The 495,575-nt window shown below is 42.3% G+C and overlaps 2 protein-coding genes and 2 long non-coding RNA genes across 9 annotated transcripts; 3 read left to right on the top strand and 1 right to left on the bottom strand.

Annotated features, from left to right (window-relative positions):
* The first annotated feature begins 49,490 nt into the window (after positions 1-49,490).
* On the top strand, positions 49,491-116,076 carry SNTA1 (syntrophin alpha 1). Its single transcript, XM_083618852.1, has 8 exons — positions 49,491-49,952; positions 53,854-54,039; positions 104,753-104,948; positions 105,768-105,975; positions 109,151-109,281; positions 111,904-112,100; positions 113,089-113,276; positions 114,990-116,076. Exons 1-8 carry the CDS (start codon positions 49,679-49,681, stop codon positions 115,080-115,082), a joined length of 1,473 nt encoding a protein of 490 aa, XP_083474978.1. The 5' UTR covers positions 49,491-49,678; the 3' UTR covers positions 115,083-116,076.
* Positions 116,077-174,299: 58,223 nt separating this feature from the next.
* Positions 174,300-428,346, bottom strand: TOX2 (TOX high mobility group box family member 2). 6 transcript variants are annotated; one of them, XM_083618793.1, is made up of 10 exons: positions 428,229-428,346; positions 321,141-321,206; positions 272,361-272,606; positions 267,453-267,515; positions 224,432-224,671; positions 210,293-210,520; positions 189,922-190,002; positions 184,837-185,244; positions 182,492-182,622; positions 174,300-175,484 (listed from the first exon to the last, which is right to left on the bottom strand). In XM_083618793.1, exons 2-10 carry the CDS (start codon positions 321,189-321,191, stop codon positions 175,448-175,450), a joined length of 1,485 nt encoding a protein of 494 aa, XP_083474919.1. In that variant the 5' UTR covers positions 321,192-321,206; positions 428,229-428,346; the 3' UTR covers positions 174,300-175,447. The 6 variants fall into 6 exon arrangements, with proteins under 6 accessions (XP_083474919.1, XP_083474916.1, XP_083474917.1 ...); XM_083618790.1 differs by lacking the exon at positions 428,229-428,346 and adding an exon at positions 390,447-390,669; XM_083618791.1 differs by lacking the exon at positions 428,229-428,346 and adding an exon at positions 389,416-389,582.
* Positions 258,235-264,422, top strand: LOC310765384. Its single transcript, XR_014549552.1, has 3 exons — positions 258,235-258,341; positions 260,449-260,602; positions 264,242-264,422. It is a non-coding gene; the product is annotated as an uncharacterized lncRNA (long non-coding RNA).
* Positions 390,809-394,095, top strand: LOC310765715. The gene is made up of 2 exons (XR_014549761.1): positions 390,809-391,361; positions 392,155-394,095. It is a non-coding gene; the product is annotated as an uncharacterized lncRNA (long non-coding RNA).
* Positions 428,347-495,575: the final 67,229 nt, after the last annotated feature.

The raw sequence follows: 495,575 nt of genomic DNA, 5'->3' as shown, positions 1-495,575 counted from the left end.
ACTGATTCAACTGCATGGATGTGCTGGCACACCACTATGCCAGTATATTGGTAGCACTGATACAACTGCTGCAATATGCAGCAGCAACCCAAGCGGGATGGAAATTATGGTGATTGCAAATTAATGCACTTCTATCCCGCCTTTCTCCCAAGTTGGGAGATGGGGAGGAGCAGATTAGGCCAAATCTTATAGACTCCAATCATGTTCCTGTCAGTGGTTGCATCCCCTTTAAAGTCAAAGGTCTGAAAACAAGAATGGCCTGAGATAAATAGTTCAGTACTCTGGACAGATCCAAGAGAAGAGACAATTGGTTCTGATAAGGGTTGGTTGCTGACTGAGCTCCTAAGGAGTGCTGGTTTGGGTCCTTGGCTGAGACTGTCCTGAACCCCTGGCATACCTGATGGCAAGTCAGTATGTCAAAGTACATGCACCTAAAGTCCCATGGAGGTCCAGGAGCATCCAAGCCAAGGTCCACCAACATGGGCAGTTGAGCAGACACAGCACCTCAACTCTGCTTCCCTTTTATACCTTGCTTTCTGATTGCAGCATCTGGTCTTGAGGAGTCATGTGACCCTCACCATCAGATTCACTTGCTGCTGCTGCTGCTGCCATTTTCATGCCTTTTTGCAATTTAAATCACTTTATTTATTTTCCGCCACAGTGCACATACGTGGTCGCACCTTAGTGGGAAGACACCTGTAATGTACTATGCAAATAATGTTCAGGCATCCAAGTGTGAGTTGCTGTATCTCCATTATGGTATATCACGTGCTTTGTATGTAGAATTTTTTCATTTTCAGTCACCGATGTCTCCAAATAAAGGATCATAGGGGCTTGAAGAGACCACTGACCCAAGTCCCAGGAGACTTGTTTGTCATCTGAATAGATGATACTGGTGTAAATGCACCAACTGTCTGACTCAGAATAGACATCTTATCCTTATAAGCTTATTTACGTTTGCTTTTAGCCAGTAGTCTGCTGAGCAGAAACTGGGTTGGGATCTCATTATTGATAATCATAGTGGCAACCAGATCTATGCTTTCTTCACCATGCTGTTTTTAGACAGATTGCTTCGATACAATTTGTGTTTCACGGAAGGAACACAGACTATGTTTTCTGCAATGTCTCACAAGACTTGCATATACATTTGCGGAGGCAGCAGCAAAGCATTTATTCTGCTTCATTGGTGTGACTAGGTTATTCTGGTGCAAACAAAATGTAGCAGTGATCTATCTGATCAGACTGCCCAGTTACTCAGAGGTAACAAAGGCTGGTAGTGGGAAGGTGCGATGTTAAGCATCCAATTTCCTTTGCTGTTGGGTGCTCAAAAGGTGGCATAAATCACACTGAAACCGCAAAGCAGTACATTAGCTGGTGTCAGAGGCATCAGCACAAATAGATGGTGTAACAAGAAGCAGCCTTGTTAAATGAATACTGTTTTAACAACTTGGGAGCCTCAGAATATTTTCCAGCCCACTCTTCCTGGGGGCATCATCAGCCCATGTGGAGCTAGTTTCTGATGGTGGGATAATTACATTAGTTTTTCCTTTCATCTCTTCAGTTGATACTTCATAACTCAGATGCCTGAAAAGCTTTTTCCATGTGAGATTGGATAGAATTAGATAATGTGCATATTTTGACAGCTTTTCTCTAAGCCTTCAAATAGTTTTCCCAGGAAAATTTCAGTACATTATTGTTAGGCTAATCCATCTTTCCTGATTTAGATTTTAAGGGTGCAATCCTGTACTAAAGATCCACCAGTTTGGGGGGTCCTGGAATGTGGCAGATGCCAGCTGTGCGGGCAAAACTGGAAATAATTCCTCCATCCAAACTTCCCTAACATGTCATCCCCTAACAAACTCCATGGACAGAACTGTTCCTTACACTAGTGGAGTAGTGAAAACTGGGTAGAGACATGGGCAGAATATGGGTAGCATGGAGGAAGAGCACACTTAAGCCAAATATTGTATATTCCAGACTACATTGAGAGCAGGCCTTTGTACCACCCTTGGATATGGTATAATGAATTTCCTTTTCCTTGGTTTCAATGTGAAGGGGAAATAAAAAATAGTCATCACCCCCATCTTCCATCTCACCCACATTGCCATGACATACTATAGGACATGATGTGATTCAACATCCGATCACAGCACATCGCCAACAGTATATAAACCCCATATATGAAGACCACAAGTCAGATGACAGGGCACATGACACGGGGCAATATCTTGGCGTCCTCATTGCATACACACTGTATGCAAGGGGAAACCATAGAGAATGAGCACTTTACACAACAGGGAGCACTTTGTAGATAGAAAAAAAGCCTGGACTTATGACACACATGGAAACCTCAGCACATTGCCCACAATTTTGTGTCTAAAACCCTAACAGTTGCCTCACCTAGAGACTTCAGACAATGTTGTCTTCATAGACTTGCATGGAGGGAAATGAAAGTGACATCCCCAAAAATGGCTGGGGTGAGGGAGCTTCTTGTTAAGGATTCATGGGGCAATAAGGTCCTTGCTGGGGGTAAAATCCCTCCTTCCAGCCATTTTCAGGAGGATGCCGTCTATATTTCTCTATTTTGGGAGCTGCTCTGAAGCATGTCTGAAGTTTCTGGACCACTCTACTTCAACTTGGACCATTTATTTGCTTTAAATGATGTCAAAATACCTCCAAATCATCCTACTTCAGTTCAGTATTCAAGCGTAGTGAAAAGTGGATGCAAATCTCAATTGTTTGGTCACAGGATGGCATTCGTTTTAGTTGTACCTGGGTGGAGTAAGCAGTTTGCTGTTGCTGTTTTGTAATTGTTTCTCTGAATAAAGGGGAGGGAGAGATGTGTGGATACTGTCATTATAAGGTTTAGCCACTAGGTGCCACTGGTCAGTTTCCTGTCCCTGTTCAATTCTTGTTGAACAGAGACAGTAAAGTTCTTGTTTCACTTCCTGATGGTGTGTCTTTTAAGCCTTCCACAACAGTGAAGATGTCAGCACACAGCAGCAGCCCTTCTGCTGATTAGCAGAGTCCTGCCCTCTGGCAGTTGATGAGACTGTCCAGGTTCCAATGGGCAGAAGGAGCTGCAGATGGCTGGTAAGAATGCCAGCCCCTCTGTCAATCTGCAGAGTCTTTGGATCTTGACCAGTATGCTTCACACTGTAGCATGGCAGTGTAATGTTATACACACATCTACTCAGATGTAAGTGAGTATAGAACTGCAGCCTTAGACCACCAACTCTTTTACATTGCATTTTAAATGGGAAATGTTATAAATGCAAAAAAAATTAATGTATTGTTTTCTTTCTTCAGATTCAAAAAATGATGCTATTTTGGAAATGGAAAATCAGCTGGGCTGAAAAAAAGAAAGAAATATAACTATGGAACAACACAGCTGATCAGTGACAGATGCATACTTACATTCCGAATGCTTACATTCAGGGTTTCTCAGCACTTTTTAATTGCCCAGAAGTTGCACGCATTTTCTGGTTTCCTGTGGAGGATTGTTGCCCTGAGACACAGGGCTAAGCACATGGCTTTTGGTCAAGGTAATTCCAAGAAATACAAAACCTTCTGGAAAACGTATCATGCAGAGCTGTAAAATGAACCCATTGTTGCTCCTGCACCCGGCTATCTCTTGACATCATTGCTGTGTACACAGCACTCATTAGGACCCCCTCTGGCCACTCAGAAAGAAAAGACCAAACAGGGCAAAACAGCTGGTTAGTATATGTGCAGGGGTGTGGTGCCTGTATGCAAACAGTGCTTCAAGGAGCCACAGATGAGAATAGTGTGTTGGAATTAGTCCAGATTCAATTAAGTTAAAGGGGAAGGGGGCTAACCCTATAAACAAATATCCTGTCCTGTTTCAGTGAGGCATACTACCTATAAAACATATACCTACTCACTCTAGTAGCAGGCCCCCTCCTTGAAAATACACATTGAGTTGGAATCATACGGCTGCTGTTATGTGCGTTTGTGTGATGACTGCAAGTTCCAAGTGATAAATTGGCCATTTGAAGCTTCCACTGTATGGCAGCTGTCCTGAACTAAAACTTCTCCATAAATGCTGTTGATCACACTAAATTATGTTTTTACAACTATGTATTGTTAACTGGAGCATTGCTGAGTGATAGTTTATCATTCTGATTGTAAGTCACTTTGGACAGTCACTTGCCCCCCAAAGTGAGCTAATATTATTAATATTTGGGAGCAAAGAGATGATCATATCTAAGTATCCTGCCATGTTGTAATTGTCATATTGGCTGGCCCTATGCTACTAATCTGGCTGTGGTCTAAACCACTGAGCCTCTTGGGCTTGCTGATCAGAAGGTCGGTGTTTTGAATCCCCGCGATGGGGTGAGCTCCCGTTGCTCGGTCCCAGCTTCTGCCAACCTAGCAAAATAGAAAACATGCCAGTGCAAGTAGATAAATAGGTACCGCTGCGTTAGGAAGGTAAACAGTGTTTCCGTGCGCTCTGGTTTCCGTCACAGTGTTCCGTCGAGCCAAAAGTGGTTTAGTCATGCTGGTCACATGACATGGAAAGCTGTCTGTGGACAAACGCCGGCTCCCTCGGCCTGAAAGTGAGATGTGCTGCAACCCCATAGTCGCCTTTGACTGGACTGGACTTAACCATCCAGGGGTCCTTTACCTTTCACCTTTCTTACCTTGGGCTTTAGTTGAATTTTATTCAATTCTTAGAACTTCCATGGGGTGAGGGCAATTTAGGCTGGGGAATCTGGCACTGGGAAAAGAGTTACACAAACCATCCCTCCCATAGCCCAGTGCTGCAGCTTTTGAATTGATTTGGGTCTCCTCATGACTGCTTTTCACTTACAGAAAGTGAGGGCCCATCCACACTGGAGCTTAATGGGGGTTTGAATCTGCTTGTTTCTCTATTTATTTATTTTGCAGAGTCCACACAATAGCCTCTTCTGGTGACAGACAGCCCCTGCACACCACTAAATTCAGATGTCCCCAATCCGTTGAGAATCCCAAAGGAAACGAAAATCCAATATAAAATCACATGTTATCTAACTGTGGATGTGCTGAAGTGCATTGTGTGAGAGAGTTTTCTGTGTGGTGATGTTTCGCTGGGTATTGTCTGTTACCACACACTCCTACTTCTGGTCCATTTTAATCCTTGGCAACTCACTTGAAAACATTCTTGAAATGCAAATCTTTGTTTCTCGTTTAACCCCTAAAATATTATTTCTCATTAGAGATGAGATTTGGAATCATTTATCAGAGATAAGTAAAGCTCAAAAATCTATTCCCTGCTCTTTCACAAGGATTCTGAGGAATACCAACAGGTCAACATAATTTTAGCCACAAAATGATATTTAATTTTTCCAGCCCTATATGCTCTGCTACTTCTCCAAAGGCCACCTAGTGAACTTTATGGCTGCCTGAAGACATTCCAACCCTGCACTCTAATCATTGAACCTCAAATTATCCTCTTTTATTGGAAAGGGGCAGCTACAACCCCAAGAAAGAAAGAAAGAAAGAAAGAAAGAAAGAAAGAAAGAAAGAAAGAAATTTTCCTTCTAGTTTTTTAAATAAGTCCTGAAGAGTGTTGTTGTTTTTTTACACAGTCTTGATTACCTTGGTGATCTAACCATTTTCCAAACTGTGTTTCAGGCTGCAGTCAAGCAAATGAGATAAATGACTATTTCACGTACCATCTGGCTTCTGACAGGCTGGCGGCAGAGTTCACCGGCTCTCCTGCTGACAACACCCTCTGCATGGCAGTCTGAATTAGAGCAGTTTGGAAAATGTAGAAGCCAGGACCAAGTGCAATAGGAGAATGCTCCATTTCATGTTTATGGAGGACACTAGGGCAGTCGAGGTGTGACAGCAGAACACTTCAGATCATTTGCTACCAATTAAACACTAGGTTTGTATTTGATATCAGATGTATCTGATAAAATTGCTGTCCAACACTGCATGCTCCTTTTGATTCACACCCAAACGAAGAGTGAAAGTCCCAGGTTGAAATCTTCTCTAGCTGGAGAGGACCTCAAGTAGGAAGGTTGAAGAAGGGGGTTACCTGGTACCTTGGAAAGCAGGTGTGAGTCACTCATACTTTCTCTGCAGCTGGTTTCTGGGGGAGGCAAAAAACTGCACCATGTCCCTGCAGATCTACGTGTTATGGGCTCTAATCTGAGACCTCGTTCAACAGATTCCATAGTAAGAACTAGGATCAGCCCAAGTCATTTTGAAGCCTGAGGAAGAACAGCAAATGGCACTGCTCCTAGTTCAGGATCCGTAAGCACCCAAGGCCAGCCATGTTATTTTCACACTCAAGCCAGACAATCCCACAAGGACTCTTTCCTGAGAGTAAAAATAGGATCATAGGGTCTGAGACAACTATGCCAGCACAATGAGTCTGTCTCGCACAAGAGGTGGGACTTTGCCACCTCTTGTTCCCCCATGTGCTCCTCTACCTTCCCCATATGTGCTTGGGAGGGTCAAGAGAACACCCAGAACAGTACACAAGGAGGGGGAGATCATTCTGTCTGGCAAGCAATTTGTTGCCCTTCCGTGACACTCCAAATCAGTTGCCTGAAGCAACCATCTCTGTGTGCCAAATAGTAGAGCTGGCGTAAAAGACAAAGCTGGTATTAACTTTGCAAATTGGCACATAGGCTGCTCGGAGTCTGTTATTAGTGGGAACCTGAGATGAAGAGTTTCGAAATAAGGAACATCCTTTAGGACCTGTGGGAATATGACCTGAAATAAGGGCTATTTCCTCTAAATATGACCAAGATTATTACCGTGAAGCAGTTTACACAGGGACGTAGGAAAGAGGATGCAGGCGGTGCGGTCCGCCACGGGTGTCATCCTTGAGGGGGTGTGTGACAAAACGGCACACCACAGGGGGCAACACTTACCGTGGGCCTGGTCTGCGGTGTGCCCGAACTATACATCTCTCCTGGGAGTGAAGCGGTGGCTCAGGCCCCGCGCTGCCCCAAACTGCAGCGTGGGGCTTGCGTCTGCCAGGCGGACTCTGTGGGCAGCTTGAAGCGCCACCCTCCTGGGTGGATCGCCACCCCCATGCACGGATTGCTGCGCCACCCCTGTGGGTGGATCGCCCCGCCCCCGCTGCTCCGAGTGCCAGAGCAGCTAGGTATGCCCCTGAGTTTACACACAGAGAGGTACAGTGGTACCTTGGGTTAAGAACTTAATTTGTTCTGGAGGTCTGTTCTTAACCTGAAACTGTTCTTAACCTGAGGTACCACTTTAGCTAATGGGGCCTCCTGCTGCCACCGTGCCACCGCCACACGATTTCTGTTCTCATCCTGAAGCAAAGTTCTTAACCCGAGGTACTATTTCTAGGTTAGAGGAGTCTGTAACCTGAAGCATCTCTAACCTGAAGCGTCTGTAACCCGAGGTACCACTGTATCATGGAAAGGAGAAATAATAAAAGCATCAATAAAAGGTTCCCTTAAAATAAGAGGCATTTGGTAGCTTTATGCAGAAGGCAGAGAATACTGTAGTACTACTTGAGACCATGGGCTAAAGATGGCTTTAGGTGTAAAAGGTGCAGCAGTATCCATTCGGATAGTAGTCTTGTATGAATCACATCTTTATTCGGTCTAAAGCATTTGCCATGTGCCATGCTTGGAGTGCTGTTTTATGATGTTGGTTTTATGGGTTTTACGCAATACTGCTGTGTTGTATTTTCACTAATTGCTTGTTTACTGCCCTGGGATCTTCCGGCTGCACAGTGGATTACAAATACTACCACTACTGCTACTGCTACTAAAAATCCCTCACTTTTTAAGAGTTGGCATTTTGAGAGCCTCCAGATTCTCAGCAGAAGCTTACAGTTTAGAGAAGCATCTGACATTTACTTGCTATTCTGAGAAATGGTTAAACATCCTTCCTTCAACACGAAGCTAGAGCGTCTCTGGGATACAATAACAACTCAGCCTTTCTCCCCTCCCCACCCACAAATTCCTGCCCCAAATTGGTTTAATTCCTAATCCTATAAAGCTCATGCATATACCAATCTGGTAATTTGGCTCAAGTCTGCTTTGAGAGTCTCTTGATATTCTTTTATACAAAAATGATCCTTAACAGTTGTTCCACTGTTCAATTTTACCAGATTTACTGAAAACATTTAGCTCTGTTAATTGCACATGCTTCCTACTGTATGAAATACAGCAACAGATTGAGGGTGAATAAAGATGAAGAGAGCAGGGTTTTTTTTAAAAAATATTTTTATTCAGCAACAACCAAGTCAAAAATGATTTCCTGACAAACAGTGTGGCTTATTGTCTATTCTCATATACAAACTCCTCCACACCAACCATCTGATATCCATTATTACCATTGCAAACAACCACTAACTCCCCAGCTGGTCAGCTCCATCTCAACACTGCAATAACCATTCAGGGCTGCCATATGGTACGAGAGTTTCCTGAGCTGGGTTGTCACTCAGCTTTATACATTTCTGAATCAATTTCCTTCTGGGGATTTTGTAATATATAATTTGGAAACCCTATTTTCATGCAAGCTGAAAATTTGGTTTGAGCGCTCTCTCTCTCCCCCCCCCCTCTCTCTCACACACACACAACCTTATGGTTAATCTACAGCTGTAGATCAACTGTCTAAAAATGGCGGAGGGAAGTTCCTAGTTTATTGCGAGGCTGCAATAACAGCTGAAGAGGCTTCTTGACTTGGAGAGTTTATATATGTCCAGTTCTAAAATGGATGCTAAAAGACGTTCTTCCTATGCTGCTGAAAGATCTGTTATTAGGGTGCTTCCTAAAGTCAGGGCTAGGAAGAAAGCCCCCCTCCCACAACCCACAGAAATTATCTAATGATAGAGCTTCTGGGGTAGAGGAAATGTGAGCTACTGGTGCCATTTAGGTGCAATAGACGTTCCTTCCCAATTCTGCTGGTTCATATGGACTAGCAGTGATAAAATGGAGAACACCTGCTTCCTCCCCCTTCTTTTAAAATTAAATATATAACCACAGAGCCTAGGACTTGCCGATCAGAAGGTTGGCTGTTCGAATCCCCACAACAGGGTGAGCTCCCGTTGCTCGGTCCCTGCTCCTGCCAACCCAGCAGTTCGAAAGCACATCAAAGTGCAAGTTAGTTAGTTAGTTTAGTTTATTACGGCCATAGGCCCATATTCAATACATCATACAGCAAAACAGGTGTAACAGGATAAAATTAATAAATTAAAATATGGAAAGTGCAAGTAGATAAATAGGTGCCGCTCCGGCGGGAAGGTAAACGGCGTTTCTGTGCGCTGCTCTGGTTCTCCAGAAGCGGCTTAGTCATGCTGTCCTCATGACCCGGAAGCTGTACGCCAGCTCCCTCGGCCAGTAAAGTGAGATGAGCGCCGCAACCCCAGAGTCGGTCACGACTGGACCTAATGGTCAGGGGTCCCCTTTACCTTTACCTTTACTTAACCAGCTTTTTTTTTACTCTAGATGAAATAACGAACACTTTATTTATTTCCATTTGGTGTATTAGCACCAAGGAAGCTAAAAGGAACACTAAAACTACAACATTATTTCAAAATAAGTTAATAGGTAAATTGGCAGGAGCACCACCGCAACCTCCTTAATGCTTCGCCTTCTCCCTTCCAGTAAGCAGCAGTGACACCCCTCCAGGGAAGCGAGCTTGGCGGCTCTGCCCCACCAGGCAAGACACTTCTGCAGGGGTAGGATTGCTGTGGACAACATTACGATGTTGAAAACATTTCAACTCCAGGTCCTGTGTTTTTTGATGATGCAGATTATCCATGTTGCTCCAAGAAGCTCTCTTGTGTTCTGGTCTCAGGAAATCTGCAGATGCAGAGGGCGCTTGCTGATGTGCCCACATATGGGGCAATGTCACTTCAGCTCATGTCACTTTCCTGTGGGGGAGGGAGCACGAAGTTCAACGCATCCTGTTTACCCCAGTCCTTAGCTTTGCTTCATGTGGGATGCAGCTGCCAGATGTCTGACCAGCACATCTTTTTCTCTCTCTTTTCCTTGAGATGCACAGCTGGTATCCCTGTGGTGGAATGCAGCATATATGAAGCTGGAAGGGCTTTAGAAAAAGTCTGGTCGTCTGTCCTGCCATCTGGACCCAATGCCCATCTTGATGACCGAAGGCAGTTAAATCATCAATCACAGCTCTCACCTAAGTAACACAACTGCAACAGGTCTCCATCTTCTAAGCTCCCTTCCTGGGAATTGCAGCAACTACAAAACACAGCCAGTGTGGTGTAGTGGTTAAGAGCGATAGACTCGTAATCTGGGGAACGGGGTTCACGTCTCCGCTCCTCCACATGCAGCTGCTGGGTGACCTTGGGCTAGTCACACTTCTCTGAAGTCTCTCAGCCCCACTCACCTCACAGACTCCTCACAGATAAAGCGGGATATCAAATCCAAACTCTTCTACTAGGGCTACGTTGACCACTTACAGATCACCAAAATAATGAGGAAATGTATCTCTTTAATAAATAAATAAGAGGATGAATGAGGATACCGATTCACATTAAATGTGAAGATGGGAATTTATATGTAAAGATGCCAATTTAGAAATAATTGCTAGAATTTAAATAGAAAAACAGTGCACCTCACCCTAGGGAGAAAAACTGGGACCGGGTGACCAGCAGCTCAGTCTGCTATTGTCTGATGAGCAGCATCAATGTGTCACCTAGTTGTAAAACAATGCTGTAAGGCAAGCCATTATTATTATCCCTCATATTGCACATGGGGGACTGAGAGAGAGAGAGAGAGAGAGAGAGAGAGAGAGAGAGAGAGAGAGAGAGAGAAAGCGGACTTCCACAAGGTGGAATTCCCTCACATGGAAACTAGGGGGGGGGGGGGGCTGCATGCCAGTGGCTAGAGGCTTCGCGCATGTGTATGTGAACACACATTTCCTTCCTCATTTCAAGAATGCAAGAGGCATTGTCACAGTTCAAGGAAACCCCCGCCATACAAAAGTGTTGCAGGAGGACCTGGGCACAGCTGATAAGGGGTGTTGCCCGGGAGGTTGTGTGACTTAGAGAGTGTCTGGATAGGTCCCTTCAGCTTCCCCAATAAAATATTCAAGGGGGCCACCCCCCAAGTTGATGGGCATTGCCATTCAAATGGTGTGCTTGTGCCGCATCTTGTGATCAATTATGCATGGCAGGGCTTATCTTGGGTCCCCAAATATTTTATTCAACTTGGTACGCCTGATGCCTACATTGGATTCCCTGTGGAGTGCTAACTAGGCTTTGGGAAGAATGTAGGAGGACTCTAGGACCCTTTCAGAGCCCCACACCTTCTTCACAAAACCCAGCACTTCATTTATCAGGCTCTGAGAAGGCGCTCCCCTCAAATCAGTGCCCATTGCATGAGCACTGCTCACACAGCTTTAAATCTGCCCCTGCCAAGGCTACCTGGTGGCATAGGTGAGACTTGAACAGGGGACATCCTGAATCATTGCTTTAGCTAGTACACCTTTCATTACTTAAGACAGGCACAGGCAAAGTCGGCCCTCCATATGTTTTGGGACTACAGCTCCCATCATCCCTGACCACTGATCCTGTTAGATAGGGATTATGGGAGTTGTAGTCCCAAAACATCTGGAGGGCCAAGTTTGGGGATGCCTGACTTAAGATGTGAAACATGCATAGGATCATGAGAAGCTGCCTGCAAGGTCAACCTATTTGTTCATCTAGCCTAGCATGGTCCACACAGGTGGGCAGCAGCTCCCCAGAGACTTGGGCAACAACCTTTCCCATCATTGGCTACTGGATCCCTACCTTGTCTGGGGATGCCAGGAGCCTACCCTGGGACCTTCTGCAGCAAAGCAGAACCTCTGTCCCCTGCTTGCATAATCTTGCTTATGACATTACACCTGAACCGATCTCTTTAAAGTGCCCATTTGCCCTGGTTGCAAAACTGCTGTGACAACCAGAATCAGCACAACCAATGGGCTGGGGCTGAGCTGGATGGGTAAAAGTGGGGCTGGGTCAGGTGTGCATAGGAGGCAAAATGTTTGAAGCTTGAGGGAGGAAGGCTAAGGAGTCAAGGTTTCTGTCCAGAGCCTAAGAAATCCCAGAGTCCAGGCTATCAGCAGCCAGAATTCTGGGACTGTGCTTGGAACTGAGTCTTCATGCCTAACCTTGTGACAATTATGAGTGTAAGCGGGGAAGCCAGCTGGATAATGAAAGCACTCACAATAGAACAGGTGCTAATGAGCCCAGGCCTGCTAAAGATCAAAAGGTGAGCCAGGTGCACAGGTTTCAGAATGAGATGTTGAAGAAATACCAGCTGCAGGCACAGCAGGCTTTGGAAGATGCCCTCAAGCTGAATTTATTTATTCGCAGAGTGTTCTTCTGGTAAGAAGTTGTTCCTTACCACTCTGGAAAACTATGGCCACAATGGCCATTCGTACAGGTACAGGCTTTATTATTTTCTCCAAAGATTGTTAAGATTCCTGTGAAGATTTTGGGTGCATACTATTTGAAATGACTGAGGTATCTAGAGCTTTGGCCAGTCCTGTGCTATGACTTCCACTAGCGCAATAAGGCTCCTCTCCTCTTTTCTCCCCATGCTCCCACAAATTACCTCAGGAAGGTGGGTGGGATAACCCACCCCCCAAAAAAAACATGGAGGAGGAGGAGAAGGGAGATTGTTCTATCAGACAAGTTGAAAGAGATCCCACCCCCCACTACTGCATATAGAGTCAGTGGCCATTTTCAGACAATTATATACTGATTTGTCAAGCTATGACAAGAACAAGCCTTTTGCCTTTGCTGTGAGTTGCAATTAAACCAGGAAGTCTGTAATTAGTTTCCTGTTGCACCTCAACTGGGAAATTATGGTTACCTGCTTCAGACATGGGTAAACCATGGTGTGAAGTTGGGTAGATATTGTGGCTTGTTCCAGAGCTGGTAACCATGGCTTCCAGGCTCAGATAGAATGGGAAACCATGGTTAATTAGAAGGGACCCAGTCAGGATCAAAAGGCTTGTGCAAAACTCAGCTTAATATGTGGATACAGTGGTACCTCGGGTTAAGTATTTAATTCATTCTGGAGGTCCGTACTTAACCTGAAACTGTTATTAACCTGAAGCACCACTTTAGCTAATGGGGCTTCCTGCTGCCGCCGCGCCACCGGAGCCCGATTTCTGTTCTTATCCTGAAGCAAAGTTCTTACCGTGAAGCACTATTTCTGGGTTAGTGGAGTGTGTAACCTGAAGCGTATGTAACCCGAGGTACCACTGTATATGATCACTCACTTGGGATCACTCTATTTGCAAAGTTGGGTTCTATAAAAGATATATGAGCAAATGGTTCACAAAACGGTTTTTCCTAGAGCTGCGTTCTGCTGGGTGTGTGCACCCTTACAGATGATATTAATATGGCTTTGGAGCATATGGTTTAAGAAGTCTGGGTATTTTCATGCACAGCTGGCTGTTACCATGTACAAACATTTTTTTTAAAAAAGATTGCTTTATACAGTTCATTACCATATCTGGCCGTACATGAGAAGAAGAGTAGTGTCTGTGCAGCTATTGATTTTTGTAAACTGGGTTTAAATTATCTCATGGTTTGTGCGTGTTCATTCATCAGGTTTTACATATGCATGTAGGGGCACATGGGTCATGCTTATTTTGTTAGTCGAAAAGCAAGATTACGATTACTATGAACAAGGCCTTCAAACATTCACTTCTCCTAATTGTGTGGTACATGACAAAGTGCAGCCACAAAGCAAGTTTGAAAAGCACTGTATATCAAACTCAGGTTGTTTCCTTATCGGGCTTGTTCTACATTCTTGGTTTCTGCATTCATCATATACAAGAACATTTGTAACAGCAGCAGTCTCGCCCCTACAACAGCATATCCATTTCTCCAAAACAAACTAAAGAAAATCCCCACAATACTAAACAGGTTCACACGGTCCATGCTTAAAGCATGGAAGGAAAAATAAGGCCCTGGCTTATCACCCACTATTCCAACATGCAGCACAAAACCTCCAAATAAAAACCTGGCAAGCCAAAGATCTACACCATCTAAAAGATTTCTACAAAAACAACAAACCCATACCAACACAAGAAATACAAGACAAACTAGGGGACAGCCAAATACCCTGGATGACACACCACCAACTATACGCCACCTTAAACAAACCAGCAGTAAAATCAGCAGCCACTAGGCCCTTGACCACCTTCAAAAATCTTCTCCTGACAGCAGAGGGACACAGCAAAGGAGTGGTATCCACAATATACAAAATACTGCTCCAGAATCTCACAAACCCTCTTGACAGTCAAAAAGCAATGGGAAGACAGCATAGGCTATGAAATAAACCCTTCCCAATGGACCAGAATGTGGTCTAAACCTCTATTTAAATCCTACTTAACTCCATGGAAACTGGCGATGATATGCCCAGGAACCTCACCAAAATGTTGGAGAGGCTGCAGCTCCACAGGCACAGACCTCCACATGTGGTGGGAATGCCCCCAAATCCAACCCTTCTAGACAGCAGTCCTACAAGAAAAATGCAAAATAACTAAACAGGTAGTAGAACTCACCCCAGAACTGGCCCTACTGAACATTTTCCAAGATCATAATGACCACTCACATTATAAAGAGCTTATAACTCACCTACTCTCAGCAGCCAGAAGTCTCATAGCCAGACACTGGAGAGATCTGACAGGAGTGAACATGGAGAACTGGTACCAAATCGTATGGGAAAATCGTTGGTTAGGTTCCTAGAAAAGCTAACCAACAGACTGAAACTGACATGGGAACAAATAGAAGAGGATGCCTTCACCCCAGTATGGCTCCCCTTTATCACATATACAGCCCAACAAGAAAAGAACAAGAACCCACCGACAGCATACGAATCAATCTGGCTAACTTGACCAATCTGGCTAACTTGACCAATTTCTCCCCTCCTCACACACACACACACACACACACACACACACAAATCTCACTGCAGTCAACTAAACACAATCAACCACACCCTGGACCCCCAAACTCCAACCTCTCTCACTACCAAGGAAATATAATAAACAGAAAGAGAACCTACCCAAATGACGCTGACATACAACCCCCACATACACACTTCTCCCACCTCCTTTTTCTCTTTCTCCAACCTTATTCTGCATACAACACTAATGTCTCTCATCATATGTAACTGACATATAGAAAAAAACTTTACAACCTGAGAAAAGAGACAATGCATGTACTTTTGTAAACCAATAAAATCTTTATTAAAAATAATTTAAAACAAAGCAAAACAGCAGCAGTCTCTTGGTTTCCCAGGCATCTATCACACTTCTTTTTCTGAAATCACAGTCCCTTACCTGCAACATCAGTTTTCTGCTATAGGCATGATTAAGTTGGCACACACAATGGATTAGCTATCCAACCTGGATGAAAGTGAGATCAGATACAGCCTTCAGAAACAGGGTCAATGATGTCATACAAAGGACACTGGCAAGAATAAAAATTAGAGAAACAAATCAACCCCCTAGAAACTTGCCCGCTTTCAAAATGTCTCCTACCAAATGTGGGCAAACCACAGTTTTGAAACAAGCCTAAAATGTTCAGTTTATACATTCCATAGGCCTCTGTACACTTCCCTGTTGACTCTTCTAAGCAACAGAAGTTCAAGACACACACACACAATTTCCTGCCATAGTATAGCAGAAATGCCTTTGCTATCAATCTGGCTGCAAATGTGAGTAATTCACAAGTACTGTGTAGATTTCAGACACATTTGGGCTGCAACGGTCCTCAGAACCTGTGTCAGGAATGTTTTTTTGTAGGCCAGCTATCAAACAGTTAAGACACAACTGTACTCTTGGAAGGATTCACTGGAGGAAGTGTAGAAAAGAGCAACTCAAATTATCTGAGGGATGGAGCACCTTTCTTATGAATAAAAAAACTTTAAAAGTTGCAATTTTAAAAAAAAAAAAAATAGGGGGAAAGTATGGCTAAGGAGGATCATGACAGATTTATAAAATTATAAAGGTGTAGTGGGAGGGGTTGTATCCAACTAAGTCCCCTCCCTTCCCCCCCTCCCAAATCTGCTCTGGGGTTTTCCTTCAGAGCAATTATCGAGGGGAAGGGGGGTTGACACAGGTAGAGGAATTTCTATTGTAGGATCAGAAGTCATTCCTCTCATTACAGCAACTTAGAGATTCCAAAAAGAGTGAGCCTGACAGATCTCTCCAGGAAGGTCATTCTAGTAACACACAGACTCCATTCCTTGCCTCCTTTAAAGTGGACAAGCCTTTGCATGAATGGAGAGTTAAATCTATTACTTCCCCAGGCAAGCAATTATGATGTCTTCACGGCAAGGTGGGAGCCTCATCTGGCTATAATGCATCTTGCAGAGACTTATTTTGCAAGACGCTAAAGTGGACAGAAGCAAAAGGAGGGCAGGGCTCTTCTTGTATGCACCAGAGCTGCACAGAAAATGGCACTGCAGCAAGTGCAGCTGTGCTTGCTCATGTGTGGTCACATGTGTGTGTTGTTACCAGCACACGCCCTGATTGGTGCACTGCAGAATCTTTATGGGCATTGCAGCCCTGGGTATCATTTTTATGCCATTTCTGCATTTTCTGTGTTGTGCTTTCCCCTCCTGAGCAGTACACACATTGGCTACAGCAGCCACTCTTCCAGCAAAGCCCTCTACAGCGTAACGGGAGTACCTATAGGACTGCTCTGCATTTGGAGAGCGTTTGGAGCCCTGTGACAGATGGAAGATGGAGGTTGGGAACAGATTGGTCCAGCTGACCCTGCTGTCACTTAAATCTGCCACTAGCCCAGATTGTTTTCTCCTTAAAAAGCACGTGTGCAGGGTGAAATCCACAAAGGAAAGAAATTCTTCCGGAGAGATGTGCACAACGTTGTCTTCTGCTGTTATTCCCAAACCAGGGTTGCATGATTAAAATGTCAAAAATGAAGGGATTTTTTTAAAAAATGAAGGCAACTTTCGATCTAGGGATTCTGCATCCAAATGAAGTTCGGTGGTGTTCATTAATAATAATAATAATTTTTATTTATACCCCGCCCTCCCCAGCCAAGGCCGGGCTCAGAGCAGCTTACAAGCAATAATAAAATCAAGTTGAATGATTACAACTTAAAAACAAAATTAAAATACAACATTAAAATATTAATGGAGGAGGAGAAGGAAAAGAAAAAAGAAAGAGAGGGAGGGAATCAAATTGGGTCCAAGCCAAAGGCCAGGCGGAACAACTCTGTCTTACAGGCCCTGCGGAAAGAAATCAGATCCTGCAGGGCCCTGGTCTCATGAGGCAGAGCGTTCCACCAGGCCGGAGCCAGAGTTGAAAAGGCGTTAGCCCTGGTGGGTGGCAGAGCAGGTGAAAAGAAAAAAAATAACATCTTTCCACTATCAGCTGTGGAACTGAATTGCTATGAAATAATGTCCAAAGTATTCAGAACTCATAGGCAAACAGTGAACTATTAGGGCAGTAGGGATAACAAATCTATGAAAATAAATAATCAGTCAGTGGTGGGTGGTGCCCTTAGGACTGGTAGGGCAGAATTCACTGACAGTAGGTGGAGCTACAGTCAATGAAAGATGGAGTCAGCTAATTCTAGTCTCACCCTCACCCTTCTCCCTGCTTAAGTTCTGCTACAAGGGGCAACACAGGGACTAAGGAGGAGGAAGCTGTCAGGCAGAGCCACCCCTTGGACTCCTTGTGTGAGACAGGCAGTTGGGGCCTGGTTAAGAGCAGAAGGACATTGGTTGGGCAATGCCCCACTGACCCAAATAAACCAGCCTCCATTTTCATCAGTAACACATCAACCTTTACATCATCGTAATGTATACAATTCAATTAGGCTACAGGTATTATCTCTTGAAATAGAATTCACAGACGCATAGACTCCAGTTGTTGTCATCCATCTGTCTCAGGAGACAATGGAGGAATGTGCCTTTCGGGGAGACATCAAACTGCCAGAGAGTTACAGCACCTGCTGTGGATGTAGAGGCTGATACAGGAGACATGTTTTGTTGCAGCTTGGGCAGATGAAGGGGTCTGGCTGTGCTGCTGCAGATGTACTATGCCATTTATTCTCTCTGTGCTCCTTCCCGTGGTCATTCCTCCGCTGGTCACTGCTGCGGATAAATGACCTGACTGCCTGTCTCCAGGCAGATTTCCACATCTTCAAGGGATTTCCACATGGTGCAGTTGATTTCCAGGGATGATCCCTATTCCCTGGTCCATGTCTTTGGTAAATGATCAGTGACCCTATTTTGCCCCTATTGCAGCCTTTGTGGGTACCTTGTTTTGTTAATGTGAATTTACTAGAATTGTCATTATTCAGTGTTCATGTCTAGAAGTTCAATTTCTGACCCTCGTAATGTTGTTGAATTCAGCCAAAGATGATGGAGGTTGTAGTCAAGTTGTTATCATCTCTTCTCTGGCGATCACTCATAATAGAGTAAGATTGTCTTTCATGAACATGGTCTTAACAGTGAGTCCGTAAGTGACTGTGGAGACCAATTCTGGATCCACACGTCTTTCCACAGTGGGGATATAGGTTTCCTAGCGGGAGTTGATCATGGTGAGGGTTTGCCAAGCGTGCCTTCCTCTTAGCATGTTTCTCCCTTTAGTCCTGAGTTTGAGCATCTTCAAAGTCCGTGACACCTTTGATAAAGGCTGTTCTCCAACTGGAGCACTCGCAGGCCAGTGTTTCCCAATTGTCAGTGTTTATACTACATTTTTAAAGATTTGCCTTGAGAGAGTCTTTCAACCACTTTTGTTGACCACCAGTATCATGCTTTCTATTTTTAAGTTAGGAACAGAATAGTTGTTTTGGAAGACGATAATCAGGCATCTGAACTACATGACCAAATGGTGTTTCCATGCGCTCTGGCACTTGTCATGGTGTTCTGTTGCACCAGAAGCGGTTTAGTCATGCTGGCCACATGACCCAGAAAGCTGTCTGTGGACAAACACCTGCTCCTTTGGCCTGAAGCGAGATGAGCGTTGCACCCCATAGTCACCTTTGACTGGACTTAACAGTCCAGGGGTCATTTGCCTTACCTTTAGCCAAGTAATATCTGGTAGGCCGACAGATTGCCCAACTCTGGAGTAGATGGATAGATGTATCTTCCTCTAGTGCACATGTAAGGAAATAGATGCACATGAACACTACAGCACCATGCAGCACACAGACTACCACTTCACATACTTGCAGGAGCTGATCACTTATTGCAGGACAATTATGGGTCTTAGGGTGCCATCAGCAAAAATACTTCTTGACTTTTAAATCAAGTCAAGTTGACACATGGCTACTATAGCATACAGCAGGTAGAACCTTTGGTAATATGGAATAGTGGAAGGGATGAAGCTTGCAAAGTAACCCTTGGCATGTGTGTGTGTGTGTGTGTGTGTGTGTTGGGTGGAGCGGAAGGCAGGGAGTTACCGTAAAATGCATGTCCCCATTTACGATCATAGTGAGGAAACCCTTCTCATTCTTAAGTTTCCTAGTCACAAAGAACAAATACCAGTTTAGGGATCCCATTACCAAGGAAGGATTAGCTGTTGTGAGCAGCTCTCTTCCGTGATGGCTGTTTAAGAATGGTTGTAAAACAAGAGAGATTTAAAGCACATTCAAAGCACATTTCTCCCCTCAAAGAATCCCAGGCACTCTCCTTTGAGAGTGCTGGGAATTATAACTCTGTGAGGAGCAAACTGCAGTGCCTGGAATTATTTGAGGGGGAAAATATGTGCTTGAAAGGTGTGTATGCAGCTTAGATGTCAAGATACTCTCCTTGTCTTTCAGACTTGATCAGCTTAAATCAGTTAGGTTCTCCAGCTTTTAGAAACTTTCCTCATGAACTTGGATTACAGTCCTAAACACTCTTATGAGGGAGTTAACCCCAATGAGGTCCATGGGACAGACTTCATTATGTGAGCCTTAGTTTCCCCTTCCCCTCAGTATTCAGGATGTCATCTTTACAGGTGCTGCCCCTGCTGGAAATGTTTCCATTCTCTGCAGGCTCCCTTTTAAGTGCCTTGCTAGGAAGAGCAGATCTGCTGGTATGGCAGCTGCTGCCAGCTCCATCCATCGCCACTTCACTTCAAGCTCTCACTGTGAGCTCACCCCACTGCAGCTTCCCGTCCTTCTGCTTCCTGAGCCATTGCACGAGGGCCAAACAAAGCAGGCCTCAGTGACAGGCTCCCTTCTGCAGGCTGACAATGGGACACTCACACTTCTCCCATGTGACTGCCTTGGCAGCTTGGAGACGGATGATTCCGGAAGACTGTGGGGGATCGCTTTGGCTTTGCTTTCATGAATAACAAATGTCCCAGATCACCACAGTGTACTAGTAGCAGAAGTAGTAGTAGTAGTAGTAGTAGTAGTAATAATAATAATAATAATAATAATAATAATAATAATTATTATTCACAACAATAACAATAACTATAGCATTTTACAAAAAGAGAGAGAGAGAGAAGCTTACAGTCTACAGTAGACTAAGGTTAGGAAGAGATATGGAGATAGGGTAAACAATGGAAGAATACAACACAACTTTAGTTATTCATACTTATAGGCTAAGAATGCAATCCCAATCTGAGGATCAAGTGGAAGATGGAGAGCACCCTGATGTGGCCATGAAAACCTCCTCAGAAATAGAACTACTGCCAGTGGAGTCTTTGCCAGTATTTCACCATGAAACAGAACATTCCAGGGGTGGCCCAGAGGTGGTCTTGTATCCATGGCATCCAAAGCCCCTTTGTTCCTTCAGGAAATGTCTGGACATTTTGAAGCTATGGGGCTTTTGTGGAGGGTTGGAAATATTGGGTGGGTGGGTGCAATACTCTCTTTTTTTGGTATTTGTGCATATTGACAGTCACTCAGCTATTTTACAAGCATAAGATGTATTATGTATAACAGTATGCCATAGAAATGTCATATCTGGTATATTAAAAGTACAGTTTATTCCTAGAATAATTACAAATTGAATTTGTAACAATAAAAAATAAAAAGGGCTGAGAAAAAGAGGCGAGGGGGAACAAAACTCAAGGAACACAACACGAAATTTAATTACCGGTAGTCTCCTTTTCTAAATGATCACTATCGGTTTATTTCTTCATATTTGTCGTCATATTTTTTCGTGGACTTCTAAAAGCTGAAGGTTTGTCTTAACTGAAACAAGCTACTACCCTTTCACATGCCCGTTTATTTGTTGATTTGGTGTCATATTTCCAAACACCTGAAGATAATATGTATAGGTCAGTGACGTCTCTTGTTAATGTCTTTCTCAGCTTTCCCCAACAACTCCCAACAGGGCCAGGTGCAGGGCCAATGGTCAGGCACATTGGGAATTGTCACCAAAAGCATCTAGTGGGCACCAGGTTGGGAACAGCTGGCTTTAGTAGTTCACTAACACAGTATCACAATTATTTAGGGGGAAAGTATCAGTTTTACATGTGTACAGATACTTGTTAAAACAAATTACATTATTACATCAATATCCCGGCTTTCTTCCAAGCAGCAATACCCACCCTCAGTAACAACAACACCCATTTTATTCTCCCAACAATCCTGCGAAGTTGGCCTGAGAGACAGTGGCTGGTCCAAAGCCACCAAGCGAACTTCATGGCTGAGTAGGGATTCGAATCTGGGTCTCCCCTGACTTAAGTCAGGTACTCCTGTCACACAGAACAAAACCGATGAAACCAGTTGCAAGGCAATGTGAATAACGCAGAGGGTAACCACGCAGATAGTCAAGCTAAGGGAATGCAAGGCTTTCAAGACGACCTAATGAGACCGTGTCAAGTGGCAATGATAAATCTCTCTCTCTCTGCCTAGTGCTAGACAGGGTGAAGTTAGCCATGAACTTTGGCAGAGTCAATATCTGAATGGCGGCTGTTTGGGTCTCCTGCTCCCGAAAGCCGTCTTCAATAGCAAGGCAGACTGAAGGAGGGGTGGGAGGTTGCATTATACTGCTGGGGGTTAATATCATTTTCATAGAGGGCACAGGGTCTCAAACAAACAAGGGGCCATTGACCAGATGGGGAGATGTGTCTGTTTAATCATGTGATTCAGGCCCCTATTAATCACAACAAAGGAGGGTGCCTTCCTAGCAGCTGGCCCCGAGAAAGAGGTTAAAGAGACATGTGTTGGGGCAAAGCACCGAGGAAGCAGGGTGGCAGAGTGACCAGACCCTTTGTCTCCAGGGTCATTAGCCATCTGACTAGAGGAGCAGGTGGGGAGAAACCTATTCCAAGCATGATCCTCTTTAACTCCAGAAGATACCTAGAAGCTGCTGGAGCTTGGCAGGGATTTGGGAAATGCAGGATTCAATCAAGGGCTCTGGAAGTAAAGGGGTGGGGAGCAGACAGTCTCCGGGGAGGTGGGGACGTCTGGACAATCATGTTTGGCGAATGTGCTGCCTTTGTTGCCCAGGCTGATAATGAATAAATTTGAGTTAAGGAGCCGGATCCTCCCAATTATGCACACTCAGTGTCCTCTTCCTGATCCAGCTCGCAATGCCATGAGCGCTCTTATCAACCCAGGGCCCCTGGCAGAGGGTGGAAAAGCAGCGCACACAATTGCAATCAATAACCACCAGATGAATCTTTTCCTGTGAAGAATGGAGCTCTCACTTGGCTGCCCGTAAGGAGAGAGGAGAAGGAGGACACTCTTTATTCCGATTAGGCGCCAGTGCTCTTCTTCAAGCTGATAATAAATAAAAGATGTCAGCCAATGCCAGATAAAGCAGATCTTTGGCTGCAACGGCTCAAATAAAAAGGGTGGTGGTTTTGGGGTTGTTGTTTTTTAAGGAAACAAGACTTTCCTCTAGAGATGTTACAGTGAGAGCTAGTTTATAACTTTGCAAGGAAGCACGTGGAAACACTGCCAGTGTTTAAGATCTCATTAACATGTCAGCGTTTTACTATGGATGTTTTTAAGCCACAAAAATAACACGATGAATGATAATAGTACCTATGTATATCTGTCTACACTCACTCACCACACTGTAATTCTATTTCCCTTTCATCTTGGAAAATAACTATTAATTATCCGTGTAGCATTAAATTCAGAAAGTCTAAAACATCTGTCTTGGGTGCCCATAGTCTGAGCTGCAGGAGAAATCTCTCTGATTAACTGGGGCTCTACCCTATAGCTATTTTATTCCACGGTTAACCCAGCATGAGAAGCTTTATGTTAATAGCAATCACATCCCCCAGATGCAAGTGACCAAAGAGGCTATTTGCAGGATGTAGTGGGGGGCTGACCTTGGGTGTTGAGAACTTATAACAAGGGTGTGGAACCTGTGACTTTCCATAGCCTGTGAACATTATTTATGCTGGCTGAGGCTGGTGGGAGGTGCATACCAAAAAGTCTGGAGGTTTAAAAATTCCCTGCCCTTGCCCTATAGGCTTGAGAATGTTTGGGCAACTGAATCTTGCACCTCTCTTCCTCAAATGATAAAAAGATCCTGAATCCAGTAAATGAAGCATGCTCCTTGACACTCTTAACATGCAAGTGTCACTTGTACAAGTAAATGCCATAGCTAGGGAAGCAGAGGATCACGTGTGTAAGATTGGAACTAGGCACCTTCTTGCTGCTATCCATTGATCTCTGCGCTACCGTGGGCACTCAAACCCAGGCAGTTCTTGAACCGAGAAGGCTTCAAGCTGTGCAAAATACAGTTATTGCCCCAAGTCATGGATGGAGAACCCGTAGGCCTCTAAACGTTGTTGGATTCCATCAGCCCCAGCCAGCATGGCCAAGGGTCAATAATGGAGTTGTCATCTATGGTGTGTTAGGGGAGGAGTGGTACCTCTGGTGGGGAACACGTCATACTCCTCCTGGGGTGGTTGGTCCATCTTATGGTAACTTGAAGCAATGAACAATCAAGCCCTACACCACCTTTGATCCCCACCCTGCCCTGCACCTCGTCTGGAGATATCCAAAACTGAGCATCCTTGGGTTCCTTCTGTTTGTGCCTTCTCTGGAAGCATCTCCTAGATTAATCTGGCTGTAGACTAAGTGAAGAAGAAAAGAGAAATATCAGGGATTCTCCTCCTCTCTCTTTGTCCTTGCCTGGACAATTTCTCACAAGCCTTCATTTATACCCTTTGAGTTCTCTTACACTTCTTAAATTCCAGCCTAGAGCAATACTCTGTTGCTTCAGTATTATAGTAACCTTGGAATGGGAAGGTCATTTCAGCTCAAAGAGTGCATTCCCTTCTGCGCAACCTTCCAGGGACCACATCCACAATCTAACAGAGGGTGGGGGCAGAGGCAAACTGGGAGCAGCAACGAATGTAAACCTTACCTTTGTAAAGTTGGCTACACAGGTTCACACAACCCTCTCTATTCTCAATTGAAGCAAGCAACAGGCTTAATCAAAGTTCAAGGACACCACACAACCAGGCAAAAACACTCAAGGAGAAAGCAAAGTGATAATTGCCAAGTGCGGCCTGGGGAGGGGACCCGGAAAGAGAATCTTGGGTGAGGGTCACATTTGGACTCTAGGGCTAGGCTGGAAGTTCTTCATCTTCGTGCAATTGGTTTACCTTAAACCTCGCACCCCATTTTGGGTCTGTTTGTGTAAACAGACCTATGCCTAGGATGGGGAAACTTTGGCCCTCCACATGTTGTTGGACTAGAACTCCCACCAGCCTTGATATAACCATGCTGGTTGGGGCTGATGGGAAATATAGTTCAGCAACATCTGGAGGGCCAAAAGATGTTTAGATGGTAAATCACCTGTTAAAAAATGGGATGGGGTGGGTAACAGCAATGGGGAGTAGAGCACTGTTCTGTTTCTGTTCTGCTTGTTTAATACACAGACATTAAGGTTTAAAAACTCTCAAATGTTAGCTGATTGTGCATACTGCAGCTTTTATTCTTTTATACCTCCTGCTACTAAACCAAGCCTGGAAAACTGTTATTGTTGAAAACTCAAAAGGCACCCTTAAACAAAAGTAAACATATTTTATTTTCATATATATCATTATTTAAGCCAGCCTCGTTATTTTGAGAATGGTGGCTCAAACTGTGCTAATCCCACATGCCCACCCATTGCTTTCCCTGAAGAAGCATTTTAAAAATAATTCCCCCTCACGAAGCAGGAGACACATCACCTTCCAAGTCCCAGGCATAACCTTTCCAAGCCCTTGCTGTGTGAATAGGAGTCGACTGCAGGCTTGCAGACAGCACCTCATTATCTGGACTAAGCCTTGATTTTCAGCGCCTGCAAATCTCTCCTTAGCAAAGACCGCAGTGGGCTAATTTCAATTAGCTGCTCTGTGCCATATGAATTCTATTAATATCGAAGTAATGAGGTAATTACTGTGATTTGAAGAAATTACTAGGGAATTGCTCTGGATGAAATCTAGTGAGCAGCAAATGAAAACATCTGTTTTCAAAGGAACAAAAGAATATTTTAAGAGGGACTTCTTGCTCCCCCACCCCACCCAAATTCCATTCTTCCTTTTTAAAAGGAATAACACATTCAACCTCTCTGATATTATCTCTGTGGAGAGTGGCACATGCTGAAGAAGGGGGAATGGTGCTGAACCTTTTGTACTCCTGTACCTGACTGGAACTGACTGTCATTACCTCAGAGTTCAGCAGTGACCTGGACACCAAGGCTGAGTGGTATTAATGCAGAAGTCACCAGGCCCAAGGGCCACCAGTGAACTGGGCACCCCCCCAAGCCCCAAAAGACAGACACCACCCCAAACCGAGGTGTCAGAGACACCTCTGAGAGCGAGTTCGGGAGCACAGGTGCAGGATCCAATGCAGGCAGTGCATGCAGCATAACCTTATAAGGTGTAAAAAGGACCCTGACCGTTAGGTCCAGTCGTGACTGTGCCCAACCTGGGTCTCTTCAGGCGTTTCAGCCTACAACTCCCATCCCATCAGCTCCTGCCAGCACAGCCAATGGTGAGGCATGATGGGAGTTGTAGTCCCTATCTCTCTCTCTCTCTCTCTCTCTATATATATATATATATGAAGGGAGCCAGGGTAGGAGAGACTGTGACAGAGTAATGACAGAGTGCTAGGCCAGAGGCCTAGACCAAGGGTCTGCAACCTTTAAGACAAAAAGAGCCACTTGGACCCGTTTCCGAAGAAAAAACAACTGGGAGCCGCAAAACTCGTCATTATAAAAATAACTTTTTTGTCACTTTTTTATTATTTCTTTGTTTGACTCCTCAGAATTACTCCTCCTCATAGAAATAAACGTTAAATTAACAAGTTACCTTTTTGTGTGTGTGTGTTCTTCACTCCCCTTCAAAACAGTGACCAGTGTACATGCCCCCTTTCAATGCAGTGACCAGCGTACATGCCCCTTACAATGTAGCGGGCGGGCGGGAAGGTGACGTCGGGACGGTGCGTGACTAACGCATGCACCGCCCCCATGCAATGTCACAGCCAGTACAGCGCCCGCCACAGTGGGGAGTGTCGGGGCGCACAATGCGCCTCCTCCCCTCGCTAGTATCCGCCCCGGAGCCGCGGCAAAGGTGTAAAAGAGCCACATGCGGCTCCGGAGCCGCGGGTTGCAGACCCCCGGCCTAGACCTTTCATGCCTTTCACTTTTCAAGGCATAGAGAAGCCAAGAGGGGCATTTGGATGCCAAGGCATAAAAGACTCCAGCCAGATCCCAGATGTTTGGGCAGCAAGCTGCTCATAAGGAGATCTCCTTGGAGCTGTGACAACTGCACTGCCTTGTTGCATAGGCTCCTCTGCAGGAACAGGACATGACAAGGACAATGCAGGGATGCGTCAGACAGGGCTTGGAGGACACACCAGTTAGGAAGCTAGAGGAGAACCATTTAAAACACTGCGATGCCTCTCTTACAGTCCTAGATTCCCCCCAAGAATCCTCAGAACTATAGTTTGTTAAGGGTTGTTAGGAAACCTCTGTTCCCCTCACAGTTTGGGAGTAGTTTAACAACCAACCCTCTTATGTGCTAAAATGTTGCCGTGTAAATGAGATCCTCAAGATTGTTGATGTTTCCTTGGTCTATAGAAACTGGAATTGCCGGGTGTTTTCTTGGAAGTGGACGTTTTGAATAATGTTCTACACAGGTGGTGACCATTTTGCATGAGGGTTCCATCCCCAGCCCCCACCTGTGTCGGCAGGCCAGGTATAAGGAGGCCTCGCCCCATTACGCCCCACCCCATTACACCCCCTGTTCTGCCTTCTTCCAGGTCCAAAAGGACCTGCGCATCAGCAACCGTGCATCATTTGGATGTGCCAAAATGGTCACTGCGTGTATATAGTTGACAGGTGAAGAATTGGAAATTCTTTTTTCCCCCTTTTTAATCCCCTTCTGTCTTTCTTCTTTCTTATTCATTTTTATTTTCCTCCTTTCAGTTTGTGTTTCTGTTTAGATTAACCTTTGTATAATTTCTTTCAAACCTCAATAAAATATGGGGGGGGGGAGGACCGGTGATGTTTCCAGGCGATTTGTGGGAACTGCCATTCCTAGGATTCTTTGGGGGCCCCATGGCTGTTAAAGTGGTATAATGCTTTAAGTGTAAAGTGTGCAAGTGGCCTAATTACTATCTCCTTCTAACGAGAACTGAACGACAGGAGTAAACATCTGACTCCAATATAATTAAGTCTAGTGCAGCCTGATAACTAAGCTCTATAATGACAACACACACCCAACTCCCTTTTGCTTAAAAAAGTTAAATAAATCAGCACTGTTGAAACGTCTGTAGCTCAGGTAATCAGTCACTCATCTCTAAATCTGAAGGGCTTCCAAATAACTTGATTGGAACAAATGCCAATCTGAGTGGTTTAACTTTGCTGCCAGTCTTACGAGCTGTGAGACTCAGGCAGAACCTCAGAATAGTCACTTGGTTTTTCAGCATCTGTGAACCTGATTATGTACTAAGCTGTAATGCAGGCATAGGCAACCTTGGCCCTCCAGATGTTTTGGGACTACAACACCCATCATCCCTAGCTAACAGGACCAGTGGTCAGGGATGATGGGAGTTGTAGTCCCAAAACATCTGGAGGGCCGAGTTTGAGGATGCCTGCTTGATGAACTATTCTCTCACAGTTATTGTTCTCCATTTATATAACTATATAACAAAAATCAATAAGATAGATAGATAGATATTTTTTAAAACTTGGGTTTTCAGCTACTAGGTGCCTTCACATTTGGTAATAGCACTTTTCAAGAACCCTGAGAAGTTGTAATCAGTTTACGTTCAGTAATTAACATTCAGTCTCAAGAGTTTCAGCATCTGAAGTCTGCTGAGCCTTTTCTCTATAATTTTGATATAAATTCTCTCCCCCAGCAATAAATGTAGTATTTGTCTCTCAGGGCCTGGTCCCATGACAGCAGGCTGGAGTGGATCAAGAGCTGGAACCAAAGAGGGCAAACCAGCAGAACAAGCCAAGCATAAGAACTGAAGAGCAATCAGGATCAGAGCAAGGCTAGAGACACCTAGAGTGCAGGTAGAGCTTGTTGCTCAAGCAAAGCACTTGAGCCAAGAAACCTCTTATATTCCTTCCAGCCCAGGAGGAGCCAATGGCCATTCTGGGTGGAGTCAGGTCTTTCCTGAGAAGCTGCAGGGCTGCTGATCATTGCATAGGACAGCTATTGTTCTTAAAGTGGTTAAACGAGGGTGGGGGTCTTTGGTCCTCCAGATGTTGAACTGCATCTCCCACCCGCATGGCCAATAGTCAAGGCTGATGCGGGAGGCGGTGTAGTCCAACACAACATCTGGAAGGCTAATGTTCCCCATCCTTGCTAAAAAAAAGCCTCTGGATTATTTGGAGGTCTGTTCTAAATCTGTACTCTCTCTTCAGGAGTTGTGCGCTCAGAGAACTCTTCCCACATTGTTCTGTAGTAGAGTGCCCAGCAATGACAAACATCACTGTTCCCAGAGGAATAGGCTCCAATCTAACACACAGGCTTTTCCCTCTTGACTCACAGAATAGCTCTTGGCCGACCTCTGCTGGCAGCCTTAAATGGTGCGCTCGATCTCTCTCTTCCTGCCTCCCTCCCTCTCACTGTACCAATGCATTTTGGCAAGCGTGTTACATGGGTTGGTTCCATGGTACGATCCCACTCTACTGCACCCAACCATACCTATGCACCACCCATAGGTTTTAGATCATTGTCCTTCTAGTCTCCTTAACCTCAATACCTCCCCATGTATTTCAACCAGGACCCTGTGATCGTTCCTGAATTGCAGGGGGTTGGACTAGATGACCCTCAGGATCCCTTCCAGCTCTACAATCCTATGATTCTTTGGATGATCGTCATCCTTTGTGTGTCTTCTCCTGCGGTGTGGCAACAGAGGATGGGCCTTTTCTGCGGTGGCTCCCTGCTTGTGGAATGCTCTCCCCAGGGATGCTCGGCTGGTACCTTCATTCCATGTTTTTAGGTGCCAGATGAAAACATTCCTCTTGTCCCAGGCCTTTGGCTAATTGAATGATCTATGGCCTTTTAAAGGGACGCGGGTGGCGCTGTGGGTTAAACCACAGAGCCTAGCACTTGCCAATCAGAAGGTCGGCGCTTTGAATCGCCACGACGGGGTGAGTTCCTGTTGCTCAGTCCCTGCTGCTGCCAACCTAGCAGTTCGAAAGCATGTCAAAGTGCAAGTAGATAAATAGGTAGCGCTCCGGCGGGAAGGTAAACGGCGTTTCCGTGCGCTGCTCTGGTTTGCCAGAAGCGGCTTAGTCATGCTGGCCACATGACCTGGAAGCTGTACGCTGGCTCCCTCGGCCAATAAAGCGAGATAAGCACAGCAACCCCAGAGTCGGTCACGACTGGACCTAATGGTCAGGGGCCCCTTTACCTTTACCTTATGGCCTTTTAAACTGGGACACAGTTTTCATTTGTCCCTATGTGGCACGTTTTCCTGCTTTTAATACTGCAAACAGCCCTGTGATCCTCAAATGAAGGGTGGTATAGAAAATTAGTAAATATTTTTTTTTTAAAGATATTTATTGGAGTTTTACAAAAACATAAATTTAAAAGATCATATAAAAAGAAAGAAATACAATAACAGAAACATAGAAAAATACATAAAATAAGAAAAAGAAGAATAAAAACAAATCCATTTTTGTAACCCTAACTCATTATCTTATTTCCTTGGCCTCCTCACACCTCCCCTTTTTGTATCCCCATTTAAATAATCAAATCAGCAAGTCCTTACCCTCTTTCGTTTATCTTAACTCTATATCTTAACATATTATAACTCTATATTTTCCTCCATTTTCAGTTCAATTTTGCATGCTCTTGTTAACGTTGTTGCTAATGCCACTTATTTTCAATCCAACATCATTTTTAACATTCATTAATTTTACAGTGTTTCTGAAGATAGCCTTTAAATTTCTTCCAGTCTTCTTCCACCAACTCTTCTCCCAGGTCTCGGATTCTGCCAGTCATTTCCGCTAATTCCATATAGTCCATCACCTTCATCTGCCACTCTTCCAGGGTGGGTAAATCTTGTGTCTTCCAATACTTTGCAATCAGTATTCTTGCTGCTGTTGTTGCGTACATGAAGAAAGTTCTGTCCTTCTTTGGCACCAATTGGCCGACTATGCCCAGGAGAAAGGCCTCTGGTTTCTTCAGGAAGGTATATTTAAATACCTTTTTCAATTCATTATAGATCATCTCCCAGAAAGCCTTAATCTTTGGGCACGTCCACCAAAGGTGAAAGAATGTGCCTTCATTTTCTTTACATTTCCAACATTTGTTATCGGGCAAATGATATATTTTTGCAAGCTTGACTGGTGTCATGTATCATTTTCATAATATTCTCTCTTAAGGCATTACATGCCGTAAATTTCATACCGGTGGTCCACAACTGTTCCCAGTCAGCAAACATAATGTTATGACCAATATCTTGTGCCCATTTAATCATAACAGATTTAACCGTTTCATCCTGCGTATTCCATTTCAACAGCAAGTTATACATTCTTGAAAGTATCTTAGTTTTGGGATCTAACAATTCTGTTTCCAATTTTGATTTTTCCACCTGGAAGCCAATTTTTTTGTCCAAATTATAGGCCTCTCTTATTTGATAATAATGAAGCCAGTCTCGCACTTTATCTTTTAATTTCTCAAAACTCTGCAATTTCAGTTTATCTCCTTCTTGTTCCAAAATTTCCCAATATTTCGGCCATTTGGCCTCCATATTGAGCTTTTTCTGAGCCTTCGCTTCCATTGGTGACAACCACCTTGGGGTTTTATTTTCCAATAAGTCTTTATATCTTATCCAGACATTGAACAATGCTTTCCTGACAATATGGTTTTTAAATGCCTTATGTGCTTTAACCTTGTCGTACCACAAATATGCATGCCACCCAAAAACATTATTAAAACCTTCTAAGTCCAAAATGTCTGTGTTCTCAAGAAGCAGCCAATCTTTCAACCAGCAGAATGCTGCTGATTCATAGTAAAGTTTAAGGTCCGGCAGGGCAAATCCACCTCTTTCCTTTGCGTCAGTTAGTATTTTAAATTTTATTCTGGGCTTCTTGCCCTGCCAGACAAATCTAGAAATATCTTTCTGCCACTTCTTGAAACAGTCCATCTTGTCCAAAATTTGCAATGACTGAAACAGAAATAACATTTTTGGAAATACATTCATCTTTATAGCTGCAATTCGACCCAACAAGGAAAGCTTCAAATTTGACCATATTTCTAAGTCTTTTTTCACTTCTGTCCAGCATTTCTCATAGTTATCTTTAAATAAGTTTAAGTTCTTAGCAGTCATATTAACCCCCAAGTATTTTACTTTCTTAGCTAATGTCAAACCAGTCTCCTTCTGAAACCTCTCTTTCTCAATCGGTGTTAAGTTTTTCTCAAGAACTTTAGTTTTTGACTTGTTCAGTTTAAATCCTGCCACATGACCAAATTCTTGAATCAGTTCTAATACTCTTTTCGTACTAGATTCTGGCTCCTGTAACGTCAAAACTAAGTCATCTGCAAAAGCCTTCAGTTTGTATTGTTTGGCTCCGACCTGAATACCTTTAATCAGACGGTCCCTTCTAATCATATTTAACAAAACCTCCAGGACCGAAATAAAAAGCAATGGGGAAATTGGGCAGCCTTGTCGTGTCCCTTTCTCTATCTTAAATTCCTCTGTCATCACATTATTGACTATTAGCTTAGCTTTTTGCTCTGAATAAATTGCACTTATACCATTTTCAAACCCTTGGCCCACCCCCATTCCCTGAAGATTTTTCTTCATAAAATTCCAAGAAATATTGTCAAAAATTTTGAGGAAATTAGTAAATAAACAAACCAGGGAAGGGAAGATGCAGCAGAATTCAGCTTTCTTACTCTGCCACCGCTAGCCAGGCCCATGGGATTTCCTGGCCCTATCTGGGCTCTTTCTCTGGGATCTTAACACAGCAAAGGCTGCAGACAACCTCTTACACCGCTTTATGTTCTCCAAGTACCTGGTAGTACCACCGCCACCACTCTAGGGATCACTTACAGCCCAAGATACCAAGAGCCCTACAATCTCAGTTATTACTGGAGACAAAATTAAATTTCACACAAATTCAAAATCTGGAAACATCCCAGCATTGTAATTCGGTTGTTTGAATTCTAAGAGCGATCCCACTTTGCTTCAAAGTTCTGCTTTCAAGGCAACACATGCAGGTACACACACACACACACAAACACATATTACAGTATGCACTGTATAAGTCTTGCCGATAAATTCTACAGCATTAATGTAGGGTTGGTGAGAGCACCCTTTAATTCTCTAGCTTGCTGCTGCGAGCCCTGGGATTCTGACTGACTCAGGGCAGGGGTGGCAATTGCTCTCATATGAGAAAGAGGAGGAGGAAAGTGTGAAGTACATAGGTGGGGAGCAGCCCAAGAGGGGGGACAGCACCTCCTCCCCTTACCTTTAGAGAGCCACAGAGTGGACAAATTTCCTAGCAATGGGGCATCAACCACCTGGGAGGGGAGGCTGGGCAGCTGGAGAAAGACCCTGAGGAGCTGACTCCTGTTTCATCACCAATAACTGGGTTTGCCTCTGCTCTTGGCTGTGGACTCCACAGAAGTGCATGCCACCAAAAGCACCAGTCACAGGAGAGGCATGACCAGTTGTTGAGAAATCTTTACAACTTTCATTCAACCTTAGACCCCTGATGTCCTTTTCGTATACTGTCCCCACATGCTTTATATCAGACACCCCCAAACTCGGCCCTCCAGATGTTTTGGGACTACAACTCCCATCATGCCTAGCTAACAAGACCAGTGGTCAGGGGTGATGGGAGTTGTAGTCCCAAAACATTCGGAGGGCCGAGCTGGGGGATGCCTGCTTTATATCAATAAAATATAAAACAATACAATCACTGCTATTTTCTAGAAAAAGAGGTGCTGGAACTTGTCATGAACACCTCCCTCGCTCTCTTAGAATGGCAAAAGTGCCCATTTGAGAGGTGCTGAAACTGTGAGCTCCCCCTGAAAAAAAGCCCCGATTACAATAGAATAAAAATCAAATGTAATACAACATGCAGGAAAAAAGGCAGAATGAAATTATCCACTGATTTCATTAAAATGTGAGTGCAAAAAAATGGCAGGTAGTAGAAGCATCAATAGTATATAACTCTACGTATCCACAGACCATAGCCTGAAAGCATATTCTTGAAGCTAAGCAGGTCCAGCTTTAGTGAGTATCTGGATAGGATTCAATCTCCAAACACCAGGTGTGCCGTCTTAACTTCCATGATGGAAAAAGTCAGGGCATAAAATTGTAATTTTAAATGTCTCCCTCCCTGCTTTTATTCTCTTACACACACATGGTAAACGTGGTTAAAAGATTATTTCCTCAACATGGGAAGCATTAGAGATCCCTGAAGGGATTAGCTGGTTCTGATTCTGAACACCAGGAAATGGATCCCACTCAGTATTCATGCCAGTAATGGGATGAAGGCCTTCTAATTTAATAATCTAGATAATGTCAAATTAATCCTATCCCACAAGAGGTTATGACATCCCTCGCATTCTGACTGGTAGCTCGAAAGGGCAATTATGCCCAACAGCCATCTCTAGACAAGAAGAGAGGAAGTGCCAGTTACACACGCATGATTAGCTGTGTAAATAAATCTAAAAAGAAATTTACCAAGTCACTGGGCCATTAGACTCTGGTGTAAATGTCTGAAACATTTGCAAAGGCCACAATCCAATGCAGAGTTAAGTCAACAACAGGCCCTGCTTCTTTATCCTATGAAATCCAACAACTGTGAAGTTTTTCTTATTCTTTGTGTGTGTTAACTCAAAGTGTGTGTGTGTGTTGTACAGTATTCCCTAAATGATTCCTAAAGGTTCCCCCCCCCAAGATTAAAATTAGAAACATACTTCACCCTACAGAGAGAGAGAGAGAGAGAGAGAGAGAGAGAGAGAGAGAGAGAGAGAGATTTATCTGGACCAAACTAAACACAAGGGGGAAAATGTGATTCTGTTTGCAGTTTTGAGAAAGTACCTAATCTGTCCTTCCCAGACTGACACAGCTTGCCCTACACAGTCATAGTCCTCTCTTCAGAAGTTCACCCAGTGTGTGGATAGCAGCGTTGGGGATGGAAGAAGACAGGGCAACAGTGATAGTACAGCCCCACCCTTCCTCACACATGGCTGTTAATCACGAGAGAAGCAAAAAGCAAACAAGGCCAGGCATGGGAATTCTGGTTTGGAGCCACACTAAGGCTGCACCGCTACACCGTGGAATCAAGGTGTGTCCTTACTTGGTTTCCTGGGAAGATGTCTCTGCTCATACCTGATATTTTGGCAGGTGATGGAGCAGAAGACTTCCCCATGCCAAAAGTACGGAGCATCCTGGACAAACCTTTCATATCTCACCCCCCCTCTGTGCTCTGGCATGCATTTTGAGACTCGGTGCTATAATGGTTGTGTATAAGAGGGGATTTCAAATATTTGCGAATATTTATTTTGGTTCTACTGCTTTCCTACATCCTATTGGATGAGTGCCCATTCCTTCCCCAGCAGCACAGAACAAACAATGCCAATGAGGGGAAACAAAGCAAACTTCACATCCACCACAAAGTTTCTTGGACAATTCAATTTTAGTCTGGGTTCTTTTATTTGTAACAAATGCCGCCTGTTATTTTTTTATATCATACCCTTCCACCAAGAGGTTAAGGAGGTTTACATGAAACAATCCCATTTTATTTCTACTACAACCCTGTGAGGTAGGCTAGGCAGGACATACTAATAGAACAATCACCCAATAAGCTTTGTAATGGAGTGAGATTTGAACTTAGTTCTCCTTGTTTCAACCCCATCACTCTGTCCACTGAATCACACTGGCTTTTATTTAAAATACTAAATACACACTTGGAATGGGTTTTCATGTCCCTACAAAGAAAACAACATGATGTTCTGCACAAACCCCAATGGATTATTAAACTATTAGGCATGTGATGTATATATTTTATAATTGCCCAGATTTCCACCGGTATCAATTATGATGAACAACATAGGGAAAGAATCACATCCAAATCATACTGGGTAATCAATCATTCTTCTCAAGCCTATCTTTCTCTGTTAAACATTGTGTTTTTGACCAGCAGGGGGAGCCTAAAGGCTACAGCGAAACTTTATGGGTTATTGAATGCTTCCACACCTGAACATCATCCTGAACATATTTTGTCCAGAACAGAGCATGGAGACATTCCACCTGATACACAGACACTCTTTATAAAGCATCTGGATAACAATGGTCTTTCTATAGATTATGTCAATACCCTTTAAAAATGCTCCCACACTTATTACAGGTGCCATCAGGGTAACCCAGCCAGATAGAACCAGCCAGATAGGCAGGGTATAAATAATAAAATCATCATCAGTGGTTCATCACACAAAATATCATGAGAATTGCCTAGCTGGGCGCCAGTAGGAAATTCACACAATGTTTTCGTTGCTCAAATTTTGTGTGTCCATCCCACTCGTCTGTCCATTGATTAATATCAGTTTGCTTTACTATCATGTTCAGCTCACGGATATCGAAAAAGCATGTTGGCTAACAGCTAATTTGGATATTCACAATGGTGATACTGTGAATCTGGAACCAGCACAAGTGGCCATGTTTTGGTTCAGATACTGACCCAGTGAATACTTCAACATACAGTACATCAGGAAATGCATTGAGATCACTGCTCACTAGTAATGCGGAAACATCCAGACTTTGAGATGAGGTGGCACATGTTTGCCCTCACCTGTTGGAGGTAGTATGCTGCTGCACCCAGATACTGCTTGCAGGCTTCCCATAAGTAACTGGTTGGCCATTGTGAGAACAGGATTCTGGGCTACATTGCCCGACAGCCTGATCCAGCAGGCCCTTTTATGTTCTTATCTTCTTATGCTAATGATCTTGACACACATTGGAGCATTCACAAGAAATAATGGCAACTGATGTTGCCATACACAAATAATAACGTGAACTGATAGCCCCACCAGGCATAAGAATACAGTAATGCAATCCCCATCCCCTGACCTCTGGAAGAATATTTGGTCTCTGAATGCACAAAACTCCCTTGAAAGTTTTGTGACTTTTGAGAATTTCTTCTCAGTGGGAACATTTTTCCACTCTCTGATCACAAGCTCTTCATTTCATGTCAGTAGCAGTTAATTTAATTAATGTTACTAGGGGGAAATGTCTAGCCCTTTTTCTATAAATACACATGAGGTTTTGAACACAGCTCCTTCTCTATGCCTGGAGTCTTGCAAAGAAGCAAGGTGCTATAACAGATCTGGGAGAAGCAGAGTTTAGGGGTGCAAGGGCATTCATAACTGCTAGCGTTAGTGAATGTTAGAAATTAATGCAGGGTAGAATTTAGATAAGATTTGGAGTTTTGAAGGAAAAATGTCTGGCCAGAGCCTTACCTGCAATAGAAGTCATTAACAGTGACAAAAGGTGTTGGAAGCAAGTCATTAACACATCAATGAAAACTATGATGAGGGCAAGAAATTCTCTCCCTGTGGACAGAGGGGCGAGTTCCCATGGTTACTGTGGAAGGAGAAAGGTTTAGGATTTCAGCTCCAAAGTCTAGGAAAACAGGGGAGGGGGCAGGCTGAGCCCACAGGGGGAAAAAGGGTTGCATTACACAAGGCTTGGTTTTTTTTCCTAGCAAGTGTTTCTGGGAAGAAGGGGGTAGAGCCAGGACTCCAGACAGAGGCCACATGAGGCAGAACCACGATCCTGGCTGGGCGGGACAGAGGCACAGAGTTGGCGTGCAGGATGCCTTGAAATCCAATGCTGCCCTGCTGTGGGGAACAAAACCCTCCTGAGATGTGATGCTCTGAACTCTCTCCAAAGAAGACCCAGGTGTAAACACGTGTGCAACAAATCATATTTCTTAAAGCCCCTGGTCTCCACTGTGCCTTGACTTCCCAACGGAAACACAACCCTGGGTGTTGTCAGGCCTTCAGGAATTCCACTCCTTCCTGTTGGCAGCAAGAAGCAGAGAAACAAGATAAAGGCCCTTTTAATGAGTTTATTCATTCATAACAGCAAGAGACAAAAGAACTCCCGTCTACCCTAATCATGGCGTTGCTCCAAACTGAGCTCCTCCTCCCTCCTTCCTAGCAACAACATCTCCCTTTACGGTGGCCCCTCGTGGCCAAATGTCTCTGATTCCTTTGTTCCTGCACTTTTAACGAACGCAGAGTTCCGGGAGAAGGGGGATCAGAAATACTCTCCAGTGACAACGTGTCAGCTGGCTGCTCTGCCAGAGTTTCCACCCCTCCTTCTTCTAACACTTCCCAACTCTTCTCCTCGCCTATCTCTGAGCTGTGACTTCCCTCAAACCCCTGCTGTAAATCAATGCTGCATTCCCCTTCTCCAGCGGCATCAGGAAAAGGGGGGGGGTTATCTCCACCATTCCTCCTCCTGTCTCTCGCCCTCTTGAATCCAATCCCTGACAGGTGTGTGCCTGGACACCCCCCCCCCCAAATCTTGCAATCTTTGTAACAAGTACTACAATTAGCCAGAAGGTGAAGCCTGTCTTTGATATGACCTTATTTCTTACTGGCCTGTGTGGAAGCTGTTAAGAGGCACATGCTTGGAGCAGAAATAAACCAGGAAAGATGTGGGTTGCATACGGCATTAGTCATCTTCAGAGTAGACCTTCCAACATTAGCAGATATGAGTAACTTAGGTCCATTATTTCCTGTGGGCCTAACACGGTTGGAAATAGCCTAATGCTCTGTAAAGCTGTATCACAGCCTTAACGGTTGCAGTTAAATATTATCATTTTATGAATTATGTTTGCTCTAGGGAGCTCCAGGTGGCGTTTGAAGGGTTCTAAGGCAGCCCAGTGCCATCCAACCACAGCAACTGACCACAGCCAAATGCAGGCTGCATTCAGAAGTGGAATGTATTGTGTTAGTTTTACTGGATGTAATGCTAGTATTCCTGTCTCGATAGCTTATGTTCCTTTTACATCACAGTATCTGTTTACTACTGGAACTGTGGCTTTGTGATCAATATACGTACCACCATGTCGGACTAAATGATGAACAACAGGAAAGAACTACATGCTAGATACTGCCTCAAATTTTGTCACGTCAACATTACAAGGCAAAGCTGCTGTTTATCTATCTTAATGGGGCTGAAAATGGATTCCCCCGTAAACAATTAACATGGAAATTAGCACTAAACTTCTGCTAAATTCCAGAAGTTGCTTTGATATCATGTGAAAGATCACATAAAACGTGGAAATTAACAGGCAAAGAGACATCAGAAAGGCAGAATAAAGTGCCACATCTGAATACAGTCCCACATAGGATAAGGGAAATTGCTGCATCAGGTGCCTTCAGAATGTTTTGCCTCAAGAAGAAATTCCTGAATTATTACAGTGTTCTGCTGGGAGACACAACAAAAGGAAACTGGACACCAGTTCTTTTCTCCCGTCAAAAATATTCTCAGTACTGGGGATAGTAGATTATGGCCAGAAACCACTTATGACTGGGGAGAACACCATGCACAAATGATGTAGGCATTATAAATGCAGAGTTGCTAGCAGAGCAGCAACATGTAGCCAGTGGCAGAGGAAGCCGCTTGGGTGCTGGGGGCGGGGTGAGCCGCCCATAGGGGTAGGGTGCACCACGGGGCCTCTGGAATCTGCCTGCCTCCTCCCACTCAGCCGCCCTGCAGCTGGGAGGAGGCAGCGGGTGGACCATTTGGGCAGCACAGAACCTGTATGTGTCCAAGCCGCTGTGTCTCTCCCAGGAGAGATGCATGTCTTGGGTGAACTGCAGGTCCCGTGGTGAGTGCTGCCCGGCATTTTGTCACCCCCCCCTCAGTGGTGACACCTGGGGCAGACAGCACCCACCACACCCTCCCTTCCTCCACCCCTGCATGGGTGGAGTATAATCTGAGAGTATTAGATGGAAGAGGTCTTAGTGCAGTGTTGGGGAGCTTATGACCCTTCAGCTGTTGTTGGACTCCCATCAAGCCAGTGGTCAGGAATGATGGGAACTGTAGTCCAGCAACACCTGGAGCCCCCCAGGGTCCCATCCCTAAGTTAGCAAAAGATTAGTCCCAATTATTGCCATCTTCAAACATATCAAGGGCTATAACATGGAAGATGGGGCAAACTTGCTTTCTCTTGCTCTGGAGGGTGCAACTCGAACAAATGGCTTCAAGTTACAAGAATGGAGATTCCAACTAAACATCAGGAAACACTTTCTGACAATAAGAGCTGTTCAAGTGGAACAGTCTCCCTCAGGAGGCTGTGGACTCCTTCCTTGGAGGTTTTTAAGCAGAAGTTGGATGGCCATCTGTCATGGTTGCTTTAGCTGAGATTCCTGCATTGCAGAGGGTTGGACTAGATGACTCTTGGGGTCCCTTCCAATTCTACAATTCTATGATTCTAATTAGTCTAGCCCAAAAGTGACTCGCTTCTATCTTCCTAGTGGCCTACTTTCCAATAGTTCCACACAGTGCTCCAGACACCAGTCTGGGGCAACTCTGCAGTTGGGTAACATTATAAGGTAAAGATAAAGGTACCCCTGACCGTTAGGTCCAGTCACGGACGACTCTAGGGTTCGCGCTCATCTCGCTCTATAGGCCGAGGGAGCTGGCATTTTTCTGTAGACGGCTTCCGTGTCATGTGGCCAGCATGACTAAGCCGCTTCTGGAGAACCAGAGCAGCGGACGGAAACGCTGTTTACCTTCCCACCGGAGCAGTACCTATTTATCTACCTGCACTTTGCCGTGCTTTCAAACTGCTAGGTTGGCAGGAGCAGGGACCGAGCAACGGGAGCTCACGCCATCACGGGGATTAAAACCGCCGACCTGATCAGCAAGCCCTAGGCTCTGTGGTTTAGACCACAGCACCACCCGCGTCCCTTGGGTAACATTATACTCTGAGCATAATGGTCTAACAATCTTTTGATTGTAATGCTTTTGCTTCAAAATGTGGGAAGCCAGCCCTGTTGCACTGGGGGACTCCTCCACCTCACCCTGCTGAGCGGGGCCCTGGACCTTTGTCCTAAAGCCCTGTTCTGACGGCACCACTGGTTTATGGGGCTGAACAATCCAACCCTCTCACAGAGCACCGAGGTTTGTGTAATGAAGTTGGCAGTCAGCTAGAAGCAAAGTACACTCAGGCAGGGAGTGCAGATGTTCAGATGTTGAGAGGTTATTAATTTGTGGGGGCTAGGAATGATTGCAGGGGTACATCAAGAAGAGGCAATGTGTAGTGATCCTTTGGCTTCTCAGAATATACAGTAAAACCCAAAACCAAAGGTGGTTTGAGGATCAGATCTGGGCTGTGAGCTGCTGATTAGTCACCTCTAGTCTAGCCTGAAAGAAGATGTTTTGCTCCAAGCAAAAAAACATTGGCAGGTGGGGAACAGAGCCCATGGAATAATCTTGAACCTGACAGTGGTGTCTTGTAGATGTCAAATATAGATCTAGCCTCTTTCCTTCTTTAAGTTGTGCTTAACCACAAAAGTAACTTGTTCTATGCATTGCAGAGAATCTATCTATCATCTATCTATCTATCATCTATTATCTATCTGCAGCATTTACGGTATATTCCACCCTGTGGCCAAAAAGACTCTCAGAGCTGCTTAACACTTCTGAGATGGTCCCTACCCTCAGGCTCACTATCTGAAAAGACATGACTCGTGAAGAAAGAGGGAATGGGAGGGAAGAGGGATATGCTGTGGTCTTTAGCCCATGAAGTCTTATGCCTCAGTAGATATTGTTACTCTGTAAGATTCTCAAGACTCTTTGCCATGTTTGCTTTCCGCTAATCTGTCAGCCAGCTTTGGCATTTAAATGCTCTCCCATCCTAAAAAAGATATGCATCCATTTCACTGGATTAGCGTGGCAGAGCAATTTCATGATAGGAGAGTTGGGCGGATAATACGAATAACTTATGACAAACACTTCAGCAGAGTCACCGCAATCGCATCAGAGGGCAAAAGAGCTCTGAGTTAATATGGAGAAATGGAGCTTAATGAAATGTCACTGCTGAAGTGCCTGAACGATCTTTTAGCTTGATATATAAGATACACAGCAGAAGCGAGGATGCAAAAGGGAGCCTTTCTGTTAGCAAGATGTGCTTCATGAGCATAGCCAGTTCCCCCTCTTTCTCGCCCAGCTTTTTAACTATCAGAGAAAGAAAAAAAAAGCTGCTTCTATGTGCAGCTGAAAGAGGATTTAGTAATTATGCATCTTTCCCATCCCGCCTATCATTATGGTGACAAACAGTACCTTCTAATAATGTGCTAAGCAACATGACAGCCATCTCTTGCATCTTCTTCCTCCAAGGTGACAGGAGCACAGGTCCTTTCTGTCTGGGCAAAGCAAGGGCCATTCACTCACACCTTATTCAACACTGACTTCGCCACTGAATATAGATTTGGTAGAGGAGCTGCAGCCAATGTAGATGAAACACAACTCTCCAAATACATGCCACCTGCTTTCATGAGTTCATCTAAAGCCACCTCAGGTGTGCATGATGTCTGAAATGGCCGTAAGTGAGGAGAAGGCCTCCAGTGATTATTAGTCACAAAGGCTATCTCCATATTACTACCAGCAGCAGAAGTGTTGTGCTTCTGAGTACCTGTTGCTTCGAATCATGAGCAGGAAAGCATTGCTGCATTCATGCCCTGCTTTGGGGCTTCCCGCAGGCATCTGGTTGGCTACTGTGAGAACAGCCTGCTGGACTAGATATTTATTTATTTATAAAAACATTTATCCACTGCTGCATCATAAAAAAATATATCACACCGGATTCCAACAATATAAAAACCAGAGAGAGAACGAATAAATAGATTAGGTGGCAGTCCATTAAGTTTTACTCCAAAGGAGACCCACAGAAATCAATGAACATGACTAAGTTGTGTCAAGTAATTCCTCTTAGTAAAATTTAGTTGAGTACCACTAATTTTATCCCCATGAAACATCTTTAGGTATGTACGCTTAAATAATCTAAGGTACAAATTTGCCTGACACCCTGAAGGCTGCTCCTCACAACAGAACAAGGCTAAGGAACCTGTGGCCCTCCAGATGTTGTTGGGAGAATAACTACATCTACCCTGACCATTGACCATATGCTTGCTGGCCTGTGGCTGTTGGAGTCCCACAACTTCTATAGGATCACAGATTCCTGCATCCCTGCAGTAGATAATACTACGCTAGACAAACCAGTACTTTCATTCAATATAAGTCAGTTTCTTGTGTCAGGAGGTGGTGGCGCAATTACCCAGTTTCATCTTCATCTTCCTCAATTTATAGCAGCAGCCTTGAAACAAAGCCAGTTACTTGGAAGCAGCTCCACTGATGGTGATTTGTAATTGATAAAACAAATGGCCAAAGCACTATAGGAGAGCTCCTTCGCCCTCGTGATTTTGCTTTTTAGTTGAAGTCAACAGTAATTCTTGTGAAAAAGTAGTTTTCAGGGCCGCAGGGAAATGTCTTCTGTCCTGTCCATGGGACAGCATGAAAATATATTATTTCTTTGATCTAGGGAAATTGGCATCAATCCCTGCAGTAACCGTTTCAAAAGTGTTTTAAAGTTCTGATAATTCATTTGCATCTAACAAGGATGTCATACTACCTGCTACCTCTGGGATGAGGAAGCTCTGGGTCTCTGGCCATAGCAAGACTACAATTCCTGTCATACCTGAACATTGGCTAGGGGCTGATGGGAGTTGGAGTCCAACTTCTGAGGAGCCACACATTCCCCTTCTCTGTGCTAATGAAAAAGAATGCTGGGAAATATATAGGCCAGGACCCAGCCTAGTCCTTTAGGTTGCAACCCTATCCCCATTTACCTGGGAATAAGTACCACTGAATGTACGGAAGTGATGTATGGAAGTGAGAGCTGGACCATAAAGAAGGCTGATCGCCGAGGAATTGATGCTTTTGAATTATGGTGCTGGAGAAGACTCTTGAGAGTCCCATGGACTGCAAGAAGATCAAACGTATCCATTCTTAAGGAAATCAGCCCTGAGTGCTCACTGGAAGGACAGATCGTGAAGCTGAGGCTCCAATACTTTGGCCACCTCATGAGAAGAGAAGACTCCCTGGAAAAGACCCTGATGTTGGGAAAGATTGAGGGCACAAGAAGAAGGGGACGACAGAGGACAAGATGATTGGACAGTGTTCTCGAAGCTACCAGCATGAGTTTGGCCAAACTGCGGGAGGCAGTGGAAGACAGAAGTGCTTGGCGTGCTCTGGTCCATGGGGTCACGAAGAGTCGGACACGACTAAACGACTAAACAACAACAAGTACCACTGAAAATTATGGACATTACTTCTGAGTAGACCTGCACAGGCTTGCACTGTAGATAATAATCCAGAAGAAAAAGTGCCACCAGGACCAACAATTTCCAATGCAATAGGAATCCCCTAGCTGTTACCTTCATGATCAAAATTATTTATTCCATTTCTTGAACATTAAGAAGGCATTATCCTAAATGCTTTGCTATATGTTAGCTGACAGCCCTCTGCTTTCACCATATGAATGACAGTATTCATAGAAACATTCTTCCTTTAATGCATTGACAGTAAGTCTAAAATCCCCATGGTATCAACACTTTGCAGTCATCTAAGTCCCTTTGAAAGGTCTCTTGCTGTCACCTGAGTGAGGAAGAGAGAGGGAGATGGGACTAGATTTTCAAAAGAGATCACAGTTCAGGCTTTCAAGTGATCATCTCAACTGAAGGCAGAATTTCAAAAGAGCTTTGTGCATGTTGCACTGTTTCACTGAACCAGTTATTTTGGCATCCCTAGTTTTCAAGAAAAGAAAAGAAAAATCACGAATCTTAAAAGCAAGCTGGTGATTTCTCTACCTCTGGATCAAAAGAGGAGGATGAATAAAAAGCAGAACCTTGTTTACTTGCAAAACAAAACTTTTTGGCTGTCTATATAGTTTGGAACGTACAGTTTTATAATATAGCTGTGTGTTACAGTGTGGAACAGGGCAGTGCTTCCTAACATGTGTGTCTCAAATCCTGTGAAAGTGGGTTGTGGGATTTTTATAAGTAAACCCAAAATTATTATTTTGGTCTTAATTGCTCTTAACTGGCACAATGAACGCTTCTTAAAACTATTTGCTTTGCTGGTATATCATAATGCTGTGTCGACACTTGTAACTGAAGTCTGTAACTGAAAGGCTTGAGTCTTACATATTAACACCTGGGAACTGCTCTCTGGTGACAGTTTGCCACAAGCTGTGCATACAGGGAGTTGTTTTGAGAAGCCTCTGCATCAGAGGCAAGCTGTAATAATCACCCAAAACAGCTCCCTGCACAAGCACCTTGTGGCACATTGCCACCGGATCTGCTGTCAGGGTTAATAGCTAACCCACAGGAGATTTGAAGCCTGCATGGTCAAAATTTATCCACTGCATTCCAGCTTAAGGAACAGAGAAGTTTGAGCGATGGCATTCAGAGTCGTTGAACTGTCGTCGTAAGCTGCTTTGAGGTGGTTTGTTGATTATTATTATTATTAAGCCGTGTATAAATTTTTTTGTGTGTGTGTGTGTGTATAAAATATATAGATATAAAGTAATAAATGTGTTATGCCTCTCAAAGAGAAATTTTTGGAAGTGAGGTTATCAAATTTTTGGCTTCATTTCCCAAAATACTCAGTTACCGCGGAATAGCCTGAGCTTGCTGATGAAGAAGTACCTGTGTTGCTGACATATCTTTGCAAGACAAGTTTTTCAGCAATGACTGCTATGAGGACAAAATGCAATAGCAGGCTATGTATCAATAACGATTTGAGACTTTGTCTGACAACCATCCAATCCCACACTTCACCTACTCGTTGGCAAAATGCAAATTCCACCATCCCACCGATACTTGCCAAAATGGACTTCCTCATGAATAAAACCATTAAAAATATCCATAGTTTGTTATATCTAGCAATGCTTGTGTAACAGTATGTTTTTGGAATAAATATTTATAGCTTATGAAGCAATACCCTGCAATTAGATGGTTGTTATTCTTCCATTCCCATAAACAAAACTGTGAATAACTTTGTAGGTACTATAAATATTTCAACAAATTCCACATTAATAGGGGTGTTAAGTAAATTTGTGCTTAAGTAAACTTGTGCTTGGTTATAAAATAGGGAAACTCGCAGTTAAAATGCATGAAGCCCCAGCAAGACCCAGAATTCACGTGACAATAAATCAATGGGTAAGCATATCAAATAAATTTGGACTTGTGGGTTGTCATACCAAAAAGGCTGGGAATAATTGGAATAGAGGAATGTCAACTACAAGACAGAGGGGTGAGCTTAGGGGCCAATGTTTCCCTATCCCATCCCACACACCTACAATTCTGTATACCTGCGTTCATCTCCTGAACCACTTCCTACAATGATTGGAGGACCATCATTGCTCTAGGACAGGGACGGAAAACCTGTGGTTCTCCAAATCCCATCAAACCCAGCAAGTCTGACCAATGTTCAGGGATGAGGTGAGCTACAGTCCAACAACATCTGGAGGGCCACAGGTTCCTCATCCAAACTCCAGGAACCTCCATTAAATTCTGGGGTTGGAGAAACAGAGATGTTTACACGTCTCTGAGTAGAGAAGTTCCAGGGTGCAGGGCTTACCAGATTTCGTTTTGTTTTGAAGGAGCTCACTGGAAGCTTATTTGGCATTTTTTATTTATATTTTTATCCTTAGAGAAGTGGGGCAGTCAGGGGAAGAGCTCCAGCTTTGATTTAAAATGCTAGGCCACATCCACACCATATATTTAAAGCACATTACTTCCCCCAAAGAATGCTGGGAACGGTAATTTGTTAAGGGTGATGGCAGCTGTAACTCTGTGAGGGATAAACTACAATCACCTGCGAAGGCAAGGCTATGTTGTGATGGCAATTCCTGTCTAAGGCTGCATTTAAAGGTAGGAAAGGCTGCGTAATTATGGAGGCAGCTGACCGGAGGGCACCTAAGGTAAGAACCTCTCCCCAGCCTATTTAGTCCCAGAGTCTAAAGTTACCTTACTGCACAATAATAGCAAATCGGTTCATGGCTCATGTTCTGCCATGACAATAAATCTATCGCCACTTTGTCATGCAATGTGAAGTGCTGAAAAGACAAAAGCAGCATATTAGTGGGCAGGCAGCAGCCATGAGGAAAGTGGCACAGAGCTTGCTCTCGGATATGCAAACTCCACAAGTCTCCAGAAAACAGGCAAGTGCAAAAACAACCCCACAGCATTGGGATGGAGTGACCTGAAAAGTGGTGTCAGGAAGAACCCACATGGAGTGCAATATTAATGAACCTTACCCCAGGACACAGATGTTCTAACTGGTCCTCTCTGCTAATGAAATTGCAGACACCACAGTTCCTATGGTGCACCTGGGCTTATGGTCTCCTGGGACCACAGCAGCACTTCCCTGAGTGCATCGCTTTGCCTCTTGAAGTAGGAATGGCAATGCGAGATTTTTATTTCTTTATCCATTGCATTTCTAAACTGCCCATATTTTAAATTGTTGTTACTTGCCCTGGGACCTGCTGGTGAACTGTGGGTAGTAAACATTTATTTATTATTATAGCTTAGCTCTCTGGGTGGCTTACAATCCCATTAAAAATATGAAATGTGGCCCAAGGTTTAGACAAATAATAACAATAAAACCAATTATAAACAACAGCAAAAAATAAGATAAAAAAAACTAACAATGACATAGCAGCTAAAACAGCTAGGCATAAAGCCAGAAAAAGGACTAAATTGGTGCAAGAATCTAAAAGCACCAGTTAAATATATCCACTGTAATTAAAAGGCCTGGGACATGAATGTCTTCACAGGGCATCTAAAAGTCCATAGAGTGGGCACCAGGTGAGCTTCTCTTGAGAGGACATTTGATAACTGGGATGGCATCACCAAAAAGACCCTCTTCCTGGTAACTACTTGTTACCCTTCATTAGGTAGGGTGACTTGGGAGAAAGCCCTCCAGTGAGGCTCTCTAGGGCAGGGGTCAGCAAACATTTTCAGCAGGGGGCCGGTCCACAGTCCCTCAAACCTTGTGTCGGGCCAGACTATATATTTGGGGGGGGGAATGAACGAATTCCTATGCCCCACAAATAACCCAGAGGTGCATTTTAAATAAAAGCACACATTCTACTCATGTGATCTTACACTGTAAGTTGTCCTGCTAGAATATTCCAATGAAAGCAGTGCTTTTCTGCCCCTAAGGCAAGTTTCCATGGAAACAGGTCAGGAATTACTGAACTTCCTCATATATTCTGGCACCTCTGAGTCTTGCCTCTTTTTTTTCTGCTTTTTCCTGACAGTGCATACAGCCTCTCACAGAGCCTAAAGAGCACCAGTTGCTGATGTATCCTGAATGTGTACCTAACACAGCGCATCACATTTTTCCATATGATGCCATATTTCTTACTAAACATTACTAGCACGTACCGAGCCTTCAAACTCAACGTGTACAGCATGCTAAAAAACGTTATCAGTTTGTGATAAGTTAGAAACGAAACCAATGTCTTACAAGATTGCATTTTTTTCATCCACCTCGAAGGAGCTCAAAGCAGTGTTCCCCCCTGCCTTTGTTATCACAATATTGTGAACTAACAACAGGACCGGGGAATCATTATCAGCCTGAGGGCCACAATCCTTTCTGGGCAACCTTTCAAGGGCCGTATGCCAGTGGGGGCTGGGCAAGACTGGGCAGATCAATGAATGTTAACTTCACCTTTGTTGGGTAGGCTAGTTTCTACACATCCCTCTCTCTATTCTCCATCCAGGCAAGCACAAAGCATCCCAAGAGTTGAAGGACATATGTCAGGCAGGCAAAAACACTCAGTGTGAAAACAGGACCAGAGAGGTGTGGTCTATGGAGGAGTGTGGCCACAACATTGGCTCTCAGATGTTTCTGATATATTTTGCCCCCTATCACTGTTATTTTTTAGATGGTAGGGGAAAGTATATTCTGAAACTGAAAAATTATTCAGTAGGGTGCGTCAGCCATGGGACCTGACTGAAATCACTTGCACTTGACACTTGCTTTGGCACAGTGGAAAGCTACTCTTGTGCTTAGTAATGTAAAACAAGTGTGCCTATTTTCATCTGACAAATGTTGAAAGAGACAGGCGTCTGCCTACAGCAGTGTAGCCAAGAAAGGCAACAAAAAAGATCCAACGGTGATCTCCCTCTGCTTAGGAGGTGCTCTGTTCTGCCAGAGTAACAGGGCTTCTCTGAAAGGCTAGCATGAGAGGGATTCAAGTTTGCACCGGGAAATGTTGCTTTGCAGAATTAAAGTGGATTTAAAGCTGCCACTGTGGTACAATAAATCTGCTTTAGGAAGAAAAAAACCAGAAGAAAAAAAACCAGGAAATGCATGGAAAAGTGTAGCACGAAGGTTTAACATGAAGTCGTATAAACACCCCACAAACAAATCAGATTGAACACTTAAAAAAAAAGAAGATGGATATAATCTAACCTCCGCATATGCTTTGTGCAAACAAATCAGGATACTTACAGAATAAATTAGTTATCTGGAGGAACCCTCACCAGCATGCCTTTAAAAATAAATAAGTAAAAATCAACAGGTAAAGCCTTTCCCCACATGGAAATGCAAAATTGTGGGAGATGTTACCTGCTGAATATCATCCTACTATGCAGCTACAGTGCTGGGGCCCTGCACAGTGGTGCAGTCAGGTGATTGTAGACTCCAGTCTTAAAGGGTCTTAAGGTTAGATGCTAGAGCTAAGGTTAAATCCCTTAGATTTAGCCACATATTTCAAAGGGCCAGCGCTGCTCCGTTTAGGGCTCCGCACTGATCCGAAAATCCTAATGTGGGCAGCAGCGGAGCCTGAATTGCAGCTGATGCCCGTTATATCCAGGTCGCCTGAGAAAGCGTGCGGCGGACGGTCAGGTCTGGATCGGGGGCAGTTTTCCGAGACGCCCTCTCTCCACGCCTTCTCCTTTGGCCGGGGCGGCTTCCGGGCCTGCGCGAAATGAGTCTGGGGTGTTTCTCCAGACGGGGCGTCGCCAGACAAGCGCCGATGGGCCATGTGCCGGCGGGTCCCTCCCCCCGGGCTTGGAGAGGAGGGTCCGGGGGCGGCTCCGGAGGCGGGGCAGTGGCGGGCGGTGGCTGCTCGCTCGGCTGCCCGTCCGCCCGGCCGGTGGCTTCTCGCTGCGCGTCCCGGCTCCACTCCAGGCAGGCAGGCGGCGGCGGAGGCGGCGGCGCAGTAGCGGTGGCGGCGGCTAGCCGAGGAATGCGCTGAAGATGGCGGCCGGCCGGAGAGCTCCCAAGAGCGGCTTGCTGGAGCTGCGGGCGCCGGGCGAGCAGTGGCTGCGGGTGCTCGTCACCCTTTCCGACGACTTCTTGAGCGTCAGCCCCAGCAGCAAGGGCGCCGACGAGCCGCTGCAGCCGCCGCCCAGCCCCGTGCAGCTGAATGGCGGCGAGCCGGGCGCCCCTGTCCCGGACTCCCTCGCCAACATCAAGCGCACCGTGCGGATCGTCAAGCAGGACGTCGGAGGGCTCGGCATCAGTATCAAAGGTCAGGGGCGAGGGACGGGACGGGGGGCAAGAGCCAGAGGACCCGGTGGCTCGCCAGTTTGAGCAGTTTCGCTTTTGCTCTCCACTTTTTTCTCGCTCTCAACCTGCTGTTCGCCCCGGGCGCCCGGACAGACTTGGGAAGGAACCTGCATTTCTCTCCAGAGCCGAGTTTGCCTCCGCCGGCTGCGGGAGTGGCTATTTTTGGGCACTCGGCAATCGCCTCGCCTCTGTCTTGCCCCTGCGGTGGCGGAGATGACACTGGGCAAACTTGAGCCGTGTGTTCGCCACTTCGGGGCTCTTGCAAACATGTCCTTCGAAGTCAGTTCAAAAGGAAAAAAGCTCGGAGGGACTGGGGCGCATAAGCTTCTGGGGGGAAGTCTCCATTTCAGATCTGATGAAGCGGGAGGTATTAATTGCAACCGCTTCGGGAGCTGCTTAGCTGCCCCGAAGGAATTGGAACGGTGTTAAAGTTGGGAACGTGGTGGTAGGGACCTCGAAGAGTCTTGCATTCTTCCTGTAGGTCCAATCCAGGCATCTCACGAACGTGCTAACTGAACGTTTTCTAAGAATTTTATTGCACAACCAAGTGGAGAAGGCATTCTGTGTTGCTCAGAGTTTGCATGCTTCATTGGGAACGCTGGTTAATTAATAAGTGACTTAAAAAAAATAAGACCCTGTGAATTTGTAGTCTGCTGGACCAACATAGCTATCTGATCCTGATACCATTAGTAGCAACATTGTAATCAACACAACATAGTATCAACACAAATGTTTCTTCTCAATTTAGATTGTTGCAGAATGCAAACAGAATTGTATTCAGTGTTACTCCTGCTCAGAGCAGATCTGTTGAAATTGATGAACATTTGTGTTAATTTCAATGAGGCTACTCTGTGTAAAACACAGTTGGAGACAACCAATTGATTAGATTTACAAGACATCAGTACTGCAAAGGCCTTTGACCATATAAGCAACAAAAATTGACTTGGCTGACAACTGAGCTTCCAATCTCAGCCACTTAGTACTGAATTGTATGTGGTATCTGAAGAGCCACTTCATAGGAAGATGATGCAGAGATGATTTACATGTAGGGTAAAAAAAACTTTGGGTGTGAAGTGACCCTGGCAATGCAGTCTTATACATGTTTACCAAGAAATAAGTTCTGTTATGCTCACTGGGACTTACTCCCAGGTATAGGATTGCAGCCTGAATGACCTGAAAACTGTGTAGATTAACTTTGTGGCTGTATAAAATCCCAACTTTCTAGTAATGGGACTCCTCAGTGCTCAGCTGTAGAGCATCTCTGTGCACTTCGGCTTCAGAAACTTTCAACACCCATGTATGTGCTTTATAGACACATTATGAACAGTCCCATCAAATGGAAGATGTCAGTTGTCTAATAATACCAAGCAAACTGTCCAATACTTACTCGCAACTACACGAGCCCAGCTTTGTATATGCAATATTCCCTTACCCTTACTAGGCTATTAGTTAGGAATCTAATAGCATCTGAAGAGCCACAGGGTCCCCTACCCCACCTTAAGAACTGGGTAGTGTTCTCTGCAACCCTAGAAATGCCACGCAAGTGGAAATTCTGGGACGCCTGAAGTTAGTTCTGGTGGCATTTTTGGCATAACTGAAGTCCTCCCATTGTGACTACCTGTGCCATGTGAGTTGATGCAAAGCTTTGCCCTCCATCACATACAGCTGCCTTGTCAACCCTAGCCTCTAATAAGGATTTGGGCTGCAAATGTGAACACCTTTACTTTGGACTATGTCCCATTGTATCTCAGTGGGGCTTAACTCTTAAGTAGATGTGTACAGGATTGCACCGTCAAACAGCCAAGGCTAGATCCTGGAAAACCTCTTGTATGATAAATGATGGCTTGAAAATTGAAACTGCAGAGAGATCTAGAAACTGAGACATTTGCCATGTACATTCTTTATTTCTTAGTTGTGTATTTACTGGTAGAATGCATGCCTGCAGTTGGGCTAGATGGAAGCATACTTTTGCATCAGAAAAGTAGGCCATGTTCTCACATACTTTTTAGTCTAGGGAGTTCATTTCTTGTAGGTCTAGAAAGCAGGACAGGGGCACTTTTACAAATCAAATATGCATTCCAGTCACTGGAATTATAAATGTCAAAAATTCAAGTCTCACTTGTCAAAAGTGCCAAAGATGTAACAAAGCATGATACACGATTCCGTGAGTAATGGGAGATCCATGGGGGCATAAACTTGAAGATTCAGGACCCTTTGTTTGACCTTCAGAATTGGGGGAGACAACACCTCTTGTGGAGAAAGCAGGTCTCTGGTTTTTTCCTGCAATGGCAATTGTATAAGAAGGAGATTTATGACTACATCCATTAGTAACATTTTTATTTGGCCTTTAAGTAGCAGTGTAAGGTGGAGGAGCCGACATTATCCAGGCTTATGCATCTGATGAAGTAGGCTCCAATCTCAAAGATTTATATTCTGCAGTATATCTGTTTGTCTTTAAGGTGCAACAATGCATTTTGTTTTTGTTGCAACCAATGAATGCAGCTGCTGCTCTGAAATCCCTTTAGCAGCATTAAATGACTTGAAGATCATGCAGGTTGAACTTCATGACTGCATGAGATCTACTAATCTGGATTTCTTGGCAGTGTAGTTGCTTAATGCACAGGTGTCCTCACTTGTTATGTTGATCCTTTCAATAAAAAGCTAAAATACATTCGTGTAAAATTTAGACATGCATTTATAGCCTTTAAATTAACTTGTGGACCCCATTGTTAAATTACATTATGCATGTAAAATTAGCATGCTATCTTTCTGTCTGTGGGGAGTTTTTTTTGCTTTTCAAAATGAGGGTACATTCGAAACATGTAATACCCTCGACTATTGGAGTTTGACCATTGACTCAAAGCTTGTGTTCCTTCAGATATTATTGGATGCAGCATAGTCAAAGATGCTGGAAGTTGGAGTCCAGCAACAGCTAAAGACAGTGGCGTAGCGTGGGTTGTCAGCACCCGGGGCAAGGCAAGTAATTTGCGCCCCCTAACCCGTGGATTTGCGCCCCCTAACCCATGGATTTGCCCTAACCCCAGATGTTGCGCCCGGTGCGGCCGGCCCCCCCTGCACCCCCCACGCTACACCACTGGCTAAAGAGCCACAGGTTTTCCACCCTGCTCTTAAAGAGATACCATTCTGTTTAGCTGGTACGGGGTAGTGACTCTGAGCAATATTCAAGTGCATTATTCTTGAGCTTCATGTCCACAGGACACTCTTCAAATAATTTGAAACTTTTAAAATATGTTGTTTTTTTATTGCAAATGAAAACCAGCATTTTTTCCACTGAAGCCAGTGGCTGCTAGGGTTGATTTATTGGCCCCAAATGTCTTAGGAGAGGGGATATTTTTGCATATAAATCTTTGGAATAAATGCATAATTCATTTATATTTTGCCCACAGCAACATATAAATGATTTGATTGCTGCAAACTACAGGGCATCTGTATGCAGCTGTTGCTGATCCATTGATCTATAAACATACTAATATAATTGTAGAATTGGTCCATGGGGCACAGTCTAGAGTGATAATCTTATAAAATACTGTGCAATATGGCATCTCTTAAAATGAAGCAAAAAACTGCACAGGTAACTTCTATCTTCTTTCCTTTTACTAGTGTACCAGTTGGGGGTTTAGAAATCTTGCACACTGAATATTTTGTTAAGCCATGTGTTGCTCTTTTCTACAGCAGGACTGGGAAGCTGTGGCATCCTGGATGTTGCTGGGCTCCCATCAGCCCCAGCTAGAATGGCCAGTGGTTAGGGATGACGGGGAATGCATAGGGTCTCCACTCCTCATCCTCATATTCTTTGAAATGCAACACCTGACTTGTTTTCCTTTTTCTGCTTTTACTTCAAGGTGGCCGGGAAAACAAAATGCCCATTCTGATTTCCAAGATTTTTAAGGGGCTGGCTGCAGATCAGACGGAGGCCCTGTTTGTAGGAGATGCCATCCTTTCCGTCAATGGTGGTGACCTCTCTGATGCGACACATGATGAGGCAGTGCAAGCACTGAAGAAGACTGGCAAGGAAGTGGTCTTGGAAGGTAAGCAGGCTGCATTGCGGATGGGCTGAGATGTTGAGGATCCCTGCCCTTTTCACTTCTGAACTTTTACCAACAGGATCCTTGGTTCACTCTGTTCCTGTGCAGTGCACAGGTGAATAATCTTCCTGGTGATGCTCCCCAGGTTCCCTGAAGCAAGGAGCAACCCAGAGGATCTGTGGTGGTGACTAATATTTTAAGATAGTTTAAATTAACAGAATGCTGGGCAAAACAAGTGCTCTATACTACTTGCAATCACGCTAGCACATTTCTGTTCTGTACCAGGAATGGGGAATCTCTTTCAGCCCAAGGGCCACATTCGCTTGTCGACAAGTGTCTGGGGGCCACATGCCAGAGGCAGAAAGGATGCCGAGCAATGGATGTGACTTTCGGACCTTTGAACAGGTGTCTGTATTTCAGCTAAGGAAAAGTCTGAGCTTTCTTTGCACACTGCCACACATCTCTCCATCCAGGCATTTCCCCCCATTCAGTAACATACAGTAGTACCTTGGTTCTTAAACTTAACCCGTTCCAGAAGTCTCTTCCAAAACCAAGGTGCGCTTTCCCATACAAAGTAATGCAAAATAGATTAATCCGTTCCAGAGTTTTAAAAACAACCCCTAAAAAAGCAGTTTAACATGGGTTTTACTATCTAATGAGACCATGGATCCATAAAATGAAAGCAATAATCGATGTACTGTACTGTCAAATAAATAAGACAGTATTGTAGATGATAAAAAAATATTTTTTCTTCTTCTTACCAGCACTGATAGTAGTCATTGTTTGGATGGGGGGCTTTTATACATTTCCGCAGTCACAGAATCAATCAATCAGTCAATAGCTGAACTGGGTTCCACACAGTCTCAAAAACAAATTAACTGAAAAGCCTCAAAAACAAAAACGCAAAATAAATAGCAAAAACAAAAGCTTCAGATACAGTGGTTCCTTGGTTCTCGAATGTAACCCATTCCGGAAGTCTGTTTGACTTCTGAAATGTTAAAAAACCAAGGTGTGGCTTCTGATTGGTGCAGGCGCCCAGGAAACAAAAGCCGATAACCACATCAGATGTTCAGCTTCTGAAAAATGTTCGAAAACCAGAACACTTCTGGGTTTTTGGTGTTTAGGAACTAGGGCATTTGAGAATCAAGTTACCACTATTCCAGGTAGAAGCACTTGAACACGGCTGTTGAGAGGGGCAGAATCCCAAGGGCTGGATGGAGTCTCCTGCAGAAATGCACCTGGTTCCCAGTCCTGAAGTTTCCCACTCCTGTCCTATTCTGTAGCTCCTTTCCTGGCTATGCCAATATGCTTTGCAGAGATACCAGCTGTGTTGGAACACGGAGGCACCTGGGAGAATAGTCTTCGCTGGCAGCTTGCCAGGATCCTTAGGAACAGACCTAATCTGCCTGCAGATTGGAATACTGGTCCCAGATAAAAACACACGAATGTGCCAGCCTATCTGCTCACACTAGAAATTCGTGCTTTTATCTCCCTTAACAGATTAATTGCAGGTGCTTGCTCTGTCATTCTCTCCCCGCCCTTCATTCCCTACAACAAAAATCTGCCGACTCAACATCTTTGTGAGGAAAAAGTGCAACTCTAGGCTATGTCTCTTAAGCCAACTTGAGGTGCAGCCTTTGTTAACTGCTGAAATCCAGATTTAGCTCTGGAGTCACCTGACGACAGCAGATATGTATTTCTTGTCTCATTTTAGTGAGGGTTTGAATCCTGATGCTGCTCTCTAGCTCTGTAACAGTACAAATCATTGTAGATTAGCATAGCTGGTTGTCCTAAGATGAGTGAATGGCTACAGTAAGGCGCTTCTATCTTTTTGAAGGCAGGACAAGATCCCAAGTAGAACCTTCATGTAGAAACATATTGAAAATCAGGGTCTTGGCTGCTGTCCTGAGCTCTGAAGTAATCAGAAGATTAATCTTCTAGTTAGTAACTTGATGGGGTTTGATTGTCCGGTAATGAAAGAATATATTGTAGCGTCTCTGTTCTGGACATCTGGAGTTTTATTGATTGGAGAATCTGTAATCTGTAACAGTAAAGAGGTGAAGGAGAGACCCTTCTGAGTCTGTGTTTTTTCCAGATGTATTAGTCTGTCTTTCCTATCAACCAGGAGGATAAGTCTGGTATTGGCTTCATTTCTGCAAAGTCCTCTTGTTACCTGAGGAAACCCAAACAGGTTATAGATCATGTTCAGCGGAGATGTGAATTGCCACAAACAGTTGCAAATATCTGAAAAATGAACTCACTGGCTCAAACATATGGGTCTGCTGCCTTTTCCCTCTCCCCTCCTTGTGTATTGCACATGCCCTTCTGTCAGGGAACTGTCATCTGAGACGAAGGAGGTGAAAGGGCTCATGGAGGGTGAGAGAGACCACTCAGCGGAGGAGGGGACCAGCAGGGGGAGAAGTGGAGTTCCAAGGGAAAGTGAGTCGGAGGGAGAGCTCAGAGATACTTCTAGCGAGAACAGTGGGGGGGTTTCAGGACCTCCCCTAGGAACACCCACTCCTCGGCGGAAACTGTCACGCCGAGAGTCCAGAAGACGTGTTTCCGTTAAGGAGCTTTTATGCTGGAAGAAGTTCCGTAAACGCCCACTGTCCGATTCAACGAGCGATTGATGGAGCCACGCTTAAGGAGCTCCATCACAGACAGAGGTTTGGGAACTTAGCCAAACTCTGAGGGATCAGGATTTTACGCACAAGCAGCTCATCATCCCATCACAGCAATCGGACAGTCCCTGAAAGCAGCTTGTGCAGAGAGGCATCATGAGTGACCCAGCCGGAGCCGGAGGAGCAGGAGGAGCTGGAGGAGGTCCAACTCTGGAAGAAAGGTACAGAATGTTGGAACTCCAGCTAGCAATGCAAACGGCGAGGCTAGAAGAAAGGAGGGCGCAGGATGCAGAAAAGGCAAAAGGCGCTACACTAGCAAGAAAGATGCCAGGAATGGTGCAGAAGTTTGGGGGGGACCCCAGGAACTACCAAGCCTTTAGGACAGAGATGCAGTATGCTCTTGAACTGCAGTTTAATGACTTTCCCGATGAGGCGTCGCGAGTGGCGTTTGTGATTGGCCATCTCGAAGGAGGGGCGAGAGACTGGGTCAGGCCCCTGATGGCAGGGAATAGTGACATGCTGAAGGACGCGAGGAAGTTTTTTCGCGCCATGGATTTGATGTTTTCCAGCGAGATTGAACAGGGACTGGTACGCAGACAATTGATGGCTTGCAAACAGGGGAGCCGATCGGTTCGTGAGTACTGGACTGAGTTTACAATGTTGATACATAGATTGGGGTGGGACCTATCGGCGGAACCCATTCAAATGCTATTTGAAGAGGGGCTTTCTTCGGCGGTGAAAGACGAACTTTCCCGGGCGCCCAGGGCGGAGTCTATGGACCAGCTGACCAAATCAGCGCTGACCATTGGAGCGCGCCAGGAGGCAAGAGCCTTGGAGAAGCGGGAGGGGAAAGGAGAGCGTTGGAGGGATTTCCGCATTCCAGAGATTCCAGAGCCAAGTTTCCCGCCCGGAGAGCCGATGGAAGTTGGAACAGCGCGCGCGCGCGCAGTTTCAAATCCCAGTGAAGGGAGGAAGAAGGAGGGAAAGAGCGCCAAGAAATGTTACCTCTGCCAGCAGCCAGGTCACTTTGCCAGAGTCTGCCCGCAAAGAAAGGAATGGCAAGGGATGGCAGGGGCTGTTGGGGGAAAGGAGGAGGAAGTCCAGGAGCCAGTAAAAGCCAACGCCTGTCTGCCTCTGTCAGGGCACTGCAGACAGGCCAAGGAGCAGTAAAAGTGCCCACTCCGGAACCTCCAAGACCAGCCCTAGTAATAGAGGTGTTGCTAGAGCTGGCAAACGGATACCCACTAAAGACCAAGGCGCTGTTAGACTCAGGCAGCTCCTGTAATTTTATGAGCAAGGAGTTTGCAGCGGAACACCAGATACAGACACTCCCTTTAAGCAACCCCCTGCAAGTCACCACGATCGATGGGAGGGAGCTGTTGGGGGGAGAAGTTAGCCTACAGACCGTCCCAATGGTTATGAGGGTGGCAAGGCACACCGAAAGGATAGCGTTCAATGTAGCCACCCTGGGAGGGGCGCCAGTCATTTTGGGAATGAGCTGGCTAGCGTTGCATGACCCGCTAGTGGGCTGGCATCAGAGAGTGGTGTCCTTTGGGTCAGGACATTGCCTGGAACACTGCAAAGAGGGAAAGGTGCCAGAAGGGGCAAAAGCCTCCATAGCAGGGACGGAAGTGGCGAACAAAGGGAAGGTGCCCAAACAATACGCTGACCTGAGCAAGGTCTTCAGCGAAAGGGAAGCAGATAAACTACCACCGCATAGAGACTTTGACTGCCAGATTAACCTGGTCCCTGGGGCCCAGCTACCCGTGGGCAAGCTGTACGCCATGTCAGACAGGGAAATGCAGGAGTTGAGGGAGTTTATTGACAAAAACCTGAAGAGAGGTTTCATCAGAGAGTCCAGAGCGGTGGGGGGCAGTCCAGTGTTTTTTGTGGACAAAAAAAACACGGATAAACCGAGATTGGTCGTGGACTACCGGGCCCTGAATGCCGTGTCAGAACCAGTGACTTTCCCCATGCCCAGGATTGATGACATTTTGACCAGGGTGAGGAAGGGAAAGATATTCACGAAACTGGACTTGAGAGGAGCGTACAACCTGATACGAATAAAGAAGGGGGATGAATGGAAGACAACGATGTTCACCCCCCTAGGGGCTTTCGAATATCGCGTTATGCCATTCGGATTGCAATCAGGCTCCGCCTGTTTTCAATCGCTCATGAACCATGTACTGGGACCTTTGCTCTACAAGAATTGCGTGGCATTCCTCGATGACGTGCTGATATATTCGGAGAATGAGGAGCAGCATGTGAAGGATGTCAGGGAAGTGCTGAGCCAGCTGCAAGCAAACCAGTTGTGGGTGAAATTGGAGAAGTGTCAGTTCCACACCAAGGAGGTGGAATTCCTGGGGTACCGCTTATCAGACAAGGGATTAGCCATGGATCCAGGCAAGGTCCAGGCGGTGCTGGAATGGAAGACACCAAAAACCAAAAAAGATGTGCAAAGGTTCTTAGGGTTTGGGAACTTTTACCGTAAATTCATCAAGAACTTTGCCCACTTAACGGCTCCCATCACGGACTGTCTAAGCAGCAAGAAGAAATTCGTTTGGACGGCAGAGGCGGAGCACGCTTTTGAGGAATTGAAAAAGGCATTCGCTTCGGAAGAACAGCTCCTGCATGTGGATTTACAAAAACCCATGAGAGTGGAAACTGATGCCTCAGACCGGGCGGTGGGGGCAGTGCTGCTTCAGCCAGGGAGCAATAAGTCGGAATGGAGACCGTGTGCCTTCTTTTCGCGTAAGCTGAACAAATCCGAGAGGAACTACACGGTATATGACCGAGAACTACTCGCCATTCACGAAGCGTTCCGGAGATGGAGACACTTACTAATTGGCGCACAGCATAAGGTGCAAGTGTGTACGGACCACAAGAATTTGGAGTATTGGAGAACAGCACGAGTGCTCAACCAACGACAAGTGAGATGGGCCCAGGAGTTCTCCAAATTCCATTTTGAAATCTGCTACGTGCCAGGTCCAGAAAACATCAGAGCGGACGCTCTCTCTCGCAAACCTGAATATTTGGAGGGGGAGGGAGCGCCAGAAGAGAGACATATTATCCCAGAGGACCACTGGGTGTGTGGTGCGGCCTGGGTGGGGCAAAGAGAACTGGTAGAGGGGACGGTCAATGATGAGTACGCCCAGGATAAGCTCAGAGGTTTAAGGAGAGAGGGAGAAGACCCCGGAGGTTTTGAAGAAAGAAACGGGGCATTGTATTACAAAGGGGCACTATATATACCCGAAGGGGAATTGAGGGGGAGAGTACTCAAACAGTTGCACGACAATCCCACAGCGGGGCATTTTGGGCAACACAAGACCATGTGGTTGGTGACCAGGGAGTTTTGGTGGCCCAAGGTGAGGGAGGATGTACGGGAGTATGTGAGAAGGTGTGACCAATGCCATAGAGCCAAAGGAGAAAGGCGGGCACCAGCGGGTTTATTAGAACCGTTACCCACACCAGAAAGACCGTGGGAGGCGGTGTCGATAGATTTTATGACTGATCTGCCCAAATCCCAGGGGAAAACCGCCATACTAGTCGTAGTAGACCAGTTAACTAAGATGGGTCACTTTGTAGCTTGCTCACATGCAGTCACGGCGGAAGAGACAGCGAAATTGTTTGTAGAACATATTTTTAGGCTGCATGGCGCCCCCTTGAGGCTGGTGTCCGACAGAGGGAAACAGTTCACGTCCAGATTCTGGAGGAAGCTTATGAGCTTGTTGCACGTAGAGGTCAACTTTTCGACTGCCAGGCACCCTGAGACCAATGGGCAGGCGGAGAGGGCAAACGGTATCCTTCAACAATACCTGAGGTGCTATGTCAATGACAGAGAAAACGATTGGGTCGAAAAGTTGGCACTAGCGGAATTTGCTTACAATAATGCAGAGAATGTGTCCACCGGGATGAGCCCATTTTTGGCTAATTATGGGTGCCACCCCAGGGCGTTTCCAGGGGAAGGAGGAGAGAGATGGAGTGTTCCGGCCGCTGAACTTTTTGTAGAAGAAATGGAAGCGATCCATTGTCAACTCCAACACCACTTAGAAAGGGCCAAAGAAGAATATAAGAGGCAGGCAGACAAGAGCAGAAGGGAAGGTGAAACAATTAGGGTGGGGAGTCGGGTCTGGCTATCAACCCAAGGGTTGCCGTACAAGGGGGGTTGCAAGAAATTGAGACCCAAAAGATTGGGACCATTTGAGGTCATCCAACAGATCAACCCAGTGGCTTTCAGACTCCGGTTACCGAACCACATGAAACTGCACCCAGTATTCCACAGGTCATTACTGTCACCATACCGGGGGGAAGGTGAAGGGGTATCCACACGGGGGCCAGCCATAGAAGAAAGGGAAAGCCGCAACTATGTGGCGGAAATCATCGACTCCAGGTGGAAGGGGAATCAGGTGGAGTATTTGGTCGCGTGGGAAGGGGAACCAGAGTCAGAAAACACCTGGGTGAAGGCAGAGGAGGTCCATGACGAGGTCTTGATCGAAACGTTCCACCAAAGGTTCCCCAGGAAACCTCAGCCAGTAGCGAGGTTCCGAAGGGAGTACTTTGGCACCACCGACGATGAGGAGGAACTGGAGGGATTCAGGGAATCGGAGTTGGAAGGAGGTACCGACTCCGAGGAGGAGGAGTACTTGGAAACCGGGAACAGCAAAAGGTGGAGGGAAGTGTTCGAAACTTCGGAAGATGAGGGAGGTTCCTTCAGGGGTTTTGCTCCCTCGCCTCCCGCAGAGGAGGGGAGGGAAGGGGGTGAAGGGGGCCCTGGAGGGGAGGTGGATGTCAGGGAACTGTCATCTGAGACGAAGGAGGTGAAAGGGCTCATGGAGGGTGAGAGAGACCACTCAGCGGAGGAGGGGACCAGCAGGGGGAGAAGTGGAGTTCCAAGGGAAAGTGAGTCGGAGGGAGAGCTCAGAGATACTTCTAGCGAGAACAGTGGGGGGGTTTCAGGACCTCCCCTAGGAACACCCACTCCTCGGCGGAAACTGTCACGCCGAGAGTCCAGAAGACGTGTTTCCGTTAAGGAGCTTTTATGCTGGAAGAAGTTCCGTAAACGCCCACTGTCCGATTCAACGAGCGATTGATGGAGCCACGCTTAAGGAGCTCCATCACAGACAGAGGTTTGGGAACTTAGCCAAACTCTGAGGGATCAGGATTTTACGCACAAGCAGCTCATCATCCCATCACACCTTCCTTTTATTTATCACTTGAAATAAATTTTGGCCTGGTTCACCTGTCACACTGAGCCAAACCATGACTTAGCACAAACATTCCTTGGTTGTTTCATTGTTGCGCCAAGCTGAGCTAAGCTGTAGTTTGGCATGGCATGTTGTCTGAACCTGGGCTTGTGGTTTAGCTCTCTCCACGCTGGCCACAAGCTGTAACTAAGGTTCATTCTTTGACTTGTTACTTGTGGTTAGTATAGAGAGAGGTAAACCACAAGCCCACGGTCAGACAATACGATAAGCCAAACCATGGCTTAGTTCAGTTTGATGCAGCAACAGAACAACAATCAAGGGGCGGCCACAACCTCCTCCCTATTTAACCCCTGCACTTGTATGCTTGCCCTAAACCATAGTTTGGCTTAGCATAATATCCAAACCTTTGTTTAGTTGTCAGATACAGTGGTACCTCGGGTTAAGAACTTAATTCGTTCTGGAGGTCCGTTCTTAACCTGAAACTGTTCTTAACCTGAGGTACCACTTTAGCTAATGGGGCCTCTTGCTGCTGCTGCACAGCCGCCACACAATTTCTGTTCTCATCCTGAAGCAAAGTTCTTAACCTGAGGTACTATTTCTGGGTTAGCGGAGTCTGTAACCTGAAGCGTCTGTAACCTGAAGAGTCTGTAACCCGAGGTACCACTGTATCTGGAAAAAGTCTATGACAAGCCTGAATGCAATCAAACAGGGGAAGCACAAGCATTCTTAAGAACGACCATCTTTAAGGATGTTATTTATTTGTTTGTTACATTTATGTGCCACCTTTCCTCCAAGGAGGTCAAGGCGGAATACATGGTTTCCCCCCTCCTCATTTAATTCCCACATCAACCCTGCAAGGCAGGTTGGGCTAAGTGGCAGTGACAGGCCCAAAATCACCCTGTGAGCTTCATGGCCCAGTGTGGGTTTGAACCCTGGTCTCCCAGGTTCCAGTCTGACACACTAGCCACTGCACGACACTGGTTTTTCATGGAGGATAAGGCTACCTGTGGCTACTAACTGTCATGGTGATGTTCTGCCTCCAGTGCCAGAGGCAATATGCTTCTGAATACCAGTTGCTGGAAATCACAGGAGAGGAGAGTGCTGTTTCCCTCAAGACCCGCTTGCAGGCTTCCCATAGGCATCTGGTTGGCCACTGTGAGAAGAAGATGCTGGAATAGATGGTCCATTGGCATGATCCTGTGGGGCTCTTCTTATGGTCTTATCTCTACTGGATGGGTCTGATGTGAGTTGTAGACCAAACAATTAATGGACACTAGATTGGGGAAGGATGATATAGAATAGTTGGCTCACCCATCGTTGCTGCCCCTATAGTTGTGGACCTGAGGTTTAGAAATTGTGGCCAGCTTCAAATCATGTTTTTGAAAAGCCAACTTTCCATCGTGTATAGCTTTAGGGTGATCTTTGGTACTTGTCCTACTCAAGGGGAGACCCACTGAAGTCAATGGACATGGCAAACTTAGGTTTGTTTGTTTCAGTAGGTCAACTCTTGAGTTGCAATTAGTTCATTTCCACCCTAAGGTTTGTAGAGAGAAGGGAAAGTCTTTTTCTAACTTAAAGGATTGTGTTGCTTGCCATAACAGCTCTCAATATTTAGACATTTTTTTGGTTTTGATCTAATGCTGAACGGTATAATTTAAAAATTCTCAATTCAGAACCCTGTATTCCTTTTATTAGTATTCCTTACATTTAGGTGACTAGTTTATTGTTGCTATGGTGACCAGAAGTGCTTAGCAATTATTGGTTTTCTTTGTAATGCCGTGTGGTGCTTGTTTGCTTATGCCTCTAAATATTAAAAAAGGGGGGGTGTCATTCAGTGAATTTCCTGCTAAGCTGGGATGTGATTCTTTGGTGCTCAAGAAAAAAAGAAGTTTAATGTAGAAGAGAGAGACTGGGAAGAATTTCAGCTTGCCAGATGGACTGCTCCCCCTCTCCTCTTCCTGCACACTGTTCTGGGGGGGGTGTCCTCTGATCCTTTCCAGAGCCAATTTGGGGTACATGCAGGGGGGTGAGAGGGCAAGAAAGCCCCATTGTGCTAGTGGAAGTCCTTGAATCCAGCCCATTGGACTGTTTCCAATGTTAGTACTACTCAGAGGACACCCACTGAAATTAATGGGCGTGACTATAAGGTCCACTAATTTCACTGGGTCTATTCTGGGTAGAGTTTTGCTGGAATCACCCCTGGGGCTCCAGTCCTTGTTTGGCCTTGTAGCTCCTTGAGTCTCTCCCTCGCCCAAGGTTTCTCCCTTGGCCTTGGCCTTACATTTCAAGCTCACCGGGAGGGATAAAACGGTGTGTGAGAACAGGGAACACAGCGTGCCACATCCTGAACTTCTTGAAGGAAGGGTGAACAGGACAAAAATAAGACACAGGCTGCTAATCCCATTTCCATCAATAGAACCTTTTAATTTGAGATGTCATGTATACCTAACAGTACTTGGAGGCATTCAACAAAGCAATCTGTCTCTGCCTGTGAATATCTTGACAAGTATCTAAAACAGGTCCTTCTCCTATCACAAACCACCAGGAATAGATCCCCTTCTTCCATGGCACTGTCCACTTTGATTATGATGAATAGGCAACTGATGAATGTCCAGGGACTTGAGAGAACAGGATGCAGGACTTGGTGGAATTTGTTCTGGCAGGGCGACATGATGCTCCCTAGCTGTTGTTCAGCTCCTATCATGTCCAGCTAGCATGGCCAGTGGTCATAAGTTATGGAAATCAGATTTCAACAACTGGAAAGCACCACATTGGCTGTTTTTGAGTTACACATTTTTGGTGCTCCCTGGGGTGTTAGTGTGAAGATCTCATAATGTTCCAGGAGGTGGGCGGAGAACTGAGAACTTGCTGTGATTTGTTTATTTTGTTGTCTTGAAACTGAGAGCACGAGGACTAGAAGGGGCAATTTGCAGGAAATTGATCTTTCTGTTTCCACTTAACAAGCAAGAGTCGCTCCGAAAGGGTCTGCTTTTACACGGGCTTTGAGGAAATCACAACACATTCTTCATCGTACATTGCGTTGCGTGGTTGTGGCTCTCCCAAACATTTTCTTATTTGTTTCATTTAATGTAGATTTATGTCAGGTTTGTTATGGCCTGTGGTTGAACAAATAAACTTCTAAAAATGTTATATAATAGCAAATAGTAAAAAAAAATAAAATGTTTTATGTCTCCAGGGCTCTTTTGCTGAAAGGAAACTTAAGTCTGGGAGGCAGCTGGGAAGGTGTGATAGGTTTCATTTAACAGTACCATAGTGGTAGTGGTCACTTAGCCCTGCTTCAAAAAATTATCTTGAACTACTGGGAAGATATCAGTTAGTTGGCATAATCTTGTTGCATGTAGTTAACATTATTTGCACATCATGTTAGTTAATAAGACCACACCTACATGCAATTGTTTGCCACGTTGCATTTATTTTACTGGTAACTTTGTGAGTGTTCTCCAGGGCAAAATACCTCAAGTAAGTCTCAGAAATCTTACAGCTGAAATATCTTTTTTAAGTGGAATCCATTTCTGACCCCCCCCAGCCTCCTTTTCAGTCACACTTCTGCAAAACAGACAGGCTGTTGCGTAATTCATCAGTTGCCTAGTTAAATCTGCATATAAATTAAGCTGACAATGGGGAACCAGATATCAATGGAATGCTGCTCCCATTCCTGACCATTGGCCATGTTGGCTGGGGCTGATGGGAGTTTTGGGAGCCTGATGAACATCTGGAGGGCACCACGTTGACTACCCCTGATATCTCCATCAGTTTGTGTTGGGGCAAGGGGTACTGCTAGTGGGTGGGCGAAATCCTATGCACCCCAAGGGATCATCATGCCCTAAGGTCCACCTCACATGGTTCTTCCCTGCAGCAACAGCTGTTTTCCCAGAACCAGGCCTTAATTTGTGAGGGACACTTGTGGTTTTTAATCCCCTTGGGCATCCATTTCGAATATTTGCAGAAGTGTTTGCAAGCAATGCTGGCTCAAAAACCTCGACCATTTTTAAGCTGGACATGGAGCTGTTTGTGCATCCCTACCAGTTACCTTGGCTGCTCATCACCCTTCCTAAAGAGATCTGTATACATTCTGGGTCTTTGCTAGACTCTCCTGTCTATTTCTCCCATTCTCCAGTTTGTAAGTTATTCCCCTCCCCACTTTCCAGTCTCTGCTGAGTCCAAGCTGATTTTAGCTGTGCTCAGCCGTTTCAGCTGATTAGCTGCGTTTCCCCTCCTCCCTTGTTTTTGCTTCTTCTTTCCCCAAAGCCCACAGAACCACACATAGCTTTGTGGAATGTGCTGCTCTGCCCTGCCGATCTCATTGAGTTTTATAACCTAAAGGGAAACACAAAACCCCTTTCTTTCGGACCTTGCAAGCATTGCTTCGTCAAGCTGCTAGCTGGGTACAACACTTTCTTTGTTTCTCTTTTATTTCTTAGGCAAAAAGAAAAACGAACTTAAAAAAAAAAAAAGCTTCTGATCCGAAAGTAAAGTAGAAGAGATTTGGCCACTTAAATAGAATTGTAGAGTTGGAAGGGACCACAAGGGTCATCCAGTTTGACCACCTTGCAAGGCAGAAATCTTTTGTCCAATGTGGGGCTTGAACCCACAAACCTGAGATTAAGTGTCTCATGCTCTACTGACTGAGCTGTCCAGCATCCTGGAGGGCTTGTAGGAGCGCTTGTCCTAAATGGCTAAAAACTTCGTGAACCTAGAAAGCTGCTTTATACTGAGTAAGACCACAGCCAATCTAGCTCAGTATTGTCAGCACTGGGAGTGAGGAACCTCTGGCCTGCCAGACCTCCCCATTTGGTCCGCCAGGACATTTTGGCCAAGCCAAAATACCTGCCCTACATTTATGATTTCAGGTATGGGGGCAGGAAGAATCCTGGCTCAGCTGAAAGGGTATTTGCAGTCTTAACACCGCAATCTTCTTGCCAACCCAGCCAACCACTGCAGCAAATTTCTTGCTATCAGTATGCCCATTAGTCAGGGGCTGTGTGTGTGTGTGTGTGTGTGTGTGTGTGTACATTGCACAGTTATCCCATAAAGGTAAAGGTAAAGGGGCCCCTGACCATTAGCTCCAGTCGTGGCCAACTCTGGGGTTGCGGTGCTCATCTCGCTTTATTGGCCGAGGGAGCTGGCGTACAGCTTCCGGGTCATGTGGCCAGCATGACTAGCCCACTCCTGGCAAACCAGAGCAGCGCACGGAAATGCCGTTTACCTTCCTGCCAGAGCGGTACCTATTTATCTACTTGCACTTTAACAAGCTTTTGAACTGCTAGGTGGGCAGGAGCTGGGACCGAGGAACGGGCGCTCACCCCGTCTCGGGGATTCAAACCGCTGACCTTCGGATCGGCAAGTCCTAGGCTCTGTGGTTTAACCCACAGCACCACCCGCGTCCCTCAGTTATCCCATAGGAGATATAATTGGACACATGCCCTCATCCCTAAGTGTTGCATCCCTAATTATGGCATAAGGAAGGAGAGCCTAAGATGAATATAATTGTGGTCTTTGCAGTTCACCTATTCCCTTAGTTGGTGGTGTCTAGAAGCTGTGCCACAAATTATAAGCGATAGGTTATGATAGCTCAAGCCCAGCACAGTAAAATGAATGCTGTAAAGTGATAGCACATTCAATAGGCTGTGGGGTTAGGGAGGAAACTCTTCCATTTTGCCTTTAGTTGTCTTTTGGAAACACTCAGTTATGAAACTGTTGTATCAACTTAAAAATGTGAAAAGCCCATCTGATCTCCTGCTATCACAGGCTGTTACATTCTTGGGTGTTGCATAAAGCTGTGTGTGTGTGTGTGTGTGTGTGTGTGTGTGTGTGTGTGCTTACTTGGCACGCCTCTCTGGCTGAAGACTTAAGCTCAGCAACAGCCTTCTCGGTCTCAAACACTTCCAGCTGTGCAGTTTTTGCATGACTGACCTGTGTATAGTCCTTGAAAGATCACCAGAGAAGAGATTGGTAACAAAAGGAAGGCGATGGAAAGAAAGTTAGAGTGCTTGGATGGGGGAAAGAAATAAACAGCTGTGGGGGTTGCAGATTGGACAATCCAGGATGGCGGTAAATGGCGTCAAGCTTCCCACCTAGCTAAAGACCGAACTGCCTTTGGGCTGGTTAACAACAGCCTGGAGTAGTTTAAGAAGAGGTGGAAGGACCCTCTGATCCGGGATTCTGTTCCTAGAGGGACCAAGCAGATGCTTCTGGGAAGCCCCCCAAGAGGAAATGGGCACTTTCCTGTTAATGCAACAGCTACGATGAGTCATACCATCTCTGATCCTGGCAGTACTATGTATTGTGACTAGTAGCCATCAGTAGTCTTAGCTTCCACGAATTTGTCACCATGGGCATATTGATTCCTGCAGCATCTGACCACAGCACGCAGCTGTACAATGATGTGTGCTTTACTCATCATTTCCATTCAGTTGTGTGTGTAATAACATTTGCTTCACCACAGGGTTGGATGCTACAGACAGGTGCCATCGGGGGCACACACACACACAAAGCAGGAAATTGATTCAAAATGGTTCTAAAGTCCGGTACTCTTCAGCTATCGGCTGTTTCCAGGTGCTTCATGAGTATTCAGTAACGTTTGCCAACACTCCTAAATATAAAAGAGGAAGATCTAGGCTGAAGCCTTGACAACCCTCGGTCACACATCAGCTCAGTTCAGGCATTGCATCCAGCCATGGCTGAGGAGGTTGAGCTATACTCTAGTAGCGTTTTTGTTTGAATTGATAAACCACAGTGTGAGCTCACCCAGCAAATCTGAATTGGAAACTATTATTTGTTCTGCCTGTGGCTTGGCATAATGTTTGAACTGATGAAGTACAGCGATCATTCTTTCTCTGGAGGCTGCAGCACCATGAGTATAGGAGTGGGGTTTTTTGGACTTATGAAGCAGAGTGCTGAGAGGAGGGGAAACTAAACCAGATAAGCAGTGCTAACCCATGATTTCCCTCTTGTATTCTTGGAAACTGGGACTGCCGTTTGCATCCTGAACAATGGCTAGTGCAATCTCAGGTTTGGTATGAGATCTGAATTGAGTAGCCAGACATCTACACATCACTAGAGCATGTTAAAAAAAGTAAAACTAATAAAGTTAAGGTATGTTAATACAGTGGTACCTTGGGTTACATACGCTTCAGGTTACACACTCCGCTAACCCATAAATAGTGCTTCAGGTTAAGAACTTTGCTTCAGGATGAGAACAGAAATCGTGCTCCGGCGGCGCGGCGGCAGCAGGAGGCCCCATTAGCTAAAGTGGTGCTTCAGGTTAAGAACAGTTTCAGGTTAAGAACGGACCTCCGGAACGAATTAAGTACTTAACCCGAGGTACCACTGTATCCAGATTTTCCCTGATCTGTTCTTAAATTATGTCAGAAATAAAAAGATGTGGATTTTACTATACAAGGTTAAATACTCTGTTAGAGATAGATAGATCATTTATATCCCACTCTTCCTCCCAAAGGAATCCAGTCAACACATCTTAGCCGAACTCACATCACTGGCTTGTTGTGAAGATGAATTGGGAGGGGAAGAACCACATAAACTAGTCTGAGCAACTTGAGGATGGGATATATAGATGCAATAAATCAATAGAAAAAAGGAACAATGATTTGTTGTTAAGCTGCAATTTCATAATAATAGAGCAACGTACCGGTACCAAAGTAGCTTCAAGTCATGCACAAGTATGCCGTTAACTCTTCTCATTGATTAAAGTTTGCCATCACCCAAAGATCAACTAAAGCTTGAGATAAACAAATCTACCAGTTTAGCTTGCAGACATACTTTTGAGACACAACGGCAGTGCCTCCATTTGCTTTTTGTCCTGATCAGTTTACTATATAGAGTGACATTAAATGCTTAATTTTCATCCTGGGAAGTACCGCATTTTTCACCCCATAGGACGCACCACCCCATAGGACGCACCTAGGTTTTTTTTTGGGGGGGGGAATAAAGAAATTTTTTTATTCCCCCCCCCAGGCATGGGGCTGGCACGGGGGAAGCCCGAGCTTCCCCCGACCCCAGCCCCCAGAACAGCCTGCTATCCGCAAGCCTAGGGAGCCGCGGCGGTCTCCCCAGGCTTGCGGAGAGCTGTGCGAAGCCCAGGCTGTGGGAAACCTGGGAGCGCAGGCAGCTCTGCGCAACCCTTGGGAGCCTGGCGTGAAGTCCCGCTGGTCTCCCGAGGGTTGCGCAGAGCTTCCTGAAGCCTGGAGAGCGGGAGGGGTCGGTGCGCACCGACTCCTCTCGCTCTCCAGGCTTCAGCGAAAGCCTGTATTCGCCCCATAGGACGCACACACATTTCCCCTTCATTTTTGGAGGGGGAAAAGTGCGTCCTATAAGGCGAAAAATACGGTATCGGAAGCAGTTCAATTGATGTTCTTTGTGAGAGCCTGTTTGCTGTGTTACGGCTTGTATTATCTCCAGAGCCACCCCTATTGATATCTTGGTAATTTATATGTAATCAGTTTAATTATCAGAACCATTCAATATGCCTAAATAAAAAGGCAGTGTGGGATGGAGGAAATCAGTCTTAATATTGAGGATCATTCCCGTCCCCCCAATAGCAGCTGGCTGGTCTGAATCTATGGATGTCTCTTGTAATGCTGAACCCATTGTTATGGCAAAGAAGTATGCCATTTGGAGCAAATCCCCATAAAAATGGATTTATCTAGCGATTGGTTTGAACCATGTAACAATTACCATATGAAGCCTTCTTGTGCCTATGATTACAACAATTGCTAAAAGCAGTTATGAGGAGCCTGCGGCCCTTCCATCCCTGTCACCCCTGAATGTTGGCCGTCTGTTCTTGATCGATGTTGGAATCGAATAATGTCTGAAGGGACACAGATTCCCCAGTGACTGTAATTCTGCATCCAAGGGCTTTTAGCACACAGCCACGAGTTGATAGTTCTGACAGTGTGTCTTGTAATTGGGCCATGTAGCTTGAATGCAGTGTTGCTGGGCAAAGAAATATAGCGGCATGAGCCTTCCCCTTTAGCGGGAGCTGATATGGATTTGACAGAAGCAGTGATGTGAGTCGGCCCGCACAAGATGGGTGAGAAAGTAAGCGATCGTGCCTCATCTTTTGTGAATCTGAGCACGGCTGCCGAGACTAACTTTAGGCCTAGCAGTTTCTTTCAATTTTCTATTACGGCAAAGCTGCTTCTATAATATTGCTAGAGTTAGCACAGTGGGGTGTCTGCCATCTGTTCTTTATAGCCTCTCAGGCTTGTTCTCCTCCAGCCAGCCTCACCCACATGAGGGTTCCTCCCCCCCCCCAACCTTAAACAAAACTGCAAGGGAAGAATATTGCATGCACAGAGAGGCACCAGGATTTGCCTCTTGGACAGCTGCTCTGGACAACTGAAAACTGGCAGTCTTCTCTGGTTTGATCTGTATTTGTGCCAAAGCTTAAAGAAAAGTGACAACACTGATAACTGTACAGAGGCCTGCCATTTGCTGATATGCCCAGTCAAAACCTCTCAGATGGAAGCTGTCTGAAGCCTTTGCAGAGTTATAGGTTGTACAAGAGAAGAAATGAGGGTTCTGTGTGCTGCTCTCGAGAAGGAAACTCAACCCAAACAGCTCCATGACTTGGCTTTGCCAAGTGGCTCAGGAGGAGAAGAAGAGGAGGAGGAGGAGTTTGGATTTGATATCCCACTTTATCACTACCCGAAGGAGTTGCAAAGTGGCTAACATTCTCCTTTCCCTTCCTCCCCCACAACAAACACTCTGTGAGGTGAGTGGGGCTGAGAGACTTCAAAGAAGTCTGACTAGCCCAAGGTCACCCAGCAGCTGCATGTGGAGGAGCAGGGAAGTGAACCCGGTTCCCCAGATTACTAGTCTACCACTCTTAACCACTACACCACACTGGCTCTCCAAGGAGAGTTGCCCCTTGGCTGGGGTGAAACTGTCTGGATAGGTTTAAGTTGAGGGTTTTCTGCCTCCTGTTTTCTCACTCAGCCTGTTACTCTCTGTGCCAATTAAAGGGCAACTTGTACATGTGCATATGTTTAAATTAGTTAAACAGTGTGATCCTATCCTTGCCTATTCAAAAGTAAGCTACATTCACTTTGCATGGGTTTTATGCCCAGCTATGCCTTTCGACAGGATTGCAGCCAAATATGGACAAGTGGGCTGCTTTATTTTTTGCATTTACACCCCACCTTTTTTTGCAAAGAGCTGAAGGTGGTGAACATGGTTCTCCCCCTCCTTGTTTAATCCCCACAACAACCCTGTGAAGTAGGTTAGGCTGAGAAGCAGTGGTTGGCCCAACGTCACTCAGCTTCATAGCCGAGTGGGAATTGGAACCCTGGTCTCCCTAGTCCTCGTCTGACATTCTAACCATGGATGGCTGCCTGGACAAGGAGTGCCATTCATAGCCTTGAGTCATAAGTATTGAAGAAGCTGGACTGTGTGCACAGTCAGATGAGCTGGCTGGAAGGGAGAATCCCAATCTCTAGTGTATAGAATCATTGAATTGTGGACTTGGAAGGGGCAATGAAGGACATTTCGTCCAATGCCCTGCAATGCAGAAATCCTTTGCCCAACATGGGGCTTGAACCCGCAACCCTGAGATGGAGAATCTCATGCTCTACCAACTGAGCTATAGAGTATAAAAGCCAGCATATATAACAAAGCCATTAACTAGTATGCTTTGGAGTAAATTTCCTGCTGCTCTTGCTGCAGAATGTCTTGAGGTCTTTTGAGAAATCCAGGTTGTAGTTTTTTTGTGGTTTTTAAAGCCTTTTGAAGCATAAATGTGGAATGGCCAGGGGGGGAAAAGCCTCTTTTGTTCAGAGGCTGTGTTACAAGGGAAGCTGTCTTATATGAGTCCTACCATTGGCCCATATAGCTTGGTGTTGCTCACACTGACTTGCAGCAGCTGTTCCAGGGTTTCGTGCCAGAGTTCCTCCCAGTCCTGCTTGGAGATGCTGGGGGTTGAGCAGGGCCTTCTGTATGCCAAGCAGGTGCTCTACTCCTGAGCTACTGTCCTTCCTCTTTAGTTTGCCCAAGAAGATGGTGCCTTTTTTTGCACCACATTTATCTATGAATCCTGGGTGGAACATGGGCCAGATGGTATTTGGTCATGCACATATATAGATTAATAGGGATATTTACGGTGTTCTTCCACCCATTCCCTGCACAGTCATAATCTGCATAATTCTCTGTATAGGTACTGTGTGTACAGCACAAAATTGGTATTAAGCTTGAGAAAAGCAAACGCCCCCTTCAGGTGTCCAGATTAACTTCAGGTGTGGGCGGATGGGGATGGTGGGGTTTGGGGATGAGTGTGCCAGCTCTGCTTCTCCATGTCTTTGTTCTCATTGCCCTTCATGAGTTGGATAGTGACTGTGTGAACAGTGGAGCCTCTTGTGCTCTTGAAGGCTTCCCATGCATATTAGAGTCCTGGAAAATCAGGGTTCTAAAATGCACTGGAAGCCTAAACGAGTAGAAATTGTTCTTTGCTTCACACAAGCTGGCTTCCAACTCCAGGAAGGTGGTGAGAACCACAGCTGGGAGCAGAGCTTGTCGCCCCCTGTCTGCCCCACAACTTGTGTCCTAAGTTAAACCAAAATCCTTTGTCTCACTGTTTCCTCTAGCCTGGAGGGGCTTGTGATTTCTATTTTTATTTTTTTATAATGCAGAGACTGTTTACCAACGACAAGCGCATGCACACCAGAAGTAGCAACCACTCTTCAAAATTTCCTTGCAATGCTCTCTCAAAAAAACTATTATCATTCTCCAGCCTGAAGCTCCATTGGGGTCTAGTTATTATACCAGCCTTCCTCAAGCAGGTTCTTTCCAGATGTTTTTGGACTGCAACCCCCATCAGATGGGAGTTGTAGTCCAAAACATCTGGAAGGCACTTGCTCGAGGAAAGCTGAATTAGACCATGTGAGTTTACTCAAGCATTATTTTAAAAACTGGCCTCTTAATCATATAATACCCTCCTTTCCCCCCTTTCTTTCCATTTCCATACTGCTTGGGAGGAGAGAGATTCTTTCAGCAATCCCAAGCATGCTTTGCCGGTTCCTGTGACCGCTGCATGTTTTTTCAATTAGCTCAAAAGTTTTCCAGATGCAGCTGAGACCTCGGCGTATCCAAAATGAAATGCACTAAGCTGAAAAATAAGGCTGAGTCAGCTCTTTCTCTCTCTGCAATGTTAATTATGTCAGCCCACACACCACGGAGCCTGACCTCTAAGGAAGAGCAACCTCCTTGCCTGTCATGAACCTTATCCGCTATTATCAAAACAACTCCTAATGTGTGCTCCTAAAATATCCATGTACATGGTTTGATCCTATCCATTTGCTAATTCTTTCAGTAATGTGCTGTGGCACATGATCTTATTATCGCCAGGTTAGGAACAAGGGTATTGCCTTTCCTGAGCTGGTCAGGTGGAAAGCCATTGATTCACATGAGCCTTGCAAAAATGTTTTCTAGAGTATTCTGGCTGTGGTGTGTGTTCTGTTGTAGTGAAATCATATTATCTGTCTTGCAGCTGTGTTTGAAATGAGCAGAACAGGTTTCAGGAATCAAGCAGCTTCAGTTCATCGTCCCAGTCATCTATTTTGCTTCACTTTCCTTTTTTAAAAATAATAATATTTCCCTTCTTCACCTGTCCAGTATTGAAATTTTGACTTCCTCCTCTATAAGCTCTTGCCTCTTTCACTTGTTTTTGATTTTTTTTTAAAAAAACAGACTTTGAGTCAAGGATTTCATGGTTAACCAGATTGTATTTGGGACCTGGGCATCTGAATAATTGCCTCCTTTTCCTGAAGACATGCTTGCACACTCAGATTTCCCCCAGAGACCCCACATCATATTCCGCTTCTAGTTAAGCTGCGGTGGATGAGCATGAGAGACAAGGAACCTTGGTGCTAGTGCTGTGTTTTAGATGCTTTACTATGGAATAGTCTGTCAGTTTCCTCCCCCACTTGTCTTCCTAGGCAGAGTGTAGGCCAGCCTTTGTCAGCTGCACATGCTGAGGCTGATGGGAAGTGTAGTCCAAAACATCTGGAGGGCACCTGATTGGCAAAGGCAGATTGAGATGCAGTTGCTTCAGTGTGCATTAGGTCTGGGCAATGACTTTCCCCTTCATTGGATTCTGTTTCTGCTTTTGCTGCTTCCGTCTGTTGAGTTTTGCTGATCTGATGCTTTGCTTTCTTTTTAACTGATGATGTATATTTTTTATGATTAATTGCTACCCGCAATGGATGGAAAGGCACAGTGAAAAACGTTTTAGCAACATAAAATAAAATGAATGCCTCGCAGGGGTCATATTGCAACACTGGAGAAAGCCCCTTTTCTGTAAAAGAGCATGTTTCAGCTACTTTTCCTCCTCGGTTTTGAACAGCTGATGAACCAGCTAACAATGGCTGTGTTTATAACTGTATGCCTGCAAGAGAGAAGAACTTTGCCAAGTTTCTGAATGTTAGTCGCTTCCTAATATTCTGTTCTAATTGCGCAGTTTCCATCTCTTAAAGGTAGGTCAGTGTGGGGTGGGATGCAGTTTCACGTTCCCTATATGTCTGAATTTGCATTCTTTGAATAAACTCTATATATAGATATATTCATAAAGAACATTTCTGAATTTTGCCAAGGGTATTCAGAAGTGCTTGACCTCGCAGGAGCCTTGGTCTCAGTGAGCCCGTGTTATTTGAGGTATATTGTCAAACGAGGTTGAGACTTCCTGGGTTTCAATAAAGATGGGAAACAAAGAGCTTAGAGTTGTAGCCCTTCTTGTGTCAACCGCTTACATTTACTTGGGTGTCGAGTTGTGTATTGGAGTGGTAGTTGCTACTCTGGTTCAAACCACAGAGTAGACTTAGGGTCAAGCTACACATTGCACCTGTGCAGTTAGCTAGGAATTACAGCCAGCCAGGAATTGTTTTTCGGTACCCAGCATGTAGGGAAGAAAGGTTTATCCCTATCCTCCTTAGCTACACTCCCCCCCCCCGATTAGTTAGGAAGCTTAGAGTTGTATCTAATGCTAGTCCTACACAGAGTAGACCCACTGATGCCCATTAATGTCAGTGGACCTGCTGTGTGTAGAAGGAGCATTGATTACAGCCCAGGGGAAAGAAAGAAGTTTTAATTGGTTTTGCAGCCATGGGGAAAAGAGATTTTTGTCTAAATCGTAGCTGGGGAGGGAAGGGAATAAACCTCCTCCCTGCATGCTGTGATCCTGATAACTATTTGTTATCTCTAATTAATTAAAGAAAAATAAGATGCATAGTTCGCTGCTATGCATTAAATGTAGTGTATAGTTTCACCCTCGGTTTGTCATTCTAAAACGTTTAGTCCCTCTGGGGCTGAGCCTGAAATGTGTGTTGGCTCAACCTCCTTCCCGTCCAAAAGTGCTTTTTCCACTTTCAAGAGGACAGATCAGTTGATCTTGCTTGAAGAAGGGAGCGGGGGGAAAGGAACACCAACCCTTCTGCTTGCTGATGACTTTTCTGGCTAGGATTGTTGAAAAGAATTGTGGCATTTGTCCTGGGATTTATTTCGCTTTAATATTTTTGGTTCCTTTGAAATTAATCCATGCCTGCTGGCAAAACTAACAGTCTCTCGGTGCTCTAAAAACTTAAAAGACTTACAAAAAAACCCATGAAGTTGGAGCTCTTTTAATGCCCACATTGCAGTGGGATTGCTACAAATGCATTTAAATCTCATCCACTGAAATCAATGGGACTTAACAGTGGCTTGTACCGCTGTACTTTATATATTTTATATATAAAGAATGCATCTATTCATTGTAAATGCTTCCACTTCTGCTTGATGGGTATTTAGATACCATTTGCTGCTACAAAATATATTCTGTGTCTGAATAGTGTCTCATTTGATGCAATTTTGAACTTCTTTGTTGCTGGCTTTAGTGCCCCCTTCAATTGCCCTTTATTGTGGAACTGAGTCAGTTTAGGATGCTCAGAGACCCAGCTTTGTTGCTGGGGTGGTTTCCGTATCACAGAGCACCTTTCAGCAACTGGGTTTGTGTGCCAGCTGCATCCCCTGCTGTACAGAGAGAGAGCCTGACCACAGTTATCCATGCTCCGGTTATCTCCAGATTTGACTCCTGCAGTTCATGATACAAGGGGGCTGTCCTTGAAGACAGTTCAGAAACTCCTGTTGGTTCAAAATACAACCACTAGGCTGCTAACAGGGCCAAGTGCATATCTCACTGGTTGAACAAACAGGTTTGGAGTCTGCCAGTTAATTTGCAAGCGCAATTCAAAGTGTTGGTGTTTACTCTTTTTTAAAGCCTTACGTTACTTGGGAGCTGGCTACCTGAAGGATTAACTGTAACCGAGGCAAAACATGAGCCCTGACTTCTGAATATGTGTAGGTTTGGAATGGGGTGATGGGTGATCAGCCAAAGAGCTTAGTCAAGTCTTCGCCAACCTGATACCGTCCAGTTGTTTTGAACCACAGCCCTCATTTGCCCCAGTCAGCATAGTCAATGGCCAGGGATGATGGGAGTTGTAGTCTAACCTGGTGCTCTTCAGGACCACACAGAGCTTTCTTTCTTTCTTTCTTTCTTTCTTTCTTTCTTTCTTTCTTTCTTTCTGGTTCATCCTCTTGATTATTCCATATGGAGGAGGATTTTTGTTCAATACCACTGGCATGGATAAGTCTGCCAAGAAATAAGGAAATTGTAGACCTCTGTCATTGAGGGAAGCTGTCGTGATTGCAGGATATCATATAACGAAACCAGTAGTTTCAAAAATTAAAAAGCAAAGTGTTTCATGCCTCCTCGTTTGGCTTTCTTGGATGCAGAAATGCAACTGATCTATATGACAGCTATTTGGGGGAACTTTAAAAAGCTACAGCCTTGCCACAGGGAACCCAGCTTAACTGATTCCATGTGCAACTTGCTAATAAAACGCTCACTGCTGTAATCTATACACTATTTATATCAAAGTAGTCCTTGATGTCTCATGAATGTCAGCTGCAGCTCAGTTAAGATTCCTTTAGCTTAAAGTGATTTTTTCCTCAGAGTAGTGAATTTAGCTGATTGAGGACTTCTTTTAAAAAAACAAAAAACCCTTCCATAAATACGCAAATACTTTTAATATAATTACCGATGGTGAAGCAGCACCAGCAACTTCTCCCACCTTTCCCTTTCAATGTCCTTTTATTTCTATATCCACATCTCTTCTGTGATGACTAGAACCTCAGGTGTGCTGCTGTAGGTGGGGAAGGGGGAATATGAAAAAACTGGGGAAGGAATGGGCAGGAAAATCTTTAAAGCAGGAGTCAAGAACCTCTCTTCCTACTAAGAGCCATTGGCCCAAGGGAAAAGTCCATTGACAAAGCCAGTGGTGGATGGAGCCAGACACAATATTGGGTGGAGTTTTCAATATTGCAGGATTATATAACTCACTCTCTTTGTGCTGTTCCATTCATTCCTCCCTGCCCCTCACACACATGGCAGTTCTCAGAGGAACGGTCCAGAAAGCAAGAATGGACCTACAGTATCAGGAAAGCTGGGTGATGCTGAATGCTGAAAGCTGCAGATTTCTTACTCTGACTGTAAAGCCATATAACATATTGCAACCTGGCGTTGCTGCTTTTGCAACCAACATGGAGCTTTCTGTATTGAATGCAAGCACCCAGACTCTTGGATCAAACAGTTTTCTAAGCAAACTGCTTTTCATTCTGAGAACAACTTTAGCTCAGTGATGATCGTCCCTTCTAAGTGAGGAACCAGGTGTTGTGTGTTATATATTAGATGCATCCTAGGAAGCACTCTCAGCTATGTGTTAAGAATTATTATTCAGTGTTGCATAATTAGCATGACTGTTACCCTGTCTTTCATTTACTTATGTTGGGGGGGGGGCAGGCAGGTTTCATGGAAAGCAGTAGGGAGTGACAAGACATTTGGGAGTGCAGTTGCAAACACCTATAATTAATTCAATTCACATTGGCAAGCACCATCTAATCTGAAGAAAATGAGGTGCATTTAAAGCCAGTGTGGTGTAGTGGTTAAGAGTGGTAGTCTCGTAATCTGGGGAACCGGGTTCGCGTCTCCACTCCTCCACCTGCAGCTGCTGGGTGACCTTGGGCCAGTCACACTTCTCTGAAGTCTCTCAGCCCCACTCACCTCACAGAGTGTTTGCTGTGGGGGAGGAAGGGAAAGGAGAATGTTAGCCGCTTTGAGACTCCTTAGGGTAGTGATAAAGCGGGATATCAAATCCAAACTCTTCTTCAACTGAATAAATAGCTACCGTTCAATTCACAGGCTCATTGATTTCAACACAACTCATATTGAAGGATCAACTAGACATGGGGTTGATTGTGTGAATGGAATCAATGTGTACTTCTTTTCTACGTGTAGATAGAAGCTGGTGGGGAGCCTGAGCAGCCTCAGGGTCATGGGGAAGGAGCATTTAACTCTTTCTCTCCCTGCCTCCGTCAGACCAGAATTGCTTCTTGAAAGCTGCTCTTGCATTTCAGGGGAAACTCCCATTGGCACCAATGGTGGCTCTTCTTGAAATGCAGATGGCATCTTCCCAGGCTGCTTCGACTTTGCCAAAGCTGCCTAACAAGACAAGTGCACATTAATTGCATTCATGCAATTAGCACAGAATCTAGTTTGGCCCTCAGTGCACCTGCCTTTCTTTGGATCGTCCCAAAAGGGTGTACCGAATAATGCTGTATGTACCATGCTGGATCAGATTAACGCCTGCCTCTTAGTCATCCGACATTCGGTTTCAGCTACCTTTGGAAACTCACTAGCATGGAATGCACATATGTTTGTAGTTCCCTTGGCAAGGTATACAGCAATTTGGAAATAGGATACTCGGCTCTAGCAGCAAGGGAACTCACCCTAAAAATAGAGCAGAAAGTAATTGGCAAAGGGCAGTGCCCTGCTTCAACCCCCTGTCCTGGCTGTTTCACTTTTCCTAGCTGAACATTGCTCTGAAAAAGTGCCATACTGTACAAACCACCTCCTGATGTGCCTGCAAACTGCATCTTACACAATATTAGAACACAGATCTGAATTTGCAGCTCAGAACTGTGAAATCCTTGACATTGCGATGAAAACCAACCTCGGGCTTTATGATATTAAAGCCACAGTTTTTCATTGCAAACCATAACTCTGGACTTGGTTGTCTTGGGAAATGAAACTTCCCCAAGCATTTTTTGTGTGTGGGGTGTCTGTTGGAGGAGAGGGGGAAAGTTGTGCATAGTAGGTAGAAAATTGCTTCTGGTTCCTAAGACTAGCAAATGAGATGGCGGAAATGCTGTTTTTACAACCACAAGGTCTAGAAACTTGAAAATTTCCAGTGTTTTTAAGTGGAAAAGTATGCTCAAGGCTCCATCAAAAACCTAGAGAGTGCCTCTGAATCTTCAAATGTTGTTCTCCTTTTGGGGAGTTTTCTTGAGCGTGCTCTTGCCTCTGTTTCATCAATTCTCTCCCTCTCTCTACTAACCATTAAATGTAGTTTGAAGCAGGCACAGTTGTTTTTAGGAGCCAAAGGACACTTTCAGTAAGCTGCAAAGAGTCCGTTCATCTGTTTAACAAGGCCATCTCCCTATTGATACTTTATTAATTATTGAAGATATATATGAGCTCTTTGTTGACTGTGTCATCCAAGCGAAAGTTCCATTATTAAAGGGTTGGCCTGGCTTTACTAATGGCTCATTTTGGAATCCATGCATCAGTTTGTTTTATTGACTACATTTTAACTGCTGAACAAGCCATTAAAGAAGATTTAAGTGAGTCCTGTGGTTGCACGACGGTTTCCTTCCGTGGTTGTATTGAGTATCCCTGAGAGTTTAGAAACACAGATACAGACACCTCAGCTTTTTCTTCTACCTTTTTCGTAAGTTTTATTCGGGGCTGGTGAAGATGTAATATTTGTCAGTGAAGTAGGCTGCTAGATTTCTCCTCTAGCCCCTTTTTGATGTCAATCTTCTTTCCCTTAACCATGGTCACACATTATATTGGCACTATTAATGGCCCATAGTTAACAGTTTGAAACCAGGGGTTAAAAAAGATCAGCAAATACAGGATAGGAGGGAACCCACTAAGTCTGAGCTGGAAGCACTTGTTATGTTTCATGAGCATTTTTGGCAATGCTGAAAGGCATGACCCACCCTCCTTTTACTTTAGCAACTCAGGGAAACAATGGACTTCGCTTGCCATCAGTAGTGTCTGCATGTAGTCAAATCTGATTGGCTGTGTTGTGACTTCAAGTCATCCTGTTCACTTTGTGATCCAAACTTCATGGTGAGGGAAAATCAACCACGTGACTCACCCATCAAGCATTTTGTTCACTCTTAATTGGCTTTGCTTACCCTCAGTGAGAATTTATATCCAAATCTTACTGACCGCAAAACTTCATCTTCTCATCTGGCTTATTATTGGGTTCCTAATTGGCTAGGATCAGCTAAGTAGAAGCAGCAACAATTAGACAGGAAAACTGGCAGCAAGCAGGGTTTAAAAAAATAAACATCATCACAATTCATTTGTGGGGATGTCAGGAAATATTTCTGCTCTCTCGATGCACTGCTTTTGAGCAGACATTTGACACTGAAGAACACTGGGTTCATCTCTAGGGCTTTAATTGTCAGTATCGCTATTGGCTTTAATTGTCATTGTCACTTTTTGCCTCTGTAGCTTTTAACCATTGTTGGGGGAGAGGAGAATTGGTGCCGACAGCGCAGCAAGGGAGTTTGTATGCCTGAGGCCTGCTCTTACCATGGGTAGGAATAAGTATTGTCCGCTTTGAGGTTTCCTAAAAATGTTACTGGGAAGTAAAACAGATCACAGCAAGACAAAGCCAGCTTGTGGGCAAGTGAACCTAAAATAAACCACAGGAAATTTGATCGGCCAGGTTAAAAACAGACCCTTTTTCATGAGCTTCCTTTGCAAACCAAGTTAAGCCTTGTCAAACCTGAGCTGCCTGGTAGCCAGAACCCCTCAGATCTGAGGTAACAGTTCACTTGCTGGCAAGTTAAACAGGCATTACGTTGGGAATGCAGCAGTTAGATTTTTATTTTTATTTTTTTAAAAAAAGCAATTAGGAAAAACAGATCAGTTTTAGAAACTGCCAGGACATAAAGACATGATCCCACTGTCTTCCCCACCATATTTACCGTATTTTTCGCACCATAGGACGCACTTTTTCCCCTTCAAAAATGAAGGGGAAATGTGTGTGCGTCCTATGGAGTGAAGACGGCATAGCCCTGCGACCCTCTGCCGGCTGGAGAGGTGACACACAGCTATGGCAGGAGCCTCTTTAGCCGCGCACCACCTCTCCAGCTGGGAGAGCGCGTGCGGGGCTAAAGAAGCCCCCTGCAACCCTCTCCCGGCTGGAGAGGTGACACGCAGCTATGGCAGGAGCCTCTATAGCCGCGCACCACCTCTCCAGTGGGGAAAGCGCGCGTGGGGCTAAAGAAGCCCCCCGCGACCCTCTCCTGGCTGGAGAGGTGACGCGCGGCCATGGCAGGAGCCTCTATAGCCGCGTGTCACCTCTCCAGCCGGGAGAGCGCGCGCGGGGCTAAAGAAACCATAGCCCCGCGACCCTCTCCCGGCTGGAGAGGTGACGCGTGGCTATGGCAGGAGCCTCTCCGCTGCGCCTTTCCGCTGCTCCCTGACCTGCTCTTTGGAGCAGGTGGTGGGCTTCCCTCCGCCAGCCCCAAAGAGCAGGTCGAAAGGAACCTGAAGCCTGGAGAGCAAGAGGGGTCAGTGCGCACCGACCCCTCTCGCTCTCCAGGCTTCCAAGGTAGCCGCCTGAAAGCACCTTAAACGGCACCTTGTTTCAGAGCGGGAAAAGAAGAGGGGGAAAATTCTCCCCCTCTCTGCGCAGCGCCTCCTGCCACTTCGCTGAAGGGGCACTGGGCAGAGAAGGGGAGAATTTTTTTTTCCTGTTCTCCCCCCTCTAAAACAAGGTGCGTCCTATTGTCCAGTGTGTCCTATGGTGCGAAAAATACGGTAGTTTGCCATGTATGTGAATGGGAGCCCTGTGATTTCACCCACAGAGCTCTTATCTCCTGGCCTGTCTCCTGTAACTTCTTGGGCCTTCTGAGGGCTTAGATGTTTGCTTGAGGTAATGCCCATCTGAAGAGGTGCTAACTTATTTACTGGACTTTAGCTCTCTGAAGTACCACATGTATTAGATTAAGCAGTGGGGAAAACAGATGAAAGTGCTTCAAGCTCCCAATAGCACGAGGGCAGGGAAGTCTGATTATACAACAGATTTTCAACAGAGGCGGTTTGTGTGCTTTCCTATTTGCACACGCTTAGCAACAATACGAATTAAGGTTTTCAGAATTTCCAGTTTCTTCTTTTCCAGGTTGTCAGATATGACCACTGTGATGGGCACTGCAAAATGCACAGCGTTGTAAAATGCATAGCATTCCTTGAGTATTCATACAGGCCCAAGGCTAGGGGATGGGGTGGCCTCCTTTTGAGATACACCAGCCCGCCCCGCCCCCTCTGAATTTCTAGGGTTTTTCTTAAAAGTCTCTGGCACTTCTCCTTGCACAGATATAAGGGGAAATGCACAAGCAGAAATCCTCCCAGTTGACCAGTAAGGGATAGGGAGGGGGATGTTGCTCTAGAACTGGTTCCGCTCCTGATTCTGTTAAGCCATCTCCTGCCAATGTGTCCCTTTGCCCCTTTTTTTCTTCTTTCTTGTGCACATTCCCACCTTCTTAATGTCAGCAGTGGCAAGCGAGGTCAGTGGGTTGTATGGGATCTAAGTGAGGGATGCTGGGGAACTTTGCTCTTTGTAGATTCTGAATTCATTAGCATCCTTTCACACTGGAGTGCAGACTGGAACCTGCGGTCCACAAGCTTCTGGAGTTACTGCCTCTGAAAATGCATCAAAATACATTGAGGAGAAGTGTATCCCCGCGACGGGGTGAGCTCCCGTTGCTCGGTCCCTGCTCCTGCCAACCTAGCAGTTTGAAAGCACATCAGAGTGCAAGTAGATAAATAGGTACCACTCTGGCGGGAAGGTAAACGGCGTTTCCGTGTGCTGATCTGGTTCACCAGAAGCAGCTTAGTCATGCTGGCCACATGACCCGGAAGCTGTACGCTGGCTCCCTCGGCCAATAAAGCAAGATGAGCACCACAACCCCAGAGTCAGCCACGACTGGACCTAATGGTCAGGGATCCCTTTACCTTTATATAAGCACATATTTAACAATAAGTAGGAACATGCTAAGCGGTCTTGTGCCGAGTCAGACCGTTCCACCACTGGAGCTGGGGCAGTTTATTCTCATTAAACATTTGAGGAGTGCGGAGAAAAAAGAAAACTCTTCTCCTCCACCGCCTTGGCCACCGTGAGCCAGCGGGACTTTGCATTATCAAGTAGGTCCTTATTAAAAGAGGCTTTCAGTAGTGGCAAGGCCAGCCATTAAATGGTTGGCAGTGCCAGACGAGGGGAGAAATCTCTGTTGTCCTCAGTGAAATCTGCCTCTGAATGGCATGCTTAGAATTGGACTATTAAGACAGTGATCCAGGTCTCTTCCCAATCCTGCTGTAGATAGTCACAACAACTTCTAAATCTTCTTTGGTTTCCCATGCATATCAGGATGAATTAAAACTAGGGAGTAAAACAGGGATATAGTTGAATTCCTTCTCCCTATGGCTGCCACAGCTCCTTGGTCTGGTGAACTGGCCATCTCAGGAATGTCTCTAGAGCCATCTCTTCCCCTTGAGGCTCTTGCTTACATGCTTGGCTGGAGTGAAGACATGCATAGAACTGGAAAAGCTCAGGTACAGTTTGATATTCTAACGCTCCAAAGGTTTATTTGGGGCTGAAGGACATGCCAGCTTCTTCAGATGCAATAGAGCTTCACATGACATCTGCAAGAACATTACTCCTCGTCTTCTACACCTCAGTAGGAAATAATAATTATAATGTTAAACCAGAACAAAACCTGTTGCAAAATCTTGATAATGATTCATTTTGTTTTATGTACACAGAGCAGAGTATAAACATTCACATAAAATGTAGAAAAATCCTTACTGAAAAATTAACTTGCAGTTCAAGCTTCATGAATCTTAATACCGTCTGGTTTCATATTCTGGAACGTGCTGGAAAGTGATACTGCAATGCAATGGAAATATGCATAAAACCCCAATCCTTTATTTTCTATGACAGTCACGCTGCAGCTTCCAGAGGCTTCCAGCTGTTCTCCAGATGTGATTCGTTGGGTATATCTATATCTATCGACATCGAAGTATATATAGCTGTTCCATAAATGCAGTTTGTGTAGAAAAGTACTTTAAATGTTGGAGTGTCAAGTTGCTCCTTTGAGCAGTAAAAGAGTAAACATTATATTCTGATTTTCTAAAGATATTATAAAGTTTTATTTTGTGGTTTTTGTGTGTGTGTGTGTGTCACTTTTCTTCCGCAAGGCTTTAGATGGCAAGTTATTGGTTTAACTTCTTAAGAAAATGGAACAAGGGGGAAAAATACTTTGCAAGCATGTTACTTAAAAAAAAAATCTCCCTGTTTCCACTAGGGCAAAACCCCAAGTATAGGGTCTCTGCCAGCACACATCATTTTCACTTAATTCTACGGGGTAAATGATTTTGCTGCCAGAGAAAACCATTTACGCTACTAATGTGGTGAAAGTGGGAACATGATAATGGTTGGGCAGCAGTGCATCAGAAGTCTACAGAGCTTTGGCTCAACAGACCTGGCTTTGTGCAAGATGTGACCTAAATAGTGAACGATGGATGTGACATTTCTGATTGTTCTTGACTATTCATAGCCTGGACTATCTGAACTTTCTCTAATGCTAATTAACAGAAAATAAACTCACTTCCAGAATTATGCTCATCAGCGGCAATGAGGCTACAGAGGGTACTAGAGTGTTTTAATATGCATGTAAATAATCAGCATGCAATTTCATTACAAAAATAATAGGCAAGCAAGGCTTAAGTAAGCCTTGCAAGGAAGCTCTGTGCTGCAGAGCAGAGATTTTAATGTCCTATTGTTTTGGTTGTGGAGAAACAAAAACTGGCATCTCTGGTCAAACTGTGATGGCAGTGCTATGATTCAGAATTTGGTGGTTCTCATCCAGCCACAGTCATGTACAACAAGTTTTTTGTGCCCATCAGAAGGCCTGAGAGAATGAATGAGTGAGATTATGCATAAGGAAGTTGTATTCCATCAGAAGGGAGAAGCTTTTTCACCCCAAGGGCCACATTTCCATCTAGTTAACCTTCCAGGGGGCCACATGTCAATGGTGAGCACAGCCAGAGGGAAAAGTGGACAGAGCACCAAATGGGAATTTTACCTTTGTACAGTAGGCTAAAGGGACACGGGTGGCGCTGCGGGTTAAACCACAGAGCCTAGGAAGGTTGGCGGTTCAAATCCCCGTGACGGGGTGAGCTCCCGTTGCTTGGTCCCTGCTTCTGCCAACCTAGCAGTTCGAAAGCACGTCAAAGTGCAAGCAGATAAATAGGTACCGCTCCAGCGGGAAGGTAAACGGTGTTTCCGTGTGCTGCTCTGGTTCGCCAGAAGCGGCTTATTCATGCTGGCCATGTGACCCGGAAGCTGTACGCCGGCTCCCTCGGCCAGTAAAGCAAGATGAGCGCCGCAACCGCAGAGTCGGCCACGACTGGACCTAATGGTCAGGGGTCACTTTACCTTTACCTTTACAGTAGGCTAATTTCTACAAACACTGCCACACACGCCTCTCTATTCAGGTAAGCAAGAGACATTGATCAGAGTTCAAAGACACATTCCAGCCAGGCAAAAACACCCAAGGGGGAGAACCATGACACAGCAGGCATTTTGGACATATTCTTTAAGACTTGCTTTATTTTCTTTTTTTTGCTGGCTTATCCCCCTATTATTAGTCTAACTTTACTGTTGGTGTAGATCTTATTCTAGTAATTCTTGGTGGGCTGTCTGTTTAATTAATTGCTGGATTCCAGTATTTATTTATAAGCGTTTTATTGTATTTCTCTGTGTTACTGTAAGGTGCTACTCATAAAGGAGGCATATATATGTTTAGCAAACTGGGAATGTTGGATCTGAACTGGGGACTCAGCTACACAGCTGAAAATAAAACATTTTAAATGTGTTGTAAAGTGCAATATGCAAATGTGGCACTAGATGGCGAAAGTGAGCTATGCAAAATTCAATATATTTTTCAAAACTTTTTTTTATATATGTGTGTAGATTCCACCTGGGTCACTGAGAAAGAAATTGACCTCTCTTAGAAGTAAGTGCGGCCTTGCCCGCCAGCATACAATACTTGCTGATGTCCTATCCCAGTTGACCTAGGTTTCCTGTGCAGAAGTCATCTAGAACACTCCTTTTTAAAAGAGTTGCATTTGTGTCATCACCACAGAGCATTTTCAGAGATGAGGCAATGCCCTTTGCAAATGGGAGTGCGAGTGCTCAGAATCATGAGTTTTACTAGTGTGGAAGGAAATGTCTTCCAAAATAGATTGCAACCCATTTTCCATAGTTGAAACACTATACTGTATAAATAAACATTTTTGTCTCTGTTACTCCTGGCTGTGCAGACCAAGTAAGTGCTCCAGAAAACCCGTTATTCAATTCTTTTTAAGTTGCCCAAAGTGACAGCTTTCACAACTCCCCTAGGAAATTGGTTGCTTAATTTTACCATCATGAAGATGTTTCTTCTTGCTATTTGCCCTCATCTTTATTCTCTTAACTGAATCATGTTATTCTTAGCTGCGCTCAGTATAGTAATGCTAAATAATGCCTTCCCCCTCCCTCCCTTCTCACATTTATCAATGTTTGCCACTCCTTTACATTGCCCGGATGACTTACACTTTATATATGTGCCAATTTCACATTGCGTCCCATTCATCATTCTAATTTCTGTGTTTTGGTAAATTCTGGTCGACGAACGAAATACGTCCCTCATGCTTTTCAGCACCAGTGTCAGATGGTGGGGATGGCTTAGTTATTTATTTTCAGTATTTCTATGCTTCTTTTCAGGGCAAGCTCTCCAAAGGCAGCTTACATATCTGATTAAAAACATGTTGGACTCTCCTTCATTGGGGGTTTTTAAGCAGAGGTTGAAAGGCCATCTGTCATGGATGCTGTAGTTGAGACTCCTGCATTGCAGCGGGTTGGACTAGATGACCCTCGGGGTCCCTCCTGACCGTACAGTTATATGATTCTGTGCTGAGGCATGTTACTCTTTGTACAAGGTAAATTGCAAATATCTGCTCCCAATGCTCCCGTATCACTGCTTTCTCAGTAGGATTTTTCATTTTGTTAAGTTCGTGTTGGGAGAGAGGTCTTCAGATGCAGATAACTTGGAGAGATCCAAATGGCTATAACTGGCCAAGCTCAGCAACATATGTAGAATTCTCTATCATGAATGGGTGTGTGACACCCTGACCAACTGCTTCACCTATCTGTGAGGAATAGTGATTCCATTGGATGCCCCTGGTCTCAATGAGGCACAGGCGTATCCTCAAGCGTTTGCTTAAAAACTGGATCCAAATGCAGCCAGGCTGCATTTCGTATCTCATTTTTAGGGGTTGGATATATGATGCTTTCTAGGGCCAATGATTTGGCATTTTTATAGTTAGCACTGTGTCTTTACCCCCACCCCATCTTTTAACTCTGCCGGGGGTGGGGGTGGAATGAAGAACAGAAAATTGGCTGCTAAATTCTTACCATTGCTTTTTTATTCTTTATTACTTTATTACTTTATTATTATTAATAATTAATTAATTTAATTAATTTATCCCCAGCCACTCTGGGCGGCTTCTAACAGAATATTAAAATACAATAGTCAGTTAAACATTAAAAGCTTCCCTAAACATACTTAACATATCCTCCTCATCTTCCCTTTTTTGTCTTTGCAACAACCACGAGCAGTAGGTTCAGCTTAAAGAGAATCATTCACCCAAGGTCACACAGTGAGTTTCATTACTAAGCAGGGAGTTGAACCCAGGCTGCCTCTGTCCAAGGCCTCCTTTCTGTCTACTGCACCAAACAGTCCAGCTGAATCCATCTAAAATGTCATGTCTGTGCATTGTTCCTGCTTCTGTGCTCTCTGATACGAATAATGTTCTTGCTGATAACAGAACCAGGTGCATGCCGCCTTCACAACACCTGGCTGGACATCCCTTCTCAGGTGGATAAGCTTGATGCCTCAGCCTTTTGAGGCTCCCGTGTTTGCTGCCTTCTCAGCTCACATGACAGTTTCCCTTATCCGAGCCAATCTCAATTAGTTTTTCAATTAAGATTTCATGAGACGTTGTATCGAATGCTTTGCTGAAATCCAATTACCCTGCAGCCTCCTACCATCTTCTTGTCCATTAATCTTTTAATTCCATCAGAAATGTCTGGCCAGCAGCAGCTCCACTGGGCTGCTGTAGCCTGTGGTTATATTCCATGTGCCGATTCGCAGACCCTTCAGAATCCCCACTGTGTGCAAAGCCCTCTCACCCTGCATAAGCCGATGCCTGGAGGAAAAGGTTGAACTAAGACCAGCAGGAGGTTTAGAGGGAACTCAGATTATCTATTCCATGAGTGGGGCTGGCAGGGGGCTGGAGAAGCCATTGCACACCTGCTGTATCTACACCCCCACATGAATTCTGCCCCCATCCCCTGCCACTGCTCTGCAAGTTAATAAAGGAAAGGTTTCACCTGCTGAATATACAAATATGGGTTTAGAGGTGATGGTCACTGGGTCAGCCATCTATCCCTTGAATCAGCTAAAGTCTGAATTGTGATTTGTTCTTCTGTTTAAGAGCAGGACCCTCCAGAGCCCAGATATTAGTTGCAGGAGCACATTAGAGGCTGGGCCCTTCAGGTGTTTTCATGCTGACTGCTCAGAACAGATCTTTGTAGCTTTTGCTCTGTGGGGGTCTTTTTGCAGATGGCACATCTCTACGAAAAACATGCCATCTCCTAAGCTTAGCAGGGACATTTTAGACACCTTAATGACGTTGGAGGGGAGAGAAAGAAGCCCTGCTGAGTCAGCTCAGCTTGAAATCTGCTTCCTAACATCTTGTTCCAATGCAAGATCCAGGCAGCAGGTTTTTATTTTTGCACGGTATGCATGGTTTTCAGGTTCTCCACAATAGGCTTTTATTTTGCATTGGGTGGAACTATGAAATCAAAATAAAGCAATAATAAACTCCAGTCCATGATTACCACCCTGCACTGTCTGTTCTAGGATGATCATTTTTAAGCAATCTATTTTCTGTGGATTTGGATTCCCTCCAGTCATTCTCAGTGTTTTGGTCTCATCCACACCATTGCCCCCAAGAGCTCCTCAGCTCTGGGTCCATTCTTGTGCCCCAATGCTACACAATAGCTCAATGAACCTAGGAGACGAGGCTCAGCTGTGAAGCTCCCTGGGTGACCTTGGACCAGGCACCATCTCTCAGCCCTAACTTCCCCAACAGGCTTGCTGTGAAGTCAGTGTGGAGAGTTGAGGAGAGCTATGTATACCACCTAGATCTCCTTGGAGGGAAGATGGGTATCATTCTAATAAAGAAGTAATTCATTACCATCAATGGGGCTTATGAAGAAGAAGAGGAGTTTGGATTTGATAACCCGCTTTATCACTGCCTGAAGGAGTCTCAAAGCAGCTAACATTCTCCTTTCCCTTCCGCCCCCACAACAAACACTCTGTGAGGTGAGTGGGGCTGAGAGACTTCAAAGAAGTGTGACTAGCCCAAGGTCACCCAGCAGCTGCATGTGGAGGAGCGGAGACACAAACCCGGTTCACCAGATTACGAGACCCCTTCCCCATCTCAAGTTGGCATGCCCAATTCTCTCTTATATGTTTCATGCAGCATAGCTGTTGGAAAGAAATGTATTGGAGCAGGAAGGTGTTTGGAAGTGCACACCAATGTCTTAAAGAAGGATGTTATAGAACCATGCTCTAGCCAGGCGGAGGGGCAGCTAAGGCCATATAACGTGCTGCGTTTGCATTATCTCGTTTACATTCTTGCTTCCTGTTGCACACTTCAGCTTGTCTTACTGCAGAAGCACAATGGATTGTTGGTTTTTAAAACTTCCCCTCCTTCATCACAGTCATCAAAACAATTCTAAGGAACTTTAGCCAATTCAGTCTCATTTTGTGGGCTCAAGTAAAATTCAGTCTCTGTGTGATGTCACTGTCTCAGTGGCGTAGCGTGGGGGGTGCAGGGGGGGCCGGCCGCACCGGGCGCAACACTTGGGGAAGCGCTTGCACTCGCAGCTCTCTAGTGGAAGAGATTCGAGTGCTAAAATCCACGGGTTAGGGGCACAAATTACTTGCCTTGCCCCGGGTGCTGACAACCCACGCTACGCCACTGCTGTCTCTCACTCTACAGAAGAAGTGTCAGCAGTGAGTTTATTTCAGTATTCCCAAAGACAACACTTTGATATTTTGGAAATAATAGTCTACTAGACTTGGGGGCTTTATGTTCACAAATGGGTGGTCCAGATCAATTTCCCCCCGCGTGTAATTGGCATGTGGCATCCACACACACTATTTTTTAAATCGCAGTTTTTGTGTTTGGCCCTGCTCCCAATCTTTGCTACATGCTTCCAATCTGGACATGCATGCAGGTATTTCTGCAACTGTGTGCCTGCATCTTAAAATAAAATAAAATCCACAGGAAGTGCAAAGAGCAAACCATGCCAGCTTCTGGCCGTCATGTTTCACTGGGAACAAAATGGAGGCTTGAAGGGGCTGAGGGTTAAGATGGGTCAACATTCATTTCTAGTTTGTGCTTTTCCTAACAAAAGAAAAATTCATTCTGAAGTCGTCTTCAGAACTGATATTCAGCTATACCAAAATTCTGATAAAGACATTTTGCAAAAGACCTCTGTATTAACTTTAAAAAAGTCCTGCAATTACAGTCTCCAAAATAAGCTGAAAGCTTAACGGAACTAATTCTAGCCCAGTTTTCTCATTGGGAAGACACCTTTCCCAGCAGACTTTTGGATGAGAGGAGCTTTGATAGCATGAATTTATAAAGTATTTGCTGCTACTGCTTTTATTGTGAGCTTTATTGAGATACAGTGGTACCTCAGGTTACATACGCTTCAGGTTACATATGCTTCAGGTTACAGACTCCGCTAACCCAGAAATAGCGCTTCAGGTTAAGAACTTTGCTTCAGGTTGAGAACAGAAATCGTGTTCCAGCGGCACGGCGGCAGCAGGAGGCCCCATTAGCTAAAGTGGTGCTTCAGGTTAAGAACAGTTTCAGGTTAAGAACGGACCTCCGGAACGAATTAAGTACTTAACCCGAGGTACCACTGTAATTGTTTTAATTTATACATAAGTAAGTTACATTCCAGCATGCCTTGTGGTGTGTGGTAGTCCTATCATTTAGGTCTCTGGAAACAAAATAGCAAGGTTGTGCTCAGGTGAGGAACAAACTGAAGAAGTGATGAGGCGGAAGGGACCCCAAGCCGAAACATCACAGAACACATGGCAAAATACCAACTTAACAAACATGCGCTAATGAGCTTCTACACCTGCAGAGACCAGATGTAGAATGGATTGTTTTTAACTTAGTGGATTTTCTTTGGGAAGAGGAATTGTGGAATTTAAAAAAAATTATTTTTAAAGAAAGACTAGCATTTTATTACGACGACACCATGTGGACAGTGCAGAAAACTTTCATGCTTGAACAGCACCAATTCCACAGCAACCCCCCTCCTGGGAGCAGCTTCAGACTTTGTGTAGGGTTTGTGTAGCCTTTTCTTCTCCCAGAGATGCTTTGCAAGGCTGTGGAGGTTTGCAGTCAGACTGTTCCATCTCTTAGACGGGCTACTTTCCCAGGTTGATGAGCCCTGCGTGCTACTCGTTTCCTTCTAAGGTACATGCAGAAACCACCTTCTTGAAACCACTATTGGTTTCATCCACTCAATCTGACACCTGAGGAAGAGGTCAAAGTGGACCTGCCACATCTGTACACATGACTTGGAAGCTGGCAGGTTATTGTGAGAAGGCTGTCTTTCAGATACCCAGATCCCAATGTCTTTTGGGCTTTGAAGTCCAACCTTGAACTGGGCCCAGAAGGAAACTGTTCACCAGTTATGCTCTTTAGTGGTGTAATGGGGGAAGCCAAGCAATTTCAATAAAAACGTGTCTCTTTCATAACTTTCTCTCCCCCACACTATCAATCTTCAAGAGTCAAATGAGAGCCCAACATAAGAAGCGTTCATTAAGCTTGGCAGTGATGGATCTTTCGTTCCAGCCCCCAGGCCACTAACACCTGGAGTTCCGGACATACCTTCAGCAAACAATCACTTTTGTACATTAAGGGAATTGAGTGATGATGTTCCATTTCATTGCTTGTTTACCACTGAGGTGCTCCCTTTCCATATCACCCCACTTCTGGCAGCAGATGAGAAGGATGAATAAAAGTAGTCCTTGAGAACATCCTAAACCCAGCTTTACCAGAATGGTTTCTGTTTCCCATAATGCTGTGGCTGTCCATGATAGAATATGAAGAAGGAATGTGCTCCCATGACACAGTTTTTCTATGGGTGTTAGGAAGTAAATCAGTAATATTAGCAATGATGCTTCCTTTCAGGAGAGACTGATGATTAAAGTGCATTGCTTTTTATAGTCTACTCTAAATCACTGATGTTTTCAGGAAGCCCCATGATTTAATAAAACCAGCGGACGCCAGGCTTTTGGGTTTTCATAGACCAGATAGGGAAGGAACCTGTTAAGGAGCTGTCATTTGTGTAATTTCTAGCCTGCTGTGCAAAAAACTGCTTAAGAGATGCTGTGAGCTTGCTGATAAAATAGTGACAGACACAGAGGTTGAAATTCCCATCTATAGCACTATTCAGTTTGGTCTATCACAGCTTTTGGCAACGCTGTGTGTTTCAGTGATTTTGCCTTACAGCACAATTTCAAGATGTTGAACGCAGGTTGTCCTAGTCTGTGGTGGCTGGATGGACGAGAAAGCCTGTAAACTGAATCCCAAGAATGGACCTAATAGCCAATAATAATAGCCAAGCAATACCTGGGGCAAATTTGGGGATACCTTTCAAGCTTCCCAGAAGAAAATGGTTACTGGTCATGGCAACCAAATGAAGCCTCCATATTTGGAGGTATATCACCGCATAGGAGATGGTTATTATCTTCATTCCTTACTGGTGAGCTTCCAGTGGCATCTGGCTGGCTGCTGATGGAAACAGTATTGTAGATTAGATGTTCTAATTCAGCAACAAGTCTTATGTTAGAATTCTAGAAGCCTCCTAGATATCCAAGGATTCCTCTGTAGATCCTTTGCATAATATGTTAGCACATGCAGCCGAGAGCTGGGATAAGCCATTGTGCCATTTTGCATTTGCAAAACCTTACCTGCACTGATGGGCATGTGACAAACACACTACAGTGCAACCTGCGCCTCCTGTTTCTGCCTGAATAAGCTTTTGTCTAGAGAGAGCTTGCTCTTGTCACCCCATGTGCCTGTTTTATGCTGATATATTTCTGTAGCTGTCTTTGATTTACAAGCAGAATGGAACCTGAGGTCACTCTGTAGCAGTTGAGCGATCCATTTGGAGGAAAAAGAAAAAACCTGAAAATTTTCACACATGCTTCTGATTCCATTCCATTCTGTTATTATTATTTATTTCTTTTTAAAAAAATCCAATTAGTTTCTAAGCACTGTAATCATCACTGGCAAGTGCTGTCTGCCTGGATTAATGACTTGGGACGAAATCAGAAGAAATATCAAATGTCTGAAAGAGCGGGGCTGCTATTTATAGTAAGAGGCAAAGAACATGAGGATCCCTCCCTCCTGCCATCACTCCCTTCCCTCCCCCCTCCCCATCAGCTCCTGTCCCACCCAGGCTCTGGGATTTGAGGCTTCAGTTGTGAAACTCAATCCTGCAGCAGCAGCTTTTTTCTTTTTTGCAAACGGTGCCCTTACCCTTTTATAGAAGGTTCAATTCTCTGGTTAAGTGTGTGAGGTCAGCCTGTGCTTGTCATTCCCAAAGGTGGCTTGCGTGACGGTATGCACTCAGAAGAGACTCCTGCAGTCCCAGGGAGAAAGGGTGCCTTGGGGTAAAATAAAAACCAAAACCACCTGCTCCCATGAAAACTAAAATAACAGTGTGAGTTAAGAGAATCAACCCTTTGAGGCCCACTTTTAATGTCCACATCAAAACACTCCCAAGTTGATGTTATAATTAGGGTTGTTTTCTACTATATAATAAAGTAAATATTTTACTGCTTGGAGCCATAGACCATTGCATGCTATGTAGGGGCCTTTTTTAGAGAAAAGAAGAAACTACCAAAAGTAGGTTTGCATAACTTCCAGCCCATGCATGAGCCAGATGCAGCCTTGCTTCTCAGATACCTCTCCTGCGCCACCATCAAAAAGCAAGTAGGCTTTCGCAAAGCCTCCATTGGTGCCAATGAAAACCACGTAAAAGCTGGCTTCTGCATGGGAGTGCCAGGAGATCTTTTTGCCATGCTCAGGGGCTATTTGGGGAGGATCACGGATAGGGATAGAAGGGTTAATGCCACCCTTTTCCATTTCCCCACACTTAGGCTTCTTACATGCCTCCATTGGTGCCAATGGGAGCTTTTTAAAGTGCTAGTGCTTAAGAGAGGCCAGGGGAAGTGTGGGGAGGAGAAATGAAATGAAGAGAGAAAGAAAGAAAGTGAAAGAACTGGATGGATGGAGAGCTTGAATGGGTGTGGGAGGAGTGGGGTGTGTGGCTTTGGTCCACCTGCGAGAAGATTCCCAATGAGGGAATGTGGCTCTCTGGTTCTACAGGGGTGCCCAAACTTTTTTCAAAGAAGGCCAGGTTTGATGAAGTGAACATGCGTGAGGACTGACCAAAGTTGCTGAGCTTTTTTTAGGCGTTTACCCCAGGACATATACTGCCACGGGGGCTGGATTTAATCAACCGGTAGGCCAGATTAGGCCCCCAAAAGGGACTTTGGACATGCCTGCTCTAAGAGGATCCACACCCCTGGTCTAAACACAAACTTAAAGCAAGAGCAATTAAGCCTCCTAACTCATTTTCACCAAACAAAAAAGCTGCCTCTGTATTGGAACTCCTCTTAGATTTTTAAAAACTGTTTTATCATTTGTGTGTTTGCTTCTCTGGGCTTCTTAGGGAGGAATGGGCAAGATATAATGTAAGAATAAATGAACAAATCCTTAATAAAACTTCTGATAGTTTCTCTTTGTGCTTTTAGCAGGACCTTGATCTGCCCAAAGCAGCAGCCACAGGTTTCCTGGGCACAGAGACAGAATCTTTCCACTTGCAGGGTCAAGCTCTTTGTGAAAGTGGAAGGGGCCTGGAAAAAGGTGCCTGGCTGCTTTCCCTCTTAGGCAGCAGGTTTCATGCCTTATGCCTTAAAAAAAACCCACAAAACAATACAGCATGACATTCCCAAGGAGTTTCCTAAGATAGAGGGTAAAGGTGGACAGCAATAACATCCATCAAATGCGGGGGAGGCAGAGGTGAAAGTAGGGCCAGTCGGGGTCAAATTGGGATGAAAGACATTTCAATTTAAGTGTTGCTTCTGGACGTGGCCAGTAATTGCTGCTCAGGTTTAAGGCTGACAAAAGATGAAATACACCGGTAGCAAAGGAATGCGGGCAGGAGCGGGGCAGGTACTCAGCAGAGTTTCACTGCAGAGCAAATGAGCTTGCAGCACATTAAGACAACCCCCCTGGCAAACATCCCGATGTTTGAAGACACATGCCTAGTAATAATAATAATAATAATTTATATCCCACCCATCTGGCTAGGTTTCCCCAGCCACTCTGGGCGGCTTCCAACAAAATATTAAAACACAGTGGTCTGTTAAACATTAAAAGCTTCCCTAAACAGGGCTGCCTTCAGATGTCTCCTAAAAGTCTGGTAGTTGTTTTTCTCTTTGACATCTGGTGGGAGAGCATTCCACAGGGCGGGTGCCACTACCGAGAAGGCCCTCTGCCTGGTTCCCTGTAATTTGGCTTCTTGCAGTGAGGGAACCGCCAGAAGGCCCTCGGTGCTAGATCTCAGTGTCTGGGCAGAACGATGGGGGTAGAGATGCTCCTTCAGGTATACTGGACCAAGGCCGTTTAGGGCTTTAAAGGTCAGCACCAACACTTTGAATTGTGCTCGGAAACGTACTGGGAGCCAATGCAGATCTTTCAAGATCGGTGTTATGTGGTCTCGGCGGCCGCTCCCAGTCACCAGTCTAGCTGCCGCGTTCTGGATTAGTTGTAGTTTCTGGGTTACCATCAAAGGTAGCCCCACATAGAGCGCATTGCAGTAATCCAAGCAAGAGATAACTAGAGCATACACCACTCTGGCGAGACAGTCTGCAGGCAGATAGGGTCTCAGCCTGTGTACCAGATGGTGCTGGTAAACAGCTGCCCTGGACACAGAACTGACCTGCGCCTCCATGGACAACTGTGAGCCCAAAATGACTCCCAGGCTGCACACCTGGTCCTTCAGGGGCACATTTACATTTTACGTCGTCGCTATCGCCACTTGGTAGGCTTGACATTGAGATCTAACCCATGTCCAGTCAGCTTCAGAATGAGTTATCCACCACCGGCGCTCTAGCTGTCTCAGCGATTGTTTCATTGCCCTCAGATCTGTGGAAAACCACGGGGCTGTCTGGGCTCCATGCAATCGAAGAGGGTGCTTCGGAGCCAAATAGTCAATAGCCCTGGTTAACTCCACATTCCAGCGGGCCACCAGGGAATCAGCTGAAAGGCCATCAACATGGGATAAAGCATACCCTACCACTCTCTGGTTCACCAGAAGTGGCTTAGTCATGCTGGCCACATGACCTGGAAGCTGTACGCTGCCTCCCTCGGCCAGTAAAGCAAGATCAGCACCACAACCCCAGAGTCGTCTGCGACTGGACCTAACGGTCAGGGGTCCCTTTACTTTTACCACTCTCTGGAAACCATTTGGATCCATTAAGTGGTGGGGGCGGACCATCTAAATCGGTCCCACCTCCCTGCAGAGGGGAAGGGTCGCGGAGAAGTCCAGTTGCACCAGGAAGTGATCTGACCATGGCACTTATTTAGTTTTGCTTTTACTTAGTGTCTGATAATCAACATCCATAGAGGTGAACACCAGGTCTAAGGCATGTCCGCGGCTATGAGTTGAGCTAGTGCACATGGAGAGTGCACACTAGTGTGAACCCAGTGCTTACAGACACAAGTCTCCTTCCCCAATGGCATGAATGTATTGCTTATTAGCTGGCATGGGTTTGCTTCTTGCCAGCTGTATACCTGTGTGCTCTGGCCTTCAGAACTGTGCAGCGTCCAGGCAGTTCCACTTCCAGACTTTCAGCAAGACCCCCTCCCCACTATTATTCACACCTGTATCACCCTTGCCCTGTTCACTTTCCCTCTTCCTCTGAGCCTGATCTTTGTGGCTACCTGGAGAGAAGAGGCAGCAGATTTTTTGGGTGGGGGGTGGTTGGTTATGCTATGACTATGCATGCCTCTTCCCAGCAGGGGAACTGGCAGATGCAGCCAAAGCAGCAGGATTTAACCCTGCTCATCAGCTAATGAGCAGAAGTTGAATCCTGCTCAGTTTAGCTGTGGACACCGGTTCCCCTGCTGAGAACAGGAACACACAGTTCTAGTATAGTGTGCAGCTATTTGAAAGCCCTTTTGCAAACTGCCCCACTTTGTTTTTTCAGAGGATCAGAGAGCAGTGCAGACCTGTTTGAAAAAGGGCTTACAAACAGCCAGATCTGCCTTTTGAACCTCTGAAAACCAGAGGTTTAAAGAGCTGTGCAGGGCTGTTTGCAAAAGGGCTTTTAAATAGCCACGCTGGGCTTTGACATTCCAAAAATCGAGGCTTCGAGCGACCTTAGGTGTTTTGATAGGTAGGTAGCCCCATCCACCTGTCAGATTTAGCCCAGCAGGGCTAAATAAACAAAACCTCTCCCTTGTTTCTTTTCTTGGGCTGCTACTTTCCTTCCACACTTGGCGATCATCGTTTTACTATGAAACAGTGTTTGTAAGCTGCCTTGAGCTTGTGGGGTGAAAAAGGCCAGGGATGCATTTTCAAATATAAAAAATATATCTATTTAAAAGGGTTTAAAAGAGAAACAGTTGGTATATTGATGCACACAGAGAGAGATGTTGCTGCTTTAAAAAGAGATGGTAAACAATACCTGCCACGGTCTAGAGCGTGATCCTCCAGTGTGTGTCATAGATGGTTGACGCAGCTTGAGAGAGGGAGAGGAACAATTGGCAAGGTGCTTCTGAACATGAGAGTGTTTGACTAAAGCGACTGCTTTAGGAACATAGGGACACAGGCCAAGGCTTTGGGTGATTGTTGCTGCTGCTTTTCCCCAGGAGAAGTTTGTACACTTAGAAGCAAAAGAAATTCAGCCTTGCAATTTACAGAGGAGTTGGCAAAGCAGAGCAAATCCTCCGCTGTTGCCTGAAGAAGCAGTCCTTCAGAGCACTGCCTTAACTCAGGGATGGGGGACTTGTGGCTCTCCAGATGCACTTGCATAATCTCTGACCATGCTGGCTGGGACTAATGGGAGTCATAGTCAGACACCATCTGGAAGGCCACCAGATCCCCATCCCTTCTTTCCCTAGATCAGCTGCCCCTTCTGCCACGTGCCCAGCCCAGACACTTTCCTGGTAAGAGAAGACAGATTTGGATCACAGTGCTGGTTGCCAAAGGGCTTCAAATGAATGTATCCTCAGATATTTCTGACCTAATTGGCACATCTTGACCATCCTTAGTTTTACTTTTCTCAAGGAGAAAGTCCAGTGATTAATATAACCAGTGCTATTTTTCTAGAAAAAGAGGTGCCGGAAATCACCACATTCTCTTAGAATGGCAATGGCGCCCACCTGAGAGGTGCCAGAACTGAGTTCTGGTGAGTTTTGGCTGAGAAAAAGCCCTGAATACAACTCTTCTGTCAGAGCAGTACTTGATGGCAAACTGTAGAAGCAATTCCATATTACGCACATCACCCAGTAGAGATTGTATATAAGGAATCACAAATGGCCCAAGATGCATTGGCTTCCAGACTCAGTTTTTGAAGAACAGACACCACCATTTTGTAGCCCTCTTTGCTTCGTTGGCTGTTTCGGTAGAAGCAGAAGGCACACCAGGTCGTCAGGCTTCAGCACAGTTGTTGTGTGAACATAACTGAAAGGGTACAATTTCCTGAGGCAGGAGTAGATAACAGTGGAAGCTGTCTTATAATGATTCAAACCATGGTCCATCTAGACACAATACTGTCAACACTGACTTGAAGTGGGTTTTCTAGGATTTTAGGTGGGGGTCTCTGGAAAACAGATGCCTTACCCCCACAGCACTCCCCCTAATAAATGTCTTCAGCATGTATGCTGAATAAAGCCATACTAGTATTTGCAGGGGAGAAATGTGCAGCCCCCCTTTGCGGCAGACCACAGCGTTGGCTGTTGTACAATCAGCAGCCTAAACCATAAGCACATTGAATGGGGCTGGCACAGTCAATACAGAAGTTGCACAACTCCAAAGGAAAGAGCGACACATGGAAACATTTGGGGTTAATCTGCGGAAAGCTTGAGTCATTGGCCAAGGCTGCACCACTTCAAAAAGGGACAATGTTCTTTGGTTAAAGCAGCCCTTTGCTACAGAGAGATGCTCCAGAATTGTTTGTGTGCCACTACAAAATTCCAGGCTCCGGGCAGGCTGACTGAATCTTGGTTGCTGCTTTAGTAACCAATATATTCAATTGATTCCATTCTTAAAATTGCACAATTGGGCATAGGACTAAGAGGTTTGGAGGGTTTTTTTTAATGCACTTCCCAGTTTGGTTCATTTAAAAAAAAGCCAATGGCAAAAAGACTCCATTAAGTGCTGAATGCACAGGTTTGGGAAATATAAAACACAGGAACATGCAAAATTGAGCACATCTTGCTTTGGGTGGCCAGCACAATAGCTGCCATCTGTGCAGTCTTATGCATGCAGTATTAAAAGGAACAGAGGTCTCTTGAACCATTAATGTAATGGCCACCACCTTAAGACTCAAAAGTGATTAAAAAGATCAGTGTGTAAATAACAGATTTCACATCTCCATGTTCCTTGATGGATTTGGATCAAGTATTTTTCATTTATCTAAGGTACTGTTTGGGCTTATGACTGCTGGTTGTGCTCATTTAAAAATCCAGGGCTGCAGAGGCAAGCCATAGTTCTATTTAACCACTATGAACCTATCATTTATATAGCACCTTTTGAACGTTTCAAAACAGCTTTTCATATAATGGGTGGTTTTTAATGCTAGCCCTACTCAAGGTACACCCATTGTAGTAAATGGACATGACTAACTTGAGCTCATTAATTTTAAAGGGTCTGCTCTAAGTAGAATTTAGTTGAATGCAACCCATTATATTGATAGCCTAATAATAATAATTCACAGGCTAACAAGTTTCATTATTTATTCCACAGGCTACTGTCCACTTCATTAGTTTACACCATCCTTCCTCAAACTCGGCCCGCTAAATGTTTTGGCCTACAACTCCCATGATCCCTAGCTAGCAGGACCAGTGGTCAGGGATTATGGAAACTGTAGTCTCAAAACATCTGGTGGGCCGAGTTTGAGGAAGCCTGGTTTACACCATAATAAAATTCGTTAGCCTTTAAGATGCCACAAGACTCTCGACTCGGTTGCAACAGATTCAACAAGCAGGGCTGCCTCTCCAGCACTTGTAAGGTGGGACATTGTTAGTGCCCTGGTGGCTGTTGCCCCTTGGAAATGGTGGGGTGGAAGGCAGGGAGCCCGACAGTAGGTCCATGATAGGCTGAGCCATAGCCAATGACGGGGGAACCAACGAGTTCTACATTTGTCCCCCATCCTCCTGAGTTCTTCAAACGCAGCACTGAGATGGAGGAAGGGGAAGGCGACAGGCAGTGCCACTCCCCGGACTGGTTGCAAAAGGCAGGCAAGTGGGGACAGGTTGAGGGGGGGCTGAGGTTGGGGGGGCAGTCAGTGTGGAGAGCCAGTGTGGTGTAGTGGTTAAGAGCCGTGGACTCGTAATCTGGTGAACCGGGTTCGCGTCTCCGCTCCTCCACATGCGGCTGCTGGGTGACCTTGGGCTAGTCACACTTCTCTGAAGTCTCTCAGCCCCACTCACCTCACAGAGTGTTTGTTGTGGGGGAGGAAGGGAAAGGAGAATGTTAGCCGCTTTGAGACTCCTTCAGGTAGTGATAAAGCGGGATATCAAATCCAAACTCTTCTTCTTCTAATGGAGCAGTCTCCACTGCCTGAGGCAGAGAAGGGATTATAGGCTGGGTTAGGCCACGCCGCGAATTATGTCAGAGCAAATCTCACATGATCTGCCACTCTTCCAGCCCCGCTGTGTCACGTCTCCCCCCCACACACAGATCCTACACTTGCAGTTTCCCCTGCAAGTTTCTGCTGCGCGTTGCCCCACTTCCAGTTAATACAAACAGAAGTGTGTTGCTCTGCGCACACGAGCTATTTCTCTCTCCTTTATATGAGCTGATCCACTGCAGTGACAGAGGCTCCCACTAGACCGCACTTGGAGCAATCTTGGCTGGCATCCCGGTGCCTTTGAACTGCGTGTTGGCTGGCGGTCGGAGAACAGCTTGCACAGGCGGGAACATTTATCCGACGTATTGGGAACAAGTGTAAAAAGTAATCTATTTAGCGCACTGTCAGATATCTGCCCCAACTGCCCTTGTTTCTTCGCGGTGCCCCTCATTGCTTTAAATAGCAGTTGCGCTGATTGCAAAGTGATAGGCTGAGAACTGCGGAGTCGGCTTTGAGGTCCAAACGTAAGGATCCGCTGCAGCACTTACTCTGTTTTAAATAGTTGCCATTGAAATAGGATCCTACGTCCGTTCCTCCGGGGTTTTTCCTGTCTCACAACCAGGAAGAGCAGGCTAGACAGCCACTGCACATAGAGCACACAAACGGTGCATTGAAGAGATAGGAATTGTCTGGCATATCACACTACATAGAGGATGTGCGCAGTTACTGCAGTGCGCTCTATGTGAGGCTTCCCTTGCTCTTGACCCCGGAAGCTGCGGGACGATTGCTGACAGGAGTGAGAACCTGTCAGTATATAACACCTCTGCTCAGAGATCAGCGCTGGTTGTCGATTTGCTGCTGGGCCAAGTTCAGGGTGTTAATATTGGTATATAAGGCCCCTTACGGCTTGGGACCAATTTATTTGCGAGATCGCCTTACTCCATATGTGCCCACTCAGCTGCTTTGATCCGCAGGAACTGGCACCATTACAAGCGCCACATAATACTTGTTCTGCATTTGTGATAAATGGATGTTTTGGTGTGGCAACACCCAGACTTTGGAATTCACTGCCTGTTGGCATTAGGCGGGTGCCTTCACTGTACTCTTTTTGGCCCCTGCTAAAAAACATTTTTGCTTAGGCAAGCTTATCCAGACACATACACATGTAACCTTGGGTTACATACGCTTCAGGTTACAGACTCAGCTAACTCAGAAATAGTGCTTCAGGTTAAGAGCTTTGCTTCAGGATAAGAACAGAAATCGGGCTCCAGTGGCGCAGCAGCAGCGAGAGGCCCCATTAGCTAAAGTGGTGCTTCAGGTTAAGAACAGTTTCAGGTTAAGAACGGATCTCCGGAATGAATTTAGTACTTAACACGAGGTACCACTGTAGTCTGTTGACCTGTGTTTTAGTGTGTTTTTTAGCTTAGCGTTTATTTTGATGATTTTTGAATGTTTTAAAAGTTGTTTTTAACTGCTTTTTTCCTGAAAATTTCCTTCTTTTATTATTTTTGTAAACTGCTTTGAGGTATCTTGTTCTTTTTTTTTAATGGTGAAGTGGTATATAAATTTTGTGAAATAAATACTGGTGCACAAGTATGCTGCTTATCTGAGGCAGGCAAGATCTTGAAAAATTCAGAGTTACTTATGCATTTGGTGCGCTGAATAGGAATGCTGTGTGTTTTTATGGGTATACCACCAACTGATTTTGGCATGAAGTGAAAGGGGCTTGGGTTTAGTTGCCATCTGGCGTATTTGCATAATCACTCTGGCATTTTGAGAATATGGGCTGAGTGGATCTGTGCAGAATTTTTGGCTTGTTTGTTTGTTTGGCATGTGATAAAACCACTGCGTGATTGACTCACCATGTCTGTAGCTAGAAACTCAGTCTATATTTACCATGCCATCGCAGAGCTGTAAAAGCTTCGCTGTGTAGGTACAGGTTCACTTGCAAGCTTTTCTGATGCACATCTTGGAACAGTGACATCTTTGCTTGCCATGTGTGTAAAGATGCCACTTCAAACTCTGCCCTGCATTGTGTTAGACATTCGGGCTGCCTTTGAAAAGTGTTTAGAAATTGCAAACAAATGGGTCTCACTAGGGATGGATTAAAAAATAAATAAATCTCAATGTCAAGCTTATCTGCATGGATATTTTTTCTTTCTAATTACTGTCTTGTTTTTTCATCTTGACAAGAAATGAAGCTGTGGTTGTTTTAACCCACCCTGAAATTGGTGAGAAATTACTTTTAATTTTGATTTCTCTTCTGTGCTAAGAACCCTTGCAGATGATCTAGCAATACAACGGTACACCACAAACCACAAATAGAAAAGGTGCAGAGTTCTTTGTGTTCTTACCTGCATTAAAGACATTCTCACCTTGCACAGCCTATAATTATAGGGTGGTTTAAAAGGAGAGCAAATTCTGTTCTTGTTCAAGAATGACTTTGGATAAGGAAAACATTCAGATTTCCAGCTCCCAAAAGAAAAGTTCATGAAGAATCTTTCACTTAAGAAACCTTGCTGATGGTAGGCACACAGGGTGTTTTGGGAAGCAAAATCTGCTTTAGTTGATGCCCGGACTATAGATCACTGGAGAGTGGCAGGATTGGAAGCAACCTGTTGCAGAAATACCTGGAATTGTACACCTGAACATTCTGTGTGTTGGTTTTCTCTTTTCCAGTAAAATACATGAAGGAGATCTCTCCCTATTTTAAAAATTCCTCATCTGGTGCAACTGTAAGCTGGGACTCTTCGCCAGCCTTTCAGAAGCAAGCTTCACCTGCTCTCTCCCTACGAGACCTCAAGGAAGGCAAGAACATCCCCTTAAAAATGTGCTACATATCACGGAAATGTCTCCCCAGCGATCCAGAAAACAGGTAATGCCGTAATTCCCTTGACTTTTTCTCAGTGGTGTTATGCCACCTGTAGAAGCATTTGTACATCAGAGTTCCACTTTGGCATGTAATCTTGACTGAGCTGTGTGGTTGCAGGAAAATGGAATAAAATGTACAGAACGCCTTTCTGAAAGCTTGTATCCACAGCCTTTTTTCCTTTGAATGCTTAAATTTGTACCCCTCTGCATTGCTGAGATGTATTTTAAAGTGCTTTGAATGCTCAGAATGAGCTGGATCTATCCTATTAACTGTGTCAAATGAGTGGGATTACATCAGTATAATATTGTGAGTTCACCCTGCATTGCAAATGTCTTGGGCTAAAGATGAGACCTAAAGAAGGCCGTGGCTTTCAGTAGGACCACATGTAAAAACCACTGTCTCCAAAGCAAGGGCATTAGTAGAGCAAAGACTTGGAAGCCATAGCATGGAAAATCCAGGTCAACTCCACCCCACCTACCAAGAGACAGGGCAGAGCACCCACTCCTGATCGCAGATACACCTGAAACTGCCCATGTAGACAAGAACAATCCCCATGAAGGCTTTGGAACTAGGGATAGGGCAGAATTTTGCTTCAGTCCACATTGAAAGGTTTGTAAACCCACTAAATTTGCACCTCTCAAAACAATATCAGCACCAAAATGCATTCATCCTTCGGAATTCGTACTTCTCTGAATTTTGCAATGCACTGAAATAGGAGGCAATGTTTGCAGAAATGTATATCAGGCAAAACTACATGTAACAGTTTGTGTCTGGGCTGCCAGAAGGGTTTCATTCTCAAGTTAAGGGAGATTCTTCATGCAGATACCTGGAAGTGTGCTCAGCAGATGGACGGATCCCCTTGTTCCTTCGAGCAAAGGATGAGGTTTCTGCCCAGGCATGGTTCAATGCCATTCACAGCAACATCAGTGCCCTGCTGCCAAGAGTCAAAGAGGAGCTGAGGACCTCGCAGTCTGGAGTCAGTGTTGCTGGAAGTAGAGACATCAAGCACGTTGGTTGGCTGACCGAACAGGTAATGGTGATCTTCTTGGTTTGAACTGCACTGCTCTGTAGCTACCAAACACAACTTGAGGAAGGCAACGCAATCCCTAGGCAGTCCTTGGCCAACAAATCTTATCTCAAATTATGCCGGTGTGTGCATGTTCTTAGTCTGCACACTCTCCCTAGTTTGAGTTGTATAATGTTTGAAGTAGGGAGACTTGTCCAAAGCTGCTCTCTTTCTTATTTTATTCCACTTGTGCAAATGGATTCCTAATAAAACATCTGTGGAAAAGTAATTTTTATTGACCTACAGAGCAATCCTATACATCTCTACTCAGAAGTAAGCCCCACTGAATTCAGTGGAATTTACACCCAGTTAAGTGACCTTAAAAAAAAAAGTCCCTTACAAAAGGGACGCAGGTGGCACAGAGCCTAGGACTTGCCGATCAGAAGGTCAGCGGTTCGAATCCCCGTGACGGGGTGAGCTACCATTGCTCGGTCCCTGCTCCTGCCAACCAGCAGTTCGAAAGCACGTCAAAGTGCAAGTAGATTAATGGGTACCGCTCCGGCGGGAAGGTAAACGGCGTTTCCATGCTCTGCTCTGGCTCACCAGAAGCGGCTTAGTCATGCTGGCCACATGAGCTGGACGCCGGCTCCCTCGGCCAATAAAGCAAGATGAGCGCCGCAACCCCAGAGTCGGTCATGACTGGACCTAATGGTCAGGGGTCCCTTTACCTTTTAAGTGACCATAGGATTAGTTATCAGGGCTGATTTGGGGTCCTGCAGAATTCATTGTATTTGGTCACATGAACATTTGAGCCCTCTTCAGGCCTCTTGCCTGATCACTGAGAACTAGATGCCTATAGGTGGCTGAGAGCCCAGTATCTCCTGCAATGCCTCTAGGTTTTGTTTCTGACTCAGTATAAGGCCCCTAGCTTCCCATCTCCCTGGAAAGAGCCCATATTATACTGAAAATTCACAATGAACAAGAACTGTTCTTAAAATGGGAAAATTAAATAAAGGAAATGAATGAAAAGAAGCTGAGATTCATTATAACATTATATTTTTGTCATTCCTAAATCCATACATCAAGAGTTCCCTCCCCACCTCAGAAAAGCCCCTCTTATTTGTGCCTGAGGATTATGTTCTCCGAACAATAATCTGTCATAAGAATGGCAAGCAAAGCCATGGACTGCTGATTGACACCTGTCCTGTACCAATCAGTAGTGGCCCCCTCTCATGCTCTTGTTTTTGAAGTAGTTCCCGGTGCTAAACAAAAACACCCGTCCTTCTCCAGACCATGCGGCCTACTTTACGGTTTTTGTTTACTCCACATGTGTAAGAGGAGATTAGTGATCAGTAGGTGGCTTTTCCTAATAATAATTTTCCTGATATGATTAGTATTTCTGTCACTTTTCAGTACACCAAGAAGTGCCTTAAGGGTTCTCATCTCATCAAGCTGGACGAGTGGCTGAATGGATTCAGACAGCCACTTAACAGCTTGGTCACATGGCACCCATTTGTGACTGTGGCTGTTGCATGGCAAATAGATGGTTAGGTAACAAAAGCTTCCTATGGCCAACTTGGCATCTGCATGAGCTACGTTCGCTGCCCAAGTCCATCCCACTCGGTTCACAGCAGAGTAGGATCTCATCTTCATCCAAACCCTGAACGGTAATCCACTGCACCCACCGCTGGATCGTTAATACTGCTTTTCTCTAGAGCTCCAGCTGAGCATCTGGCCTTTGTAAGTCACAGCTGATTTATATTTAGGCGGAAACTCCTGTCTCCTTCGATCTTACGCATTTTTATAAACATGCACATTGGTCCAGGAATGCCTTGGTTTGGATAACAGCCGGCTTTTACGTTTCTCAAAAGGGAGAGCAACTCTTGCCTCTCTGCCTCTCTGCCCTGAGCTTGCTTCCAGATGACCTGTTTTTTGAGCATCCATCTTGATTTGTTTGTACAAGGTTTGCAGAGAAGTTCTACATTGGTTGTTCATTGAGCTTTAGTTTTAATGTGTTTGTGCAGAGGTTCTGTGGTTTCACCCGACGTCCTTGTTATCCGGCGCATTTCCCCAACGTTTTTCTTCTGAAATTGAATTTTATCCTCCTCCCCAGGTGTTAGAGTCTGCCACACATATTACCACAACATCACAGGTGCTGCTTCCCCATGACTTCTTCCAATAAGGCCTGTAAGTTGAAACCACCTGAGTTGGGTCAACTATATGGCTCTTCGTCATGCGATCATTCCTTGCTCCACCTTCAAGGAAGGAACTACAGGACTTGCCCTGCGTGTATGGTTTCAGCATACATCTGTTAGCTGGGAAAGGAAGAACTCATGGAGAAGTGGTTCATATGCCACTGTGGAAATGTCTGAATCTGACTAGAATGTATACGAACAATATTCATATAACCATCTCCATTTGAGGGTTACATCACTGGAAGACTATAGACAACTGTGTTCTGTCAGTTACAGAGTCTGCTTGATAGCTTCCATGTGTCTATAGGGATACTCACGGAATGTAAACGTCATGAATCTTGATAAAAAATGTCCTCTACCCCTCTTGGACTCATGTGCATATTGGAACTTGGCTACCCACAATATTTCATCCTTCTCTGGATGTTGTGATGCAGTTCTCAGCAGTTTAAATGATTCGAAAGAGGCATTTACATACCGATTTTGCTAGCAATTCACAGATTAATACAGAAACAGAATAGAATTATGGGTCAAAACATGCAAACGTGGCACAGACCAGAAGCAGATAAGGCCACCCATCTTTCTTATAAAGCCCTATATTATGGATGAGGAACCTGTAGCCTTCCAGATGTTTTTACACTACACCAGGCCTGACCACTAGCCATGCTGGCTGAGGCTGATGGGGAGTTGGGGCCAAAAACATTAGAGGGACAGAGGTTCCCCACCCTTGCCCTATAAGCCTAGCATGTCTTGGACGAAACTGTTCCTACACACACCCAATCAAGTTCTTAGGATGTCGTCTTTGCTCTGGACTCCATCTGCCCACCAAGTGTTATAAATCGGCTACTGTACAGAACAGGGCCTTCTCTGCACTGGCTCCATAATTAAGATATTCCGAAGAACAACATATCTACCCTGCTTATAGTGTTTCTTCTTACCCTGTTAGCTGTGACAATTTGAGTGTTTTCATCTGTTCTGTGCTTCTGTGACTGTTACTTTGTTCTCAGCTTCCCGGTGATGGGACAAAGAATATCCTGGCCCTCCTCACTGAGAAGGAACTTCTCTTCTATAGCAGCCTTCCGCAAAGCAGAGAGGCCCTGAATAAGCCAACGCACAGTTTCCCTCTCATCGCTACCAGGTAATGCAAGCCACAGTTTTGGAACAAGCATGCTGCTCTGCTCTCCTGTTCCAAACTTGATTTGCTGGAGTTTGTAAAAGCTTTCTGAGTAGCTGGGTTACAAAGTCCTGGCTCCAGGGATGTCATCCTCCTTATCTTGATACCCTCTTTCTCTTGCGTAGTCTCTGATCCTCTCTCTGTCACTGCTTGGACTGTGTCACTACAAATAGAGCTCCCCAGCGAAGAGAGAGCTTGGATGCAGTAAACGATCTTCTCTTCACTCAGTTATGATGGTTAAAAGAGTGGTCCCTTCCCATTTCTTATGGATGGATTCAGGAGCAAGCAGTCATATAAAGGCTGTACTAATTCCAACGTTTTGAAAACTTCTCCATTTAGGGGGTTGTCCTTTCCTCCCCAAGTTGTCGCATACCATCCCTTCCCCAACCTGGTGTTCTCCTCATCCCTGAGCATTGACCATGCTGTCTGGCACTGATGGTAGACCAAAGCAGTAGGGGAGCACTTCAAACATTTTAGGGGTGCATTCAGACAAGGGCAAAATTGTGTTAGTTTTCCTGCTGATAATGCTTGTGCTTCTGTCCTGTTTTCTGATGTTCTGCCCATGCTGCAGTACCTGTTGGGTTATTGGAACTGTGGCATTTTGACCAATATTATTGTGCTAAATTTCATCCATTCCCACACATGCGTGCTTCTGTTCCCCCATAGATTCCCTCATGAAAGCAGCAGGAAAGAACTCTATGCTAATATACCACCCCAAAATTTGTCACTTTATTAGTGCTATTATTAATTTGTATACCACCCTTCATCTGTAGATCTCAGGGTGGTTTGCAACATAAAAATACAATCTAGAAAACACAGGCTACGGAATGGAAACAAAACACACACACACCCTGATTACCCCCGTATTTCCGAAGTTAAGGGGGCTTCAATTCCCACCCACCCCGTAATCAAATAACGCAGAAATGAGCAGTAAACATGTGCTACATTCCATTCATTTTCTTGATGGCTTTTGGGTCGTATGAAAAACTCAATGTTGTGCAGAAATTAACAGTTAGGGAAATGTCAGGGAAATGGAACAACTGAGGTGTGAATGCAGCCTAGGAATGATACAGCTAAAAAGTGAAGTGATCCTGGTGCCTGGCTAGTGACTCTTGGTTTATCTCCCCTTGCCGTTTGTGGACTGACTCCCTCTGTCAAGTCCTCTTTCCTTGTCAGAAAGTTTCCTTACTCTTGCTTAGTAGAACTCTCTAATCTGAGCTTGTGTATGTTGGTCAAAGTGAAGACTATATGAGTGATCTTACTCAGGGATAAGGGTCTGGGTTCTGTCCTACCATGTGGTTCCATCTGAAGAATCGTTTGTATGCCTTTGTGTACCAAAAATAATATGCAACCATCACTCATGGAATGGTTTGGTTGGATTTAAAAAAATGAAGTTTAAGAAACTGGAGATGGTGTTCCTTCTGTTTGAAGCATTTTTATGGTTCTGCTGCCCCCTTGTGTTTAGGGTCTGAAAACAGACTAGAAATACAAATTACCAGTAAAGAGAAATATATTAAAGAATGGATTTTGCCTTTTTTTGATAGCCCCCCCCCTCTCTCTCTGTGTGTGTGTGTGTGTGTGTGTAAGAGGGGGGTGGAGGGAGAGAGGGAGAGGAAGAGGAAGAGGAAGAGAGAGGGATGGATTTCAGAAAATATACTTTGCTCCATGGATGGTGTTTCTGGGCAGTTGATGGTGCAGCTGAGTTACGGATGTTATTAGCGTGACCTCTAGTGGCCATTATGTCACACAACTGTTCTAGTGACAGAACAAGAAACCAAAATAAAAGTGAGGCTTTGCCACCGAGTGTACATTTGATAGAGGGCCAATCCCACTTGCCTTCAAGATGCGCACACAAAAACCTCTTGCATGCGTATCTTTAAAAAGTGCCATATGTGAAGCAGCCCTGTAATCCAGCACAAGTCCATGGGTTGACTGGATATTGACAATATACAGTCGCAGGTAATGCAGGCGTTGACCAAGCACCCCAGGTTATAATGCAGCAGCTTGAAAGCAGACATGCATGTAAGAATTCCTATGGGGAAATCTGGATTTGGGTTTCCAGACTCAGTATGGGATGAAGCTCTGTCCTGTGCCTTTAACGCAAGGCTGGGGATGCAGATCCTGGATTCTTCCGCCCTTCTGTGGTCCATTTTGACACCCAGGAGGGGTCCACCCATCTGACAAATCCCCTGATCTCACTAGAAAGTCAAGTTGCCAGTTTTTCCTTTGAAGTGTCCAGCCAAGCTTGGAGTTACCACCACTCAGCTAATTGGCACTGACTTCAGCTCCCACCAGCACCAGACACTACAACTAATGTCAGAGATGATGGGAGTTGTAGTCTTAACACCTGGAGGCTGATGGGTTTCCCACCTTTGCATTAGCCTTTGGGACAATAAAATGTATTGGACTTCAAGCTACCACACAACCCTTTGGTATATTTAGACTTCTGCTGTGTCTCATAAAATACCCACTCGATGGCTCGCCATGCATTAGCCTAGCCCCAGGCTGCAATATTGGCTAACTGGTAATCTGACCATGGAAAGAGTTTGTTGCGCTGAAAGGCCCTTTCTGACCCAATCCCTACAGGCTTGTGCATTCTGGCCCATCCAAGGGTTCTCTCCTCTACGACTCAGAGCTCTCGTTTGCTTTGCGGACCGGAACCAAGAAAGGCGTAGAGACGCACCTGTTCAGCGTGGAGACGCACCGGGACCTGGCCACGTGGACAAGGATGCTGGTAGACGGTTGCCACAACGCCGCTGAGTGTGTCCAGGAAGTGTCGACAGGTCAGGAAGCAGGTGGAGCTTCGCACATGGGGACTTGAGGCTTTCTGAGGAATGGGAATGAGTCCATGGGCCCATTTGCTTGGGGGGTTCTCCAACTTGCTAGTCCTGCATTGTAGACTGACCTAGAACCAGAGAGAACCTACTCTTTAGTCCAGCACCCCAAGGCATGACTGGGTAAACTGGGTTAGGATAGGAGACTGTTATCCCAGCAAAATAAAAAAAATCCTTCCAGTAGCGCCTTAGAGACCAACTAAGTTAGTTATTGGTACGCACTTTTGTGTGCATGCACGCTTCTTCAGTTATCCCAGCATTACTGCCACTTCTAAGCTCACCATATGTGAACTATCTGCTGGATAGTTTATTTACCCTTGAATAATGGGAGAGTAGCTTAGGTGACAGATCTTTGCCTTGATTATGAAGAGCTTTGGGGGGGGGCACTTTCTGGTCTCTCTATATGCTACTCCCAAATTATTATAGCCAGCAAGGGATGCAGTTGGTGCTGTCGTCTAAACCACGGAGCCTCTTGGGCTTGCCGATTAGAAGGTCAGCGGTTCAAATCTGTGCAACGGGGTGAGCTCCCATTGCTCTGTCCCAGCTCCTGCCAACCTGGCAGTTTGAAAACATACCAGTGTAAGTAGATAAATAGGTACTGCTGCGGTGGGAAGGTAAACAGCATTTTCATGCGCTCTGGTTTCTGTCACAGTGTTCTGTTGCACCAGAAGCGGTTTAGTCATGGTGGCCACATGACCCAGAAAGCTGTCTGTGGACAAATGCCAGCTCTCTTGGCCTGAAAGTGAGATGAGCACCGCAATCCCATAGTCTCCTTTGATTGGACTTAACCGTCCAGGGGTCCTTTACCTTTTTTACCTATAGCCAGCAAGAACCTGCAGTAGGTTTCTGTGTCTCAGCATCAGTCCATTCTCTAGAAAGCCAAGTTCAATGCCAAGTCCAATTCCCGTTTTTCTCTTTCTCCACCTCCCGTCCCCAGCATGCACATGGAACGGGAGAGACTGCACATTGTCCATTCACATCGAGAAGGGTTTCACCATCTCTACCCTGGAGCCAGGCCTCACCAAAGTCATTCTGCTGCAGCAGCCTTTTGAGAGGCTACAGATGTCCTCAGACGACGGGGCCAAGATGCTTTACTTGGACTTTGGCAGTTCAGAAGGAGAGATTGTGAGTTCCCTTTCTTGCCTTTCTGTGCTCTTCCAATGAGTTTTTAGGGAAGCAAGTGAGATGTAATATGTAGGAAGCTGTATTGTGTCCTTGGGGTATTTCCTGGAGCTGGCTAAGGGTTACCCAGACAGCAACTGTTTGGAAACTGTTGATACTAACCATTGCCATTATTTGCACATTGCAGAATCTCACGGGGGGGAACCGAGGCTTTAGAATGAGCATTTAGAATTCAGGGAAAGAAGTGACAGAGTATTAAGTGGCCAGAACAGCTCACAGAGGTTGTCTCTGTGGCACAAGTAGAGGCAACATGGCAGAAGAGCATGGCTCAGAGGAATAGAGCAAGACATTGACCTTGCAAGGTCCTGTTGCTTTAGAGCAGAGATGGGGAACCTCACCTCTCCAGATGTTGCTGGACCACAACTCATTATTCATGGCCTTTGCTTATGTTGGCTTGGGCTGATGGGAGTTAGGAGTCCAACATCTGGAAGGCCCCAAGTTCCCCAGCCCTGCTTTAGAGTCAGAAGAGGCCGCCTTGTATCGAGTCAGAACACTGGTCCATCTCTCTTAGTATTGTCCACACTGACTGGCAGCGCCTTCTCCAAGGTTTCAGATGGGTCTCTCCCAACCTTTCCTGGAGAGGTCAAGGATTGAACCTTAGACCTTCTACATGTAAGGCAGATGTTCTACCACCGAGCTACAGTCCAGACTCAGCGCAGTGGTAAACAGGGCTTGCCATCTTAGGAGAGCAAATCGGGCTTTGCTTGAATGTAATTTTCAGGCCCTGAAAGGGGTATGTGCTGTCCTCGACTTCGAATCCATCATTTTAAACTCAAATGGGCAAAGCCCATGGCCCTACTAGGCCTTTCAGAAGGCTGCTGAGGGTCAGGGTGGCAGCATGCCCTGTTTGTATGCTTGGTTTTTGGAAATGATACGTTTGTACTAAGCAGATAATTGTCATTCATGGGCTTGTTTGGTCTTGCTTTTGGGGCAGGAAAGTGCTAGGACATGGCAGTTTCTGCTATTTCAGTTTTGGTAAAAATAAACAAAAAACAAGGCAGTGGAATAAATTATGCAAAGCGAGGAAGTATATGCAAACAACTTAATTTGCATAATATATCACAAGTACAGAGTTAGAGTTTAGGGTTTTCATCCTCTTAAGGAAATTTTGCACAGTATGCAGAGTCTTGGAGAAGACCAGCATGGGCAAGAATCACACATAATTCAATGTCCTGGGTCTTAAATTATTATTATCTTCCTGGCACCAGTGGCAGGTTGTCCCTATAGCACATTCAATTGTCTCCCAGTGCTGCACCCTTTATTATGGGTTATATCCAATGCTATTCCTAGTCAGAGCAATCCCATTGAAATTAATAAGCATGACTAACTTAAGTCCATTAATTTCAATGGGTCTACTCAGAGTAAAACTTAATTGACCACAACCCAGTGTTTGGATGAGGCATCCACTGTGATCCCTGATCTATCCTGAATTTTCTTCTCATGCGATGGAGAAGAGCCTATGGTTTGAAATGCTAGGTGCAGCCACTTTTTCTCTAGAGGGTTCTGCAATGGATGATTAATGTACTTGCCAGTTCTTCTACTTTCTGAAGTCATTGCTTCTTTGTTGCACAGCCAGCTGTAACGAAGAATCAGATTTTCTAGGGAATGTAGAATGGTGAAATGTCCATCACTGTCCATGTTCTTCCTTCATTGCAGCAACTAGATCTTCATTCCTGCCCCAAAACCATTGTCTTCATCATCCACTCATTCCTCTCTGCCAAAGTGACCCGGCTGGGGTTGCTGGCATAGGGACACAGGGCAGAATCTGGAGAGAGGCAAGACTCCATGTGATCTATGCACTACGGCTATGCCTTCATGGCCAAAGCACATTTTTAAGAACGCCATAACAGACTGGAACAAGGACAAAGGTTGTCATGCATCCAAAGCCAAAGGAAGCCAGTAGACTTCCCGGACAACTGATGGAAACTCACGGACAGGCAACTGCCTTGGCACGCAAGTCCCAGGATGGACAGCCCATGCAATAAAAATGCTCCTGTAAAGTTGCCCATCAGCACATGATGTTCCTAGAAAAAGAAAGAAAGAAAAACCATCACAAGCTTGGAAAATATGAGACTGCTGAAGATGTCATACCAACCCAGTTCTGCCATCACATTAGTGCCTTGAAGATGATATTTTATATATATATATATATTAAAAAAATGTTTGTATCAAGGTTTTATATTTATATAGCTCAGTTTATGAACCATAAAGGGATGCTTACAGTGTTGTTTGCTCTGCGTTTGTCACGACCATTTTACACTCAAGACTGCAATGCTGTGCACATCTGTGTGGGATTAAGACCTATTCAACGCAGTGGGACTTACTCCAGAGTAAACATGCATAGGGGTTGAGTTGAAAATGTGGTAGATTAAGCCAGATCTCTTCATTACCTGTAACACATATAATCTGTGGAGGGGGGGGGAAACACTCAAGCCATTAGTCTGACATGCAGCCGACATAAGCTGAAACATGGCTACATGTCTTTGCCGATTTATCCAAGTTACAGAAGCCATAATTTTAAAAGAGATGCTCGAGTTGAAAAAGATCAGGAAGATGATTTTTATTTTTTATTGGTTTGGTTTGCTAACTCTTGACACCTCGATTTTTGTTTGTCGGACATATGTTTTAACCGGAGGTGCTCTTGAGCGGGGGAAGCAATTAGTTTTATGAGCTGCAAAATCATGCATGGAATTATCTTTATTATTTTGTTTTCCTTTTGCGAAAATAAATACAGATTACTAAAGATGACTAAAGCAGAGTTTGTTTCCCTATCTGAATTGAAAACAACATTTGGCGTTGCCCACCAAGCCTGAAATTTACCAATTTTTTGACACAACAGTGGCTTTCTCATCTCAGTTTAATTTTAATTGGCATAGCTTTCTGGCTGCTTCCTGTATACATGACTATTATCAACTAATCAGAGGCCTGTTGTTCAGTAATGTTTGGCTCCGGTAAAACTGCCTACATTACTTTCGCTCTTTGCTCATCTTATCTGCTCTTAATTCATTTCTTAAAAACTTTTTGCGGGGGGCGGGGATATGGGAATTCAGTAATTGGTATACCTCCCCAACACAGCATGACACATACCTTACACGTACCATTCCAAAACAAGCTGTGATGCTTGCCACTTACATGACTCTTAACGCAACCTATGCTTCTTGCACGCATACAGACATTTCAGAGGTGTTCGTTTCTGCTGAAGGGAACAGCGGGAGGGACAAGAAGGTGCTACTGCCAGCGACTGCCTTGCTACGTGGCCTTGCTCATCGTGAAACAGTCCACATCATAATGCAGAACACTCCAAAAGCATTTCAGGGAACGCCAGCCAGCTTCTCACCAGCAATCCAATTAGGTGAGCAGGGAGAATTTGCTCACTGCAAAACCTAAGCAAGAGAGAGGACATTTATTGTAGCAGAAGAGCATCAAATAAGAATTCTCTACCCTGAAAATAAATGCTGCCTTGAGGAATTCAGAATGCAAGTTCAAACGACTTTTCACCAGGTTCAGAAGAAAGTAGGGTTGACACAAACCCACTCACAATTTGAAAGCGGATGGGGTTTTTTTTTGCCATAGTGCCCTGGCCAGGCCCCTCCAAGCACTCACACATGAAGCTGGCCTATGTACTTCAGCCGCCACCCTCCATTCAAGGGGAAATTTTGACTGAATATCATCTCATGTAGAAGAGCCGTACACCCAGGGAAAAGCCACTTCACACAGCTCCAAAACAGGCAACTAGCAGGCTGAGTGGATGCAGCAGAAGACCTTAACTAGCCAAAACAAGCACCAGGGCTTTAATCTCATTCCAGTTGCCCCCGCAGCTGCACTTTTGTTTTTAAAGGAGATTCTGTGCTGGATTGTTTGTCTTATTTAGTTTGGCCCTCAGATTTCATTCCCCTCCCCAGCTCTTCTGCTTGACATCCTTTGAACGGGAAATGGCACCAGGGATCGTGTCTGGGGTTTTCTGCATGCAATGATGCGATTTACATGCCTACAGTTCCTACTGTTAAACTTCCCGCATAACATTAACATTCACCAGAGCCCAAACAACACTGCAACAAATGGATTATTGTGGCTAAATAAACAATGATTAGATTATATCATATTGCAGCTATGACAGCAACTTCAGCTGACGGGATAATAGAGATTACTTGTGCAGTCTTGCCGTGTGCGTGCATAAATATTTTGTGGAAGAGATACACGCATCGGTGTGTTCCCTGGAAAGAACATCTTGGTGAAGTGTGTGTGTGTGTGTGGTGTTAAGAACAAGCAGCCTGAGATCCTTAAATCACAGGCATTGCCTTAATCTGTCTTTTGCCTGGCATCAAGTGGTCCAGCTGTTTCCATGCCTGACCCCAGATTTATCTCATAAGGAGACTGCAGAAACCTGCCAGGGAGAAGATGACAACTTCAGAGGTTGATGAGTCCTTTCCAGAATGGCAGTGCTTCCTTTGATGCTCAAGGCAGGGGGCTGCGATTTGGCTGGTCTCGCCTATTAATTTTGATTTGTACTTTTGCCTGCTGCCTAGTGTGCCATCACTGGTCGTTTACTCACCCACCTGAACAGAGCAAGACCTTCTTCACCAATGATCCGAGAAGTGGTGAGAGGAAGCACCCCTTGCTACCAGTCTCCTCACAGCAGATGCCTAGGCTGGGTACCTGCCACTGTAGTATTAACCTTAAGGTTTGGGTGTCTGCTAGGTTCTTGCTCCTCTCTAGGAGAAACAATGTCAAGCAGGGACCAAATCTGGAAAAAAAGAAAAGTGGGGTAATTTGTATAGGTTTGCAGAATTAAACTTTTACTGCATTTGGGTTACTTTAGTGCAGAATTTTGACAACACCCCACACCTTCCTTTCAATGCAGCATACAAATGTATAACTGGAGAATGCCTACAAGAGAAAGAGGTTGGCTGTGCATTAAAATTACTCCAGGCTTATGACTTTGCACTGAAGTGAAAGACTGCAAACTGTGGTTGTGCGTACAAATCTCAGTTACGAATTAAGACTCCAATAAATGGACTACTGCCTCTCTCTCTCTCTCTCTCTCTCTCTCTCTCTCTCTCTCTCTCTCTCTCTCTCTCTCTCTTTCTCTCTCTCTCTCTCTCTCTCTCTCTCTCTCTATATATATATATATATGTATATTCAAGGCAACATATCTGCCCTTCATTCCAAAGAACAGGAGTTAAGCGTGGAATTAAGACTTGAACTTAATGCAAAAACTCAAGCCATTCCTATTGTCAGTTTCCCCTTGGGAAGACTTAATGCAAAACTGGATGTGGAACCGGCGAGCCTTTTCTGTTGTGGCTTGTGTATACAGTAGTGTGGTGGCAAATTCAGATGTTCAGGGGCCCTTTATACAAGAACCCCAGGAGCCAATCCTGAGTGGCTGGCTTACCTTTCACTCTGATTGGCTCCAATCAGCCCAAAGGGTATGAAGACTTCTCAGTGGCTGAAAAGCTCCCCTTTCATGCTGACTGGGTGGTTCTAGGGCCCTGGAGTTGGGGATCCTGCTGCAGAAACGATAGCAGGTCTTCAACCCTCTTGTCATCCTGGACCACTGCTCCTCTGTGTTTATATATAAAAGCTCAATAGAAAAGCAATGCTACATAGGTGTAAGTAGTCGTGCCATACAGGTAGGCCCCTGTGTTTGTATCCATGCTCTCAGTCATCATTGGAGAAGAGGGGGAGAGAGTCATGACTCATTAGGAAGACAAAGGCTCCCATTATCTGGGGAGAAATGTTCGTTTTTTACGTATGCAAACCATTAGCTCAGATACAATCTCATCCCAAGTGCCAGGTATTCTAAATATATAAAGAATGGCACTCTTGAGCAACAGTAATAAATTGATTCTGCAGCAAATGTATTCTCTTTCCCCTTGGCTGACGCAATTGCTGGTTAGCGGTTGTCATGGTAATGCCATTTCTATACTCTGAAAAACTATTAGATGGTGCTGATTGCACAAGCCTCTCACAAAAACAATGTTAAGAGTAGTAACAACAAGAAGAACTGAGAGCATTTGTCGTTTTTCTTCTGCAAAAGTGTGTGTGGCTGTGTTAAAAAAACAACAACTATCAGGCCGGTGTGTAAATCAGAATGTGCGGCAGCACTGCGCAGTCAGTGAGTGCATCCGCAAAGTGTGCGCATGGATGGAAGCATTCTCAGCACAACTTTCAGGCAGATGGCCTGATATTGACCTGGAAGAGTGTTCTGTAATGTCTACACCAATCTGCAAGAGAAGATGGCCCAATCCACCCCTCCAATCATCCCAACGCTTCCTTCCAGGAAAACAAACAGTTTATTGCTGAATTGGAACAAGTGGCAATTGGGTTTCCATTTGTTCCAATTTAGCTCTAAAGAGTGGGTTTTCCGGGGGAAAGCAGCAGGGCAAAGGCAAAACCACTCCGACTCGTGCCTAGACAGCATGGGACAAGTGGAGAACCGCTCAGATCAATGCTTTCTAGGCATGGCACAAGCAGAAGTGTGGCTGAGCCATGGGTGATTTCAACAGTAACCCATAGCTTAGGTTTGGGGAACATGTGGTCCTCCAAATAATGTTGGACTACAGCTCCCATTATTCTAGATTATTAGTCCTGCTCTTGGACTAATTGGTGCTATTATTATTATTATTATTAATATTAATTACAAAGTATACGCTACTTTGGGACGTGGGTGGCGCTGTGAGTTAAACCACAGAGCCTAGGACTTGCTGATCAGAAGGTTGGCGGTTCGAATCCCCGTGATGGGGTGAGCTCCCGTTGCTCAGTCCCTGCTCCTGCCAACCTAGCAGTTCAAAAGCACGTCATGTGCAAGTAGATAAATAGGTACCACTCCAGCAGGAAGGTAAACGGCATTTCCGTGCACTGCTCTGGTTCGCCAGAAGCGGCTTAGACATGCTGGCCACATGACCTGGAAGCTGTCTGCGGACGAACACCGGCTCCCTCGGCCTATAGAGCAAGATGAGCGTGAACCCCAGAGTCGGTCATGACTGGACCTAATGGTCAGGGGTCCCTTTACCTTTACCTTTTTATACGCTACCCAGGGAGCAAGGGCTATGGTACGAAGGCCCATGATGAAGCAACATTGCTGAAAGTAAGATTTAGGTTTGGTCATTGCCTGGCTGGGAGACTAAGGGTGCTATTCAACTAAGTTTTACTCCAGAGTTGACCTATTGAAATTAATGGACCTAACTTAGTCATGTTCATTTATTTCAATGAATCCGCTCTGTGTAAAATTAGTTGACTACCATCCTAAATCTGGAAACCTTCTACATGCTGGCTTGAATTCCAAGGCAGGACACAAGTGTAGTAAGAAATACTGTCACTGTAGAGAAATATCAGCTTCTAGGATGTCGAGTAAAACAGAAGCTTTATTATTTGAAAAGTGCTCACCATTTCACTTTAGAACCATCTCCCCCAGTGGTTCCAGTTTTACATTAGCCGTGACCATCAGAGTGAAGAGGATGTTCATGTTTCTAGAGGAATCAGAGTCATTTCTTGGAGGGGGAAAGGAGGAGGGCGAAAAGAGGATCCCATTTGAGGAAGAACAACTGGGCCAAAAGATTGGTTCAGCTCAACTTCATTACTAGCCACAGCAGCAATCTTATTTCAAGATTAAGAGCGGTCCTATGTTTTACCACACACACATGTCACATTCCCAGAAAGCCTGGCAAATATGGATTGGCAAAAAAACCCCACCACCCAACAACCCCAAACTTACTAACTGTTAAATCAATACAACAAAGTAATTCAGAAACAGATGGCGTGTTTTTCCTCTGATCAAAAGCATGTCTGTTCTAGGAAAAATATTATTATAGTAATTTAGCTTCCCGTTACTGCCCCGCTGCTATTATCATTTAAAGCTGATTTCAATAAAAGAAAGAATCACTCCCAATCCACAGCAAGCTTTCATTTTACTCCACTTCAGAGAATATGGCTGGCGGGGGTGGGGAGGTTGTTTAGAAGTGGTTGACCTAACATTCATCGGAGTTTTTAAGGGCGACCTACACAGGTTCTGTGCACAGGTCCCTGTGGTCACAGAAAGTGTATACAGCTGATGCATCTAGCTAGACCTCAGTAAACATGACTGAATGTCTGCTGATAGGTATGGAGAGGCACATTCCCATTTGGGGGCCACTGGTCTGACAAACAGCTGGAATGCAGTCACACTGAAACAATTCAGCCCAAACCAAATGCCAATATTTTCAATGGGAAAGAGTTAAGCTGAGGTAAGACTTCATCCGAATAAATGGACTTAGCTTTGATCATGCCCAGGCACCTCGATCCAGCCAGAGAGATCTGTGCATATTATTGTTGATGAACTGCCTTGATAATAAGAATAAGAATAAGAATAAGAATTTATTATTTACACCCCACCCACCTGGCTGGGTTTCCCCAAAAGCTGTCCAGGACAATGCATAACAGAAGATAAAACAACAAATTCATGAATAAATAGAAAACATGCAAAAGCCAAAGATACCTATAAAATAACAACGCTATTCAAAGGGGGGGGGGTGGCCATCCCCTTTTCTCTCTGCCACTTTATCTCCCCCCCCTTGCCCTGAAACTCCCTCCACAGCAGGCTACCAAGGGAGGGACAAATCATTCTTGCCAGAAGTCCAAACTGATCACTGGCAGAGGGCATTTTCTCTTGCCTTCACCTACTCCGTCTGGCTCAGCTCTCCCTGCTGCCCTCCAGCCCTCATTCCCTATAGGCTCTGCCCATAGCTGTCAACTTACAGATTTGAAAATAAGGGACCAGCAGCCTCGAAAATAAGGGATCAGCAGCCAAAATAAGGGATCAACAATTACTTTGATAAAATACATATTTTGTTGCGAGCAAATGGCTTTAGATACCTATTAGGTCCATAAATTACCATATAGCATATATTCAACACACAAAAACAGCAACAATTTGTTGTTGACAAAGCACAGCTGGACATAGAAAGGGCCCCATTACCTTCAGTAGCTTACTTAAGGGACATCATTAATAAGGGACATGGCGCTGATATAAGGGACTGTCCCGCCAAATAAGGGACGCTTGACAGCTATGGCTCTGCCACTTACAGGAAAAGTAGCGGAGGCCTATGTGGTGCCCATCCCTGCTGTAAGTTAGCAGCATTGGGAGAGTGGGTAGTCTATCTCCCTAGTCAAGAGATTTGCCGCTGTAGGAGCAGCAGACTTACAAGCCTGTCTGTTGATGTGCTCCACCTATGCCCAACCAGTATATTTGTAAATAAATGGAAATACTGCAAATGTCTGGATAAAGCACGTGCACCTGAAACTTCTCACTGCCTGGAGAAGCAAGAGGGAGCATGAGAATCTATTGCTAAGCAAGACAAAACCAGAAAAGGCTCAATTCCAAAACTGTCCCTCATGTTCACAAATGTGGTTCATTCCATTCCTAAACATGGGCATTGTTTTGTTTTGTTTCTATTTTTTGTGCTTTTATCTTGAAGGGCAGAATAAAAAGTTAAAATAATGATAATTAAGACCCTCCTCCCTCCACTAGATCAAAAAAGAAACATGGGAACTGTTTGTTTAGTCCTCACAGAGCTACAATTCACAGCACCCTTAACAAGCTATGTTTTCCAAGTTTCTTTGTGGGGGTGCTTCAAATGTATGGGGCATATAGAGCCACTGTTGGCTCTGCTAGTTAAATAGCATGAAAATGCTGCACATTGGCACGTGGTGAGACCTCCTGGCAGGCATCTGAGAGAAAGAGCTATACTGTGACTTGGGGATACAGGGAAATTGGCCTCCTTTCAACTTCCTCCGCCCACTTGATTTTAGCTCACTGGTTTTTGAGAACAGGATAAAATGCTAAGTAACATGAAAGAAACAAGCTTCTTTTTCACAAAACTCTTCCACTAGTCAGTAATTTTAATCAGAAGCGGTACTTACTCTGCGGTGGTTTTGTGTGGCTCCGGGCACTGAATAATTCTCCCTCAGAAACCCCACTTCTTTTATCTGCTCTTTTATTTTCTTTTTCTTTTTTGAGAACAACACAGAACCTCCTTTGGAAACACCCGTGATGCCACCACACAGGGAAACTTTCCTTATTTAGTGTCATGGGCAAAGTTAAAGCAAGATTGCAGCTACCGCAAATTCTCTTAACCAGAGAGAAAAGGCTTCTCATGTTTCTGTCATCTCCTGTTCATCCTCTAGGTTGGTCTTCCTGCTCTCACAGGACAATATTGGCTGTAACAGACTTCTGTTTCAGTGTAAAGACATTGCTATCTTCCACCCTGAAAGTTTCATTTTGGAGGAGAATTTAAGGAACCAACATTCTGCTGATTATTGGGTGTGTGTGACAAGGTTAATAAAAGGTAAAGGCGACTGTGAGGTTGTGGTGCTCATCTCACTTTCAGGCCAAGGGAGCCACCGTTTGTTTGTTTTTTGTTTTTGTTTAATATGCTTTTTATTAGTTTTCTTAACAAACACACACAAGAAATTAACAAAAATGATAAAACAACATACATACACACACACATACATACATACATACATATGTTCTTACAAAAGAACTTATGCCACCATGTTCTTAATTCCCAATTCCTTATCTTCCCCAATAGACTTCCACCTTCCTCGAAGCGGGTCTGTCTTATCTGTTTAATAAACTGCTTCTTTAATCATTTTGCCATTTCTTCTGTTATCTGAATACTATACTTATAATCCATATTGTGGTTTGTGAAAATTAATCAAAGCATGTCCAGGATTTAACTTGAGGGCACTGTTTTTTTAAATAAACTTTATCAATTTCCCCACTCCTTTTTGAACTTTTGGTTTGGCGGTCTCCTAATTGTCTTTGTCATTTTTGCCAGTTCGAGATATTCAAATAATTTATCCTCGAACTGCCAGATCTGAAACTTTGTTACAAATTGGCTTGCTTATATTGGTTAAAGGATTGGATGACACTGCAGAACTCAGATTTACTAGATTTGAAAGGTTTTGATAACTGTTTGGGGTGGCATGCATACCTGGTATATGAGAAAGTTAAAATTCATAGAGGCGTCCTGAACCATATTATAAGGAAACCACTATATAAGGTATGCAAAAAATATAAAAATATACAGTGGTACCTTGGGTTACAGACGCTTCAGGTTACAGACTCTGCTAACCCAGAAATAGTACCTAGGGTTAAGAACTTTGCTTCAGGATGAGAACAGAAATCGCGCGGCAGTGGCGCGGCAGCAGCAGGAGGCCCCATTAGCTAAAGTGGTACCTCAGGTTAAGAACAATTTCAGGTTAAGAACGGACCTCCAGAACAAATTAAGTTCTTAACCCAAGGTACCACCCCAAACTCACTGGTGGCTCTCCCCTTTGGAGGCCATAGCAGTGAAAAGAAAAAAAAATTGAATAAATTCTCTATCCACCCACCTGCCCCCAAGAAACCACTGTTTGCCCTGTTGGAGGAAATGAAGGACTGTTCACAGCACTTCGTACACTAAAAAGAGGGCTGCGGAAATTAACAACCATCATGATACATGTTAAGAAAGTAACAGGATGTTCTACTTCTCTACTGGTAAAATGTTGCTACATTATGTACGTCATTATGTAGTTTCTGACCTTTTAAAACCAGAGAGAAATGCCGTGTTGAGGCATAAGGTTAAATGCCAAAGAACAAGAGCCAAAATTAAGTCACTCAGGAAGGACAGTAGATTTCACTCTGTGTCTGCAATGCAAAGAAGTAAATGGGACACGTTTGACCATGAAGTTCTGGTGCCAGGCAGAGTAGACCACAGCAGGCAAGATGAACCAGTGGTCTGATCATGTCTACAGCAGCTTCCTAGGAAGATCATGGCAGGGGTGATCAACTGGAGGAGTGAACGGAGATTCAGGAGTGAAGAGGGGAAGAGGACCACCAGGTCTTGATCCAGCCTTCCCTAGCCTGGTGCACTGATGACATCTGGGTGTCATCAGACTGGGGAGGACAAAACCTTAATCAGTTTCAGAATTTAGTACCGGAGCCTAATTTTAGTACCAGGATTCATTTTTGGAATGGTTCAACTAAATAAAATAAAAATAATAAAAATCTCTGACAATGTACCAACTATGGTGTGTGTGTGTGTGTGTGTGTGTGTGTGTGTGTGTAAGTAAAAATGTCTTCCCTTGAAAAAAAAAATCCAAGGTGTCTAATAACAGTGCTATACACATAGCACTTATCAAACCTATCCATTCTGAAAGAAATCAGCCCTGAGAGATCACTGGAAGGACAGATCCTGAAGCTGAGGCTCCAATACTTTGGCCACCTCATGAGAAGAGAAGACTCCCTGGAAAAGACCCTGATTTTGGGAAAGATGGAGGGCACAAGGAGAAGGGGATGACAGAGGACGAGATGGTTGGACAGTGTTCTCGAAGCTACGAACATGAGTTTGACCAAACTGCGGGAGGCAGTGGAAGACAGGAGTGCCTGGCGTTCTCTGGTCCATGGGGTCCCGAAGAGTCAGACATGACTAAACAACAACAACAACATGCACATATTTAGGATTGTGCAACAGGATATCCTAGTGATGTAGCTCCCAGGCAGACTCCTGTTCTGTTCCCCTCTTTTTAGAAATTAACAGGGGGTACCAGGAGGTCTGGCATGGTGAAAAGAATGTGTGCAGAGCCCTAGACTGGAGATTGTTCTGGACATTGTCAGGTCAGGACTTTGATGCAGAAGTCCAGGGCCCACACAGCAGAACGAGCAGAAAGACCCCCAAATGCATCAGGGTTATCTTACCCTATGTTGAAGTATGTGAGGTCATGCCCATTGGCATTTAAAGGAAAGAGGGGAAGGCTCTGCAATATCATTAAGCCCAGGGTCTAAAATTTCTTAGCCATGCCACTAACGGGAGACAAATTCTGTCCCTAACAGTATGAGTGCAATGGCTGTGGTGGGCACTGGAGGGCAGCAAAGTGCCTATGGCAGGCCCTCAGAGAAAGAGACAATGAAATCTCTGATAAGGTTGTCCTGCGCTGTTTGCTTACTGCAGCAGTACAGCATTACCCTGGCAATATCACTTGTACTTTTCATTAGTCATTTGTGACCTTTTACTTCTGTAATCAAACAAGACAACCTAACACTTAAATCTGAGCATTTAGGCCTGACATTTACAATTGGTTCTCAAGTTAGGGAGACCAAATGAAAATTTCCTAGCAGGCAGCACACAATGGGGGGAAGGAAGCGCCAAATAATTCATTTGCTGAGTAACATGTATGTCATCCCTATTCAATCATCTGTATCTGACTGAATAATATCAGTTGATATTTGTACTGGAGTGGCTGTCATTAAACAGTCAATATTCATCTGGAATTACTGGCACACCGAGGTATCCAAGATATCGCATCTCCGCTGCTGAGGACATGGAGATTGCATTTGATTAGTGTAAAGTGCGGCTGATATTACAGGGGCAATGGCATTATAGCACTAGGCAGACCATTTCCTTCTTTAAATTTACGGGAGCCGGAGAAGCAAAGGTATCATTCTCTGTGTTTCTGTAAAACAAGGTTTCACATTAGATCTGGAGAACAGCTCTTTCCCTGAAAATGAACAGTTCTCTCCTTCCTTTTGAAATGTTTTATTGTGGAAGGAAGAAGAGCTCTGCTGGACAAGCCAATGACCCATCAAGGCCGGGATCTTCTTCACAGAGTGGCCGCTCAGCTGCCTACGGGAAAACCCACAAACAGGAGCCAAGCACAAGAGGTTTCTGAGGTTTCTGGCAACTAGAATTCAGAAGCCTATTGCCTCAGAGCATAGCCACAATGGCTACTAGCCAGCGATAGCCTTTACCCTCCACGATTTTGCATTATGTTTTTAATCACTGATGTTCTGTAACGTGTTTCTGATGTTGTACACCACTGGTCCTTCTGATAAAGGGTAGTAATATAAATTGAATAAATAAATAATAATAATAATGAATTTGCCCAGTCCTTTTTCAAAGTTTGTGGCCATCACTGCCCCCCACGGGAGCAAGTTCCACAGTTTAGCTATGTGAGGTAATGAAGAAGTACTTTCTTTTATCTGTCCTTCCAACTTTCAGCTTCAGTGAATGTCCACAGGTTTTAGTGTTGTGAGGGAGAATTCCGCCCCCCCACCCACTTTCTCCATGCCATTAGTGAGTTACAATTCGTCTCTAAAAAGGTTATAGTTTTGCAGCCCGATTTTGTAGGTTATTGGGGTGGGACATGGATGCATAGATTAAGCCCTAGATCCCAGTCTGGACTCAGTGACACAGAGGAAACTGCTTTGAGACAGAGTCTAACCATTAATTCATGTAGCTTGGTATCAGTAACATAGCAAGGGTGTTGCAGCAAATGTAGAAACACCAGGTGCAAGATGAGGTGGGGTGAGGGACAAGACTGGTTGCTGATGCTGTTATGTATTTTAAAACCATAATAATAGCATGAATTTCATAGATTTAAAGGTGACTTACATATTTATTTCATTATCAACAAGGCAGAATTACCCACATGTAATTAATAAAACCATTATAAACAGTCAGTAATAGCCTTATTAATCCTATGTGGGTAATTTTGATTTTTTGATAATGGAACAGATATGAAAATAATATTTAAATGTATGAAATTAGTTCAATTTAGATCTGGTTTACCATTAATTAGTAAACTGCATTAATGTGATTTTGCAAAATGCTGGGGTGTTTTTCGGAGCTTCAATTTAATTAGAATTAACTACCTTGCTTCCACAAAACATTAGCTGGATGTTGTAACCAGTGGGGGCTCGTCCACTTGAGCTACTGGGGCACAGCCCTCCCAATGAGAATGTCAAGCAATCTGAAAGTCACACACTCTTTCCTGTCCCCTACCCCTCTTTTTATACTCGCATGAGTTTGCAGAGGCTTGTGGAGGCGTTTCCTCAATCTCCTGTCCTCTCTATTGGGAAGGTTATCCTGTAGGCACCATCCCATATTAGGGAGGATTGCTGGAAGAACAGCCTTGCACCAAGTGGCAGCCTACTGGAATCACACACCAGTTCTGAGCATGCTCAGAACTGTTTCCTTGAAGGCTAGATTTCCTCATGGTTTGTAGCATGTCCTGGTAACCAGAGAAGCAACAGGGAATGTCTCCTTCTTTCAGGAGCATTTTTTGTTGCTGTTCAGTATGTGTTTTGTGACCTTGCTAGAGAGTGAGAACAAGCAAGTGACAGTGGACACAGTGTGAGTCTCTCTCTGTAATAAATATCTACTTTTTTAAACCCATTAATAAGCCGGCTTGTGAGTGGGTGCCCTTGAAACTAGAAGGTGGGGCCACAAGAGGATCTTCTCATGAATAAGTACCCCCAGCCTGACGCTTTTAAGCAGCAAGCTGGCACTCATACCTGCTAACAGAATTGCCTTTCTGGGACAGTTCATTTCATTTGCGGTCTGCAAATATACACATATCAGCACATCCCAGAACTCTGAAGTGCAATTTATAAAATGATATCAGGCACTGCTTCAAGGCGGATTACCTAAAAGTGAATTTCAGTTATGTATGTTGAATATTGGGTTGCCAACTTCTCGGTCAGCCTCTGTAGCTGTGGCAGCTGCTTTTTTCTACAGCATTCAGCGCATAATGTATTTCTCTCCAGGTATCAAAAAGCTTCAGCTTCTAGTTCCTGCATGCCAAATTGCTGTTAAAGGCATAATTGTAAGAGTCGGTGGAAAATATTGGCAACCACTGCTGAATATTAGCCAGCTCACTGGTGAAGTGAGATTGGGAGCAAAGGATGGGATTGCTGCCCTAATTCAGCATAAGAAATATCACACCTGCTGTGGTATATTTGTCAACTCCCCAGTAATAGTTCCAGTTTTAAAAAAACGCAGCATCTGCTTGGCTGTCACTTGCCTCCGTTTCCATTTTCTTCCTTTGTTTACGAAAAATATTTGTTTTCTCTTTCTCCTTCTCCTCATCGCGCCTATCTGCTGTTGTATTAGACTTCCAGCTCCCATCTTACGTGTGTGACATTTCCATGGCAACAGCCTGTGATGTGAAATTGAATGGATAGACCAAGAAATGAGTCATGAATAAGCTTTTTGTCCTCTCCCTCTCCCCCCCTCTCTCTCCCACCCACCCCCACCCAGCCTGATATTAAAGCTAAATCACATTTTGATGAAATGTGCTTTAACTGGGCAACAATGTTAAAAAAGAGATTCTAAAAAAGGTGTCACGTATGGGGTGAGACCGTTGCATCGCCAGTAGCCCCAAAATTGCTGGGAGCATCAAATGTCAGGGCAAAGGGTGTCCTTTGGAACAGAAATCAAATGAACTTCAGATTGATGGAAGTGTTGTCTACTGGTAGAAAACCAAGACTAGTCACTCCTGCACCCGCTTTTATTGGGGATTGCTAACACCCCAAATCCCCGTCACTTAATTTGTCTTTTCCTATCAGTTACCTTTGTCTAGTTTCTCCACAGCTATGAATTCACATTTGTTAACCAATTGCAGTGACAAGAGGAAGCAGCTTCAGCAGCCTTCTACAGCCTGGAACTGTCCAGATGTTTTGGTCTACAATTCCCTGGTTCTGGGGATGTTGAGAGTAGCAGCAGAGGCTGGTCGATCAGGGAAAATGGGACACTGCCCTGCCAAGCTCAGTCTCTCCTCAGCCAGCCAGCCTGCACCTGCCTGCATTCTTACTTCCTGCTGGTTCATGTTAAGTATAATTGCTTAATCGTACATTGAAAAATAACTTTGTATATGCCTATATGTGTATTGCTAACTGGACAAATTCCATAAAGCAACTGGATAGCTCAGCTGGCTAAAGCATGGTGCTTGACAACGCAAAGGTTGCAGGTTTGATTCCCCATATGTGACAGCTGCATATTCCTGCATTGCAGGGGGTTCGGCTAGATGATCCTCAGGGTCCCTTCCAACAAGACAATTCTATGAGCACCTCAATGGGTTGATAATTAACATAGGATGTTCTCTGCTGGCTCTCATGTGGTGTAACTTGAGAGCAAGCATCCTCAACCTGCGGCCCTCCAGATGTTTTGGCCTACAACTCCCATGATCCCTAGCTAACAGGACCAGTGGTCAGAGATGGGAACTGTAGTCCAAAACATCTGGAGGGCTGAAGGTTGGGGATGCCTGCTTTAGATCATGTGAGAGGTATTCAGTTGCACATGATGCTATACAACTATTTTGATGTATCATTATCTGTTTTTGTATCTGTTTGGAACAAGCTCAGTTAGTAAAGCTTTGAAACCATATTATGGGTCTGAACAACTTTTGACAGTTTTTATTTATCCGACTGCTTCAAGCTGCTCAATAATAATATCTGCAATAGTTTAGGGCGGGCAGAGGCAAACTAGGCCCTCCAGAAGTACAATTCCCATCATCCCTGACCACTGGTCCTATTAACTAGGGATGATGAGATTTGTAGTCCCAAAACATCTGGAGGGCCGAGTTTGCCTGGTTTAGGGGGTGACACTGGCACTGCAGGGAGGAGGATGGGAATAAAAACAGGATTAGTTGGCTCTGCCAATCATTGGCTCCAGTGCAGGCATCCCAACCTGCAGCCCTCCAGATGTTTTGGCTTACAACTCCCATGATCCCTAGCTAACAGGACCAGTGGGATGATGGGAACTGTAGTCCAAAACATCTGGAGGGCTGAAGGTTGGGGATGCTTGCTCTAGTGCCACCAGCCATTGGGCTCAGGCTCCACCTACTATTAGCCACCCTGCCTTAAACCCTGCCAGCCTCAATGGGTACTAGCTGCCATTACAGAGTTGTGGTCTAAAATATTTGGAGGGCACCAGGTTCTGAAAGATATACCATATAATGTTCCATGAAATTTTATGCACTACCAGCAGAAGGAGCTTTGCATAAGGGCTTACCCACACCTCCTCTTGTCTGTATTTATTATCTTTCAACATTATATAATATGCTAATTCCTATGTAGGTCCCAATTTTATCATGCCATTCTTTGTGATCGATGCCCATCTCCATTTACTAGCGTAAAAAATTCCAGCAGCTTCTAAGATGTAAGAAATCATTTCCTCACATTCTCACTTTATTGAGCCTTCCAAATAACTCAATAAACATATGACTGGATGCAGAGAAACTTCATAACCTCATATTCTTACTAATTGGACATTAATTCCCCCCAGCCCCCAGAATTTTTCTGCACCATTTGCCACCCACATCACATGCAAAAGAAACCACCTTTATCCTTCTGGCATTTCCAACATATGGGGGAATATTTTTTGTTTATTTCCTTTCTCTTCTCAGGGGTGCTGCGCCACCTACTCACTATTCTGTAGCAGATTTCTCTCATCCCTGCATGTGGTAATTTAAACGTATAGATGTAAATTAAGTCACAACTGCCATAATTTAAATAGAAAAAACAGTACTTCAGACCTTAGTGGAAAGACTGATCCGGGGATTTGTGTGTCTGCTCGCTCTGCTGTCCAGGCACTAATGGCTGATGGGTAACCTCAAGGCCTCTAATGGATCTTTATCTTTGATGGGACAGCCTGTCAAATTACAGGACCACCATCTTAAAAATAGGACGCATGGCCTCTCTACACCAGCTGTCTGAAGCGTGATTTTGCTGGGCATGCACAGAAACTGATCTACAGGTAGTTTCGTTCTCTTGATAGTAATATTTTCTTGTTGTTTTTTAGTCGTTTAGTCATGTCCGACTCTTTGTGACCCCATGGACCAGAGCAGGCCAGGCACTCCTGTCTTCCACTGCCTCCCGCAGTTTGGTCAAACTCATGCTGGTAGCCTCAAGAACACTGTCCAACCATCTCGTCCTCTGTCGTCCCCTTCTCCTTGTGCCCTCAGTCTTCCCCAACATCAGGGTCTTTTCCAGGGAGTCTTCTCTTCTCATGAGGTGGCCTCAGCTTCAGGATCTGTCCTTCCAGTGAGCACTCAGGGCTGATTTCCTTAAGAATGGATACGTTTGATCTTCTTGCAGCCCATGGGACTCTCAAGAGTCTCCTCCAGCACCATAATTCAAAAGCATCAATTCTTCAGCGATCAGCCTTCTTTATGGTCCAGCTCTCACTATTTTCTTATTATATTTTCTTATTATATTTTCTTATTATATTTTAATTTGAGCTGTTGCTACCTGCCCTGAAATCATTTATGACGAAGGGCAGGGAAACAAACAAACAAGATATATTCCTTTTCATACTCTCTTTTTCTGGTCAAATGGCAAGTTGTTAGATTTAATGATGAAACAAGAAAGCTGCTTTTGGGGAAGAGAAAACAGGTGGGCTGAACATGGATGGGAAGATTCCTTATGTGAAGTGAGACCGCTGGTCCAACGTGCTCAATATCGCCATCTCTAACTAACGGTTGACAGAGTTCTCAGGCACAGGCCTACTGCACAGCATTCCTCCCTGAAATTCATTTAACTTTGAGGTGTCAGATTGAAGCTGAGGCCTTGAGTCCCAGTCTAGGAATGAGGTGGGATAGGTTGTTGTTGGCATCATCACCTGTCTCGGGAGAAAATGGAAGAGTGTGCCTTTGGGAGTGAGGTCAAACTGCTGGAAGGTTGCAGCACCTGCTGATGCAGTAGAGACCGAAGCGGGAGAGACATGTTTTGCTGCAGCTGGGGCAGATGAAGGTATCTGGTTGTGTTGATGCAGATGCACCATGGCATTTCTTCTGTCTACTCTCCCTCCCAGCAGTCATTCCTCCTCTGGTCCCTGCTGTGGATACACAACTTAACTGATCGTCTCCAGGTGCTGCCATCATCTGAAAGGGTTAATGCTGCAAACTTTCTTGTCTCATTTGCAGACATCTTTGTAAGGCAGGGTTGGTCTGCCAATGGGTCTGGGAAGCCAGTTCCCCATAGAGCACATCCTTGGGGTGGGATATTAATTAATTGATTGATTGATTAATAATAACAATAAATGGAGCCTCCCTACTTAGCAGAATTAAGATTAGGACTGCAATTGAATTATTTTAAAGGAGGTTAGGGTTGCCAACGTTTTTTCCTGACAAACCTCTTTTGTCTTTAACAACGCACAACAAGAAATTCATAAGACTGAATCTGAGACAGAAGGTAAGCATCAAATGCAGATTTTCTGCTCAGCACACTAGGCAAAAAGGTGAAAACCCAATATGAAACTGAATCGGCCACTCCTGCAATAAACAAACTGGTGCAATAAATAAATCCCATTGCACCAGTGGCAATCCTTGCTCTCGCACAACCATTCCGTCGACTGCCCCAAATGTGTGCAATTTCTTCAAATGCTCCCCCTCCCCCAATTTTCAAAGGTTTTGAGAAGACTCGGCTCTACTTTAGAAAAATGCCAAATACTGTTGATTTCTTTCTTTTAAAAAAGCATTTGCTTTCCTCTTTAATGCACATAATAAATAAGTAAATTGCAAATAAGCACCTAGCTGCCTGTTGAGATGGCACAGTCTGGAAATTATAAAGTAAATAAATAAAGAGCAAATATATCCACCTCACTTTCTCTGCACTTCTAGATAGATTAAGGTTTAAAAAGGCTATGGAACTGAAAGCAGACGGGCTGACAAGTGGAAGATAGAGGCTGAAAACCACAGAAATTGGAATTCATTTTATAACACCCATTCAAAAGTCTTGAAGTCTGGGGATAGGATTTAATGTATAATATATAGAGAGAAGAGAGACAGATGAGGCCCAGCTGGAGTTTCCCATTTATTACTATTTTTATGTTGTTGCTGTTTTTGTGTGCCTTCTCTCCTTCTCTCTCTCACCCTCGCTCCATCCTTCTCTCTTGGTATTTTTGGGTATGTGTGTCTTATGTGTAAAATGAAAGGGGAGGGGTGTGTGGAAATAGCAGAATTTAAAACATCCAAAAACCTCCTATTCCAGCAGTGATGTAACTATGGCAACCAAGAGCCTCACTGTCATGATTATATATATATATATATATATATATATATATATATATATATATATATATATATTCAAGAGCTCTCAAAGGAGAAATATACATTTTGTTGAGGTGTATGATGAAATATTGGGCAGCAGAAGGGGGAATGATGCTGAGAAGTCAGGAATGTAATCCCAGCAATTCTTCAGCTGGAGTAGGTGCTGAAGAGGAGCTTGTTGGTTCAAAGGCTACTGGGCAGATATAAAATTCATTCAAGTCTCTACACTTTTAGCTGCAATCAGAGTAAGCTGGCACCTGACAGCTGGGACATAGGTGCCAATCTCAGAAGGGTACTTTTCAATGAAATGAAATGAAGTGGAAATCTCGATTTGTTTGGACCATATTGTGTACAACACTAAAGGGAGAGAGTTGCCAACTGATCAGAAAAAGAATAGCTTAGGCTTACTTCTATGTTTTTAACAACACCACAGTTTACAGAACTCTAGTAGTTTTGGGGTTTTTTTCATGCTGTGAAGATAATTATCACCTGCTCATGTAATGTCTGCACATCAAACTGATGTTAAAGACAAAGAAGCAGGCTGTTTTAAAAGTTGGCAAACATTTCCTTCCTGGAGAGTCCCTGAGACAAAAGTGAGAACATGCACGAACCTCCCCACCCTCCACCGGACAGATTTAGCTAAGACAACTCAAAGAGAGGAGTTGTCTCATTTTAACCATAGAGAAGCAAAGTGTTAAAAGATCCAGAAATCCCCCAGGGACACTTAAAAAAATATATCCAAACACTAGTGGGGATTTTTGGTTAGGAAATTGACAGGGAAATGTCATGTAAAGTGTGGGATGGCTGAGTGAATAATGGGAAGATGTATAAAGACAGTACAAGCAAATCGGACTGAGGTCAGGATGATGCTCATTGTTGTACAACCTCCCAGCAAACAAATAAGAACGAATGTTCAATATATGCCACATATAGTCTAACCCACTTTTGACCCAAGCATGCATTTGGAGACCCACTCCTTAACCTTTTACCATATATTTGCATGGTGGCAGTGCTTCTGCTGTGACTCACCTTGGATCACGTCATGACCCACTAGTGGTCCCAATCCACCAGTTGTAGACCAGAGATCTAACTTATTTGTAAGCCTTGCGCAAGCAAATCAGGATGAATGTGCGACAAACATTCATCTGGAAGAGCCATAAGATACCCCATCATACGTTTTAAATACTGTAAGACTCTTGGCTGGTCTTACAACAACACAACTCCCCTTCAATGTATTCATTTCCACTGCTAAGTGTAGAAGCCCTATGGGGTGGGAAGTGCAGATGGGTTCCCACAAGTCAAGACATAGTGATAACAGCAAGAACCTTTATTGAACTATAGAACTGGACAACAGGGGCAAAGTAACTGCTTATATACATTTCTGGAGGCCTAGGCCACTCCCAACACAACTGGCTGTCTAAACTTCCAAGCTGTGAATCATAAGTCAGAGTTTAAGGCCCAATGGCCGAGGCCCAAATCCTTAAATGTTCTGTGATTGGATATCATGTATCAAATCAGAACACAGGAGCTCAGAATCCTTAGTCCAGACTCAAGCTCAGGCAACACAGACCACTGAATACATAACAGGGGTGGGGGCAGGAAATGTCAAAGCTCTGAAGTCCTTGCTAGAGTTATGCAAATGCATTTCTCTCAGCAACCAAATATTGCTGTTTTGAGTCCTTGGATGATATGACATCCCAGAAACAGAAGTACTTTTACATCACATCTTTGCGCACACACAAACACACGGTTTCTGGCAAGGTACTTAAAGTACTTGGCCTGCTTTTGCCTAGAGCCACCTGCTGCAGTGAAAGAGTTGCCAGCCTTCTGACGTCTCATGGGCCCAGAGGAGGATTCCCTTGCTTGCAAAGATTGCGTGAATAATAAACACAAGGAGATCATGCAGTTAAACATGCGGTGTCCTGCTGCTCATTCTCATTCACAGCCAGATTAGAACTGCGGGAAGTTAATGACTTTCACCACTTCACACCACTTGGAACAAATCCAGCACTCTGAAACTCTGGCAAGTGGGGGGAAAGCAATTTTAACAGGAGATCTCCTCTCTCTTCCCCATCAAGATCCAGCAGATGCATTAATTCTAGAGTGAACCGATACACACAATGATGGCCCAGGATGTTACCAAGCAACGGACAATTCACATGATATCATGTAATATGGCACAATATTTAACTCCACAGTAAAGCACATGCATTTTGATATAATAATCACAGTGCGGTCTGCTTGAAACATGCATTATATGTCAGCCAGGGAAAAAGAAATAGACTTTCATTGTATTAGTCCAAGCAGAGGATATTTTGAGAAACATAAGAACATACAAATTAAAATTAACATGCTGGTCTCTGGCCAATAATCAATCTTGCTTAGATGTCTATCAACAGGTTATAGCCACCCAAAAGCCTCTGTGAAGCTTTGTCTCTTTTTTTACTGAAGGAACAGCACCAAGAAAATGTGCAGTCAATTCAGCCTTCAGCCAGTGTAACTTCTTCTGATGTACAAAAAGGAGCTTTCAGTGGATCCATCTCCATCTGCATCTGACACATTTGTCCCATGCAAGTTCTCCTCTGAATAGCAAGAAGATGTATCTCCAGCCAGACAAGAAAGTTACTTTTGAGTTTGGCTGGTGATGTATACGATAACATCCACAGCTGCTGTAAGGGAGGTTTACAACCACAACAAAATGACAATATCCATTTCCTTTAATCCCAGCATCTAGTAGGACTGCCAGCTGTTTCTTTTTTTTGCCAGGGCTCATGTGTCTTTAACAGCTATATAGCAACAGAAGGATTTATTTTGGATTCTGACTTTGGCCTGGGGGTAATCGTGACTCTTCTTATTAAGATATGAAGAGAAGTTTGCCTTATCAAATATTTTTGTCCATAAATATAGAAAGGGTAAGTCTAAATTTTCTCTTTAAATTCTTCTAAGTATAAACCCTTTCTGCAGTGATTAGATTTCTGGGCGTCTTTGCAATACCTGCACTTCTAACAACTGCTTTTAAAAGTCCAGATGCAATTGCTGGAGATGATAAGTTGCAACTCCTTATGGAAGGACTCCCTAATAATTTTAAACTTATTTGAAAAAGAGTAGGATTGTAGTGGACTTTACTTCCTTGGTGAAGCTACAGTGGACACAAATTGGCCTATGTGTTTCCAATCCTACAGTACTTCTTAGGGGCAGCTAACTGCTGTTTTCATTTCCATGTGCTTGCCATCTCCAAACTACCATATGGCATAGCTTGACCACAGTTGGCCACGCATTGATAGCCTTGTCGTTGGATTACTGCAATGTGACCTATATGGGGCTATCCTTGAAGTTAGTCTAGAGGCTCCAAATGGTACAGAACATTGAATCTAGGTTGCTTATGGGAGAACCTAACACTAGCATAAAACATTTTGAATGTGGGGCTTGCACATGTGAACATGATGCCTGGATTTTCTTGTCTTCCTGTCTTCCTTCTTTTGGTCCCTTTTCATGCTTGGATTCCACCTATTGAGTTATAAGCCATTGTTTTAAAATGTGAACTATGGGCAGAAAGGGGGTGAAAGAACAAAAACAAAATAATTCCTGGAAATATTCTGCATCCATTACAGATCTCCCTCCCTGCCCCCCCCCTCTTTCCCTGCCTTGGCAAGGATTCTCTCCCTGTAACCAGTTCCTGGCAAACATAAATTCAGCAGGGGCACCATTGTGCCACTGCATCTTCCTGCTGGGAATCTGCAGCCGTCAATGTACACCTATCATGTATGCAACAACTGTTTTATGCTACTTAAAATATTTGTTAACCTCCCTTCATCAGAAGATTCTAGGGCAGGGGACAACAGTGGGGATAAATCTAATACACCCACAGGATAAAAACACAATTTAAATCAAATTATAAACATTGTCCATGGGGGGTATTGCTGTCAGTGGAGAGAGACAGACAAAAAACCCTTTTACTTCAGCAGTTTTTTAATTCACCATCTACTCTGTTTTCCAATAATAAAAAGGTTATTCCATTCCAGGTGAAAATGAGAGCTGGGCTGCTATTGCACCTTCAATAGTCAGTTTTTCCCCCCTGGGGGGACACATACCTCTAAACATTTTGTGAATCTATTGAGAGAAGAAACTTTTTTTTTTTAAAAAAAGTTTCTTCTCTAGCCGGTTGAATCGTCAGTTTCATGGAATAGCACGGTTGTAATGGCTTTAGGGGTTGCTTGTGCGTAAGTTGCTGCCGCTCTGGGCTAGGTTGGCTGGTTAAACCATTTCTCGCTGGACAGCCATCCACTCCGTGGCTGTTCAGTCGCTGGCAGAATCCGTCAGTGGGCGTTTCTTAAACCTTTTCCAACATAAAGGTTGTTTGACGCCCAGTCTCCTCCTACTCTCCCTGCGCGGAAGTCTTCTGCGCAGGGAGGGCGTGGGTAGCAGAGGACCTGTGAAGAGTCCCGGAGCCTGCTCTCTGCTTCCCCCATTGGCCCCCCTCTATCCCTGGTGTTGCACTGATTTTCTTCCCCAACAGGAGACCTGCCTCTCTCCCTGCTTGGCCCCTCTCCAGCATCGCTGTGGCACCTCGCCTCCTCCTCTAGTTCCGATGGCAGTTCCCTGACAACGGTGAATCGTCAGTTCCATTGCTCCCCCCAATGGCGGCCTCATTTCCTGTCATGGTGATTCCTGAGTCTCAGTACCCCTAAACATTTTTAAAGAAAAAAACCACTGTCAATAGTTACGTAGAAGAGGGAATTTCAGCAGGTGTAGTTTACATCACACCCTACACCCAGAGCAGGGCTGGTACCAGTGGCAGACTCTGGGCTCTCAAATTTCAGCAGTGCCCAGTTTGATGCTAAAATTTGGCACCCTCGGCTCTCACGCTCCACTCTGCAGCATTATTGTGGCGCCCCTTGCAGCATGCTGCCCAGTGGAGCCAAACCAGTCGCGCTACCCCAAAATCACCCTTGCTGGCACAAAGTACCTTGTTCTCTGAAGAAAAGCAACAAAATCCCTGCTTCTAGCTCTGATTTTCTGAGATAAAGGCTGTGCACACACTACCCTTTACTCTGCATCTATTGTGCTGCCACCACTGGTTTTGGAAGTGGGGGGTACACAGGACCTCTCCGCTTTTCTGCTTCTCCAGTCTCAACCAACCTGTTCTGAAGCAAAATTCATCTCTCCTACCACAAATAAAGATAGTCATGCTACCATTACAAGTATAGTTTGGCCTTAAGACATTCTTATTAAAGTAATCAGTGGGCCATGGGTGTTTAATTTATTTAGTGTTAGATGTGACCTATTGATTTCTGTGTTGCTCCATGAATGTTAGGCTGCTTTGATTAACTTGCACCCTTGAGTTTGAGAAGAATTGGTGGGGATCAAATGAAATGGAACAGCCAGCTCTGTTTTCTCTCACCACTACAGTTCTCCAGAAAAGAAGCCCAAAGCTACCACAAAGCACAATTGCTGTGAAGTGCACTCTATTTCAAAAAGAAAGAGGAAAAAAGTACTAGTCTGCAATGAAATAGAAACTCCTGGAGCTATGAAGTTGCATGAAATAGACACTTGGACACAGGCACTTAAAATTTCCCCATTCTTCCAAAGACCACTTTGTTCCACAAAAACACAGCACACACTCATCAGTACAGTATTGCTAAACTCTTAAGTGGCTAGCTTACAACCCTCCAAAAGTTTCTGGATTTCAGTTCCCATCATGCCTGATCATTGGCCATGCTGCATGGGGCTGATGGGAGTTGGAGTCCAACAACATCTGGAGAGCCACGGGTTCCCCATCCCTACTTTACAGAAATACAGTGGTACCTCAGGTTACAGACGCTTCAGGTTACAGACTCCGCTAACCCAGAAATAGTACCTCAGGTTAAGAACTTTGCTTCAGGATGAGAACAGAAATCGTGCGGTGGCAGCGGGAAACCCCATTAGCTAAAGTGGTACCTCAGGTTAAGGACAGTTTCAGGTTAAGAACGGACCTCCAGAACAAATTAAGTTCTTAACCCGAGGTACCACTGTATATTCTTCCTTGTTGTTTCTAATCTAACTGACGCTGTAAAAAACCTGCAGGAGGAAAGTGGTTCTCCAAAATGCATCACTCACTCCTTAAAGTTGAGCAACAGCTTCATTATCCCCTATGCTGACAAGTCAAAATATTATTCAGTGATATTTGAAATATCATCCAAGAATCAAACCCCAACAGCAAACCTCTTTCTGGCCTTTCTATCTAGGTGAATTTTCCTCAGCTTTGTTTTAATTGCAGTCACCACATTTCAATTTTGTTTCCTCTGTTAAAAGCGACCCCAGCTTTGTATTTTCCTTTTAAGCTGATTGAAATAAAGTATTTGAACAAATGTCACCAGCACTTAGAAATCTCTGTTTACTCTGCCTCCTGCTTTTATCCTGTCTCGGTACTGCCGTGCCAGCTCTTAAGGCCCTGAGTGCTGTCAATCTAAATTAATGTACCTCGTAGCCAGGATACCATACAAAATCATTAATTGTTGTCTTTTCAAAATATGCCTTTATTAATTTTCTAAGCTTGTTCTTCTGGTTGTTGAACAGCAGAACCGTTTGTAAATCAGCTGCTGAGAGTTCAGAGCTCCTTGAGATCCATTAGGTACATACCTCTGGGATTGTATTATTCATCTGACAAGTATTTACATTCATTAAAGGGGGAACAGGACTCAGTATCTCCTGGAAAATGGCTTGTTTTTCTTCCAAACTTCTTGCCATCTTATTATATGATGATTGTGATCATTATAAAAGATGGAAGATGATGTGAGCCGAGACTGATGATCTCTACCAGGGTTGGTCGAATCCAAAGCTAAGGACTTACAAGACAGTAAGTGTTAAGGAAGTGTGGTGAATTTGTGCATAATGCCAAGCCATAGTTAAAGCCCGCCAAGATTTGTAGGCAAACAACAGACCATTGCTTCAGATCATGCTTTGCCTCTTCTTGCAGGAAGGAGGCGGCATTCATCCTCTGCAAAGAGCTTCGGTTGCACATGCCTGTTCTCAGCAGGGAAACACACGAGTAGTCAAACAGAACAGGGTTGCTCACCAGCTAGTGAGTGAAGGGTTTGAGCCTGCTGGCTGCAGGGATCTGCTGCGCAAGCATGTTCCATTCAGGGAACACACTGGTGAAGCAGCATCCAGCAGAATTAAAACCTCTTGATCTCTCCAGGGTGGCTGGGATAGCTGGAAGGAAGAGTTGTAGTGGCTCCTCCTTCCCCTTCTCCTCCAGTGGTGCCAACTTGAATAAAATATTTGAGGGGCCAGATAACCATCCCCCCCCCCATAATTGATCACATGACACAGTGCATACACACCATTTGAATGGCAATGCCCATCAACTTTGGGAAGACCCAACCCCCTCAAATATTTTTTTGGGGGGTGGCTGAATACCCCTCAGCCCCTAGGAGTTGGCTCCTATGTTCCCCTCTCAAACATATGTTTGATTTGGATTTTTAAAACTCTAATTAAACAGGAGCTCCACCCCCCAGTTGATTCGAGATTCACAGCAGGCATTTCCTGGGTTGGCCAAGGTTGGGTTTGGGGTGGGGCAGAGGGTGTACACAGTCCTAATAGTGGTTTACTAATTATGTGGATAAATATCCAGGGCTGTTGAACTGGCATATTGCATTACAAAGCAGTCAGCTTGCAGGTTCTTCCATGACTGCCTGTTCACAGAGACATCGGATATTAGCAAAGAACATCAATAGTACAAACTGGTCTTGAAAGGGCGGTGGATTGGCGCGGGAGGGGGGTTACCTTGTACGTCTGTGATGTATTCATTTTATAATGTGCTTTTGTTTATTGAGTTTACACTTGCTCTTTCCGGAGGCGAGCTAATTTATTTCTGTCCTTTCATAAAAGTCATTGTATGACAGATGAAATGTCAGCTGTAATTAAACAGAATCGCTGGGGTATCCCCTGAAAGAAGCAGCGCAGAGAGGAGTCTGCACTGGAGGGAAGGGGGGGGGAGCGGAAAATGTGCACATACTCAAAGGCTTCATGGCTGGCACTGCTTTCGCTTGCTTTGTTTCTCACTGTGCTTTAGTCACAGTGAGTGGACCCACTGCCACCCAACGCCGCGGCCATCTATCCAGCATCTCTGCCTGCACCAGGTTAGAATCAGAACCACCTTTGGAACTGCAGCCCAACCATAAACACTTGGCTGGGATGTAATACTGGCTGTATTAATGCAGGAAAGCACTGATGATGAGGCACAGGGGACAGGGATAGTGGTAGCTTCCATTTAACGGGCCATGCTACATGTTCACCTAAGCCTGGTGTGGGGAACTTGAGGTTGGGAGCTGAAGGCAGCCATCTAGGCCTCTCTACCTCAGATGTCTTCCCAGGCCACCCCCCTCACTTGCCCTCGTTCACACCCTGAGGGTTTGTACCTGGCTAGAATGCACCCTTGAATTGTGATATAACGCCTCATGTCGGCTGGATGGAGGATACAGAAGGATGTGCATAGAAACCAAGTACCAACTACCTACAGTACAGTGGTACCTCAGGTTAAAAACTTAATTCGTTCTGGAGGTCTGTTCTTAACCTGAAACTGTTCTTAACCTGAGGTACCACTTTAGCTAATGGAGCCTCCTGCCGCCACCGCCGCACGATTTCTGTTCTCATCTGAAGCAAAGTTCTTAACCTGAGGTACTATTTCTGGGTTAGTGGAGTCTGTAACCTGAAGCGTATGTAACCTGAAGCATCTGTAACCTGAGGTACCACTATTCCACTTTTGTCTCTGGCCCTGTCTGCCACTGGCATGTTGCACAGAAGGGAATGGAGCCCTGCCTCAGGTCTACTCTCTCAGTCACTGTCTTGGGCCTCAATGGCAGAGGTCTCTTTCGCATCAACTGCTTCTACCTCATCCTTTTAAGTGGAGATGCTGGATTGAACCTGGGACCTACGGCATGCAAAGCTTGCGCTCTACCCATGAGCCATCGCAACAAGATATTGGGGCAAAGACGAAGGATATTGGGGCAGCCATAAACACCTTTAGAAAGAATTCCACCTCAACTCATATCTTCCAGTGTGGATTCCCTGACCACTTAAGTGGCTGTAATAAATTAATTGAAAACAGAAAGCCACATTGCACATGCTCCTGGGTGCTCTTATCTTCATTATTATGTCATAGGCTCTGTGGCTGAACCTTAGTACTGAGAATAGTTCTTTCATGGAGCAGGGGCTGGTCCAGTGAAAGGAAAGCATTTTTGAAGACTCATTGATGTCAATGGGCTATCTTAAAACACTTGTTTAATTAATCCTTGAAATCAGTGAGGCTTCTAAGTATATAGCTTTTGGCTGGGCCATGTCCTAAATGTGCATCTGCAAAAAGCAGTATTTTTATTATTATTCTGTCAAACGTTTCTTATAGACAAAGCAGCTTTTATGCTTAATACATTGCATTTGTATTGTTAGCATCTGATACACGTGTGATCATTACAGTCTCGATTCCCCAACCCCTATGGAAATCATATTGCCATTTCTTGCAACGCAGTGTAGACTTAACCTATTCATTTCTACCTTTTATTCCAGAAAGTGCTCCATAAATTCTTATTGTGTTTTAGTGGATTTTTCACAACAGCCATTTTAGAATTTCTTATGTGCAAAGACAACTTTATCTTAAATTTCTCATCTCCCATTGGTTGTAAATAGATAGAAAATGTGATCTTTTTAAAGGCATGTGTAAGCTGGCAGCATGGACTTGGTGCATCTACTGTTGTGCAGTAAAACCTGCTTATGATTCGAGGAAAAAGAAAACTTCTCAAAAGAACATTGAAACTGTAATAGAAGAAAAAGCAATTATTTCCAAATGGAGTTGGAGAGTCTATGAGCTGTATTCATGCTCACTGGAAACTCCGCAGCCTGCTTCTTTTATGAACATGTAAATCAAAGCACTGAAATTGCTGGTAATATGTAGTCAAAACTTGCCTTGAATCTGCCTTAGTTTGCAGATTTCAATCACATTTATATTTCCAAAATAGAGGAGATAACACAGCTCAAGAGAACAGTTCTTCCTGTCAGAAAAATAGCAATATGCCTTTCAAATCATAGCAGTGGAGAGATGCCAGCTCCCTTCACATCCATAGCAGCTGATTTGCAGCTATCAGCAGGGTTAAGGCTTGCCAAGCCAAGCCAGCTAGCAGAGAAGACAGACACATTTTGTACAGAACTGGAGCTGTTCTGGAAGTGCCATCACTACGTTCAACACAAATGTACTTTTCTCTCTAGCATCAAGTGGTGGAAAAATATTGTTCTGCAAATGGGCAGCACCCATGATCAGGGAAGGCTGGTCGTTAGAGCAAGGTGGGCCAGAATCCTAATGCACCCTAAAATCCAACACTAGCCCAGCAGCCCTGAATTCCTCCACAGTCATGTTCAGAAATATCCTCTCCTTCAGGCACTCCTAGGAGTCTTTTCCATCCCTCTTCTTTGATGGCCAGTCACAGTTATGGACAGTACAGTCAGTCACAAACTTCACAATGGCCAGCAGGTCCCACTCTCCACCCTTTTCTCCAGGGAGATTTAAACTCCTGGAAGAGGAGTCTCTCAGCCTCAGGATGGATACTAACATGGGTGTATTGGGGGGGGCAGGGGAACAGCTGCCCTCCCCAAATCAATAAAAAGCAATAAAAATACATAGCTAACTATGTATCCCCCTAACAAAAGGCCTGCCTCTCTCTCACAAAAATCCTGGCTACACCCTCACATTTTATTGTATTTTTAAAATAAGTCTGGCTGGTTGGTTGTTTTTTTGAGGAGCACCTTGCTTTTCCCGTGTTTATTTGTTAGGGTACTAAATATTTTTTGGGATGCAGGTGGCGCTGTGGTCTAAACCACTGAGCCTCTTGGGGGTGCTGATCAGAAGGTTAGAGGTTCAAATCCCCGTGACGGGGTGAGCTCCTGCCCACCTAGCAGTTTGAAAGCACGCCAAAAAAAGTGCAAGTAGATAAATAGGTACTGCTCCAGTGGGAAGGTAAACCGTGTTTCCATGTGCTGCTCTGGTGTCGGTGGCCACATGACCCGGAAAAACTGTCTGCGGACAAATGCCGGCTCCCTTGGCCTGTAAAGAGAGATGAGCGCCACAACCCCAGAGTCATCTGCGACTGGACTTAACTGTCAGGGGTCTTTTACCTTTTTAAATATTTTTCATGGGCAGGGTTCTGAGCACCAGCATATTTCCTTCCATGAAACGGGTACGATAATTTCCTAGAAATCCAGAGACCTGTCACCAAACTATTGTCCCGAACCCCTGGCTTACCTGGCAACAAGTCAGCAGGCCAAGTTCAAAGTCCACACAAGCGAAGTCCAAAAGCCAGGAAGCGAGGTTCAGGGTCAATCCAAGTAGCCAAAGTCCAAAGTCTGCAAGACACAGTCCAGAGTCAAACTGGAAGAACAGTCCCATGGAGGTCCAGGAGCATCCAAGTCAAGGTCCATCAACATGGACAGTTGGGCAGACAGAGCACCTCAGCTCTGTTGCCCTGTTATTCTTTGCATGCTGATTGCAGCATCTGGGCTTGATGAGGCATGTGACCCTCACCTGTTCCAAGCTTACTTCAGCTGAGGAACCACACTCCTTCTCCCAGAGTTAGCGAGCTCCACCTGGCCAGTGAGGGAGCTGTGCTGTGGGCCCTTGCCTGTTTCAGTCTCCTAGTGCTCCCTATGCCCTGGAGCACGCCATGTTCATGGAGAAAGGGGCTCCTCTGGCTCTGGTGAAGAGTCCTGCTGCTCTGGTCACCCCGTGAGTACTTCCTACACCAACCTCTCCTTCCCCATCCCCAGCTTGCCCCCGTGTGTCCCAGTCCTGGCTGCACCCCTCACTGGGATCCTCCTCCCCGTTGCTCTGCCAGTTCGTTACAACTATATAGAAACTGAATATATGCAAAACTATATACAAAACTGAAACTGCTAGTAAGACCATCTTAGCTTCCTTTCTCTGCTGGTGTCACCCATAACTGATCCCCCCAGTACAGCTATTTCTAAATCATGTTAGTTCCTGCTCACATTACAACCCCTATAAAAGGATAAACCTGTGCATATGACAGAATGGGTAGCCCATCTGAAGTGAAAACAAAGTCTGGGGGCTGTACATCTGTCATGCAAAATGTGAACCCTAGTAGGAAGCAAGGCTCACACTACAAGTAAAGAACTTGCTGGGGCTTGCATTTGTTGTGGTCCTATGGTAACGAACCCTCCAGTCCTAAACACAATGGGGAGTAAGCCCATCAAACACAGAGGGACTTAGCGCTAAGTAACCATGCACAAGAGTGTGCTGCACCAGAAGGAAATGGGCATATGAATTTAGCTGATCACCCTGCAGTAGATACTTATTCATTTTGTTAACACCATATTCTAGCATCCCTTCGACTGTTGCTGATGTCTGCAGCCAATTCCTTGCAGATAAAAGAATATTCATTAAGTGAGGTCTGTGAGGGGTAGAACTACCACAAGACCCCAAATTATGGGCAGGGTTCACCTAGCAAACCCTGTCAGCCCTGCACAAGGACTTTTGCTTTCACAGTGGAGCTCCCCCCCCTTCTCCACACCCCCTAACTGGCTCAGTGTGAGGCTAGGAGAACCCCTAAACATAACACAGGGTAGAGGGGATTGTTTTGTTTGCCAAGCTGATATGCTTGCACAGACAAGCGCATTGATGAATTCCATGCTAAGTATTCAGAGCTATGATTCTGTGAATGCATTGACTGTAATCTTACACAGAGTAAGGTACATTGCAGAGTACTGGAATCAATAGGTTCAAGCATGCTTGTGCTGGATTATGATCACTGCATTATTATTGGCTATTTTACTGCATTTGGTGTATATTCCATCTTGTGTTTTACATGAATTGTACATTATATGTATTGTGCTTTGCATCTTTTTTTTAAAAAAAATGCCAAGGGCTTTGGCTTCTGCATTAATAAATTTGACTGACTTGCATCATAAATGCTTTGGGTGAACCACAAGAGGGAGACAAACACCTGTGATCTTGGAATGTGAGAGACATACATAGCAACATTGCTACATTTTTCATGCACATATGCTTTGTGCCATAGAGAGCGAGATGTGTCAGTAAGATGAGTGATAAGAATTAATCACAACGAACAACAGGAAATGGTAAATGGGTATTTTCTAGAAAGCTGTATCTAGACTAACTGCAGCTCTGCACTGTACTGCAGTTAAGCAAAAATTCAAAAATAACAGAACTCACCTAACCCTCATCATACAGGCATTAATTCAAAGTTCTAGCTTTGAAGTTGAAATAGAAGTTTGTTTTTCACTTAGATCCCTACCTCTCAAGCTGTACACATGCGATTTGTAATTCATTATTGTGTACCTGCAAAATCCACTGATCTAGTGTATTCTTTGAGTGTTTACAGTTTACTGTACAAAATGCTGGTGTGTGGGAACCCTGTGAAATAAGCAAGTTTAGGCTGAAAACTAGACACTAGGGCACACAATTATTATTTGCTTCCCAACTAAGCACTAGATTTTGTAGTCTCTAAACTGTGTAGACCAAGGGCATCTTATAAAAAGATTACTTGAAGGAATCCATGAAATGACCATTTGTCAAGTGAATAGTCATCGTTGGATCCCTTCTGAGAATATGCTTTGGGATTACAAAAGTGAATGCACATTGAAGAGAAATAAAACTAGTTGTCTAAATCAGTACACATTCCACACTGGCTTGAGTGGAATGCATGATTTACCAGAGACCCATAGAGCATTTCACAGATCAAATAGATAAGCTAGCAATTGTTCCAATAGCCGACCCAAATCCATTTAAGATCATGAGATTTTTGCATTAACTGATGGTGTATTAAGAAGGTAGCCACAAGACGCTTCCTGTCACAATGTATAGATGGCTCCGCAAGCTGCACCATATGCTGGGGACATCAGCCAACATATATTTGACAAGCAGTTTGCCAAACATGTTGGGTACCTCCCACAGCCCAGTTCCATGGTGATCTCTACCGTGAGAGGACAGCAATTAATCATATGGCATATGGGTTGTGGGGAGAGGAAGCTGTTGTGAGAGCTGAACCTGTATTTCCTCTGAAGCCTTGTGTCAAAGGTGCTAAACAAGCAGTCAAAAATCACTCTCAGGTTTTTCCACTGCTATTGATCTTCTAATAGCCTGTTGCTACATTGACATCTTTTATGTGGTTCCTCAAGTATAGGTATTGACCAGGGGGGAAAGGAAGGTAGAAACAGAACACCCAAGAACATAAGAAGAGGTTGTTGGATCAGGTCAATGGTCCACCTTGTTCAGCATCCTCATTGGGGCCAACCAGGAAACATGCAAGTGGGGCCTGGGTTTCGCTCCAGAGGTTTCCAGCAGAAACATACTGCTTCTGACAGTGGCCTCATAAAAAGCCAATGGCTGTTTTTGCACAAGACATTAAACTATAGTTAAGTTTAATTGTGGGTTGACATGAAGAAGCTGGATGCTGGTACGCTCCGCTCCGAAGTCCCCACTTTGTTCCTCCCCCATGCCTGGCTGTCTTGCAAGCCACGAAGCACATGCCTTAGCATGCTGTGTTGTCAGAAATCAGTCATGTGCTTTAAAATGTGAACTGACTCAAATTTCTTCCCCATTCAAATTCCCGGTTCCCAACTCCTGACTCCTTTTAGACAGCTGCATACAGGCCAGGCCTAACAGACAAGTGGGGAGACAAGGAGTTTCAGTACATTTTCAGGCTCATGCCAATGTGAAAGAGAAATCTGGATGGAAATCATGGAACGTGCTTCCTGATCACCCTTTTAAGACTTTGCAGGCTCTTTATCTTTGCAGACACCTACACTCTTCCTGTTTCCTTCAAAACCCCAACTGAATAAGTTACGTGAGTAAGTTATGTGAACGGCAAACCTCTGCAGCCCTTTTTCAAGTGCAAATGATTCTGCAGCAATGGTTAAGGTGGTCTTTTACACCACCTCCAGCCCAACCCCCTTCCTTGAGAATGTCTTGCCGGAAGCTTGTGGCCTTCCTGTAAGGCAACCACAGTCCCTCCTAACACCTAAGAAATGTGTATTACACAAGCAGAAGTTTCTTAAAGCTCTTGCCATTCATGGTCATTTTCTCCACCTAAGCTTCTGCAATCTCACTCAAGCATGTTTGGAGGCCCCAGCTGCTCAGCAGTCTTGGGCTGGCCTGGAGTTCCTTATAATTGTCTCACGATGGCCTGTTCTGAGAAAGAAAGAAACACTCCCTTTCAACTCTTCACTCCTGCTACATCTGCATAATGTACTTGCACACGATCAGCTGAAATCAAGGCCATTGAAGAGCAGCTGAACTCCACCATCTATGCCAGTCTCTTTCAGACTTTCTCACATTCACAGCAACTAATCTTCTCAAGGCCTCCTGGACATCTTGCTCAGACCCTCTCCATGTTGCAAGGGGTCCATGGGTAGCCACCTCCCATCAGTTCCAGCCAACTTGGCCAGTGGCCAGTACAACAAAATCTTGAGGGCACCATAGTCTACAATAATATAATGCTAAACTATTATAATATAAGAACATGCTGTTGCCCCATACTGTGGAATGCCCTCTTCTCTGCAATATAGGAAACAGCAACCATCACTTGCTTCAGTACCTTGTGAATGTTGATTCAAGCCTTGTCATTCAGAGGCATTTGGCACTCTCCAGGTGCCCGGCTTGATTCCTTGTTGGCCTCCCCCGTCAGCGACTCCCGGCAAGACAAGGCGAGGTCTTTATCGGCCGATCCTTCTTCAAACGTGAGAAGAACACAGCCACTCCTCCTCCCTCACTCCCTGCCATCCCCAGGGAGGGGAAAGAGACAGACAGAAATGTATTTACATGCCTTTATTTCTGTCTTTCCTCAGTGCAGAGAACAACATGTCTGCACCCTCTGATACCCAGCTGCAGAGAGAGAATAACTCCACCCATGTACTTCCAGTACAGGGTCATGTGACACTCTGAGCTAACATCCGGTGCTCAGTGCACATAATAGACTGTCCCTTCTTCCCACGGTACAGTCCCAAAACATCAACATCCTGTTTGGCTTTCCAGCCATCTGGAGCACTCAGCAGCATTGCTCCTTTTTCGTAACAGTGAATACTTTTTGCCCAGGCTTTTCCTTACCCGTAAGATTGGACGTTGTTTTGTGCATATCAACCCCCTGAATCTCTATTGTCTTTTATGGGTGGCATTCATCTGTTCTGATTGACCGATGAAGCAATCTCCCGTCTCCTCCTCCTGCACACTGTTCTTGGGGTTCTCTGGACACCTTCCCCCACCAAGTGGATTTGGGGGAGACAGGGGTGCTCAGAGAAAATAGAGGGGAGAAGCCCCATTGCACTATTTGCAGTCTTTATGTCTTTATGTTGGCTTCTGCTAGCAGCACGGGGTAGCTGAATCCGGCCCTAAATGTTTCTATACTGCTGTTTTATTGGTTTCAGATTGTACTTCTGTTTTAATAGATGTTAAAAACATTAAGTGGTTTAGAAATGTTTTTAAATAAATGCAGGCCTATCACCACTGACCTATGATGCCTCCTGTCAATGGTCATTGTTACTGTTTGTTTTATTAGTATTTATCTCCTCCTTTTCTACAATAAGTACCTAGAACAGTTTTCAAAAATGAAATGTTAAAAAACTATATGTAAATTCATGAGCTGGACCTAGAGTGAGTGAGTTTGTTTGTTTGTTTGTTTAACTGAGCATAACACTAAAGCAGTCTTGTAATAAGGACATCCTATCCAAATCTCAGTTTGCCATCAAGTTTTAAAGTAAAAAGTGCCTGTCATGGAGTTTGAATATTATTCCCAAATGCCCCACTTTGATTGCCTGACTCCTTCACCAAGTGTTCATCAGCAGATATGTCATAGTGAACTACAGAAAGCTGCTTCTCCATACTACATGACTGCAACATCAGCTCACAGCCATCTCTTCTAACAAAAGTCACCTCTCATTTGCAGCCTATGTTGGATGCCTCTGCTGCTCACCCCAAACCAGGATGTTAAGTTCATTTCCTGCTTAGCTAATAAATCCTCACAGGGCTACATCATCCCCCCATGGGAGGCATGAAGTGCCAGCTCATTGACCCACCCTCCTCTCCACAGAGGGTGGAGGAGGAGGAGGAGAAGAAGGAAAGGGCACTCACAGATTCTCCTCCTCTCTGTGTTGTTCCGGCTGTAGGAGGTTCCTTAGAATTCATCTGTACATCACAGGGGGAGGCTATATCAGCCTTTTACAACACGCCTGGTAGTCACAGGCAGCCAGGCATTCCATACAGGCAAGTGAGAAGGTTGGCAGAGAATGGAGGATATTCCTTCTTGACCAGCCTGCTTGGCTTCCATGCTGACTGCAAAAGAAGGAATATCTCTTCCTCCACAGTCAACGTGGAAATGCAGTAGGTTGGCAGAGGAGACACAGAGTGATCCACCCTTCTTCCCCCTGACTGCTTTAGAATAAGTCATTTTATCAAAAGAATTTTCATGCTGGCCATGCAACTTGCATAGAAATGCAGGCTTCTAGTCTCTGAACAGGCTACTGAGATTTTGCAGGCTCGTAACTTCTGCAGACTGGATTACAATGCTGAATATATGCTGATATATCTATATCTATCTATATCTATATACCTATATCTATATCTAGGCCTATGCTGGTAATATACTATAATATACTCTATGGCTGTTTGTTAACGGTCCCCATCAAAATATAGAAGCAGAGAATTATGCATTTGAAAGCATCAGAATTAAATTCAGCCACCAAGTTCCTGGGCACTGGAAGAAATTGGACCTTTCTTTTTCTCACCTGCTGATGTTGTCATAAATATCAGATGCAAAAGTAGCCAAGTTTCAAGCAAATGTTTTTCTTTTCTTTTAAAAAGCAAAACATTGCTTCCACCTGTTTTAGGGAGATGTGCTAGGATCACTTGAGTGGGCAATAAGGGGCAAATCCAATTCGGAGCAGGAAGTTGGGGAAGTGAGATTAACCCTTTTGCAAATGTCATTTTCCTGAACAAAATTACTCACCAAGCTGCTCTTGGCATTGCCAAGAGAAAATGACAGGTGGTTACATAGCTTCCAGCAAACTTTCACCAATGGGGCAAACACCAACTTTCAGTAGGGGAATTTCAATCAGAAAAATGGGAGGTTCTACAGACCCAATCTGCCTCACCTCCAACTCTCATTGGTGCTATATATTTTTAAACAAGGGTGGTTCTAATCACAGACTTCACACATTCTACTTAGTTGCACCCAAACCATTGTGTATTTCTCATATGCTTTTTCTATAAACTGTGTACTTTATTAGCATTTAAATATGTAAATTTGAATTACATTCTGACTTTATATAAATAGTTTATTCTGTTTAAAGGGGGGGACTCTGGAGTTGATTGTGATCAGGAATTGTTATAATGAGTAGGCAATTTTCCTAGGATAAAATGTCAAATGGTTTTGGATGATTATATATAGTAAGCCTCATCTTAATTGTTTTTGATCTGCATGCCATATTATGGAATAGAAAGCAGGTGCTTCTGTTCTGCTTTATCACAGTTTAGTGTGTCATGTAAACCCTTAACTGTGGTTAATCTAAACTATGATTAGTTGGAACAACACAGGTTCATATTCTATGGTTGTTTCTACTAATCAGAGTTGAGATTAATCACAGTTTGTCTATGTTTGGGCACCATGGCAAGCTATGGTTAATCTAAAACACTTCCTTGAAGCCAACACATCATGTCAGCCACACAAAAGTCGCTGTGATCCAGCAGTTCTGTAGGCTAGCACAATAAGCTTGACAATCTGGAGGTTCCATGTTTTAGTGCAAAGTGTGGTTTAGGGTTACAAACCAGCTAACTGTGTCAGATGTGCTTGTCCATATAGATTTTGCAGAAAATAAAAGATCCATGAGAGAGAAAAGAACACACTGCCTATGTTCAGAAGCAGCCAGTGGGGCAGTGCAAGCGGAGCTCTAATGCTCTCACAGCTTCCTAACACCACAGGTCCCTGGCGCTTACTGAGAGGAAAAGGGTTGAGGTGCAGGGATCTGGGTGCATTAAGACACATGGTGGCAGGAATGATGAATTGGCTCCACCACTACACACCAAGCTGCCTGTATTTTGTCCCTCCCCCTTTCAGGAAGCAGCAGTGACCCACAGTGTTGGGAAACTGGGAGAGCAATGGAGCCACACCAGCCACTCCTGCTTATGGATCTTTCCTGACAAATAATATGTAGCGTTTATATGCATCTACAGGATCATGAGAAAGGCGTTTGTGAATAGTTACCACAGTTCTGCGCAGCAATTTATACCAAGGGATCAAGGGGAAGATCACAGACTCTAGCCAGTTGCTGCTGTAGGCAGAAGAATCCAGTGTTTATTGCTACTCAGCACTGTGTGAGTTCCTTAGCCTCATGTCCGTAGATTATAAGGCACTTCAGCTTCAAAGCCCAGAACATATTTCATGACTAAAACAACATAATTAGGCAGAAGAGGGAGAAGCAGCCTGCACAAAAGGCTCCCATGAATCTCCAGTAATTCTGCCAGCTGAACACAGGGAGTTCAGAGAGACAATATATTACTGCCGCTCTGAGGAGGCTCTTAACTTGGGTTTCTTCACACTGCAGGCCTGCTTAGCATCTGCATGGCCAGAATGAAGGGGATGCAGAACATGGATGTGTTACAAACAACCAAATTTATTTAGTTGTATTAAGTCAGGGGTAGCTGGCATTGCGCCCTCCAGACGTTGTTAGACTCCAACTCCCATCAACCCCAGCAAGCATGGCAATGGCCAGGGTTGCTAGGAGTTGCAATCCAATAAGATTGGACTGTACAAACCAGCCTGACTTCAGTGTTCCGTTTTTATGCCCTGTTTTCCTTTCTATCTCTCCTAGAATTAGTTCCCCGCCCCCCATCTTCTCCTTCCCTTCCTCTGTTCACCTTTCTGTTATCATCTGTCTCTCCTTACCATCTCCTCCACAAAGGCCCTGGGTCTCTCCATTTCTCTCTTTGTGGAAACTCAAACACTCCTCCCTTGAGATCCATGCCTCCAGTCAAAGCATTTATTTCCTCTTGCATTATGGCCTCTGGCATGAAACATTTAAATATTTGCCTTTCATTATGACATGGATGTAACTTGTTGCAGTTGTGAGACTCTTCTTACTCACCTACAACAGGCTAGAGAGGAGGAAAGAGAGAGAAGTAATAGAAGAGACTACCAGCAACAGCATCCAACTGCAGTTCTTGCTTTTTGACTGCTTTTAGCATTGTGGGGTGTGCGACTCTTAATTTTTGTTCTGTGCTGCTGACTCCATCTTGAAATAGTCATCCCATGAATTTTGATGATTATTTGCTACAGAATTGACAGGAACAGAGAAGCAGACTTTCTCAAATCTTATTATCCTGAAGCCATTAAGTAAAATTGCTTAGAGAGGGATGACATTTTAGGAAAATGTGCCAACAACAGGCACTCCCCCCCCCCAAGCTCCTGCGTATTCAATAGGAATGTGGTTATACAAGTCTCTCTCCACCCCACCCCCCGCTTCTTTTCACAGAACGGTTGCCGTACGTAATGGTGCTAAGTGTTTTGGAGGGGGAAGGGATCCCTCATGGCAGATGTTTATGATTCATTCTGCCATTTTGCTCTTGCTATTTTAAACCATTAATTTGAAAATAATGTACTTTAACTCAAAATAAAGCCATTCAGTTTTCCCTGAATGCAATTACGTTTGTCATGAGGAAGTGAAATCCTGATACAGTGATAAATAGATATAGTGATTCATATCCACTTCCACCCCCACAGCACACACTTTCCTATATTATCTCTGAATAGATCTCCACGCTTTCGGCATTGCTTCAGGCAGGCCCACTGATTTCAGTGAGAGAGCTCCTCGCCTGAGTCCAGGCTATTCTGCAATGCACCTGCTATCTTACTAGTGGCACATAGATCTAAACAGCATAGGCTGGTGGGTGTGTTCAGGAAAGGCTGTCAGGAACATCGATGGATGGCCAATCCTGCCTCGACAGGGGACAGGACTCAATGGCCGTTTGGTCCCTTCCAGTTCTGAGTCAAAAAGCCCAGTTTTATTTATTTTAAATGTTTTTAGTCCACACTTACATGAGAAGTATCACAAGGCAGTATACAACATACAAAATTATAGTAGAAGCATCAGGAGAAACATCAATAAAACATCAGTGAATATTGGTTGGTTAAAAAGAAGAGAGAGAGAGAGAGAGAGAGAGAGAGAGAGAGAGTGCATGTGCGCAAAGGCCTGTCTGAACAATATAGTTCTCAGAAGATTTCTAAAAGCATGAGGGATCATTCCTGTCGAACCTCTATTTTGTAAGGAGTTCTGCAGGACAGAGCAGGCCCCCATCAGAGAATCTCAGTGATCAAGGTGGAATATAAGGAATCAAACATTCCTTTGTTTATAAAGAACCAGGGCTGTCTTTAGCATATGCACAGCCAGGGTGCAAATTTAGTTTCGCAGCTCCCAAATTAACTTTTATTGAGCTTTTTTGGGGAGGGGGGTGAACTCAAAGTTGTTGAACAATGATGCAGTGGAAAGAACTGCTTTTGTTTCCTGACTTGTTGGGAATATATGACGCTACAGAGTAACAGAGCGATGGAAGGGGGAGGGGTAGGGACTTTCGCTCCATTGCTTATCACTACCACCGATTGAGAGGGGCTGATATACAGTAGGTATACATTTGTCGCCCCCCAGAATTCGGCGCCCGGGTGCCCCTCACCCCTTGCACCCCCAAGTAAAGATGGCCCTGTAAAGAACTACCGGTAAATCCAAGTGATTTCAATGTCAAGCATTAGATACAATTCTAAGCATATTTACCGAATTCACTGAAATTGGTGGGACTAACTTCTGGGTAAGCATTTACTCTGGTGAGCACACTTAGAAGCCTTCCCACATTCAAGAATCCTGATAATGCAAGGTTTCTGATTGCAGGAAGGCTTCTAAGTGGGTTCAACTCAACACACTTAGCACCTCCCTTTGGACCTTTGCATTAAACGTGTGAAGGTCGGAAGTGGTGCTAGCATAGAGTTGCCATATTTCAAAAACGCCCCCAAACTGTGATTTTCTGATTGACTTGCCTAAGATCCAGGAGGTCAATTCCACCTTTGAAATCCCAGTAATGCCTGGACATATGACCGCCCTACGCCTGCATGCATGGGGATGTTGGGGCTGGGTGTTCTTGCATACGCTCTCCCCACTTTAAGCCCACATGTTTTCATCAGAGCAAAGGAACAGGACCAGAATGATAAATTTGGAAGGGACCATAAAAAATCATCTAGTCCAGCTTTCTTCTCAATTTAGGGATCTGCAAGGAAGGACGCAGATATGGCATCCCTGTTAAATGATGGTTCAGCCACTGCCACTCCAACCAAGGATGATGGTTCAGTTGTTCCCCATACGTCTGCTCCAACCAGAACAAGCCCACCATCTCCCCCCTCCATTGTCGAACAGGTCTTATTGTGAGGTGGTTTCTTGTTTGTGCCTCAGTGTGAGGAGGTGAAAGATGCTTAAAGGAGGGGGAACAAAGACTCACAGGACAAGTCTGTGTTGCAGGACAAGGAGGACAAAATGGGATTAACACTCTTGAGCTGATCAAATATTCGCAAAACTTTAAAAATACATCATTTGCTCCAAAAGTGCAGAGTAACAAAAAACTTCCCTCTAATGTGCTTGAAGCATAATAAATGAGCCACAGTAGTAATCCAAGCAATTACTGTGCAAGGCAATATGCTGATTTATCAAATTGTGGTAGGAAGTCACAAAGAGCTGAGGATACAGCAATAAAACGTCTCATCTGAAAGCTGATACTAAATGACCCTCCGTGGCCTGAGCAGTTTTTCTTCCAGAACAACTTCTATGGCTCTCATCTCTTCTTTGCTGCAATTATCGCTAAACAGACAATTTTGCACTTCTCATAGATTTGAATGAGTATTTTATGTGCACTCACGGCTCTATAATTAGGTATTAAAGGGGAAACCCTGGGCCTATTTTGGAGAATTGCGCCTACAGGACAAGCAGCTGCCAAGACAGAAAGTGAAAGCAAAACCAGCACATGTTGGATGTATGACTCCTGTTGGAAATGTCCTTGAACTTATGCGTAAGGAGGAAATGATTGGAAGAAGCAAAAAAGATTGAAGCCACCTTCTGCCTTATCAAACCACTGATCCATCTAGTTCAGTACTGTCAATGGTGAATGCCACAGCCTTACCAGGAAACACCAGGGACTGAACCTGGGACCTTTTGTGGGCAAGTATCTGCTCTACTACTGAGTTATAGCCCTTTCTCCCAAATGATGTGATACTGATCAACAGCTCCATCAGCAGTTCAAAGGGTGAATCAACAGGATCTCAGTTCTCATTGCATGACCAGGCCGTGACAGCCCCAGTCCCCAGGGATTATAAGGAAGGAATAAAGACTCTGACAATATTATGTGGAATTAAAATTAGGCCACAACTTTATTAAACTTCCGAATGTAGGAAGACCTTGGCTTACGCCTTGGGCGTGTATCCCTCAGCCAGGGGGAACTGGGGCTCATCAGGGTAAAGGGGATATGGGGGTGCTCTGCGAGACGTAAGTGTAGCAAGCAGCCAAGCCCATATGGTTGCACGCAGGGTAGTTCACTGACGACCTTTCAGTGTATGGCCAGTGACAGCCATATATAACCTCTTTAAGAGGGGGACCCTGGAATCGCTGCCGCAGGGGGGTGAGTCCCTACTTCATGCCCTCACCCCCATATAGGGAAGAAAAGAGTAAAGGATTCCACCCAAGGCTATAACCACCAAAGCTGTGACAAATTGCTACGGGGAAGACAAAACCGGCCAATGCAGGAAAATTTATTCCTGGTCCTTCTACGGCAACCAGTCAAAGACCATAGCAGTGCCCACTAAACAGGAAGAAAAAGTTAACCTGCAAACAAGAAACATTAAACAAAGGGAGGGTAGGGAGGGTGAATCTCCAGAGCTGACTGCCTGGCTGTTGTCGGCTCCACCCCCTATTTATAAATGCGGCTGGCCCCACCTCCCAGCAAGAAACTTGATTACTGAGGCTGGGCATGAACCTCCAAAAATTAACACTGAGAGGCAAGCCAGCCCCTGTTTGCCAGTAAGCTCCTTGGGAACTGTAGCACCACGCGCGATCCTGCAAAGGGCACCCACAATGTAAAGTGTGAGTGCTCACTGTGCTACAAAAACTGTCCAGCATGTTATCACCACAGACATCATTTGGAGGAGGAATAATATGACTGAAAGCTCTTTTGGGCAAAACAGTTCTCCTACATACAAAGCTAAAGGTCAAGGATAAGGTTTTTTGTGCAGCCTTCTCCTTAATATGTTAGCTTTTAACTTTTTTTTTATGTGCAGGGGGCAAGCATTTGTGGGGAGGAACATTCCATTTTGCGAATCCCCAACTGGAATCTGGAATGGGGCAGCCCAAACACATGTTTACCACCTCCACCATGAAAACTAAACCATAGTGTCAGAGCCAGCTCCCGACAGTGGCAAGGTTGAGCATTTGTCAGTTCTCGTTTACCGGTAAATCTGTTCAATTTGCAGTTTCCAAAATAATGAGAGTTGAAACTCAGCCATCCTTCGAAGTTCACCCTTATATGAATTTAGCGGTGTAGTTTTCCAACCACCCAATATTTACAAAAATGCATGTATTAGGGAAATGTGTGCATAAAAATGCATATATTAGGGGAAACAACATACAAAATGCATTATGTTAGGGGAAATAGCTTGCAAAATTGTCTATGTATTCAAAACTGCATGCAAAAATGTATTTTATTAGGAGAAATGTGGATGGATTTTCATGAAGATCTTGCTGCAGAAATGTGGACAACTGAGGATTGGAAAAATGAGAAACGGAGAGAATCAAAATGGACAGATTCTTCTATCCCAAGCACTGATCAAGAAACCACATCCCACCTAATCATAGGTCATATTGATTGACTAATCTGGGTTATAAACTGGCAATTTGCCTCTCAAATAAATGGTTAATCAACAGCCACAACACACTATTGTATGTGTTAATGATGATGATGATGATGATGATGATGATGATGATGATGATGTTATGCACACATAGCATCCTAGCTTTGAGATTTTTTAAAAAACAAATTAAAATCTCAGAAATGTTTGCCGGTCGGCAGTCCAATCATATAATTCTTGAAATCAGAAAGTCACCCTATGTTGATTTTTCAGGGTACGAGGGTTTTCAGTCTTACCTCATGGAAGTACTTTCACAAGACCACTTCCCTCTGTGATGTTCAAGGGCAACCTGTGGTGACTCCCCACCACCACACAAAAACGTTGTACGAATCAAACTTTACTTTGCCCTCAATTCTCTTCTTTGAGCCCTGTGTAATGTCCAGCTTCCAGGTGTTTAGAATTTATCAAATGAAGCTTCTTGTTTTTGGCCCTTTCTGCATAATATTTTCAATATGGCTTGTCAAGACAGTTTTCGCTTCTGTTCCATCACTGTCAAAATAATAGCAGAAGCATAACAAAGACAAAACACTCCTCTATCAGGCAGAGATTACCCAGCTGCAAGTTCCCAGAGAAAGCTCTGTGGTAAATGCAAGACACAACATGGAAGAGAGCTCCCCAGTAGTAGGGCAAGAGCCAGAGAGAAAATCTTTTGGGGGTGATGTCTCTGGAAACTGGTGCCAGAAAGTGAAATATACTCGGAGTCCTGTAGCGATTTCATGCTCTTTATTGCAACTTGTAAAACAGTGATTTAATTCCCCCCCCAAACCTCAGGCTTTTATATACATTATTTACACAATGAATCCCATCTGATTGGCTGATTTTGCTTCCCTCCTGGAGCCTGATTGGTCTTTTCCTGTAGACCAATCAGTTGTTGAATTCTACGATCCTACCAGCCTAATAGGTTGATTAACTTCCTCCTGGAGCCTGATAGGTCTCCTGCAAGCCAATCAGTTGTTGCATTCTAGGATCCTAATTGCCTATTGTTCTGGGATCCAAGCTTAGTACATAACAGAAAGAAAGGGAGAAAATATGGAAGGACGGATGAGATAGACCAGCCTTCCCCAAGCAGAGGCTTCCCAGGTATTTTGGCCTGTAACACCCTTCAGCCCCAGTTTGCTTCTTCACACCTGGTAGCTATGTGTTACAGGAAAATGGCTCCCATGCCATGTGTAGATATTGTTGTTGTTAGTTTTATATGTTCATATATACGCTGCCTCTGACAAGAGCTCAAGGCAACTTACAGATATGTGAACTGCAGGAGGTGCCATTTCATATTTTGAAATAGAAGGTGGGGAGATTCTCAGAAACTTTGGAAGGCCCACTTCTGTATATATTTAAAATCAAACACCATTACCAAAACTGTGTTTTGAGAATGCTTCTTTTTCACACCTCATATTCAGTGCTATTTTATAGAAGAAGGGGTACCGGAACTCACCATGAACACCTCCCTTGTTCTACTGTAATAGCAATGGTGCCCACCTGAGATGTGCCGAAACTGAGTTCCGGCCGAAAAAGCCCTACTCACATGGGAAATGTTTGCCGTGTTTGTTAAAGCAAACCTACCTAGCATATTTTGGCCCACGCCATGGTGTATTATGATATTAATTCAGCATGCAGAACCCAAAAAGCTGGATCAGAAACATGGGTGCTCTTGAAATTGTACCATCCAGTAGCCATTCCATCTGGCTGCATCAGAGACAGACTTTCCCCCTTCACTGGTCTGGTTGGGACTATCTGCTATTTGGTTCCTTCCCTCTCCAATCTGTGACCATGGTTGCTAAATTTGTATATTTTCTTTCCTTTCCTGTCCCTTTTTCTATCACATCTCTTATTTTGTAAGACATTATTTTGAATGTAAATTACCTTGAGTGCATTGGCAGAGTGGCAATATATAAATGCAGTTAGTGTGTAAGCAAACAAATACAGCACCGGCCCTACCATTAGGTGACTTGGGGAGTCATGAAATTATTTAATGTAATTATTTAATGTATTATTGTTGTATTGTTATTTCAAGGAGAGGCACTTGAGGAATATTTATTCCTAAAGCAAGGCACTTTTCTCAGGTGGCTAGCTGTGGGCAATCTATGCACCTCCCTGACAGGAACAGTAGGGAAGTGCTATTTGCTGCTCTGCCTCGGGCAGCAAAATGTATTGGATGTGTCATGCATGCATGCGTACATAAAGGGGGATACATTAGGGGTAGTCAGTGTGATGCCTTCCAGATGTTCTGGATTACAACTCCCATCATCCTTGTCCATTGGCCATGCTGACTCAGGCTGCTGGGAGCTGTATTCCGAAACACCTGGTGGGCACCATGTTGACTACCACTGTCATGCATGGTTTGAAGCAGGGAGGTGGGGTGAGTTTAAATGGGGCACCTGATCAATGAACTGCTGTCAGTGTAATGTTGCACACAATATGCCTCTAAGATCTGTGTAGTAGCATAATCAGGGCTGGAAGAACTCAGACACCTGGCAGCCAAAGCTGAATTCCACCCTGCCCTAGTGATCCTCACCTGTGCCCCCTGAGATCCCTGCTCAACAGGTGTGGTGTTCCCCCTTCTTTCTGTACCTGGCAATTAAGAACAGCTTGGAACAGGACAGCGCCACATTCTAATAAGGATGTTTCTGTCTGTTCAGGAGGAGCAGCTTGGTGAATAATGAGGAACCCAGCAATTCAGTGCACCGTGACTTAAACAGTTTACTTATTGCAGCAGAGCCAGCAATGAGAGTTGTTAAATCCTGCATGACATTTACCTTAATTCCACAATATAATTAATTAACTCTCCATAATCCAAATGCAATTAGCAAGATCTCCGACTGCGCCTCTTAATTGTTCTGTGTGCTATTAGCCAAGTGACTGCAAGTGACACTTTTCTTGCGCAGTGTCGTGCCCTGGTGTCCTCTGTGCTGCCGCCTTGCCTGGCTCTAGACTGCGCATGGACCTTTCTCCTAAGCCTACCATGTTGAAGGAAGCCTTATTGATTGCAGTGGGATTTATTTTCATGTAATGGTCTTAGGCAGGAGGCATAAGAAAGTGGTGGTCTGAAACTAAGATGGGAGATGCTCTGCATCACATTGCCTAATTCTATACTTTACTAACTGCATTGCTAACATTGCTAACTGCAATTTTATAAATTAAGCAAGCCAGGCTTTTGGAAGTGAGGTGGTGTGATTTGTTTGAGGTCAGTTTTGTATATGGTACCCATTGCTATTTTAGAGTTTTGTTGTTTTTATTTTAGTTTGTGCTGGGTTTACTTTCTGCTGGTGCTCTAGCTGGTTGCAGAAATATGTCTTGGTAGGTTTTAATATATTCTGCACTCGCCCTGTCATGACTATATGGTGAAGGATAGCACAGAAATATCTAGCTAGATAAATAATTTTTAAAATGCAGAATTTCTGTTGGTGTGTTTATACTGAGGCTGGGCCAAAATGCTCGCCTACCCCTTTGCAATTCTACCATTCCATTCCATATAGTCAAAATGCAGAGGAAAATGCTATATGTAGCAACATTTAAGGGGGATTCTATGGGGAGGGATGACCCAGAGGAATGCCACAGCAGCAAAAGTCAAGAAGGAGACAGTTTTGGCCCTTCTTTGTTGCTGTCTCAGCTCCTTACCTTTTGAGCCCTAGTAGATGCCACGACCGCTCTCTATTTTAAAATTCAGTTCAACAAGCAAACAAAAGCAAAATGCGCCATCATCATAGACAAACACAATGAAGGGAGAATATATTAATTCCAGCTGATAAATCCCTGGAGGTCAATATGACAAAACTAGTTTAAATCTGTATACTCCAGCTTAAGTGAAGCACACACAGCAAGGACGGTGCACCACTAAGTTAAGTTGAACTTAGTTCCCATTGAAATCAATGGAGCAAGTGATTTATGGCCTTAGTCCATTTGATTTCAGTGCAATAAACTTAATCTGGAGCTATGCCATTCGGATTTTCCAGTTACTTAATCCACCTTGAGCATCATTTTAAAAAGGTAAAGGTACCCCTGACCGTTAGGTCCAGTCGCGGTCGACTCTGGGGTTGCGGCGCTCATCTTGCTTTACTGGCTGAGGGAGCCGCCATTTGTCCGCAGTCAGCTTCCGGGTCATGTGCCAACATGACTAAGCCGCTTTTGGCAAACCAGAGCAGCGTACAGAAACACTGTTTACCTTCCCGCCAGAGCGAGAAGTTGCACTTTGAAGAGCTATCTAACTGCTAGGTGAGCAGGAGCTGGGACCGAGCAACAGGAGCTCACCCCATCATGGGGATTCGAACCACCAATCCTCCGATCGGCAAGCCCTAGGATCTGTGGTTAAGACCACAGCGCCACCCACGTCCCTTAAGCATCATTTACTCCCCTTTAATTATTATTTTTTTAAATCCCGTTTTTTAGACAGCCATTTGGTACCTGCTGGTTACCAGGAGTTTCTTGCAAAGATTGCGCTGCTAGGTGGACCTTGACAAGACTGCCTATATTTTTAAGCAGGAGCTCATACAAACCACAGATGGTGGGCTACATGATTATTTTTTAATTGAGAATATTTAAATGCCTTTCAACAGAAAAGCAGCTTGCATAATAAAATTAATTGGGTAACCATTGACTCATCTTAAGTTTTTGCTAGTGCTTATTTACCATTATTTTCCTTGAGCAGGATGCTTCTTGAATCTCATGGACCTCACTGGGCAAATAGTTTCAACAGTTCTCAGCTCTGCAGCCCTCATCACAGAGTTTCAACTAAACTAATTCAGATTAACTAATTCATTGAATTAATTAAGAAAGCAACCCTCTGAATTACACATGAAAACAGTTCCTGTAATTTCCAGGTAAACTGAAAGTGGAGAAAGTCTCTTCCATGATGAAACTCTGGGCATTTTTTAATTCAATTTCAATTCAATAATCTTTATATGTAGGAATTTCATTGCACTGCACTCTGCTTGGTTGTGGCCACTGCATTTACTATTTGTACCTATCAGAAAAGGGATGCTGTCGCTTAAGTTAAATATATCATAAATGCTGAAACAAATAAATATAAAACAATTGCTTTATTTGGCATCGCCCTGTGTGGGAGCTTTGATGTTTTCTTTTTCTTCTCACGTATATTTCATACTTTAGATTTTAAAATCCTGAAAGCTGGGGGGAAATGCCACAGGCGACATGAATTAATTGTGAATTGAACTGTGAATGGAATTAGTTCCTTTTTGAAGGAGGTGAACTGGAATTGATTCATTTTTAAAATGTACTTTCCACATACTGCTCAGACTTGGGACTTGCTGTGGTGTACTTCCCAATAGCCACCATTGCAAGATTGCCTATTTCACAAGAAACGCGAGCCTTCTAAGTCCTCTTTCCAGTACACATCCAAAGGTCTGGACATCATCCGTGGCTGTCAGCAAAGGTCAAAGCCATTTTATGGAATTTCCTTACTCAGTGCCTGCCTCTGTGGCCTGCCTGCTTTTCCATTCCCGAACAGCTAAGGATTCTTCTGTGCTATCCAATCTATAGCAGATTGATGAGTCAATCTATTGATTCATTCTACACCTGAATTCCTCCAAACTTGCTTGATTTGGCTTGGGTCTTGGCCAAATCCAGTACCCAACTGCTGGGTATTGGAAATGGGGAAAGTGTTGTTACACTTAGGTCTGACTTGCATCTGGTTGGCCAATGTTAGAGCAGGATGCTGAACTAGATGGGCCTTTGGCCTGATCCTGCAGGGCATTTCTTATGTGATTGCCTTAAAAGCCTTAAATGGATCAGGACCTGGGTACCTTCTCTCTTATGTAACCCCATGTGTTGTGTTCAAACATCTGAGGCCCTTCTCCATATTCCCTTGATGACTGAAGTATGGTAGGTGTCCATGAGGACTAGGGACTTCTCGGTCATAGCATCAGTGCTCTCCAATGAAGCCTGAGCCTGAAAACTGAACACTTCCAGATGCTTGGTGAACATCTGCTGATTTTTGTTTGTTTTGAAAGAGAGTAGGTATGGTATCATAGAATTACAGAATTGCAGAGTTGGAAGGGACCATGAGGAATATTTTGCCCAACATGGCCTTGAACCCACAACCCTGGGATTAAGAGTTTCATGCTCTACCAACTGAGGATCTATCAATCTCAGTTCTTTCAGTTTCTCATTTTTCCAGGCTAAAATTCAGTTCTCAGCATTTCTTCAACAACATCCTTTTTTTTTAAATCCTTGGCATAATCTTCAGCATTTTAGTGCAATCTTCTCCTAATAAACACATTTTTGTATGCAGTTTTGACTAACGTACACATTTTTACAAGCATTTTACCTTAATATAATGCATTTTAGTATGTTATTTTAACCAATGTTTTCATTTTCAATTCCACTTTCCCCTAATATATGGCTTTCCATGAAGAGATGCATGACAAAGTTCAGGTAAGTGTGAACTTCAAAGGGTAGTTGTAGTTTGGTTCTCAAATCATTTGGGAAAGTGAATTTGATAAATTCAGCTTCAAATGCAAACTGAATTTCTCTCCCATCCCTAAAGGAAAGGCCTTTATCAGTGACTGCTTTATGTTTGGTTTAGCTTCTCCTACTTCTCTATTATTCCCATTTTCTACCGATCTGTTGCTGCTGCTTTCCTCTTTATTTGACTGATTGTCTAAACAGTTGCAGCCTGCTTTTGTTCACTGCTTGATAGATGCTTACTGTTTTTAATGGATTTTGTCATTAGCTGCTTTGAGTTCTTACAAAAGAAAAGGTGAGGGACATACATTTTTACAATAATAAAATAAGATGCATCTCCATCAGATCATTTGGGTCACACTTTTTTTAAAAGGAAGTAACAACCACTTGAATTACAAACTAGTGGTGCCACTTTAGCCTAATTAATTGTATGTTCACAAGTTATTTTAAGTGCTTGAAACAAGCAAGCAAACAAATAACAATTCCTGTGAAAATAGCTAAAGAATCCACAACCCACTTCTCCTTTTTGGTTTAATTTTTTTAAAATACCACTTTCTATGCTGCCCCATAACATCAAGTTCCCTGGGGGGCATACAATAAATATTGAAACACAAAGCCCTAAAATCAAAAGCAACATAAAGACATGGGTCTCATGCCATGAAAAACCCAAACTATGGGCTCCCATGAAGGAGCTTTCGTAGGGTGTTTTGAATGCTGCATCAAGCTGAGCTAAGCAGTGGTTTGGCTTAGTGCATCCTCTGAACTGGAACTCATGGCTGCAGCCTATGGTTTATGAGGAGGGAGTTAAATCCCGAGTCTCCTTTTGGATGGTGTGCTAAGCCAAATTTTGCTTTAGCTCAGTGCAGTGTGGCAGTAAAAAGGAGCAGGGAGGAGCAAAGCTTGTATGAGTGTCACTCCAGAAGTGTGCATGTTTGCATTGTTTGACTCACTGCACTGTGCAAAACAGGACAAGAAAACAAAGCTAACTGGAGCCCCAAAGTTATAGCACAGATTTACATGTTACATGGGATGTGCAATGAAGCCTAGCATCACAGAAATGGCACAGAATACTGTAGATGAGTGTGCCAAGCACTCAATGCTACTCTTCAATAACATGGACACACTCATGGAAATATAACAGTTTTAAGAGGGTGGTCCATCATGCAGCCCAAGAGCCTCATGTGGCCCTCGGTGCCTTTTTGGCAGCCCTCAGCAACATTTGACATCCCCCTCCCCACCAGCCCTCGCTCTGCCTTCCCAAAACTGGATAAACAAGGTGCTGGGCTTTGGGAAGGCGGCTTGATGGCTCTGACAGGGTCCTGGAGTCCTCCAGCCTCTTTCCCAAAGCCTAGTTAGCACTTTCTCAGCTTTGGGAAGAAGATGGGAGGACTCTGGGACCCTGCCAGAGCCTTGCACCTCCTTAGGAAGGCAGTGTAAGGGCTGTGGGGCATAAGAGTTTGGCCTCCCTCCCTCGACAAGGTAATGTGTGGCCCACAGGTTCTGTGCTGAAAGTACTCTTGTAACCCACTTGGTATGAAAAGTTGGGCTGCCCTGAAACAGAAGATTTCACACATCTCTAAGGTGAATTGACTTCCTTCCATCTTTTTATGAATCCTGCTTTTTCAGGGAGAAATACATCCTTGGTTAAGATTCATGTAGAAAATATACAAAAGAAGTTTCCTTTCTTCTTTCAAAACTTTACCATCCATTTGAGACATTCTAAGATGGTTCTGCGACAAAGAACATGACCACTTGACTTTCTACTTGTAGTTCAATATTCAGCAATCCTCTCTTTGCAAATGGTATAGCAGAGTTTGTACTGAGTTATTCTTGAAAAGAAATTTAGATTGCAACAACCCATTTATCAATGCATATGAAATGCTGCTGCAGTAACAATAGGGATGCGCCCTACTGAATGTATCCATTGACCTTTATTGATGTTAATAATACAAGATATCCCATGTTATATAAAGGAAATCTTATGGGGTTAAAAACAACAACAACTAGGAAGCAAGAGCAGACATTGATAATAGATCACAGCTCAGCCTTGCTCTACTATGAAAAATAGCTGGACTCTATAGATATGTAATGATTTCTCCAAACCCTCTGTATAATCTGGATCTGCTTTTCTGGTGCTGAGCTCCATAGCAACAGAGCAGCCTAGGGACACAGACCAAAGCAGTCCATGTTGACAAGCTCCGTGTCAACTTTGTCCGCTGCTTTTTCTAATCCTTTGTTTGCAGCCTTTCTGTCAGCTGGGACAAGGAAGCCAGGGGCCATCCAAACAAACCATCTTCACTAGAAGGTTTGCAGAAGCAAGGGCTTTTCTTCTTTTGGAAATTGCATTGCTATAGAAATAATGCAGACTAGCATAAGAACAACGTGGGTGGTGCTGTGGGTTAAACCACTGAGCCTAGGACTTGCCGATCAGAAGGTTGGCGGTTCGAATACCCGCGACGGGGTAAGCTCCCGTTGCTCGGTCCCTGCTCCTGCCTACCTAGCAGTTTGAAAGCACATCAAAGTGCAAGTAGATAAATAGGTACTGCTCCGGCGGGAAGGTAAACGGCGTTTCCGTGCGCTGCTCTGGTTCTCCAGAAGCGGCTTAGTCATGCTGGCCACATGACCCAGAAGCTGTACGTCGGCTCCCTTGGCCAATAAAGCGAGATGAGTGCCACAACCCCAGAGTCGGCCACGACTGGACCTAATGGTCAGGGGTCCCTTTACCTTTACCTTTAGCATAAGAACACAAGAAAGTTCCTATTGAAGATGGTCAAAGGCCCACCTAGTCCAGCATATGGTTCTCAGAGTGGCCAGTTGACTCTAGGAAGCCCACAGGCAAGACCTGTCACCTGAATGATTCCCAGCAACTAGTATACAGTATAGACAGTATGCAACAATGGAGGCAGAACATTGCCTTTGTGGCTACTAGCCATTGATAGGCTTATCCTCCACAAATTGATCAAATATTCTGTTAAAGCCATCCAAGTTGGTGACCCTCTTGTTTGAGCAAATTCCACACTCTATGAATTGTTTGGAAAAGTGCTTTTCACTGTGTAAATAAGAAGCAAATGATGTCGCTTAGAATATATGTATATACTCAAGGATTTCAGTTTTTTTGCCCTGGCTGCAATTCCATCCATCCTTGATGCTTAAGTTCATGGATTGCTTTGGCTTAATGACAAGTTCATTACCAGACACGCGTCTCTATGTAGATTTTAACTTCATATCCATGTTTTACTTCAGTAAGTAGACTCTGCAGTTAACACATTTAATTGCTAGATGCATGAAATTCTACTGTGTCTGAATGTAACTGCTCACAGTTTTGCGGTAGCTTTTATTACCTTTCCAAGTTCCTGGTTGTTTTTTTTAAATTTAAAAAATGGGATTCGGATCAATAGCGGTAAAGGGAGGGGAGGTGTGATGCACGATTGCAAGCTTCACTGGCTATCATTTAGCATCCAAAGGGATTTATGCCTTTTTTGCTTAACAGCTTTGTCTTCTGCTTGCTAAGAATGGGGCTCCACTACACGGAGGATGCCCTTAAAAAAAGAGGCTCTGCTATGATGGTTCTGCTTGCCTGCTCTCCTGGGGCATGCAAGTGGATTTCAGCCACACAACACTGGCCAGTCTTCTAGGAAACTTGCTTTCTGGGGAAGCTTTGCTAATCTGAGATCTCTGCAGCATTTGAGTGCATGTGTGTGCTGTTGACTGCTAGCTATACCATTGGCCCCACTTATTTATTATGGAATTTGTATTGCCAGCTCTTAACCTATATATATGCTCTTTGAGTGGCTCACAGAGGCAGGCATTGTTTACCAGGTACTGATTCAATTTCTGTGGTGAATGAATCATACGCCCCTCTTTTTTTGATGGAGGAAGTAATACCAGTTGCTAGGAATCACTGCTGTTCTCATGTTCAGCTGGCAGGATTCCCATAGGCATCTGATTGACCCTAGTGAGAACAAGATGCTAGATTAGATAAGTCTTTGGGCTGATACAACAGGGCTCCACCTAATGTTGTTTGTAATGGGGACACTCGAGCCTGAGTTACTTATGAATCTCCTCTCTGGACTTTAAAAAAGAATTCTTAAAAACGTTGAAATAAATTTTTATATTGTTTTAATTCTAATATAGTTGATTATCTGTTAATGATTATACTTTGTATATGTTTGGCTTCCTGTGTTTTATCCACATTGTTTTAATTTTTGTCTCAGTTTTTTTTTTGGGGGGGGTGGAGTGGGAGGCCCCATTAGCTAAAGTGGTGCTTCAGGTTAAGAACAGTTTCAGGTTAAGAATGGACCTCCAGAACGAATTAAGTACTTAACCCGAGGTACCACTGTAGTAGTAAATAAATAAATAAAAATTTGAGTGAATGAGCACCTGCATATTCAGATATTCATAGGTCATGGCTGTGTCACACATTGCATTAGCAATGTGGTTAGGTGAGGTGGTGACAGGTGCCTGGAACTGGATTACTCCTATGGAGGTATAACAAGTCATTCAAAACAATGTTGATCTTAACAGTCAGGTGGATTTACTTGGATTTGCCTGTCGTGCATCATGCTTTATTGACAGGCCTCTTATGAGCAAAATGTTTGTTTGCTAATAATTATTTGAAATTAGGCTCAGAGCCTGGGAGCATATATTTTTGTGCTGCATAGCTAAGTCAAAAGAAATGAAAAACGGAAATAAACATTTCGGACAATTGTGAAAATAATACTTACTCGGGTATGACCTCAGTGCTGCTTTTCTTTTTCCTTAGAAAGCCCAACTACAAAGATTTCCAACACTGGCAAGCAAAAGGGGGGGGGAAAGGCTTGCAAGAAATTGATGTCAAAAAATCAGGATAACATTGATTTTATGTCAAAGTGACAGCATGAACAGAGCTGCTTAAAAAAGGGGGCTCAGTTTAATTACATGTCTAAGACTGAAACCCTGTACAGACTAACCTTTGATTTAAGCCCCTTTGAACTCAATGGACTTACTTCTGAGTAAACATGTATAGAATTGCGCTGTAAACCCTTGGTTATACTGAAATGACTAATGAAGTGATTTTGATAGCTCTTGCTTTTGGAGAATGAGACACAACTTAGGCATGCTAAATTAACTGTAGTCAAGTGACTCTTATTCTGACTCCTAGAAGACTCTCATACATAAATTCATCTGCATCCCCAAAGTGCTGGGGGGAGTTCAGAAACCGGATCGTACCTCCATCCATAGTGAGGTTGTACTAGATTGCAAGAACTTTGGGCAATGGTATTCCGAGAAAGAAGTGCCACATTATACCAACTTCTCAATTAGCACTTATCTATATGTACCAAGCATAACAAAAAATTATATAATAAAGACTTGATAGTGCACCTGCTTATAGCAGCTCGAATTACCACCAGTTTTGGAAAAATGTAGACAGGGCCAATCTTACTACTTGGTACACTAAAGTGTGGGATAATGCCCTACCAGAAAAAACTAAACAATAAGCTGAGAGTCCTTAGGGGCTAAAGGAAAAAAGATGCTGTCATACCTGTTTGGTCTGACTTTATTTTGTTTGCAAGCAGGGAGAAACATGGCCAAGGAGCATCCCGCCCCTCCCCCTCGGCCATCAGCCTATGACTGAATATGGCTCATAAAGTGACATTTGAATACTTTAATTACCTTCCCTCAGTATAATAGGGTTCATGTTTTGTAAGCTTGTCTTGTTTTACCATTATGTCTGTTATGAATAGTTCTAGTCACTAACTTTCTTGCATTCACATATCTGTTTATTTATTTTGGTTTTATTTTACGTCTGTATTTGCTCAACAGTGATCTATAATTGTATGCGGTATAGTTGTGTGTGTGTGTGTGTGTGTGCGCGCGCACACACACACACACACACACACAAACACCTCTTGTTCTGTTGAAATCAACAGGGCAGAACTGGCTTATATCCAATTACTTGAATCTAAAATGTTACTGCTAAACTGAGAAAAGTGGGTTGTGTGGTAGCCGAAAAAAGACCAGGTCCAGTGGTACCTCGGGTTACAAACACCTCGGGTTACAGACTCGGCTAACCCAGAAATAGTACCTCAGGTTAAGAACTTTGCCCCAGGATGAGAGCAGAAATCGTGTGGCGGCAGCGGGAAGCCCCATTAGCTAAAGTGGTACCTCAGGTGAAGAACGGTTTCAGGTTAAGAATGGACCTCCGGAACCAATTAAGTTCGTAACCAGAGGTACCACTGTATAGGTATTATACTTTCTCCCTGATTTTGGCAGATAAGAACAGTGCATTCAGCAGATGACCATATCTATCAGTTCATGCTATGCAGAACACAAGTAGACAAGGCAGATATGTTGAATTCTCCAACTTGTGAATAGTGCTTAATTTAGAGGCTTATCAAGTTGATAGTAAGATTGCAACACGAATGCCCTTTTGTTTGAAGTGGGAGAAGTATGCATTGCCACCACAAAATATCAGATAAAAGACTGGTTCTTCGCCAAAAGCATAGTGCCCCTAGATCTTTTTGTGTTTTGGATTCACTTGCAATGGATTTGGATCCCAAACAGACCCAACCATATGCAGAAATCATTTCTTCTCTCAATCCACCCTTTTCAGAAAATCCAAGGATGGCAGGTGTCAACAAAGCATTAATTCACTGAATTACGGGAGAAGGAACACCATAGCGCCAAGATTTTACAGTTATCAGGACATTGAAATTGCAATTAGAAAATGACCTCAAGTAAAAAAGGTAAAGATAAAGGACTCCTGGATGGTTACGTCCAGTCAAAGGTGACTATGGGCTTGCGGTGCTCATCTCACTTTCAGGCGGAGGGAGCTGGCATTTGTCCACAGACAGTTTTCCCGGTCATGTGGCCAGCATGACAACCGCTACTGGCACACGGAGGACTGTGATGAGTGCCAGAGCGCACGGAAACGCCATTTACCTTCCCGCCGCAGTGGTACTAGAAAACTGTCTGTGGACAAACGCCGGCTCCCTTGGCCTGAAAGCGAGATGAGCGGCGCAACCCCATAGTCGCCTTTGACTGGACTTAACCATCCAGGGGTCCTTTACCTTTTTTACCTCAAGTACACTTTCCACACAATGGTTCCAACCAATAAAAATTTGAGTGGACTCAAGGTTGCTTTGCCAATAGACAATAGTTGTAGTCCAGAATACATGAACTCCTGACTGAGCAAATGCATCATGCACCGGATGAACTGGACTGTAGTCCATGAAAGCTTACTGCATAATACAGTGGACACTCGGGTTGGGAACGCAATCTGTACAGGAGGCACGTTTGCAACCCGCAGTGCCACATCTGCGCATGAACGGGTCACGATTCGGTGATTCAGCGCTTCTGCACACACGCAAGCGCCAAAACCTGGAAGTAACCCATTCCGGTACTTCTGCGTTCGGTGCAGTGCGCAACCCAAAAATTTGCAACCTGAAGCGTCTGTAACCCAAGGTGTTATTTTCAAAAGTCTAATAGGACACTTCTGTTGGTTTCCCTGTTCACTTTCAGTCTGAAGGGCACTAGCTCCTTGCATGCATTTCCTTGTTTGGCATAGGGCTGCCCCTTCCACTGAGGTGAAAATGAAAATTTTCATTGGTAGAGGAACTCCACACATGCTTGGTCATAAGCCATAAGCCAACGAAACTGGGGCAAGTAACTGCAGTAAGATCTCTTAAGGAGGAAAGCAAGTGTTTGTGACCTAAAGGAGGGGATGGGAAACCATCAAAGTAGATGTGTGGAAGGACACTCATGCGCATCTCTATAATTTCCCAAGTTTTCTCTTTTACTTTAACTATTTCCCTCCATCTGGGAACAAAACTCCATAGTTTTCTCCCTACTTTGCATGTGTGTCTGTTTGTGACCTTTGGACCATGCCTTCTGCAGTCCATTCCTGGGACACCCTCCCCCTTCCAGTCCTACTAATGTTGGAGTAAGGGCAGATGGAGCACATCAACTTGGGAAGGTAGCCCCTCTAGGATAAGGCAATGCTGACCCTGAACCTATGTTGCCTTGTGGGATATCTTCAGGAGAAGAAAAGGCTAAGGAGTAAACCCTACACAAATCCGGTGGAGTCCCCAGGACGGTTGGATGGTGTCTTGTATGCCTCCTTCTGGCAACTCCTGCTGCCCAGCTGGTGCCAAACATATTGCTCTACTTTCATTTGGACCACATCAGTGAAGTTGGGGTGTGGAGTGGTCTGGTCGTCTGGGACAGCCCAGGACCTCCATACACACTGCCCAGGCTTGTGTCCCAGAGAGATCATTTTGGTGCTGCCAACTGGTTTGATTTGACTGGAGTGTCCCGGAGGTGCACTCCAATGTCTCATGAGACAGACAGATGCCAACAAAACAACAATATTGAAATTCCAACATCAGTAGGACAATGATTGCAGAACCTTCCAGCAAGGAGGGGATATCTGACATAGGATTTCCTTTCCAGTGTTTCACCACTCACCCCACCCACTGCACCTAGCTTCCTATTTTCGCCTGGGATCATAGGATTGCAGGACCACAGGATTGTAGGGCCCCAGCTAATGTAGCAAAGAACACTGGCCGTTCTTAAGCCTATGATCTTGCATTTCATTGTGCAGGTACATCATTAGCCACTCAGGACTTGGCAGCACATCAAATGTAACAGTATTTTGTGTCTCCGAACAGTTGGCACTTCCATCACAGAACCAACACAGAACAGCACCTGTGTGTGTTCCACAAAAGAATGAGGCTGCTTTGTTTCTACTTTTCGTATGTTTTATTATAAAGAAAGGTAAGATAAGCATTGTGAGCCAAAATGTGCAGGTACTGCATAAACAGCACCACAAAGAAAATAAAAAATAATAATTAAAAAAAAAAACCATGGAAAACGCACTTTTCATAAACTGTAATCTGCTTTCTAATTTTTTCATAAATAGACAAAAATCCTTGTCAGCAATTTTAAATAGATGGACATATGGCTGAAAAAAATATAATAATGCCATATAACATGGATATAAACTGTCCATTTCTTGCTGTACAAATAATAGAAACGAGTTTGGCAGGTTTTTTTTTTGTTTGTTTCTTTTTATACACATCTCCATTCTATGTATAACTAAAAAAATGTGCTACAATTAATATAAAATGCTTTTACTATAAAGTAAACTACTAATTTCTTCCACAAAAAAATCTTAAAGATGTCTTTAGCACAGTTCTAAAACATTTATTAAGCTACTTACAACTATCCAACAAATTATATTTTTCATGGTCTTTTCACATTGTTTCCCTCTCATATTTGCACTTCTGCTTCCCATCTGCTCTGTCCACCTAACCTCCAAACAACAGGTTCTAATTTTTAATTTTTAAATTTAATTTTTTTTTTTGCCAGACATCTGAGGCCTTTCGCATGTACAATATTCACAACAGACTTCACATTTGTCTTGCACAAAGGTTAGTGCCATTTAGCAAGTCATCAAAAGAGTGTCTCCTCCTGCTGAGCCAAGCCTAATGCCTCTGAGCGAGCGCGGCGCCCGGGTCTGTGCTGAATCTAAAAAGCAGTTCGCTAGGAAAATGGTCCATAGCTAAGCTGGTGGCAAGCAGAGAAAGGCGCGCGGGGCAGGCAGGTGGGGTGGGGGGGTGGTCCTTTGTAAATTTTGTTCTTTGTGATTTATGCAAGGTTGGCTTCCATGTACAACAGGACTTCGGAGAAGAAGGAGAAAGGGAGGGAGGAGGAAGAGGAGAAGAGAAGGAAAGGAATAAGCTGCTCTCAGAGCCAGGATATGCAGCCAAAGGCGAGGTGCTCTCTTGCCCTTGTGACTTGCTTGATGCCCATCTGGGTAGCCTGTATCACAGACCCTCTTAAATGTCCTTCCTTTTCACCTTTGCAGAATGGAGATGTCAGGGTTTAAGTGAGGTAGAGTGACTTGTCCCTTGGCAGCATGCTGTAAGAGAAACAGAAGGAAGAGGATGGGTGAGATTGTGAAAAATAATATTCATCATAATCATAATACAACCACCAGGCTAGCAGGCACATCTAGAATATATTCCATACTGGTATATAGGTTTATATATTCCCTACTTGCTATATATTGTAATTGCCACAAACTGGATTTTTAAAATGTGGGATACAGCTATCCAAGCCTATTTGATGGCAGCATTAGGATCGTCTGTGCTTGTAAGTTACAAATAGATGGGAAGGCAGATTAAAGGTCAATCCTTCTTTCCTTGGCTTGAAATTCATAATGATTACAGAGATCTTAGGTGCAAAACACAATAATCAAAACCAATGGGATGTATGCTGTTGAATCTAATGCAAATTGAAGCGGCACACTGTGACTTCGAGAAAGGATGTTTAAAAAATTTGCCCTCTCAAAGAGCAGAAACAATTTCTTTTTGCCAGATTATGAATAGCCAACTCAATCAAGGTGAGGGACAAACACAAATGTCAAAGTAATGAAAACTTGTTATGTTAATTTAATGATATCTATCTATCTATCTGGTGGGATGTGGGTGGCGTTGTGGGTAAACCACAGAGCCTAGGACTTGCCGATCAGAAGGTCGGCGGTTTGAATCCCTGTGACGGGGTGAGCTCCTGTTGCTCGGTCCCAGCTCCTGCCAACCTAGCAGTTCGAAAGCACGTCAAAGTGCAAGTAGATAAATAGGTACCGCTCCGGCGGGAAGGTAAACGGCATTTCCGTGTGCTGCTCTGGTTCGCCAGAAGCAGCTTAGTCATGCTGGCCACATGACCCGGAAGCTGTATGCCAGCTCCCTCGGCCAATAAAGCGAGATGAGTGCCGCAACCCCAGAGTCGGCCACGACTGGACCTAATGGTGAGGGGTCCCTTTACCTTTATCTATCTATCTATCTATCTATCTATCTATCTATCTATCTATGTATCTATCTATCTATCTGCCAAACCATGAGAATGAGTTCAGCTGAGACAAAAGTGGGGGTAGAAGAAGAAGAGGCTACAAGGAAGTAAAAGACTGGAGATTTCAGGGCAATTTAAGCACCCCTAACTTGCATGGCTTCTTAGCTCTTTTGTTTTTAAACTGGACCCCTGCTCTCCATTACACAGCTTTAAATATATTTGCCCGTAACTGTCATCCCAAATTTGGCTCTCTGTGGTAGCAAATCCTTGCTGGTTTGTGCCCTGGAGATTAACCCTCCCCTCAAAAACAGTGGAGTAGGAATAATGAGAACAGAGTGAAGCACTTCACTGATATATCCGTTTGCAAAAGAAGTCAGCATCCTATCATGTCCATCACATTCTCTCTTATAATTCACTTATCTGTACTTTTTTATAAGCAGCGTTTAAAATGTTCTGTCTTCCTATCCTCAGCAAAGATTTAATACGTAGACAAAGTAGTGAGGTCTTCTAGTACCAAAACTTCATTAATTTTACAAACTACTCTCCCAAACACATTACGGGCATTGCTATAAATAATTGAATCCAAACTAAGTGCGCTTACTATGTTTTATCTCTCCTTTCTTACGGTGTTTGTTCACTTACTCAAGTGATTTGGAAGACTGAATAATTTGGAATGAATCTTCCAGTCTCCATCATGAATTAGTGTAGTCTGTTTTTGTTTGGACAAACTGACTGTATGCAAGTCAGCAGGTCTGTGCGATTTGCTTCACAGACTAATGCTCTGTTCAAGCTGCTTATCCCAGAGTGCTCCCATGACCACTCTGGACTAAAAGGTTTAAAGAACACAGCCTAAATTACAAAGTTTGATTAAGATGCCCAGAGAGCAGATCATACATGGTGGCATGGAAGGGTAAACAATAATTAACTGTGAGAGATGAGAGCGGCTGACAATTATTCAGTGGTCTAATGTCTGATAAACAGAGAAGAAAAATAAACACAGCAGTAGCCTTTAATGAGAAAAACCCAGCGGTCATGACCATTATTAGAATGGAACAAGCCTGAGTAAAGTAACAGAGCAAATATTGATGGCAAGGTTCTAAGATCTGCTGCTCAGATGCTGCTGCACTTCAGATTTGGCACACAGTCCTGATAGTGCTGAAGCATTTTCACAAGAAGCTCTGAGGATGCAAAAAAGGAAACTGCATCGTATTGAACTCTCCATGATCCTGTAACAAGCAACAATCTCAAGTAACAATGCATTCAAACAATGCCCTTCCAAAGCCAATATCTGTGCCTCACCAGCTAGAGATGAGGTGCTACTGTTTAACCCTCAAAGTGTCTGGAGCTTTATGGGTCTGGTTTGTTCCACTAGATAATCAAAATCCACAATAAGTAGAATAGTCAAAGCAACTTTTGTGCTATTTGTGCTCACAAATTATATGATAAACATGCTTCAAATCAAGGTTGCAAAAATTGCAAGGTGTGTGTGGATGGCTCAAAATTTCTGCAGACCATCCAAACCACCTCTCTTTATATAAGTCTGCACTATGCTGGAGGTATATTGCAAAAAACAAAACAAAAAAAACACCAAACACCTCATCTTTCATCAACGTGATTTCCGTTTGTGAAGTTTACAACATGTTTTCCTGAAACTTTTTTTTGATGTGTCTAGATCCAGCCTAAGTCCCAGCCCCTACAGAATCTGAACAAACATATACTGTTCTGAAAAAACACACAAAAAGAACACGAATTAGGAAGGAGGCTGGGTTTGCTAACTTTAGCAAGGTAGTATGGTCTAGGGCTATAGCATCCAAGAGCATATGAGAGGCATGTTGCCATTATAATATTTACTGAATAGCCAAGTGCATTTCCTACAATTATGGAATTAAACAATTGTACTATAGTGCCATTCATTTCCTCCTGAATCCCATTATCAAAGGATTACACTGTGCCTATCATCAGATTGACCCAAGACCACTGATTCTGTCCAAGGTGCACTGCCTATGTTAGACCTTCATAACAGATGTTCGAATTATGCTGACTTTAAAAGAACAACGGTGTGTTCATTGCAAACATCAAATATTACGAGAAGACTGTGAGCATGATTCGTCCAGGGATGACATTTGATGCAGACTGTCATACATTGTGAGGGAGGCCAGAATCATCAGCAACCCCCACCCACCCCCTGCCAAAAAATATATGCCCCACACTGAATTTTGCTGCAGAAGTTAGTTCACCTCGTAATCTGCTATAATGATTTTCTGCCATCCTTAGCCTAATCTGCATGGTTTAAATATGATTTTCCAGGAATATGAGATAAAACCATGAAATCTGACATTTTCACTGTGACAAAGGCATGAAATGTGAGCGCTTTGATCATGAATGGTACGGGGCACTGTGCACACAATACTGCATCTTGCCAGAATGCCAAGAGCTTGTTTTCCTTCCTTAGAGCGGCTACCTGCCTGCTGCATTCATGTTTCATTAAGGTACTCTAGCATTCTTCAGCATGCCAATACGCCTAAATAATGCAACTTTTATATTGGGTTATATATTATTTTGATATTAAGCTATATAATGAAGCTGCACTTAAGAGAGGCTTCTAACCTACATCAGCCCCAAAACAGGTGTGTCATTACATAACCTGCCTTCTGAAGTGTGTATGTGTGTGTGAGAGAGAGAGAGAGAGACAGACAGAGAAACACACACACACACAGAGAGAGAGAGAGAGAGAGAGAGAGAGAGAGAGAGAGAGAGAGAGAGAGAGAGAGAGAGACTTACATGGAATGTTTAAAAATTAGCCCCTTTTTGCTGCAAACAGCATCACATAGAACCAATAGAAACAGCAATATTTTGGAAAGTCCTGAATGCCAAATATGCTTGAAATTGCTTATTTGCCTCCCACATTTTTATAAAAATAACATACCACACCGTTTCTTCCTACTGCAAGGTACTATTTATTCCACAGCAAGTTCTGTGTGGATACGTGTAGTAGGAAGGACCCAAACAAGCATTTCCTCTACACAAGTTCAAAAAGCATTAAGCACTGGCATTCCAAAACATTTATGCCTTCTCTTGAACTTTCCAGATTATTTAAGGAAAAGCACTTCCCCGCTCTCTCTTTGTAGGAAGGGGCCTTGAAGTCTGGCCTTGAATTTCCCAAATTCCATTTCCACCTAATGGAGGCGAAGGTGAGGCAGCCTTGTTGCAGAAAGGCAGCCTTGTCTCAGAAAAGCATCTTTTGCCACTTTACCTCTTTGTCTGGTCCTTTAATAATACAATAGATAAATGTGCACTCTGGTGCTAGGGGTGGGAAGGCATACAAATGGAACTTAAGAAAAGGGAAAGAAAGAAAGAAATTCCAGAGTCTTCTCCCCCACCCCCTTATCCTTTTCAGGAGGAAGCAGTTCGGAAAAGAGAGAGGGGACGGGGGTTAGCTTTCTCACTTGTTTCTAGTCAGTCAGAGTTGTGCTCAGCAGCTTTTGCTACAAACAGGAGAAATGAGTTTTTGGAAGAAGGATGCATGTCTGACCCAAACACAGTTGGTATGCTTCCACAGCGGGCTTGTGGATGAAATGATGGACACCTGGATGGATGGAAGGCATTTTCTGACTAGCGGGAACAAGGTCACACCCACATCATGCATTTAACGCCATGGTTTCTCCCTCAAAGAATCCTAGGAATTACAATTTCCAGCATCCTTTGGGGGAAGTCATGCATTTTAAATGTGCATTAAATGTACATAGTGTGGCGTGTCTTCAGCAAGAGTCTTTCTCAGTAAGGCAAAATGAGACCTTTTAACTTGGGATCTTACATATGCAAAAAAACAAATAAAAATAGTTTGCCACTGGGAAAAGGCTGTAGCTGTTTGCCTCTAGCTAAGCACCTGCAATCCCTGGCTATAATTTAAAACGTTGGCCACTTTTTTTTTTTAAGGTCAGTATTTACCTAAAAAAATCATTTAAACAGTAAACATTTGAAGACAGGGTGCTCAGTTCCTCCTCTAAATGCCAACATTTAAGCACTATCAAAATTTACACAGCCAAGTCGTAACACTTTAGGCCTTATGTGTACAGAACTGTTTTGCCATGGTACTGGAGACAAGTTGTCTCAAAGGACAGCAAGAAAAACTTTTCAGGCTTCCCCTGGTGGCAGGGTGGGGAGGTGGGGTTTACATTCACAAAGAGGACACTGGGGGGGAAATCCCTGCAGCAAAGCAGCTTCAAAACAGACAGAAGTAATCCTAAGGGACCAGTACAATATTCACTTGTGCTACAGAAAGGATGGGAGACGCTCTCTATGCAGAAACTCCACTGGATGACCACAGAGAGTAGAGATGAACGCTGTATTTCTGGATGGAGTGATGCCATAGATAAAGCTTGAAGTTTCAATATCATATTCCTGTCTTCTTAAACAAAACAAAGTCCAGTGCTTAATCCACATTGCAACTGAACTATCATGGCACCTCCCAGGGAACCCTGGGAATTGTGGAGCTTCCCCCCACAAAGGTACAGTTCAACCAAACCATTGAACTGCCGCAGAGAACTGTGGTTCTCAGGATCCTTTATGAGATTCTTTATTGGAAGCGGATGACATGTGGCAGTCAAACTGGTGTATGTTTGCAATGGATACATGGCTGAAGGGGGGAAAGGCTAAGCTTCCCCTTCTGTGCATTTCTACCCACACAGCAATATATGAAAATAGATGTGTAGCCAATCAGTGATAAGATCCTTATTCTTACAAATCAAAGATGAGATGATAAACATGGATTTTAGCTACACCGCTTTAGTGGACAGAACTGAATTATTCTTCACACACCAAAAAATGCTCTGTACATAGGAAGCAGGTATCAAGAAGAATGGTTCCTAATTGGCTTTCTCCATGCCATGCTAGTATTCATTATGCAAGGAACTTTTTTTTTTATGTAGAGGAGTATTCACATGATATCATGCTGTAAGCAATGCTTCCTATTCTGACTCAGGTGTCTTGTGGGTAGGAAGCAATGGACTCAACATTTAGTTCAGCCCTACATTTTTTGCAAATCATAAAGAAAATTCACACTGCATGTGCTCAGAACTAGATGAGCACCAGCAGGATGGTGACATTTTGTATGGGGATTCTTGCTTGTATACTGAATGCATTGTTGATGCAATCATGTGCAATTGATTGCTTTAAAAAAAAGCCTAGGGTTGCAATGCATTTGTTCATGTGCATTACTTAAAGAAGGGATGCCGAGCCTGTGGACCCGCCTCCCGCTATTGTAGGACTACAACTCCCATAATCCATTGTCACTGGCCCAGCATACTAGGGCTGATGGGAGTTGGAGTAGAACAACTTCTAGAGGGCCACAGCTTCCTCACCTGATTTAGATGGAGGAGAAAATAATGGGAAAGAATGGAAGTTTGCAGCAAGAGCAAATGACCAGTTCTGATATTAATTCTAGAAACTATGAACATTTGGAAGGCAGGCAAGTAGAAGACTAGGCACAGCTGATCCACAGAAGATCTGGGAAATTCATTTGATTCAAAACGCTTGGGAAAGTACCTCCTACTTTCTAGTAAGAGTTTTCTTGTAACTCTAAAGAGTGAACTGAAAGCATTGAAAGCCAGCATGCACATGTGCCATTTGATAAAGGAAAAGATACAGATGTATTACTACTTTCAGCTAGCAGAAGTTATAGAGGGCTATGAGGAAATGCAAAAGCAAAAACCTCTGGGTGCAGACATGCTCAATCATCATGCCTTAATTATTCAATCCGACATAATCGGTTTAACTATCACATCACATATCCACATGAGTTCTAACCATTTTCTTGGTACACGTTCATGAGTACAAACTCATAAAAGAAAGGACAGGTAAAGAAAAAAGTTGAGTTTTTGTCAAGTTAACACTGGGCCACTTTAGTCTGAAAACACAATTGTTCTGAAGACAATATAGCATTATTCCTTGGAAAGGTATTGCATAAAAACACTCATGCGCAAAACAAGTCTGAATGTTTTTGAAACATGGTGCTTTGATTACTTCCATCATTTAGACGGCCCTCTAAACATGCTGAAATTTCTTATTTTGTCTACTGGCCTGCAGTGGTTAATTCCGCACTCTCTGCTGGGGTATTCATTGTCCCACTCGGTATTTCCTGGGGGGTTTGATGCAGCAGGTGATCGTGGCCCAACACTGTTCTGAAACTCAGATGAAATATGAGAGAAGTCCTAAACGTGGAAGAACAGCGGGGGAAAAAATGTTATAAAGCAGGATATGGGCAAAACAGTCTGGCTTTACCTATAACTTCCAAACAGAATCCCAGCTGAGCAATGTATGGATAGCAATATGTTCAAGAACTTCATTTAAATCAAGACCAAAGTGAAAATATTCAACAGGATGTTTATTCTCTAAAGAAATCAGCTGCTTTCTTTCTCTTCCTTGTTTTACAAGGTCATGTTTTGAGAAAAATTCCTTCCACATTTATTGCCCATATTATGCACAATGACACATAGATGCTTTTGCCTGCATCTATGTTTTTGTTTTGTTTCTTAGCAATCATAAACACTTTCCCCAAAAGAAATGTGTCTCTCACTGCTCTAAGGCATTAAAGTAGCTGAAGTTAAAGTAATGTGGTGAGGAGAATCTTTACAAGCACTGTTGCTTCATCTGATGACACCTTTTTGACTCCAAAAAAGCTTGAGAGACAGTCTAATGAGAGATGCTGTTGCAGATGCTGGTGTATGGTTTAATCATAATCAAATGAACAGCATCTATTAACTAGGAAAAGATGAGATCTGAACAAGGAATTCAAGCAACAAGGTTTATAAAAATTAAGCTTTATTTGGACCAGTGATGCAAAATACTCCATTTCCAAGTTCACCTACTTTAGAGCTCTTCAACTGACTTTAATTAGTGTTAGTTCTACTTCACTATAATTATTTTGAAGCTGGTTTGAAGATTTTGATCTAAATTACTACGTTGCAAACTACCACAGTGATAAACCATGACAAAAATGTTCATACGTATTTGCAGATCACTTCTCACTCTCAATCCCCAAAAGAAAGCTAGGAGCATTATGCTATTATAATATTCAAAATATGGATAACCATGATGTGAAATTTCAGAAGGAAGACTTTCAATAAAGCTATTTCTCTCCACCCCCACCCCCAATTGACATCAACCAGGTGCAAATACAAGGCAGCTCAGAATCCAAGGAAAATACCAACTCTGAGAGTTCAGGAACATGGAAGGTTCTGCTCATATAAGTCCATGTATCCAATTACCTATATGACAGATGTCCTGAACACATAACCTGTGGGGAAACTGCACTGCAGATTCACCTTTGAACTCTAAATGATAAATTCACAGGATCCGTCTTGATGAACAAATCCACACACTGGAAAATGAGGGGCATAACTTTGAAATGCTTTTCAATATAAGAACTCCTGACTGCCGAAATCTCCATTAGTTAGCACAGCAGCAGCAATGTTGAGCTTTCGCCACCGGTGCTTTGGTGTGCCTGGCTAATATATTGCTCCATTTTGGGGCAGTATATAGAAACCTCCCACAACAAGGTGGTGCATTTTATTATAGGATTCAAATTATTCCAACCCAGAAAGTAATGACAGTTAATGGCCTTTATGCGCCATTTGAAAAAGTAGTCTTGGGTGTGCCAACTTGATGTGATTCAGGAGGTTCCTGATGGGTAGCTCCTTTGAAGATCAGGGAAATTATGCTCTGGGAGATGTTTAAGCCTTTCCTCCCATGCCTTTCCCCCAGCGTAAATCAGCCCACACTCACCAAAAATTGCTACTAGCTAAACAAGTGGAAAAGACAGCAAAAGATGCTATTCCTGTCTTTTATCCGTTTTGGAGCTAACAGCAGTTGGAGGAAGGGTAGCATTCACATGGGGGGAAAGCCATAGGAGGAAGGAAAGGCTGAAACAGTGGTCTTGTTCACACATTAATGGTTAATGGTTCGTCATGAATGTGTGTTATCTCACTATCTTTGCTCCTCCCATGGGAGAAACAAACCATGACCTTTGGCTTAGCGTCATGTCCAAATCAGGGATCATGGAACCAAGGTTTATTGTAGGGCTTGCTGACCATAGTTTGCTTGAGCAAAACGAAACCACAATTCTTGCCAGGGATCGTGGTTTGCTTTTCCAGAGTGTTAACAGGGACGAACAAAGAAGGTAAGATCAGCAGATTTGTGATAAATCGTTAACTGTAAGGGTGAAGTAGGGCACACTCTTCCGAAGCACCATTTCCCCAGTCTTCAAAGCAGCCCAATGGGGGCTGCTGATTAGCAAAACAAATAACCAAGGGACACCCCAATCATGGATCTTTTGAGGAGTGTGTCTAGTTCAGCCACAAGTTCGCAAAACCCAGATGTGCAGAATTCATGGTTAAGAATTGTAATTTAGGGCTCAAGCCACTCACCTGCTGGCCTGGTGGTGAAGAGTTCATTGGGGGCTGTACCTGTAGTGCCATGGAAGGAGACAAGATGGGTTGCTGTGGGACCTGCTGCATGCTGAGGGACTGGTTGAGGATGGAGCTCTGTGGGTGGTGCAAAGACAGCTGCTGATGGAGAGGGGGGCTGATCTGGAAAGAAGGGGGTGGCGAGGCACTGATGCTGGGCAACATGGGTTTGGAATTGAGGGTCCTGGAGAGGCCGGGGTGAGGGTGTCCACGGTAGCTCTGCAGGTCTGCTGGGGACAAGAAGGAGCCCAAGCCAGGATAGGGTGATGAGGCCTGTGGTGGCATCGTATACAAGGGCTGTTTCGGTGGGATCATTTTTGAAGGTTGGTTGGTTTGGGCACTTTTTGTCTCCCCTTGGTCAGCTGAGCTCTGCAAAACGGTGGGAGGAGGAACCACACAAACACATAGAACAGATTGCAAATGAAGGACAAGTCACTGAAATTAAGTACATGCAACTTGGACATCTGAATAACCGAAAGGCACAGTTCTCCTCCCCTTTTAAACTTCACCCCTCCTATCAGATGATGCTAAGAAAGGAAACCTAAGAACAAGTTGTAAAATGCATGATTTCCAGTGCTTGAAGTTCAATAACAGTTGGCCTAAATAAATAAATATCACAATGGAAATCAATATGGCATGGAGCAATGGAGAGGAGGCAGCATAGCTCAGTGGTAGAGCACATGTTATGCATGCATAAGATCCTAGGACCAATCCTTAGCCACTCTACTTAAAGGATTCCCGAGACCCCCTAAAGCAACTGCCAGTCAGAGTAGCCAATAGTGCCCAATATGGACAAATCTAAGGCCGCTTATTAAATTATACTGCACTTGTCAGTTGTTTTACAATTATTGCCTTTTTCAAATTCACAACAATCACCATGGTGCTACTGACTGATTAGTTGCAAATGTGCAGCAGCATCTCAATGGCTACCCAGTAAGTTCATGATGCATTGGAGAGATGAAATGAGGTCAAAACTAAAAAAAAAAAAAAAAACCCCAACAACTTTCTACTGAACTACAGTGACTTCAGAGTTGAAAACTACAGGGCAGGGGGGAGGTATCTGGGCAGTGATGGAGATGGAATAAAATAGAGGGGAATATAGCAATTTGTAATTCTGGTGGCCTCAGCATCTAAGTAACTAATGAAGGTGCCCCAGTCCCAAACTGAAGGATTGTTGGTGTCTGCTATCTTCTATGCCACCTGCTCCACTCTGTACAGGGATTTTCTAACATTAAAAAATTACTTATTTATCTATCTAAAGCAATAGACAAGATTTTAAGGCATTTGCCAGCAAAGATAATTGGGTGATGGTGGGGGTTTTTTTGCTCTCTCTCTCAAAGTCCTCATTCCAGATTTATTTAAATATGAAAGTCACCTTTTAAAACTCTTTTTTAAAAAAGCCCACAACAGTTATTATTGCTGCTTTGCTAAATGCGGCGAGATACTGCACCAATGAATTATATGCAGCATGAGCAGAATACCAATATCAAAATATCCAACCTTAAATACATTCAGCGCAGTTATGAATCTTTTTAAACACTTAAACCAATGAAAGGGACTCGGATTATTTCCTTTTTGACCTTTTTGCCACAGCTCTTAACCTTCAAGCATGGCTCTGTTAACTCCCCAGGCAACGTTCCTCAGTGCTCACTCCACAGCATGAAGTACATGTTTACCCCTATTTTAATTATACTGAAATTAAAATTATTTAATTATTTTTTTCAAAGGGAAAAAGTAAATGTAATTCCGCACAATTTTAACTCACTTTAAAATGGCAGCCGTGGCTTGGCCGCTTGTATACTACTGATGCTGGGAGCTCTCCGTGGTTCTGAAGCACTGTGCCTATCGCATAGGGGAAGAGTGGCAGCTTAGCGGTAGGACACAAGCTTTGCAGGCAGAAGGTCTCAGGTTCAATACCTGGTTAAAAGAGACTCCTTTCTGAAACCCTGGAGAGCTGCTGCCAGTCAGTGCAGACAGTTCTGAGCTAGATGGGCCAATGGCCTGACTCAGTGCAAGGTGGCTTCCTGTGAAGTAGGTTGGCTACCCATCCAGTTCTCTCCCTCACAGCTTCAGTCAGGAGTGCCAAGAGGGTTTCCTGGGCCCAGCGGGCTTTCTGACCCACATGCAAAAGTGTGCAAGGATTTGTTCTGTGTCATAGGCAAATTTGTGTCCTCTTCTGCAGGTGGAGTGGAGGGTATGGAAGTAAATCAGTGGCCACACATAGAAACCATCTCTGTTTTTAGGCAGAGATTGGATGACCATTTGTCATGGATGCTTTAGTTGAGATTCCTGCATTGCAAGACCAGATGACCCTCGGGATTCTATGAGATGTGTGTAGTGCATGAATGAGGGGTGGAATGAAAAGTTCTCGCTCTGCTCACTTTTGCTGACACCCACTTTCATTCTGGACCCTTCCATTGCTGACATGCAGCTCCTGGAGGCTTGGCCATGAGGCTGAAAAAAGTCCTTTGTCCCAATATATCTGTTATTCATAGAACACGGTGACAGTGGCCACTGAAGGAATATCTATGGATTACCAGCAGATTTTTTTTTTAAAAAAAATCATTATTATATCTCAGTGTCTCCTTTGTTGTAGCAGATAATAATTCTTATTTTCCTATTCCCATTGCCACCTGATCAGCCACACCATTACGAGTTATTGCTCCATCAGATGCTCTTTCTCATCTTGCTATAATGCATCTATGTGACATCAGGTAGTGATAGTTGTTGGCTCTGGTGCAGAATACTACTTCAGCACAGAAATGCTTCCATTACTATGGACAAGAAAAACAACCGCAAAGCAAATGAGCCACACTGTATACACGGCAACAGCCACCTACTGGATATATTCAGAAATACAAAAATATTTACAGAGTAAACCTGCCAATCTTAACCCTTCAAGGCCCACTCCCCAATTTCACTCAACTCTTTCCTTTGACACTCCATGTAATAGTGTCTTCTTCTTCTAAATAAATTTATATAAAATTCCAGCTACTTTTGCTTTGCTATGTCATTCATCAAAAGCTAGTGCCTAGTTTCCTTCCCTCTCTACAGTAGCAGACCCAGCCCCACACTTTTCTTCCTCACATCCAGATCCTATTCCTTTGAACAGCAGCAAATGTTCCATGGGCTCTTCAGAGGCAGCATCTTGCTCTCTCTGCCAAGCCCATGTTTTGGGATAGAAGGCATTCCTAACTTCTAATCCTATGAAATTTGAAAAATGAAGTCCTCCACTCAGTATATCAGATACTGAGAATTCACAATCTGCAGGTAGTACAAAATAATATGAAGCATATGTTGGGAAGGAGGGGCCAGTATCGCTTGGAAATTCTTTCTGGGTTTGAGGCAACATAGAGGCCCATGCTTGCCAGCTTGAAATGACCTTAATGATCACATGAACAATTTTACTATCATGACCGTAAGTGCACAAATGAATTGACAACCATGTACAAATATGTTTGATCAAAGATGTCAATCACAGCTGTACATTGATTGATCCCTTCCTCATCTTTGCTTCCTTAGATGTAGGATCCTGCCCAACCTATTTTAACAAAACAACTATTCAACATATATTTCCCACTGCTATGCCCTGGATCTAATGAAAGTCAACCTAGTGCACCATTCTCTTTTTAACAGTAGGCAAGCAGATGCATTTGGATGTCATGCAAAGACTAAGCCAGAGCTTTTCGAACTGTGTGTTGCGACACATTAGTGTGTTGGCTGCAGTGTGTAGGTGTGTCGCACAAATGCTCCCACCATTCCTCCCACGGCTGGAAAGGGGCTAGTTTATGCTCTGGTTTGCTAGTAAAATTGAATTACTGTGCCGTACTAAAAGATTCATGTCTAAAAGATGTGTCACCAACATGAAGAGTTTGGAAAGCTCTGGACTAAGCTATAAAAAGACCTGTAGTGAGCATTGGGCTCACGCACTCCCTCCATCACCCTAGCATGGCCACAAGGAGGAGATAGTAGTATGCTTTTGATTGCAATTAACTACAGTTTAGCATGCTGTCCAAATCAGCTTCATAAACTTGGTTGGTTGAAGTTTAGGATTAACCACAGTTTGTTGGGTTTGGAAGACATAGCAAGCTGCAGTTAATGTACCTAAAAATCTTCTAAATTCTTCCTTATGGAACAGATAGAAAGTGGGCTGTAGTCACTTCTTCTACAACCTCTTGGTTTCTTTTGTTTACCTTCTGGTACACCCCAGCTGAAGCTGTCTCTCCCTTTGAATCACCTGCTACTACCACTCCTGAATCTAACAAAAACACCAACATTCTACAGAGTAATGCAATATATAAAATGATGGTGATGGGATTTTGATGATATTATTATTATTATTATTATTATTATTATTATTATTATTATTATTATTATTTAAAAATTGATTTATTTAATGCAGAATTCTCTGGGCCCTAATCACCAGGCCAGATCCTCTGCTGCTGCAAATCAGTCTTGAAGGGGTAAATATGTATATCCAGCACATATCAGCTGCATGCAAAGTTCACGAAACCTGGCCTTGGCTCTTCCATGCCATAATGGTGCTTACAAAGAGCTGACAGCTTTGCGAAGAACACGAAACCTCCAGTATGGTTTGACTGTGGTCAAAACCATCTAATGAAAGTTATGTTTTGTCTTGCTTTAAGGGGTTTGGGATCGCTCTGCAGATGATCCAATCTGTCTTTGATTATGTGGGTAAACAAGTATTAACCCAGACCTTCAAATCAAAGTTATGACTCTGGTGACAGCAGGGAGCAATCCCAGAAGTCCTGCCTCTAAACATTGCAATATACTACAGTAAACCAGGTGGGTTTTTTTGTTTTGTAAGAGGGGGAGACTGGCATCCCTACAATGTATCCTTGAGCCATGCCACAAAGTATTTCGCTTTGCTCTTGCAGAAGGTAGTTAACACTGAAATCAGTTTTGATAGCACGGTTACAGTGCATTTCTTATAAACTTGCTCCTCCCCAGAGACTTCCACGAGTTGCAACTAATTTATCATTGCCACATCCATAGCGATTCACGTATGAAACATAGTCTGGTTACCTTGGAAACCAAGCTGGCCCGGTAGGCTGCCAGAGCTTTTAGATACTCCTTCTTTGCTGCTTCGGTTTTCCTTTTATATGCCTGAAAAGCCCAAGAAAAGAATATTAATTAAACAAACAGAATAGGATGGTTCTTTTCTGACTGTGCTGTGACTTACTCCTTGCATATTCCTGAAGGGGACTGTGACCTGCTTTGATTTGTTACAAGAGGAGACTTCATGTATGACTGATGTGAAACTGCAATTGGTCTGCAATTTCCAAAGACAGAATGCAGGCCTAAATCAAAACCACCATATCTAAACAATTAAAAAGAACCTGGAATCAATAAATGGTACCTGGTCTATTATAGATTGTGCTATCTTGTGTTTCATCTGTATGCTTCCACAGTGCATGAGATAGCTTAACTAGTTGTTTGAAGTGGTCAAGAATCTGGGTCTTGTTCAAAGTCTAAAAAAAAGTATGGTCTGAAATGGTTACTGAAAGAATCATCTCCTATAAGTCTAACTGCATGCTGCAGTCATCAGGAGACGTCCTTCCCTGTATCCAATCCGCAACAGGTGGGTGGGTAAGTGGGGAAGGGCCTTCTTGATGGTGGCACCTGGGTTCTGGAAGACCCTATCCAACAAAACTCCAAGAAATCCAGTTGACCCACAATCTCCCTGCCTTCTGTAGGAAGGTAAAAATGCTCTTTGCTATAGCTTCTAGTTTACATTAGATGAATTTATTGTTGTTCATGCTAGAATTTCTTTATTCCTTTCTGTATTGTTTTACTGCTTAGTTGGTTTTTATTATTATTTTTTAATTGTGATTTGCTTTATTATGTGAGTCATCCTGGGGCAGTATACAACATTTTAAGGGACAGGATTCTCTGTGTAGCAACCATGATGTTCATAGTACTTGTCATTCTGGTGTTTTCGAGGTAAGAAAATCTATGGTGATAAGATAGATTCCTTAAAATACATAGCCTTATGTTTCATATGTCATTTTTTTTAATGAAATATTTATTGAAGTTTTACAAAAACAAATATGCAAGAACACATAATAAAAGAAAAAATAAAAATAAAAATACAACATATAAAAACACAGAAAAAATAAGAAAAATGAAAAACAATTCCATTTTTCATAACTTAAAACTCATTTGCTTGTTTCTTTGACCTCCTCACACCTCCCCTTCTTGTATTCCCATTTAAATAATCAAATCAGCAAATCCTTACCCTCTTTCATTTATCTTAACTCTATATCTTAACATTTTATAACTCTGTATTTTCATCCATTATCAATTCATTTTTGCATATTCTTATTAACTTTGTTGCTAATACCACTTATTTCCAATCCAACCTCATTTTAATTATGTTTTTACCTATTTATAACCCTTTTTTCATATTCTCTTAAAGCATTACAGCTGGAAACCACTTAATTTCTATCCAACATCATTCTAACATTCAATAATTTTACAATATTTCTGTAGATAGTCTTTAAATTTCTTCCAATCTTCTTCCACCGACTCTTCTCCCTGGTCTCGGATTTATAGGCTTGGAGGCTGACAAGCTAGAAATCTCTGAGTGTGAACTTTTTGAATGTTTCTTTTTCAAATAGAGTAAAGCCATCACAGAAATGAGCTATACTGCTTCATGTTGGCAATGATATGAACCCACTTCATTTGCCCTGAAATCAATTAGGGGGCTTCTAGAGGAGTTCCTAGAGAAGTGAAGAAGTAAACTTAACTTTGTAAAGTATGACAAACCATAATGTTATGCATCATTACCATTTCTGTAACTAGAACTGGTATGAATTTCTGTTTAAGCTCATAACTAATAAGGACCAGGTGAGTTAAGAGCTTACAGTGTGAATGAAACATGAGCTCAACTTACTGCCTACACTTAAGTCAGATCTGCTTAAATAAATAGGACTAAATTATGTCACATTTATTTCAATGGGTCTACTCTAAGTGTGACTAAGCCTGGATCCAAATCGCTTCGTTTTGGACAAATGTAGCTGCCTAATCCTTGTGATAATACTTGTGATGTCAAATGCTGTACAGCATAACTACCAAGAGAGGAGTCCAACGAAAACTTGACTATTAACATTGGGCAGCAACCCAATGTTAATATTCATTCTGGGAAACCAGACTTTTTATTTAAAAAAAACTCCTCCAGCTGTCCTCATCTTATTAGAACATCTCAGCAATTGGGATGTTTTCATTTGCATAAAAATTACATGCGATAAAAACTAGATTTAGGCCATTTATATGTAGCTGAAATGAAGGTTTCCAAACTTCTTAACAAGAAAAAGAAAACTGCTTTGTGGTTAACAAGTGAAGCCAATTTGAGCTTCAAAAACCCACCCCAATTTCTTCAGAAGACTCCCAAGAGGATATCAGGTTTGTCAGTGAATAAATTTCCTACTTTTAAAAATTTACTTTAGTTACACTCAGACAGATTTAGCTCCAGGGAGAAGTTGCAGTTTTTTTGTAGATAATCATCCTGTTTCTCAAGGTAAAATGTGAGAAGTAGCAGCTTAACAAACATTTGATCTTCATAATCTTAAATTGAATTGAAGTTCGTATGCAGCAAACTCTTAAATTCAGGACAAACAGGTAAATGAAATGATAGTGAGGAATCTATTAATCAGATCAATCATGCATTTCCTTGGGTTCCATGTGCAGTTGCCTCTGGAGAACATTCTCTCTCCTAGTGTAGATAATCTTATGACTGTTCAAACATAACAGGGAAAGACAGTAAGAGCAGGGGATTGAATCCTGAACTCCACTGTCCTAATTTGAAGCTTTTTGCTCATGTCCCAAATGTTGAAGGAGTAGTGAAACTGACAAGATCTGATCTCCCACAGCTTCTGGTTTATTTATTTATTGAATTTATACATCGCTCTATACCCGGAGGTCTCAGGGCGGTTCAGTTTCACACAAAAAGGGATAGCCTTACTCTGGCACATGGGGAACCTAAGGAGACCATTAAAAACAACAAAATAGGTTTGGTGTATAATGCTGAACAGGTATACTTAAGAAGCATGATGCACTGCCAAAAGAATTTTGTTTAAAAAAGTAAATTTAGAAAATATTATTGAGCTGGCAAGGAACTGGTGTGGGGAACAGACAACTTCAACTTTTGTCTTTTCTTTTCAAAGGGCTACATGAGCCACTCATATGGGTATGGATACTTATTTTCATGTACAAAATCTTCCTCCAAAGCCTTTTAAAGCTCTCAGGGCAAGGAAGGCAAGCATGCTATTAATCTTGATCAATATAAGTGCAGACACTAAACCATGCAAATATCTATATAAGAAGCATTGTTGCACATCTGCAAGTCAGATTTGGATTTTCAAGGGTACAGCTCAAACCACAAAGGGCTGGTTTAGTTTCTTGATATACTTCCAACCTGGAGCAGTCATGTAGATGCAGCTACATAGCGAAAGTAACACCTACATTTCTTGCACAAGGTACAGTACCACCAGCAAATGCTATTTCTTCCACCCAGAAGTGTGTGTATATCTGTTGAAGGTGATGGGTGGAGGCCGAAAGTATATTGAGAGCCGGGGATGAAAGAGACAATACAAAAATCTTCACTGTTAAAGAATGATCATTTTACTTATTGATTTTTGTAGCAGGTTGATAGCATATTACTGCCAAAATCACATTTTCAACTCCTAATCATTCATGTTGGCCTTACAAGAATGTTATGCAATTAACTGTTCATTGCTGTAATGAGCTGCAGAATATCAACTGTTCAGAGACAAAAATTATGATATTTGGTTACTGAAGGATGACATATTAACAGCCAGCCAATTCAGGAGTTATCGACCTTCCATTACCTAAGAGTAAGGTAGGAGTAGGTTGGTAAGCAGAAAGATTCAGCCCTGCGGAATTCTACTCCATTGTGAAGGGCTTCATTGCAGCTTGGCAAGGAAAAGCAACTGGCAGATCAAATCGTTTTGCTAACCAGCTGGGGTGGAAAGATGGAGAGGTCTGGTGGGAAGGAGAGGCTGGCTGAGAAAAGCATCCATTCCCCTCTCCCATGAAGATGCAGCTGCCTAGTAGGTCCCTCCCTTTTGTGAGTTCTCCTCCCTGCCCCATGCCTACTTTTTCTTTCTCCATCAAGCCCCCTCCGCTTCAAGCTTTGCATCAATCTCGGAAGCCTAATGAGCCATGTTGACCTTGGGGTCTCTCAACCTGACTCAACCAATGCCCTGATTTCCTGAATCAGCCTTATTTGATTTGGGCCCTGGATGAATCTGATGCACAGCCCTGTCTGGGAGTCCTCTTTTCCTCTTCAAGAAAACAGGAACTGGGAGAGCGACATTTGTGTTCCATACAGTCAAATAAATTGCCAGTGAGATGTTTATGTTGCACTTGCAAATGTCTTTAAAACATATAGAGCAAAATCCCTAGTTCAGGCACAGAATATGGCACTCAAGTCTATCCAAATGAATGAAGATCCCATGGAAAATGTTTTTAAAGCATTTCTTAGCTTTCTCTAAAATTACTCATTTATCTGCTCAGCGCTGAGACCGAAATAATCAAGATTGGCAAAAGGAAAGTATGGAATTACTGGAATTCTCTGTTCCACAAAATTAATATGCCTTTTGCTCTAGTCATGCTTTTCCTGTGTGTAGCGGAACTGTGCAATCACTGTAAAGTGAGAAGAAGAGTTTGGATTTGATATCCCGCTTTATCACTACCCGAAGGAGTAGTGATAAAGCGGCCAACATTCTCCTTTCCCTTCCTCCCCCACAACAAACACTCTGTGAGGTGAGTGGGGCTGAGAGACTTCAGAGAAGTGTGACTAGCCCAAGGTCACCCAACAACTGCATGTGGAGGAGCGGAGACGCGAACCCAGTTCCCCAGATTACGAGTCTACCACTCTTAACCACTACACCACACTGGTTCTCTGGCCAACTGTTTAGCCTCATTCCCCAAGACACATCCCTGTCTTGTGCATCGCTGTCAGCAAGGTGTCCCAATTGCATGTAATCCCTAACCATGAGCAGGAGCTTGTGCATTTCACTTCCTTCACAGGCAGTTGTGAGCCACTCGCCATTTTCCCAGGAAGTGGCTGCAAAGTCAGGGGCAAGGCTGCCCTGCAGGCACTAAAGGAATGTGTGACTAGAACTTTTGTCAAAATAGTATCAGCAAAAATATATGTTTTAATACTCAATCAGTAGCACCAAACTGGGCTTGTAAAACTGAAGCCCTGCTCCACAGATCTACTGAAAGACATGCATTTTGTTTCGGATATAAATAAAGTGTTTCTGTAATCTGTGTCCATCTGTAAAGTAAAAATAGAGCTATGAGTCATAAACCTGCCATGGAAGGTGATATGGTTTTAGCTACTAATTTTAGACCTTATAACTACATCCAGGCTGCTCTTAGCAGCTGAATTATATTTGGGATTTTGACCACATTCTCCTTGGGCCAAGTCTAATGACTGTCCATGGTGAGGCTGGCTCCTTTTGCAAATATGGAAGTTTACCATTTGTGTGCACAAGTCAGTCATGAAAACTCTGCACACACTGATTTTTGGCATGCCACTGGGAGTCTTTCACAAGTCCCACTATCAGCAGCATCGTAAAAGAAAAGGTGTGCACATGCATGGCATCAACCTGCATGTGGTCACTGGCATGTGGTACCATTGGCTTCAAGCACCAGCTCCCATCCAAGAGGGATGCCCTTCCTGTCTCCATTTTAAAATTTCACGCAAGTAATATAAAACTCTTTTGTTTGACAAACGAGGCCTTTGGGCCTTAAGCTTCAATTGACAATTTTTTGATTAAAGTCCTGAACTATTGATCATAGAATCATAGAGTTGGAAGAGACCACAAGGGCCATCGAGTCTTGTACACAATTACTTACACACACACACACACACACACACACACACACACACACAAACACACACACTGATCCCATTCTGGAATGCAAAAAGGGAGAAAGGCAGGGCTAGATTCAGTCCCCACTCTATCCCTTAAAAGGTGGGTGCCACTATTAGAATTAACCGTGCAGACCATCTGTTAAGGGATATTGGTGCGGCCCCAATATATCAAGGATCACTGCTCTGGGATTTCTATAATGGGCAGATTACCTGGACTGCACTGGAACTTAATGCTATAAATATAAGCTAATTGGTGGAGCTAGCAAGAAGCGAAAGCTCAGTTCTCTTGAAGGACTTCATCTCACTCCAGGATACACAAGCACTCCTGTTCCCTCCTTCTTCCCACCAATAGGATGGAACTGAATGAATGTGTGTTGTTGTTGTTTTATTTTAATTGGTATTGAGGGCTACAAGACACTTTGCCTTCACATTTTACTCCTAACAACCATAATCATATGTTTGTGAGCAGGTGAATCTGACAATGCTAACCGTGAACAGCCCCTCAATATGAGTGTCAATATAAATGTCAATATATATTTTAAACCCACAATTCTGACAGGCCTTGCTTTTTCTTAATACTGTTTCGACTCTTGCTTTGGTATGTAACTATAGTAGAGAATAAAAGGGGGCATGCACAATAACTCACAGTGGGCTGTGCATATATGTGCTCAGTAAAAGACTGCCACTGTACCAGCACACTCCACCTATTGCAAAAAATAAAATAGAAATGTTTGTGTGTATGTGTGTGCATGCACACACACACACACACACGGTATGCTCTCAAATGCATACAAGTGTCATGCACAAAAAGAACACACAGTATGCATTACACATGAACACATGCACAACTTGTGAAGGGACGGGGAGGAGGGAGTACGTGTACCCTCCTACCCCTTTTGTGCATGTGTGCACGTACCTCCTACTTTTTCCCTCCTACCATTCCTTCTTAATCTATCTGGCAACTAATGGCAAGAATTATAGGTAAGGAGGAGGTTGGCAGGCTTTCTATGACAAGCACAGCTTCCAGCAATCACCTCAAAGGTGGGGAAGGCATCCGCTGAGCATCTGCTCAGCCCAATCCAACCTCCCACTCCTAGTCTTTGGCAAGTGCTGCGTGGGCATCAGCTACGAGGCTGGCTTGATCCCTCATTATTTTTCTGCAAGTTAAGGGGGGACTCAACTATAGAGAGAAACCTTCTCCAGTTTCTCTTCTTTGTTGTCCAAATGGATACAGATTCTGCATTTCAAACCATTAAAAGATTGCCTTCTGTTCCAATAGAACATGCTTTTTGTTTATAGCATTGCAAAATATCCTCTTTCCAGGATCCTCAAAAGGGCACACTCATTGTGGTTTTGTGGTACACTGATTTAAATGTAATTGATTGAGAGCCAGATGGTTAGTTCAAACTGGAATACCACATGAGTCTCTGCAGTACGAAAATGATTCAACATGCAGCACGTAGTTTAGATTTTACCATGCACTCAACTCAAGAAAATGTTGAATGTTGTCCAGAGGACCTATATTTAAGGCTTGGAATGAATCAGTTAAGAGCTAGAGCACAAGATTCTGCAGGGGACCTTTTCCCCTTTCTGCTTTTCCCCTTCCTGCTCAACCTGCTGAGGACATAAAAAGAGGTGGAGGATGTAGCTGGAGATCGAAAAGCCAGTTGGGTGGGATTTTTCCCACAACAGGCCCACCACCTTTCGCAGTTAAATAAAACAATAAAAACTTTGTTGACAATCTAGCAGTGAATATTCCTGTTTTGATTGCACAATGCATAAGACAGTTTTGCCACTTCGGATCATTTCATTTCTCCCCCACCCCTGTCTGGTAGATAAAAGTGAAATTTCCTTTCAAAGTCAAACTAAACCCCAGTCAACTGCAAGTTCTATTGGCTTCCTCTCTATTAATATTAGAATTGCAGACTCTAACAAATAAGATTGTTATTGCTTATATTTTTATTTCTATCGTTTTAACCCTTTATGCTATTATATCTCGTCCTTGCCTTTAAGACATATCTGGTAATTTGCTTATTTGACTTCTGTATATGAAAGCATAGTATCTACCTGTGTGCCCTTTTAAAACAACTGTGCTGACTGACAAGCTTTCACTTGCAGAAAGACTTACTTGCTTTGTATGTGTTAACATGATTTACCTGTGGCCTTGTTTAGAAACTGTACTTACTGTGGCATCTTATTGACTCTAATAATGGGAAGTGTGTGGCTAAAATCCCACTTGACACCCTGAAAATCCAGGGCAAAATGTGAACAGCACTTCCTATCAGGGCTGCTTAAAAACCATCCGTGTTAAAAGAGCTTTGCAAGGAGATTCATTTAAATACTGACTGAACTAGCCTTCTTTCTAATTTAATCATCTATTCCCCTAGAGATATTAATTCCAGACATTTATCAGATTTAAAGATTTTTTTTAAAAAAAATAAATATTCTGCATGTTTCCCCAGATAATCTGCCATGCCTGTGGGTTTATTTTTCTATTCGTCAGCTGGAGCATTCATTAGTCATTAAGGGACTGGGTGGGTGTTGGGAAGGAGCAGAGGGGAGCAAATATGTTACTGATTATTGGGAGGAGGGAGAAATCAGAGTTGATGGAAGCATATGTCAGAGTCGCAATCCTGACGCCTCTGTATCTTAGCAAAGCAACTAGTAATTGTGCCATAATGAAATGTTCCGTTTTGATAACCAGTTAATTAGACAAGACAATTATTCCAAACCCCTCTGACGCCCACAGAACCGCTCTATGTCAAGCGCACATGCTGAACGACAGGAGTAGCTGTTATTGGTAAACTTTGGATTCCAGCCTGCTTGTTTCAAATAGAGCAATGCTGTATAGTGTAACTAATGAATGCTAAGCAAACTGGGCTTCTCACGTTAAAATTCTCCTCCTGTATCACAGGGATTAAGGCAGAACATAAGGTATGGCAGGACATAAATCCTGCCATCAGCACCTACCAGCTACTGAAAACAAAAAGCTAATTATTGTCATTGACTTTCTAAGAGAACCGAGGACCAAACTAGATGTGATTATTAAATCTTCGCATTTAACATGCAGGTTTTAAAAAGATGCAAAAGAAGCATCAGATGGATAGAGCTAATAGCGATCAGGGTTACGGCAAGTGCAGAGAGTTGGATTTAATCCTTTCCTCCTGGGTTGTGACCTGGAAGTGAGAACGCCCTCCTCTTAAAAGTTCCATCCATGCTTGCTGAAGCCGCAATAATTATAAGCAACTCTTAGCTGATGCCACATGCATTTTTTAAAACCTGCAAATTGAATGGAAAGATGCATTTAACGTCCTGACTAGTTTGGACACGGGTGGCACTGTGGTCTAAACTACTGAGCCTAGGGCTTGCCGATCAGAAGGTTGGCGGTTCAAATCCCCGCGATGGGGTGAGCTCCCGTTGCTCGGTCCCTGCTCCTGCCAACCTAGCAGTTCGAAAGCACATCAAAGTGCAAGTAGATAAATAGGTACTGCTCCCACGGGAAGGTAAACGGCATTTCTGTGCACTGCTCTGGTTTCGCCAGAAGTGGCTCAGTCATGCTGGCCACATGACCCGGGAAAACTGCAGACAAATGTCGGCTCCCTCGGCCAGTGAAGTGAGATGAGCGCCGCAACCCCAGAGTTGTTTGCGACTGGACTCAATTGTCGGGGGTCCTTTACCTTTACCTAGTTTGGACTGCAGACTGTGCTTACTTGATAAATTAGAGGTGGGGATCCTCAAGTTCAGGGGCCAAAGGTGTTGCTCCAAGCTTCTCTATCTGGCCCTCAGGATTTTATGCACCCTCTTCCCCTCATCAGCCCTGCTTCATGCCCTCCTTCCATGCTTTCCCCTGGTTGTAGCATGTCCTTGAACTCTGGTAGTGCCTTCTGCTTGTCCGGATGGAGAACAGAGAAGGATGTGCAACTCTTTGCAGAAACAAGCCCACTGCACAAAGGTAAAATTCAATTTGTTGTTTCACCCACTTTTGCCTCTGGCCCCCCACAACAGTGACATATGGCCTTCCGAAGGTTGTCCAGAAAAGACAGTGACCCTTAGGCTAAAGGAGGCTCTCCACCTCTATGATAAATGTAGTGGTAGCTTTTCTTGCCCTCAGGCTTGGTTGTTCCTGCCCACAAACAGTTTCAGAAAGCAAGCTGCTCTCTCCCCAAATTACTTGTTATAAACACACACACACCACGTAATAGATATAAATTCCTGCATATTGAATTGTTTTAACTTTGTTTACATATGTAACCGTTTTAGTGGTGCAGTAAAAAAACTGCTTGCACATTTGCAAAGCCAAACAGGGTCTGGTCTGGTTTCAAACTGGATAGGGGATGGAGTTTCCTGCATTGCAGGGGGCTGGACTAGATGACCCTAGGGGTCCCTTCCAGCTCTATAATATTATGATTCTAATATGCTATTCCTATATTTTAAATAGCTCTGGAATGCCTCATGGGAAGTGAGACATTCATGAAATAAATAAACGTGACTCTCCTCTTTAACCTCATCGTGGCAGAGTACCACAGGCAGTGGTGGAGAGATACTGCCGGAACCAGAGATGCTGGATAAGGAAGTAAACTTTCAGACATTTCCCCTTCTAGCATTTTGCACACAAGGGACAATTCAGAACCTTAGTTTGTTCCAAGAGAGAAAGGAGGATCAAACTGAAGAGGAAGTAACAGCATTTAATTATCCTTAGAGATATTCAAAGAAGAGTGAACTCAAGAACAGTTCATGCTAATGTTGAACAAAGCAGAAGCTCTTCCACCTCTAAGTAGAAGTCAAAAGAAGTGCAGTGGATCCTTAGAGACAAACCGCTCAATTGTGAATTCAGCTTTTACAGGCAATTGCTAATCATGATTAACATCTGTATCATCCCATGAATGCAAAGAGTGCACTTGGACAACAGGACTTCCCCCTATTCCTCACCCCCACCCCCGTGTACTCCCTAAACTTGTTCTGGCTTTCCCCCCAAGCCTCAGGAGCAGATTTGGGGAGGGCTGCAGAACACGCGCAGGAAAAGCAGGGGGAGTCCAATTGCACAAGTGGAAATCTTTGCATGGATGGGACAGTTACTTAGCCCTACACTGGATACAAGCCCCAGTCTCTTAGCCATGACACTATAACATGCATGATGTAGGATTCATAGAGGTATGCTCTTTCTGCTAACATGCATATTCCTCTGGAGTTCATCTACACAGAAAACTGAGGCGCACTCTGGGTTCTCGCTGGCGGAAGTGTACATAAGGGAGTCACTCAAGTCCAAACAGTACAGAAGTGAAGTGCTTACTTGGATGTACCCTGTTCGGTTTATATGAACACAGCAACAAACAATCAGACAGGGGGCTCAACCAGCCCAAAATGAGAGATTGAATCTGGGGTCTTCAGCATGTAAAGCACACATTCGACCACTGAGCTGCAGGCCTTGCCCTAAAGGGAAATAGGAAATCACCTTATACAGCGTCAGATTTTTTGTCCAGCTAGCTCAGTATTGGAATTTTTGATCAGCAGAAACTGTCTAGGCTCAGGCAGAAGTATTTTGTATCACTTGCTACCTGACCCTTTTATTAACTAGAGATACCAGGTGTTGAACCTTCTGGGTCCTGAGTTATGGTGCCTCCCTGAGCATGAGTAATGGGCTCTTGTGTAAGTTTTAAGCAGTGGTTTCAGAGGGGACCATTTCCCAGCTCTACCTGCAGATGCCCAGGACTGAGACTGGGTTCTTCTACATGCACAGCATGCTGTCTACCATTGGGTTATGGACTTTTTCAGTAGCAATGGCCATATCTTTTGCAGCAATAGGGGAAAACCTATCAAGAAAAGCAGTATCAGCATAATTAAATGGCCTTGCATTGCTCCAGGCTACTTCGAGCTAGAAGTAATAAATTTGAGGCTTGCAAATGTAAAAATGAGTGGTATCTTGTAAATGGGAACCACTCTGAAGTTATCATTTAAATAAAACTAGCTGTCAGTAAGCATACCTAAAGGCACAACTGCAGAATGTGGTGATTGACAAGATACGCAGAATGGTTTAAGGATATTTCTGGGATAAGCCCAGTAGTACCAGAGCCTTGGGAGAAGTAGTCTGGAAATGAATGGAAGAGTGCTGTCACAACTCGCAAACAATACTTTTCAATCAGCTATTATACAGTAATGGAAGAAACACTTTAAAAAAAAAGTAATAAATGTGCAAGCATTTCTCTTAGGTATCTTCCCCCAATAATTTCCCATTTAAGGTGCAATGGGAAAAACACCTGCCCGTTTAGTTCCCATTTATAGAACTTCGCATTCTCCATGGCTGCATTTAATGGGACAAACTATAGGTCTTGAATAACAAGCAGTGAGCAGAGGGGCAGGATGGAAATACAGTGCCTTTGAATGAAACCTTTGGGACAGAGAAGAGGAGCTTGTGGTTCTCCAGATGTTGTTGGACTGCAACTTACATCATCCCCAACCATTGTGCTGGCTGGGGCTGATGGCGGTTGAAGTCCAACAACATCTGGAGAGCCACACTCCTCCACTTTGCATACTCCATTACTCCCTTGTGCACCCATCCATTAATGGTGTCATTTCAACCCTATATGACATATGCACAGACCCCAGTTCCTTCTATTCCTAGTTTAGTATTATAGCACACAGCTGGAAGCACGGAAAATGTTCAAGAAACATTTCTGATGCTACCCTTGCTTGGTAGTGGTGTGGGCCATGTTGCTGGCAGTCATATGCTGAAGTTTTGGATTTCTCCACTGTTTTGTATGGGCAGAGGTGAGAACTGGTGGAGGGGGAAGAAAATAAAAGCTTTGAAAGGAAACAGGAAATTTAATTTCCAGACATTACAAGGGACAATTTGTAACTTAGTGTTCTTCTGCCTCTGTGAGTATGCCCAGGATCTCATTGTTCCCCTTTCATGTCAGTCACAGTAGTGACTTTCTTCATTAGCAAAGAACAATGGGGGGCAAGAGAAGGCTGGTTTCTCACTACACAGTTGGGCAGAATATTGCCTGCGGACTATATTTGTATCTTCAGCTCTCTGAGGGTATACACTGGGCGAAAAAAGAAAATCAAATCAAACTGGGAACCAGGTGGCACATCCCAAATCCTGGCAAAATCCATATGGCAATGCTAATTTCAATGCAAATAAGTGGCTCCCAACCCTCTGCTTGCCTTGTAACATTAATACAGGGACATAGTAACTCCCTGACTTTAAGCACAAAGTCTGGAAATAGGCCTGGCTAGGAGAGGGAGAAGGATAACAATCCCTCACATTTCCTGCCAATTTTCCAATGACCCTCCCAATCTCCACATTTGTATTGCCTCAACAAACTTGGATCTAGGAACATGGGTTGAGGTGCCATCAAGTTGTAAACTAACTCTTATTTGTTAACAGACGGGAATCTCAAACCACAGTTCAATCTTAAAGGTAAAGGGACCCCTGACCGTTAGGTCCAGTCGTGACCGACTCTGGGGTTGCGGCGCTCATCTCGCTTTATTGGCCGAGGGAGCCGGTGTACAGCTTCCAGGTCATGTGGCAGAGCATGCGCACGGAAATGCCGTTTACCTTCTTGCTGGAGTGGTACCTATTTATCTACTTGCACTTTGATGTGCTTTTGAACTGCTAGGTTGGCAGGAGCAGGGACCAAGCAATGGGAGCTCACCCCGTCACGGGGGTTCGAACCGCCGACCTTCTGATCAGCAAGCCCTAGGTTCTGCGGTTTAACCCACGTCCCTGTATATAATACTAGTTGGCTGCATTGCCCTTTTAGACACAGGTTTCCTTGGATAAAGTTTGTTACTTGGTGAGGGGCGTATGTGTGTGAGAGAGAGATCTGAAGATAGATTGCCAACCTTCTGATCGGCAAGTCCTAGGCTCTGTGGTTTAACCCACAGCGCCACCCACGTCCCTTAGTTCAATCTTAGGTCGTTTCAAAATCATGATACTTGCAACAAATCACAGTTTACATAGTTCAGATGTCACAGAGGACTGTGGTTAATTCTAAAGCTACTGGTCTCCCACTTGCATATGTGGGGAAGAGGAGACAGCTTGCAAGCACAAGGCATGTGCAAGCTCGTCTTTAAACCCTAACATATGATTGAGCATTATGTCCAAACTGAGCCATGATGTGCTTGCTGCATGGCCAGAACGGAGGCAGAAGCTAAACATTTCCCCTGCCCTCACCATTTACAGTAATGGTGGTTTTCTGTTTTTCACGGAAGTTAAGAGAGTTAACTAGAAAGACAGACCATATATGGGGGGGGGGGAGCATAAAGTGTAAATGCCCTGGAGTTTTAATAATCTCATGTAAGTGATGCAGGATGAGCAGTGATGAACAATTGGAAGTTCAGTGTCAGGGTACACAGTCGGAGTGAGTTGGTTCACATTAAAGGAGAAAAATGAAATAGTCAGAAATGGTCGACTCCATCAATACAGATAAATAGCTCGGAGCCTTTAGGGGAAAAGGTGTCAAAGCAAGATGTGCCTGTCACTTGGTGAAAAGCATTAAGGAGAATCAAATCATCACATCTAGGTGTTGCCAAATATAAGAAATAGGCAGGCAAAGACTTGGGGACAGCTCCAGTTATTAAAGAAAGGCTGGGCTAACAGACATTTGTCCCTATTTTTTTGCATATATAGGAAGTAATATTAGGAGAGGGTGAGAACTGTAAGCAGAAACCTCAGAATTACCAGAGAATTAAAAAGTTGATAAGTAATTAAATGAGGACATCTTAAGGCTTGGGTTAGCAGATATTGGCATCATCTATCCAATTTCAGTGAAATATACCCGTATATAATGGTGGACAGAGCTGTGGTCATTGCTATAAGCTGAAGCCAAGCTAGTCAAGGCACCTTGGAACAGATTTGGACTGTCCCAGTTCCTCTAGATGGTGCTACTGTTAACCAGTTTTAAGCCTCTTGATTTCTGCTTACGACAGTTGGCACTAAAATAAATAAATAAAGTAAAATAAACCCCTATTTCTTGTCCAGAGCAGAGTCGTCTTTGTCTGATTAGATGACTTTATTTCAATCTAGAATTAAGATCTGCTACAGCTAATGTCAAATCAGTCTACTTGGTATCATTGCGAATTTAGGGAGAGATTTGTTTTAAGGCAGAGAAAATACACATTGTGGCAAGGCATTCTGTGAGCTCTTAAAGAGGAAGCAGGGAGCTGAAAGCAGATTACTTGGGGCAGGTACTTCGCTGGATGATAACAGCTGAATTAGCATTTTATTTTTTAGTCAAATACAAACTATCTCTACAGGAACAGCTGCTAAACTATCTGCAAGGTTCAAAGAGTAATATAATAATAATTATTATTTTTTTCTTCACTGGCACATCCTTTAGATTCCTGTGTAAGCCTCTTAGGAAAGGCTATGCCAGCTGGTAAAGAATGAAGATTATAATGTACTCAAAAGCAGAGAGGCAGAGTAGTGAAAGCATTCAAAGTTGGGAGCGCACCCCTCCCCCCCTCCCCATTTGTGCAGAGTAAGACTAATGTTTGAAAGGGTTAAGGCGAGGGAGGAAATTGTGCAACTTGCAGAACAGGTGTCCTTGTTGAAAACCCAAGGACGGGGAGATTGCTAATCCTGTATTCCACAGCATGATCAAATCACCAAGCAACAGATATAAATAAAAAAAGGCAGGAAATGAGGAATTTAGATATAAGTGTGTCAGCGAGAAAATGAAGATTCATTGTGAAGAGGCTGGGGAGAGAAGAAGGAAAAGGAACGATATGACAGAAGGCACAATTGACAAACAAAAATATTGGAGAAACAATCTTGGCAAAAAGGCAGACAAAAGGCAGCAGCATCTACATTGAACACAGCCCTGTGTTATTATTGTTATTTTACACACACACACCCCTTTGCATTAGAAAAAAAGATGAGGTTTTCCTCTCTAGGTTTGCTTTGTCATAAATGTGAGCAAGAACTAAACCAAAATAATAAAGCTGCAATGAAAAAGAAGCCAGCTTCACTTTGTTTACTTCATCACTGGGAGGAAAGTAAATTTGCTTTGTGGGAGCAGCAGCACCTGTTCCAAAGCACATAAACCTCTCTGGCTTTGATACTTCAAGTGTATGCAGCCATTTAGCAGCCCGCAAAAAACTTAACCCTCTGTGTGCTGAACAGTTTGTAGCAGTTTCCTGGCTTAGTGCACATCAAAATAATACGTATCTAACACCCAGCCAGCTGTAGGGAAATATTAAGCGCCCTGGCTTGCCAAGTTGTAGACTAATCATGGCTGCGAGAGGAAAGAGAGAACTCTATGGACTTTCCCTTTGTTAGCCTGTAGACAGTGAACAGTGTGAATAGTGCACTGCAGAGTGAAATTTATAGGGGGCTGCTTAAAAGACTGCCATGCCAAATGAAATTGTGCTGATGAAAAATCAGCTGACATCCAATATGCATGACTCGAAAAGACACCAACTCTAGTCTTCTGCGTTCCAAGCCCTGGGTTCCTGACCACTTGTCTTTTTCTATCTTCATGACAATTAAGCAGAACTTCTACGACTGCTAATCCAGCAAACTAGGTACAATAAATTAGCAGTTAATCTGCAAAGATTGCTCAGGTGATTAAACTTGTAGTGATTAAACTACAAACAAATAAATCTCAAAATAAATTTATAAAAGCAGAAACCCAGTTGCTGAAATCAGCTGCTTCCAAAGGAAGTTCTTAAAACTGTTTTATATCAAGCCTTCCTAAACAAATGGATAATAGTTCAAGGTCTCTTTACTTATAAGGAAGCCAGTTCGCCTGATCAGCTGAGGTTGGGTTTACCCATGTGGCAAGTTCTCTGCTCACATGGCAAGAAAACCATTGACAGCTGCATGAAAAGCTACTTCATACTGAGCCAGACCACTGGCCCATGTATGGCACTATCATCTACTGGCAGTAGCTCTCAAAGGTCTCAGGTCTTCCATCTTTGTTACTATTTTATCACATTTTATCCCACCCTTCCTCCACAGAGTTCAGGGTGACATAAATGTCCTGCTTTTATCCTAATAACATTCCCGCAAGGTAGGTTTGGTTGAATAAAGGCCCCAGGTTACCCAGTAAGCTTCAGGGCAAGAGCAGTTACAGGAACAGAGGTCTATGACCAATGCTCTAACTTTTACAACACACTGCCTCTGGCTCCTTTTAACTGGAGATGTGGGGACTGAACCTGGGATCTTCTGCATGCAAAGCACAACCTATGCTGTGATCAGTTGAGCTGTGTGGTTATTGCATGTTAACATATGATGGACATGGTTGTGAGAATCAGGCCGTGGACAAGACAAAGCAAGCCAGTGACTGCTCTGATTCCCAGCATGAGATGAAGAAGATCAAACAAACTCCTAAAAGAGTGATCTCAGGGAGATCCTCCATGAAAATAAGGAGATTGCCCACCTCCCACTAGTCATCAGCATCCCTTGCCACTCCAGCAAGGGCTGTGTGCATTTCCAGTGACTAAGGAATTGCAGGTAAACACTATGACTCCCAGCCCTACCAATAATCCCCTCTCCACAAAAATGCAAAGGGGTTGGGAGGTGCCAGGATGAAGCTTGTATCTTGCCAACTTACAGAGATCCAACTATGAAACATATTCCTAGTCACAAGCTTATTGGTCAAGAAAGTCCAGAAAGGACTCTCAGTGTTTTGCCATCCTGTTATTCACTCCACATGATCAAGATTGTGGAGGGGGAGAGAGAGAGAGAGAGAGAGAGAGAGAGAGAGAGAGAGAGAGAGAGAGAGAGAGAGAGCCCAGCCCAGCCCAGCCAAGCATGCTGCCTCCTGTCCACATTTGGAGCTTGCCTGCAAAAAGGAAAGCATTCTGAACATGCCCATGCTCTTTCGTGGTTGGGAATTCTGCACAATCACACGCATGGAAGATGGAGCAAGCAAACCAATGGATTCAAATTACAAGAAAGGCGATTCTAACTAAACATTACTAAGAATGTTGTAACAGTAAGAGCTGTTTGGCGGTGGAATGGACTACTGCAGAAGATGGCAGACTCTTGTTCACTGGAGGTTTTAAAGCGTATGTTAGAGATTATGTAGTTCTGATTCCTGCATTGCAGAGGGTTGGACTACATGACCCCTGGGGTCCCTTCCAACTCCATTTTCTAATTATTATTTTTGTATGCCACCTCTCATCCAAAGATCCCAGGGTGGGTCACAACAGAAAAACAATTCTATGACTTTATGGAGAGCTTTATGCATGCTTAGAAGGGTTTCTTTTGCGGACAAGCACAGAATGTATGGACAGGATGGTGGTGAGCTATACCTTGCCTGGGGACAGTGCGTACAGCACCACTCTTTCCATGTGAACTTAATTGTGTGGAGGGAATAATGTTGAATTAGGGATAGGATGAAGGGATCAAATGTCAAATGCTAATCCCAGACAAATCAAAAGCAAAGCCATCCAGGAACTAATCTATTATTCCTTCAACACAATCCAGATCTCAGTGTGCCAAAAGCAGAGATCAAGCGCACTGCAGAAATATGGCCACGGAGTATATAGCTCTATATGACTTTAGCAAAAGAAGCAAGACAGACTAAAAGAGGGAATATATACAATACGTTCATAACTTTTACATGTGCTACTGTAAAACATGCACGTAAGATTGTTTTAGGGACTTAGACTGTGCCTCTGAAATGCTTAGTAACTACCATCTGCCATGTCTGAAGCAGCTTTTACAGCTTTTTAAAATTGTTTCGAAGCAGGTAAAAGGCATCTGCTTTCATGTAGCCTTTTATGCTTTCTTACTCTTCAAAAACCACTTTCCCTTGGACTATGCTCAATCTCTCCCGCCAGCAGATGGCACGGGAATCTGTGGTCCTCTATAAGTTGATGGACTACAACTCTGAAAATGTGGGGGGGGGGGTAATGGAAGTCACAGTCCAACAACCTTTGCTAGGTCACATTTTCCCCACCCCATTTCCTTCCAGCACATTCAATAATGAAACATCCAATAATTATTTTAGAAATTCACCAGACCCGGTGCAATCTGAGCTTTGCTTTAGTCTCTTTTCCTGCTTTGCTGACTTGCATTTCATATGACCATGGGAAGGGGTTGCAATTAGGAATCTAAAAAAGGATTTATCCCCTGAAATGAGGTCCTCTCTGGTGTTTATAAGGTTATCGAGTTTCTTGTACTATATCAAAGGGTCTAGTGCCAAGGCATCAGTAAGCGGGGAGGCTAGCCCTACGCTGCTCTACACAAATAATTATCTGTACACAGGCAAAGAGTAACGGAGTAATCATCAATGCTCCATTCAAGTGAGCTATAAAAGTGCAGAAAGTTAGAAAACTACATCAGAATTAAAAAAGAAAGACATTGGCCTCATTAAAGTTAAACATATTCATGGTACTTGTCACCTACACAAAACAATATAAAATGCAGAACCATTTTCAAACACATTTTAATTTAAATTGGTTTCTCCACCTGCTTCTCCTTTCGTAGATCTAACCACCTGGAACTCTTCCAGTGGGAGGATCTAAACTGTCAGGAAGTATTTGAGTCTCGTATGCCTGCTCTTTTTCTTTTGGCAGGCTTAAGTTCAGTGCAACCACCAGAGAGCACAAAAGTTGTCATTAAGGACAGTTGGTCTCTGAAACTAAATGGATGAAATTACCAATTAGAGATTTTCAGCCCAGAAATGCTGCTACCCATATCCATAGGGTGAGTGGAAGATTTCTCAAATAACCTGACTTTCAGATATTAAGACTCTCTAGCCTTGTTCAAAGCCTAAGCACAACTGGTGCATAGAGACAGTAGCTTCAGGGATAGGCAATGTGGTGCGCTTTAGATGTTGTTGGACTACCACTTTCATCAGCCCCTGTTAGTATGGCCAATAGTCAGAGATGATGAGAGAAGCTGTATTTCAGCTGGAAGGTACCATGCTGCTACTCCTGCCATAGCTTATGTCCTCTCAAAATTATGAATAAGCAAAACTAGGAAAAATACATTTAGATGATAATCACAACACGGTAATATGAAATAGATACGAAGTTATTCACTGCAAAGCAGGTGGGTGGAGATGGGCCTATTTCTCTGCACTAGTCATCCCTTCATCTTTGCACTTCCAGTAGCAGTTACTGGGGTGAGCATCGGAGGTCTTTGAAACTTGAAGGAGAAACACTCCCACAGACTGCTGTGATCTACTGGGTGTATAAGGGATATATACTATATTTACTGATGTTTGCAATACCCCGAGTTTTAGTTGTTTTTTAGGCAAGCTTTTGTTGAAGTCCTAGCTTTGAAGAAGAAAAGGTGAATTGGTAATTTATTGTTAAAGAACACCTTGTATTTTTATGCACTGAACCGCCCTGAGATCTACGGATGAAGGGCAGTTATACCAATTTCATAAATAAAAAAATAAAATAAACCAAAGCAAAATCGAATGAAAAACAGTGCAGATTTTTTTCTTTCAAAAAAGAAAAGAAAAGCATGGCATAATCAAGAAAAACAAACATACTAACTTTCAGCGGTAAGGTGGACAAGGAATTTACCTGTTTTTGTTCTTCTCCTAAACTGTCCCACATCGATGCAACAATTTTTGATACATCCCCAAAGGTAGCGTTGGGGTTTTGTCCTTTGATAGCGGCTTGTGTATCTCTGAAAAACAGGGCATAAGCTGACACTGGCTTCTGGGGTTCATTGGGGTCCTTCTTTTTCTTCTTCTTTTGGTTTTTGGGCTTTTTGCCCAAATCTGTTAGTGGTCTCTTCTCTCCAGTTACCTGTCAAAAGTCAAGATGGAATTGTTAATTATCACCATTCAGTTCAGTCCTGGTTCAGATTAAAAATTAAAGACAACTTGGAATGATAGGGAAGGTAGCCAACAACTCAAGAAAACTAAGAACCCTTATAAGTAGCCTTCCGTATAGTTGCTTGTGATCTTCCGTTCTTAAGGAAGTATGATGCCACTGAGTCAAGATAGGGCCATGATTCCTTTTATAGATGCTCCATTCACAATACTGAATTTTTGACATCTTTACTATCCCATACTTGATCTTTATACAAATTACTGCAAGTAGTTCTGAGTGCCACCACTTTTGCTGTTATGCTAAGGGTAGGTTCACACATGCATGAGTATTATTTGATTTATTGTGCAGCAGCTGGATTTATGAATTTGCTTCATTGGAAAGTCCTTATGGTTCATGTGGCATAAGATAATAATATCCCTCTTCAGGTACCCTACAGCTGACTTTAGGAAATATGGGAGGGCAGTGGGGACCACCAAACTAGCTCCAACCCCCAGTCACCATTTTAAAGTGGGGAGTCTGCTGTACCCATAGAAACTCCCCATGTGTTTTAGAACCTGGGAAAACTAGGAAAACAGGGGAAGCTCCCTACTACTTCAGGTGTTCATCTTTCAATTCATGGAGGGTAACCAGGACAGGAGTGGGTGTGTAGCTCTTCCCTACTGCCCCTCTCATACATGCCCCTCTCAGACTTTAGATGCAGAACATCTGAAAAGGGCTAATATAAACATTCTTTCTGAACAGTTTGGTCAGGGATGGCTCATTCATATACATAAGCCATCATTTAATGGCTGGAAGAAGCGGACCATTTGGATCCCTTGCAGTCAGGATTCAGGACTCATCATGGGACTGAAGCAGCCTTGGTCGCACTGGTCAATGATCTCCAGTGGGCTAGGGACAAAGGTGAGAGCTGTTTCCTACTTCTGCTGGATCTCTCAGCGGCTTTTGATACCATCAACCATAACATCCTTCTGGACCATCTAGAGGGGCTGGGAGCTGGGGGCACTGTCATACAGTGGTTCCGCTCCTTCCTCCTGGATTGTGTTCAGAAAGTGGTGGTGGGGGATGAGTGTTCAGACCCCTGGGCTCTCACTTGCGGGGTGCCTCAGGGTTCTGTCCTCTCCCCCATGCTTTTCAATATCTACATGCAGCTGCTGGGAGAGATCATCAGGGGGTTTGGGCTGGGTGTTCATCAATATGCGGATGATACCCAGCTCTACCTCTCTTTCAAATCAGAACCAGTGAAGGTGGTGAAGGTACTGTGTGAGTGTCTGGAGGTGGTTGGAGGATGGATGGTGGCTAACAGATTGAGGTTGAATCCTGACAAGACAGAAGTACTGTTTTTGGGGGACAGGAGGTGGGCAGGTGTGGAGGACTCCCTGGTCCTGAATGGGGTAACCGTGCCCCTGAAGGACCAGGTGCGCAGCCTGGGAGTCATTCTGGACTCACAGCTATCCATGGAGGCACAGGTTAATTCTGTGTCTAGGGCAGCTGTTTACCAGCTCCATCTGGTACGCAGGCTGAGACCCTATCTGCCCGCGGACTGTCTCGCCAGAGTGGTGCATGCTCTAGTTATCTCTCACTTGGATTACTGCAATGCACTCTATGTGGGGCTACCTTTGAAGAAGACCTGGAAACTACAACTAATCCAGAATGTGGCAGCTAGACTGGTGCCTGGGAGTGGCCGCCAAGACCACATAACACCAGTCTTGAAAGATCTACATTGGCTCCCAGTGCGTTTCCAAGAACAATTCAAAGTGTTGGTGCTGACCTTTAAAGCCCTAAACAGCCTCGGTCCAGTATACCTGAAGGAGCATCTCCACCCCCATCGTTCTGCCCGGACACTAAGGACCAGTGCCAAGGGCCTTCTGGTGGTTCCCTCACTGAGAGAAGCCAAGTTACAGTGAACCAGGCAGAAGGCCTTCTCGGTAGTGGCACCTGCCCTGTGGAACACCCTCCCATCAGATGTCAAAGAGAAGAGCAACTACCAGACTTTTAGAAGACATCTGAAGGCAGCCCTGTTTAGGGAAGCTTTTAATGTTTAACAGACCACTGTATTTTAATATTTTGTTGGAAGCCGCCCAGAGTGGCTGGGGAAACCCAGCCAGATGGGTGAGGTATTATTGATTGATTGATTGATTGATTGATTGATTGATTGAGACAGTCATCACGTGGTAAATGTGCATCCAAGAAGGGGGAAAGGAAGAGCAACCTGCTGCCACAGCAACCAAGGAAGGGAAAAGGGAAATCATAGGTAAGTGAATGGCTAAAGGGGGTGGGTGAGTGAGTGAGGCATGGGAAGAAGGGAGTCATCTTCAGCTCATATTACAGTCCTAACTGGGGAAGAAACCTGAGTGATGTAAAGTTCAAATTCCAAGCCAGGGAATGGCAGACTTTTGTGGCATTGTAGGCACTGCCATATACCAAGTCAGACCATTGGTCTATCTAGTTCAATATTGTCTACACTGACTGGCAGAAACTCTTCAGAGTTTTCAGGCACGAATCATTCCCAGCCGTTTTTGGAGATGTTGGGCATCCTGTATGCAGAGTGTGCACTCTTATCACCAAGCTGTGGTCTTTCCCATTAGGTAATGGTGTGGACATTTTGGGAGAAAATGCTCAGTAATGTCCCCTCAAATCTAGCCTGCCTCTTTTGCCGGGCCCCTGCATTTTTAAAGGTCTTGCAGGCAGGGGCCTGTCTTTGTTGCCTGCGTTATTCTGCAACGAACATCTTGGACACTGAAACTGCTGTAGGAATAAATAATAATAATTCATATTGTACTGTTAACCTTGCTCACATTTTTTAGAGCTGTATATCGTACCAAAGCCCTCCTCAAAGTCTGATTAATGGGTTTGCCGCACTCTTTGCTGCTCATATTGTCACTTCTCCAGAGACAGTAATGATTAGGTTAGCTGAGCATGTCCTCCCCACAGTGAAGCCCAGGCTCTGTTTACATGGCTCCCTGCATCAGCTATGTTAGGATTCTTCGCAGGCTGTGGGCTGAGAACTTGCACCGGCACTCTGTGAATAAAGGGTGTGTTTGCGTGTGTGAGCAAAAGAGGGAGAGAGGCCCTTTCATTTCTCCTTTCTAAGTGGCAGTCAAAGAGTTCTATTCCAGCTACGCCTTGGCACTGAACTTTAACCTTCCCTGTTCTCCAGCTTCACTCTGCAGTTTCTTTCATTTGTCTCTATGTTGCCGAGATTTACAAATGTCAAAACTGCTTTCTGTGTGGGTGTAGCAATGCTTTCCTTCATTCTCTGTTGCGAACGTCAAGGCTAAAGATCAAAAGCAACAACGTTTGCAAGAAATATCAAATTCTTCTCCTCTGCTTTCCCCCACGGACCTGTAATCTCCCTCAGCGATTCTGGCAAAACATCTCCCTGGGGAGTTTCAAGTTTCTCTCACTAACCAACCCCTTTCACTCTTTTTCTGCCTGTGATCTCTGTAGTCATTTCCAAATCACTGCAGGTTCATTCAACAGTTCATACATTTCACCATAACCTACTGACAGAAGTTTAAACATCTTTCCCTTTTCTTTTTCCCAGACACATCAAGTCCAGCTTTGAGATCACTGAAATTTTCACCATCAGACAGTCCTTTTTATAAGGTCCAGGAATACAGCAGGAGGAGGTGATGGAATCCTGAAGGGGTAAAACTGCACTGTGCTATGTCAGACTACAGGGGTGTGTGCACCATTTTTTAATGAGCAAACATATAAATATTCCCTGCCAAACAACAACACTAGCACACGAGGGAAAGGGGCTCTATTCCGGCCTGCTCCCTGTTGTGCCTAAATGCAGAACCTTACATTTGTCCCTACTGAAATTCATTTTGTTAGCTTGAGCCCAGTTCTCCAATCTATTAAGGTCGTTTTGAATTCTGATTCTGTCTTCTGCAGCATTAGCTATCCCTCCCAGTTTGGTGTCATCTGCAAATTGGATGAGCACTCCCTCAATTCCTTCATCCAAGTCATTTATAAATATTTTGAATGACAATGGGCCTGGACAGAACCTCGTGGCACCCCACTTGACACTTTTCCCCAGGATGACAAAGAACCATGAATTTGGGTTTGGTCAGTCAACCAGCTACAAATCCACCTAACAGTGGCCTCATTCAACTCATATTTTACCAGCTTCCTTGCAAGAATATCATAGTGTATCAAAATATACTATGTCCACAGCATTACCCTGATCCATCAACCTTGTAACTCCATCAAAAAAAGAAAAGAAATGGAAATAGATGCCCACCACTACTGCAAGGTACAAGGAGGGAGCCGTCTTTTACTTTGTACAATTCCCCAGGAAAGGAAAGTGTATTATGATGTACAGTGGCTTCCTGGGAGTATTTTTATACACTTAGGAAAAGAAAACTGTGCAGTCACAGGGGAGGTATTAGCTGCTGCAGGCAGCTGTAAAATCTTAATGAAAGAGACAGCCCTTGGACCACCTTGTAAGCACTATAGTTTTTGCAAAACTGGGTGGATTATCCTAAAAGGTCTGCCCGCAAACAGGCAAGATGGTGCCAGTTCTATGAACATGTGAAACCAGCATGGGATGGAAATTGTTTGATCTAACCATCCCATCCCCATATCACTTAGAGGGAGGATTATTTTTTCTTACTGATGATGGACAATTTACAAGCTTGCAGTGATACTTTTTTAAATAAACCATCCATACCCCTTACCATGAAAATCCAAAAGAGAAAACAAAAGGAGAGGGGGAAGAACCATAGAGGAAATCACTGGTAGCAGAGGTTGGAGCAGAGTACCTACATTATGGTTGGTCCTCAGGCAGTTTGATTGACCTCATTTATATACCACCTTTATGCCAAGTCACTTTACAAGTTTAACATGTAGCTTGCCCTGATCACATCATTTAAAGTATTCTGCAGCTGGCTGTATAGTTCTGTATAGATTATGCCTCCAGGTATTGGAACTCCCTCCTTGGAGACATACAATTGCCATTGCCAGCCTTTAGAATCTAGTGAGAGACTTGTTTATTCACCCAGGCCTTTGGGAATGAAGTGCCCTGGGACCCAGTAGCTGCACAGGTAGAACTAGAGTACCATAATACCATGCTTTCCATTTTAAATGGAGTTTTGAATTTCATTTAAGATGATGGTCTAACTATACTGCACATGGCTCTGGGCTCTCAGCTGGGTGAAAGAGTGACTTAAAAATTAAATAGATCAAATAACTTTATTGCCTTGTGCGTATTTTTTTTCAGCTAGCTTGTGGAAGGGATAATGCTGGGGGTGGGTGGGAACAGTCTTTGCACATGTGGAACCGCTGATTAGTTCTAGATGACGCCCGGGGTTCCTTCCAACTCTACAATTCTATGATAGTGTTTTTAACACTTGATTGGGAGTGGCTGGGGAAACTCAGCCAGATGGGCGGGGTATAAATAATAAATTATTATTATTATTATTATTATTATTATTATTATTATTATTAATATTATTAATAAAGGAACCAATGAGTTCTAGTGCAGATCGGTATTAATCTGTGCTGTCAGCATAAGAACACGGGAAGAGTGCTGCTGTGTCAAGTCAAAGAGCCATCTAATCTAGCATCCTATTCTTACAGTGGGCAACCAGTTGCCTATGGGAAGCCCAAAAGGAAGACCTGAGCACAACAGCACTCTACTTACTAGAGGGGCAACCTATCTCTGGCCCTTGACGCAAATGTACATCCACAACCAAACCATGTATATAATACAAAAGGTAAAGGGACCCCTGACCGTTAGGTCTAGTCACGGACGACTCTGGGGTTGCGGTGCTCATCTCACTTTCTTGGCCGAGGGAGCCGGCATACAGCTTCCGGGTCATGTGACCAGCATGACTAAGCCACTTCTGGCGAACCAGAGCAGCACACAGAAACACCGTTTACCTTTCCGCCGGAGTGGTACCTATTTATCAACTTTCACTTTGACGTGCTTTCGAACCGCCTACCTTCTGATCAGCAAGCCCTAGGCTCTGTGGTTTAACCCACGTCCCTGTATATAATACTAGTTGGCTGCATTGCCCTTTTAGACACAGGTTTCCTTGGATAAAGTTTGTTACTTTGTGAGGGGCGTATGTGTGTGAGAGAGAGATCTGCAGATAGATATAGATATAGATAGAGATAGAGATCTAGATAGATATATGATTGAATATTGGATAGGTAACACCTAGACCACACAGCAACACAATCCCCACTTCCCTAGAAAAATAACAGAGTAAAGTCAAATGATGTATTTGGAGTCAACTACTAAGCACACAATACAACCTAAAACCATACATGCAAGAAGGCAGAGCCTGCTCTCAAAGGGCAGATAGGCTTCTCTGAATGAAGCTGGATTCATAACTGCTTCTGACACCTCGATGGCAGGTACTTTACGCACTTCAACAACTCTGCTACGTACAGTGGATATAAACTTAAGCAAGAATATGCAATTTGAAAAAAGGAAGGCAAAAAAGCACTCTCAAAAGTTAGGACGCAATGAAATCTGAATACCAAACCATTAAGGGGGGGGGGGAGTAATCCAGTATGACAGTCTGTCAGTCACTCAGCCAACAGGAGAAACTTCTGCAAGGGTGGTTTTTGCAAGTACTACTGCCAAAAGTGCTTGAAACCTGCCGAGTGTAAAATAATTCATGTTTATTGGGAACAGTCCGAGAAAAGTGGGAAGGGCAGGAATAATAATGTTCTCCGCTCACCCAGTCCTGACTGGCCATTAAGCTCATTTTTAATGTGCTGGCATTCGTCAAATGGACAGCTGCCCACTAGTAACAAGACGCAAGAGTTCTCGCCCTCTTTCCTCCATCCCACCCACAATGCTATTAATCGAAAGAAAGAAACTGGATTGGTTTCTTAAAAGTGAAAGGTGCACCCTATTATTAGGGAGGGGTGGAGTTAATGTTGACGTTTTACTTTACAAAAATGTAGATGTATATTGCTTTTAATTGTATCTGTAGAAAATAAAAGGGGAGACAAAAGAAAGCAGATTTGGGTCTAAGAGAAAGCTGCATTCCAAGAAAAGAAGAAGCCAGAATTATCAGGGTCAGGAATATTTAGAACAAGTCTGGGCCCTTCTGAAATCATGGGTTTAGTTGTGGGGAGATGAGTTGCAGGAGGAAAAGAAGGGGAGCAAAGAAAAAAAGAGAATCATTTGTTCTCCTTCTTCCACAGTTCCCCCAGCAGGCCTGTCTAGCTCTCCCACTATCCCTCAGAGTAATTTGTCTTGATCAGCATTGGTTAATATTGGTTATACTGGCCAATGCTCCCTTCCGAATACAATGTTTTCAGAGGTGAAGGGAGGACTTACGCTCCCTGTTTTCCTGAGGTGGTTGATGAATAGAGGGACTAGCAGATTCTTGTGTAAGGCCCAACAAGGTTTTCCCAACAGCTTACAAGAAAAACAGCAAGGTAAACCAACCCAAACCCACTCTCACCAAAAACTTTGCAATGTTTCTCAAATGTGTTTTTCAGGCAGATTATTTTCAATCCCATGCCACGCCACTCAATTTATGGGGAAATGCTGGGTTTGGGAATAGGAGCATTGGAGAGGGTATCTCAGAACCCTCCCTATGGGATCCGATGGAGGGAGTATCTGCCTTCAGTCATCTTCTTTAGGGTCTGGGAGGGGAGATCTCTTGATGACCAGTCTTCAAAGAGGGCTCCCCTCAAGATGCAGTTAAAACCCTAGTTTCAGGCTCTCCTCCCATGGTCTCCCAATTCCTTGAATGCTGCAGGGTTTTTTAAGTCTGCTTCCTCTCTCCACCTGTCACTGGATCTCATGAAAACCTGTGTCTGCCTGCTGGGCTGCCTGGTGCTTCTGGGCAGAGTCCTTTGCCAATGTCCCAGTTTTGCTGTCAGACCCAGCTACAGCCACATTGGATCCCAGAAGATCTGGTTGGGGCAGTCATAAAGTCACAGGCAGCATGATGCTATTTGGGAAGGGGCAAGCCCTAGGGGCTCACTGCAGCCACCTTTACTGTTGTCAGCCCTATTATCAGGGCAACCTGGCCAGCACTTCCCTGCTGCTCTAAATAGTCACTGACCTTGCACTGTGGTGGGATACTTTTGACCTGTGAAAAGCCATCGAAAAAAGGAGGCTCTTTTTGCAGTTACCAAATGTTTTCAAGAAGCCTCCCTCTTTCAGCTCAGCCCTCGTAATAATTTAATTAAGTAATTAGTAAAATACCAAACCAAGTGCATATTGCATTCGGTAATTAAGTATTAAATTATGTGGATGTTACTTATCGAACGTACCTTTTCAGTTCTGCAACCATTAATTAAAAACTGAATCTAAAGTCTTGAGTAATAAGAGAAAACCGGGACGAGGGAGGGGAAACAGTTTTTCTGTGAAAACAGGATTTCAAGTGGTAAAAGCCACAGGCAGAAAATACAGTGGCATTGGGGGTGGGGCGTTCATGCAGCTTTGTGGATAGATTCCCAGTTCTCCTACTGAAGGAGTAAATGCAACAGGGCTAATAGGACAAATTCAAATAAGAAAATGGATTTACGGCAATATTACTTTGGGTGTTCTTGTTAAAAGGTTTGGGCAGATTTGCTCAGGGGGCTTGCTTAGAAAGTCATGCTAACTTTGTAACCACAGTGGTCAATACTTATGTCACATGCAGAAATAAGTCATGTGATGGTATTCAGTGGTATCTGACCACCAAAAGATGGAATCTATCATTGGAACAGGAGAGGGAGGCATCATTGGCAATTCCCCCACTGCACTTCTTTCACTCTGCTCAGAGCAGACTTAGTGAAGTGCAGGGGGTTGCAATAGGGTGATTGCCAAAAATTCTCTTCTTCCTCTGCTCCACTCATAGGGTTAGGTTCCATCAGTGGATGGACACCATTTGACACCACTAATACAATCCAGATGTCTGTGACTGTGTATTCTGGCATCCTTACACAAATAATAGGGAGGGTATCTATTCCCAACATGCACTCAGGAATGAAAAAATGCAAGTCTGTGTTTCAAAATGCACATGTCTTTGTACATGCATGTGGTTCTGCATGTATAAAAACATAACATGAGGATGAGCCTTAACCATCAGTGTTGGTAGGAAGCTGCACATGTTCCAAAAGACTTGAAATTTTCAATATCCTCTACAGTGAATTAAGTGACTCCAAGTCAGGACCTTTTCTTGCACTGTTCTCCTCCTGTTCTTAGGTTCACATATACAAGACAATCTTGGATCCATTTTTGTGTGTACAACAAGTGTGAGAAAGGCAACTGCACAAGCATATGTCTGCCATGTTTTTAAAGCCTGACGTTAAGAGTATAGCAACAATTGTCAATTGCATGAAGCCATGCAGACGGTAGGTCAGGTTCCCATCATTGCTGAAGCTTTACTGGGCTGGCAAGAGTTCACTCATCATTCAGTGTAGCCCAGACCTTAAAAGCCTTTATAGCACAAAGCACTCTCGTCATATTTGCTAATGCACTGAGTCCCTGATAACATGCCATGAACATCAAGCAATAATGGATTAAAGTTCACGCACTAGGCTGGCACACAACAAAAATAAAAAATGGACTTTTAGCAGCACTGTTAGTTCTGAACATAATCAAAATTGTTTCTATGTTTTAACTAAGAAGAATTGCCCATATTTTGTTTCAGCTAAGAAGACATACCCAAAACACAGAACAGGGTAATCTTATCAGGCTTGGCCTTAGCTACGAAGTCTAGAGAGGCTCTGCTCTGCTCTCCTGAGTGGCTCTGCATCTCCTTTGCCCTATTCCCTGATTGCCCATATATTCTACCAGACGGATATCCCCAGCTCCATTTCCCCATTAGTAACATCACTACTAGGACGCAGGTGGTGCTGTGGGTAAAACCTCAGCGCCTAGGACTTGCCGATCGCATGGTCGGCGGTTCAAATCCCCGCGGCGGGGTGCGCTCCTGTCGTTCGGTCCCAGCGCCTGCCAACCTAGCAGTTCGAAAGCACCCCCGGGTACAAGTAGATAAATAGGGACCGCTTACCAGCGGGAAGGTAAACGGCGTTCCGTGTGCTGCGCTGGCTCGCCAGATGCAGCTTGTCATGCTGGCCACGTGACCCGGAAGTGTCTGCGGACAGCGCTGGCTCCCGGCCTATAGAGTGAGATGAGCGCACAACCCTAGAGTCTGGCAAGACTGGCCCGTACGGGCAGGGGTACCTTTACCTTTAACATCACTACAACCCCCTACACTGCAACTGGTTTCTCACAAGCATAGAGACCAGTAACACTGTGTATTCAGCTTCTTGCTGCAAGATTACTCTCCCAACATTTTTGCTAAACGTGTTCAAATCAAACATCTACTGCCATTCAAAGCAACTTACTGAAAACAAAAATGAAAGTTAAACTTAATTCAAATAGAGAATATTACCAATGCAGCAAACAAAACAACAGTCACAGCTTGTTCTTTTCCTTCTAGACACCAGAGACCTACACAAATAGCACCTTTTTTCAGAAGGAAAACAAGAAGGAACATTGGTAGATCTGTCTGGAAGGCCATTAAAAGCCCCAGGACAAATGTCTCATCTGCCCAATGACTACAATTAATATTTTTCTCAAAGGAGAAACCATTCCAATATCAATAACCGAAGCAGTGCATTTTTAGAGGGAAAGGATTTTCACTGACAACATTTTACCACTTTATAGGACTAGGTGAGGGTAAACAGTTTTCACTGTTGACTATGGCAGCAATTCTAATTCCCACCTGGGAGTGGCAAGGCTGAGTGGAATGGCAGAGCCCCCACTGCACCCGATTGGCTGAATTTAAAAGAGGGCCTTGTGAAAGAGGTATCAAAATTCAATTCTTCTGCATTACAGTGGTTGGGGGGGGGAATTATGATATGACAGATTTAAGCTCAGTGATGCTGCTGAGAAGATAGCACAAAAATGAATACAACATGTTGTTTAAACTAGAGGTGGGAAACTTGGGACCCCTCAGATGTTGCTAGGCTGCAACTGCCACAATTCCTAACCATTCCTCATGCTGTTTGCGAGTTGGCAGTCCAACCACATATAGAGAACCATAGGTTCTCCAACCCTGGTTTTGCCTATCTGAACAACAAACTTTCACATAAGACACAAACAGCGCAAAATACAAATATAGAAATAACAATGTCCAAAGGCTTAACTTGCAGTTTGTTCTCATTGGTACAATTCAGAAATGAAAGTAAAAAATGAACCACAAAGGAACAATAATACATTGAGCATGGTGTCTGAAGTATATTTCTGGAAACATCTGAGCACTGGGACCATGTTGTTTTAGAATAAAAAGGGCTCTTGGGTCAGTTTATTGATCTTGCAAAGAAGAATTTAAAGGGTAAGGCACAGCGTCATCAGTACGTCATCAACTCCTGTGACATATGAAACAGGAGGTGCCTGACTCAGCAATGGACTGGGTGAAAGCCAATAAACTAAAATCAAATTCTAGCAAGACAGAGGCCCAGTGTCAGAGTGGTTCATTAAAAGAGGTAAAATGCAAGGAGAGGGGGAAGCCATTGGGGTAGAGGGGCATATTGGAGCAGGGGAATGGTTGATGTGAAAGGGGTTCAGGGCCCTCTTCTGCTGCTTCTGTACTCCAATGGTCCCCAATGGAAACAGCCTTTTCTTCAGCCACATGAACCACTGGACTATAATGACATAGATTCATATATTATGTGTCTTCTGGATCTGAAGTTATAGGAAGGGAGCAAACTGCTTCGTTCTCCTAGCTCTCAACTAAATTTCCAGCAGGCTTCTTCCAATATGCTGTAGATGGTGCTAGAAGATCACTAGTTTTCATTTTTGTCGGAAGGGACACTTATTTCTCAGAAATATATGCCAAACTATCCTTTACTGTTACAAATTCAACTTTACTGTAGAAATTTACTTTAATACATACAGAAAATTTTCATTCTGCAGACACTTACAGTTCCCTACCCAGACTTTAAGGCAGGGTTAGACAACCCTGTGTTCTGGACTATAACTCCTATCAGTCATAGTAAGCATGGGCAATGATCAGGGTTTATGGGAGTTGTAGTACAGAACTTCTGCATGGCACCAAGTTGCCTATCCCTGCTTTAAAATCATGGAAGAGGAGACCTCAAAATACCTTCTAAACATTCAACTCGCCACCTCCTACTGACAAGCTTACTTTTGTCCAGGGGTACACTTTTTGATCATGTACAAGAGCCTCCTACAAACACTCTGACTAGTCACAAACTTCCTTTAAGACTTCTTTCTACTCTTTGGTCTGTCCTTTATTTCCCTCCACCCCGCTCTTTCACTGTTGCTTATAAAACAAAGAATGACCTCTCTTTTTCTGTGCAGGTGGGATTGATTCTAAACAATGCTGGGGAGGCAAAAAGTCTCAGTGTGTCCTCTAGCATCATCACAGATAGTTTTCCATTATTTCAAAGGTGCTACTTACAATGTAGGGTATCTGCCCAGGGCTTGTTTTGATACCCTAGATTGTGAGTAGCACTTAAACCGCAGTTTAACAAACCATATCTTCCTCAAAGCTGGGGTAGAAAGGGAGGGGCAAGGAGGGAGTAGCACAAGGCTAACCCTTGGTGTGATCAGCTATAGTTTATACTATAAACTATGCACTGTAATAATTATATATGAACCAGGTAACATTGCATGAAGAATCCAAATGGAAATCTATCCCTCAATTATATTGCACACATTTTATGGACAACAATCGCTCTGCTTATAACAGGATACACAACTAAACACCCAAATCATCAAAGCAATGGGCACAATCTAGTCTAAGTTAAGCACTTCTATGTACCACAGAGGGACACGGGTGGCGCTGTTGTCTAAACTACTGAGCCTCTTGGGCTTGCCGATCAGAAGGTCGGCGGTTCAAATCCCCGCGACGGGGTGAGCTCCCATTGCTCGGTCCCTGCTCCTGCCAACCTAGCAGTTCGAAAGCATGTCAAAAAGTGCAAGTAGATAAATAGGTACCACTCTGGCGGAAAGGTGGCCTTCTGATCCGCAAGCCCAAGAGGCTGACCATATATATTACGTAGATAAAAGCTACTCTTACAAAGGTTTGTTTCTCTAGGAGATGTGGAATAAAAAACAAGGCTGAGGATATGTATATATATTAGCATGACCTCACAGTCTAAAATATGAAGGGGATTTTTATTTCACAGAATTTCTATGTTACATATACTCATTCCATTTGTCTGCTCACTAACATCAACACATCCAGAATCTATTGACTGCTAGCCAAAGCAGAATGGCAAGAATTTCCCCTGAAGCCTAACAGACCTTCTGCTTTACCGACTAACTTAACAATTATTACATAAAAAAAATAAAAAAATTCCAAACCTATCTGAGTTAAAATATAGTGAAAGCTTTCTCTGTTATTTCATTCTGGTGATGAGGTGGCAAACTGTTCAACTGAAACCCCAGCTGGATATCTGTGTTTTCCCATTTTCTTTCTCCAAGCAAATATGAGAATTTTGTTTCTACAGAAAAAAATGTTTGCAACTAGCAAAAATTGTGTGTGAGGGGATACTAAGCCATGCATTTATTGTCATAGTCCTAACCTGGAAGGACAGTACAAAATGATACAGTTGGCATCTTCGGTGAGACAGAAAAAGATTTAGGGGGAAAAGACTCTTTCTGAATTAGCTACCTTAATCGCTCTATTTATTATATGCATCAATATAGCACTACTGTGCTTGATATAATTTGCAAATCTGACATGTCTTCCAATTTCTTAGCTTAGAAATATTCTTTGCAGACAGCCTTAGTTATCAAGAAAGTGTCTCTCTCTCTCTGCTTCTCTCTCTCTGAAGGAAAAACAAAATATCTTTGGTTTGACTGCTGCACATTATTTCCGCCATTGCAGGCTGGCTGCCACTGTCAAACACTATGTCTGTCAAAACAGGCATGGCTGCACGTACCTTATAATGTGATTCTGTCTCCTCTTCCTGAGTAGAACTGGAGGGAGATGGTGTAGCAGATTTGCTTCCGGGGGGTGATGGGGAACCATGGGTAACACCGCTCCTCAAACCCATCTGAGAAATCAGCTGTGACTGGCTGAGGGCACTCATGTGACCGGTATACATCCCTGCTCGATTGATCAGGGGAACTTGATGGTTGGACTCATAGGAAGTGGCTTCTGAGTGGACCATCTCCTGGATCTGAGTTAGGAGAATATTACTTTTTAATTAAAATTGTATTATATTTATTGTCTTATAAAAATTATATTATGATGCAGGCTGGGCATGGTTGTTACTGGGAAGTTAATCAACTGGCAAAAACTAATCTGTTCCATGCTGGGTAAAAGTTACTCCTAGTTTAAAGCACTGAGATCTTTCTTCAATTATTTGCTGTTCTCAGAATGGTTTCATTACACAGAACAATGCAATGGATTACACATATTTGTTTTCATTTTATTTTCAATTTGGAGAATATTTGGCAACATTTGGTTGCCAAATAAAAAGGTATACTATATGGTTAATATTAATATGAAACTTATGGTATCTTAACAGCCTGGCAGTCCATGGGATTCAAATGCCATGCAACTCACAGGAAGCACCACAATGAGAGGTTGCTTGCAGCAGCGCTCCTCTGACAGTTGTCAGCAATGCTCACAGTTGTTGAATTGGGACGTGTCAGGTTTTGGGGGCAACACAAAGCCAAATTATGTCAGCACAGTGCAGCAGGTTTGCCAATTGTGTCCTTACTGTTTCCTTTTCAAAATGGCATGCCTTTTTTAAAAAAACCAAACATGATATTGTTTTTATGTTAAAAAGCTAGAGTCAAAACATGTGCTTGTATGATCATAAACAGCAACAATGCAGGACTCTCTTCTTGAATACTTAAGGAAACATAAAGAGATGGAGACTCCAAATTTTGATCCAAAGGACCACAGAATATTTTGTAGTAACAGAATGTTAAACTTGATGTAGTAGAACAGTGAAGTCTGTTTTCTCAGTTGTGTGTGGATATTTAAAAAAAAAAAGAAGTTAAATAGTAATTTTAAATTTGATGAACTGGGGGCATGCTTTGAAAACAGAAAGTGAGAGGAGTCTGGAAAGAAGTTCCAAAATCATGGGTTAGAAAAGGGAAACATCAAATTCAATTTAAAGAATGACAATGAATGCCCTATACAATAATTTTTAGTATATATGTATTCTTAAAAAATAAATTATTGAAGACCAAATTCAGTGATAATAATGTCAATACTAATATTAATTTTAAAAAATTCATTCACTTAATTCAGCTGAAAACATGGTTTTATTCTGTAAAATGAACAATCCTTGAAAATTGCATTGAAGAATTATAAACAACAACATCCCTACTCAAATTTGGAATTTCTGACCCATCCAGAGAATACTGTCCGCCTATGCAACCTATGCAAATACAACCTGCAACATTTAATATTTTAAAATGGGACCATTTTTGTAAAATGGAAATCTGCAGCCAAAGACCACAAAGGGCACTAGCACTTAAATAGCCTGAGGCTAAGCTGTATGAAGTGAACCGGGTGGTGTGGTTTTTTTTAATATTCTCACTGGTAACGTTTGTATCAGATAGGATAGAAAAAATAAGTTGGAAGTTATACACCATACCACCGTAGGGTTGTCTCTAGCTGGCTTGCTTGGGAATGAGGCTGTTCTATATCCAAAGTACTCAATATCTGCTCATTGTGGCTTTTCTTGTAATCCATTTGAAACACCTGGTACTGTCTGCTGTTATAGACTATGTACCAGATTGACTATAAAGTTCCCACCTTTGCTTTTCACAGCAAACTCTCTTGCCCCATTTACAGTCCTTAGTCATATCCACTCTAGTCACCTTCTAGTTTCCCAGGGGTGCCAACTTGAATAAAATATAGGGGGGGCAGGTAAGCCCTTCCCTGCATAATCCATCACATGACACGGTACACGCACACTATTTGAATGGCAATGCACATCAACTTTGGGGGTGCCCAAACCCCTCAAATATTGAATTGGAGTTGGCTCCTTGTAGTTGCCATCTTCCCCTCAATCCATCATTATATCTCCTTTCCACCACATAAGCAGTCTGCTATTTCCCACAGCTCCTTCCTATTGCATTCAATCCTCGTTCTAAGAAAAAACCACCCAACCTTCAATCCATCCTGTCTCTCCCTTTCTTTTTGTGTGTCCTCAGATCGCAGGGGGTGGGGTGGTGAGGGAGAAGAGAAGTTCTATTATGTGATCAGAAGTCATTCTGCTCAGCCAATGGCTGTGTTGGATACAAGCTATGCTGCTTAAGACATCATACTTCTAATTCCACACCATGGTCCTCAAATGTGTGTGAGTGGGTAAGAAGGGTCAGGTACAGGACAATTCTAACAATGGCTAAAATGGAACCTCTATATTCAAAGTCAATTCACCTCTGATGGCCAACGAATACAATAAAATGGGAAATATTATCACCACATTTCTCTTTTCCTTGGGTCTATCTGGCCAACCACTCTCAGGGATAGAATGCTAGGCAACTAGAACTTTGGGTCTGGCTCAGAAGACAATTCTTTTAATTACACAGAATTGAAAATGTGTTGTGGAGCTTCTCTGCTTCCTGAATAACAAATGACGATCATATTCTGAGCTGCGGCAGATTTTGAAGGAGCCAGTGGAAGGAGCAAGATAGCTGCCTACCCAGATGTCTTCTCAAACACTAACAATGGGTATCACTATTTAGTCTGGTCCCTACTCTATAATAATGTTAGTATAAATGTCAATTCAGCTGTTTTCGGCTGCTTGGCCTCCTCCTTTTATTCATTGGGCAATTTTAAAGGAATTAACAGATGGAAATGAGCAACAGACATCTTCTTCCCAAGGATGAATGGGAAACCCTACAATAGACCTAAGACAGGCAGAGAAGAAGAGTGGCGTCAGATTTTGGGATACCCCAGGAATGAAGTATGGTCCCCCAAAATCCCAGAAAAACCCAGTTGTCCTAATTTTGGCTTTCTTTGCTGGAGACAAAACCCCAGAACAACAGAGATCTGTCATTCCCATACTACCTATAAAAGTAATATCAAATAATTCATTAGTTTAGTATGCCAATAGAGAGGCAATGGCATTGGGACAGCACAGTTTCTCTACTCATTTCAGAGATGGAATTAAGCCAGATACTTAGGTACAATCAGATTCTCACACAGTAGAAAACAGCAGGAGGGAAATCAAACACTGTCTTAAACATTTTCCAGACTTTTTTGTGCTTTTTATATTAATCTGATTAATGTTAACATGAGTTTAAAGACCCAGGGCTTTATTTATTAACAATTTTCGTTTCCGATAAGCCCACTGAGGTGCAATCTCTCATTAGCAGGGGACTCCTGCCAACTCCATTAGCAGCTCGTAAAGTAAGAGATGTAGGGAAGAGCTGAGAGGGCTCAGTAGGCTTCAACAGAAATAAATCCAAATGCAGAAGCAGATTTACTGCTACAGGTCGGGAATCAAGAGCTTTTCTACAACACTAGACAGCATGTTGGGCTTAGATATTTAAAAGGCACTGAAGGGGGGAGCTTAAGGAGAATGGGGAACAGGCGTGATTTTTACAAGAGCGGTTCTCATCTGTTCTGTTTAATAAACATGAGGATTCAGTTTACATTTTTTAAAATTGTTGCATTTATATTCCATTTCTACCTGGCTCCAAAGGAGCTGACGCAGCATTTCAGCCTCCTCCAGATTGAAATGACATTCACACTTGCTTCGCAGGGCTGGTTCACACATATCTGCTCATCACTTGGGGATTATTTCAATGAGAGGATGGGAAACCCACCACAGAGAGAACTTTTCTTACCAACTCACATCACACAATGCATTTCAACTGAGATAAGCTGTCAGCTGATAATCATCTGGAGAGAACTCAAGTGTGTACATACATGAGTCCAGAGTATATTATTATATCAACTTATTAGCAATGACTCTATCCTAATGTCTAGAGAAAATGGCAAATTGCTCAAGAGTTACTTTGGATTTTTACTGTTTAATAAAAGCTCTTAATGCTGAAGATGATGGGCCAGCTGCTCAGGAAAATAATGTATTTTCATTATTTTACATTTAAATTAAGGAAAGTTCATAAAATATGTATTTTATAATTGTAGAAAGATATAATGTAGATTGTTGGGTTTTAAACAAATCTAAAATATCATTCCCATCTGCAGCTACATTAGTCTCTTGGGCAAATACTATATTAAGATATTTTTAAAAATTCTTATTATGGAGCCAGTAGACCACAACGGCTCCATTTATCCATTAAATATGTAATCATACATTTTTTCCCTTTAAAGTGCATATTATTTATGCAGCAGAGCAGAACCAGTCCATGAGTGTAATTATGGATATGAGACCTGTGCAGAAAATTTCTTATGAAAATTTGCAGAAATGAGTATGTGTTCCATCTAGCAACCATTAATAGCAATGGGGAGATTCCAGCTGAACACACTCAGTTTGGGATTGGGGCCTCACTGTGCTTTATGCCTCATGGGGGTAGACATTGTTACCGACCCACTCCCCAAATCACTTCTGGAGGGGTAGGGGAAATCCCAGAACAGGTTTAGGAGAGGTGCCAAAGAAGAGAAGGAGGAAATTGTTCCGTTGTGCAAGCATAAATCCTTGCAGTAATGGAGTATGAGGCTTAGTGCTGCTTTGAATACAAGCCATAGCTGCACTAAATCATTTCCAGTTGGTCAAAGCTACCAATGTGGAAAAAAATGTTGGGAGGGAGGTGGGAAAGCAGTTGCACCTGGAGATGACTGCAGATTAGAAAGAGTGAGAGAAGAGAAAGACAATGAATATTAACATGGCACCATGAGTACCAGGGTACTTTCTAGCATAGCATAAACAAAACTGCCAGATTTGGGCCCAAAGAGTTTACAAGTTAAATTTTAACCACGTTAAATAATGTCTCTTGGGGAGATAATTAGGGAAAAGTCAATGGTGGGGAAGGAAGGTATAATGAACAGTAGCAATGGAAAAGGTTATTAATGAACCAAGTATGAGTGGTTTGTGTTAAATATGTTTAGGCTCAATTTGGCTTCAGCTAAAGAAGTGGACATTTTGAAACCAGACAGATTTCCTGGTGCACCTACCTCACAAACATGGAGGGGGGAAAGTGTTCTCAGATGTCACGTTGAAATGAATACTTGTGCAGCACGAGCACCATTAAACCCATATGTTAAGAAAGGAGAGCTGCATAGTCAAGTATACCAGGAAGTCATATTCTAGAAAATACATGAAGGTGTTAAGGGATTTCCCATGGGAGGTCTGCAATCATGCTTCCTGACTGTGGTGAATATGTGAAAAATCTGCTGAGCATTTTACCATGGATGAACAGGAATTCTGACTCACTGTGATATCACCAAAGTAGTCCAGGATGATTTATTTCCTTTCCCTTGCAAGAAGGTAACTAACCAACAGAAAAAGTGGTGTCGTTCTGCTAAGGCAGCCATTAATGTCTCTCCTCAGTATAGCACATGCTCTGCCCCTCCATTATTATTAGCTACTACTGCATTTCTCTGAAGAAAACATTCTGGCCTGTCAAGCTTGATCAAGCATTTTATATTTCTGCTTCTTTGGTGGACCAAAAGCTACTCTCACCTCAAATCAGCAGTTCACAGGAACAACTTCCTCAATGGTAACAAATCAGAAAAGATATTCTGAGATATCTAATCTATATCTGTCACTCCTCCTAAGATTCTCCTTAGACTTTGCTAGAAATTTATATATATATATATATATATATATATATATATATATATATATATATATACATACATACATACACACACACACACACACACACACACACACACACACACACCCCTAATTACCACCCACTCCTCCTCCCAATTTGTAACTGTTCCTAATAAACTTTCATGGTGTATGGAAAATGCTTTGGAGAGGCGACAAATTTCTGGTGGAATTTGAGATGTCTTGTTCAGAGTAATAGCTATCTCACACAGGTGCCCAGCTGCTATTGTGAAATCAGTAAGCATTTAATTGAAACAAATGACTATAATAATAGTACATTATCCCTGCAGGCTCATAGCCATAACCGTTTTAATTATTGAGTTAAGAGTCAAACTAATTTATCCTTTAAAGTAACAGCCACCTTTTTGGTTCAACTGATCATCCTGTTATGAACACGAGGGGAACAGTAGGGAAGGATTTAGAGAGGGAGTAATTTATTTCTGTGGGGGTGCGTTTATCACACAGTAGAGGCTTCCTACAGCTATAGCTCTCAATCACTGGTTCATATACAGGCGCAGCTAGTTCACATTACTGTATTGTAATATGGTACTCTCGATGGAAAGCCTGCATTCTGCATGGTGCTGAGAACTTTGCCAAGCAGAATGCAAGGTGAAGTTATTGCAGCATGGCTTCCCCCCTTCATCTTGCATGATGAACATCTCTTCTGAATGTGCCTAATTTTGAGATTTGAGATATTCCATCTCCTAGAACATGTGGTAACTTATGACATTAAAACATTCACCATTAAGCCTGATTCTCACTTCTAAAGAAAGCAAGGCTACTTTAAATTAGGAAATTGCCTAATCTTAAAAACATTCATTATTAGGGCACTGCACACTTTGGAAGTCGAAGAACACCCCCATGCCCACGTTCCCCACAAGTCTGGTTACTTTTATTGCTTTCCCTCTCCGCTGCCACCCCATATTTGACACAAATCTGTTACTATTTTTTGGAGGATATTAGTACAGCAGTCTGAATCCCGTGTTTTGACGGGCTATGATCTAGTGTTACGGCACACTATTATTACTGGGGAAAGAGTCATCCAAACACAATTAACACTTCATTATGAAGATGAATCTCCACAGCCTCTGTGTTAAGAAAAGCTGCTGGAAACAACGGAAAATGGTGTTTAACAAATGGGGAACGCCTCGTTAACGTACCAGGCTTCATCCATGTTTTAGAGCCGTAAATGAAACAAATGGCTTGGAGTTTGTTTTCACTGCAGATACCTGTAAATGTACATAAGGGGTGCAGTGATCTTTGATGTATCCCGGTTCCAAGCTGTATGGGGCTTTATATACTCAGATTATCTGTATTCACACGCTAACATCAATACACACCAAATTTTTGACACGCAGCTGTAACATGCAATTTCCCCCCATTACTGGTAAGTCACCCTATCTCACCAGAGGAGAGTGTGCTTTGTTACCTATCACTTATTACCATTGAGGCCAGGGTGTGTGTTCTTTGCTTAACTGAATTATTAAGTACTGTAATTGTGATATTTTTATATTGATGTTTTATTCTTGTTACTATGAAACAGTTTCAGATTGTCTTATATGGGCAAGATGAATAGTCATGTGGTGTTGGTGTTGTTGTTTTTTTGTCATGCTTCAATGTGAATAGCTTTGAGTGTCATGATGATGGAAAAGTAGGGCACTAATGAAGTGACAGTGACTTTGCTTCAGTTTTTGCCTCTTGTGGGATAACCTCTCTTTTTTCCTTTATGTTCTGTGCAGCCTATGGCATCGTGGAGCAGTGGTGCTCACCTGACCTCACAAAAGGGCATGGCTGCTGCTTACCAGGAAGCAGAGGGGCAAGGCAACAGGGTCAGTGAAGTGCAGATGTGCCAGTGGAGCCAATCTGGTGCTCCTGCTGGTGCATTTAAACTACACTGGCTTCCCTGCTGCCTTACCCCTCCCAGTAAGCGACAGCGGCTCATCTGCCCAGAGGTCAGATGAGTGGCAATGCTCCACCACACTGGCATACCCTTCAATGATGAAAACAGGGATGTCTTATTCCATGATGGTGATGTTGTTGTTGATGATGATAATACCCCACCCAACTGACTGAGTTGCCTCTCTGGGCAGCTTCCAATATATATAAAAACACAATAAAACATGAAACATTAAAAAAAAACTTCCCTATACAAGGCTGCCTTCAGATGGCTCAGGGGTCGGATAACTCTAGATCCTCCAACATTTCTTCAGTGAAAATAGGGACGTCCTAAGGAAAAGTGGGACATTCTGAGATCAAATCAGAAACCGGAATGGCTTCTGTCAATCTGGGACTGTCCCTGGAAAATAGAGATACTTGGAAGGTCTACACTGGCTGCTACTGTGTGCAGCAGAACATAAATGCAACAAAACTCATACGGCACAATCTTAATGTTGAAACAGTTACACAATAGATTATTGCTGCCAGAAGAGATCTTGCTGGGAAGTGTCTGTGGCAAGGTAGTTTGCCCGTGGCCTGCCAATGTTTGTATCCACTCTGCAAAAAGATTTTTCTGCTGTTCCTTCCTTCTCTGTGCCACAAAGCAATAGTGACAAAGTTCATGATGTGTATCCAGAGCTCAGATACATTTTCCCACGTGAGCTTTTGTGTTTTATTGAGCTTTTTTGCAGAGTCCCATCCACCTTGTTTTATGCCTCTTCTGGCCTTTGCTAGACATTTTAGATATCGTGTTGCTATAAAGTGAAAGGCCCCCAAGTAATGACAGGCCTCTACAGTTTATTGCAGGGAGCATAAAATATAGTGATTTTAGAACAGGATAGGAAAAACAAGAAGACAATCTAGAAAAATCACTCTCTAGGGAGGAGCGCGGTGAATTAATTTTGAAAGCATTGTCCCTCACTGCAAAATTTGATCCAGCATTTAAAATTATTCTTTTTAAAATCCACACCAAGCAGCCACACCGAGCCTAAATATGAAAACACCATTTTACAAATGTATCATAGAATCATAGAATCATAGAATCATAGAGTTGGAAGAGACCACAAGGGCCATCGAGTCCAACCCCCTGCCAAGCAGGAAACACCATCAGAGCACTCCTGACATATGGTTGTCAAGCCTCTGCTTAAAGACCTCCAAAGAAGGAGACTCCACCACACTCCTTGGCAGCAAATTCCACTGTCGAACAGCTCTTACTGTCAGGAAGTTCTTCCTAATGTTTAGGTGGAATCTTCTTTCTTGTAGTTTGGATCCATTGCTCCGTGTCCGCTTCTCCGGAGCAGCAGAAAACAACCTTTCTCCCTCCTCTATGTGACATCCTTTTATATATTTGAACATGGCTATCATATCACCCCTTAACCTCCTCTTCTCCAGGCTAAACATGCCCAGCTCCCTTAGCCGTTCCTCATAAGGCATCGTTTCCAGGCCTTTGACCATTTTGGTTGCCCTCCTCTGGACACGTTCCAGTTTGTCAATGTCCTTCTTGAACTGTGGTGCCCAGAACTGGACACAGTACTCCAGGTAATCAGTAATAAATGTAAATAAATGTAATGCTTATTTCTGACACCCCTCCTCCAAATATATCTTTTAAAAGGTGTGTTAAGATCTATGCATATCACCCAGCACATATACTGAGGTAAAATCCTAGGTAACGCCCTGAGATTTTAAGAGAGCAGACAAATGTACAATTGACAATTAATTTGTCCAAGTCTGAGTGTTTTTCGGCACTGCATCTTCCTAGGATCCTTAACTGCTTTAGTGCTAAAACAGATGTGGCTATTATGTGCCTGGGATGAGACAATGCAAGTTCTTCCACTCATCTGAATTGAAGGTGGGAGCATCTGGGGGGCCATGTGGTGCTCAAATTACATTTCATAGATTCCATTCGGCCTTCTTATTTTAGGTTTAAAATGACACGCCAGAATTGTGTGAAAACCACCATATATGTAGAAACATTTATTATTGAAGAGACAGAGAAAGCTCTCTGATATGACAAAATCCATAGAAGGGTCTTGATCAGATGCTACTTTGCCATTTGGATTCTTTATAAAAGAATAAATGTAAACTTGTGCTGTTTGTGCTGTTTAGGGAAGTTTTTACTGTTTTATGTTTTATCGTGTTTTTAATATTCTGTTGGGAGCCACCCAGAGTGGCTGAGAAAACCCAGCCAGATGGAGAGGGTATAAATAATAAATTTATTATTATTATTATTATTGTTATTGTTATTGTTATTGTTATTACTGCTACAAAAGTGTCGCTCCATTCCAGGTTAAAACCAAGATCCTTCTGAACTAGTCCCAGCTTGAAACAGGGTTTGCATCTTAACACTGCTACATGCATATATACCAGCTACTGCCATTGTGGCAGAAAGTTGGGCCAGTCTCATTGTGGTTGTGTTATACAGTCCACCATGCTATTACATGCACACATGTGGGTTGTGTGCCATTACATTTTAACATTCACACTGCAATAGGGAGTTTTGTTCAGAAATGTTAAAAGCGATAACGGGTTCCCTGGCCCTTGCAATTAACATGTCACACAGTAACACTGGTCATTTAGAGTCTGGTCTTCCAAGTGCATTGCGCTATGGACACAAGTCTTCCTTATTTATGCCCTTCCATTGCTGACTCTGAAAAGTTACCTCCAGGCAGTTGGATCAATGCTACCTATATTGCTGTGTTCTGCTGGCAATTTCAATAACCTTATAGCACCATGTGGTGAGACTTACGTTGTAGTCCTGTCTGGTTGTGGGACAGAATGTTTATGTGGAGGAACATTTGGATGGAAAGTAATACAGCACTGATCTACGACACGATGTAGAATTCCGCCATCAGAATCACTTTACTTCCAATGGATTCTACTTCAACTATCAATATGTATAACTGGTTCAAGGCAAGGGGATGTGGGCGCCTTTGCTCTGGCAACGCAGGCACATTCATTCTCTCGTTCTTCTTCCCACACCTTGTGATTCCTTTTGAAAAGGGGTGGGGTGGGGGAAATCACTGGATATGAAGGGAATATTAGCAACCCTTCACCCCCATTCTGCCTTAGCACAAAGTAAGGGAAGGATTGCCATGTCTACTTTGGTTACCAGCAGGTCTTCCAACACATCATGAATATGCTGGTCCTACATGAAAAGGAGCCAGTCATCAATCATGTAGATGCAGCACCTATGATTTTGCATTTAAATTATTCATTGCATGATCACTGACAATTTTGGTCTGCCAAGAATTAAATACTAGGCAGTATGATATTTGACCACATTGTCTTGATGTCCTAAAAAAATGTTGATTAGCTAGAACACATCTTCATCTTCACTTTCCATTACTTCTCTGGCCTGACTGATAACATGGCAGGGCCAACAAAGTTGTACCTCTGAAATGCACTGGGATTGTTCGGGATATTCTCATGAAAAATTAACAAAATAATCCCTGATTAATCGAGGTGAAGATTGCTCCACCTGGGTCTCCATCTCTTGTGTGCCAAATATGCAATTCCATCAAGAAAATCACTTAAGCATTTAAGATACAACTATCTACAATTTGCACTCCCTTGAAAGTCAAATATTTCAGCAAAACAAGGGAAAATAAAATACTTTTAATGCTCTACACCGTATCAATAAGTATTAACCAGACATTCTAGCTGATTAGGATTCTCTAAGAACATGGCCAAGCAAAATAAAATTTATTCCTCTGGGGCACTAGGGAAAAGAAAGTAACTTTTTATCTCTTCTCTCTCTGCACTTTACATTTTACAGCCAGCTGCCTATTTTCATATACCAGATGAATCTCAAAGAAAACAGCGCATATTTCAATTAAGCTTTTTCAAAAGCTGCCTCTCTTTGTCTCTGTGTCTGTGTCACCAAAATATTCCAGAAGGAACACTATGTTCAATGCAGCATTTGCATTTTTATCCAATCAGATCTTAAGGACATGTGCCAAGTCAATGTTTATATTACAGAACAAATCAAACATCAGCAAGATCTGATTAACCTAACGACCTGGAATTAAACAATACCACCTGGAAGGGGTGCTCCTTTATTCGCTGGAAACCAAGAGGCTCTTTCAGAATCTGAATGCCAAGGACAGATGTTCTCATGCACATCCGAAGATGTATACACTCTGAAATATTCCTCAATTTTCCCACTATCTAATGAGCTGCACTGTATATTCTAATTAAGACTGAAGTTCTGAAAGGGACATTTTATTTATTTGGGGTACAAAAGGGGTTCTTTGAATGAAGGGAGGTTTCAAAAAGGCTGCTCCCTTTCACACCCCTTTCACACCATTTTGGAACACTTGCCTGTAGACAGCTGAGTATATGGAAAGCTGAAGTGATAATCCAGAGATGACTAGGACTACAATTGGCCAGAGTGCTGGAGCAGATCCAGGGAGCCCATTACAGGCCAGAGTCTCAGCTGAGAAATCCGTCCAAATTGCTGCAGGAGCAAAGATGCAGGCAGGTGGAGGAAGCAGAGTAGGCAAGCAGGGAATAAAAGGTGGGAGGGATAGGCGCAGAAAGAGATAGCAGCCAAACAGCCTTGCAGGTCGGAAAAAGGAGAGCTGTTCAGGAAAGGCCAACCTACACTATTCAAGCAAAGACCCAGGAGTAAAGCATTTATATGCTGTTCATGAAGAACCAATGGGATACCTGGGGTGTAGTGAAGCAATATTGGGATCTGGGCAAAACATTCTTCCATTGAAACCATATTTCCATCCTTCCTCCACCCTGAGCCCTAAAACAACTCACAAGGAAAGGGACCATTGCATATTCCACAGAGCATTATGTTCCCAATTGAATCCAAGGCTGACCCTGATAAGAACAGAACAGTCGCCTGCTGGATCAGACCAGTGGCCCATCTAGTCCAGCCTAGAAAACCACAGGCAGGACCAAAGTGCAAAAGAAGAAGAAGAAGAAGAGTTTGGATTTGATATCCCGCCTTTCACTCCCCTTCAGGAGTCTCAAAGCGGCTAACATTCTCCTTTCCCTTCCTCCCCCACAACAAACACTCTGTGAGGTGAGTGGGGCTGAGAGACTTCAGAGAAGTGTGACTGGCCCAAGGTCACCCAGCAGCTGCATGTAGAGGAGCGGAGACGCGAACCCGGTCCCCAGATTACGAGACTACTGCTCTTAACCACTACACCACACTGGCTCTAGAAAACCACAGGCAGGACCAAAGTGCAAAAGAGCTTTCCAACAACCGGTATTCAACAGCATACATATCCTGAGAACCACCCTGAGACCTGCAGGTACAGGGCGGTATGTAAATTTAATTTAAAAATAAAAAATGCCACCTCCAGGTGTAGAGGCAGGGCATAACAATCCATGTGTTTAGGCACCATGAATTTGTCTAATCTTCTAAGGTCTATCCAAGATAGTGGCCATCCCTGTCTCTCATGAGAGCTATTTCCATTGTTTAACTATGTGCTGTGGGAAGAAGAACTGTCTTTGCTCTGTCCTGAATCCTTTAACATTCAGCCTGACAGGTTGTAGTACGATTACAGAGGGAGAAAAAAAACTTTTCTCTAGCTGCTTTCTCCATGCCATTTATTATTTTATACACTTCCACTAGGTCCTTTCACTCACATTTTTTTTCAAAACATAAAGTCTCAAATGCTGCAGCCTTACCTCAGAGGGGAGTTGCTCCACCCTCTTGATTATTCTGACTGCCCCCTTTTGTAACCATTCCCAGCTTTACAATATCCTTGCTGAGGTATGACCAGAGAACTGTACACAGCATTCCAAATGTGGCTGCACCATATAACAGCATTTTGTTTTCAGTTCCTTTCTTAATGATCCCCTTTGCATGGAATTTGCCTTTTTCATAGCTGTTGCACACTGGGTCATTATTTTCATCAAGCCATTCTCTATGACCCCAAGGTCTCATTCCTGGTCAGTCACCGCAACTGCAAATGATCAAAGGTCTGGAAACCAGGACTTAGTATGTTTAGTATGGTAACCAGGACTAAGTATGTTTAAGAGATAACAGGAGACTGAGAGGAGATGTGATAGCCATCTTCAAATATCTAAACTAGGGTTGCCACATGGAAGAAGCAGCAAGCTTGTTTTCTCCTGCTCCAGGGGATAGGACCCAAACCCATGAATTCAAGTTACAGTAATAATAATAATAATAATAATAATAATAATAATAATAATAATAATAATAATAAATAAATAATCAGACTTAGAAAGTGAAAACCTAGAAAATGCCATGCAATTACAAAATTAAAGGGGGGGGAAGCATCACCTGGGAGGAAAGGGTTACTTTTTAGTTGAAAATTAATGCACTCTATTCCAAATTAACATGTGGGATAATTAAAACCATCTTTCCAATGAATTTATTATAGGATATACAAAGCTAATTATAAATTCTCTGTTGCTAATCCGTTGCAGTTTGCTAATGCAGCGTTGAAATCTCTTTGGCCACACTTGTTTAAATTATTCATTAGACACAGCAACAGTTGTGAACTGTAATTTAAATTGGCATCTCATGAATATTCAATTAATACAATAAACATTGGAATGTTTTACTGCACACTGCTCAATATTTTGCACTCTATCCGGTGTTTACATATTTTTATTAACTCTTTATAAAGGTGTTACCTATTTATGTCACTGATTACAACGAGAATAAAATGTCCCACTCATAAATATTTGTGTCATCTTAAGAGAGGGAATGTAATTAGGCAAAGCTTCAGAAGTCATAATTAATATAGAGCAGATATTACTCTTGTACTCTTTTGCTCGGAGCATGTGGCCTGGCACCATTTCAAATGGAATAAGCTTTCCATACAAGGCAACTACTGCACTACAGTTTTTCAAAGTAACCAGGATCAAATCTGCCTGTCTTCTCCCACATTGCAGAAGGTGCTAATTGATGATGAACTGCTATTTCCCCCCTCCTTTTCCTTCAAAAACAGGCTCCAAAGGGACCTCACAGAAAAGTATCACATATGCTACCTTCTAGGGTTTGGGCAAACCATAGTCTACCCATTTCAGAAGTCTGGTCAAATTATGGTTAAAGCAAGCCAGGAACTGAAGGAAGGAACCAGAGTATGTGAAGAGAGGATGGGAGGACGTGAGAGTGAGGTGTGGCCCCCAGGCCCATAATATTTATGAGACGCCTCATAAAATAAATTCTCTTGGAGCCATACAAATAAAATGTGAATAAAAGCATAAGGACATAAACCCACAATAAATTTAAAAGACAACTAGTATAAAACTTCAAATACAAAAACAGCACAATAAAAGACCATTAACAGCACAGAACTAAAACAGCCATCAAGTGCCTACATTAAAACCACCAGCTGTACTACAGCGGCTTAAAAGCAGATCTTAAAAGGCTTGAGGATAAAGGAAAACTCTTAATTTGGTGCTGAAAAGACAGCAATGTGGGCAGCAGGTGAGCTTCCCTAGGGACAGCATTGTATACGTTGGGGGGGGGCAGACACCAATGTAAAGGCCCCCCTCTCTTTCTTGCATTCATTCTCCTAACTTTAGACTGAGGGAGCACATGGAAAAGGGCCTCTGTAGTTGACCTTATTGGTATGGGTAGGTACATACTGGAGGAGGCATAATGGAGCATGAAGCTGAACTGGATCTTACATGTTTCCTTTTTGTTCTTTTTGCTGTTTTATGAAACAACAATTTATTTTTAGAAGGAGGGGAGTGTAATTATGGAAACTACATAAAACTGGTACCACCGATAGCCAAAGATTCCCCATTCTTGTTCTAAGCACTGCTGGTTACAAATTTCTCAACGGGAATGTCAAAAAACATAGATGGAGGCGCCTGATTTTGGAACCCACAATTCCAAAGTGCCATAGAAAACAGTCACCACAGATCCAAATTTTCCCTTATTTCAGCTTTCACCAGCCTGGTGTCCTTCAGTTATTTTGGGCTACAATTCCCATCAGACCCTGCTAACATGATTGTATTAGCTGGAGCTGTTGGGAGTTGTAGTCCAAAACATCTGGACGGTACTGGATTGACCAAAGCTGCCTTATTTGGGCAACTTTTCCTGCAGAGTGCCTGTTGCACTGAAGATAACATTTCCAACTGGCTTTAGCTTAAGAAACTCTGAATATCTTGGAAAAACGGATTCACAAAATTCAATTTAACTTGAAAACTGTAGTTGCTAGATACAACTGCAGTTGCCAGTTGAAGCTGGCTCAATCTGCAGATAATTAGTTCAAAAACAAGTAGTAGCTCTTCTGTTTTAAGATGTAATTATTCACTTCTCTTCTGAGGACCCAGCGGAACCAAAATTAATAAATAAAAATGCAGCAGAAAATAGAACTGCTGGAAAATGAAGAGCCTGCTGTATCAGGCATATGGCCCATGTAGTCCAACATCCTTTTCTCACAGTGACCAACCAGATGCCTATGGAAAGTCCAAAAGCAGGACCTGAGAGGATTAGCACTCTCTCTACTTGTGATTTCCAGCAAATGGCATTCAAAGGCATAGTGCCTCCAACAGTGGAGGCAGAATATAGCCATAGTTAGTTGCCATTGATAGCCCTTTAATCTGTTTCATTCTCTTTTAAAGCCATCCAAGTTGATGACCTTCACCAATGGAGAATTCCATAGTTTAACTATGTGCTGCATGAACAAAATGATACTGAAACAACTTTTTAATGCCACAATTAAAAAACGAACATTTAAAAATTAAATGATTCTTTTGCCTCATGGCACAAATGTCTGCTTTGTTTTTTCCAACTATATGTTTTATATCCTTTGACACCAGAGTCCAACAAATATCCCTGCTTTATAGCACTGATCCATACAGCTCTGATCCATATTTCAGACAATTTTTAAAACCCCAATTCCATAATGTCCAACGTGGCCGAAATCCAATTTGGTTTAACCGCGGTGTAGATTGGATTGCCATTTTTCACTTCTAGAAGTACAGGGGTTTAATTTGGGCACATTTCAGCATAAAAACTTGGGCCTCAGGCCATGTGCAGCAACACTGAGATTAAACTGTGAGGCAAAATCATGTCAGCCATTAACAGTGCTTCTGATGATGATAAATGAATCCAACTCTTTACAAATTTCCTACTCTCTTTCTCTTCTGCATATGGCAAACAGATATAAAACACTGTTTAAAACTTATTTGTGCAAATTTGCAAACCTGATTCGGAGGCCTTCTTGTCAGTATAAAATTGCTTAGGGTGGTTGTCTCAGCTGTTATGCCAGCAAGTCACCAAGTCAATGTCACGGGTCGTATTGATATTGCTTACATGGACATCTCAGTGGTATCACGGGCTCACGTGGCAGTGGAAATGTTTAGGACTGTAGAACTAATCCCAGGAGAACTCTATGTACTTTTCCACTGTCTTTACAAAACAAAGAACTACTTGACTACCATTTGAGTTGAACCAATATTGACTACTTTCAGTAAAAATCTGAAGAATGTGATCACACCCATTTTTAATACAACTCAAGCAAGCTGAATATACTATCTCTTTCTAGAGTACTTTGATAGGAATGAAGCTAACAAGGGGTGGAGATTCTGTTTCTATATTGACAGTTGGCTGCCAGTCTTATTCAAATATATTTTATATTTCAATTAGGCACCAGGTAACTAACCCACAGTGTTAATTCTCTGAATGAGTATACAGTGGTACCTCAGATTACAAACACTTCGGGTTACAAACACTTCGGGTTACAAATTCTGCTAATCTGGAAGTAGTACCTCGGGTTGAGAACTTTGCCCCAGGAAGAGAATGGAAATCGGCGTGGCGGCAGCGGGGGAACCCATTAGCAAAAGTGCGCCTCAGGTTAAGAACGGTTTCAGGTTAAGAACAGACCTCCGGAACAAATTAAGTTTGTAACCCAAGGTACCATTGTACCACATCAAAACAGTCATGTCCATAAAATCACAGATAAACTAAACCTGGCATCCATCTCTCTTGCTCTCCAGTAAGACAAAATGTTGCATGATTCCACAGTAATTTCCAGATCACAGTTTCTTTTAAAATTGTAATCAGCCTATCTAACATGACATATTGTACCTCTTATACCTCTATATAGTACCTAAATGAGTCTGTTTCTTTACATTATAATACTCCACACATCAAACAGAAATATTTGATCTGAGAGGCCATACTCTCAATAATGACAACAAAGAGATTCATACATTGCTGAAGTAGGAATCCTTTTATCACATGCTGACTGAACATTTATTTTGGTTTTTTAAATAAGTACTACTCATGCTAGCATTATTGGATCCAAAATGGTGTCAACAGACATGAGTGCATATAACCAGATTTGCACAAGTGCAAAATAATATTTTTTGGGGGGGGGGAGGTAGCCTTAAGGGGAGGGAAGTCCATCCCACTAAAGCCAAATGAGGACTGAGCATGTTCAGTGTTCAGACATACTGACTAGCTGTTTGAGGGTGGGAGTACGGTAAGGGGAACAGAAAACTGCATAAGGAATGGAATTGAGCAACCTGCAAAAGGGCCCATCTGTCTGTCTGTCAACCTGAACAGGAATGCTTCACACTGCAACACTTCATTACAGGTCTCAGTTGTAATATCTTCATATGTGTTTCCATATTTCATGTGCAAAATAGTGAGAAAACCACAACTGTTTGCCTGCCTTCTTGAAAAATTAAAGAGATCCGCTAATAAATGCCTGGATGACAGTGATGGCAATGAAGGGATTATGCATCTGGTAGCATCCCTCTCTTTTTAAATATGTTTGCTCAATTACTTGACTGAACAAATTCAAACAAATGCAAGCACCTTCTTGCCAAGTGTGCATGTATTGCCTCTGGTTATGCCTTGTATCTGGTATTCAAGCATGCATGCATCTGCTTGACTGAAATTCTCAATTTTCAACATTGCCATGGCATTGCTCTGTAGGTGGAAATGGCTCCTTTTCCCTCACTGTAAGTCTTCACATTTTGTTTCCCCATGCTTTTTTCATTAAAGCATTACTAGACAACTGGTGCTGTCTCATTAACATTGCCATAAGGAGTAATCTAGGGAAACTAGACAGTTCTATTGAGACTGTTTTCTTGTATCCCACCTTGATATCAGTAATTATGAAGAACAGGCCAGAAATATATTAAACAGTAAAATAAAAATAAAAATTAAACCGAAAGTCCTTCACTCTCATTGATTTCATGGCATCGCCTCAGGCACTTATTTCTGCACAGTTATAGACAGCTCTTCATTTTTAAAAATCACAGTGCAGTTTACAGTAGCAATTATCGATAAAATTGTATGTTATAGTTTATTGGTACATTAAAAACTATTATTATAATAATACATAATCGTAACATAGTAGCAAACAAGATTCAAATGGCCCAGCATTAGAAAGTGCCTAAAGACAAGATGAATAAATATACTGATGGCAAGACAACCAGAGACTCTGTGGGAAGCAGATCCCTGGTCTGGGAGTTGGGGGAGTTCTGGAGGGGACTGCATTTCCTCTGAAGGAACAGCCAGGTACCTTGAGGTGCTCCTAGATCAATCTTTGTCATTGGAGGCTTAACCTCTATGGTTAGAAGCACCTATTATCAGTTTAGGCTGGTGTTATGTAATCGCATAATATTTACCAGTCTGTGTCTATATATCTAAACATTAAATAGCAGCTTGAGAAGTGTATTTGGCAAACTACTTCCTATGGCTGAGTGGTTAAATATTAGGTAAGGTAAAGGTAAATGGACCCCTGGATGGTTAAGTCCAGTCAAAGGAGACTATGGGGTATAGTGCTCATCTCACTTTTCAGGCTGAGGGAGCCAGCGTTTGCCAACAGATAGCTTTCCAGGCCATGTGGTCAGCATGACTAAACCACTACCAGTGCCCGGAGGACCAGGACAAGTGCCAGAGCACACAGAAACACAATTTACTTTCCTGCTGCAGTGGTACTTATTTATCTACTTGCACTGGTATGCTTTTGATGTGGGTAGCATGGTGGTCTAAACTACTGAACCTCTTCAGTAGTTTGAATCCACGCAATGGAGTGAGCTCCCGCTACTCTGTCCCAGCTTCTGCCAACCTAGCAGTTCAGTTAAATATAAAGCTGTTTTAGAAGACAATCAAGACTCCTTATTCTAAAACGGTGTCCTAAAAAAATGAAAATACATCTCACCAGTACATGAGTTTGTTTGTCTGGTATCAACTGAAGACTATACAACAATACCCGTTGCCAGGACTGTACCATTGCCAAATGGAGTGTTTTAGTTACTGACCTGAGAGGCAGAACCCAGACAAATTCCATCTGGGACCCCAAATAACAAACAGGCGCTATAATATAGAAAATCAAAATTAGCTACGCAGAACATCACAAACTAGTTAGGCCTTCAAGAAGGGATCTCATATGAGTTGGTAATCTGTGCAGATACCACCCTAGTCTCTTATGTGGCTTTTATAAACAGGTTATTTTGAAGTGTTTTGCTTTCCAATGGCTATTTCTCACTATCTGTAGAATGGTTATATGAAAAATGTGCACTTGTTCACTATTATTAGGTGGAAGTCAGGAAGTTCCTAATACTGCAACCCTATGCAAAAGCAAGTCCCACTGAGTGAAGTAAGGCATAGTCTCACATAAGTGGGTACAACCTTGTGCCATTGAAAACTAATAGTCCACAGCAGCAGCAGTATTTATTTGGGCAATGGGCTGCATTGGCACAGAGAGCTCTGAGACCAATCCTGCAAAAGACAGTAACAGCCTCTTTATCGCAGTGGAAACAAGAGGAGGTATTATTATAATCGTGTGTGTGTGTGCAAATATTCCTCACATAACTTGATTTTGGGGTTTACAGATTTTCTGTGAATCTGATCCTAAGGGACAGATTACAGGATTACCCTACATTACAAAGATGTCTAAGAATTCTAGTAGCTTTGCAGTATTTCAAGCCCCCAACGATTTCACATCTACTCAGATAATGGCTCACAAACTTCACCCAGCTTGCTGCATTTTTTAAAGACACCGCATCAACTTCTTCCACTGCCACTAAAATATTATGATATGCAAGAGTTTTAAAGGTATGATAATCACTCAGACAAGATGCTACATTAGCGTATTATGATTTTGTGGCAAGTGCTTTTTCTAACCAGGACAGCTGAATTCTTTTTTATTTCAGTGGAATGGCATCTTTGGTCCCATTGTGGTGTGCACTTTATTCTTTCTATCCATCTATCTATTTCAGACACATTCCATTTATAGCACTCCATCAATGTCTCTATCTTATCTATTTTCAGGCATTCGGTGTGATTTCTGTATTTCCCTTTTTACCATCTCAAGAGACCATCATTATACCTCAGAACTCCTAAAATCAATTGAGATTTATTTGCACAATGGGAATATGAAAGTAGGAAACTAGGGAATATAGAGGCTGCAAACTAGGAATAATCAGACTGAATTCTTTATTCCTTTTTTACATCGTGATTACTGACTGAAGCATTCGCCCTTTATTTTCTCCTCTTTATGGCTCACCCATAGTGTGCATCATCACTCAATGCATCCATCCATCCACGAACTGACACTTTGTTCCTGGCTCATCAACTGTATGCTTGAGTCAAGAACTGTAAGACATGTTCTTTTCAGCATTGCTGGAGTTCTAACATGACATCTTGTTTGAGTCTTCAGTGCTTACAGGAACAGTACCCATATTCTTGGTGGTAACTTCCCCTCATTGTGACTAGTGCTTTGGCCTCATTTAAAAAAAAAACTTATAACCAGAATGAACTTTCAGTAATTTATTCTGCCATAAATATATATATATTCTCTGCATACTGTCTCCTCTTACAATAAGTAACATGCATTACACTGGGGTAGCCAATTTGGTGCTCTCCACTGGCCATGCTGGCTAGGGCTGTTGGGAGTTGCAGTCCAACAATATCTCAAGAGCACCATGTTGCCTATCTATGCATTATACAAATTATGGGCAGTCCTGAAAATGGCCCTAAAAACCAGTCAAGCACTACGACAATGGTCGTCAGTGTTGCCTCAAGTTGCTTACATTTCTTTCATGGTCTGAAATCTTGGCTGATTGAGATGGAGCCCTCAACAGCAAACTGTTCAAGACACATAATGAGTTATAAGCACATCAACAATTAAACATAACTCATAGAATGTGAAAGTGGACTGAATGTGACAATGTTTATCCATCTTCTGGAATCAAGAAAAGGTAATGTAGACACTATGATATGTTAAAGTCCCAAGTGATTAATAAGTTATTTGACGCATTGCTCCAAATAAGAGTACTTAACAAAGGTGCTGATTGAGAGAGACTACAACAATGTATGCCTCTTAGATATGCTAGCTGTTCCAGCACCAAGGACAGTGTGCTGTGAATTTTTTTCTGGAGCTAAACACATGCCAGCAGCAATTTTCAAACTCACTATCTGCCAAACACTGCAGTGAAAATACAAATCTTGGCATCTTCTGAGCTTAGTAGAATCTGCCAAAATGCTGCCAATGAATCTAAAATGATGAAGAATTTTCTCCTGTCACTTCAGTATTTAGGCAAGTACTAATGTTTCCTCTTTAATGCTTTTGTCAGTCTCTTGAGGTTAATGCAAATCCAGAGACCTTTGTCCTTCTCCACCTCAAGTTAATAAGCAACAAACTCAATCCATAGGGTGCTGATTTAATGATACCTCCTGGCATGTTTTATGGCTTCTCTTCTTGGCTCTCAGTCAAGGTTTATGGTTTCTAGTAGGCATCACAACAATATAAGCTGACAACCCCCAAAATACAGTATTTCAGTAAACAGTAGATCACAGTATAAAACAGTCTTTGCACCTGTTCATTATCAAATTCAGCTATCAACTACATTCAGAGGGGTAGTCATATTAGTCTATTGCAGCAAGAATCTTTGTTGTTATCAACAGTAGTTTATTTTGAAATATTTTTCTGCACTCACACAACTCACTCATGCCCAGTTGTTGTCATGGAAAGATTGTGAACAACTCCATTGGACTTGTAGGATGGTAGCCAACTTTTTAGTAATTCTTGGCTATACCAGGATAATCACCCAGACATTCTGGCATACAAGACAGAGGAATACTGATTTTTGGTGTTGTCTCTGTACAAGGAATATCTGAACAAAGAATTGCAGCCTTAAATCAAAATAAAAAATCAGAGTCTAGACACAGTACTCTCAAGACACACTTCCTATTCAGACATACATAGATAGCAAAGAAATAATGAGCTCATTCTTAAACATGAGCAATATATAAACAATAATATATATTGTGGGGTTGTGTATATATACACAACATTATATACACAATCCTGACTTCGTGCACATATTGGTTTGTTAGAAGACCACTTTCTCACATATACTTCAAATCAGTGTAAGATGCATGCATCTTCCATTTTATAGAGCTGTGGACTACTAGAGTAACTCCTTTTGTTGAATGGGGGTTTGTTGCTTTCCAGGAATCGCTATCAAGGCAACCTTAAAAACACGCCATGGGCCCACAGATGGTTCTGTTCCCTTTTCCAGTGAATCCCCAAGCTCTGGGCCCATCCACCAATTAACATCTATTGTGTCTTGCTTACACAAAGGCCCAGACCTTTTATTTCCAGATTTGGGGAAGCTCAATGTTGTAATAAAGTTTGAGAACCTTGCCTCTGCAGGTTGCCATCTCACTTCAACATCCAATTCAGAACGCCGTCTTATTAGAAAAGTGTACCACACTACAGTCAGCTTTGAGGGCTACTTTATTCTTCTGTGGTATTGCCTACTATGGAAGATCTGCACAAAGGGCCTCTACCTCTAGTGTGAGAACTTCATAAACCGCCCTGAGACCTCCAGGCATAGGGCAGTATATAAATTCAGTCCATCAGTCAATCAATCAATCAATCAATAATAAATCTAATGTGTAGCAAGCTTTAGGCTATAATGAAAATGCTCACAGTTTCAGCAGAAATTAGAAGCTCCCCTCTTGCTCCACACTTTCAATTATTTGCCTTAAAGAAATTTCCTCATTCAGGAAGCATTGTTCTTGACTGGACTTACTTTGCTTTTCCTGGTATTAGCAAACAGCCATATCTGCTTGGCTACATCCCATCATGCTCTTATTGTATTCCCTACTTCATTTTGAACTGTTTTAATATTGTGTTGTAAAACTCCCACCCTGGAAACTTAGGGTGAAGGGAGAGTAATTATTATTAACAATATTAATCTTTTTTCTTGTTAAGACAACCCATGTGGCTAATGCAAGAAGAACTACTTTCACTGTCTTTATTTTCCTTCAGTAATGACAGGACATAACCAATTCTGATTTGCTACGTAGAACTGTGATGCCATCATGGCCATTACATATTCTGTGATCACCTTTTATTGATTGATTTATTGAATTTATATACCACCCTATACGTTAGCAACCTGGAAGGAGAAAGAAGTTCTAGCTAGGAAAAAAGTGTCACAGAAGCAGCAAAGCTGTGGTGCTAAACAGGATTGAAAATGCTGAATATTCTCAAAAAAGCATTTTGGGAAAGCACCTGCTCCTAACTCATTTCTGTTCAAAAACTGAAGCAGAAGAATATTCAGTGCTGCCTTATAAGGTTTCAAGTTTTTTGTCTTATTCATTCATTCGTTCGTTCGTTCATTCATTCATTTTCTATAACATCCTTCATCCAAAGATGACAGGGTGGTTTACAATATAAAAACATAAAATACATACCATAATAATAAACAAAAACAATACCCCTCCCCCAGTTTAAAAGGCCATAGATGGTTTAATCAACTAAAAGCCTTGGAGAAGATGAATGTTTTTGCCTGGCACCTAAAGATATATTAGGAGCCAGGTGAGCTTCCCTAGGGGGAGCATTCTACAAGTGGGGAGCCACCCCAAAAAGGCCCCCTCTTCTGTTTCTGCCCTCTAGACCTCTTGTGGAGGAAGCACACAAAGATTTTAAATTATTTCCTCCACACAGAATTCCCTGGAAAAGACTAGACTACATACACAGCATACATATGTGGCTATCTAATAACCAATGTATATACAGTTAAAGTTTCCTGGGTTCTTAACAAAGTGTATTGCATTACATAATTAATATAAATTGTGAAAGGAACACTCCTATACCATCTAGATTAGTTCTTTTTTATTAGATGCCCATTCAGAACATTATTTACAGAGTCATGAAGTTGAATAAGTATTAAAAGACATTGCCCTCCCACAACGGCTCTGACCATCTCTCTCTAGTAAGCACTTGACCCATGAACAATATGAAGATCCCACATCCTAATTAAAATGTAGGTCACAAAGTGATCTGCCTCCTGGATTTTGGAATTAGCCTTCTGCTGTCTTGATATGCACACCCCCTGCAGAGAGCAAAATCATTCCCCAGATGCCTTCTGAGCATGACAAGAGCTGAAGCCTAGCTGCAATAACTAGGAAAAAATTCAATCATTCATAGATGACAAGCAAAATCAACATGAAAATTTAGCGGTTACTGAGCAGCAGCAAACCTAGATTTGAATGGTTCGGGATAAAGCAGCAGAGCTGAGCTCTTGCTAACTGAGTGAACTAAATTCATTGTACTCTGTGTGACTTTTCTACTTCACTGGAAAAGCAAAACAAAAGTGAATGAGGAAAACTGTCACTCAAGAAGATTCCAGCTCCTATCAACCATTATAGACAATGAAGTCTAAACCTTTAACGGGATCTGAACTTATCTTCTGATTTGTAAAGGCACAATCACATCTGTTTTCTATCACAGAGGAAGAAAACTTGCATGTAAAATGTGGATGGCTTTTTGGGGCCAGGCCATGTGAGTTTTCTCATGGTGTTTTTTCATAGATGCTACAGAACTTGCCCATGCATAACTAAGTGAATTTAAATCAAGCTTCAATTGATGGAGTAGAAACTATTGTGGGCCTACAGATTAGAGGCCTGCTCAGTCAAATCCAAAGGCCTATCTGGTCCACCATTCTATTCTCATTTTGGCCAGCTAGATATCTGCCTATGGAAAACAAACAAGCATGTATTTGTCTAAACCCCTTCTAAAGCCATCCTACATCTTATAGGAGCAAATACCATGGTTTAAATTCTCTGTCCTGAATCTTCCAAAATTCAGCTGCATTGGATGACTCTGGGTTCCAGTATTACATACGAGGGATAAAAATGTATTCCTATCCATTTTCTCCATATCTTGCATAATTCTATACATCTCTATCATGTTCCCCCTTGTCTCACCTGTTTTATAACAAAAAAAGCCCCAACCTTTCCTCACAGGGGAGTTTTCTGAGATTTCGCCAGCCCTACAATATGCTTTTTGAGGTGGCAACCAGAACTGGAAACAATATTTCTAGATTTCCCCTCATGGAGGAGGCACACGAAGGGTCTCAGATTATGATTGCAGGGTCTGGGGAAAAGTGGTCCTTGAGGTATTGCGGTCCTGAGCCTTTTAATGCTGTATAGGTCAAAACCAGCACTTTGAAATGAACCCAGAAAGTAATTGGCAGCCAGTGCAGTCAGGCCAGGATTGGTGTTACATGCTCAAACAGCCTTGGCCCAGTGACCAACCTAGATGCTGAATTCTGAACCAGCTGCAGTATATGAACTGTCTTCAGAGGCAGCCCCATGTATAACACATTGCAGTAATCTAACCTAGTGGTTACCAGAGGATAGACTACAGTGGTACCTCTGGATGCGAACGGGATCCATTCCGGAGCCCCGTTTGCATCCGGAAGCGAACACAACTCGCGTCTGCGGGTTGCGATTTGTGGCTTCCGCGCATGCGTGTGACGTCATTTTGAGTGTCTGCACATGCGCGAGTGGCAAAACCCAGAAGTAACGCATTTCGTTACTTCCGGGTCGCTGTGGAGCGTAACCTGAAAACGCTCAACCTGAAGCATATTTAACCCGAGGTATGACTGTACATAGATCTCACTTGCCGTTTTTGTTTCCCTTCTGACTTTTGAATTCATAGTTCTTTATTTTTTACACTGACATCTTTAATTCATCAAATCAGTTATCTCAGCCAATATATGATATGAAGCTGATAGCAGTGGGGGGGGGGGGGGAATCTTTCGCAGTTAGCACAGAAATTCATCAGTAAAAAAAAAGAGAAAAAGAAGCAGCCTTTATCTCAGAGTTAAATCCAAGAGTGCAAGGCACAACGCACAAATGTGGGGGCAAAAGGATTCAACCATACGCTAGCCCCTCGACAGCCTCCACAAAGGTCTGGCTCACGTGCAGCACCTGCGAACACAAGGAAGGGATGTTGGCAAGAGCTGTTTATCTCTAATGACACCAAAGGTGTATAACAGCTGGCTGGAGCAGGTTGCAGGCCAGTCTCCATCTATAATGAGAAATGCCCACTGCACTGAGAGATAAGTGAGAAGTATGACACTGGCAATTTTTATGGATGTTGAAGAATTGCAGCAATACAATTCCTCCCTTCTCAGTGACAAGCCAAACAATGTCCAAGGTGTAAAAGGAAGGTTAGTAATGGGATTCTGTAGAGCTGAGCCACAAAATATGGCACTGCATTAACCTTTATAAGCAGCAGGGCCAGGGAACAACATTTGGATGCATTTCATTACTGATTGGCTGCCTGTACGTGTTGCATGTGGAACATTTTCTCTCCCCGCTGCCACCTCTTCTCTATCTCACTTTCAATTTTTCTCTAAGAATCAATCATCCAAAAAAAATTTTTTGGGGGTGCCATCTCTTACTAGTCAAGACAGGAAGGTCCGGAGGAGATTTTAAAAATAAATAAATTAGAAAGTTTTCTTGTGTACATGTAAAATATGAACTAATATTCTTTTATTTATAAATACAAAATGATACCAGTTTTTTTATATATAACTGCAATCACAACATGAGCTGAATTATAGAGGTGCAGAGTCTAACTGTCCCGGAGTACATGCAAATTGTAGTCAGGAAGCCAATCAAGGTATTGACATTTTATTTTATTTTTGCTGTGAAACTTATAAAGATTTGAAGATGTATTTCCCCTGAAAAGAAACTGGAATCCTGATGCAATTCTATTTTCCACTGGTGCAATGCTTATTTCCCCCTACCAAAGTCCTCACTATGATAAATACAAAACAAATAATAGGGGGCAGGAGACTCACTCCCCTCCCCCCTGTTCCTTCAATGCAGAAGCCTTTGCTTCCCATTAGAACCTACCCTTCAGAACACCCAGAGCACATTCACAGGTGCTCACAGAGTCCTTTGAAGTACTCATTACATAAAGAAGCATTTTGCAGCCTATTATTTTTTATTGTAAGCACTATCTGTTATTTGCCTCTAAAATGGATCACATTTAAATAAAAAAGGCTTCTTCAGTGCACCTACACCTACATCTCTGTGTAGTCATCATAACCTCTATATCTGAAACAAAGACAAGGAAATTTCCATTCCTTTGAGCTCTTTTGCCCAAAGTGCATCTTAGCAGCCATTCAAAGGCATGGCACTCTGTCTGCTTTTCCATCAGGCACTATACCTAAACGAATGGAATTTTTCACTTTTTAATAGTTGCCTTATTTATGCAAAATGTTTTCAAAATGCAATGTTATTTCTGCATAAATTTCCATTAAAACAAGTCTAGGAGCTGTTGAAGCACAGCTTTTGAGCTGAAAAACTACAATTACGTATTATTTATTGCTAGATCCAAGTTGAAGAGGTGCTAAGAGTTGGCAATGTCAAGTAAAGGCATAAATAATCTTCAGTTGAAACAATTAAATACCAACTGCAGCATGCTTGCAGGGGGGAAAAAATCTAAAATATAGTCCTTCTCTTTATTCAAAGATCACATACCCTTTATGAAGTGTATTCCAATATTTGAAATATTCTTTCTGGTCTGGATCCAGAAAAGATGGAACAAAACTCTGCTTGTGTTATAGGACTTCCCTGGAGTTCTCCCCCCACCCCCACCCTACTACTGCCCTTGGAACCCCCAAAGGTCACCCTCTGAATGGTGGGCAAACATTATTCAGTACATAATATTAACTGGGATTCTTTTATTCAAGACTCACGGATACAATAATTGGAAAACTGCCAACAACGTAGCCAATGCCGTCAAGGTTGCTCAGATAAGCACCCACATTTGCTGCCTTTTCTAACTGGGAGTACCCTAAAACATGTTAAAAATATGTAGGAGCCACTCCTACATTTTGCTCCCAGTGATCTTCCATCTACTCAAAAATTGGGTCCTCACGTGGTCATTAGTTTCAGCCCTGGTTGTTGACAGCCTAACAACTTTTGCTGAAGGAGCAGAGAGTGGGAGTTCAGAAGCCAATTGGAGAGATCAACTGCAGGCAATTGTTTAGATAAGTTGGTTCCAAGCAATTTAGGTATACCAGCATCCTGAAGTAGGTCCCCCAAAAAATGGACAGCCAATGTAGCTTGTATAGAATAGGTACAATAGGATCAGAAGACCCAGCTCCTACAAGTATCCTTGCCGCTGTATTCTGTCCCAATTGAAGTTTCCAGACTGTCTTTAGAGGTTGCCATAGGTGGAATACATTGCAGTCATTGAGCCTGGAGACAACCAGTAAACAACCCAGATAAAGCTGACTAAAAGCATGGTTACTGCTGACACTTGTGTTTCCATGGAAAGCACAAGCTCCAGAAGCACTCCTAAGCTATAAATTTATCCCTTGTCGGAAGTGCAACTCAGTCCAGAACGTGCAATAAACAACATCATCCAAAGCAGCATACTTTGGAACCTTAAAAAGAGCTTCTAGGGAAACTCTTGGGTCACTGGGTAGTGACAGTCTCTGCTAGCTCTCCAAATTTATTCAGAACTTCCCATCTCTAATTATTTGTACCCCAAGGCATGTTGTTACACTGAACAACAGTACAAGCTGTCTCTATACAAGTGAAAGGGTGTACACGTGTTAATTTGTACAGCTCAGCTGTTGCATACACAAATTGCGCCTTCATTGAACACTGCATCTGAATAACTGTTATGAATGTACCACTCAATTATCAGTGTACACAGACTATACACTTATTGAATAAACACCCCCCCCCCATTCTTCCAAGGGGCATTTCAGCTACATGACACAAAACAGTGAGATAACTGATGAATGAGTGATTTGCAAAAGGTTGGCAATTCCTGATATACATAGGTGCACAAGTATTTTAACATTTTTTAAAAAACAAAAAACAAAACCCAGATGGCTTCTATATGCCACAAACATACTGCACTGGACAGATTCACCATCCACTTTTTGCTGTTCTTCTAAAGCTCCACCATGTTGACTTTCCCCTGCTTTAGTAGTTATATTTGCTACAGCACTTGTAATTTATTTCTACTTTTATTTATATTACATCCTTTTATGAAAACCCAAATTTAAAACATGACATAAACACTGCACACATCAACTAGGATTGTTATTATCTGCCTGATGTAGAAGACAAAAAAAAAAAGGATGACGAAAATAAATCTTCAGGCTCCTTTTGCCAAGATTAAGTGGCATTTTTCAGCAGTACAAAGCGTACATTAAAAAATAATTTTCAGAACACGATATCCAAGGAGCACTTGGGAGAGCAGAGCCATTACAGAGAGTTATACTGGAAATGTGCCTTAACAAATGCTATTATTATCTTGTACCAGTTCAGCTTCCCAGGATTGCATCGTGACTTCTGAGCAGATTTAGGAGTGATTAAGTTTACTGTGCACAAAAGCCAGCTATTTGGCAAACTGTCAACACAGCGTAATTGATATTTTAATTACGCTACTAATACATACATGCTGCTGTTCCCAACGAACCTCCTCATTGGTGTTAGACAAACAGCTTATTTACGGCTCTGATTATTGCTCCAAAGACGTTTTGCATTTATAATCAGTAATATTTTAAACTGCTGGGGGGGGGGGAGAGAAACCCAACAACACCAAATTGTTTTGCAAATGTCTAATGGCAGGAAACACCAAGCACAATGCAAAGGAGAATTATTGTTCCGCTTGACATGTGTTTGGTAGATGAGGCACCAGGCAACAATATCTACATTCACAGCACTCTGCAGTTGATTTGTTTACTCTGATCAAACCATATGTGGAAGCCCAGCTTTTAGTTCAGAAGACCAGAAGAAAAGTGACAGGCAAGGAAAAATGAGGAAGAAGAGCAAGAGGAATTATTAGTGCCTTAGTGTGATTCATGTATGATGGGAGATTGAAAGGGAGGCAATCCTTAGTTGGCATCCATCAACACTGCTGAACTGAAGACGTTAATTTGCCAGACATATGGCACCCCTTTGCATTACAAATGTGCAAGTCCATGAAAGAGAGACAGAGGGCAGCTTATGAAGAATGCTCATCTTGATCTTCACCATCCTCATTGTGCTATAGAACAGATGAAGCAGCATATAGCTTTCCACAAACACTTTCACAAACACCCTGCAAATACAAAAAATAAGAAAATCCCCCTGCCAGTCATTTTAACACCCCTTTTTGAAAGGGCATAAATGCAGGGCTGGTCCTACATTTAGGCATAAGGTGAAACACATCCTGGGGGGGGGGTGTCAGAAAACAGCACTGTGGAAGTTAGAGCAATATGGGCCATTTTGCCTGACCTGCCAAGTCTTCTTCAGACATTGAGTCGGGGCGCAGGGACATTTTGTCATTTGTCTCAGGTAAAAATATTGGGTCAGATTGATGTTCCCAGAGGGGTGGGTGCTGCAAGTAGTCTCACAGGTATGTGATGGGAAATTAAAAGCAATTAAACTGCCAAACAGAGAGCACCCAGCCTGGTTGTGTTATCATTCAGATGCCATCCCTCTTCCCTCTCCATCCAGGGTGAGGGCAATCTGATAGCATTGTTTGCCCTCAGGGATATCATCAGGTAGCCTAATTCTAGTGGTATGTGGCACATAATAGTCTTATATTCATTATGTGCTCTCTGATTTGCCTGGCACTTTCATTATACTCCTTTAAGGCACCAGGAAAAAATGTTCCTCTTTAACCAGGCCTTTGGTTGATTGACATTCAATGCCCTTTTAAAATGTGTGTGTGTGTGTGTGTGTGTGTGTGTGTGTGTGTGTGTGTTTTGGGTTGTTCTTGTTTTTATTTTGGTTATGTATTCTGTATTTTTATATCGTGATTTTATCCTGTGAACTGCCCTGAGACCTGTAGGTATAGGGCAGCATACAAATTTAATAAATAATGATGATGATGATTGGCTGGGCTCATGCAGTGTAGATGAAAGCAGCTTTAAGTGCTGCATACTGGGGAATGCATGAGACTGCTAAGATAGGTTCTTTCCAATGGATTTTTCACACCTCTTGGGAGCCTGCTTTTTCTCATCAATTAACATTCAAGTGGTAAAATTCAGCAAAGCACTAGGCATATATCCCACAGTTGTCTCTTGATTAAGTGTGGTTACAGAACCAAACAGTACAGAACAATTACAGAGAAATGTTTATCTTGTACCAAAAGTTTTATCAAGCTGAGTCAGATTCTCAGTGGATCCAAATATAAGAGTGTAGATATAGGCTCTATTTTTCTACCTCAATTGTTCTCAAATGGGAGCTGCAGGACACCAAAATAGAAGGGTAGAATTGTTATGTAGGCAGAGCACCCAGATCCCCATCCTCCAGCCAAGGTAAGACCTGGGAGGGTTAATTGCATTGTTAGGCTTGTTTCTACTGCCAATCTATTCTCCGCTCCCATTTCAGCACTGGTGCTCTCTCCAAGGACATCATAATGAATAGTCAAAGCTGTTTTAGCTGCCAGTATTAATGAGATCTTCCCTTTGTTTTTTGGCTGTCATTTGTCCTACAAGGGAAGCATGATCTGGTCAGTATGCTACCTGCTGTTACTTTAAATCAATTCAGAGAGTTCACAGTGCAGCCCATTGCTGAATGATTCAAAGTGTATGGCATAGACATGTACTAAGGAGTACGTCTCACTGAACTCAGTGAGAAAGCTGTCCAGCTACCTCACTGCTCACCTCTAACTCCAGGTTACTTTTGAACAAGTTTAAATTGGACCCTTCCAATACAGAGGATAGTATTCAACTAACACATCCCATGGGTGTAATGATTTCTCCTTCTCACTCTTAGCATGCCCCACACCTTCTCCAAATCTGCTCCAGAGGGTTGGGGGGACCCTAGAACAGTTTTAGGGGTGCATGGGGGAGCAATTAACATTGGATACAACCATGTGGAAGGTGAGGTGATCACCTCAGGCGGCAGGATCCACAAGAGCAGCAGATCCCCTTCTTCACGGTGTAAATTTTCACTCTCCTTCCTTGGAGGGGAGAGGGGTCATCTGATCCAAATCCCTGCGATGCAGGAATCTCAACTAAAGCATCAAAGACAGGTGACCACCCAACCTCTGTTTACAAACCTCCAGTGAATCAGAATCCACCACCTCCCGAGGAAGTCCATTCCACTGTTGAACATCTCTTACTGTAAGAAAGTTCTTTCTGATATTTCATCAGAATCTCCTTTCTTGTAACTTGAGGTCATTGGTTCAAGTCCTAACCCCCAGAGCAGGACAATCCCAACGGCAATGAATCTCAACAGCGAAGGCCATTCCTAAGCAGCATTCTGGTCTTAAGAGTGAGGCCTATAGAGCATCTTCTGTCACCCATTGGCATTCCCTACCACCAGGCAGAGCTCGCTGAGAAAGCTTTGAAGAACCAGGTAATTACAGAAGTGAGCTAAAGATTCTAGTATCATGTCCCAGAGCCGCAATCAGAAACTGAAGTTTTTAAGAATAATGTTAAGCTACCCATTGGTTCCTGGTAATATATTAAATGTGAACATTTATGTGTGCTGGCTTTAGTACTTCAAAAATGAGGTTGTGAATCAGGCCACAGGCTCTTTTTTGTGCTAGGAAGCTGCCCACTTTATGCATTTAAAAGCTAAAGCCAAAATTGCTTGTGTTAGTCAAGGTTACAAGATATTGCAGAGAGGTTCTAATATAGAGAGAATAGTTGAATACTGTTATTTTCTTAATGCCAGGGGAGTCTATTGCATATCTTTCAATAACTAGACAGGCAGCAGTGAACATTTTTGTCAGAGAGCTTTCCATCTTGCCGAGAAACGTAATAATTTTATTTTTATTATTCCAGTTTTTAAAACTGCTATCACATGAGATTTCTAAGGGAAGCTTTAAGGATTCCAGGGCAAGTCTCATCATAAGGGGAGTGTCCAAGCCGAGCTTGTTTGGTTCTGATGCAATCAAAACAGATGCAACAAGTTATTCTTTTTTCTTCTTCTTAAAATGCAAAATAATTTCTTCCTCTTGCGCCCTTGCGACAAGACAAGCTGCTAGGTCTCATCTCAACACACATGCCGGACAGTCATCATTAATGAAGGAAAAGGCTAAAATTCTATGATGTTCGGCATGGTTTTGCGTAGCACAATTTTGTTGTTCCTTGCCAACTTCCAGTGGTGAATGTAAATTCAAACCAGTTGGTGTGTTGCTGGTTTTTTGTGGGGGGTTTTTGTGAGTGCAGATTTACTTATGGAAGATTCCGTGAGGATCAAAAGTCTGCACCGATATTGATCCCATAAGTAATAACAGTACCTGTATTTTTCAAACAGCCCTGGCTCATACTCCTTACATTAAGGTAAAGGGAACCCTGACCATTAGGTCCAGTCGTGGCCGACTCTGGGGTTGCGGCGCTCATCTCGCTTTAAAGGCCGAGGGAGCCGGCGTACAGCTTCCGGGTCATGTGGCCAGCATGACTAAGCCGCTTCTGGCGAACCAGAGCAGCGCACGGAAATGCCGTTTACCTTCCCGCTGGAGCGGTACCTATTTATCTACTTGCACTTCATGCTTTCGAACTGCTAGGTTGGCAGGAGCAGGGGCTGAGCAACGGGAGCTCACCCCATCGCAGGGATTCGAACCGCCGACCTTCTGATCAGCAAGTCCTAGGCTCTGTGGTTTAACCCACAGCGCCACCCACATCCCCCACTCATTACATAGGGACACTCTAAAAACAGGCCCCAAATAATGTTGACAAAAGCCTATCTCATGGTTTATGAAGTTAGAACTCTCTGAAAGGACACTAACACACACAGCTTGAACACACAGCAAAGAATTTAGAAGTAGCTTATTTCAGCCATGTATAGTTGTGGTTGAGACTAAGGATATATATTTTTTAAAGGCCTTAAAAGCAATTGAATGTCATCTTGCAAATATCAGCCTGGAGAAAAATGTTATGAACAAGTCATTGTACACCCCTAGGATTTTTATTTTAAAAAAGAGGTTCCAAATGAATATGCCACATTCATTACAATGAGAACATGAGTGGGGGCTGTTCAATTAAATCTCATAAAGGAGGGGAGGAAGAAACTTAAGAGAGTTAGCAAAGGTAAAATAATGTTCATTAAAAACAGAAAAACAACCTGGAAAATCCTTTGTATTCAACTTCGCACTCGTACATCATAATGTTCCAGTAAAAGCCCATTTTCCCTTGAGATAATAAAAGAATTGAATTTTTCCTTATCGGTCATCTATTTTTCTAGCTATAGCTATTACTCCCTCTCTGCAGTTGCTAGGCAACAAGAAATATTAATAGCAGCTTTTATTAGCTTAGCTTTAGCAGCAGAGTACCAGAATGAGAAAATGGAAAACATAAATGTGTTACATAAATCTTTCAACCTTTCAGGGTTTGTGTTAGTCTCTGTTTTCATAATGATTTATTGAAGTGATGGTTCATTTATGAGAAAAAGGAGTGTGAAATAAGAAAACGGAACATTACCCTGAAGGACTGTTTGAAAATAAATAATTATAGGAGGTGAAGAAAAGCTGTTTAAAACCATTTCTCTGAGTTTTATAAAATTTAAAAAGACATATTTCTTTCATTTATTGCCTTTGAGAAAAACACTAGCAAAGGATTGCAAACAGGCCTCCGATTAATACGAAAAAAGGCATCACATGTGATTGTATTTTGATTATTCCTCACCATGGACTTATATCAGGGAATTTAGTTTTTAAATAGAGACCCATTAATGAGCAGAATTTCAAGCAAGTCATAACCAAACGCATAAAGATTCTATTCAAATGGAGGGGAGCTGACTACTGCCTTCATGGGAATTTGAGATGCTTCAAACTCCTGAACACTTTTCAAATTGCTTGCTTGTCCCCATGTCAACAATGTCTGCCGTTACGTCTGAAATGCTCCAATATTTACCTCTGTTTATTTTTGTAAGGCTGCTAATTTGGAATTCAATTTGTTTTGCAGCTTGATTTGAGTGGCTTTATGCTTTGCTTTATTGCGGCAGTCGCCAGCAATAGAGGCCTGGGAAGTGTACTGCTATATTTAAATGCTAATTTATTTCTCATTGCACTTCACAGGTGTTTTTAAACATTATAACTCAGGGAAGCAGCAACGTTTTGGTTTCTGCAGAAGGATGAGAATTGTTGTCAATGCTGCCTGGATGTTGTTCTTGGGATGTTCCGGTTTATTTTTTAATTTCGAAACACCAGCAAAATGTAAAAACAAAACATAGTAAGTAATGTGCCAATTTTTTTAAATGAACATCGTAATAAATTGCTATTTACAACAAAAATATCCTAGGCACTGTACAATGATAGGGGTGGACACAATTCCTTGCCAACCAGCTCATAATTTTAAGGAAAATGAAACGAGAAGAGGGGACAGATGATTTGTTTACACGTGGCAGCTGTCACAGACACTGCTTAAAACTCACCACAGTGTGATTCTTAACAAGCAGTAAGGTAGTCCTATGCAGTTGCACATGGACTGAACACCACCACAAATGTCTGAAAGGTCAGGTGTGTGACAGCAATCTAATGCACCTGAATGGCTTAAAACATGATAGCCACTATGTGGTGCAACTCAGTGGCTTCTCTGTTGTCCAATAACATGCAAACTAGCCCTCTTCCCTGGGGAAGATATAATGCCAACGACAATTTTCTGATCAGAAATTACCCCTGAGGTTCCTTCCCACTATACCTCTCTCACCCCTGGGTTGGGAGATAAGTGTGACCTTCGTGAACCGTGGCTTTGTTTCTGGAGTTCAGAAGGCCCTTTAACCATGGTTCACAGTGATCCAATGTAGGCCAGGGTTGAGGGTGAAATCACAAGAGAGTGGCAGGAGACCTTCATCACGTGACTATCTTCAGACAATTCTACCTTTGAGTGCTGCTAGTTCACATAGAGGCATAAAATACTTTGATGTGAATTGGCCTATACACATATTTCACCCACACTGTTCAGCTGCCATTTTCCAATGATGGTGACACCATTTTCATTTGATACTTTGGGGGGAATGGCTGCTTGCTCCTACTAGGTGGAATCTAGGTACATGCAACCTGAGTGACATCATCTGTATGCTTCTCTCTACATTGGCTGAGGCTATGCTAGTGATGGACAGGTGTTTGGATAGGGTAGTGAAATGAAGGCTAATAAACTGAAGTTAAATCCTGACAAGATAAAGGCACTGTGGATGTCATGCCCGGGAACTAGCTGCATAGCCTGTTCCAGATGTGGTTCATAATAGGAGGGTCCTCTCCAATCCAGTGGTCACTAGGGGCTCAGGTGGCCTCAGTGGCATGGAGTGCCTTTTTCAACTTTGGCTTTTTCACCAGTAATTATTGTTCCTGGGCAAGGATAGTATGACCACAGTGACCCATGGTCTGGTTCCCTCCCAATTGGACTACTATAATGAGCAGTGTGTGGAGCTGTCCTTGAAGACAACACAGAGCTATTGTGGCAGAATACAGAATTTTAACCCAGTACAGTCTGATGGAATCATATCACACTGTTTCTTTTGTTGTTGTTAACATTACACTGACTCTAAAGGAATCACACGGCTTGTCTATTTGCTTCTAAGGTGAATTTAAGATGTTGGTGCTTACGTTTACAGTCCTAAACAGCCCAAAATACATAAAAGGAGCAACCTGTCCCTATTCTAGACTATTCTAGAATGAGGAGGTTCTTCTCCATGCTCCACCAGGCTAGAGTCTTCTCTGTGGTGGCACCCTGACTGTAGAATGCCCTCCCAAATATGACTGGTGCTTACATTGTTGTCATTCCAGCACCAGGTTAAAAATTATTTATTTACCCACATATTGTAAATTGATGGTTATATAGCAATCTGTTGTTTTCAACTCCCTTGACTTATTCTGAGTGGTGTATTTTATTATTTTAGCATTGTTCATTTTATTATTTGATTTATGGGGGGATATATATATATATATATATATATATATATATATATATTGCAAAGCAATAGATGAACTATAGAATAATCTCCTGAATTATTAAAGCCCATTAGTAGCAACATTGTAATCCCGAGTTCTACTCCCCACTCTTAATGGATGATTCACGTTACCTTTTACAAAAGTAGGATGACTCTAATGATTTATTCCTCTGCTTGGCTTCATGAGTGAAAGTACAGTGTAGCATGCACGGCACAATCCCTAACAAATCCATTAGCACTGGGAATCTTTGCTGTCTAAATGGTTTTGCTTGGGTTTGGGCAACATGGCTCAAAAACTTGCTGTTACAGACATGTTATTCTCTCTCAGTCTGAATTCTCGATCTAATATTACTGTCCTGCCTTACAGAGCGGTGAGGGTGAGCAATATAGTTTTTATGCATCAGTTGTGCTATGGATATGATCAACAACAACAAAAGTGATGTAAAAATTTACCATGCAAACTCCTGTGTCTTAGAGAGACAGCTGAACACCTGGTTTACTTGGAAGTAAGTATGCCAAGTTAGTTCTAATGAGAAATCTCCAAGGGAGACATTATCTTTATAATCACATTATTGTGTCAAGGCCTGAAATGTAACCAAGGTAATACTGATTTGTGAACCCAGCATTTTCGTATGTTAAGCAAAATGCAAATAATGGACAGAGAAAATCTGCAGTGAGGTCAAAATGGAAAGAGTGTCCCCAGTGTACATGGGTGTCCCTGTCAAAGTTTCAATGAATGTAGCATTTTGATCCACATTCAAATCCAACAGTAGAAATCCAAGAAACTCCATGAGTCTCACTGACAACAGTCAAAAGAAGGGTGACTGGCAAGAGCTACAAGTTTTTCCATCAGACATCAGTCTGCATATCAGTATTATGATTTGCATTCTTCTGGTACCAAGATCAAACCCTTAAAAGGATCCCAGGTAGTGTAACTGGCAGAAAGGCCTCTGCTACAGGCCTTGGAGAGCTACTGTGTCAAAGCATGCAGCACTGGTCTGATTATTATATGGTAAGTCCATACGGTTGGAAAGGCTAAGTGATGCCATTGCTCTGAATCTTGCCACACAGTCTGCCAGCTGCTTCCCACTTCCCTTTCTTCAAAGAGCCTGTCCCCACCAATGCAGATCCATTATTTGAAAAGCAATGAAAATTTCAGAGGCTTTCATTGACATATGTGGATTTCTCAGCAGTTGCTGGTGTTTGAAATTGATTGCTTCAGAATCTTGTATGGCAGAAGTGAGAAAGACTCCCACAGCCACTAGTTTTCTATTGAATCCATCAATGGACAAATAGGATGAGCACAGGTGTGGGCTGTGCTGAGGTGCAGGGTTCACTGTTCAGAGAAGGTGCCCCCACCTGATTTCCTGCACCTCTCCTTTCAAGCCACAGCCCATCCCATTCAGCTGAGTCCTTGTTCCTTGGGGAGCCTTTTCAGGGAGCACAGGGTCTGCCGGGCAGAAGAGGCAGGAAATTCAGCTTCCACCCACCCTTTTCTGCAGGCATATCTCTGATCAAAAATTAAAATCAGATTAAATCATGTGTTCACCAAAAACACAATACCAGAAGGTCTTGCAAAATCTTGCAACATTAAAGAAGAATACCAGGTTTCAGCTTTATGTGCCTCTGGGGATTTATACCTGTAGGGCAGCCACCAGGAATGTTTCTCTACGAGCTCTTGTAGTCTGCCTTGCACTGTTACGGCATGAACACAGGAGTATGTGCATAGAATTCTGTTGTGCTCATGGGTTCTCTAAATAGGACCACTGTCTCAAGACCAGCTTGGCCCACTATCGAGCATGACAGGAAAGCTGTTTGCACCACACTGAACGTTCTCTCATTCCGGCTGCAATCTGTCTTTTGTTTCTGACAAATGAATGTATTTCCAAATTCCCCTCTGAAAACCCATTTCTCGTTGACAGCTCTTTAACCCAGTCTGCTCAATAGATGCCCCCCACCACCTCGCCTTTCGCACAGTCTGTCTCTCAGTGCTGCTTCAAGTTCCTCGCCAAGATGCTGAAAAGATCTCCCTGCTGTATCAGTGCTAAAGATAACGCTCTGATGATATTATTCCTGTGAAATGAACAGTTAGAAAGTGCTCAGCAACCTTCTGGAGGCTTATATCTCTCTGCGTACTATGAAGGGGCTAGGGAAGGGAAGGGAAGGGGGGGGCTGCCTGCTCAACTGAAAAATAAAAGCAATCCATCACATTGGTATGCAGTTTGCTTTTTTCTTGCCCCATTTTGTTAGCTACCCCTTCTTTTACCCACCTTCATGTTTCTTATCCTCCATTCCTCCAACTCACTCTTCAATGCCTAGAAGATCTAACAAGGCTTCACCCTTTCCCCAACTAACTCCTGGTTTTAAGTCTTCTACCAGGGCAACTGAGGCTATTTCCATCTCAAAACCAGGCCAGAAATCAGACTGGAACAGATGTAATTCATCAGTCTCATCGAAAACTGCCTGGAGTTGAAATGCTACCACCCACTCCGACACCAACTCAATAATGGTTAACTGGCCACTAGGTGAAGGTCATCCAAAACAGTGAGTGCAAGCCAGATTTCTTCAATTGGTTCAATTTCTTCATTGGTTAACCAATGGCTCTTTCAAAATGGACAGATTCCTCAGGCAACTCTTCCACCCAGTCTGAGATATTCTCAGCATCTACAACCTCTCCCAACCCTCACACCAAACAATGAGAAGATGGAGTCCAGGGCAGGACATATTGCTAACCAGTAGTGTAGGAAGGGGGGTGCGGTGGGTGGGTGTGGGCCGCCTGGGTGTCATCACTGAGGGGGGTTACAAAATGGCAAAAATATGTGTTTTTAAAATAACAATAAAAACTGGGCTCACAACACTAGGTGAGGTGGGGGGCACAGGGCGCCACACCGCGGGACCTGCAGATTGCCTGAGCCATGCATCTCTCCTGAGGGGAAGGTAGCGGGCAGACTGCCTGCAAGCTCCATGCTGTTTTTTCAAGCAGCCCACCGCCTTAGCTACCCTACAGCTGGGGGAGAGGCTGCAGAGAGGCTCCACACAGCGCACCCTGCCTTGGCTCGCCCCGCTCCCATGGGCAGCTTGCCCCACCCCCAGCTGTAAGACACACTGGAGCGGCTAGCTATGCCGTTGTTGCTAACCATATAAAGTATTAGTAAAAGTCAAACAATGCCTGATCAAAGGAAGCATTTAAATTGGTGGGACATATTTCCATGTATCATGTTTATGATGGACTTCTGTCAGCCTTGAACTGCGGCTGAATATTCTGCCTTCTTAATTCTGCCCTAGCTAATAGCTTCTTAACACTGACTCAACTGCATGTTTCCTGTGCCTATTTATTTATTTATTTACATTTGTTTATTTATTTTCTTCCATTTACTTCTTCATGGGACCCAAGGAAGCATACAAGTAGTTTCTAGGCAGTCACCCATCCAAGCTGTGACCAGACCCAAACCTTCAGCAAGGTGATTGCTTGGTGTGCCTTCAGAACATACCCTGTTTCTTTGACAAAGCAAACTGGTTCCTAACACTCATCAGATCCAGTAGTACACTGGCTTCCTCAACCTCGGCCCTCCAGATGTTTTTGGCCTACAACTCCCATGATCCCTAGCTAGCAGGACCAATGGTCAGGGATGATGGGAATTGTAGTCTCAAAACATCTGGAGGGCCAAGGTTGAGGAAGCCTGCAGTAGTAGCATCACTACTACTCACAGCTGCTTCCCACAGAGACCATTTGTCTACATGGTTGTAAAACATTTAGCATGGCATAGTTTCTAGTGTAGCATGTGAGGCTGTTCGTAAAAAAATTAAAACATGTGTGGGCTCAAAATAGCCTCCTTGTCTCTGCAACAGCATCCTACATCAGCTAGACCCCAAGAAGAGAAAGGAACACATCAACATCTGTGGTTATACCTCAACTGGTAAATTTCCTCCTCACTTTGTTCTTTCATAATGAGAACTTGGTGTACGCAGGTTATTTATAGAACCAAAGTTTATTTTATAACCAACGCAGCAGGATGTGGTCTAACTATTGGCCACACTCCCTTTGCTTTTGCGAAGAGAACATTAACTTTTTTCATATCTCACAATCAGTGGGGATGAAAGGAGAAAACGCTTGACAGGTGCAGAGAGGGCAGAAAAAAGGGAGTATGTAGAACCTTTAGTCTTAATGGAGTTTGAAAGTTTCAAACTCAAAAAAGCATTTCATCAAGTCATTCAGCAAAATATGCATTGGGTGCAATCCATCAAGCACTGTGGCTACATATTGTCCAGTAACTTAGCTTAGGGTTTATATGGGACCAGACACAACTTCAACTGAAGTGAGTTGGGGGGATGGAGTCACAACAATAGTGCTTTGTGAATCCAATGAATCCACTGGATACTTAAAAACACAATCCTATGTTTGTTTACTCAGAAATAATTCCAACTTTATTCACTGTAGCTTTCTTGCAGATATATGTTTGTAGGGTTGCAACTTTAATTTAGCCATGAAATCACAGTCCTACAGAGGCTTATTTGAATCATTAATTTCTTATACTTGGACAAGCTTTGGTCAGTCACTGGAACTCAGTGGCTCCAACAAACAAAGATCACAACTGAATATCTAAAAGCAGTACAATTTTCAGTTCTGAGGAATTACCCATGACCCTGATACTGAGCTACTAAAAATTTGTCAGTTTCTTCCAAGCCATAGTTAAGCTTCCTTGATCATGTCATAACATGGTGTTTGGATTGAGCCACTGCCTTACTCTGCATTTCAGATGTTTTCCTTATGTGCTGCTAACTCTAAAGCAGGAAGTAGTAGTTCTGTTACAGGATACCGATATTTCATTGAGATTTTTTCCTCTATGATTATAAGGAGAAGAAGTTGTGACTTTCTATATATTTTAACAACAACAAGTTTTGTTCTGCTTTGTGCACTTCTAACTGCTTTCAGCTTTCTGTCACTAGACAAAAAAAACTAAGAATAATACTGATTATCTAGTAATCGGAAGCGGTAACTCTTAACATCATGAAAAACAGACATCATGAAACGAAAATGGAGGTTAAGATTAATTCTCTGCATATGGGTATGTTAAATTAAACATAACTGCACATATGCATGGAGTTAAAAGCTCCATTTCTGAAAACACTTACCACATGCTGCAAATAGTTACTCCTGTGCAGTCCCATGGACCTCAGTGGAAGGCAATCTAATGACTAAAGCAACAGGGTTGGGAGTTAGGGGAAACAAAGAATCCATTCCATGCTTTGCCAGTGAATCATTTATTCATTTATTTATTTGTTCCCCAGCCCTTCCTACGTTTAGGGCCACTAGAGTCACATGGGCTCTCGCTGTCCTGAGAATTAGTTATTCATCTGTATACAGTGTTCTGAAGATTCCTTGGATAAGAGGCAGTAATGAGCAGCTGCACTTGATCTCCTTATTTAAAAACATGACCGTACAAGATAATACCCTCTTGTTGATCCTAACTGATAACATATATTTGTGGGTGTGGTTTTTGTGTCAAATCACATTGGGACTGGGGGAGAATTCGGAGTACAGGAATACATTTCGATCACCTTGTCTTTGTCTCCTAAACTTCTAGCAATTAAGAAATTTCTCTTACACTAAAAATATAAACCAGCATAATATTAGTATAACAAATGCTAGCAAAGTCTGGACAGAAACAGAGAGTACAGCACAAATTACCCTAAACAAAAAGGGATTGCCAGTTAACAGTCTAGGAATACCGTCTGTCACAAAAGGAGAGAGCAGCTACTGTTTCTCTTGCTATTCTCATCACCCTGCTTCTTTGCCCACCCACAATGTGACAGAACAAAACTTGTTCTTGTTTCACTAGGCAAAAGGGGAAGGTTTTCACAAGAAGTGGGTGGGTTGGGGGAGCAGGGCAGAAGAAACCTTGGCTGCATCCTCCTTATCAGCTATGGGGCTGTCAAAAGAGTCATGAAGTTCCCCCGGGTTGCAACCTGGCAACTCTACAAACAGAAACACACCAAGAGTTCTTCTACCTTTGGTTTGGATTGGTTATATGTGAGGTTTGACACGACAACATTTGCTTTTCTATGCTTTGGTTCACACCATCCAGCTTTTATATATTATATTTTATAAACATATACACATGTCTTTTGGGGTATGTTCTGTGTATTTAATACTGACGTTTCTTATACCTGACTTGGGAAAATAGATTTTGACATATTGAACACTTTAGGATCTTTTGGGCAAGGGATTGGGCAACAATAAAATGGAGACAGTTCACTTCATTGTGGCATTGCACAAAGAATTAGGGTCTGGCAGGTATAAGCTGTTAACAGAGACAAATTTTGAAACCTGTTTGTTCTGCCCATAGGATTTCATTCTCCCTCCTGTGCATGCAGACCTTTCATTAATGCTAGTTGAAAACTGCAATGTATTTAACTGGGATAGATGCTATCAAGGCATGAACATATGGCAGAGGTACTGGGAGTACATGTCAATGGGAAATAATGCCTGAGTCGCTGCGACAGGAGAGGGCCTGAAGATCATTTTAATGGCAAATGGAAACTCGAATGTCTGACAAAAAGGTAGAAATGTTTATAATTTTGGCTTAAAACAGAAAGACAATTCACTTCCTCAGTGGCCTTTTTGCTGCTCAGAGCCTTGGGGATATATCATGCTTCCAGAGGCCTTCATTTAAAGTGAAACACCCTCCGTTGAGAAATGGATGAGAAACTCGTGACTTCTCCAGATTTTTCCTTTCTTTTCGTTTTTCATTTTCATTACAAGGGGGAAACAAATCTTAATATCCCTATTCTACGCTTACAGCACACTAAGCCCTCTTCTTATCTTCCTGCAGCTCAGTCCTGATTTATTGTCATGATGCTGCATTTGTAAAACAGAACCATAAAGTAAAGAAGAGAACATTTCCCAAGGACTACTCTAAAATAAATTATTTCAGATGTGTAGAAGCTGCTTAATAAATCCCGCTATTCTTGTTTCTTTGGGTATTTTAGAAACTGATTTATAAGTGCAATATCTCCTCTCAAAAATGAGACAATCAACGCAGGATAAAATTATCATGTTATGAAAATAGGGGTCAGGCATTGGGGCTGCACTTTAAATTAAACTGAGGGGGGAAATATCTTTCATATGAAATTGACTCTTTTGTCTCAGAAATGAATGTTTTAATCAACTCGGATGAAGAGGAGCCCTAAAGTAATGTTTGATTTCATACAAGGTGCCTGTTGGTTTTGAGATAGCCATGACAAGGAGAGGGATAAGGTGAATCCCCTCATATTAAACACACACAATAAAACACCCACCACAAATTTAGGGGATGAGGGTGAGAGGGTGGGGCTGAGCTTCCTCCACTTCATGCACTATTGTCTCCTATAAAGTCTACTTGCTTTCCAGAGTCTGAGCCCACACCAGAAAAAACAATTGGTTTTTAGATAAGAGGCTTGTATAATTGCCATTATATTAACTGAGCAAAAACGGTTACATCTGTATCCCACCTTTCCTCTAAAAAAACAATGTTATCCTCACAAAGAGCTGGTTCAGATTTACCACTAAACCATCATCTGCATTACCCAAAACTTCAGCTCTAAGCCATGATTTGTGTTACAGATATACAGGCAAACCATGGTTTATGTAGTTTCCCTCTTCCCCTCCCACTTTCCTTGACAATCACAGGATGCCAACCGAATGACAACCTCCAAAGGCAAAGCAACAGCCCAAACGATGGTTTACTGATTTACATGTAACAACCAAACCACCATTTGCCCGAATTATGGGTTGACAAAGAGTTTCAAACCATGGTTTCAAGTTTGGGATTGGCAACAACTCACAAACGATGGTTTGTCAAACGGTAATGATTCAAGCATCACAAACCACTGTTTGGCTTTGCGGAGCATGGTTTATAACATTATGTTTGAACCATCTCATAAAGTAATTATATAGGAAATTCAGCTGAGAGATAAGTGATTTATCCAAAGCCAAACAGTAAACTTCATAGTCTGGTAGGACTTTGAAGTTTCCACATTGAAGCCCAATACTGAAGCCACTACACTAAAATGCTCATCAGGTGTTAATGATATATATATTTTAAGGTGCCAAATAAACACTACCATTTATTCATGATTTGTTGGCTGATTTCCTCGTCCCTATTTCTATATACTTACTTTTTATTTCAATGGATAGCATTTTAAACATTTGTTGTAAGCTGCTTTGGGGCTAATATTGTTGGAAAGATGGGATATAAATGTTTAAACAAATAAAATGATGCATCCAAGGAAGCTAATGATGAAGGAAATAATGCATAATCTAATAAAACTGCACAGTGAAACCGTACTGCACATGAAACCGTAACTGAAATTAAGGCAACATGGATTTTTTTATTTTCAATTTTTTGCTTCCCATTACAAATTCACCTTTGCTCTGTGCAAACACTTTAGACATTCTCTCCCAGATCTAGCTTTTACATACTTAAGGATTCCACCCCCTTCTGCTATTTTATGCAAAAGAGTAGCATAGACCTTTTAAAGTAACACAATAAAAGGTAATAATTTAAACAATTCTGCATATGCAACAGGCTAGCAGACTGGAGACCAGACTCTGCTTCCTCAAGCAGGGTTTCCATCAGTTTAAATGTATTATTTGTTTACTTACTTATTTGTCTATCCTGCCTTTTCCTTCTAAAATTGACTCAGTGGAAGCTGGTGGTTTGAAAGGGGGACTAATGGGCAGCTCATTTGACTTTTCTCATTGATGACTTTCTTGTCTTTCTTTCTACTTTTCTACCTTTCCTCCTTCTACCTTTTTCTGGCTCCTAGGCTGACCGTACATCAGGGATGGAGGAGGACCATACAATAGACAATCATTTACAGGAAAAGCAAGTTACTCTTTGCTTGGGCCCATGGAGGCTCATCCATGTAGCACCAAACCATGGTTTGGGCATTACATGTGAACACTGCCTCTGTCACTGAGATTAGGTACCAAAAGTGGACAAGGTCAGGAGAAACCCCAATTTTGCTTCAGCCAGTTAGGTGTTACCAAATGAGAGGTGACAGAATGAGTGCATGAGTTTTCCTGCCTAGACTGCTTCCCTCTTCCATATCCTTGTGTAAACAAAAGGTGAGCTAGAGGAAAAGATCAAGGACAGACTCTCTCAAAAGGGTTTTTTTATATAAAAAAAATTAAGCTATATGGATGATCGCAGACATAAAGCTTGGTGGTCTAACACTGGGCATTTACTTTAACGTACAGAGATGTTCACTTCCCCAAGCATAAAGTAATGTGGATGGATGTGGTGGTATTTATATTTCCACTAAACATATCAACAAAGCAATGAATGGGAGACTGTGGAAGATCTCTCCCTGTTTCTACAGATCAAGCCACAACACACAAGAAGAATAAAGCACGTACATGCAAGTCCCTAAAGGCCCAAATCAATATGTATGGCATTATATACACAAAGAGTGAAACATAAAACCACCACATGAATACATCTTAGTCATTAGCAGGGCTTAATAAAAAAAAAGCAAGAGAATTTCAAGCCAAAAAAGTGAATAGAAAAGAATTATGAGCGTGACCAAATTGCTATAAAGGAGTCAACTGTAGAACTTTCAGTTCTGGTATCTAATTCCCTAAGGTTGAAAAATGATTGGTGGTAACTCACTTTATTCGATTCCCCTGTAAGTCATGCTTACCCATGAATGTGCTTCTAAATTCAGTCTTTTCATAATGAAAAATAAGTGATACAAAACAGGAAAAGAAAGTGTATTTTTAGTAGGCCAGCAGAATTGAAAGGCTCAATTATATAATGCAGGTTATTAACATATACCACAAGACTCTGCCTACAAATAAGCATTTTTATTCTGCATAGTCAAGAGTATTATGAATTCTAAAGCTATCAATTCAGAAGGAGAAGCTGACCTAGTAAAAGCTATTCCAGGTATTCCATGACCTGGAACCAGCCTAACAGGACTTCAGGTACCAACAGGATGCTAATAGAACACACCCAAGGTGTAAAATGAAACACAAGTAGAAAAGGAAAGGTTACTCACAGTAGGTAGCTGACTAGAAAGAAGGTGTCCATCTTGGCTCAACATGTTAGATACCATAATGGCTGGGAGGTCCATATTCTGGTAGGAGTATGCTGGTATCAGGCTATTCGGAGGGAGACTGTGGCACAGTGAATGATATCCAGTTTCATGATCCACCAAGTGAAGGAGGGAAGGGTCCGGGAGGTTAGGAGGAGTAATAGGAGGGATTTCATAATCTTCATTATTCTCATTCTGACCATTGTATGTCTAAAACAAAATTGAAAAAAGACATTCTTATAAATCAGATCTCGCATTACATTTATCCAAAGCCTTAACTGATAGCCACAGTTATACAGTCTGCCTACCTTCTGCAAAAGCTATTTTAAGAGCTCAAATAATTTGAATGAACTCTTTACATGAATAAATTTATTTTTTAAAAAACCACAACATACAAGAATAGAGAATTTGTGTGGTACAGGGCAAACTCACACATTGCCTATTTACGGGATAGTAAGTCTCACGGAATTCAGCGGGGCTTATTGTCAAGTAAGCATGAAGAGAACTACAGCCTAAAAAGAAGAAATGTGTGTAGACGAAGAAAACTTCTTATAAAAGAATGCAAAACACTACAGGCACATTCATTCACAACCAGTCAGAAGACAGTAAGGCCGGTTTGGTGATATATCTATGCTTTACATTTTGAAAATTGAGCTGGTATTGCACCACTGGAATCCTCATGGTAATACAAATGCACTTTAGCACCGGGGAACGAATACTGAAGGAAGTTGTGGCAAGGGAACAAATTATGACAATATTAAAAACAATTAAAAACAACTTGTATAACTGCATGCAAGATGGCATCTCGTTGCCCCCATCAATAGCACTATAGCTTCTCCAATATGGATACAAAATATAAGCACATAAAGATTGCCCTGTCCCTTTCAAATGAGGTAGCAGATGCACATGACATGAGGATCTACTACATTCATTTAAAAATAAACACAGCACCATCTTCAGGCGGAATAACTCAGCTTGCACATCAAAGCTCTTGTGCCCATAAAATATTGCTGGATGAGTATACTTGTGTTCAGCAGGGAAGCATAATGATCATGATGCAAAGCAACATCTTTTTGATGTGTTTGGTTCCCACACAGCGTGGATCAAACTCCTGTACACAAATTAATGATTCCATCCAAAATTAAAGCAATACCACTTTGACTCCACCACACATGCACTGCCACAGGTTTAGGTTGCATCTTAATTTTTGCCTAAGTTGCATTCCTCTTCGTAATATAGTAGATTATACATTACAAATACTGTAAAGCTACATTTTAATTTACTCACACTCCAGTGAAAACCTCTGTCTTCATTCCCACACATACACCAAGCTTCTACATAGGCGAGCTTCTCTACTGACTACAATGTTGGCGACCTGAGGTGGCAGCAGCTGAAAAGCAACTGAGGTGGTGGAGAAATTCCCCCACCCCGCAATGCTTCAGAAGCACCAGAGATATGCAAGCATTGAGAAAGAACATGATTGTTTACCAGACAGTCTCCTTAGCACTGATGTAAGCAGGGGTAGCCATCCAAAGAGCAAATCTGCGCAAGCACAGCACTGGCAGCAATGCCCACTTCCCCCATTGGTATGGAGGAATTCCCAGTCTCCTTTGAGAGACTGCTCCTTTGGCAACCAGCAGTTGCCAGCATTTTCACTTAGCAAACTATATCACCAGCCATTGCTGCTTGGACATATTCAAATGCAATGTGAATGGAAGGGAAAGGAAACTGTTTCATACTTGGAAGCTCATTGTATGGATTCTGTATACCTAAGGCAGCCCTAGATCTCTTACGCTTCCCTTTTTCTGTATCCTTATTGCTTATTTCATCATAGAGGAAGAGGCTGTATGAAAAAATATTTACAGAGGGAACAGAGAACACTTGTACATAATGATTGGATACATAAAGTTGTGTTGATGCCCCCAGTCAAGAGCAAACTTTTGTATTTCTGTAAGGGCAATGGGGAAACCAACAGCATGATTTTAACCTACATAAGTCAAATGAAATAATGGATTTGCTATCTATTTCTCCCCCAAAGCTATTTGCTCTGGCATCTTAAAGCATATTACAATCCCTCATAAGCCTGATCCTGCCTTTCCTTTTGATCTGCTGCCCTTACATTGATGATGAGAATGAAGAACGCAAGCTGAATCCTCAGTTTATCTTGACATTCGGAAAGGGTTGAACTGCTATTTTATGACAGATTTTGAAAACCCTTGCTACAGAGCACCACAGCCCACTGATTCAGTTAGTGCTTTTATAAAGCACAAGAACAAAGATGCAAGAAATGGCCATTTTGTTGCTGTTGTCATTGTTTAATTAATGTAGGGGGTCATTCTAAATATGCTTCTTTGCTATTCAATGACTTGGACTGGGGCTATGATACACTAGGAAAAATACCTGGCTTTCTTAACCTCCAGGAAAAAACAAAAACAAAACCATAATATAATAATATAATATAATATAATATAATATAATATAATATAATATAATATAATATAATATAATATAATATAATATAATATTGTAGGTGAGATACAAGGGGTCTTATCTGCTTAGTATCTTTTACTTGTTCAATGTCCAAACACTATCCAATCCAACTATAACAGGATGCTACTCTTGTTCTGCAGCAATTACTGAATCACAAGTGTATTACAAGCCAGAGGGTCATGCCAATTTTGTACATTTCTTTGCATGTACATCAACTTAACTAGATACATGATAATAATGTGCCAACTCTATGTCAAACTATAGAATCCAACCCTATGAGATGCATAAGGTTGTATCCAATACTACTCTAGTAATTTCCGACCTTATGTTGGTCTATGATTCTTTACTCTTTATATGTTTTCATATAAGGTGGAGAAAAGAAGGGGAAAGAGAGGGTAAGAAAGACAGATTATTTTTTGAAAAGTTCCAGCATCTTAATTACCAAGAGTTAAATGCCTTTACTGTAAATTTAGCTTCAATCTTTGTGTCCAAAATTCAGGGCAGCATTCAGATGGCACATGGATACCAAAGTATCTGACAGACAGACCACAACTGAATATTTAAGATACCCAGTGTAAGCAAAGTTAAACAGCTTCTGAAAATAGCTATAATCTCAAATATACAGGCCAGTTCCTTTCCCGTAAAAATCTGGAAGCCAGCAATGAGCAAGCTGCAAGCAGCACTGAGCATTTTCCATGTAAATGTCCACCACTGCTTAAGTCTATATTTGACAAAGGAACAGAGCTGTGTTTGCCACATCCAGTAGGCTGGAGTGAAACAATTGCCTCTCTGTTCTGGTCTTATCAGAGGGCTGCACAATGCCACTCAGTTCATGGAGTCAGGCACACAGGAGATGCATTGGAATCACATCCCTTTTCCTTCTGCAGAATGAACTTGCAAAAATAAAAAATAAAAAGGAGGGATGCATAAAGTGAGGGTCAGAAAATTTTTGAAAATGGATTTTCCTCCCAAAGCTTTATTTTTCCTTGGAAATTTTTCCATTTCATTAGTAGTAACAAAGAGATATCACGCAGATGAATGGTCATCAGCATATGGTGCACAGTTCTTTGAGTTGATTGTCAAGAGTTACTTTTTTATTTCTTAAATGTAAACATACCTAAGCACATGCTGTTGTCTTAATTTTTTTTCAATTATTCCAATAACAATTTCTACGCAATTTAACATTTCAGTTGCATTAAGTGTGCTTTCATTCTTTACCTCAAATATATCTGGTCAAATACCCACAAAAGATAAATGTGGGTTGCTTTCTTTAGCTTTGTTTGCTCAATGCAAATAAAATAAACAGGGTCAATTAGATCATGCTCTCTAGGGTATCAGAATTTTCCCCAACATAAATTACCATATGAAAATCACCCTGAAAACATTTTCCCTAGGAAAATCCCCCTAAGGAAAATTTCGAATTCAGAGTTTTCCAGAAAACCCACAACACTGGTATATAATGGAAAAACCATTGGAGGGGGAAGGAATTACATTACTAATCAAGACTCCCTTTTTCCCCACCCCCCCAAAGACAAAAAGCAATGGGACAGAAAGACAAACAGTTCCCACAGTGTTTTTCTGGTGGCTCTTCAGTGCGGGTCTTGTATGCTTGATGTCTCCCCTTTTTTCATTCAGACAGAAGTGTAAGGTCATTAGTTCCAATCACTAGGGCTGAGTGATGTCAACTTTCAACATCGTGATGAAAAGCAGAGGGCGGAACAAGCTGCATTGGCCCCAGCCCCGCAAGGCACCGGGGGTGAAACCACCTCAGCTCCCTTGGCAGGAATAGTGGTCATTTCACCCTGGTGCCTCACAGGGCCAGGGCCAACACAGCCTGTTCCTCCCTCTGCACACTGGGTGCTGGCAGCAAAGGGAATCAGGTGCAAGCAAGCTCCACCCATGATATACCACCAAGTGAGGGCACCATCACACTCTGGCCCTTAAACTGCTCCTGGGTGATATATCAATACATTGCCCATGTCTACCAATGACATCAGAGGGATACCATGTCAGTTTCTTTTCAATGGGGTGGCTCCATGTTTATCTATTCATGGAATACCAAGACATACAAGTAAAGGCAGCCACACACATATACACCTGTATGTATTTTGGGAGGGGTGTGCTATGCACACACAAAAGTCCAGAGACTCTCACTTATTTATTAAAAATGCCTCTATGTCGCCTCTCTGAGGCTCAAGGCACCTTTCAACAATAATTAAAACCATAAACCATAAAAATGCAATAAAATAAATAAATACCAAACAATAAAACAACCATTTCTGGTAGCAGCAGCCGTGCAAAGCCTTAGCAACAAATCTTAGCAGTAGCAGTACAAAACCTCATTAAAACTCAGCCACCAAAAGCCTTCCAGAAAAGATGGATTTTACATCCTCTCCAAATGGCTATCAGGCACCCTTGACCTCAGTCTTATTTGGTACAAATCCCTTTTTACACCAGCTTCGGAAGCCTTTTCTGCATACGATTACAGACCTTAACAGTTTCCTCCAGAAGGAAGAAGAGTAGTTAGAACCTGCTCAGAGTAGCTCATTGCTCACAGAGCTTGTTGCTCAGACTCTAGGCTTCTTGCTGTAACAGCAGATGACAGATCTGATCCTGGAAATTGGGAAAGAAGTCTGCTTTGCTCAGCGGCAGCCATAACTGCAGCAGAGAAAGTCTGGCCAACCAGGGTTTGCCAGGAACTCTCAGTGAAATTTCCCTCAGTTCCTCTCAGTTGAGGTGGGGATAGGTAACTCTTTGCAACACCTGTTAAGACATTTGAGAAACAGAACCAAGCCAGTCATTAGGGTGCTCAGCTGCAAAGGTGGATGAAGCTCTTATGCCTATTGTGTTTTGCATAAAAGGGGAGCTGCTGCAGACTGTCCTATCTACAGAGGAAAGAACAGCTGCTCTTGATGAAATGTCCCATTCTAAGTAACTGCTAATGGTACAGGACGCCTGTCCTGCTTTGCATCTGAACACTCCAGATGCCATGCAGACAGAATCTTGCCCAGATCTTGCTGTTACTCAACATCTTTGAAAACAAACCCTTTTCTTGTGCCTCAGTTCTCCACACATGTAAAATGAGTTGTAGATGAAAAGTGTTTTCAATTCTATAGAGAAGCAGCTCAGTCAAGACATTGTGTGCAATTGTTAATCACAAAGAACATTACTGGCAGAGCAAGAATCCAGGGAAAATGCTTTCCTTAGAAACCTGACAAATATTAAGTGACCCCAATTCTCTGTCAAGTCATGTTCTCTGTGATTATCTGCTGGGATCCTGGAAGCTTCAGACAAACATTGATTCAAAGAATGTTATTCACAGTTAGCAGGATGGAGATTTTCATCATTATTGGAGGTAAATATTGGTCCGGTCAAATAACATTTAGAGGCAAACATAAGTTTAAGAGAGAAAGTAGGAGAGAAATTGTTTCTGGTGAACAGCAAGGAAAACAGGCAGAGCAATATAAATTTATCTGTCAATGCAAAATGGGACAGGCTGGGCTTTTGCATCCTATCTTAGTACATCTTCTGATAGAGCAGCTGCTCACACAAAATGCTACACATCCACTACTGTCAGGGTTTCAAATACAGCAGTCCCCCAATATTTTACTAACCTATGGCCACACAGCCAAGCCCTCTTCAGCACATATTGCTGCATTGTCCACAACTAAGAACTCACCGTTGCTCGTTTGCCAACCTTCCACACAGTAGGAGAATGCTGTTTGTGAAACTTTATCATTTGTGATTCTAATACACAATTCCACTACTGTGTGATGCCTTCTTTAACTTGCTAGGCCCTCTACTTCCCCACAAGGAATAGGGGTCAATACACTTTGATGGGTTTAAGTAACACACCAAGAGGGAGCGAGAAAAGCTGTACACACAAGAGACGACACCTTCTCGGCAGTATTTCTGATCCAGGTTTCCCCCTATGGAATCTGTGGCAAGCACAGGTGTAATAGGATCATATGACAGTGAGCCAGGGCAAGGAGCAGGAGCAAAATATTATTCTTCCAGTAGCAGTATATGGTTGGGATTGAGCGTTCTCACTCGGGTGACCATCTGCAAAGGACAACTGGACTCCTATGGCTTCAGTAGTAGGGCAGAAATGAGAATATTGGTCAGGGTAGCTTTTCTCACCACTGCATGATGCAGCCTTGTGCTCCTGCCACCCTCAAAGTAAACAGAGGGTCCTGGGAGAAGCACAGCGATCACCATCAGACCCCTTCAAAGTTACTTTCAGTACAACTTCAACAGGAAACCTGGAGTGCATATTTGTCACATGACATCTGTAGCAAAATTAAGTAAATTGTAGGCTTTTAAACAGCTTCGCAATCCCCTCTCCCCAGTCTCCCTTTTCTTCTCCTTTTCCAGAGCTGAAATCCTGTCAAATATAGTGGATAGCACAGGGCTATAACTTCTTATTATGTGTACAGCGATTTTATGAATTCAGTGGGGAATGAAATGCAATTTTGTCAGACTTGTCTGTGTTCATAATGACCGAGTCAAATTAATCATTGCGGATAATACTCCCGTGTCAGCCATTCAAGAGATTTTTTAATAGAATTTTTCTGATTCATGTCTTGCAGTACATCAGATCTGTAGTATTGCACCACTTCTTAAAATCAGGGCAATTATAGCTTCTTGTTGGCTTGTCATTTTCCTAGAATAAAAATGTCTCTGCAAAAGTCACACACTGTACATAAACCAAAATGAAAAACCAAACTATCATTACAATTAGGCTGGATCTAAGATTTAATGTCTTTTAGAGACTATTATTTACAGGCAATACATAAAGTATAAGGTGCAGCGGTGAAGATAGGCTGGTTTATCACACCACATGCCGATTGTGCATAAGGGTTGTCAGGTCTATCCTTTCATTGTTCTGGGTTGGTTCTGGATCCAGAAATGGCTAGCCAGCAAAGCAAACAGAAGGCAGGCAATAGGTTTGCAATCAAATGGTCCCTTAAATGCATTCATAAAAAAGGCATCCAGAAAAGCCCACAAAAGTCCCAAAGGACTCTTGCTCAGGAAATCTACAGTTCAATGAACTATAACCATCATGGCAAATCTTCATGCCTGGAAGTAACATTTTGTTCCATACAATCTATACAGTGGTGGCCAAACGTGGGCCCTCCAGCTGTTTTTGGACTACAACTCCCATCATCCCTAGCTATCAGGACCATTGGCCAGGGATAATGGGAATTGTAGTCCCAAAACATGCATTCTTTGCATGCAAAAGGTCCCCCAGCATCTAAAGGTATGCCTGGGAAAGTCCAGTTTCTGAAACCATGGGAAACCACTGTTAGTGAGTGTAGACGATACTGGGGAAGATGGACTGGCTGCTCTAACTGTATATAAGGCAGCTCCCTATGCTCCTGGTCCTAACCAGAATTACCTATTATAACCCAAACTGAAAACCCTGGCTTAATGACAGTTTATTCATAAGGAACTTAACTCTGGATCAAACCATGGTTTAAGCGCCTTGTTAGCTGACATGAAGCCAAGTTTCTCATTTCAGTTATAACCAGGAACTCTGATTTAAAACACACACACAATCACAGTGCTAAAGCTGAATTGGGATGGCATGAAGAGAAAGATATTATTATTATTATTATTATTATTATTATTATTATTATTATTATATCCCAACCTCCCTGGCCAGAACCAGGCTTAGGAAAGTTAATATCAAAACATATAATACATTGAGATATAAAATTCAGCAACTGACTGAAATACAGCTTAAAATCGGATTAAAATCAAAATAAGATCAGATGGCTACCTGCAAATTATAACTATAACTATAGGTGTTATTCTTAACTCGCTGAACCATTATTTAGCAAGCAAAGGTTGGTGTGTGTGAACTGGCCCATTCTTAAATTAAGGATAGAAAGTAAGGCCAAGCAAGTTTAGAAGAGTTCCTGTAGCAGTGGTGTCCAAACTTTTTTCAAAGAGGGCCAGATTTAATGAAGTGAAGGACATGCCTTCTGTAGGGAGTATAAATTAGCCCTCTCAAAGTTCCAATCTTTCTCTCAGAACACTATATAACAAACTTCCACGATTAGTTGCATTTGAGAAAACCAAGCATGAAACACTCTTGGGATTCTTGAAACAGTTCCCTACATCTTTGAATTATTTATAAAATGTACAAAAATGCTATTTCTAAGTATCATTTATATATCACTTTTAATTCGGAAACAAAAACTTTACAAGATTGCTTTCATTGTCACAATAAATATATAAGATAGGTGGGCTCACTGTTACTGCTGTTTTTTGCCTAAATGGAATTGGGACAGAAAACCTAACACAATGGAACCATGGCAAGGATGGGAGTTGAGGCTGTATCTAATTCCAGCTCTCCAGACAGTGGGAAACACATTAAAGCTAATTTGTTTTTACAGAAAATTCAGACAAAATAATAGTAGTAGTAATAATAATAATAATAATAATAATAATAATGATGATGTCCCACCCTCCCTGGCCAAAGCTGGACTCAGAGCGGCTAAAAACAACAGTAAAATACAACAACCATGCACCAAAACTTCCTCTTTTGCCCAAAACAAGGACAGTAAGAGAGGGGAGATTTTTGGGCCACCACTGCCCTTAAGTCTGTGACAGTGCTGCTGCAATTAACTCAGGGAAGATCCACACCATATGTTTAAAGCATATCCAACAGACATTTAAAGAACATGACTTCCCTCAAAGAATCCTGGGAACTACAATTTTCCCTTCACAAAATTCCCACCACCCTTAACAAGCTACAGTTCCCAGGATTTGGAGGCAGACATGTGCTTTAAATACATGTTGCATGTGCTTTAAAAGTATGGTTTGAGTTTGCCCACACTGTCTCTTTCCCTTGCTGTATAGGCTGTTGGGAATTCTTCGCAAGCCAAATAAATACATTTCAAGGCACATGTAGCTTGCAAAGATCAGAAACAATGACAGAGTGCATTTGACCCTCAAGGGAAGTCCCATGCAAACATGCGCTTGCACAAGGCCTTATTATTCTGCTCCAAAGGAAACCCACACCATCTGCTTTTAAGACAAACTTCCATTTTCCCAGATAGTGAGCAATCAGAGCTCCTATAGACAGTGTCTCTGTCAGCCCAAATGCAAACATGAGCAGCCTTTAACCAAGTGTGTGGTTTGGAAACATTTGTAAGCCGCGAGTTATCTTAATGTGGCTCCTGTAGCGTGATGTTTTCCAACCACAGTGTAGAATTATTCCTGCGGTAGCATATATGTGAAAACTCTTAATCCATCTTCTATGCCACTTCACTCCAAAAATGAATCTCGTTAGATTTAGTTCTCAGAAATGTATTTGAACAAGCTGTATGTGATACATTCCGCGAGAATCATTCCAAAAAGACCCCCTGAATGCATGCAGAACGGTACACTGAAATTGGCTCTGAGTTATCATATAACTACTATGGAACTGTTAATGAGTGGCAACTTTATTGTAGAGGTGCACTATATTTACTGTAGTTTTGTTTGTTACTTTTCTTACAAGGAAGAAGGGTAACACAGAACTAAATAAAGTGACCCAGGAGGCTTTAATCTATACGCTATTTAAAAACAGTATGAAGGGCCAGTGGTTTGTGACATGTCTCCAAAGAATGTTCACACGATTCTGCCACTTTTGACACATGCCTTGGTTTTATGCCCACATCTGTTTGCTGAAACCTTATCCTCTTTTTTCTGTATTATGACTGCTTGTGGTTGAGAGGGTCTGTCAAGGTTCATTCTCAACTGCCGGCTGTATCTCCATAATCATGTAGCATCCATGACCAAGAATAGTCTTCATCCTCATGCTTAATGAAAAAAGGATTAACCCTTTCTTAAGCCTAAATTGCTTTACTTTTCCTTCCTTAGCTCCCTGGCCCACCCCCACCCTTACAGGAAACAAGGGCACTATGGCAATGTACAAAACTCTCAGACCAGTGCCTATTCTGCCCTTCTCCTCTGCTTCTGGACATTATTTCCCTTAATACTTCCCCATTCATCTTTCTAGTACTTTAGGCCTCCTGCTTACCATCCTGCTCAGGCCTCTGTCCCTGCTTCCTGATGAGCTGCTACTTCTGATCATTCCTCGTGCACATAGGATTTTGCTGGTGTCTAAGTCCAATAGGTTCATCCCATTTTCAGTGGCATTTATTTTATGCATTATGTTTTTACTGCTGAATTAGGTTTTTATTGTTTTACAACTGCCTCAAGACTGATTCAGTAGGCTGTATAAAAAATGCTTCAACTAATTAATTAATTTCTCTCCCTTCCTTTTTTCCCCCCAGCACTAGAAATGAGCCTGGCCTGGAAGAAAAACAGCCAGAGGGAGTTGGAAGAGTTGTGGTGGGCAAAAGAGGATCTTACCTGCCTGGTGCTTTTCAGCTAGAAACTACCCACTCTACAGTTTCACTGCAAAGCGCATTTGACGACATCCCTCTGCCGTCATTAATTGCAGTTCCAACCTGAAATCCACCGATCAAATGTGCATGGGAGTGAAAGGAAACAATAAAGTTCCTGTATGGAAGAACAACAAAGGCTGCCGTTCTTCATGCATTATTGAAATGGAGACCAGACCAGAATGCAGCATAGCTTCAGATTCAGGAACTTTCAATAAATGCTTCAGGAACATGGCCATAATCCAAGATGCCTCTTTTCAAGCACACACAAAAGTGTGTGAGGTCCCAGTGAGACCTCAAGTGCCTGCTCTCGCTCTCTCATGCACGCGCACACACACACACACATACACACACCAGCAGCTGCTTCTGAAATGCATTGCAAACAGCTTTTGAAGCTCTCTTAGTTTTATGAAGTAGTTTCGAATGCGATCAAAAAGGGCCAGTGTAAGTGGGGGGACAGAGAAAGAAAAAAATGTCTCTGGGCCACAATAGTAGCCAAATGCTTCCTTGGATTGCGGACCATAAGTGGTCAGACTCTTCATTCCATATTCCATCCTCCTAACACATGTAACACGATTCACGATAACCAATATAAAGGTAAAAGACAAGGAATTCCCCCACCTTCAAAAAAAACAAAAAACAAAACGCTTCTTAATTCCCATGGGTATCGTTTAGGAGTGAAGCAAAACACGTCCATCCTCTTGGAAACTTTCGTAATGTGTTGTTTTTTCAAAGGGCATGTGAACATATTTTTGCATTATTTTATGATCAATCAAAAAAAGAGACAATTAAGGGTGAGATTTTCAGGGAGCCTCAAGGGCTTAGCTGCACAGGAACTCCCACAAGCTGCTACATTTAACGCATTAGCACAAAACAAGAAAGTGCAGGAAGTTGGAAAAGCAAGTACCTCCCTCCATGCTGTCACTCCTGTTGTGAAGAGGGAATATAGGACTGAGTACAGGCACCCATCTACAAATGGAACAGGTGGGGAAACTGACAGACCATGCAGGCTGAAATTGCCAGTGCTAGTGGGTTGTGCTGCTCAGGTGTGCTTGCGAATCACTTCTCTTCAAGCCCATCATAAAGAAGTGCCTTGTGAACCAGATATCCTAATCCCTTTTCCAGAGAGGAATTGTCCAAAGATCTGACTGTCCTTTGTCATATCCCACAGTTAGGCATTATAGCTGAACTCGTCCTTCCTTTCAAAAGTTGGCAACATTTTCAAAGCAAGCAACTTCTGCCTTTCTCTAGAAGACAATTGCAGCTTTCCTCCCACCTCCACACTGTATCCCTTTCCCCTAAAAGCTGATGGTGTCTGTTTAGCACTGTGTAGCAGATCTCAGAGGAAGCTTGCATAATGTGGCAGAATCTAGCACCTCCCCCAGGGTGCCCAGCTGCTGCAGAAGCAATTTCACAGCTCATCATCCATTATGAGATTAAAATAATTTTTTCCTCCCGTGAAGTATTAATAAATTGTGCAGGCAGCCCAGAGTTAGTGCCATTTACACAAATGGTAGTGAATCACCCACCTAGTTATTTCTTAATGGATTGTGTCTCTGCAGCTCTCCTTATCCTGTAATTTAAGAAACCAAATTTACAAACCATTGCAGATTGGTGTTTGTTTACATACATTTCTCTACGTTACCACAAGGTGGCTCTGATTGTAGGGGGACTGGGCTGGACAAGAGTACACAAATAGGTCTATTCATATAGAGAGAAAATATGACTTAGCAGAGCCCCACAGTCAGTAAATAAATCCATGGCATTTACTATAGAACGACACCAAAATTCATGTCAATCGATACAAGAGGGGAAGTGCACTTATAAAATGAAGTCCAAGTCCATGTTCAAATCCCTTCAAGAATTCACTTACATTCCCTTCTGGGGGCAAAACTCACTGAAGCAGCACTGATGCAATACAGGCTCTTTTGAACATACAGGGGAGATAGGAAGCTCAGCTCAGAGCTCTGCTAATGACTCCTGGAACATCTCTGCTTTGTTAAAATGTTACATAAAGCCCCTATCTTTAATGTTCCAACTTGCACCAGCTAATGCCTCCAGCCAAAAGAAAAGAAAAGAAAAACATGCTTTTCACCACACCTGCTGCCTTTGTAGGTATAAGGTAGGTACGACTTTTTTAAAAAAAGAATGATGTGTTTAAAAAGTACAACTATGAGCAATTTGGTGTAACCTTAACAAAAGGCTCTCAACAGCTGTTGAACTGTTGAACTCAACTTCAGAACACTAGAGAGGAGCTGGGGAGTTCAAAAGTAACCAACTTTTGAATGGCGCTACGGCAAATCTTAAAAAAAAACAACAAGAAAAAACAGGAAGTTAAGTTCAAGCTGCAACTGTAAATGCAAAGAAGAGTAGATGCCAAAGATCTCTGGACCTTCGCAGACACTAAACTTTTCCTGGCCAGACTGTACACACACACACACACACACACACACACACACACACACACACCATTTACACATAATGTTACTCCAACTAGGGGCAGATCCACACCTTTTAATGTTCATTCAACACACATTTCAATCCCACAGCTTCCCCCAAAGAATTCTGGGAACTGAAGTTGGTTAAGGGCAAAGAGAACTGTAGCTCTATGAAGTTCCCAGGATTCTTTGGGAGACGTCACGTGCACTGAATGTGCTTTGAATGTATGGTTTGGACCTCTTATTTTCTTTTGGCTCCTGCTCTGAGTTAACTACCACTTCCCAACAACCCTACATACCCTATACATGTCTAGTAAATCCCACTGAGTACAGCTGGATTAATCCCCGGCAAGTGTGTACAGGACTGCAGCCCTTACAGCATTTGTGCTCTTAGCCTCCCCAGAGAGACTGTATGTATAACCATATGGCAAGGTTATGAACACCTATTAGTCTATGCTGGCATCACCTCCCCCAGGCACACGACGACCACCCCCTCCTCACCTACCCATGAAATTTTCAAACAGCTTGCCAACATTTTGGCTACTTCTCATTTTATTCCTCATTCTCAGCTACTCTCAGGCTCAAGTGCTATGTTTATAACCATTCAACAACCAGGGGAAGAGATGAGATTTCTCTTCTCTTGTGTGCTCTACGTCTTTCTGGTACATAGGGATAGGGGATATCACCTCAAATATACAGTGATAGCACAACACAAATAGGAGGGCACAATACCCATTCAGAAGAAAATGAGTGTCTTGAAAGGCCAGTGACAATACAAGAGAGTATTTTTGAATGGGCATGAAACTGGATTAATTTTACACTGGCAGCACTGCATTGTGCAATCTGTCAACAGCTGCAAGGGATCAAGAATAGTGTTAATGTCAGGTTGTTCCTTGTCACACTTTCTCATGTTTCAGAAGTACAAAACATCTAGCAGGCCTTCCTGCCATTTTCAGGAAGGAAGCTGTTGGCCGTTATAGGAGCACAGGACACATGAACAGCCTTAGAGAGCATCACTGGCAGCAAGTCTAAGCAATATGCTGAATCATTTATATTTAGCCATTAGCGCAGCAGAATCTTTGGGCAAAGCATAGCCAATGTTCCTCTAAAGATCACTTGTGAGGCTGTAGGATAGAAAAATCAACAAAAATGTTCTTGATGGGTGCCACAAATGGGGGGGGGGGGGCATTTTTGACTGACCTAAAAATGAAACCAAAACTGACTGACTGGTTCACTTCAACCTTTGTAAAGACTGCTTAAACTGTGTTAGTGGGAAATCAATTCATCTAAATGAATTGTGCAGTCATTAACAGAAATATAGCAATTAGGAAAACACTGAGTGAATTGTATAGTTATATCCAGAGTGACTAGCAACTTAAGTTTCATGATCATATTTAGCACATTAGTTCTGAGCATAGTTTGCTTGAACAAACTTTCCTGATAATATGCATCTTTAGTACTTACTAGAACACTTTAAGCCTGTTCATTTCCTTCTCCAGTGCCAATCTCTGACACACTTGTTTCCACCCTTATATGAGCAGCCCAAAAGCCTTTGGGTAAGGAAACTTTAGCATGAACTTACTAGGCAGTTCAAGAACAACATAAGGGGCAATTTTCATAACTGCAACAGTTACTCTTTCCAGCTCCTACAGTTGCAAGAAATATTGCAACTGTATCTGCATATACTCTAGTTGGACTTTATTCTGCATGAGTGTGAAGAAGAAGAAAAAGAAGAAGAGTTTGGATTTGATATCCCGCTTTATCACTACCGTAAGGAGTCTCAAAGCGGCTAACATTCTCCTTTCCCTTCCTCCCCCACAACAAACACTCTGTGAGGTGAGTGGGGCTGAGAGACTTCAGAGAAGTGTGACTAGCCCAAGGTCACCCAGCAGCTGCATGTGGAGGAGCAGGGAAGCGAACCCTGTTCACCAGATTACGAGTCCACCCCTCTTAACCATTACACCACACTGGCCTGTGTGTGTACCTAAGAAAAGCTGTTAAAGTATAGGAGAAAGTACTTGAGTGAACATGTCTGCAAATATGTGTTGTAAGCAAGTGTCAGAAAATGAAATATGTACTTACTATCTTATCAATTCTAAACTTATTTTACTGCTTTAATAACATAAAATGTATAATTTATAACTAACCTAAAATTATACGGTTTGGCATACTTATGAAGAGTAAAACTATAAATGATCCTAGTTTTGTACAAGCAAAATTGTGGATGTAACCAATTATAGACCACTTCCTTTTATATACCTTGGTCAGAGCTCAGTTTTCACCCAAACTTAAGATATATATTTTTATTTTTGGCACCCACAACAGGTTTTTCACAGCTTCGGATTTGATTTGAGTGTTGTATATTTCATAATTATCATCCTCTAATGCTAGATTGTCTTCCTTTAAAAAAAAAAAAAACCAAAAAAAAATTAAAGCATTTTCCATGTTCTAAGAGAGACAATATTTTATACCCTCCTGCCCCACTCCTGGATTTTTTAAAAGCAGTCTTCAAGAAAGCAACAGGGAAAGCAGTTTAAAGTCTCCCCTTCGACATTCCCCTGTTCCCACCCCCAAACCCTCTCATCTCTTTGACCTTGGCCAGTATCCAAAGAGACCTCTGTAAACATGCAAAGTGCAAAAAGTTGCCAATTTCCCCTTCCAGCAACAGCAGCAGCAGCCCCTCACGGATCCAGCTCTGGAGGATCTCCCAAGATTACATTATTTTGTCTCTGAAGCCCAGGTTTCCTTCTTCTCACAAATGTTTGTGTGTGTGTAAAAGAGAAAGATTTAAAACAGTAAAACAGAGGGAGAGAGAATCTTAGCTTATGTTAACCCAAGTCTTTCATGTGTGAATTATTAAATTGACTACTGGGGATGGATGACAGAATTAGAACAGAAATGAATTTATTTGGTCATTATTAGTTTTAACTGTTTCTCTCTCTCTCAAACAAAAAAAAGGGGGGAGGGAAGGGAAGCATAAACACACGCTTCCTTCTGAGCAACCCTTGTCAGATGTGTATCACTCTCCTTTGTATAATAAGGGGTGGGATTTATCATTGCTATAGGAGCAAAAGTAAACACAGCACAGCTGTGCCTCCCAAATGGCTAGCCAAAAGCTTTACATTATTCACAAAGAAACACCTCGTGCTAAATTTAATTACCATTTACAAAATCAAGATCAACCTGCATTGCTCTTACACAAATAATACACGGAAAATGCTCTTTGGAATCTTGTCAGCGGCGTCCCCCAACGCAGAGCATCCCAGCTCCATGCTTCATAGGCAGAGCTGCAGGGGAAATGTTCAATCTTTAATCACTACATGAGGATATGCTTTGTTTATAAGCCATCTAAAGTTCTTTAAATAAATGTACTAAACTGTCTTTCAAAGACTAATGGCGCTCCCCAAACGCTATCCGCCGCCTCCTCCTCTACCCACTCCATAAACTTTTCAGGGGTATCTTTATTGTTATTTCTAATTTTGGAGAAAAGTAACATTTCCTGAGATTCAATTTCACTCATAATTGTTGGAAGGAAACTAAATTGTCCACTGTAAACAGTCTCTGTATTGTGTGAAAAGAATCTTTATTATAGCCCACTGGGAATTCTAATAAAATTTCCAGTTTAAGTCTTCCCTCCTCCTCCTTCTCCCCCTCCCCCAGTTTGCTCCTTTTCCCCCTCACAGGCCTATTAAAATCAGTTCAAACAGGCTGCAGACCAGATATGAGAACTCTCCACAGATATACCAGTAGTTATATTTTAACAATCAATTACAGCCTTCTCCCCCCTCACCCACAGCCCCATTCCTTTCCTTTGCAGCTTTCTGTTCTGAAAATGAGAGCAGCTATTCCATTTGCTTGAGTGCATGCTTAAAGTCAATGACAAAAAAAAAAAACCTCATTAGTTTAGTCTGGCAAATGCAATACAGCCCAAGTACATTCATCCCCTCCCATTTTATTCTGCAGCTACAAAATGGATGCTAAATTTCATCAGACTGGAATGGAACTATGGTCTTGGAACATTTTATTTTATTTTTTTTTAATTTCAGGGGTCTTCTATTTAATTCAAAATTCATGAATCATTTCCTGGTAATACTACTATAATTATTCTTAGACTGTTAGGTTTGAAGGTTTAATACGAAATACTTGCAAAAGTCCTTTTTCGCTTTGATAGTCGGTAATCTTCATGGTAATCAGATCACTTGGCTCCCTAACAACAGCAGCCAGAAAAATATAATTTAATATTAACTTTGTACTCTTCACTCTGATTTGAATTCTAGTAATGAAAACCAAGTCATATTTTTCCCATTACAATGTATACAAACCAGAGTTATATATAAACAACCTTTTTTTAAAATGACTGGTGAAGCGCTCATAGCAAAGAAATAAACCCAACTTGGAATTTTTTTTAAAAGCTTTTTGGCATGAAGAGAGGGATTAGTAACAACTCCAGCACCACTGCAAGGATGGCTAACACAACCCCCTCAACTCAAAGTTGCAATGGCTCGGCTTGGACCTTTAAGCTGTTATATCCAAACCTTCCCACACCATCCACTTTCCTCTTCCCTTCTTGACACACTGGATTAATGGCCTATTGTTTCACATTAGAACAGGGAAACTCTGGCTCCAGGGCACTCCCACCACTGGTTTTGAAGCCCTGTACATGTGGTATTAGCCCCAATCCATATGTCTCCTGTTGCTTCTTGATAAATATTGCTGCGTGATGTATTTCCCAAAAAAAACCAGCGCCAATCCACTTTCAAAATGGAAGCTGCCAATAAGCTGAAGTCTGTACATTTAAGACCTCCATTGTGCATGCACAGATGACAGCTTCACTGAATAGGCATCTGTTGGGGGTTGCATGCATGGGGAACAAATCAGGTAATATGGAGCAGGTGAAGACATTTCCTCCCCCCATCCCTTCTCTGCTGTATACAGAAACTTAAAAATGTGAGTTGAAACAATCACCATCTGAAAGACAACCCAATCTTCCCCAAAGCCTCAATGACTACTGACAGCAAATGATCCATGTTCTTGTAGGGAAACAAATATGCCTATTAAATGCTTTTTATGTGCTTCCTCTCAGGAGAAGTTATAAATAATACAGAGGTAAAATCAACAAGTGGTCAATACAGATGCACATGTTTATTGTAATGTTCAGAGTATTCAGATCCTGGGGAAAACACAGGGAACGTGGTGAATTAATGTGATATGGAACCCAGAGTGTTCTATCAATTTAAATGGCCTCTGGCGATGCCTTTCTGGAAACAGACAGTGGACCCCAATCCATTTGTGAAGTGGAAAATCATCAAGAAATTAAAACTAAACTGCAGGTTACATATACTTCTAGCTTCCCCCACCCCTAATTCATTAGTTCATGTTTTATGATTAGAGCAGGTGAGATGGAAGATAGTCTAGGGTTTTTAATTGTATATGTTTGTAAAAGTTAAATACAATTAAAAAGTGCATCTCTCTCTCTTCAAGCCATTTGTCTGCTCAAAATCAGCCCCCAATATGGGTCCCAAATATTTTCTTCCAAATGCAGTTTTGAGCAGAAAATGGTTAAACAGCGCCTTCTTAGAATTAAAGCCTCCCAATGATATTTTTCCACAAAGCAAGGGGAAGCAGTTGGGGGGGGTTAATCTTAGAGCTACATGTAATTGAGCATTCCCTTGGTCAATTTTGCTCTGCTACATCTTCTTCCTGTTTGCACAGGCCTTCATCCAAACACTGAAGTGGAAAATAATGCTTTCCTGCTTAAAGTAAATGGCTCCCAAGTAACCTTTTCTGAGAGCTAAGCTTCCTGTTGTGAAGATGGCGTAAACACACATTCAGTTATGGCTCCGTCATCCAGGACTCAGGAAGGTATGAGCAGACTATAGCAAGATCTGGGAGGAAGGGCAGAGAATCCAAATAAATACTCTTCTAAAACTTACTGAAATGACAACATTTGAACTGAAAGATCCAACTTCGAGCAACACAAGGGAATAAAATTCTGCTGTCCAATGTCATCACAGATCTCACAGCCAATTCTAGGACAACCTATGGCCATATGCAGCCCCCACAAACATTTGAACATGGACCCTCAAGATTTCCATAAAAATGGCTTTAAAAAATAAAAACAAACATATTTTCTACTTGCTCCTTACAAGTCACACCCCTGCTCCACATACACGTAACATTAAAACAGACCCATGTGTGATGAAGGCGACTGAGACACAAGCAACCACTTCAAGAAGTACAGGAAGGTGAGGGAGTAATGTTGAGAGCAGGGAGAATGGAAGAGGCAAAGGCTCACAGACTTGCATGTAAAAGCTTTGGTTCTTAAACACCCTGAAAAACAGTCTGTTCCTAATGCTAATTCATCCAGTGGGATGTTCTTGAAACTCATCTTCATTACAGCAATATCCTCTTGTTCCTGGAAGATTGTGTTTCTATTGAACACTATCTGATTAGATTCACTTCAAATTCCCAACTAAGATCTGGCACAATTTCCTCCCTACATTTTACCCAGAATTCACTGACAGGTTCATTCAGCTCTGCTTTGTTTTTGCTGCAAAGAATTAACAAGTGAAAAACCTATTTTTTATTTTAGTTCCGGCTAATAATAAGCTTGAAGATTCTGTAAGTTTCTGCAAGAAATGCAAGTGGGTTCCCCTTGGCTCACTTCACCAGCACTTCACCAGCACTGTTTAAATTTAAAATTCTGTCTCCATCTGAGCCATTCCTGATTTATTGGTGGGGGGGGGGAACCCTCAAGATTTCTACTACATCATACAGTGTTTCACTTCTACAGCTATTGCTCCTGTTATTGAAGCAAAATATATACAGCCTACGTATAAAGAAGAAACCTCCGAAAAATTGTCACCACAGTGGCCCCATTTAGATGTATTTATCTCAGCTTAATAAAACAATGAACAGACCTTCTGGTTGCATGCATTGTCCCTTCCTTCTTCTCTTGTTGGTGAACTTTACCTAACTCCAGCTTTCAGTTAACGATAACTTCCTGTTATGGCTGAAAGGCTCCCCTTCAGCATTGGGCATTCAGCTCCTAGCCAGGCCTTGCACACAGTGCAGCATAGTTCCTGCCTGCCTGCTGGCCTCCCAGTTGTCTGTCCATTCCCAACACCAAGGGCTGGTGGACTGGCTGGCTGGGCTCCCTCGCTCGCTCACTTGCTTACTCCAAGGCTGCCTCAGTACCTGGCAACCAGCACCCAATGGCCAGCCCCAGAGGCACCATTTGCCTGTGGACTGCTGCAACAAACAGCCACACAAGCCTTTGGGAGGCAGAGACATGAGAGGGCATCAGAGAAGGGAGGGAAGGAAAGAGGGGCAGACCAGTGTTGTCCGCAGCACCCCTGACCATCATTCAAGGCACCCCAGGGTGCCACAACACACTGGTTGAAAACCACTTACCGGTATCTAAATTGCTATAACCCTCTCTCTGAGACACTGTGGTGAAGAAATAAAAATATAATCAATAGCCCATTTCAAATGGATGAGGAGAATTTGCCTATCACTAAGGTGCTCAGAGTTATAGTAGGAATCATAAGTTACTTCGTGAGAGAACTGCTTCTCATCAGAGTTACCGCAATTCAAGGCAGAATGAGCCAGCTCACCAGTAGCATTTTTACCTAGCATCTACAAATGTAGTAGCCAGCTCACCAGTGGTAAATGTATCTTTTATTCTAGGGAAAATATTTATGGCCATTGTCCAACCCCAAAGCAAAAGGAGGCCTAGCCTCTGATTCCACGCTAGGTTTCAGAGGCACTCCAGAGAAGCAATCTCACTCGGCTTGGCCTGAGTCCTCACCCACTTGGCTGAGCAGGCAAGACTTTTTCATGGCTTCCAAGTGCCTCTCAAGCTCAACTTCTGATTACAGACTTTGTGAATTTGTGGGTCCATATTTTAGTTTAAACAAGACCTTTCATATTAAAGCTGCCTGAATAATTTTGCAGCAAGATCATCAATGGTAATAAAGATTGCTATGTTTTGGTGCCAGCTGAAATTTTTGCTTCATTCCATTCTCACCAAAATGTAGGCCCCCTCTCCACACCCCCACAGCAAGCCTCACTTCTTACTCACATCTGATTTTGCATGAAGCTTTTTCAACTGTAGCTTATGGATTCATATACAGAATTCAGCTCTTTGGAACAATCTGCATCCACAAAGGAATTCAAAGTACCATCAAATGCTGCTTCTTAAGTCATACCCAACTGTGTAAGATGCTATTTTGCTACACCACAACAAACACAGAAGAGAAACTGTACAGTTAGGCTCTAGGAGCCATTCAGTTATATAATCTACATTTCTAAGTTTTTCCGTAATACTGTTTGAAAGAACCACTAGGAGTCATCATGGGAAAACAACATTCATTCTCCTTTCATACTAAAAGTATCTTTTTGCCCTATTTAAACAATATAGCAGCCTTGCACTCAAGCCATGCATGCTTCTACTAACAAGACCTTCGTTACTCTCAAACTAAATTACAATAATGCCTCCTTGGCTGGGTGCTTTAAAAATTCCATTGTCAGATAAGAGCTCATGCAAAATTCAGGTGCTTGGATCTTCACTGGTACTCACATTCAGCTCAGTATTACTCTTGTTTTGGTGGGGAGGGGATGATGTATGCTGGCTCTTTATTCCATTAAAATGAATATAACATTATACTGCTCATTTTTTAAATGGTACATGATAGCATCAATGTGCATCATGCTGAGAAAGGTTTTTAATATTAATCAGCATGTCCCCTGTAGTCCACTGATACCGGTCCCCTCTGTATTTGCTCTTTTAACATTGCATATACATTATATATATTAAAGTGTCATTTGAGAAAAGCCTACAATGAGGGGAAAGGATATCTTAATGCATGAGTACAAGAGAAAGCGGCAAGGCTGCTCCTTCATCCTGATCTTTTGCATTTCCCGGTTTAGGCTTGGCTTCACTTTGTGTAAATATGAGTATTAGTGAGCTTTTTTAAAAAATATATGGTTTTCCATCTTTTCTATTATCTATACAACAAAATAACAAATTAAACTTTGCACAAACATTAGATTGTTGGTTATCTTAGACTAGGAATGGGAATCCCGTGGCTCTCTAGATGTTGATGAGCTATAATTCCAATTATCCCTAACTGTTGGGCACACTGCCTACAGCTGACTGGAGTCCAGCAATGTCTAGAGCAGCCTTTCTCAACCTGTGGGTCCCCAGATGTTGTTGAACTACAACTCCCATTACCCCTAGCTAGCAAGGCCAGAGCTCAGGGATGATGGGAGTTGTAGTCCAACAACATCTGGGGACCCACAGGTTGAGAACCGCTGGTCTAGAGGGTCACAGGTTACCCAACATTATCTTAGAAAATCACCAAATGTGCATGCATGTGTGGGGCTGGAACATATCAGATTGCTATTTACAGCGGTGGCCAGTGAGGTGGTGTGCGTGGGGGCACCATTGCTCTCCCAGTTTCCCAACGAAGTGGGGAGGAGACCCCAACTCAGGTGCATGGTGGTGGAGCCAATCTAATACTCCTGCATACAATGCACCACAGTGGGCCGAATTCCCCACCCCTTGCCCTTACCTCTCAGTAAGTGTCTGCAACCTACTGTGTTGAGAAAGTGGGAGGACAATGGCGCCCCACATCTGCCCCCTCCCTGGAAACTAAAGGCTCTTTTTCTGAAGTTAAATTGTTGTTGATTATGGATTCTTGTTGCAAAAAACCTAAAAATGGTCTTAATTAAGCAAAGGTTGGTTGTTTACTTGCAATTAGGAATCTTTGACTTTGTTAACTGTACAGTCACACAAATGGATTCTGCACCTTTTCAGAGACAGCTTTTGGAACATTCTAATGCTGTGAAAGTGAGCAGCTGGCACTCCTGCCCCTCCCATAAGAGGTCTTTATCTTCTTCAAAAGCTTTGAGAGACAAGGCATGGGAACCACCTTCCAGCTTTGTTCCTTCACAAGCAACGTATGTGCTCTCAACACCAACAGCACTCAAATAATGTACACTGTGTACCAGCTCAGATGCTTCAGTTAGGCAAAGCAGCCTGTGTTCCTTCTCTGCAGAATAACCTAAGGGTGATGGGCTAAATGGCATAACTAGTAGAAGCAGCAGGTGCCCCAAGAAGAAAAGATAGTGAAGAACTGCTCCGCCTATAGCTACATCACCTCTTGCACACCCAGGCAAGCCATCATGTGCTTCTAAACATGGAAGGTGTAAACTGCCTTTCCCCATGTGAAGTGACCTGGACCCTGCAATCAACATTTGAGCCCTTCTTCGTGTGCCTCCTCCATGAGAGGTCCAGAGGGCAGGATCATGAGAAAGGGTCTCTTCTGTGGTGGCTCCCCATTTGTGAAATGCTCTCTCCACACCTGGCACCTCCATTACACATTTTTAGGCACCAGGTGAAAACATTTCTCTTTAACCAGGCCTCTGGCTGATTAACATTCAATGTCCTTTTACATGTTTTGTTTGGGAACAGTGACATTATGTGTTTATTGGTTTGGGTTTTTTTGTTTTATTATGTATTTCGTGTCCTCATTTTGCATTTTTCTGTTGTGAACTGCCCTGTGATCTTTGGATGAAGGGCAGTATACAAATTAAATAAATAAATAAAGCCAGGTAGCTGCTTTGCACAAAAGGAGTGACAGCTGAAAATAGTCACCAGGCTAATCTTTGAAAATATTTTACAAGGCTGGGATAGGCAATGAAAATATTTTTGTCTTTCCTGAATATTCAGTTCTGTTAAGGCAGAAGGCTACTGCCTTGCATGCATATAAGGTGTGTAAGCCTCATGGTCCCCCCCCCCCCAAATACTGTGGCTCAAGGAAGAAGACAGGCATGTTAGTATCTTAGTAGATGAAAATCAACATCTGCAGTTGTGTTGGCTCCCATTGTCTCAGAATCAGTAACAAACTCAGTTTCTTCTAATGCGCTGTTTTGGCCTCTGGGTGCCTCTCCTCCATCTGTCTCAGTTTGAGCATCCCTCTTCGGAAACTGCACACTCTGGGTGGAGGACAACAGGCCCACAGGTGACAGCTGCAACATCCAATGTGTAGGATTGTCACCCAAACATTTTTATTTTTAGAGCACACCTAAGCTGGCATGAGGAAATCTGTCCTACCTCAGTGTAATGATTCCATAACGAGATGCATCGTGATCCCAACCAATTCATGTGGAGAAAGTAGCAGCTATAACTAAGGAAAGAATGCCGCAGTGAATTATGCAGTAGCTGCCCTACATTTTACTCTGCTCAGACTAACCCTGCCGTTATGTCAAGCCACACTCAGGGGAAAGGAACGTGCATCTTTGTTAGGCATCCTATGAAATGCCTAAGCACTTTTATTCTTGACTTGTTCCATGTCTTAACAGCCAAATTCCCATTCTGAACAAACTACTGCACAGTCACACAACAGATGCTGCATTTATTCAATTACATAATCACGCACCAACATCCTGTACTACCCAATTTGCTCCTTCTCAGCAGGAGTCCTAAACTGTAAAGGGGGGGTTGCATTTCCTCATAAGTGGCATCCTGGTGACATCTGGAGAGGTGGCAACAAGCTCAGAGCACTGTGCCATCCCCCTGCAGGGAATATACATGGGTCAGTTCACTTCCACTCACTGAAACTTTATTAAGCCAAATTTCTGACATAGACAGATCTTATTAGACACAGACACTAACAGAGTCAATGTGGCAAATCCTCTTTAGTCCTGGCAATGCCTAATGCTTGGCTTTTCCTCTTTTCTTCCTCAGTTTGACTACCTGCTTCTTTCAGAAGTCTAAAGTACTTTCTTGTTTCTCCAATATTTGAAGAATCTCAGACTGTCAGATTTTTACAGCGACTCTTTCCTCAGTTCCCCCCTTCACAAAGAATGGGGCTTCAAAACTAGTCATCAGAGGCTGCTTTGACCTTTATCCATCTGACATGGTTATGTTACTTAAAATGTATGAGAGTTGAACTTTTGAGGATTTCTCAGAACATGTCCCTAATTCATGTTATGCGTTTTTATTTTAATATTATGTTGCCATCAGTATTCTTCACTGGTTGTTTGCTGTTTGTATACAATGAGATAACCAAAAGAATAGTTTCCAGCACAGAACACCACACTAAAACAATTCCCAGATGTTGTTAGTGCACATGGCGGATGGAGGAGAATTTTGTTTGGTTTGCATTTTAAAGAGAACTGACCAAAGTTGTACCTCCCGGACCAATATACAATATACAAAGCAGACCAATGCTTCAGATTTCACACTTCTCCAAATTTTGCAATACAGTTCTGTGCTTTAAACAAACAAACAAACAAAAACCCACCAGCATATCAAAATGCATAAAAACTGCATGTTTTAGCATAAAATGTGTTTAGAAACACATTTGCATTCATTAGAAATAATGCATACATTGAATTAAAATAGTATTTAAATCCATATTTAAATATGAACTCCCAAGCAGATTTTTTTTAAAATCACAGATTAATGTGGAGACAGGACAGAACGTATGAATATGCACTTGCAAAATTGATATGGTCTGGAAATAGGCTGATCTTTTCATTCCTAGTGTAGACTATGCATATCAGACACTTGGGGTTGCAGAAAAAGCAGATGAGATTCAAGTCAGAGATGTCATAAATCGCCACGGATTCAGCTAAATTACTACAGACAAGCCCTTACAGCAGACAAATGAACTTACCATTGTTTGCTTGTCAAACTTTAAGACTGCCCTTCATCAATCTAGACCCCACAGCTATCTACAAAACAGTCACATAAAAAGCAGTAACAATAACATTCTTAAAAACTAAACCTAAAACATTATATGTTGCAAAATACTTCAATTATTTAAATAATGACACTAATATTCATACACAGACTTGAATTCTCCATTAACTTCCAAATGCCTGAATGAATAAATAAATATGCCTTAAAGTGATGCTGAAAGGCAGCCACTGTGGGAAACGACTGTACTTGCAGAGGGAGGGCATTCCACCGCCAGAATGCCACTGCAAAGAAGGCCCTGTTCTCGCACCACCGCCGAACAGGTAGCACCACCTATTGGTAGCCTCACTAGCAGGGTCTCCCAGGCTAATCTCAGGGCATGCATTGGGGGGGGGGGCTGTCCTTCAGATATTTGTGTAGGGCTTTATATGCTAAAGTCAGCACCTTAATTTTGGCCCCTAGATGATCAGTGTTACATTATGGGGCACCATAAAGCAACCTTGTTGCCCCATTATGCATCGGCTGTAGCTTCCGGATTGTGTTTATGGGTAGCCTCATGTAAAGCATATTGCAGTAACCCAACTTGGGAGGTCACAAGGACATAGTTAGCTGTGCTGAAGATGTTCCAGTCTCAGAAAATTTGGAGCTGGAGCTTAGAACAGGTGCTCCTCACCACTGAAGTCATCTGCGCTTCAAGTGACAACTTTGAATCTAGGAATGCCCCCAACTACATAATTCCTCTTCAGGACGAGTGTAACCTACTGTCCAATTGTGAGACACATATCATCAGCACCTCCATTTTGTCAAGATTCAGCTTATACCGTATGTAAATACAGTGGTATCTCGGGTTAAGTACTTAATTTGTTCCGGAGGTCCGTTCTTAACCTGAAACTGTTTTTAACCTGAAGCACCACTTTAGCTAATGGGGCCTACTGCTGCCACGCGCCACCCTGTTCTCATCCTGAAGCAAAGTTCTTAACTTGAGGTACTATTTCTGAGTTAGCAGAGTCTGAAGCGTCTGTAACCTGAACTGTGTGTAACCCAAGGCACCACTGTAATAACGAAAGAAAAGCTACAGCACCACATAAGATTTTTGTCATAGGAAGAGTGTATTTAACAGATAACATACAATGAGAATGTTTGGAAGTCTTCTTTAAAATCTCAACTATTTTTTCTTCTTCTTTATTTTATTTTTATTTATTTATTTTATTTTTTCATAAATTGTAGTGTCATGTATATTGTGAGGTATACAAAGATCTTCGCTTCAGTTGCCATCATTTTCTTTTTTGTTACAAACAAAAACAGAGAGTGTTGTATAAATGTATATTTTAAAAAATAATAAAGACGGAATACAAAATGGGGGGGGGGGGGAGGAAGAGGAAATTCCTCCCGCTTCTGGTTGGCCTGATTCAGCTGCCTGAAATGGTTGTTTTAGAATTAAAATGGGCAGGACAAAGCAAGGAAGCAATTACTCTCCCTTTCAATTCATCTGTCTTTGCCACAATGCAACTTCTCACATACTCCACCCTGCTGAACTAAATACTACAGCCCATATTTGTCTCCTTTCTGTACACACTAACTTGCTAAATCTCTTTCTTGCTCTTTCTCAGAAATGACTCAAACTATGAATCAGCACAATACATTCACAGGGACCGCTGTCCAGCTATAGGGCAATTCCTGAAGACATGTAGGTTGATATGGACGCATTCTGCTCATAGTACTCTCCTCTATTTAATGCCACCTCAAACCTTGACTATACAAAAATTGTCTATGACGTTGCCCTCTTCTGAACAAAAAGACTGCCAAAGAAGGGATGCTATAACAATTTTCTTGCGAGTAAACTCCACTGAATTCAACGCAGCCTTCCTTTGCAGTATACCTGTAAAGGAATACACAGCAAAGGCAATCCAGTGCACTTACATTTGGAGTACATACTGGAGGATACTTTTGAGTAAAATATAAATAGGCCTACAAAAGTGATATGCATCTGATCACCATGATAAATATGGACTTTTCCTCCAGACCTCTTAAAAGCAGGTGGTGATAGGATATAATGAATGAGTGAATCTTTATTTGCGTCAGCCATCGGCCATAGCAATAAAACAACAATACAATATACAAAGAATTTTTTAAAAGTTAATTACAGTATATAAAATACATTTTAGGGTTTTGAATCAATAGTCAAATAGTGGATCTTACTCTAATTGCCCCAGCTAAAAACTTTGCAAGGTATAATTGAATGTTAAGGGTATAAAGGTAAAGGCACCCCTGACCGTTAAGTCCAGTCGCGGACGACTCGGGTTGCGGTGCTCATCTCACTTTACTAGCCGCATGACTGAGCCGCTTCTGGCGAACCAGAGCAGCGCACGGAAACGCCGTTTACCTTCCCGCCGGAGCGGTACCTATTTATCTACTTGCACTTTGACGTGCTTTTGAACTGCTAGGTTGGCAGGAGCAGGGACCGAGCAATGGGAGCTCACCCTGTTGCAGGGATTTGAACCGCCAGCCTTCTGATTGGCAAGCCCTAAGGCTCTGTGGTTTAGACCACAGTGCCACCCGCATCCCTCAATGGTATAAACTGTGGCTATTATAAAACTTAGAGATAAATGATAGTTAAAATCCTCCTGCATAGATACTATTTTAAAAAAAACTGATATCAATTGATTTTTCAATATCAGTATGTGCCAATTTTGGGGTGAGAGGGAGGTTTTTTGTGGGCATTGTAGCTAAAAAATAAAGGATTGAGCTTCTACTCCCCACATGCTGCAGTGGAGACTGGGTTTCCAAGCTTACCTTTTATCAAGTATGTACTTGAAAAAAGTACATGCACAGACCCTGAAAATTGAGATATGTGGAAAACCTGCTCTTGGTGCCCCTGACTTTAGAGGAAAGCCAAATGCTGACAGGAGACGGGGCCTTCTCTGCACTGGCACCCTAGTTGTGGAACTTCTTCTCCAGAAAGGTCAATTGGGTGCCTTGTCTATAAAGTGGTAAGTAATGGATTTAAGCTTTTTTGTTTGCTTATTTCCTCAGGCATTTTAGTTCCTAGCTTACTGACTAAACATTAGAATCATACTGACCAGTTAACCAAGCATATTCCGCATGCCTGCTCAAAAATAAGTCCTGTTGAATTCAACAGCATGTACTCCCAGTTAAGAGTGTACATGAACACTTGAATGTTCCTCAACTGTTCCTCAACTGAGGAAGTCCTGCTGATCACATGCTGCTGCATAGACTTGCACAGGACTGCTCAGTTAATTGCTGTTTTTACTAGGATAATTTTGTTTAATGCTACTTCTTACGCTTTTACGTTTTTTATCAGTTGTTGTTTGGGTTTTATTTTACTGATCATGGTATTTAAATGATTTTATCATTATCCAATTTGGAAATTGTGCATCTAGCTGAAAATTGGGTTGTAATATTTTGAAATAACATAATAATAAAAAAGATCCCTGCTCCAGAGGTTAGGACCTGATTCAAGTTACAAGAAAAGAGATTCTGACTAAACATCAGGAATAACTTTCTGACACTGAGAACTGTTCAACAGTGGAACAGACTCCCACAAGAGGTGATGGATTCTCCTTCCTTGGAGGTTTTTAAGCAGAAGTTAGATAGCTATCTGTCATGTATGCTCTTCTTGAGATTCCTGCATTGCAGGGGGTTGGACTAGATGACTCTTGGGGTCCCTTCCAATTTACAATTATATGATTTTGTGAAATTGCTTCTAGATCCCACTTGTCATCAAAATCTCTCTGGACTTAATTCCCCACAGCTCATCTATGGATCTGACCCATGGCAAAAAGTGATAGATTTCCTATGCATTCCAAAATCTTGTCTAAGAGAGACTCATTCTAAACAGAGCATGGAGACCCACTGATGTGCCTCTCCTCTCTCTCCTCCTTACTATAGCCCTGATCTCTTAAGTTAAACCCTATCTGTTGATCAAAAACTGGTGGGCATAGATATGCATGCGAGCCACACATAAATATTTTTTGATGGTTTTATCCCTGAGCCCCCAAGCATGACATAATGGCTTGGTGTGGTTATTCATCTTTTCCCCAATATGTATACAGTCATACCTCGGGTTACAGATGCTTTGGGTTGTGCAATTTTGGGTTGCACACCACGCCGAACCGGAAGTATCGGAACGGGTTACTTCCGGGTTTCAGCACTTGCGCGGGCGCAGAAGCACTAGATCGCGCTTTGCACATGCGCAGAAGCACCAAATAGTGACCCACGCATGCGCAGACAAAACGCTGCGGGTTGCGAACGCTGCAGGTTGCGAACATGCTTCCCACATGGATCACTTTCACAACCCGAGCGTCCACTGTACCATGGAACCACTTCGGGAAGGTGGGGTAATTACACCTCCACACAGAGTGATCATCCCATGGCATACATGCACTATAAACCACACACACACACACAGACACACACACACACACACAGAGAGAGAGAGAGAGAGAGAGAGAGAGAGAGAGGTTTGCAGGGACCTTTCAGGTCATCTAGTTCAGCCCTCCTGATCAATGCAGAAAATGCTCTGCAAGATGCAACTAAAGCATCTCTGACAGATGGCATAAATACCTCCAGCAAAGGTGGAGCAACAAATAACAAATGCTCTCTGTCTTTCGTCACTCTCCTCTGGACATGCTTCAGTTCATCAATGCCCTTCTTAAAATGTATTGCCCAAAACTTCACACAGTGCTCTACGTGAAGCCTGGCCAAGAGCAGAATAAAATGGTCACTAGGCTTCTGTTAACACTGCCTAAGATTCCATTTGTAGCAGTCACATCACAGTACTGCCTCGAGTTAAAAAAAATCAGTACTTTTTTAACGTGTTCAAACCAGTACATTCTGTGTTGCTGCTTCCTTGTTTCACAAGCAAAGAATGAGAGGTAACTGAATTTCACCACCTCTTTGAGACCTGTAGCCCATGAAGTCAATGACACTATCCAGCACAAACTTTGGTCTAGGTTCTCCAAACAGCAAAGTGAAAAATACTTTTGTTTGTTTTCAAAGCATCACTCCCTAGCTCTTTATGCAGGCTACATTGTTCCAAAACTATCACAGTTCTGAATGCATTTTGTTGCTATGATATAGGCTTTGTCTTAGTCCTTGATGTGGTGGGTGGATTACTTTAATAGTGCTATATTTATCTGCCTGCAGTCCTGTTCTATTTTATATCCAAATCTTTACTGACGTCTTATTGCAAAACATTATCAAATGAAAAATTAGGGAGACGGAGCATACAGTATCTCCCAACTTATTTAAAATGTTTATAGCACTTCTTATAATCTGGAGTGCTAAGAAAAAAAGCTTTGTCTGGTTTGCAACAAACACACAGTCATTTCCAGCATCCTCATTAGGTCTTAATTATGCCATTATTTATTTTTACGTTATTGGTTGTTTACCAAACATAGTTCTATTGTAATGGCCCATGCTTCATAACTAGCAAAACTATTGTGATTACAAAATGAGTGCCCTAAATGCTATTTATTAACAGATAAACCTTGTGTAACCCTGGAATGAGGACATTTAATAGCAAGAACACTACTTCAAAATCCCATTTTAAATAAGTCACCCAGACAGCTGTGCCTTTATAAAACACATTACAGCAGCACTCAGAGCCCATATGGCTCAGGGATATATACAAATTATACAATTTCTGCCATCTGATCAAATGAGGAGAACATTTTGACCCTAGAAATGAGTCAAATGCAAGTCGTAATTCAGCACCAACAGAGGACATGGTAGTAATGCATCTTGACATCTGATCAAGAAACCTGGCCATTTGACCTCATCCACAGCCCCCAAGAGCTGCAAAGCACTGTATGTACCATGGCTCCATGAAAACCAAAATGCAAAGGAGGTGAAGATAAGAGATGCTGTGATACACATGCTGATGTGTCTGTAAGCATGCAGCATACAAATATATACATGAATACACAAAAATGCATGGCTGGAGAAGAGTGACTAGTGGGGGTGCCACAGGGTTCTGTCTTGGGCCCGGTCTTATTCAACATCTTTATCAACGACTTGGATGATGGACTCAAGGGCATCCTGATCAAATTTGCAGATGACACCAAACTGGGAGGGGTGGCTAACACCCCAGAGGACAGGATCACACTTCAAAACGACCTTAACAGATTAGAGAACTGGGCCAAAACAAACAAGATGAATTGTAACAGGGAGAAATGTAAAGTATTGCACTTGGGCAAAAAAAATGAGAGGCACAAATACAAGATGGGTGACACCTGGCTTGAGAGCACTACATGTGAAAAGGATCTAGGAGTCTTGGTTGACCACAAACTTGACATGAGCCAACAGTGTGACGTGGCTGCTAAAAAAGCCAATGCAATTCTGGGCTGCATCAATAGGAGTATAGCATCTAGATCAAGGGAAGTAATAGTGCCACTGTATTCTGCTCTGGTCAGACCTCACCTGGAGTACTGTGTCCAGTTCTGGGCACCACAGTTCAAGAAGGACATTGACAAACTGGAACGTGTCCAGAGGAGGGCAACCAAAATGGTCAAAGGCCTGGAAACGATGCCTTATGAGGAACGGCTAAGGGAGCTGGGCATGTTTAGCCTGGAGAAGAGGTGGTTAAGGGGTGATATGATAGCCATGTTCAAATATATAAAAGGATGTCACATAGAGGAGGGAGAAAGGTTGTTTTCTGCTGCTCCAGAGAAGCGGACACGGAGCAATGGATCCAAACTACAAGAAAGAAGATTCCACCTAAACATTAGGAAGAACTTCCTGACAGTAAGAGCTGTTCGACAGTGGAATTTGCTGCCAAGGAGTGTGGTGGAGTCTCCTTCTTTGGAGGTCTTTAAGCAGAGGCTTGACAACCATATGTCAGGAGTGCTCTGATGGTGTTTCCTGCTTGGCAGGGGGTTGGACTCGATGGCCCTTGTGGTCTCTTCCAACTCTATGATTCTATGATTCTATGAATTCTCCTTCAAACCTGACCTAAGCCTACTTTGCCTGTGCTAGGGAAGCTGTCCACACAATTCCCCTGATGTCTTGAATTTATTTTGTGTTTAAGGCTGCTTCGACACAGTGAAGACAAGAATCACCTCTGCCTAGAGCAGAAAGCTCTGAACTGACAGTTTTGACTGGACTTATAGCCTGCTCCTTCTCAAAATTCAAAACCATTGACATAGGGACTTTGAAGTACTGCAGAAGATCCCAAGTTCAATGCTCAACATCTCCAGGTAGGGCTATGAGAGACCTCAAAGTGAAACCCTGGGAACTCGATGCCAGCCAGTATATACAATGTTTAGCCTAAAAGGATGCAGTCCGGCACCACGGATGCTGCATTTATCTGAGCAGACCAGGCTGAGTGGTGTGCAAGCAGTGGCAAGGTCTCAGGAGGACAGACTTCAGCTATGTGTGCTCTGGGGTGCTTTCTAGCCCAGTTAGCGTCTGAACATGGAAGTGGGATCCAATCTTCTCCTTTGCCTCATTCAACAAAATGTCTCAGGGCTGGGAGTGAGGGCTGGAGTGACACAGTCATATATTCCAAATATTTCTACCATGGAGGGGGGCAGGGAATGGGTTAAACTTACAATTGCAACTGTACATTTTAAAAAGCAAGGGTGGTGGAGGAGTAGGAAAACCAACAGCTAAGTTCCTAGTACTTTGCCATCTGTTTAGAGGATGGCTTAAAAACCACTAAGAATGCAGAATTTTAAACACTGACACAAACAGTGCTTAACTCTTGCTGTTGGGAAATAACTATTTTTGCCTGACAGTAAAAAATATTTTTTCTCTCAAAAAAGATTAAAGTGCCATTAAGGTTGAAGCTGATCTATTTGGAGGAGCATTGAATTGCCATTGTATAGTCAGTTCCTTTTCGTGCCGACCAGAAGAAGATTCACGAAACAGAGACTGAAATCTCATTGGAGTTCTGTAGGGATTGCACCAGCACACGTATACACATAGAGGGTTGTTCTCATGGACTTATTTCAGGAATATTTGGATCATTTAGGTTTGAGATACTGAGGTGCGCATGTCATTCTTATTTTGGCATTGTATATAATATTTAAGACTTCGTGTATTAGAAGGTGTTGAAATGTTGTAGAATATTGTTAATGAATTTTTGTAAACCACATTCATAGTTGTTTGGTTTGTGATTTATCAACAAAGACAGCAAAAAAAGTGAGTGCCGTGTCCAACTGCAGGGTAAAACCAAATTCAGTGTATGAACAGTAAAAAAAAAACCCTCGCCAGTTTTGCCTAATCTCGCTTGCCATGTTTTGTTTCTTCTTCTTCACATTCTCTCTTCCCACCCTTTTTCCTTTCTCTCTGGTGGGGTGATCTTAGTCATGGTGGTTGGTGGGGAGATTACTGCTGTTGTATTGCAGTAAACTGGCTCACCACAGTAATACTGTACACTGTCTCGGTTTCTACCTTACTATCATGTTTAACAACTGCACAAAATGCATGAATACTAGTATCCAGTCTACATTATTTGAATTCTCCTCTGAGCGTGTGTGTGTGTGTGTGTGTGTGTGTGAGAGAGAGAGAGAGAGAGAGAGAGAGAGAGAGAGAAAGAAAGAAAGAAAGAAAGAAAGAAAGAAAGAAAGAAAGAAAGAAAGAAAGTGATTAGGGTGACGAATGACACCCTGCCAACTTTATTAGACACAATAGATCTCTCACTCATCTCCGGGGTCAAATGGCCATGGCCGTTTGATCACATGTCAAGTTTCATTAATACTGATGCTCCTGTTGGGGATTGCATTACATTTTGTATTTGACTCATTGTGAGGGTCAAATGCCCTTCTGATTCAATTGAACAACAGGAATTATTTTCATGCAGCAGTTGTGTGCCGCTGTGACTAAGAGTCTGTCAGCATTTCTATTATGCTATATGCCTTTGGTGTTCACAGGATTATTTCTCAGTTCAGACAGACTGTTGTTGGCGACTGAGCTAGACATTTATAGTCCAGAACCACACATTTTAAAATAATTCCAGTGGAAATGGAAGATTTGTTGTCTTGCAGCCTGGTCTTTAAAAGCTTATCAGAGTGTAAATTCTCCTTCTTTCAGTGTAACTTACTTGCAAGGAAATGCCCTTATCAGTTCACAGCCTTCAAATGCACATTTTTCAAATAAAGGTTTCTGTATCATCAGCTAATGTATCATACTGTCCACAAAGAGGAATTCAGTTGGCCAGAAAAGGGGTACAGGATATTTCAGAAAGCTAGGGCTACTTTCAGCGAAGACATAAAAAGACCTATTCCTACCTGCGTCACAATGTGGATGAGAAAAAGCATCCCCAACTTCTATACCAGGAGTAGATGTCCAAATATTTGTTGGACTAAAATTCCCATCACCCCAACCATTGGCTATGCTGGCTGAGGCTGATGGGAGTTGTAGTCTAACAACATCTGGAGAGCATCACATTAGCTCTTGTTGTTCTATACCATGCAATGGTAATGAAGTTTGTATTGGCTTCATCACATTTGATAATGGATGTGCAGCTGACCTCAATGCACACTGGACACTGTACCATTTTTTATCCAATGCCAGTAGCCACATGTGCAGCCCCAATTACTATATGAAGGCACCCCTCTACCCTCCCCACCATGCCACAGTATGTAGACTCTTGATACAGAAAATAGACCTATATGCAGAACTATACATGAGTTGATCTCCCCTATTGGATCAGTAATAGAGAACATTGTTTGTATGAAAATCTCAACTGCAATTTCTGGCATCTTCAGGTAGGGCTAAGAAGACCCCTGTCACAAATCCTGCAAACCCACTGTCAGTCCAGGTAGACAATGCTGAATGACATGATCTTTTTAATTCCAGGCTGCTTCCTGTGCTCCTATGCATCCTATCAGTATTTATATGTTCGATATTTATCTGCTTACCCCAAGAAAATGGTTTCAAGAATCAAATAATTTCATTCTTGCAGAATTAGCATGAAGAAATGTAACATATATAAGACACAAATTGTGATCAGCATAAGAGGAATAATCAGGGAGTGAGGTGATTTGCCCACTGAACTGTATTAGAAAAACTTAGCTCATCACCGCTAGACATCCAAGCTTGTCAATTTATTTAATTCTCCACCACATCTTTAGCTACATTAGCAGTGGGGAGTGTGCAACATTTTCTGGCTAAAAGGAAAGAAAACGCACCACATTGATGAACTGCTGGGTAAAGAGTTAGCAATATGTTAAAACCCTCTGGGAAAACTGAGTGATATTCTTGTGTGTGCTATAGAGTCATAGCTGTCATGATTATTTACTCCCCTCTCAAATGAGATTCTGAAGATGTGTTCCTGATGTTTTAATGCACTTACGTAGGGTTAGACAAGGTTCAACAAACAACAAATGATATATAGAGTGCTTGTTTTAATACAATGTGTATGTGATTAGCAATGATGTTATGACCAATGCAATAAAAGGTGCTTTGGTAAATAAACAGCAATGTCAAAGTAAATATTGGCAAGACTGCAAACTAATGAGGGTGAGAACAGGAAGCCAAAGCAATTTTTATCATACATTGCTGCTATTAAAATAAAAGGAAACACACTTTTATGTGGGCGGATGGGGGGGGGGCAAGTGCTAAGAGATCTAAACAATATACCTTTTTAAAATGATATAGTTTCTATTAGAATCAAAAGTAATATTTTTAAGGCAGTTTAAAGAAGATGAGTCATTCTAATACTTGATTCATATTATCACAGTAGTCACCTGCAATTTTATCCTGCTGCTAAGCCCAAAAAAGAAAAAAATAAAGGCATCCCACAGAGGAGTAAAAAGTTCCTGGTGTTTCAACAGAGCTTGCAGTTCCATCACTCTCCCTCTCACACATCCTGATGGAATGGCTGCTATAGATCACAGCTGAGGTTGCAGCCTAATGCATCTACTGGTTTGCAACCCAACTATCCTAGCAACCTTGCTGCTGATCTCACATATGAATTAGCTCTTAGAACAGTTATTGATGCACCAAAACCAGAGATTCCACTGTGCCTCTACATTTCACAGTCCAGTGGATGCATCATCCTTGTGCTCTACCTGCAGCTAGGGAAGAGGTGGCAAAAAACCATACACACTAGGTTGTGGGCAGGCCTATCAAACCTTTCTCCCCTTACATTTGTGATGGTATGGTTAACATTGCTTCACTGCATGGTAAAGAAAGTCTATTCACACAAACAACTGGTCAGTTGTGTTTCAAGCAGCAACCAGGCTATTGATCAGATATATTAACAGTCTAAAGTTAGGGAATATAAGACTGCATTGTTTTAGTGTGGGACAGTGAAAAAGAGTTTGGATTTGATATCCCGCTTTATCCCTACCCTAAGGAGTCTCAAAGCGGCTCACATTCTCCTTTCCCTTCCTCCCCCACAACAAACACTCTGTGAGGTGAGTGAGGCTGAGAGACTTCAGAGAAGTGTGACTAGCCCAAGGTCACCCAGCAGCTGCATGTGGAGGAGTGGGGAAGCGAACCCAGTTCACCAGATTACGAGTCCACCGCTCTTAACCACTACACCACACTGGCTCTTCTTTTTATACATTCTGATGTCTTTTTAGCTGATTACTTTGTGTTTACTCCACTTGTTTTCAAACTTGAGGTGGGGGGAGTGGGATATAATATAAACGTAAACAATAAACTAATTAAGTTCAGCCACACACACTCTTATGACCACATAGCTTGTCCACTGAATGCTGGTGCATGGGTTCATATAACTGTGTGTTGGCATCTGTCTGTCTTGTCTCCCGAGACAGAAAGATACCAATGCACAGTTATATGACCCCATGCACCAGCATTCAGTGGACATCACAAATGATCAGATTGCAAACTTAGAATAAACGCATTGGGAACATATTTTGTGGAAGTCTTATTTCCACCTGATTTCTACCACAGCCTCTCTTCATAAGCATTAATCTTGATCCACAAATTCAAAACAGTTCTGTTAATGGTTATTAGCCATGTCAAGTGGGACTTGCAACAAAATGTTGTGGCCCGGAGTGCTCCTGCTCCAGGTTTCAGCCAGTCAGCATTTCTTCTAGGAAATGTCCCCATGCCCCCATTGATTCCAGCCCCTCCACACTTCAACAGTCAGAGATCGTTCTGTCTACTGAGCATCCAAAGTTCTCACTGGATTGTTTTAGCCAACCATCCACCTTGGGTTTCCCAGACATTCCATCTTATATATGGAGGGTGCTGCTTGTTGTTGTTGTTTTTTTAAGTAATCAAATCAAATTTTATTAAACGGTCACAGACCAGATTAACTCGTACAGCTAGTCAGCAAAGCATAACACTGGAAAAAACAAAGGACAATTTCAATACAGATTAGGCCATAACAGCAATTTAAAATTAGACAGCATAAATAAAATTAAGTATTTACCTTCGCCTGCATATTGGCATTGGAAAGCTCTTCTTTCCTGCGCCTAATAGCGGCTACGCAGAATTTGGCAACATTGATCGTAATTTCAGTAAGTAAAAAAAGGTGTTAAAAGGAGGAAGTTCAAATCTTAGTTATTAATTGATTTTTTTAAAAAAATAAACATCTTGGGTTCTACAAGAGTGTACAGCTTCTTCAGATTTTACCCCCCCCCTTTGAAATAAATCTTCATACAGTAATACTACAAGCTTTCCAAACAGAGGAGAATAGATTTTCACTTCCCCAAGGCATCTAGAGACTGAGCAGAAGAGATTAATGAAAAACAGAATCACAACGTTTTATCACGGAAAAAAGCAGGCATATTGTAACTATATAGTATGTTAGCTACATCAAGCATTCTTGCATGGTGTACATGTCATAGACTTGTTGTTAACCAGTTATTCCTTTCTCCCTTGTTGTCATTTTCTGCCTGCATATATTAAAAAAAAAATTATGTAACCCCCCCATATATTATTATCATTTTACTACCCTTGTTAATTTTTTAGACAGTTTACATTTCCCCATTTCAATTCTTTGTTGTTGTTGTTGTTGGTTGCACTTACTTACTACAAAGCACTCATAAGCACAGTAATTCCTGCCTATAGCACAGAAAAGAAGAGATAGAGGGCAATTGTGGAGGAGATTGAAACAATGCACAACCTCACTAACAGCAATCGTTAGCAAACAAGATGGTAGAGTACCACACGTGGCAGCCTCAAAGCCAATTGCTGAGTACTGTACAATGATGTGGACAACTGGCAGACAACAAACCTGAATCAATAGCTAATGCCTGTAGCCACACCTAAAGTGGCTAACCCTGTGGTAAGACTATCTACAGCACATAAAGCCCTCCTCAAGGAGTGGAGGGAGGGGAATCTGGGGAAGCCTGCAAGACTTTTTAAGGAGCATTTTCCCCATCCGATATTTGTCCTATCCATGTCAAAGCCCTTATGAGATGTAGAAGAGCAGGATGCAACAGTGTGGTACAGAAGGCAAAGACCCTCAGAGCAGGGCTTTTATGGTGGCTGCCCCACAGAGGTATGTTGAGATATGACTGGCGCCCACTATCAGCACTTCCTAGAAACAACTGAAGACATTTTTGTTCTGACAGGATTTCCCATCTGGATAAATGTGTCTTTTCCACAAATGTTTATTTTGTTTAGTTTTAGTTTTGTTTCAAATGTATCTTCTGGATTACCGGTACGTATTTTTAACTGGGTTTCCCACCCCCACCCCATTTTATTGAGATAATTTCCTGTATTTAATGAGATAATTATGCAGAAGATGGTTTTTAGTGTGTTATTATTATTGTCCCCAGTAAGAGAACTCAGAAAAAAATAATTTCTAATGCATAATGCTCATACCCATTACAATTTTGGTCCATAAGAAATCCTGGGCACAACTGTTATTAACTGAAAGGTGAGGCAAGGGAGTTGAGAAGATGCTTCTCTCCTTTCTTAATGTGGTAATGTGCTGTAAGCAAAAAGCTGAAATGGAGGGATATTCACATAAAGTCTCTTGCTGTATGTCTCCATTGCTTCCCCATGCACAACAAAGCCCTCAGCTTAAGACAAGCTCCTACCTATAAAAATAATGGAAGCATAGATGACAAAAGTAGAAATATCTAGTTCGTTCAAAGAACAGGCTAGGCACCATCTGTAATTATCCATGGAAAAATTATCAGATTAGATTTATTTGAATTAATAATACAAATAATGCAGGTGACCTTCATAAAAATCATACCTTCCAAGAAAAATGCTAGGAAAAACAATTTTTTGTAGCTTCTGAACCAGTAACAAACGTTAGAAAATGAATATATTGAAGATAAATTTGTTTCAACATTTTCCAATTATAATACCCAACAGTGCAGTATGATATGGCAAAGGCTATTAATGAGTTGTAATTCAGATTTTAAAAAAACCCAACCAGAATAAAACTTAGCTTATCACAAGTTCATAAGGATTCTTGGCTGTGCTGAACATCAAGTGGTACCATAACTGACAGATCAGTTGACTGACATAAAAATTCAAACTTACTCATGTATGAAAAAAGTAGCAATAACATAATGTATCATTTATGCCCTGTTTTAATAAGTTGATGAACATTAATGACAACTCTGGGTGCAATCCTGCTTGCTCCACGCAGAAGGTGCAAGGGTCTATCATTGCCCTCCATTCCCACCTGACAGCCCATGTTTTCCATGTCTGAGCATTTCCTTCCAGCAGGAGATGCCCTGGAATTTTACTCAAACTTCCAACACAAAGTCACTCTTGTCAGATATGGGAGCAGGGCCTTGTGTCTGGACCTGGACAGGAGGTGGTGGTTGCTCAGTGCTTTCGTGTGAGGCTTATGCTTGACGTGAACACTTCATCCATGACAAAACTCACAGCAGTGATGACTGGGCACCCAACCAGAAATCATGATAGAGAAGGGGGAGCGATATTGGACTCTTAACTGAGCTCCTTTTTGCCCTGAGCTCCATGCACGAGGCAAGTGAGATTGTGCTTTCTTATCATTAATGCCACACTTTATATTTCAAGAAAGTGTAAGAATTCTGGCTTTGAACTTAATGTTAACTTTAAAAAAAAAATTGGCACAGGGATTTTCACATACCTAGGAAGAGCTCTCCATAGACATGTCAATTTAACCAGTAATGATCCTGTTACCTCATAGGAAGAAATTGCTTTTAAAATAAATGATGAAAATGTTGGGCATGTGGAGCCCAGAAGGGTGAATTTTTCCACACGTGGCAAATACATTCAAAAGGGGTACAATTTTATTTTTTTAATGACTGCAGAAAGCATAAAGGAGATGGCAGGGTATACTTTACTCCTAGACCCTTTAATTTACCTTCCCAATTACATTAAGAAAAATATTGCTAAAGAGGATAAAGAATTAACTCTCAGTAGGGCCGTCACAGCACGAATAATTTTGGTCCAATATTGGAAGTCTCAGAAGTGCCTGTCTGAGGCAGAATGGCTATCCAAATTATGATATACTGCTGTGCTGGCTAAATTAGGATCTTAATCAAAGGGCAGAGAACAAGGCAGAATACAAGACACTTGGGCTGTTTTTCTTTACTTATGGAGAGAAAAGAATAGGTGTCCGGAAAGGATAAAAAAAAATAGTTTCATTAATTTAGAATATTAGAATTATTCCTAAATGAATATATTTTCTGGAGCTTTTAGAAATAATAAATTATTATATCCATCATTGGGTGTTTCTTTAGATGCTGCATATTTCCTTCTGTCTTTGGACATGTACTGTAGGAGGGTTATCATTTTGCTTGTTGCTATGTTTTGCTTCCCAAGTTTTTTGCTGCTGTTCTATTGGGTCTGTTCAATGAAGGTCTACCAGGCTTGGGTGTTTAGCATGCTGCTTTATGGTAGTGAGTCTTGGACAACTTACACCCATCAGAAGCGATGCCTCAATGTCTTCCACATGTGCTGCATCAGGAAGATTTTGGGCATCACTTGGCAGGATAGAGTCTCAAGCAAAGGTGTGCTCCCCCAAGCCCACATTCCCAGCAGGTTCACACTCCTGTCTCAGCAACATCTACGCTGGTTTCGTCATGTCTACTGAATGGAAGATGGCAGGATCCCCAAGGATGTACTCTATGGGGAACTAGCTTCAGGCACCAGGCCCATTGACAGACCAACTCTGTGTTACAAAGATGTTTGCAAATGAGACATGGAGGCTGGCAGCATTAACCCTGCCATGTGGGAATCCCTTGCAGATGACCACAGCACCGAAAGACAATCAGTCAAGTTGTGTACCCCAGCAGTGACCAAAGGAGGAATGGCTGCTGGGAGGAGCACAGAAAGCAGATACACCACAGTACACCAGCATCAGCACAACCAGACACCTTCATCTGCCCCAGACGCAACAAAACATGTATCTTCTGTATCGGTCTCTACAGCCCCAGCAGGAGCTTTAACTCTCCAGTGGTTTGACTTCATGCCTGAAGGAGAATTCTTCCCTTGTCTCCCAAAAAAGATGGATGCCAGCAACTATAGAATTTTGGATGGTTCTTCTTCTAATATAAATCATCTAGATAGCAATTAAGGCTTGCATATAATTCTACCTTTAAAAAAAAGAAGAAGACTGCAGTTCGGTCAGTAAAAATGATGATTTCAGAATTAGTCTAGCCTAGCCTAGCCTTCTCCTGCTTTGCATGCACAGGGAATGTTTTATACTGAATATCATTTGGTCCTGCTTTTTCTGATTGTTTGAATAAGCTCAAACAATCATAAGCATAACGTCATTATACGGTTTGGTCAGTAGGTGGCACTGGTTTTGCCTAGTTTCCTGACCCATAGTTTAAACAAACCACAGTTCCCAGGTTTTTACACCATGGGGATTGGAGAACTGTGGTTCATTCAGAATCAGAATAGAAAGCTTCTGATCTCTTTCTCACCGGCAAAATGAAAAGAGTGACAGGGGACCACATGAGCCTTAAATTCGCTGCAGCTCATTTGCACAGTGGGAAATTAGCTTTTCTGCTGACAGAATGTAAGGCAGATGGCCTTAATTTTTTATGGAGTCTGTAGAATTAAACACAAGCCTTAATTTCTCCAAAAGGAAGAAATTACTCTGAGATTTAGAAGGAAAAGCCAGCAGGTTGTTCCTACTGCTCATGAGCATCTTCCACCTATGGGGGTTGCCTCACTTTGCCAAATGGTAGAGCCAGCCCTGGCCTAGAGTCCAATGAGACCTTAGTTTGAGCCCTCTGTATTATTGCCACCAGGTAAGTTTAGAGAGAGAGAGAAAGAGAAGAGGGTAAGAGTAGAATGGCAGTCCTGCAAGTGTGTGTTTCTTTAAGAGTGGGGAAAGATAATTTAAGCAGTTATGAGCCAGGCTTAGGCACCAAAGGTGTCAAGGCCCAATTCATAATAGGCCCAGTTAAACAAATTTACTGTTCAAATCCCATGGAAAACCAAGCTCACGCTTATCACTAGTTGTTCTTTCTGGGTTAGTTTAGTTGAACGCTGTAAGCCCAGTCTTTCTGCCTCAACAATGGTACTGAATGGTAGCAAAATCAGCAGCAACAGCAGCAGCAGCAGCAGCAATATAAAGCTGGTTGAACAAGCTAACAAAGTAAACACCATAAAAAATACAGCAGCAACGAAACAACCAAGTGGAGACCAAATTAAAACCAACATCTTAAAAGCAAAACCTCAGTGGAAAGCAGCCTTTTCACTTTCCATTGGAAGGTAGAGGGAAAGGGGGTCCACCATGTTACTGAGAAGATAACTGCCCTTTAGGCCCTCACGTATGCACGCATGCTTTGTGTACAACATTTATACATGCTCTGTTTTTACAGAAAAATTAAGTGTGATGAATACTTAACAATAATCACAAAACCATAAAAAGCAGCAGGCAATTTCAGCATCAGAGAATAAAACAGCACAGAAAAATCACTGAAAATATACAAAAGATCAAAGATTCAGTGGATTCAAATGCATTGTAAAATAAAACAGTCCTAACATGGTGCCAGCAGCCCCTCTGGGGAGGCATTCGATAACCAGGGTGCAAACGTGGAAAAGTCCCTGTAACATTAAAAAAGTGTGAGAGAGCACCCGCCACGGGGAAACGAGCATACTGTTTCCTGTTTCAGAAGACCATTCAACAAAAAGATGTGTGGGTGCAGCCATGAGAACAAGAAGTGCAAAACACTGTTTCAACATTTACAACAATATATAAACACATCATTTGTCTTGTGTTATTTTCCCGGCCTTATACTGACTTGGGATCTTTAGTGCTATACAGATATGAAAAGAAAGAGGCAATGGCTTCTGTGATGGGCTGGTGTGAAATCATTTTATAATCAAAGAACTCATGAGCCCAAACTGCCAAAAAAAGCCATTGGTAACAGCCCTAATAGGACTGCAACCTTTAAGCAAAAGGGCCCTTTCCCCAGCAATTTTTAGCAATACTCAGGTGCAAGATAAACATATATTTCATCAAATTTGAAGAGCAGATATGGATATAAATTGCATTTCCATCTTTAAAATGACATTAGTGGTAAATGGGAAAGAATCATGTCCTCGTTTATATATATTTTAAAAGTGGTCATTTACACGTTTGAGTGTGTATGTGCTCTTTGTATCCAAGGTGCAACCCCTGAATTTTGTGCAAAAATTATTGCATTCTAAGTAGTGATCCCAAACTACCACATGGAATATCACCACACTAGTTATTAGAATCCCTTCATAGTTTTCTTTTGTCTATCTTGCTTCTCCATATTCTGCATGGCTAGATGAGTCATCCTGGCCCTTGGACTGGGATTCTTTGACCTTTCTTCATGCATTAGTATGTAAAATTATTGCTTACGTTTTCCCAACAAAGAATACTCTGAGCATCTAGCTGCTTTCATTATTCATGCTCTATTAATAATACACTTTGAGTTTCATTCAGAGGTGTACTAGGAAACTTCTGTTCCCAGTGACCTAAGCAGTTTCAGTTCAGATGCTAATGAACTTCTTTTATTTGGCCTGACCTTGATAAGCAACAAAACAAAGAGTTGACTAGCTGTACCGAGCCCGGTGTTTAGACATTGGAGTTTTTCAGTATTTCTCTAGATCAGATCTTTTGTGTGGTGACAAAATAGAATTCCTACAAAAGAAACATGGAAATGTGCACCAGTTTTTAGGAATAATTATCAGCATATTGTTTCACCCTCATACCCAACACCAACCCCACTTGGGCAACCATGTGCTTAAAAATAAGATTTAAAAGGCTAGCCTGTCTGCTGAGGGCAGATTATCTTTGGCAATCACTCATAGCCAAGTAAGATTGTCTTCCATGAACAGTCTTAACAGTGAGTCCGTAAGTGACTGTGGAGTACAATTCTGGATGCACACGTCCTTCCACAGTGGGGACATAGGTTTCCAGGTGGAGTTGATCATGGTGAGGGTTTGCCAAATGTGCCTTCCTCTTAGCACGTTTCTCCCTTTCCTGAGTTCGAGCATCTTCAAAGTCCATGACACCTTTGGTAAAGGCTGTTCTCCAGTTGGAGCACTCGCAGGCCAGTGTTTCCCAATTGTTGGTGTTTTTACTATTTTTTTTAGATTTGCCTTGAGAGAGTCCTTAAACCCTTTTTGTTGACCACCAGCAGTCCACTTTCCATTTTTAAGTTCAGAATAGAGTAGTTGCTTTGGAAGACGATAATCAGGCATCCGAACAACATGACCAGTCCAATGAAGTTGATGTTGAAGAATCATTGCTTCATACACCCAAATTGAAGTAAATGGGATTGTGCCCATGTTTAAAGCACAGTATGTAGCTGGAGGAATTGACCTAGTGGTAGATATCCTTGTATCCTTTGGAATCCCCTCCCATGAAAAACCTATGTAGCTACCAGTTTTTTTCTTTTCCATTTGTGCTTTTAGAAGTTGAATCTGTAAATATGCTCTGCTGTTTGTTTATTTTGCTTTCATTGAGTTTTTCATGTTTCATTACATTAGGATATTTTATGATCTGAATGTTTCTCATGTTTATTGTGAACCATTTTGGAAATTTACATGGAAAAGTGGTATTAAAAAATACCACAGATAGGTAAATGAAACGATGAGGACAAACAACATTAGCAAACCTCTTTTTCATAGTGTGGGGAAGGGTACTAAACTGATCCCTTCTGTACCCTTGCCTGAGTTTGCAGACTGTAAGTCAGAAGAGATGCTACCTCTTTATCTGGGAGTAGGCACCACTGAATTCAGCAAAACTTACTTCCGAGTAGACATGGTTAGGATTGTGTGGTAAGGAAGGAGATCTGCACGTACACAGGCAAAGGAGTGGCAGGGGCAAACGCTGCTAATAATTTGGCTTATAGGTGTTTGAAGTTTCTAGCTTCACCTGAAAATACTAAATTTTCCTTCAAGTCCTTTCCCTATTGTTTTTATTTAGACTGTGTGTGAGTACTATGCTGCTTACTTTTATTTACATACATTGCCCATGTCATTTAGGCATTTTGACAAATATTAAACCATTATGATGATAACTCCACAAGAAGCTTGGAAAGAGCAGTCAATGATAAAAAAAGATTTGAAAAGTATTGGATCTGACACACCCTGAACAGATGGAAAGGGCTTGTGTCCCTTAACCTGCTCAACTGCTTATGCCTAGGGCTCCCTTATGCACACATAACTGACGTTAGGTAGAAAGAAATGTTTTGTATAACCAAGGTAATGGGTATTTTATTGAATGTGCTAATCATTAACTTAGGGAATGTAGAATGTTTTGTTTTGTTTTGAACACTTTATTATGGTGTTATGACTTTACAATTAATAGTTAACTTTGTCACTTTGTTTCTTGCCCTTTGAAAAATTAAAAGCTTTTCTTCTGGCAGCAACTGGAGTTTATCCAATCTCTAGAAACTTCTGACTGGATATATGTCTCACTTCACCATATCTGACAAGCTCACATATTGTACGTCTGAAGGTGAGCACTCGTTTTTCTTCTTGTCTTTGGTTTAACATTACTTTTACATCATGGTCAATCTCTGATCTACATGTGAAGCAAACACTTCACTTAAGAATTCAGATATATGGCCAAGACAAGATGCCTGCCAGAGTAGTCAAGAACATATTGCAACCTTGCCCCAGAAAGCAGATATCAGCATCCAAGAAAGAAAGATTACAGCAGTCTTTGCCTAGATATAAATCCTTTGTGCAGGATTATACTCTGCAATGTTTATTGCCGTGCATTTCTGTGACACAGACTGATAACTTACAATATGCACTGAGTACTACATTATGCGGAATGCAGTTTGTAGTCTTTTCTCAAACCTCTGGTGGAGCAATCAAATTTACTGAAGACAGTGAAGCACGCTTGCAAAGATCTGCTGCCTATTTACTCAGCTAAGCCAGATGCATAGGAACACAGGGTGGTGCTGCATAAAAGAAAACCAATCATAGGATTGGAAAGCACTTCAAAGGTCATCTAGGGATGCAGGAAGCTGCCTTACACAAGCTCAGTATTGCCTACACTGGCAGTGGCTCTCCAGGGTTTCAGAAAGGGGACAGTCCCATCCCTACCTGAATTGTACCTGAGATTTTCTGCATGCAAAGCAGATGCTCTACTACTGAGCTATGGCCCTCCCCCATCACAAATGTATCTGGGCCTGATTCCAGTACCTTGAATAACTTTTGCAGGAGGGGAGTCTGAGGAACTGAGACATATAGCGGTGACAAGAAATGAAGTTTCTGGCCTAATGGACAAAATAAAAACTGAAAAATCACTGGGACTATGAGAGTTCTCAGAGAATTCAAATGTGGAATTGCTCATCTTCTCCCAAAAATACATGACTCGCCCCTCAAAGAAGCCTCCATATCTGATGACTGGAAAGTTACCTATTATTTTAAAAGGGGGAGAGTCCAGGGCAGGTCCTGGCAATTAACAGGCCAGTTAGATTAACATCCGTCCTGGGAAAACTGGAGTAAAGTTTTGTTAAAGATAAAATAGCCAAGCATGTAGAGAAGAACAAGCTGGGGGTCATCTGGCAAAGCTGAATGTTGGGAGATTCAGGACAGAGAAAAGGAAGGAATTCTTCACACAAAACAAACTGTGGAAGCCTCTACTACAAGATGTCGTGGTACCTGCCAACCTGTATAGCTTTAAAATGGGATGGCGAATGAGGCTACTGCTGGCTTCTGGTCATTATGGCTATATGTTGCCAAGGAATACTAGCCATTGTTGGGGGGAGGCTGGGACAGCAGGAAGGGTTAATTCACTGGTGTCATGCTTTGGGCATCACAGAGGCATCTCATTGGCCACTGAGGGGAAGAATGTTGGACTATACGGGCATCTGGTCTGATCCAGCAGAGCTGCTCCTATGTTCTTAGTAAGGTGCCACAAGGCAAAAAGAGCATCACAAGTAAGTGTAATGAAAATGATGTCAAGCAAGCCGACCGGTCTCAAATCGTGAATCCTCATTTGAAATGAATTTCAAAGCCAACCCTGTGTGAGAGATCAAATGTATAACATGAGAAGTATGAGTGTGCCTTTCCTCCAGTATGCGCCGGCTTTTCACAGGGTAGTAAAGGTTAAAAATGAAACGAGTCTTCCTCTATAAACGCTGTTCTGAAATGGTAGAAAACCTTGCACAGCCTTTGTAGCCATTTACTGGGAAGGTGACATCTGAGGTGCTATTTGACACCTCTGCACAACTCTGCACTACGCCGTGTCCTTAGTAATGCACAAGCAATTTAATTACAACTAATACAGGACAGCACACAAGCAAATAATGAGCGTTGTTTGATACCCTGCATATACACACAGCCCACAAAGATTGTTACGTTTTACCTGATTTGCTGAGAGGAACTCCTGGTTATTGTCATTCATTCCCATATACATGTTCTCTCCGTCAAACTGGAAAGACAGAAGAAACCAGTGGTTATCACTGTAGCCAGGAGAGCTAGGTTCTGTTGCTATTTTAGGCGTTTTCCAAGCACTTTCATTCCAAAAAGTTCCATTTTGCCTGAAAAGGGTGAGCTCATACTGACTCTCCTGCCCAAAGCAAATTGGGTTGTATACACCAACTTTCCCATAGGTGCTCTTCATTAACATGGACAAGGACATGACCCCACACATTATGCACCTATAGAGAGGCATACTGAGATTGAATGTCCAGTGTAATCAAGGCTCAGTTTGCACCTACTAAATGAGACTCCTAAGAAATAATAAAAAAAAGACACACTAGAAGAAGCTCTGTAGATCCCACTTTCAGAAAAACAGAGTACTCCACCACCTTTTATCACCCATCAGGATTTGGGGTGATGGTCAAGGAAGCTTTACTCAGAGTAGACCCATTGAAATTAATTAACAAAACTGAGGTCCACAAATTTCAATAGGTCTACTCTGCATGATTTTACACCCTTGGATTTTACACCCAAGGATGCACACTGTCCCCTCCCCCACATGTTGCACCTGACATTGTGGGGTAGTTATTTTTGCTCTTCTCCCTTTGCTCCCCCCTCCACTGGGTCCCTGGAAACCTGAACCTTTAAGAAAGGATTCTACTTAAACAAGGGTATTCCCACCCCCTTCATTTTGCCTGCTCTATCCTTGTATTGGATTGCAAAAGGGGTTCATTCAACTCAGCGAGTGTTAGAGGCACAGTCTCTCCCATCTAACTTGATTATAGGTTTTCCTGTCATGGCTCCCCTGAGCCAGTTTGGAGCTGGTTGTAGGTGAACCAAATCATCTGCAGTGAGTTGTCCTAGCAGGTTATGGTAGCCTATGGAGGGAAAGTACACTGCAACTTCCCACCTAGGAAAAAAATATACCTGTATCTTAGAGTGTGTTCATATTATTGCTTTTGAGTACAGTGAACTTGTTGTCTTCTGCTGCATTTCACAGCCCCCCCCTCCCAGCTGCTCACATCAGCAAAGCTTCAATTCTTTTATGTCTGAGCGCACACCAAGGGATGTTGAGCGGTGGGGGTGTTTCACACCATCGCTAGAGTTGGATTAGGAACAGCTTTAGGGCTCCAATCAATGTGAAGCTGGTTTGCGAAACAACGGAAAGCACAGTGGTGTCTTGGTTTGCATACGTCTTGGTTTGCATGCATTTTGGATTACAAACACATCAAACCCGGAAGTGTGTGTCCCGGTTTGCAACCTTTTTTTGGATAATAGCCCTATTATTTATTTATTTTTATTACGAACAAAAAAAATTTGGAGGCCCCATTGGTGAAAGCGTACCTTGGGTTACAACCTGTTTTGGTTTACAAACGGACCTCCGGAACGCATTATGGTTGTAAACCAAGGTACCACTGTACAGGATACAGATGCATTTTGGAAATTATAATGTGAACATGGATGAAAAACCAACACTGGAAATGAGAGAACAGTAAATGGGGATGTGAACACTTCCTTGGTCTCCTCTATACAACTTATTTTCTGACTTCTAAAGATGTTACCCATGCCACTTGGAGAATGGCACTATTTACATCTTGGATTGTGTGTATGTCTGTGTTTCTGCTTGCCAATCCTTCCCTGCTACTTGATACTTTGGGTTATCCTCCAACCAATATCTCTTGCAAAGTCATTGGAAACAGAAGCAGCAGGCTTCCAACAGAAAACTGATCTTACAATTAACAAGAGTCCCTGCCCAAGACACAAAGTCTCAGGTGACCCTTGCCTCCCGAATGAAGGAAAGGCCCTTTGGCATACAAGGCTTTCTCAATCTAGCAGCTGATACTCAAATAGCTCTACTACGGGCACAAGATGCTGGGTGTAAACCCTTGTAATTATACAAGCCATATTGGATTATTTCTTACAAATTATACTTTCTGCATTAATTACAGTATTAAAAAACATGTAAACCTAAAAGGAACTGTGACAAAGATTAACCTGTGCTCCAGTTTTCTCTCCTGCTCACCTTTACTAATTTCTTTTGTCTCCCTCCTTTATTCAGCATCTTATCAGCATGAATCTGTCAAAACTGCTCGAGTGAAATCTTACTCATCTGTATTGCTATGGGGCAACGTAGCAAAAATTATGCACAGGTGGTGAAATATCACGTAAGAGTGCTTTGAACCGCAGAGACTGAGAATCTGAAGGAAATCACCAAACTTGTTCTGATTTCTTTCTCTGGTGCACATTCTTACAGGGAAGGCCCCAATCTTACCTTCAGAACTGTGCAATGTAATAAAGCTTCTACAGTAAGCTCAATCCAGACTTAAAGAACCCCTTTCTTGGTTACTTTATCTGAGCACCAGAAAAGGACTGGATGCCACGACACAGCTAGAGGTAGCTGATCTTTTGCATTATTATTCAAATTATCTGGGATTTTGAACAAACAAAAATATAAAACAGGTCAATGAAACTTTTTTAGTACATCAGCATCACTGGTTGAAATCTGTAAGCTTCAGGCTTTAAACAGAATTCTTCTGTTTAAATGATTTTGAACAAAGGCTGAAAGGCTGGAGCTATATGAAATGCTGGCAAACATGGGATCCTGCAACATGATTGCAGGTGCTGGGTGGTCTTTGCAGGGGGAAATACTTGGGAGAAGTAGGAATGCTTATCTCGTCCACCACATAACACTTCTCCCCATCCCCCAGGTACCATTTGCTGGAAATGTTGGGATGCAACCTAGCTTGTAGTAAGTATGGTGGTTTTGCATGGGGAGAATGCAGATAAAGCGAGGAAACTCCAAGCTTCCTAGACTGTTTTTCCGAACTAACATGCGCTAAACTGATACTTTTAGGGTTGCTAACTTCACTTCCTCCATCCCTTCCTTCTCCATTCATCCCACAATGAGAGAGAAGACATCTTGTGTGTCTCTACTGAAATGAAAGAATAAGTATGGCTCTTTGTACCTCCAACTTTGATAGAATTAAACTAGGAACGACCTAAATATGCATTTTCTTTAATAAACTTAGCTTTACTGTCTTCCACACTAAAAATCACAGTGAGGCTGCATCTAAGGGTAAACATGTTCCTCTAAGATATTTCAGTGCAAAAGTTCAAACTTCTTCTGATGCATATAAACTCAATATGCCATCAGCTTTCCCATCAGCTGGACACAGAGCCTGGAAACAAATCTGTTTGGAGCGAGGGGTGGTAGCAGAAGAACAGAAGAAGGGGTTGTAGGAGGGCATTGGCAGGCAAGGAAAGGATAATAATCCCCTTGCTCCCCATCCCCCTTGATAAACATCCCCAACCCTGTTATTTAATAAAATACAGAACTGAAGACCCCTGTTTTACAGCTTCATATGTAGTCCCTACCTAGCAAGGCCTAAACTGAAAATAACTGAAGAATTTTAACCACACTGGAGAAAACCAGAAACAATAGCTTTGATAAATAAGTACATCAATGACACCTTAATTTACATGTCATAAAATAAAGTGCAAGACTCAAAGACCTGCTCAGTTCCTTTGATGACACAACTACTATGTCATCATGCACTGAATTGAGTTTATGTAAGGACGGCCACCACACTGCACACAATGAAAGGTAAAGTAATAGTGACCTGGGTGTGACTTAGGGTGTGGAGAGGCTGGCCACAAACGGTATTGCATCTGTTACACAACATGAAATCAACTCATGCTATGTACACCATATGACCTACACAGGGTCAGCAATGGTTAGGGCAGGATTCCTCTACTCCATCATTCCAAACAAGCACCAGAAAGCTTAGTGTTAAATTGTGTTGTACAAAAATGTACAAGCAATAATGTATATCACTCAGTCACCTTTTAATTCTTTTAAAGTAAGAAAGAACAAGAGACAAACTCCCACTCTTCCCCCTCAAAAATATGAAACATATGGATTTTCGAGTTTTGGCCTACTAGATGAATTGCCCTAATATGAGTTATGGAGGAACGTGGATGCTTTTAATTACCCTACAAAAAGCCTCTGAACTGATTTGTCTGCAATTTGGCAGGCTTGCTTCACCCTAGAAAAGCTCCTGTGCTTGTAAATTTCATCCACTTTGGCCAAATGGGGAAAACGTTATAGCTATTTTAGATTCCCAGTTATAGTGATTGGGGAACACACAGTTTCATTTTATACAGAACCACTTAGAACTCGAATTTACAGCCTGACGCAGATCTTAGGGCTGATGTGGAGCCCTAATATATACACATGTGACTTCAATATTACAAGCATGTTCCTATTTTCTTCTGTGAAATGTTAGAACGTACGCTGTTTCAGATATTGTTGCATCATATCTAGTCTGCCATAATCTCAATAATTTGCAACTACATTAAGCGGTCCAGATTCCAAATCAGTAGAGCTAATTCCCACAATGATGCAACTAGAAAACAAAGGTTGCAGCTTTGAAACCATGATTACAAAACACAAATCAACAGGAGGTGAATTTAGCATTGCACCAAATATTGCATATCTTCTATTCCAGATGTACACTACTGCAAGCAGGCAGAGTATTAATCTACATCTCTCATAAAATGCACGCTCATTTCTATATCCATTCAAAACCCATTATTTTCCATCTCCAGGATGAAGCCCTAATTGTATCAGCTCCATTCTAGAACTAGGCAAGAAATTGAGTTCATCTTCATATCTATGCCTTTTTAAAAGGTGCTATTTCCTTGGAAGCAAATGCAGACTCTCCCGTTATGTAATTCCAATTTGGTAAAACATACTTGTTTTATTGCTTTATATACTATACTTGTCGCCAACTCAGTAACTGTAATGAAGCCTGTCTTGAAAATTACTGTGCTTCTGATTGCCAACCAGTGAGGCTGAAAATCAACCCTCAAAATTCAGGGGAAACTTCAGAACTTCCTTACTGCAGATAAGATTTTTTTTTTTACCCCTCCAGGCAGTAAGGGCACAAACAAATTTATTATAAAAATTCTCCTGCCAGGGTATTTTTTCAATTAAATGTTTGCCACTTATGCTATAGCCAGGTATAGGAAATAAATAATGTGTGCTGCATTCTCATTCTCATTGCACTGCGCAACGAAATTGAAGACAATCGGCTTCATCATTCCACACTGATTTACGGTTGAAACAAAATATTTTAATATTTTCCTTTTGTTAGGATGGTTTTCTCCCAGTTTCGATTAGAAGTATCTCCTCATGCATGTCGAGATACTAATCAATTTCCAGATATAAGGACATACATTCATCATACTCTATTTCCGATAAAAAAAATTGATCTGATTTATCCTTAATTACCTAAACATCCTGCACAATGGAAACAGTTTTCTTCCTTGTTCTGTTTATTTGAGAGAGAAAATAGCCCGGAACTACTGTCTTAATTATTCTTCTGTCCCCATGCAATTGATTCAAAATACATATTTTACTTTGGATGCCCAATAAACAAAGAAGAATTTTAGAGCAGAAAAAGAAAAACAGGCATGGGTGATGTCTAATTCTTGCAAAGCTCTGAAATATTTTATCTATTCTACTTAAATTGGATATTAACACTACCATCATTTTATTTGCATGCTGACTTTCCATAGTTAAAACCGTGCTCAAGGTGTCCTCCAACATGAAATTTTTCTACATAATTACAAATATAACAAAAGTAGTCACAAACCATTAATAAAACACATTAGAAAGTACTCAGCCAAACTGAACAATTTCCACACAAATCGTAAGATTGAAAAATAAAGATTTTATTATTATTATTTTTAACCCTAAATCATACCCCAAACAGAAGAGTCTGTTCAGCAGTCTTGGCTTTTGCAGGTGGAATCAATCAGGTCCCTGCTTTCCCAGGCCAGTTGCAAAAAGGCAAGCAAGGCAGGGAGCAGGTCTCACAGCCAAAATGGTCTATCTATATTAATACTCAGTTGGTTAGAGTGTGGTGCTGATAACACCAAGGTTGCAGGTTCAATCCCCCTGCATTGCAGGGGGTTGGACTAGATGATCCTCAGGGTCCCTTCTAACTCCAGAATTCTATGATTCTATATATAATACATATAGGGTATATAGTGCATCTATACACACCACCACTAAAAGGAGGAGGAGGAGGTAAACAAGTGGGCATTGTTACTACCAGGGACCAAATTATGTTTTTTAAATGGATAGGAGGATTTTTTAAAAAATATTAATTTGGTTCTTCAACAGGTAATCCCCGCCCCCTTCAGATTACAGGCAAGTTTGTTGAAGAACAGAGTTAGGAATTTTAGTTTAATATTCATTCATGAGCAGCGTACCAGCTTAAAAAACATCAGGATTTGGTAGTTTGCATTAAACTATTTTTGATACCCACTTACTGAATTTCAGCTGTTGCTTTTGACACTTGGGTCTCTCCTTTTGGCTTATCTACTATCAGATTTTAATTGAATTGGTTCTCTTCATATTATATTACACACACACACACACACGTATTATATTCCTCTGTTTGTTCTCTAGCACACTGTTCTTCTGTGTTGTTGTTACTGTTTGCTGCTTACATAATTTGAAGTAGGGTGGGACTTTGTGAGAAATAACACCACGCCTAGGATTAACTGACAACCAGGCATGGAGGTGTCAAGCTGAATTCAATGGCTTAATCGAAACAAAAAACAAAAAAAATCCTTCCAGTAGCACCTTAGAGACCAACTAAGTTTGTTATTGGTATGAGCTTTCGTGTGCATGCACACTTCTTCAGATACACTGAAACAGAAGAAGAAACAATCTGAAGAAGTGTGCATGCACACAAAAGCTCATACCAATAACAAACTTAGTTGGTCTCTAAGGTGCTACTGGAAGGATTTTTTTATTATTATTTTGTTTTGATTACGGCAGACCAACACGGCTACCTACCTGTAACTAGATCAATGGCTTGATGTTTGTTGAGTGTGGTATCTGCAATGAGCTATGGTGAAACTAAGTGTCTTTAACCTTTTCGTTCAAACTTCAAACTTAGCAAAATACCACCCTCCATGTTGCTTAGGTAGTAACTACAAAACAGATTCCCATAAATTTGTTTCTTCTTCAGTTTGCAATTTTAGGTCATTTGTTCTAGATAAAAAGCAATGGAACGCAGCTTTTTAACGTTTTTAAAGGTAACATTGACATGCACTACAAATACTATAAGCGCTATAAAAATAATAAAAAGAAAGCTGTAAGAATTAGGATATTTTGTTTGTAAATGATCTTTAAAAAATACAAACATCTTGTCCAGAATCGGAACAGGAAAGCACTGTCAACAAAGCAGCAAATTTCACAGACATTGCTGGGAAAGCCTGAGAGCAGTCTGGGCGTGTTCCTGGAGTTGGTTTTGCTCTTAAACTGTCTGGTGGCACCTGAGCTCAAAGATGTCTTTGCAGTTTTGCCAGATGCTGTAGCTATACCAGCCAGCGGAGAAAGAAGATCTGGCCACTTTCACACATCTTGTTCCCAATCAGTATAGACAACTGCAAAGCACTCTGTGTGGGGCTGCCCTTAAAAAGTGTTTAGCCCCACACAGTTGTAGCAGCCAGAGTGTTAAATGGGGCCCATTTTTCTGAGTACTGTATGCTTCTCTGGTTCTAATTTGCATTGGCTTCCAGTTCATTTCTAGGAACAACTTCACAATCCAAACTTTGGTTAGAATCATAGAACTGTAGAGTTGGAAGGAACCTGAGGGTCATCTAGTCCAACCCCCCTGTAATGCAGGAATCTCAGCTAAAGCATCCATGACAGATGGCCACCCAGCCTCTGCTTACAAACCTCCAAGGAAGGAGTATCCACCACCTTCCGAAGGAGTCTGTTCCGCTGTCAAACAGCTCTTAGAATCAGAAAGTTCTTCCTGATGTTTAGTCAGAATCTCCATTCTTGAATCCATTGATTGGTGTGTCCTAGCCACTATAGCAGGAAAAAACAAGCTAGCTCCATTCTCCACGTGACAACCCTTTAGATATTTGAAGATGGCTATCATATCTCCTCTCAGTCTCCTCTTTTCCAAGCTAAACATACCCAACTCCCTCAACTGTTCACTTGTACGGTTTCTCCAGTGTGTTTGTAGATGTACGGTCAGTTTCGAACCTTCGCTGATGCACTTTCCGCACTCCATACATTCAAATGAATAAAAGTAAATGTATGTTTTACTTATAAAGCTGTAAACCAGGGATCGCTAATCCAGCAGCTTTAGACATCCTGGTTGGTGGTCCTGTTTTGTGGGTGGTTTGTTGGGTGTGTGTGGAATAGGGGTTTGTTTGTGAAAGGGCCTTTCTGATGGGAGGTGGATGGGAGGCTCAAGTATGTTCCGTATGTGTTTTATTGAGAGACTTTCTCTAATTCTGTGCTATACCGCTACCCTCAAAGCAGTCGTTTTGTAAGTGGCACCCACAGCACTTTCTCAAAATTCAGAATATGCCTGCAGGCCCAAAATGGTTGTTAACCCTTGCCTTAAACGGTTTGGGATGTTGCAAACTGCTTGATGATGAAGTTGTTGTTTGTTTATTAAATCTGTATACTGCCCTCCATCTGAAGATCCCAGGGCGGTTCACAACAGAAAGAAGTTGTGTATCATTAACAGCGATATCAAAATCCCAATTTGCAAATGCTACTATTTTGATTGAACTATATCGAGCTTTTAAATACTGAAGTGTTATGGGATTTTTAAAAGATATGGCTATGTCGTGTCACATACTTTTGCACAGAATGGATGAGTGAGCCCATAGGCTCCAATGCTACCAAAATAAACATGCTTAAAATAAAGGGGGCGGGATCGAGAGAGCTCCTGGGTAGTTAATATTCAATATCCAATGAAAACAAAGGGAGCTTTCGCATGGGTTTGTCTGACAATCTTAAAGTCTTGAGTCTTAACCAATCTTAAAGATTATATCTACCAGGGATGTACAGGAAATACCCTTTTATTTGTTAATTAAAGCATTGTGTGTTTGTGTGTGAATAGCAATGCTCTTGTGTCAATACTCATTAAATTTATACTGCCATGCGGGTTGAGATATAATAACACACACACCTGCTTTTATTATTTATTTATTTGTAAATAAAACTTCTAACTTCATTATAAAAAATTACATTTCCTACGTCACTGGTGTCCAAACCTTTTTCAAAGAGGGCCAGATTTGATGAAGTGAAGGGTCCTGAGGGCCGATCAAAGGGCCAACCAAAGTTGTTGATTTTTAAGGGTTTTATAATAATAATAATAATAATAATAATAATAATAATAATAATAATAATATATTATTTTTACCCCACCCATCTGACTGGGTTTCCCCAGTCACTCTGGGCAGCTTCCAACAAAGATTAAAAAGACATCTTTAATTTTAGTATTTTACCCCAAGAAATAAGCTGCCACTGGGGCCAGGTTAAACCCACCAGTGGGCCGGATTACGCCCCCAAAACAGACTTTGGACATGCCTGTCCTACAGGCTTTAAGAATCGAAATACTGTAGTTTTTCCTTCATCTTTTTTCTCCTTCCATCTTAGCTGTAATATTAATCCCTGTGCTAGTTCCTTCCTTGTAAAGTTCCAAGTCCTTGTGGCAGATCAGAAGCCATATGTACAATCTGCAGGGTTAATACTAAAACAAACACCTCAGAATGCTGCCATGCCTGCTTTGTCAATGCTCATTTCTGTCAAGTCCCAGGGATGTAAAATGTCTTCCTCTGGCCTGCTGCCTTCGAAATCTCCTACCCACAGGGCCACCAGTGTGTTTTCCTAAAAGAATTATTAAGCATCGGCTCCCTTCTGGGAATATATACCACTAAGGTTAGCCTAATCTCTTTTAACTGCAGTTTTCCCATTAAGACCTTTATACAAACTCTTGCCCACAGTGATCCACTTAGCATTATTCATTTGACCACTGAAATGCATGGATTTCCCCTGAGTTGGTAATGTCAAAGAGGGTCAATAGTTCAGCAACAGATTTATTTAAACCCTCAGAAAACTATAGGGAACTAAGTAGCAACAGTTCTATTTCTCACTGCTGCACACACTATGTGACAGGGCTGACCACCGACTTTGTTTTCATCGCTACAGCATGCATTGTTATTTCTCACGCTATTTAGGTGGTTACAGAAGCAAAGCTACTGCAAAAGTGATTTGGCATTTACTAAGGAATGGTTTTCAAGCTGCTGTGAGATTCTGTTTTGGATTTAATGCCACATTTGGATTTAAAGCCGGTGAGGTAGTTTTTCTTTCAAAGGATTCTTTCTTTCTACTTTTATTTTATTATTGCAAGAGAGAGAAAGAGGGACAAATTCAAGATGAAAGTGGCAATTCTGACTTTTTGGAAGCAAATGCTTTTGAAACAAACAGGACCTCCTGCTCAGTAAACAACTTCAAGGAGTGTCAATGAAAGATGTGTGCTCCTCATCCCAGTCGTTTCAAGCCTAATAACACATGTAGTTCATGTACATTTGCTTAAAAATAATTCCCACTGGACTACAGTCTAAGGGTGCTTTATGGGTTGTACTGTTAATCATCAACAATAGTAAGGAATTTGGAGGTACTGCTGTACATTAAATAATACAGCTACTCCTTAGTGGGCATAATTCATATAATAATTCACACAGTTTATTCAAGAACTTGCTAAACAGTTCAGATCCTTCCCATATAACCCTCAGCTTCAGTAAGAGAAAGTTAGTTTTTAGACTGAAATGGAAGCACATTAATATTTTTCTCTATTTCAAAGTCTAATTACAATTCTTCTCCCTCTCTCCCCACTTTGCCCCTGCCATTTTCTCTTCCCATTATAGCCCTCAAATTGGCCTGCAAATTTTGTTCCTTATTCTGTCCCTCCTACAATCTTTGTCATGGAAATTAGAAACAGAATGTGAAAACACTGCAGAGATCAAACTCCTGAGCTAACCCTTTCAGGGCTGAATGTATAAGAAAAAGGAAAGTGTTATAAAGAACAGAGATTACTTTGCAGCCATTTTTTTGTTCGGCTATTCCTTCTATGTGCTTTTTCCTAAAAGACCCCAATAAGGAAAGCTATAAAGATTTCTATATTTCTACAAAACCATGGGTTGGGTCCAATAGAATTTCTTCTCTGTTTAACAAAGGTCAATACTTTTCTCTTAAATCGTGGAGATGTACTGCTGCTGTTGCTTCCCCTTTTCCAACTTTCCCCAGTAGTCTATAGATGCCTAAAACCCAGGGATTACTATACGAGAGCCAATTAAATTACTCTCTACAGGGCAAAAGAGAAAAATCTCAGCCACACATTTTACTTCCCCAAGCATCACACTGCAGCCACCTTACTGAAGCTAAGCAGATTTGGGTCTTCTTGGTTCAAAGATTGAAGATTCCTGGAAACCCTAAATACACTACCTTGAATTCATTGATAGAAAGATAGAATCCATGTAAATTCCAGGGCAGCTTTAAAGTCTCTCCTTTTGAGAATGAACTGACAATATTTTCTTAATAAATGTCCATTATTAAATATGCAAATAGAGCTGGTGGGAAGAAAGCAGCTTTTGCCACTGAACAGTATCCAAAAGATGTTCCTGGTGTATCTGAGACTTCGGAAACATTTCAACAGCAAGCAGAATATACTGCTCCAAAACATGTTGGCAAAGATTTACCCAGTAAGATATGCACAGGATGGCAGAAGATCTGTCAAATTTGGCTTTCATTTGACCCTCAGAAAATACCTTTCTCAGCAATATTGCCACAATTCTGTTGGAATAAATAAGTCCTACTGCAAGTAATCAAAGCCTACTCTTAATATACGGCCCTTCTCTTTAAGTTACCCCAGGCATTAGCCCAGAAAATGAATACAGGCTCTAAATGCAAGATTGAGAGAGAAAAAATAGTTATGAAATATGTACAGGAACATTTAAACTTAACCCAGTGTGAGTTTTCAAAAGCCAGCAGGCAAAAACCCCCACCATCACTACCCAGAAACATAGATCCCACTGATCTATCTGAACATATCCCAGGATGTTTCAGTAACTAGACTTGAAGTGGCTTTACTTGCTAGTGACTTAATTTGCACCACTGCAATGCAAAACGGGCTTTGGAGCATTTTTATAGGATCCACACACACCCCTTTACTGCATTAAAACATCTGGTGATTTTTTTATTTTTTAAAATCAAATGTAGGTCCCTTTTCAACATTGCAGCTTTCTTTCACAGGGCATTTCCTGCAACTGATTCTGTGACACCTTTGAAAAGCATGCAGAATGAAATAAATTTTAATACAGCTTTCCCATTTGGTCATTTTCATAGTAGGAGTGACAAGCTCTGGTGAAGAGCAATCATGATATAGAAACTGACTAATAACTTTGGGGCTAAAGTTTTCCATAGGAATAGGAAACCCATAGTTAAGTTTACTAATATTCAACTGCTTGTCACATCTGCAGTTTTACATAATCATAACATTCCTCTTATTCAGGCATGTTTTGTGAACTCACTTCATCAGATACGTACTGCAACAATGGAGTTAAAATGGCAGATAAATGCAAAAACCACAGCCTGTGTTGATTCAATTTAAAATAAGCATAATGACCACTCCCAACAAAAGTAACTGTATCCTTGTAATGTTAAGTAAATCAGCCCTCGTACTGGGACAGGAAACCATTATCTATTCAAGTCTCAAGGAATATCAAATAGAACTTTGCTATTAACTTTGTTTTTCCAATTAGAGCTCCCCTTTGAAACTGCTCTGTTGGAAAACAGCCACTTTCAGCACAGCAGCAAGATGCCCAGGTGCTCCAAGATGCTTTGCTGTTAACCCGGCTTTATTTTAACCCTTGACTAGATTAGACCAATTGTCCCTGCAGAAGAGTCACATGACATGAAATGCACTGTACCAAATGCATCGCTTTCAGGGTTTCATTTGTTAAGTCACAGATTGTGCAGGCCTGGCTGGTATTTCTTTAACAAAGGAGCAAACAAGTTTTGCATGTCCCGACACATTGAGTTGAGACATATACACAACTTGAAACAAACAAGGTTAACCGATAATGGCACTGATTTCATATCCTACTCACACAAAGACACCTTGTTATGTAACTCACAGGAAATGGAGAGTACATTTGCACAGAGAGAGATGTTACATACAAAGAATCCACAGAGATTGCCAGCAGTTAATATAACAGTAAAAGATAACCAGAAACACTGCCTTGTTTTTATTTTCTTTCAAGATAAATCAGGGTTTCAGATAAAAATAGAGAATAAGTGCCTGGTTCACAACATTCTAAATGATTCTCATAATTGAATGTCAGTTAAAAGAATGCCGGGCTCTCAGTTGGTAAGAGAATGAGACTCTTAATCCCGGGGTCGTGGGTTCAAGCCCCATGCTGGCCAAAAGATTCCTGTATTGCAGAGGGTTGGACTAGATGACCCTCGGGTTCCTTACCAACTCTACAATTTTATTATTCTATGAACAAAGGGGAAATGGTGCTTTCTTTTTATTTCCCCATGGCTGTACTCAAAGCAACAAACAAAGCAGCACCAGGCAGAATGATCAGCCATCTAGTGGTGGCTCAGCACTGCCTTCTTGTTGCTGCTCTTTCTTCTGTGCTTAGGGCATCACCACCTCTGTTGGTCCCTTCGCCAACCCTGCTGGTTGTTGGAAGGCCTCCCCACCTACTCACCTGCCAATAGGGCAGGAGGAGGAGAGAGGATCCAGGGCCACCCGTCAGCCATAGCATAGCGGGCCAGTCCTAAGGGCTCATAGGAACCTGGATCTAGACCTGCAAAGCAGTTTGTGGTGGACTTTAAATTCTGCCTGTACACAGCTGCACACTCAGGCCCAGTTGGTACACAAGCTACATTAAACCATGGTTTTCCTGGCTTAATTATGGATTGTTTTTAACATCAAAACGCAACCTGACTCCCTAAACATGGGTTGTTTGGAGCCCAGAAACCTGCACCAGAAATCTTGGTTTGAGGCTGGTTTATGAAACTCAGTTTGCACTATCATTTACCATCTCATCCAAACTCAAGCGCCCGGCGGAACCCACCCACTTTCTATCAAAGGAAACGCAGCACACATTGTATTACAGCCAAATAGTATAAATTATTCTTGTGTGAGATAAATATTCCTGAAGTATGATGCCTTTTTCAGGGGCCTATACAAGTCTCATATCCATCACTTAAGTTGCACTTAAAATTCTAGAATACCACAGAATACAGTTTGCAGTAACACAAATCATTCCAGAATAAAGTTTGCTGAAACCTGAAGGATGTTTCTTACCATTAAAAGTTCAGGTTTATTTTTAATGTGGAAGTTTTTCTCTACCCCTAACCTTTCCGTATTCCCCCTCCCCAAATAAGTTATCTCACTGATCAGCCCTAATATGAATAATTTCTTCTGAAAGCCTACATCTGTGCCAATTTTCTTCATGTTTCTGTTCAGACAGACTTTATGCTTATGAGAAAAATATGGAGTATGCTCATTAGTCTGATCAACAAACCTCAAAAGAAACTTAAAGCAGGATGATTTATTTAAATAAACACATTTGTCTATCTAAAAGGGATCTAAATTGAGGAGAGCATAGCCAAGTTAACAGAACTTAAAATGAAATAATTGGAAATACATTTGAATGCCGGATGCTTCTAAGAATAATGATCCTCCGAAATATGAAATGGGTTGAACCTTCCCAGAAGCAGCTGTGCAAATCTGTAAACAAACATACTTGCACCAACACCAGCTTAATTTATAGGAGTGAGGAACCTGATACAGTCGGACTTCCAGCTCCCATCAGCCCTAGCCAAAATGGGCAATGGTAAAAAATTATGGGATGTTTTGGCCCACCCTTGCATGGTGCTTTAGGTACAATCCTATAAGCAGTTACTCGGAAATTCAGGGAATTTGCTTTCTTTAAATGTGCATGGGTTTGCAGCTGGTTTAATAAGTATTCTACATACATTATTATTATTATTATTATTATTATTATTATTATTATTATTATAGCACCATCAATGTGCAGGGTGCTTTACAGCATACAAGAGGACAAGTCCTTGGCAGAGGAAATTACAATCTAAAATTCAAAGGAGAAACAAGGAAGGAAGTGTAAGGAAGTAGAGAAAGCACAGAAAAAATGTGTGATTATTTCAGTTACATGTATTTAAAGCACATGCCTCCCCCTCCATATACACAAAGAATTTTGGGAACTGTAGTTTGTTAAGGGTGCCTAGATAAACTGACTTCCCCACCCTAGCCACCCTAGTGAACCAAGTGAACCAAGCTTGCCACTGTTGTGCTCACCCTAGTGAACCAAGCTTGCCACTGTTGTGCTCATATCCCATTTGCAGGCTTCCTACAGGCCTCTGGTTGGCCACTGTGAGAATAGGATGCTGTACATTGGCTTGATCCAGTAGGCTCATTTTATGCTTTTAAGCCCGTGAGTGGAGAGTGGGAAGTCACCAGGAATAGGTCTACGCATGGAAGCACTGTGAGCTTTGTTCAGTTTTGGTATTCAAAACTCAAGAGCCTGAAGTGTGTCCACCCATGATCTAAAGGAGCATCTTTTTCAGTGTGAACTGCCAGCCAATTAATAACTCCTGCAGAGACTCTTCTCTGGGAATCCCCTGGTGCCTCAGGGACTTCTGTGTGGTGGTGCTCAAATTATGAAATTCAGTCCCCAGGCACATTGACTCCTTATCATTTAAATACTGGGCAAATTTTCTTGCTCTCTTGTGTCTTTAATGGCATTAAAGAGTATTTTAATTGCATTTTTGCTGTATTCTTTTAATGAGCTGGTTCTGTTGTTTCATGGCATCATCTACTTAAGTTTATGCACTTTAGTGTCCTATTCTAAGCAGCCTAAAGGTGACTTTGATGAAAGACAGGATATGCATGCTAGAAAGAAAGGAATAACTATTACAATAGCCTCCATGCAGCTTTACAAGTAGGAGGTTGTGTAAAAGTTTGAAGTTCTTATCTGGCCTTTTCATGAATGATTCATGAAGGGGCAGAATGAGGAAGTGTTAAAAAAAAACACATTCGGCCCCATACAAAGACAATGCGAGTTTAAAACATTTGAACATTTACAACTTATTCCATCTTCTAATCATTACTCTATAAACCTTGCATGGAACAATGAGAGCTTCAGATGGTGCATTATCATCATTATGGCCAACAATAAGTTTAAAACACATTGATGAGACAGTGTAAAAAGCAGCTTTGTCCAACTAATTAATAGCTTAGAGGAAAACCCAAATTGAATCTGTGCTTGTTTCAGAGAAATTGTGCGGCTCTAATAAACAGTTAAAAGTGGGACTGACAGCTTGAAAGATAGGCAAACAGGCAGATAAGATAAACCTGCACAATGCATACCTGCCCAATACTTTCCCCATCATTTTCCTCAACACTTCCAAGCTCAATTCAATTACAGTATTACTAGATTTGCGACAAAATTACCTTTCATCTCAGCTTCTTTTAAAGCTATTTGGCATTTGCTAGTATTTTCTATTATAAATCTAATTGCAGATTCCAAACAGACAAGGGCTCATTAAGCCTTAATTATGCACATGTTGTTTTCAACAAACATTTTCATTTGGACTGCTGTGAGCTGTAATTGTTCAGAAGGCACCACAGCCTCAGAATTTAATGCTCTGCTGGGATGGCAGAAGCTACGATGACTGGGTTCTTACCTCAGCGGCATGGAAGCTACAGCAACACCACTCTTGCCAAAGCAGCCAGGGAAACCTAAGAAGCCCCAAACAGTGCAGGAGGAGACTGTGCCTTGCCTCCTCCGCATTCCAGCATTATGGGTTTGTGTTGGCCTGGGAAGAAACAGGAATGTGTGCATGCTTGGTGATGCATTATTTCAGGGTTGCGTCTAAGGCTGACCTTCCACTCACACAGCATACTTCTATATGCACACCAGAGCTTCTAATTCCTGCCCCCTGCAGCTCTCCTCACTGCGCACCCTCAACATCTACTCCATCAGGGGATCCTCCGGAGCAGATTTGGGGGATGTGCGGGAAAAGGAGAGAAGTCATGTTGTTCAAGGAGAAGTCCGCTCATGTAGCACTGGAGGCAACCCAAAATATCTTCCATTCAACTGCTCTGTCCAAAAGTGCAATCCAACACTGCAAAAAAAAGATGTTTGCGGAAGGAAGATCCTAAATGTGTCGTATCCTTTTATTTATTCAAAACCAAATCGTGCTTAGGTCAATGGGGTTACTCTCCAGTAAGTGTGCACAGGATAGCAGCTCAAGAGTCTTGTGGAGGATACAAGACATACGTCAGATAATGGTATGGGAAGGAAGGAACAATTATGCTAAGAAATGAAAATCAGGTTTATTTTCCTCCAAGGGCATGATATAAGCTCTCAGACATCTTTTTCAGGCTCTGTGCTGCATTGTTGAAACAAAAACAGAAAAAATGTTGGGGTAAGCATAAATTTGCATGGCCTTGCCCTTGGAGGCGGTGGGGCGGGGGAGGCAGGGGGGCTGATGGAAGAAGGAAGCCCAACTACTTGCTTTTCCATAGTTTGACCTAGAAAGGTTTTCTAGGTCACTTCTACTTGGCATCCCAGCATCTGACCCACTAAATCTAATGCAATAAAACTGTAGAGTTCATTTTAGCCTGTCAGTGTCAGATCATTCTTAAAGTTTCAGATGCAACATTTACAAAACCACTATTCATATATTCATAAATAAGATCTTATTAGGCTTCTCTTCAGAAGGGAACATATATTTGCTTGCTTCACACTGACTCATGCTGACAAAGGGAAATGTAAAAGCTGTTCTCTCAAACTAAGCTCATATATTCATACACACACACACACACACACACACACACACACACACACTTGTTATACCCAAGTCACACGGGAGTTGTTTATACTAAGTTCACCACAAACCTCCCTGTTCTCAGATCTGGCTGTAGAAGCGCAGAGGAAAAGAGGGGACTATGCCACCAAGCTTCACTAATACTGACATGAACCTGCTGCTTTCAAGGGGGTTGTAAATAGTGACATACCAAGGCATCTGGATAAGAAAGTGGGTTGCAGAATCCAAAGTAGACTCAATTGCAGAGTCTATAAAAGCTATTTAAAATACTAACTTCCATCTGTCCTTTGAGTAATCCTTGACATGTGCAGAACTTGCTTTCAGTTGAGCTTGTATCTCTTGACAGTTTCACCTCTAAAGAAAAGGGTGCTTCCCCCAACCTTGCCACTCTCATCACTGACCTTTGCAATGCAAATAATTGATTTAAATCACCAAGAAAAAAATGCTGTTCTAACTCGTTGATTTAAATCAACTTTCCAGCTTTCTAACTAACATAGTTCCTGAATAAACATGAAGAGTGGCTGGTTCTACAACAAATAAAACATGCTGTTTAAAACGAAATCACTCAGGAACATAATCCCAAACTTGTTCTAGCAGCCCCAGTAACTTTTGCACTATATATGATACAACTGCTTAGCAGAGCAATTATGGAATAAATTGTCTCATAAGAACACTAAGAGATAACTTCCTTGAGGTTAGGTTTGAAAACCTTTCAGACCCAGTGACTACCACTTATTTGGGAACTATTTCACCATGACATGGAAAGTAAATAGTTATGAAGTTCATTGGCAGAGTCTAAATATTTATTGTTTGAAAATTATATGTAGCAATACACGATCTATTCCTGTCATGTTTATGCTTCTTAAGCTCAACTGTAACATATTTTTCATCCCTGGTTAATTCTTCTAAAAAGAAATGTAGGCTTTGATTCATAAGGCCTAGTTTTCATGTCACATTAAACCATAGTTGAAAACAATGAGAAGAGCTCTGTTGTTTCGACACCCCACCAATCCAATTTGGGAGGGCATGGGGGTACAAGGGGGGAAGGGGGACCATCGCTGAACTAGCAGAAGTCCTAGCCCTATTGTTTGAATGTGAGTATGCAGTTTGGCTTTCCTTTATTTTGAACTATCATTTAGTGTAGCATGTGAACCAGGCCTACTGTGTGACAAAGGGACTTGAATTAAGCTTTAAGACATTATGAACAATAGAATCTTAGAGTTGGAAGGGTCTCAAGGGTCATCTAGTCCAATGCAGGAATCTCAGCTAAAGCATCCATGACAGAAGAGTGCAGTATGCATCCCATTCAAACATAATTCATTATTTTACAGACATTTAGCAGAGTGGACTTTTTTAAAATTAAGAAATCCCATTTATTTTTACCTTTAAATTATTGATTTTATCCATCTTAGCAGAAATGTATTTTGGCATGTCAGCATTTTGTGTTCCTCACAAATTTCTTGGTAAACTTTTTTGAGTCCCAGAAAATCCTCTAAAGATCACTGGGCTTTGTAGCATGAGATGGATCCACCTTCTTATAAAGATTCACATACCTTACAGAGGTATGACTACCTAAGATTTTGCTGTCTGACTGTTCTTTTGTTCTAAACAGAGTATTGCACCTGTTTCCCTAGATACCCTAAACAAACATAACCTGAGGTCCTTTAAAGCTATGCACACTGCACCTTTCTTCACCCAAGATTACAACTTCCATTGTGCCACATAATTTGGTACAAGAGAAGCTTTAGTAGGATTCTGCCAGGCCTTTCTTTTTTTCTGAGAGTGCTCACAATAAGGAAAAACTAATCACCATCTATGTAACAGTTCATGGAGGTGCTCTCCTTCAGTGCTGTATGAACAGTGATTTAGCTGAGCTCTCCAAAGCAAAGCACAATGCAGAACATAAAGGGGGGAAATTCACATCACCTTCATCTTTAAAAATACAATTCTCGCAACCCAGGCAGCCAGCTTTATACAACATCCTCATTTGCTTCTGAAGGACTCACTCTAATAGTAGGGTATACATGCTCTCAGAAACAGAATACCAAATATTCAAACTGTTTCTTTTTACATAACACGGTTCTACTGTTTCCATTGTTGTTCATGTTTGCCTTTTTAAAAGCACAGTGTCAAACCACACCCTACTACTTTGGAGAACTGGCCTGTTGATCAGGCAACTGCAAACAGTCCCCCTGTTCTAGGGTGGGTTATCCTATAAAATCTGTAGATCATACCACACCCTATTCTCTCCCCCAGTATTCTTCTGTGGTGCCTCACCTCCTCTACCCACAAGGAATACACCAGGGAAGGACAGACCTATGGGATCTACTCTGTGTTGTATCAGAACACTGAGAAAGGTTCCAACTGAAGTCAGGTGCAAAAGACACTCACTTATAATTAAAGAATACAGTGCCTCTGAGCTGCTGTAGGGTGCTTTCTGAGTACCAGAACTGACATCAGTTCACTGTTCTTCACATAAAAATCCATAACTTATTATTCATATTTATTTATTAAACTTTTTATTCATTCCAGTAGTCTAATTGTGAGGGGGCTCATTTCATTTATTGCTGTTGTCATGCGGAAGGCAGAAAACTTAGCTGATCTGCTGCAAATCACCCAGAGATTGACCAGTAGAACCAGATCTCAATTCTGTCCATTCCTTCTCAACTCTATCAGCAGTATCGTCCTGACATGGGAAGAACTTGAATGTACATTCCATAATACTATGAAATACAGTATTTCATATTATTGGCATAAGTCACAAACCCTCAAATTAAACCACCAAGGCTGCAATACTACCCACACTTGGAAATAAAACCAACTGAACACAGTGGAACTTACTTCTAAGTAAGCATGCATAGGATTTAGTTTCTCAAGACTACTACCTTGGAGAAGGGTTAGGAGAATGAAAATTCATGGGCCCCAGGAAATAATGGACTTAAGTATCTGAACAAATGGCAAGGAATGCTCTGCCTACAACATTTATTAACATTCATGGCCAAATTGTTAAGACCTCTAATTCTGCCTCTGCTTGGCTCTGCTGCTGAATTCACAGCCTGCTTTGTGCTAAGTCTTTAATAGAAGCATTTGGAATAGACTGTTCTGCTTGAATTTGAATTAAAATAAATTCAGAATGAAGAAATGCCAAGTTAACAGATCACCCAACCTTGCAAGAGATTAAAGAACAGTACTGCCAAATGTACATTTCCAAAAATACTGCTCATCCAAATGTTATTTAAAAGTGAATGAATATATCAACCAATAATCTCCATTGCGGGATTCAAACAACGAATATTCTGAGCTTCAGTTCTGTGACCAAGAATGCATTTGCAAGGCAACAATGCTGCAGCAGCCCTGAAAGAAGCCTTTGCAAGAGTAAATGAGGTTATTTTGGCAGGAAAGCGGATGTAACAAACAAGCGAATTTAACTGAATATGGTAAACAGAGATGGAGCGATTATAGCAGGAGTAAATGTAATAGGGTTCTGAGCTGCATTGTATTGCTTCGACTGACCACAATATCTGATAAAAGCAGTGGAAAAAAAGTTCTGGTTTCCTCTCCCACATAATTGATTATCTTAATGCAATCTGCAGTTTTTCTTTCTTTCTCTTACACACGCACACACAAAAGGTAAATCCCCTTAAGTTCAGTATGTCAGTCACACTCACAGCAAAGGTGGCTGGATAGTCTTGATATTTCGATTGATACACTTCATGACTGAGAAAGAGGCAAAGCTGCCTTCCTATGTAAACACCTGGCATGGTTATATTTATTACAATCCACACACAACCAACAGAGATCGCAGCAGGCTTGCCTTTTCAGGTTATGGGCAGATATTTCGCAGAGGGGTGTGCTGTATGTTATACCCTATTAAGCAGAGCTACTCCAGGGCACCGTTCCTTGACAAAAGAAACACTGTTTTCAGTTTGCTAAAAACAATCCTAATGTGACAGTAGGATCTCATCAGCCTGCTGCAAGTGGAAAACCAGGCTATGTCTCTCAGATTGCAATGCAGGAAAGGGTAAACAGTGCAGATCACCCATTGCTAGAAAACAAAGTGCAAAAATTACAGCAAGCTACAGGAGGGAGTAAACAAGTTAATTCATAATTCCCTCCATTACCACCACCAAATTACTCCCCTTATTCTCAAGAGAACACACAACTGTGCAAGCAACTACTGCAAAATCCCCTGAACAGTCAGCACTGTTTCATGCAGGTAGTTGAGCTCAGTTCGCTTCAAAGAGTGGCAATGTTGGGGATTTACCAGCATCCCAAGACTAACAGGGGCAGAGGGTCCTTCACTGTAACAGCGATACCATTTCTACTTTGCACAGAGTAAGCGCGAATATCAAATGCAACCCAAGGGAATTCTCAGTTCGTATGCCCCACCTCTTCCAGTTTAGGGGGCTCTATGCCCTAGTTTGTATATCATAAAAGAATTGATATAAGTTTGAACCATTTTTAGCAGACCATATACTGACATTGTCTATATCCTGAGAAGTAAAAATAATATATTTCTGTTTTTTTATTTTGTCCTAGAACTTGTGTAATCCTTTTGTTCAAAGCTTGTGCATTTGTGTCTGTGCGCGCACACACACACCCTCTACCCTTTAAACTGGGGCTGAACAATTGAACAGAGGCAAGTCACAGCCAGCACATTCTCTCACACAGAGAGACACAAAGTGATAAACACAAATTAAATTGTCTCAGTGAGGGAATGACTGTTTTGTAGAAACATTCCATGCATGTCCTGTCCTTGCTGAAAACAAGGCAGCCTATTCTTCAATAATTCAGCAGGGTGCATGGTCTAGATCCAAAATACTAATTTTGAACTCACTACCCAGGACTACCAACATATTTTTTACACTATAAAAAAAAGTCATGAAAAGTAAGCACCTGTCTGAGCTTCCTAACTGTAAGGAAATTTGCAAAGGGAGGCTGGAAAAAAATGTTTTTGCTAGAATGAGTTTATTTATTACAGCTCTATCCTGCCTTTACTGCAAGGAGCTGAGTAGTGCAAAAGGTTCTCACACTCTCCATTTTATCCTCACAGCAACCTTGTGAGGTAGGTTACGCTGGGAGAGCACGGTGGGTCCAAGGTCACCCAGTGAGCTTCATGGCTCCTAACCCAATCTTTGCCAACCTTGTGTGGTCCAGTTGTTTTAGACAACAATTTCATATTAAATTAATTACCAGCAATTTACATAATGACACATCATATCCTTAAGGTAGGAGCTTTGGAAACTAACTTCCCATCAGAGAAGTCTGGAGCACATTTTAAAATAATGTGGCTTTGGTTGTGGACTACTTCATCATAGTAATAAATCTGTGCTCCTGAAGAGCATTTTCATTTTTCATTCTGATTAGGCAGTTTGGGGGCTATTGATGCAATCTTTACCTATACATGGATTCTCCACCCTCCTTTGTATTTAACTGTCACTTTGATTTGGCCGTTTTATTCAAATACTTTTCCCATTTAAGAATGGCAATTTACTGCATTTGGTGCTCTGACAGTGGTGGGTGATTTTAACTTTGGATTGCTTTTATTCCTATTTGTTTTGCTAGCAGAAAACACTTTGACAGGCGATCCTTTCCCAGCCGTGGCTCAAACATGTTTTGAAGGCACAAGTCACTATTTATACACATGCATGCATGCCACAATTCAAGTTTATTTCATACATGAGGACCAATTCAAGAGCCCCAAATGAATCGCAAGGAGGCCTTCAATTTAGAAGGGAAAATAAATGGGAAAACCCCGAACACGCGCAGGGTCTCTGCTTAGAATCAATCAGTTTACTCAGACACTGTACTTAGCGGCACCTGTGATTAAGATTTTTCCTTCCTGTACCAGTAATGTGACAAAACAATAATTAATGAAATATGAAACCAAAACTGAATCCCTGCATGTGTGAAAATATTGTTGTTTCTTTCAGTCCTTGTTCCCATCATTACTCCTGAAGGTGGGAGACAGGTAATAATGTGGGTGAGACAGATGAATTTGCCATAACTAGCTTCCTCCAGTGCTCACTGTAATTGCTTTAATTAAAAATGTCACGAGCATGCATCTGTTTTACAGCTCACGCTTCTAGATACCATGGCATGTATTTCTAAAACAGTAACACAGGGAAAGGAGGAAGCAGTCAAAACGACACTGAAAAGCCAACAATACTCCCACGCCCATTTTAGTGACCTTTGTTCTCAAGCCTGTGCTGGTGTGCACACATTTGTGGCCAAGATTTACAGTAAAGTGGAAGAGGCTGACAAGCTCTGGTTTAGAAACACTGCACCCATATGAGAAAGTGTGTATCCTATCAGGGAACAATTCTTGCTGAGTCACTGGCACAAGTGGCTTGCTATCTCATCCCAATTGTCCTCTAATAACATGGAATACTCTTCCATCAAGTTTCAAGGAAATAAACAACTACCTGACTTTCAGAAGACATCTGAAGGCTGTATAGGGAAGTTTTTTAATGTTTGATGTTTTACTGTTGTTGTTTTATTATTTGTTGGAAGCTGCTCAGAGTGGCTGGGGCAACCCAGTCAGATGGGCGGCATGTAAACAAATTATTATTATTATTATTATTATTATTATTATTATTATTATTAAGCAAAGGAGAGAATGGCTGATTTGAATTTTAATTCCTTATGCACTAAACTCCTCAAACGGCAGGCCTAGCTCATAAAAGAAGTTACATGTTCCTTATGTGGCGATAACAATGTTTAAATTTATTAACCATTTGATAAATAAGGTTTCCAGGTGAGTAACATTTAACAACAAGGGCGGGGGGGAGAGAGAGTAATCTAAAACAGTAACACTATCTAATTGATTCGTTAACAATTAACTAATTAACTAATTGATTAGTTAACCAAGGTCAGCTGGAATGCACCGTGCACATAGGGAGAAGTAACAGCCAGATCCTAAATGTTGTTAGTTAAACCTCAATCCTGCTAAGGCCAAACCAACTCACTGTTGGTAAGCATGTTGAGGATAGCATATTTGTTCTTTGCCTTCAGAGGGTGCCAGGGAACTACACACCAACGAATCGTAAAGCAGGAGAGATCACCCACTTTCCCCATGATACACAGTATATAAACAAAAGAAGTAAAAAACATTATTATTTTTTACTTCTGCCCTTTATGTAGGAAATGGAAGCATGGAGAGCTGAAGTCAAGGGATGAATAAATAAAATAAAATATTGTTGACGTGGTTGATGGACTCATCTAAAAAAAGTTTAGGAATTCCTACCACTCTTAGCACTAGAAAGGATCATATCTGCAGCTTGACCAGATCTAGGCCTACTCAGAAAAGTGTCCTGTTAATTCCAATGTGACTTACTCTCAGGTAAGTAAGCATAGGAATGCTGGTGTAGTCACAAAATGCAGTTAGAAATGTGAGTCTTCTGCTTAAGCAAAGGAACATATTCCAGTTGTGGGGGCAGGGTGTTGATGAGATGGAGTAGAAATAAAGCTGATTACAGAATATTTTTCCTATCTTGCTGCATTGGTAGGAAAAGCCTCAAGGAAAGCCTCCAAACCATTTTATATTTTACTCCTTACCCTGAAAGAACAACTGTTATACAGCACAGATCTGCACTGAGAACAAACATGCTTATTCAATGTGTGAAAAGCTTACTCCCCACAGGAAACCAATAGGATGTGTTGCATAATGAAGCTGTTTATTTGCGGGCGGAGACTTTAAGGTAACTCTCACTGGAAAGATGAAAAGCAAATGCAGTCTCACCACTGGGCAGCACTCTACAGTGATGGGGGGGGGGTTGCGGCCAGACAAGCATTATTTGAACTAGAACGAGACTGTCTAATGAAGTGGTCTTTGGCAAAATAATAGTTTGGGAGCCAGGCCTATGATTAGAGTGGCTAGATGCAAAGGAGGAAGGCCTCCTGTATCCCTAAGAGATATGCAGAAGAGGGTTAATGGTGTGAAACGCCAAAATGGCAAGGCATATGGCTAGATAATTTATTTATATCTGTGAAATAATATAGAAAGGTCACATGTGCCAATGCACTCCTACATATTGACAAATACCTAATCACCAACCGAGAAAAGACATGAACTAGGGACCTCCTGGATTCTGGCTCAAACTCAGATTACCCACTAAAATACACCAGTTCTAAGCTGTTTTCAGACCTATCAGGACTCCTCTGAAGCTCATCCATATTTTTGTATAAAATATAGGGAGGCAGATCTAATACATATCAGCAAACTACCAAGAGTCTTCCAGAGAGCATCAGTTCATGGCTATGTCAAGAAGTCATTGTGTGTCCCCCTCCCCACATGTAATACTAATAGTTACAAGACAAGTTCACATACCTTCAGAAACAGAAGTAGCTTGTGGGAATTATTCCCACGTCTGCACAAGTAAAATGAAAAATCAGGCATAAAATAAATGAGTCCTTTGGGAACTCTGCTCATGACCTTGTAGGTGCTAGCTGAAAGTTTCCTCTCCTCTTCTCAGCTAACATTCCTGAATGCTAACTATTTGAGCTTCGGCCTCGTCTACATTTTCTACAAAGATCCTGGCTGCTAATGCAATTGGAAGACCACTGGTTGAAAGTCCAAAGATGTTGTAAAAACTTGTTCTGTGTTATTGTAGAAGAGGCCCTTCATCACACAGGGTGCTGTTCTCTGAAATGCAGATAATGATCTGCAGGACTACATCTTGCAACTCTTTGGCAAAGATGAACTACCAGAGCTGCAGGTAACTCGAGTCTTCCCAAGTCAAGACCAAAAGAAAGGTTTGAAGCCTTGTACCCAGATGTGTGGGAACAGGAAATGGTAACTAACTTGTGAAACAGGGAAACTCTCATGATCTGTATTATTTTATATACCCCAGGGCTAAATCCTGGCATTGCTAACAGGTTGTGGGGATGGGCTTGAGTGAGCACTAGTCCAAGTTTAACCCACTCCTAATTCACTGGTGGATGTTCCTGTTGCTGAAGCATGAGGGGTATATGGAATCTGACCTTCCTCTGGGTTTTAACTGGTCTCTAGTTTAGTTCTTTTATTTGCCAGGCAGACCAGCCCTAGGCATCCTATATATTTCTCCATCAGAACTCACTTGGCTCCTGCTTCCTCTACATAACCTTGCTTGGCTCTGCAGTAAATGCCTGGTCCTTATTGCTTCCCTGAAATATGGTTGACCTCCCCAGCCAAGGATTCCTCTTCTCCCAAGGCCACATCCCTCACCATCCTTGCTTTGCACCCTCCTTGAGTGTTTTTGGCTGACTGGAATGCATCTTTGAACTTACTGCTTAGAAGCCATCTATCAGCAACAACTTTGACAACACTTCTTGCTTGCCTGAAGGGAGGACAGAGAGGAGTGTGTGTAGAAAGTAGCTTACTGTACAATGATAAAAATTACATTTATTGCTCTGTTCAATCTTGCTTCTGGCCCTGCCTACCATTTTAGCCAACCCTCATCTAAAGTAAATGTTACAGAGCACCCCAATATAAAACATAACCTTACTCTCCATGCCATGCAAAAACACTGGACTGACTGACAAGTACCGTACTTTCTGCTTTGGAAAGATCCTAGAAAATATTGTTACTAGATACTAACTAAATTCAGTGGATAAAAATCTGGAGGTGCTAACATATAATTTATCAAGCAAGCAAGCAAACCAAGTAACCCAAATGCACTTTGCTTTGAAAGTAACGTATTTTTCCGTGTATAAGACTAGGTTTTTTTCCTAAAAAATAATGTCCAAGATATGAGGGTGTCTTATACACGGGTAGATCCCCCCCCCATTTTCTTAAATCAGAGTCCACCAAAATAGGGGGCATCTTATACATGGGGGCATCTTATAGACGGAAAAATACGGTAATTCAACTACAAAATAGTAAGTTTTATAGGAGACTGCAGACTAAATACATTCAGTTAAACATGGAGGCAGAGCAATCATATGCATGCCTATTTGGAAGCAAGTCTCGCTGAATTCAATGATACTTAATCCTGAGTAAGTGTGCATAGGACTCTTGTCTTTAGAGTAGAATCTTATGCCAAACACATGCTGGATGGAGAGCTTTAAAGATACAGATAAAAGTACTGGTGTACACTTCTGGTGCAGAGGAGTCTTTAAAGGTGCATTGCCATAGTTGGAACTTAGCTGGTATCCTAAGGTTCCCTCACACCTCCATCACACTCTCAGCTTGATGTTAGGCCAGTAAAAGAGATGGCTTAGGTTAAAAGACTCTCAGTGAACTAAGTAGAGAGCAAAAAATCACTGTCTCCGCTTTCCTCCCAGTTGACCTACAGAGCCACAAAAGAACACATGATTTCAAGTAACAGCCAGTAACAGTTCATCTACATCTAAGCCCTTAGAATTCTCCCAGGCACCAAGCACAGGACTGCCAGAATGCTTTGAACAGCACTTTCCAATGATAGTGGCAAAGCCCCTTTCAGCAAGTCCTGACTTTACCTGCCCCATAGGCCAAATGGGGGTTTCCCACCCCTGACTTGGATGATAAGGCTATGATCATCCTTACCTCATGCTGTGCACAATGGGGAACTTTGTTAATGGGAGCTATGGCAAAAGGGCCCTTTGCATGAAGGAATACTGCATACACAGAACAAATGCAGAGCAGCATCTTGCTAACAACATTGGCCTTTTATTTGGAGGGCTCCAAACATACACACAACCATTCCCAGTTCCTGAACTTTGTCTCTGTGAAAACCACATCAGTGGACTTCAGGATGGGATTCTAACACCTCTCTACAGGGATCCCTGGAGAAGCTCTGGTGCTTGGTTCCTGCTGCCTACACCAGCACTGCAGAAGCAAAAGTAAGAGGCCTTTATAAGACCAAAATCATAAAGCCACTGAATATTATTGCAAAGGGTCTGAAACTACTGTACAAATCAGAAGGTGAACACCAAGTTTATAAAAATAAACTTGCATGTTTCATCTTAAAGTTAATGATTTCATTAACTGGATGACATACGAAACACACCATTAACAACCATGTTTATGTTTGTTTAAAATAGGCGAGTAGGAATGATAGTTTTCAGTGAGCCTGCAGTGTACCCTGGAGCAGGGGGCTGGTTTTATCAGGACTGGCACAGCAAGACTAAATCACCTCTGCCTTAGCACTATGATCCCAGTGAAAATTGTGCTTTACCATGGTTGCTTTTTATTCTAAATAAAACACAGACATGGTTGCTAATGGCATGCTTAGCATCACAACTTTTCTTTGGCCCTGAGCCATTACTCACACCTTACTTTCCCCTGTTCAGAGTCTTAAAGAACACATGGAGGTATGTGACTGTTAAACATGCCGTTTTCTAAATGTCTCAGGTGAAAGTGCAGCTTTGCACTTAGCATTTAAAAGCTGCTTGTTTTCACCAGGAATGCTAGTATACTTCTTACATGTCACAGAATACCCAAAGATAACACATGGTGCTTGGTGTCTTCCAGCTGATGCCAGTTAGTAATGCAAACAAAGCTATTCTGGGACTGAATGTTGGTCTCTATAGGTTTCGTCATCCCCATAGCAAGTAACTTCTGCCTGGAAAGCTTTTCACCCTGCCCAAACATGGTTCGCCATCTGGTTCCTCTAGAAAGTTTCTAGGTACATCAGGTGCATGACTGCATGAGCCATGAATAGTCACATCAGGTGTTACCAGTGGGCAAGAAGAGTCCTGATACAGAAAGGGTTTGTCACAGGAATAAAGCAATGCATAGTGTGGTCCTCAAGACATGCCAGAATATTTCTTGAAGAGTTTTGCTTCATAAAAAAGAGTATCTCACAGGTGCATTTGGCTACCTGCATTTCCACCTCTTTCTGGACACTCAGTTGCACAGATTTTAAGGTTAAAGTATGCATAGAGCATCTCACATTCCCTTTAAAGGGGGTTGAGGGAGCAAGCACACATATTTTTTTAAAAAATAAAAACATCCCTGTATTTGCTTCAGGAATGCACTCATTCCCACTGGTGTAATGTTAAAACAAGAAGCAGCACAACCCGTAATACGCTGCAACCCCTGGGCAAGATCGCTTAATGAACACAGTTCATGTCAGGTGATAAATCAGATGCCCTTTATCTTGTGTGTCACAGCTGCATACACTGCAATACTGACAGCAACAGCAACTATAACCAACATTTTTACTGACAGGTGATAAATCAGGTGCCCTTTAACTCATGTGTATCAGTTGCAAATTTAGTTAATTAGAAATTCATGCTCACTTCTTTTTATGTATTATTTCCCAGAAGGTTTACCATGAGCTGTCATATTTGACTACTCCTCAGGATTAAGGTTCTCAGATGTTTAGTACACCCATAAGAAAGTACAGCACTTCACTAGAGAGCACTAAGTCCTTGGATGTTTTGCAAACTAGAGAAGCTATTCTGAGAAGAGAGAGGATCAGCTGCCATTCTGCAGTAGATGAGGGTTAGTGAAATGTTTCACTGATATCTGGCAGGGGATTTGCAGCTCTGCTGCAAATAGCAATGCACACATGGATATTACATCCGCAAGCGTCTATGGTATCTAATTGGTACAGGGATGGAAAAGCTCCACCTAAACTAGTCATTGCTTTAAAACAGGGATGGGGAGCCTGATGCCCCTCAGATGTTGTTGGACTACAACTCCCACCATCCAGTACAAGTGGCCATGCTGCCTGAGGCTCATGGGAGTTAGGAGTGCAACAGCCTCTGGAGGCTATAGGTTCCCCAGCTCAACTTTAAAATAAACTGAGCTTAGATATGGCCCAACAAAATTGAGACTTGGGATCTAACTTAGGACCTACCCATTTACATGTATAGGATTGTGCTGTTAGCCTTATAATTAGATATGCCTAGTTGCCTTTAGTGAGCCTTATAATTAGACATGCCTAGTTGCCTTTAGTGAGCAATAACTACCTTTAAGGTTACTAGGTACAGGTCCAGACCCATTGCATTCAATTCCCCCTTTTCTGTGAATACAGACTCTGATTAAAGGTCATGCATTCAGTAGCATTAAAAAAATATCCTCAGTAATTGCTGATTCTACCTCTTCACTGTGTTAAGTCAAATCAAATTAAATTCTAGTTCACAAACTACCATCGTGAACCATTGTGGCAGTTTTAAAATCAGGTTTTTTCCCAAGAAAGAAAAATCCAGGCAGCAGGATGCCAATGATGCTGAATCGCCACTATTTTTCAGAAGGCAAATGTATACATGCCATCATCATAAAAATAATTTTGGTGAGCCAAGATTAGGGAAGGCTGTGTGCTATTTCGGAGGATCCTTCTGAAATGAAATGAATGTCAGTGCTTTGACAGATGAAATGCAGAATATCTGTAAAAATAGGCTTGTTGAAGGTGTCTAAATTAACTGTATGCACTCAGGAAATGATTGAGCACTTGAAAGAAAAGGGGGGACTTTATTTGTGAAAAGGCATATTAAAATTTAGCAGGTGTAATAAATATCACAAAACGAGAAAAACAATTAATGTAACGTGAGAGACAAGGAGACAGGTGGCAAAACAGAGAGAAGGTTAAAATTATTTAATTAAACATTTTGGCTTGTGTCAAAACACTGCTAGATTTCCATCGGGGGAATAGGAATTAAACAATAGTTCTAAGAATGCTGTGGGTGGAAAGAGCATGACACGCTATAAAAGGGCAAAAGAGGTTTTAAAATACAGGTAAAATAGTAATCACTTTTGTCCAGTCTGTTTATCCAAAAATACTCTTATTGCTTCTAGTGACCCAAGTATTTCTACTGGAAATATTACTGTGTCTGAAAGGTTGTGATTATTTAAATTAAAATGTCTTTCCACAAGTTGTTCAGGGCTTTTTGTATGTAACATACAGTCATCCATGAGTGCAATGCATGCACAGGCTGTGTACACCCCAGTGTTACAGTGCACACATGCACACAATTGTGTAACGTGATTTTACATTGGATTTTTTTTCTTAATGCATTACCCTTGGATTGGGACAATCTGAATTAAATGAGCAGGGAGTGCAGGCTACTACTTGCATGCGGAGGATGCAAAAAAACATGTATACATGAGATGCATCAAATCCACTTTAAACCTCTGTGTGTACACATCAATACTAGGAATTTTCTCAACAAAGGCTGCAACCATTCTTAAGTCACTCAAATTGTAAAACTTATAGGTTTTACATAGTTAGTTATAATCAAAGCTTCCTCTTTTGGTTAAAAATAACAATCTTCCACACAGAACTAATTGCAGAAAGATGCCAGAGTTATCTCCAATGCCAAGTACGTCCTTACTTTTCTCCCTTGATACATTTCAATAATTAATTATGGATACATTTTCCACCATCGGTTGTTTTGTTTCCATGATGGTAGAAATCAATTGCCAGTAACCTCAACTGATTAAAATGTAATATGTCCAAGCTTAGTATCCACTGTTGCTCATGACAACATGCAGTGATCTAGCCCCCCCCCCTTTTCTCCGAAAGCTGTTCTCTTACTTAAACTGATGTCAAGCCACGATGTGTCCCCACAGCAGGTCAACGTTGTAGATCTCAATGCTATAAATGTCACCAAAATTAACTGGAACTTCTAATAGGTCACTCAATGAGCTTTACAATGCACAGAGGGCAAAATCAGACTGTCTAGGCACTTGTGATTAATGACACCAAAAATTACCAAGTACATAGAGTTTGTGAGTTAGGCTGGATAAAAAAAGAGCCGTCATGAATCATGCATACAGATATCTTGTCTTGCCCTGGGGAAAGCATAGTTGGATACAGAAGATTTTAAAACATTCCTATTATTAAATATTATAAAAGTTACAATTTGAAAGAGAGAGAAGGGAGGAGAGAAAGAAAGAAAGAAAGAAAGAAAGAAAGAAAGAAAGAAAGAAAGAAAGAAAGAAAGAAAGGTCTTCTACCAGCAGGATGCAGTGATGACAAATTTCTGGCCCGAAACCCCAACCTATCAAAAAAGACCTTTGACAATATTATGACATTTCCCCAATACTGGAATCATTCTTTCTAATAGCAAACTCAGGTGATGAACATCAATAGAAATGGGGCCAAAACCAGGTCCACTGAGAAAAATGAGCATTATTTCCCTCATTTCACTTCAAACTCCAATCCGTTGTTGGACTCTAATCCCAGCTATATCTGACCACTGGTCATACTTGCTGGAGCTAATGGAGGTTCAAGTCCAACAGCAACAGAAGGGCCACAGGTTCCCCAGTCCTGATATACAGTAAGTAAAATTCGTAACAATAGGCTGGGAATAGCAGTAGGTTGTTTTGGGCTAGCTAAGAGTGATGGGCACTTGTCGTGAGAACTTATGCTGCCCATCCACTTACCATCAAGATCCACAAACTCCCTTAAGTTACTTGGAGATTAATTTAAAGAGCAATATTGGCTATGACTCCCTTCATGGATCACTGCCTTGTCATGGCAAAGGGGCTTGAATAACTCCAAGAAGCTATGAGTTATGCCGTGCAGGGCCACCCAAGACGGACAGGTCATAGCCGAGAGTTTAGACTAAATGTGATCCACCTGGAGAAGGAACTGACAACCCCTCCAGTATTTTGCCAAGAAAGCTCCATGGACATAAAAAAGGAGAAGCTTTGAGAAGAAAGTGAGAGTTTCTAAGGCATGCTCTGGTTCATGGGGTCACGGAGTGTCGAACATGACCAAGACAACTAAACAACAACAATTGGCTATGAGCATTTTAACAGGAGCATATGCACACATGCACCTCCCATGACTTATTAAAATCTGATTACAGATTTCTCAAACTTCATTTTAAAAATATAGATTTTTGCCCCACCCTGCTAAAGACTTTGATAATTGGCAAGAGTTTGGCCAAGAGAAATACACTGACTTATCAAGTGGAGTACCAGAACAAAATAAACAACAGAAAATACTATGGTTTGCCCTATATAAGCCATAAAAGACACACCTTTCCTCTGCTGATTAAGAAACAAGAAATGCATGTTGCCCATACATGTAGTGAACTACATAGACATTGATGTGTGGTGCTGTGCACATATAATTGTAAAATCATTGCCCAGTTTCTTCCTTAGCCTACAATTGCTTCAAGCCTGTTCTGAACATATTTTAACACACATTGTATCTGTCCCTGGTGTCTTCATGATACATCTGCCTTCAGTTACTATAAAGCTAACTACCATGGATGGAACTCCAATGCAGTCAGTGCCAAAGGAATACTTAAGGCAAGGCGAATCTCCAAGTATGTATTATTGTATTTAAAAAGATACATGTACATTCATGATACATAAAAGTATGTGCATGGTGTATTCACAATTCTGTACCCATACTCTCACATGATACATAATCAGAAGCAGTTGTTCTGTTGTGAGTGGCAGCTACAAAGAAACAGCATGTCTACTACCCCCAGTTATTCACTGATCAAAATAATATTCACTAAGCAAAATAATAGTAACACCCAAGCAATAGTCCCCATAGGGAAAAATGCAGCACCAAATCTAATTCATTAGGAATGGTAGAACTTCATTTCATCTCAGTTTATCAAAAGGCCACAAACCTGACTGCCTTCAAAACACAGTGAGAAAGTAAGTACCCATGAATGTTCATGGAGCACACCAACAGCACAGTTTGGTAATGTTCCCACTTTGGTAATGTTCAAAAAGACAACAACACCTTTTGATGCATGGCAGAAGTTCAAACTCTGATATGATCTAAACTTCAACCATTCTGAACCTCTGCTACAGAAGCCGACACTAAACCACTGGGGAGTGCATTAGAAACTGTTTAACATCTCTCCTCATTATTCAGGCTAAACAGTGAAAAACGTAGGATTTTCCTCAGATATCTTAATGGCAAACCTACATAGTGTCTTGCAGCGCACTGCAAAAGGAATCCCAGTGTGAATTCCAGTAGTCAGTCTGGTTGTACCAGTGTTAAACTAGAAATTGGTGACCAACACAACAGCGACAATAGGAACACAGCCGTGAATCTCACAGACAAGTATTCCAGTACAACACAATTTCAGTTCAATCAAAACACAAGCTGGCTCCTCATCTAAAAGGGAAAGAAGAACATTCCACTTCAGCTCTGAACAACAGCCTTCCTTTAAGAGCAGATTAGACTGTAATCTCTTCCATGCCGTGTTCCAGCTGTGCAACCTCCTCTGCCTCAAGGCGCAATATTCACATCTACCTAAGATGCAATCAAGACAATCTTCATTTTTCCATAAGGCAAAGCAGTGGCATCAGCATACATGGCAACTGAAACACTTGACCCAGATAACAGAACTAAGTTGTAATAACAGAAATCTGAAGTGGAAAACACTTGAGTATATGAGTAAATTCTTTCAGAGACTTTTGGGGGTTTTTTACCTGCAGTGAAACAATGAAATGCACTGATCAGGCATGGTTTCAAAATTGCAAAATGGCAGTAATAAATGAAGATATGTGATAATGTATCATGTCAGAAAGAGAAAGCTGGCTTTCCATTCCTCCTCTCTGCTTTAGTAGGCCACCTTCAAGGAAGAGGAAGCAGTTGTTGCCCTGAACCCGCTCAGACCAGGGTCTTCCTAGGCTAGGCAGGCTTGTAGCAATGGTGGCAGAACCCTCTGTGAGGCTTTTACATGAAGGTAAAATAAACAAAAATATAGCAGGTGCCGCTGCCTCAAGTCCACATAGCATTTTCCCCTTTAACCCTTTTTAATAATAATAAAAAACCCAGACAAACAAAAAGCTAAGTATACTGTGCTAAGTACAGCTATCTGCATAGCCACCTCAGGGACTTTCCCCTAATAATATACAATTACAAAAGTTGATTCAGCCTTGACAGACAGCACATCTGAACTCAGCTAGGATTAGCCAAGTGCAACAAAACCCTGAATCTACTGCAGTCAATACAGAACAAGCACTATGTGGGATGTGTGGTCTCTATAACATCCAATCAGTTCAAAATGCAAATTTTCAGGCGTTTCATTTGGGGCTGAAACAAAGAAAGATCCCATTAAAAGCAGGAGAAGGGGCACTCAGGCTCCCCCAGAAGATCATTCTGGTGGCTGTTTACTCTCTTTCAACCACTTCAAACCCCAATGCACAGTAGCATCACTAAACACTCTCCTGAGGGTTACATAATTGCAGTAATTATGCCAAGTATGATATTAAATAACACGATATTACCATCCCACTGGGAGACAATTCACACTTAACACAGCACTGCAGGTGCATTAGTCCTTGACCACTCTTTGCTGTGAGAAACATGGTAGGTTGTACCCACACTAAGTTAGTTGCACTTATGTCTCCACTGAAATCAAATGGAACTTAAGTCATGACCGACTTGCCCCATTAACTGCAATGGTGTCCAAGATCAGTTAACTTAGCCTGGCTCCAACTTGTTGAAGCATGCTTTTCCATAGCGTGGAGAAGCCCATCACAGCTCCCTAGTACATGTTTAGTCTGTGCCCAAATGAATCACATATCTCCAATTTATGTGACCAGTGAAATACTGATGTAATGTATGCATTGCATACTTCATTCAAAACAAACTCTTACAGTACAACTGCTTATGTGAAGGAAGTCCCAATTGCTTTCAATAAGACTCACTTTCACATATCAACACCTAGAGTTGCAGTCCTAGGTAGCAAAAGCTCACATATTTTATTTATTGATTCCCTATAATATGTTTATACTGCTTTTAAAAAAAATCTAAGCATATAAGTGCATAAGATAATTTTAAAATGCAACAACGAATGATAGTGGAAGTGATAGGAGACTGCATGGCCTGGCAATCCTATTCTCTGTAGGTTTATTCAGAAGTAGTTTCTAATGAGTTCAACAGGACTTACTCCAAAGTAAGAATGCACAGGGTTGCAGACAACCTCTTGCTGGGATCAATATATTACCCCTCTTTTTTCTCACCAGTGCATCTGCACTGCACATTTTAGGGAAAGAGTTGGTCTCTTTCATATCCTATTAGTCCAGATTTTCATTGTAAGTCGTATTGAGAAAATAAAATGTTTTCCAAACCCTCATGCAATTGCAAAAAGAGAAGAGCAGTGAGGGAAAAAATCTTCAAACACGGGCATCTACTTTTAATTTGCTTCATTGGGCAATAAATATGAAGTCCAGCCGTCACTCAAAAGTTTAATTTATCTAGGCAGTTGGCACAATGACAACATTTCAAGCTCCCTCCTGGGAAAGCCTCACTGGAAACTAGAGCTAAAACCTCAAGCCCCAGGCAAGCTAGGACACTACAGAGATGATGCGTTGTGGGAATGATGCCAGATGTCTCACTTTCTCAGCATTGCCACTGGCAGGTTGACAGAGCAGTGCTGGTGTCACCTCTAGGAAATGGGAAACATCACAAAATCTAGTCCACAGGGAGATGTCTCAGTAACAGAACACAGGCACATCCCATCTAGAGGCAAACTGACATCACCGAGCAACATTCCAATACCTGTAAAGCAAAACAGAAAAAAAGGGGAAGGGGGAAGCTGACCTTCAACGAATAGCAAACTGCATTATTAGAGCAGAAGGGGGAAAGGGTTAACAGCCTTATCTTAGGCCACCAGAAAACAAAAATACACAATACCCAGGTTTCCTGCTTTCTAATCCAATGCCCTATTTATACCACTCTTTTCACAATGCCAATGACAGCTTTTTCCTGGCTAAAGGCATACTTCCTGCTTCTTGAATAGTGATTTCTCACGTTCCGCTCATTTATGATACCTTCTACATTTTTTCCTTCAAACTATTGGATAGTCTTTTAGCCATATTATATGTTATTTAAGCTGCAAAGAAGGGGGAGGGAACTAAATAGCTGAAAACAATGGAAAATCAGAAAGCTTCAGCCCTTTGTCAGAATACCCACATATTTATCTACGCCTAATAAAAGCAATCAGCCCTGAGTGCTCACTGGAAGGACAGATCCTGAAGCTGAGGCTCCAATACTTTGGCCACCTCATGAGAAGAGAAGACTCCCTGGAAAAGACCCTGATGTTGGGAAAGATGGAGGGCACAAGGAGAAGGGGACGACAGAGGACGAGATGGTTGGACAGTGTTCTTGAAGCTACCAACATGAGTTTGACCAAACTGCGGGAGGCAGTGGAAGACAGAAATGCCTGGCATGCTCTGGTCCATGGGGTCACAAAGAGTTGGACACGAGTAAATGACTAAACAACAACAATAAAAGCAATGACATTTTACTCACTGGCAAATTATAGATCAGTCTTTCAGAATGAAAAGATTCCTAATAAACAAATACATAAAACTTGCCTATTCTGCAAAGTCTGAGACCTTCAGAAGTCACACTCTGTAGTCAAACAATACAGTCAGTTACATAGTCTACTACAAGTCTCACCAGTAATGGCATCTTTGCTATTTTGGATCCTGATCTGCAATGTTACCGTAATCCTTCCACCTAGGGTTTCCCAAAGTGGTCACTGTTAACCCCTGGGGGTTGGTGGGACTATGCAGTGGGTGGATAAATACCTGGGGATTGAAAAAGGCCCAGGGGGAAGAAAAGAAATTTATGAGGAACGATAATCCTCAGAAATAAACGGCATGGGCGTGTACCTCCCTTACCATTTGGGATGGAAATGAAAAATCTAAATAGTGTATTTAACAAACCACATCTTGGTTAAGCTGGATATTACACCCTCTTCCTTAAGCACATTTATATACCTAATTTATATAATTGGACTTGCTTCTGGGAACACATAGTTAGGGTTGTGCCATGAATACACTTAGGATTGCTCCATTAATTTATTTTCCTATATATTATTTTCCTATATTCAGGGCTTTTTTTGGGAATTCCTGCACCTATTTTTCTAGAAAAAAAACCACTGTTTTTATTTATTATAAAAAGAAAGGAGCCAGGTGATTTTTACACACAGAGAGGATCCAGTAGAAAATAAATGAATATATAAGCTATTCTTCCTATATCTTGCACAGTCCTGAGGAAGCTATAGCTGCATGGCATTTGAGGCTGGGAAAGAATTCCACCTTTGCTTGCATCAAAATTTGTAGTACTAGGATGTTTCCGATACCTATACCTTGAATACAGACGCATGAATGAATTCTTTTGCAAAGACCTTCTTCCGTCATATGCCAAATCTTGAAGCTCATTTCATTCTATGCTGAAAATCTTAAGAATGGGAGGAAATGTCCATAAAGGATATTAAGCATTCAGAATATTAGATATGAAGTGCTGCCTCCTACTGTGGCCAGGCCATTTGTCTATCTAGCCAATAATTTATACTGAAACTCAGCCAACATTTTCCAAGGAGTGGAGGGGGATTCTGACATTTCTTTTTTCTCCCCAGCCCCCTTTAGATAAAGCAGCAGTTTTCCAAATATTTGCCACTGGGGTTTTTTTGTTTTTTGTTTTTGCAGGTGCAAAATACACACACAATGCTCTGGAATGATGTTAGGCCCGGGGCATGGTTGAGGATGCAAAATGATTGCTGTTGTTGCTAATTGCTGTGGCAGCAAAATAAAGACACACGTACACACACACACACACACACACACACACACACTTTAGGGGAAAAGAAAGAAGCTGTACCACTGCCATTGGTGATGGTGAGCCTCCCCCCTCCAAAAAAAAACTGTTGGGATAATTTCTCCCCTCTGCAAACTACTGTAATTCAGTGAAATGGTCATTCCAATTTCTCTGCTCACAAATCAGGTGGAGAGTTTTGCCTTTCCCATGCCTTTTGCATCTAGCCTTACTTTCCATTCTGCCTTGGAACAGCTTTCTGGGGTCCGGACAGAAGTTCCTCTCTGTTCCACTACCCAAAATCCTTTAAGCGTAGATGCCAGGGTTTGAACATGAAGTCTTAAACATGCAAATCATGTCGCCTACTGCTAAGCTATTGTTAGACCTCACTGCACAATAAGGTCTGCTACAGAAACCTTTGTTGGCACCCTCAAAACTCTCCTCCTGCATGAACTTAAGACCTCCTGCCGGGGTGTGCTTAAGCGATTTACGTTAAACCTGTATTTCAAACACTCTACGCCGTTCACTTTTATAACGCTTCAGCATATGCCAACGCTAGCAGAGTTAATAGTAACAGACTAATTTTAAACCCTATGATTACTGGGGCTGATTTATATAGTAGCTTCACTTCACAATACTGTGAATCATGCCATGTGGTAATTGCCAAGTCCAATTTTAGTTCTGTCATACTGAAGCCTTGGTTTTTATGCCTCAGCTGCTGCCTCCTCTATTCTACAGAGCTAAGTTGATAATGCAATGGGTTTCTGCAGCTTAATATCAAAATATTATGATACCCAGTGTCAGAGCCTTGCAAGTTATGAGTCATCTGTGAACTAAACACTTTATAAAATAAGACACATGATTGAAAAGCTATTTAATGTTTCAGTTTGCTTTCCCTGTAGATGGCACACTTTAAAAATTTTAATTTAGCACTTAAGTAATGTACAGAATTGATTTGCTTAACAGTGCCGCAATACAGTCACACAGATTCATCAAGGCAGTGCCGCAAAAGGTATAGAATCAACAAGGTTGTTAAAACAAAATATTTCAGGTCTCTTGTAAGAAGCAGGTACAAGCTAATTGTCAAAAAGCAAATTATTCAGTCTTTCACAGATTTATAAGATTTTAAGGTAGCTTAGCACGATGCATGGAAAATAACTAAAAGTATTTCCCCTCCATGTATGCTTTTGCATAAATAGGTCTACAGCCATGAAAAAGTAATGGAGGCCTTGCTAAAAAAAGAAATAGGTTGTTGAGATGCACTGCAAGACTTATTCCACCCAGTGCACCATGGGTTCAGCAGAAGCTGTGGGCCTTTTGGTTGCCCATAATATCTTTCTTTTGAGGAGAGAGTCTCCCTCCTGAGTTGCTGTGTTGTCCCCATTCAGGAACCTTCTGAGCTCCTTCTCCTTTCACAAACAAAAGGAGGGCCAGCGTCACACATGAGATTAAGTTTCCTTCTGCCCATCAACTTTTGTGCGGGAAGGAGAAGTAAAGACAACAGATGAAATGATAGACGACAGAGGAGAGATGTAATACAAGCCTGTGTCTTCTTCTGCAGATTTTCCATTAGTTAAAATGGCTGGCTTGATTCTAATATTAGTATTCTTTCTAATATTTTAATTTGTTTGTAATGTTGTATTTTAAATGGCTGTAACCCATCCTGGAACCTTAGGGTGAAGTGTGGGTAATTAATGAGTACAATACTAATAATATCAACAACATTTGTCCCATTGTGTACCACAGCTGAAACCCTTGCCTAGGACCAAAACCATGAATTAGAGATCTTCTGCACCATATTCATGTTTGGGGAAGCTAGATGGATACAAAACAATCTCCAGAAAGCAACACAAGAGAGGCTTATTAGATTATGCATTACAGTTGTTTACATTCCTATGGTGGCTCACACTACATACATTTCAGTAATGAAGCCAAATGCATGCCTGTGTGGGTTCTTGTTTCATTTTTTAACATATCAACATCAGTTTCCTACTTCACTGCTCATGGTTACAAATAAGGTATGGGGAAAGAAATCCAGGCTATTTGTTTATTTTACTTGATAAGCAACTTTAAAGATATACTTTTAGAGGTATCAGATGATGGCTATGAGTTAAAAATCAGGCTAAGGCAAAGGAAACAAAGGTTCAAGCATCCATGTGGTTTGCTTTGGCTTTGGGGAAGGAATTACTGCCTGTATATGAGTCATGCTTTGAGCACTGAGTTGGTGCCTGCATCAAAGTTTCGCCAGATTTTAGGAGTCTGGAGTTTGGAGCGATGCAGCAGTCCTGTGACCTTTGTACTTGCAGCCAATTTACATCTCCTGGCTGCAGGTGCAGTAGAGACACAGTTGCTGCTACAATTGTTTTAACTCTTTTTAATTTGTGCGGGGTCTGTTGTTGTTTGGTTTTATTGAGGGGAAAGGAGATGTGTCGGGGTGGGGAGAGCAGGGGTGCTCAATCGCAGTGGTTCAGGATATGGGGAGGTCGGGTAGTTAGTGACTGTTCCATGTGCAATTCCTCTAACCTGGGGAATTGTGGTTGTCCTATCAGCCAGCCCTTTGGGACTGCAGTTGCTGTTGCTGAATGTCAGGTGGGCTCTAAGTAAGACCTCCCTCATCCATTATCCGATTATGGAGGAGGAAAGCAATCTGGTCTATATCACTGAGACCTGGGTGGGTGAGCAAGTGGAGTTGGTCTCACCCAGCTGTGTCAACCTGGGTACTCATCAGGGAAAACCTGAAGGTAGGAGAAAGGGAGTTGCTGTGGTCTATAGAAATTTTCTTTCTCTCCGTTTCTGGAATGCTCTTCCTAGGAAGGTTCACCTGGAGCCTTCATTGCATATATTTAGGCACCAAGCAAAAACATTCCTTTTGGTAAAAGGTAAAGGGACCCCTGACCATTAGGTCCATTCATGACTGACTCTGGGGTTGCAGTGCTCATCTTGCTTTATTGGCCGAGGGAGCCAGCGTACAGTCATGTGGCCAGAATGACTAAGCCGCTTCTGGCGAACCAGAGCAGTGCACGGAAACGCCATTTACCTTCCCTCTGAAGCAGTACCTATTTATCTGGCTAATTAAACAATCTATGGCCTTTTAAACTGTATTTGCAGGGTATTTTTTGTTTGTTTGTTTATTATTATGGTATGTATTTTTGTGTTTTTATATTGTAAACCACCCTGTGATCTTTGGATGAAGGGTGGTATAGAAATTTAGTAAATAATAACAATGATAATGATTTTACCCCCCACCCCAAAAAAGCAGAGTGCCTGAACCATTCATTTATCAGAATAAAAATGCTATAAAGGGATCAATATTAAAAATCAGGTAAAATAGCAGCTTCAGGGGGTGAATTTTAAGAAGGAACACAGTACAGGAAGAAAGCAGAGGCCCCTAGGGCTGCTTTTGTTAAGACAGAGATATGTCCAGTCCCAAGCACGGAATTCAAAAACATAAATTAAAATTGTATCTGGCTTGGACTATAAATTAATAGCTACCACAAGGCGATTTAAGAAATGTTTATTAGACCATATGATTGCATGCTTAACGGTTAGCGCAGCCAAATGGGCTTTTTACTCATACTCAGTTCATTTTCTCGTGATTCTGGTTCCCCATTAATTTAGCATCAGAAACAAGTCTGAAAATCTTTTGTGCTCAACTTTGTGAGCGACTCATATTTGGAGTTACTCACAGAAGTGTCTCCCCAAAAGCTATTTGGCCAATTGCACAAATGTACAGCATACTCAGCTGTCAGATAGTAAATATTTGAGGCACACAAAATTGCAAGACAAAATTTGCCCACTGCACCATTTCGCGGAAATCTTTGTTTCTCCAAACCTAAAGTGACAAAGAGTCCATGGCAAAATGTAATGATGTGAAGTCCAAACTTGGAAGGTTCTTCCCAGGAGACCACTGCATCCATATATAAAGGGGGTAACAGGAGAAGCAGGAAAGGCTGCAGGCTTCCCTGCAGACATACCTGGTTAATTCTGGGTATGCATGAAAATGCACCTACACCGAGGAGCATATAATATACCACCTTCCATTGTTCAGTGAGTGGGGAATGTGATAAGGAACAGAGTGTGGAAACCAGAAAGGACAAAAAATTTCCACTTGGCCTCTAGAGATCTGCTTTTAATGCTAATCCTAACCAAACTGTCAGTTCCTAGCATTATGTTTGATGGGGTTTTGTATTTGCTCCAGAGAACAAATGAGCTCCGCACTCAAATAATAATAATAATAACAACCCAAAGTGCATTAAAGCAAGATTCACTAGTAGGGAGAATTACAATGCCATTATTTTTCTTGCCTCAGATTATTAATATTAACAAGCAGATATAATGGCCATACTCATTATAAAGGAAACAACACCAGTGACAAAAGTGAATAATAAATATACTCTCAAAGACCATTTCCAACTCCCCTTCTGCAAGAGAGTATATCTATTTGCAAAGGATTTTTAAAACAGCAATACCAATTCCAAAGACTACCTGTAAAAGATCTCCACATTAACAGCACTCTACAACAGAAAATTCCTCCCAGCAAACTATGCTTAATTCCAAACTGCCTTTTCCATGTTCTAGGAAAGACAAATTATAATGACCGTCTAAAAATAGCATTATTTATAAATTATACAGCAAGAAGTGCTTTAAAAGAACATTCATATTCTGCCTTGAAAAATCACGAAGCTTCTCATTCTTTTTCCAAATTGAAATCATTTTGGCTAGATTCTGATCACAATCACAAACTAAGTAGCTGTTTTATTTCCATATATTATAAAAAGATACTTTGTAATGGGCATGTATTTTTGTATAACTTTGAATAAGTGTGTGTGTGTGAAAAATATATATTAAAAAATCACAAACATCCACCTAGTGCAACTTGAATAGAACCTGTAACTCCATTGTGACATAACCTTCCCATTTAAATCCAGTGTTCAGAAACCCTAGAAGTCGAAGCAATCAAGTTTAATCCTAGTTTTCAACACTTGTAAATTCGCCTTGCTTTCAGGATAACTGCACCTGATTCTAGCACTAATTAGCAGCTCTTTCTGTCATGGAAAATGTAATACATCAAAGGATAGAAAGCATGGAACACAACAGTAGTAGCCAACTTTTGCTGGAATCCTTTTAGCAAGTGTGTTGTAACTGACTTCAAAGTGGATCATACCACATGTAAACACATTGTACTGAGTCAGACAACACCTAGTCCAAAATCTTTCTGACTGGCAGAGGTTCTCCAATAGGCCTTTTCCAGCACCGCTACCCACAATAATTTCAACTGGGAGATGCCAGAGTTTGGAACCTTTTGCAGGCAAAGAACAACCATTTTCCTGATGCTTAAGACTGAAGGAATTTCAATAAATGAAAAAGCATGAGAATCAATATTGTGCAATCCATCTTTAAGAACAATTTCAGCTCGCCTCCAGGAAATTTCGCTTAAAATTATCTTTTGGTGGCATTGGACCCCCACATGCCTTGCAAAGATAAATCCTTTAAGCTCACCATTATGTTGGAAAATAAGTGGAGAACTAGGTTTCTATATTCATGTTTGGTGGGAGTGTACCATGGTCCCCACCTTTTAAGGAAAAGTTTTTAATCTGACCTCCAAAATCACTAAACAATCTATCCCTCCTAATTTGGCACTTGCCTTATTATCATTAGATTAGACCCCAAATTCTACCCTTAAATCTAAGAATTTATTTCCTTCCTTTTCACAGCAGCTTGACTAGTTATTGTCCAATGATGGAAGGAAATTTCTAATATACCAATAGAGGCTTGGGTTAATAACAACTGGAGTATTGCTCTATCAGAACGCCTCACATACCATTGGCGACTAATCAAAGGCATCTCCAAAAAAGATACCTTTGACATGATCTGGTCTCCCTTTTTCTCTTTTATTGAAAAAGAACAGGATATTTTAATGCCAACATCATCATAGAGGTGTCTGTGGAGAGGATATATTGATTGAAAATCTATTGTATAATCTAAAATTTATTAAAGGAGGCGGGGAGAAACACTCAGCATCCAAAAATAGACCCGAAAGGGAATCAATCAACAACAAAGAAAAAGAAAATCTTGTATTATCAGAGAGCTCTGCAGTTTGTTTCAATTTTGCATTCTGGCCCCTAAGAAGGCCTAAAATATAGAAGCCTGAAATGCATTAGGCTTGTTTCTAAAAAAATTTAAAAATTTAAAAGACACTGCACTCTGAGAGCCAGTGTGGTGTAGTGGTTAAGAGCGGTGGACTCGTAATCTGGTGAACCGGGTTCGCTTCCCTGCTCCTCCACATGCAGCTGCTGGGTGACCTTGGGCTAGTCACACTTCTCTGAAGTCTCTCAGCCTCACTCACCTCACAGAGTGTTTGTTGTGGGGGAGGAAGGGAAAGGAGAATGTTAGCTGCTTTGGGACTCCTTAGGGTAGTGATAAAGCGGGATATCAAATCCAAACTCTTCTTCTTCCTCTGAAAACTCTGAAACTTTTATTCCTTGGTATATAATGTTTACACTTACGTCATGCAACCCAACTTCCCTGACTGTCATCCTTAAGTTTATCACTTATGGGGAACACAACCAAAGACCAGCACTTCCTCCATAGGTATAGTCTAGCTTAATCTTTACAAAAAAAATTCCCTGTGTACAATGTGATATGAATAATAGGCCTTGGTCTTCTATTTACATAGGCAAAGGCACTGGGAATCCAAATCTGACACAAAAACTAAGGAACAGATTTTTCCTTCAAATGGGTATAAATGACATTGGGGACAGACCTGTCAAATTTATAGCTGCCAGGCCTTGCACAACATGGTACACATACATTGCAGCCCACCAGGCGCTTGATTAAGTCCCTGTTTCTTTTTTGCCCAAGAAAGGCTGCAGACACGTGGTTTATCAAGCATCTGGCAGGCCAATTACACAGCTGGCAAGCTGCACACAGCCCAGGGGGGCCAAGCTTGGCAAACACAGGGTAGAGGATGGTCCCCTTCGATTACACCACAGCAGCTCTCAAAGCTCTACTGGCCAGCCTATTTAGCCAAATCATAACTGCTAAATAAGACACAAATGGGACTATTTATACTTGCAAGGGTGACTCTCCAAACATCTTTGTTTTAAAAAAATTAGACACAGATTTTTTGGTGTAAGGAAAGCTAGCTAATAAAATAACCCCCATCATTAAAGCTTCAAGCGAAATCAGCTTGTAGAGAGCTAGATGGTACAGCTTTGAGCTGATGGAACTACTGTATTTGCTAACCTCTGCCAATAGCTATCCCATTGTTTTTAAGGGGCAGAGCAATTCTAACCTCAGCTAGGCAGCAGTGAGGCTTGACGGAGCAGCATAGCCACCACATCTGTAGCTCCATCAATCATGCCAGCCAGGGCAGAAAATGAGGGACAGATGGGGGGCCACTAGGGGGCACATTGGAAGATGGCTGACAATAACATCTCTCCGACCCACACGAGGTAATTTGGAGGCTATGATGGGAGTAATTAGCCTCCCTAACCCCCCCAGGATGGGGGGACGGCCCTTGCCTGCTGTGCCCTATACCACCCCCGAATTTGTGGGGATGGGGGCACTAGGTACAAAGCCCTCCTGTGGGATTTTGGCACTCCTGGACGCCGTCCCTGATTCACGCCACTAGCTGCAAGAACTTCAAAAGAAACAATTTGGAGGAAGCGAATGCACATACTTCAAGGAAGAAGGGGGAGTAAAGACTGCTAACAGAAGAGATCTCTGATAAAACAAGACAAGAATAAAACATGAGAAGATACGCCAAGACACGGTACGGCAAATGACTGATTGGGGAGGGGGAAAAAACTTTCCTTTCTTTCTTATGTGATTAAACAAGAATCCCCTCCCCTCACGAGTCAGAAATGTCGTTTTAAGGACTTAAGCTGTGGATTTAAGACTGTGTGGAGATAAACTTTCGAACCAAAGCATGTTTTAAGAAGAGCGTGGAATGTATAAGAGCTTTGGAATGACGCAGTTAAAAATGCCGTCGCCATATTGGGAAGTTCTGTCGGAGGTCTTGAGTCTGGGAGGAGAAAGAGAGAAATAGAGCTGTTTATATATTGTGGGTTAAACTCCTCAGTGGGACTTAAGAGCGACAGTTTTGTGAGATTATGATGGAAAGAGCGATGTTATCTATGAAGGCGATGATATATGGAAACCATCTTGATTTGAGGATTGGAAGAACAGAAAATTCACACAGGATTATTATTACTATTGGTGTTTATCGGCTTAAGGAGACTATCAGAAGAGATCATAAAGAAAAAGAGAAAATATATGAACAAGATGTGATGTGGAAACAGCAAGATAAGATGGGATAGAATTATGAACTCTGTTTGGACTGATTTGGACTGATTTGGACATTAACACAGCAGCAAGAACATGATCAGAATTCCCCTTCGGATCTTGAAATATGGGTCCCCCCAACAAAATTTAAAATTTGGCTTTGTAATTCGGAATTTATGTGATGTGATTTAATTTGATGTGATTGGCCAGTTAATAAAAATTATTTTAAAAAGAAAAGAAAAGAAAATGAGGGACAGACAAAACCCTGCTCTGTCCTACCCCAGCCTGAAGGTGAAATATCAACCTAGCCCAATGCTGTCATGTGTTGGCAGAGTGACTAGCTTAGCACCTCCATGGAGCCTCCTGTTTTGGGACTTTCTACCAGTGAGAATCCCATAGGTGGGTGGCATGGTGAGTTTGGCACCAGGTTGGGGCTAGTGGAGCATTCTGGGGCTGGGTAGAGGGACACTACCTCCTCCAGCACAACAGATTGGCGGTTTGGATTGCAGCCTGAACGAACTGTCTCCCTTCTGAGTTATGGATGTATATTCAGCATCTGTATTAACACACTGTTTTAGTATCAGTGATGCAAAACTTGATGAGCAAAGGCAGGGTGCTGTCAAGCCGTTACTCCAAAATATACTCTAGTCAGCAACCAATCAAGTTCAAAGATATGAGTATGAATGTCCATGGATTGTCATACTGTCCAAGTCTAAAAACTCTCACTGACGACAATACTCAGAGGCCCAGCTATCTTAAATAGAACTATTCAGAAATCAAACAGCTTATGCAGTGAAGGGGCTTGCTGAAGCTCTGATGGAGTCGAGGGTAGTACAGTCTGAAGTAATGGGACCATCAGGTGCAAAGGCACATCTGAGGCAAGCTGGTATATGAGGAAGGAGATCTGACTGCCCCCTTCCATTAGAAAAAAGTCACACAACTGGTAGCTCACAGCTCTAACTTTCAAAAGTTGATTTTTGACTGAGCAGTTGAGAATCGTTCTAAAGATAATTTTGAAATACAAGATGAATCACAATGAAGGCAATTTGTGTTGATCTATTTTACTTATGGCTATCATTTCTCTTGATTTAAACTTTATTCTTCAGATCTGTGTCTAAAGGGAAAAAAGAACCTGAAAGGGCTCATTCATAAGTAAGCTTGCAGAGTAAACATCATTTTCATGAATTATATAGTTGTCATTATCTCAGAGAGAGGGTCGTTGGCTTTTTAATGGCCCCACTCCCACATTTCAGGCACTCTCACTCCAAATTTAGCAGTTATTCTCAGCTAGTCCAGACAAACAATCCTAATGGGGCAACTTCAAAAACAAGGAAAATGTATGCAGGATGCAACAGCCATGATCTTTTGTAGAAATGCATAAGTACACAAAGCTGTATGTCCAATAGAGAAGTCTCATGGAAACAGAAGAAAATGGGGATAACACAGAGAGAAGCAGAGCTCAATAATCACAAGCCCAAGTTTTGTGTTACAACTTTAGTTAGAAGAATGAGTGCAAAAATAAAATCTCTTTTCAGTGAGCAAGTCACTGACCAGTACAGAGCTCTGATTAGCATGCAACACCCACAAGTAATCAGATTAAGTACCGTATCTGAATCTCTGATTTCCAATAAAGATAAACATTAAAGAAGAAAAACTTCACTAGTGTTATTCATAAACTTTCTGGCTGTCTTTCTCAGAGTAAGGAAAAGGAGGCCAAATTGCAGGCATTATAATGGCAATGAATTTTTTTTAAAAAAAGTTGTAGGCTTGAAGCAGCTGCAAAGATTATACTTCTCTTCCTCCTCAGAGCCCATTACCAAAATGAAATATTGATTGATAATAATTCTCAAAAGGCCAACATTTCCATCTGATTTAAATTGGATATTGGAAAGCCACTACACGCAGTACTGCCAGGCAGTGGTATACATACCCAATTTTCAAACAGATGGTCTCCCACAATTAATTTGCCACCTTGAAGTCGGAACACAGGATGTCAATTAAATTAATAGAAAATGCAGTGTTAGACTATGCAGTCTTAAAGTAAACTGAAGACTCTTTTTTTCTCCCCTCTGGGCATAAAAACTTGTACCATCTAGTGAAAGCACAGCTTTAGTTTTCTTGGCACCCAGTCAATCTTGCCCTTGGTTTTAAATAATTTGTCAGGTTCAAAAGCAACATGTCACTGCTATGCAGCTGCTAGAGGGAACTGAAGGCTGAATAATCTCACTGGGTAGTTTCAGAGTTCATAAATGACGAATTTTGGGGACACACACACACACACACACACATATATATATATATATATATATATATATATATATATATATATATTTGTGCTGTTTGATCTTCAAACCAACACCTTTTATTATCAGTCCTGAGTTTTGCCAGGCACTGCTGCTTCTCAAAGTTTAATATCTTCATTTTACATTCTAACACTTGCTTTTGTAGGTAACAGACTATATTATCATTAAGGCAATACCATCCAACAGTGACAACAACCTATTGGGGGAAATCAGTTTTTAAGAGGTAAAGGAGAGTATTTTATTCTTCCTTTCTAAATGGCAATTGAAGGGTTATTATTACTACTACTACTACTACTACTACTTTATAAATGAGGAAAAAGAGGGGGCAAAGAAAGTAAAACACTTTTCAGCCGACAATGAACATTCAATAAACATCACTACAACTATCTTAATTTACACATATAAGCTGACATATGCCATCCAAATAGGTCCAGACAGTAATCCAATTGAAATTTAGGTTTACAAAAAGTATGTTCAACCAAATTTGGAGTAGTTATAACTGGAGGTTTTATTGCATATTTCTGTTTTGACACCCACCTAACCCCCTCCCACAATGAAACACTTTGATTCATCTCAAAGTATAGGCAGGCAAAGATAAATTCAACTGAGCTTCATTCTTACACTTGACAACGATCTTTCCCAAAATGTTTTCATTAAATTATAATCATTTCCATATTGTCAGCATTTCTTTTTCTGAGATTATGAGATCTTAAGTACCTCACCCTGTAGACAATAGGGCTACATATCAAAATCCCATGGGACACCCAAGGAAACATATACTATATGAGATCATTACACGCCAGAGCAGCTCTGTTAAAATTGGCACATCAGTACTAAGTCAAAATCTTCACATTCCTCTGTTTATTTACTATTTCACAGAAAGAAAAGCCTTCTAAACAGAAAAAAAAAATTTTTTTCCAGCAGGGTAGTAGCCATGCTTATTTGTTTAAGTAAAAGCAACAATTCTATAGTATTAAAACCTAACAGCTTTATAGTGGCATAGGCTTTGAGGGGCTAGAGCATGGGTAGCCAAACTAAGGACCAGGGGCCGGATCCGGACCAATCACCTTCCAAATCCGGCCCGCAGACAGTTCGGGAATCAGTGTGTTTTTACATGAGTAGAATGTGTCCTTTTATTTAAAATGCATCTCTGGGTTATTTGTGGGGCCTGCCGGGTGTTTTTACATGAGTAGAATGTGTGCTTTTATTTAGAATGAATCTCTGGGTTATTTGTGGAGCATAGAAATTCATTCAATTTTTTCAACAAAATATAGTCCAGCCCCCCACAAGGTCTGAGAGACAGTGGACCGGCCCCCTGCTGAAAAAGTTTGCTGACCCCTGGGCTAGAGACAGTCCTCTTCAGCAAATGCATACATATCACATTTTAAATATGTGAACCTTTAAGGTGCCACAAGTCTCTGTGTTGTTTTCCATAGATACAAATAATTTCGGGGAGGGAGGACTGTCTTCTGAAATTCTGTATCCATAACCATTTGGTGTGGGACCTTTATTTGCAGCTGCTCGCATCACAATGCTCATCCAAAAATCCTACCACCACCAGACTGGTCTTTTGATAAGCATGTGGATGTGCATCCCCCATACAGGCTGCAAGTTGTTCCACAAGTAGAGCTGGGGCTGAATGTGGTTTTGCATGGGTGGAACTGTTCAAATACAACATAATGACTCTTGCTTGTCTGATAGGAAGATGTTCGTGTTTGTTTTGGTTTTTGCCTACTGCTTATTTTTTAATGCAGAGTCAAATACCTTGCTCTACCCTCTTTCACCTCTGACCCCCACCCCCACCGGCATGTGTCCCCAGAAGGTTGCCTAAGCAGCAATGTGTCCCTGATGAAAAAGGTTCCCAACTCCTAGACTGCAAACTCCAGAAGGAACTATGCCTGTGGAACACTGAGCATCTAGCTCAAACACTGGCACTTCTTTCCTATATGCTTCATCCATTTTTACCTGCATTTACTAATAAAGTACATAAACATAAAAACAAGTTTCCGCAGCACTACCAGAACTAAAACCAATATTTCTTCACCCTGACAACCCAATGACCTAGAGGCAGAAAGAACCATGAAAGCTTTCAGAAAGATAATGAATTCTTCTGGAGGGTAGAAAAACAGGTTTGGACTAAGGATGCACGCATCACTTCAATAATAGACCTTCCTACTTCGCTTTAGTATTTGTCTGGTTCACAAAAATAAGGTTAATGCAAAGGGGGGGGGTTGTAAACCTTCATATACTCATGAAAAGATAGTAGCTGCAAAGGAGAGGGTTGTGGGTTTTTTGTGGTTTTTTACGTAGCAGTAGCTGGACTATGCAACCAGACAACAGCAAACAACCCTGGGGCATGCCTGATTTTGACCAGATGGAACGGTGTGAGATTGGAGCATGGAACTTGTTGAATTAATAATTCAATCTTAAAAGGACCCTTAAGCCAGATATCTTTCCCGACACCAGTTTTCTTCCCAAGAGGGGAAACATTTTTATATTGTATTGGGGGGGAGGCACCCAATGACTTCCCATTAAAAAGAAATACGGCCCTGCAAATGCATACCTGCACAATTTATACCAGCACCTTGGGTTACATAAATCCAGCTCTGGAAAGCAGCACAATAAAAGCAAACCAAGATTCTCCATGGTCAAGAAGGAGAAACATATAGGAATAGAGGAAGGTGCCTTATACTAAGTCACTAGTCCATCTAGCTCAGCACTGTCTACACCACTGGTCTTCAACTGGTGGGTCACAGTAGTGGGTCACAGCCTGATCCAAGGTGGGTTGCAACAGGGGCACTACCACCATGCAAATATGTGGTAAGAGATTAAGAAAAGGGTCCCCTCTGTGTTTTGGTTAAAAGTGGGTCCTAAGTCTGTAAGACCTATTGCAGTTGTTAAGAGTCGTCAACAGGCTCATCACAGCTATCTGCCAATCACCCATTCCAACCACCCTTCTGAGTAATACCCCTCCCCACCTTCTCACTATATAGAAGGATCTGGCAACTTCTGTTTCAGTGTATCTGAAGAAGTGTGCATGCACACAAAAGCTCATACCAAGAACTAACTTAGTTGGTCTTTAAGGTGCTACTGGAAGGGAAAAAAAATTTTGTTTTGACTATGGCAGACCAACACGGCTACCTATCTGTAACTGAAGTCTGAAAAGGTTGAAGATACTTGGTCTACACTGACTGGCACTGGCTCCTCAAGGTTACAGACAAGGAGTCTTTCCCAGCTCTATCTGAAGGGGATGGGGATTGAGCCTGGGACCTTCAGCATGCAAAGTTCTACTACTGAGCTACAGCCCTTCACTGGAGGAGGTTGAAACTCCTATTTCAAGCAACTATTAAAAGAGAAGGCCAGCTTTCTGCATCTAGTCAGACTAGTAGCATAAGCATGAAGTGTAGGTCTGCATGCAGTCAAAATAAAACCATTCATGCACAAAAGGGAGGTATCAATAAGCATGGGGGAGCACAAAGGTGCACAGAAATAAAAAATATTTAGGAGAGGGGGAAATGAACCCTAAAACAGGAAAGGGGAAAACAGAAAACCCAAAGGGGAAATGGAGTATTTAGGGAGGAAAGCTTTCCTTTGGGGGATGCTTCTAAAGAAGGGCCAAAAAACGACAACAACGCCAAAATAATCCATTGAAGGTGATACACATCCCGTGGTACAGGGGGAAAGCATGAGGGCAGGGGAGAGAAGGACAATGTAATGGAGTATCCTGTGAAGGAGCATGGCTGGCTGACAGCAACACAATGCAGCATTTTGTTGCAGGTCTCCACTTGTACTATTATTATTATTATTATTATTATTATTATTATTATATCTAAGAAAGACTGAATTTTTAAGCAGCAGAGAAAAAAGAGCTTTGTTTTTTATAGAGCACTCAGACAATCCAGGCTTCTTGTGATCTAGCTATAATTAGAGGTCAAGAAACCACCTCAGACTAAAAGTCACCTGATTTCCTCTGATGAGGCTACTCAGAAATAGCTTGCAGTACTGGGCTACGCAAACCAATTTTCAAGTAATCTCTTCACAACAATAATTACTGGTACTGGACTGGACCATAATTTAGCATTTACCTAATAGATACATAATGTATAAAGCTGACATGAAATCATACAGCAGCTCTTTTAAAAGTTTAATTATATATGCAGAAGTAATCCAATCTATGAAAAATGTTATAGCTGTGGGTGGTTTTCGATGCAATATGAAGATTTAGACTGCAAGCTAGGCAGACTCCATTCCTATTTTGAAGGAAAATAACACACATCTTTACAAACTGCAAAACCAATAATAAATGGAGGGGGTCACATGAATGAAATTTTTAACCCTGGACACGTAATAGTTAAGGGAAAAGGTGGTTTTAATATTTCTTCAATCAATCTCACCACTGCTAATGTCAGATTTTAAGGCTTAAAATTTAAGGGCTTGTCCACTCTATCAGTTCACCACTCACCAACAACAAGCTGAATGCAAATTTTACATGCAGCTGACAAGCAGTATCTACATTTTTAAAAATCTAAGCAAATGTTTTTAAGTCACAGTAGAAACCTGGACTGGAACAAGTCTTCTCCTTGAAGGTGAACAGTTGTTCCAAAAAGTGATTAATGGAAGCTGTATATACAGAAATCCTGTAGTACCTACCAATTAAGCAATCATACCCTTTTTCTTTTGCTAGCCCCATCCCTCCATTCTCCAGAATATGGGCATCTTTCTGTACCTAGTCCATTTTTAAGTCTACTTTACTCTGGGGCAAGGCAAGGAGACATAACTCAATTGCATTTTTCTATGATAGGAATGCACATGCACAATTGTAATTTTCTACCAGCAAATTGATTGGGAGAGAAGAATGAAATAGAGGAGTGTTACTCAAATTATGGAGAGAACCAGCTCATCCCCTGTCTGTTGCCTCAGGTGCAGTTATTCTGTTGGCTGTTGACTACCATGTTGCTTGTAGTCCTTGTGAAAGTGCAGATAATATGCATGGTAGCCAACCTTGAATACTTACGGCTATCTGGGAATGACTCAATGAACAATACAATTCCAAGCAAAATGCTCCAATTGCATGGGAAGCCTCTCTCTTCCAGTTCTCTGTAACTTTGCTTTATCGTTCATCTCCTTCCCTTTTCCCTTCATTTCCTCCTTGTGGGTCTTTTTTCCATTACTATTTAGGTTGTGGTGGGTTAGGAAGCAGAGTGGACAGAAAATCTGAATTTGTTATGGGCAACCAATGGACAAAAAAATGCAAGGCTACCTTTTAAAATTCTGCAGATTAAATGTGGCAATCAGAATAACTGGCCAGTGGCCACAAGGAACAGCAGAAAAAGATGCCCACACATAAGGAGATAGTAATAACAGAGACTGTGACACTAGATGGGCCAGATGTGGCCCACAGGTGACCTTCTAGACTCAAGAGGGTAGGAAAGAAAGAATCTGCTACCTATAAATCCAGATACTCCAGTTCTCTAAGAACAGAAGAACACAGAATGATTGAAAGTAACTAAAGATATGTCAGCATAGCTGTTCCCAAAACAATCCTTGTTAGATACTATGTATGCTCCTCAAAAGTAAGTGATGCATCCCAAAACACAGAACTATTGCTATATTAAAAGTTGCATTCTGAAAACAAAGAAAATGAAAGCCTGAATACCAAACCTCCAGATATCATTTGATGGAGTATGAAACCTGGAATCACAACAACACTTCAGTCCTGCTTAAGGAATATCACACAAAGAACACCTCAAAAATATACACAATAGAAACAAATGCATGATCAACAAGATATAAAAATTTCTAGGAAAACACCATTACCAGCAAAATAACTTATTTTTAATGCAGAGCTGTTAGGAAAACACAATTATAAGCTTCATTTATGCTAGAAGATATAATCCAAACCCTGGTTTAAAAAAACAACAACCCAAACATTTGGAGCTTTATTTGTAAGAAGATGAATACAAAAGGTAAATGGAGAGAAAAACTCATTCCATGCACATTAGCCCTCCCAGTGAGTTCACAATAAAATGCTACTGTTAGAATAATCTAAATATAGTTTCAGAATGGTCTGTGCACACATTTTATGTAGATTAATACAGACACATAATAAAAGCATTGGTTGAATAGGCATGGGCTCTAGATCTCACCATAGAAAAGTCTTTAAAAGTACATGGAGTTTAATAAAAATAAACAGTGCAAAAAGAAAGCAGCATGGATCAAAAGCATCATATTCATCAACAACAGCCCCCTGAACAGAAACCATGTTCATGTGGCTACAACTAAGGCAATGGAATGGCCTTTACACATGGGAAGCAAAAAAGGCTTTCCCACCAGCAATGCTTTTCAGAATGCAAAGGAAATGCTGATCTACGCTGTACCAGTATAAACAAGAATTAGCACTACCAACAGTAATTCAGATAATTCAGGTTTACATTACAGCAGAAGTCGGCTGCATATGACTTCTTTATTCATTTCTTTTTCGTTTAACTTTTTATCGGGTTGTTTTTTAAAAAAAAGAAAATACAGATAATATTAGTAATACAAATAAGCAGACCATAGCAGGCTCGTACCATTCATATACGACAAGGTGAAGCATGTTAGGTTTATTGTAACGTCCTAGCCATCTGGTTCATTACCTATAGCCAGTGTGCGCATCTTAATTCACAAACAAAATTAAAAGAGAACAGCAAAATCAACAGTTAACATTCAACTTTGTACAGACAGATATCCTTGATTTAGTCCAAACATAGCATCTCAACCATATCAGGCAAGTATCGATTGTATTGTAGCTAATTTAGTGATCATTTTCCTATTATGCTGCAGGTAAAGCAAAGTAGAGTATCTATGAATGGAATTGTGGGGGGTGGGGTGGGCATCTGCTTAAATCAAGCAAATCAAACTAAAGGCTGGAGGGGGGGAGATTGTTCATTCTGGGAATGCTAGCATATATTATAAAATCAAACCACACTGGGGTAAAGCCATCCTTCTTGATCTGTCTGTGTGACCATCATGGACTTATTTGTTAATCGCTCTAAAAGGGCTATTTCGCAGACCATTTTGTACTATCAATCAATTTTTTATTGTATAAAGCCAAAGGCCTTTACAATGGACGACAGAGAATAAAAGGAAACTTTCATCTAAAATCGTACATGTAACCTGTAGCAGTTTACAACTTTTAAAGAAATTTACAACATTAAGACTTAAAACTGGAGTGCATTCACATAGCTAGAATGGAGCTTCTTGGCTGCCAGTGCAAATTTGGCTACCTGGTGTGTAATATATAGATGTTTATCAGCTAGGAGTTCAACTGTTACTTCCTGTACGGATCGACTAGGAAGCCAATTAAGAATTGGAGATATAAATTTTCCTCTGGGCTTTGTATACAGGGGGCAAATCAGCAGATAGTGTGTATTGTCCTCTACCTGATTGCATCTATGTATACATTTGTGATCCATAGGGGGAATTCCCCAGTATCTCCCCTCTAAATATGCTGAGGGCATCTGTTGAAATCTTAGTTCTTTAAAGGCCCTGAGTAGTTGTGGGAAGGTCAGAGTTTCAAGGTAACGGGGTCTTGAGTGATTGCTCTTAATTTGGGGGTACGAAGTAGAGTAGTGGGCAGCAATGATGGATGCTCTGTCTTGGCTGGCATCCTGATCAAAACTCCAATTTCTAAGGTCACATGGTCTAAGGGCCAAGTAGTTCTCCATTTGGAGATTATAAGCCCTAAATTTATCTTGGCACTTTTTGTGCACAGCCCCCTGTCCTTAGTTGCTCTAACCAGCAGAGCTTAGTAAGAGTATGAACCTCGTAGGCATTTAGCCTGTGCCAGTATCTCAGATAGGCTAGATCAATTCTGGCTGCTAGTAAGGGAAGGCCCAACTTGGCTCTGAGGTGGGCTTCTGGTGTCCCAAAGGGAAGCTCCAAAATCTGCCTCAAAAATTTATTTTCCAGGATCTCATATTTCATATTTGACACCAGTTCCCCATATCTCAGTCCCGTAGAGCATTTGGGCGATGATTTTAGAGACAAAGATCTTAATAGCTGGGTTGATTAACTGTTTGCCCTTTGAATGGAAGAACCTAGTAGAACAACCAGATATTAGCTTAATTGTTTCCAGATGGAGTTTCCATAATGACTTTCCATCAATAAGTAATCCTAGATATTTAAATCTGGGTACTTGCTCAAGGGTGTGAGCAGGTTGTTCCCAAGCTCTGAAGTTTCAAAGAGTTTATCTCCATTAGCAATGTCTCCTGTAGGCATACTATATCAAATGTTTGCAAGCACCTTTTGAAGTCCAGGTCAGCTAGTTTGTCCCTCCAGCCTGCAATGTTCCAAGAAACTAGTTTTAAGGGGTAGGCTAGTTCCTTATCAGTTCTCAGCCAGTCTGCCATGGAGTCTGTCAATAAGGCATATCTATTCCCTGCACATCAGTCAGAGGTCGGCGAGTGGAAGATTTTATTTATGCCTTTTGACATTACGTTCCTTCGTACCTTGGAAAGTTCATTGAATTTAGCATAAGAATGTCAGGTCTGGGCTTTGGTGCTTGGTGATACCCTATAGGGATGTTGTTAGGGGATGATATATAAAAGGGGCAGTGATAGATTTGCCAGGTGATGGGCTGTAAATATAATGATGCCCTTTGGGCCCAAATTTGGCCCTATATGTCCATGCAAATACCCTGCCCAGACCATTTGGCACCAATTGTCTACTGGTACACTAGAGAGAGCCTTCCAGTGTCTGATTATGTTACATCTGGCTGCCTGTACAAGATGGCTTATCAATTATTTATTATGTAAATCGTAAGTTGTTATCCTGAAATATATTTTAAAAGCTAGTTCTAGTTTGACTTCTAGTTGTTGCCCTCCTATTTTGTTAACTTCCGGGAGTACTGAAAGCCTGGATTTTTGCACATTCCCACCACATATGGAGGTAGGTACCAGGTGCAGGCCCCTGCCAACCTAGCAGTTTGAAAGCACATCAAAGTGCAAGTAGATAAATAGGTACCGCTCCGGCGGGAAGGTAAATGGCATTTCCATGCACTGCTCTGCTTCGCCAGAAGAAGCTTAGTCATGCTGGCCACATGACCTGGAAAAACTGTCTGCAGAAGCTGACAAACGCCGACTCCCTTGGCCATTAAAGCGAGATGAGTACCGCAACCCCAGAGTCGTCAGTGAATGAACCTAATGGTCAGGGGTCCCTTTACCTTTTACCAAGTGCAGGACAACATCGCCAACACCTTGGCAAGGTGCCAGAGTGAAACATACATGGACTTCTGAAGTGGAAATATGCAGCCTAAACGTGATTCAGAGAATCCTGGGGTCTGAGGTTTAGTTGTTATGTTTAAGTATGTTTTAAGGCCTCATGGCTGCAGAAATGCTACAAGGGCAAAAACTAATATGGAAGTGGCAAGGTCTAGGCTGATTTAATTGATTTTCCATTTTTAAGACCACATTTCAAGGTTCTATAGAGGTCGATTCAGACTGTTCAAATGAGTAGCAAAATCATATCAAAACTTCTGTAGAGCATAAGTAGAACATGTCCACTAATTTCATCATCCACCAAGATCAGGAGAATGATATGCAAGTTATGTTGCTCCCATGCATCTAAAATACCCGGATTAGCCTTGGTCTTCTGATTCGTTTCATTTTTTCCATGTAGCACGCAAAGCTAAACAAGTTACTCTTCCCTGCACAACGAGCCACAGAACACGTTCTAGAGATATATGCGTAATTGGTTTTAAAAGGTAAAGGGACCCCTGACCATTAGGTCCAGTCGTGACCGACTCTGGGGTTGCGGCGCTCATCTCGCTTTATTGGCCGAGGGAGCCGGCGTACAGCTTCTGGGTCATGTGGCCAGCATGACTAAGCCGCTTCTGGTGAACCACAGCTGCACACGGAAAGGACGTTTACCTTCCCTCTGGAGCAGTACCTATTTATCTACTTGCACTCTGACGTGCTTTCGAACTGCTAGGTTGGCAGGAGCAGGAACCGAGCAACGGGAGCTCACCCCATCGCGGGGATTCGAACTGCCAACCTTCTGATCGGCAAGTCCTAGGCTCTGTGGTTTAACCCACAGCACCACCCGCATCGTACTTGGTTTTAAATATCATATAAAAATAAACAGGCAACTTTTTAAATTTACCATCTGTTCTTCTGCAATCTTCTTTTCTTATTCATCAAACGTCCAAGCAACTTTAGTGCATTTAAGGGAATTAATTAGAAATGGCCATGGAAGCCATATTGTCTAGCAGTGTTCAAAATACCTCTATTATTCCAAAAGTAACTACGCTGAAGAACCCCTCTCTCTGCGCATGGAGCTAGAACAACATTTTCTATGAATGAATGGGTATTCATTATTTAGTTCTGAATCCCTGATTTAATAAAGCCTTCGGCAAAAGAGAGCTTCAAACACTTCCCATTATGCAGATGGAAAGCGCACAGCATCAAAGCTTATGCCGCAGGAAACAGAGATGGTGCATCAAGTGACTCACACAATTCCAGAATGTAAATATTTTTAATGGTAAGTTTTTACCCTATTTAGCAATATTCGAAATCAGAAACCAAATGAGCGGCCCCCAAAATAAAATAAATAAATAAATATAGGGAATTGTATTCCCTTTTCAAACCAAAATTAGCAGAAGAATAGAATTACATTTCTTCAAAACCGAGTTGGCTCAGGAGAGTGAAAAAGGAAATATTTTATCTCCCAGCATGCCAAAGCTGTAAAAGAAGAGTAGGGGGAAAGGCAAGTGTTTACTGCTGCAATTTACTGTGCACGTAAAAGTCAAAAGAAAACAGAATGTTCCATAAAAATTTATTCATTACATTGACCCTCCCTTATACCGATAGGTCAAAACCAATTTCTGATGAGTTCTGTTTTAAAAAACAAACACACAACAACAAATATTGCTAAGATTTAGCATCTCTCTGAACTCTAGTGACTTGCAGCACAATCTATCCTATTCATGTCTACTTAGAAATAAGTACCAGCGAATTCAATGGGATTTACTCCCAGGTAAGTGTGTATAAGATTGCAGCCTAAATCCTTTTTGCCTGTGGAAAAAATGTACAATTTTTTTAAAACAGAGAATAGAAAAAACAGGGTTATAAATTATTATTAGTTTTAAAGTAACAGCTGTTTAAAAGATTGGTTTGGCATATCATATGCCCTTTGCTTGTGTACATACAAATGTATCAGCAACTTAATCTGATTAAGACCATACGCTCTAAAGACTTCCTGGGATTCTTCCTTTAGGATATGGATATATTGTCATGTATGGGTGGTGCCAAAATTCCCTCCCTCTGAATTTACCACTAGATTTATCAGTCCCGTTTACCTTGTGCTGGTTGTGGAAGAACAGCAATGCATTTGTTTTTCAACATTCTTTTTAGCTTAGTTTTCTTGAATTTGTAAAAGTCACCGGGAATGCACAATTTGCTCCCACCATACTTTTCTATTTCTTCCATTTATTGCAGCTTTTCCCTTTACCCTAAGCCACACGCACAATCACTCATGTGCATTCAAATATCATGCAGTTATACATACAATCCCATTAAGTTTTTCTTTCACCCAGTCTTTCAACTGACCACCTTGCTAGCTATCATCAGTTCCCCATCACCATTGCCTTACGCACACAATCACAATTCAGGAACAAAACAAAGTGTGTAACATTTTAATATCTGCAAGTACATGACAGTGGTAATGGGAACCGTAAGTGCTAGCAATTAGGGAGGGCTTTAAACAGAGAACTGAAGTAAATCAGCAAGTTGATCAACTAAAAGACTGGACCAAATAGAAGCTGCTGAGGAAAGCTGACATGATCGTGCACAAAATCCACGAAAGAAAGAAAGAGTTTAATTCACAGATGGAAGTCCATCTGTGTATCTGAAGAAGTGTGCATGCACACGAAAGCTCATACCAAGAACTAACTTAGTTGGTCTTTAAGGTGCTACTGGAAGGAAAAAAATTTTTTTGTTGTTTTGACTATGGCAGACCAACACGGCTACCTATCTGTAACTTTAATTCACCCTGTCACACATGCACATGATTTTGCTGAAGGGACATAAAACAATGACTAGGAGAAATAGAAAGCAGCAGCAAGTACAAAGTATGCACGTGCCAATTCCGTGCAAAGTTAATTAGAGAAAATCTCTATGAACAATTGGAAGACAGGCAGAGTGAAACTCTGGGCACAACCAACCTGCAGAAAACTTGCAAGTCAGAGCAGGGAAAATCCATCCACTCCTAACTGGTAGTCAAATACTACATACTGAATGAATTAAATCTCCACAATTTGTACCAAACCATTAGAATTCTTTGAAGAGTACAAGAACGTAAGATGAACTTTGTTGGATCAGAACAAAGGAGAACTGCCTGGCCCAGCATCTTGTTTCCCACAGCAACCAAGCAAATGTCTAAGGGAAGCCCAAAAGCAGGACATGAAGGCAATAGGCCTCTTTTGTTGCTGCTCCGGAGAAGTTGCCTCTGATCCTGTACAGTAGGGTAGGCAACCTAAGGCCCATGGGCCACAAACGGCCCACGGGGGTCGTTTAAGCAGTCCACGAGCCGCCCCCGAACTGAGCCATCCGCTTAGCGAGTCCCCACGCACTGCGCTAAACCAGCACAGTGTGGCGTGGGGGATTCGCTTCCATGGTGCTGGAAATCACGTCTACGCAGATGCCAGAAATCGTGGGTGCACGCACAATCCGGACCACAGAGGGATCTCCGCTTGAGTGAGCCGGCCCAGGCGAGGCAAACCTTGCCAGCCTCTGCTGTAGAGACAGTAGCCACCATAGTCACCTTTAATTTTCAACATAAGAAAAAAATATTTCTTACAATAAATGGATAGTTTTTAATCACACAGGAGCACACTGCCAGTGACCCCACCCCACCTTGTGACCTTAATATACCTAAGTGTTGCCCATGCACCATGTCCAACCAAGCTGGGCCCAAGCTGATGATGCAATGAAACAAAACTAACACAGAGAGGTTGGATTTATTCTAGCCATACTCATTTTCAAAGCAAGCCCTATGATACAGTTCATTCCTGTTTAGACAGCAGTGCAACATACCTGCAGAGGAAGCTTCACATGCTACATACAACTCAATGTGGGCAGATTCTTCACATAATCAGCAGGACTGAACAAAAACATCCTCCCCAGATTCTCCATCGTGTCTGACTGAATATTCAAGGGGAGATGTAATCCCTCCAAGAATATTCAAGGGGAGGTGTAATCCCTCCAAGAATTTTGTTGGGGTCAAACAATAACATTCTCCAATAAAAAATGGGGGGGTCGCAGTTGAATGAAACACTATTAGTGCATATAATAGAACCACAGAATCACAGAGTTGGAAGGGACCACAAGGGTCATCTAGTCGAATCCCCTGCAATGAAGGAATCTTTTTGTCCGACATCAGGCTCAAACCCATGACCCTGAGATTAAACGTCTCATGCTGTACTGACTGAGCTATATAGGTGGATGGCAGGAAGCAATGGGCTAAGAGAGAAGAATGGAAAGGAGCAGGGGCCAAGCCCATTGCTTCCTTAAATATATTATTAGGTTGCATCCACAGTTGTGCTCAAAATTCCCCACCATATTGCCAAGCCCATTGAATCTAATATTTGGGGAGTGTGGGCTAGAATTCTCCAACAGTTGCGGGAGGGAACCAGAAAAGGGAAACTTCTCATAAGGTTGTTCTCAGGCAAATTTTAGCTTGACGTATTTATCAGGGACTTTGAAAATGTAATTAAAGCTACTTACTTCTACAAATGTAATGAAGAACAAAAAGTCTCTGTTTACATCTACACAGTTGAAAAACCAGAGACTTTACGTCTACTTTTACAAGTTTTCTGTAGAAAAAAAAAACAGAGCACAAGCAATAATACATTTATCACCATTCCCTGACCCTGCATTCCTCAATCACACAGGAATCCTTCTATATTGCTTTTCTTCAATGGCACCTTTGGCCGAGTAAGGAATTTAGAACTGGGCCTTTCTGTTGTATAAACATTCAAACTCACCATAAGTATCTGATGCAGAATTTGCTTGCCACAGTCATAAGATTTGTGGGGTTGTTTTTAAAAGGCTTTTTGAAGCTGCTGTTTTTCTTTTAACTTTCTGAACATATTCATTTGAGAATCTTTTCTTTTCTTGACAGGGGATGGAAATTTAACGTAAATTCATATATATCGTAATTTTTATCTGACATATTGGGAGGCGGACTTCTTTCAATGTGGAATATGCACAATTAAGAGTTAGAGAATCTAAAAAGAGTCCCAGTTAGAGTCCTAAGCTTTCACACAAAAGCAGCAGTTTTGGGAACTTAAAAGTTTGCATAAAACAGCAGATCATCCTGGGAAGAATAAAGGCCACTTTACACCTGATATTGTTAATACACTGAGATCATCTACACATAGGAAACAAGACATCTGAATTATATGTAGCAAGAGTATCTATTTGTTTTAAATAAATAACACACACACACAATTTTTTCCCAACAACAAAGTTGAAAGATAACAATCTCCAATTAAATTGTGATAATAAAAAAGAGTCAGCCTTAACACACACACAAAAAGTTGATAACTCAAATGCCTGGGGGAAAAGTAAAGTTTTAACTCCAACATCTAAATGCCCAAAGTGTTGGCACGTAGCTACCGTATTTTTTCATGTATAAGACTAGGTTTTTTCCTAATAAATTATATCAAAAATTAGGGGGCGCCTTATACACGGATAGTGCCGATGCCATTTTCTTAAATCTGAGTCCCCCAAAATAGGGGGTGTCTTATACATGGGGGCGTCTTATAGATGGAAAAATACAGTAATTATATTGGAGTTGGAACTCCACGGTCAAGGTGCTACCAGAGAGATGGCTGCATCCCCAGAAGCCTCCAACTTCACTTCTAAAGGGGGGAAAGCAGCAGATCTTAATAAATTGGCAGGTTCATATGGAAACAGGTGGTCCTGCAGATACTCTGGTCTCAGACCATTACAGCTTTATGGATCAGAACCAGTGCTTTCAATTGGCTCAGAAATCAACTGGAAGCCAGCACAAATCTTTAAGCAATGGTGAAATATTGTCAGGCCTACTATTTTGCTACAAGATAAGCTGGCATTGCCTCCAGTTACAAATATGAGGGGAAGCTTTGTTATATCAGGAATGAGTTTTTTTACTTATTTTGGCTACTACTGTAATGTATGGACAAGCGTACTAGTAGACATTTTGCAGGCTAATCACATTTTGGCTTATTTGCAAGGTCACTCTCAATATATAGAGACCTAATAACAAGAACATAGCATTTATATGTCCACTTTTCAGTGTTCAAAGTACTTCACATAGCCCAGTAATCCTCACAAGAATCCTGTAAGGTAGGCTAGAATTACTGGCAGTGTTTGCAGTATATTGCATACTGAGTGCTAAAATTGAGAGAATAGTTGCTTGTCTAAGGCAACTTGGTGACTTTATGGGTAAGGTGCCATTTGAACAAGAACTTAATATTGAGTTTTGCAAGCCATTCCAATAGCCTTTTTGGCTAAAGGGAATGGTATAAATGCCATAAATAAACAAACTTCTTGGACCATGGCTTACATTATTGGCCACCACACTATGCCAGCTCTCAACAGATAATTCCAAACAAACAACTGGACGATACCCCAGAGCACAGCAAATGGCGTTTAACTGGCATTCATGTAGATATTAGACAAGCCCTACTACAAACATCCCTATCCTATTGAAACGGTAATGCTGGTGTACAACAGGGATTTCAGTGACTGCAAAGAGAAACTGTTGCTGCAGTGCACAAATGTAATAGGAAATCTCATGATGACAATATTGTGTTCAATAAATGCACAAAACATTAGTACTTCAAGATGCTTTGAGCTAAACAGTGTTTCTACAGAAAGCTCGAGGGCCATATCAGAAGCACCTATTGGCTCAGGGGAATGAAAACACAGAGCTATGAAATACTATGTCCTTCACTTCTATTTCTACACCCGGTACACAATACACACTACACAACCCTTCCTCCTGCAGAGTTTCCCTGCCCACCCACTCTTCTGGAAGCTCCAATCATGGAGCTTGAAAGCTTGTTTGGCAAAATCCCACCCTTTTTCGTGTTTGAGCTCCTGAGGAAACCTCAGAAAATCAGTACCACACACTGTCAAATTCCCTGGGGTTTTTTTTTGGGGGGGGGGTAGAGAAGAGAAGCAATAACTAGGCCTCACAATATCAGTCTCCTCCAAGCTAGCATTCTCCTTTAATTACAGAAAGCAGAAGCTGGCCCTCCTTCATTCTAAAACCTCAACTAAGGAAGGGCAGAGTTAGCAATCCCAAACACATCTTTGTCTGTTCCCCTTTCTCCCATTCAAACCCCATTGAAACTTTTGCTTCATCCTTAACATTCACCTGGAGGAGCTGCTGAATTCCCTGATTGTCCCACCTACGCAAACAATCCCCTTGCAATGTGTATTCTTTGAGGCTCTCAAATTGTGCAACCTTTGAGGATAGAACCACCTGTTAACCTTCTCTACAACATTGAGCAAAATGACAATGTTTATCACTGTAAGAGAAAAATCCACATACATTGTTCTATATATGTACTTTGGGGGAAGAGACATTTTAGAGCCCATGGTAACATCTTTTAAGGGAACAGGCTGAACATGGGCCTCTGGGATACTGCAACTGCAATCCTACTTTCTTTGCACGAAGATGATTTACTGCACAAGTCCATTTGACCCATTCTGACTATGTAAATAGCAATTGACAGCAGTGGGATATTTATATTGACAGCAGTGGGATATTTATATTGGTTGCTAGTTACATATTTAACATTTTCTCTTCTTTCCTCTCTCTCTTTTTAAGATCCTGGTAACAGTGACAACAGCAGCACCTGGTGGCAGTGGTCAGTATTTTGTATGTGCTCCTTTTCATCACCTCTTCTGGACTCTTTATCAATCAAACTTGAAGTTATTTGCTTTATCAGAGAAACTGACGAAGAACTATTACAGCACTCTGTCACTCTCTGTGTGTTGCTTTTTCCCAGGATTGTTAGAAACAGCACTTTTGTAAAAAGATGCATTAACAGCAAGTGATGCATTAACAGCAAGTCAACTAACTGCAGCCAAAAACACCTGCCCAACATGTGCAATAATTCCTCCGAGGAGTGTTTTCCCCTTGGCCTACCTATGATCAAAGTTTATGGCAAAGTAGTCATGCTGTAACTTTCCATTTTACTCTAAAGTTGCTACAGATCTCTTGCATTCACCCCTTTTAATGGCTAATTACAAGTTGTAATGCTTTATATTTCAACTTTCCAGATGAAGAAAAAACACCATGGATTTACTTCTGACATTTTTCAATATTTGTAAAAAAAAAACCAGACAAAATTCCAAAACTCATTTATTTTTCTTTAAAGACTGGTATTAGATATATATTCCAAGTCATCCAACATGTCTTGTATGTTAGCAGTTGGTTCTTTGATAATAATGAAAATTTAAAATTTCTTCCTGCAAGAATAAACAACACTTTGTGTTTTAGAAGCCATGGTTGTTACATGAATAAAATGATATGAATTGGAAAATACTTGTATTTCGGAAAGAAATTTTCAAATTAGGTTTGACAGCCCAGACAGCTGTGGATAGACATACTATAGATTTTAAAATGTTTATATAAAACCATATGCAAATATATCACAATTGCAATAGTCTGTGATGAATGTTTAAAGGCACATATCAGTGTAGGAAGGGGAAAGCTTCATAATTTAAAACAAATCTGTATTAGAAAACTCAATATACCACAAAAACAAAACCAACAGACCATGTAGCTTTTGCTCTGCAACTTCCATTACTTTATAAAATTGCAAGCATCTGATAATATGAAACAAATACATATTCGTGCATGATTAAATAATCCAAAGTTTCAAATTATTTCATTAAAATGTTGAAGTTTTGCTGTCCTCAAGCCTGAAATGGATAGTACTCACAGATAAAGACCGACAATATCTGTGCTTCACTCTCTTACTCCTCTCAGTTAAAGTCATTGGCCAAAACACCATGCACTCTTATATATCTTCTAACAAATTTCTCTCTCTCTTACACACACAAACACACACACAGTGCACTTTCTTGCAGTAGTAAATAGACAAATCTAGGTTAGAAAGATTTTCATGTTGTGCTGTAGATCTTATGAATTATACATAATCCATGGCTCTCAGTTGCATTTAACAGAAGTAACTGTATTGTGGGGAGGGGGAGGAGAGGGAAGCGGTTGACAACTAAGGGAGAAGAACCTGCAGCCTGAGTTAGAGAAATGCTAAAACAAAAACATAAGGGCTGTTAAGTTCTAACCACTGCATATAAGGCTAAATCCAGGTGTGCACAGTCTATATCATATATGGATTCCTCTGAGAAAGACATTAAAGAATTGGAGGGGGAGTTATAATATACTCACCCTAAAGCATTTCTCCCCTAGCCTGTACATTGTCCAACAGAAACCATAGCCAGGCATGCAAGAAATACATTTCCAACCAAGCAGCCTCTTGAGCCCATACAATTCCACTCCTCCCCCAAACAACACACATACACACACACTTTTCTGCGTTCAGATTGTTTTTCTTCCCGTCTATAATAATGTTTACCAAAACTGAGAGGTCTAATCCGGGGTCTGAAGTGACGACGCAACTGATAACCAACTGCCTCTCTCCCACTCCTCTCCCCCCCACCCCACCCTTCCCCGCATATCCCCCATCCACACTAAACAACCCTCCCCTCCTGCTCTGCTTTTGCTTCGAAGATGGGAAAGAGAACTGCGTCGCAGCTTTCAGGCAAGCAGCCTGGGTGCTGGGAAACCAAATAGTTTTGAAATTCCCTCCTGCAGGATGCAGCCGCTCTCTTGCTACCTTCCACACTCTTGCTCCCCAGAGGAGGAGGAGGAGAAGTTTCAGCCTCTTTCGTTTGTTTGTTTTCCCCCGTCCCGGTTTTTAAAGCGCTTGCTTCTTTTCCCTTTGCTGCTAGCAAGCAAGCAGGCGATCTGGACATGGGACTTTGGGGCGATTTGCGAGAGAGGCAGAAAGCTTTCCCTCCCCAGTTTTTGCGGAGCCTTCGCAACTGGACCAAAGTGCGTGGGGCGGTGGGGGGGGGGAGGTGAGAGAGAGAGAGAGAGAGAGCTTTGCTCAGGGGTGCCATTGAATCAACTCCTTGCGCTGCCCCGTGCGGGGAGCGCTGACAAGTCCCGCGCAGCGCCGTGCGCGCGCCATCGCTGTTAGTGTGGGGCAAAGGGGGCAGCATCCCAGAGGGAGAAGAGGAGGAGGCGCGACGTGGGGAATTAGGGGAGGCGGGGTGGGGTAGGGGGCTGAGACTTGAGCGCACGTCCTCCTCGGTCGCTTGCATCCTCTCCACCCTTGCCCGGTCACTTGCGCCCGTCCCTCCTCGCCTCACCCCCCCCCCGCCGTCCGCCCCTCTCTCATCCCTCCCCCTTGTTACCTTGTTGCAATGGTAATAGTCCAGGGGGCCCAAGCAAGTGGGGTCGGCCCCAGGCAAGGAACCAACGGCGGTGGGGGCGGAAGGGTAAAACCTAACGTCCATGCCGGGGCTGCGCGCTGAGGGGGAGAACGAGGCGGCGGCGGCAGCAGCGGCGAGAGGAGGCTCCAGCGGGCATGGAACCGGCTCCTCCGGCGGCGGCTGCTCTGCCTCTGGCTCAGGGCGGGCGGGCGGGAGGGGAGGGGAGGAGAGGCGGGGAGAGGGAGAAGGGGAGGGAGCGCAGCCCAGAGCCGGCTCCACTCGCACTCTATTGTTCCAGGCACCGAGGCGAGGGGGGGGGGGAGAGAGAGAGCGGAGGAGGAGGAGGATGGGGGGAGGGGAGAGCGCCTGGGACCTGCCTGGGCTGGGCTCCCACAACAACCTCTCTCAGGCGGGCGCTGGGACCGCCACAGGGCGGGAGGGTGTCGCCAGCACACCCCGCGCCGGAGAGCGGGCCTGCCCCGAATGCCGACCCACCGAGGGACTGCGAGGGCCTGGCATGTGCCGAGCGAGCAGGGAGCGGAGCCGCCGCCGCCGCCGCTTTCCTGGCCGCGCTCTCTCGCGGAAGGGGCTTGGGGCAGGTTCTTCGCCGACGCCCCTCCGGGCTTCTTCTTCTCTTCTCGCTTCCACCCTCCTTCCCAGCCCTCAGGTTAATTCGCGGGAAGGTACCGCCTGGGGCTCTATAGTCACCCTTGGCCACGGGGGAATGGGTCCCACGGAAAGAAGAGGCGGGGGACTCTGTAAGGGGGTCGGAGCAGAGGGGTTCGTCCGGGCAGACTTTGCACTTTGTGGACCTGCTTGCTCTCCGCAAAACCCTGCGGCAGGAGGGGGGCGCCTGGAAGAGCTCCCCTACCGACCCCCCCCCCCCCAAGTCTCCAGGTATGCCTCTTGGGCGTGTTTTCGCTCGCACACAAGTGAAGGGCTTGAGCTAAACTCTCAACTTAGGGCTGAGATCCGCTCCCAAAGTAACCAGCACTTTGCCCTACCTGAGAAAGACTGGGCTGGGACCTGCCCCCACCCCAAAAAGAAACAGAGAAGAGGCAGCTCAAGAGCCGATTTGATAGCCATATTCACATATTTGAAGGGCTGTCGCAGAGGTGGATTTGTTTTCTGTGCCTACAAGGGGTAAAAGCACTTCCATGGGTTCGAATGGCAAGAAGTTTAGACTAAACACAAGGAGGAACTTCCTGACTACAAACTGTTCTGCCAGAGGGACAAACTCCCCCAAATGTGGTTCGAGGCTGGATGGCTACCTCTCAGAGATGTTGTAATAGTGGTTTCTAGGAAGCATAGAGTGATAATCTGTGTTTGTCCCAATTAACTGTCTTGAGCAAATCTTCTAAGATCTATCAGAAGGCACTCTTGGCTAGAACACATAAGTAATTTCAATTTTTGAAGGAAACTTTCTTCCAGGTAATGTTCTGCCTTGGAGGAATAGGCTCCAAACCACCAATAAATAGTTGACAGCTTTGTGAAGAGAGGCTTCTGTGATACCTTGATGCTGCTGGGTTAACTCCTTTGTTTTTTCACATGTGAAAACAGACAATGTGTTAAGCACTGAAGTACAAGCTGAAGAGCTACACAAAGCTAGCAGAGAAGCAGAATGGGGGGTGGGGGAAATAATGATGTTGTATGGAACCCACTCATTATTTCCATTTTCTTACGTTTCTAGGAAAGGAATATAACACGACAACCAAAGTTCAGAAGAAAAAGTGCATGCAGGGTAGACTATTAATGTCCCAAACCAAAAGAAAGAACAGTTTAAAAATGGAGTGGACCTGAAATGGTTCCCAACTGATCATATTTCAAATAAAGACTAAATTCAAATAAGATAGGGAAAATACAGGGGGAAGAACTGCTTGTAGAATATGGAATTAAGAATCTCAGAACATTCACTGTTCAGTTTAGGCTCATCAGAAAATTGCAGAGTCATACTGGGAGGCCTGCACCTAGTAATGGATTTTTACAGGAAGTGAAAGAGGAAGAAGGTAGAATTGATGAAGTAAGAGCCACATTCTGCAGTTGGAAAACCAGCTTTACAATGGGCACGTCCGGGACATTGTTCAGGTTTGTGTCGTGGTCTTCGCTTCCTCTCCAAGTGTTTCAAAACATTTGTTTTGAGGAACACCACACCAAAAAATATACTTTGGGAGAAGGTTGTCATTTGAGGAAAAGCAACGGAATGAATAACCATTTATGGTTGGGTTTATGGCATGAATCATCTAGTGCCTGCATTTTAATTATGAATGGCAGTATTTTATATACCTTGCTACAAAAGGACCAGATCATGGTGCTTAGTTATACAGTCCATACAGGGCATTATGTAGTGTTTGGCTCTGAGGCAGCTATGGAAAAGTGAGGTGGGAATGGCTGAAAGACTTTGGGGCAGTTAATGGGCAAAGATATCATGGGAAGAGTGTAGAATACTGTTAAACACCATCCCAATCTCCAAGTGATGCGAGATTCCAGGGCTCCAAGCATATATCCAGGGTTAATGTTTCCTTTGGAAATGAGGCTGTGGTGTTTTTATGATATATTGTTTATTTACACACATGTACATCCTGAGCCTACAATGGAGGGGTTCAAAGCATTACACTCCTGTCTCTCCCATTGCTGCAGCTTCCGATACAGGGAGCCCACATTGTGTTCTGAATGCACACTCCAGCTTGCAACATTTTACAGAATGACCCCCTTTACCCTTGACTGAAATCCTAAAACTTCCTCCTAAGGAAAACTCTGGCATTGTCTTTAGATTCATTAGCTCAGAGCTCAGAGTGGGGCTTCACCCATCTGCTGGCTGGGGGAGAGTCATTGCTTTATCAATCCCTTTCTTGATGGCTCCCTATCTTCTCTTTGTCCTCTTTTAATGATCCATCTCCCCGGGAGATTTACCTGACACAAGAAGCTGTTTTGACCTGTATTTCAGTATGCTAAATCCAGCATCTGGCAGCCCATTTTAATACTCCAAGCATTGATTAAATCCTAAAATTTACTAAATCCAGGAATTATGAGTGCCTTGCACCCACAAACTCTAGCACCCAAACTTGTAACAGTATCATGGTGAAGAAATAAAGCTGAAAGCCTACTAAGAGGAAAATAAATTCTGTCTCATAGATAAGGAAATCAAAATATATACTATTGGGCAGCAACAGAGGAAGGCATGGGTAAAATGGGTGTTTGTTTAGGAAAAGGAAGCCAAAATATATACCATGGGAAGGAGTAGAAGAAGGAACTGGCCGTATCAGTGACAGAAAATATGCACACAAGGAAACCATAGGATTGGTTAAAGGAAGTCCAAATGGCCTTTATTATTCTATGAGATGCTCTGTTTCCCCCCAAAAGGGCTGAATTTTAGGTCTCTCTTTCACAAACACACTCCAGATTAGAGGGTGAAGGGAAACTAATCTCAATAACTTGCATCATATTTACTAATTTGTTTCAAGCCTGAATTATCTCATAACTGGGTTAAGGACAAGCTGTCATACTTGAAAGTATGTTTCTCACTGTTATTGTAACTTCCAAGACATTTCTCACAGGTGAAAGTGTAACGTTCCTCTCTGAAACTGTTAGATTAATATCTCAATATTAATTTGAAGTAAATTTAAGTCGCTTTGAAGTAAATCTCCTAGAAGTCTTTTCACAATAAGAATGCTTAGGATTATTATTATTTGATTTTCTTGGTCTGGTTGATTTTATACTGCATAAAGAAAATGTGAGAGGAATTGCCAGTGTAACCACCTTTGTAAAACAGAATTCTAAAAGGATTCTCCCCAACAATTAAGGTGAATGGATTCAGTCTAGGGTGGACAGCATGATCCCACTTGTAGTTTCCCTGGATCTATGGTAGTACAGTGGTACCTCGGGTTAAGTACTTAATTCATTCTGGAGGTACGTTCTTAACCCGAAACTGTTTTTAACCTGAAGCACCACTTTAGCTAATGGGGCCTCCTGCTGCCGCCACGCCGCCAGAGCATGATTTCTGTTCTTCTCCTGAAGCAAAGTTATTAACCTGAGATGCTATTTCTGGGTTAGCGGAGTCTGTAACCTGAAGCGTCTGTAACCCGAGGTACCACTGTACACAATAATAAGCAACTCAGAATGGCATATTTTCCAATTTAAAATGGTTGCTTTCACTTACAAAATGAACTTTCCACACTCTGTGCAACACATTCTTTACATCATAGGTCTTTTTTAGTTTAACCCATCCACTATTGTGTTGCCCCTGTGATGTTTAGTGTCAGCTGCTGTCTCTTCTTACAACTGGAATCTCCTTCAATAATCAGGTTGAAACATCTCCCTCATACTTGCAACACAATAGCCCCTTTAATATGTTATTCTATGCATACAGTTAATTGCATGAGGGGGGGATGGCACTGTGGCAGCAGCTCTGCTCCAATGTACACACGATCATTGTTCTGTAAAAAGAGGAAAGGAAGAAAAAAAGGACTCTGCACATACAACTGTAGATGTGGAGGGCTTTTCCCTGCCTATTTGGGGACCCTGTTTTCCCAGTTGTATGAATGGGGTCCTCTTCAGGCAATACAATGAATGTGTGTATGTTAGGGGCACAGCCTGCTGCCCACCCAGCCCCTCACATATTTATTGTATGTGTGAATAATGTATGATAAGGGCTTGCATTACAAGCAAATAAACTAGGCCTCAGGTCATGTTGCTCCTGTTGTTCTCCTGAGGTAAAGCTTTCTGTCAGCCTGGAATCTCCAGCTCTGACGCTTTTAACCACTGAATGCCCAGTTTTTATATCATAATTTTTGAAACTATGATGCTATTTAGACTATAATTACAGTAATGAAGACTTAGCAATGAAATGGGATAGTTGAAGCATAATCAGTTCTTCAGCATCCTTATCTATTAAAAATCAGGTTATTAAGAACACCCAAACTCAGCAGTACTTCAAACCTGAAGCGAACCCAACACCTGGCTTTGTCTTAATACATTTAACTCAGAAAGAACCATTAACGCCTTTAGATTTTCAACATTTTGAAGTGGGGATGACATCTTCCCCTGTGAAACTACTGCCCCCTTCAACAGTCCACTGGGTCACAGGCTTTCCTAAACAAAACACAGCAACAGCAATAAAGTCTTCAACTCATTGGGTGGTTAATCTTTTTCTTCAATAGATAAGGATGTTGAGGTTGATTGCACTTCAACCATACCCTCTCATAGCCAGTTACTGTCTTCATTACAAATACTGTAGTACAGTATCTGTCTCTGTAGAAGATACTTGATGTTGGTTCTTCTGTTTTCTGCACCCTGACATCTCTCCTACTGATGCTGGAGAGTCATAAATTGGTGAATCTGAGGTGAATATTCTATAGCCTCTGCATTGAGATTTGAATCTAGTGTATTTCCTGGCCCCTTGTTCAATAAAATGACCACTAGAGTTCATTTATAAGCAACTTCCTTTGCTTAGAAATAATTTCACACATATAGCATGACTCTGTAAAAAATACTCCTTGGATCATTCCCAAATTCTGGCTTTTTTACATGTAGAAGTTACTGAGCCTTAATACAGGAACTTGTGGCTCAGATTATGACACGAGGGGCTGTTATTTGTGATTATTGTAATCTTTGAGCTATAGAGATAGTCACAAAAGTAAAAAGTTGAACTTTATGGAAAAACGATCTTCTTTCACTGGGTCTTAAACCTCTGCTCATTAAACCTTTTCCCTCATGCCTTCTAGAAGGTTGTTCCAAGCTTTATGCAAGTGGCATAAGTAGGTGAATAATACAGAAACTTTCAGTGTGCAATTTCCAGTACTAGAATTCTTGTGAGAATTTCAAAGGTGCTCTGACACTCCTCTGTCTACTGGTCTTCTAACAGTGGTGATCATTTTCTCCATTTCAGCTGCTTCCCTGTGAGAAGGACATTTAGAAGTCTGGCCAATAATGCGTTTTGCTTAACAAACATTCTGTGGAATGCTGTGAAGTACAGAACAAATTTTAAGTCCTACAATACTCTGTAGCCTAAGCCAGCCCTTGGGAGCTGAACTCTTCTCTACATCACAACGTACAGGATGGAAATGATACAGCACAAGTACCTTAGGAAAAATTACATCTACATACATGGGTGTACATACATGGGACGCGGGTGGCACTGTGGGTTAAACCACAGAGCCTAGGACTTGCCGATCAGAAGGTCGGCGGTTTGAATCCCTGTGACGGGGTGAGCTCCCGTTGCTCGGTCCCTGCTCCTGCCAACCTAGCAGTTTGAAAGCTTGTTAAAGTGCAAGTAGATAAATAGGTACCGCTCCAGCGGGAAGGTAAATGGCGTTTCCGTGCGCTGCTCTGGTTCACCAGAAGCGGCTTAGTCATGCTGGCCACATGACCTGGAAGCTGTACGCCGGCTCCCTCGGCCAATAAAGTGAGATGAGCGCCGCAACCCCAGAGTCGGTCATGACTGGACCTAATGGTCAGGGGTCCCTTTACAAGCCAATAACTGGACACCATTGTCAACAAACCTTCGTAGAACAGCTAGAGTGCTCTCTGCTAGGCATTCTTCAGCTGATTCTTTTTCCCTACATCACTGGTGGCACCACCTGTCAATCGCCCAACAGTGAGCTTTGGCTGCAGGTTCTGCTCCCTGCTGAACTGAGCAGGATTTAACCCCTGCTTATCAGTTGATGAGCAGGAGTTAAATCCTGTTGCTCCAGCTACGTACACAAGTTCCCAGCAGGGGAACTGGCATGCGTAGCCAATGCAGAATCAAACCCACTTATCAGCTGATTTTTTAATATATATTTTTATTTAATAACATTTATATACTGCTTGATTGTTGCGGGCTTAAAAACACACCCAAAACCTTCAAAGTGGTTTACAAAAAGAAGATACAGATAAACAAGAATAAATAAATGAAGAATATAAGGCCCGATGTCAGGCTTGATCTATGGCATCTACAGCTGAAATTACTTCAGATAGCAGGGCAAGGGAAAAGACCCTTCCTGGGGCTGCAAAGAGCCACTGCCAGGCACCTTTCTAGCAACAATTCTCAATTGCAAAGGACAGCATAATGGAGTCACCTTAGTGTCTCATGTATCTGAGAACTGTTGCTGGAAACATGCCCCTGGGGAAAGGGTCGGGCTTGGAACAAATCATGTTTCTAGCACCTGGATATTTCCCCACCCCCTCTATTTTTGCCTGTCAGTCAGAAGCACTACTCCTGCTTTTGTGGTTGGTTTACTGCTCCGGCCCTTGAGTGTTCCTAAAGTAGCTCTTTGGACCCTTGCCAATATTTCCTGATAAACAGCCCAGCCTTTCTACATATGCATTTTCTATACAAGCCAGACATTCTCTATCAGTATTTCATACAGGTTTAGGATCCTTCTACGAAAATGCACAAAAGAATACATATTTTTGTTCTGCTTTTAAGTTATTCACCAAATGGTATTGGCCAGTATTTCTGGGCGACGTTATATGGAGATGCCATAATACTTCTATTTTTATTCATAGAGCCAATCCAAATGCCTTGGCTAATACATTACAGAAAAAAATAGTAATTAAAACTAAGCTAGAGTATTCAAAATAATTGAGCAAAATGCATTTTCTGATTCACTAGGCAAGTTTGTTTTTCTATATAATGTTAATTAGCGATGAATCAGTATTTAGCAACATTCTGCAATATTGTTATCTTAATTAATTATGGTGATGATTATATTACATATATTGTTGTAGGTGCCACTAAAAACTACATATGTAAAGATATGCATTTCCCCCTGTTTTCAACAGGATTCAGTCCTTTTATAAACCATGAAAATTAACTCATTTTATCACCAGGAATAGAGCATCTCCCCCACAGCCAATACAAAATGACTCTTCTAAACATTTGCTAGATTGAATTGGTCTCTTTCTGAACATTTAATTATTGCTTCCTTTAAATATGTAAAAAAAGTTTGCCATCTCTCCACCCCACTTTGAGAGCATAAACAACATCAGCCATCACTCGTATATTTCTATAGATAAGCATATCATTATCATTAGGTCTCCTATACAAAATGATGTGAAGAAGTTAGGTAATGAAAAATAAAAACATAGGGTACAAATCAACCAAAGATAAGCAATTTGAGTCCCACTGAGTTTAATAGGAGAATTGGATGTGTGTTTAATTCTCTCTAAATGAAATTAATGGAACATTAAAATGCTTACTGGTGTCTAGATTATATTCTTACTTTTTTATTATCTCTAATATCCCAAAGGCCGAAGTAGATGTATTTTACTCTTGAATGGCAGATTATTATTATTTTTAATAGGCAGAAAAAGGGGAGGGGAGACCAATCAGGGCTGTGGCATGGGGGCAGGGGCACCAATGGAACCAATGGGAGCTTTCCTCCCATTGGAAATAGGAGGCTAGGGGGCAGTTCCAATTTGGACTCTGAGAGCAAAGCATTAAAGCCCTCTCCTCACATGCTAGTCCCAAGATGAGTCTCTGTTAGGAAGCAATTTAAGCCCATGTGAGGGCTAAAGACATGAATAGTATGATGTCTAGTTCAACCCTGCAATACTAAGGGATAGAAAGCTGATCTGCTTCGGCCTTTGACTGTTCCAAAGACCACAAAGGAATATACCTCTGCTGGTATGTATCCTATGATTTAGTACAGTGGTACCTCTCGTTACCAACTTAATTCGTTCCAGAGATCCGTTCTTAACCTGAAACCATTCTTAACCTGAGGTACCACTTTAGCTAATGGGGCCTCCCACTGCGATTTCTGTTCTTATCCTGAGGCAAAGTTCTCAACCCGAGGTACTACTTCTGGGTTAGCAGAGTCTGTATCCCGAAGTTTTTGTAACCCAAGGTGTTTGTAACCCGAGTAATTACCACTGTAATATTCATATTTATGATGGTATTCAGTTACCACACCCTGCCAGCGCAAGGACTTCCACTTGCACAAAGGGACTTCTCTCCCTCCCCCCATGTGTGTCTCATATCCTCCCCAAATCTCACCAGGTTTAAGCAGGCATGGTGGGAGGAGAGGGAGGCGAATATTCCATGGTGTAACCAGAAATAATTGAGCTGATTGAACAAAAGGCTTGCAGCCAGTGCTTTTTTCTGGGGGTACGCAGGGGTACGCGTGCCCCTAAACATTTTGTGGATCTAAGTTTGGGCTCATTGAGGGGCTGTATTTCATTATGAGTAGAAAAATGAGAGTACCCCTAAACATTTTTTTAGAAAAAAAGCACTGCTTGCAGCTATGTTGGATTCCACTCCCAGTATATTTAATTTATTTACAGCACAATCCTAACTCCCTGTTCAGCACTACTTGGGGCAGGTAGGATGGCGATGTTGATGGTGAAACAAATTTATAGAATGATTAGGTGGTGGTGTCCCTCCACCAGATCCTGCCAAATGCACAGGTGGTGGAACAGCTACTGCCAGCAGTGTAAGGTAAAGGTAAAGGGACCCCTGACCATTAGGTCCAGTCGTGGACGACTCTGGGGTTGCGGCGCTCATCTCACTTTATTGGCCAAGGGAGCCAGCATACAGCTTCCAGGTCATATGGCCAGCATGACTAAGCCACTTTTGGCGCACCAGAGCAGCACACGGAAACGCCGTTTACCTTCCCGCTGGAGCGGTACCTATTTATCTACTTGCACTTTGACGTGCTTTCGAACTGCTAGGTTGGCAGGAGCAGGGACCGAGCAAAGGGAGCTCACCCCGTTGCAGGGATTCGAACGGCCGACCTTCTGATCGACAAGCCCTAGGCTCAGTGGTTTAAGCCACAGCGTCGTACGCCAGCAGTGTACTCACCAACAATAGCCTCCTTACCTGAGCCCCAAAACAAGGCGCTGGGAGGGAGGTATGACTGGAGCAGAGCCAACCACAGATCTGCAGAATCCAGAACTGTTCTACTCCTTGAAAAATATATGTTCTGGGCCCCTCTGCTGCAGCCACCTGGAGTTGGTGCAACAACAAAAAAATCCCAGCCACCACCCTGCCTCTCCTGCCCCTTTTGCACTGAATGGTCGGAGCCAGCAGGGTTTTGAATGCAGTGGTAAACCTATGTCTCCCCATTCAGATTGCTCTGCCCATATTATTATTTAGTCAGTATATGATATTTCACTCCACCTTGGAAGCTTGGGGCACCAGGCAACAGGGAGAACCCCCCCCCTCAAAGTAGCCCATTAAAATAGACAAAAACAACATATGATTCAGACTAAAATACATTAAAAACCCTCTTTTATCTTTTACAGTGCCTCCAACAAATGCTTAGAAAGACTTTGGAAAGTGTCCAAAGGGAGTTACATACAGGATAGCAATTTAGGTCACTTTTCTCAAAGCACCTAGCCTTTTTTGTTTGGCCATTTCCTCCGTGTGATTTACAGCACAAAAATATTATGCATGCTTCATCAGAAATAAGTTGCAGAGAGCTCAACGGGACATTTTTTGACAAGTATGTTTAGGATTGCAACCTTAAACTCTGTGACACGCATACCCTAATCCAAATCATGCTCTAATATATTGATAGAGTTCTTGTACATGTTGGCTATTTTTCTGTTCACTTTAATGGAAGAAGCAAGTCCTTTTCCCATTGAAATGAATCATAAGCCGAGTTCAGATGCAATGCTAAAGCATAATGTTTTGAGAATGAGCTGGACTACAATTAATAGCATAAGATATTTTATTTATTTATTAACCAACGGTCACTCAAGCATCTTAATTATAGTTATCAAAGTTCAAACTGCTTAAGCTGATGGTGTAACTTGATAACATAATTTTTTAGGTTTTTTGTTTTGTTTTGTTTTTTAAAAAACAACTAACTGCCACACATGAGATGTTTTACATATTAGAAGCAAAGCTGAGGTTAATTTGAGAAAGGCTGTTAAGAGATCTTCTAAGACTGAGCTGCTTGTTTTGTTTGGGTGCTTTGACTGCCTAAACCTACTAGTAACATTAATTACAAGCAATTGTCTTTCCTTCCCTTGGTTTTGTGAGAGAAATTTCCTTTCTTTGTTTAAACAGATTTCCACACAATAGGTGAGTGCCGTTGTGTGTGGGTTATACTGCTTGTGTTGTGAGATAATATGTAGACAAAATAATGTTTTTCCTGTCAAATATTGAGTAGGCATCAATGGCAAAGTGACAGGTGGTTAAATAGCTGGCACTTATAATGATTTCATGAAGATGTTTTCCCTTTTTGGCCAGGATTTAAAAAAACAAAACAAAAAACAAAAAAACACCCTGATTTGAAAAGAGGAGACTGACGCAATCTGTTTTGGAGACATTGCTCAATTTTAGATTCAATTTTAGCTTGTAGAAGGACATGAAAATGCAAGAATAGCTTTACTATGTCAAATCAATGGTCCCTCTGGAGTATTATATTATGTGTGGTTTAAGATTGCCATTCTTCTTTTAGTACCTATGCTCCTGTGCATATTTTTTTAAAGTGGCATGCAGGGCAATTAACCTTAGTGGAACTGCTTCTTTTTGTTGTTGTTGTCATCTTTCGGTCTCAGGAGACAATGGAGGAGTGTGCTTTTGGGAGTGTTAGAAGGTTGCAGCGACTGCCATGGCTGTATAAGACCAATATAGGAGAGACATGTTTTGTTGCAGCTGGGGCAGATGAAGGCATCCAGTTATGCTGCTGCAGATGCGCCACGGTGTTTCTTTCTAATGTGGAAATAAAGTGACAGAAAAACTTCACCAGCTGTGAGGTAAAATATGGCAATCCTATTCTTGCTGGAACCACTTCAAAATATCACGGAGGCTGGAATCTCAGGTCCAGAGTAGAAATCCACCCCATATTCTGTAGCATTTTAAACCCTCAGTTTGGGTATCCAGGTGCCTGTCCCATAATAAAATCTAAGATTTTCTTATAAACAAACAAAAGGCTTTGCAATCACTTTGCTCAAAATTCATATGAAATATACTGTATTTGGGGGCATCCAGCAGTGTCAAAGCTGCTTCTACAACTGACTTCCACTCACATAAAAGGACCTCCTCTTCCTCTCCCTCCCCCGCAACTCCCTTGCAACCCAAAATCTGCTATCTAGAATTGGGTGGCCCTCCAAAGACTAATGGAGTGGGGGCACACAAATGGCTGCAGAGGGAGAAGGGAAAGTCTCATCTGGTCCACTTGCATAGCCATGGCTCTCGCCCATAGTGTGATATTTCAGAATCTAGTAAACAACAGAAGAAATTTGTATTTTTAAAAGTTAAAACACAAATTTTATTTCCCCCCTCCCCCCGCCGCCGATATAAAACAGAATATTTCATCAGAAAAACATATCCATTTTTAAAAATAAAGCATAGTTACAGATGGGCAGTTTAATTGAAACTACTACTTCAGGCCTGTATGTTTGTTTGGTTTTTTTGTTCTTGAAATATCCAGCAGCAATAGGCAAATCAAAAGTCTCTCATCCTTATTTGTTATTCAAATGCAATCAAAACTCCCAATATATATATAGATATATAAGTTATTGTTTGATCACAAACTGCTTTTTTCTTGAAAACATGATTTGATAATCAAAATTTAGGATGCACAATTGAAAGTGGTCAGACCAGTCACATGATGGTTTCTCTGTTGCTGGACCAAATTCTCACACAAGTGCCAGTGCAAATATTTGCATTGTTTTAAATTCAACTTTTGTGAAAATTCATGCTAGGATCTTTGAAGTTCACTTTCTGGTCTGTGAGTATGGCGAATCCATAGATAATTTAAGCACAGTTATTTCGCATTTCATTAGGTATCAACTACCCTTGTATGTCTTGTACAGAATTTATCTGGGCAACCAGACTTTATCCACTAAGGATGCTAAGATTTGACAACCTCATTGCTGTTTCAGGTGACAGCCTCCTTTAACTGCTTTTCAGGCTCTGGGTTCAGATTTCAAAGGCAATCCACTTCATTGGGATGAAACCAAATAAAGCATAAATGTCCACAACTTTGTAGGATGGTTTCTTGATTGTATATAATATACCAAAAATAGTATGCTATTATTTTTTGGAACTCTCATTCTTGCTCAGAACTCACACATATCAACAATAAGAACTTGCAGACAAATCATTTCTTATCAAAATCGCCACCCCTCCATCTAATACTGAGCTCAGGTGGTGAATGCCAAAAGAATGGGAGCCACGAGGGGATATTGTAAGGAGCGTGGTGCAGCTGTGCCATACTACCATTTCAGACCCACTCACAGTGACCCCTGCTGCAGGGAGTGAAGGCCTAGACAAAAATAGGTGTAACAAACTAGATAAGACAATGTTCTAGAATTTAAAATCAGCCACAACTTTTATGGATTACAATTGTGGGCAGGCTTTGGTTCAGGCATTGGGTATATCCATTCTCATTGAGTATTCTCATTGAGTATATCCATTCTCAGCCTCCAAATGGAGGGCAGATGCTGGAACAGGGTCATGATGGGATTGTGAGACCTTCTCAAGATGCAGGTCTACCAAGGTGGCCCTCCCAGGCTGCTGCTGGAAGGCCTATAGCCCATCTGCCCCACACCTGGCTTCTCGACAGAGACTTCCATCTAGAGCCCTCTCACAGAGTACCCTGAGATAACACCTGTTTGGGGCTCAGCTGGCCTATATATTCAGAGGTGGACTACTCCACTCTGGTCTACCATCCAAGCCATGCCCCCTGCCTGCCAGAATTGGGTGGCTTGAAATCTACAGATGGCAGGCTGTCTCACCCTCCCTAGCAGCCAGCCGGGAGGAATTATCCAATGGTCAGCCCATGATGGAGTGGCTTCACTCCATGGTGCCGAGGGCCTGCTGCAACAGGCCACTGCTGTTACCCACCCAGGGACTATGCAAGCGGCCATTTTCTCAACAGCTGTGTTGATGTGGCTTATTGGGGCAGGGCAGCATCAAGGTCAGTGCTGTGCAGGCACATCACTGGGAGAGCCAGATTGGATCCTACCACTGCATCTATATGTCCCCAACCTTGCCACTGCCCTGTCCAACTGCTTTCAGGAAACCGATGGCACGGCACTGCCCCCATCATGCTGGCTCCTCCTGGGTACCACATGCACACAGGAATCCCAAGTTGTAGAAGTAGCATTTTTTTAAAAAAAATGCATTAAAAATAGCTCAGGAATGACTGAGCATGCTCAGTAGCCACAGATCGCTGAGTGTTAGTTGGACAAGATAAACAGAAATGGTGATGTCTGGGCTGCATGTTTGCCCTGGTGGGTACAGCAAATGGACCAGTGACAGTACTACCATTGCTGCACTGTGGTCCCAACCTCAGTGTATCACATCCCCACACACACACTGTCATCCAGGCAAGCTGCAATGATTCGTGTGTTGGAGAGTGGGCCTACCCCACCACCTGTGCTGCTAGTGCTTTAAGCTCAGTTGAAAGCATCAGGACTTAAATTATCAGCAAATATCTTGCTATCTGTTTCAGATGTGGGGAGCCTTTGGCCCTCCAGGTGTTGCTGTATTAGAATTCCGATTCTCTTTAGTCGTTGGCTGTGATTGCTGGGGCTGACGAAAGTCACAGTTCAACAATATCTAAAGGGCCAAAGGTTTCACCCCACCAACTCTGTTGTTGGTTTCAATGGCTTGTGAGTCAACTGGATTGGGGTCCATATCTGCATGCCTTTGCTATACCAACCGGTCAGATATTTTTGTATTCAATCCATAATATGTTGCTCAAAAAGACAACATAATTCAGTAACTCTCAAGACAGTGCAAGAAGGCAAGAGAAACAATAATTTGAACCTCAACTATTAATTTTGTGTATGTTCAAGAGCAAATCATTTTAATAGATGCTTCACTTTCTTCATTTGTAAAATGGAAATCATTAACTTTTTATTTTCTTTTGTTGTTAACATGTTAGTGTTTGTATACAGCTTGGGGAAAGAGTCAAAAGAACTGATATTAATAGGAGCAAGGCACAAATACTTTAAGGGGGAAATGCAATATTTGATGGATTCATGGTACACCCAGATTTCCAGCACATCTGAGCATCAACCAAGTTTGTCAAATGGCTGCTAGTTTTGGAATAATGATGGAGGCATCTTAAGGGAACTTGATGACCACCTACAGATCAGCTTTGCTGAAGGCAAATGGGCTTGAATATTACATCTGTAACTGTCTTCTTCATGTGGTTATCATAGAAAGCAGGTGAAATTGCAAGTTTTCCATAGTATGATCTTCCTGCAAACCTGCCTCTTTTTCCAGCCTCTCCACATCAGACATGATATAGATGTGGTTCACAGTTTTTTCTTTTCTGCTATCAGAAGCACAGAAGTGAAATTAATAATATATATATTTACATATATTCTGGGAGATATGGGCTGCTTACATGTAACATAGATGAAATAGTGCAAGTGCCTTTGTGCTGCTGGTGTAAATGAATCTAGTTTGTGTTCATGTAGCAGGGATCAGAATTTGATATGCTGTAATTATGGTGTCTGTTTTACAGGCCAAGTGACATGTGCAATGACTCTTTTACTGAGTCTAGTCCTTTTCCTTCAAGTAACTGGAATTATAGTTTAGTACATGAGACATACTTTTGTATCAACAGCTTCTGTTGGTTAGTGTGAAAGCTTTTGATCTTTAACGCTCCCTTCACACTTACATCTCAATCCTGATTCCCAGACCTGACTCAGGCTTTGAAATGTTTTCTTTCATATTTAACTCTCTAATTCTCATGGAATGTTAGAGAATAACTATGTTGGGATATTGATGAAAATGAGGCAAGAATTCCTAATAGTGCCATGTGTGTATACATTAATTTTAAATGCATACGGTTATTGGAGAGCCTTGGCAAAAAGTCATTTCATGGCAAGTATGAAGAATTCCTGCATGACCAAATCATTCTCAAAGGTTATCAATTAATAATATACTCATTTTCCCATTTCAAAGTAATCAGGAGTCCAATTCATCCCTGACACATAATTCCAACACTGGAATCAATTTTGTGGAACACAGGAAGTTATTAGATTATTTGTCAAACTGCTTGTCCCTCTAAACCAGTATTGCCTGTCCTGAGAGACAGTAGCTCTCCAGATTCTCTAGCAGAGGTCTTCCTCGTCAGCCTGACCCTTTCAAAAGCTTAATATACCTGTGACTAAGAACAAAAGAAGAGCTCTGCTGATCTGACCAAATGCCCAACAGCATCCTGTTCTCACAGTGGCCTACTTGGGACCGCCTACATTTAAAGCCTGTGTACCATTCCTGAGTCATAGTCCTTCCCCCAGAATATTCTTAGTTTTTCATTGCTGAAGAATGATTAAATTCTTTTGATTGCGTTGCTGAATATAAGTGGGTTGAGCAATTTTCTTATAATGACCCTTCTGCTTGGATTTATTACATGGCTATGCTGAGTCATGGACGAGACTGAATGAGAGGAGAGCAGCATAGCGCTCTCTCTCACACACCATTCTCAATTTCAAATCACAGCCTCCCCTAATTTTTTTGGCAAAGACTTGAGCTCCTAGGCCCAGTCTTCATCAAATACAGTTTTACCCTCTAAGCAGCTGATAAAAGTGAATCATCTTGCCATAGCTGCCAACTGTGCATCTTTCCTCAGAGGCCATGGTGCTTAGCTGCAGGAAGCAGAAGTGACCACCGATGAATCTGATTAATGAGTTCTCTGTTACAGGCAGATCTTGCATGGGATTGATTGGATTCTCAGGCACACTGGTGTGGTAAAGAGGTGCTGCACCACTGCCCTCCTGAGAGCTGCACCACTGCCATTTATAGGGGTGGTTGCAGAGGCAGGGCATTGGTGAGGGTGGGACTGTGCAGGCACCCCAGTGGAGTCAACCCAGTGCTTTCTCCTGTGCACCTGTGCAAACCCAACATCCCAGTAACTGGCAGAGATTCTGCAAGCCCCACTGAACTCAACAGGGCTTACTTCCAAGTAGAAAGGCATAGGATTGCTCCATTCATGTAGAATACAAATTTGCATGAGTGCTGTCAACATTCTCCTCCAGTCAAAGAAATATATCCAGTACAGCAGACTTTAAGTGCATAAATATGAGAGCTAGCAAGCATTACACTCTTAGCAAAAGTTATTCTTTGTCCAAAATCACTTGCATTTAATTTAAGTTTATTGAAAACGCTGTTAACTGAACTGAACTTTGGAAATTAATGGTGGGATTTAAAAAAAATAAAAATTGGAAGCATATTTGCTTATCGTCATTTGCTACAGTGACAAGAAAAGCCATCTGTTGTGAGATTCACCAATTGATCTAGGATTAAATGTCAAAATTAATTTATGTGGTAATGCAATAGCTGTGGATATTTTGGATGTTCTTCCTGTTGTTGGATTTTTGTGAGGGAGAAGGGTCAAGTCAGTTTCCAGGTGTTACTGCTATTTCTTTTTCAGCCATTTTGTGACATTGTCAGCATTAATGTTCCTAGAGTACATTCATGTTAGTTTAAAAGTGTGCCTGAACAGTCATTCACACACACACACACACGCGCGCGCGCGCACACACACACACACACACACACACACACTATATTTCTGAATAACAACGACAAAACCTGCTCAAAATGCAAAATCTTAGTATCCGTATAAACTGTATAAGCTTAAGATTGATAGATCTATTTGAATGTTTCTTTTTTATTATTATTCATTTGATTTATACCACCCTTTATCAAAAGATCCCAGGATGGTGTACAATATTAAGAACATATTTTTCGAAGCTTAAAAAGGAAAACATAACAAAAGCATAGTAATAGGTAGCATAATAAAAAAAAATCATAACAGCAGCAACCCTCCTCGCCCAGATTTAACAGGCCATAGATTATCTAACAGCTAAAGGCCTGGGTAAAGAGGAATGTTTTTGCCAGGGGCCTAAATACATGTAATGATGGCACCAGGGAAGCCTCTCTGGGGAGAGCAAATTTGGTATGATATATCTGAAGGCAAAATTGATATGATATATTCTCAAATATGCTCGCACCATGGGATCAGATCTAGGTTAAAATCGGCACATTTGAGTCATTTGGACTACAGCAGGAGTAAAGAGCATGGTGCCTTCCTGATGTTGTTGGACTACAATGCCCATCATCCCTGACCACTGGCTAGCCTGATGGGAGCTGTAGTGCAACAGTACCTGGAGGACACCACATTGGGTACTCCTGGACTAATGCATACGTAGGCTACATTCAGACGGTGACTAGCCCAAAGCCACCCAGTGAACTTCATGACGGATTGGAGATGTGGATACAGTTCTCCATAGCTAAAAAAAGTTCCTACACCACCCTTTGCCTTTTCATGCATTTTAAAGCTCTGCCAAGGAGAGCTTTAAAATGGTCTCTCTTTTGGGTGTGGCTCTGGAGACTGTCACAGTGAGTTCCTGCACTTCAAAATTTACCAATTGTTTGCAGCTCCAAGGAACAGAATGGGCTACAACACTCAGTGAAGAAATAAAAAATACTATGGCTTGTGTTTTGGGTTATTAGCAATCACTTCTATAAATTGCATATAAGCACTTATGCGACCTTATTTTCTTCAGCTTGGGGAATGTGATAGCAACTTGTTAGTTATTAACAGATGAGCTATTTCTACACTAACATTGTAATTTCAAAACTGGCAGTCAAATAAGAGTAGGGCGTTTTTCGTTACTTATCAACTGACACTTTAAATATTTGTAATTGAATTTTTTTCATGCAGGCATGGCACATATCTGTTCCTGGCTGGTTGACATTTACCATTCTTTGTAATTCTGATCTGCTTTTCTGAATTATTTGTAAGTATATTGACAGATAAATATACACAGAGACTCTCTATTTGGGCATGACAGAATCTTGGAGAAGGCAAAAGCAGAATTGCAAATAAACCAGCAAAAGGGAGGGGGAGGGGAGAAACACTATAAAAAAAGAATGCTCAATAACAATAATTACCATTTGAACAATCTGTGAAATTAATACATTATATTGATTGCATTCTTTGGATTTGTGGAAAAAGAATAAACCCCATGTAAAGCAGCATCTACGTGGAGGTTTGCTAGTTTTGTATTCACAGGAGGACGGGGAAAAACTGAGAGCACACTTGAATCAAGAATGTGAAGGGATGCAGAAATCTTTAGATTTGCATATACAATATTGAGATCATGAGAATGTCAAATTTAAATGCAAAATTCACATGTCTCATGAATAAGTCATGAATGGTGGCAAGGCTGATTTATTCTTTTCTTTCCAATTGTCATCATTCTCTCCATCTTCCCTTCCCCACACACATACCCCTTGAATAGTTCCTAATCTGCAAAACAGGCAATTTCTTCTTTCCTTCCACAGGAAATGCATTGATAAATATGACTCTGTGGGAAACCATGGTTTGGTCCAGTGCTTAAAGATGTGTGTGTCTGTAATGTATGTGTATAGTTTAGCCTTGCTTAGGAAGTAAAAAAAAAAAAAAGCATTTCCCTCTCTCTCTCTCTCTCTCTCTCTCTCTCTCTCTCTCTCTCTCTGGAGATACCTCAATGCCATGGCAACAGCCTTCAACCTTCTTCACGTGGGACACAACTAGGTTTAGGAAAGGTTAGCTGTGTGTTGTCACCAGGTGGGGCAACCATGTAAAGTGATGACTTTCCATACACTATGGTATCATGAATTAACAGACTGAAGGCTTCTTATCTTTTTGAGGGGTGGGCGGGTTGATGAGAATGAGTAAACTAAAATTAAAAGTGATACTAGAAAGAGAGGGTAAAAATAAATATCACTTAAAATAATTATAAATATCCAGAGTTAGATGAGAAGAAGGGGGAAGTAAGAGTCCATGAGATGTTTTATAATGCCCATGCCAGTTTGGTCCTCAAATCAAAATACTTTGCTTGGTGCTATGTGTGATGTACCTGAAGAATACATGTAACTTAAGAAGCCTGCTGGATCAAGCCAGTGGCCAGATCAAACCAGTGGCCCATCCAGTCCAGCAACCCATTCACATAGTGACAAACAAGATATATATATATTTTTTCATCTAGGGACATAATAAATATTCATTTGTGAGAAGGGGCTATTGCTTTGTTTTTGTTTGATTATGTATTTTGTATTCTCATTTTGTATTTTTCTGTTTTGAACTACTGGATGAAGGGGGCATACAAATTTAATAATTAATAATAATAATAAAGTAATAAATCTAATGCCACTGAATCAGCACCTACAATCAAAACCAAGCAAGAGAAAAGTGAATTGCTTAGTCTTCCTCCTGCAGTTTAAAGGTGTCAAACACAAAACCGGCTGCACGTATTTGGCTGAAAATTGATAGGTGTCTTACTCAGAGGAGCCTTTGCCATGTCTGCTATTTTCAGAACAATTGCCCACAAAACAATAGGAGAGATTAAGTGATTTCTTTTTTACTTACTCTGAAACTGTACAGGCTACACTTGAAAACCATTACAGATACCCTTCTGAAATTTGGTAGGTCTACCATGCCTTGAAATTTCACCCAAGCGTGCCAAAAAAAAACCCTCCAAAAAAGTTATAGACATTCACTTAAAAAGTCAAACTTCAAATGTGCCCAGCACAAAAAACAAGCACAGCCTAGACTTATTCCCCTATAATTTCACAGGCTTCACTCACTCTGGAAGGAATACTACGCCTGCAAATTTCATTCATTTCTGTCAAAATGAAAAATAGTCATTGTTTTTTGGTTTTCCTGTAGTGAAGGGGAAAGGGCAATGCTTCTTTTTTTCTGGAGTGGACCAGGATCCTGAGCTAAACTGGACAGCTTCCAAAACAGTTGAAGTGGGCTGTTCTCGGAAGTGCTGAATCAGGGTCCAATCTGAATTTTCATGTGCAAATTTCTACTTCCTCAGTGTAATCAACATTTTTAAAAAATCACTACAGCAAGCCTAAAACATTCATGACTTTCCAGATTGTCTCACAAAAAGATCAGCATTTACAAAGGTGTTCCTTAGTACCAGCCATAACAAGAATAATTTGCAATATAAGCAATTCATTAAAAAATGAATAATCTTCAACAGCCAATTATTAAAACCTACATATAGTAGAAGGAATGTCATTTCTCATGATTGAATTCATTTTAAAAGTGCATTTGATTAGTTTGTTACAGTGCAAGGATCATTATCCTCTGGTAAAAAAGCTGTGGACTCTTAATCTACCTTTCACATTTCTAAATGTGTAGGCAATATGGTTAGTTATGCAATTAAGACCTGTGAGCAAATGACCTTTCGAAATTCTCCACCCTATTTGTCAGCTTAGGGTAGTATTCAGCTAAATAATTATGCAGGTGGATGACGTCTGCTTGGTCAATGGGACTTTCCCCCCTCTCCTCCCCCCGTGCCACTCTCAAATTTGCTCCAGAGGGTTAGGGAATCCCTCAAACACAGGGACAGGAGATGGGGAGAACATTATGCTATTCATAGACAAATCCTTGCAGTGATTATACATTTGACCTAGAGCTTCACTGAATTCCACCCAGAGAAATTGGGGGGACAATTTCACCAAATTTCTCCAGTGGGAGGAGACGTTTCCCAAAAGTTTATTGGAGATTACCATTAGCAGTGGCAGTAACACAGCTTCTTTCTCCCTCCTCCTGTAATAATCCTCCCCCTACCACAGCAATTATTCTTCTGCCCCCCCCCCCCGGCCGCCATTTTGCAGTCTTCACAGTGTCTCATATCAGAGGCACCTGACAATTGTATCTAGCATTGTTCTTAGATACTGGTGGTGGGGACAAGGAAATACAACTATTATCAATGGTATTATCAAAGCAATGTGGGGAAAACTGGTGGGAAATTCTGAACAAAAGAGGGCTTTTATACTAGAGCAGGGAGTGGGAAAGGGAAAAGGTCAGAAATTTTCTCAGAAAAATGTCTTTTGAGCAATTTTAGCTCAGCTCTAATAGTATAATTATTTATTTACAGTCAGTGTGATGTGATGGATGGAGTGTTGGGTAAGGCTTCCCAATTTAGGCACACGGAGATCAGAGTCCAAATCTCCACTCAGTCACAAAGCTCATTAGATGTCTTTTCGTCAGTTGACATCACTCTGTTTAATCTACTTCACAGGGTTGTTGTGCAGATTAAAAGAATAGAGAGAACAACACTGTATGCTGTGCTGAAACACTGTGGGATAAAATGGTAAGGGCACGATCCAAACTCTCACCCAATGGGTTGACTTTATTCCATGGTAAACTTGGAGTAGCATTCCAGCCTTCAGAGTTTGGGATAATACAGTGGTACCACTGGTTACGAACTTATTTCGTTCTGGAGGTCTGTTCTTAACCTGAAACCATTCTTAACCTGAGGTACCACTTTAGCTAATGGGGCCTCCTGCTGCCTCTCTGCCCCTACCACACGATTTCTGTTCTCATCCTGAGGTACTACTTCTCATCTTAACCCAAGGTACTACTTCCGGGTTAGTGGGGTCTGTAACCCAAAATGTTTGTAACTCGAGGTACCACTGCAGTAATAATAATAATAATAATAATAATAATAATAATAATAATAATAATGTCATTTATACCCTGCCCATTTGGCTGGGTTTCCCCAGCCACTGGATGGCTTCCAACAAAATATTAAAAATACAACAAAACATAAAACATTAAAAACTTCCCTAAACACGCTAGAGATCTGATAAGTTAAAAAGTTCAGCAAAGCCTTACATTTTAATATTCCTTATATTTGAATAATCTGGGCGTCAGAAAGAAACATCTACCGTGTTGCATATATACGGTGACATGGGTATTTTGTTTTTTTTAAAAAATATTGGGACTCATGTTAGAAAGCAATAGCTTTTTGGTGCCTGTAACTAAACCAAAAAGGGGGGAAGGAGGAGAATTGTACAGCCATTACTCTTCATGTTATCAGGGGAGAAAATAATATGTGAAGCAAGTAATCATGTTTAAGAAATCACAGCTCTAGAAGAAAGGCATTAGAAGAATGCAAACATAAATGTGGCCTTTAAAACATTTTAATGCAATGGAATAATGTTACACTTTCTGAATTGGGGCTACTCAGCATGGCTTTCTTTTTGTAGCCACTTGGCGGATGGATTGTGCAAGATTAATTTATTATACAAAAATAAAACAATCCCACCACTTATACGAAACATTTTGGTAACACCTCTTGTCATTTGCCATGTTGTTTAAAAAATCTTATCTGGTTTCAAGCTCTGCATTTGAGGGGGGAACATGTTATCAATCCCATTCTTTCTGAAAGGATAAAAGGATAAATTCCCTGGGATATAAGGAGATCTAGGAAGATAACAGATTCTCAAGGGTGAGACAGAGTTCTTAAAAAAATTAACTTTGACATGAAAAACTAAGGAAATGTTGGAACGACATTTTGAGTAACAGCACAGTAATAAAGGCATTTAAAATAAACATGGTGTATTTTTATATCATGGGAAAACACAGAAACACAATGAAGATCATTAAGCATGCCCTCCTCCACCCATTCTGAGGCAACTAAAGGTTGTCTGAAACAATGCATAGTGTTTTGAATACATGTGAACACTCACTAAGCAATCTCAATTCTATTTCTTCCTCCCCAATACACATGATACATAATCTGGTATTCACTATAAACCTTTTCAAATATTCAGTGAATGTGGGGGCCGGGGGGGGGAGAATTGGGAACATGCCCACTGTGATCCATGACCGTTCAGCCAGTAAGGCAGCAACATGGATCTGAGAAGCAAGAAAACAGTGATGAGGGCAAGCCAAAAGTCTCCCCACAGGCCCAAAAATGGTTGCCTTGGCCAGGCAACTAACGGTCAATCAAGAAGGAGTGTGAAAAATGAGGGTGCAGTTGATACAGCTTCTCGCTACTTAAGTCAGGGGTGATAGACAGACCTGACTAAATTTTCCAGACACATGAAAAGGTAATCGGCAAGAATGTAATCTTGTCATGTGCAAATTAGATAGATACAGTTCATTAAAGCAAATGGCATAACTCTAAATTTAAATATTTCAGATGATGATCTCTCCCTTTTGCACACAGATACATTCACAGTCATGACACCAAACAGTTTACTTCCCTGTGAGTCCTTGGGTTAGATTCCAAAGCCTTAGGCCAGGGATCAGGAACATGTGGTCCTCCAGATACACGGGTGGCGCTGTGGGTTAAACCACAGAGCCTAGGACTTGCTGATCAGAAGGGCGGCGGTTCAAACCCCCACGACGGGGTGAGCTCCTGTTGCTCGGTCCCAGCTCCTGCCAACCTAGCAGTTTGAAAGCACATCAAAGTGCAAGTAGATAAATAGGTACTGCTCCGGCAGGAAGGTAAACAGTGTTTCCGTGAGCTGCTCTGGTTCGCCAGAAGCGGCTTAGTCATGCTGGCCACATAACCCGGAAGCTGTCTGCTGACAAACGCCGGCTCCCTTGGCCTATAAAGCGAGATGAGCGCCACAACCCCAGAGTCGGCCATGACTGGACCTAATGGTCAGGGGTCCCTTTACCCTTTAACCCCTCTCAGCCCTAACCAGCAAAGACAATGGTGAAGCATGGTGGGGACTGTAGTCCAGCAACATCTAGGCCAGGGGTCAGAAAACTTTTTCAGCAGGGGGCCAGTCCACTGTCCTTCAGACCTTGTGGGGGGCTGGACTATATATATTTTTTGGGGGGGGTGAACGAATTCCTATGCCCCACAAATAACCCAGAGATGCATTTTAAATAAAAGGATACATTCTTCTCATGTAAAAACACACTGATTCCTGGAACGTCCATGGGCCGGATTGAGAAGGTGATTGGGCCAGATCCAGCCTCTGGGCCATAGTTTGCCTACCCATGATCTAGGGGGGTAATAGGTTTCTCATCCCTGCGTTAGGTTTGTATCAATGCATCCATGTATTCTACAGAATTATTCCCCTTTGTTTCTTTTGCTGATCACAGATCATAGGAATAATGCAGATGAATGTCTACCATGATTGGCAGCAGCTCTTCAGGATTTTTGAAAGGGTTTTCTCCCAGTCCAGCTCTGGGATGCTGGGGACTGAATCTAGGACCTTCTCCATTCAGAGTAGAAGCTCTGCCACTGAGCTATGGTGCTTTCCCTCTCTTAAAAGATAGCCATCACGGATCTCAAGTGCAACCAGCTGTATGCTAAAGTTGTAATCCATCAGTTGAAGACCAACAATAAGCAAAATAGAAGTCACTGCATCTTACTTGTAGTGTAGCACTGAAAAGAGACAAACAGCCCCAGAATAAAATCAATGATTCCAAGATCATGGGATCAGTAGTGCAACCTTCTGCCCTGCCAGTCCCAAAGGGGACCTGCCACCACTGCGTATACAGAGCTGGATTGAGCAATTGTCTGAATCAACATATGGCAACTTCATGTGCTCCTTAATGACCTTTAAGGTCCTTTCCAGCTCTGTGATTGGTTTTCTTTCTTATAGCACTGATCTACCATGACTGCAAATTGTCCTGTGCTTGCAAAGTTGTTTCCCCAGAGTGGCTGGGAAAACCCAGCCACATGGGCGGGGTATAAATAATAATAATAATTATTATTATTATTATTATTATTATTAGCAGCAGCAGCAAGGAGGTGCTCAAGATAAACCCACAGGATGTGTGAACATTAGGGGCAAAATTGGATCATGGCCCTAAAACAGGCTACCTTTATAGTTGTGACAGGCTAGCATAATTTTCCTTCTGAAAAGTCCACAGAGCTCTATCAGACATTTCACTTGTCCTTTCTTGACAGGATAAAAGACACTGGGCCACATTATTTCCTCTGGTTTGAGAGGTTGTCTGGCATTTGCTCATAGCTCACATAAATCTGGCAGGAGTGATTTCTCTTATTTGAATGTACTTGATGTCGAGGATTTAAAGATTACCTTCAAGTATTGGCCAGCTACTGCTAGCCTTGATACTTGGCATTCATCATTTATGAAAGGCTATTTTCGCTTTCTAGGCCCAGTATTAACCCACAAACAACCTTTCTTGGATTTTGAGATGTTGTCAGTCATATTAAAAACTGCTGTGGTAACATTTTAGGTTTGCTAGAATTTTACAGTAAAATCTATATCTCGCATTTTCCATCCTATACGACACCCTCAGGTGTCACAAAAACAAAAACAAGAGACTAAAACCATAAAACAATCAGCAGAATAATAAAGAGCAGCAAAAGTTAACCAAAGCTCAAAACAAATAGATCAAATTCAAAGGGCGTTATCATAAAAAAACTTACCTAAACAGAATGGGAAGAGTTAAGCGTTCCACTACTATCAGCTGCCTCTCCAGGGCTAAGACATTTTGCTGCCTGAGGCAAAGGGCAAAATGGCATCCCATGCACTCCCATTCCACTTACAGTCAATTGAGTTGAATCTTACTTCAGTACTGGCAGTGAGACAACATTTTTCACAGGCTAGCAGAGTGGGCACAGGGCAGGCCACAAAACACACAGTTTTGTGCTCCAACATCCTGACTCCCAGCATCTGTTGCCTGAGGTGGCCACAGCACTCTGCCAAATGGTAGGGCTGGCCCTACAAGTCTTCTCTTCAAACACATATCCCCAGCAGCATAGGGAGATGTGACCATGCACGCTGACTCTGCGCACAACATCCTCTCTGTACTTGGTGTGTCACTCTACCGCTGACCTTTGCATGTTTAGTCAGACCATTTGCCCATGCAGCCTTCTGTGATTACCTATAGGTCTCTGGAGTTTCAGCTATGGGTTTGTTGCAGCCATACTACCTGAGATTATTTTTACTGAAGATGCCAGGGGTCAAATCAGGGACCATGTGCTTTAGTATTGTGCTAGGAAGGTCAGTGCAGTGCAGTCATTCCAGTGGAACCAGTCTAGCACTCCTGCCACTGTGTCCGCAATACCACAGCCTCCCCACCATGTCCCTCACCCTCTCCCTTCTGACAGGCAGCAGCAGCACCCTCCCTTTGCTGGGAAGTTAGGAGGGTGGTTCCACCCCACCAGGCAAACCACTGGTAGGGAACCCTCAAAAATAGTCCCATATGTGGCCATTTGTCATGGCTGCTTTAGCTGAGATTCCTGCATTGCAGGGGGTTGGACTAGATGACACTTGGGATCCCATCCAACTCTACAATTATACGATTCTATGGTTCTATGAGTACGCTTCAGTTACTCCGTAATTTTAGCATTGTTGGAAATGACTCTGTGTTGAATTAGATGTGTTCCACAACATATTGGAGCAGAATTTTCTATGTACTTGCACGGAAGTGGTATTTTTTTTGCTGGCGCACTCATGTATTTCTAACTCAGATGTGAATAATTCCTAAGCTGCACATCACCCTCTTCCTTAGATTACTTCACGGCCTCTTGCATTAAACAAATCTGAAGTTTCTAGGCCAATCTATGTTTTAGATATGATGTGAGAAAAAAGCATTAGGCAACTCTTCTAAACTGAAATAACACTTACTTTCCCTAAAACTCATTCCTTAGAAATGGCTTTTCCGGTTTGCAGCAGAACCTACCCTCAACTATTCATCCGGCCACTACAGATCTCACCTGTGCAATCTGAACTACATCTGCCCTTTTCATGAGCAAGTAGTTCTAAAAGTTCACTGTAGCGCCTTTACAGCAGTGCTATGTTAAATGGCCATTTAAAGCCATAGTTTAGATGCAGTGTGTCACCTGCATGCAGAACGTCCCAGGTTCAATCCCTGACATCATCAGGTTGGGCTGGGAATGTCCACTGCAAGACTGGATAGATAACACTGAACTACATGGACCAATGATCTGATTCAGTATAAGGCAGTGTTCCTAAAAATCTGCCATGCCACAGAACTCAAAACACTCAGAACGGACTTCAAGGCTGACCAAAACCCTTGTTTTTATCCCTATCTACTCGGTCCCTGCTCCTGCCAACCTAGCAGTTCGAAAGCACGTCAAAGTGCAAGTAGATAAATAGGTACCGCTCCAGTGGGAAGATAAACGGCGTTTCCGTGCGCTGCTCTGGTTCGCCAGAAGCGGCTCAGTCATGCTGGCCACATGACCCGGAAGCTAAACGCCGGCTCCCTCGGCCAATAAAGCGAGATGAGCGCTGCAACCCCAGAGTCGGTCACGACTGGACCTAATGGTGGGGGGTCCCTTTACCTTTACTCCCTGAAATAGAGCTTTCGAGTATTTTACCCTGATGCCATCTTTAAGCACAAAGGATCAGGAAGGAAAGGAAGATCACGTGTCAGAAATGAAGCAAATACAGGATTTGGGTTGGGGCAACAAGACCAGGTCCTTCAAAACAACTCAGGGAGCAGCGCTGCACAGAAAGAGCTTTAAATAAATCAGACCAGAGGTCATACTTATGCCAGTCAGGATTTCTCATGAAACAGGTGAATTGCTAAGCCAGCTGATTTGAGGCTCAGTTATTGCAAATTGTAACTGAGCCACAATGCTTAGATACTGCTATATCACAAGAGTTACACAGAGGGAGTCCACTTCATCCACAAACATCACAGCTCTGTAGGGCTCAACTGAACAGAAATCACATATCTATAGTGTGGGATTGAAAATAGCAAGCCTTACTGAAAATTAAGCAGAAAATTATTTCTCTTAACTCGAGGTGAACTGCAAGGTACCCTTTAAGTGACTGGATTGGGTAAAGATCAGATTTATTTATTTCATAACAATGAGGCACTTCCCTGGAAATACCACCAATGTTTAATTTTAAACATAACATTGTGGTATCTTTTTTATATTTCCTCTAGACTTTTGTTTAGCTTAATAGCTAAAGATGCATCTATAATATTTATTTACTTCCTTTATTAATCACTTTCCAGTAAACATCCCCAGTCTAATCATATAACACACAGAAATACAATTTCTAGGCCAATATGTGTTGGTGGTTAGAAAAATGCTTGCTTCAATTAACATTGAGGGCCTCTTAGGGCTGGTGGCTACTAGCTAATCTGGAGCTACACACATCACCTGCTTGTTTGGGCAGTGGAAAAATAGTTTGAAATGTGAAGCTGAAATGTAGCCAACAAAGGAGGCATAAGTTTATTTGTTTGTTTTAAGATGGAGATTTTCCAACTAGATCGAAAGAAGGAACTGAAAAGGGATTTGAAGGATACATTGTATGATGAAAAGTCTACCTCATTGTCTAGTTTGTTTCATGTGCTTCTTCAATCATAATGATAATTATATAATTACTGTTATTTCTATCTGTCTTTGCAGGGACAAAGTAATCCAAGTATCAAAACTTTCCACACTTCCAGCCTAGCACCAAAGAACTGGAGTAAAAGCTGAGTACAGCATTCTGCAAATGCAGTCCAAATTGCCGTAGCTACATGCCTGCAGTCATTAGTTCAGCTGTTTTATCCAGAAACAGAAAGCTATCATACCAGCATTGTACACTAGGAGAGGGTTAACTTCCTTCTGAATGCAAAATGCCCTCATGGGAATGGAATGTGTAGTGTTTGTAAGTGGCTGTGCCCCAGAATCCTTTGAGAGACTTCTGACTACCGAATGTTAACAATCAGTATTATTAAAGAACAATTGATGGCCTGTAACCAAACAACAGAAACTAATTACTGGAAAACTTTTATTGTACTTTAATTACTGGGCCTCTTTGTCAATTAGCAGGAGAGAGAGGCAGAGGGAAAGTGAGAGACTCATTTTATAGTAACAATAAATTTTCTAGAACCACAATCATCAGCTGCTGAAAAAGTGAGTCCATTAATGCATAATATTAAGGCATCAGCCTAACTAACAAACAAACGTGGAATTGCTTTAACAAATAAACACTCCATGGAACATAATAATTTATTCTCGTGGTGCCAGTGCCATCAGACACAGTTGCCTTATGTTTCAATCTGACTTTACCACTGTCCTGATGTATTGCTTCTATGAACATTTCTGTTTTGAATCTTGCAAAAGACACTGAACTTAAGGCTGGAAAAATGAGAAACCCAAAAAAGGGAAAGTGACATACCATTTCATCCCTTGTTAAACAACAGCACTGCAAAATTCAAAGAAGTGCAAATTTGAAAATATGGCTATATTTTGGTTTGCATATTGTATCAGGAATGGCGGTGTAGGCAAATTTGTCTTTAAATGCAAAATGAATTGAATTTCTTCCCCATTTTTAGGTGAGTGTAAAGAAGGGGGCTGGATAAGAGTGCACTCCCAGGTATGGGAGATCAGGATTGGAATAGGCTTGGACAATGCTGCTGACCAGTCATTGGGCCTTGTGTAAATAGAACACTTCCCCCTGTCTCACATCCTGCCTGGACCAGTTTTGGCTTCCTGAGTACCCCTATATCTGAGTCAGTACTGTAACCAGTCTTTTCATGTTTGAGGCCATATTCTCCACCCTTGGGCCTCAGTATCACAGAAATTCCAAAGAAACATCTTTTCTGTGGGAATATGCTGTTTTAAATGTGCACTTTATGTTTGACTTCCGTTGGTAATGTTTTCTTTTGAAATGTTTAAGATAATTTCTTGTGTTGAATGAACATTTTGTAGTGGACCTCCTTTGCAATGTTTTATTTAAAAATCTTTAAGGTAATATTTTAGTTTCCTGTTAATTATGTTGCTTTGAATGTATACTTTGTATTTGACTTTCTCCAGCAATGTTTTATTCTGGCTTGTTTTATTTGATGTTTTAATGTCCTGTAGACCATTTTGAGATTTTTCCTTAAAAATGTACAAGCAGTATAGAAATAAAATGAATAATAATAATATACTTATGTAAGACGGGACATGGGTGGTGCTGTGGTCTAAACCACTGAGCCTCTTGGGCTTGCCAATTGCAAGGTTGGCGGTTTGAATCCCCGGAACGGGGTGAGTTCCCGTTGCTCTGCCCCAGTTCCTGCCAACCTAGCAGTTGGAAAGCACACCAGTGCAAGTAGATAAATAGGTACAGCTCTGGTGGGAAGGTAAATTGCGTTTCTGTGTGCTGCTCTGGTTTTGGTGTTCTGTTGCGCCAGAAGTGACTTAGTCATGCTGGTCACATGACCCGGAAAAACTGTCTGCAGACAAACGCCAGCTCCCTCAGCCTGTAAAGCGAGATGAGCACCGCAACCCCAGAGTGGTCTGCGACTGGACTTAACTGTCAGGAGTCCTTTACCTTTACCTTTTTATGTAATATAAAGCCAAAGTTAACCCTGTACTGATGAATATCAGGACACTTCATTTATGAATGTGTATAGCTACTGAGTATAGTCATTGCTCTGTTTCACCCACCACCTAGAAAACATGTCCTATTTTTTCAAAACGAAAAGAAAATATTGCATAATTTTACCTGTTAATAACTTTAAATATATCACAGTTATTATGTGGGGGGAAATGCACTAACCCCTGTCCCAGCTGCCCCTGGTGCAGGTAACCTTATTGCCCGCCTCTCATTAGGCTCATTACCATTGTTCCTTGGAGGGTGTGTTTATCTCATTCCCCACCCCTGGCTAAAATCTGCTATGAGTACATGGAAAATACTGGCCTCCTCAAAACGGCACATAAAAATGAAAGTAGTCCATTGGCACTGCATACAGACACATGATCTTGCCCCAGAGTGATCAAAGAGAATAGGAGGGGAAGCAACATATTTTCAGCATGTTCAACATACACTAATGACCTGAATTTGTGGTTGCACTGGGATAAGGAAGTGGCAAGTAGCTTATAAATTTGTCACAGCCTGTCTTATTTTATATTGCTTGAATAGATTGGGTTTTGAGCAATCGGGAGAATCCAGACTAGTGCCTGTAGGTGAATTTAATAAGAACTGTAATCTATACTCTCTTGACACTTTCATACATACATGATGATGCACAGTAATAGTGAATCCTATAAAGATCAAACCAAACCAAATAGGATATAAAGAATTTCTCACGGGGCATTTAACAGACAAATGAGGTGCAAATACTTCAAACCCAAACTCCTTTGAGGATTTGGTTAAGACCAAGTTGCTTTCTTGCATGGTGTGTGTACACACACCTATGTGTGTGTATCATACCTATAGTTAGGTAAGGTACAAATTCTGCAGAGTAATTTACACCCCCTGCATATCAGTCATGGTTAAACCAGGAAAAAAATCATAATGCAAACCAAATGGATAACAGAGAGCAGTCATATAGGAATGACTGAATTAAGTCACTGCCTGCCTGTAGCATTGGCTGCCTAAAGAGTAATGGGATGCTTATTCAGGAAAGATGAGAATGATACAGATCTGTATGGTAGCAAGGCAGGAGACATCTGTGTGCACCCAGTCCAAGCCAAACTACCTGCAAGTGATTCTTCTCCCCCTTATTCTTTCATGTAACCACTTTCCCCTTTATCCTCATCCAAATTGTCTACCAGCTGCAGTAGTTTGTTGTCAATTGAAAAGGTGACCAGTTCTCCAAAATGTAGTCGTGGTAAAAAGCAGTCTTAGGGAAAGATGCAGGCTTGTGTTGCTTGCCTGTAGTGAACCGTGGAGTGATGCTAACACATTTTTAAAAATTGTGATTTATTTATTTTTAGCAACTCACAAATACGGAATGAGCAAAAGAACCAGTACCAGTAAAAGAACATTTACGAAAAAGGGAGGAAATATATAAAGAAGGGAGGGAGAAGGAGGTGTGTCATTGTATTTTAGGCACATGGATTAAATAAATATATATATATACATTAAAGTTATGACTACCGAGCAGAAGTCTTAAGAAAAGCTGGCCCAAGGTCTTCATGTTTGCCTTTGTTATGATCACAACTGAGATAGATAGGTTCAAGGATTGGAAATCATTAAGCATAACTATGGTTGAAAGGCAAGCACAGGTACACACAGCAGTTTTGCTTCACCTCCAGTGAAGAAAGCAAGCAAGGAGCATTAAGCCAAGAACATGCTCACAGCTTGTTTGGAGAGAGGCAAACCATGAGCCCTGGCTTGGATGTAATGCTAAACCAAACAATGGCTTAGCTCCCAGTGGCGCAGCAACAGAAGGAGTGGGGAAGTGACCTAGCCACAATTTTTGCCCCTCACATTGGCATGCTGCACATTCACCTTTAAACCATTGTTAGCCTTAAACATGGTTCAAAGTGATATCTGATCCAGGCCACAGTCTTCTCCTTCCAGTGCTGGTTAAAACTAGCACAAATGCTGAGCCACGGACTGAATTCTGCATGGATCTATTCTCAACCTGACACTGTTTGTGAAACAGCATTTGCCGAAATACAAAGTGTTTGGAGTAAGGGGTTTTCCGCCATTGTTTCTGTCTTTTTTTATGTTAGCAACAGGGATGGGCAAATCTGTCAATTTTAGTTTCTCTGCATCTCATTTTTCCAATCTTAAGTTCAGTTCTCCACATTTCCACATCAGTTTAATTTTTTAAAACCCTCGTGAAAATTCATCATCCTTTTAATGTGAACTTCTCCTAATATACACATTTTTATTTCCAATTTTGTCCAATATGCACATTTTTGGTAAGTCAATTTTCCTTGGTAAAATGCATTTTTGTGTGTTATTTTCATTAACACATTCCTTTTTAAAGCACTCTTTACCCTAGTGTAAATATTTTTGTACAAATTATTTGGCTGAATGATTGCACTGCACAATTTAGAGAAAGCGCAGTACACATTATTTAGGAAAGTGCAAATTAGGTAGGTTCTCTTTTAAATGCAAACTGGATCAAATTTCTTCCCCAACCCCTGGTTAGCAATTGTCTCACAAAGTTGAACAAATGTACATTGGCAGCGGCCACACAGCAGATAGACTCTTCCTTGCTCAGATAGACTCTTCCTTCCTCATCACTCCCCTCACTAACAGAAACTTCCCTTTTCACCAAAAGATGTTACCACGGTAAAGTCTACCTCAAATGCAGGAAACGTGTTTCCTGCCCCCCACAAACCTTCAGTACACTATAGACTTCCCTTTGTAAAGATCTTTAATGACGACAAGTACTCAGGGCAGTACTTTTGTGTCTGATACAAAAGAATAAAAACTATTGAACTATTTTGTGGCAGTAGGATTCATCTGGCCTTTTGGTCCTTTTTGCCTGATTGTGGCGTCTCCCCACCCCCACCCCCTTCCTCCCTCTTATTCCAAGATGAATGGATTCATTCCCTTGTGAAGTTCCAGACCACACATAACAAAACCACTGAAAATCACTGCGACAGCTACATGCTGCTATATCACGTCCATATCTATAAACAGATGCTGGGTGCAGCATTTACCTGTTGGATTATGGAAACCCATCTCACCCTTCACTTTGTTTTTCCACAGCCCAAAGTATTTTTTGTAAAGAGGAAAAGCTGGTAAGTTAATCTCTCTCACATAAAAATGATAAAACCCACTGTCAACAGTAATGGCATGTAACAGCTACCTGTGGTACCACCTCGTTTCAAAAATGACATGACCGTGGGAGTGAGCTAGTTTCAAGACCAAATACATAGGGAGAATGTGCTCAGGGGAATGCACTCCCAGTGGGCTGGTTCATCAATCAACAAACATCATTTGATTTTCTGTACATTTGTTTGGGATGCATTTAATGACTGGCAGGTGACTGTGTGACCCACTGGAAAACATTGCACCTGCAACGATGTGTTCATTTGCACTTGATGTGCATGTGTGAACGAGACCAGACAATGCTGGAGGACTATTGGAACATTTAAGTCAGCATGAGCATCTGCAAAGAATCCTATGCACCACATACTACAGGTTGAGGCCAATGCAGGGTTATGCTAGCTCCCAGTCTGAGCTTCAAATGGTATCAAAGGCAGTTTGAGTGCCTTTCAGTGGTGAGCAGAGTGGACTGGAACTGTCATCCATGTGCTGCTGGCCTCCAGGCTGGGTTACTGCAGTGCACTCAATGTGGGGTTTCCCATGATGTTGGTCCATGCAAGATGTGGTGGCTCGACTGCTTCCTGGCACAGGATATTATTAGCCTACCAGGCTAAGTTTGCTGTGCTGGTTTGAGTATTTAAAACCTTATACAGTTTGGTGCCAGGATTCCTGAAATATCTTCTCACCACTTATATACCCAAATTGATCACTGTGCTCCGCAGATAACATCTTATCAGAAGGTTGCTTCTGTACATTATAGAAATTGGGCCTTTAGCATTCTGGCGCCCTGTGTTTTAAAATTGTCTTCCCTTGAATATTAGACAAGCAGCATCTCTGCTGTCTTTTTGGTGCCCACAGAAAACTTTCCCCTTTCAAAAAACCTTTTAAGTTGAGATCTTTCCCAGTCTGCATCTGCACTGGAATTATTTTTAAGATTTTAAAAGATTACTTTATTTTTTTAATCACTTGTTTACTGCCCTGGGCTCCTTGCAATGCTATTCTCTGGCCAAATAACGTGTCACAAAAATGCATATGGTAAATATTGTTTTTTTTAAAAAATGCATATATTGATGAAAATATACAAAAAAAATTGAATATATTAGGCAAAACCAATTTGCAAAAATATGTATATAAGGGCAAAACCAGATCCTAAAATGTGTTTATTAGAAGAAATTTGCACTATGCTGTTGAATTTCCATGAGGACTTTAAAAAGAAATTGCAAATTGATGCAGAAAGGCATGGAACTGAACTGAAGAGTGGAAAAATGAGAGATGGAGAGAAACCAAAAATGGCAGATTTGCCCATTTCCCTCCCTTCATTGGTATATATGAATATTATTATTAATATTATTAATTAATATTATTAATATTATTAATATTACAAATTTATAATTTATTAAATTCGTATACTGTCCTATACCCATAGATCTCAGGGCAGTTCACAACATAATAAGGCTTATCTCTTTGAATAACCAACCTTAAATGATTGAGGTACAGTTAGCACCAGATAGCATACATGTATTGTAGTTAAACCTCCTTGGAGGAACATATAAGATTAATACACAATAGGCATATTCAAAGTTTCATAGGACAAGAAACAAAGGCGGCTTTGGTAGCCCCACTTTTTCACTGCTACACCTTTTTTCTAGCCACATGATGTCAGCAGCTTCTGGAAAATCCTGCACTGCACACAACCAGTGCAGATGGCGGTCGCGATTTGTGTTCTGGCACCATTTGGAGCCTTGGTTTGCATCCTGATCTAGGGATAAGAGTTATGAGGTGCAAGAGCTAGTCTCATCTGTCCTAAATCCCCGGGGATATGTAGCAAAGGGCCTCATCCTGTTAAAACTAAGCCGCAAAAGAGCCTCCATCCCACTGGTTTCCTCCCATTGCTTATCTTATCTGATTAGGCCAAGAATCTCTATTATCCTCAGACCCCCTTCCCCAAGTACAATAGAACCACAGTGTTTATGTGTTATACTCTATCTTGTTTCACAACCTGGATATTTTTAGGTGAACTCTATAAACTCTAGGATTAAGTACATAGTGCTTAATGGAACTCCCCCTCCCCTTTGCTCTCTAATGTCAAGTCTCATACCCCTTGAGCCAAAGCAATACTGTTGAATCAGACATTTTTTAAAAAAATATGCTTCTACCCTCCCCTTTGCTCCCTTCTTTTTTATGGTGCAGGAAAGGATCTGGTTAGTGTAGTCTGGGAATATAGGAAAGGCAAACACCTGCCTTTGTACAGTACAGGGCAGCTGCTATTGTTAGGTCAGAATGCTGTCTGTGGCTGTATGGACCAATAGTTTTATCTCCTCCTGGAAGGAAGGTTTCTGAGTCTTATAGCTAAGAAGTCACAAGCTTTCCTTTTTGCTTTGCAGAATTTAATTTTCTTTATATTTCTGAAGTTCAGCGGGTGAGTGCCATCGCTTATGTAGCCAAAACAGCTTTGCCCCTACTCAAGAGGGTGGAATCGGCAGACGCTGAGAGACCCCAAGGTTTGTCAAAGTACTAAAATCTTTAGAGCAAATCCCAAGGGACCCCAAAAAACAATGCAACGAAAACTGTGTGTATTCAGTGGCCATGGCCATTGGGGGTTGGGGTGGAAAAGTGAGGGGGAATGTTTTGTAGGAGAGGGGAGCATGGTCAATGGCTGATTGGCTGAAGCCATGAACAGAAGCTCCCTGTAGCAGCCAGCCTACATTGCCAAGTTGGCTTCCTAACGCTGCTCCTGCACCACACCCAGCTTCCCCTCCCAGTCTCCGTAACCAAAAAGCAACACAGTCCTATCCATGCTACACTGCCAGCCACTACTGCAACATTTCGTTGCAAGTTCCATTTGCTCTTCGGAATACATAAACTATTCTGTGCCTTTGATCCTTCGATCCCAGCTATAACATGGAAACAACTCACAACCCCTGCAGCCAACATTTCTCCAGGAAGCCTAAGGCAGCAACACAGGGTTCCAATATGGTCTCCCATTGACCCAGATCTACTTAGCTTCAGCAAGTTCACATATGTCTTCATACCCTCAACATGGGTAAAGGCTACATTTCACATTATTTTGGAGAAGTCTGTATGTGCAATTTTAAAACACTACTACTACTACTACTACTACTACTACTACTACTACTAATTATTATTATTATTTTAACATTTTATCCCACCTTGGTATCAAATAGATGAAAGAATAACAGTATTAAATGAGGATGGAAAAAGGTGAAACACAAGTAAACTTTATTCACATATGTACCATTGCTGTTAAAGCTATTAAAATTTGATCTCCCAAAGAAAGCCAATTTAAATTTCAAGATCAATGATGTTTCACATTCAATATATGTGAGCTGAGAAACTACACTTTGTTTTTCACATCCCACTTACCTGCAAGTAAGTCTAACTGAACTCAGTGGAATGTGCCTCTTAGTAGAGATGTATAGGATTGCATTGTCAACCAATTATCAAAATGAAAGTTAAAGGGCAGCTTGAAACATTTCAAACTGCAACTGTCACCGTTGCTTTGGATGACACATTTTGCATGCAGTCCACATCTTGTTAAAGTCAATGGCAAGTCTAATGGATCTGGATTGCACAGAGTGGTACCAGAAATGTGGAATTATTCTTACCTGAACATACTGAGGAAATCAGATGATCTCATCTTGACAGGGTCATAGCAATTAGAAGATTAACTTACGGAGGTCCAAAATGCAGGGGAGAGGCTTTTTTCATTTTCTTTTTAGATCTAAATGCTATAAGCAATTCATAAAGCAACAGGCATTACATTACTACACAATAGAGCAGCTCAAGATATTCTGCAAAAGCAGACTGTTCCACTGGCACCCAAAAATTACAGATTCAGACTCTTCCTACTAATAACAATGTTACCTCATTAAACACTAACCTCCCCTTATCTCAAAAATACTGGAAAAACACAAGACCCAAAATATTCAAAAATCCACTTTTTATTATAATGCCCTCAGAATAACAACTCACAATACAATTCTTCAGTTTTAAAGGATGGGAAATCTCTCACATCTCTAATACAAAAGAATGCATTAGCTCCTGTCCGTTCTGCATGTTATGATCTTTGATTCATAGACAATTCTCTCTCTCTCTCTCGCTTACGTATAACATGCTTGTCTGTCTTTACCCATTATGGAAGTTCTCCCACTTGCTCGGGCCAAAGGGTGGTGGTGGAATGTTTGGCAAGGGCTTGTGAAGTTTGCTGCAGTGCAGTGGTACAGTTTTATATTTAACCTGAGCTCCACTGGTTCATCCAACTTTCCTCCTTCCAACTCCATCCCATTGTTGAAGAACTGCCATATTATGAGGGTTATATTTTCTTGGCAATATAAGATGGGGGTTTGGGGGTTTGGGGTGCTTCTGATATATTCCTCTCCCTTCTCCCTTTTTATTAGTTCTTCCTCACCCCAGGGTGAAGGGGAGGGTTTTTTCTTTAGGAGGCCTTCAGAAAGCGAGGGCCCCCACCTTTTGGGGTGCTTCCTCTGCATTTATTACATTTCCCTGGCATAACACTCCTCAGGGCTGTCCGCATTTCGATGAAGCCAATGCTGGGGCGATTCTTCTCCCTCCTCAGGCGCTCGGCTTCAATGGAGACCCATTTGTAGAGGTTCTTTACAAAAGAAATCATTATCCCTTTGGCCTTGGTGGTCATGTACATGTTGTCCTTTCGAAGTTGTTGCAGGGTCTTAGAATCATTCAGGGCGGGGGAGTTCGGCTTCCTTTTTCCAACTTTCTTGACCGGCTTTGGCTTTGCCTGCGCTCCACGTCTGAAATGGCACGTCTTCTTTACAGGCCGAGGCTTCCTGCCCTTGAGCTGCTTTCTTTTCGGAAGCGGAATTCTTTTCTTCCCTCTGTATGCAGAAGGCATGACTCCAATCTGTTGCCACTCTAGGTGCCTCCTCTACTGTAAGTGCCTGGGGCTCCGCCCAACCTATTGGCTTATATACTGCCAGGTATGCAAATAGCAGAACATTTCTGAGCTCCATGATTGGTTAGCAAGGACAAAGCCATTGGTAGTAACATTATGATGGTGCCCATGTGCCTCACAGTGAGGGCCAATGAAATATTCCCTCCCAACCAAAAAATGAAGGCAATTGCAACCCACACTTTCATTGGCTGTTAGAAGCATGATTATGACATATCGGCAGCTCTGACATTTTTTATGCAGTTATAACAGTGTTGGTCTCTATGCTTCACCTTGTTTTTAATGGTCATCTATAACTTATTTATCTGTTATTTTAGTTCATTAAATTATCAACTAGTTTACAACTCATGATTAGATAAATGTATTTGTTCCACTTGTCAAAATGCATTACCCTCCACACCACTCTGTAATCTTCATGGCTGAAAGAGTCACAGAAACCTAGATGGATGTGAGCATCCACATTCCACAGCAGCCAAAAGTTCCATACTCATCAGATTCAGCACATGGTGTCTCCCACCGATGCCTTGATTGGTTGTTATTCATTTTAGCCCTTAAAGGCCAATAAGACCTTCAGACAGAATGCTACCTATAAAGGAGATTGGTTCCTGCCTTGAGTATGAGATCAAAGACTTTGACTTGGATCCAAAGATCCAGGAAGGGAATGAGAAAATGCAGCAGCGCTATTCCATGAAATCTTGCTAGCAGAGGACTTGTTGCAGTTGAGTGCCACAGTTTATCCAAAAGTCCATCACAGTAAATTAAACCATAAACAAAGAAAACATTTGCCTCCTGTGTATAAACTGTATTTTTTTAATATAATTTTTTATTGATTTTCCAACATGAATTAAAACACATTACAACTAACAATACATAGACAAACAAACATATAAACACGTATAATTTCATAACGTCTTTTTCTTAAGCCTTATTTCAACGACTTCCCCATACCTCCCTTTTCTGCATCCCTGTTTTGAACTTTTTCAGCAACCCCTAATTTCAATTACTTATGATTCACTTTCTTTAATCCTTTTTCTCTTACCCAATCATTTATCGCTGCAATTCTGTTTTACGTTACCCATGACATTTTAGCACTCATTGATTTTACAACAGTTCTTAAGATAAACTTTAAATTTCTTCCAATCTTCTTCCACCGTCTCTTTTCCTTGGTCGCGGATTCTGCCAGTCATCTCAGCCAGTCCCATATTCATTTTAGCCCTTAAAGGCCAATAAGACCTTCAGACAGAATGCTACCTATAAAGGAGATTGGTTCCTGCCTTGAGTATGAGATCAAAGACTTTGACTTGGATCCAAAGATCCAGGAAGGGAATGAGAAAATGCAGCAGTGCTATTCCATGAAATCTTGCTAGCAGAGGACTTGTTGCAGTTGAGTGCCACAGTTTATCCAAAATTCCATCACAGTAAATTAAACCATAAACAAAGAAAACATTTGCCTCCTGTGTATAAAATCTAGTGGGCCATTAAAGGTCTTGAGTCTGAGTCTGGGAAAAATCATTCACAAATGGAGGAACACCTCTAGCTTTGGAATCACTTTTCACCTGCAAGATTCTTCTACAAAGTCAGAAGAAGCCCTTCTGTGAGCAGGTTATGCTTTGTTTGGATCCAAACCAATATCTTCAAAAACAAACAAGCCTGTCCCCACTACTGGTCTTGAACTTTTACTAAGTGTATTCCTCCACGTTTATAAAATTTCTATTACATCCTTCTTTCAAAGAAGGTCACTGTGGAGCTCTGTACAGGAGGTTCCTATCACTGTCTTCCCAGCTTTTCCCATCAATATAATGTCTTCTGAGACCCAAGTTAATTTAGAAAAAGAACCTCTTCATGAACCTCCAGACCATTCCCACTCCATCCCACAAGACACAGATAGTCTGTCCCCTGAAGTGGAAGGCTCCATCCTGGAAAATAATCTCTACTCCCAACAGAAGGGTTTCTTACCCATATTTGCCTGCATAAGCAATTAAGGTATTTGAAAAATGAAATCCACAAACCAATAACCATCTATTAGAAAAATTCATATTCTTTTAACACTTTTATCCTCAGGGCCACATTGACCTTTATGAAGTGTTTTTATCTCTTCTATATTACTGTGCATGTCTAACAAGATATGCTGAGGTGGGTAAGATATACAAGCAGTACGCAAAATTTGCAGTCGTCTTAGTTTGGACTAAGGCTGAGCTGACACTACAATACTCAGAGTTTGTTACAAACATCTTTTGTCAATGTCAAAAATGCAACTGCTCAGTGTTCCTTTGTGAAGATATTCACATATTCATTTGCATTACTCTAGTTTGCTCTCAGTCATCTATATTTTATTGGCAAAGTGCTGTGATGTCAACCCCTTCACTGTAGGATCCATGACTGGATGTTTGCTGATAGAATCATGTAATGTGCCACCATAAAAACATCACAGTTCCTACAGCTGGCATTATTGGTTTTGTAAACAGAAAGGAGGAGCCGTGGCTGTGGTTCAGGACAGTGTGAAATGGGGGAGGTAAGCATCTGGGAACGTCTACTGATATTATGCCCTGTTTCTGAACTCCCCAGTGACACCTGGTTGGCCAGCATGGCAGGGGCGTAGCGTGGGGAGGGCCAGGGGGGCCATAGCCCCAGGCGCATGGCTTTGAGAGGGCGCTAGCCAGGCGCCCTCATGCAGGGACCCTTGCTCTGTCTGCCACTGGGGATCCCTGGGGCCCAGCCGTGCCACCGTGCCCCTGGCCCCCTCGCCAAGTGCTGCATCAGCTGGCCAGGCTCCCTGCTACATGGGCGTGCGGGCGTGCAGTGCAGCCCTGTGAACCCTCTGTGCCCCATGCCCGCCTGGTGGTGGCAAAGGTTTGGCTGGTGTGGAGGGTTTTGCCTGGTGATGTGTGCATGCACTCGCCCCAGGTGCCAATAAAGGATGCAACACCACTGCAGCATGGGAAGCAGAATATTGTACTAAATCAGGGATGGGGTTGTTGGGTTGGAGTCCTCTCATCAGCCCCAGCCAGAAAGGTCAATATTAAGTGATGATGGATGGCTACAAATTCCCCATCATTGGACTAAATGGATCTTCATCTGATCCAGCAAACCAATTCCTTTCTTCCATGTTGCTTCTTTAAACATGATTAATGTGAAACTAACCATTTTCACAGGCAAAACTCCTGTCTCCTGTTCACTATTTGCATTTATTAGCAGCATCCCCAAGAGCTCCCCGCCCACCCAGTAAAGATGCAGGACCACAGACAGGGGGGAATTAAGGCTGAGCCCCAAGCAGAGCCTGTGGCTGTGTATTGGTGCTTTGTGCCATTCTCAAGTAAATGCAGGAGACAAATTCAAGTGATGTGCCCACCAGATGTACCATGTTACTCAGCATGCCAAGTGCATTCTTTCAGGGAGATAACCATTCCAGCAAGTCTATTTTTAATTTAGTTCCTTGATAGAACATTTAGCTGTTTCTGTTAGAGAAGAATTTTGTAATGGGATCCTATCATGTCTATTGGAAAGAGTTCCAGCCTCCCACTACTGAGAAGTGTAAAACTATTGGCAACATATGGCATCCCCGTGGAGCTATTTAATTGCAGAAAGTGCTGCCAAGAGGTTTAAAAAAAAATTAAAAAGAACTCGGGAAAAAAGTTTTCTACTTTCCTCATTTTCCCATTTCAGCATCAAACATTCATACAAGCGTATTCACATTTCTACCTTCTTTCTAGAAGTAGGAAGAAATCAGTTGTCATAAATTATGCATCCTTCTGTGACTGAAGCTGAGCTCTTGAACTCCGATATACTGAAAGAGAAGGTACCTAATGGCAGATTCAGATGTGCAGTTGCCACAACAGTAAAAAATAGTTTGATACTATTATGCATTTTAGAGACCTTCTGTGAATATTCTATTTGGCTATGAAGTACTGTGTAAACAATGGGAACGCATACGTATGGATAATATTTTTTTTACGTTAATTTTTTTATTTTTTTATTGACTTGGGGCAGTATCCATCTCACACGTCTCATCAGTGTGAGGATTGCTGCTTGCACAATGAGACTTCCTCCCCTCTTCTCCCCCTGTGCGTACCCTGCTCCATCTCCAGATCTTCTCCAGATCTAACAATTAAGCAAAATAAGCACGTGCTTATGGTATCAAGGGAAAGGGGGGCACCACAGAAATTTTCCATTGCTGTATTTTTAACATTAATGGTCACAAATTGTTCATTCATTTTCTCAGTTGAAATATATTTTAAATCCCAACAAACAACTATGCAACAAGACAGGCAGGATGCCTTATCTCTATTATGTATAGAAGCAGATGCGTTACAGAAGATTAGTTTTGAAGATCTCATCAAAGACTTTGCAATTAGAAAAAGAGAAGAAAAAAATTCAAATATAAATATAATGTTATATATTGCTAGAAGCTGCCCAGAGCAGCTGGGGCAACCCAGTCAGATGGGTGGTGTACAAATAAATTATTACTACTACTACTACTACTACTACTACTACTATTATTATTATTATTATTATTATTATTATTATTATTATTATATTACAAAAATAAACATTATTTTCCATCTTACTGTAGGTTTTGTTTCATTTTGAAAAATAAAATTTTATTTTATGGTTTATTACTCTTTATATTTAGAATTAGGTATTCTAAGTGCTTTGGGCCTTTAAAAGGTCTTGACCTGGCCCTGGGGTTGGGGAACCTTGGACAGATATAGGGGGTGCACCAGGGAGGATGCTTAAGAATGACAAGAATGCAAAATAGGGGGTCAGGCTGCCAACACAGCTTCTGCTGTTTTACATGCAAGAGTGGTGGTGGGGAAATCTTCAAGAGGAAAAGAAAGAATCCATGCTACTGCCATTGTTAAAGGTGAGCCCCAGCCCTGGGTAAGTGTTGGAGAGTTTCTTCTCCCACTGAAGAAATTCAATCAAGTGGGTCCCCCCCCCCAATTTCTCAGCCAAAATTAGTGTGTGGATAATTTTAAAAGGCCATTTGCACACAGCTGTTTTGTATATGTAGAGCTAGGCACTGGCTCCCTGGTGGTGGGATATATTTGCATGCTAGTAAAATTTACCAGACATAAACATTTCACCGGGGCATTTGCATCCATGACACAATGCTTGATGTATCCATGGCTTCTAATGTGGGAAATGTACATCCAAAATCACCCAAAGGAACTGCAAGTGAAACAAATGATTTGATGAGTGGTACCAAAGCACAAGTGAATGGATTTGCAAATGGAAATGCAAACCATCCATGGTGAAACTTTAAATACATTTTCTTAAGAGGTTCAGAGCATGACTTCAGGTTTTGTCATGAAATTAAAACTATGCAGCAAAATCTTCCAGGGTTTTCAGGAGGACTAAACAGCTTTAAATCCAGTCCTGAACACAGCAGAACCCTGATTGGTTGGAGGTTTTACGTAATCAAGTTTCATGCTGGATTGTGGCATTTGCAAATGCAAGAAATATGTAAAATTTTTCTGCAATAATTAATTTCAATACTAAGTGGTACTTTCTCAATCCAGGATTGGGAGAAACAAGTTCAGTTCACGATGGACCCTGAAAATGAACTTTCAGTTTAATGCCATCCAGATAGAATCTCCAGCATCAATCTGAGCTGACATATGTAGGTTCCATTTATGTGACTGGCCTTCTTCTCTTTCTATGTTGCATGGATCATAAGATTGAAGATATGATTTTCCATAGGCATTACCAGATCCTCCAAGTGTCCCTATTTTCCAGGGACGTCCCTGATTTAGAGAAGCTGTCCCAGTTTCTGATCCGATCCCAGAATGTCCCGCTTTTCCTTAGGATGTTCCTATTTTCACTGGAGAAATGTTGGAGCTTTTGGCTGTGGCATAATTCATTATGGTGTGACTGTAGTCCATCTAACAGCAGAAGTTCCAAGTACTACAGAAAAAGATGCGGTCATTTTGATAATCAGCCATGGGAAGCTGGAAGTTGTGAACCGACAGAGTATCAATCAATCAATCTCCTTTATCGGCATAGAAAAAGTGCATCGTATACATGGATCAGAACACAACACAGTTGACAAAACATAGTAGTAGATACTTTAGGATAAAATTGTCCAGACATCGTGAGGTACGAAAATGGCTCTTAGGACCTATGGTGATGTAATTTCATGTCGTCACTCAAATCTTGCCACATTCTCCACAACGTCATTACTACAATTGTTCAGCAGATAAGACACCCTGGAAGAGTCAGTGCAATAAACCCCCTCCTTCAATAAGGGGGCCAAATACTTATCAAATATTTTTGCATAAAATGGGCAATAAAATAAAATGTGTGTGATGGATTCGACTTGTTTTGTGCCACAAGGGCAGTATCTTTCAGAGTATGGGATTTTCAAAAATCTACCTTGCAAAATTGCAGACAGTAAGATGTTAAATCTTGCGAGTAAAATAGCTCTGCATACGTGGGGATTGTAAAGCTGGTGTAAATATGAAGTGTCCTGGCCAAACAAGAGTGGAATTCCCAACTCCAATGGGAAACAGGTTTTATTTGCTGTGCTGCTAAGGGTTTGGAATTCAATCTCTAGGATTCTGCACTTGATTGTCTGGAATGCTTCCAATTGTGGGAGCATAAACAGCGACTCGAGTGATAGGGCCACAGGTTCTGATTTTGCTCTCAGTGCAAGCTAACCATTTGGAGTAGTAGGATTCTGCCATCATGTGAAAAGTAAAAGATGACGGATCAGACATGAAATGTAGGTGGAGCCAGAATTTTATTGTGGCGAGCCACGCTTTGGTTTCCAGAAGACTTTGTCCAGTTTCTAGACACAGAGCTGCATATGGCACACAGTTTGGAAGCCCCAGGATTTTGCACAGAAATTTGGATTGGATGTGTTCCAATGATTGGTTAACTGCACCAATCCATGATGGAATGCCATACAGGAGTTTTGGGGCTACCTTTGGCATTAAAGACCTTTACTGCAGCTGGGATGAACTGATTCCCTCTGTCGTTCCAGTATCCAACAAGGGAGAGTGCACATGAGAATCCAACTAAAGAGCAATAAGCCTACTCTCCATAGTGGGGAAGCTACATGCTAAACATTTTCTGGGAAAGCTTACCCAGTGGATTTCCCAATTGGTATTACCAGGTCCTGAGCAGGTGGGCCTTTGCCATGGCAAAACCACCGTGGATCATTGTGTCATATTTTCCCACCTAGTGAATAAATACTCTAGTGCTCCTAATCGAAAACTTTATACAGCGTTTCTGGACCTAAAAGGAGCCTTTGATTCAATCCTGAAGGAGCTGCTCTGGAACAAACTGTCCAAATTGAACACTGATGAAAGGTTACTGTTTCTCATTAGAAAACTACACACATTCACATGCTGCCAGGTGAGATGCTCCCAATCAGGCAGGCTAACCTCCAAAATCATTGCCAACAAAGGGGTAAAACAGGGTTGCATCTTAGTCCTGTGTTTATTCAACCTTTTCCTAAATGACCTTGTACCCTGTTTACACGGGGTGGATGGTCATTGCTCGAAGCTCAGCTCTATCCATTTCCCATCTTGTCTCGAATATTGTATAGCCAACAGACTGGAACTGAACTTCGCAAAATCTAAAGTGCTTGTTTTCTCAAGATCTTGGAAGCCACAAAAGTGGGAGACCAGTGGAAACCCATTGGAACAGGTTAAAAACTTTAAATACCTAGGCACCCACTTCCAATGCAACAGACAGAGCAAATAAGCAGGTAGTCAGTGTGGTGTCTTCCAGATGTTGCTGGACTACAAATCCCATCATCCTTGACCATCCCTGGCCATGCTAACTGGGGCTGATGGAATTTATTTTCCACAATATCTGGAAGCACCGTGTTGGCTAGCCCTGGTATAAGCCGCTGTACTGGGAAGGCAGACAGGGCGGTACATCACATGCATCTGGACTTGACAAAAACAATGCATCGTATTCAACAAAGTTTTATTCAAAGCAGACCCAGGCAACTTAATGAACATGAATAAGTAAATGTCATTAATTACAGTGGGTCTAGTCCTCTAGAATGGGAGCTTACCTTACGTATTGATACTATTGAAATTATTACATTTAAGGCAACAATCTGAGTACATTCTAAATGTTTGATTGTCCTGCAGCCATGTAGCATCCAAATTGGGCTGGGCTTCTGATTTCTTAGGCACAGTTTCTGGATTCGCTGGATTCTTTGACATGTCTGGAAACATGGTGGCAGCTTCAGATACATAAATTGAAAGGTTTATTGAATTAATTATGAAGATGAATAATGCAATCAGTACACCAGCCCTTGTATTTGTTTTGGCACTAAATTTAATTTATTTTATGCAATCCCTACATTTTCAATTTTCAGCTTGCTGTAGTGTTTTGCATGGACAATGAATACCGGTACCCTTGGCGTACTGTATTATTGTATATTTCATAAACGCTTCAGCTTAACAAATGCAGTTTAACACTCTTTTAACTCCTACAATGTTCACACAGAGAGGAGTTAAAGTAAGGAAGGAACAAAAGTGTGGGTTCCTCGCAGAGAAATGGAACTTTAATTTAAAGGAGGAATAATACTGCTGTTTGTTCTTGGAAAAGTTACAAAAATAAAATAAAATACCGCTCTTCGTTTTTCCAAGTGCCTGTGTTAACCAGGAGGGAGGAAGCTTTTTGGCCCGGTGGACCATATCTTAATCTCCCCACCACTTTGGCAGGTGAGTGGGATGACTCACCTGTCAATCACCTGATATCAGGTGACTGGCAGGTGAATACCCTGCCCGCCTGTCCAAGTTGGTACCCCGGGGTATAGGAAGATACTGCACAGTTAATGTGCAAGGAGTTCACTCCTACTCTGTGCTGGGTTTGGCCACACCAGCTGGTTCCCGGCAGGACAAGAGGAAGGAGGAAGAGCAGCCTTCCCTCTCCCTCTCCCTCTCCCCGGGGCAGTAGTTGGGCCTACTGTCCAGAGGACAATCAAGGAAGTAACAACAATGAGAAGCTTGGGCCTGTTCAAGGAGAGGGGCCCATCCCCCTTCTCCCCCCCAAAAAAAGTCTGATAATGGATGCTGATAATGGAAACCATCTGACAGAAAGTCTGTTTTATAGAAGAACTGTTACTATAGAACCTCTGGTATCTTATTTCTTAACTATATAAATTATTGACAAAGAAGCTAGTTAGATGTCACAATAGGGCAGAACTTGGAGAAGCAAGACCCTGACAGCCTCATGGAATTGCTCTTGGAGCGAGGGGGGAAGCACTCTTAAACTGATTCACAATTAAGCTATTCCTGCATATTTTCAGCACTATTAATATGAAGGATCTTTTTTGGCTAGCTTAGCAAGATACCATCATTAGATACACCACATGTTGGCTTATAAAAACAGTAATAGGGTGATAATAATGTGTGTGCCTCCCTAGTTATTCTGAGGAACAGCTCTAGCTGCTCTGTGTTCGGGGTTATGAACTGAACAGTGATGTTTGAGTTGATAGACGATTCCCTGAGTGAGAACAAAGGGGGAACATGTGGGGAGAACTGAGAGATTGGGAAGAAGATTCATATTATTTTCTCTCTTCTCTGTTTCTCCCACTCACTCATCTCCCTGTATCTTATACCCAGCTTAGATAAACTATGTTGTTCCCCTCCTTATCCACTTTTATAATGCTGTGACTCAGCCTAGCCCTCTCAGATAGCTTTATCTCAGAAATCAAAATGAATACATTATTATTCAAATGTAAGTTAACTGATAATTACAAAGGAAATTGCAGGGGGGAAATGATTCTCAGTTGTTGAAGAGGAATTCAGCAGTTCAACAATCCAATGTGAAACAGGGAGAGCCATGATTCAATTACCCCAAGAATTTTGTTTGTAAATCAGCAGCCCCATGGGGAAGATTGGGCTAGCTGGGTTCTGGATGATGCTTCACCCCTTTCTTCCCTGCCCTTTCCCTAATGTAAATTGCAAACATATTCTCAAGCTGCTGCTGGCTGCACGGCATCTCCCACATCACATATGGATAATTCAACCTTGACACTTTTAAAAAGAATCCCCAGGGCAGGATGGGTCATTGGGCTGTTTGAATGGCATTTAAGAACAATGTGTGTGAGGTAATCCCTCCCAACACTTGAGTAGCAGCTGTTGTCAGGATGGGCCTGGTAGAGGTAATGGTTAGAGTGTGGGACTATGAGCTGGGAGACCAGGGTTCAAATCCCCACTCAGCCATGAAGTAGGCCTAGCCACTGTCTCTCAGCCTAACCTACCTCACAGGGTTGTTGTGAGGATAAAATGGGTAGCCCAACCTAGTAGCTTCCTGATGTTTTGGACTACAACTCTGCACATTGGCTGGGGCTGATGGGACATCAGGAAGGCACCAGATTGGAGAAGGCTGAGTTCCTTGGAGGAAAGGGAGACATAAAGATGTAATAAATAAATAAAACTATATGGCCCCAACTCAGCCATGTTCAAGTAATTAGAAGTATTACCAGTGTTGGGAGGCTAAGTTTGCCCCACCACATGCACTGCTACTGTTATTTTGCAAACAATAAGACATCAGCACCATGTCTACACCAGAAACCTGAACAAATTGAATCACAATTCCTTCCTCCTAGGGACCCTTGGAGATTATAGCTCATGTGGCAATCACGGGCATCTCTAACACATAATTTTCATCTTCCTAATCACACTATAGTACCCAGTATTCCCTGAAGGAAGGCATGACAGTTAAAGCAGCATAAAATCAAGTCAAGTTGGTAGTTTAGGTAAAACCATGTAGTGCAATTCTGTATATAGGTTTTTGGGTACCTGGAAAATATACTAAGAGGTTCTGTGGCTGCCATCTTCAAATATCTGATGGACTGTCACACAGAGGATGCAGCAGCAAACTTGTTTCTAGTTGCTCCACAGGGCAGGACGCAAACCAACAGGCTCAAATTACAAGAAATGGGTTTTCAACTAAACATTAGGAAGAAACTCCTGACAGTTTGCAACATTTAACAATGGAATCGACTGCCTTGGAATGTGGTGGACTCTCCTTTCTTTAGAGGTTTTAAAAGACACTCTGGGTGGCCACTTATTGCGGATGCTATAAATCCATCCATTGACAAAAGGATGGACCAGCTCACCTCTGAGATCCTTTACAGCTCCGTTTTTCTGTGTCTAAACCTTTAGGAGTAGCAGCATGACACAGTAGATAAACAGGTGATGTTGCAACTGAATGTGTTGAACTGCCAAAAAAAACAACAAAAAGGGTGTGGAGTAAAGCTGGCATTTAAAAAAATGTCTTCTGAACATTTGTGCTGGATGGTTAATCTAATCTAACCTAATTGATCCTTCTTAAGGGCATAAATCAATGTGGAGCCCTCTCCATGTTGCTTGACTACAACTCCCATCAGCCCCAGCCAACATGGTGAAAGTTCTGGAATGGTGGAGATTACAGTGCAGTGACATCTGAAAGACACCATGTTAGCCACACCTGACATAAATCACATAGAATTTTGCCACAGCGCCACTCCCTAATTGGAGAAAATTTGCTATTTGAGCCTCTTGTAGAGTGCATAGGTTTCCTTTTGCTCTGGGGGCCCAGGCTGCCCACCCTGCCACCATGTCCCTTCCATCTTCCTCAGCTATTATGTCCATAATAGATTTCTTTGGAAAAAATAAAAATGAATGGGATCTGAATTCCTGAACACTGGAAATTTAAGTCAGTGAGGTTTCTTCACAGCATAAGACAGTTACACACACACACACACACACATATATATTCACACCAATGTAAGTTTTTCTTGTTGTCTGAGTTATTTGAGAGATGCAGCAGGGTCGGGTCCCTGGAGGAGAAGGAGGCAAGCTAAATGCATTATCCCATTTAGGTGCACCATAGTCCTCCAATGTTATGTATTATTTATACCAGCATTTCAATAGCTGCAAATTAGCATCTTGGTGAATTAAGAAATAATAATAATAGAAACTGCACAGGAAAGGGAAATCTCACTACACAGTCTGCTGACACCACAGGACTTTGAACTTTACCAAAGATTTCTAAAGGCTTATAAAAAGAAGGGTTTTTTGTTTTTACTCAAGAATGAATGGAGCCAATGGACAGGACATTTTATTCGGTTATTCCTTATTTAAGTCTGGCTTTTGGTTTGCCAAAATAAGGATTTTACTTGCAGGGGCAGGGAGTATGTAGGCTTAAATGATAAAGCTGGTGAAATCAGGCTAAGAAAACCTGGAAACAAGAATTATTAAAAAATAAACAATTACTTGTTTGCTTCTGTTTCCTGAAACAGTGACAAAGAGACTTCTGTTGCTGCTTCGTTTTTTAAAAAGTTGGACTGGAATTGATTAATAAAGGAGAGAGTTTATTCCAAAGAGCCTGGGAAATCAGAACAGAAAATAGAACATAGTGTAGCCTGGCCAATTTAATTTAAAAAATAATCGAGTGCACTTTGCTTCAGCATTAAAGCTGAATAGTTCTTTTTGAAAGAGAGAGATTTATACCATTCCTTTAAAAGCATCTTCACTGGGCTAGATTCTGAGAATAATTTTTACAAACGCTTTATATGTGCCAAGAGATGTACACACATGCACACATCTGCCAAAAGTTCATGAAGTTCACAAAGACACACAAAATATATAACCCACCATTCTTTTGAGTCTATGAATCTGATGGAGTCAGTTCTTTCCTAATACCTTCAGCATTTACAACCCAACCAAGGTTTAGCACACAAAAGGTTCTGCAATACGCAATGAGGATTCATGAATGCTATATAACACTAACTTAAGTATTAGATGCAGGGTTGTTGTTTTTCCTTTTTTTGATGAGTGTTTTGTTTTTGTTTTTTTGTATTGAACCCTACTGGAATCTTGTATATACACCAATAAAGGTTTGAGAATCTAACCTAGCACACAAAAGTTATTTTACTTTAAGTGCTTCATTTTCCCATTGGAATCAAGGGGACTTAAATGTGCTTAAATGGGAACAATAGGAGGAAATATATCATGTACTCTTTAAAACTGTGCTTCATGTGCCTTTTCACGTGCTTTCTAAGTTTAGATTTTTCTCTTGCTTTTGAAATTGTTTTTATATACAAAACTGTTCTGATTTTTTAAAAAATAATCTTATAACTGTTTTTAGATATGAAATTATGCAATGGTTTTCATTGCCGATGTTTTTATTGTGAAATCGGGTCTGACACATTTAGGTACCTGACTCATTTAAGTATAAATCAGTCTGCAGGCCCTGAGGCTATATATTTGCACAATTGTTTTCGTCAAGGTATTTTAAAATTTGCAGCAGCCTTGAACTTGGCATATTAACTAGACACCTGCAGGATTGTCTCCTCTCATATCTGAGTACTTTTATCCCCCCCCCCACAGACCCTTCTGTTTAATAAAGAAAAACTTGTGGGTGTCAGGGCTGAGTTATGAGCAGCAGTGTAAAGTGAAGTGAGTCAAGAGCTGTGTGACAAGTGAGTAGGCAGGAGCAGGGGATCATGAACACATCAGAACCCAGAAAGATCTTGTTCAGGTGGAGAAGGAAGCCCTTGACATTGTCTCCTGCCTAGAAAGATCCAATGGCCAGCCAGAGAGGGCAGAGTCAGCCTAGAAGGTTCTTCAGTACACTGGCAGCTATAGTCCAGTGACTCATCCAGTAGTGGACAGCATGGCGGGGCTGCAGTGATTAGCTGACCTCCCTTCAGCTGCATCACTGCTGCACACTGGGATGGAGAGGTGGTGGTGAGGTCAGTGCAGTGCAATGCTGTTGGAAGGAAGTAAGCCGAGCAACACATTTTCAACATGCTATCTGCTACTGAATTCACCATGCAGCACAGTTGCATAAAGAGCAAGCAGCTCCTGAGGTCCAGAGCAAGGTGTTCTCCATGGTGGCCCACAGCTCTGGAATCACAGTTCTCATCAGGGAGGTGGCATCCTACCATCTCAACATTAGTGTTTGGGCACAATGTGCATATATAATTCTTGTGCCTTTTAGTGGTTTTCAATTCTGTTGTTACCTTCTGTTTTTGTTGCTGCCAGTGTTTTATTGCTTGAATTATTTCCTTTTAATCAACCATACATCAGCTGGAGAGCTTTTAACTTGAAGGTGATTATAAAACAAAGGAGATAAATAAATTATAATTATGGGGAGGATATAATATTCATGCTTTTATTTTAACTTAATGAGGAACAAAAAAACACATGAGTGTAGTGTTTTGCGAGGAAGATAGACCTCAAATCTGTCTTCTCAGGGCTAGATTCAACTAATTTGTTTCACTAGCAGAAGGCAGTGCAAGGACTTCCACTAGCGCAATGGGGCTTTCCCCCTCTCCTCCCTGTCATGTGCTCCCCACCACCCCCAAATCTGATCTGGAGGGCTGTGAAGTACCCCAAATTAGCATGGAAAGGGAGGAGATGGGAGGTTGTTCTGGTGGGCAAGCAGAAATGCTTGTGCTGCTAGGACAACCTCCTGAGCTCTATGTTGAATTCCACCCTCAGACTAGAAGTAATTGCTGCAGGGTCTCAAGCAAAAGTCCCCCCCCCCCCCCGTCATCTACTCTCAGGTACTTTCTTATATGAAAAAATGTGAACCTGGTGTCAAGGGGTGGAAGCAGCCAAGCGGCTCTTCTCTGGTAAAGTGTTCAAGAGTTTGGGACCAGTCACATGAAAGGCCATGCAGTTCATGGGCATATGGTTAGCAGCAAGTCAAGGAGACTCTGGGAGGTGGTGTGGGACTGGGACTCCCAACACAGTAGGGCTGTCAGGTAGCGAGAGACTGGTAGGAGCTAAAAGCAATGGAATGAAAGAGACTGAGCAGAACCATTGGATTACTCAGTTCAATAAGATCTGATGAGATAGCTCAGTCGATGGAGCATGAAACTCTTAATCTTAGAGACATGGGCTTGAGCCCAATGTTGGGCAAAAGATTCCTGCAATGCAGAGGATTGAACTAGATGATCATTGTGGTCTCTTTCCAATGCTACGATTCTTCGATTCCATGAGTCTATGAATTCTCTCCCTGATCTCCACCAAGATGGTGAACTCCCTGGGAACAACGCAACAAAACTCCTTTTATGGGAGCAAATACTTCATGGATAAAAATAATTATAGGGTTTTCTTAATTGTAGGATTTTATCAGAATTTTAGCTGTACAGACACACACACACACCTGCTATGAGCCTGGCAAAAAGGATAAGAAAACTAAATCAGGAATAAAACTAAATGTTGGACAAAATTTCTCCTGTCCCCCGCACATCACTATCTCTTTTTAAAACGCTTTCTCTGGGAATGGTCCAATGTGAGCACCAGCCAGAAGAAATGAAGGTGCAAATGACGGATATCTGAGTGTAGGATGTGTAATCCCAGCCTTTCTTAGAATAGAACAAAATCAAAACAGCCTTAGCACCTGTTAGGATATTGGTATATCTGAGGCTAAACGCTCCAGGGAAGATGCCACTGCTGAACATGGCAATATATACTGCGCAGGTGGGTGTTATGCACAAAACCCATGTACATAAGGCAATGGGGCTGATGGAGAGCTCCCAGTTCAAGGCATGGTACTTCAAGCATGCACTGGGCCATTCTTATACATGGGAAGCTGGAAAGGGAGGAAAGCCTGTTGAACAGGGAAGGGGAACCTCAGGCCCAAGGGCCAAATGTGTCCCTCCAGGGCTCTCTACCAGACCTTCAGAACTATCCCTAAGCCACAGCCCCTCTTCAGGCCACACCCCTCATTGGCCCTGCTCTGAACCCTCTTTAAGTGCTTTTTCTGGCTGGAATGTGTGTCCTCGATCATTCATCTTGCTTGACTGGATGGAGAGAGGTATGTGCATGTTGATTTACTGTGTCATTTTAAACCAACAAAAAGCGCTTGCAGTGGGCCACTAATATGGAACAAGTGGAGATGAAAAGTATCCCTAAAGTGGTCCTATGAATGCCATGAGAAGAGAGCTTTGCCATCTTTTCTGAGTCAGAATTTAACTGTCACTTTCTCAGCGTGTAAAAGCATTTCCCCACAAATGTGTCTCTGTCAAGAGAGAGACGAAGGGGTTCAAGATAAGCTCCCTGTTCACCACACAGAGGGAGGGAGATGGAAGGGGAGAAGGGTCTCCTGGGGGTGGGGGAGAAATTTGTTTCAGTTTTCACATACCTAATTCAAACTTTCCAAAACAATATGTGAACTGAAATAACAGTCATCGTTTGAAATACATTCTTCTCTGAATTTTGCAATGCAGTTCTCCAGCCAAGTGAAATGTATAAAAGAGTGTGGGTGTGAAATAGCATATACAAATGCATTATATTAAGGAAAATTGCCTTGCAAAAATGTGTCTATTAGGCAGGATTTCATATCAAAATATGTGCATTGGGAGAAATCCACACAAAATGCTGACAAATTTCCATGAAAACTTTCTTTTAAAATTGCAGACTGATTTGGTAATGTACAGAACTGGACAGAAAAAAAAATGAGAAACTGAGAGAAACAAAAATGGACATATTCACCCATTCTAGGGTCTTTCTCTTCCCAGGCCAGAACAACTCTGCTGGCTTCCACCCACGCAGTAACAGTAGCTTCACTCCACCAGTGTGGAGCTCCCCATTCCATCTGCCAGTGGCTTTCCCACCAGTGGTAACCCACAAAAAGCCACAAAAGGGGCCATTCCAAGAGTGGGGATGGGGAGAGGCTAAACTTGTTCAGGATTCCTGGATCTTGAGTGACCCCACGGATGTCACTTGATGGCTGGCATAGGCCAGAACAGGCTTTCATCCACCGCCACGAACCCCAGTCAGCGTGAGTGCCAGGGCTGTGGACACAGTGTTGGCTACACCTCCATTGTGCACTGCCACTGCCCAGCTGGGCTTTGGATCACTCTGCAATGGTGCAATGCAAGTCTGCTCAGAACAACTCCTCATTGAAATCAGTGGGATTACTACCAAGTAAGCGCATATAGTTTTGCATTTTAAGAAAGATTGGTAGGCAGGCGGGAAGCAGGTCTATGGAGTCAGATAATCATTGAAGCCACTTTTGAATTCAGTTGGAACACAAAATAATTTTTCCATAGCGTTAAAAGATTCCTTTTGTAAGTGCTCCTCCATGTCTCTTGATTTGATTTCCCTGTACCTTTTTTCATGTGGATTTAATAGGCTCCCTGATTCTTAATGGGCTTTAGAAATTTCCTTTCTCCTTATTGCCTGTGTTGTTGATTGTGAGATTGGCTTTTGGATGGCTCCTTTCTTTGATGCCACAGTTGCCTGGGTCGTCTCTGCACTTATCCTTAAAACACATTCGGAGCTGATTTGGTTTACTTCACTGAGCACTTCTGAGAGCTCTTTCTTTGCATTTGCTCTCAACTCTGTTATCTGAATAACATCTTAGGTAATTAATCAGTCTACCATTGATCTGAACACAAATTCCCAGCCTTTCACAGGCACTCATTATGGGTTCTGAATAGATGTTAAAAATGACAGGTTGATAGAATGGGTCAAGATTGGATGGGTTGTTCATCAGGTATGAATTCTAGCTACTAACATTCTGCTCCTCACTTGAAAGGTGAAGGCAGCTGTGCAAGAGAAGGAAGAATTCAAAGAATATACTCAATCCAAGAAGGGTTCTTTGTCAGGCTGAAGTTCACCTGTATACAGACACTCTTGAATGAAATCCGAATCACTATAAATGGATGGCTATTCAGCCATTGCTGCTGTTTCAGTTTTAAGTTCGTTCCTCTTTAATGGTACTATATAAAAGTGCTTTCAAGTTATGTATACATCAGTGCGTTCTCCCTCCCCCTCCCTCCCTCCCTTCATGTTTTCTTTTTGTTGTTGTCCATGTGCTCGTCTTTATGCATTTTTGCCCATCTGCACTTCTCCTTCTGAACTGTGGATTATTCTCTGATCAGATGCCTCTTTATGGAAAAAGAAAAGAAGGAAATGTATACATAGCCTTATGTGCTCCACATTTCCAAATGGCGAGAAGTTCCAGGAATAGCAGTAGGTTACTTTTCCCTTGGATGAGAGGGCACTGAAAACATATGGTGTCTTGCTAATATTTGCTTACAAGTGGAGTACAGTGATGGCACTCACTATAGCAAACACCAGACTCTCAGTGTAAACTTGTGTGGCCTTCTCCCATAAGGCCGCAGGCTCAGTTTCACCTAACACCTGGAACTGTCCTCTCTCTCCTCTCTGTTTCCTAGGGCAATCCTGCACGTCAGGGGGCGGGGAGAGATGGGTAGCTTACATGTTGCCTTTCAGATGTTGGATTACAACTCCCATCATGCATTCATCCGTTGTCCAGGCTGTCTGGGGTTGATGAGCTTTGGAGATCAACATCTGAAAGGTGCCAAGCTGGATACGCCTGGAGTCAGGTTTCATGGAGTACAGTCCACTTGAGCAGATGCAAAATTAAACCATGGATAAAATGTAGCCTGATACATCTCTGCGCACATCAGAGCCACACCTCTCTTTTTTACAAAAAAGACTGGAAAGTAGCACCAAGGCCACCAACAACTGTAGAGATTGTGTTACTCTTTCATTCTTTCAAAAAATAAAATCAAGTTTTAAGGTTTGAAAGGGGACAGAAGAAAGTGTGGGTGTAGGGTGTGTGGGTGTATGTGTGGGGGTGTGTGGGGGTGGGTGTGTAAGTGAGGAGAGAGGAGATAAAGGAGAAAAGTCATTTGATGATGACATCATGTAGGCACCTTGCAAAAAGTGGGTGAAGGAAACATGACATTTCCAGCATAAGCACAGAGTGTGGAAGTACTCTGTGAAAGTAAATAAATGTCTATACGCTTTGGATACTCATAATTTGAACAAAAATAAATACAGCACATGGCCAATTGTGTGCAACTGAGCATGCCTGGTCTAAAAAAATAAAGTAAAATAAATCACACATTTTTGCCCCAGTTCATTCTTTTAAATAGAAAAGCAGGCTTTAACTCTAATCTGTTTGACAGGGGCCATGGATTCAGTTTTTAAGAGATTATCAGTGTAGACTTTAATATGTTTGTTTCTGTTAGATTGAGCTATCATTTTAACCCAGGCTATTTTAAGGGACAATTTATATAACTGAAATGTTTTTTAAAGTAAATCTGATTTGTTTTTGTTTGGGGTTTTTTAAAAAACAAACAAACACAAAACACAATAGAGTTTTATCCACACTGAGCACATCCTATCTCTAGGCAGGGAGCTGAGATTACAGTCCCATTTGGATTGTGTAATTTCTGTGTTTCTATGCCATCTTAATGCTGGGGAGATCAGAATCAGATATTGGAATGGGGGGTGTAGCTCAATGACACAGCATTTGCACACAGAAGGTCCCATGTTCAGTGGCGTAGCGTGGGTTGTCAGCACCCGGGGCAAGGCAAGTAATTTGCGCCCCCTAACCCGTGGATTTGCGCCCCCTAACCCGTGGATTTGCCCTAACCCCAGATGTTGCGCCCGGTGCGGCCAGCCCCCCCTGCACCCCCCACGCTACGCCACTGCCCATGTTCAAACCCCAACATATCCTGGTAGAGCTGGGAGACACTCCTTTCTGAAACCATGGAAAGCTGCTGTCAGTCAGTGAAGACAATATGGAGCTGATATATAGATTCAGTGTATAAGAACTTCCCATGTTCCAATGATGGAAATGCAGCATTTGTTCTCATGTAGTCCTTGACTTTAGGAGCAATATTCTACAGGTAATAAAAGAGGCCCAACCCACACCAAGATAAAGACAGCAAAAAGTTCGTACATCATGTATACAAACGTTTCCCAGAGTTGCCTGTCATGCTAAAACTTAACGATCTTGCACCTTGTTCACTCCTACAATTTTCCATTGCAGATCACCTCCAAAATATTCACTGTGACGCTTTATGCAGTACAGAGCACTCTCCCCATTAAAAGTCCTGCTAGCCACACAAAGGGAAGATACTGAACAGCGGTGGGCGACAAAGCAGCAACAAGGAAGGAGAACAGAAGAGATCTGAATGGTGCAGAGCATCACACATGCACTTCACTCTTCAGAATTGGGTATGCTGTTTTTGGTCAGTGTTGGATACCCTCATGCATGCTGAGTAGCATATTTCTTGACAATACTGTAGTGTTCAAGGCCAGGAATGGGGCTACATAAGAAGAGCCTTGCTTGTTCAGGCCAGTGGCTTACCCGACCCAGATTCCTGTTCTCATAGTGGCCATCGAAATGCCTATGGGAAGCCTACAAGCAGGACCTGAGTGTAGCAGCACTCTCTTCTCCTGTGGTTTCCACTAAGTGGAAATCAGAAGCCTACTGCTTTCAACAGAACACAGCCATCAGGGTTAGTAGTCACTGACAGCCTCATTGATAGCCTGGGTAGTTTTGCTGTATAGATATAGTTTAAATGGAGCAACTGGCAAACCTTGAAGTCTGCCCATGCACTGTGGCTTGGAGAAACCAGGGGTGATTGTGCCACCTATTGCCTGGCATCTCTGCATAGGAGCAGTATTTGCCATTTAGTCTTATATCAATGTTACAGAGACATGGCTCAGGGTGTGTCTATCTCCAGTCCTAGCTCAGTTTGTTTCCAACTCCAGTTCAAGGGGTTGGTGTGAAGTTACCATTAAAACAGGATTGAGGAACCTTTGGCCCTCCAAAGGTTGTTGGACTCCAACTCTCATCATCCTTGACAAGTAGGTGACTGGGGCTGGAAGGCTACAGGCTTCCCATCACTGTTTTAACGCCCTAAATAACCCGGGTCTAGTATATCTTATGGAATGTACACTCCCATGGTTGACTTCCCTCCTTCCCCCTAAAATCAGAGAGAAAGGGTCTGTATCATGCTCTGTCATTTGCCCAAATCAAATCAATGAGAACTAGGTGGCACCCACGTTATGGAATTCCTCACTGAAATAAACCCACCTATTTCCCTCCTAGCAGTGATCTGTTGGCAGATGTCTACATTCTTGTTTCTCTTGTTGTATAAGTGGGAATACTTGCGCTCACAGGCCTCTGACACTAGGGTCATGACAGGTCCTGCTCTTAGGCAGAGGAGTACCTGGGGATATGGGTCATTGGCAATCCAGGCAGGTGTAAATAAAATATGAGAACTGGAATATATTTCCAATATACTACTTGTAAGCAGAACCATCAGGGAGGAATCACTGCTTGTGTGCATGGAGAAATCTTGACATGTGATAGAATTGGTGAAATGGAGAAGCTACTGGATTTTTAAATAGTCTGCAGCCCTTCTCCATACCTCCATACCTCATTTAAGGAACATTTGCCTTCAAATCTATCCATCAACTGCTTACTATAACATCATTTTAATGTTGGTTTAAAATGTTTGTAGTTGTAAAATAGTTATTAATTGAGCTACTGGAACAACAAAAGAAGTAGAAGGACTAGGCATGAAATAAAATGTCCCCCCAGTTCTCATTGTTTACAATTCCAAATATTACATTTTGATGTCAGATTTTTGACATGAAAAATTGAGGCTCTGGTAAGATTAAATGAGATCCAAATGAACCATTAGGTTTTGGATTAGATGGGTGGTGCCACCAATTTCAGGGACAGGTATTACAAATTGGACATCAGTTTTCCCTGAGAAAAATGGATTTTGATGCTAGCATCAGGATTTCAATTGGGAAATTTGGCTTCATATATCAGTTAGAAAATCAGAGCTTTGAATGCTGGCTCTGTAGTTGAATGACTGGCTTAGCTGAATACAAAATTTATTTCAATGCTGATCTGATGTAGGTCCAAGCTGCTCAGACAGAAATCTAAGCAGAAGGAAAGATGGCTATTCAGCAGCCAATCAGGAGTTATCCTTACCCTTATGTTTGCTTTTGAACAATTCTAAGTGGATGCTTTAAATTATTTTTGTTAGCCGCTACAAGAGCCTTGCTGGCTAGAGAGTGGAATAAAAGTCCTAGAAATAAATTAATGAAATACAATTCTGCCTTTAAGCTGCACTTCATTCCCTTTGCAAACATTCCAGAATACAGGACTATTCAGCAGAAGGGACTTGAGCTTGGTGTTTGATCCCATAAACCCTTGGACAAGTTCAGCCGAGTACTTTCTTGTGCATGCTCAGACTATAACATTAAAGTTGCAATCTTAAACATGTTAACCTGTGAGTAAGACCTACTAAACACAGTGAAACCTGCTACTGAGTTACATCTGAGTAAATGTGTGTAGGATTGCACTGCCAGATGCACATCTTAACTAGCTAAGGCCCATTTCTGCGCAGATGGCCCATCTTGAATCCATGCTAGCACAGCAACAAAACTGATGCAGGAAAAAAGGATTTAGTAACATAGTTTCACTTCTATTCACAGAACAGCCACAGACTTGCAGAGGAAGAAAAACAAACTATATCTAATTTCTTATTTCAGCTGTACAGATGAGGTGTAAGAGACTTGCTAAGTAAATACATTTAGGGGGTGATTAATAACAGAGTCTGTTGTTTCCCAGTCCTGTTCCTGCTTGATACTCAGAATACATATGTATATATATAAACATTCTTACTCTTGTGTTATTCAAGGGCTAACATGCATACCAAGAAAAACTCATCAGGTACCTAAAAGGAAGCACCGTTACAATAAAATGGATACCTGGAGAATGAATGTAAATAAACTTTTGCATGTATTTTGCTTAGCACGATGCCTCAAAGGTCCAGGGAAATATTTTGTGTTACTTAAGACACCTAAATGGGAAGATGGCTTAAGCAAATAACAAAATTCTGTATGCAGAAAGATGGAAGTGCACAATTCCAAGTTCCTGCGCATAGAACACAGGGAATTAAGAAAAGGATGATAGGCTAAAGGCTTGTTTATTAAAGTGCCATAGATTGCCCATTTAATTGGCATTGGCTGCAAAAGGGAAATTCATGATGAAAATTAAGTGCTGAGCTTTACGGGATATGATTGCAAAATGCTAGCAGTAAAAAGAAAGGGACATAGCCAATTTTTTGTGACCAGAGTATTGGCTCCAAAAAGTTCATTATTTGGGAAGAGAAATTCTGCTAGAATGTACCCTTCTGTTGGGAGGTATTCACAGATAGATAAATAAATAAATATTATATCTGTCCACTATGCAAGGTTCCACAATCAGGTTCCATTTCGATGGTTTCTCGATTCTTTCTGGGAATAATTTCAGGCTGGGAAAACAGCTGCTGAGTGGCTTTCTTCCCTACAACAAATTTAAACGATATGTCATTTTGTCTGCAAAATAATAATATAAGGGAGGATTTTGGTTCAGTTCACATTTTAATGCAAACCTTGATTCACACTTCCCAAAGCAACACATAACTTTGTGGTCCAGTTAGTCAACAAAATTGTTTGTACAAAAATGTGTATATTAGTGAAAACAGCACACAAAAATAAACTTTATTGGGGAAACTGCTTTGAACTGCTTGTGTTTTAAGAGAAATGCATACTCTGTGGTAAGTTGTTTATGCATCATGGAATCCAGTTGCATAGGTTCTCGGTTGTTCAAATAATAATAATAATAATAATAATAATAATAATAATAATAATAATAATAAATAATATTTGTACCCCGCCCTCCCCTGCCGGAGCCGGGCTCAGAGTGGCTAACATCACATATATAATACAATATGCATAAAAACAAGCAATCAATTGATTAAAATGTATCCCAAAATTAATTCAAAAAGTTCCTGTTGCTTCTTTTGGGATTGATGACTCTTCGATTATGTTGCTCATTCTGAAAGACTGAGAAAATAACCTCCCTAAGATGAGTTTTCAGAGACGAGGACGACAGGGGGATGAAATGTTACAATGCTTTGTGATGGTGTTTGAGCACATAATTAGGCAATTAGATGTATTAGAAGATGACAAACCGCCAGAACTTAGGGAATTACATCTTTGAATGCTAAAACAGAAAGCAGGGAAATTGGAGCAGCCAATAATATTTGTAAGGATTTTGAACATTTGCTGAATCAAGAAAGATGCAGAAGGGAACACTAAGCAGGTGGCTGACATAGCTCTGTCTTTTTTAAATAGACAAGTGAGTAGAAGATTATGATCACAACTCTAGCAGCAGTTGCTTAGGGATGGGTGAATGTAATAATGTGAAGGGCTGTATAATCCTTTGTTTTCACAATCAGATTGACAGAGCTATCAAGTTGGAGCCAACAGCTAGAAGGCCATGCCAAGGAGCCAGAGGACAAACTAAGAACCAATAAAGGCTGCCATTGGTTGGACAAAATTCCAAGACACTCGAGACCAGGGGTGATCCTGAAATGAGAAGAGGAGGAGGAGATCACTAATCTCAGCCTTATCTGGCCATATTTAAAGATCCTATGAGAATACTGATATTGGTTACCCATCACTAGCCATAAGCCAAATGGCTACTTAGCCATTTTAATATTACATTTCATTTTAGATATTTGTGTCCCAACCTTCACCAGGAAGGGGTTCCTCAGCACAGAGAGATGGTGTTTGGAAAGATAGTCAGCCAGAGAGGCATCACCTGAGTTTTGAAGCATGTCAGAAGATGGAGCTTTGCAGGGCTCCAGGAGCATGCTGCTTGCTTTTGGGGAACAGATGCTGCTTTACAGACTAGGACTATCTTGCCTGGGTGCCTGTCTGTTCCTCCATTCTCAGCATGTCTACATGTAATAAACACAACAAAGCCTAAGTCTCCAATGGCTTTTTGCTGTTGGTTGAATCCGACGCTGACCTTATAGAAGGTAGCCAGACCCTCTTAGGATGTGAATGCTCTACAGTCAATCCATCTAGACCAAGTTGGTCTATATGTGTAAATAAAACCATATATCATAAAGACACTACAGTCTTCTCTGTGCCTCATATCCAAAGGAAACGCAAACTCTGGTGAAGTGCCTGGAACCCCTGAAATCTTGCACTACTGTGGCATGGAACATTAATGATGGATTTTAACGAGAATGGAGCTGAGGTTCCAATACTTTGGCCACCTCACGAGAAGAGAAGACTCCCTGGAAAAGACCCTGATGTTTGGAAAAATGGAGGGCACAAGGAGAAGGGGACGACAGAGGACGAGATGGTTCGACAGTGTTCTCGAAGCTAACAGCATGAGTTTGACCAAACTGCAGGAGGCAGTGGAAGACAGGAGTGCCTGGCGTGCTCTGGTCCATGGGGTCATGAAGAATCGGAAATGACTAAACAACAACAACAAATGAGAACTTTGAAACAACAACAACAACACCTAAGCTGATGTGGAAATGTGGAGAACTGAAATTAAAAGTGGGGGGTGGGGTGGGGGGATGAGAAACAAAGAAACCAACATTGACAAATTCGCCCATCTCTTCCCCTCGCTCAGGCCTGTTGTGACTCAGAGCACATAGCAATATAACACCTGCCATCTTTTTCATTGTATACAAAAGGGGTAGCCTAGGTCCATATGGGATAATTATTCTGGTTAAGGAAAAGCAAGCTGCTGGGCAAGAAAAGGAAGGCAGCTACCATATCCCTGAAATCCTGAGATTGGTGAAATTAGTGGAAGAGGGAAAAGACCACAGCTCAGTGGCAGAGCCCATCCCTGGAATGCAGGAGGATCCAGGTTCTATTTCTGGTAGTTAAAAGGAATAGGTAGCAGGAGATGAGAATAACCACTGCCAGTCAAAGCAGATGATACTGGAAAAGTTGTGTAAAGAAGAACAGAGGTCAGGTGAGTCTCTGAAAAATAGATCTCTTCCCCTCTGCCATCCTGTTCTCTTTTTTTGCATACCCCTCTCAGAGGCCTGTGCACTCTCTGGATGCAAAGAGTTGGTCTGAATACAGCATTTGAGGGTGATTTAATATTTCTGGTTTTATTCTGACTACCTCAGTGCTCAGTGTAGCCTAGTGTCTTTTTAGACTTTTAATGGCTGCTGCACGCTGAGCAGATCTTTATATCGCTACTTTCCACAATGACACCTGGCTTTTTCCTGAACAGTTACAGTCAATTTAGAACCCAGTAATGTGCATGAGTAGCCCAAATTGTCCCTTGCAATGTGCATTACCTTGCACTTATCAGCAGTGAATTTCTTCACTATTATGTTGCCCTTTTGTTCTTTGGGAGGACTAACTGAAGTTCCTAACAATCATCACCACTTGACTGTCCTAAATAATTACGTGTTGTCCACACATTTCCCACCTCCCTACTCAGCCCTCCTTCCAGATCATTAATGAATATATTACAGGATGGAGATCACCTTGGTCACAAACTATTAATAGCATTTCCTGGTGGAATTTGACTATTTATTCTCGCATACATCCTTTCTTCCAACTACCACTAGTTGAATATTATACAGACAAGAACATGGACAACAAAGGGGGTGAGGAGGAAGTAAGCAAAAATACAGTCATACCTCAGGATAAATGTGCTTCAAGTTAAGTATTTTCCGGTTGCACTCCGTGGCAACCTGGAAGTAATGGAGCGCGTTACTTCCGGGTTCCGCCGTGCACGCATGTGCAGACGGTCAAAATTATGTCATGTGCATGCACGGAAGATGCGAAACATGACCCACACAAGCACAGATGCAGGTTGCGTTCACTTCAGGATGCGAATGGGGCTCTGGAACGGATCCTGTTCGCATCCCGAGGTACCACTGTATAGAGAGTCTGTAAATGAAGGAAATTTTAACAATTTTTTTTAAAAAACCAATATTTTTTTTAACAAACTTTTTTCTGCCACTTTTGTATGTATTTGGAGATCTAAAGCTTTACCAGGGGTGCTGGGAATTAAGAATACATCTTTCCATAATGATTAGTTGATGATTTCTGATTTTAAATTTGTATGTGTTTTTATTATATATAGGTATTATTGTAAACTGCTTTGATATTTGTTATGGTATATAAATATTCTGATAGATAAGTAGATGATAGATAGATATAGATAGATAGATAGATAGATAGATGATAGATAGATGATAGATGATAAATGATTGATTGATTGATTGATAGATAGATAGATAGATAGATACCCCATGCCAATATGGCAGGCACAGGATCTATCTATCTATCTATCTATCTATCTATCTATTTAGCTGTCTATCATCTATCATCTAACTATTACCAACACCCTGGGAGGAAGACAATACTAACAATATATGTATTAACAGAGAAGGAATTCAGAAATTCACAGTAATGTTGCCTTAGGAAGTATTGCTGTATAATTCAATGTGCTTGTCTTCATCTTTAAGGATGCAGGTGGCGCTTTGGGTTAAACCACAGAGCCTAGGACTTGCCGATCAGAAGGTCGGTGGTTCGAATCCCCACGATGGGGTGAGCTCCCATTGCTCAGTCCCTGCTCCTGCCAACCTAGCAGTTCGAAAGCACATCAAAGTGCAAGTAGATAAATAGGTACCGCTCCAGTGGGAAGGTAAATGGCGTTTCCGTGCGCTGCTCTGGTTCGCCAGAAGCAGCTTAGTCATGCTGGCCACATGACCCAGAGGCTGTACGCCGGCTCCCTCGGCTAATAAAGCGAGATGAGCACCGCAACCCCACAGTCGGCCACGACTGGACCAAATGGTCAGAGGTCCCTTTACCTTTAACTTGGGATCCAGGAGTTGTGTCCAATTCTAGTCCTACTGAGATCAAACCCACTGAAGTTAATGGACATAACCAACTAAAGTAGGATGAACATTAGCTAAAACCCCAGGTATTGAAAGGACCCTGTGCTCCCCCCCCCCCCAGGATGACTACTGAGCACCTAAACTAATGGTTTAGGCCCCATTTAGGCTAATTTGTTTTTCTTAAAAAGCCATCCAGGTTCTCCATTATCAGCTCCCCATAACATATTATGTTGCTGCTTTTGAGGTTTTTGCCTGTCTTCTGCTGAAAAAAAAGTTCTCTTGATTTTTATAAGCATTTTTAATACTTATATATTTTGATTGTTATTCATTTGCTAAACTATTATACCTCCTTGAACATTTTTCATGGCAGGTGCATGAACCTCAGAAGTGGCCCTAAGAGTCTAAGAAACATGACCTCCATTTCCCTTGGATTTTAAGAGGTCTATAATATGTCTTGCGTGCTATAATGTTCAAGATAAACCTGCCTTTGCTTGTGCTGCATGACCTTCGCTTTCATGCACAGCCAACGCAACACAGATCATCATAGAATGAAAAGCAAAGAGGGGGAGGGAAACTGAGGGGAGAGGATGGAGCTGTGGTGTTTGTTTAAACGATTTCATTTCCAACCTTGAGGTAGATGGAAGTGTGGCTGTGCTGTTACATAACAAACAAATCACATTTAAAGGCAATTGCTGAAAGAGAGAGGAGCAGTAGTACCCCACACTATTGAGCTAGGAATAGCTGAGATAATACAGCCTTACTCCAGGGCTGCTCCAGTCTGAAAGGGAGAGCACAGCAGCGAGGCTTGATGTGGATATGAATTTGTTATGACAGACTAATTTTACAAATCCATAGCTGCCTTCTGGCGGAATTATCAAGATCTATATTTAAAGGAGAAACCAGAAGGGTGGGTGGCGGGGGGGGGGAGAGAGATGCATCATGTTGGTGATGAGAGATGCTCTTCCAGGTCGGTTTATGGTTTTTTTAAGGTGCTACACAGATAGCTGTACTAGTCCACTTTCTATTTCCTTCAATGAGAAATTGACAAAGGTTTAGGAAGGACTGGCATTTCACCACAATTAAATTTAGCTGATTGTTTTGTAACTCCAGCGCAACATCCCTGCAGCCCCTTCAAACGTGGCAACATCTCACTTGCACAACGAGACTATCTTGCCATAAGCAGCGTCTTCCTAGTACTATTGTAAGTCATAGGACTGGCTCATTATTATATCTAATAATCTAATATTAATATCTAATATCTAATATATCTAATAATCTAATAGCAGCAGCACTTGTAACCAGCTCTTTCACACCAAAGATCATGAACAACAAACTGTTGCACCAATTGCCATAAGAGATTCCCCCCACCCCAGTTTTCTGTATCTTTCGAAATGAATTATCCAGACAAATAGCTTCTATTCCCTTCCACATTAATGCAGATTGATATAATTTGTCAGAAACAACCAGTGTCCATTTCCAGTGACAAGTCAGAACTACTACCATAATGCAAAAAGAGACCTGTTAACATTCATCAACAACATAGACTTGCAACAGCGTCATCTTACTGTCGTGAGGACTGTTCTAGTTATTTTGCACCTGTGACTGCCTTAAACAGCTAGAGGGTCCCTCAGTCATCCTTTTTATTGTGAATTCATGATGATTTGCACTCATTATGTTTTTGGAACTGTCACACATGACTCTGCTTTCAATATTGTCACACAGCTTCATTTGCTCATAACTTCCTGATGACATCCTGTAACTTTTTATACCACAAATGTTCCGGTTTATTTTTGTCCCACTTTTGTTGCTCTATAGCCCATTCAGAGAGCAATAATGTGGTAGCACTGGGGAAGCATCGCAGAACAAACTAAAGCAAATAAATCCACAGCTGGTGCACTATTATTGTATCAAGAACATGTTGCAGAATACACCTGCAATAAAACACAAGTCTGGTGGGGGCCACAAAGAAACACTGTAAGTCAAAAAGACCTAAATTTCTGTAGGTGGGGGGAGTAAAGAAGGGTAGACACACTGAATTGAAAAAATGGATAGATCCAACAGTTCAGACCTCTGGCAAGAGAGTTCTACCTTCCCCTGGTGGTCCACTGATGGGGACCAAGAGGAGGAAAGAGAAAGATAGAGAAGGGAGTGGCTCCACCACCATCAATTCCATCCCCACCACTGCTGGCATGTGGTCCACAACAAATCACCCTGGAGTAGGGATGGAAGGACCTGTCAATTTCAGTTCTCTGTTTCTCATTTTTCCATTCCTAAATTCAGTTCTCCACATTTTGCAGCAATTCGTGAATGCTTAAAAAAAATAATCCTCATGAAAATTCAACAGCATTTTAGTGGGAATAAACACATTTTATATAAACACATTTTATATTCAGTTTTGACTAATATACACATTTTTGCAACCTATTTTCCCAATATAATGCATTTTGGTATGTTATTTTCATGAATATCTTCATTTTTATGCACACTCTCCCCTAATATATACATTTTTGCAAACACTGTTTAGTTGGAGAAGTTGCAAAATTCAGATAAGCGTGAATTTTGAAGGATAGCAACAGTTCAGTTTTGCATATTCTTTCAAAAAGCATGAAGTAGATACATTCAGCTTTAAATGTGCAACGGGTCAAATTTATCTGCCATCACTTCTCCTGAGAACTGTGACCCACAATAGGGGGGGGGGATGTTCTCCACCCCTAGAGCAGGAGCAAGTTGTATTTGGCCAGACTAAACAATAGCTGACTAGTTAAATTCACATGCTGCCTTATAAGTGACAGCAGTGGCCATTAACATGGCTAGTTTATTACTTGGCTATTTCATTGGATACCTGTCTTTGAGACAAGACACCCTTGCAATGGTATACACAGGGGAAACAAAGTGTGGTAGCCTCCTCAATAATTTAGGAAGACCTGTTATGCTGTCATGATCCCATCGGAGCTGAAGCTGGAAGGCTGGAATAAGGAATGATGCCTGTTTAAAGAGGAGTGGTGTGGCATGTGACAACCCTGTGCTGACACATAGGGGTTCTTTCTTCTCCCTGATGGTTTGAGGCATGGACAGGCAAACTAAGGACCGGGGGCCGGATCCGGCCCAATCACCTTCTCAATCCGGCCTGTGGACAGTCATGGAATCAGCGTGTTTTTACATGAGTAGAATGTGTCCTTTTATTTAAAATGCATGTCTGGGTTATTTGTGGGACCTGCCTGATGTTTTTACATGAGCAGAATGTGTGCTTTTATTTAAAATGCATCACTGGGTTATTTGTGGGGCATAGGAATTCGTTCATTCCCCCCCCCTTCAAAATACAGTCCGGCCTCCCACAAGGTCTGAGGAACAGTGGACCGGCCCCCTGCTGAAAAAGTTTCCTGACCCCTGGTTTAAGGTATATATCTAAAGCTATGCAGTCCCTGCAGGGGATGGATCATTGAAGGTCACACTGGACAAAAGTCTGACATCCAAAGTTTAGAATTCAGGCAAACACAAGCAGCTCAATCCTTTGATTCTGTCAATAAATTGCAGCTCAAGAGGGAAGTATCAGTCTATGTCTAGTCCAGGCTTCCTCAACCTTGGCCCTCCAGATGTTTTGAGACTACAATTCCAATCATCCCTAGGGATCATGGGAGTTGTAGGCCAAAAACATCTGGAGGGCTGAGGTTGAGGAAGCCTGGTCTAGTCCATGCCACTTTCACATGTTTTCACTCAAAAGCCTATTCTGTTCCAAAATCTGAAATTTTTTAATATGTGTGGAAAAATCCCATTTAAATACATATTTTAAAAGTACTTTCACTTAAAAAATTTATTTCTAAACATAATTTATAAGCATATCCGGATACACTTTTAAAGCCAAAAACTGCTTTGCAACATTCCTAAATCTGTTCTGGGGAGTTCCCCCTATCCTCTGGAGCAGATTTGGGGAGTGTGTACAGCGTACACAGGAGGGAAGGTGCCAGTAAAAACATAATAAGAGCCTGCTGGATTAGGCCAATGGCCCATCTAGTCAGTGGCAGACCTTGGGGTCTCAAATTTCAGGGGTGCCCTGTGTGACACCAAAGTTCGGTAATCAGTGTGACTGAACCGTTTGCACTCCCCTAAATCTGCCTCTGATCTAGTCCAGCATTCTGTTCCCCCAGTGGTCATCCAGATGCCTGTGGGAAATGCAGAAGCAGGATTCAAGCACAAGAGCACCCTCCCCTCCAGTGGTTTCCAGGAGCTAGTATTCGGAAGCATTGCTGCCTCCACTTGTGGAGGCAGAACACAGCCATCAGATCTAGTAGCCTTTGATAGCCATCTCCTCCATGTATTTGTCTAAAGCTCTTTTAATACCATCTAAGTTGGTGGCCACAACTGCTTCCTGTGGGAGCGAGTTCTACAGTTTTACTGTTCTGCATGAAGAAGGAAGCATAAATCCTAATGGGGTAAGATACTGCTAAATGTCTTCAGGTCAAGGGGGCGGCTGCTGCTGCTGTGGTCCAGCCCCCATGTGCATTCAGTGTATCTACACTGAACACGTGAAAAAGTCTAATGATGTTGAGAAAACCAGTAGACGTCATGTTACCAGTAGACAAAGGCGTGTTTGTTTTTCACACTCGCCACTTGCAGTGAATAGTGCAAAGAATCCAAAAGAAAGACGAGAGAAAAATCTGTAAGAGTAGCACAGCTGAAGGAGAAAAAAGAGTTCGTGTCCGAGAGACAGCCAGGGAAAATCTATTTCACAAATTCCCTCTTATTAAGTTCAATTAAATATGCTCTTAGCTTGTTAGGCGTATCTGATAAGAATATGTTCTTAGAAAATGTTGGATCTAATTTTCTGTCCCACACACAAACAAACAAAAGATATATATCTCAGCATGAAGCTGTGTTCAACCACACAACCCTTCCAGCAGTCTGAAGTGGTACGGCCCAGAAACGGAACTCCCAAACTTAAGAGTTCTGAGGTTCAGGATCAATGCAAAATCTCTTTACTGGAGGCACAACCAGTCACTTCCATTTCTCTCCATTTATCCTGTTTTGCCATTGTGACTCATGGAACTAATTACCAGGGAATGTGTGTGTACTTACTGTAACTATGTGAACCAAAAGTCAAAGAGCTAGGAGGGTCTGCCCAGTATCTTGCAGAGGCATCATTTCTGCAAGGAATTATTTGAATGGCTATTCATTATAGCTGCAGGACCTACATATCTAAATGCAGTGTGTTTACCAGCACAGCAATAAACTATTTTCTTGTCTAGATAATGATGAAGTGGTTATATTTGGTCTACAGAAGGACAGACTCTTCCGTGGAAACCTGTACACAGCAGTGAACTGGAAAAACAGAACATAATATTAATGTGAGAAACCAGTGTATACTCAGTTACAGGAATAACCTACTTGAACTGTTCTAGGCTGAATCTGAAATGTGGCTCTCACCTCTGATCTGAGGTACAGTACTCTGAATCTGCCTCTCCCAATAAAGGTGAAACTAAAATCCCCAACAAAGCATCATGAAGTCAGAGGCACTTCAGATTCAACTTTCTCTTTTAAAAAATTGAAGTTTCTATCCCTCATTAAAGCGTGGGTGCCATAAATGGCCCTTGGTGGAACTTCATTCACAAACAGGGTAAGGATCTTCTGTTCAGCCTATCGGCTACAATTCCCCATTCCACAATTTCTGCTTCCCTTTGGATCTGCTCTTCATGTGCCATTTGGGAGGGGGAATAGAATGAGGGTTCTCTTGATGTAGAATGGCATTTGTTGTCAGTCCAGAACTTTGATTCATCTCACATGTGGAACCTCTTCACACATGATCACTTTCACACACTAAGTGTATTTAAAAAAGAGAAAGTACATGTACAGACAAGTTGAAAAGTAGAAAGCCCCTCTTGGAGCAGCATGTTAAAAGCCAAGGTGTGCAGAAATGTGGGCACAATTCATGTGTACAAGATGGTTCCATGCACATTAATAGCAGTTGCAAGTCAATGCCAGAAGCAGCTGTCACAGGAAGCAGAGATAGTCATCATTTCATTTGTCCCTTGTATTTAAATGTGCATTGATATTATCTATGGTGTGTGTGTGTGTGCTCGCACACGCAGGCAGGCTTACTGAGACTTCCATGTGCCAAGAGGTTCTACTTTCAGGTTTTCACTCAGCAGCAACAGATATATTGATAAATATTGTCTACAAGTCTCTTGGAGACACAAGAATCTTGTGGACACAAGAATCTTGCAGCAAGACAGAGCATCTCATGCAGCCTTTCACTCACTCTAATGGGCACATGTAGATAGAGAGAAGAAACCAGAGCCACACCCAGTGGCATCGAATCACACCAGCCTAGTATCAGAATTTGACTGTTCCAATACAGGTCCCTTGAGAAACATTTAATGTAGCACAGTTTGAAGACAAGGTTGTCCTTATTTCCCTAATGTAATGGAGGGGGGAACCCACAGTATTGTTTATATACCAGTAAGCACATTTGAACAACTGAAGGTGACAGCTTCAATTCTTGCACTTCTAGACAGCCATCAAAACAAAATGGAAGGAAAAAACAATATTACCTATTTTGTACTGTGCCATTATTGCCCCTTCAATTTGGAATTTCCAATCACAGCTGCATTCTCAAGGGTTTCCTGTAATAACAGATTGGGAAAGCATACTACAAAGTATGACCTGCTAAATTGTTTGCTGGATGGAATTTGATTTCAAAAAGTAAGATAAAGCCACTAAAAGAATTGGCTTCTTCTGTTAGAAACTAGAGTTAAAATGGGCTGATGAGGAATACTGGCCCAGTTTCTGCCCCAAGATGTCACTCTGATAGTTGAATGAGCTTTACTCAAAAACAAGGAAGAACATTCCAGAATCTACTCACCCCATTAGAGAACTTTTAACCTACCACTTTCAACAGTCATGGATTCCACCAAGGAATTCTGGGAAGTAGCATTTGCTAAGACTGATGAAGGTTGTTAGGAAGCTGCTGTTCCCCTCACAGAGCTACAATTCTCATGGTGGTATAAGAACAATCCCTCTTCCCTGGGAACTCTGGGAATTGTAGCTCCATGAGGAGAATAGGGATCTCCTAACAGCTCTCAGCACTGTTAACAAACTACAGTTCCCAGGATTCTTTGAGGCAAGTCATGGTTGTTTAAAAGGATATGAGGGAGGGGATAAGGCAGGGTCTGTAGGCGGTGTGGCTGAGGAGAGCCCAGAGGTCTGCTTTCAGCCACCTCTACCTGAGGTTCCCTATCCCTAAAGTATGAGGATAAAACTTTTAACTCTTGCTTCTGGTTGATAGTTTTTGTTTTGTCTGGTTTTGATTGTACATTGAAGTATGTCAGTCATGCAACCCTGACCCAAGCCTTCCTGGATCATTATAAGAGCTTGCTGATCAACTAAGAGAAAATAATTACAGCTCAAAGGTTTTGTATTTGATTAACTCTTTTCTTAAAGCTTTCCAAGCTATGTTTAGCTTGTGTCCATTGTGTTAGACTGGAAAATTCTATATTAAAAATTCTATATAGAAAATCAAACATGAGAAATAATTAAGGGGAAGATCCCTTTTCACTGCTCAAATCCTTTCCTGTGCATCTCTTCCACTTTTTTTGCCATCACCTTTATGCTGCCAAAATGCATTTTATAGCCTAATCACATTGCATTTAGCAAACAGAAGGTTACCACCTTTTAACTGGCCCGCTTCCTAGACCTTTTAGCAACAGCCTGACATGAAGAATTAAAAAGGTGAAACTTTCCCACCGCTTATCTCTCTGCCGCAGGCAGCACCCCTCCCACAAACCACAAACTTTTAAAAGGCAAGTCACCATGAAGCAACCAGAAAACAAGTCAGCGGTGCTTCTGTTGAATAAAAATTAAAGGAGACTTACTCACTTTACACCAACTTGCCCTCTACCACACTTCTAAAACTGACGGGAGACTGATGAAAGACCTGGGTTAATTCCCAAACCAGAAACAGATCCTCCCCTATACCCCACTTGCCTCTTCCATCTCACCAAAAAGAAGGACATCCCCTTCAAAATTTCAAAGGTGAAAACTGGGATATACTTGTAACATACTTATTATCATGCAGACATTTATTGGCCAAGGCCTCTTTCATCATCATTCTACACTATTGAAGACTCTCCTATTATTTAATTATTTGTGTCCTGCTATTGTGATTATTGTGAGCTGCTTTGGGCTCAAGATTTGTTGTTGGAAAAGCGGAATACAAATATTAAATGAAATTTATAAAAATCAAAAACAACCCAGGACTCAAATACCTGAAAAAACTGTTTCCCTATGGACTCTCTTAGGTGCTAAGCTCAGCAGAGAGGACCCTCTTGGAGGTTCTAGCAGCCTCAGAAGCTCAGGGGTGGCCCAGGAGAAGGCCTTCTCAGTGGCCACTGTGGAACACCCTCCCCACGGGGATGCATCTGACATCTTCATTATACAATTCTACTTTTGTCAAATGCTGGATATGCACCCTTTTACCCTGGCCTATAACATCTGAGATACATGTTTTTGGAAACCACCCTGTTCTTTGGGATTGTATTCTTTTTAAGGGTTTTTAATATTGTATTTTGAATTATGGTAACCTTCGGGTTAAGGGCAGGCTAACAACAGCAACCACCACTAACATTACACTAGACTGGCTTCACAGTTAAAGGCAGCAGGCTGCCCAAGAAGATTCTCTTTCATCTTGACATTTCCTACCCAAACATCCTGTTGTTAAATGTGTTTATGCCTCAACCCACAAGCTGACAAGTGAATCTACAAGCAGGGCCACAGCAAGCTCTGCCTGGAAATTCCCAAGCACTGCCCCACTCCACAAAAACCCTCAGAGCTGTATGAATGAGAAACAAGCAAGAAAGCTACATGGTATTAATTGCAAAGCAACATTCTCTGTTTTTTATCATCTCTTGTAAGGCCTAAAGTAGATAACACACATTCTTAAATAGTAACAAAATATTGCAACCAGAACCACAATGTTAGGTGCTCATTAGTTCATAGGCAACTGTTTTCCCCCCTGAAAAGTTCTGAATCTGAATGACCACATTCACTGTGCATAAAAAATTATAGCAACAATGTCAGCTGCATGCTCTGCAATAGCCTTTCCGCCACTGGCTTAGTCCAAGAATTGGGGTATGGGGGTTGGTTAAAGATACCATAGAAAAATGCAGGTGGCTGCCACACTAGTCATTTTCTTCAGAACTGACATCCTTTGTACATTCAATTTTTAGGGAAAATCCAGATGGTGTCATTGCCAGACCATTGCAGCCCAGTGTTTTCAGTGTTGTCCTCCCATTTCTTAAAGACTGATTTGTGGTGTGGTCTGGCAAAGTACTTGGGCTATTGTCCTTTTAATTAGTTGCTTGCTGTTCGCCCCCAGCCTTGACAGTGCTGAATCAGTTCTTGTCAGCGAACTTTGATTACTTATTTCCTCTTTGTAGTCAGGGCATTTTCTTACTCATTTTTATTAAAATGAGTGTGGAATGTTACTGCAACGGCAATATTATCAAGCCTGATGGATGTGGGTGTTAATGGACACTTTCTGCCCAGAAAACAAAATGCACTGGAATGCACTGAATAGACATCCAACCCGCATCTGCCATGTCTTGAAACTGTCTCTCCTAGACTTTTTCTTTTTTTACTGATATCAGCTCATGGTAAAGTAGAGAAACACCTAGCAATTCTGGGTACATTACAAAGATGTAAGTCGTGCTAAACTCACTAGCATTTTCTATTTAGGAAGTATACATAGGATGGTGTACAAATGAAATGAGGAAGCAAAGAAGGAGTAAAAGAAGATGGGGGTTAGATGTTCCTGAATTGTGTGGAATGTTAGGGGAGGGGTGGTACTTCTGGCGGGGGACATTTTGTGCTCCTTCTGGGGTAGTTTGTCCACCTTTGGTCCCCACCCTGCACTCAGCTCTCACCTGTGGCTCCTATAAGCTATCAGCATATGACAGCAGCCACACCCTGGGACAGGATGTAACATGGCATCCTTGTAATGTTGAGGAGGACTCTGGAGCAGAGGCCAAAGGACAGTATACAGCTGGTGGCAGCAAAATATCTTAGGCTGTCCACTTCCGTCCCCAGTAGCTTGGATGGAAGAGGAGAAGGGACTCGGCATATGAAATGTTTTTACATCAGTGGTACAGCCAAGCAGAATCCAACCATGTGTGAAGCTCCCTGCTGTTGCACCACATATTGCCTTTACAATGATAACAAAACCAAAGGGAAAAACCTTGGAAGTAAACGACAAAAATATTTTGTCTTTAGGCACTGATAGTCTTTATGTTATGGAATCACTGATAAAATTGAGCATTGTGAGGGTACAGTTACTTTTCAAACGGGCTTTCAACAAGGTTTGAAGCCAATGTTTCCCCCTATGTGATTTCCCGCATTCCTTATGCAACGTAGCCATAGATGTGGTGGTCCTTAAGCTCATGCTAGTCCTTCAGATAACCACACCTGCATTATTTCTGCCCAAAATGGTGTTCTCTGAGAACCTGCCTCATTTGTGTTTATGTCATTGGTTTTTTAAAAAAACCAACTGGTAGTAATTACAGGAACTGGTACATGTGTGGTTTTTATTAAGACTGAAGTACACAGTGTGGTGAAGTTTAACCCTTTCCCCCTCCACTTTGATCTTAATAAAAATAGACCCCATCCCATATGTGCTGTAATTAGAAAGGGGCAATATTAAATGTGGGTGCACAAAGCATTGAAGACACACACATCAAGACTCCTTGCACTCTGCTCCTCTCCCTCTTTATTCCTGCCCAGGGCAGCCCTACCCTCAGCCTGCCCTCAGAGCCATTGTGTCATGCTGGCCTGGGCCTCAGTAGCTGCACCCTCTCCCCCTCTTTCACCCCCCAGCAGCTGCTACAAGCTGCTCAAGGAAGGAAGCTGGCAGGGGAAGCCATGGAGAGGCAAGAGAATGTTCCCTCACCGCAGCCACCACCACTATAGTCGTCACTGTCTCATCCTCCTCCCCAAGCTTGGTGGCACTGATGGGGGGAATTAGGGACATTCTGGGTTTCAAATCCGAAGCAAGGGCAGCTTTCATAATTCTGGGACTGCCCTGGAAAATCAGGACACTTGGAGGATATGTTAGTGCTGTGTGTAGCTGGGTCCTGGCAACTTGGAGTAAGGGGAGCTCAATATCATCCAGCGGGATTTGTGGCTTAGTGGAAGTTTGAACTGGGGCCTCCTTTGTTCTGGTCCAAAGCACTAACCACTACACCACACTGAACGCATATGCAACCATTTTAAGGCAGGGTCTTCTGAAGTATTTGGATGATCCCTTTGTCATCTGTTTCTTAAAGCACATAGGCCTTTCCCTTGACTAGTATCAGGTTCTCCCAGCTTGCTTCCATAAACCATAAAATACCATAAATCACCAGCAAGCCTCAGATTAGACCTGACAGCCAAGCTTTTTTCAGATGAGTCTGTTCCACTGTATGTAATTAACATGTCTTGTTTTCATCATTTATATTTTATTTATATGCTTTTATGTAGTGTGAGCAAGTCCAAGAGGTTTTTATTTCTATGAATTATGCTTTGTAAAACCACAGCACCGACATTGATGGAGCAATTATTACCGGCTAAGGACCCCATCTTCGTTGCTCTGTCTTTCTTTCCCTCTGCAGCTGGCCGTCTGTCATTCTTAAATAAGAGCTATCAACGTGTGACAGACAGAAGGACATCTCATAGGGAAAAAGCAGGAGGAAGGGGATGAGGTAAACATTGAAAAGGATTCTGTTGCCATAACTCGAAGGCACACTATCACAGATGGAATTTTGCAGGTTTTAAGAAAGAAGGGGGGGAATCACACTCCTAAAAAGCTATTGCCTTAGGGGAGCTTTTACCGATTTCAAGCTTTTGTTGTTCAGATCAGTTCACTCCAGAGAGTGGTTGTACCAAGTTGATAGACAAGCCAGGATAATGGAAAATGTTCTTTTCTTTCTTTTTCTTTTTCTTTTTTTAATGCAGTTGCTTAGAAAACCTTTATTACTTTTGATTTCAAAACTGGGGGACAAAACTGTATGGGAAACTTGAAGGATGATTTAAAAAATGAATTCTCTTCTCATCCCTACACCCCAGACCCCATCTTGCTTTCTTAGGGCTACAATTCTAAGCGTGCTTAGAATAATTCCCACCTTCAGTCATTAGAGTCCCCTTTCATATACAGTCCACAATAGTAGAGAGATGGGAGCCTTCATGCTGACTAGCTTTCCAGAGGATAACCTTCACCTGAAGAGTCTTCAACACAAGTTCACCAACAACTGACACAAATTCATCCAAAGAATACAACCCAGTTTCTGCCAAGTCAAACATGCTTCCACCATTTCCAAAATATAACAGTACTATTGATTCATCAAATGGTCAGGAAGAGACATCATCTCTTGAACCTCCTGCTGAGTCAAGTTGTGCACCACAGAAGCACAAGGTTACAATAATGGATCACAATAAGCAGGCAGCACGTCAACTTCCCCATTCATCAGCTGAGAAAAAGAGTTGTTTTGCTTTGAATGTTTTTGAAGCACATTTTTGGAGCTTTTGTGATGTTAGCATAGTCTCTTACTAGACAGATTTGCCAAGTCCTTTGTGAAATCCCCTGCTGTGCAAAAGGTCATCAAGTATGAGCAGTGGAAGAACCAGAGAAACCAATGTTGGGAGAATGAGAATCAGAGCATAAAGGAAATGTGATATCTGCCCTCATTTGCATTTCCAGACCTCACTTTTCAATACTGAGTTGGGCAAGATGTAGAATTGGATCTCTGATTCAAACTGGTATTTTTACCTGAATCAAAGCAGAACTTGAAATCAATCATTTTAATGTTGCTTTTGTGCATAGAAAGCTGCTATCTCATATTCTGTCATCTCAGAAGTCCATCTAACACATGTCTATCTGACTTGCAGTTCTCCAAGGTCCCAGCCCTACAATATGACTTTTTTCTCCTAAAGCAGAGACAACCAGATTCATGAGCATGTGACTATGCACATGGACAGCATGCACTTTGCGGCTGAACTATGCTTCCTCCATTTTGAGTATCTGCACTGTCCATCTTCAAAATTGGTTTATTGTCCAGTTTTGCATTAATATTAACACATTTGCTCTAGCTTTTTGATGTGTCGTTAGCTACTGTTATAATGTTCAGGAATCCCTCTGCAGGTTTTCTCTGGAAGAGTGTGGCATCACCAACATAATATCGTTATGCAGCTCGTCTTGGATATCTAAGGGAGAGTTCTAAGCAAATATATGCATTCCTGATAAAAAGCTGTATACGTTGAAAACAAACCAGCCCATAAACATATTGTCTGGTTCTTGCAAATAAATGGATTCCTACCCATGTCTGGTAACACTGTGCTCTTTTGTAAATTGTGCAATTCTGTAATTCCTTGTGCCATTTCAAAAAAACCAACATTCACTCTCTGTAGTTATAAATCTCACAATAAATGCCTTGCAAGATATGTGTCCATGTCAAAATACAATGTTTTGCTCTCTGATTCCCATGACTGCTAATCCAAACACTTGGATATTGAGAGAGAGAAAGAGAGAGAGAGAGAGAGAGAGAGAGAGAGAGAGAGAGAGACTCACAGAGGCCCTGAGATTAGCAGTCCACAAAATTAAGCTAATCAAATACTGTTTTCAGGCTTTTCAGTGCAATCAAGATGAGTGAGCTGACTGAAGCACTGTCCAGATGGAGCTTAAGAAACAATCGCCATGAGCAATATCTCATAGTGGAAGATGGGCGTGACAATGTCTGGTGGGTTTACTGAATTAGTACCCCAGGCTTGTGATGGCCTTGGCAGCAAAAAGGTGCAGAAGGGAGACAAAAGGGTAGAGGTTGTGGTTCCCTGCTGGTCAACAGCTACCAGCCACTAACCCTCCCCCGCTCCCCCACAGACACGTGTACAGTGGTACCTCGGGTTAAGAACTTAATTCGTTCCGGAGGTCCGTTATTAACGTGAAGACCACTTTAGCTAATGGGGCCTCCTGCTGCCGCCACACCGCCAGAGCACAATTTCTGTTCTCATCCTGAAGCAAAGTTCTTAACCTGAGGTGCTATTTCTGGGTTAGCGGAGTCTGTAACCTGAAGCCTCTGTAACCTGAAGCGTATGTAACCCAAGGTACCACTGTACACATAACATCCCTGTGAAATGGGGGGCTGGGGCTGATGGGAATTGTAAGCTAAAACATCCAGAGGGTGCCAGTTTGCTACATCATCACCTGACAGGATTCCCAGGTGTGGCTAAAGGGAAAAAAAAGATGGCTGCCATCTCCTCCCCTTTCCTCATGATTCCCATTGAAATTAAGATATATTAAGGTGTCGTATTGATCACAGAGACATTATGGGGAATGGGATGGCATCTGCCAGCTAGCTGCCACTGGAAGGTAGACATAAATCACCCTCCCTGCTCCCAAGTCAATTAAAGGTTCTTTTTTAAAAAAACTGAACTGTTAGCTTAGTCATAGATGTGATTACAGTGATGCCACTAACTACGTTGAGTGTCTCTGTTGATAAATGAAAGGTGCTGCTCTTTGTGACAAGGCCTCCTTAGGTCTTAAATACAGGTTATATTAATGATGTGATTAATAATCACATTATGCCTTTTTTAAAACACCAAAAAAAGCCCTAAGTAGTAGCCAGGGGCAGGGGGTGATTGTCAGCAGCATCGCATTGTGTGGGGAGTTGAGGTATATACCCCAGCTGTGAACTTAGTAAAAAATAAAAATAAACCTCACAGCAATTAGCATTATGAATAAAAACCCTCCCACTGACACCAACAGAAGTCCCTCCCCAATGTTAATTGCTGCATGGAAGGGGGGAATTTTACTGAGATCATTACTGGGGAGGAAAGGCTTAAATCATCCCACCATGCATGACGTGGTGTCGATGACAAACACCTCTGACCCCCACTATGCATTGTATTTAATTTCAATGCTAATTGCATTACTTAGTCCGTAGATTTCAGAGTAAACCACAAAATGTATGTATTCCTATGTGCCTCAGTTTTGCAAAATGTGCTAACAGAATAGTTGGTAGTATTGCACATTAAACACTCAATGAATGCGTTTCTCACATAGATATAGTATTTCTCCATCTTCTTTTTCACCTAGAAAGAAGCTCAACATAAAACTGAAAGGTGTGGGGGGTGCACATGCTCAAGAAACCAGAGTGGCACCTCCAGCAATTGTATTTGTCAATATCTTGCAGAGCAGCTGAAAATGATGTATTTGCAACATATATGGTCCATTGCCTGATTAACTCCTAATGAAAACCACCCAAGCCTTGCACTGAAATCAGTTAGCAATACAATATCTCCCAAAGATTGTGCAATTACTTTTATTTTTTTCTGAATGGTTGCCAATAACTGCAACTTTCACACAAGATAAAGATCTTTTCTGCTTCATTACTTTTGAGATGGTGCATTAGGATCAAATGTACCGTCCTATTAAATAAAACTCCAGGAACTCTATATATAGCACCATATCAAATGCAGCCTGGAGAGCGGCATTGATCAGATCAGCCCAGATGGTTGTTTACATGTTGAACAGCTAAAATATTCTTGCCGTTAAAAACGATGCACAACATTTCATTTTGCATACTGCACACACTCAAATGCACGAAGATTCACACCACTTCATTGCAGGTTAGCACCTTGGCCAAATGCAAAGAGAAGAAATTACATCTTGTCTAGCCTAGAAGTAGGATCATTTGTTAGAAACATAACCATAAAATGAACCCAAAGGCTGTTGGTGACTGGCACATTTTAATGTACATAAAGCCAAAGTTTTTATACAATATGCATGCAGGGAAGTCCACAGCTGGTGGATATCTTACACATTTTCCATGCACTATTTGCTTACTTCCTGTTCTGCCATGCACTCCCTCTTGCCATCAGAACTTTCCATGCAACCAGGATGCCCAAGGCAGTTGACCCACAACTTGGTTGTAATATATAAAACTGCTTATTGAGTTCTAAATTTCCAAGACAAAGCTGCTGGGAATACAGAGGGGGGAAATAATGGTGCTGATCCCTATAATAATTCTTAAGGATGAACCAGTCCACTTACTTCCATTTCACATCAGTTTCACATGAACTCAATCATAGGTTGATTCCAGTTGCAATTTAATAGGTGGAAAAGTTGGGGTTAATGTCCAGAATTTGTTGTTCCATAAATCTCTGACAAGTATACCACCACTGGCTAGAGGGGCAGGGTCTACCAGAAAGCTCTACATGACTACCACAGTTATTCTGGGGTAGCAGCATCTTGGGAGTTCCATTGCTTTTCCTGCATTGAGCAATGAATTGAACTAGATGATCTTCAAGAACTACACCAGGACTAAAATTCTACAGTTCTTCCCATCTGTATTGGCCTACCAGTCGCCCAGCAAAGCTAATTGTTGACCAGGTAATTTATTGATCAACAACAGAGAGAACTGTGCCATGAGTGGTTTCAAGAGGTTCATGCACTAAACTAGCCAGGCTCTACGTCAGGGCATTAGAACTGCCTTTGGAGAAAGTGGAAGACGCGTTCATATGGCACCTCTTCTCCTGACAACTTCAAAAGAATTCAGTGTCACTGCTGTTCCTTCTGAGCAAATGCACAATCACTTCTGAAGAAACTTCAGGGCAACCCCTTGCAAAACTGTAGGACACAGTGAGGCATCATCTGAATTTCTCAAACACAGCCCCAGGTTAACAGTATTGTTGAGTGTCACCCAATATGGTACAGCTCAGAAGAAATTGCAAAAACCATGAGAGATACATGCAACCCGACCACAAAAGTCAATAAAACTGCAGACAAGTTGGGAAATGAAACATAGATACAGATACAGATCAGAACTATTCAAATAGTGTACAACTAAATATATCAAATTTAATAAAGGTCAGTGAGTCATGGCAGCAAGTGCCTCTCACGTGTAAGCCCCTGAGCTTGTTTTAAAACAAATACATTACAGCATGAACAATGGACAGAGAAATATGTATAAATGACAAACATAAATATATAACAAATAGCAATAGCCACTGCCACTCAGTCTACTCTACCTCATAGGGTTGTTGAGGGGTTAAATGAGGTGGGGAGAACCATGTAAGCCACCTCGAGCTCCTTGGAGAAAAAGGTGGGATATAAATGCAAACAACAACAACGCAATAAATGAAGCTTCTTCCCCATATGTGCCAAACAATATACACATGCAGCAGTGGAATTACCTGCAGAGAAAATTAAATACTGTTTGTGGTTTGAGGGCTAAAAAATGGTATTATTAAGTCGCACAGTATTTGAGTAGTTCTTTTTAAATACATTTCCCAACTAGTCTTCAGTTTTCTCTGAATCTGTTAAAAACAGTCCATCCATCCCCCCCACCCTGCAAACTGCAGCTACGAATAGGATGCAGGCAGCAAAGACAGCTTCCCAATGTCCTTACAGCCCTTACCACCCTGAAGGCTAATGCAAGTGAACAGCCCAGGCTAATAGCAATCTGGTTCTTGTAAAGTTTTGATATTACTTTCCCCAAGACTTTTTTTTTTAAGAAAGAAAGTAGAAAGACAACTGGTGGGGGGGAGGATATTATGAAGGTTTATATGGTGCAGCAAGAATAAAGAGTTTTTCTTTCTCTTTCGTAAGGCTAGAACCCAGGGCCAAACAATGAAATAGATTAGCAGCAGAGGACAAAAGAAAGTGCTTCTTCCATATAATGTACCATTCTTGTATGGAACTCACTGCCAATAATCATGGCCACTTGCTTAGAGGGCTTCACAGTGGGATGAGACCCACAGTGAGTTGTAGTGATAAAAAGGCATTAGCCATGGAACTGCCAGTTTTCCTTCAGAGGCCAGTGCTATGGGGAAGGGCTGTTGCCTTCATGCTCTGTTGTGGATGTAGCATGCCATTGTTGGAAAACAGATATTGGGCTAGAGATACCAATGGTTCCATCAAGTAGGGCTTCTATTATATTCATGTTTTATTATTATTCTCATGGTTGGATAGGGTCAGAGATTTAGGTTTGAATTCCAGTCCCCAGACCTCAGGGACTTAAATGTGGAAGGCGCATGCTGCCATTACTCACTGACCTTGACCCTAACTCCATGCACTGGCTAGTGCCTACACCTGATTTTGTAACTTCTCCAGCCTCCTCTTGGCAGGACTTAGGGGACAAAGGTCTAGGGCTCAACTCAGCAGAATGAACAGGAGGCCACCCAATGCACAGCAGAACTAGCTTACCAGTAATATACATTACCTTCTAAACAGGCCCAGCCCCAAAATTAAACCATTATACCCAGAGTCTAAAAATACCCAACTGCAACATTAGCTACCTCTTCTTTCTCAGGGCTGCTATTTTACAAAGTGCTATGACTGCACAGGAGCATTTTCTACTTAACTGTCCATTCCCCCAGGTCTGGAAGGCTGTAACTAGAATGAAAGCTGTTGTTTCAGCAATGCAGCACCTCAGACTAAGAGCTGATATGGAGGCTCAACCCCTTTCTGGCTTTCGGCCACGATCCAATCCAAACAAGAGTGTCCCTGCACTCCTCCCTGCCTCTGAGTAGCCCGACAGGCAGCTAGCAAGGCATTTCTACAGCACCTCTTAAGTTCTTACTTGCCTCACCACCTCCTCTGCTCCTGTGGCCCTGAGGAAGATGACGTGTGGCATCTGAGGGCCAGCCAGGAACCCAGCAGCTGGTGAGGGGACCTTAACTCACGATCTGATGGCTGCTCAGAATTACTAGCCATGTGGTGATCTGCTGGAGGGTCCTGCTCCCCTGCCTCTCATCTGAGGAGGCTTGAGGAACACAGAGAGCTGCCTTATACTGAGTCAGACCATTGCTCCATCAAGCTCACTATTGTCTCTACACTGACTGGCAATGATTCCCCATAGTTTCAGACCAAGGAGCCTTCCAAGCCCTACCTGGAGATGCCAGGGATTGAACACAGAACCTTCTCCATGCAAAACAGATGCTCTGTCACTGAGCTATGGCCTTCCCCCAGCTTTAAGCCTGGCCAAGGCTAAACCCTTGTCAGATCCTAAAACATCATTTCTTTTTAACAGCATTCGTTGAAGTGTAGTACAGTCGTACCTCGTTTTGCGGCCAGGATCCATTCTGGAGCCCCGACAGCTAGCCGAAAAGGATGCAGGGCAAAGCGCCACGTCTGTGCACATGTGCGGCGCGGTTTGCGCTTCTCTGCATGTGTGAAGTATGATTTAGCGCTTCTGTGCATGCGTGAGCGGCAAACCCGGAAGTAACCTGTTCTGGTACTTCCAGGTTTGCCGTGGACGTGCACCAGAATGGACGCTAGACAAAGCAGACGTTCGTGGAGGTATTACTGTAACTGGGAGAGAAGTGTCTCAGAAACTAATTTCTGTCCATTTCATATATAATTTCAGGGTCATTCCTCTCACATGCATGCATAATTCAAGTCTGCCCTCTACATAAACCTATAATCTGAATATCTTCCTTTTAGAACTCAGCCGGAGCTACTCACAGTGTTTCGGAAACCTATTTGGCAATTTTAACGTATATATTCCTGGAGACAGATGAATCTGCCAATTTTGGTTTCTCTCGCTTTCTCATTTTTCCAGTCCTAAGTTCAGTTCTCCACATCTCTGCATCAGTTTGCAATTTTTAAAAAAAAAGGAAGTCCTCGTGAAAATTCATCAACATTTTAATGTGCCCTTTGCATAATAGACTCATTTTTGTATGCAGTTTTGCCTAATGTATACATTATTGCAAGCAATTTCCCCTTTTATAATGTATTTTTGTACATCATTTTTATGAATATATGCATTTATATGCACACTTTCCCCTAATAAACACAATTTTGAACATTCTGTTTGGTTGAAGAACTGCATCACAAAATTTGTAGAAGTACAACTTTCTAAGGATGGCTGTGTTCTGGTTGGTGTTTTGTTTCAAGAACTGTGATATTAAAATGGGAACTAAACTCAATTTCATCTCCTTGTGGAAAAAAATCACCTATTCATCTCTCTCAGTCCCAATGGCCTTAATTTGATCTCATCTGATTGGCTATAAAGCATCATGACGTTGCCTTCTTGACTATGTGTTCCCTTATCATCTGGGATTACCCACAGGAATAATTCTGGCAAGAAAGGCAGTTAAGGAAAACATGGCACTGCATTAGCAGCTGCAACTACTGGAACCAGTGGCACCAAACAGGGATTGATAATATTCATGGAACCATAGTGTTTTTAGGGGGGAATTTTACCTCTCCAAAATGGCTTTCATCCCAAATGAAGACTAGAGACTAGTGCTACTTGCTTTTTGTTGTGGTAAACAGTGAATCTCCCAGCCTCTGGGAAGCTTTCTGCAGTATAGGCTCAAACTAAAAGCCAAAAAGTTCTGGACAGAATTTAATACTAGAACCTGCTCAAACCGTAAAAATGAATCCTGGATGACGGAAAAAAATGTTTAAAGGACAGCAAGTAGGAGTTAATGTACCTCAATAACATTTTTGTAGACTCATTACCTCTTTATTTACCCTTCAAGATATTTGCTTCTGCTTTATAGCACAGTATGTATTGAGGAAAGACATAAACTGGGCAGGGAGATGCCAATGAAATGAGAAAATAGAAAGTTAATGGTGAAACCAGAGTAGGCTAAATGAATTTACTGATTATATGACCATATCCCATCAGTAAGACATGAATTACTATGTTTACAATCTTCAGGTTGTTGCCTGGATCTGCTACCCTTCACTGTTTTCAATTTAAATGGCAGTGATTGTAAAAAGGAGAGAAAATAAACCAAATGTTCCCATTCCACTTATAAATTTTATGTTTATAATCTTGTAGCCATCCATGGAAACTACGCCTGTTATTCAAGGGCCTTCAACTCCCCAAGCAGAGCATAATTATTACTGATACATCTGGATGTTTCCCTTACCTTACTGTAGTCCCTTGAATTCTTTCCAGAATTGAAATATCCATTAATGGAAGGGGAGAGTCACTTGGAAGGATAGAAGGAGGAAATGGAAAAGAGGGGTTTCTGTCTATTATCGCTTTGGGAAAGGCAGGTGTGTGCGCACAGCAGCATTTATAGCTTGCTTAGGGCCATAGTAGGCCCCACCTGGGTTATCTTAAAGCACTGGCCATTCTGCTAGAGGAGTGCAAAAGGTTGCCTTGTTGTTTAAAGGGGCATTGCTTTAAAAATTGGACATCAGGAGCTTCATTAGTAGAAACAATTTGTTCTTTCAACTGCCACATATCTTACAGGCAGCAGGTATGTGCAGTTGGAGGGCAATCTATAGATGCACAATGAGAGGAATTCAGTATCACACTATTATGATCATCTCATTAGTGCAAACATTTCTGCTTGCCCCTCTCCTCCTCCTGTGTGCTGTTCTGGGCAGTTCTCTTGACCCCACAGAGCTGATTGGGGCCCACAGGGGGAGGAAAAGAGGGAAGCCTTGTTGCACTAGGAGAATCCATTGCCACTGGCTCCCGCTGGCAAAACTGCTTAGTTGAATGTGGCCCCATAAGTCTGATGTGAACTTTGGCTTGAAAGTGGCATTTTACTTGGAGATATAATGTTCAAAGCATGTTGTTGTTTAGTCGTTTAGTCGTGTCCGACTCTTCGTGACCCCATGGACCAGAGCACGCCAGGCACTACTGTCTTCCACTGCCTCCCGCAGTTTGGTCAGACTCATGCTGGTAGCTTCGAGAACACTGTCCAACCATCTCGTCCTCTGTCGTCCCCTTCTCCTTGTGCCCTCCATCTTTCCCAACATCAGGGTCTTTTCCAGGGAGTCTTCTCTTCTCATGAGGTGGCCAAAGTACTGGAGCCTCAGCTTCACGATCTGTCCTTCCAGTGAGCACTCAGGGCTGATTTCCTTAAGAATGGATAGGTTTGATCTTCTTGCAGTCCATGGGACTCTCAAGAGTCTCCTCCAGCAATTCAAAGCATACTTAAGTATTTTATGTGAAGTGCTGCTGGAACCTTTTGCCGGGGCCTCAATAGCAGCTGAGTGGAACAGTTCCTCTAAGACTGTGCATGGTATATCTGTACAGCACTAGGAAGGTTTTTTTTCAGGAGAGGAGGTAGGCAGTGCTGTTGGTGGGCCAATGCATAATGCCCAATTCTTCCCAGAGCAATGTTCTGCTAGAACCTCTTGGAATAAAGAGGGCAGACGTTCAGATGATTCTGCCCACCACAACAGAATTCCATAGCTGTAGTGGCATAATATTCTGCTTAATCTCTTGCAATGTGCTGCATATGGAGCTTCCCAACAGTTCTCAGAAATTTTGACAGCCCAGAACCTCCTGATTTCAAGGTCAGAGAACCTGGGAGAAAAGTAGAGTCTTCCCCACTTCAGTCTAGCAACCTGTGAATCGTGCCTGAGTTTGGGGCTGCCTATACAACCAGCTGCTGCTGCTATTATTATTATTATTATTATTATTATTATTATTATTATTATTATTATTAGCTTTATTTAAAAAGTCTCAAAGTGACTTGAGAAGATAAAGTGCAACACACAAAAGTAATTTAGAGCCATTTTTTCAAAAAAAGAAAACCACAACACAATGAAAAGTATAAAATATATACGATGCTCGACCAGTAACAGATTAATAAGAACAAGTCCCACCCCACTAAAAGGTGAGCGCCACCATAGAAGGCAACTTAATTACCAGTCCTGGGTAAACAAGGTCTTTGCCTGGCACCTAAAGACTGAGAAGGATAATGCCCTGCGAAGAGCATTCCACAAATTGGGGAAGTTCACCACAGAAAAGATCTGCTCTTGTATGGCCATCCTTTTCACCTCCCTTGGGTGGGGCACATGGAAAAGGGCCTCTGATGAAGGCCACAGGGTCAGGGCTGCTTCATAAAGGAAGGTCCATGGTCTGGCTGCTGCTGATCTCAATTGCAACACTTACCTGTCAGTGATCCACACTACTGTTTCAGCTCCCAGATATTTCACATGTTACTCTTGTCTGTGTTGAGCATTCGGATGTGCCAGCAACTTCAAGCCCAAAGCTCTTATGTAGCCTTGTGTACATCAACCATTGGGGTGGAACTGGACATTGCTCCTATGCACAATCCATAGGTTTTTGCACCACAGCAGCAAAACGTGCTTTGTAGATTGGATTTTCAAAGATTTATGATCATGTGCAGCACTGTAGCTAGGAAACCACTATTCATTATCACAGACAGGGATGCAGGTTACAGAAGAAAATCTTTGAGTGGGTCTTGCTGTCCTAAATACTACTAAAACTCTGAAAATTATTCCTTGGGTTTTTATAAGCCTGGAGCTGGGGGAAAGCAACCCTAGCCTCAGATTTATTTATTTTTTAAAACCCCATATTAAGGCACTAAAGACACTTAACTCTCTTAAACAGTTTAAGTCCTGGAGTTTATTTATTTTCTGCTCCTCATGATCATGTTGCTAAAACAAATCTTGGGCAGAATGTTCTGGTTTGGGGCCTTATATATTTGGGTTCTAACTCCTATTAAAATGGATTGATGTGATGTCCTTGTTCATATCAATGGATCAATGCGGTGTGGATTTCATGGGAGCCGACTCTGACTCTTCCCTGGTGTATTAAATGTATAAACAAAGAGTTTGGTATAGAGTAGCACTGCTGCCTTGGGTTCCACAGAACGAGACTTAAAAGTAGTTCAAGCAATACATTTATAGAACCCTTCGATAAATGTGCAAACATTTGACCTTCACAGAATATTTCCCTTGTTTGAACTGTGTAAAACTTGAAGGCCTACCCACATTCATCAACAGAGGTTAGGTATCACATTACCAACTGTTGTTGTTTAGTTGTTTAGTCGTGTTTGACTCTTCATGACTCCATGGACCAGAGCAGCTATGGAGTTCTGTTGTGGTGGGCAGAACCATCTGAACATCTGCCCTCTTTATTCCAAGAGGTTCTAGCAGAACATTGCTCTGGGAAGAATTGGGCGTTACGCATTGGCCCACCAACAGCACTGCCTACCTCCTCACCTGAAAAAACAAACCTTCCTAGTGCTGTACAGATATACCATGCACAGTCTTAGATGTACGCTACTTGTGCAGAACCTAAACATCTTCAGTTAAGATTGTACCTATATTTAAGGGTTATTATGTTTTTTCCAGGATCCAAACTGCAATATTTTATTGTTGGGAAATGTGATTCTTCTTCAGGACAGTGTATATGTCTGCTATGAAGTATAATAATACAATATAATATATAATATATGAACTATGGTGGCACAAGTCTCACAAAACAACAACTGCTGGCTTGTTCCATCCCCCACCCAATGCCCTGTGAGGAGAAAGTAGAGGGCAAGGCAGGCACAGAGAACATCAGGCCTGCTCCAATTCCTAACAGGGCCAACGGACACCATCTGCCCTGTGAGGAGGAGGAGGATTGTGAGGGAGGGAGGCCTAGATAACCACAGAGCCCTGCTCCAGTCAGCTTGTCCCCTTCCCTCCCTCCAGCGAACTTTAAATGTTACTTCATTAGTCCTTTAACATTGTAAACTGCCCTTCACAGAAAGTTGGTACAGTGGTACCTCGGTTCTCAAACATCTCCGTTGACGAACTTTTTGGAACCCAAACGCCGAAAACACGGAAGTAAATGCTTCCGTTTTCGAACGTGCCTCAGAAGTCGAATGGCTTCTGCTGCATGTATTTTGATTTTCTCAACTGAATTTGCAGGCAGCTCTTTGTGCCTCAGTTTTTGAACGTTTCAGAACTCAAACGGTCTACCAGAACGGATTACGTTCGAGAACCAAGGTACCACTGTATATAAACACAATGGATAAACAAGCAAACAAACAAACAAACTGCAACGCTCAGGGGCCCTAGCTCAGTGGGAGAGCATCTGTTTTGCTTGCAGGATGTCCCAGTTGCACCAGGAGAGAACCCTGTCTGAAATCCCGAAGAGCCACTGACCAATGGCCTGTGACTCAGTATAAGGCAGCTTCCTATTTTCCTAGTCATTGGATCTTGCATGATACAGCTAGTGGCAAAATACATGACTTCCCCCATCTTTTTTACACCAAGTGGTTGTTGGTTTAAGGGGGAAATAGGTATATATAAAAACATATATGTGCCAATATCCAAGCTTGGGACAAGTACTCTTTGGTTAGAGAACCCCAGCGGAGACTTAAAATCACAAAACATGCAGCAAAGTAAAGTGTGGAAATATAGGCTGTAAAACCTTAAAAGGTGCCCTTTAAAGTGAGTTCCAAAATGTTCCTCTTCCCTCAGGAAAAAGACTGTATGTTTGGTAAATTAAAAATGGGTTACTTACAAACTTTCCATAGGTCAGATTCACGTGCTTTTCCATACAGCATCCAGAAAAAGTAGCACAGGCAGTAAAACTTGGCTTAGGTGGAATCTACACACATATAAAAAAACCATTGTGAAAATGTTTTTTAAAAAAACGTTTTGAAAAAATGTTGAATTTGCCATAGCTCACAATCGTTATCTAGTGTCACATTGATATAATGAACTTTACAACACACTTAAAATGTTTTATTTCCAGCTTTATAGCTTCGTCTCAAGTTACAATGGTGAAAATTCCTAATTATTGGTATAGGAACTCAGAGTGACTGCAGAAGCCATGTGGTCTAAGCTACAGAAACCATCTCAGACCTCCTCACCCTGAGTTCATCAGGTATATTGAAGGAGGACAGTAGGCTTGATTGCCTAGTTCCTCTCAAGCTAAGGGAAGTGACTTAGTCTAAGCCTGGCAGGACAGCTTACTCTATGGTATTTACCTTTTCATGCAGTAACTGACTCAGGTGGTAGATGCTGGGAGCTGCTCCCTCTAAGCCTTTTTAGGAGGACTGTGTATGCTGCACAGCCTGAGTTGCCACTGCCAAAAGGAAAATTGGCCTGATGGCTCAGGACATTGTCCCATTCCATGCACTGAAGGTGGCTCCTGTAATACATGGAATGGAGAAGGCTTACTATATTTTCCTTTGGGCCAGTTCTGGTCTGGTCTAGCTGGACTCCTTATCTTCTTATGAAGCTCACATCCCTCAGCAGCAGAAAGGGGGAATTACACTGGACGCTACATGGGTGTCCACCAGCATCTAATCTGCACTCACAGTTCCAATCCAGCCAAGGGAATCCACTCATGGATTTGCTGGATTTGGAGAGATACTAGCCAAGGGTTTCTTGTTAAATTCACACCTGTTCACAACTAACTAAAACGGAAGGAGTTATTTCATCAATAGCCCATCGGCTTCTGTAAAATAGAATCTAGCACAACCTTTTGTTACCATTTCATTACCTGCAATCCATCTGTACTCTTTCAAAGAGTAAAGCTAGTCCTGCATTTCACAGATATAAGTCATCTAAGGGCTTACTTTCCCCCCACCCACACAGCTGCAGCTTAGAACATACTTTCAGGAGTGTTCTGTTTGCAAGACCAACACTTAAGTATTAAGTGCCTGATATATTTCTGTGGAACCATTATTTGCTTCCAAATAGAAGGGGAAATGGTATTGCTATGATCATAGTAGTTACTTTAAAAGTGACAGAGTGGAGGGATAAGTGAGACAAATTAAATGGTGAGAGATAGCTTTCTGAGAAGCAGTTCACTACATTTGGTCATGCAGTTAAGTATAAGGCTTTTAGCCCCTAATCACGGAGCAGCAGCTGAACCAAAAGAATCAGATTTAATACATCAGGTCAGATATAAACCACAGTTCCAAAGTCACCCAGCAAATACAAGCCTTCTCCCGATGTGGATTAACTTTTCCCCCTATCTATACGCCTAGAGCGAATGGAGAACCATCACAAGAGCTTGCCTTTCAAATACTGTTCAAATTCTCATCATATTCCATGTAACAAAACCATCAGGTATTAGAAGTGTTAAATCAACTTCTACTTGTCATCTTCTTTTAGGGTTGCCAATCATATTTCTGGCAGGGCACGGATGCCTTTTAACAGCTTCTTGGAAGACCCATATCTGGCTTTTCCTCTCTTGTGGTGGCAAACTGAGAGGGAAAGCATTACCTACAATATTTTGGCCTTTCAAACAACCATTGAAGTCACAGGAGCTCTGCAATGAAAGGGTTTTTTAAGGCCAACACTATCTACTTCTCTACTGATCTCCTCAAGTATTTGGGGTCCATATTTCTTGGAGACCATGTCCCACTCTGTGCTCTTGCACAATCACTATGGTCTCCTGCATCCTTCCCCAACTTTGTGCCAGGCAGATGTTTTGGACTCCAGTTCCCAGCTTCCTTGACCATTAGCTATGCTGGTTGGGGTGATGGGCATTGGCGTCCATATATCAGGAGAACATAAGGTTGAAGAAGACCATCTAAATAGAAACATCATGTGCAGCGCAGAGGTATTCCTGATGGCTTAGGCCCAGTGTAAGCACATGACACATTCAGGCAAACCCATGGGCCTAAAAAGCCCTATTGTAGCTTTCACTGGCATCCTTCATTTAAAGAAATAAGGAAATATTTCAGGCCCACCCCTGAGAAGAGTTTGGGTAAGTGATGTCACTGCCTCTGCTGACATCTTTATTATCCCAATGTTTCAGTGCCCCACCCCTCAAAGTATACTACATCAGGACACTGTCCAAAACATCTGGAGGACACCAGGTTGAGGAATGCTGGCGTACAGGAGTGCAGCCTTAGCAATGTTTCTATGGAGAAGTCATCACTTACGTATCTCCACAGGTATATACTTTGCAACAGTGTCCAGGTGTCTTCCATAATCACAATCCATGTCAGGAAAGGAAACTACTCTTTGCAGGTCTCATTGCATGCTATACATTCCTTAGGGCCATTATTATTCCACAAAAAGTAAAACGCCCTAAATAGTGTATTGAACTTTAACCCTTAATAATTTTAAACAATAGCAAAGCAGTTGAGGCCCATCACTGAGAAGAGAAGTAGCAGGTGACATCTCGATGTGCTCCAAAGTACCCAAAGAACTTCTGTTCACAGCACCGCGATGAGGAAGCCCATCACTACTGTTCTATCACCACCACCCTTCCCCATCTGCCCCTACAACTGCTGCTCACCCTTCTGCCCCTGGCCTGCTTGCCATGCCCACTAAGGTAGCACGGTGTGTGTGTGTGTGTGTGTGTGTGTGTGTGTTCACCAGGGTGGCAGAGGGCACCTTGCCTCAAGCTTGATGCTGGGCATGTGATGCCTGCTCTAGCATACTCCCTCTGCCCAGTACACAATACAAGTTAAAACCAGGGAGTTTGGGGGAGCAGCTATCGCAAAGCATTTACAGAACGCATGTCCCAGACACTCTCTCTCTCTCTCTCTCTCTCTCTCTCTCTCTCTGTGTGTGTGTGTGTGTGTGTGTGAATCTCTGTTTTCTAGGGGCTGAATTCTCTGGGGAAAACTGTAATCTTGGTGTGTTTTTTTAAACAACTCCACAATTGTATTTTTCTTTGAGACATCCACTTCAAACCAATGCTAAGAGTTCCAATTAAAAGAGTGGTTTGTGAGTGAGTTGTGCTTCTGGGCTCGTGTTACCACATAGTGAAACTTATTAGCAGTTTCATATAAAGTGAGAAATGATATGCAGGAAGGTGACAGAAGCCTTTGGTGTTGAATAAACTGCACTTAGTTTACAATGGCTCCCGTCAACTCACATGTGAAGATCTCCTGTGCTCGAACAAGTGGCTGTGCTGCTGGCTAATGGAAGAGAGAGTGGCAGTGGGTGGGCTCCAGAGTCATTCCCCTCCCCGTGTAATGGTTGTTCAGCACTATCAGAGGTGATAGCACCACCTGACCATTTCTGACCCTTAGAAGACGCATTCAAGCATGTGGGAAATAACACAAAAAGAGTTTTAGTGCACTGTGCAATATAAAACACAAGAATGTGACTTATATTGTAAGTTGCTGTCAGGGACTCAGGAGCAGGAGCTCTGGGGAGAGAGGAAATGGAGAGCGAAGGGGAAGAATCCGAGGGCAGCGTAGGGGAGTATGACAGTGGCCCGAGAGATTCCATGAGCTTCTCCAGCGAATCAGAAGATTCCCAGAAGGGGGCGCCTATGGTCAGGGCAAGGGGGGTCCCAGGGGGGACGCACCAGAAACAAGGAGACAGAGGGGAACCCCAAAGCAGCAGTGGGGGATTGGGACCAGTCTCCCCACCAGAGTGTAGTGGGGGGGAAGAGTCACATGTGTCAGGGCCAGCGTCTCCTCCAGCGGGGAGAGAGAGTGAGTCAGGGCTGACCACGCCTCCAACGGAGGGGAGGTCAGTTGCAGCTAGCCCCCCCAGAGGGGGAAGCAGTGACAGCAGCAGCAGTGAAACGGTCAGGAGAAAAGTTACCGGCTGGGCGCGCGCGCCAAGTTCAAATGTACAGGTGCGGGGAACAGCAGGAGACCCGGATGGGGAACCAGCTCCTAAAGCCCGCCGGAGGGAGGGGGAAGGCTCAGGGGACTCAGCGTCAGAAGAGGCTAGAAAGGGCGAGACCCCAACGGCCAGGCGCAACCAGAGGCGGAAGGAACTGAGGAAGAGGTGGAGTAAGGCTAGAATCTTAAGTTGGTGTCAGGGGGGAGGAGACTCAGACGGAGCATCAGCGGTCTAACAGTTGAGACGTAGAGCTGCGCGCTGCGGCTCTGGAAGTGAAACTGAACTTCAATAAAGACTTTTGTACTTAACAAAGAAGCAGCGTTGGTCCTTTGTGAGCTGGGACCTTGGGCAGCCCTGACAGTTGCTTTGGGTTTATTTTTTGTTTTTTAAAAGTAACTAATAAATAGGAAATAATAATAATAATAATAATAATAATAATAATAATAATAATAATGATAATAATAGACAGCAGGAATGGAGAACCTGTGGCTCTTCAGAGTTTGATAGTCTATAGCTCTCCTCACCCCTAAATGCAGCAACCCTGCCCAGAATATAAAAAAATTAAACTCTGCCAGTTCTTTAAAACAGGCTATATGTTTTAAAGTTGAGACATGGTTCAGCTTGAATATTTTTCTTTTCAATTTTTAGGCTGCTGTAACCCTAAATAACTTTAAAAATGTTGAACATATTTTGATACCTGTCAGCCATTGATGCTCTAATTGAATTCTAGGAATAATAACATTTCAGAAAAGTGATTCCGATTTATCATAATTTATATGCAGTCCAGGGACCACACCAAGAGAGTCAATGCTGTTATTAACTTGTGGCAAGGAGACTCGGGGCTTCGACTGATATTTTAAATGAAATCCAAAGACAAATAAGGGGTGTATATGAATCCATGGCTTGCTACAAGGATCTTCCATATTACACAGAAACCTTGTTTGATGCGAGGACTGGAAATATGTAAAAGCCCCTCAAGAACTTCCTCTCATTGTCTTGGCACTGTTTTTGCTTTTGTAGACATTCATCAGTCATTTTCCTTGAAAAGAAACCACCCAAGACTGTTTTGTCACTTTAATGAAATCTCAGCAGGGACTCACACCGTATGCAGAGCATCATGCTATGGCTACAACTGCTGCGTGGTGTGGGGAGGGAGACGATCAGCCTCTCCCACCATGGTGCCCTCCAGATGTTTTCAGCTGCAACTCCCACCACCCCCAGTAGCATCACTATACTCAAAAACATCTAGAGCAGGGGTCGGCAACCTGGGGTCCACAGGGGTTGTTTAAATGGCCCACAAGCTGCCGCCACCCCCCGAACTGAGCCACCCACTTGGCGAGTCCCCACGCGCTGTGCTTAAACGGCACAGCGCGGAGCGAGGACTCACTTCTGCGGCACCAGAAATTGCACCTGTGCAGACACGATCTGGCCCGTGGAGCGATCTCCACGGGAGTGAACTGGCCCAGGCGAGGTAAACCTTGCCGACCCCTGACCTAGAGGGCACCAGGTTGGGGAAGGCTGGTACACATCATCCCGTAGCTCTACTTGGAAGCATATCATGTTGGCTACTTCTAGAACTTGCTGGGCAGCAAGCCTGGTCAAGAAAGGCTGGTGACTTGTTAGTTGATTAAAGGCTCAAATTCTCTCTGGATCTTGCTACATTCTTAGTTTCAATTTGTAGGCACCTGTTCCAAATGAGAATGGTGTCTCAAATGGCCGCTATTTGCTAGGAGCTGGACAAGGTGGAAGCAGCGTTGGTGGGGAAAACTATTGATCATTACCTACTGACAGAGAGCCTTCTCAAGGGCTGATTCAAACCTATCTGGGAAAGAGATTGCATGCTTTGGTGAGAAAAGAAAAAGGGGCCATATGAGTGGGTTGCTGCTGTTTGGAAATATAATTTCTCAATTTCATTTCCTGGTCAGACAGAGTGCCCTACTCAGAAATGAAACTCAAGATACCCAATACTTTCCATAGCACATTGCTTAAATGTTTATTGTGAACTTATGTTTCAAGGAAACAAGAACAATTAAAAATTATCTACTTGGGGTGGAACTCTGCTGAAAGCAATATTAAAGTTTGAGCTGTCCAAGTCTGACCTTCAAAAGTTTTGGGCAGGGTCCACAACCTAGCAGAAAATTAAGCACACTTAAGCCAGTTGTTGTTGATGTCCTTAAGGACATTAATATATTTTCTCCAGTTGCTTGATATACATGTTGGCTCAACAGAAAGAACAAACCTGTTTTTATTATAGACATTTTTACATTTGATTTCTTATTAGTAGTTTTCCACCCAAAAAATGTATCTGGATAAAAGGCAAGTGAATTTCATCTTGAAAAACAAATTAAATCCTATCCCAGTTGTTCATGTACCTTTTCATAAATGATCAAAGGTGTCACTATTTTTCTGATTTAATTACCAAAACAAATCTTTCCCCATAGTAATGTAATTGCTCTTTTTTGTAGGACAATTACAGGGATGGTCTTTCCATTCAATTCACATTTATCAACAACTGTAGGTATTTCTTTAAAGTCAAACGAAAATGTTGAAGGCTGCAATCCTATGGAAACGTACCTAGTAGTAAGCTCCATAGAACTCGATGGGTTTTACAGCTGAGCTGACATGCATAGGATTGCGCTGAAAAATACCAAAAGGGTATTTTTAGATAAGTTAATCCTGTGCATTTATTTGAATGTAAATCCTTTTGAACAAAGTCTGTGTACACACACGCATTTATCCTACATCCAGTGCTCTCCCACTGCTTGCTTCGGACATTGTGTACACAAAACAATAGTCAAATTCCACATCTATTCGTATCCAGGACTCTCTTTCTTTGTGACAGTACTCACTAGTACAGAATACCAGCACTTCTTTTTTTGCTGCCCATGGCAGCCATTTGTTCTGGCACTCACAGCACTTTTATCAATATATGAGTACTAGCACATAATTTTGTTTTTTACCAAAGTAAGAAAATCACTGCCTGTATATATTCTGCCATTCCCACAGTGTTCTCATGCATTCCCCCTCCCCCAATAGCTTTCATCTGAATCGAGAAAAAGAACATCCTGGCTACATATTAAGCTAGTCATGTATACATAACCCTTGTACAGCGTTCCAAGTTTGTATGCAATATTTTTTATCAAGATTTTTATAAAGGTAATACAAAAGCATACTAAGAACAAGGCAAAAATTAAACAGTAAAGAACGGTCAAACGAGATAGCATCAGGATGGATACCGAAAGTAACCAGTGGGGGAAAATATATCAGGTATACCGTATATTACATAAATTAATCACTTTTTTTTTAACCTGCATGGAAAAACAAACGCATTGGCTTCCAAATTAACAAACATAAGATCAAGCTGTTAGAGGTGAAATAAAATTCCCTATGCAAATAATAGCAACCACAGAGGTCTATGTTGTAGAAGAGATACCGGTATTTTATTCCCAGAGATTATACAAGTCTAGCTAATTTCCACTGGTAGTCTAAAAATCAAAACCTGAAAATCAAGAGTGTTGCCAGGCCAATTTCAGAAGGATTAAACATTATGTTGTGTTATTAGTATGTCTTTTAAACTATATCTAGCAGATTATTTATTAGGAAAGTATTAGCAATAGAAGCCAAAGCCATGTTTCCGATAAGATATGTCCCAGTGGAAAATTTGAATTCCCCACCACCACTGTGGCTGCCCACCAAACCCACCACCTCAGTAATTTTCACGAAATTGGATCGTTTTTGGCTCTTGAATTTAGTCAATTTCTTGTATCACGTAGCACTTTTAGACGGCAAAGAGGCAACCATGTCAACAGCGGTATAACGGAAGCAAAGGGCGAGTATATTTTCCCCTTGCCTCAACGGAACAGTTTATCCGTGAGACGTATATGTGTCGTCATTTTTCAGGCAACCACAGGCAAAGGTGGTCTCAAGTTCAACAATTTCCAGTTCCGTTCCAAGTCCGTGTCCAACAGTTTTGGGTGAGGTGCAGTGAGGACTCAGGCGTGCAGGGTCACTTTGGCTTAAGGACTTGTGGCTGGCCACTTTGAGAACAGAATGCCAGACTATATGGGGCATTGGCCTAATCTGGCAGGGCTCTGCACACACTTTTCTCTCTTAAAATCACACCTACAAGCCAAACCAGTGAATCAAGCCCAGCCAGAGCTGATTTGGATTTGGATCAGCTGATGAAATAGGTTGTGAACTTGGCTGAGTTCTGAATTTTCCCACCTCAACATTTATTTTTTATTTATTTTTTTACTGATTATAAGTTCAGACCTGGGTGGTGCATACTATGAAAGGAACGTGCTGTTAGCTCTCATTCTCTCATATAACATTTGGGCAGGTGGCTTTGCAATTAATTTGGATAATATACCTGAATGGAAGGGAGAGAGGACTTTCCCTCTTTGCTATTGGGTTCTGTTGGGAGAAGGTCAGATCCCTACAGACGACTAGATTAAGGAACAGATAACACTTAAGCTTCTGCTTTCTTCTCCTTACTTAGCACAGCATGTTTTTCTAGGGAGTCTTGTCTCTCAGTCTCTTTACAACACTGTCTCTGATCTCTTTTCCTCAGTATCCTGCTGTGTCAAGGGAGTGCGAGAGAACTCTCCCTGAACTCCCCACCTGTTTTATGGGATTGAGCTTTGAGGAACAGAGACAGCCATCACGTGATCTGTGTTCCAAGCACTTGAAAGATGCATTCCACTGTCATTTTCTCCACCAATGCTCCTAACGTATGTATGAGGGTATATATATTACAAATGGCCACATTTAAGAGCACCCATGCTGTCAGCAATCACATTTTAAAAATGCAGTAGCCACTTTTATAATTTTCTATTTGAGCAGATGCCTTTTTACTCAAAGCCATTTTTGATGCTTGTATTCTGTTTTTGCTAATATGAAGGTTGGAGCCAGATGGTTTGTTTGCAGAAAAGAAGAGGGACTTAAATTAAACCAGGACTAACCTGTCCTATTCATTTTAGCAGGACTTAAGTCCAACTTAGTATGGATTCAACCCATAGTTTTTAAATGATGTGTGCTATTGTTTCTTTTGTTTTATGTTGTTAGGATTGTGCTTAAATCTGTGGTTGCATGGAGGGAGGGAAAGAGAGATGGACAGGAACATGTCACTGTGAATTCAATTTTATTACAAAAAGTCGGAGTGTACATGCCTAAAAAAATAAAATAAAGTGAAATTACATGTGTTCTGAATTTTATTTGACTCAGTACCCTAAAACAGTGCTGGGGAAACTGTGGCCCTCTAGATCAGTGGTTCTCAACCTGTGGGTCCCCAGATGTTGTTGGACTACAACTTCTATCATCCCTGAGCTCTGGCCTTGCTAGCTAAGGGAGATGGGAGTTGTAGTTCAACAATATCTGGGGACCCACAGGTTGAGAAAGGCTGCTCTTGATGCTGTTGGACTACAACTCCCATCATCCTTGATCACTGGCCAAGCTGGCTCAGCTTGATGGGAGTTGGAGTCCTCCAATATCTGGAGGGCCACCCCATCCCTGCTTTAAGACCTATGCAAGAGCATCCTTCCTGGCATGACTATTGCCACACACAGACAGAGAGATCACAACAATGCCCAATATCCTCATCCACCCTTATTCTTCCTTCTCATGAGTGCATGAGCAATACATGGACTGGGAGGCCAGTGCACTTTTCTGTCCAGGACTTTAGTTGATCTTAAAACCAAGAGGGAGGAGGCCCATAACGGTTCAAAATATAATTCGTACGCAATTTTCTACTGAATAGAATACTAATATTTTCTTTGCCTTAACGCTGAAAACTAACAGAACTTCCCTCCAAACTAAATGAATTGCCAATGAATCTGATAAGAATCCAAATGCACACAAGCGTGCACTCAGATGTGGGTGGGTGGTGGAACAACCTTTTCCTGCACTTGAATAACTGAAAATATGAACCAAGACAGAATTTCATGTGCTCCTTCAGTTTATCAGCTTATCAGGTGCTGAGAGGGAGCCACAGTGGAAACTTCAAAAAAACACACATATAGGGCAATTCCTTTATCAGGTCAATCAAAGTATCGCAAAATAGTGTGCAAGCTATCAAATTCTCCACTGTAAACAAAGCTGAAGTGAAAGGAGAGAGAAAATCTTGGCTAATGACTGCACCTTGATGCACCTTTGCTAACATAAATACTGTCTGGTATCCCTTTATTCCTGGTTTCCACCCATCGAGGAACCTGAGTCTTTCACCAAAGGATGGAGACAGGCTAGGGAATCCCCACCCCACCCCCTGGTTCAACCAACATTATGCTTCTTGTTCCCCACAACACTTGTTACAACTTGATGCCTCCAAAGCATCCAAAGGGCCTCATTTGAATGTGTGCTACCTTCTCCCAAATTCTGTTTTGGGAATCTCAGCAGATGCAGATCCAACCAGGAACCAAGGGGCGAGGACCTCCAATCATGGGCAGGGAAGTCCAGATGCAATCACTCCTCAGCATCACTGGCAGTATGAAGATCTGCCGGAGGGTCCTGCTTCCCTTGCTCCTCATCTGAGGAGACCTCAAGTTTGAGGTCCAGGAGGACTCAATCCTGGCAGATGGTGAGGGGTTGGGGGAACTCTTCCAAACTATTTGCCAGCACTGTATTCAGTTGTCCAGCTTTAAGTTACAGTCTATTGTTGTTGTTGTTTAGTCGTTTAGTCGTGTCCGACTCTTCATGACCCCATGGACCAGAGCACACTAGGCACTCCTGTCTTCCACTACCTCCCGCAGTAAGCATAGGTTAAATCCCTGCTCCCCTACTAATACTCTTTGTTATCACATTACTCACCTAAGCTAGTCATCCGTCCCCCCCCCCAAGTTCAAAATGTTTAGCTCTAATGTTTTCAAAGGGCCTGGTTCAAATTCAATATTTGAGATATGTGCAGTGCTTTTTTCCAGATAAAGAGGTGCCCGAACTCACCATGAAGACCTCCCTTGTTCTCTTATAATGGCAATGGTGCCCATCTGAGAGGTGCGGGAACTAAGTTCCGTTGAGTTCCAACTGAAAAAAAAGCCCTGGATATGTGGAACTGACATACAAAAGTGACATAAATGTTGTACCAAAGAGCATAATTTTGTGCTCATCCACATTTACCGGTATCTTCTTTCCCGCAGAAACCTGTGCTTTCCTGGTTCGTGTTTCAGTCCCCCCCCCCTACTTTCCCCAGGAAAACACAATATTTAATGCAGAATCAGAACCAACAGCAATTTGGGTTTTCTATGGATTGCTGTTTGCTCCAATTCAAGGATAAAGAGTGGGTTTTCATGGGGAAAGTATCAGGGGCAAGGGTTGGGAGCAGGCCCATGCCTAGAAATGCAGAACAAAGATAAGTGTAGATGAGCCCATAGTTATATATATTGCTTTTGTATGTTTTATTTTTATTTTTAACTTATCAAACACATAATCCCAGAGCAGGGTACTTAAAATTTAAAATCAAACTAAAAACACAACAATTCCAATGAAAGCATTTAAATGATAAAATCAACCAATCTAATCTCTACTCAAAATCCAGTAGCAGAATGTGTCAAAAACTCCATATGATTTATAGCCTCGCTAAAGAGGTCCGTTTTTAGCTGGCACTGAAAACCTATCAACGATGGCACCGGCCGGATTTCAAGAGGGAGGCATTAAACGTCATTTTAAGAAGAACACATGGGGTGGATCCAGACTTTGCTCCTGCTGGGGAAGGAGAAGCAGCTTTCACTGACTCCCCCTCCTGCCCCACGTAGGCCCCGAGCACCACCTCCCACACCGTTACTGAAGGCTGGGGGACTTTCCACAACCGTGTGGGAGGTAGCGCATAAGGGAACATGGGGAGGGGGAACATGGGGAGGGGGAACTGGGAAAATTCACCTCCGTCAGCAAGATCCCTCTAGTGTATCAAAAGCCTTCTGTGGACAGTAGGAGACCCTCTGCCCACAGAGGGTAAACTATGGATTCAGTGCAATATCTTTTAAGCAGGCATATCATACATTCAAGAGGGAGGGAAATCTTAAATAATGTGCTGTTTTCCCACTTATTTTTATAACTACACCAAGGCTAAGCCTTGTCTCTCTTAAAACAACAGTCACATCTCAGTATTACAGGACAAGTAACTTCACTGTTTATGTGTGCTTCAGAAGGAAAACACGTTACTGAAACTTACTTTGCAGATGCCAGATTTAGCACATCGGTTATTTTTCTGTAAATCTTTGTACTCTGGGCTTTCAAACAATACAGGAACTGCGTGAGTCAGAGCTTAGTAAGTGCCTTAACATGGTGTCCACATAAGGTGTGTGGGAGGAGGGCTGGGTATTATGACATATATTAATAAACCTCAGCACGTAACAGGCAACGACTGTGGCATTCACCGCTTCAATGTATATGTTGCTGAGGTGAGGAATCAGAACTATAGAACAGCATGGTGATGCAGAGGTGAGGAATCACAACTGCATAACAGCACGAGGGCGCAGAAGGGTCAATGTGCAAGCTTTTGCTGAGTTGAAGCCGAGGGGAAATATTTCTACTGAATGTTAGAAATTCCTATGGGCACTGGAATCCCCAGATGAGTTGTCAGCTGCAGATTATTCAAGAGGTAGATATTAATCAAGACTACAAACCTATTTCCCAGTGGAGGGTGGCCAATTAGGGCAAATGGGACACTTAACACACATTTTGCAAGCCCTGGGAGATTCAGCATTAACTGTGTCAGGTGGGTATCTGGATGTAGCTTGGGGCACAGAAATACCCTTCTCTGTAGGCACACTTTTGGAACTCTCTTCAGAGGGAGGTCCATCTTCCCCACTTCTTAATAGTCTTATCACCACCATGTTAAAGACCCTCCTTTTCTGGAAGGTCCTTGACTTGCTATGATGGGGAAGGGGCAGATAAAGGGGTCAGGTCTTCTCCCCCTTTAATACCTTGTCATGTCATTTATTATGCACACTACAGCTGCTGAAAGCCAATCTTCTACATAACTATTAAAGATACAGGAGCCTTGTCCTCTTTTACATCTGCCCACTCAAAATGATGGTAGTTTTCTTGGCTCTTGTACTGCAGTTCATCAGATTCATTTAGCTGCTGCTTTTAAGCGTGTAAATGATTTTGAAGACTTGATATATACACCCACAGGAAACTATTGAGTTGGCAATAATTGGTATGGGGCGAGTTTTACGGAACCAAGACAGGATGAACGGTAGCAAATTTTAAAAAAATCATCTGGCCAGAGAACTCATTTGCCCTTTGCACAACCAGGCTGTGTGTATGTGAAAACACAAGCA

The sequence above is a fragment of the Podarcis filfolensis genome (assembly GCF_964270895.1).
Source record: "Podarcis filfolensis genome assembly, chromosome: 6".
Taxonomy (NCBI): Eukaryota; Metazoa; Chordata; class Lepidosauria; order Squamata; family Lacertidae; genus Podarcis; species Podarcis filfolensis.
This window is presented reverse-complemented; position numbering and strand designations above follow the sequence as displayed.

Excerpts from the sequence above, each read along its gene's own strand:
- SNTA1 (XM_083618852.1), top strand. The coding sequence starts at position 49,679 with ATGGCGGCCGGCCGGAGAGCTCCCAAGAGCGGCTTGCTGGAGCTGCGG. Across the intron at positions 54,040-104,752 it reads CAAGGAAGTGGTCTTGGAAG|TAAAATACATGAAGGAGATC; the intron begins GTAAGCAGGCTG and ends TCTCTTTTCCAG. Across the intron at positions 113,277-114,989 it reads GCAGTTCAGAAGGAGAGATT|CAACTAGATCTTCATTCCTG; the intron begins GTGAGTTCCCTT and ends CCTTCATTGCAG.
- TOX2 (XM_083618790.1), bottom strand. The coding sequence starts at position 390,548 with ATGGACGTTAGGTTTTACCCTTCCGCCCCCACCGCCGTTGGTTCCTTG. Across the intron at positions 210,521-224,431 it reads AGACAGAATCACATTATAAG|GTAACTGGAGAGAAGAGACC; the intron begins GTACGTGCAGCC and ends GACTTTTGACAG. Across the intron at positions 175,485-182,491 it reads TGCGGAATTAACCACTGCAG|CATGCTGCCAAGGGACAAGT; the intron begins GCCAGTAGACAA and ends TTTCTCTTACAG.